Consider the following 469,856-nt stretch of genomic DNA (forward strand, 5'->3'; position numbering starts at 1 on the left):
TTGAGTTTTTAAAGCATTACGTTACTCAGTTAACTATTGCATTTTCATTTACTAATTTAAGATTTCAAAAGCGATTTGAATACCCTTGCTCCATCGAAAATAAACAATTAGAAAAAAAATCATTCGAATCGTAGTTTAGAAACTAAAATTTATCTATACTTTTTGGAATTTTTTAAAATATCAGATTAGGATAATTATGTTAGAAATTCTGAGTTCGACGAACCCAAAAATTATTACCATGTAAGAGAATAGGTTTTTAATCTTTTTTGTGGAAAACGCTCAGTAACTACTGTACGAGTACATATACATTTATGTATAATAATAAAACAAAAAATAGTGTCTCATAGTGTTGTGTTCCTGCCGGTGAGTAAGGCTGCCAGAGCTCAACGAGGGTGTGGGGTGCTGACGACGGGAGGACTTACGGAACTAATTTGTTCCGTCTATTGTCCTTTGAGTCGTCGGCAACCCAAACCCTCCTTTGAACTTGTACACTCCTTTTTGCTGTGCACACGCAGCAAAGGGGAGTGTACAAGTTTCTAATGGGGCGGCAACGCGCATGCGACACTATTTGAGTTGCAGGCGTCCATAGGTTACGGTGACCGCTTTCCATTAGGAAAATTAAAATGAACCTTAAATGAAGTCAAAAGTTGCTAATTAATCACTGCCAATTAACTGTAACGAAGCTTATTAAACAGCAAACGTTATCCTTTTTTGTTACTACTACACCACATATCACACCTCCTTAATCAGAAACAGCAGGAAGTTACATCTCAATGCGCACACGCCTCAATTAATGTTCAGTTTCCAAAGCTCGGGCGCCGGCGCCGGCGTCGGCGGCGTCAGTCTCGATCTGCGAATGTCGCGACGCGCATGCTTGTAGTGATGTGAGTGCAGTGTGTGGTGTATCTGTGATATTGCATTAGGATTTACAATATGAAGTGTGTTTTGTGAGTATTTTTTTAATTATAATTTTTAATAAAGCTATTAATATTTTGTTGTGTATTTATAACTCAATGCAAATTCTCAAAAAATAATGTTTAAGGATACATGTGGAACTAAATTAATAGTGTAATAATGGAAAAAATGGATCAGTTACAATTAACCCCAGTCGGAATTTGCCCCGCTGTACCTTATATGACTTTTCTTTTGTAATTAATTGGTTCATAAAACAAGACATTGTTAACCACTGTAGGTAAACATTAAAAATTATTTGATAATTAATATCTAAAGTTCCAAACACGGCGATTTTTTTTGTTGATTCAAACGGTCACCTTGTAATATTAATAGTTATTTGTTATACAAGGGGGCAAAGTTGTATTTTAACGCCGAGTGTGGAATTGAAAAAACGAGCAAGTTTTCTAGTTTTAGATTCTATAGTTGAACCACGAGCGAAGCGAGTGGTTCGAGAATAGAATCCTGAACTTGCGAGTTTTTTAACACACGAGAAGTAAAATACATTTGCACCCGAGTGTAACACAAAACTTTTCCCCTCACTATAGCGAGGAAACTACAACGCAAAAAATGAGTTTATCACTGCTTCCAGTAGTTCCACAGGTGGTAAATCATCTTTATTACTAGATTCATCTACTTTTATCAATTTTAAAGCAGTTAATTTGACTTTATTCAAGGTCAAATTACTTTACCCACTAGTGGATAAAATGCGTTTTTACCCGCTGGTATTAAAGGACAAAACATATGTTTCCGAGCTAGTGAGGGGAAAAATATAATAACGATTACACTTTAGTAGTGATGACATTTTACTTATAGGTATCGAAAATTGTTAAATAAATCAATACATCATTATAATCACGCCTGTATCCCATAAAGAGGTACGCAGAGCACATGAATACTAAGTTTCAGTGCCACTCTTGGCAAAAAGGGGTTGAAATAAATCAATAAATCTTTTTATTATTTAAATTACAATCATGCTATATAATAATATTACTTTTAAAATATACCGGTTTCATTCGATTAATTAGTAAATATGAACTGTCTCAAATAAAATAAAAAGTAAGTCGTAATATAACACCAATCATCATAAAAGCATAACAATAAAAACGTGTTCCCCAGACGCAGAAAAACCGCAAAAAATAAAAGAAATTCTGCGATAAGATGTAAAAAATATTTGCATACAAAAATGTATTTGCATACATTTTTTTAAATTCAAACAAGGCTTAACCGCCCTAAATACAATCCAGGAATAAAGGAATATATTTGTAGATATTTGTAACAGACAAAAGGACCTATTTATTTTGGTTCTCATGATGTGCGGAATCCGAAAATATGCTGAAACCTGCAATAACTGTCACTGTCAATAACGGAAGGTAAAGCCGTTGCATTACACTAAATTTTATGAAGCTACGTGACAAGACGCAATATAAAGGTTTGAATACTCACAGTTGTAAAGTTTAAGAAAAAATAAACAATAAAAAAAGATGTGCATGAAAAAATCATATAAGTAAGTTTGGATAGTTTTTTGGAATTAATGTGAATTTTGCATTTGTCTTACATACCGAAATGAACATCCACTATTTTTAACTTATTTCAAAGAAATCGGGTAATAAATATGGTTTCCAGGGGCGAAATTCATCAAGCATAATTATTTTATTATATTTTAAAAAATTTTTTTTTTTTGTTAGCTGAATTTCATTTATTAAAGTACTAAATCTTGAGTTATGCGCAGAGTTTCGTGTTACTTAACTGCTAAGCCAATGAAATGGCTTGTTTACATGCTAGAGTTCGGACTTATCTATTTAATTTAAGTATAATTAGTTTTACAGTATTTATTTTACACATTTACCTACATTTTTTACAAAATATATTCATACTTATTCGAAGATAAGAGGTATTTTTTTACATCGTGTATCGTTAATAGATGTAGGATTGGTTAGGTATTTATCTTGTATATGTTTCGGAAGACTGTTTAATATTATGCGAGTAACGCTTGGTCTCTAAGATATTATTTAAAATAGGCACTTACTTGATATGTTATATTCTTATTTCAAATATTTCTAACGTAACTATATTTATTTAAATATTATATTAATAAAGTCCAAATCTTCCAAATTCAACTTCTATCGTATCAACTAAATTCTCTGAAAATATCGCCGTATCATTATAATACTTACTATGTTCCTACTATATCTTTAGCGCGACAATATCTGTAGGTGTATTATTATTTAACAGTATCATAATTCGTCTACGTTCTACGTCTATGTTCCTGGAAAACATCACAGCTACACGTGATGTTCCTTCTAGGAGTATTTTCGTTGAGCGTAATAAATGATACTCGATTTCTTGGCAACATATGAATGTTATAATTGAATATTGTAGAAAAACTGTACAAATACTTAGTCTTCTTTATCGTACGGTGAAACAATTTGAATCCTAGGTCACTCTAGAAATCTGTCTTATTGACACCGTGCATTATTTGTCATGGAAGTCACTTTGAAGTTTACTTGAAAATCTTTTACAGTGACCTATTTTGAAATTGGTTGACTATACAAAGTATAAAATTAGATCCGTCATATGTTGAGGCATTCGCAAGTATTTCACTTTTTTTATATTAAATAAGAGTGGCATAATACACTCATAATACTTGTTTAATATTAAATAGTTTCAATGTATATTAAATAGTTGTTGTGTTTGATTAATGATTATCCTTGTACATTTTTGACGATGCTTAAATTCTAATTTTGTGAAACTTGGACCATACTCATTTAATCAATGCCGCGTTGTGAAAGTATAAATCATAAAACTATTATAATTATTAATTAGTAACTAATAATCACGCAAATTGTCAGTCTTGAACCACATTCACAACACATGAATCTGAAGATGAACTTTGGTCTGTCAGATCGGTTTGTAACGTTATACATACATACATACATACAATCACGCCTGTATCCCATAAAGGGGTAGGCAGAACACATGAAACTACTAAAGCTTCAGTGCCACTCTTGGCAAATAAGGGGTTGAAAGAAAACGAAACTGTAATGTTATGTAGTACCTAATTAATACCTATAGGAACCTGTTATCAAATGGTTTTAGGCGTGAATAGTAAAACATTTAGACAGCAAAACCGGATGTTAACTATAACGCAGGTTTGCAAAATAACTTTCAATAGTCAAATATTTACTACTACTGCAACATGCCCTAAATAACTAACTTGACAAGATAAACGATCAACTTGACTCAAAAACACGCCCATACCCAAATAATGCCAAGAATGCAGTTCGCCAACCTCCCGGTCCTTATGTCCCGCGCTTTTATTAAGGTGCCTTTTAAGGAATATTTTAAATTTTCAATTTTGGGAAGCTGTACATTCGATGCTGTGAACCGATAAAGTTATGTAATACGTGACTACCTTGTTTGTTCCTATATTGCATGTAAACTTGCCTTCCGTTTAACTAGAAGAATGAATAAAACTATTTCGACGCCACTCGTGTTTCTTTTCCATTAAATGGAAGCTGTGTTAACCAGCACTTGAAAGCTTTTTATTAATATACTTTTAAGTTTTTATGCATAATTGATTTTAATGCTCTGTGGGGTGTAACCATTTTTTCAGCAGTTCTCAAAAAGTTTGTACAAAAAATAAAGAAAAAAATTAAATTTGTTTCTTTTTTATTCCTTTTTTGTTACCAACATTTTTTTGATGAATTGAGAGTTTTATATCTTATGAAAGTCGATTTATGATACTAAATATTTGTAACAAAATAGGATCAATTAAAATTTGCTGACGTGGCTATGCACAAACTTTTTGAGAACTGCTGTTTTAGAAAAACATCTTATGGTGTAGGTTAGGTATTCACATATCTCTCTCGCACATGTTTAAAGGAGCATCATTTAAATAAGCAAACAAAAAAAATTGTAAAGACAGCTATCACTATAATTATTTATTTTTATTGCATAAAATTTGAATGTCCTTATACGATATAAACACAAAATGACGTCAGGACTGTGAAATTTACCATATCTTATTATAATTAGTAGCTCATAAATGTTCCATTCGATTAACCAAAACATACAGCGTATAGTTAACAGATTGTCTAATTGACTAGTTTTTTTTTATGAACAGTGGATTTTATGTATTTTTATACTTACCTTACATTAATATTTTATACCATCGTGATATAATACAAAGCTTTTCAGTCGAGTACCATGTTTAGGCCACGAAGCTTGCTGAGTGTGAAACGTGTTTCAGATGCAAAAAAAATTGCCAGGTATCGCAAGTTAGTAAAGAACTTGTATGAAGTTCTATTTTTGAAATTATTACAGTTAACTAAAAGTGAACTGTAATGAAATATTATAGTTGACTAAGTGTCAAAAACTATCTAACACTGAAAAGTCAGCACTTATAGTTTAGTCTGTGGTGTCCTAATTGACAGATTAAAGTCGACGAGTAGAAAAAATATATTTAATGTTTGGCATATATAATGGAGTAGGGTCCGAAGCGTCCTTACGACATGTCGTAAACTATTGAAGTCAAATTGTCTTGATTTTCTTTGGACGTTGTCTAATAATAAAATTGTAATTTAAAATGTCACGAAATATGGAATATTTCGAATTCATTTAAAATTTTAAATTATGAAATAAAACTATGGAAACGGATTAAATCGCTTATAATGAATTTACGATTCATCCCGACGTTTCGAACACTTTACTTTTATTATACGCGATTTAATCCGTTTCCATAGTTTTATTTCATGAGTAACTATCGCGGTAACCGGAGACAATTTTAAATTAATTGAAAATTAGAACAGCTACTAGAGCATATGAAAATACCTACTTAAGTTTCAGTTCTACTCTTGGGCAATAAAACGTTGAAAGAAAACGACATTCTGACATAACGGCTGTTAATAAAAATATATATTTTTGTTGGTAAATGAAACCACTGTTTTTATTAGCTACGTCTGTCACAGATAGTGTGAGTCATCAGTAAATATAAACAATACAATAAATCGATGAATCTGAACCCGTTTGATAACACATTATCGTAGCGGTCTCAACCGGCAACAATATATAGGAATATATATATATATATATATATATATATATATATGTCACTGAAACTAGCCGTTAAATTGAGAAATGCTAACGATTGACAATAATCAGTGGTTTATAATATAACGTCTTTGACTAAATCCCTGCGTTTATATGACGCTACGTTTTATGACGCTTTGTCAAATATAGCGTCATAAAACGTATCTTAAACCACATTTTGGTCATTCTCCGACATATATATATACCTACCTACTTTATTTAAGGCCATCGTGGATGTTGTTTTGGTAGTGATATAAAATTTTTGACACCGTTTACCACTCCCAATGGTTTTTGTTGTAGTAAGTCACATCTCGGACACTGGCGATCAAATATAAATATGAAAGAGGCGCGTTCCTAGCACACATTCTAAGCTCGTGTAGGTTAACGCGTACGATGCTTTTATGAGTGAGATATGACAGGCCGACTGTTCGCGTTTTTGACAGGCGGTAACTGTGAAGTAACCAAGAGGGGGTGGGCGGCGCTTTTAGCGGGGAGAGGGAGTGGCCATACTGTACGATATTTTATTATACTGTGAGTAAGTTGTACATATTCGTTTTTTTTTTTTCAATTTCGTTGCATTATCCTACCTTACTTTTATGTTTAACTAGCTTTTGCCCGTTTGTTCGCTCGCGTTAGAAAGAGACAAAAAATAGCCTATGCCACTCTCCATCCCTTCAACTATCTCCACTTAAAAAATCACGACAATTCGTCGCTCCGTTTTACCTTGAAGGACGGACAAACAAACAGACACACACACTTTCCCATTTATTATATTAGTATGGATGTAATTCTGTTATTTGTAAATCTGTTATCTTTGTGGTGCAATTAAGAATATTTACTTACTTACTTAGGTACTTACTCATCCTAGTAAATTCATGATTCTATAATATTAGGTAAAATTACATCACCATAGGAATTTATGTAACGATCAAATTTGTGTTAGGAGTAGCTTTTTATTTCTTTAAGTGATCAATAATAAAGTATATATACAAATAAACTCAATATTTTATACGGCCCCGACTATTAACTATTTAATATTATCTTTTTTTTATTTATTTAACAAGTACATTATATTATTCACATTTATGTTTCTCGCCAAACTGTCTTGCAGTTTGTTGGCGAGATAGCGCTCATTTTTAACATTTACATATTATAGGTACTTACATATTTGTTAGGCACTAATAAACTTAAAACTATTTACATGCAGTGCGCAAGCTTATGTTATCATTATTACATGCTAATGCTTCCTGGACTACTCAATTACACTTATACTGTGTAAGAATGTCCTATGATATGTATTTATTATTTATTTATTTATTTATTTATTTATTTATACTTTAGGTAGGTAGATAAATATCTTAGGGCAATTTCTCCAAAAGCGTTTTTTTTAACTTTTTCTTTAATTCTGCTATCTACTAGAGTGTTGCTTAACTTATTGGAAAGGTTAAAGGGTAAGTTGATAATTATTGAAAAGACAATTTTATGATACATCATAACAATCATAAAATACTAATTACTATGTCATAAATTTTTAATTAATTTTATAACTGTCATATAAAGAATGAATTAAAATTAGCCCGATTCAGTAGCAAAAACTTGACAGTTTTTCGATCTGAATTCATTTGATAGGACCTTGAAATTCGCCTTTGCTTATGGGTAGATCTGATGTGAAATTAAATGTTCGTAAAATAAATAAATACAATTATTAGGGTATATAAAACTCAGACAGATATAGCCCCAAATTAAGCAATGGGTTATTAAACATGTAAAATCGGGTAACTCACCTAAAATTGTCGAAGGTCGCTCGACATGTTTCGCTCCGTAACGAGGAAACTTGTCACGGAGCGAAACATGTCGAGCGACCTTCGATATGTTTCGCTCCGTGACAAGTTTCCTCGTGATTTTACGTGAGTTACCCGATTTTACATGTTTAATATGTCAGTGTCTCACGGTAGTTTTATTAAGCAATGGGTATTGATAATATACCTGCGCATCATATTTGTATCAAAATCAGTTCAAAGCCTTATTTACTTATTTTATTTTTGTCTTTGCTACTAAGTTATGAGCAATCAAGAGCTTTCACTTATTTTTGCAGCATTATGCCGTCAAAGAGTGACATAAAATTACAGGTACGATGTACGTGCCGGGTTGTATGTAAAAGAACAACACAACGTTTGTATAATCTCCTATTTTAATTCGGGATGATACTTTTTAGAACTTAATACCAGAACAAACCAAAAAAAAATTACCTTGGACATAATGTTAGCATGTCATTTTATTTATAATCACGTTTTGAGGATTACGGATACGAGAGACCGTGACGCATTAATTAACACAAAATTAGTATACAACGTGTTTTTTTTTGTTTTCCGTTAAATTCGACACGTCGTTGGGTTCGTTATCAAGAAACACTCTGTATATCACTTTTAGTTAAATTCGTAAAAAAATAATTCATCGTTTTCATACAAAATAAATGAATTAATTAGTGTGAGAGACCCTTAAGAATAATATTCAAGTTAATGTCAAGTGATTGACGGCACATGTCAAAACAAATAAACATTGGGAAGTGGTAAAGGCTGTCACACACGTGTTCAGTAATTATTTTATTTTTTTAATAACTCGATAACCGCAAGATTTAAGACGCTAGTTTCTTAGAGAAATTAATTGTATTTCATCTAAAGAAACTATTACCCTTAAAGTTAACGGAATTCAATAAAAACACGGTGTATATTATGTTTATGAATAAATCTACCGGGATGGCCTGTAACTATCGCAACTCGATACTATAGGTATTTGCTATATCTACCACAACATAACGTTTCCTATAGATTCATGACCTAGGAGTCATAGTTTGCTTATCTGCCACTTGTATTTTGTAGCTAATTGTATAAACAAAATTGGTTAATTACAAATATTTATTATATATAACGTCGGCTATAAACAAAAACATGGCACTGATGTGACATTGACATATTCATTGACGTCTGCGTACTTATATGTCTCAGTCCATACACACAATACATATATATCTCATTCGTACTAGACGGACGCAGCAGATAATGCCTTCAGGATATTCATTCAGATATTATATAGGTATGTACACTCAGTTCAACCTTACTTGTCCAATCATGTAAACAAACACTGCTGGAAAACATTATCTCACTTTTCTCTGGAATTGCATATTAACCATCACTAAAAATGTTATTATACACTTAAATAAACTCACAAAGTATTGAAGTCAATCGAAAAACCACTGAAAAATATAATTTCTAAAACGATTTTCATCAATAGTTGTAATTACGAACGGATGACATCAAAAACTCCTGACATTACGAAGTCTAAATTGTCTATGAGTCGTAATGTTGGGATGACAACTTATCGTTAGGAACGATCGATATTAATCATCGATCATATTTGACATTTCGTTTGTTTACATGATAGGACAAGTAAAGATGAACCGACTGTATGTGTTCAATCAAAAGATTCCATTTTTTATTTATAACACATACATACAGTAATTTATATCTAAATGAAAATTGTGCATATAAGTACTCGTAAATCTACGCATGCACCTAAACTAATACATTGAAGTTAGTTTAGAAAGATCACCTTATTGACAAGTTAAATTGCCATACCCATCTTGGGTCCATGAGGTAGGTACTGACTATTTCGCATGTAAAAAACATATTGTAATTACCATGGTGCAATAAAGAAAGAATAAAGAATAAAGAATAAAGTATCATTTTATTTGAAAGGCACGGATAAAATAAAGAAATGATGTATATTTAGGTACAGTAGCGGAAAATAATCTATCATACTGGTAATGGTTATATATCGAGAACAATAAGTCGAAAATTCTTAAAATTAGATTTTTATATCAAGTAAACAACTATTGCATCATCATTACAAATATGTATCCATACTAATATTATAAATGGGAAAGTATGTGTGTCTGTTTGTTTCTCCGTATTTTACGGCAAAACGGAGCAACAAATTGACGTGATTTTTTAAGTGGATATTGTTGAAGGGATGGAGAGTGACATAGGCTACTTTTTGTCTCTTTCTAACGCAAGCGGAGCCGGACTACAAAATAGGGAATACAAAATCTTAGTAGGTAGGGGAAATAGGTTGTTCTGATAGGCTGTAATTAATAATTATTTTAATCATCAGTTAGTTACAAAAATAGATCATAGAAAGTGAAAAAAAAAATGTTTATGCTAAATCCATGCCAAAATAAACATAACTCTAGATCTAATAAAACTTATGTAAACAAACCAACGAACGCATAAAACTAGTAGGTATTTATAAATTTAGATTTCTCCTAAGCCACTGAGATTTAAATGAAAATATTTACTCGTTAATAACTGTACCATTTGAAATAATACGACTAAAATAAATTATTAATAAGTCAATATCTACTGAAAAATAAACAAAAATTATTTTCTATCAAAGCGAAGTTATTTGCATCTCATACTTTTAAACCGGCTTTGGTGTAAGCAATATAGCATTTAAGCCCTCAGTAATTATAGTTAAATTAATATTGTGGTTCTAGCATGATCATTCGGAACTTCGTTTGACGTGCAGATTTCGTCAGTTTCGATGTCCACGGTGAGATTTCATCGTCGTGCTTGACATGCGGTTATGATTGACTTAAGCTAAGCTGGTTGGAGTAATTCAGTCGTTAATTAATGTAGTAGATAATATTCTGTCGATTATATTAAGCACCTGAACCTAGATTTGAGGAATATACATATATACATACTAATATTATAAATGGGAAAGTGTGTGTCCGTTTGTTTGTCCGTCTTTCACGGCAAAACGGAGCGACGAGTTGACGTAATTTTTTAAGTGGAGATAGTTGAAGGGATGGAGTGTGACATAGGCTATTTTTGTCTCTTTCTAACCTCCCACTTCCCTAAAATCGGGGGTGGAAGTTTGTACGGAGCATTCCGCAATTTTCGAATTTAACGCGAGCGAAGCCGCGGGCACAAGCTAGTATGTATATGTAGGCACCTACATAGTGATAGTAGTCACATTTTGGCAGTAGTTAGCTCTACGAATTCATATTCTTGTAAGATTTAACTAACTAATATGGCTCTGTGATCCAAAGAGGATCTTGGCCTCCAACACGAGAGCACGCCACTTATCCCGATCCTGCGCAGCTTCCTGCCAATTATCGGCTTGTAGCTGACACAGATCCGCCATCACGCTGTCTCCTCAGCAGTATCTGGGCCTACCCGCCGGGCGGCCACCAGTACACTGAGAGAAATTTGCATTGTAAATTTAACAAGTTCGAATTGTTGCGGTTTATCCGTTTGAATCAGCCAAACGTATGTTTAAAACAATATGTGTCAGGTTGTTTTTATAAAATCGACTTGTTGATTCAAATATATTGCCGATTCAAATGACAAGTAGCTTGTTGTTTGAACCAAAGAGCACGTAGGCGCTATTTTAACCAAAAAACTTGTTGAACATGAAATCTGGTTGTATTTTCTCTCAGTGGTGGCCGAACCATCGAAGTCTGTGGGATTTGGTTACGCCGATGATGTTCGCTTGTAAGATTTAAATACAAGTAATGAAACTATTGAGTATAAGTAGGTAACTTTTGAAAAATTTTATAAAAACGCGCTTTATAAAATGTTATAAAAACGCGCTACGCTAAAGGACTCGGTACCAAAAATCCAGACTGTGTGGTTATGTTAAACCTTAGACAAACTTATTAGACATAAAAAAATACTAATTCAAAGATATTGTTTACCCGTGTGGTTAAGAATTGGGCTTAAGAATTTCGCCACCCCCTTTCTTCCCGTGGGTGTCGTAGAAGTCGACTGTGGGATATGGGTTAAATTGTGGCGTAGGCGAGAGGCTGGCAACCTGTCACTGCAATGTCACAATTTGGATTTCTTTCAACCCCTTTTTGCCAAGAGTGGCACTGAAACTTATAGTAGTTCGTGTATTTTGCTTACCCCTTTATGGGATACAGGCGTGATTATAGGTTTGTATGTATGTTTAAACAAACCAAGTAAAAATTGTAGGGAATGTTTACCAACTCATCAGTATTTTCTTAAAGGAGAAATGTAATTTTACAACTGGTCCAGCCTCCCAAACTTTCTCTACCTGAAAACTGACTGAGCAAATCGAAGGTCTTACAATTTAATTTAGCTGCCTGACATATTTGAATAGCTGAGAAAAGTAAATTTAGGGTTACTCTCACTAGAAGGGTTCGGATTCGAGCCGGTATATAGTGGCACTTCACTTTTTTATGATCGCTGCCAACGTTTCAGGGTGCGTACTGCATAGCCGAATGGCACAAACGCTCACGAAACGAAACGATAACTATCTATATCTATTTCTATCGATCTTGCGTATTGGCGGGACAGAGCCAGACTATTTTTCGTAGGGTTTCGTTTTCGTTTCGCGTCATAGAAATGCCACGGGGCCTGAATTAATAACAATCGTTGACGCTACCTGACGATCGAGTCCTGCAGTCTAGCTCTGTCGCTCCACTATATCATATAATACGATCGTACTCTTTATTATACTGTGACTATATTGAAGAGAGATAAGGGTGAGCTATCTTGCTGAAGCATAAGCGATTGTCACGTTGACTGTGTACCAGCAGCGGCTGGTCCATATAAGCTGATTCCCACCGACTTGCCTAAAATTAATTACTAGTAAAGTTCCTAATGTTACACTGAGAGAAAATACAACCAGTTTTCATGTTCGTTCAACAAGTTTTTTGTTAAAATAGCGCCTACGTGCTCTTTGGTTCAAACAACAAGCTACTTGTCATTTGAATCGGCAATATATTTGAATCAACAAGTCGATTTTATAAAAACAACCTGACACATATCGTTTTAAACATACGTTTGGCTGATTCAAACGGACCGCAACAAGTCGAACTTGTTAAATTCACAATGCAAATTTCTCTCAGTGTAAGGTAGGTTTCTTTGTGCTCATTGTTGTCTAGCAGAAATTTTCACCAGCCGATACTACTAGGTACCATAATCCGAGAGAGAAGTGATCCTTTGTGTGAAGGACAAAATGAGTCTTCGTTTGACACTGACCCGAACCATTATAACTATTGTCATCCATTAACATACATTCCTTAGTTTTACAAAAATACATCTACTCCCAACCACGAACGTTTCTCAATAAGACTGTTACAACATCACTTGAAATACGAGTGACTGTGGATAGTTGGGGGGCGTGTGTGATTTTCCGATCGACTTCTCTGCACAAACACTCACTAGAGATGAGTTATTTTTGTTTGTATAACTTATAAGGAGGTAAATAAAATCGTTAACTATTGGCACGTTGAAACAGAAACTAGTTTCGGAATAAAATTTATGTTTATTGTTAAGTCGATATCTTTGCATACAATATCGATTATGCAAAATATGTACAGTCAACCAATTTTAATCCTAGGCCACTGTTAACCTTTTCACAGTCAACTTCAAAGTCATTTCTATGGAAAATAAAACACGATGTTAATAAGACAGAGCACTAAATTGGCCTAAGATTCATATCCGAAGAACATAGGTTTGTACATAAAAGCAAAAAAGAGTCAAAACCTGAACATCAGGTTATCATGCATAAAAGAGTTGGACCACGGCTAGGCTTTGCACTTTGCAGTAACAGTAGGTAGTAAGCCAAAGTTCATTGACCTCCCAACATCTCTTCTAATCTTATCAGTCATCACCTCCTTGCGTTATCCCAGCATTTGCCACGGCTCATGGGAGCCTGGGGTCCGCTTTGACAACTAATCCCAAGATTTGGCGCAGGCACTAGTTTTTACGGAAGCGACTGCCATCTGACCTTCCAACCCGAAGGGTAAACTAGATCTTATTGGAATTAGTCCGGTTTCCTCACGATGTTTTCCTTTACCGAAAAGCGACTGGCCAATATCAAATGACATTTCGCACATAAATTCCGAAAAACTCATTGGTGCGAGCCGGGGTTCGAACCAGCGACCTCCGGAACGAAAGTCGTTGTACTTACCGCTAGGCTGTCAGCGCTTCTAATCTTATCAGTATGAAAACAAAATATCTAAGAAACATTTAGAATGCATCAATCATTAAGCAAACAGCATCGAACAGTGAAATAGTCAATTTAGTACCTAGCTAGTTCAGAACATACCTATACGTCACGAGTTGACAACCAAATCCAACCCGGATATAAATTGTGTCGCCCTTTCCAACTGTATCAGATTAATCCAACCAAAAGATTTATCTCCAACCAAAAATCCGTAGGTATATTTGCTAAGTTCATTCACAGGCTAGTCTATCAATCTTGTGCCGGGTTTTGGACTAACATTTCTGTCAACAACCCGACCGAGTTTCCACCTCATAGCTACAGGTTTAAAGATCAGTTTTGATGTTGCTTGTTTACACCGAAGCCAGAGTGTTGCTAATGTTGACACCCGCACTTTGGATATTTCCCGACGACGTTGACATTTGCTAACCAGTTGACCTAGTATACATGTTTGACTATTAAGAGGCTACAGGAGCGAAAATGCTAAAATGGAAAGGAACCCCCCTTTCAGTTTGGGAATTTTAGTTAAATATACTAGTGTTTATTAACTATATTTATCGAGAAAAAATGGTCCATTCAGAACAACAGTTAAAAGATATTGCGAAAAAATCTTTCAAATCGAGGTTCCGCTCTCGACTGTTTCCTTCTTCAAAACTTAACCAATCGGAACAAAATTTTAGAATCTTAATAAGAATGAAATAATCTGTGTCGGACCGTTTAGTTTTTTTGGCTAATTGTTACCAATCTTGAGTATCACATCTTTTTTACGCCATAATGAAAAAGGCCGTTTTTGGAAATTTTTTATTGGCTCTAGCGTCTTTATAAATGAAAATATCAAAAAAATCAAAACAGTCCGACACAGATAAAAAAAATAATAATCAGTGTTTAGAAACTCATTGCTCTATCTTCAAAAACCAGGAGGAAATAGTCGAGAGCGTTTGTATGGAGAATTGATCCCTCCTGTATCGTCTTAAAACAGGAATAAGGTAAAAATGGCGCTAATCGATACATTTATATTTTACACACGTGCATGCAATAAGGATAACACAGCATTACTAACTAGCATCATAATTACACAGTTCAGAATATTACGATGTATGGAATGGGAAAACGCAGTTACTGTCGCTTACAAAAGTCACTCCTTAGATTGCTTAATCATACCGAGGATTTAAACACTACGCAATGGAATCCAGCCACACCTGTATACGTAGGTAATGAATTAATGATATTTTTCAAATAGATACTTTCTGAAACATCTTTTTCTTTTTGTATAGTTAAAAAACTTTAGTCTACGCACTAAAAGCTGTTTTTATATGGGAGACATTTTCCTGTTAATAAGTCAAATACACACACAAGGTAACATACCTCAGAACCATCTCATTCATGTAAAAAAATCACCAGATCGTGTGGGGCCGGGAACAGTCTTCACCTACTATGATTTTTTTTTGATGTTTTCTAATATAATCAGATCAAATCCTGAGTATTTCTTTCCTAGTTTTTTAGACGCCACTATAAAAGATACTCCAAAAGGAGACTACGATGCCATATGTGGTATTAATTTAGCTCCATCGACAACAAAGTCCTTTTAATAGGTAAAATCGCATTATACTAGTTATCACCATAATAAAACTATGCAACCTAATGAATACAATGAATGAATATAGAAAGATGTTACTGCATTATTCACTGATGTCACTGACGGTTTAATCATTATTGTGACTCAGTTCGTTTAATGCAGTGACCGCGATTTACGCGAATATATCGCTGTGCTGCAAGGTCTCAGGGAACATTCAGAAACGAAAGTTTAATACCAAATCAAATTTTTGGTGCATTCGTATACACAAAGAGTTATGATTGTACATTTAAGGGGCCGGCCAATTTTTGGTCGGTCTGCCAGATGCTCACAGCCGAAGGAATAAGTACACAGCTTTAACTACTGAAAAAACAGTAGATTCCTTAAATAAATCTATAGTTTTTGTCTCTTTACATATATATCTCCAATATTATCGATTATTTTAATGAAGTAAGTATAACACGTTTTATTAGTAATATTTCAGTTGAAAAAGCGAACTAAACCCTATATGACATAACCTAATTTATCCTTCAAATTGGTTCCTGGAAAGTATCAGAATCATGTTTTGAGGAAGTATAGATGGGGACCAAAACTCATAAGTATATTCTGAGAAACTTATTGGTATGGAAGATCTGAAGCTAAACCTTTTGATTGTTACATGGAATAGTTGAATCCTATTAACCCCCTTATTCATAAACGTACACTAAAGGAAAGGGACAAACGAACTTTATCGGCTTGATAACTTTAGAGTACGTTTATGAATAAGGGGGTAAATATATAATATATTGGCAAGGTAGGGCACAACGAATGATATTCCGCTTTGTGTGGTAGGGCACAGCACAGCGGATATCATCTCGCTCGAATCTAGAGCACAGCCCAACTGGGGAAGTATCTCCGCCTTACAGAAGACCGCAGCCAAATAGCACTAGACCATAGTGTTGTGTTCCTGCCGGTAAGTAAGGCTGCCAGAGCTCAACAAGGGTGCGGTGTGCTGGCGACGTAAGGACCTACGGAACTAATTTGTTCCGTCTTTAACACAGCAAAGGGGAATGTACAAGTTTCTAATGGGTTGGCAACGCGCATGTGACACTCCTTGAGTTGCAGGAGTCCATAGGTTACGGCAACAGCCATCAGGCGGATCGTATACTGGTTTGCCACCGATGTAGTATAAAAAAAATAAGTATTATAGATGAACTGGGATTCCTTTAATTTTCAATGTTACAATGACAATCTTTTTCTATAATTATCTGTCTCCCTCAAAATAATATAGGAGAATAAAGCCGCTAAGCATGTTGAAACGTTGCCAAGTACCAAGTAGCATTGGGGACATCCATCAAAAGGATCAAGTCAGCTTTGTCACGCCACCATTGGTCACTTGGCCAGGAGAATTGTGACAGTTGTAACTGCTGTTTATGCTATGTATTAATGCATTTAGACGATAAAATATGTATTCTATGCCATTGTCACTAAATATTATATATACAAATTACACTAAGGTACAGCGGGGCAAATCTCGACTGGGGGCAATTGTAACTAATTTTTTTTTTTTTTCATTTTACACATGATGTTGAGTTCTATGTGTATCCACTGAACACGCCTACCATACGAGTACATAATCAGTGGACACTCTATTTAATAATGCAAACGTTGTAAAACATGGAAAAAATGGACCAGTTACTTCTGCCCACCAGTCGAGATTTGCCCCGCTGTACCTTACTCTTCAGTGTAAGTAGTGATGTGCAAGATGCGGGAACTTTCCAAAAAAAACTTAAATTTCTTGAAAAATTCACGAAACTTTCACGAAAAATAAAGGGAATTTAAATTTATGAAATGGAAAGACAAGTTTCCATCCATACAATTGCCCATACAAAGTATAGAAAGTTTACGAAGTTTTCCTATGTGTAAATTTCAGAATTTCGGAAAGTTTCTGTCGGCACATCAGAAAGTTTAAGGGTTAATGTAGCATTATTACTTATATAATTATTTTGACTTCTCATTATATTATGTTATTAGACTTCTAGATTTGACACGACACGACGCCAGTTTTTTCTTTTACTTCCGCTTAACATGAATAATGTAAATGGTTATATAATAATAAATAATCGTTTTATTAATGTAATCTCCTTTTAACTTCTGATTAGCAGAAACGTCTGCAATCGATGCCGTTAGGCTTAGAATAAATTTAAAAGTGGAAAATGTCTGCCTTGGGTGAGACTTGAACATCGGCATCGATTGCAGACGTTTCTGCTAATCAGAAGTTAAAATTTAGCATGGTTAGCGCATCGTAACTGGTGAATTTCCAATATGACTTGGAACTCCGGTTGCTGTTTAAGAAGTTTAACACTCTTACGGTAGATGTCGCTACGGGTCCCATTGACCTTAGTAGTGGAAAATTTCGCTGGCTTGGTTGAAGTCTTGGTGGCTCAGTTGGCAGAGCGCTGGAGTATCTATCCAGAGGCCGTTAGTTCAAGTCTCACCCAAAGGCAGACATTTTCCACTTTTAAATTAATCTCCTTTTAATAAGTGGTGCACAATAAAGTATATATTTGAAGTTTATTTATCTTTTCTCTCAGATTAGGCTATTTTATAATATGATTATAAAAGTAAAATACAAAACCACATACAAAACAATACAAAATATATAAACACATTATAAAAAACCTAACCTAGGGTGCCGCCAGCAGCGGGGCAGGGCCCAAGCTGCCGGTGGTTAGGGCCGCAGAGAGAGGAACCGTCGGACTATACGCGCCGTGTCCAAGATCACCGCCTTCTGCATCTGGCCCTTGATCCAGCCACCTAGCGAGGGTCTCTTAAGATGTTGGTCGAGACTCTTCGCTATAAGACCGTTCGCTGAAACGACTATCGGAACAATGATCGTTGAATCAACATCCCACATGGCGGTTATCTCGTGAGCCAAGTCTAGGTAAAGTATATATTATTATTTGTATGTCTTTCCCATCACGGAACAATGGTATTCCGGACCTTTGGGAGGCGTGCGCGGGGCCGAAGCCAACACGTAGAGGCCCTTTCGACACTTTAATGAAATGTAAGGGGTACACCGAGCGGATGTTGCCCTTGCCCGTATCATGGGACACACGCAAAGGCAACACCCGCCAGGGTGTAAGGACTATTTGAGAGTTAATGGAATCTAAAATGAACTGGGTGGCTAGCCGAATGGCACAATCGCTCACGAAACGCTCACGAAACGAAGCGCTAGTAGATATCTATCTCTATCGCGCTTGCGTATTGGCGCGACAGAGCCAACGGCGTATCGCTTTCGTTTGGCGTCGGAGAAATGCCATTCGGCTACGGGGCCTGGTCTATTTTGATGAAAGTGATGGACTAAATACTGGGCTATGGATAAAAAACCGGACGCCTGCCTAATAAAACGGTATCCAATTTTATTTCCGGCAGATGGTGACTCGTCCCCACAAGATGGGCCCCCACAAAAAGCGACATCCAAGATGGCTCAAGGACAACACCAGTGTGAGAACTCAAGGGTGTCGAGAGGTGTACACCGCTTTCTGCCCAGTGACTGTTAAGCCACTGTACCAACTCGCGTCTTATGCAAATTTTCACTTCCACCCCTGGGGCATGAAGCCCTAACGACTCCACTCTGGACGGCCAGCCAAGGCAAGCCAGAGGTAGAGAGTACTGTCCCACCCACCCGCCTTACGGGTAACAGAACTCCCCAGGAGCACTCGGGTACGTGGGGTCGCTGTTCCCCAACAGCTCGCCACAAGCTGCCCTGCGTTGACTGATTGCACTGGTAAAACCAATGGACGATGGGGTCGTCACATCCCTACGCCTAATATTATTATTATTATCTGTATGTCTTACCATATCTCGGGACCATGGGGTCCCGGACTTTTGGGAGGCATGTGTGGGGCCGAAGCCAACAGCACAGAGGCCCTTTTAGACACTTTAATCTAAAGGCAAGGGATACACGTGGCGGATACCATCCCCGAGCGCACAATATGATACATCCGGAGATGGTCCCCGCCAGGTGTAAAGACTATTTCAGTGCAGCACTATTATTATTATTATTTATATGTCTTACCATATCTCGGGACCATGGGGTCCCGGACTTTTGGGAGGCATGTGTGGGGCCGATTATTATTTATTAAATACTCTATAGGTAATACGATATAATCAGTTTCCATGGTATTATTTCTTGACTGTGACTTATTTAAAATTAGCAAATAATCTTTTTTTCAATCTAATAAGCTTAAAAAACTTTAATCAACTGTCTATAAAAGCCGCTAATACGGTACCAAGTAAAAAAAGATCTGACACAGGTACGCAACCTGAACAAAGAAGGGAAATTATATGCTAATTCGATCATCAAGTCCTGCGTTAAAGAGGCCACCCAAAGTGGCACTCTGTTTTACCCTTTCTGTTCTACAATACGTGACCTACTCATCGTTTTTTGCATATTTTAATATTTAAAATTTAAACGTATGTCATGAAATAATAAGGATTCGTTTAAATTTAACCTATCCTCGTTCATTTCACAAGACCTGAGATGATCATAATAATTACACTTATATTTCTATGTAACTGCTACGATAGCTCTTTGAATAGAAAGGAATTAAAATATCACACTTGACTATAATAGTATTTTATACAATCGTGATAATTATAATATAAAGCTTTTCAGTCGAGTACCATGTGTACGGTACGAGAGTGAAAAGCTTAATTATATCACTATTGTATACAATACTTTTTCTACGAGTCATCATCTTCATAATCAATGGACGGAAATATCATCATTCATGCAAGTTAAAATTAATGTTAATAGAGTCGTTCACCGTTGTATCAACATCGAATTACCTAGCAATTAATTGTTTGTAATAACCGTCTCCTCTGATTAGATAGAAAGAAATTAAAATGTCACACTTGACTATAAATACCTATTTATGATAAAGACAATAAAATGTCAGATACGATCTTTCAAAAGTGTTTCCTATTTATAGGGTGACCATGACTTTTCCAAAAAATGGAGACTTTATTTTTGACAGTAAAAAATAAATTAACGTCAATTAACATCAAAAACAATAGACCGAAACTGTTGATTGTAACTATTGACTGAATGCAACACACTTGAATCCGTCCTTTGTATGTACACTTTTACAATAAAGAACATCAACGCCGTACACATAATATAATTATTATTCGCAAAATATAAAATAGGTCAAGTTTACGTCGCTGAAAACTCAATGAGAACAACAGGATATATGTGTCAAGTTTAACAAACCATGACAGCAAATGACACGATCTTGACCGATATTCGATCGCAGCAATTTTTCAGTCCCTGACAAAGCTTTTGATCATGACATAATATAAATTTTTCTTTAGAAAACTTGATATTTTGCCAGCGGTTCACTTTTGCACAATTGGCGGCGTAAACACTGTACACAGTAATTTATTTAAGTCAAATTTGACGCCAGCAGTTGGGTTTCTCCCGGTTCCAATTCCAATGTTATTTCTAAATATGTGTAATTGATGATAATTGGTTTTAGTTTTGGCACATGTCCAACTCTTCGACCGATTTATTGTTCTTCTATTTATTAACACTCGGATTTCATAGCGCTATTTATGTTCTGCATGAACTTATATTCTATTTAATATTGTCTTCGGTTACCGCGATAGTTACTCATAAAATAAAACTTTGGAAACGGATTATATCGCGTATAATGAATTTACAATTCATCCCGACGTTTGAACACTTTAAAGCATTCGTGGTCAACGGGTGACTGAGGAAAAATTACAATGTGCAAAAGCTACCCACATACAAGAAATATTAATGAACCATGAATAATATAGATTTCAAAGGCTGGTTCACACACTTTTAATAAAGCTAGTCATAAAATATTCATTGTTTTTAAATTATATTTATTAATTTCAGTTTACAGGTTATTGAAAGAAATAAAACTTATTCGAGACATAACTTCCTAATTAAATATTTTATTATAGAAATAGTTTTATAAAATAATATTATTTAGAAGTAAATAATTATTCGGTGTAAAAATAAGTAAGTCTATTCTACCTCTATGTTATAAAAAAGCATATTAGCGTTTATGTCTATTTTGTCTCTTTTACCTTAAACATCTTAACCGATAAATACATGAAACTTAGTAGAAATGGAGAAAGACAAAATACTCGTATCATTATTTCCGTCTTTCTATTATTCGTCTTCATCATCATCATTCCTCGCAGACGACGTCAGACACAAGCTAGTAATTTATAATGAGCACCGCGTAAAATGTTCTTACTGTACAAGTTTAATGAAATTTCACTGTGTAGGGCAGTCACAAATTGAAATTTAGGAAACAAAATGTGTTTAAACTTGGCCGTGATCCAACCACCAACCGTCATTTAACCCAGGTACATGACCAAGAAGAATAAGAATAAGAATAAGAAGAATAAGAATATTTTTATTTGCTTTAAACATTACCATAATTATATAACATGCATGCATTATTACATAGGTGTTAGAAAAACAAAAAACGGTAGGTTTCCATGTTTAACCAATTGCTGGTATGCAAATATACACATAAACTTAAAGCTATAATTAAAAGTAAACTATGTACAGTGTCAGTAAATTACAGGTAATTGACTATTATTATTTATAATTAAGTGACTTCTTACACATATTTCAAGTCAAGGTATTCGTTTATGCTATAAAAATTTTTACTGTTAAGCCATTGATGCAATTTTACTTTAAACATTTGAATATTCATATTTTTCATGTCAGCAGGTAATTTATTGTAAATGTCTATGGTCATAATCAAGCAGCTTTTTTTATGCTTTGCCAGTCTTGGATGTGCATCCGGTAGCAATCTATCTGGGTTTCGGCAAGCGCGTTCATGTCTGTCACAGGCTTTCTTAAACATAGACTTATGTTTGTGAACAAACATACACACCTCATAAATATATAAACAGGGAAGAGGTAATAAGCCCAGCTTTTTAAATAGAGGTTCGCAAGTTTCATCCGACCGCATTCCGTGCATAGCTCGAATGCACTTTTTTTGTGCAATAAATGCTCTATTTCGGTCAGTACTATTACCCCATATTATTAAACCGTAGCGTAGTACTGATTCCACATACGCATGATAGCAGGAAATGGCAGTTTTTATATCAGTGACTTTACGGAGTTCTTTCAGAGCATATATACATATTTATTAATCCGCTTTGTGACATTATCTAATTGTGGTTTCCAGTCAAGATTCTCATCCATCAGTATACCCAGGAATTTGGTTTGCGTGACTCGTTGTATACTTGGGATATTCAGATTAATGTTCAAATTAGGGTTTACTGATTTATTAAATTGGATATATTTGGATTTATCTAGGTTGATTATTAAATTATTAGCATGGAGCCAGTTTTGTACTGTAAATCGTATTATTTATAACTTGCTCATGATCTGTAACAGTATAAATGTTCCTATTAGATGATATAGTGATTGAAATGTCGTCGGCGAACAATATACATCTTTGGTTGGTTATATCAGTAATGTCATTGATGTAGAGTAAAAACAAAATGGGGCCTAGAACGCTGCCCTGTGGAACTCCAAATTTATTGTGCCTGAATCTAGATGAAAAGCTAGTCATTTCGTTATTGTCATTTATTTTACTAATTTTAACGCATTGTTGTCTGTTTTCTAAGTATGATGAGATCCACTGTAGAGCAGGCCCCGGATTCCGAGTGTCTCTATTTTCGATAGTAACAAGTCGTGGGAAACAAAATCGAAGGCTTTAGACATATCGAAAAACAATCCCGTAGTCAAGTAGTTACTGCTAAGACTTGGCAGAATTTCTTTTAGCAACGAAAATATGGCTAGAGAGGTCGACTTATTTTTTTGAAAGCCGAATTGCTCTTTTTTAATGATACTGTATTTTTCACAGAAATCAATTAATCTCTTATACATACATTTTTCGAAGATCTTAGAGAGGATGGGTATTAGTGTTATCGGGCGGTAATTATTCATGTCATGTTTGTCCTCTTTTTTAAATAAAGGCTTTACCACAGATATTTTAAGATTTTCCGGGAAAGTTCCACAAGAAAAAGAAAGATTTACTAGGTGTGTTATAATGGATACGGTTTCGTTTAAGCAATTTTTTATTACGTTTGTATTGATTCCATCGTAACCTTCCGATTTTGTGTTGTTCAATGATAAGACTTCATTTTTGACTTCATTAACCGACATTGGCAATAAGAAAATAGAGTTTGAAATAGAGTTCATTTTGTTCGTTTTTATGTTGGATTGGGAATTTGGTAATCTGTGTATAGAGTCTACATAATGGTCGTTGAAGGCAGTGGCGATATCTACTGGATCGGTTATGACCTTGTTTTTATGTATTATAGATTCTAATGGTTCTGGTGGTTTTGTGCTAGATATTTGATTTTTTATTACCGACCACGATGCTCTACATTTATTGGAGCTTTTATTTATAAAATTAATATTTGCAATTTTCTTAGATTTGGTTATACAACGTTTTAATAACTTAGAGTACTTATTAACCCTTTCCGACCGGTTTGATATAATCCTGCAAATTATTTAAAAAAAATCTTGACAGAAAGTAAATTGTATTTTCGGGCTCAAACCTATACCGATCGAATCTGCAGACACTAGCCACACGTAATAATTGTAAATACCTTAGGTTGGCCGGGTCAGTCGGTCGCAGGACATGTTTGAAGATGGCGCGGTATTTTGATGAGAGTAGTGACCCACGTAAGTTCATAATTTCGTATATTTTTGGTGACAAACCTTTTATTTAATGCATGATTTTTACTGTTAAAGAGCTAGTGGTTTTATTAATTATGAATTAAGACTAAAATTAAGTGATTTCGTGTTATTAATAAGATCGTAAAAAAGAAGTGCACGAATTTGTAGGTTCGGTCGTAGCCCGTAATCCGTTTGCCATAAATATCTGCACGTTTATGTGCATTCGGCCTTTGGGCGTAAAATGAATTTCGAACAAATAATCAATTATTTTCGCGGTTTATTACAAATTTCGGTTTGTAATTCAATATTTATATTCTATAGGGCGTCCATTAAGTGATGAACAAATCCTTGAAATTTTGTGCAATGGTGAAATATCAGATACTAAGGAATTTGACGAGGGCCTTGAAGAATCAACTTATTACCTTTTTGAATGGCGTGACAACGAAAGTTTGGAGGTTGACCAGCTGTTTTTTGAACCTTCGTCTTCAAATACTTTAACTGATTTAAAAATACACGATCCGTCAATTGTTTCTGAGACGCAATGATAATGATTTAGCTTTGGTGAATGCATGGAGGGCATACGTACAAAATTGTTTGCGACGCCATGGGCTTCCCTAGACGCAAAGTACTTAAATATACTAGATTTCCGCTTGGAAATCTTTGCAATGCTCATTAAAGCACCAAGAAAACGGCATAGTGAATAGAGAAGCATGTTCGAATGACGTTTCACATGGTAAAACACCTGTGAGGCCCAGAGTGTCAGAGCTCGCCAGCCCTTTGCATCTATCATATTTGATAGTTATTAATCATTTTCCTAAATTTGACGATATGAAATCCCCCAAAACCTGCATTCCCCATTCGAATCCTGATCCAGTCGAACTAATACACGTTGCATCAACGTTGCAACAACGTGTACCTTTGCATTACACGCAAAAATAAATGTTTGAAAGATTTACATACGAAGTAAGTGATAGTTGGAATGAGATTTTTTTCGTCAATTGTTTTTTTATAGTTTTTTAAACGTTGTATTATGTAAAAACGAATAATAGATGATTATAAAAAAAGTTTTATTATGTAAAATAAGATATTTAGTCATTTTTTTACGTGTCCTTCCGAATTTGCACTTTTGTGCATTTACATATAGGTCCTGAACGTCACTTTCCTGCATGCGATTTTTTTATTGATTAAAGGCAATACAATTTTTTATATTATTTTTTACGAGTATTTGACGACCATTGAAAACTGTTCACATGCATTTTTTATGAGATTTTAGAAAATAATTTTCTCGGTCGTAAAGGGGTATACAAAGTCCTATCATTTTCGTTTTTGTCTTTATAATACTTAAATCTGATCTGGCGTTTAATTTTACAACTAACCTTTAGTTATCCACTTTTGTGTGTTGTTGTTGGTATTGTTTACCTTCACACGTATATGAGGGAAGCAAAGTTTATAAAAAAGGCAATATAATTCATGAAAATTATTAAATGCTTTGTTAAGATCTGTCTCGTCGTAGATATCCGACCAAGAAAGACTTTGTAAGCAATTTCTGAATTTATTTAGATTATCCGTGCTGTAGTCTCTCTTATAGGTAAAATAGTTAATAGGCTTAGAGGCTGTCGTACTATTCGGAAAACTTAGTAATTGTGCCGTGTCATGGTCTGAGAGATGAAGTGGCAACACGGTTGCTTTAGCGTTAGGTATATTACTAAGTAAGTGGTCGATGCAAGATGACTTTCGAGTTGGTACCTTAATATGTATCTTTAAATTATAATTATTGGAGAGATCTTCCAGTTCAGTTACTATAGAGTTTTTATTCAGAGTGTTAATATTAAAGTCACCAGCTATTACTATCCGTACTTTTGAGTTATATCTTCGCTCTAATTCGTAAAGTAGCAGATCTAATTTATTTAAAAAAACTCTAGGGTTAGACGAAGGAGTTCTATAAATACAGATAATCACAAGCTTGTGAATAGGTAATTGCCGCAGACTTCAAATATTTTTTCTGTGGCTAATTCTTTAATGAATGAAAGCTCCTTGCACGTTTGATCTTTTTTAGCTAAGATGCATGATCCACCTCTATTTTTCTCCCTACTGAAGCCCGCCACAAAGTTGTAATCATAGAGTTGAACATAGTTTTCGCATCCTGCTCTCAAAAAGGTCTCCGTTAGACAAAGGATACTCGGGACAAAATTATTATCTTTCAATTCTTGTAGCGTTAGTTCTAAAACATCCTGCTTGGCCAAAACGCTAGCTATATTCTGATGTAGAATAGAAAAACTGCCATTTTCTGGAGGTTTATTCACGAAAAAACGCTTTCTTTTTTACTACTGGGAAATAATAGCCTATCGTCCCTTTCTTTGGCTTATTTATTTCCGTATAACTTTGAACGGTAAACGTCTCTACATTTTCAAAAATTGCATTCTTAATGTTTGCCCGTGAGAAATAATAAGGGATAGTACCTTTTTTTTGGATGTTTGGCTTTTGTGCAGATATGATGTGACCATTTTCTTTACTCTTCATCAATTTCTTTATTTCATTTACATTTAAATATTTGTTATTATAGTCAAGACAGTCTATGTTATAGTTTATTATTCTACACAAATTAAGAGATTTCTTGCGAGAACAATCGATGAAATGTGAATTTTTAAATTCATTACATAATTCGTTAATTACACAATTTAGCTTATTAGTATTTACATATTGTGTATTATTTTGGACACTTAATATCAGCACCGGAATATTAGTAATTTTCTTAAGTATCGACCGCATCTGTGATAGTGTGTAATGGACATTAAGATCGTTTTCGCCAAGGCATATGACCATTTTATCATTAGGATTAAGTACTGTAGTTAGGCAGTTCTTCGCTATTTCTGCGCTCAAACAATACGGTTTTGTGATGGCCGTAACGTGATACTTGACATAATTATTTGACTCCCGTGAGCGGGTCAGGGCTGAAGCCAGACCCACACATTGCTGGGTACCGTATATTACTATGTTAGGACCAGAGCTATGTTGTTCACACTTTATTGATGATCCAAATATTGATTCACCGCTTGCCGGAGCTGCATTTTTCTTCAGCGGCGACAGAGTAGATGGTGACATCGTCCCTGTATTTGTTGTTTGAAATTTATTGGTTAGTCTCTCCAGTTGATTTGCAAACCCTGAAATTTCTTTATCGACATTTTTAATGAGTTTTTCCAATTCTACAATTTTTATTTGCATGTTAATCAAGTTCATATTAACATTTTTAGTATTTAGTAGAGCGCCTGGTGAAGATCTGGCTGGCGTCGCTGGTGGCGTAGGTCGTAAGGAATGCCGATGCTTCTTTCTCGCGCTTCCACTGTTTTTTGATTCGAATGAGGGAACGAAACACAATGACTGAAGTACCTCTGTCTCCATAACTAACTTGCTGTATTTTTTTTGCAGCTCCATATTTTCAATTATTTTATTTTCCAGCTCGTTTTGCGTACTAGCTAATGTCAGCTCCAGTTCCGTTATTTTGTCATGCAGTTCGTTTACTGGTAGGTGTATATTGGACCCTCGGAGCGAGCCGTCCATGCTTTTTGATAATATTCTACTGGTATTCGATAATGAATCAGACGAGTTTCTTTCAGTTAGAATACTCTCGTCGGAGTCTAAATTCTGAGAATTGGAGGATACGCTATGTAGCGACGCGTCTAATTCGTTGCTGTCGTTTATTCCGTCTGAACTATGTTCTAGCTGCGATGGTGATGCAGTGGGGCTGTGTTTACCTTCGATATCAAGGGACGGATTTTGGTCTAACGGTAGTCGGATAGGTGAAGTCAGTGGCGTAGACAACGATGCCTCAGGTTTGGTGTCTTTTAGAGGTTGTATTGAGTCTTCAAACGATGTGCCGCTTGTTGAAATTGGCAGTGGCGACGATGTGATTTCACATGGGGTATTTGTCTTAGATATTCCTCTGTTGGTTTTTCTAAGTGTGATGTTTGACCGGGCGCCTCGCCCCTTTTCGTTTTTTTTTGCTAAACAATTTTTGCAAGAGGCAAGAGGGTTACGCGACAATTTATTGTGTTTATTTTACTATAACTATAACATTTTATTACGTCATTCGTTTTTAATGTTGCCAGTTGGTAAAAGTGGGTTTTATAAACGTCAAAATCAAAATCTTGATGAGATGTATTTTAGGAAAGATTTTGAAATATTTTCGATTAAATTTTATTTATGTCTAAATTATTATTGTTATAACTCTCAAATATTTGAGGTAAATCTGATATTCCTGTAAATATTGAAATTCGGTGACGTATACCTATGATTCACATGGCGTAAATAAAAATAAATGCTAAAAAGTAACACATAGCAAGATACTTTGGCTAATGTTTGGTCAAATTCACAGAACTTAATTTTAAATATGTCTCAGGCTCTTGATTGTTCATAATTTTTGTGTTGTTGCAATTGAATATCACGTAACGAGGCATTTTTCATGTTTTGGTTGACTTCAACTTACAAAAATTGACGCCCGAAAGCTGCAAGCTGCGAGTAAAGACGGACAACTCAGTGGATTTCACTGAGTTCATTTGACACGCTAAGTAGATACGTTTGCTTGATCTATGGTATATATGACATTTGTGGTCAAATTACATAATTAAATATTATGTAATTATTTGAGTCACCTTACGTTACCTTATAACCAACATTACATATTTTTTCTTGCTCGCCATGTAGGTAAGCGCTATTCGAACTGAGTATTTTGTTAGATACATCTTATTGTGTTATATTAAAAAATGCTTTTCATCAAAACAATCATAAGAACAACATTTTTCGTCATTTAAATATTTAAGTATAGTTACTTTCGAAATAACTTCCCTAACTTCCTTAACTTTCATTCCGAAGGTCGCGGGTTCGAACCCCGGCTCGCACCAATGAGTTTTTCGGAATTTAAGTGCGACATGTCATTTGATATCTGCCAGTCGCTTTTCGGTGAAGGAAAACATCGTAAGGAAACCGGACTAATTCCAATAAGGTCTAGTTTACCCTTCGGGTTGAAAGGTCAGATGGTAGTCGCTTTCGTAAAAACTAGTGCCTACGCCAAATCTTGGAATTAGTTGTCAATGCGGACCTCAGGCTCCCATGAGCCGTGGCAAATGCCGGGATAACGCAAGGAAGATGATGACTTTCGAAATAACGTCTTTATCAAGGTGGCTTAAAGTCATCATTTATTTTAACGCATGTCACTATAAATTAATGCATTAAATAAAACGACTTCTCAATAAAGTGATGTGCTATGTTGTTTTATGAGTACTTACGATTTATTCTCATGTTTATCCATTCTGTTCCCTTGCAAGTTGCATCAGGTTACAGAGACGATCGCCAAGATCTGAACGTAAATATATTTTTATGTAAATGCTTGGAAATCGGGGGTTTTGAAAAATGCACAACTGCACATAATGCGATTAAATATGAACACTTGTTTTGAATAAACTATAAATAACATATATTTTGACTACTACTACACTATGATTAGTCGTCTTCTGACAAAATTGAATCTCATTCACTGATGACCATTTCCTGGCCACTGCAGTAAAATCTAATGACTATACAACTCTGAAACTAGAGTTCCTAGTGAAAAAACACATTCAAAAACATAATGATTAATTTTTGAATGAATTTGTTGAGATAAGCTGTGTTTTCAAAACGTCTCCCGTATTTTTTATTCTGTAAGGCCTACCAGAACATTAACGTTAAGTCAAAAACATTTTTGAATTACATTGACATGAGAGGTACTGTACTCGTATTGTTGAGTCGTAGATACCAGAACCATGCGCGGATCCAGGGGGGGTCATGGGGGTCATGACCCCCCCTGGAGCCTAAGTGGCCATACAAATAGACCACGTGACCCCTCTGGGGCCCCGGGCCTTTACCACGTGACCCCCCCCCCCCTGGGCACGAAACTGGATCCGCGCTTGACCAGAACTCAGTGTTTAAAAAGTACTACTTCAAATCTTACAGCAATCTAATCTTAACTACTCTACATTTCCTGTTACTTGTATATCTCTCATGCATCTCAAATTATGCTGAATCACAATAACTAGTGTACAAAAGACAAATGGTGCTGACGAGTACAAAGCAAAGTTTAATTTAATTAAACACAAGTGACACATGAAGGTTTTCAAAATGCATAGTCATAAAATCTTGAGTAAAATCGTGATGCAAACAACCTTGCTTCAGATGCGTTCTGGTAGGTAATAAACGAGTTTGTAACTAGTAAACGAATTAAAGAAACTTTATTTTATAGCATCTATAAAAGCTGGCATTCATGCCGTTTGTGTCTATTAGTCAATATTTATAAGTACTTGTCTACATACATTGTATTTTTCGCTCCTTTGCATTACAAGGAAGCACTGGGCACGCGTTGGGCAGACAGAATAACGTCTGTGGCAAAGACCACATGGCAGCCCAGCATGCACCGGGCCCAGGATCGAGTGGCGTGGAGACAACTGGTGAAGAGTGTCCACATTCATCACGTCCCGCAGCCATGAGGATACGACAAAGAAGAAGAGATTGTATTATTACACATTCGGATATTTATCTTATTATCCAATATGGAATATTTCAAGTTCGGAATACATAGTTCAAAACGGGATGGGATTTGTCACACTTGTTACCTAACTTTGAATTTCAAATGTGTTGATTGTACCTAAGTCAACGGAAAATTTACACGAAAGGTCAATTTTGGCAAGTTGAAATAAGCAACCGGCCATCCCATAGGTAATTAATGTAATTATTTATTAACCCCAGGGTGTTATAAGTTTGACGTGTCTGTCTGTTCTGTTTGTATGTCTGTCTGTATATGGCATCGTAGCTTTCGAATGGATGAATTTTAGATTTCGTTTTTTTTTTGTATGAAAGCTGAATTAGTCGGGAGTGTTCTTAGCTATGTTTGATGAAAATCGGTCCACCGTGTCGGGATTTTTTTCAACATTAAAATTTAAAAAAACGATATTTTCAAATAGGTACGTAAAGAATACTACCGACCGGTTCCATAATTCCAAGTACTGTTTGCGAATCGTCGTTACCCCAGTTCCTTTGCATCTGGTCTCTTATTTAGAATAAAGATTTTACTATCTGGAATCTAAATACAAGAGCTATAAATTACCCTTTCCATTTGCTATTTGTTGGTTCTGGATTTATACAAAATAAAGCAGTACACAAACACGGGTTTCACAAAAACAGTTAAATAGAATTTTATTTTGTGGTATTGCTTTATTTATTACATAAACACCCAATGCATAAAATATACAATTGATATCTTATATATTGTATTACAAATTAAAGTTGAGAGATAGTAGTGACTTTAGAAAAATTGAAATAAGAGAGAGGAAAATATTAAAGAAGAGAATGTATGAAAAAAAGTGGAAGAATCCTTTGGAAGAAGAAGATCTAGGCGAACTATTCTCGACCAAATTGGGAACATAAATGCTATTAGGCCAGGCCCCGTAGCCGAATGGCATTTCTACGACGCGAAACGAAAACGAAACACCGCGAAAGGTAGTCTGGCTCTGTCACGCCGATACGCAAGAGCGATAGAGATACTACTACGAGCGTTTCGTTTCGTTAGCGTTTGTGCCATTCGGCTACGCACCCGGATCAGAAGGTATCCCAAATCGACGAATATGTATGAAAAACGTTATGAAAGTGAGTGAAGCGAAAGGGATTCGTCATCGTCAGGTAGCAAATCGACGGTGAAGTACCATGAACTCCCAACTACTTAGGTTTCCGTACTTAGGAGTTCATGGCACTTCGCTATCGAAATGTTAATCCGTGATCTCTGCCTTCTTCTTTGAGAAACAGGCGTGAATTATGTATGTATGTAGTAAAGTAAATGAATTAAACTGCAATGGCACCAGAGATTTTTTCAATAGCCAATTCAACAACAACAGGCCCCGTAGCCGAATGGCATTTCCAGTGATTTTTTCAATAGCCAAAAAATCACCAACAACCCTGAACCGGAAACGCACATTAAAATTGCAAATCATTTAAAAATACGCAACTAACAGCAACTAAATCCCGCCATTTAAATTTACCTGGAACATTCACTCGTCAAACTCTATACGAATATGTAATTTAATTTACATGAAAGCAATTTCGTGTTCAGCAAAACATCAACACGAGAATACTCATTTGCATCTCGCACTAACATTCCTGGGTACCTAGCCAGTGTCACAATCGCTTACGTTTCGTAATCGTATTGTAGCTAGCTCTCCCTACTCTTCTGTAGTGGCGTGACAAAGCCAGAATGCGTTTCGATCACCGCGTAGCGTCAACGATTGTCAAAGGCTAGGCCGCCTGGTCCTGTTTTGTTATTATCTTACCTGGTACTAAAAGTTAGTGTGGATTATGCGAGTTTGATGTTCTTTTGAACCAAACTTAAACTTTACTGTTTAATGTTTTTGTTTGTCCTAGTGATACAATCACTGTTATTGGTATTTATAAGTAATCGCTAGGTACTACATTTTTAGGGTTCCGTAGTCAACTAGGAACCCTTATAGTTTCGCCATGTCTGTCTGTCTGTCCGTCCGTCCGTCCGTCCGTCCGCGGATAATCTCAGTGACCGTTAGCACTAGAAAGCTGAAATTTGGTACCAATATGTGTGTATCAATCACGCCGACAAAGTGGTAAAATAAAAAGTGGAAAGAAAAGCTTTGTTAGTCATGTATGGTGTGGACTGATTTTTTTTTTCATTCCAATCCCAACGTGTGATATATTGTTGGATAGGTATTTAAAAATGAATACGGGTTTACTATATTCGTTTTTTAACCGTCGCCTCATATCTCTCAAGAAGGACGGTTATCAAGTCGTCTGTATGTTTTTTTTTTAATGTTTGTTCCTCGATATCTCCGTCGTTACTGGACCGATTTTGAAAAAAATTTTGTTGATTGAATGTATATGCATACAGATTGGTCCCATTTTTCTCAGAACCCAGTTCTGATGATGGGATCCTGGAGAAATCGAGGGATCTCCTCGAATCTGAAAGGCATACATATGGTGATTTTTGTGTTTTTAAAGGAACAGCATGCATTTAGGTATACGGAACAGTGACATTTGGTGCAGTGGAACTGCTGATGATGGCCAGAACGTAACTCTTCAAATCTGAACGGCACGCTTATAGTGACTTTGGTATTTTTATAAGAACAGCATGCACTTTCGTCCAGAACAGTGACATTTGGTGCAGTGGAACTGCTGATGATGGCCAGAACCAAACTCCTCAAATCTGAACGGCACGCTTATAGTGACTTTGCCATTTTTATAAGAACAGCATGCGCTTACATCTAGAACAGTGACATTTGGTACAGTGGAACTGCTGATGATGGTCAGAACCGAACTCCTCAAATCTGAACGACACGCTTATAGAGACTTTGGTATTTTTATAAGAACAGCATGCTCTTACGTCCAGAACAGTGACATTTGGTGCAGTGGAACTGCTGATGATAGTCAGAACCGAACTCCTCAATTCTGAACGGCACACTCATAGTGACTTTGGTATTTTTGTAAGAAAAGCATGCATTTAAGTTCAGAACAGTGACATTTATTTAGTTATGTTTGTTAAGCATATTGAGTTTTCAAGTCAAAGTTTGTCAAGCTTCGATTTCTTTTCTTATAATATAATCGGATTCATGAGGAATTGAGGAAACTCCTCAAATCTTAACGTTATAAGTATATTCATTTGTGTTGCCATCTAATAATTAAAGCATTAAAAGCAGTAAACTGTTTTAAAAAATACTTACACATTTCTACATAATCCAACATTCTCAAGTAACTTTCACCAGAAAGGCGACGGATTTTTTTTCTTAAAAATTATTGATAATATTAATATTTTCGGAAATAATCGCTGCTAAAGGAAAAAAAAGTGCGTCCCCCCCCCCTCTAACTTTTGAACCATAAGTTTAAAAAATATGAAAAATATCACAAAAGTAGAACTTTATAAAGACTTTCTAGGAAAATTGATAGGTTCAATAGTTTTTGAGAAAAATACGGAAAGCTACGGAACCCTACACTGAGCGTGGCCCGACGCGCTCTTGGCCGGTTTTTTTGAATGATAAACAACGAATTTACACTATCAAGTGTCGGCAGGGGTTGGACACTCTTCCGATCGGGCGATTCTACTTGCTCTCGGCTAGTAGGTAGGGTTGACCAATTATTAGGGTTGATACCACTTGACGTCCCTTTGCGTGAGAGAAGTTAGAATAGAACAGATGTCAGATTTGGCGCTGACGCCACTGACGTCAGATTTAGTCGCATTTATATTTAAAAAATTATTGTTATCGTTCCGTTCCTTTAATTAATAAAATTCAATGTTTTCAATATGTACAATTGTATGTTTTATTATTAAGGGCTGGTTTTTCAATCACCAGATAAATAATATCTGTCAGATAAATGTTAACTGTCATTGTCATTTATACGTGTGATGAAAGGGATAGTGATAACTTTATCTGGTAGATAATATATTTATCTGGCGATTGAAAAACTGGCCCTTAGTCTCCTATTAATTATTTAGAATTGCATTATTTTCCCTTTTAACGTTTTGTTATATTTTCTTTGTACTGTGTGTACTTTCCGTTCCGTTTCACTCGATATGGCCCTGACGGAAGATCAGCGTTGGCCCTCCCAGGCTAACGCCATGCTGAGTCTGGACCTTTTCGTGGCAAATATGTATGTACCTACCTACTTTTTGTGTTAATTTGTAAATAATTTTCTGTTGTTTTTTTTTATAAAACATTGTATGCAAGTTTGGCCTTGTAGGTCTTCATATTTGGCCCGGCATACGATCATACTGAATGGGTATTTGTAGTCATTTCGCTATCATAGATTTTGAATTATGAATTTTGTCTTACGAGTACTTTTACGACAACCATTATAAACTAAGATACTAATTTGATATCTAGCTAAATCGAGCGGAAAGCAAGAATCTGTTAGTCATATTACATTTTATACACTTATGTCGGAAATTTCAGCCTTCATGCTTAGATCCTTAGGTTTATTTAACAAAAGTATGATCAGATGTGATAAGAGCTATTGTAAGTTTCATGCTGGTTTGTGATAAGACGGTTATTGAAGATGGCGACTAATCCGGTATTCGTAACACGTAGTAATTGAAGGGAGAGTTATAGGGATTGCAAACCGGATTATCAATTCAGCCGGATCCGGATTTTTTTATACGGTTATCATACAAATAAATGATATATTAGGTACTTTACTTTATTTTCTCGATATTTATACGAAAATAATATTTTTTTACAGTAAATTTTTAATAAAAACAAAATTTGAATGAAAATCGTTCGTTATATTATATTTTATCACAAATACAAAATATCTTAAAAGTTTTGTACTTTAGGATATTTTATATTTGATTTTTCATCACTTATTAAAAGTGTTGATCAGTTCGACTCGTACAGTCAACCACCCTAGGCCACTGTAGAACTATGTCATAGTGACGTTATAAATCAGGTTGTAAGAAATCTTACTGCTTGTCATTTTGACATGGTTGTAGAGTGTCTTAGGATTCCAAATTAGTTGACTGTACGTTCCATTCATCGCCTTTACCTTATCTAAAACGCATATTGTGTTATGTTTAGAGCCTCTAAGGGTTTTATATGAAATGACGGGTTTTATATGATATTTATAGAAAATGACGAAAATGACAATCAGTGTTTGGTCAAATTAGCAGCGCCCTTAAACGGTTACTCAATAGAACCATAGATCGTATCGTCTCGGGAAACTTGTTTTTTAAACGTCAAAAACTCACACTAGAGGCTTAGATTTTATTTATCTGTGTGCGTACTTGCGTAGCCGAATTCACACACGCTCACGAAACGCTCACTATAATATCTATTTCGTAGCTATCTATCTCTATCGCTCTTGTGTATAGTTATAGCGCCAGCAACAGAGCCAGACTACATTTCTGCGGCGTTTCGGTGGAGTTTCTCATCGCAGAAATGACATCCGGTAACGGGGTCTGAATCTGTTAAATTTAACCGGATCCGGTAGCTCCTAAAAAGTGCCGGATCTGGATCACCGGGCAGCCGGACCGGATTGCAGTCCCTAGAGAGTTAGTAATTAGGGAACGCACTGATTTTCACTTCTGTCTCTATTCATATGCAAATTAAGATGTGGGATGTTATTGTATAGGACTGAGGGTAACTAGATATTTAAATTTGTGATTCTCCGAATGAGCAACGAAGGGTTATGAATTAACAATTGGGATTAACAAATATTTAGCGCTTGGTACTATAAATGTTTTCAGTCATGGAGGTACTAATGGAATTTTAGAGTACCTATTTTATCATTTATCGAAATTATTATAGAATGTATGATATCATACGTTAAATTCTAAAATATTATATTGCACTCTTCTGTATCATAAGATTTTTATAAGTTTAAGTATAATGAGCCCCTTAACACAGGTGTGTCGTACTTAAAAAGCGGTATCAACACTTAAAATTGTATAAGTTATTGCTAATAAAGTGAATAAACTATTTTTAAAATGTTTCTTGAACAATAAAAAAACCCATATCAAAACATACAAAGACACGTCATGTTAAAATTTCGATCTGTGATCGAAATATATACTTATTATATGTGAGAAATGTATACATAATTATTTTTAAAATCGGGACTTAATCGCGTATAAAAATGTATACGTTACGTAATAAACCTACCCCATATATTATACTATAAGCTTTTAAGCGGATTACTATAAAAACGAAAAGAAGAGGAAAATGTTTTTTTGATAATAAATAAATCGTATTTTCTTCAAATATTTGTTAGAAGAAAAACAACATCCAAGACCACACCAATTTAAAAGTAAATACAGCTTTTTGAAGACATTTTTTTTTTCTATTACCTACTTTGAGAGCTAGCAGCTTGTTTTTAATGAATCTGAAGATATTTTTTATTTCGGATATTATTATGTGATATACTACTTAGGTATAATACTGTCATTATGATATGTCTGTTTCAAGTTAATAAAATTATCTTTGGAAAACTGAAGTTATCCTAGCTAGAACTTCGCTGATGTTTGCATTGCATTTGATTCAGAATCATCATCATCATCATCGGCCTCAAAGTCTATAACAGACCATAGAAGCAGTGTCAAGAGGGGCGACATCGTTTTTCATGACTTACATAGCCACTACGGGAGCTCAAACGACCACAACTCGGGCGGTGTGTGTGATGACGAACACTTCGCGCTGAACTGACTTGTTCCGTCTATTGTCCTTTGAGTGTCGCAAACCAAGACCCTCGTGGATTTTGCGTCCGTCGAATACCAGTTTTCGCCATTTGTCCTGTCCTCAGCAAAAGGGAGTTTTTCTAATGGTGGACCGGGATGCCAAATGCGCATATGTGACACTGTTTGAGTTGCAGGCGTCCATTTATTTCGTAACATTGGCCGACCAACGTTCCTTTTGGCATCAGCTATGGCACCAAGCATGACACGCCGTGGCAAACGAGCAGGTTGTATTCGATGCAGAATAGTTTTATAGCAATAAAACATATAGTTCTAAACGCAATTAATGCTAAAATATACACAGTATAATCAATGCGGTTGCTATTGCCTCCAAGTAGCTAAAATATTCGCAGAATTGATATCACGACGTGTAACTCAAAAGGACATTATCACAGGACGTCTAGTCGAACGCGATAATTACTCGCGATAAGCGCGTCGTTATACTAATGTCCTGTGGGGTACCCACACGGGTTGAATAACTGGGGATAATCTCTTCTACTTCAGAGCGTGTATGCGCCAAGCGGCCTCATCTATCTAATGTACAGATGTAAGTTTGATCCTTTGTGTTTTGACGACCGGTCTGGCTCAGTCGGTAGTGACCCGACCCTGCCTGCTAAGCTGCGGTCCTGGGTTCGAATCCCGGTAAGGGCATTTATTTGTGTGATGAGCACAGATATTTTTTCCTGAGTCATGGGTGTTTTCTATGTATATATGTATGTATTTATCTATTTAAGTATGTATATCGTCGCTTAGCACCCATAGTACAAGCTTTGCTTAGTTTGGGGCTAAGTTGATCTGTGTAAGGTGTCCCCAATATTTATTTTTTATTATTTTTATTTATTACTTAAATACAAGTATGTTCATATAAAACCTGTTTTTGCAACGCCTTTGCTTTAACTCATTTTGAAGATATTGAAAATTAAAGATTTATTTATGTTTGTAATGTTTGTATTTAAACTTCATTGCACAGTGAAAATATACAGTCAAATGCTACATGGCATTTTCTACCAGTCGATTAAAAAACCAAACAGAGAAGAACATGAGATTAAAATTTTGAAAAACTTCCGACAGCGACATAGTAGACCGATTTTCATGAAACATGGCTAAAAACACTCCCGACTAACTCAGCTTTCGGACAAAAAAAAACTAAATCTAAATCGGTTCATCCGTTTGGGAGCTACGATGCCACAGACAGACACACACACAGACAGACAGACAAACAGACAAACAGACACGTCAAACTTATAAGACCCCGTCGTTTTTGCGTCGGGGGTTAAAAACACAATACATTTTTTTCGACACTATGATCCATACTAATATTATTACAAATGGGAAAGTATGTGTGTCTGTTTGTTTGTCCGTCTTTCACAGCAAAACGGAGCGTCGAATTGACTTAATTTTTTAAGTGGAGATATTGAAGAGATGCAGAGTGACATAGGCTACTTTTTGTCTCTTTCTAACGCGAGCGAAGCCGCGGGCAAAAGCTAGTATAAAATAAATGGACTAGTATTCTCGTGACTCAGTTTTCTGTATACTTAAATTAAGTTCTAGCTTTTTTAAATACTAACCGTAATGAAAACACGTCTATAGCTATCTATGTTCAAAATACTACGTTCAACTACATCTATGAAAATGTATTTCGATTTTACTCATTTGTCCCCAAGCTTGGCACAGAATATGGTGTCAATACCAATGACAGCCCTATTCAAGCAAAACGCTACGAATCGTATCTCAACTCGCACAGCGCTCAACATTCTATACGACGCTCAGGAGCGCAAAGACGCAACTTACCACACTGCTTATATCATAGATTATAGAAACCTCTAGATGACGGGTATGTGAAGACATCATGGCACCACTTTCCACGACTTTAAGACAATATACAACATAGCCAGTTACTTATCAAACATTCATCATCATAATCATAATCTTAAGAGTTAATCTCTTGTCGGTGGAGTATTTTCCAATTTTTTTCTATCCTGTGCCAGCTCTTTGACTCTTTGATACGACACGGCATTCATATGATTTTCATAAAGTTAGAGAGATATAGCGGTACCACAGGTACTGATTGAATGGATTAAGAGCCCAGAGCTACCAGACCTTCCTCGTTTTCTCAAAGATGAAACTTTGGGGTGATGTAGAGTTCGTATCGACATTTAATGTCTGCATATTACCTAGTTCGGCCCGTCGGCCATTTTTTTGCTATAAGGTTTTCGTAGCTGATTTCAGTATTATGGTATGCTATTACGAACGCTGATATGGCCTATTGAGTCGCAGCGTCCCTTTCCTACTTTTTTATGTGCAACAATTGTTCTTGTAGGTGTAGACCTACATGAACACTCTTATGAATCATAACTTACCATACCGTGCTTCCCTTTCGGGACAAAATAAGGTTATTTTATTCTAGCTTAATGCCGTCTATAATTTTCCCATGTCTATGGCTAATATACCCGATTTCCTTCACTCACTATTTGAGTTAATAACGACTTTATGTCACCGCCGTTATGTTTACATTTGCATGTAGTTGCAGTCAAAGCTGTTCTGTAAACAACTGGGAGTGCAGACTTGCTTAATGTTGCGTTAAACAGATTAGTACGTTTGATTTAAGTTTCGTTGACGAGAATGGAAATTGTGTGTGGCTTTGTGGGGCGGGGTGTATAAATCGAGTCGACTTTAGTGTGAAAATGATTTGAGGCTTTGACTAGGAATCTTTACACGTTTAAGATAACGCAACTAGAACAAATAGAATTATTGTAACAAAAAATACAGACATTATTTAATTCAAACTTATTTAGGTAATTAATCACATATGAAGTTACATATAAAGTAAATCCACAGCGCAGGCTTCGTATTTTGTAACTGACATTTTGACTTGTTTTTTTTTTTAAATAGTCACAGTACTGTGCATAAATTCAATCCGTCCTTTGCCACTGGTGATGTCGATCATTTTTTTTTCTTTAATATGCGATATCCTATTTAGATTTTTACGTTTAAGATAATTTAATACCAAATTGTTTTTTTTTTTATTTTTCCCGTGAGGTCACGGGTTACAAATTTCACCACTTCTTTTCCTTATGTGGGTGTAGTAGAAATCGACTCCAGGTTAGTTATCGGTGTTACCATAATTTCGTTTTCTTTGAACCCACGAGTGGCACAGAAATTTGAGCAGTTTGGGAATTCAGACATGTTCATAATAAATAGCCTTCACTTAACTGAATACTGAATTCAGTCTATCCATACAAATATTATAAATGGGAAAGTGTGTCTGTTTGTTTGTCTGTCTTTCACGGCAAAACGAAGCGACGAATTAACGTGATTTTTTAGGTGGTTGAAGGGATGGAGAGTGACATAGGCTACTTTTGGTCTCTTTCTAACGCGAGCGAAGCCGCAGGCAAAAGCTAGTATGTTATACGTCCCCACTGCTGAACACAAGCCTACTCTCAGGCGTGAGAGCTAGGTCTCGGGCTGTAATTCCCACGCTAGCCCTTCGCAGATGTTTGCAGGTTTCCTCACGGTGTTTTTCCTTCACCGAAAATGTCAAATTACATTTAGTACAAAAGTTCCGAAAAAGTCATTTGTACAAGCCAGGATTTGAACCCGCAACCTCCAGATTGAAAGTCCATCCACATCCCCTCGGCCACCACCACTCATCACTTAAAAATACTTAAAACGGGAACAACCCCGAATAAACATCCTTTACGGAACACGAGATTAAAGTACGAGCCCTATTTTCAGCCGAATGTCTTTTTGAAAATCCGGACCCATTTTGACAAGGGTACGGCACGTGAATAGACAACCTTTATCTGTAACGAGCATCATGTCATGTCTGGTGTTTACATTATCTTATCTTATACTTTTAAACGAGCAATTCTTGTATATTTATTTATTTACACTGACGATCTCGGAAACCGCTCTAACGATTTCGCAGAAATTTGTTATGTGGGGGTTTTTAGGGGTGAAAAATCGGTCTAACTTATCCTTAGGTCCCGGAAAACGCGAATTTTCGAGTTTTCCTGCGTTTTTCTTCGCGCGCCATCTCGTGTGCAGTAGTTGTACTGTTAAGACAGAATTCTTTCGGTCGATGTAAGTACTATTTATTGCAAACACTAGATGGCGACACAGATCTAGGCTAAAACGAATAGAAAAATACACTATTTGAGTTTTTGTGGCGAAATGCGCGCCATCTCGTGTGGAGTAGTTGTGTTGTTAAGGCTGAGAATTCTTTCGCTCGATGTAGGTACTATTCATATTTGAACTAGATGGCGACACATGTCAAGGATACGAAACAGAACCGAGCGAAGCTCGGTTGCCCAGATATTATTAGGATATAAAGGGGCCCATATACGAGCGAATATATTTAATAGATACATAAACTCGTGCTGTTTTTCCGGAAGGGGTAAGCAAAGCACACGAAGCTGCTCAAGTTTCAGTGCTCAACGAAGGGGTTGAAAGAAAGCAAAAAAAAACTTAATAATATTCAGTGTTAAATATTTGTTAAGCTTCTAACGTATTACAATTTTACAAAAATACTTAAATTCGCACTAGGTCTCACGCATAAGAACGCAAGTTTTGCTAGACTGTCAGAGGGCTCATACTAGATACGTAAACCTATGTGATTGTGGATGGTATAATAGTATATATAGGTAATGATGATATATAAGTAAGTACCTAATAGACAGTTATAATATTGTTTTAATGCTGAATTCATTGATGTTCCTCACACAGTAAACAGAAAATTTACATAATGGCATGCAGTTATGCAGCAATTTCCAGTATCTCCACCCGGGCCTATTAATTTAATGAAATAGTCATTTAATTATTTAAATTACCAAAATTATGTTTAAATACACATTAGATCACGATACGAAAGTAATTGATTGAGCATTGGCCATAACTCGGACCATTTTTGATGCTAATTCTTTATCATGAATTTATAATGCATTAGAAGTGACGGAAAAAATGATTTTAAACTACTTCTTATAAGGTATCGTTGCTAAATACAAGATTAAATACTCTTGTTTTGTTCATTTTTTATATCTCACCGTTTCTATACAAGTTAGTATACCTATTATAGTATAGTCTAGTACTCTGCAGTCTGCACAAATTTCCAGTGTTCCTGATACTAAATATACATAGAAGTTTTGTTGCACTTGCTTCAATGAAATTTTCTTCTTTCATTGCCATGCCCGTCGGCACGTCGGCGACCACTTTTGCCATTTCTCTCCTGTTCTTTGCCAATCTTGCCAGTATGGCTGCGTTACTTTCATAATATATATTCAGTAAAATATTACCCTGTAAAAGTAATAGTAACATAAGTTTTATTAGCAACCCATATAAATTAGTATTCTGTATGTATTCAAGTCTCATTAATTTCTAGTAGGTATTATCACACCTCCCCAAAAGCAAAAGATAAATGGGGCGGAATGGAGGCTACTAAAAATAGGCCGAGAGGTCTGACTTTAGGCCAATTCAAACATACACTGAGGTCTCTCTGAATGACATTTAGGGCCAGTTGCATCAACCACATTTCACAGACATAAGTATCATCGTCACGCAGCGGACGTCTATGGAACTTCTCATACCCTCAGTCGTGCGACTACATCACATCTAGTAGAGGTATACAGTTACAGGGCGCACAAGCGAAATGCCCGTTATTTAAATGATATCCTTTTGTAGGTAACAATTTTCTCTTATGATTAAATCATAAGTTTTCATTAAATTTCATTAAATTTTAATGTTGTAGTATAAATTGATTGATTTGGTTTATTTAACCCCCGACGCAAAACTGTCAGGGTATTATAAGTTTGACGTGTGTCTGTCTCTCTGTCTGTGTGTGGATGTCGTAGCTTTGGAACGTATGAACCGATTTATATTTCTTTTTTTTTTTATCTAAAAGCTGAATTAGTCGGAAGTGTTCTTAGCCATCCTAGTCCACTATGTGGGGTTTTTTCAACATTTTTAAATTTGTATCATGGTTATTTGATGGTTTACAATTAATATTTTTCTCGCGTTGGTGACGATTTTTTTTTTCACTTGAATAGATGTCATAGTTTTATGAGTGTAAGTTCGAATTGACTGAATCACCGGTGGAGCCGTCACACGGCATTTGAACTTCGTAGAGCAAATCAGACTGATTACAATATCCATATTGATTTCATTGGTAATTTCAGACTTCTAAATATAACGCCAGACGACATTATAGATTTCTTCCGTAGGTCAAACCTGGGTCAATTGCGAAAATTAAGAAATAAAAATTACCTAATTGTAGGCGTATTTATTAGACCAAAAACTAATCACTTTCAATCGTAGTTGGTGAAATTTTTCAATGACAAACAATTTGAATATTCATCTCATTTTTTACTTTCTGAACAAAACTGATTACACGTCGTAGGATAATATAGAAATAGTTATTTTAATCCTTTTTATTTACGTTTGACATTCCTCTATCATTTAAATTATTTATTTACTTCTTATGCCATAGTACTTCATGGTTCTATGTGTGTTTTCATGCACCTAAACTCTTGTGTGACGACCTATTATAGTTTAAATAACGATTTAGATATTTACTACTCTAATTATGATAAGTAATTTAACTTTCATTGATAAAGATTACTAATTATAATATTATGTATATCCTGGTATCTTTTTCTAGGTTTATCTCATATTATTATGTTTGTCTAATTTGTTCTTAAAACTGTTGATGTTGGGTGCTGAGACTACTTCCTCTGGTAGCTTGTTCCAAGGTGTGACTACTCTGTTAGCAAAGAAGTGTCTATGTGGGTTGTTGTTTGACATGCAGAGTTTCTGTAGTTTTAAGTGGTGCCCTCTCAGTCGGGTATTGGTGTCTCTTTTGAGTACAGATTTGAAGTCTTCGAGGTCATAGTGTCCATTCAGGATTTTATACACTTCAATAAGATCACCTCTATCTCTTCTTTCCTTGAGTGTAGTCAACTTCAGTGCTTCCAGTCTACTTTCGTATGGTAGTCTCTTGATCTGCCTTGGTATTTTAGTGAAGCTACGCTGCACCTTTTCCAGTAGGTCAATATCTTTCACAAAGTAAGGGTTCCAAATTTGAAAGGCATATTCCAGTAACATATGTTTTGTAGATCTTGAGCATCATGTCAGGTGTAAGAATCCCAAACGCTTTTCTGATGCGGAAAAGTTGCGGAAACTTTCCAAAAAAATCTTAAATTTCTTGATAAATTCACGAAACTTTCAGGAAAAATAAAGGGAATTTAAATTTATGAAATGGAAAGTTTCCATCCATACAATTGTCCATACGAAGTATGGAAAGTTTCCGAAGTTTTCCTATGTGAAAATTTCAGAATTTTGGAAACTTTCCGTCGGCACATCAGTAATTTAGCCACATCTCTAGAAATATCAAGAGTTGCAAACAGTTGAATTTAGTGCTAATATCATCCGATGTCGCGCACACATAATATATAAATAGTGTCACCCACACGAAACTCGAACGTTATGATTAAAAGCTCTCGAGGAGGTGAACTATTCATATAATTTTGGGTAATTAGTCGTCTCATTGCGGACATTAAATTAGAAGTGTAATAAATTCTGGTGTTTCCTGTATTATGTTTACTTTCCTCGAAATGTGTATAATTAATATGAAGAAAAAAACAGGTCATACAAAAATTGGTATTTTCAGTCCATTCAAAAAGTTATCAGATCATAAAGCTCGGCGTTTAAGTTTACACTCCCAAATTCTATAAGCCACCTTAGTCAAAATACTTGCTTGCACAGGTTTGGGCTTTGGCAGTTAAATTATTACAATAACTATTTTGGAACGAAATTCTTTTCTCAGTAAGCACGCACATAATGACGTCAGAAGCTTCTACTAAATTCATTTATTTTGATCGGATGTTGATTTTCTTCAAAATTAATAGCCAAGAAAATATTATTGTCTTAACGATTTATAACTCCATTTGACCCTTGAAAGTTATATAAATCGATTATCCTTGTATTGTATGCTAATTCTTTATCATGAATTTATAATGCATTAGAAGTGACGGAAAAAATGATTTTAAACTACTTCTTATAAGGTATCGTTGCTAAATACAAGATTAAATACTCTTGTTTTGTTCATTTTTTATATCTCACCGTTTCTATACAAGTTAGTATACCTATTATAGTATAGTCTAGTACTCTGCAGTCTGCACAAATTTCCAGTGTTCCTGATACTAAATATACATAGAAGTTTTGTTGCACTTGCTTCAATGAAATTTTCTTCTTTCATTGCCATGCCCGTCGGCACGTCGGCGACCACTTTTGCCATTTCTCTCCTGTTCTTTGCCAATCTTGCCAGTATGGCTGCGTTACTTTCATAATATATATTCAGTAAAATATTACCCTGTAAAAGTAATAGTAACATAAGTTTTATTAGCAACCCATATAAATTAGTATTCTGTATGTATTCAAGTCTCATTAATTTCTAGTAGGTATTATCACACCTCCCCAAAAGCAAAAGATAAATGGGGCGGAATGGAGGCTACTAAAAATAGGCCGAGAGGTCTGACTTTAGGCTAACTCAAATATACACTGAGGTCTCTCTGAATGACATTTAGGGCCAGTTGCATCAACCACATTTCACAGACATATCATCGTCACGCAGCGGACGTCTATGGAACTTCTCATACCCTCAGTCGTGCGACTACATCACATCTAGTAGAGGTATACAGTTACAGGGCGCACAAGCGAAATGCCCGTTATTTAAATGATATCCTTTTGTAGGTAACAATTTTCTCTTATGATTAAATCATAAGTTTTCATTAAATTTCATTAAATTTTAATGTTGTAGTATAAATTGATTGATTTGGTTTATTTAACCCCCGACGCAAAACTGTCAGGGTATTATAAGTTTGACGTGTGTCTGTCTCTCTGTCTGTGTGTGGATGTCGTAGCTTTGGAACGTATGAACCGATTTATATTTCTTTTTTTTTTTTATATCTAAAAGCTGAATTAGTCGGAAGTGTTCTTAGCCATCCTAGTCCACTATGTGGGGTTTTTTCAACATTTTTAAATTTGTATCATGGTTATTTGATGGTTTACAATTAATATTTTTCTCGCGTTGGTGACGATTTTTTTTTTCACTTGAATAGATGTCATAGTTTTATGAGTGTAAGTTCGAATTGACTGAATCACCGGTGGAGCCGTCACACGGCATTTGAACTTCGTAGAGCAAATCAGACTGATTACAATATCCATATTGATTTCATTGGTAATTTCAGACTTCTAAATATAACGCCAGACGACATTATAGATTTCTTCCGTAGGTCAAACCCTGGGTCAATTGCGAAAATTAAGAAATAAAAATTACCTAATTGTAGGCGTATTTATTAGACCAAAAACTAATCACTTTCAATCGTAGTTGGTGAAATTTTTCAATGACAAACAATTTGAATATTCATCTCATTTTTTACTTTCTGAACAAAACTGATTACACGTCGTAGGATAATATAGAAATAGTTATTTTAATCCTTTTTATTTACGTTTGACATTCCCTCTATCATTTAAATTATTTATTTACTTCTTATGCCATAGTACTTCATGGTTCTATGTGTGTTTTCATGCACCTAAACTCTTGTGTGACGACCTATTATAGTTTAAATAACGATTTAGATATTTACTACTCTAATTATGATAAGTAATTTAACTTTCATTGATAAAGATTACTAATTATAATATTATGTATATCCTGGTATCTTTTTCTAGGTTTATCTCATATTATTATGTTTGTCTAATTTGTTCTTAAAACTGTTGATGTTGGGTGCTGAGACTACTTCCTCTGGTAGCTTGTTCCAAGGTGTGACTACTCTGTTAGCAAAGAAGTGTCTATGTGGGTTGTTGTTTGACATGCAGAGTTTCTGTAGTTTTAAGTGGTGCCCTCTCAGTCGGGTATTGGTGTCTCTTTTGAGTACAGATTTGAAGTCTTCGAGGTCATAGTGTCCATTCAGGATTTTATACACTTCAATAAGATCACCTCTATCTCTTCTTTCCTTGAGTGTAGTCAACTTCAGTGCTTCCAGTCTACTTTCGTATGGTAGTCTCTTGATCTGCCTTGGTATTTTAGTGAAGCTACGCTGCACCTTTTCCAGTAGGTCAATATCTTTCACAAAGTAAGGGTTCCAAATTTGAAAGGCATATTCCAGTAACATATGTTTTGTAGATCTTGAGCATCATGTCAGGTGTAAGAATCCCAAACGCTTTTCTGATGCGGAAAAGTTGCGGAAACTTTCCAAAAAAATCTTAAATTTCTTGATAAATTCACGAAACTTTCAGGAAAAATAAAGGGAATTTAAATTTATGAAATGGAAAGTTTCCATCCATACAATTGTCCATACGAAGTATGGAAAGTTTCTGAAGTTTTCCTATGTGAAAATTTCAGAATTTTGGAAACTTTCCGTCGGCACATCAGTAATTTAGCCACATCTCTAGAAATATCAAGAGTTGCAAACAGTTGAATTTAGTGCTAATATCATCCGATGTCGCGCACATAATATATAAATAGTGTCACCCACTCGAAACTCGAACGTTATTATTAAAAGCTCTCGTCCTCGAACCTCCTGGTGAACTATTCATAAAATTTTGGGTAATTAGTCGTCTAATTGCGGACATTAAATTATAAGTGTAATAAATTCTGGTGTTTCGAGTATTATGTTTACTTTCCTCGAAATGTGTATAATTAATATGAAGAAAAAAACAGGTCATACAAAAATTGGTATTTTCAGTCCATTCAAAAAGTTATCAGATCATATCATAGATCATAGTTAAAGCTCGGCGTTTAAGTTTACACACCCAAATTCTATAAGCCACCTTAGTCAAAATACTTGCTAACACCGGTTTGGGCTTTGGCAGTTAAATTATTACAATAACTATTTTGGAACGAAATTCTTTTCTCAGTAAGCACGCACATAATGACGTCAGAAGCTTCTACTAAATTCATTTATTTTGATCGGATGTTGATTTTCTTCAAAATTAATAGCCAAGAAAATATTATTGTCTTAACGATTTATAACTCCATTTGACCCTTGAAAGTTATTGTCTATTAATGTAATCGATTTGGTGATCCTATTTGTATTAATTGTAATCGTTGTAACTAACCTAACCACAAAATTAAAATTTTGATAAGACCCCCGACCGCGACATAGTAGACCGATTTTCATGAAACATGGCTAAGAACACTCCCGACTTACTCAGCTTTCAGACAAAAAAACTAAATACAAATCGGTTCATCCGTTCGGGAGCTACGATGCCACAGACAGACACACACACAGACAGACAGACAAACAGACAGACAGACAGACAGACACACACACAGACAGAAACGTCAAACTTATAACACCCCGTCGTTTTTGCGGTGGGGGTTTAAAAATCATCTAAAGAGCGAGTTCCGACCTAAAATAGATCGAAGTATTATAGTAAATGTTGTTGCGACCGGCTCAAAGCTCCCTAAGTGGTTTGCTTTGATAATAATAAATCAATAACGCAACTGGTATTTAAAATAGTCTATTATTGGTCCTTCGTCAAGATTTAAGAGTAATTGCAGCGTTATTTTATGAAACGAAATGAAATATTTATTTTCCCAGTAGGCATATCACAATGCGCATATGAACGTCAAATAAAGCTACGCCGGCTCTAACCCTACGCCTCAGCCTCTAGAAGATTTCAGTCCCCCCTGAGTTGGAGGGGGGTATCCACTATGGGACCGGCAAGAAACTCGGCGGGCCACTTCTTTTCAAAACATTACATCTTATAATTAACATGCATTAAAAAAAAAACAAGATACAATTTAAAAAGCAAAGGTATTCATCAAAAAAAAATAGGTACCTACTCTCTGGAAATTTAATGATATTTTATCAACCTTTGTGTTTATTAGGTGTTATGTTTCTTAATTAATGTTATCGAGAGTGATTTAGATTGACACGAGGCCAAACACACATTAATCATTATAATAATATTGCTTCTTATATAACGGATTTCCCCGGCTCACTTAGCTAACATTGTATATTTAGATGTATACATATAGAAATAAAAAAAGAATAATAAATTCTTATAAAGCAGCTTAAGTATCAAATCAAATATGACATAGGTTTAGTAAATATCGAAACATAAAAGCAATGTCATCAATTCATGAAACAATCGCTGACTATGCCATAATATTATATTATTTACTACATAGTTCGACATTGTTTAGTTTGACCAGTGATTGCTCGAAAAGTAAATATAAAATAAATTTCTCCAGATTTACACCATTTTGTCATTAGCCGAATGTCATTTCTGCGACGCGAGACGAAATCGAAACGCCGCGAAAGGTAGTCTGGCTCTGTCACGCCAATTACGCAAGAGCGATAGAGATAGATATCAACGAGCATTTCCTTTCGTGAGCGTTTGTGCCATTCGGCTACTTACCCTGGCTTCTATCAAACGCGGTTGACCCACACATAACAATATAATACTTAACTATTAAAAACAATTCAAAGAACTAGATAATAAACTTTACTCAATATCACTTAATCAACTAGTTTGTAGAGTAGTACCAATAAATGTCTTTTCGAAATGAGGTCATCAAGGTCTGTTTGTAATAGTGCTAGTAATTTATAATTCATTACATTTTATAGTAACAACAAACTAGTATTACTGATTTGCTTCAAAATTATGTTATTATTACTTATTTGTCATTAATTATCTTCGTTGATACATTAATCACATATTTATATTTTCCTTAGCGCTTTGAACACCTTATTTATTCAGTAACTACTGCTATATTCTCGCTCGATAATTATAATCTGCAGCTATAAAGGATAATCCGTATGACAGCTTATTTTTGTAGGAAATCCCATCGATTTCAAATATTTTAGGACTTTTTGGTATTGTAACACATTTCAGTTATAACAATCTATTTCATCCATTACTTCAATAAATGAAATTAATCAGTTAGGACACCGTCATTCAGATCATCAGACCCCGCGTCACGTATAATCATTAAAATGCTTTGTTATACACCCTGTTTTTATTGAATTCCGTTAACTTTAAGGGAAGGTTCTTTAGATCAAATACAATTAATTTGTCTAAGAAACTAGCGTCTCAACTCTTACGGTTATAGAGTTATTAAAAAAAGAAAGTTAATTACTGAACACGTGTGTTATTTGTTTTGAAATGTGCCGTCAATCACTTGACACTAACTTGAATGTTATTCTTGAGGGTCTCTCACACTAATAAATTCATTTATTATGTATGAAAATGATGAAAAAATTTTTTTTGCGAATTTAACTAAAAGTGATATACAGGGTGGTTCCTGATAATGAACCCTACGTGTCGAATTTAACGGAAAAAAAAACACGGTGTATTTGGATTTATTGACATAAAGTAAAAATACATTTCGTTCATTCATTAAAGTAAGTACCTAAAAGGAGTCGTATATGTATATTGATAAAAGGTTACGCATAACTTAGCAGGTTGAACTGGTCACGTTTACCGCGTACGCGTTTTCTGATCAATTTTGTATGCATAATTTGTATGGAATCATGTTTGAAGAATAAATACTACCAGATTTAGAATTATTCCTTGGTAATCTTTTTAAATAAATGGACAACGAAATTCTGTCTTATTCTTAATCGATAGTCATCAAATAGATATTATGAATTTATGATTTACGGAGCTCTTGTAATCGATATGGGCGATAGTATCTAACGTAGTAAATTGATTCGATTAGTCATAGCACACCTTCTTTTTTAAAATACGTGATATTTCTAATGACATTCACTTTGATCATCGTGCTGAGTGGGACGTTTTGGTAACATACATACATATACGTATAAAATAATTTTAAATAAATTAATCACAGTGAAGAATACAATTACGGCTTCAACAGGAAAATAACATACCTATCTAACAATAGTTTTAAGTTTTAAGCAAACGCGGATCGGACCGCGCGATCTCGCCAACTATTACATAAACCCCAGAGGTTTACAATAGTGGCACTTTTGTAAACGTAATTTAAGAAAAAACTTACAGTAAATAAATAAAAAAAAATGGAACTTACGAAAATCAAATGTTACTTTTGCGCAATGTACACCCAGTCTGGCAAAAAAGTGGCAGCATTGTAGTGTCGTCCCTTTTATATCTTTAATTTTGTGTAAGAATACGGTATATCACAATCATGCGCGGATCCCAGGGGGGGGTCATGGGGGTCCCCCCCCTGGAGCCTTTATATACAAATAGACCACGTGACCCCCCCCTAAGCCTTTATCACGTGACCCCCCCCTGGGCACGAAGCTGGATCCGCGCTTGATCACAATGATGTTGCCACTTTTTAACCCCCGACGCAAAAACGACGGGGTGTTATAAGTTTGACGTATTTGTCTGTCTGTTTGTCTGTCTGTCTGCCTGTGTGTGTGTCTGTCTGTGTATCGTAGCTCCCGAACGGATGAACCAATTTAGGTTTACTTTTTTTTGTTTGAAAGCTGAGTTAGTCGAGAGTGTTCTTAGCCATGTTATATGAAAATCGGTTTACTATGTCGCGGTCAAGGGTTTTTTCAAAATTTTAATTTTGTAGTTAGTTTGTTTTAAATACTTGATATTTTTAATGAAATTAACATAAGTGAGTGGAACGTTTTGGTAACAAATGTATATTTGTGCATATACGTAATTAATAGAACTTACGAAAATCAATAGTTACTTTTGCGCAATGTGCACACAGTCTGGCAAAAAAGGGTAGAAATTAAAAAGTTTAGTCCCTTTCAAATCAATATGTGTGAGAAATCGGACGCCACTCTTTTTCGCCACTTTTTTTTAACCCCCGACGCAAAAACGACGGGACGTTTTTTGACTGTCTGTCTGTTTGTTTGTTTGTCTGTCTGTCTGTGTGAGTGTCTGTCTGTGGCATCGTAGCTCCCGAACGGATGAACCGATTTGGATTTAGTTTTTTTTTGTCTGAAAGCTGAGTTAGTCGGGAGTGTTCTTAGCCATGATTCATGAAAATCGGTATAGGTACTATGTCGCGGTCGGGGGTTTTTTCAAAATTTTAATTTTGTTGTTTAGTGTATTTTACATAGCTGTATGTGGCATCAACATTACACACATAACATAGGAAGTTAGTGCGTCAACCAAGTTGTCAACTATTTTCAACATAACGTAATCACATTCGTGTCGTGACGCTTCTGTATCGAAATCGAAAGTAAGTTGTAGCTTGTAGCAAGCTGTCAATTTTAGCATTTAAATGCTAAACAGTCACATAATCGTAAGGTCGGGTAGGTCAAATATGGTCACACGCTGTTTAATGCCTACAAAGAAGCTGTTTTATTATGTTTATGCAACAAACTACTTAGCTTGCTTTTTGAGGATTTGTGGTTGTTATTATGTACAGTCAACCAATTAGAACACTGGGCCAGTGAAGAACTATGTCACAGTGAAGTTATTAAATCAGATTGTAATAAAGTTGTGGAGTGGCCTGGGGTTCCAGTTGGTTGACTGTACATATCATCAATGTGTTGCTCATATTACAGTAAGTATTCATTGTAAATTAAATAGCTACCTACCTACCTACTGATTTATAAAAGTGAGCCATTTTTTTATTTATAGTTTGAAGCTTAACTATAATTATCAATAAAGTCACGCACCTTGTATACATATATAGGTATAATATTATAAATAGGTATATTTAATAAGGTAAAACATCATACAGAAAGTAAAGAAACCTGACAATTTATACATGAAGATTTCATGTCAATATTTCCCAAAAAGAATTTAAACACCACTATAATGCCAGTGCATGTGTAATGTCAGTGCATTATATTACCTAAGAACAGGCTAAAGATCTTACGAAATTGATTTAGGTACAATACCGCAATCATGTAAATATGTTTTCCCCTCACTAGCTCGGAAACACGTGTTTTGTCCTTCAATACCAGCGGGTAAAAACGCATTTTATCCACTAGTGGATAAAGTAATTTGACCTTGAATATAGCCAAATTTTCTGCTTTAAAATTGATAAAAGTGGGTTAATCTAGTGATGAAGATGTTTTACCACCTGTGGAACTACTGGAAGCAGTGATAAACGCATTTTTTGCGTTGTAGTTTCCTCGCTATAGTGAGGGGAAAAGTTTTGTGTTACACTCGGGTGCAAATGTATTTTACTTCTCGTGTGTTAAAAAACTCGCAAGTTCAGGATTCTATTCTCGAACCACTCGCTTCGCTCGTGGTTCAACTATAGAATCCTTTCACTTGCTCGTTTTTCAATTCCACACTCGGCGTTAAAATACAACTTTGCCCCCTTGTATAACAAATAACTATTATCCGGCTTTAGCGATCATAATCAGTCATTTGCGTACAGCCTTACATACATACAATAGTTACATTACATGCCTACATTCACCACAAACACCATCTTAACCTTACTAAGCATGTCTATATCTCAAAATATTTTTCTCAAACATGGTATGAAATATTGATGTTATGTGCCTTATAATTGGCAGCGAAGTATGACGTTGCAGGTGCGGCTAGGACGATTGATAGATAATGGAATTTCATACAAACCTTGCAGGCCAAGACGTTGCCGGCTAAAGTCTTCTTTTTCTTCTTTTTTAATTTCCAAACACAGATAATTGTGACATAACATCCAGGTATTTAGCCAATTAAAAAAAAACTATAAGGGGCTTTATAGACGTGCCGACTGCAACTGGTACGGGCCCTAGACAATATTTGATTTTGGGTGCGTTTTCATACAAAAAAATTTTTTTTCGTTTTTTTGAATTTTTTTTTAACTTTTTGTTTTTATATTATAAGCGTATACGGGGTACCAAAGGGGAACGAAAATTCGATTATTTTTGCGCTACGACGCACCGTTTAGGAGATACAGCCATCCAAAGTTACTATTTTCAGTAGACTTTATTTATTTCATACCATGTTTGAGAAAAGCACTATACATACATCCTCGGTGGGGAAATGGGGTTGCCGACCGAAGACATATCCGACGGCCGAGCCGTCTATAGTCTTCGAGGCAACCCCTTTGTCCCGGCCTCTGTAGTAATGTACTATTACAAACCCATTCATTTTTGTAAGTCTTACCCCCTTACTAACCCCGATGCATATGTATTCGTCTAGTCAGACCATTTTTCGAGGTTCTCCTGTTTGTACAAAAATAAAGTCTTAGTTCAAAAATCATTAATGTTTAATGCTAATACTAATCTAGTTTATTTTTTTATGGCAGTATTGTACAATAACTAAATATAAATACAAGAAATATCATTGATACTGAAAGGATTCTAAAATGACGATTTTTATTTTATCCTTTATGGATGGGTATTATAATATTTATAATACATGACAGATGTAAGGGGGCCCAAAGGAAGTAACTAAGTTCTACTAATAAACTAAGAACTAAAAACCTATGCATGCAGAACTGCTATAGGAGAGGAGAACATGAATATTTGAATAAGACGAAATTTTTTTTTAAAGTTTTTCCTTTCACAATAAATGTCACGTGCAGTTTTATTTTACAATCAAAATAAACTATATTATAGTACTTTTACAATTCTCACTCCAGGGTCGTGATATACCTACATGTGTAAAAGTTATTAGAATAAACAAAATATTTAATAAACATAATCTCGTAGCCAGGATTATTCACCAGCAACTTGCTCTTCAATACGGCCTTGTGGACCGCGAAGTACCGTACTACAAGTACTTGCCTGCGCCAGTTCTTGAAAATGGTCGTGCCACGCTCTATTGGGATCGATTACTGACAGGACTATTGTAGCCAATAAGCCTGACATTGTGATAATAGATCGACCGTAACGCCGGGCCGTGCTCGTTGACATCACCATCCCCCATGATGAGAATCTCGTGAAAGCCGAGAAGGACAAGTCCAGTAAGTACCTAGACTTGGCTCACGAGATAACCGCCATGTGGGATGTTGATTCAACGATCATTGTTCCGATAGTCGTTTCAGCGAACGGTCTCATAGCGAAGAGTCTCGACCAACATCTTAAGAGACTCTCGCTAGGTGGCTGGATCAAGGGCCAGATGCAGAAGGCGGTGATCTTGGACACGGCGCGGATAGTCCGACGGTTCCTCTCTCTGCAGCCCTAACCACCGGCAGCTTGGGCCCTGCCCCGCTGCTGGCGGCACCCTAGGTTAGGTTTTTTATAATGTGTTTATATGTTTTTTTATATTGTTTTGTATGTGTTTTTGTATTTTACTTTTATATTCATATTATAAAAAGCTTAACCTAAGAAGCAAAATAAATAAAGGAAATATTTCTGTATTATTAGACGAACTCCACTGCATAGGAGCTAGTATTCATAAACGTACTCTAAAGCGCTTATCAAGCCGATACAGTTCGTTTGTCCCTTTCCGACGTATTGGTGTGATAGAAAGATACAAACAAACACTATCGGTTTGATAACTTTAGTGAACATTTATATAAATAAGGGGGTTAGTCAATAGATATTTTACAAGCAAAATATGTCATTGCATTTTGAGGTTCAGAAGCACCGGAACTTTAAAATAACTTTATTTCCTTTTAATGAAAACGCGATGAACGCTTTTAGGTCAAGAACAGGCATTGTTTGTGAATTTTGTAATTTTACTTCAATATTGTAATCATTGACCATTTCGAACCCGAACCCATTTCGAAGTTTTTCGGAACTTATGTGCGAAATGTCATTTGATATTTGCCAGTCGCTTTTCGGTGAAGGAAAACATCGTGAGGAAACCGGACTAATTCCAATAAGGTCTAGTTACCCTTCGGATTGGAAGGTCAGATGGCAGTCGCTTTCGTAAAACCAGTGCCTATGCCAAATCTTGAGATTAGTTGTCAAAGCGGACCCCAGGCTCCCATGAGCCGTGGCAAATGCCGGGGTGACATAAGGAGGATGATGATGATGATTGTAATCATTGACCAGATACAGATCGGTCTCAATGCATCATGTAGATGTGTGTACTGTGTAGTCTTATATACTACAAAGAAGGTTTATAAATAAATAAAATAAATATTATAAGGACGTTCTTACACAGATTGACCGAGTCCCAAGGTAAGCTCAAGAAGGCTTGTGTTGTGGGTACTCAGACAACGATATATATAATATACAAATACTTATATACATAGAAAACATCCATGACTCAGGAACAAATATCTGTGCTCATCACACAAATAAATGCCCTTACCGGGATTCGAACCCGGGACCGCGGCTTAGCAGGCAGGGTCACTACACGCTAGGCCAGACCGGTCGTTAATAATACCTAATACCTATTAGAAAAAATGCAGCTTCCAATTCAGTTCAGCTGTTCAGTTACAAACCCGATTTAATTAGGCATTATATAACTTTAAACAAACGGTGAAAATATTCCCTCGAAAAAACTTTCTGACATTGACTGCGTGAAAAAGTTAGCGATTCGATTGCCAAAAGTTGAAATCCGGTCGTACGTTTTATTCGGTATATTCGGAATTTGAAACTAAACCGAACGTAAATTGGATTAGTTACTTGTATTTCTGTCTATTTTGCTCAATAGAAGATGCCTGTTCACTACTTATTATTATGATTGTTTTATAATAAGGAGAACAAATTCCAGAAATTACAAAATGTCAGTCAAAAATGTGTCTTTAGACTAATCTACAAATGAAGAGGATGGCATGAATAATTAGTTTACCTAAAAAGACTTTGATGAGTTTTATAATTGATGAGGTAAACCTTGCTGCCAAAAATTACCGTGCCATAAAGGAACACGTGTGGTATGTTGTGTATTCTACTCGTCCATTTATACCCCTGGTTTTTGTACTTGTTCGCAGGTATCATCCTAAATCTCGCCTTATGCTTAAAGTCAAAGATCAAATGTTTCTTATACTGGTTTTGAGATATTTTGAGAAAGAGAGAGGAACAACCCAGTTCTCCGAAACAGCAACTATTCTAGGTCGAATAAAACTGACCTAGTTACGAATGATCTGAGTGTTTACCACGAGTTTGATGTTTTAGAATACGTTCCTCGATCGAGTTATTGTATGGAGAAACTGTGAACAGCGCCCCGAAACGGTTTTCTGTCTTTTTGGTCTCGAGCGGACGGTCACGATGAGGCGCCACGTCGATAGTAAAGGCAGACACAGATTCGCACGATATCCCGCCATCGGTTACTTTCTAGAAACCCAACTATAGTCTAATACTGCAACTATGGTTTACAAGTTCAAAAATAATTTAAGTGTCATTGGTCCTTTTGGTTTAGTCAGAGTATTTTCATGCATTTATATAAGAAATCAGCCTCAAGCGGCGTTCTCATTAGTGTTCTGAACAGTTCTTCGTGCACCGATAAAGGTACCTATGGAAGTCAAGTGTTTACATCTGCGCACGAACGAGCGAATGCTCGCTCAGAACCGTTCAGAACACTAAGTGAAAATGCAGCTTTAGAACTACAAAAAAAATACGTAAAAGGCACACCTGAACGACATACTTAATAATCGTATTTACAATAAAATTAATTTTGGACCTTAGTTAGTAGTTTTATGAATCCATAAATTTTATACATTTTCCGTGACGTCGTTCCGTGACTATCGAGTAACATAGTAACTTCAAATTTCATAGTAGAGGCTCTGGCAGCATCCGCCATTTGGAAAACGTAAAAATCATTGTTACAGCGGTTCCGTTTTGGTAAGTTTTCAAATGGGTGAGAGGGATAATTGGCCGTGTTCGTTTGTTTGGCATCTATTGAGTTGTGTGTGTAGTCATGTGGATGATTTGTGTAATAAGTCTTCAGATACTTAATACAACGTTGTTTGTTTACTTTGTTGGTTCTAGGAATTGGATGTTATCCAAAAACTGAGAGGGAAATGTCGCTTGTCTGTCATATAATGTAGATTTTTGTACATATTGTGCTATTGTTGGCCGTGTTCGTTTGTTTGGCATCTATTGAGTTGAGTGTGTAGTCATGTGGATGATTCGTGTGATAAGTCTTCATATACTTAATAAAATGTTGTGTGTTTACTACGTTGGTTTTAATAATTGGATGTTATCCAACAACTGAGAGGGAAATGTCACTTGTCTTGTCATATAATTATTTCAAGTTTTTTCAAGTTTTCTCTCTCATTTACTCAAAGATTAACTGGAAGAGATGCCTCAAAGGGATAAGTTCGCCTTTGTACTTCACATCTCAATGTACTTATGCTTTTTTTTTTTAAATGTGTTTTTGTACAATAAAGAGTTACTACTACTACTACTAATTATAATACAACTTTTTGTAACGTATTTAATAATTTGATTATACTTATATTTACTAGTGGGTCATTTGTTTTCATAAATTAAAATTAAATTAGTTATTATACATTATAGTTACTACTAATAATACAAAAAGTTTAAATTTTGCCTACAAACTGCATATTAATTCAACCAATAAGGGCTAACGATGATCTGACAACCAGTTTCAATAGTATAACTAACACCCCCTTCGCGCAAATACATCAGTAACCAGTCACAGTCTATGTCCTGTATATGAAATGAAGCGTTAGGCCATTTGGTGCTTAGGGCTTTCTGAAGTTTGTCTTAGACGTCTTAGTATTAAATAAATCGCTACACGACATAAGCGCCAACCGCCATAAGCTAGTTTTTATAAAGAATGACGCAAAGTTACAGCCTTTTTGCTTAAAATCGTTAATATTCCAAAACGATCATTAAACACACGCCAATCAGTTTTAAACGCAGCTATTAAGCGCAAAATAAATGCGCGTGGTGAAATTAATCTACATAACCAATCGCTTCTTAGGCGGCTGCTTGTAAAATTTAAAAGGAGTGCATTATGTGCCATTAAAGTGTCGCACGACACTTGTTCGGAGGGCTTGCGATAATGATCGCTATCTGACGACGTGAAACGTGTTTTTGCCGGCCTGCCGTGCATTTTACGCGGAGACATAAACGGGTAGATTATCTACATCATGTATTTTGCTTATGCTTAGCCAAGATACTAATCGTTCGTGCTCTTGAATGACAATCTGTAAGTCCGACAGTCAGCCTGATTATTAATAAAAAGATTGATAATATATTAATGACTGGATAAATTTAATATTAGGTAGCTAAAAAGAAAAAAAAAAAAATTTTAGAAACACAAGGGTGACTGTTTCTGAACGAGCACTTTTTAAAGATCCATGATCACTAATGTTGATTTTTATCTAAAATATACATATACTATGAACACAGAGACATATGTAAACGAATTAAGCTAGTCTACCTCCTTAAGATAGATGAAAAAAAATTGTATGTCCTGGCCCCTTAGCCAAATGGCATTTCTGCGATGCGATACGGCACCGAAACGCCGCAGAAATATAGTCTGGCTCTGTCGCGCCAATACGTAAGAGAGATAGTGATAGATAGCTACGAAAGCAGGAAATCATTGATCCACATAGTAGGTATATAAATAACACATACATAAATACATACAATCACGCCTGTGTCCCATGAAGGGGTAGGCAGAGCACATGAAACTACTCAAGTTTCAGTGCCACTCTTGGCAAATAAGGGGTTGACAGAAAACGAAACTGTGACATTGCAGTGACAGGTTGCCAGCCTCTCGCCTACGCCACAATTTAACCCATATCCCACAGTCGCCTTCTACGACACCCACGGGAAGAAAGGGGGTGGTGAAATTAAATTATATAAATAAATAAAATAATAATAATGCAATCACTGTACCTTCTGATACATAATAATTAATAACGATATAATTTTGTAAATATTTATTAATATGTACCTTTTCTAAGATGTTGATATGTAAAATTGTTTTTACCAATAAAAATTCTGATTCTGATTCTGATTCTGAAAGAAATATTAGAGTGAGCGTTTCTTGAGCGTTTGTGCATTCGGTTACGCACACTGTACTCAAAAACTTTATTATTTCCTTTGACTGTGTCTAAATTAATTAAAGTTCTCTGTATAATCACTTACCTATGAACCCTCAAGGTATTCTCTTACAGCATAAACAACCAGCAACCTCTCCAGTGAATAATAACTTCATAAAACAACGCATCCGCTTTATAGAAATCTCAATGCACTTTTAAAATATAAAGGATATCGGAAAAACATTATTCTTGGATGAAAGGAGATATGAGCGAAGGAACATGGACTATTCAATAATCGATATTGATTTGCTTCGTTTGCCACGAGCATTGGCAGATGATAGTTTTATGCGTTTTCTTCCAGATGCCTGGAGTTTTAACAGAATTAATGTCACGTTTATAAAATTTACCCAATAAGGGCCGGTTGCATCAAACCCGGACCCGTTTGCCCAGTTTGTGTTTGACCAGTTTGCCCGTGTGGTGACGGGTTAAAAATTTCACCACCCCCTTTCTTCCCCTGGGTGTCGTAGAAGGCGAGAGTGGGATATGAGTTAAATAGGCTACTGGCCTCCTTGTCAAATCAGCTTCTTTTTAAAAACTGTTAAAACGAGTCGTTCAAATACGACTTGCTAATATGGAATTTATATGAAATCGAATTGAGTGACGTCACGGTCAACTCAGTTGATTTATATATGTATTTCTACCTGACTTATTAAATAGAAATTGGATTTAAAAATAACTTCTGTCTATGTTTTTCTTATAGTTATCGGATGCTTTATTTCGTGCATGGTACAAAACATTTTATTTTAACTAAAGTCATGTTCCCTATTGTGGCGTAGGCGAAAGGCTGGCAACCTGTCACTTCAATGTCACAGTTTCGTTTTCTTTTAACCCCTTATTTGCCAAGAGTGGCACTGAAACTTGAGTTGTTTCATGTGCTCTGCCTACCCCTTCATGGGATACAGGCGTGATTGTATGTAAGTATGTATGTATGCATCAAACCGTCTGTCACCGTTAAAGCGTTCGTTAAATTTGATTGTATGGGAAATTCCATAGATGTCTGCTGCGTGACGATGATGTGTCTGTCAAATGTGGTTGATGCAACTGGCCCTTAGTTTAAGCAATTTAGTGTACACTCATATTAGGCGTGCAGCAAGGCGGGGCGTGCATGCATGTAAACAATTGAAGCTGATACAAGTGTCCTCAATCGACGCTGCGTAGGGTGGATGTAGATACGCTTGCCCGCTCTGTTGCACGTTACACGGTGCGAGAATTCGTATGCGAGTTTTTTTTTTTTACATTGCGGGTTTTGATTGGTTTATTGAATTGTATGCAGCTTCAACAGTCCCGTGCCCGTGTGGTGACGGGTTAAGAATTTGACCACCCCCTTTCTTCCCGTGGGTGTCGTAGAAGGCGACTGTGGGATATGGGTTAAATTGTGGCGTAGGCGAGAGGCTGGCAACCTGTCACTGCAATGTCACAATTTCGTTTTCTGTCAACCCCTTATTTGCCAAGAGTGGCACTGAAACTTGAGTAGTTTCATGTGCTCTGCCTACCCCTTCATGGGATACAGGCGTGATTGTATGTATGTTGTATGTATGTATGTTCAACAGTCCGCAATGTAACTAAAATCGCATGCGCACGATTGTCTAAAATGAGTATTACCTATTGTAGGGTAGGCGACCAGGAGGTAAGACAAACGCCAATGTCAACGTGTATATTTATTAAAGATAGGTACTTAGGTATAGGTACATTGCATACATAGCAGGTCATTCAAACTGGTAGGTACTTCCTAGCTACGGAAAACCTTATAGCGGCGGGCAAGGTTGAGCTCATCCACTATAGGTGCAAAGAGCCAAGGGACAGTCTGTGAACCTATCGCCAAGGCACTAGCTACGACCTAGGGTGGATCGGGAGAAGACTGCAGGTGGGCTATCGAACTCCCGAGCCAACGAGACTCGCCAAAGGACAGTCGGAGAACCTATCGCTATGGCAGTCGCTAGCTAACTCATTTGATGCGGCGCGGACGCGGCCTTTTATTTGATTCGTTCGGCTCGCGCAGATCTTCGGGCGCGCTCGGCGGCTCGTTGCTGTGACGCGCTCAAGGTCGCGCGCGGTTATAATTTGTCTTGTTACATTCTCCCCCTCTGGTGCTCGATGACGTCCCGTGAGAGTACCAGGATCCATAGTGTTACATTCTCTCCCTCTGGTGCTCGATGACGTCCCGTGAGTATACCAGGATATTAGGATCTGTGTCACGATGTCTGAGATCTTCACCAATTTCGTCGATATGAGAGGGTGTTCATCAACCCTCCCCCTGGAGTGAAGGTGGTTCAGTAGTACATTGAGAACAACTGCAATGTCACTGTGAAATCCTTTGCTGACGTCTTCACAGTATTTTGTTACTACCCTCTTTGTAGTTGATACGTCGTTTGCCTCCTTATTTATTTCGCGTAGTCCCATTTTATGTGTAGAGTACTTTAGAAAAATAATGTAGGGTAGATGCAACTTCTTCTTAACAAGAGTGGGTAGTTGACAAAATTGAGCTTGTCAACTCATGATGTAGAAAACCAAGGGACAGTCTCTGAACCTGTCGCCAAGGGACCTAACGAGCCTGGGAGAAGACTGCATGTAGGCTATCGAACTCCCAGCCCAATGTGACTCGCCAAAGGACAGTCTGTGAACCTATCGCTAAGGCGGCCGCTCGCTAACTCATTTGATGCAGTTCGTCTTCTTCCTCTGTCGCAGAAGCGACGGGGCGGCCTTCTCTGGTGCACTAGGCACCACTGAGGCGGTGGCTGGCGCGGTCCCATTGCCATGGGCCGGGCGTTAACAGTCTATTTGAGGACTGATTGGTGGCCGTGTTTTCTTTCTCCTCCTTCGACTGGGGGCGCCCTTACGGGCGCGGTGGTGCAGGGTGGGGTGGAGCGGGGCCGGCTCCGTTTGTAGGCTCGTCTGGGAGCTCGAAGAGCTTCATGGTTTCCCGGGGCAGGGCTCGCCCTCGGGACTCGGGCGGTCTCGGGATGTGTGGCGCTATCCCCCGGAGGTGCGGGTAGCTGAAGTTATCCGCGCGGTCGAACATGACCCGCGCGCATTTCCCGATGAACTGCTCCAGGGTGCGCCACTTGAGGCCTCGGTGTATGGCGTCGTTGCGGACGTAGCGAGGGGCCGCCACTATCGTCCGCAGGGCTTGATTTTCTTGGGAGATGATGGCCTTCTTGTTTGTTTTCGATGCGAGTCCGTACCAGGCCGGCGCGGCGTAGGAGAGCTTGGACCTTACATATGTTTTGTAAAGCCCTAGCTTGGTTCTACGCCGTAGCCCGCTCGCCAGCACTGGACGGAGGGCGGTGCGGGCGTGTTTCGCCTTGGCCACCATCTCCTTGGAGTGGGCGTGCATCCGTAGGCGGCAGTCGATGTTCACGCCCAGGTATTTTGCCGCTCTGGTCCAGGTGAGGGGCGTGCCGTGTAGCGACGGCGGCGGGGGCAGGTTCTGGAGGGCGCCGATCATCATAGCCTGTGTCTTCTGGACGTTCACGGACAGGCGCCACCGCGTGAACCATGCCGGGAGCTCGTTCAGCTGCCGCTGCATCAGTGTGACAGCTTGGTGCGGCCTGATTGAAGATGTGAAGAAGGCCGCATCGTCCGCGAACAGTCCCAGCAAGGTGTTTCCAACGGTGGGGATATCGTCCGTGAACCGCGCGTAGAGGGCTGGCGACAGGCAACTTCCCTGGGGGACTCCTGCCAGGATGGGGCGCTCCGTGGACAAGGTGCCCTCCACGAGCACCCTGAATCGTCGGTCGCTCAGGAACGACGCCACCACTCGTACGATGCGTCGGGGCGCCGTCGAGGTGGACATCTTGTAGAGCAGGCCCTCGTGCCATACTCGGTCGAAGGCCTTCTCGATGTCCAGCATGACGGCGACGGTGTGCTCCTTCATGTTGTGCCTGGCTGCGATGTGGTGGAGCACACGGGTGAGTTGTAGCGTCGTCGAGTGGTGGGGCCGGAATCCAAATTGTTCCGGGCGGGGCTCTATGTGTGGCAGGAGGCGGGCGAGTAGCAACCTCTCGAATAGCTTTGAGAGGTTGCTGAGAAGCGTGATTGGCCGGTAGTTACCGGCCCGCAGTCTGTCCTTCCCCGGCTTGGGCAGGACGATGACACGCCCCACTTTCCAGGCACTGGGAAAGTGCCCGGAGCGAAGCACGCCGTTGAATAGCCGCGCCAGTGCGGCGATCGCGTTCAACGGCAAGTGCTTCAGCGCCAGGTTGGGGATGTCATCTGGTCCGGGGGCCTTCCTCGGGTTCGCTCGCTTGATCTCCCGCCACACTTGAGATGGCGAGAAATAGATGGGGTCTTCGGTCGGGGCGATTGGGGCTTCGAAGTAGGTCGCCAGGTGGCGCTCGACTGTCGCCGTGTGCTCCGGATCGGCGTCGGGGTTCGGCCGGAATTGCGCCTCCAGGCTGTGCGCGAACAGTTCGGCCCTCTCCTGTGCTGGGTAGACGAGCTTGTTGTTGCTGTCTAGGAGAGGGCGCGTTGGTTCCGCCACGGAGCCCAGCGACTTGCATAGCCGGTGTATGGATGGCATCTCCTCGTCTATGGCAGCAATGTGGGCGTCCCAGGCGTCGCTCCTGTGCTTGTTTAGCTTCTGCGTGAGCTCACTAGAGAGCTTGTTGAGCTCGGTCTTCAGTGCCGGGACGCGTAGTTGCTGCCATTGACGGCGCAGCCATCGCTTCTTGTTGATCAGGTCCCGTATGTGTTGTGGCAGGTCATCGTTGCGGGCTGGCTGGCTCGTTTGTGTCGGCTTCTTTGCCGCGGTCAGGGCCTGGGTTATGGCCGCGGAGATGGCGCTGGTTGCTTCCTCCACTTCTGCAGCGGTGGAGATGGGGCCGGTCCTAGGGCGGGCCTCGAGCTCGTTGGTGAAGCGGTCCCAGTTGTAGTGCTGCACCGGTCTTCTTGGCAGGGTGGTTGTTGCGCGGCCCTCTATTGTGGCCAGGATTGGCCTGTGGTCCGACTCCATGTCGAGCAGGACCTCGTGGCGGATGGCGGTGCTTAGCCCCGAGTGAATAGAGAAGTCTATTACATCGGGGGCGCCGCCATTCCGCGGGTGGTTCGTCGGCTCGTAGGGCCCCGACATCTCTATGTCGAGGGCGAGTGCTGCGTCGTAGATGGCGCGGCCTGTTCGGTCGTCCCTTGTTGCGTTCCAGGCGGAGTGTTTGGCGTTGTAGTCGCCTGCCATGAAGATCGGGGATGGGGCCCCGCCGAAGATCCCTCTGATGTCCGCTTTGATGGTGTCCGCAGGCCAGCTTTTTGGGGGTCGATAAGCTATTAACACGCGGAGCTCGTGCGTGTTAAGCTTGATATCGACCCCCATGATGTCCATGGTTGTGAGGCTCTTGAAGGGGACGTGGGAGTGGACTAGCGATCGCTTGATCATGACCGCCAGTCCGCGGTAGGGCAGTCCGTCGTCCCTCGTCTGGTCCTCTCTGTATGTCTGGTATCCCGCTGCTGAGAGTCGCTGCGAACCCGCCAGGTGGGTTTCGCATACGAGCAGGATGTCGACGTCGTAGTCCTTGAGCAGGGTGCGGAGCCTCGATTGCTTCCCCTTGAGGGTCGAGGCGTTCCAGTAGATCACCTTTAGAGCAAGGCCGGCGATGTGTGGCCAAGTGGTGTCTGGGTGGAGGCGGGCTTGCTGCCGCGGCGTCAGCGCTCCTTGTGCGCTGTTGTCAGTGCGCTGGCCAGTGCGCTACTGATCGTTGCGCCGATGTCCTTCTTAAGGGCTGCGATTTCTCGGGTGAGGTCGGCGCTAGTGACGAAGGCGGCGGTGGTGGGGGGCGTCTGTTGCGGTTGCCGGCGCCGTTGTTTGCCGGGGCCATGAGGGAGCCCTCGGCCGACTCTTGCACGGTGTTGACCTCGACTGAGGCCCGGGTGATCGGGCCGTGTTTGTTGTTGCCTCTGGAGAAGGCCGTGGTGCCGGCCTTTGAGTTCCGCAGCTCCCGCAGGTAGACCGGGCACTGGCGGAAGTTTGCTGGGTGGGCGCCTGTGCAGAGGCCGCAGGTGGCGTCCTCGTCCTTAGGGCGCTTGCATTGGGCTGAGGGGTGGTTTTCCCCGCAGCTGACGCACATGTAGGGCCGGCGGCATCCGTGGGAGGAGTGGCGGAACCCTTGGCAGCGATGGCACTGCGCGGGCCCCTTCCTCCCTCTCCAGAGCTCGATCTTGGCTGAATCCACGTCCATGAACCGGTCTAGTTGTAGGATGGTCTTGTTGTGTGTCCTGTCTCCCTCTAGCAGGACGAAGAAGAGGCTGGCGGCCCTGTAGTTGCCGGACGAAATCTGCTTCACGTGCACAGCATTGAAGCCCGCTTTGTGGCAGGCTTCGCTGATGTGCTCGAGGCTGGTCGTCGGGGGGAGGCCTCTGATGGCGACCTTGAAGGCCGTGTCCTTCGCTGAGTCCGGTTCGTAGCAGTGATGTAGGATCTCGGGGTGCTTGGTTTCCAGTTTTATGAGGAACTTGTCGAGTTTCCGGAATTCTTCCTCGTCCTTGGGGAAGAACTTGAGCCCTTTTCCGTGGGTGACGTTCTTGATGTCGACTTTGAGGTGCCTTGTAATGGTGGCCTTGTGGTGTTCCCAGTTGGGAAAGGGGTCCACCACAATGGCCGGGTAGCTGTCGTTTTTGTTGCGGTTGGTGGCTGGCGTGGTTGTTTGGCGGCTAGCGGCGGGCGCCTGCCTAGGGGGCGAGGCGGCCACTGTCGCGTATCTTGTCTGGGTCGGCGGCGTGGCTTGGAGCTGGGGCCGTTTCGGCGCCGGAGGGGATGAAGAGGGCGGGTCCGGGCTCTGGGGAGAGTCCGTGTTGTGCGTCTCCATTTTCTCCGGCGATGGGGACCTAGGTGAGTCCCTTGCTTCTGTGTCCTCGCGTGGCCTTTTCAGGCGCGGTTGGGGAGGTGAGTTGGTCGTGAGTACGGCGTAGATGGCGTCCTCCATGGGCTTGAGCGCGCTGCGGGGTAATCTCCCAGCTGCGACCTTGTTGAGTCTGGCCATTAGATTGGCCCATTGCGCAGCGTTGATGTGGAACAGCGGTGACGGCCCGTCCTTGCTTGTTGACTGCGGCTCGCCGAATGACAGCAGGCGGCGACGGGTCGGCTGTTGCGACTGCGGGGAGGGGGCTGCCGGGGTGGGGGCGGCTTTGTGGCGCCTCGGGGTGTGAGGGGCTGGGGCTCCGGGCTGGGCCTCCGGGATGGGGGCTTCGCTGGCGGGGCCGTCTAGGGCCGCGGCGGGCTTGGGGTCCAGGTTTGGGCCAAGTGTGGCGGCTTCTTCATGGTCGACCACGGGTGTGGGATTACCTATTTAATTAATTTTATTTTGTTTCAGATTGATAAGTGCTTGTTCTCTACTAACTGTCACGGCTTCTATAACATGTAAGTTGCACTCTCTATCCTTTTTGAATTTTTAATAGAATTAAATTCTTTAAATATAATGCCAATATTACAAGACGAAAATGAGGATTACATGCTAACACTCTAAGAACAAATTAAATTACTTTCATAGAAAATATTTTAACTTGTTATTTTAAGTAGTAACACTACTATTATGTTCTAAACATGAAATAAATGTCATATACAAAGAAAAAGGGACCAAAGCCTCCAGTGCTCCGAGCTGGAATCGAACCAGCGTACTCCGCTTACCGGGTGAATGCCAGAACCACTCGGCTATCGGTCCACGAAAGCAAGGGTCGAAATTTCTAAGTACTAGTAAGTAAATTTCTAAGTAGTAGTAAGTAGTAGGTCGAACCATACTGTTCTACCTCAGGGATGGCCAGAGGGCGCCACGAGCCTTCGGAAATGTCATATACTTAGAAATTTCGACCCTTGCTTTCGTGGACCGATAGCCGAGTGGTTCTGGCATTCGCCCGGTAAGCGGAGTACGCTGGTTCGATTCCAGCTCGGAGCGCTGGAGGCTTTGGTCACTTTTTCTTTGTATATGACATTTATTTAATGTTGAGGACTACATGTGTATGGAGAAGCAGTTGTCTTCTAAAGGATAAGAGGATAGTTCCTCTTAGCCGCTGTACACATGGGGCAACTGTTGGGCTAACCCTTGGAGCAGCTCCGTGGCCAAGATAAGAGTCGCTGTTTACACATTGGTGAACCAATCACTTGGCATTGGCCCTTCATAAAAGATGGACGTAGAATGGAAAAGGCTAGGTAATTCTAAGTCATTCACGTTGTCAGCAAAATTGAATTAATAAATAATAACCTCGTGATAAAATTATTTATCTGAAATATTAACAAGTTTGTGAATATTTTGATAAGCAAATTTATCTTTTTTAGGCAATACATTAAACATTTGCAAGTGTATTGTATTTCCTAAAATCAACACCATTATTGGCATAAATAAACTTATTATTTTCGTAAATCTTTCACTGCTGTCCTCTCTGACGGCTGACGACAAACTGAATGAGGCGCTAACGTGTGAACGCAGTTGGCCATTGGCGCCAAGATCCTTTGATGTATAGACAAAAAACCGACACCAGTCGGTTGGCCGGCCAGCGCTGGCGACAACTGCCAACGTACGGCCAAGTAGCCCTCTACACGCTTGGCCAAGGGGTTGGTCGAAGGGTTGGTCCAACCGTTGGCCCCATATGTACAGCGGCCTGTAGAACGCATCATGCGTTTAATAAAGTGTGTCCTTTCACAGGCACTAGCATTCTGTAATTCAGCTCAGTTCAGTGGTCGTGATGTCGTTATCACACCTCATTACAGTAAAAATCACACATACCTATCACCCTGAAAGACTAGGTACACTGAAGAGGTTGTCAATAAGTAAACAGCATTTCTTTTTGCTTAATTTGCAATAAAAATGTACCGTGACCGTTGCCATTAGGAGGCGATCAGATAAGACTGAAACAGCTGCTACTAATAAGGGCGCGTCTTGGTGCTTCGTTCAAATTACACAACCTATTTGTAAGTAAAAGTGAGTCTTTCACATTAGTAGCTAATGTCCCTGCAAAACTGTTTGCACTAGGTACATGAACTACTATTTCAATACAAGTGCGGAAAGGTGAAAACTCGAATGAGTGGCGATAAATTAAAACACGATCGAAGGGTGTGTTTAAAAATAGACAATGGTTAATATAACACTTAAATTTCGTATTTATAACAGAGCCAAAATACATTTTTTTGAATTTTGTATGGAACATTTATATGAACTGATATCGGTTAGTTTTGTGTTGTTTATATCTCCGGTGACACTTTACTGGGACGTCAGTCTTCCGCGACCACGGCCAGTGCAACCTGGCCGAAACGTTGGAAAAAAAGGTACAATAGTGATAATTAATCGCGTTACACCTATGTGTGACTTTAAATATGTGTAAATAATAGAAAGTGCAATTCACATTACCGTGCAAATTATTGTACATTTTAATAACAAGACAGTACTGTACGAACCAAAACACGCGCCTTTGAGAACGAACCGATCTTTACACTGTCGATGATTGCAACGGACTGAAAATATTATCACTCACCGAAACAAATAAGTATTACTAATTCAAGTCAACCATTTAAAGGAAGCATCAAAGTCGAAAGGGCCTATTAAAACTCAGGAATTCGTTTTCCTCCACTTTGACAAATAGGTATAGATAAGCATTTCGTGTTAATGGAGATGTTTATGCACTCCAGATATCTGTGATGTTTTCACTCGTGAAACTTATACGTGAGCTCGTTGGCTACTTATCTGTTCAGGTCCGAATCGTGATAAATAAATCAGCGGAGGAGGAAGAAAGACGGTGAATTTTCACGTGCCTATGTAGATATAGACGGAGTTGTTCAAACTACGCTAGTTTGTTCAATTTAAATAAAATTAATTGCTTTTAGTCGAAAATAAAGAAAAAAAACCTTATTAAATACGAGTATGCTGTGTTAAATCCAAGATGGATCCAAAAGTTGGAGACCAAAGAAATATGGAAGAAGTAGCAGTAATTAGGTCAATAAAAGAGAGATTTTTAGGGTTAAGTACTAAATATTTCGACGACCGGTCTGGCGCAGTCGGTAGTGACCCTGCCTGCTGCGCCGCGGTCCTGGGTTCGTGTCCCGAACCGGGTATTTATTTGTCTGATGAGCACAGATATTTGTTGCTGAGTCATGGATGTTTTCTATGTACATAAGTATTTATATATTATATATATACCTCTAATTATCGTTGTCTGTGTACCTGCAACACAAGCCTTCCCGAGCTTACCGTGGGCCTCAGTCAATCGGTGTAAGAATGTCCTATAATATAAAAAAAAAATAGGTACCTACATAAGGAAACATTATAGTGCAACTCTGTCCGTCTGCCTGTCTGTTTTCATTAAACAAATATTGTTTTTTTTTTCAGATGATGAATACAACGTGTTGCAGCAAACAATATTTGCGAGTTATCCAAAGAGCGATGATCCAGGAGACCTCACTAAACCGCCCTACAAAATAGATGAACCAGTCTCAGTGGACATTTCAAAGCTTTCCCTAGCTAATAAAACACTATCTTACCCATTGATGCTACACGCAGTATTCAAGCTAGATAAATACAGAACTACGAATTTTTTCTCTATAACGGATAAAACTGGATATATCAAAAAGTTAATGTTGACTCTAAAGGCGAATCCTGGATACTTGAATGAGTTCATATTGAAAAGTGACAGTTTCTCGACGAGCGTTAGTTTTAGAGAAAAATTGAATTTAATACACAAGTGGACAAATGTTTCATTCTACATACAACATGACAAAGTCTCCTTTTGGCTAGATTGTGAAAGGAGAGAGCCAGATTTCGAAGAAAGTGATTCTGTGTTTCGTGACATTGATTTGAATGGCGATTATCAAGTACACTTGAGTGACGCGGTTCATCCTTTTCACGTAAGTTTTTATTTTAGTAAATAAATAAACTCTGTCAAACAAGTCTGTCAGTAAATAAGAACAAAGAAAACTATAGGTATCCTTTTCTCTAGCACCCTAAAGAAAAGGATGCATATAATTTTCTTTGTTCTTATTTACTGACAGACTTGTTTGACAGAGTATAGCTTAAAGTATACACACCATTAGCAAGGATGATTTATATAGGACTTACAATCTTCATACTAAGAATCCCACCTCATTTTTTTTAGCGCCACCTATTAAATACTATCATAACCACACTAATGACGCAAAAATTTTTTTTAAATGTGTATTGACGTGATGTCATATATTAAAATAAAGAAGCATGTCATTTGTTCTTATAAAAAATAAAAACATGCAAAAATATTTGGGTAAAATATGATTTTGGCCACTTCCAAACAGCACCATCTAGTTTTACATCTAAAATACCCATACATTTCAGAGCTTTTTTGTATGGGCTTTGTCTGTCCCAGTATTATATAGTCCTTGCCATTAGCATAATTCATTTTCAATTAAACATTAAGCAATGATAGAATTAGAAACAAAATAGCAAACTGATCAGAGTTCATACAAGACTCTTCCCACTATTTGACGACCGGTCTGGCGCAGTCGGTAGTGACCTTGCCTGCTACGCCGCGGTCCCGGGTTCGAATCCCGGTAAGGGCATTTATTAGTGTGATGAGCACAGATATTTGTTCCTGAGTCATGGATGTTTTCTATGTACATAAGTATTTATATATTATATATATCGTTGTCTGAGTACCCACAACACAAGCCTTCTTGAGCTTACCGTGGGCCTCAGTAATTCTGTGTAAGAATGTCCTATAATATTTTTATTATTTATTTAATATATATTTCTTAATTTATTAGGCTCCTTATTGAATACTTAGATTTTTGTTACGCAATCTTGAATTTAACTTTCTCGAGAGTAGTTTTAATTCCAACTTAAGTTGTCTTCCGTCCCTATTTCACCATAGGACCACCAGACAATTGGCAATGCGGCATCGCTTCACGGTTAGTATTCCGAAAATACGCACTAAGCGTTTCGCTTCATCATTTCTTTTGCGAACCGCCAACGAGTGGAATGCCCTGCCTGTGTCTGTGACTCTGTGTTTCCACATAAGTACAATAAATAAATAAATATTGGGGACACCTCATCACATCACTGCATCATCACTTATCATCAGGTGTGATAGTGCTCAAACATCTACTTAATCAAACTAAAAAAAATTACTAAAACGAAACTAGACTCAACTCAACACGCCGAGCCTAGTTGAAGCAATTTTCTAAACAGCTTAAAACCTTACACAACAACTTAAAGCTAGGTATTTGCAGCTCACCTAACAAGTCCTAGCGAAACTAGAAACCTACGTATGAAGCCTACTTAGCCCCTTCTTACTTGTTCAAAGGCTATAATGAAACCAGTTGATGAAAGTGAGTTATTAAATCGACACGCCGGAAAGTATAGGTACACAAAGACATATGTAACTCCGTATAGACAGCTAAAGTCTAAGAAAAAAACGTACCTCAAAACCACACAGAAAAGGTACGGTGACCTAGATGGCGATACAACTTTGGGGGACGCTCGGCTAGATGGCGCTAATATTAATATTTGACATTTCAACACATATCAAGCTAAGAATATGGACCAAATTGTCAAAACTGAGGTTCAAAAGTTTTAAACCTGTGTCGAGAGTCTAGGCACTGTGATTACACATTTTACTTTGACAGTAACTCTCTATAATACACTGTCAAAGTAAAATGTGTAATCGCAGTGCATAGACTGCCATCTCTACCAAATCATCATAAGTACCAAAGAGGATCAACTCTCTATAATACTCGATCCTCTTTGGTACTTATAAGAGCTTTGCGGTTACTATGTGTTTTAATACTACTCGATTGCGGAAACATAGAAAATGATATTTATGGTATGGGTAAAGTGAAAAGCACCACAAAATTATTGTTACATACTATTAGAACCAAAATTGGATAATTTTCCTTGACAATTACGCTACAGGCACTTGTGACGGCTTTTAGATTACCATGACTTGCATACGTTAGGTACTCAATATCGGAGATTGCACTTTTCTCTTCACTGTTCGGTCTTTATAATGATTTCATCCTATCCTATCGTATGGAAAATGAAAACGATTCCCCCAAACAATAATTACGTACTACAGCCAAAAATTACATAAAAAGAAATGAAAATGAAAATGAAATATTTATTTTTCAAGTAGAATAAATTTGTTGTAAAATTGTTTCATAAATTTTACATGATGTTTTACACTATCGAGTTACGTTACTATAACGTCGAAACTAGTGGTAAGTTCTTTTAGACTAGTGTTTCTTTTACGCGAAGGTTCGTGTAGGCGTTAGTCGTAAGTAGCTTATTCGTACTATCGGGCTTTTAAGTTTAATCCTATTATCAGTTCTAGAACTAGAAGTTCTGTACCTTTGACTAAACTAGTAATATAAATGTTAAAGTTATTCCTGTGTCTGATACCACTTTGCACTGTAATAACTGAATCTAGTCATCTACTTAAATCTAAATGCATAGCTACATAATATTGCGGTAAAAATATTATAAAAAGCGCTTTCAAAAGTTAGTAAAAGTAAAATCTTAAATGTTGAATATGAAACATTTAAGGTACAGCGGGACAAATCTCAAGTGGGGAGCAAATGTAACTGGTCCATTTTTTCAATGTTTTACAATGTTTGCATTATTAAATAGAGTGTCCACCGGTTATATTACTTATGGTTGGTGTGTTCTGTGGATACATGTAGAACTCAACATCATAGTGTAAGAATGGAAAGAATGGATTAGTTACAATTGCCTCCCAGTCGAGGTTTGGCCCGCTGTACCTTATACAATAATAATTTATGCCTGATCAATTCTGTTTATGTGAAAAAAGTGGTGGCATATAGCGTTCGTAAGTGGCTAAAGTCGCCGTCAATGGAACTTCCAAACAATGTAAACAAACGGCATCACATGGTTTTGTCAATGTTTCTCCTTCCTGTTGGACTTCCGGTTGGGACGCCATCATAGCGGTTTCGTGTCGTGAATAATTTATTTTTCTTTTACTCATTAATGTTGTTTAAAGTGTAATATTGATAGCGTATTATGCAGTAAACTAATGTTGTGAGAAGCTGATGAAGAATTGTTCTCGAAACGTTTAGCCTCTTTTTTGTCGTAAACGCGCGTCCACAAAATCGGATCGTGCTAAGTCAAACAATTCGCTCCGGCTCATATCACCTTGACACTGGCGAAATAGTCCCAATGGACTGAAGCCATTGAACTAACTGACTTTAAAACTTGCTAATAAGGAACATATTCTTCAGAGTTGGTAAGTTACGTTAGGGTGCGCGCCCACGGACGACAAAGTTGCTCGGCGACTTACGTATTTGTATAAAAAGTTGCGTCGCTTCGTGAGCGCACTTTCATACTAGCCCATGGTCGCGACAAAAAAGTCGCTTCGAAAAGTCGTCCGTTGGCGCACCCTCTTAGCGATCCATCACCATTTCCGTTAAACGCACGACGAACAGTCTCTTAAGCAAAATTTAATCAAAGCAAACTGTCAGAGCGTACGCCTTACAGTGACGCCCTGAAATATGCCGCAAATTCGACCGAAACTGTTGCAAATATTCTCGCAAGTAAACTGTAGCGAAATTAGCTGTCACTAAACAGCTTTCTAAATTAGTAGGCGACTCACACACGTCAGGGATTTTGTTGAACATGAGTAAATTAAATTATACGGCACGAGCGAGCTCGTATTAATTTTCTAAAGCAAGTTCGTTAATTCAGTGCGCGATGCCGCGCTCCGCGCGATTTCCGGGCAGCTTTTGTGATGGTGTGAGTCATAGTTCTTTGTTACAATCAAGTACTGGTCCGTGCCAATTTGCCAAATTCAATTGTCATCAGTAATTGTGGCAGATGGAATGTGTTGTCTAAAGATTCGCCGTGCATTTTTGCAGCTCATGGTACTTAAATACATACATTTGCCAATTGAGACAACTTTTGGAAGTTAAACTTTCGATATTTAAACCATTGGCTATCGTACATTTAATAATAAGGGTCTGCAGGTTTAAATTAATGCATATTTATTTAATTTATTTTTTGGTCATACTGAGTAGGATTTCATACTTACAATACGATATATCTAGGTTATTGCTTTACTAAAATTATTTAAAATATTCGCATTACTTACCTACATGTACCTTAATATCAAAGAGGATCGGGTATTATAGGGGTAGAGAGTTACTATCGAAGTAAAATGTGTAATTACATACATAGACTGCCATCTCTTGACAAAGGCTTAAAACTTTTGAACCTCAGTTTTGACAACTTGGCCCATATTCTTAGCTCGATATGTTAAAATGTCAAATATTAATATTAGCGCCATCTAGCTGAGCGTACCCCAAAGGTGTAATGCCATCTAGGCCACCGTACCTTTTTAACCCCCGACGCAAAAACGACGGGGTGTTATAAGTTTGACGTGTTTGTCTGTCTGTTTGTCTGTCTGTCTGTCTGTGTGTGTGTCTGTTTGTGGCATCGTAGCCCCCGAACGGATGAACCGATTTAGATTTAGGTTTTTTTGTCTGAAAGCTGAGTTAGTCGGGAGTGTTCTTAGCCATGTCGAGGTCGGGTTTAAAAAAAAAAAATTGTGGTTAGGTTATTCTGTATGGTACTGAGGTCCTCTTCTTTTCTTAGACTTTGGTTATATTATAACAAACTATAATTATGATCCAAAATCCCCTTGGATAAACTCAATTTGAAGAAAGTATTAAAACTCACCGCAGCAACTATCAAAAGCTAGACTAAAATGATGTGTCAATAAATAGTTTGGCAAGTTAATTTATCTAATAAATAGTATAAATACAAGTGAGAAAGACGTTTTCCAGATGTTGCAAGAAATGTAACCATTGCGGCATTTGACAAAAATGCAGAGTCGGTCTAGTCAGGACATCCGATATAAAAACGTTTATTACTAATTTGGTCGTTCAATTCTTGGCTTAACATAGGTATAGGTACATACAGTCACGCCTGTATCCCATAAAGGTGTAGGCAGAGCACATGAAACCACTCAAGTTTCAGTGCCACTCTTGTTAAATAAGGTGTTGAAAGAAAACGAAACTGTCACATTGCAGTGAAAGGTTGCCGGCCTCTTGCCTACGCCACAATTTAACCCACATGTAAGGTGGGCACCTATTATCAAATTTAATATCCATCAGTTAACGTCAACTGCATTAAAATTACCATATTGAACAACATCCCCTGTGCGGTGAAGGGTTAAGAATTTCACCACTAACTTTCCTCCCGTGGATATCGTAGAAGTTGACTGTGGGAAGCCCATGCTTTATAATGTGGACGATGGGCTAGCACCCTGTCACTGTAATGTCACCATCTCAAGATATTTTTCTGGTACGAACGTCAAGTTGTTAGTTCTTGACAAAATAAAAATATCGACAATCCTGTTACGGATTATTTATCCTGTGTAGTTATGGGCTATTTAGTCTTACATAAGGTTAATTACCCCTAATAATAATCTCTAAAATCTTGAATAATCATATATGTAGGTAATATGGTTCGTTTTATTATTCTTATCCAATTATTTTCAAATATGTGACATTTGTATAAAACTAATGTCAATAAAACTAAACAAATTCAAGCCAATCCCCTAAACAGGGTAGGAAGCATTTGAAACTACTCACATTCCGTGAGTCAATGACATATTATTATAATGTAAGTTATCGATGAACTAAATATCGGAAGGAGAATCACTAGTGTCACTTCGTTCGAACCAGAAAAATATCTAGATATAAATATCACATAGTTGTTTTTCAACCCCTTAATTGCGAAGTGGCATTGAATCTGAGCAGTCTCGTTTGGTCTGTTTTCCCCTTGTGGTAATACAGCTTTGAGTTATACACCCTTATTCATAATAAACGTTCACTAAAGTTATCAAGCTGATAAAGTTCGTTTGTCCCTTTCTATCACACCAAGACGTCGGAAAGGGACAAAGGAACTTTATCGGCTTGATAACTTTAGTGAACAATTATGAATAAGGGGGTTAGTACGATATATAACAAGATTCAAAATATCCTATTAAGAGTTGTAAAATCATTCTCTCCATAGTACACCTAATAATATGTGACCCAGCCGAACGTTTCAGAGCAAACGTACCTAAGTTTAAGCCTATTTAAATGTCGACTTGGCAGCTGTGGGGGAAGGAAGTACTTTGTTCGTGAACATTTAAAATTTCTGCACATTTTTAGATGGAAGCTTACGTGTGCCACTAAAAGGGGCAAACTACGAAAATGTGTACCTATTTTTAAAATATGAAGTAAACTTAAATTTTGTTGCTATTAGAACTGGAGTGAAATAAGTATTTTAACTGAATTTAAATATGGCATCAGTAGGTATTTGTGCTTTCAGTTAAAAATACTGCCTTTACAATGACTGGATGTTTTATGACTATACAAACCTTTGGATTATGTAATGACAAATTACAATAATGTATTTTATGCATACAACATTGAATATTATACTCTTCTTAGGCAAATATAGTTAGAATCTTCAGTAGCCAGCTATTGTGACATATCATTAAACCATTTCAAATATTACATCCTCAAGTATTCTTAGTCAAATAAAAAAAATCAACAAAAGATCTCACTACCATAATCACATCCACATCAGAAGATCTTATTCATACTGACAGCTAGAGTGAGTTATTACCTAATTGGGTAAGGCTCTTAGCCTGAGCAGGGTCTTAGTAAGACTTGTCGATTCTAATCTGACGCCTATTTCACCCAAAAACGAATTCTTCTTTGTTTGCGTCGAATGTGTTGAATTAAACTAATACCATTTTATTAACGGTAGTTGGTAAAAATGTAATTAGATAACTTTTACTAATATGTACTTACCCCCTTATTCATAAACGTTCACTAAAGTTATCAAGCCGATAAAGTTCGTTTGTCCCTTTCCGACGTATTGGTGTGATGGAAAGGGACAAACGAACTTTATCGGCTTGATAACTTTAGTGAGCGTTTATGAATAAGCGGGTTAGAATTGAAATTAAAATACCATCCATACAAAATCATACATACAATTAATACCACGGCTACAAAACTAAATCATAGAAGGAAAAAGTGTATCTACTTCGCGTGCAAAAGTTAAATAGCGAGTTGTTCGCCGCGAAAACCGCTGCCCGCGACATACAGTGAAAAATACAAAATGGGTCGGTATTCGATAATTAACTGTTCAAACACCACCAATAAAAGCAAGGGTGTTAAACAAAGTGTTTCCTATCATCGGTAAGTACCATTTGTCCTAAAATATTTTTTATTAAATAAAAAAACACGATTTTCCTATTTTTATCATCAAAACATTAGCTGACGTACGGCCGTCAAACTTGTTTTCCATTGCGGCTTTAATTTGACGAGTCCGACTTGGCGTGCGTTTAAAACAAGCGATATAAAAATAGGCTATTCAAACTGTCGAGACAAAGTGAAGGTAGATTTGTTATTTTGTCCGTCGAACTCACGTCGAACTTAAGAATAGTGGTGCACCACGGAACTATATCGTCATGTATGCTGTGATTTCCTTATTCGATTTAAATCGATTTTGCGAAGCAGTGGAAATTATAATTATGTTTTTATATTGTTATGAAACTATACATATAAAGTACCAGTGAAAAGTAAATTTAACTTTAAAATAGGTTACAGTTACGGTATTAACGTTGAATTTGTGGTCGGCAGAAAAACAAATACAAACATAATACGCTCTATATTTATTATGAATAAAAATTATTTATATATTACTAAAAGTTGTAACAAATAACATGAGGACAATGCTGTGAGTACATGGTCGATTTTCTTAAAAATATTACGAAATATTAACTAGTATTAATACCTACTAGTGAATTGTTTGTCATCACACGAATACAGGTATATACTTACTTCATTTCACAACGAAGATGAACATCCGATATTTTTAACTTCGGCGGGCATCCCGCACGCAACCTCCACAATCGATCGAATGGGTTACGCGGCGACAACGTTCCCATCACTAAAGTACACTCGTGACGTCATAGGCTCGACACAAAACGTTACACGCTCGGTTTCGCTGTTAATCGCCGAGCATTTTCCTTCTATCTTGATTTAGTTCTGTGGGCAAGCCTATCTCACGGGCGAGATGCCGCGCTTTTCACGCCTGGGCTTGTAACCAAAAATACATTCGTTGACGCTCCGTAGCCTACCTATCGCAGTTACCTCTCTATTTTGCTTTTCAACAATGTGCGTCAGGGCCAGTCGCGCATCATTCGCCACGTACCACGTAGCGTCAACCATTGTATTTCTTGGCTACAGTATAGTATAAAACCAGTAATAATCTTCTAACAAATTTTACACCGCGCGGTTTGTCCTTGAGAAGCGCTCGCACGCAGCGAGGTGCAGAGAGTACACGCGGAACCGGATGATGCCGGTCGCGAGAGAACCAAATACCGATTGCGTCGCCCCGCTCCCGGAGAGTAACTACTGTAAATATTGTAAGCGGGTTACTCACGTGTTTAGTCGATATAGCGTTCGACATGTGTACTCTTGAGAAAAATATCCTCGAAAATGGATCGAAACATGTCGAACGCTATATCGACTTAACACGTTAGTAACCCGGTTAATTTTTTTTTTAATATGTTTGAGTGTCACGGGAGTTTTATAGTTAAAACTACTGAGTCGTCCTTATACTGTGACTTCAGGCTGTTGGTTGAATTCAATTTAATTTCTAACGCTAATGTTGCCAAAACTCGGTTAAATCAGCCGTTATGACTTCATTAAACTAACGCTACTGTACGCTCCCCTGCTCAGATACACATGTTGCTAAGTTATTGTTTTCAGTGTTCAGTAAAATTGTTAACAGTTTAGAACGCCACATTTGCTTACTACGATGTAGATTCGTTGAAAATGTGTGGTAGACTAATTGATGGCAGACCGAGGTATACCTAAGAGTTTTGAACGATTCACGGTTATTTTCATTAAACTTACAATCTGGGCAACTGAGCTTCGCTCGGTTCTGTTTCGTATCCTTGACATGTGTCGCCATCTAGTTCAAAAATTAATAGTACCTACATCGAGCGAAAGAATTCTCAGCCTTAACAACACAACTACTGCACACGAGATGGCGCGCATTTCGCCACAAAAACTCAAATAGTGTATTTTCTATTCGTTTTAGCCTTGACCTGTGTCGCCATCTAGTGTTTGCAATAAATAGTACTTACATCGACCGAAAGAATTCTGTCTTAACAGTACAACTACTGCACACGAGATGGCGCGCGAAGAAAAACGCATGAAAACTCGAAAATTCGCGTTTTCCGGGATCTAAGGCTACGCCAGATCGATTTTTCACCCCCGAAAACCCCCACATAACAAATTTCAGCGAAATCGTTAGAACGGTTTCCGAGATCGTCGGTATAAATAAATAAATAAATAAATAAATATACAAGAATTGCTCGTTTAAAAGTATAAGATTGATCGGGATATAGACCGTGATTACTTTCTTGATTCATGTAACTGCGTCGAAATATCGGGAGCTTTAGTACCTACTTTTGGAATAATGACACGTATCTTATTTATTTGAACTTTTTTGCACAAAAGGCGAACTTAATGCCATGAGGCATTCTCTACCAGTCAACCTTTGGGCAAATCAGAGAAAATTGTATCTTCTGTATAGCATACAGAAGTATAAGCAAGGTGGTAACTACATGAGTTTTCTTACCGAAACGCGAGTTGTTTCGTACTCGATATCTAGTTTCGAATAGCAGAATTATATTTTGACCAGCAGCGGGACAAGTTGGGCCCTTACACATAGCACACATACATAAACGTATTCCCATACGTGGTAGGCAAAGCAACTGCTCAAGTTTCAGTGCCACTCTTGACAATTTAAGAGGTCAAAAACAATTTTAATAATATAAAACCTCATATTATTTAAAAATAAAACATAAGGTAAACAGCTTCGATCTACAGGCCGTCTGAGAACAGTCCCCCGTCGCATGGCACTTTCAAGAAAGAACCCTCGAGTCATCGGCCCTACTTACTATGAGCACTTACCTGCCGATCTGAGAAATGAGCCATGTGACGAAGCATTTAAGCGCAAATTGAGAAACCTTTTGTTAGATAACCCCATGTACTCTGTAAATGAGTACATGGATTTGAATTTTTAATGACCGATGATATAATTATACCTATATTTCTCTGTTATATAATATTTTCTTACTTCGTGATAATTTCATGATATTGTAACTTAATTTATTAATTTTATTTAGCTTGGCATGTGTATTTTCTTTCTTTGTAAATGACGATCCTCATTTGGGAGACACAATTATTTTTATTTGGAATTTATTATGTAATTTTTGACGATCATGATGAGAAGATAAACATAATTTTGACATGTAGCAAATTTATAGTGTAATTTTTATCATGAAATAAAGAAATCTAATCTAATCTTATCTAATCTAAGTTACGAAGTTTACAGTCACATTTATGATGTAAAAAAATATTTTATATTCACTCTAAGACCAAATTAAATTATTTCATAGGAAATATTTTAATTTGTGTTTTTTAGTAGGCACACTACTATTATTTAACTATAAACTGAAATAAATGTCATATACAAAGAAAAAATGACCAAGGCCTCCAAGTGTCCGATGCTGGATCTGGATGTTATTTCAGTTTATTTTATACTAGCTTTTACCCGCGGCTTCGCCCGCGTAATAAAAGTATTCATTAAGATTTCCATTTGGATCCTTAGGTCTCTCTGTAGGTATATTTATCTGAGATTATTTCGATTGCACATAATACTTTTGCTTGCAATGATTGTAGAAATATTACACATCGACCACAGCGTAGGTAATTCTATATACGCTGGGGAAACCTTTATAAACATCCCACATAGCCCGTATTTCGACACTATAATCGGTGGGTAAAAAGTACTTTTTCTATTATCCCTTAAAATTTTTTACATTTTGCTTATACTTATCGCAAACGTAATCTTCAAGCAAGCAAACAACGATCGTCTTAGAGCACATTGATTGTAAGAGACCGCCGACCGATTATCCGTATCCCTCTAACGATACCCATATTATCCGTATCCGTATTCGTATCGCTATCGCTATCGCTATCGCTATCGCTATCGCTATCCCTATCCCTATCCCTATCCCTATCCCTATCCCTATCCCTATCCCTATCCCTATCCCTATCCTATCTATCCCTATCCCTATCCCTATCCCTATCCCTATCCCTATCCCTATCCCTATCCCTATCCCTATCCCTATCCCTATCCCTATCCCTATCCCTATCCCTATCCCTATCCCAATCCCTATCCCTATCCCTATCCGTTATCAAGATGTTCAATGATTTCTTATCAAGTGCTAAAATATAAAGTTTCATGGTTTTATCTTTTAAAATTAAGAAATCCCATACAAACTTTCAACCTCTTTTTCAACCCCTTCATCCCTTTTTTTCGAAATAAAAAGTAGCCTATGTTCTGTCTCAGGGTCTAAAGATTATCTGTTCCAAATTTCATCAAAATCGGTTGCGTGGTTTAAGCGGGAAAGCGTAACAGACAGACAGACAGAGTTACTTTCGCATTTATAATATTAGTATGGATTGCTTATTTGTCTTATGACATAGAATTCGCTATTTATGGCACATAGTTGTTTTGTGTTACATGATTTTCACATACGTAAATAACACAGCTTAGTTGTTATTAAACCTACATAGTAAATTGAAATTCATTTTAGTCTTTGACAACTCTACAACATTAAAGCGGCTATATTAAAAACTTGTCTAAAACGACAAACTTTCAAAGGTATGTTATTAACTATGTTCTGAAGTTTAAACTTGAATTAATGCAGGTATTTAAATTCTAGTTTCGCATAATATGTATATTATGAAGTACTTAGGTATGTTATTTATTATATACTCGCTTTTACCCGTAACTTACACATAGCGCCTGATGAAAAAATAACAGCGATAATTCAAATTGAAAATTACACTATAAATTTGCTACATGTCAAAATTATGTTTATCTTCTCATCATGATCGTCAAAAATTACATAATAAATTCCAAATAAAAATAATTGTGTCTCCCAAATGAGGATCGTCATTTACAAAGAAAGAAAATACACATGCCAAGCTAAATAAAATTAATAAATTAAGTTACAATATCATGAAATTATCACGAAGTAAGAAAATATTATATAACAGAGAAATATAGGTATAATTATATCATCGGTCATTAAAAATTCAAATCCATGTACTCATTTACAGAGTACATGGGGTTATCTAACAAAAGGTTTCTCAATTTGCGCTTAAATGCTTCGTCACATGGCTCATTTCTCAGATCGGCAGGTAAGTGCTCATAGTAAGTAGGGCCGATGACTCGAGGGTTCTTTCTTGAAAGTGCCATGCGACGGGGGACTGTTCTCAGACGGCCTGTAGATCGAAGCTGTTTACCTTATGTTTTATTTTTAAATAATATGAGGTTTTATATTATTAAAATTGTTTTTGACCTCTTAAATTGTCAAGAGTGGCACTGAAACTTGAGCAGTTGCTTTGCCTACCACGTATGGGAATACGTTTATGTATGTGTGCTATGTGTAAGGGCCCAACTTGTCCCGCTGCTGGTCAAAATATAATTCCGCTATTCGAAACTAGATATCGAGTACGAAACAACTCGCGTTTCGGTAAGAAAACTCATGTAGTTACCACCTTGCTTATACTTCTGTATGCTATACAGAAGATACAATTTTCTCTGATTTGCCCAAAGGTTGACTGGTAGAGAATGCCTCATGGCATTAAGTTCGCCTTTTGTGCAAAAAAGTTCAAATAAATAAGATACGTGTCATTATTCCAAAAGTAGGTACTAAAGCTCCCGATATTTCGACGCAGTTACATGAATCAAGAAAGTAATCACGGTCTATATCCCGATCAATCTTATACTTTTAAACGAGCAATTCTTGTATATTTATTTATTTATTTATTTATTTATACCGACGATCTCGGAAACCGTTCTAACGATTTCGCTGAAATTTGTTATGTGGGGGTTTTCGGGGGTGAAAAATCGATCTGGCGTAGCCTTAGATCCCGGAAAACGCGAATTTTCGAGTTTTCATGCGTTTTTCTTCGCGCGCCATCTCGTGTGCCAGAACGTGACGGAAACTTCATCCACGTAGACACACGTAGATAAGTGATAAAATTGCAAGTATCGTAGAGACCTGCAATAGAGAGCAGCAATGATTCTAATGAGGAGGCACACTGACAATTTATCCCGCCAGGCGGCGCCTGTGCATGTGTCTAGGCATGTCACTATCGTTCATATGTGAGAGAGAGAGAGAAAAAACATATCATCTTCTCGCTCTCACGTATGAAATTCATTATCTGAACAATGGACTAATAGGATGGCGCCATCTGTCATAACCTTTGAGTGTCCTCCTCCTCGCCTCCTCATTGTTTGACGTATGTTAGAAAAGTAACGAATTTTGCACAAAACCTTAAAAAAATCAGAAGTCGTCATATAAGTTGATAATTATATAAAATATTAAATCAATAAATTAATATTAAATAGGTATCCATATCCATACTAATATTATAAATGGGATAGTGTATGTGTGTGTGTGTGTGTGTTTGGGTAAAACGGAGTGACGAATTGACGTGATTTTTTAAGTGGAGATAGTTGAAGGGATGGAGTGTGACATAGGCTATTCTTGTCTCTTTCTAACGCAAGCGAAGCCGCGGGCAAAAGCTAGTATGCATATAAAATTATAATAACTTCCGAATGCGTGTCATAGACTGCGTGAGCAGTGCTGTCGTGCCCTTGCACGTTGGTTTTGCGCTACACGCACTGACGAACATTTAATTTGGTGTCTAGTTAAATTTCGTAACCCTCGCGATGAAAGTAATTTGACAAATTAACATAAATAATGACATATTCGGCGTTAACTTAAATAACTGCATGAAAAGTTATTTATATTTGATCTTTTTGCTTAAATCAGTAATATTTACGAGTCCGAGCTTTGTTCGGAAAACATATTCAAATACTTACTCGTAGCCAGTTCGATTATTTGCCCGAAAAAACCCCCAAGCTAATTTCATCTTTTCTTTCTTTCTTTCATCGAAATAATTACTTACAGTTATTTTGGAATCATTTCAGCCATTTCAAAATGTACCTACGCTTCGACATTTTATAAAATTTGTTACACGTGATAAATAAAAAGGAAATTCTGTATAATTAAATGTGAGACTTATATTTTTGACAACACAATTTTAGTGAGTGAAACCTCTCATGACAACGCGTGGTTTGGTGCGCCTGACGCGGGCCGATAAACACGTCATTCTAGGTTAGCGCCTACATTCCGATTGAATGTGCGAGCTTTTCAGTAACGAATGATCCAGTAAAAGGATTCGCCACTAGTCAAATAGGAGGCGTTATGTCGGATGTCAATCGTTAGATCGTAATTGTTTTTACTCATACTTAATACAAAGTACATATAATTATTCGACGCCAGTCAAGTCAAACCAATATTAACTTTAACAGGCAGGATAAGTAATTCCTCCGCTTTACCTAACGGGAAGGTAGAAATTGCTTTTTGAGAGTAAATCCGCCTTTTGTATAAGAAGTTTTTTTCCCTTTTTGTACAATAAACACCAAATAAATAATAATAAGGTTCGTTAAGGTTGTTCAAAGTCTGGAAGAACAAACTGCCTAAACTAGGAGCCCCGCAAAGCGGAGCCTCGTGATTTCGGTAAACGGGAAAATTAGGGTTAGAAATGTCGATTTTTTTAGGCACCAAATAATATTTTCAATGTATTAGCACAATTATCTAAGTGTCTAAGTGAATAAGTGGTGTAACAAATTCAGTACAGTAACATCTCGGACACTGGCGATCAAATATACTAATATTATAAATGAAAGAGTCTGTTTGTTTGTCACCTTCCTACACGACGAATTGACTGATTTTTAGCTCGTTGTGGAGGTGAACTACTTTTGCTCTTTCTAACACGTACCATGCTCAACGCATGGTCAACGCTTCAATTCTGCACTAAGCACACTGAATAATTATACAAATAAAATCGCCCATTTTAAATCTACCTTCGCAACATCAAAGGTTATTTTCAAATAAGTTTTATAATTTACAGCGAACGGTTAGATATTTCGTGTCTGTATAAAGCCAGCTTCAATTTAATGGAGAACTCCACTCAAAGAAAATCCAATTTTCCCTCCTCTGCGATCCGTTTCTTATTTGTGGCTTTGTGCTTTCAATAGGACATTGTTACACACACAATCTGGGCCTTTTACGATTCACTGGATTTGTGCATTGGCAATATTATAACTCAATACCGGTTATTTGCAAGTTATGAAATTATGTTATAATTATTATACTAGCTTTTGCCCGCGGCTTCACTCACGTTAAATTTAAAGTTTGCGTAAATGCTCCATACAGACTTCCACCTCCCCATTTTAGGGAAGTGGGGGTTAGAAAGAGACAAAACGTAGCCTATGTCACTTTACATCCCCTCAACTATTTCCACTTAAAAAATCACGTCATTTCGTCGCTCCATTTTGCCGTGAAAGTTGGACAAACAAACAGACACACACTTTCCTATTTAAATTAGTATGGATTTACAAAAGTTTTGGCGACTAGGCAGTTTAATAACTGGTGACCCTATATCTAAGTATGAAGTCGATAATGTCCCGGGTTCAAATTCTGGTAATTATTTATTTCTGTGATAGGTATTATGTTGGTGTAAATAATTGTAATTATTAATAAAAATATTACTTTTTAACAATAAATAATATGCAGTCAGTCACATTGCAAACATAACATTGTTGTGCTCACATGCTGTCACATTTGGAAGATTTGTGTAAAATCTGCCCAATAATAATTATTAATAACTATTTAAAAAGCACAATTATTATTCTGACTTAGGTGCACCAACAAATAATAAATTTTAAATTACCTCTAATTAAATAATTTTGAGAAAATCGATTTTATAACATGACTTCATCGAATCCTTAATATTTTTTTGTTGACATTTGGTTTTAATTCCTTGTGTCTTTAATATTGTTTATGATTATTTTTTATTTAGTTTGTTAGTTATGATAGTATAGTCGTTACAATAGATATGATTATTGTATTTTTTTCTTTATTGTGGGTATTATTTTTTTTTGTTTTGACATGTGTTGTTTTGACATTAAAGATTTTTGATTTGAATTGAATTTAATTTTATATTGCAATAAAAGTCGATTTTACGAAACCGGTTTGATAGCAAAGTTACAAGCAATCGAAAGTAAACTTTCACTTGTTATTCAAATAACATTTTAGGTCATAAATCTAAGCATGTAGTGACAAAATGAGATCACGTCTAAAATAGGCACACTCGCTCAGAATTTAAATGATATTTTTATAATGATGCCTTAAATTTGAATACAATTCTGTTTCATCCATTATTCTGCCATTTTTGTTTTATAAATTTTGTACAAATATTACCCGTTTAGCGTGTTCAAAAGAAATACCAAAATCGTTATGATATACTTTTTGCAACCGTGGAAAGAAGTAACGGGAGAGGAAAACCGAGAAATATGTATATATAATGTGATGTGTGTGTGTATGTGTGAGAGACATGAGATGGAACGAAAGCAAGTTAATGATGAGATGACGGATAATAGAGATAATTATGTATGGAATAGGAAGACATACTGCTCCGACCTTGACTAGGATAAGGGCAAGAGAATAGTGACAATTTTTGAAACTGTATAATGAAAATAGTTACAACAAAAATATCATTGAATTAAGATAGTTACGTGACCAACAATACTAAAAATTCAATTTCAATGAGCCTATTGTGTCAGCTGTTGCGAGATAAACATTGCCATCGACATTTCTTCAGATAGGCCATCTCTTTTAAATACTGGACCTTAAAAACGAGAAAACCATTATGACATGACTTCTAAAGGAGCTAAATTAAATTATCCTGCTACGACCACGGCAGAACTTACCTGCACTGAACTAGAAAGAAAGAAAGCACAAAAACCAAACGGACTTTGCTAAAATCCCACTCACATCCCTCGCAGTCCCAAACCTCTCCGTTTGAACTCTTACGTTAATCTTATGAAGTATTCAAGAAACAAAAGACAGGCGTAAAATATTTTGAATTACAATTTTTCCGTTAATATGCATGTTTAGAAAACTAAATTCATCATTCATTTGCTTCCTCTAGCGCCAACCCATTTATTTATGGTCGGTGTAGTATTTTATTTTCCTCACCTCTGTCATTTTTCGTCATTCGTGTCAGAATACTATTTCTCAGACGGGTTTATTTTTTCGTCACTCTCATTCTACTAACAGATTTATTAAGCGCACATGTATAAATCATTATGTACCTACACATCAGGATTTACTCTCATCTTACATAGCATATCAATCAATTAAGATCTGACACTTCAATCATATTTAGTTCTGTAAATAATGATGAACTGGCGCTGTAAACCGCTGTGTGTTATAGTTATAAGCCAGTTTTGACCCCAGCATAACTCTAAATTTCGTTAATATTTATACTTGCCTACATACATGCTTATACTCACACCTGTATGGGAATACAGGGGTAGAATTCAGTCCATACGGGGTAGAATTCAGTCCACTATTAGCAATTTAGGGGATGATTGAACCAATTCCACAGTCGACCTCTTCGACCCACGAGAAGAAAGGAGCTTTGAAATACTCAACCCGACACCACATGGACGTCATTTTTATATTTCCCCGATAAATAAGACTACTGAGTTCACGACCTAAACAGGCTTGGCCAGTTCGCTTGCTCCCTAATCTTGCACCGCACTCAACAGTTTGTAGTCTAGAGCTACGTGCGCATTGTTCGGACAGGTACTGCCCAAGTTTTTCTGTCCCATGTACGTGAGTGCGGGTTAACTTCCCACTACAATTTGTTAAGACAAACTTAGACCCTGGATACCTAGCCAACCACACAAATGACGACGTGGCGATGAAAGCGCAGTCTGGCTCTGTCGCACGGATTACGTCACTACACAAGAACGATAGAGAGAGCCTAGCTACGATTTACGAAGCGTAAGCGATTGTAGCTGGCTAGATGTTCTGCCCTGGTGTTAAGTATGCAACAAGCACCGTACAAGTTTCCGGAGTTTAGTGGTGACGGCGTAGATTTGTGGGAATGTGCGAAGCGTTTGATACGGGCAGATCTTGCTAATTAGGCAGAAAGTGGATACCTTGGTGTATTCCTAAGATGGTTCGTCGTTATTTTTGTTTTTTAACCCCCGACGTAAATACTAGGGGTATTATAATTAAGTTTGACGTGTCTGTCTATCCTCCTGGGTCCTGGTGACTTAAGATTCTAAATTCAAAAGCACAAAAATTTGCCAGGATCCAGGAGGCTATGGCATCGTAGCTCCCAAACGGATGAACCTATTTAGTTTCTTTTTTATTAAAGTCGGGAGTGTTCTTGGAGGTTTAGCCACATTTGATGGAAATCGGTCCACTATTTTTTTTTTTTTTTTTTTATATTGGGGACACCTTACACAGATCAACTTAGCCCCAAACTAAGCAAAGCTTGTACTATGGGTGCTAGGCGACGATATACATACTTAAATAGATAAATACATACTTATATACATAGAAAACATCCATGACTCAGGAGCAAATATCTGTGCTCATCACACAAATAAATGCCCTTACCGGGATTCGAACCCAGGACCGCGGCTTAGCAGGCAGGGTCACTACCGACTGAGCCAGACCGGTCGTCACTATGTCTGCCTACCTGCAAAATGGTACATCGTTACTTTTATTTTTTATTTCTTCATTCAGTTTTGTTCATGGTACTAATGAACATATCCAAAAATTATCTAGTACAAAGCTAAGGTCAATAAAAACAACTGCAAACTGGTTATAAAATATTAAAACATAAGTTCTGTAAACTAAAAAAGGTAGAGTTAAATCAACACTTCTTTGTAGAAATATCTCATCAGTTTCTTTGTATTTATGTCACATAATAAGTAAAGATAAATAATTGAAGCTTACAGTAATAGGGCAATTATAAGATCCGGGGATAATCGTAGTGGGCGGTAATCGTTTATGTAATTAAAGGGCGTTGGGCCGAGCGATCCAGCTATTGCGAGATGAAATGGATTTAAGACGGAAGGGGACTCCCCGAAACTGGTGTTTCGTAGAAAAAAGTCCCTATTTTCGTCCGTGATTGTTGAAATTATTGAAAATAATAATATTAGTAGTAGTAATACACTTTATTGTACAAAAATAAAAACACATATAACAGGAAAATAATAAAAATAAGACACACATCATTTGTACAAAGGCAAACTTATCCCACAAAGGGATTTCTTACAGTTAATAATTTTACACATTTGATGAACATTTTTTATGTCAAACCTTCTTTTTTGAATTTCTACAAAACGGATTAACTTTTTTCATTATTTCTTTTTGTATATAGTAGGTATAAGTGTTTACTTATTTTAGACATTATTTGTGTGTTTGTACAGCGACTGGTTTTTTTTTAATTCGATAAAAGCCTTTTTGCATAGTATTAAGCTTCAAAAATGGTAGATATTACTAGTCAAGAAAGCGGTAAAACATGCTTTATACGGTGTTCTAATCTAGGATTTTCTCTTAAACTAGGCTATAACGCCGTATATAATCACATACTATCTTATTGTTTAGCAACAATGCCCATCTAGCACTCGAGATTCTAAGTTAAAGGCAGTATCGTAGTTATTCGGCCTTTTTAATTAGTATCCTAGTGAGTTTTCCAGATTTTCGACTGTACTGCTAGTCTAAAAGAACGCATACTATCAAAAAAATCGTATATACGGCTTTATAGATTAGTATATTTGGAAGAAATTGGAACAAAATGCAAATACGTCGTTTAAAAACGTATGTATTAAAGAAACAAGAAAACGCCATTCTGTCCCTATTTACTTAAAAAAAAAAAACTTGATCTATCGATTCTTTTTGGATAGTGATAAATATAATATAATAAACTTTTACAGTACACAATAATACCTGCTCTTTTAAATTAGTCAGTAAGTAGTCAATTATTAGTATCTATTCGTCATTTTTCCTCAAAGCCTAGATGATAAGAGTGCCGTCTGTATACTAAACATACGTGTACTAATTCGGAGTTTTGTGGAAACTTTCTTACGTTGCTAATGGAAACAAGTTAGTAAGTAATGATAAAATAGGTCAATTTGTTATTTTGCTTTGAAAAAAAGGTCAATTTTTATATCATATGTCATATGTCAATCTATCGCGTCACTTCTGAGAATTGGAGGCAAAATAAATTATAATTATGTAATTTTAATGCCAAGATGAGAGGTAGAACAACAACGGGTTTTAATTGTGACCAATCTATCTGCAAAGGATTTGGATGACTATGAAATTGGCCGCACAAGATGTGAGTTAGAAAGCAGTTTACACTACCTACTACCAAATGGTTTCGCATGAATTATACATACAGTTTAGAAGAATTTCATGGTCGCTCCAAAAACCTGGCTCTTTTCTATAAAAAAATTTAGAGAAAAAGATAATATAATTGTTATGTGACGAACAGTTTGCAAACAAAAAACAATTTTACCAATTTCTATTACAGATTGTGCGAATATGTAGCAATAGTTCAGTAAGCTAAAGAGCGTCATTCACTGCGGCTGGTTATATACATGAAACAAACACATCCAAAACGCATCCAAACTCAGGAATCTTCCGTCAAAACTCGAGCTCGGAAGTTAAACGACCAAGAGGTACCTCAACCTCTGATAGGGTTCAAATACCTACGATAAAATGATTTTTTGCGAAAAATTTGGGCAAAAAGTGGTTTGGCAAGCAATTTGTCCATTCGTTTTTTGTTAAAGGAAACTTACATTCCTAGATTTACAAGAAGGAATGCCTTCATAAGCAGGTTCTGCTTAAGTATATGAAAGTACAGGGATCAAATATTCTTCTGGTCCGATTAAGCTGCTTTTCACTACGCTCGCCAAGTACCGGTCTGGTATCAAGAGAATGATGTCGAGTTTGTTGCGAAAACATTAAATCCGTCGAACTACCCTGAAATGAATTAAGCTAAGAAACAGATAACATCGAGCAATTCAGAAATGACTGGATTAGTAGCCATAAAAATCTTCAACAATGTTACAATACAAAAATTGCGATCCAAAAGTTTATAGAGAGTATCAAAATCAAAGTCAATCAAAATAATTAGTTATAAATTGAATTCGACTACAACAAAATAGTCATTTAATGGATTTTCTGGAAACAGTGGCAGATGACCCCGTAAGTTTATTATATAGGCCTAACTTTCACACGAACATGCCTATGCTTTTTGATACTGGTTATCAAAAATATGGTTATTTTCATATTCAATTTCCTATTATATTCATATTAATATTCCATGTTTGTAAAATAAAACATAGTTAAAAATGTAGACTACTACTGCCAATACTTCTCCTTCTTATTCCTCATACCCTTATCTCATTTTATGTGGGGTAGGTAGAACAGGTCTTCCTCTTTCATTCTCCTCTTTCGTCATCTCAACACTCATATCTTTCTCTCTAATATCCTATTTAACATAATCCATTCATCGTTGTTTGGATTTACCCCTCCCTCTCTATATCAACATTCATCTCTAACGTTCTCATTCTAAAATTGCAAATTATTTACTTGTTTTACTGTAAATTAAACCAAAAAGGATAACGTTAAATACTTAAACCGTGGAATATTAATATACCTCATATAGTGTTTGCTGCAAAAAAAAAACTATATACGAACAACTTTCCCACCGCAAACTACGCTAAAAAGACGTATTTGCTTTCGAGCAATAATATCTGAAAATCGAGTTAAATGTTTGTATCTCGAATAAAAATGACAATAGAAATGATGTAGGAAATGTAAACAATAGTTTTTATTGTTAAAACGTATCAAAAATGCAATAATTCAGTATTTTTCCTAACTTCGTTTGGTTTCGATCAATATTTCGCGCGAAAAAAGCCAGCTGCGCTCTCGTACTGTCAGCCACAAGCTGCGCCGGAGCTCGCAGCTCGTCACTGATGGCTTTTCCATAGCATAAAGTATCTTTCGGCTGGCGGGTGGATTGACAAAGGTTGGAGCATATACTGTTTTATAGGCTAGTTTGCAGCACTTTCACTCATTTTAAAAGTTTTTTTACGTTTAATATGACACCCATACAAAATAAGAAGAACGTATAACACTTATTAGTTTTTATAGACTAATATTGTGTTGTAAAACAATCGAGCGATACTAGGCTTAAATGACGTATTGGACATTTTTTACAGAAAAAATGTATATACGCTTTTTTAGACTAGTATCAGTTTAAAAAATGATCAAAATCTTACGCTAAAACTACGTATAACGTCTTGTTACCTTTATTTTGTCTATTATCTATATATTCCAGATTTTTATTATTGTTTTAATTAGGAGGGAACTGATTTCATACAAATGTTTAAGTGCTTTAAACTCTCATAATTATTCCTCAAAAAAAGAAAAATCAGGGACATAGCTTCAAACCATGACCAACATGCTATCTTGCCCAGCGCATTTAAAAAAAACGTCGCTATACTCGCAATCTTTTTTCCCCGCTTGATATAAAGAAACGAAACCATCGATACGAGAAGAAGGGGCAAAACTATGATGGAAATTCTTCAAATTGTGTAAAATTATTTTACCTACATAATGTAACTATCTAAGGAGGAAAATTAGGACTACCTCTGTATGGAGAATCAATGGTCCCCTATCCTCTTAAGGTCGTTTGTTGCTTGTAATTGCACTTTGAAGGAATATATACAAAACAGTTAACGTAATCTGAGTTTTCTTCGTAGGTAGGGCCAATCAAATAATTGAAATTACTTCACGATCACGAATTTTTTTTTATACCACGTCGGTTTTATGCATAGATAAAGTAGTTTCGTATGGATGCCACTTCAGAGGTGCTACATGCGCGTTGCCCACCCTAACAATCCGGAACTTACTTTATGCATAGTTTCTTGTTACGAGTTTATTTAGATTGATAGGTAGATAACTTAAAGTAAACAATTTAATATAATTATGCACAACTTAAAACTACACAAATTAATATATATTTACAAATAAAAAATGCTCCCCAGATCATCCTCGGAGGTGATGGTGCCCAGTAGGCTGGCAGCGTTGCCTTTTTGAATGGCCAAACTTATTCGCTGGCCAAAGTAGCTGCAAGCCCTCTAGATTATTTCACACAAACTTCACATATTACGATAGACAGATAGAATATTCTTTATTGGCACACCTCAGCAAAAGATACAGAAAAAAGATACAGTGGAGACAAAACAAATGATTGTGAATGATTATTGATTTCAGCTACTTAATAAAAATAAGAATGTTTTCATTTCTTTATAAAGTCACTTTTGTGTGAAAGACTAGTCTGTTTAATTACGTCTTTAACCAGATTTAACTATTTGTATCTTGTATCAATTGAATCAAAATTCCTGTAATTATATCATACTGCTTATAAAATTAACAGCACCAGTTAAGATTACGGAAAGATCTTCCTATGCAGTTAATACGAATACTTAAGTTTCGATAAAATTAACACAGGTTGGCAAATAGACAAAATAGTGGAATCTCACAGCACTAACTCAGCGTGAAATACGAGGGACGTGCCAGATTATGATAAGACTCCAACCCACTAAATCATTGGATTTTCCGGTCCGCAGCCGACGCAAATTTAAGGAGGATCCCTTGGAGTCATGGCTTACGGCTGTTTACATAGATGTTGAAACAATGCATGCCACATGTCATGTCAACGAGTATTAGAATAGGCTACTAGACTCATATCGAAATTGGCACAATAAATTATTGTTTTAAGTAAGTAAGTAAGTAAGTAAACACTTTATTGTACAGGAAAATAATACAGCACATAATATTTAAAACACAGTAATAAATTCATTTATTTATTATTTATTTGGAATACAATGTCAATATTTAAAATAAAAAGTTTCAGTACAAAGGCGAACTTATCCTTTTTGTTTTCTATAGAATTTGACTTAAGAAACCAATGTTTATAAGTTTGGTGTATTAAAAGTGAATGATGACTACGTTTTTTTTTTTGGACACCGAAAACGCTGTCGGCGATATAGTGACGTCATAGGACTCATAGGATTCCAACCTAACTCTATGTGGAATCATAAATGACATTAGTGCTTTACAGTCATGTAGCCTATAATATATGACTGTTTTGACGTTTTCCCTAGTATTTCGAACAGAAAATCTGTAAAAAATTATCTAAGAATTGAATGATCAAGGGATTGTCCAAAAGAATATAATGAGTCGGCGGCTACTGAGTTTACTCTCTCAAATAATCTCTTAGTATTGCAATACAATACAATGAAATACAATATACTGCGAAAATTCTGTTGGTGACTTCCTCGTAGGCCACGTCTTTGCCTAGGCTAGTCTGTGCCCGCGAGTAAGACCATTAAAATGTATAAAAAGAAAAGACTAATAAAAAGTGCGTTTGTAATTTGTCAAAATTAAGTATAGGATCATGAAGGGGATCATTTCAAGTCACTGCTCTGAAATATTATAATTGAGCTGTAGGTACTTGTTACATATATAAGTACGTATTTAAATTACAGTAAATATAATATCACGTTAATTAAACCATTAATTAGACTTGATGTTGTAGATACATAGAGTTCACGTAAACATTAGTCTTTGGAGACATTTTAATGCCTAATGAAACTTAATATGTATCGTTCATAATATTAAATTATTCTCATAAGATAAATACCTTCTCCTTATTAGATCTGATTAAGATATTCTAAAATTAATAATAGGTATTATGTATACTAGCCATACATTTAATTATAAAATGTACTACATAAATTTGCACTACATGGAACATTATCAACCTAAGTTAAACTTTAATGAGACATATTTACCAATATATTGAAAAACGGATATATCTATGTTTAGGACACTTTTTGTTTCCTCCTAGTCGCGATTCTACACAGCTGAAGTTTATCACATGCGATATTGAAATGTATGGAAATAATCTAATAAAACATTAGATTATTAACATTAACATTATTCTCTTTATTCATTTCAATTCTTAGGCTAGGCTTTTCTTATAATAAATGATTATAAAAGTAAAATACAAAACCACATACAAAACAATACAAAATATATAAACACATTATAAAAAACCTAACCTAGGGTGCCGCCAGCGGGCAGGGCCCAAGCTGCCGGTGGTTAGGGCTGCAGAGAGAGGAACCGTCGGACTATCCGCGCCTACATTAACATTATTATTATTATTAACATTAGATTTAATTAGTGAATAATAGATTGGTGTTTTAATTGTGTAATGTGTTATTTAATATCTAGGTTAAGTTAGGTATAGTTTACAACTAGGGAACAAATCAAATTATTTTGATGAATATTTTTACTTGAAAAAGAGAACAAATCAAAAAATATTCAACAAAATAATTTGATTTGTTCCCTAGTTATATAGCACCATCTCTCTTGCTATATCGTAATCCTGCAAAGGATTCATATAGGAGGTGCAAGCACTAATTGTTCGCCCTTAGAGTTGGTCAAAAGGCGCCTAGCTTTATCAGAGACAAAGAGGATCGAGTATTATAGAGAGTTACTGTCAAAGTAAAATTTGTAATCACAGTGCAATCACAGTGCAAAGGCCCATATTCTAAGCTTGATATGTTTTAAAATGTTAAATATTAATATTAGCGCCATCTAGGCTTAAAACTTTTTTTCTTAGAACCTCAATTCGTTTTGACAATTTTTCGCCTTACGCCAACTGTGCGATATTCTCTGCAAGCGACCTTTACGATCGGGTTCCCCGTGAGGTTTTGTTTTAAAATGTTATGTAAGCTAATCCGTAATATTTCGATCCGCTGCTGGAACTATCTCGGTGTGGCTGTGGGTTTGCAGGCTACCGTGCTTACCTTTTTGCTGTACGACATCGGTACTCGAGGTACGTTTTGGAAAATGTTGGCTTGAAGATCTTTATCTTTACTGTGACTTCGGCGGTCTATGACGGAGTTATATACCTGGGTTCCCTCATTCAGGGAGATGGCGAGATCGACAGAGCAGTTCAACATTAATGCAGGATGGATGAAATGGCGACAGGTTACAGACAACCTGTGATCCCCGAATTCTCAGGCTGAAGGGGAAAATTTATAAATCAGTTATCCGACCTGTCGTCCTGTACCTGGGCCACCAAGACGAATGATGAGAGAAGACTGCATGTGAATGAAATGAGAATGTTGCGATGGATGTGTGGTGTGACAAGACTGGATAGGATTCGGTGAAATATAAGTGAAAGTAGCGCCAGTGACAGAGAAATTGAGAGGAAGTAGATTAGCATGGTATGGGCTGTAATGCGGAGGGATGAAAGCAATGTTATAAAACGAGTGGTAAATATGAAAGTGGATGGATACAATGGTAGTGGAAGGCATGGATGGAATGTGTGAACAACGATATGAGAGTGAAAGGTATTAGTATGGAAATGACGGCTGATAGAGAGAAATGGAGGAAGATGATCTGCTGCGCCGACCCCAAATAATGGGAAAAGGGCAAGGGAATGATGATGACGGAGTTATATATGTCTTTGATCAGAGATAACATACACTAGAGAAATTTCGTCGGATACCACGGCGGGCGTGTGGTCTAATGGTAAAGTTCCACACAACTGAACTTTACCACATTTTAGTGGTAACCATAAGAATGGTACAAACTGGCGATGTGTAAATTTATTATCATGCGGTGCCTCCATAACTACTAATAAGGAGAATAATAGTGTTCCGAGAGAGAGTGCACATATGTAAACCCAATCATTTCCAAAATAAAGTGGACATTTGCATACAAAATTGTAGGGAAAAGTTGTAAAAACCATGAAACCTATTCAACGCATATATGAAAAGGAATTTGAGGCCTTGAAAGACGAAGCCACCATCAGCGAATATAGGACCACACCGCACTGAACATCAACATCACCACCACGCCCACGCTAGCCCAAGCTGCCGGTCGCATTCACTGCGGCCCCGAAACCCGGCCCCGCTCAAACGGTATCACCGTGGCTAGGGGTCGCGGTAGAGCTAGCAATCACCAGATCGCCCAGTCGTCCCCAAAAAGACAACGGCAGACCGCCCCACGAGGATGGTGTGCGCCCCGACACAGCCCCCACAGCGCCCAGCGCCGAAGGGGCCACTCACACCCCAACACGGGTGTCGAACGAAGACTCATCACCGCGAATCTAGGAAGATTCCTGGAAACAAAAATGTAAAAGACGCACTGTATAAGCGACGATATAAGGCGTTGATGGTCGAAAAAAGTAGTTTTGCAAATATCGATGACATCGAGTTACCTCCAATTCTTTCAGAGGGTTTTCTTATAAGCGACAAATACAATATTTATATATTTGCTACACCTCTAGCTCGAGAAACCGTCCAAAAGACTACAACGTTTTTGGGCGATAGGACCTTCAAGGTCACACCTGTGCCGTTTTTTCAATTATATAAGGTGGATGCGGATTTACAAAGATATGCAGAGGAGGGTACTAGAATTGTACCAGTAGTGTATACTACCTAAGAAGGACCAAAATACGTACGAACTGTTATTTTCAACAATCACGGAGAAACTGTCATTAAATATCGTACAATTGTACGATTTCTCAATAATCCTATTAACGAAATAAAATAGGATCCTTGCGGAAATAGGGTTCTGGCGGGTGTTTCAATTCAATAAGCTTGAATCTGAACTGTGCCGAAACGCCGAACAAAATCGACGATCTCCTTTCAGAATAAAATAAAATGCAATATTTTTTAGAAACCTCACCACAATGAAAGGAAAAATACAAAAAGAAATTTCCTCGCTGGTATTCGAATCCACCAGTCCCAGGATCATTCCATGAGAGTTCTCTTCTCCTTAATGGACCCTAAAGAAAGACCTGCAAATGCTTAAAAATTTGAATTTCTTGGATTAAGATTGAGTTACGTACTTACCATAATGAGGTCTGAGCTTTATGAGTTTTCTTTCAGAAGACGGCATTGGCGCGACCCTAGTTAATTCGATAAATAACACCCAAAAAGGCCTTAATTTTTCGCCTGACGAAATTATCGTTAAGTACAGAACTAATCTTGTTACGCGAGACAATCATGCGTTAAGATGATTTATCTTCGAAAATTACTGATTCACTTCTTATTTTATCTTGCGTTATCCCGGTATTAGCCTGGGGTTTGCTTTGGAAACTAACCCCAGAATTTGGTATAGACACTTCTTTGCCGACTACCCAGAGGGTTTAATGTCCTGAGTCCGATATCCTCACGATGTCTTTCACCGAAACTGGGAACCATTATGACTATATAATTTCCAAAAAACTCACGACCTCTCGGATTGAAAGTCGCACGATCTTAGGCATCAATAGTCTACCAACGCTTCTCGAAAAAATATTGATAGTATTAGATTTACATTACAGAACAGTCATACATTTTACAGTTGTATGTAAATGTAAAATTTTCAATCCTCTTTTTGTAAAAAAAAGTTGATTAGCACTGCGAAGGTTAGGTAAGATTAAATTGTAATAATTTCACCTCTGTGAGGCATAAAGTTGAAGCAATAAAAAAGCTAAAACATGTTAAGCCCCATTGAGTTTTCAAATTAGATTCTTCTTAATAGAATCCAGCATTATCCATGGCATAATTTACGAAGACATTTAAATTGGAAAGGTAACGACTAAGTGGTTACTTTATGTGTCTGTCTCATTAAAGGTCACCTCTTTTTCACATTGAGGCAGTTAAGGCACTAGTTCCACGGAAGGCGACAAGCTATAAATTATTTTGTAGCTGGCAGTGGTGTAGGCGATGGGTTAGCAACCTGTCACTCTGATATCACACATTCATTTTATTCTATCCCCTTTTTTACTGAAAGTGACGATAAAACTTGAGCAAATTCATATCCTGTCTACTTTCTTTGGAAATATAGGTATCAGTTCAAGCCAATTAATTATATAAAAGAACATAATAATACATTACAATAACAAAACATTACAAAAAAATACTTAACTAAACTTAATCCAACACACTGACTTACATTTAGATACATCAGTTTAAGTATTCATTTTTGTACTTCTAGCTCAGCAGGAAAAATCGTCATCATCAAATTCTCTAGCCCTTATCCCTTATCAGAAGCAAAATGCGTGTCGGTGAGATATCCTTTGAAAGTATATTGATTTTAAAATTACTGATAAAAATCACTAGCTGATGGCCCATTGTCAACGACACTCTTTACTCGCATTCGGTATTTCATTACATAATTTCAATAATCTTATACGTTGAGAGATCAACTAGTGTTGCCTGTAACCGCCAGTCGCATTCGGACAGTCACTATATGGCCAGAACTACACAATTTTATTACTGCTCGTCAACTCGTTTCTATTTCTAACCGCCTCTCGGTTGTCACCGGCGGTGGGACAAGTGCGTTGGTTTTAGGTTTAATACGATGCTACATTATAAATTAGGGGTTTGTGCGTTATGAAAACAACACGTACTTATAACTGTTTATGTAATTTGAATTTGTAGAATGTTCTTAATAATTATTTGGTAAGGGTTGTCGTCTATTATAATAACCTTGAGATTTAGGTCAGACACGATAAAATAAAAAATAAATTGATTAAAGAAAATTAGTGAAATTGATTTGAGTAAATTGATTATTGAGTAATTTTGTAATTTTAAATCGTGTTCATGAGTTAAGTGTTAATTTAAAAAAATCAAAATGTGTAAAAACGATTTCGTCCGGGATTTCAGAGGGGTTCCTGAAATCTCAACTCGGAGGTGAAATGAAAATGATACTTAAGCAGAGGAAGGTGAAAATTATTCAAAGATTAATCAGTTCCTACAAGGAAAAACGCCGTGAGTGGGCGTTTACTTATTGCCCGAATGAGCAATGTAAATCTTTGCCACTCTCAAATTTGAGCGAAGCCAATCAATTGGGTATGACAATAAAAAAAAAAACATTTTTTTCCTCTTTATAAACGTATATTTTATAATAATATAGGCCGTCATCGCTACTTAGTAACTATATAAAAAAGTACTATACTACTAAAAAAAACTACCGGTAACCACTCGGTAAAAAAAAATAGTATAATACTGAAGACTTGAATATAGTAATTATAGTGAGGTAAAACATTGAATAATCAAAAATTGTAACTGTTTTTTAGGCCGTTCACTGCAAAATTAATATAGCTGAACATAATCCATGATATTATAATTTAAACCTATTTTACAAAATATTAAATATCACACATCTTGTATCACACAGCTGCAGTGATTTTTCTTGTAGCGCTAAGTTCCTGATATTGTGCGTTCAACCATTATCAGATTTTTGACGTCCTACAAAGTAGGTATGTTGTATCTTTTCTATAGCGATTTCAACTAAACTTTCTGTCATAAACAACGCTGTGGCCTTGGTATTCAAGCGTCAGAGAAGGTGATGTATCTTCAAAATATATGACTGTACTTTTTGTAAAAGTTTACAACTTCACGCGTGTGATTTATAGCGGGAAGGCTCACTTACAAAGTAGCTGTTGTATAAATTCCGGTTGTACCTGGCGTTTAATAATTTCCGGAGCTATTTGTGCATTGTTACGGAAAAAACTACATTAGGTTTATGGATCTGGCAAAATACCTAAAAAGTTTTAATAAATTCATGAGAGCCTGGACAAAAAACCTTTTTTTTTTTAGAAAAATGTTTATATCTTTTTTGTTTTTTGCTAGGCGTATATAGAAAAATATGCGCTCTAGAAGTTAGATAATAAAATGCTTAGCTTAGTTTACAATTGAGAAACTTGAAAAATGTATCAAAACGTAGTTAATATGGCATAGAATAGCCACATTAGTGTTACAGTGTATATTTATCTAAATATTTAGCAGAGACAAAGAACAAGACTATTTTATACCCAGTTTTGCAATAAAGAAACAACATTTGCTTAAAAACTATCTAATATTTTGGAAAGTTTTTATTTTAGTACTCGCCGCTCGGCTGTCTCAATAAGTTACGCATTCAGTATTTAATTCTAGTAGGGAAACGCTTTCGTAGTTTAAGTAAAACACTAATTGTAATCACGTAAACTTTAATCAGCAACTGTGAATAGTAGACTATATTAATACGACAGTAATTTTAAGTCTAAAGTAGAAAGAAGTTTTAAGAACCACTAAGAGTTAAGTACTTATTTATAAACGCAAGTTAGGACGCGTATACAAACTGTAGTCAAGACTAGTTACCTACTATGTGGATTCATATTTTTGATAATTTTAAAACAGAAGATTGTTATTTAGTCTTAAACCAGTTAAATAAGAATAATCTTAATTATGAGTTCAATCCTAGAAATATTATAGTCAATGCTTTAAGTACCTGGGTACATAGCCAAGTCACCAAACGCTAACGCTCATTCGTTAGCGAAACGCACCTGTTATTGTCGCACTAAATGTTAGTATAGTCTACTGTTAAAGTTTACTGCCGGCGTAGCTGAATGGCAATCGTCGACGACAGACGCCGACAAAAATGCAGTCTGGTGCAATACGCAAGAGCGATAAAGATATATAGCTACGAAATAGATATTATCGTGAGCGTTTGTGCATTTGGGTACGTACCCTGATTACCATAATGTTTTTTTTAATTACCTACATCTCGCCGCAGTATAATAATACTACGAAAGCGTTTCCCTGCTAGAATTAAAGACTGAATGCGTAACCTACTGACTATTCAGACAGCGGCGAATACTAAAAAAATAACTTTGAATTTGTTGCCGAAGTATTAGATAGTTTTTAAGCAAATATTGTTTCTTTATTACAAAACTGGATATAAAATATTAGTCTTGTTCTTTTTTGTTGCTAAGATAGCTTAGATAAATAATATACTGCATTACACTGATGTAGAGCTATTCTATGCCATATTAAGTACGTTTTGATACATTTTTCCAGTTTTTAATTGTAAACTTAGAACAACATTTGTACCATTTCGGTTACAATTACGCCCCGACTTTGTATAAAAATCATCTAAGACCGTCATTTACGACCCTATCAAATCATGGGTGTAAAGGACGTTATAACATTTTGACGTGTCCTTTACAACCATCTATCTTCTAAATCGTTTAGTTTATCACTACGGTTGCTACACTAGGTTAAAGATACTCGTAATCTGCATATTTTTCTTATACTCGTCACAAATATAGGTCAAAAAAATAAAAAAGTGGGTTTATCTTTCTCTTGGAAACCTGCATTACATGTCCTTTACGACAATTGAACCCAAAGATATCGATTACTAACTCATTTTCGCCAAAATGTCCTTTACGCCAATTGAACCCAGAGGTATCGATATTTATTCCGCAAGTGATCGCACTGTAGCGATGAGTCCACAGAGTCAGTTTGTTATATAACTTATTTATAAATAAAAAGTCATTTGACTTTTGAAATCGTCTTTAGACGTCTAGTTAAACTCCATTAGACGAGAGGCAAAACGTACGAAATGCCAGAAATTAAAATACAATTTTTCTTATTCCTCACCTAATTCACCAATAATCATTACTTTTGGGATGAGAAAAGACAACTTAGAATCTAAATTAGTGGAGAAAGCTCGCAGACTATTAGTTTGAAATTACTTAACTGATTTCCATAAAACCTATTTACTTCCATCCTAAATAAACCAAAGCTTTTAGGCACACAAATTCATGCAAATTTGTTTATCCTTTTAGAAACTAAAAGGCCTTGTGTATGTTACATAGAAAGCGTAGATAAAATTTGTACGTGGGTGTTTAAATATACGGCGAGACTGTCCTTGCCATATGATCTGTTAGACCAGTCATACTCTTAACAACATGCCTCTATAACAAGAAATTTGAGTATTTATAAACATCGGAAAAATATAAAAAAGGTTTTGACACGTATGTACCTACTTCAATACAACAAGAAATTGTAGTAAGTAATTTATATATCCCTTTTTTTAGCCGTTACCAACGATTTAATACGGGACTGACAAAGCCCATACAAAAAAGCGTACCTCTGAAATGTATGGGCCTTTTAGGCTTAAAACTAGATAGCGCTGTTTCGCAGCCTGGAAGTGGCCAAAATCATATGTTCCCCAAATAGTTTTGCCTGTTTTTTTTTTTGAAGAAAAAATGACATATTTCTTTATTTTAATATCATGAAATCACGTCAACACATTTTGAAAAAAAAAACAATCGTAAGCATCATCATCATCAAATGTAGTTATGATAGTATTTAATGTGTCGCTTAAATTTTTATTTTTATTTTAAATTAAATAAAAATCCATACTAATGTTATAAATGGGAAAGTGTGTGTGTCTGTTTGTTTATCCGTCCTTCACGGCAAAACGGAGCGACGAATTTATGTCATTTTTTAAGTAGAGATAGTTGAAGGGTTGGAGAGTGACATAGGCTACTTTTTGTCTCTTTCTAACGCGAGCGAAGCCGCGAGCAAAAGCTAGTTCTATATAAATCATCCTTGGCCGTTACCGAATGACATTCATTTCTGAAGCGTTTCTCCTCCTTATGATACTGACTGTACATGTGACTGTTAGTTCAACTGTTGTTCAGCTGGGTTAGGCAATATCCGGCATGTGAAAGCTTCACAGCTGCATCTAGTCTGTAGACTTTATGACTAGAAACTGTGAACTGTACGTAGGCAGAAACCTAGCAAGAGAAAAATGAAGAATTCATCTCTAGAGATGGATTCGTAATTTTTTCTTAACCTCTTTCTGTTATAATTCCATACACGCACGAACCTACATACGGATTTACAGCTCAATTTACATGCAATTATCTACGCAAAAAGAAAATAGTATCCAGGAATCAATTTAATAAAAAGAAAGCCGTTTTATTATTTCATGGCACGTATATTGGTAATAATTTTTTACTTGCTGTAGGTTAGTTTTAGTTATTATCTTAGTGTTTAATGTACATACTAACTAACATAGCTTTTAATTTTACTTTTGTACTAACATCTTATGGATCAATGATGGATCTGAAATAAATGAATTTTATTTATTTATTATTATTGGAATCAATTCAGTGATATCATTCAATCACCCATGTACGTAAAATTCACAAAGTAATTATATATACAATATGACCGCGGTATGATAAAACAGAAAAATATTACTTAACTGTGTTCATAAATAATCTGACGTAAATAACATACAAAGTAACATAAACACACAAACTATTTAATCAAAAAACATAACTTTTATTTAAAACAGATATTTAAACAACAAAGCTATAAAAAAGGCTCCTGTGACATTTTTAGCTGAAAAATGGTATTAAATTTAATAATAAATAATATTATTCATATCGTTACATCTCACGTACCGTATGTTTTTTCGTTTGAAATACACACCAGATTTCACAAACGCCAGCGTGTCGATCGCAAGCGAATCTTTCAGAGTCAGTTTCATTAAAATTCCAGGCCGTCTCCGTCACAAAAGAACTGACTCCCGTCATATTTTTAATCTTCTAGCTGAACAATGAGGATAGCTTCAGCGAACAGAGAAAACGCTTTTACAGATAACATCTACAAAGTCGACATGACTGACCACAGACTAGATTTTTCGTCTTTAAAATCACGCTTAAAACTTTCAGATAGTAAAACATTTTCTTCAGATTTTAATAACGAAGTTGCCTAGTGTTTCAGATACGTACACACATTAACTTATGTCGGCATTAAGCTGCGGATTACTCTTCTATATTGCTCAGAGAAAATATTTAATATTTATGAAATTTGGCTTTTATTTGCGTACCTAATATTAAGAAGGCGACAAATGTTGATACATACTAACTATTTCGTCATCCATCTTTAATGCTCAATAGTTTGTATTATTTGTCAACATAATTGTATCTATAGAACGCCGCCATATGACGGTTCTCAAACAACTGCTCATAAATAGTTTGTTTTGCCAGGTAGTGTTTTCGTATGTTATCCAATTTGTGATGAAAACTAAAAACTTAAAATTAGGTTTATTGAATGCCGGTTCACTCGGAACGCGCCATGATGAGTTTTTAGTAGCCCTTAATCGATATCCTGTGGACATTTTAGCTATAAACGAGACATGGCTACGTACTGGTGAGGAGCTGCGCGCCCCGGCTCCGCCCGGGTTTCGGCTGCGTCACACGCCGCGCCCGGCCGGCCAGCGCTCACGCGGCGGGGGTGTCGGATTTTATATAGGCGAACATTTAAGGCCGCGACTACTTAGGACGCCGACGGCGGCGGGTGTGGAACAAATGTGGCTTGGTTTATCTCTCAATGGTAGTAAGATAGCTATAGGGACCGCTTACCGGCCCCCTTGGCAAAATGTTGATATTTTTCTTGACACATTATCTGAGGCAATATGTTCACTATCGACATATGACCATGTAGTTTTACTGGGGGATTTCAACATAAATATACCTTACTTGCTCAGGATCCCAATGTAATTAAGTTATCAGATTTTTTACGCACACAACAACTATTACAATTTGTTAATGAACCTACTCACTTTACTGATCACTCAGAAACTTTGATAGATTTAATATGTTCAAATACAAAAATAGGATGTGTAGCGGTGTACTACATTCCCGATCTCAGTCACCATGCGTTCATAACATGTCAGCTTAACATTAAGAAAAATAAGCCAGTCCCGCGGTGGTCAGTGTACAGACCGCTTAAGGATATTGATTTAGACAGGTTTAATGCTGACCTTGAAGCTATAAACTGGGATCGCTTGGTGTGTGATAACGTTAATGATACTCTCTTCCATTTCAATGATTCCATTTTACAGCTTTTTGACCTTCACGCGCCTTTTAAAAGAATTTTAATAAAAAAACAGCATCATCCCTGGATCACTGATACAGTTAGAGAAATGATGCGGCTGCGTGATGTGGCGCACGCTAGATTTCGCCGAACTGGCCTTGAATCACATAAGCAATATTATAAGGATTTAAAAAACATTGTTAACACAGCTCTTTTTACTGAAAAGTCAGCCTTTTTTCAAACATACATAACGAATAATCAAACAAACCCCAAAAGTCTGTGGCAAAACATAAAAAATAACATCGCCGATTTTAAAAAACGTAATGATGTTTTTTTTACCGCCTAACTTTAACGACCCGAATCAGATTAACTCTCACTTTCTTAATTTACCCTCAAGAAAAGGTGTCACCATAGCCAGTTTAATGTATTTTGAACTACACAGATTTGGTTCTGCGAATTTCACGTTGAAACCAGTAGATGAGGGCACTGTGCTGAGAATAATTAAGTCGTTTTCAAGCAACGCCGTTGGTACTGACAACATCACGTTGGACATGGTTGAACTCACGTTGCCTAAGACTTTACAAATCATTACAAATATCATCAACCAATCCATCAGCACCGGTGTTTTTCCGGATGACTGGAAATCGGCTATAGTTCGGCCTATACCCAAGACAACTGAACCTACTGACTTAAAGGACCTCAGGCCTATTAGCATCCTTTGTTTTATGTCGAAAATCCTGGAGAAAGTAGTATGTCGGCAATTAACGGATTTTGTAGAAACGAATAATATTTTGCCAAGTAAACAATCTGGGTTTCGGAAAGCACGCAGCACAGCCACAGCACTCCTTGACGTAATCGATGACATACTAACAGGACAAGACAAAGGTGAGGCATCTATCTTAGTGCTCCTTGATTTTTCACGTGCCTTCGATACTATAAATATACCGCTACTGTTGTCTAAGCTTACTTATTATGGTTTCGACGGCAGAACCATAAAATGGTTCGATAGCTATCTCTCTGGGCGTTCTCAAAAAGTTGGATTGCGTAATCGCTCTGGACTAACGGATTACTCTTTAAACTCATCTGTAAATTGTGGAGTCCCGCAGGGTTCAATTCTGGGTCCGGTTCTGTTTATCCTGTACGCGGCAGACATTACGAGCTGCATAAAGAACTGTCACTATCACATGTATGCAGATGATGTACAAATTTACAAAACGTTCCATCCCCGGGAGACCAAGACTGCCTTGGAGCTGTTGAATCAGGATCTCGATCGTATTGATCTTTGGTCAGGGCAGTGTGATTTAGTTCTTAACCCCAACAAGACCAAGTTTCTGGTGCTTGGCACTAAAGGCCAAGTAGACAAAGTCACCAGTTTTGACCTTAACGTAATGCTCGGAGGAAGTCGCCTCGAACGTGTCACCCAGGCACGAAACCTTGGACTACTCTTAGACGAACGTTTACGCTTTGAACAACATGTACTCGATGTAACTAAGAACTGCTTTTATCGACTGAGAGTATTATACCAGGTTCGTCAATACCTCAGTGTCGACCTTCGAATAAAATTATGCGACACCTTAATACTATCCAAACTTAACTATGTCGATACTGTGATTAACGGTTGCTTGCTCGCTCGTTCGAGGGCGCTCCTTCAACGCATCCAGAATGCTTGCGCCCGCTTTTGTTTTCCCATCCCTCCACGTACTCATGTTACTCCTTATATTAATAGTGGCAAGATGCTAAAGATGGATTCACGTCGGTCTTTACACTTCGCGTCCTTACTTTTTGGGATAATAAATACCAAGCAACCTCATTACCTGTTTGAAAAGTTATCGTTTTCCTCCCGCCCGACGAGAGAAGCGATTCGACTCCTCTGTTCAAGACACGGCAGCTCCGCAGCATTTCGTGGCAGTTTTCGCTACTCTGCCACGAAGTGCTGGAACAACATACCCCCTCCCATACGCAACTGCAAAACATTATTTTCCTTCAAACTTAAATTCAAGCAATACCTTTTTAGCTTGCAACTGCCGTGTTCTTCGAGTTCCGTACATCACATTTAGGTAATTTAATGCAAGTAGCCATTAGCCGTAACACTGTGCGTACCTACCTAATACATACTTAAATGACTTTCTCTATGTCAGAACGGCGTTACAACGATAACTATGAGTATGAGTGTTTAGTTGTTTAAAATCTGATGACTATTTAATTTTATAAACTACTTAAACGTAATATTTATATATTTTACTTTATTATATATTTAATACATTCACAGACCTGTTTATATATTATTTAAATAATTGCTATCCACTTCCTTATTTTAATCAAATCACTTTTTTTTTTTGTTCCTTATATTGACACTGCCTTTAGTTTTCTGAGCTATCTTCTTACTTCCTGGGCTTCACGGAAGACCAGCGCTGTAGCATTATATGCTGGAGCATATGCTGAGTGGAGTCCTTTTGTGGCCTCTATCTGCAGCATCAGCACCTTTTGTTGTATTTAATAATAAGCAATATAGTTTTAAGTATTTAGTTCCTAAGATCTCTTTTTTTTCTTTATTTTTTAATGTATGTGATGCTGTATGATGGTTTCTGCAATAAACGTTTTTCTATTCTATTCTATTCTATTCTTAACTCAAATTAGATAATGTCTCCTTTGAACATTATGAGTATATATATGCACGAGGGAGCCATTTGATTTATAAATCGGAAAAAATATCATAGCTGTATGTTACAGTTAAAGTATGTTACATTAAAAAAAAAACTTTATAAAAAGAACGTAGTACCTACCATAATTTTAAGATAAGTAACATTTTTGCGACAGGTACACAATTTTCGCACTTGACTGTTGTACATACATTAATAACCAATGTAATCATTGACCTTTAAACCTGAATCTTCCATTCTATAAATTATTTCTTTAAAATTACTTCACTCATTTGTTTCATCTTAATATTAGAGTTTCAGCAAGTTGCCCTGTTTATAAGCATTTATAAAATAACATTAAGACATTTTTTTACAAGTTATATCGCAAATCTTATATAAAATCATAATGGTTTTCAGAAAATTGAATTCTATGCCTGAGGGTTGATTTAGCTTAAAATTGCGTAAAATTGTTTTGATTTCTTAGTATCTAAAATATTATCTAATTTACAAAATGACAACTTCTAGGAATATTTTTCAATACACTTAAAATTTTACAATGTGCTCTACATCTGATAATTGAAATGAATTTTACTTCTTACAGGGTGAATTTCAAGATATCAAAATATTCGTCGGCGCTGAAGAGAGTATTATTGATAATATATGTAAAACTGTGAGTATCCATTATTGCATATCTTTAATATTAACGTTAACGATTACCGGCGAGATAATAATTATTTCTGCTAAATGATTATTTTGAGTTCGACTACAGACTACAGTAAATGAGAACATTTTTTTTGTTCGATTGATTCTGGTGTTCTCATATATAAAAAAATAACAAGAGAACCTAATTAATTTCTATATGAGATGAATTTTATTACACTACCGTAAGACTTATTTTATATTACATGGGAATTTTTGTGATACGGCTAATTTGGAATAATGAATCATTAAAAATCATAATTTTTACACCGATATTATTTGTACTCTATATTTTGGTTATACATGTCGTTTGATAAAGTAATTTTTCAACTTTGATGGTTTTCAGGATTTTAGGCTACCCGGCAGTGTATGTATTGTTTACAACCTTTACGCATATTACAGCTTCGTGTCTTCTCTTAACTGACGCAGTGGAAAATGTAAATAATGTGACCTTCCTGAGTAAAAAGTGCCATGTTGTCTCTTACAAACTATAAGGATGAAATTTGCTCTTACTTTTATAAATGAATAACCTGTTTAACAATGTGGTACCTTTTACTTGAGAACGGCACATAATGATATTAATCGACTTCGGCACAAATATACGTTTACGCACAAGAATAACAAATAATACAAATCTATTAATTATCAATTGTTTCTTATTTTTTTAATAAAAATAAACAAAAAAAATAAAAAATGTGTTTTTTATAATAAGAAAACAATTGGTACGATTGGTAGCTTTAAGCGCATATTTCACAGCATGACAGCTACCTATATTTTAATATTATTATCAGTTCGCACACCTAATAAAATTATCAAAATAAATGCGTAATTTACCTACAGTTATCATGCACCTCTTATAAATCCGCGTAGAATATACGTGCATTGAAAAATCGCCATTCACTGACGAATTAGCATCAAAGTGAAATGAATGCATGATAAAATTACACTATGAATCATATGAGTCATTGCTAAAATTATGTTTATCTTCCCATCATGATAGTCAAAAATGACAGAATAAGTAAATTCTAAATAGTAAAACTAATTGTATCTCCCAATGAGAATCGCAATATACAAATAAAGAATGTCAATGAAAATAAAATTAATAAATTAAATTATATGAAGTAATTCAAGTTAAATATAATAAAAATATAGAAATAATCAAATGAAACACAGAATTTTACAAAACAATAAGACAAGCTTTTAAAATAAAATCAACAAATACAAATAACAATTATCTTTTATTATTTTTGTGCGTAATCGACATGGTTTTCGAGAAGGGTTGGAAAGTGTTTAACTCTTCAATGTTTCTTTTGTAGGCTGGTAAACCGGCTGGGGACTTTGGTGTAAGTGTTAGTTTTATTTTCATAACAATGTAATCAGAACAATATCTATAAATTATTTTTAAAAAAACTTTAAATCTGCTGTGAAAAAAAAACGGCCCTGTCCATGAACGCGTGTAACTTTAGATCTGTTACATGTGGAAAAGTAAGACCATTGAAAATAATTATTGAATATCATATTTTAAGTAATTTTATTTCAACACATTATTCGCGAATAAGTAATGAAATTCTAAGTAACAATCGATAAAACATTCTCAGATCATCAGATCAAAAGTAATTATTAAAAATATAATTAATATATTATCTTCTACATTGTTCTTATAGCAGAAAAAATTCAAATTATACGATTATATTCTTTTAATTCGTATGGCCCGCTATAATATCCTTTGATTAATCTCTATAAATATATAGTAAATGTCTTATAAAATATCTTATAAAATACTTATTAGTTTTGATTACATTGTTTGTACAAAGTCAATTAATTACCTAATACTTCTTTTATTTGTTTTACAACTTTAGTAGGGACTAATAAATTACAACATAAAATTCAGAATTGAAAAACCAACAAATTTATCAAAACTTAATTAATTTTTCTATTTTAATTAATAAAACATTAACACGCATAATCTTTTAGGGGCCAATAGCAGCAAGTCTTACCGCTGAAAGGCCCGTAAGTGGAAATTTTCTTTTTTTCTAATTGGCTTTTGTTTCAATTGGCTGTATAATAATCTGCTTGATGTGACCGTCTATCCTATCTAACATTAGTCTGACCATTGGCAATCAGCGAGTATCTACGGAGAGCTCTGTGTGAGGCATATGAGTTAGTGTTAGAAAAAAAAAACGTACACACGATCCGTTTCGGACAAAGTAGCTCAAGATATACCAATAGTTATATATTATGTAAGTGTCAAAAGTGACGGTAACTTTTTAAAAAACGTCATTATTGATAAGAACATGTATCTGATACATATCATATTTAAATTCAAATAATTTCATCAAAGTTTGTAAGTTCATGTTCTCTTGTACAAGAAAATAAATAGGCGGAGGTAGCTCGCTAGTTGCTTGCCAATTGGTCAGACAACGACCTTTTTCTGATGACTGATATTTTATGCTTTAAATGCTTTAAAATGAGGCAAAATGTATTTACACAATGCCAAACCAGAATTTGACACCCTTTTTACAAATTATAACTTAAATGTTTTCATTACTTTGGTTCTTACAAAATCAGGTAAAACATAATGAAAAGTGTCAAACACTGGTTCATTTAAATGAACGTACTTCCGTGGTGTTTCTAACCGAAACTTTGTTTTATAGTTTACGGAGAGAGGTGACGGAATCGGTGGAGATGTAAGTATTGAAATAGGAACCAACATTTGTAGGAAGTCAATACTTTGAATTTATATTGGGCTGTTACAATTTATAACGTTGTTTTAGGGTTGGGACCACATCTAGCGTCTCGCGAGCGTCGCGTCGGGCCAACTGTATGGAAAAAGACGTCGCGTCGACGCGACGTCGACGCGGCGTCAGGCTTTGCCCATACAGTTGGCCCGACGCGACACTCGCGAGACGCTAGATGTGGGGGGGACCCTTAGCCTCAAGGTTTCTGAAAATCTCTATTTAAATTTGAAAAAGTTTACAAATTCTAATTATTTTACTAATGTCGAAAAATCCTAATACGAAACGTTTACTTTATAAAAACAGAATAACTAATTTATTTTTTCCATTTACAAGGATGAAGATTTCGAAGGCGAATTTGTACCGGGATCATCGGGAGAAGTTGGTGTAAGTAATTTTTATACAAACAAAAAATCCTTGAAATATTCAATACCTAGATAGTTCTTATATTTATATCAGCAATGTAGATACCACTGCAATAGGCACATTATAATTTGTTATTCTCTTTGTGTTGTATTTTGGTTGTCTAATGTGTCTATGGACGGCGGTAGTTTCTGGCCATTAAAGCTACCTACTCGTATCCATCCGCTCGAAAAGCTCATTTAAAAAAAAAATTTTTTTGGCAGAAATGTGAATGTTCTGAGTCGACCATATCAAGCTTGCTTGCGTCCATGCCTGAGATGAGAGGACCGCCAGGAAGTCCCGGGCCACAGGGTGACCAAGGCGAAACTGGATTAGCTGGCCCGAGGGTAAGCCAGTTTTGATAAAGTCTGAATGCAATCAAATTTATTATAATTAACGAAACACAATAAGGAGTAAATCTTGGTATAAGTATAATAGCCTAATAAGTATATAAGCCTGTGAAAATAAAACAGGTGGTTAATTAGACAACTGTCAAAAAGGTCTTGAAATAAGATTCTGCACAAAAAATGCTCGAACGCATAATATGAAAAAACAATTCTTAAATATATATTTTGTAGGGTGCACCAGGTGAACCTGGACCGAGAGGGCACACGGGACACGAAGGACCAAAAGGAGAAGACGGCAGTCCAGGAAGGCAAGGATCTCCAGGGCACGATGGTGAACCAGGCAGGAGGGGAGAACCGGGGCCAGTCGGACCACCAGGGCCGCAGGGACCCCCTGGAGAATGTACTGTGGTGAAGGTGATACATTGTGTGATTTAATCGTTTGTTAACGGGCGGGGCAGCCGCTGCTGCTGAAGCGCATATATTTGTCTGTCGCAAATATATTTGCAGTCGAAACTCTAGGACCGTGGTGCCCAAGCGCTCACAAATTAATAAGGAAACTATCAAAAACAAAATTTGTGATGTCACCGGGACCGTAGGGCCGGCTCGTTTCTCTCCCAACGAACTGGCATTGCGATCCAAAGGGGGAACGCAGCTAGCCTTATGGGAACCTTACCGGCGAGTTCAGGCCTCGGTGACCTTGCCTAGTTAATAGGTACTTTAAAATTATTATGCACATACATGTTTTGCTCTTAGAAAAAACTGAATGTAAAAACAATAAATTGACAGGGAACAGAAGAGAAAAAAGAAGTAGCCGTACCAGGTGAAAGAGGACCACCTGGACCAATTGGTCCCCCTGGTCCTAGAGGACCGGAAGGGGAAAGGGGTGTCAAAGGAGAAACTGGAACCAAAGGAGACAAAGGTGATGAGGTAACATCAGGACATATTTGTTATATTTGGTAATGATGTGATTGACTTTAAACACTTTTTGGCCATAGTTGCAAAACTGTGTGACCGTTTGGAACATAAGGTTCTACCACTCTTAACCAAATCAGTTATGGGATATTGTCAGAAGCGGGTGACTCTTTATCCTTAAGTATTTGTTAGTAAATTTATGTGTAGCCTGAAGGTAGCGTAATGCATCTACACAAATTACTTGTTCTAGTCAGTTAGTGCTTAGTGCTCTTAATTAAATGAAAGTGGTAAGAGAGAGGACGGGACGGGAATCAAAGAAAAGAGATATTTATCACTTGTCTACGAGGGTAGTAAGTAGTCTCATGATATGTAAGCTTTAGTTCTGATATTTTTATTTCTCGTATAGGGAACAAAAGGTGAAAGGGGAGAACGCGGTGAAGACGGAAGAGACGGGGTTCCAGGCGCACCTGGAAGCGACGGACTGCCCGGTCATAAAGGACAAAAAGGTTACCAACTTTTGTTAAATTAATAGAACAATATCAAACAGTACCTGGGCCATTTTTTTTCAAGTTGTCCACCCCACTTTTTTTGTAACATGGGTATTTTCGATCCTGATAGGAGAACAAATATGTCCCAAAATGTCCATACATTTTTCAAACCTTCCATTCCGTTATGGGGTTGCAGGCAGGGTGCGTGACGTAGGTCAGCCACAAAATGCAAACATCCACTTTCTCCAATAAATATTATAATGTCTATAAATATGTTTACAACACAGAAGGAATGTCCAAAGTTCAGAAGATAGAAACACAGAAGGTAACAGTACGGAAGAAATAGAAAATACAGTTTAAACAAAGGCAAAGCGATAGCGATCGTAATGCGTCTAGCGGTCATAAGCGACATGCGTTTCGCGTCAGTATCGTGCATCGACTGAGGTGGGGCGCGGCGCTTGCCGGCCGGTACTGGACGCATCGAAACCGGGCCCCGCGAACAAAGAACTGCTATCGCGGTGCGCGTTTGCATAGCACACAACGACCTGTTGGTACGGCAAATTATTGACGGACGATACATAAACTTAACATGTATATTATAAATATGTAAATGTAATATAATATTGTGTTTGTTTGTTTAGTGATGTAAGTCAATGTATATATGTGTATAAAATGTATATAAATAAATATGTGTATATATTAATGATTTTATTTTATTATAAGTGTAAATATATTATTAATGTAAGTTTAGGTGTAAGTGGGAAGGTAGCCCACATCACTCCCCCCAGAGACCTGGTTAAGGGCGATAATAATCTGGGAAACGTACTTGCCTCCCCGAACGTGTAGTTCTAGGTGCAGTAGGTATGCTAGGCCCAGGGTCAGGATGCTGCCTCTCGCGCGGTACATTTCGAGGTGCGACAGGTGTAATCGGTGGTTCCGGCTGTGTCAAGTCCTCGGCCAGGTAATGTGCAGGTTTTAACCGGTCAATGGTCACAGTAACTGGTTTGCCCTTAATGAGGAGTTTAAAAACTTTGTCACTTCTCTCCAGAACTTTGTGTGGACCTGAGTATACAGGTGTCAGAGGAGCGCGTGCTGCATCTTCACGAAGGAAGACGTAATCAGCTGTCGCTAACTCTTTGAACACAAAGATTCTGTCTTTGCTATGGCGAGAAGCTGGCGTAGGCTTTAACTTCGAGGCGAATGATCGTAGTCGCGCGGTAAATTCGGTTATATCCGTGGAACCAGGCAAGCTAGGATCAAAAAATTCGCCTGGAAGTCGCAGTGGCTCGCCATATAGCAGCTCGGCTGAGGACGCTTGTAAGTCCTCTTTAAAGGCACTGCGTATGCCAAGTAGCACTTGTGGCAATATCTCGGACCAGTTGGCATCAGCGTGGCATGTAATGGCGGCCTTGAGATGCCTGTGGAAGCGTTCCACGATCCCATTACATGCTGGATGGTACGCTGTGGTGCGCCTATGCTGGAATCCAATGGCCTTGGATAGATATTGAAACAGTGCGGACTCGAATTGTCGACCACGATCTGTGACAATATCTACGGGACAGCCAAACCTGGATATCCAGCCAGTCAACAAAGCCTTAGCCACCGTCTCTGCCGTAATATCCGCTATTGGTACGACTTCTGGCCATCGCGTAAAGCGATCTATAGCCGTCAAGCAATAGCGGAAGCCTTGAGAAACGGGGAGAGGACCGATTAGGTCAATGTGTACCTGTTGAAAGCGAGCCCGAGGTAATTCAAATGTGCCCAGGGGTGCAGACACATGACGGCTCACCTTCGACCGTTGACATGGCACGCAAGCTCGTGCCCAGTCTCTGCAGTCCTTCCTCACGCTGGGCCATACAAATCGCTGTGCTACCAGTTTGGCGCTTGGGTTGGGTCCAGGGTGACTTAAGGAGTGGAGACTCTCAAAAACGGCTTTTCGATGCTGCTTGGTAACGAACGGTCGGGGAGTCGGCGTACTGACGTCACAGTACAAAGGCTCTGGACTACCCGGAAATGGCATCCTTACCAAGCGCAGGGAGGACGAGGTCAAGTACTCGGCGAGCTCTGGATCGGACACTTGAGCTCTAGCCAGATCGGCCAGATCGAAAGATATCGCCAGTTCCTCGATCCGAGATAAGGTGTCAGCCACAACATTATCTTTGCCGGATATATGCCTTATATCGGTCGTGAACTGGGATATATAATCTAGGTGCCTAAACTGCCTAGGCGAACAGTTATGCTTCCTCTCGTGGAAAGCAAAACTGATCGGCTTATGAAGTATAGATCGTGAAGTGCCTCGCCTCTAGCATGTGTCGAAAGTATTTGATACCTTCGTAGATCGCGAGCAGTTCACGATCATACGGTGAGTATTTGGTCTGGGACGGACTGAGCTTCCGGGAAAAGAAAGCTAACGGCTGCCATACCTGGTCCTGCAGCTGCTGCTGCAGTACTGCACCCAGTGCTACGTCTGATGCGTCTGTAACCAACGCCAGCTTAGCCCGACAATCGGGATGAGCAAGTAACGCTGCGTTGGATAGGCTTTCCTTGGTCTCGTTGAAAGCCTTCAGAGCATCGCCGGTCAGGTTGATGGGTTTGGAACCTTTGACTGCTCCACCCAGGAGAGCGTTGAGAGGTGCTTGGATTTGGGCGGCATGCGGCAGGAATCGCCTGTAAAAATTGGCCATACCCAAAAATTTCCTCAGCTGCTTGACGTCCTTGGGTGGTGGAAAGTCACGTATGGCTTGGACTTTGGTGTCTAAGGGTTTGGTGCCGCTCTCCGAAATCAGGTAACCTAAAAAAGTTACCTGGGGAGCCCCAAAGACGCACTTAGACACGTTGATCACCATGCCGTAGTCCCGGAGTCTGGTAAAAACTTCACGCAGGTGCTGTTTGTGCTGCTCTTCGTCCCTAGAAAAAACTAGAAAGTCGTCCAGGTAGCAGTAGACGAAGTCCAGCCCGCGTGTCAGCTCGTCCACAAACCTTTGAAAGGTCTGACCTGCATTCCGGAGTCCAAAGGTCATAAATGGAAATTCGAACATACCGAAGGGCGTCGTGATGGCCGTCTTCGGTATGTCCTCCGGACATACAGGTATCTGGTTGTAAGCTTTTACTAAATCAATCGTACTAAAGACCTTACAACCAGATATGCTGTGTGTAAAATCATGCAAATGCCTGATTGGGTACTTGTCGGGGATCGTCCGAGCGTTGAGCTGACGGTAATCACCACAGGGGCGCCACCCATTATCTTTTTTAGGCGCCAGATGCAGTGGTGAAGACCAAGGGCTCTCCGATGGTCGTGCTGTGCCGCTAGCCAACATACCTTCAAACTCCTGTCTCGCCAACTTCAGCTTGTCAGGGGCAAGACGTCTCGGAGCGCAGGATACTGGGGGACCTGGAGTGGTGCGAATGTGGTGTTGTGTGTTGTGAGGTATAGTGCGTTGAATACCAGCAGGTCGTGTGATTTCAGGATATTCCTGTGATAAAATTTGATGGTAGCAAGAATCGCTGCCGTTCATGACCTTGACGGAAAATATGTCAGCACTATTAGTAGCTACAATAGCATTGGAAAATAAGCTAGTAGTGTTATCTATAATACGACCTAGCCTTTTACCACCACAATCTACAATAATACTATAGTGCGCTAAAAAGTCTGCACCTATAATCGGTTTTGTAACCGTAGCTACCACAAAACGCCATGGAAAGTCGCGCCGGAGTCCGAGGTCCAGGTTGAGATGCGCGTAACCGAAGGTTTCGATCGGCGTCCCATTGGCTGCGGAGAGGTTGTACCCCGTCGGCGCTCGACGCTCGCGTAGTAACGACTTGGGGAAGACGCAGAGGTCGCTACCGGTGTCGACCAAGAACTGCAGCTTCGACCTTCTGTCGGTGACAAACAGGCGACGCGAAGTGACAGGGCGGTCAGGAGTCGCCATTACCGACTGCCCGTGGCATTTCCCGACTTGTTGTAGTCGCAGGGTTGCAAGCACTTGCTAGCGTTCTCCCCATGTCTGGAATGGTACTGTAAGAGAGTCGGCCTATCAGTGGAGAGCATCCAAACATTTAAACAACGCTTTGAATCAATATTTTTTTATATTTTAGGAGCTAAGTACAACCGTTCACTCTCAATCGCTGCTTCTATATGAATGCCCCATTGAAGTGTCTGTTTTCCTTGACGTTCTTATACTGTTCCAATTTTAAATCAGGGACTGCCAGTCAGCGACCATGACTGCTGTAAAAGGTTTCATTCTGAATGCGAAACCTCTTACATATCCCTCCCCCTTATGTTAGAAGCAGCCATTGTTCACAATACTACACCCTATCCTATCCTATTCTACCCTAACTACCGGTTGGCCCTACCTAAGCCAGGCCCCCCTACACACAAAAAAAAAAAAAAAAATCTCCTAACACCCAATAGTGACAGCCTCATTCAAGGTAGCCAACATCTAACGCTCTTTGCGTGGTTGCCTAGTCCACGGTTGAGACCGCCATAATTTGGATAGTTGGACTATAGCCAAGGTCCTCGCAAATTAGTCAGATATGGACTATGGTTAGGAAAACCAATGGCAAAAACCTAACCCCTGCCCATCGACTAAACCCTTTTATTTTGAACTTTCTGACAGCTAATTGTCTGTGGCCATGACTAGATGACATTGACATGACAGCTGTTAGCAAATTCACCTAACTTCAAGTAAAAAAACAAGGCAAAACGTTTATTTCACATGAAAAAACATAATAAATTTTGAAGATGCCGATTCTTGTTGGCGGTGGCGTTGAAGTGGGGGCTTCTCATGGCCGCCAATCTTCCCGCCGCGCCGGTTGCGAAGTGAAGCGGAGCCCGAACGGCTCATGAAGATTGCTACAGCTGTAGTGTGCTGCACGTTGGTGATGACGACGAAGTGGGGGTTGCATATGACCGCCAGCCATCCCGCCACACCGTGAGCAGCTGGATCATCTGGTCATCTAGTCGGCCTTGTCTTGATACATGTAAAAGAAATGTGTATGAACGTTGTTCTTTGTAGTCAGGAAATTATAAGGGTGTTGTGACATTACTCTATAACTTTAAACGATTGTATCTATTTATTAAATATTTACAGTTTGGGGTGTGTTTTATTCCACAGTTTACATATTTTCATATAACTTAACCTTATTGGTAGCTATAGGAAAACATTATGGAATAAATAAGCCGATCAAATAGTTTTTATTCTAATATAAACATTGCATAAATAATATGTATAGTATTCTACATGTTATATATTGCGCCAAAATAATTAGTTCTATGTGGTTATTTACAAATAATTATCCCTTTTAACATTAGGGATAGGCCAATGACATTTTCTGTCACAAGTCGTTTTTCCTTTGAAATAATGTACATTTTAGTTCACAAATCACAATTATTCCGTAAGTTCTACAATATAATGTATAATTAAAAGATTGAAACTAAATTTACATTGCTTATCTAATGTAACCTACATATTTAGGAAGATTTACTGCATATGTGTATGATTAAGTATATAGGTATGATGGAGCTGATGTTCACGCAATTTGCGTCGACGCCCATGGTCACCGAAGAGGAGTCGTAGAGTTTCTTGAACAACACAATCTTGATCGCCCGTTGCTCTGTTGAATGTCTCGCATTCCATTTTTACGTCAATTCTGCACAGCTATATTTTAACTACGGAATGGGTGATAATGAATATTAGATAATAAGAAATATATCACCCGGAATAGCTCTTCGTATCGGCGACGATGGTCACTTTGTTTTCCTTCTTCTTAAAGCGCGTTTGGCTTATCGCTTGGCATGCGCTTCCTCGCGCTGTGAGGTCGGGGTTCGTTGTCTGAAAACTCTGAAACCGAAACTAGGGGAAACTTTCAGACGTTAGTACCCCGCACCTCCACCATGTAAGAGAGTCGGCCTATCAGTGGAGAGCATCCAAACATTTAAACAACGCTTTGAATCAATATTTTTTTATATTTTAGGAGCTAAGTACAACCGTTCACTCTCAATCGCTGCTTCTATATGAATGCCCCATTGAAGTGTCTGTTTTCCTTGACGTTCTTATACTGTTCCAATTTTAAATCAGGGACTGCCAGTCAGCGACCATGACTGCTGTAAAAGGTTTCATTCTGAATGCGAAACCTCTTACAGTACCAGCAGACGGGAAATTTACTGTAGCTGGACTGGGATCTGGTGCTGGAACGGCTCTGCCTCCTGGAGCGGCTACGATCCCTTGGGCGGGATCTTCCCCCACCACGGTCCATCTTCAAGTCGCGAACCTCTCTCCTGAGTGCAGCTATCTCTCTCGCCAAGGCGTCATTACTGGAGCCTGGTTGCTCGGAGCTGGCGGAAGCGACGTGCGATGAACAAGCGCAGCGTGGGCCGATATCGTAGACTCTGTCAGCAAGGTCAGCGATAATGTCCATAGAAGCATCTGGGTGACCTGCGAGGACAGTTTGCACAGTCACAGGTAATCTGTTGGTCCACATCAAGCGTAAAACGTCGTCCGATATACGATTCGCTGCCAAGGCCTGCAGGTGACGCAGAAACTGCGAAGGCTTACGCTCACCCAGCTCTTCATGGTGCAGAAGTTGCTGGATTTGTTTCTCGGTCGTGTTGCTCAGCCTACTGATGAGTTCACTTTTCAGCTTTTTGTACCTATCAGTTGCCGGTGGGTTGGTGATAACATCCCTGACCTCCTTCGCATATTGCCGATCTAACTGACTGACGATATAATTGTACTTGGTCAGATCCGTGTTGATGCCGGCCACGTTAAACGAACTCTCAACCTGTGAGAACCAAATCTCCGGGTCCTCTGGCCAAAAAGGTGGGAGTCGCATTCCGACCTTACAAACATCGGATGAGTCCGTCGTCGATGTTGTGGAACCGAGCGGAGCAGTAGTGACGGATGGTGCAGTGGAAACAGGCACTCCAACCGGTACTTCTGTGACGGGCGGCATAACGGTACTTTTGTTATCTATTTTTCTGGACACTTCTACGTACGGTTTTCTGGTAAATATCCTTCGGTCCTGTGTTCTTCAGGGGTCACCAGTATGGGGTTGCAGGCAGGGTGCGTGACGTAGGTCAGCCACAAAATGCAAACATCCACTTTCTCCAATAAATATTATAATGTCTATAAATATGTTTACAACACAGAAGGAATGTCCAAAGTTCAGAAGATAGAAACACAGAAGGTAACAGTACGGAAGAAATAGAAAATACAGTTTAAACAAAGGCAAAGCGATAGCGATCGTAATGCGTCTAGCGGTCATAAGCGACATGCGTTTCGCGTCAGTATCGTGCATCGACTGAGGTGGGGCGCGGCGCTTGCCGGCCGGTACTGGACGCATCGAAACCGGGCCCCGCGAACAAAGAACTGCTATCGCGGTGCGCGTTTGCATAGCACACAACGACCTGTTGGTACGGCAAATTATTGACGGACGATACATAAACTTAACATGTATATTATAAATATGTAAATGTAATATAATATTGTGTTTGTTTGTTTAGTGATGTAAGTCAATGTATATATGTGTATAAAATGTATATAAATAAATATGTGTATATATTAATGATTTTATTTTATTATAAGTGTAAATATATTATTAATGTAAGTTTAGGTGTAAGTGGGAAGGTAGCCCACACCGTTACCGCCATACAAAATGTATGAAAAAATGGTAACGGAAAAAACCTTGGGACACTGTTTTTCTCCTATCAGGATTGAAATAGCTCGCGATTCTGAGTGGAAAACACATAAAAATTTTCAAATCCAAAAAAAAAGTGGGGTGGACAACTTTGAAAAAAATGGCCCACAGGAAACTTCTCACAAAAAAGCTCTACAGCGTAGGTACACAAATCAAATTAGTTTTGCCTTTTTAATTTTTTTTAGCTATCTGTCATCATTATTATTAGGTCTATTGCATATGTATTTACTGCAACATTTCTGAGAGTTTTGTTTAACGACTGCATTATTTAATAAGACAATTATTTAGCGTCACAATCGTCCATATTTTTGACATGCAAAATTAAGTCCGCATTGGGCTAGTTTCATAGTGTATTGGAACCAGAATTTTCAGGAGCCACCTGTATATTTTAGACAACCATTATTTTGAGAATATTTGATCCCAAGAAAATAACGGAAGCGGTTCTTTTTTTCGTTTATTCCAAATAATGAATAGGTACCTAAATAACATTATGCTTTACTTATTTCAGGCGATACTGGCCTCATCGGCCCGCCCGGCCTGGCGGGCATGCCAGCTAAATTAACATCATTGTTATCAGAAGAAATGGATCCTAAAGAGAGTAAGTGTTTATTAGTTACATTATCAATCATATCATTCATATAAAAATCTCAATTTAATCTCAACGGATATTATTTTTCAAGCACAGAAATACAATAATATTGAAGTGACTTGGTAGAGGGAGAAGATGACAGAGACTGAAATTGTTTTATGTGACTCTCAGTCTCAGGGTCAGAAGAAGTTTTTATTATTTGTCCTTATCACGATTTCACCTATGTTTTTATTCCCTACCAAAATTTTGTTTGGAACTTGATGGGCAACAAATGAATACCTATATTTTGTTATGTGAAGAACCTCAAAATGTGTTTTAAATGTCATCGACTCATCGTATTGCACGTTAATTCTACCTATATATTAATTACTAAGTACATTTATGTGATCACGTCATTTATGTTAAATTTTCTCCCAATGTTAAAAAAAGTAATAGCATTACTTTAAATATAACAAAGCTCCACAGACTTTCTTTCATGAAGTTACAAATAACTAAACATTTGTTTCTCTCTATCAATCAAACCAGATCACGTACAAGTAATAACGTTAGCCGATTGATTTCCTTTCATTTTTCTTTTATTTGCCCTCAAAGATTCCATCCCTCTGACCTGTCGAATTGGCATTACTTAATGAACGAACGTCCAAACCTCTGATGTAGCTGCATCCTTTACAGATCGTGTAGGGTTAGAAAGAGGCAGATTGAATATTGATCCCTCGAAGCGATGTGGAAATAAGTAGTTGTATAATTTTTCGGTTGGAAGCAACTGAACGAGGCCTTATTTTATCTTAAAATCATTATTTACTTTCATCCTTTCTGTTGTTTGCTGCATGTGTTTCGGCATTATTTTGTTTTATTTAGGTTTTAGTTTAGGACACTTTATTTATATCTACTATATTCATATTTTCAGAGGCTGAAATCGCTGATTTATTAAGAGGACCAAAGGGGGAGAAAGGGGATTATGGTGCCAAGGTGATTTATTTTGCTTTAAAAAATATAAATTCATACATACAATGACGCTTGTATCCCATAAAGGGGTAGACAGAGTACATGAAACTACTCAAGTTTCAGTGCCACTCTTTGAATTAAGGGGTTGAATGAAAACGAAATTGTGACATTGCAGTGACAGGTTGCCAGCCTCTCACCTACGCCACAATTTAACTCAAATCCCACAGTCGACTTTTACGACACCCACAAAAAATATACTCCATATTTAAACGTTTTTTTTTTGTATTTCAGGGTGACAGAGGAGACGACGGGATAAATGGCCTACCGGGAAACGACGGTAAAGATGGGCGAGATGGAGCACCGGGAGAACAAGGGCCGCTTGGACCAAAAGGGGATCTTGGACCACCTGGATCAAGAGGACATAAAGGGGAACGTGGGGAACCTGGTCCTCCTGGAAATGCTCCTGCTGCTGCTATTACAATAACAAAGGTATTTTTATTTTGGGATATATAATACAAGTCGTAAACAAGAGCACTGCATATTATTAAATTAAAACGGGACTTAATCGCGTAAAACTTACGTTTGTATTTAACCCGACGTTTCGGACATGACACTATGTCCGTGGTCACGGGTAGACTGGCTGGGAGTTGTATCAACATCTTCTAGCTGTACGAGTTTTTCGAACTACCCGCACTTGATTGTCATTAGTCACTTTTACGTTAGGGTTGCCACTTTGCCTACATACAGCACTCACGACATCCGATGGTATGAGACCGAAAGTTTTCTCACGTTTGCACTTGCTAATCAATGTGTTAAGTCCCGTTTTAATTTAATAATATGAGTGAAGATCGTGTTAGTTTAAATCAAGAGCACTGCGTTTTAACACAAGGACCTAACACTGTTCATATTTCGTTTTACTGTGTAAATTTCGGAATAAAAATATGTAAGTATTAGGTGATCGCTTACCATCAGGCCACCTGTCTGCTCGTTTGCCTCCTATCCCATAAAAAAAAAGTATTATGTAAATATTTGATATTTTTATTCGAAGGGTGAGAAAGGATCGCATGGCCATCCCGGAAAGGTGGGCCCAAAAGGAGACCCTGGACCTAAAGGCGAACAAGGTACGCCAGGGCAAAATGGAACTAAAGGAGACAAGGGAAACACTGGACCTCCGGGCCCAATGGTAAGTATCATCTTTGCTTTAATTGTATGTATATTAAATATAATAATGCATGAAGGCATAACCATGTTCTGAAAAATTTCTTTAAAATATCTTTCAAGGCACATGAAGGTTGAACAGTTGAACACGCCACCAAGAGGCACATTATTTTCTTGATTTGTTGTCATGTTGCTGTAATCAAATGCTAGAGTGATTAAAAAATCTCCCTAGACTGGATATGCACCACAAACACAAATTATTTTACTATCTTTACTAAAGTTTTCTTTTTTATTTGCCTCTTCATTAATTAAACGCCTAAAGCATTCGTTTTAATTTTATCACAAATATTATAACATGTCTCATACTACAGATTAAGAAAAGATTCATAATTTATCGAATCTTGGAACGGTTTTAGTTAGTATTTATTTAAATACTTCTGAAATGTGAATAAAACAAGATGAGATAATACCAACATTAGCTCTAATATTTACGAATTATGAATATATACCTCCGTGCATTAATTTGATATCCAATTAAAACATTTTGCCCACATTCTCAATGTTGTATTTTTTTCATGAATTAAGTAGTATTGCATAATGGTTTTTATTGATGTAGTTTATACTTGATTTACTGACTTTCTTTTAGGGACACAAAGGCGTTGAGGGTATAAAAGGGTCGTCGGGAGAAAAAGGAGAGAAAGGGGAAAGAGCACAGCCCATTGACTTGGCATTGGTAAGATTACCTATCGTTTCATTTTATTGTGTGCTAGATTAAAGTTAAATTGTTTATGAACTTAATAGGGATGACGACGACTAGATAAAAAAATGACATTCTGTTTAGTCCGTCAGATCTGCAAAAATACTGAACACATATTTTTCGCTTTTTCTAATTAATGAAAAAATACAAAGATATAGAGCATCAAAGTTCCGGAGTGGGGGCTTGTGACGTCACTTCTAAGTAAAAAATGTACCTAGGCGGGACGTAACGCGATAGTTCAACGCACTGTACCGTCGTCATTTTTCGTTTACGAGAAAAAAGAAAAAAATACGTGTCTAAAATTCTTTGATAATCTAACTGATGGACTAATTAGTTTTATTAGTCGTCTCGCCTATTATATGACGATTATGACGTACCTTACCTTAACTATAATACTACTATACTAGCGAGTACAGAAAAAAAACCTAAGTCACCTCATAACACTATTAAAGAGAGATACCTCTCCCAAAATGTCCGTTCCACTACTTCACATTTTAGTAAGAAGATATTGGTCACTTGTACATAATTATGTGTGAGACGTAGTGGCATCTACATTTTTGAGATTTTTTTATCAACATAATTTATCTGCTAGTGATTCTGAGCTCAACGAACCCAAATATAGTTATTAATGTTAGGGTCTGTGAGAATCAGGTATTCTGTCTTTAATATACTGGGTAGGCAGTGTAATAATTAGCAAAAAAAATTAACTGTAGGCTACTTATACTGACCAACATTCGTTCAGCGACTTTTAAAAATAACTTGTATTTTGATTTTTATCACCCTTGAAAGTTTTTCCTAAGAGGTAATGTATTGTAATGTAGCGTGACAGACAACGTCAATGACAACAATAATGACTTACATTGGAGCTAATATTTATTATGTATGGATAATTAAAAAAATAAAGGCTTCATAATTCTTAAAAGTCGCTGAACAAATTTTGGTCAGTTTAATGAGTATAGCCTACAGTTTATTTTTTTGCTTTTGTTACAGGCCCCACCCTTTAGAAGAAAACCCACTTATCCGCTACTTCTTCTATTAAAATACTAATGAACCAGTTTTCCCAGTTGAAAGGTGAAAAAGGTGAACGAGGTGCTATTGGGACCATAGGACCAATTGGCCCACCTGGGCCACCAGGTTCAACTTCCAATCACTCGGCTGTACCTGGACCTGTCGGACCTTCTGGGCCGCCTGGGCCTTCTGGACCTGTTGGACCTTCCGGACTTTCCGGACCTCCTGGACCTCCCGGTCCTCCTGGTTCTCCCGGTGTACCTGGATTACCAGGGTCTCCTGGGCTGACTATCACTGGACCATTAGGTGGACCAACGGACGCGATAAACTCTATTTATTATGACAGTGAGTTAGATCCATTACTGTTAAATAACTGAAAATCAGAATATGTTTATATTCTCAAGATTCTTAGTACACCGATCTAAAACTTTACTCGTGTACTCAGTGCATCTATAAATTGTTTTTATCACTTTTGCTTACACATTACAAGTTTAATGTAAGGAATGACGACTTCAGTTCTCGAAGTTATTTATTGTATAAAAAAATACGTACGTCGAAAATACACAAAAAAACCGGCCAAGAGCGTTTCGGGCCACGCTCAGTGTAGGGTTCCGTAGTTTTCCGTATTTTTCTCAAAAACTACTGAACCTATCAAGTTCAAAACAATTTTTCTAGAAAGTCTTTATAAAGTTCTACTTTTGTGATTTTTTTCATATTTTTTAAACATATGGTTCAAAAGTTAGAGGGGGGATGGGACGCATTTTTTTTTCCTTTAGGAGCGATTATTTCCGAAAATATTAATATTATAAAAAAACGATCTTAGTAAATCCTTATTCATTTTTAAATACCTATCCAACAATATATGACATGTTGGGGTTGGAATGAAAAAAATTTCAGCCCCCACTTTACATGTAGGGAGGGGTACCCTAATAAAACATTTTTTTCCATTTTTTATTTTTGCACTTTGTTGGCGTGATTGATGTACATATTGGTACCAAATTTCAGCTTTCTAGTGCTAACGGTTATTGAGATTATCCGCGGACGGCCGGACGGACGGACGGACGGACAGACAGACATGGCGAAACTATAGGGGTTCCTAGTTGACTACGGAACCCTAAAAAACTACTAACTGAACGATATAAACTAAACACACATTATTCAAACACAATTTTAGTAATTTTATTATTCAAGCCTGTTCTTAATGGCAGTACCTATTTTAAATTTTCAGTTGGAGAAGATGATTTCTACACAGCCTCGACAGTTGTCTACAAAAGCCGGACAGCATTAATAAAAGTAAGTCTGCGTAATTGTCAAACTATTGAATAGTCCTAAGGGATTCAATATTAGTTATTTGTTTTACTTGGGGGCAAAGTTGTTGTTAACCGCACGTGCCAATATTGATACCCGAGCAAGCGAAAGATTCCAATATTGAACCGCGAGCGTAGCGAGTGGTTCAAAAAGTGCATTCTTGAGCGTTGCGAGGGTTTCAAGGCACGAAGGTTAAACAAACTTTGCCTCCAAATGAAACACAACATTTTTCACCACATCAACACGAACAAAATACTGACTATAAAACATGAATCTAAATCAAATCCCATCAATTTATCCAATATTTAGAGGTATGATACAAAATCATCAAATATAGGAAAATTCTACCAGTCAGCTTAAGACATCAAGTTAAAATTAGTATGAAATTACTTTGCACTCTTGTGGATAAAATGCAATTTTGCTATCTGTTTTCGAATAACAAAGTAAGCCTTTAACAGTTGGTGTAGTGAAAAATACTTTTTTTAATATCAACATTAATTTATTCGTGAATTCGAGATGTTTGATCTTATCTTAGGAAAACGATGTATTTTCTACACAGAAATGGTCAGTTTCGAATTACGTCAAATTTGAGATAATGCACTATGGATTGGATACGGTATACGGTACACGGTAGTGTCAAAAATTAGGTTTTTGTTTCAAGAAAAGTCACTTTTGACAAAGCGGTATCATATTATGGCAAATAAATATTATAAAAACAATATTCGGATATGGCGAAATAAGTCAATAAAATTTTACTCACAATATTTATGTCGTTTTTTTACCAAAAATTTGTAGATTGCGTCAGTGTCTGTAAAATATATTTATTATTATGTTCCATACTTACTAGTTTAAATTATTTTTTAAAGATCAAATAAGCACAAAAAGATTACTAAGAGTGTTAAGACGTATTTTTTTCTTACAGAGAACAGAAAACACGCCACTGGGAACGTTGGCCTTTATCTTACAAGAGGAAATTCTTCTTTTACGCGTCCAAAATGGGTGGCAATATGTCCGGGTATATATCATTTCCTTAATAAGAATGAATCTTTTGTTAATTCAATGTTTGTTGCGTTATGATTGTCAGAATTCCTAATGAGCGCTTGAGGCACTTTGTTAACATTTTTTTTGTAGAAGCAATGTTAAACGAATACGATGAGCAGAATAAAATGTTAACAATTTTCTTTGTAGTTACTTATATTATAGCGGTTTAACACGTTCACTGCGAAACAGGTCATTCTGACCCTGTTCTGGACTTCCCCCTGGTGCGGCGACAGAAATGCGTAACTTTACCCTAGTGCGAAGTCCATAACGTTGTGATATTTTATTATTTTTATATAGTCAAGTATACGTTTATATTTGTAATTTTACACTCTATTTGACAGCATATAAATTAACTAGCTTTTACCCGCGGCTTCGCCCGCGTAATAAAAGTATTCATTAAGATTTTCATTTGGATCCGTAGGGACCGTAGGTTTCTCTGTAGGTATATTTATCTGCGATTATTTCGATTGCACATAATACTTTTGCTTGCAATGATTGTAGAAATATTACACATCGACCACAGTGTAGGTAATTCTATATACGCTGGGGAAACCTTTATAAACATCCCACATAGCCCGTATTTAGACACTATGATCGGTGGGTAAAAAGTACTTTTTTCTATTATCCCTTACAATTTTTTACATTTTGCTTATACTTATCGCAAACGTAATCTTCAAGCAAGCAAACAACGATCGTCTTAGAGCACATTGATTGTAAGAGACCGCCGACCGATTATCCGTATCCCTCCATATTATCCGTATCCGTATCGCTATCGCTATCGCTATCGCTATCGCTATCGCTATCGCTATCGCTATCGCTATCGCTAACGCTATCGCTATCGCTATCGCTATCGCTATCGCTATCCCTATTGCTATCCCTATCGCTATCCCTATCGCTATCCCTATCGCTATCCCTATCGCTATCCCTATCCCTTATCAAGATGTTTAATGATATAACACTTTAAGTTCTCGCGCTTTGTACACATATTTAAAGTCACATACAGGTCGAACGCGATTAATTAACATTATTTTTACCTTTTTTCCCAACGTTTCGGCCAGGTTGCACTGGCCGTGGTCGCGGAAGACTGACGTCCCAGCAAAATGTCACCGGAGATGTAAACAACACAAAACTACCCGATATTAATTTATATAAATGTTCGGGGTAGACAAATAAATATAATCTACCCGCTTTTAGTTAATGTTTATTTCCCACCATGTTTATTTTAAAGGTAAAAATAATGTTAATTAATCGCGTTCGACCTGTATGTGACTTTAAATATATGTTTAATGATTTCTTATCAAGTGCTAAAATATAAAGTTTCATGGTTTTATCATTTAAAATTAAGAAATGCCATACAAACTTTCAACCCCTTCATCCCTTTCTTTCGAAATAAAAAGTAGCCTATGTTCTGTCTGAGGGTCTAAAGATTGTCTGTTCCAAATTTCATCAAAATCGGTTGCGTGGTTTAAGCGGGAAAGCGTAACAGACAGACAGACAGACAGACAGACAGACAGACAGACAGAGTTACTTTCGCATTTATAATATTATAGTATAAGTATATAGTATATAGTATATAGTATAAGTATATAGTATAAGTATATAGTATGGATATGGATAAACAGGTCACGTATGTCCTGTTCGCACCAGACTTAAACTTTTGTTATTCAGTGCGGAACAGGGCCTATATGACCTGTTACGCACGACCTTGTATAGCACTGGAGCAAAGTGCAAAATGCATTAGTGTTGTTACCATATTTTCAACCACACGTTATTTTTTGGTGAAAAAATGTGTTTCGATTGTTTTAAATGAAATTCGTTAAACACAATATAACGCTTTTATACGCAAAACGCTTACAATTTTGCTAAACATTATTAAACGTAAAAATATATTGTAAAAAGTTTAATTTGCTTGCTGCACAATATTTACTAAAAATTCTAAAAATCTTTTTTTTATTAATATTAAGTGCAAAGTTCAAAGTTTTTGTTGTATATAAAAATCAAGTTACATGAAAGGTAAAGAAAGTAAGAATTAGATCGATATATTAGTTCGTTAATTTTCCTCGTCACTACTAAATCATCTACATTTTTACCTGTGCCGGTTCTGGCTGTGCGGTAAAAGTCAATTTTGACCTGTTAATTAATTCGTCTCTAAAATCTAAACTAACAGTCATCAACTTTGGCGAAGACAGTATAGTGTAGATTAGTTATTAGACTAAACATTGTTTCAATAAAATTTAATAAATGTGTATCTGGTAAAGCTATTTTAGGTATATTATGAAACCCTTCTTACAGGCTGTGATTGACTTGTACCGCACATAGAGAAAGTTCAATACAGGACTCTCATGGGTTGTAACGCACTGAGAGCGAGTTCACAAAATGCGGCTCCGCAGTGAACGTGTTAAACACATTATAATATTATTATATAGTTACTGTATTGTACGCGTATATATAGAGATATGGGGATTGGTTTTTTTATGAATCTTGTTTTTATATTTTGGATAAAATATTCGCCTAGGTATATTTAGAAATTTGGGAATCTTATATACATTATTCCCTTGGATATTTCAAGCTTTCCCCACTCATTGATTGGGTGGAAAATTCTTTCTGGCAGCAGCCTTTCTTAGCAACATGGAGCAACTTGCCCTTTACCGATGGACTACATTTAATTTATAAATTTTCCAGATGGGTTCCTTATGGAACGTGGAGTCTTCATCAACGACCACCCGACCGCCGTGGCAGGACCCTGCACCAGTAACCACCCGGTCTCCAAGAGCAAACAACGTTATCGCGAGTACCGACAGACCCAAGCCGAAACCAAGACCTCCCAGGCGGTTGAGGACAAATTATGTTAGTATGATGGTTACACTGGATATGATAGCAAAATACATAGTAGATTTATTAAACATAACAAAACAAAGTAAGGAAAGAAATATCTCTGAGATAATAATATTTCAAGATGTTTATAAGGTCAATAATCTCAATACGTCTGTCTAGCTTTCACGATTGGAATGTTGAAAGATCATTGTTTATAAACAGCATACACCTTACCTACATTGACGACCGGGCTGGCTCAGTCGGTAGTAACCCTGCCTGCTAAGCCGCGGCCCTGGGTTCGAATCCCGGTAAGAGCATTTACATGTGTGGTGAGCACAGATATTTGTTCCTGAGTCATGGATGTTTTCTGTGTATATGAGTATGTATTTATCAATTTAAGTATGTGTATCGTCGCTTAGCACCCATAGTACAAGCTTTGCTTAGTTTGGGGCTAAGTTGATCTGTGTAAGGTGTCCCCAATATTTATTTATTTTATTTATTTTGTCCAAAAACGAAGCCAAAAAGCAGCAACTTTGTTAAATGACTTTATGTTATCTCTTATCTTTATCATGAAACTTTACTTAGTACTAATTACAAACTTATCTTATTTCAGATTCGTCTAATAGCGCTAAACAGCCCATACACGGGCAGAATGTTAAGTGAGACGAACTCAAGTTTTAGTTTCTATGCAATAGCAAATGACTGCAGACGGCAGGCTTTAAGACACAATATTAGCGGTCACTTTGAGCCTCTACTCGATTTTAGGTACGTTTAAACAGAACTTAATAAAATATGTAACGTGCATATAAATAAAAAATATATATTTTTATCTTGCAATGTTTGTATAGTAAATCATAGCATACATTTACTTTCAGGGATGGTGGCTTAGAAAATCTTGTAGATAAGAAATACCATGAACTACCGGTAGGGAACTTGTTTGGGGACATGCTTTTCGACAAGTGGAAAAACGTGTTCGATGACCGGGGTCACATTCCGCCGACTGCAAACATCTTCGGGTTCAATGGGAAGAGTATATTTATTGACAGAAATTGGTAAGTGCTCGAATATTAAACTCTAAAATACAAATTAATAAATTAATATAATATTTTATATATGGACATATTTTCCCGATATCTTTAAAGTGTCTAAATCTAGAAGAGAATAAGTGTTTGGTATTGGTATAGTATTAATAAAAAAATGTGTATGAATAAAAACACCATAAAAATAACGAAACACCCTCTCAATGTCACATTTTAGACGCCATTTGGAAAATGGCGCCCAACGTGGGCCCTAATCTATATCTTCATAAATCCAAGTAACAGGTATTTTTGGCCGTACAAAGTAATTGTTAGGTATTTAGGGGGTAAAAATATTTTTTTTTTAGTTTTTAACCTCGTGGGTTCATTGTTTTTTTTTTACATAACGCTTCAACAGTTTATATGATAATAAAAAGTCTTATAAATAAAAAAATCTAGTGGAAGAACACAATCATCGTATTTTTTATAATATTATATTTGTCTTTTAGGCCTGATCATAAACTATGGCATGGATCTAACACACTTGGAGTGGAGCAGAAGGCGAACTGCCAAGACTGGATGAGTGAGAGCCCCAAACATTTTGGGACTGCGTCAACGCTTGCCAAAAACAGGCTGCTGGAGAGAGAATTGTAAGTTCAATAACATTTTTTTTATGTGTCGATTGGTGGTTATTTTTGAAGAGTATTAATCTCTTACTCTTATTAAAACTAAAGTTAGTGGTTTCATCACGATACATTTTTAGTTAAATTTTTTCGAGGTTTCTCGATAGATAATTGTCATTTTAGCTATCTTCTTCTTAGTCTTACAGTTATATTAACCTCTATGGGACTGTTACCTTTATCTTAAAATTAATGGTAAAACAAAGTAGCAAGACAAAAATAAGCAATTAGTATTTATTAGTAATGTAGATTTAATTGAATGTTATAATTATTTCAGGTATCCGTGCAGCAGCAAATTTATCGTATTGTGTGTAGAAGTAACACCTAATTTGCCCAGAAGACAAAGGCATACATCGTGAAGTTTTAACCTTTCATTTAATTTAATAACAATATAATAAATCTCGTAACGAAACTTGATCATTATTCATGAAATAAAACTATGGAAACGGATTATATCGCGTATAATGAATTTACAAGTCATCCCGACGTTTCGAATACTTTACAGCGTTCGTGGGCAACGCTGGTGGTGGTTTTATTTCATGACTAGCTTTTACCCGCGGCTTCGCCCGCGTAATAAAAGTATTCATTATGATTTTCATTTGGATCCTTAGGTTTCTCTGTAGGTATATTTATCTGCGATTATTTCGATTGCACATAATGCTTTTGCTTGCAATGATTGTATAAATATTACACATCGACCACAGCGTAGGTAATTCTATATACGCTGGGGAAACCTTTATAAACATCCCACATAGCCCGTATTTCGACACTATGATCGGTGGGTAAAAAGTACTTTTTTCTATTATCCCTTAAAATTTTTTACATTTTGCTTATACTTATCGCAAACGTAATCTTCAAGCAAGCAAACAACGATCGTCTTAGAGCACATTGATTGTAAGAGACCGCCGACCGATTATCCGTATCCCTCTAACGATACCCATATTATCCGTATCCGTATCCGTATCCGTATCGTTTTTTTTTTATTATCGCTATCGCTATCGCTATCGCTATCGTTATCGCTATCGCTATCGCTATCGCTATCCCTATCCCTTATCAAGATGTTCAATGATTTCTTATCAAGTGCTAAAATATAAAGTTTCATGGTTTTATCTTTTAAAATTAAGAAATCCCATACAAACTTTCAACCTCTTTTTCAACCCCTTCATCCCTTTTTTTCGAAATAAAAAGTAGCCTATGTTCTGTCTCAGGGTCTAAAGATTGTCTGTTCCAAATTTCATCAAAATCGGTTGCGTGGTTTAAGCGGGAAAGCGTAACAGACAGACAGACAGACAGACAGACAGAGTTACTTTCGCATTTATAATATTAGTATTAGTATGGAGTATGGAAGTATGGATTTGATCATGATTATTAATATTTATATTTACATTTTATTTTGTTACAGAGCAAGAAGACGAAGAAGATTAACGTGACTATTTTAATATAAGTGCTTTGTCAAATTTGTATGACTTTGTTATTTAAACCAGATGTGGTTAATTTTATTACTGAATCGAATTAAGCATAAAAATCAAATGAAAATTTGATTTGTAATTTCTTGTATGTATAGTGCGTGGGCTCCCAAAAAGGCCTTCGGGTCGTCAGTGTCCATTTTACCAGAAAACCGAAGGCTTTCAATATCACGGGCTGTAATACCAGGCAATGTTCCTTGTTCAACTTATGCCTAAAATAAACTGTGAGTGTGTGAGTATTCTAAGATTTATATAAAATCATGTATATATAAGTAGTTTTCAAGTTTGACCAGTGATTACTCAGAGATTACATCTGAACGTCTGCCAAGTTACACCAGTTTGACAGGACTGGCTTCCCTCGAAGTTCAAACTTGGCCTTATGTGTTAATATTTAGGGTAAATATTGTAGACACAAAAGGCTAGTGTGTTGTACAAAGTACTTAGTATTTCTTTTTCTATAATTAGTTAATATTAAGAATGATCATTGATAGTCGTTTTTTTATTAGTTTAGTTAATTTTATATGCAGTAAACTTTGATTTTACTACTTAATTTACTGTATCCAGTAGATAAATACATTCAGCATCAAAAGTAGCAAATTTAACGAGATACCAAAAGTATCGGCCATCCTGAATAACCAATTTTTGTAAGTATAAATTATTCTGTTCAATTCGCGGTCAAAAATGCTAAAATATAATTATTATTTTCTGTATAGACAAAGATCCCTTTTTATTCAGCGGTTATAGAATGGTACCCTGTTGGTCGTCACCAAATGCAGTTTTTAGCAGTAACGAGAAAAATATACCAAACAGGGTAGGCGCCAACACGCAGCCCTGCCGAACACCTCGACGCATAAAGAACGAGTCAGATACGGTACCATCGAACACCACTGCACCTTGCATACCTTCATGAAACGACTTCACAAGACTCAGAAGTTTTGGTGGGCACCCAATGTGTTCTAATACGGAGTAAAGCCCTTCCCTGCTGACGGTATCGAAGGCCTTATTCAAGTCAACGAACGCAACAACAAGGGGTGTTTTCTGCTCTCTACACTTCTCTTGAATTTGCCGAAGTGTAAAGATCATATCTGTTGTGGAACGCTGGGCACGGAACCCACACTGGTCTCGGGTCGACAGTGACTAACAATCTCTCACCGGATGCAGAAATCGATGTTCGGATTGGTAAAGCCGCGACGATGTTTGGGAAGCCGAGTGCAAGAGTATGGCAAAATAAACACCTTACTAGGAAAACCAAGATGGTTGTTTATCAGACGTGCATCCTGAGCATACTCTTGTACGGGGCTGAGACCTGGACATCGTATTCCAAGCACGAACGTCGTCTTAACGCTTTCCACATGCGCTGCATCCGGAACATTTTGGGCATACACTGGAAGGACAGAGTAACGAACGAGAGGGTGCTTGAGATTGCTCAGCTGCCCAGCCTCTTTGCGATGCTAAAGCAGAGACGCTTACGCTGGCTGGGGCATGTGCATCGCATGCAACCCTCTCGTTTGCCGCGGCGTGTCTTGCTTGGTGCCATAGCTGATGCCAAGAGAAGCGTCGGCCGGCCAATGCTACGACATAAAGATTGCGCCAAGCGAGACATGCACGCCTTCAACATCCCGGTCTACAAATGGGAAGAGCTTGCCGAAGATAGAGACAGGTGGCGCAAATTGGTGTTTGATGGATGTACAAACCACGACAATGCTTGGTTTGCGTCACTCGCAAGTAAGCGAGCCAAGCGTTATCAGCGCGATACCTCTTCGCCACGGGCACACTACACCTGCCAGAGTTGTGGTCGTGTTTGCCGCTCCCGTATTGGCTTACACAGCCACGAAAAACGTTGTTGCCCTACCTGACACTGCTTGAATAGTCTGTTAGAGACTTGAAGGCCGATGATGATGATAGAATGGTAGCTACTTCTGAAGCATTATTTGATCCGCTACATTTGATGCTGACTGTACCATATTTCAATGAGTTGCTGCTTGCTCCAACGAATCTACGCTCCGCTCCGCTTGCTACGTTGGGGTTTTGCACAATTACAATGATTGTTTCGAGATTTCCCAGACTTTACATTAGCGAAAATTTCTTTCGTTAAGTATAAGATGAAAACCAATTTGATTTTTTTACGATATGGTAATATTATAGTGTCTCATATCCGTAGGTTATATTTATTTCTATATTAACAATTGTCTAACAAAAGATTACTGAAGACATAATTATTTTAAAATACCACCGAAATAAAAAAGATCACGATGTCGGTAGTACATAAACATTTTCTAAACTAGACTTTTGGTCTCTTTTTTCTACTATAATAGAAACTAAAAATACTCGTAGTAATGTTAGGTTACCAATTTTATTTTTAACGAAATATTTGATAAATTCTATGAAATAATATTTCTAAATGTTTTATTTATTTATTAGTTATACCGATTTACTTAACTTTTGTAAATATACATTTGTACCTACTAACTAGTTACTTTTTATTATTATTTTGTCTATATTTCGTTTGACGTTTTAAGTTATATATCTTCCTACATTATCAGTTAGCTGCCGATTTAGATAGTTTAATTTACAAATAAATCACGTTATTTCGGTAGACATTTTAATTGTAGAATTATATTGTGCCATACAAAATGAAAATATAGCTTTACTAAAATCTTAAGAACAAAAAAATTAAAATTAAATTGAAATAAACAGTTCATGTATTTCAGTTGTTTTTTAAATCCCTCTTTTCTGATCTAGTAAATATTTTTATGTAAAGAGTAGATATAGATACCCTGGAATTATGGCAAGTTTTTTAAAACATCAAATATATTTTTTTTATTTGTTCACACGATTTTACTGTTTCAATATTTTTAATTTCAAATTTTCGCATTTTCAAGAAAATATATGACGAAAATGGAAATAAGTCACATACCTACCTACGTACCTTCAAATTACTTTAATTTGTGCCAGGCTTTTGACCGCTCATAACCTCTCCCACCCTCCCTATTTTATTAGACTTATACTGACCGGGATGTAGACCGTGATTACCTTTTTGATTTTTGTCGAGCTCCCGATATTTCGACGCTGTTGCATGCATCATGATCACAGAAAACTATCCCGGTCAATATAAGTCTAATGAAAATAACAGTGAATCATTAAAAACTGAATTTTAGTCTGCAACCTTTTTAATAAACCTAAAATTTTACACCTACGCCGCCAGGCCTTCCTTTCCATTGCGTCACAGTGGTATATTAAATTTCCCCGCAGAACAAGACCGACGTCCGCTTTGTGACTCGGACGCCGCAAAAAGCGTTTTTTTCTGATTGCATGATGACAATGGAAAGTTTAACTTTATGGAGCCGTGTACAAAGAGTGGGCGTCAAAGATATGTATTCACTCTAAAATGAACCTTGTTACTTTATGATTCAAATATTGAAAATGATGTTTCTTCCTTTTTAATACTCATAATATATAGAGTCAATGCATTCGAGTTAGGTTTAATTATGTAGTTAGAGTAAGAAAAACAGCTTATCCCAAGCGTAGAGTTTAGGACTTAGCCAGGATGAAATGAATATTGAATATTATTGAATATTTTAAATTCTTAATCGCATAAGTGCGCTTATATCTATTAAATTAAATTACCAATTAAGAACCTAGATATCAATTTTTGCCGCACACAAGTTTTTGCCGAATCTCACAAAATCAATATCAGTATTAAATGCAGCGAGGAAATACCACCAGCATATTAAATGACCATAAGGACCCATTTTGAATTTACAGTAAATTTTCTCATCTAAAGAAATTCCGTTCATAACAGATGATTATTAAGAATATTTCCTTCTCTTCCCTATATTTGCGAATAAGGCCACCCATCCAAAGCTGCATATCTCGACACTTGCACTGGCGTTAATAAGTAGATTTGTACCCAAATTCAGCGAGTCATTCATTAAGATCTCGTCTAAGGAACACTTTCAGAGCGCTGGTGCATGTCCTAGTTATCGCGGTTGCCCTGCGAGCTGCGATTGCTCATAGTGTATGTGCTGCGGAAAAATACCTGTTACCGGCTGAAATACTCGTAAAGTATGTGAGTATTTATTTGCGATAATGTAACGTTCCAGTCACAGAAAATTCACGAAGATAGTTAACAGTATATTTTTAACAGTCTTGCGAGTATTATCTTCAACTTTTACATAATTAACTGAAAATGAATTCATCAATGTACTGATAAGAATACACTTTTTGCGGTTAGTACTTACAGAGTAAGTACCTAAGTAAAGTTCTTGTGCGTAAGATCAATCTTAAGCTTTTCTCTGAAAATTTCATATTTTTGTGTATGAGCTAAAATTATGCGTCCATAATGTCCATATGGTAATTATGGTACTAACAATTCTAAAATTGCAATTTTATATGAAAAACAAAATAACGATGGGCCTAATTAAAAAAATGTAGCAACCAGTACTTTATGACTAGAAAGTAACAAAGAAGCTTCAATAATCAAGTTTTACCTTGTGAGCCTTTCCTGTTTAGGAGATTTCCATGAAATAGTCTACCGTTGTCCCGTACAAACGCGAATTTTCTGTAAATTGGCATTTAGCTAAGAGGATTTTAGCTGTGCAATGCAGAGTTATGTACAGAATAGTGATCGTCTTCTTGAAACACAGGAAAAAATAAATTTCAACATACGAAATATAATGTTTGTGTTGTACGGGACAGCCCAGCCCAGCCCATGGAATGCTCCTTTAAGGAAATATTAAAAATACATGTTCTAATACAATACTAGGTATTGAAAGTCGAGACTAGCTCTCAGCTCAAGCAACTACGGCCAAGTCTTGGCCTTTATGCTGCTCGTTGAAAGTCATTGCGACCTCTTATTGCAAATGAGCCTCACTAGTTTAAATGCTAGAAATTTGGATTGAATAATGAATTTATAATGAAAGCTCCGATAAAAGTTTATAAAAATGTTACGCTTTATGTCTATCAGAATATTAAAGAAGTACCTATATAGGTAACAAACCACAATTTAAGGCAGGTACCTAAGGTACCTTGAGGTGGTCGGCGCTTACATCGCGTGAAACTACATTAGAATTTACGAGGCATTTTTTATAAAATCATAAGAGCCGACCGCTCTAAGATACCTATTTCCTTTATTTTTTTTTTTTTTTATTTGGATCTTCAACAATAAGTACACAGTTTCTTAGCGTTCTAACATTCACAGGAAAAAAAGGTATGCGTCTTATCAATTATAGAAGACCACAGCATGCGTTAAAGTATGGAAAAATAATACAGGTTAAACTTATTCTACACATAGTTTGCTTAATGTTATAGTTATAACTACTTACACTTAAAAATATTTTTTTTTATACATGGAAAAGAAGTTGTGTCGAGATCGATCTCGTTTTGGTGCTGTTTGTAAATATCATACATATATACGTGTTAGAGGACAGTGCCGCTTGAGATTCGTACGACTTTTAGGCAAAGAAAATAATTTAATGTTGCATGTTCTTGGAATTTTAGAGGGAATAAAAAAAATTACTTTTTGCAATAAATCTGGACAATTTAACCTACCCGTGATAATTTTTTTTAGAAAAATAATATCAAACATATTCCTTCTATCATGCAATGAACCTATCTTGAAATATTTTAAACGTGTGTGATATGATCTAAGTTTTTTAAAATTATATGTGCTAAATGCTAGATGGGAAAGGAATTTCTTTTGGATCCTCTCTATCCTGTTGATATGGAATTTATAACAAGGTGACCAGACGACACTGCAGTATTCTAAGTTGCTTCTTACCAAAGCATTAAACATAGTTATTTTTGTGGCCGGTTTTTTAAAGTTCTTACACTCTCTAATAACAAAGCCTAGTAATTTAGAAGCTCTTAGGATTATTTTATCAACATGATCAGTAAACTTGAGTTTGCGGTCAAAATTGACTCCAAGATCTCTAATGTTCATTACTTCTTCTAGTAACTCTCCATTTAATGCGTACTTTGTGGGTATTATGTTAACATTTTTAGTAAATTTTATATGTTTACATTTTTGGATATTTAGAGACATCCTGTTAACTTTACACCAGTCGGATAATCTGTCGAGGTCACTTTGAAATGATTTAGAATCTGAATTTTTTTTAATTTGAGCTGCAGCTTTGAGGTCATCAGCGAAAAGATATATTTTAGAGTTTAGAAAACATTTCTGGCTGGCTGGTGGCCGCCCGGCGGGTCGACCCAGGTACCGCTGGGAGGACAGTGTGGTGGAGGATCTGCGTCGGCTTCAAGTCAGAGACTGGCAAGAGGCTGCGCAGGATCGGGACAGGTGGCGATCTCTCGTTTCGGAGGCCAAGATTCACTTTGGATCACTGAGCCACAATAGTTAGTTAGTTAGAAAACATTTATTTATACCTTTGTCACATACTTATTTGTATATTACTTACATCAAAGATTTATGTTTGCTAATAAGTACCTAATGACTATTGGTAATTTTAATCGTTATGGCGAATCTAGCATATTTCAAAATAGAAACTAATATACTACCGGTATACGAATAATTTTTTCTGTTTCATGCAAACACAATTCTTGCACTAGTCTCTTTGAGCAATCAATACTCTTCCGTGCATTGAAGTTTAATAGCGACATACTTGGAACACGGCGAGATTAAATAAAAAGTAGCTTTTCTAACTAGAAACTTAACTCCTTAAAAGACTGGGTAATAAAATCTGCATAAAAATCGAACACTACAGAGACTTCATATAAAAATGTTTTTCTAACTACAAAGTCGACTCCTTAAAAGACTGCAGTATAAAATCTACTGCATAAAAATCGGTTAGAGAAATTGAAAATTTAACAAAGATTTTGAATCCGGTAATCAATATCGGCAATACCTTCAGCGGAGCATTATCCTAGAACTTGGCGCTCCTCCAACTACTCTCCTGCACTTGGGTGCATTAATAGGAGCTAAGGTATTGCAATAACTTATATTGTATCCGTTTAATTTTGGCTTAATAAAGTGTGCGGACAATTTTATTGTTCTGATGTGCATGATGAAGCTTAGAATAAATTTAATAACCTAACTAAAAAAAAAAAAAAATCACGACATGGTGGACCGACTTCCATCAAAAATGGCTAAAAACACTCCCGACTAATTCAAACAAAAAATACTAAATCGGTTCATCCATTTGGGAGCTACGGTTGGCACCGCAGCTCCCAGATGGATGACCGAACAGACAGACAGACAGGCACATCAAACGTATACCACCCCGTCGTTTTTGCGTCGGGGGTTAAAAATAGATAAATTACTGTCTTGACTGAAGCTTGAACTGACGATCTCTGAGTATTCTATAGGTTCTACATTTTAATAATACTACGTCAGTGACAAACAAGCATACGGCCCGCCTGATGTAAAGCGGTCACCGTAACCTATGGACGCCTGCAACTCAAACAGTGTCACATGCGCGTTGCCACCCCATTAGAAACTTGTACATTCCCTTTTGCTGTGTTAAGTACACAGCAAAAAGGATGTACAAGCTCCAAGGAGGAGGATTCGGGTTGCCGACGCGCGACGACTCAAAGGACAATAGACGGAACAAGTTAGTTCCGTAAGTCCTCCCGTCACCAGCACACCGCACCCTCGTTAAGCCATGATTCTTAAAGAATAAGTGTATCACAATCGGACGGTATCAACCAATCTGTATATCAATAGTGATATTGGAAACAATTTTAACGTCTATTGGATAGCGTCACTTTCAGAGTATGTTGAAAATTGACTGATTTTCCGTAGATATAAATATATTATGATCGGCACGGTTCGCCATTGATAGCAAGGTAATTGTATTGAATATTTAATCTGTGTTGTTAAACTCAGCTAACGTGTTAGATATCTCATAAATTTGTTATGTCGAATTAATCCCCATTTTCGATGCCCAAGGTCAAAGGCTCTGTAAATTTTGAAGGGTAAACGTTCCAATAAATCGTTCGACCATTAACGCATCGGCTTAACTTCGGGCACCTTCGTTCAAGTTCGATGGCGCTGGCAAATGAGGCATTTCGGGTCTAGCCTCGAGTTTGATAGTTGCCATCAATCCTGCTTACCTAGAGGAGTTCACAGATGAGCAGTTCATAAGATGATGTCGGCCGGTAAGATAATCTTAAAAATGTCAGTGCGAAATAACTCCCACGATAGTTCGGCTAGAAACAACGATTACATATTCCTAGATTAAATTGATGCTGGGACAATCTACAAAAGCTGTTTTTCTCAAGGGCTGGTATTAGATTTCCGAGGGCTTTCGATAATTTTAGTCATCTTGTAAATCCGTGTCAGGTGTGGTATCTAATCCCGATATTATTTTTTTGTATGCGTATTGTGTAACCGCTAAAGATAGTAGCCCAATGGCTTGACTACACGGATGTAGAATGCTACATCGGATATCGGACCGGAAAGTGTGAAAAGGCTCTAATGCTAAATTGAAATATTAGCGAATTGCTTACTGATTCAAAAATATTCGGTCTATTTCCTATATGATACTAATCTGTCAGTAATAAAAGTGACGTTATTTAAGTAAATGCAACTTTTGACACTGACAAATCAAAATCATATAGGCAAGTCTAATAACTAAAATTCGAATCGACCATAGCTAAAGCTATGTACTAATCAGTGAAGTATTTGGGTACTTTACTTGAATGTTTAATTGAGCAATTGAGAAGTCTAGGCTTAGAAGTTTGAGCACGTACAGTCTAATGAGGCACTTTCATTCAATGACACGTTAATTCAAACTTATAGGTACATAGTTGGCAAATAAAAAAACAGCATATGTATAATTAAATTCGTACTTAAAACGATTAACAAAATAAGTAGGTAGCTTTAATGTAAAGGTCACATTCGTAAGTTTATACGCGTGGGTTTAGGTAAGTAAGTATATCAAAAAATGTAAAAAGAAATATTTTATAATTCACGCAAGAGATTTTTCATTTATAATATGACATAGTCCACAAGGTTTAACCCACAATATTTTCTATCCTAAGGTACAGTACTGGCGTTTAAGATGGCCCGATTTTAAACCACACAATATTACATACTTTTATGACTGTCAATGAGCTTTACTTATGTGTCATATCATACCATACACACGATCAAAAAAAGAAATGGGCCATCATAATCTTCGGTACCTTATATTTAAATAAATAAATAAATAAATAAATAAATATTATAGGACATTCTTACACAGATTGACTGAGGCCCACGGTAAGCTCAAGAAGGCTTGTGTTGTGGGTACTCAGACAACGATATATATAATATATAAATACTTATATACATAGAAAACATCCATGACTCAGGAACAAATATCTGTGTTCATCACACAAATAAATGCCCTTACCGGGATTCGAACCCGGGACCGCGGCTCAGCAGGCAGGGTCACTACCGACTGCGCCAGGCCGGTCGTCATATTTAAGTTAAACACATCGACCTTCACTCAATCCTAACCCTCACGCTTTATCACATAAGTCAACAAGAAATTTAAATCTAAACTTTTACCGACTTTTAATAATAAATAGTACAACATCGTATAAACTTTTCTCATTATAGATATCAAATTCGGTGGCAAATTTGCAATAGGAATGAATAAGCGGGGTTATGTTGAGGCCAAAAAGTTTTTTAATATAACGCCGTGCGATTTGAGTTTGAGCTAACCCGTGTGTTCAAAAATAAGCCAGCATTCGTGTTAGACTGTGAGTGTTGATATAGTCTTGGCTAAATTAAATCTAAACTGGGCTAAACTAAACGTGCAGTAAATCATTAAACATTTATCATTTAAATTACGAGACACACAACTCCTTTTGTTTAGCGGTTACGAAATTGTTGTTAGGTATTTCTATGTTGATTGTACTATAGTTAAAAATATGACATATTTATTAAACCTACTTATTTACGAAATCAAATGTAAATATCATATCGTGAATGGTGGCATGGACATTGTGAGCAGTATCTACTTCAAAATGTCTAAAGAAATATTATTTCAAAGCGAGCTGCTTTCTGAAATGGAAACATAACTCTTGCACCTTCATTTTTTTTGTACTTAAAAATTACTTCATTTAAAACAACGATATCAACAACATCTGCCTTTGTTCACAGTTACTGACGTCCCATTTTCTTAATATTTCATTATTCCTTGTTATTCCTGAAAAACGTGTCTCAATCGAACAAGAACTTATTAAATGTGACACAAAATTTAGGCCGCGAGAGCAATTTCATCCGACAACTGACAGGCCAATCCAATTATATGCAAAATTAAATCTTTATGGAGAACAATTTAAATTGCTTATTGCTAACAAAGTGGTGTATAATGCGCGTACAGTTCTCTTGAAATTTTCGAATAAAGTTGTTCATAAGTTGTGACGATGTACTAAAAGCGTTCAACCCTTGCACTGAAGTTTTATAAGTATGTAAGTACTTAATGGAATTATGTTTTTGTTTTAATAGAGGCGTTGTTCAAAGTTGTATTTAATTGAAATTCATTTAAAAAATTGTTATGTATTTGTCTAGCGGACACTTTCTTTGCGTTAGCTCGTTAAAAAACATATGACACTTTTTATCGTTTTCTGAAAAATTACAGTGGTTGCCGCCATAGTTAAACACTTAATCAGTTTGTTGATTACAGGAGCTGCTAACTTAAGTCTGCGCTCCATCAAAGCGTCGCAAAATATGGGTTTGTTATCCATACTAATATTATAAATGGGAAAGTGTGTGTGTCTGTTTGTTTGTCCGTGTTTCACGGCAAAACGGAGCGACGAATTGACGTGATTTTTTAAGTGACGATGGTTCAAGGGATGGAGGTGACATAGGCTACTTTTTGTCTCTTTCTAACGCGAGCGACGCCGCGGACTAGTAAACTAATAAAAATACTTGATTTGACTATTACACTCGTTCATTGCAGATGTGGCGATAACAGCTCAACGAAGCGGCATATAAAACGCGTAAAAAATGTAAGCGATGAGGTTGCAAGGTTAATTGTTGTCGAGTGGAGACGTAAGAGGAAACAGTAAAGAACTCCGCATGCGGCTTACGGAACCCGTTTGCTTGGGACCATTCGTCGTTGCACATCTCTGGTAGAAACATTAACATCGTACCACTTCCTCGCTATGTGTACACGGCTTAGCTACCTGACTCATCATTGATGGAAACTCACGCTTTGAACTACTGAACTTCCAATCAATAGCCGTCATTTACCACCTTATAAATATCTGTAGTCTGCGTGCATCCCATCTTGGGTCCGGATTGCAGCGGCCATACTATTCCGTGGCGGATATTAGAGCATCGCTCAGCGGTGTCATTGCAATCGCTAGCCGCGTGAAGCCTGTTGTCCACTTGAAGGTTCCCAGCATCAGCTGTTCAAGCTTACATGTATTCGTTGAGATTCTCAAGGTCATGTTACGCTGTTCGTCCAAGTCTTGGCTCGCGTAGTTAATGGAATGCAGAAGCAATGCTGTCGCGCGTCGCTTGATAAACGACCGGCACCGTTAGGACCCTCATCGATCCTCAGCTAAATCTTCACATGATAATGCTGCTGTACAATTCGAAAAATGACATGGAAAGACGTTTATAGGTAATCGGATCAATATTGGTGGAACGAATGATAGGGTTTTTTGTGTTTTATATGATCAGGTACTGGGATATCTGACAAAAGCCTAATAAGTCCTTTTTAAATTCACAGGTTAACTGGGTATAAAATTAAGAAGATGGATGGATTGGTAGGCTAAACAACAGGGTGTTTTTACCAGCAGATTGGGTTATCTCATCAATTCAACGTACAGTAGTTCCCCAATAACCTCGTGCCATAATTTCTTCCAACAGCGCCCTCTATATTTCAATATTGCATGTTACATCCCCGAACCTATCTCATTACCAAGCGACTGGAGCTTAGTTAAAACTATTGTTATCCAGTGAACGTCACTGGCGGGCGAGTTGCTAAGTTATGAGGTGTTGTAAGTTGCGTCAGTATTTGGCCAGACGCCAACGCTAAACGGAGGATAAGCTAAACGGTTTTTGTTGATAATTATCATGTGGATAACTTGTTGGCCTTAATTAAGGAAGCTAACGAACATTGTTGTAGTTTTAAGGCATACCTAATATTATAATAGAAGTTGATAAAATAGATGCCATAATCCCATTATGCTTCCCAAAGCATAATACCGACCAGTAGGGCAATCATGGTCGCGCGATAGATGATAAAACATCGGGCCGTCCCTATCGCACTTACAAATAGTGCCTAGTGACGGCCTGCTATTTTATCATTTATCGCGCGACCATAATTGCCTGCCTGGCCGCCTAGCCAAAATGACAATAGTTGATGCTAAATGCCGATCGAGCTATATGGAAGAGCGACAGAGATAGCTAGCTATGATAACGATATTACCGTAAGCGTTTGTGCATTTGGCTCATACCATGGTTATAGTTAAGTGGAATATAAAACGATAGGTATCTATCTAGACTAGACTCAAAGTTTTTAAAGGAATGAGATTCTTTTTTATCCAAATAATGGTTATTTTATTAAGTGTTTCCTATGTATTATGTGGCTTTCTAGAGATAAGGACCATTATATTTTGAAGTTACTTCTGTTCAAATATCTGATAAGACCTACTTGCATTTGAAGCATAAAGATTAAGGATTCTTTAGGCATGGAAAATTACACATAAATGTCTTTATCATATAATCATGTTAGTACTTAGTGATATTTGCGGAGATGTGACATCGAGCTGTCGCAATGGGAGACTTCAACACAAGATCGGCTGAAGTGGAGGCATACAGTGAGGGAAAAAGTGCTAGCCTTCGAAGATCAGAGGAGAGTGGATCTCGATGCGAAGCGCGACGAGTTAAAGGCCATAAATTATAATTTCGTTGGAGGGGTGCTGACCTGCTGTGAGTGTGGTCGCACATTTACGGCAAAAATAGGCAACGTCAGTCACTTGAGAGCACACGACCGTCGCTCTCACTAACCGATACAGATCCAGTACAGGATGGATGATGATCATATTGCTCTTTTACTCATACTCTTACAAAACTTGCGCAAAAAATATTTACCCCTGAAATTGCATCCGAATAATGTCTACAGATAAAAGAGCCGTGACACTTGAAAAATTGGTGGCAGTAGTCGGACAAATGAAGCACCGAGTAATTTATTATCTGCACCAACAGGCCCGCCTTCATTTCTTTGGTGGAGCAAAAATGACAGGAATTATGTCGGCGAGACAGTGTGGCTTCCGTCAAAACATTAATGGCCTCGCAAAACACTGGGCTGTGTAATGTCCTGTTGGGTCTTGTTTTTGGGTGCATTTGTTATGCTTGTTTTTAAAAACACACTTAATCCGTGAACGTAATGTAGCTCAAAGGTTAAGTACGTTTAATAAACATTTACATACATACAATCACACCTAGACCATAAAGGGGTAGGCAGAACACATGAAACAACTCAAGTTTCAGTACCACTCTTGGTAAATAAGGGGTTGAAAGAAAACGAAACTGTGACATTGCAGGACAGGTTGCCAGCATCTCGCCTGCGCCACCATTTTATTTAACCCTTATCCCACAGTCGACTTCTACGACACCCACGAAAAGAAAGAGGGTGGTGAAATCTTAACCCGTAACGACACGGGACAAAATAAACGACCGACGACCGGTCCGGCTCAGTCGGTAGTGACCCTGCCTGCTAAGCCGCGGTCCTGGGTTCGAATCCCGGTAAGAGCATTTATTTGTGTGATGTGCACAGATATTTGTTTCTGAGTCATGGATGTTTTCTATGTATATAAGTATGTATTAGAAGTAAGATAAAAGTCGTCACCTAGCAACGCACAAACACGTTTCGAAATATATTTCTCCTGATTTTATTACCTTATAATCGGCAAATCTTCACCAATTCTGTATACTAATCAATCTGCATCGAAGAATAAAATTTGCACATCGAAACCTCCGTGCAGGGACCGAAGCCCGAGCACCCAAGAAGACTTGTGAAAATAACTAGACTTCATTGACATATAAAAGATAAAAAGATAAAAGACATTTATTCATGACGCTCACAAACACGTACGTACATGTACACACAAGAATAGGACAAAAAACAGAGAACAGAACATTAAGTAAGTGCGCATCACGAAATGGACCCAACTCAGCATAATGCTAGCTGGAAGCCAGCGCTGGTCTTCCGTAGGGCCCATTCGGTGATGCCACGACAGATAACAAACACACAACAAAGAAAAAGAAAATGAAGAAAAGAGACAGAAAAAATAAAACTATTTACATAAAAAAAAAAAAAAAAAAAAAAAAAAAATATGGCTGTCAAGCAAGGAAATATTTACAAACAAACTGAAAAAAATTAACTAAGTATATTCATGTACGCCACCAGCAAATATTTTACTCAGTTCCGTGAAGTGATATTAGTCAAGTGCAAATAAAACACGCTTCTCTTCAGCCTACACCCGAGGCAGGCCCGGCAGGCCATGCTCCAAAGAAGCCCGCAGCAAACGAAAGTGTAAAGCTAACACTCGAGGCCCGGCAGGCCAGGCTCCAAGGAAGTAAACAAACGTGTAAAGGTACCATAATATCGCCAAAACCTTCCCGTGGTCAGAAGAGGAACGCCGTGTTAGCATACTTTTTATATTCCTAGCATATACACTAGTTATATATCTATGTAAGTTTTAGCATATACTTTTAAATTTATGTAAGTTTTAGTTTAGTTTTATATTAATATAATTGTATATTTGTTTTATATTTAAGTACGTATGTCTTCTTTAAGTCAACCAGCTGCTTCGACCAATTTCCAGTGCCACTTATGTAACAAAGTTTTTCTAAGCTCTCGCGGTCTCAATATCCACCTAACAAAAAAACATAGGAATTGCCTATCACAAATTGCAGCACCAAACTCAAGCTCAATTCCATCGCTCTGTAATGCCAACTCAACGCACCCAAGCCATCTATACCTCCACCTCAGCTACCTCAAAAATAACTTTCCAGTTATTAAAAGAATTCCTCGCGGTGCAAGGATATGCGTTGCCAATCGCCTGTCTCAGTTGATAGACCAATGTGTAACAGTAAATAACTTGGATACATGGAGCAATCTTCTTACTTTTGTTTACAACACGCTACATGTCACGTCTGAGGACAGACAGCTTTCGTTAACACAAAAAATTAAAAATAATTGTTTTAAGCCCCTGGAATTACCGCTAGAGACTACAGATAAATTAGGCCAAAAGCCCTCTGATTTTAACCTAGGAAAAACAGTAGAAAACAAGATTGCGGAAGGAGATTTGAAAGGCGCTGCTCGTATTTTATTTTCTAGTGACATATTATCGCCGGATACACCCGAGACTCTCGCAGCGTTGCGTTCTAAGCACCCCACTGCCCCCAGCGCTCCATTTTTCTTGGACCCACCAACTGCGATCGAAGAATGTCTTCAAGTCGAAGACAAGGACATAGTCGAGGCAATTTTTAGCTTCAAAACAGGCTCAGCAGCAGGTCTTGATGGGATCTCACCTCAACATCTTAAAGATCTCACAGCGCACTGTGTTGGTGATGCCGGCAGAAAACTCATAGGATCCTTAACTAGTATAATAAATCTTATGTTAAGTGGTCGTGTACATGCCGACATTGTGCCCATACTTTACGGAGCCAATCTAATTGCCTTAACTAAAAAAGACGGTGGCGTGAGGCCGATCGCAGTTGGTTCAACGATTAGGCGTCTCGCATCCAAAATTTCTGGTAGACACATAATTTCCAAATTGCAGCGCAGGTTTGAACCAGTCCAGTTAGGTTGTGGTACTAAAGGCGGATGCGAGGCCGCTGTCCACGCACTTCGTACTTTCCTCAAGAACAGCCAGTGCCAAGTTTTATTAAAAATTGATATCAAAAACGCTTTCAACTCTGTAAATAGAGAGACGCTGCTGACGGAAATCAGGAATAACATCCCAGAGCTTTATAATTACCTCCTTCATTGTTATGCTGATCCTTCCAAATTAATGTATCGTAGCCATGAAATTTCTTCAGAAGTTGGATGCCAGCAGGGAGATCCCTTAGGTCCGGCAATTTTTTGTTTAGCAATCAACCCCATTATTCAAAATTTATCCTCAGATTTCAACGTGTGGTATCTAGACGACGGGACTTTAGGAGGCAGCTTGGAATCAGTGCTTTCTGATCTCTCTCTTCTTAAGTCTAAATTTGAGTCCATAGGGTTAGAAATGAACAGTAATAAATGTGAATTATATATTCACGATCCATCTGTAATACACTCGGACGTAACTGCAAAATTCAATTCTATAACACCTAACATTGCCACTGTCACAAAAGATTCCCTTAGCCTCCTAGGCACTCCAATTTTTGAAAATTATTTTCCATCTTTCATCAATAAGACTGTATCAAAATTTCAAAATCACGCCGATCGCCTTCTAGAAATTAGCCCTCATTCAGCCTTAATTATTCTAAAATTCTGCCTTTTCATTCCAAAATTAGTATACGTGCTTCGTTGCTGCCCGCTTTGGAAACATCAAAATTTACTGCTACCTATAGATACCATGATCCGGACTAACCTAGAGCAGATTCTGAACCTAAAGCTTTCTGATCAATCATGGATACAAGCGTCTTTACCCGTACGGTACGGTGGACTGGGGTTGCGCAAAACCTGTAGTGTGTCACTGCCGGCATTTCTATCATCTGCCCACAGCTCTGCTGATCTCGTAGGAAAAATCTTAAGGGTTTTACCCATAAACTACGAGATCTCAGACTTGGGTGATGCTAGAAATGCCTGGCTATCAGCTTGCCCGGGCCACGACCTTCCACATAATCCCAAATCACAGAGGAGCTGGGATAATGTATTGTGTAAAACAATTTATACCTCCTGTTTAGATAACAGCGAAGGAGCTGAACGCGCTCGGTTGCTCGCAGCCGGCTGTAGGGAGGCCGGCCATTGGCTTAACGCATATCCTTCGCTAAATTCTGGTACACACCTCGATGGGAATACCCTCCGAGTGGCGGTCGGGCTGAGGGTTGGGGCTGTAATTTGTGCTTCCCACAAATGCCACTGCGGGAGCGAAGTGGACCAGCTGGGGCGCCACGGCCTTTCTTGCCAGCGAAGTGCGGGGCGTATGTCGCGTCACGCCGCGCTTAACGACATTATCCGACGGTCTCTTACCTCTGTAAACGTGCCCGCAATATTAGAGCCGACCGGTATAGCGCGGGATGATGGTAAGAGACCCGACGGAATGTCGCTGATACCGTGGAGGATGGGACGAGTGCTGGTGTGGGATGCAACCTGTGTGGACACACTGGCCCCGTCACATCTTCACGGTACCACAAAGAAAGCGGGCGCGGCTGCAGAGGCTGCAGAGACGAATAAAAGACGTAAATACGGAGGTCTCGACGCCAATTACAACTTTGTTGCTTTTGGCGTCGAGACCCTCGGTCCGTGGGGTCCGGGCGCCCAGATTTTATACAGGGACTTGGCGAAGCGGCTGACTAAGACTACGGGGGACAAAAGAGCTGGCAGCTTCCTCGCTCAACGTATAAGTATTGCGATTCAGCGAGGAAATGCTGCCAGCATCTTGGGCACTATGCCTCAGGGTCCCTCTTTAGACTTAGATTTTTAGTTTTATTATTATTATTTTTTATTGCCTAGTTTATAATATTTATTGTACCAAATTTTTATTTAAGTGTTATAAATAAATAAATTAAAAAATTATACGAAAAAAAAAAAAAAAAAGTATGTATTTATCTATTTAAGTATGTATATCGTCGCTTAGCACCCATAGTACAAGCTTTGCTTAGTGTGGGGCAAAGTTGATCTGTGTAAGGTGTCCCCAATATATTTATATTTATTTCTATATGACTAACTTATTGTGATACCTATTTTCCTTACATAAAAAAAAAACATTTCAACCAATAAAAATTACAAAATGCTATTTACATACAAGTCAAGTCTCATTCTGATTTTACTTGAACTCTGATAGCCCACTCTGTTAATCGGAGTTGCTCAGATGAAAATTGTCAGCGAAACATTTTTCCCGCATTGATGTATGTATGTATTTGATTCATACTTAACTGTAGAAACAAGAACGCGTTAAAATAACCTATGCATAGGTACAAAACTTCAATGGAATCCATATATTTAATTCATAAAATAAGTCATACATTTTGAACACTATATCGAAATCCAATATGCAAATACGCATCTGTATCACAAGGGGGAAATAAAAAGAAAGAAAGAACAAAAATATGATAATCAAATGTTCTCTAGTCGATGTTATATCAAATGCTTGGAAATCTTGCGGCGGTCGGCCGAAGAGAAATGTATTGGTTCTCTGTATTTGTTATTCATTGATTGTACTTTTTTATTAAAACAATTTCTTTGGGGCCGCTGTGCTGGAGTTTTATGTTTGATTGAAAGGAAAAATTTGCCTAAAATACTGATTTTGTTGCGATGGTAACGCAAAAATGTTGTGTAGGAAGTATAAGTTATATCTAATTTATTAGTTATTTTATGTCACTTAGGGCCAAGTGCACCAACGAAAATGGAAGTTAAACCCGATGGCTAACCCACCACTTTATATAGAATTTGACAGTTGACAGCCCACTAACCCTGAGTTAAGCGAGTGATGCAAGTGGCCCTAAAAGACATCTTCGTGCCCAATTAAGGGAAGTGAAATTTTAATAAAGAATAATTCAATTTTGATGACGTACACTAGAGACATGTTGAGTTTTGTATGAATATTTAGCGGTAGTTTGCCATGTAGGTATATTTTTGAGATGGGAGGCGAAGATCATCAAGTCCGCAATTTGCAAAGCACAGTTTCGCACAACAAATTATACTTAATGAGAAAAATGTACCTATTTACAATTATAGAAGTCGCATATCCCCGAGATGGTCAGGTTTGGTGTATTTTTTATACAATTTCAAGGTTGTTTGTCCGTTTACTTATGCTCTTCGCGATTTGCACGTTTGATGGTTAGCCAATTGACTCGGAGTAAACCTATACCGTATCAAACTGTATCGTTTAATTGGTTTAATCCTATTGGCTAACCCTGGAACGTGCAAGTAGCTTAATATTTTCGTCGTTCGTCTTTTTAATTAAAATATGTAGTCATTTTAAACTCAGCACAAAGTTTCGCTAAATTTAGACTTAACACACAAGAGAATCAGTCGACATTTATCAGAGTGGACAGATCGTTAAGCCGGACCGCGAATAAACGACGCTGGTAGTTAGAACTCACGGCGATTAAAATGCTGCATTGCTGCTTACTTTTTATGTCGGCATTAGAATAAAGAATGATATGGTTTACTATAATGTATGTCTGCTTTGTGAAACAAGTGTGGAACTTTCTGACGTCACATAACATCACGCCAATTGTAGTGTCCGTAAGAAGTTCTTGGGACAAGTAGGAACTTTCTGATGTCATCATTGTACCAACATGCCAGTGGTGGAACCAGCAGCAAGAAATTGTTATTGTTAAGAAATACTGGCATGGCATAGGAGAACTATGAAATGAAATGAAATGAAATGAAATATTTATTTTCCAAGTAGGCATATTACAATGCGCTAGTAACTAAACAGGTATACTAGACCTACTAATCTCAGGGCACTTAGTAACATAAAAAACTTTACCCTCCCAAGGAGTACTAACTTATATGGACAAAGAGTATGGAACAGCTACTTACCAAATATCCTGAATGGTTTTCCTAGCCATGTTATTGATCATATACAGGCTAAGCCACATAAGATTTTTTTTTTTTTTACTGTCGCGTGCTGATATGGCCTATCGCGTCAGTGCGTCCCTTTCGCACTTTTTGTAGGTGCGGAAAGGATTCACCGACGTGATAGGCTAATCACGCTAGTGTGCCAAGCCAAGCCCGCATTAATGCTTAAAAGTTTAAAATTTACCTATATTTCGTAATATTGTTTGATTTGTATTGGTATACAGCGTGTATATACGGGAGAGTATTTTAATAACGATTAGTATCGGACCTGAGGAGCCTAACTACATTGTTTTTTTTAAGATGAGATTTTGGAAACGGATTAAATCGCGTATAATGAATTTACAATTCAACCCGACGTTTCGAACACTTTACAGCTGAATGAATTGTAAATTGGGATGAATTGTAAATTCATTATACGCGATTTAATCCGTTTCCATAGTTTTATTTCATGAATAACTATCGCGGTAACGGAAGACAATATTAAAAAAAATACTCTTAATTAATAACACGTTTTAACAAAATGGCTATCCTATAAGATTCGTGTGATCAGATACTATAACTTGAATTATTCGCCCGTATGGAATCCACAGGCTGTATAAATAAAATTTAACTGTATAGCAAATTTTTGGCGGAATATGTTCGTGGTGTTCACAAACCATACTTTTTCGTTAGAAAAATTTAAATCTCAATGAATTTAAAATGAATACTCTCAGAGAAGCGTCATTTTACTCCCCACAGCGTCGTCGCTAATGAGACAGAAGGGTTGGTCCCTTGTAATTCCGCTCCTACTGTTAACACTATTGAACACGCAATTACGATCAGACCTCACCTTTGCTGGCCACGTTTGAGGATCAGGACCGTGGCCTTCAATTTGTTGAGCTTTCAAGTGAAAACTGTTCAAATTTCAAACTGATACGATATTGTTAAAATTTTTTTAATTTTCTTAAACCTGCTCACGGATGTTTTTGGGAGGGGAACAATACATTTTTCGAAAGACTTTGGGTCGTTTGGGACGGTGGGTTGGCGGCAACGCCCATGTGACACCCCTTGAGTTGCAGGCGTCCATTGGTTACGGTGATCGCTTTCCATCAGACGGACCGTATACCTGTTTGCCACCGACGTGGTATAAAAAAAATAATGGGACGGATCAACTAATTCTTCAAAATTCAAGAAGTGAGTTAAGTAGACGCTGGATGCCCCAAAAGCAAGCTTAACAATGCATCGACATTCCTTACGCATTCGTAGAGTGGGCCACTAAGTGCAGCCTTGACTTGGCTGGTCCATCGCATCCGAATGTATAGCTGGGTTCATATTTTATCCGTTACTAAGAAAGTGCTAAGCAATTGCCCAAAAATGATTTGCCCTATATTCTCTATTATTCCTCCACGTGTCGCCGGTTTCATCTCATTTATTAAGGCAGGTGAGGCTTACTTAAGTGGATATTGGACTAACTGGTTTTACAAGGTGGCTGGACGTTGATTGATGGCAGCACGTGTTGGCCGATGTGAACACTTTTTTGTTTATACTGGTATTTTTTTTTGGATATCGTCTAAATCAATACACAAATAACTCTGAAATAATAATATAATATGCTAAATTCGAAATACTGGTGTATAAGTTCTCTATATACGTTGTTGCATTCAGTAGAGGAGACCGGCGCTCGTTGACTATAGGGGTAGGTTGACTAACTATTAAAAAATTGAGCCAAAAATCGAAATTTGAGTCAGCCAGTGAGGTACGAAAGTCCGTCACCTCTCCCCGCTCAGTCACCAGTGAGCCTCTCGTACCTCATATCGTGTCACTGGTTGGCTCAAGTTTGATTTTTGGCTCATTTTTTAATTGTAAGTCAACTAGCCCCGATCTCCCCTATCCATGGATTAAAGATAAGTAAAATAAAGTCAGACCGGGCCAAATACTTAGGACAAACCTTAGAGTCCAGTCACCATGAATATGCAATAAGTATAGTCTTCTGACCATTCATCATAATCATCATTAGGGCTTGTACATCTGGCCCCGAAGCCGAAGGGCATTTCTACAACGCGAAACAAAAACGAAACGCCGCGAAAGATAGTCTGGCTCTGTCGCGCCAATACGCAAGAGCGATAGAGAAGGATATCTACGAACGTTTCATTACTAATTAATTTACAATAGTTCAACAAGAAAACAAAATTAATGTAGGTAATGAAGGGAAGGGAAGTACCTATAATGTCAGTGCCCTAGTTTTTTGAGGTACAATAATTATGTCATTTATTAGTTGATTTGATTATCACCCGACACTAAGATCAAAAACGAAACAAATACCACCATTAATATTAAAACCAGCTCGATTTATAAAGGCCACTAGAACACAGTATATTTTTTCAACAGCCCAAAATAACGAGTAAAAAATTATTTGGGCGCGTAATATATTCATAACGCATTTGCCTCATGACTACATAAATATTGTAATCCCCAATGGGTCATACACATTATGCGGCTGCAGGCGTGATCTGATATTTAGAATAGGTTTATTTCAGCATTTTGGGCAATGTTCGTGTATATAATTTAGCATAATAACGCCCTTTAATTTTTTTTGACTTAATTTAAGATAATCAATGTTTTATTACAATTTTAATTATCTGCCAACATAATATAATTCGTCTGATACAGGATAATTTTTATAATTAAGAAAATATAGATACTGGAGAACCCTAATGACAAATAAAACTAATAAAATCTCAGGTAACAAAATGTAATTGGTAACAGAAAGAAATTTTTGTACAAACTTTTCGAGAACTGCTGATCAATGTTTTATTACAATTTTAATTACTTATAGTCTGTTACTCCATATATTAGGTAAACGTTCGTTCGTATTTGTCATGCTAGTTCAGTCAATGTCAGTACATCTTGTACTGACACCACACCTCGGACACTGGCGATCAAATATATTGAAAGAGGCGCATTCCTAGCACACAGTCACAGCTCGTGTAGGTGAACGCGTACTATGCTTGTATGAGTGAAATACTTATGACAGGTCGACTGTTCGTGTTTTTGACAGGCGGTAACTGTGAGGTAGCCGAGAGGGGGTGGGCGGCACTTTCAGCGGGGAGCGAGAGTGGCCATACTGTACGATAGTACTCTTTATTATACTGTGCTGACACTGACTGAAATAGCATGACACGTTCGTAAGTTTCCGTAACAATACGAAGGCAAATCTTTTCGCACTACATCTGTACATACTTGTTAGTATAATTAGGAGTAGGATCCTCTTTCTAGACTGGGACGAAGCTTACTACGATTGTAAATTATGGAAAACACCAACAATGACAGTAAGCACTGACAAATAACGTAAACTGGCACGGTAAAGTAACTATCACATGGTTTAGAATACACAAAGTATCAATATGAAATTACTAGCTTTTGCCCGCGGCTTCACTCGCCTTAGAAAGAGACAAAAAGTAGCCTATGTCACTGTCCATCCCTTCAATTATCTCCACTTAAAAAATCACGTCAATTCGTCGCTCCGTTTTGCCGTGAAGGACGGACAAACAAACAAACAGCACACACTTTCGCATTTATAATATTAGTATGGATTCGAAAATCGATTATAACTTGGCCCCAAAGCACACAAAAGTTCAGGAAACACCAAAAGGTGAGCGTTCAATTTATCCATGTCAACTGACTCCCGGGAGGAAGACACCGTGAAATCCTTGCTCTCTTTTAATGTAAATATATTATATACATTTTTCACAATCAAAGTACAATTGTGTACAAAACACAAAAGGAATTTAAAGTCTCGTTATTTTTGTAGGTATAGCTTAGTTTTAAGCTTAAAATGAATGTGCCAAGTTTGTTCAGCTACTTCAATTTAAACAGAATGGTTTACTTTTTTACACTAGTTTGCAAAGTAGGTCATTATTTGTTATTTCGATACGTATAACTATTGTAAAACGTCGTTCAATATATGTGCGAAGAGGGAATTCGTAACTCGTGACAATTTTAATTTACCGCCACTAGTTTCCACACTTGTACCGTAATTTTCTATATTATTTTGAATCTAACCAGAAAGAATTCTCGATAAATTCGGGAGTCTGATAAAAAATACACAAGAAACACCCTATAACACACCTTTGTTTTTCCTCCACAATGAAAGTGTCCAAAAACTGTCTTAGCTAGTCTACTTTTTCGTTTTTCTTACACCCCAGCTTTACACAAAGCAATGCCAACTGAGATTCCTCTTATAAGTATAATGTCGCTTATGAGCTCACGTCACTCGACTTTCTAGACACACTAGACAGGCTGATTTTCTCTCGCACTTTAAACCCTAATATTTTATGTCATTTAAATGTAATTTTTAGAATCGCTGCATAGTACCGTGTTGGAATAAATGGAATAAAACATTTTTCAACGCATTTGCTTATTAAGAGTGATATTGCACGCATGCGTTAAAAGGAGTTATAAAATAAGCTTTTTCCCCAGGGAGTTAGGTATGAAATATCTATTACCATAATTAACATGTTTTTCTATTTACATATTTTTTTATTACGATACAATTGTGACATTGATATCAGATTATATCGCGTATATTGAATATAATCCGTTTCTCTAGTTTTATTTCATTTTGTGTATAATATGCTTTCTAGGTATGTATAATGGAACTAAGATCGGTTGTTTCTTTAATTTTAAGTAGTTTTTTATATTTCAAATGTGTTATTGTGGGTAAGAATATCGAAAATTTTGCTTTACTAAGCATGTTACTCTCGTTTGAAACATTTAACCTCCTCCCTTTGTTGCACAATGACTGTATACCTACCGACAATAATATTACCTGACAAGAAATGAATCACTTCTCGCACTAGTTTGTAAAAAAAGCACCATGGCTTTTGTAGGTCAACCAATAAAATCGGGGCAGATATATAATTTTGCGGCAATTATTGAGTAACATATTATTACAAGTGACTGCACTATAGTAACGACGAGTGCATCTTCCAACGAAGCAAAGCCTTGCAGATTAGAATGTGATATAATTACATTTCCGGCGCTCCTTCTATATTTTCAAACTGGCTCTCTCAAACGCTACTGCAGCGATGTACGGCGCTAAGTGAGCAAGCTGCGTATTATTGTAACTTACCGAGGAATAACGATTTACGCTCAACCATTATAACATTATAAGTTGTGATTCAAAAATGTATTGCGATGATGTAAAGGAGATTGCTCTGGGTAAAATAATCGACGAACATGTGAGAGGATCTTTTATAGGAGCTGCAATAGCTGAAAACACAAAAGAAAATCGACAAAGAAACATCTTTCGACAAGAGAACTATGTACCTACTTACCTAGTCAAAAAGATTCTGAACATTGGAAACTGATCCGAATAGCGAGGTAGTAACTACTTGGACTAAAATATGAAAGTACAACTACGCAACTTGGACTAAAATACTAAAGTACAACTACGCAGACAATCCAAAACAAGAGAGATAATGATAATTCATTCAATTTATGGGGAATAGGAGGAGGTATTGTAGGAGGTAGGTCATAGCGAATGATATTCCGATTTGTGTGGTAGGGCACAACACAGCGGATATCATCTCGCTTGAATCTAGGGCAGAGCCCAACTGGGGAAGTACTCCGCCTTACAGAAGAAGAAGCAGCCAAATAGCACTTCGAGGAACAAACGCTCACACAAATAATTGTATGGAAGAGTGATAGAAACAAAATGTGTAGAAGCTACAGCGATTGGGATTTTGACTAGACAGCAGATGAGCTAAGAAGGTTTTTTGCCATAGTAAAGGTCTAACGGAGATCACTCGTATATTGGTTTTTCTAAGCTGTACCCTGCGATGGTAACACAAAGTAGTTAATGAAGAAGGTGCAGTTACCGGCGCCAGCTAATTAATTACAGCACCCGGTGCCGCTGCGCGCTCATATCATGTCCTTTTCGCTACTACGCTACGTGATGTCCTTATTTTAGTTATATTTCTGCTTTAAATTTTTAGTTACAAAATTAATTTTACTTACAAGTTGACTGTTTCTTTAGATGATGGACTGAGCCCCGTCAAACCGAGACAAGTTATTTTGTACAAATTCCTAGTTTCTACGATGATGAGCCAAATATTTTTTTTATTCTTTGTGTTATACAATTTATTTATTATCGGAAATAAGCATTATACTCCAAGTATGTTATAATAAATGTTATTCGAAAAAATGATCATTATATTAAATAAGAATTATACAATTTGTTACTATATTATTTGTTGTTATATGATTCAATAATTATATCAAATGATTGTTATAACGACTAAAAATATATCAAAAAAAGCTATATATCGATCGATACGCACCCACTTCCAATCCCCTTTCAGGGAAGTAGAGGGTTAGAAATATACGAAAAGTAGCCTGTGCCACTCTCCTCCACGTCAATTCGTCGCTCCGTTTTGCCGCGAAAGACGGACAAACAAAGAGACCCACACACTTTCCCATATATAATATTAGTACGCATATTATAGTAACTATGTACTGTATCATTTATTAATTCTAAGAAATCAATTCGTTAGTGTTTGGCAGCGGATTTAACGCCTCCCTCTGAATCCCATACTGGCAATACAAGTCGTTTTCATTACAGCTCCTTGCTAGACTAGTGTAATTTTAAATACTAGCTAAGAGAAAAGCTAACATTCATGTGACTAATTAAGGAATGTAAAACTATTTTAAGCGTACAACTTCTAATTCCCTATGTCACATTGTTTTAAGATATAAATTTGAGCAAACTTATCTGGCACGTTAATTGAAAAAACGTCCTCTTATAATCCGTACAACTGCAATGCAGGGTCGGTGGCACAGGGAGGAATTGGGAGTAACGATAAAATAACGTATAAACACCGAAAAAATGTTATTGTTTTCGTGCAAAAAATGTTTTTTAATTAGTAAGTGTAAGAAGGTAGGTAAGTCACGTGTTTCGCCTCTCTGTGAGCCTCGGAAGATTTTGACGGTCCGAGATCCAGCAATTGACTCAGTTGTTATACGTAATCAATTCACTGATTAGGAAAGTACTCTTCTAGAATTTTATTATTACGGATTTCTACAAAGCTAATGCCCGATTCCATCAATATCTAGGCCATAGGACTAGGACATTAAACATACCTAATATCCCTTCATGTAGGTAATAGTTTTGTTATAAGAATTAATTGCAAACATGAACTGTGATAAGAAGCAGTAAAAAACGTAATAAGAAATGTTTTTTTTTAATAGGACTTAGTCCGAAGTAGATTAGGTAGAATTAGAAAGTCAACGTAGAGCAGGATCGCAGAAGGTACAACACTTCACAACGCTACAACAACAACAACAAGAACAACAACAAAACGCTTACACAACGAAACACAACGTGGTAAGTACAACGCTTTAGGTTTATCACGATACAATATCGACGTCAAACCTCGCAATAACCCCCCAACTGCAGTCAGCAGGATTTGTGAATAAGCCACCGCTCACCCAGTTCTGTTTGTTGCCAGATACTCAGCTAACCAGAGCCTTGCTGTTTATTAAAATAACAATTTGTTGGTTCCCTTACATTTTGCGGTAAACATTTGCCTGCAGCGTTTGGGAATCTGTGAACTGATTAAGCAATTCGATTGTATGATGTGAAATACGAATTGGGTCGATTCTTTGTATTCAATTGGTTAATGTGACGGAACTAGGTACAGTCAACCAATTGGAACCCTAGGCCACTGTAGAACGATGTCATAGTGATGTTATAAATCAGATTGTAAGAAATCTCTTACTGCTTGTCATTTTGACATGGTTGTAGCCTAGGGTTCCAATTGGTTGACTGTACTAGGTACTGCTCGCTTAGCCGATATGCCAATCGTTGACACTAAACGCCGCGCCAATTAAGAAAAGAAATAACTATATTATAAACGTTTATGCATTTGGCTATGTACTCTGACGTAGGTACCACCTACTGCTGAGTATTCGTAGGACTTTTTCACCAGATGCTAGTCAGGGTACGTCGCCGAATGGCACAAAGGCTCACGAAACGCTCACGAAACGAAACGCTCGTAGATATATATCTCTATCGCTCTTGCGTATTGGCGCGACAGAGCCAGACTACCTTTCGCGGCGTTTCGTTTTCGTTTTGCGTCGCAGAAATGCCATTCGGCTACGGCACCAGTTGACACAATAACTGTTATCAGTAAGCAATGTCTGTCAAAGAAATAGATCATTATTTATATGTAAATCGACATGTACATAACATTACAAATTTTCTCATTACAGAAATAAAACTTTGATAAGGTACAGCGGGGCAAATCTCGACTGGGGGCAATTGTAACTGATCCATTTTTCCATTATTACAATATGATGTTGATGTCTACATGTATCCACTGAATATGCCTACCATACAGGGTGTAAACCTAATACGGGCGAACCTCTTAACGGTGGTGAGTATAGGACATACAAAATGGAATTAGATAACTTTTACTTAAAATTGAAATATTTTTTTTATCCATACAAATTAATTCGGCCCGCAACGTAATGCAAACACACTCGCGTTTAACGCTCGTTGACAGTTGTCATTGATTGTCATCGCAACAACGTTTACAGTACATTGCTGCTGGGATTTTTTTCAAAAATTCATTAAGGGGTGAAAATTAAGAGTAACTCAAAAACACCTCTTAATTAATGATAACAATATTGAATTATATGCCTGGTTTCATTTATCGCCCTTATTAGGTTTACGCGCTGTATATAACCGGTGGACACTCTATTTAATAAAGCAAACATTGTAAAACATGGAAAAAATGGACCAGTTACATTTGCCCCCTAGTCGAGATTTGCCCCGCCGCTGTACCTTATATCGTATGTAATAGATACTCTAAGCGTTAATAAGTTATCAAAGAAAAGGATTGAGTCGACTTGTCCTAAATATTTCGCTGTTGCTATTACCAGGGGCGGCTCACTCCGCGATCCTATCGCCGCGCTACAAGTACATGCCGGCGGCCGCGAGTTCGCGGCCCATTCAGTGGCGACGACCTTCGCGCGGCTCAATAGAATTCAATGTCGTCTGCACGCGTGCGGTCCGTTTGTTAATGTAGGTAAGAATTTAGAATGGCGGCGTTTTGTGAACATCAAAGGAGTGAGCCTTCTGTACTTGTACTATTATATATTCTGTGCTATTACCGAAGTCTTTCGACCGAAGTTCATTTAATTAGAAGGTCTAAAATAAATCTTGTTACAGTTTTTTATACGAAAAATCTCAAAATTATTACAATCATCTTCAAATTTTACAGAATATATCCTGACTTAATATAAGCTGGTGAATTTGAAGTGATTGAAAAAGAAAATAATATGAAAGAATCCCTTTCGTCAAATTAATGAACCGTCTTCCAGCTCTCAAGCTTTTAGACTAAACCCTAGCTCCAGTTGGATTCTAGACAGGAGCCTTTTCCTCAGGATTTGCAAATCCAGACTTACCCTACTTTGTTCCTGCGCTTTCGTTGTTTTTTACTTATTGGAAATTAGTATAACTATACATTTATAAGTTAGAAACGTATATAATATTCGTTTATATCAAGGATGCTAGCGGCGTTTCCTCATTATATCGCAATGCTGATAGCTACTCGAAAAATCCGCCAGCTCTTCGGTAATCAGCATACGTCGTAATAGAGGGCGCAATAACAAATCAGATAAAGAGCACATAAAAACAGAATGTCTATTTTGTAGAAACGGACATATTATACCTACAGCTACAAAGAATCTCAGAAGCTCTGTACATATGGAAAGTTTCCGCTTGAAATGGTCTATAAAAATTGAAGGCATGTTTACAAAACAACATAAGTAATTTTTTTTGACGGAATTGAGTTATTGGTAACTTAGTGATCGTCTAAGAAGGAGCTACAAGTTGTCATCAATCACAACAACATGTCTACTTTATTAATAAATTGATCGAATGTCCTTTCTAATACGTGACATATACGTGACATATTGCAAAAATAGTGATACTAAGCAGTTTGCATTGCGATAAATGTTCCTCAAAATAAGTTTTGCGTCTGTTTTTGCTTATTTTTCATAGCCTTTCTTTACTGTCAAATCGTTTTTGTACCCGCGATAACGACGTATGGTAATCACAATCAGTTACATCAATCGTAATGCGAAGCAACTTCTACAACTTGTGCGCGCTGGGACCCCTTGGACTTGAACTTTCCAATAGTATATGTCGGTGTATGTACCTTATTTCAAAATACAATATATACTGGCCTTAGCGTCTATTTCAGACGATTCATGGTGCTACGTCCGAGAGACATCGCTTTTGATGACTAAAGAGACCGTGTGAGAGCGACATATTTTGCCACATACCTGACAAGAGAAGTTCACTGTAACACAACAAATACAATATAGAGATTTAGTAATGAGTACACTTGCGTAGGTAATATATAGTATGGTCGCAAGTTCGTCGATGAGACATAGTTTGCGGCACTTGGTGACAAAAGGGAAAGAAGACACCATAGCGAAACGTCGCAATTGGTTGCAAGCTTCCCTTGTCAGCAGTCTCTTCAGTCATCAAAAGCGCTGTCTCTCGAACATTGCACCATATACCATCTAAAATAGACGCTAAGGCCAGTATGTATCATTGTAAACTTGCGTAGGTAAATACTATAATAACCTGTAGGTATTTATACCACAATACCTAGTGATAAATAATCTACCTACGTTGACAGTCGTAGTGTCTTCAAACTAAGACCTAAAAACAGCTGTTAATCGTATTATGTTTCCACTTCGTGGGAAATATCAGCGAGGTAGACCTCGGGTTCGCAGATTTAAACTTTGCCGTCTGTTTTGCTGCACTGTGGGAAAGACATACGGGACAACATTTCTGAGAGCATTGACTTATAATCTTGAGATGACTGATCAAGGAAAATTAACAATAATAGCGTTTTCCCATTTTAGTGCCAGAGTTGCTTTCCATTCTTCACTTTTCCCAATCTTCACGGCGTCCAGCCAACACTTCTTAAGCTTTCATCACACACACACGCGTGTGTACGCTCACATTCTAAGTTTAGGGTCGTCAGAAGCCAAAATTTTTTTAATTTTGGTATCGCACGCAAAAATACATCAAGTTCCGCCAACGTCACGTCAGCCCTTTATTGCTCACTGCTGAACATATGCCTTTCACTACGACATTTGAATTTCGAACAACCGAGTCACTACGCGTCTGTTCAGACCAATCGTCACAATTTAACGTTGTATGACGCAAAATCAATCCGTGTGCATCTCAAACTTCATTGCAAATGACTAGAAGCAGTGGTATAGCTCGGGTAGACGGATTACCGTAACCATTAGACTAGTGATGAGATTATCCGAGTTGATGCCGCAAAAGTTAGCCTGCAGATACCGGCAACTAGTGATGTCTCGTTTCGGAAAAGTGGCCTGTTTTGAAAACATTGCCTACAGTATAATCTAAAATAGCAAAATAACCAACAGAGCGACATTTGGTCTATAGGTAGACTACCTATATCATGTGGGTAATGTTTTAGCACGCTACACGCTAACACGTTTACAAAGTTATAATATATACTCGTACATAGCTTGATACATTTATTGTAATACTTTCAATAAAAAAATAAACTGTCAACGCATGTTTCATGTTAATATAGCTAATTTCGAGGTAGATAGAAGTCAATATTTAGGGGTTTTCCGGTTATAAATGGGGTATTTTTGTAAGTAAGTTTTAGTTTGTTATTAAGTTTTATTTATAGGTTTAATTTTATTTATAGGTTTATTTTTAGTTTTCATGTTATTGTTTTAGTTCTTACTAGTTTATGATTTTGTGTTAAATAAATAAAGTACACAAATAAAAAAAAAATATTCAGTTACATCCCATTATATACACCTATACACGGCTTCTTAATAGACACTCATTGAAATGACGACAATCGTGTCATATACCTACGCTGTTCAGACCAGAACACAAGTTTTATGTAGGCGGATTAAAATGTATATTTTATTTTTGATATGAAATAAATGATGCAGTGAAAGTTAAAGTTGAGTTTTTTATGTGGAAGCTACAGAAATTTTGGTGACCAACATACGCCACAATGCCTACTATTCCTATGAATAAGTCCTATGACTTTACAGATTTTGGGGATAGTACGCGCAGCATTCTTTGATATGTTAATAATCGATGGCACACCACTACTAGCCACTGTAGCTTACTGTTTGTAACTGATCCAGCTGTAAACTCTTCAGTTACCAACCAAGACTGTACTTCGCTAAAGCTAGCTCATTTTCCCAAGATATATTTTAATATTTCTAACTTCAACGATTATTTCGAATACTGTGCTGTGTAATAAATACAAACAAACATAAATACCTATATTACCAAAGGGGCTAGGCAGAGCACATTAAACTTCTCACGGTTTAGAACCACTCTTTTAACTATTAAGGGATTAAAACAAAATATAACAGTGATTGCCATGGTTAGCGAATCGTCGACACAAACATTAAACCCGTTGGAGGAATGGGGGTGGTAATAGTACATTGTGCAACAAGGGGAGGAAGTTGAATATTACTAACGAGAGTAAGTTAAATCGCGACGGCTCGCCGGAGATGTATGTATGTCGTCGCTTAGCACCCATAGTACAAGCTTTGCTTAGTTAGGGGCTAAGTTGATCTGTGTAAGGTGTCCCCAATATTTTATATTTATTTATATACAAGAACATTGTTTTTCTTCTTTATTACTAATATAATATCTTAAAAAATTAAAGCAGTTTGCTTCTCAAGAATATCAAGCTTGAGTACCTGACGTTGCGGTAAATACCTCATTGAATATTTTTACTCTCTCTTAAAATGCCAACGTTGCTGTAGAACTAAAATGCCTTATTCTTACACGACTGGTAGGAATTAAGGACTTTTTGATTTAGCAGAACAGCATAAGCAATGGAGTGTATTTTAATAGCACAAGCTAAGGATAAACTCGTCGCCGTAGCATGAGTCACCTGCAAAGTTATCAATCTTACTTACTGAAATAAACTACTGAGAGACTATATTAAATTCAGTACTAACAGAGTGACTGACTAAGAGACAAAAGAAACAGCTTGAAGTTATTTTATAAAAACTCTTTAAATATTATGTGGCTGATTAGTGATTGGGCTTTAAGAAGTTTACCGTAAATACTAGGCACATAAACTAAAGTATTTTCCCAAACAAAAAGGGCATTATGTGGTGTAGGCGACGGAACGACCAACCTCTATGCTGCGGGCAGCCTGGCCAGTGAGGATGCCGCTGCCAGCGCGCGTCTTTTGTTTATGTACAGATTTTTTTTCAGCGTGGTACGAAATGTCAACAAGGCTGAAATGTATAGTAGGTGGTAGATAGTTTTGCAAATCATCATCATATTCTCTTTATTCATTTTAATTCTTAGGCTAGGTTTTTTTATAATATGATTATAAAAGTAAAATACAAAACCACATACAAAACAATACAAAATATATAAACACATTATAAAAAACCTAACCTAGGGTGCCGCCAGCAGCGGGGCAGGGCATAATTATTATGTGTAAAAATAGCCTTTTCTTTTGTACGATATATATCCATGTAAATGATTGTGTAATGTGCCTGTGTGTTGTAAGTTGTAAATATACTGTATATAGAACTTTCGTGTATAATTTTCATCAACCTCGGCCCGAACTGTTACATGTGGTATGTACAAAGTGTACGTTCATTATATATAAAAAAAAATGAATGTTATGTTACATTGTAACAAATTATCTGCGTAGTTAATTAGTACCTACATACATTTTATTTTAAAATATTGGTATATCGCTTATAAGTAGGTAGATACTTACCTACAAATAAATAAGTATTGCGACACTACTCAAACAACCTTTAAAAGTTAATTTTAAAGAGAATAAAGATTCTCAGAAAACGTTTTACGCCAGACGCTTTTAGCTACAAACTAGGATGCAAATGTAAAGGTGCAAAAATGAGCAAAAATTTAAAATTTAGTTAAATAGTTCCTCAAAGCGCGAATGCGGCTGCATTGAATTACTTATATGTACTACTTTTATTACAGTTTATTACACGTGCGTTAAACAATCTTATATCAAGGTACATAGAGTTAAATTTTCTGAATAATGTCGGATAGATATAACGTTTTGGAAGCAGGCACTCGGAATGAAGTCGATCTTTCAGGGCCGTCAAAAAAGTAAGTGCTAAATGAGTACTACATAGCTACCAAGTACCAAGGACAATGTTAGGACTTACTCCAGGGGGCCGATTTTTGAGTCTCAATGTCACTAAAATACCAGTTGAAAACGGTGAATTGCCTATCGGGGGTGCGCGGGGAGTGAGGGAAATCCAATTCGACGGGTACGTAAACTTGTATTCACGGAGTTTTTTACAATGACGACGAAGCTGACGCATTCCCCAACCAGTTAGAGCAGAGTGAGAACTGGAGCGGAAGAACGTTTGTCAGACGTTATTATCCTATAGTGCGTAGTTCCACGAGGGAAGCAGGGGACTATAGGTAAATAATTATTGTCCGTATCTAAGATTCGATACATATCAAGTTTCAACCGGCGAGCCTAACCAAATCGGGAAAAATCTTAACACCGCGATGTACGAATTCTATGGGATGCGGTCAGCGCCATCTAGCGGGTTTTTTGGTAACTAAACCGGTGTCTCCGCTCGGCGTCTTGGACGCTAGGTAGGTCTGCGTTCGCTGCATGCTTTGTTGGTGTTACAATTTTTATTTTATTTTCTTTTTCTGACAACTAACGCCACTCTTGCGGTCAGAAGATATTTTCGTTATTTCGGGATTGACCCCATAGTAAATGGTAAAAGATGCCCAGTAAGTATGACATGAACATTACTTAATGGGTTTCAGTAAATATTTTTCGCTAATTGTGTCGCTTAACTTCAAAACTGGGTAAATCCATTCTGCTCTAAAGATAATCACTTTCAGATCATATTATATCGTTTTATATATTCAACCTTAAAGCAGATTGGATTTACCCAGATTTGAAGTTAAGTGACACAATTTACATTATGCTCTCAACTACTGAACTTGATGAACTCGGTAAAAATATTTTATCTTTATTTTGTTACTCTAATATGAATATTTTTCATATTCAAAAACTATTTGCTCATCATTGTGAGTAGATAAACAAATTCCAAAATAGCAATTTACACTATATTATGTGAACACTATTATTAAGTGCTTATTCGCATACAAACTCAATTAATCCAACAGCCAGTAAAAAAGCCGACAAAAAGTAAAATTACGACGGAACCAAAATTAGGAACGAATAGACAGATGAGGGGCGAGTGAGTGATTAGGCCGGACAAATCGACAGCCCAGTTTCCACCCCTAACATCTCAATGACTTGCTACAATGTACTATAAGCTTTATATCCAAGACTACCAAGTTGCTTTTAGAAGAATGTTCTTGGATTAGATTATGGTGTTGTCAAAGTTAGTGATGCAAAATGGCCGGGCGATGATATGGGATAATTAGAGCCATCTATCGCGATGCTCTGGTAATTAAATAGCTCTTAGCGGCGATCGGTTTTTAGGACAAGGTCACTTTCTTAAAATCGAACTGGATAAGGACAAAGTATTCTTCGTTATCGATAGTACTAAGTAGATACTAAGAAAATGAAGAATGCATAGATCGGCGCGAGTTTATGTCACCACGAGATAGACTATAATACCCGTCTTCAGGCATGTTATTTATACAATCGGAAAAAGACATGATCTATGTCAGCAAGATACTGTCACGTCAATCATTTGCTGCAGAGTCTATAAAAAGATTTGCCGTCGTGCATAGTTTATTGTCGCTGTTTCACATTCACTATCCGAAATAGCAATTTTACTCACCTCCGAGTCATCCACATAATTTAGTAGTTGTATATTTATCTACCTTCCAAAACCGCCTCCAATCCTAGTAACAAAACCTTCAACAACTTCAGCAAATCGATAAATGCCTCAACTCAACTTTCGACCAAAAACAAACGAGCCAAATTTTGGAGTGACTTTAATAGGGATAAGAAACCGCAGCACCCGGCTTAATTCAGATTAACGAGATACCAAAGACAACATCTGGATTAGCATTGTATGGAAACGGGAATCCGACTGACAATAGATTTCAAATGTTATTCTAAACGCTTAAGCGATTTGACTATTAAATATTAATGTGACCTTGACATTTTGAAATTACTCACCAATAATCTAAACAGTAGAGATTTAACCATTTAAGCAGAATTAAATTACTACTACTTACTACTTACTTACTTACTTATTGTACTTATGGCACGGATCAAGCGAAGGATGAAGTGAACGTACACTCAGTTCAGCCTTACTTGTCCAATCATGTTAACAAACACTGCTGGAAAACATTATCTCAATTTTCTCTGGAATTACACATTAACCTTCACTTAAAATGTTATTATACACTTAAATAAACTCACAAGGTATTGAAATCAATCAAAAAAACACACAAAAAAACATTACACACTGTATTGAAATCAATCAAAAAATACACTGAATAATATCATTTCTAGAACGATTTTCACCAATAATTGTAATTACGAACGGATGACATAAAAAACTGCAAGTCAGTGTTAAATGTTTTAAGATCTGACATTACGAAGTCTAGCTTGTCTATGAGTCGCAATGTTGGGATGACAACTTATCGTTATGACCGATCGATATTAACGTTAGAGTTTGTATAGCTGGGAAAAAACGCGTTGATATTAACTACAATAATTTATCAGATTTTTAACCGACTTCTTTACGCAGAAGGAGGAGGTTCTGTATTCAGTTTCGTATTTATGTTTTATGTACTTATGTTCACCGATGACTCCGAGAGCCATGATCCGATTTTAATCATGTTTCTGAAGAAAGCGAAAGTGAGACAAGCCTTTTTCACAGAATTATTGAAAATGTGACGAAAAAGAACTAAATTTTGGTTTTAACATAGATATTAGCCGCCTTTACACAGACGCTCTATCGCGCGTGATTGCGCAATCGCGTATGAAAGAATGCGCGTGTAAAGACGACGGGAGGGGAAGGGAAAGAACGCGCGATTGCGTGCGCTGGAGCGGGCGCGCAATCGCGTGGTTGAGGTTGTCTTTACACGTACGTTCATTCGCGCGCGCAAGATGGCGGACATACGCTCGTGGACTAAATAATTAGTGGTTGAATTACTTGCTCTTTATAAATCGATACTATTAATAACAATACACAATAATAACCAGTATATCGCGCACGATTAGCCTTTACACGCACGCTGTTTTCGTTCTCAAAAACTTCGACGCGCAATCACGCGCGAAAGAACGTGAACCTTAAAAACCAACAACACGCAATCGTGCGCTATCCTGTACGCTCCGGGAACGCGCGATAGAGCGACTGTGTAAAGGCACACCTCGGACACTGGCGATCAAATATATGAAAGAGGCGCGTTCCTAGCACACAGTCTAAGCTCGTGTAGGTGAACGCGTACTATGCTTGTATGAGTGAAATATGACAGGTCGACTGTTCGCGTTTTTGATGCAGTAACTGTACGGTAATCGAGAGGGGGTGGGCGGCACTTTCAGTGGGGAGCGGGAGTGGCCATACTGTACGATAGTACTCTTTATTATACTGTGGTAAAGGCGGCTATTGTGTGACGTAAAATTGAAAACGCTCTGATGATATCAGCAGCGAAATTATCGTTAATACATCATTTTATCGACACTTCCAATCACTAGTAATTGTCTTTGACCATATTAAACAAGTACATAACTGCATAATGATAAAGATAATATGAAACTAGTGAACCATGGTCATCGTTTACATACTCGTACAATTTGGTAACGCGCTTCAGAACTTTCCATAATTTTTCTGTGACAGTAGTTTTTCTGGAAAACACTTCGGAGAGTTAATGGAAATATGACACATTTAAACATTGTTCCGAAGTGGCAGAGTTATAATTAATTAATTATATTCTACAATCTCCTCTTTCTCAGGAGGATGGATATCCTTTTGGTCAAGTGAGTCTTCGGAGATTTGTTTTATTAATATATTAGTAATTTATCACATCGATCTTCGTAGAATATACAATATGCAAGACAATTTACAAGTAAAATTATATTTAATATGAAACTATGATCATCAAGCTAAGGAAACAACACTCCCATTTAAATGATACTGGAGAAATGTCGGGAGGTGGTATCACACATTGAATTACATTAACAAAAGAAAGATGAATAGGAGCTAAACTTATACTTAAACTCAAAAATGAGAGGATTACAAAGCGACTTACCAATATTATTTATACTGGTTTTACACGTGAATTATTTATACTGGCATAAATTAAATAATAAGAAGATCATACCATCCCATACATTAGAATGCGACCGCCTAAGAACGCGCATACACTACACCACACATAGCGCCACAAAAAAAATGTCTTGTAGCTTTCGATTTTAATTGTAGATGGCGTTAAGTGTCACTTTTGACATAAATTTATGGCTCGAAAGTGACAATTAACGGCAATCTACAAATAACCGATGGCACCAAGGCATTTTTTTGTGGAGCCACCTATGTGTGGTGTAGTGTATGCGCGTTCTTGGGCGGTAGCATTTTAATGTATGGGATGGACCCATCTACTATATCCATTATCTTTGATACTGGTTACAAAGTCGCCGAACAATATTTTTTTGAGTCGTTTTATAATGAGAGCGTAACTTCATTGACATGGAATACAGAGCCCTGGATAATAATTTTCTCCCCCGTATCGTAATTAGTTTCTTTCCAGTTAACAAAATTGTCTATTTACTGAGCGACGACTTAAGCGGGTAATACATTAACCAATGTATAAGCAAAACAATATTTATAAGATTCTTTCCCAGCAAACTGATATTAAGTAAATTGACAATATCAAAGACATTGTTAGATTTCACAATCTAGAAAATTACGTTGCTAATCCGCGAACAGACACGGATTTGCAAAGTCTAGCATCTAGATTTTGATTATCATGGATTTCTGCACAGTAACACCTATTTAATTCCATCCACTGTCAGATTGATCTACCTATTCAATAAATTCTTAAAGGTAAGATAAGGTAAAAATGTGTTTATTGCACATAAACACAAAAACAATTGTTGAAGGATAAGTTTACATCCATTTGTGCATAGCCTAATTATTATTAACACAAGTTTCCATCAGGGGTCCCCTAGGCTAGGCCTGTACCGCGGGAGACCAGTATTGCATTTGTATGTCATGAAGGTTAGGAAAACAATATCATGAAAGTTAGAAAAACAATTCTTAATTCTTATTCTTAACAATTATTAATTCTTACTGGAGGCCTTGTCACTTTTTCTTTGTATATGACATTAATTTAATGTTTAATTCTTAATTTGTATATAAATAAAATAAAAAAATATAGTCATCCCTCAATACTGCGCAAACAAAACACAATCAAGCTCCTCTTTTATTAAGTGTAAACTTATTACTTTTCCCCTTCATGTTACCGTAGACAGCTCTAGTGTATAAAACGTCATATCGTCTTAAAAGGTTCTAATACTTTACCCTTATATTCCTTTGAGCAAATTTTTCGCTCTCAGCACCAAATGGTGTCCCTCAATAGTGAAGCCATATACTGGCTTATGTCTCATATGGAACGGAGCAAAATAAAACTGCACTGATTAAATTTTTAAATCTTCTGCTAGCTCAGAGGTTTACGGGAAATAGTGAGTTTATTTTCATAAAGTAACAGTCCTCATTTTAAAGTTACATAATAATTTAATTAGTGTGAGGAGTGAGGTGTGGGTTTGTGTGACAGTTGGTACTTGTACAATTTGATTCATATTGATAAAAATATTAAATTTAATACAAGAAAAGTGGCACAAAATAATGTCCACTATTTTTCCCGTAGGTGTCGTACCTAGAAGTTGACTGTTGGAATGGGTTAAATTGCGGTGTCGAAAATGGGCTGGCAATTTGTCACTGTAATATCACAAATTTCTTTTATATTTTAACCCCTTAATTGCTAAGAGTGGCGCTAAAAATTAAGCAATTTTATGTGTCCTTTTAGGAATACACGCCAGAGATTATATATGCATGTATGGTTACTTCCGAGCTCAGTGTATTTATCAAAATAGCTTTGACTAGTTTGAGAAAAATCTTTCTTGTGTGACAAATTTTCGAACTATCCGAAGCACAAGGAAAACCATATAGATTAAAGCCTCGGAGGAAATATAGACTGGAGTAGCCTTTCAGTTACTTACCCCTCTGCCAAAAAACTTGAACAAATGTTCATAAAGTCACGTAAATACAATTTCACAATCGATTCATGCTCATTCACAGAATCGCCACGACACATATCACTGGTAATTAAAAATGCCCGCTTGTGCTGTGAACACTTGTAATAAGCGCTCAAATACCTCAAGTTTGCAAAAAGATGGCATAATATTCCATTTGTAAGTAATTTTAATATTGTTATATTACTGTTTTTATTATCTAAATGATAATATTTTTGTCATACGTCATCGAATATCGATTTATGTGATCGAATGCAATCGATTTGAAATTTGTTGGTGGGTAGAAATTACGTCACGAACACTCCCCACGAGACTTCGATTTTTTGCTGTTTAAGAAGTTACCTAATGTGGTTTACAATAGGGTCGATATTTATAATATATCAATTTATTCATAAAAAGACGCACTCCCCACGAGACTTCATTTATATATTTTGTAAGAATTAACCTAATTTCAATTAGAATAGAGCATATATTATAATAATATTGACAAGGATAATAAAATTGAAAATTAGAAAAATCATTTGACCGAGACTTCGTCGTAGAGATGTGGGCATGGTCGATGAAATACCAACTATCGATAAAAAAGTATGATTTGCAAACCTTGATCACACAATTCATTTGAAATATATTTGCAATTTTCCGAAAGATAATGATTTGAGTTTTATTACATGTACTTAATAAACTTTACACTTTGAACCAGTATTGAAAACAGTTAATGAAGACTAAACCATTTCTAGTTTATTTATTTAACCAAGTTTGTCTATAGTGATTTAGTACCACCAACCGCAGTAAACGTTGTTGATTAGTTAGTCTGGAAAAATAAATTAATGTTTTGTCAAAATGTCAAATATTTCTTTACCTACTAATCCTATTATCCATCGCTAGTCCACCCGCGTGATACCTACTACCCAAGATTGTCATTAGTGAATCTTAATATGATTATAATAGTGCCAAACATTAAACAGATCTAGAAAAAACAACGACATCATTAAAATTATAATTTGCTTCATTAATTATTATCGACTTCAGTTATCGATGCCTGCCTCATCCCTATAGTTTGAGACACACACGTGCGCATTTAGTGTCCGTACACACTGTGTTTCTACGAAGTATTTCCATGTGTGATATGTCTGTGTGCATCATAATGAGCATGTGTTATTTTTTTATCATAATGTGCGTGTGTATTGACAATAATATTTTTTGCATTTGTGAGTACTCCTTTACATGTGTTATTTCCTCACCTCCCGCGAATCTTGGCAGAATTATTTGTACGTAGACGCAACATGAAGGCTACTCCAGTCTATATTTCCTCCGAGATTAAAGCTTATCAGTTCTCTATCTCATCTTGAGCCGCAGTTATCCGGGTTCAATTTTCTACGGCAAATATGGCTTCTATCGCATGAGGCGTTGAGTTTGATCAATTTGATATTGGATACAGTTCCTTGATAACAAACTTAGTGTTACATCTCGTATCTGTGAGAAGTTTCAAGGTATTAAAACGATACAAACTATATAAGTTAAGGTACAGCGGGTAGCGGTGTTAAATTAAAACTCGACTGGGGGCAAATGTAACTGGTCCATTTTTTCCATGTTTTACAATTTTATTTTATTTATTGTTCAGAACACATACAGTCATATAGGTATCAAATACATAGATAGCAAACATGTATAAGGGATAAAATACCTGAGGTTCATAAATGTTTTAAAAAGTAGGGTATACATCAAAAACATGCAAATGCGTCTTTGCGAGGAGAAAACAAAAGATAAATTCGTCGGCCGTCCGCCGTCGCGCGACTGCGGACGCGGGTCTAGACAATGGATATACACGTAACCGTGCAAACTATCGGTCGTCGGTCGTGGACGTGGCCTTGAGCGCACGGAAATCTGGCTCGCTGGATGCTTTGGTCAGCCTAAGCCACGTCCCGAACACCGTGCACACTGATCGGTCGCGGTCGCGCGACCGCGGACGTCCGCGTAGTATGTTCCTAGCTTTACGGCGGACGGTGTGTGTTAACCAACTTCCATGCTGCATTTTCGCTAGGCCGATATAGCGCCAAAAATAATCACTAGGTAGGTCCCCGAATAACCATAATATATACATATAGCCTTATCATCAATCCCATACCGTTGACAAAGAAACTATTAACATTGCCTAATGGAATTCTTCAGCTATTAGTGTACTAACATTCAAACAGATTACCGAAGGCTCACACAAGGCATTAATTAAACGAATCCTCCTTAGGGTAGTCATTAACCCGCGCCATTTGTTTCTACCGCTTACTGTTCGCAAATTATTCACTGCCCGTTTGTTCGTGGCCGCATCAACGTGTAGTTTAGTAAAATAGTAAGAAACCAAAAAAGCTAACTATTTTTTAACCGACTTCAACCTCCTCCTTTTTTTGAAGTCGGTTAAAAATCAACAAATAAATAAACTTTTTAACAAAAAAGAAAACCCCCTTCAAAAATAAGCGCGTTACAAAACACTGAGAAACTAAAAAGCAAAAAATAATAAACCTTTGAATTCAGATTTCTTATCGGATTGCAATAATCTAAACATCCATATTATAAATAAATCAATTATATTTGGAGTCGGGGCCAGCCTGCTTATGGTCGGGTGGGGCAAACAGGAAATAGCAAGGCGACGAACAGGTCTGGTACCGACTACAAAAATAATTGATTTGTTTATAATTTGGATGTTTAGATTATTGCAATCCGATAAGATATCTGAATTCAAAGGTTTATTATTTTTTGCTTTTTAGTTTCTCAGTGTTTTATAACGCGCTTATTTTTGAAGGCGGTTTTCTTTTTTGTTAATTAAAAAGTTTTTGCAACGAAATGTATTAAACATGTTTGCATATTTCCCGGAATAGGTACCACTAACTCTATTTAATTGCTAAACTTCGTCGGCCAAACCTGTCACATTTTGGTGTTTAGAAAAGGTAATAGTTGTATTCTAAGTTTTAAATTCAAATATTTGTTAGTATTTTCTTTTTAAAAGTATTATTTGTGAATAACTGTATCATTTATGCGTGACGACCGGTCTAGCGCAGTCGGTAGTGACCCTGCCTGCTGCGCCGCGGTCCCGGGTTCGAATCCCGGTAAGGGCATTTATTTGTGTCATGAGCACAGATATTTTGTTCCTGAGTCATGGATGTTTTCTATGTATATAAGTATTTATATATTATATATATCGTTGTCTGGGTACCCACAACACAAGCCTTCTTGAGCTTACCGTGGGCCTCAGTCGATCATCTGTGTAAGAATGTCCTATAATAATATTTATTTAATATTTATGTTTTTGTATATGTACGAGTAGATGTAATTAAGTATTAAAAATACTAATAAGTAGTATTTTAAAGCTGAGATGTCAATTTTTGGACTTGAATTGTGAACTTGTTATATAATAAAATAAAATTCGAATCATAAACTCCACGTACTTGCAAGTTAGCAAATCATTAAAACAGTCAGCCATATTGCTCATGTCACATAAATTCGTATTCTGTCGTCCTTCAATAAATCGCCGAATCTGAATAAAAATATCAACCGTAAAATTGGGACAAATAAAAAATTATCAATCTGTACATCAGTCGGCCATATTTTATCATAGACTCGAGATACATTTTTAAATGCCTCGTCGAATGACCACAGACAATTATGCAGATTGAACAATGCGTGTCAGTGTCAGTCTGTCATAAAGTTGTATATCAAATTATCGAGAGAGCAGTTGTGTATATTAGCTTGAGTGAATTATATACTTATAATAAATTATGTATATAACACGATATCCCTAGCCCTGAAAACTATTTCACTTTTAATGTATTTATCATGGTATTTTAATGTATTTTTATTGGTCCAGAACTCCAGACACAAAAACCGCTTATTCCTTTATTATCTCAGAAGACTTGGTGATATATTTAATATTTATTTACCTATTTTCAAGTAAGGTCCCAGAAATTTCATATCACCAGTTTTAAAACCTGATTTCGCTGGTTGGCCACCTACTAAGAATGGGAGAGGATCGGGCTGCTAAGAGGGCGTATCTGTGAAGACCAACTGGTGGCCGCCCGGCGGGTCAGCCCAGATACCGCTGGGAAGACAGTATGATGGTGGATTTGTGTCAGCTACAAGCCGATGATTGGCAGGAAGCTGCGCAAGATAGGGATAGGTGGCGTGCTCTCGTTTTGGAGGCTAAGATTCTCTTTGGATCGCAGAGCCATATTAGTTAATTTTAAAACCAACCTACCTACTACCTACTATGGTCTCGCTTTCCGTTATAGGCACTGGATAAGAAAAAAATGTGTACATCTACTCCTACGCCCAAAGGATGATTGCAAAATTATAACTAATATTTAATCTCGATCTAAAAATTGTATGTAAGTAATGAAAATGAAAGCTCATCTGAGATTAATAATGAATTGTTGTTTTTTAACAGCAGTCTACTGGACTATCTACAAAAATAAGCGTTTCTTAAAAAAGCCCAAAATAACGAGCAGATCGTAAATAAAATCAAGGCTCGAGACTTTGTACTTACAATATTCATGAAGCTCAGCGTAAACAAATCCAGTAGTAAACGAAACGCAAAGGCTTACAAGAATAATTTAATTTCGCCCAAAACATTGAATTACAGATTGAATTAATCACTTTGATCGTAAGCAACCGGGTTTACGAAATCATGAATTTTTAATACTGAATGTATTTTTAATTAAATACAGGAGGTTTTGGCTGAAAGTTTCATAAAAGCGCGATGAAAAATGAATTAACGAAGTGCTTTTAGCCGACCTTGGGTGCCGAATATTTTTGATGTAATTATTAAATATGCAAAGCAATACTGTTTGAGAGATGAACGTTTTTAAAGGTTTAATTAGGCAAATTATTCATTTTAATATAATAAATGGTCAAGCCTCTTGTCGAATGGTTTTATTTTTTTTATGAATACCTATTATTATTCAAAAAGTTGTGATTATGCAAAGGAATTTATTACTCTGTACATTGCTTGTGAAATTTTGACAAGTTCATTGACTTTCCTTCAGAAAATCTCCTGTAATTCTACTCACATCTAAATTTCAAGCCAAACTAAACTATACATAGGCAAACTTCTCTCATCTCATTTCTGAATAACTTTAACAATATAATTTAATTTAATCTGCATTAAGCTGTAGGTATTTGTCATTTAAGTTTATTCTAAATAAATTTTCACTCGCTTGTGAACAGAGGTAGAACTTTATTTAAAAAGCTTTAAGCAACCCTTTACTTAAACATTTCTCCGAAAGTCATATCATTCATTAATTACCCGCAAAATTCCAGACCCTACCTATTCAAAATATATGAGTATTCTTTCAACCAAATAGCATTTTGAATTACTGTAATGGAACCCCTTAGAGATGTTTAACAGACCGCGTCCCAAACTGAGGTCGTTTAGAGATAATTTATATCCATAAGAGCATTTTAATCCACGTTTAAATTTATTTAAATGGGATATTGGATATTAAAATTCGTTTTAAACTGGTTCGAAAATTACTTTAGCAACATATATGTACATATTATATTATTTATTCGTAAGGCCACGCTATACGAGTGCCCATGTACGAAAGGTACCCATGTACGAAAGGTGCCCATGTACGAAAGGTGCCCATGTACGAAAGGTGCCCATTCATTGGTGTCAAAATCAAAGGGATTGACGCCAAGTGTTCTTAAGTCGTGTCGTGGCTTGCATTAGTAGAAAACGTGAGCTACCTTAAATAAACTTACGCCTGTATTCCCAAAAGAGGTAGGTAAAGCACATGAAACTGCTCAAGTTTCAGTGTTTTGTAAAGGAGTTGACCGAAGACGAAATTGTGATATTCCAGTGACATGTTAGCCCTTCGCCTACACCACAATTGAACTCATATACCATAGTCGATTTCTACCATATCCGTGAAAGGAAAGGATGTTTCTTATCTCGTTTCTTAACCCCTCCCTCACCAGAAAAGTGGTGTATATGAGATGTCTAAACCAAATTAAATTGCAAACGGGAGTTCATCGCGTATTATTATGTTTTTAACACTGACCTCCGACGTTTCAAAGACGGCATTGTCCCCGTGGTCTCGGAGCAGACGTACGTCAGAGGTCAGTGTTAAAAACATAATAATACGCGATTAAGTCCCGTTTGCAATTTTAAATATGTGTAAAAATCGTGTAAGTTTAAATAAGTGTAATCCAAATAAATTTATATAGGTACTTGTAGTTATTTAGTAAAGTTTTGTCTCATTGAGAGCATACATCCACCCTTCGGGGACGTAAAATTATTTTTACGACGGGCATCCCTCTTCATTGCGCCGGTAAAAGGTCACAGAGCTTGTTGTAATTTGAATTTTATGGGGCCGTAAAATGAACTATCGCTCAATGGGGTCCTCAAAATCTTGGCAATGGCTTTAAATGCGAAAACAACGATATATTTCCGATCACAATTTATTTGGGGTCGGTTGTTATGTGACACGTACGTAGGTACGACCTGGGTACGTAGCCGAATGGCACAAGCGCTTACGAAACGAAACGCTTGTAGATATCTATCTCTATCGCTCTTGCATATTGGCGAGACAGAGCCAGACTACCTTTCGCGGCGTTTCGTTTTCGTTTCGTGTCGCAGAAATGCCATTCGGCTGCGGCTCCTGTGCCGCTTTTGTTTCTCCGGCGTTTATAAGCACTGTGATTCAGCTCAGTCACATGGAACATGATTTTTTTGGTAAATATTCGCAATTTTAAAAATATTATTGTTGGACCTTTAAGCTCATTCAACACATTTTCAGGTAAAATGTTGCTATGACGCAATCATAAGGCTCGTACTTTCTAAAAGTTGTCAGATTTCATGTAGAAGCTTATAACTCTATAAGCACTGACTTAACAAACTTTACACCGTAGTCAAAATGTTGATCGTTTTATATCTACTACAAGACGCATTATAGAGTAAGAACTTGGAGCCGCCAAACCTTCCTAATTTTCTCAAGGATTAAACATAGCTAATTAAATGTAGTAATGTACTTCTGAAGTATGTATAACTTTTAATGTTTGCACTTTGCATTCTGCTTGTTCGGCCCGATTGACATTTTTCCGCTACAAGTTAAAAAACCCCTGTTTTTCTTTATATTTTTTTATATATAGCGTTATGTTAAACTAAAACCCTAGACACGATACTGGAGACGGATGCTCAGGATCCCATGGACTGCTTTTAGAACTAACGAGTCAATACTGCGAGAACTGAATATCACCAAGCGGCTCTCAACTATTTGTCAGGAGAGAATACTCAGGTTCTTCGGGCATATCATGCGTTCTAAACAGCACACTCTCGATAGGAACATTATGCTCGGCTAAGTCGAAGGCCGACGCTCCAGGGGTGGAATACCGCTAAGGTGGGCTGAGACCGTGAAGAAAGCTTGTGGTTCCATGCAGATGGTAGTCCATATGGCCCTAGACCGCGTCAAGTGGAGAGAAATCACTGTTGGTCACGATCCTCAGCCATGAGAAGAGAGAGATGTTAAACTAGAGGGAATAACTTTACTATGCTTACCAGTGAGTGCTGCGTAGTCGCTCTTCGGCAAAAACATCTGCAGCAGTAATCAGTTGTCTCCTTCTTCCACTTGATTCACTTTTATTAAATAACACCAACATTTTGTACGCACTCATATAATATTTTAAGTGACACTGAAGTTCTTGTTTACATTTTTGACATTTGTGGACAATGAGGAGGCACACTAACATTTTATCCCGCTAGGCGGCGCCTGTGCAAGTACCTAGGTATGTCACTGTCATTCATATGTGTGAGAGAGAAAAAACATAGGTATCATCTTCTTGCTCTCACGTATGAAATTATTTATCTGTGCAATGGACTAATAGGGTGGCGCCATCTGTCATAACCTTTGAGTATGCCTCCTCATTTGTCTGACAGGTCAGTAGCCACGCTAGGTACTAACAATGACATAAGGGTCTCCTCAAACATATCGTCACTACTTTGAAAAAAACTTATATCTTCTTCTGTTAATGAAATGAAAATTGTAGTAAGTATGTATAAAATGCATATAGACTTACTGCGTTTTAATTTTGAGGAGCAGTGTGAGATACGAGATTTTTTCAAAGTAGTGACGATATATCGACTTTGAATCGGCCTTTGCCGACCAAAAATCGCTCGTTAGCATGAGAGCAATTCCCGAATAATTTGTACATTTGGATCACGTCTCCGATTTTGATAAAAATTGGTAGGCTGATAGTCCATGATGCTGAGCAAGATCCACTAGGTTTCCCAAAATGTCCTAGGTTGTTTGTATGAAACCTTCCTTTTTTGTTACCAGATTTCTATACATTTTCGGTAGCAAAAAAGGAAAGTTTCATACAAACAACCTAGGACATTTTGGGAAACCTAGTGGATCTTGCTCAGCATCATGGACTCTATCAGCCTACAAATTTTTATCAAAATCGGAGACGTGATCCAAATGTACAAACTATTCGGGAATTGCTGAAGAACATATGCGTACGGATGCATTCAACGACGACGACGCGTAAGCATTTTCTTGCTAACGAGCGATTTTGGTCGGCTCAAGTCGATTCTGCGTCGATAACTTTAGGGAAACCCTAAGAAAGGTTTAATGAGTACTAAACAGCGTGGTTGAGGTAACTGGTGACCGAAGAGCTGGCGACTTCCTCGCACAACGTATCAGCATTGCGATACAGCGAGGAAACGTCGCCAATATCCTTGATACAAAGCCGCAAGGGCCTATTTTAGACATTAGCTAGTTTTTAAGTTTAGTCTTAGTTTCTTATATAATTACGTAAATATGTTCATTAAAGACTAAAACTGTGAACAGCGTGCTGCTTATAAAAATCATAGCTTCACAAACTGTTGAGCCTACAACGGATCCTGAACTAAGTTCCAGCTGGCATGGATTGTTTCGCTTGAGAACTAAGATTTAGTTCAGACAGTATAAGCAAGTTTGCAACAAGAACGCGGTGGTTAGCCGTGCTAAGTTAGTCTGACAGATTATGCCTTAACGACAGCGCAGACGGGCGGATCCGGTTTGACTTGCTGTTTCGTAGAACCTTTACAAAATGATGGGCAAATGTCTTCAAAGAAAAGGGGATAGCTGCTTTTCTGTACTCTTTTTCCTCTTTGGATCTTAATATTACGTACATCGACGTAAGTTACCTGTAAGTAGTAGTAGTCCTCCTTGCGTTATCCCGGCATTTTGCCACGGCTCATGGGAGCCTGGGTTTCGCTTTGACAATTAATCCCAAAGATTTGGCGTAGGCACTAGTTTTTACGAAGCGACTGCCATCTGACCTTCCAACCCGAAGGGTAAAACAGACCTTATTGGAATTAGTCCGGGTTCCTCACGATGTTCTCCTTCACCGAAAAGCGACTGGCAAATATCAAATGACATTTCGCACATAAATTCTGAAAAACTCATTGGTGCGACCCGAGGATCGAACCCGCGACCTCCGGAACGAAAGTTACCTGTATATTATGTTATTTCGTTTGATTTTTGGAGTGCAGACTATTTTCATACAAAGTTTTGAATGCATTTAAATTTTAAGTGCTTAAAAATTCGAAAAATAATCGTACTGTGGTCGATATACATATTTATAAGTACTTATGTGAATATATTTTCATTTATGTTATCTAATATCCAAGGAGTTTAGTAGGAGGGTTTGGTTGGATTTGTATGAATAGGCGGTTTCACGCGACCTCTTTCGTTATAATGTTATTTCGTTATAATTGGCTATCGTTTTATTTGCCAGGAACCAGCACGGGAAGCATGGTCGCGCGATAGTCGATAAAATATCAGGCCGTCCCTATCGCACTTACAAATAGTGCGAAAGGGACGGCCTGCTATTTTATCGTCTATCGCGCGACCATGCTTCCCGTGCAGGAATTTCAAAGATCTAGTTTTTAAATAGTCTTGACAACTGGATGCCGAAACGTGTCGAAAGAAAGCGAACCATATTTTGACGTGTTTCCTCTCTGTCGCACCTTTCAATTTGCAATGAAGTGGGGCAGGAAGGTAACAAATTGAACGACGAGGGTAATTGAATTGATGTCGTGTAGCTTCTCAGACATTGCAAGCAAAGTCTGGCAACGTCGCGCCACCTTTTAGGCCTGGGTTGTTCTGACCCGTCGCCGGCGATCCAGTTAGACGTTGTCCACGGCGGCGTCTGTATGCTATGTTTGAAAGTGTGTCGTAACATGCTCGTCAAAACCCTGTGCTCCGCTTTCGTAACGACTTGCGAAAGCGTAAGTACACAGTCAAAGGATTCGCCAAAAACCCAACAGTCAAGTGGAGGACTCCAATCGAGCAACGAGCGGCTCGTTGCTCGCTGGTTTCTCCGTAACACGACGTACTGACTGCGCGAATGTTTGCTATGTAACATGTTACATTACAACTGTTGTAGCTATAAGTATGCATATGTACTCATAGGTTAAGTACCGTTGGCTGCGTCCAACGGCGGTCCGTTAGTCGAATACAGGACTTCTTTGAGCGAGCACGTTTGTTTATCTTTCTGCTTCCTAACCTCCAAACTAACACTGGCGACGACGGGTCGCACACCGCGTGTGCACAAATATGGCTAAAGTTACCATCGGAACACTCACAACATACAATCATGAGGTTCAGGAATGGTCGACCTACAAAGATCGACTCGAGCAGTGGTTTTTAGCAAATAGTTTGGACGACACGGAAGATAAATCAAAAGTTAAGCGTCGCGCGGTTTTATTAAGTAGTTTATGCGAAAACACTTATAAGTTGGTGCGTGATTTAGCCCTTCCTAGTGATGTGACGACTTTAAACTACGATGCCGTTGTTAAACTCCTGGACGATCATCTCGAAACTGTGAAATGCGGGTTTGCGGAGAGGTTCAAATTTCATTCCGCGGCTCAACAGGCGAACGAGAGTTTACCGGAGTGGGCGGCGCGAGTTCGCCGGCTCGCTGCTCATTGTGGATTTTCGACTTCAGTGTTAAACGAGACCCTTCGTGATCGGTTTGTCCTTGGCATGCAGCCAGGGCCAGAAAGGGATAAGCTTTTCACCAAACCGTTGGCAGACCTCACGCTGAATAAAGCGTTGGAGCTGGCAGAAGCTATACGGTGTGCTCGGCAGGGTTCATCCCAGGCAGTAGCGTGCGCAGGGATGAATACAACTACACAGGAGCAGGCCGTACTTAAGATAGCGGCCACGTCATCAGCGCGCGCGCCGGGACCAGCTCAGCGCGATAACGTATGCCCAGCGTGCGGGTACAAAGGTCACAGCTCGGAGACTTGCAAGTTTACGAAGTACAGGTGCAAAACGTGTGGTCAACGAGGACATTTGCGTAGGATGTGTCAAAAAAATAGTGCAAAACTCAACTTTATCGAGTGTTGCCCAGAGGAGGAAGAGGTAGGCGATGACGGTAAGCGAACCTTGCATAATATTAGATCCGTTAAAGGTGAACCTATGTATGAGACAGTACTTGTGAATGGAGTCAATATACGATTTGAAATGGATACAGGGGCTGCAGTTACAGTTATGTCAGAATACACATATAATAAACACTTCAGTGAGCCGATAAAACAAGCTGTCTCTAACTTAACCACCTATAATGAGGATCCTATCGACACTATAGGTATGGTGTCCTTGCCCTTTACTTATAGGAATATTACAGCTAACATAATGGTACATATTGTCAGTGGCCGTCGCGTTCCCCTTTTAGGCCGTGATTTTTTTTCGCGATTTAAGCTCCAAATATCGACCGTAAACTCACACAGCTCTTCTAGCACAGATACAGTATTAAATGAGTTAGCCAGTAAATATCCTAGCCTATTTTCTGAGGAATTAGGGTGCTGCAAAGGCGTAACCGTCACTCTTAACTTAAAACCAAACTCGAGACCAATTTTTTATAAGGCCCGAACGATACCTTTTGCCCTCCGCGAGATGGTAGAAAGTGAAATAGACCGGTTAGTAAGCCTTGGAATTCTAGTACCTGTAAGTTACTCCGAATACGCAAGTCCCATAGTACCCGTGCTAAAAAAAGACGGCAAAATCAGAATTTGTGCAGATTATTCGGTTTCACTCAATAAACAATTAGAAGTTGAGAAGTATCCCCTCCCTCGAATTGAGGAATTATTTGCGAAACTACACGGTGGCCAGCAGTTCTCAAAACTGGATTTATCCCGTGCGTATAATCAGTTAGTACTTAGCGAGGAGTCTCAGATGTTAACATGCATAAACACTCATAAAGGTTTATATAAGTACACTCGCTTGGTTTTTGGTTTGGCTAGTTCAGCGGCCATTTTTCAACGTACAATTGAAAGCCTCCTGTCTGGCATTCCAGGGGTCCTTCTATTCCAGGATGACATTTTAGTCACTGGAGAGAACCGTGACCAACACTTGCATAGGCTGCAAGAAGTATGCACACGTTTGCAGGATGCAGGCCTAGTGCTACAGAGTAATAAATGTTCTCTGTTCCAAAACTCCGTTACGTATTTAGGATTTATTATCGATCGTAACGGGCTTCATAAATCACCTGATAAAATAAAATCTATATTAGATGCGAAAACCCCTTCTAACGTAACAGAGTTAAAGTCCTTTCTCGGACTAGTGAATTATTACAGGTCATTTGTAAAAAATGCCGCATCCATCTTGCAACCTTTGCACTCTTTGTTGCAAAAAAATACCCCGTGGTCATGGGAGGCCAAACACGAACTGGCCGTAACCAATATAAAAAATATATTAGCATCTGACGAAGTTTTAGCACATTTCAACCCAGATGCAGATTTGTTTTTAACTGTCGACGCGTCACCAACTGGCTTAGCAGCAATTTTGTCCCAAAAAGAAAAAGGTTGCCCTGAAAGACCCATTTCCTATGCGTCGCGTTCGCTCACTTCAGCCGAAAAATCATACAGCCAAATACAAAAAGAAGCGACTTCCATTATCTATGGCGTTCGAAAGTACCATCAGTACTTGTACGGCCGATCTACTCCTTTCATATTGAGGACTGATCATAAGCCCCTCCTATCAATTTTCAACCCAAACAAAGGCATACCGGAAGTCACAGCTAATAGGTTGCAACGCTACGCTATATTTCTAGCCTCATATAACTTTAAGATAGAATACGTAAGCAGTGCACACAATACAGCTGATTTTTTGAGTCGCGCCTCGACTTGCGCCACGGATACTCACTCATTCTAACCACGACGATGATTTCTTAGATAAAGCAACTTATATTAATTTTGTCTATGACGGCGTCCGTTTTCTGAGCCTAGAGGACATAAAATGTTATACTAAATCTGACCCGTTATTATCAGATGTCGTACATAACGTGTTAAATGGTTGGCCGCATAAAAACAACGATAAGCGCTTGACACCATATTACAGTTGCAGACACGAACTATCATTAGAAAACTCGTGCTTAGTACGTGGTCATAAGGTTGTAATTCCAACAAACTGTCGTAAACAAATAATTTCAGAATTGCATAAGGGTCATTTAGGTAGCACTAAGATGAAGTTGGAAGCGCGTAACCGGTTTTGGTGGCCCGGCATGTCAGCTGATATCGAATGTTTTGTTGCTAGTTGCAGCGTTTGCGCCGGGCTGAGGCCCTCCCTCCCCGCGCACCGCTCGCCTGCTGGGAGTATCCTCCTCAGCCTTGGTACCGTGTGCATGTTGACATGTTAGGTCCTATAAATAACAAACTTTACCTAGTAATTGTCGATGCCTACTCCAAATGGGTAGAATGTTACGACATATCTTCAGGATCGAGTACTCAAGTCGTGATTGAAAAGTTGTGTGACGTTATGTCGAGGTTTGGTTTAATTCACACAATATGTTCTGATAACGCAAGTTCTTTTGTTTCCACTCAATTTAAAGAGTTTTGCAAATTAAATGGCATAACCCATGTAACATCACCGGCATATAATCCTATAAGCAATGGGCAAGCAGAGTCATATATAAAGATTACCAAAAGTGCCATTAAGGGCATTATAATATCCGGTTACAATAAAAAAGACTTACCCTGTAAATTAAATGAATTTCTGTTCAATTATAGAAACTCCATTCACAGTACAACAGGAAAATCACCTGCCGAAATCTTATTCGGTACGAAACTACGTAGCAGATTAGATTTACTAATACCTACTAAACCGCCCCCTCTTAACGCAACACTCGACGAAGTTGTAAAACAAAAACAGTGCTCACAGGCTATTAGTTATGGTGGTAATCGTGTGACGGAGTTCTTAAATAGAGATATAGTTTTAGTTAAGATATATAAAGCCCACAAATCGAGCTGGGTGAAAGGTACCATTGTAAAAAGACTCGGTGCTACAGTATACCTAGTGAGTTTGCTTGGTTGCAACACTGTGCTAAAAAAACACACAAATCAACTTTTAAAGTACAAAGGGGAGAACGTTGAGAGTTGGCACGAAAGAGAGAGTAGTAGTACTGGTCAAACTTCATCGAGTGAGATGGGTATGCCGCCCATCGTCTTGTCGCCCACGACTTCGGGTCTCATCGGTCAGCAGTCTGATTCGAACTCGACGTTGAATGCGCCGAGATCACCTGACAACTGGGCCGGCTGCGAAGTGGATTCGACTCTGCCCACCACCAGTGCCGAGGGCCAAGCCACCCCTCCAGGTCCTTTGCCCGCCCTGGACGCCGAGACACCGACACCGCCGCCGCTCCAGGTCGGCGCGGCCCCGCTGCCCCGCCGCCGCCGCCGCCGGCACAGAACGCCGCGGCATCGGCACGGACTACGGCGACTCGCACTGACCAACCAACTCACGAACCATCTAAACGACCCCGAAACGTCGTTAATTATAAGAAATATTTTTAGACTAAGGGTGGAGGGATGTTGTAGCTATAAGTATGCATATGTACTCATAGGTTAAGTACCGTTGGCTGCGTCCAACGGCGGTCCGTTAGTCGAATACAGGACTTCTTTGAGCGAGCACGTTTGTTTATCTTTCTGCTTCCTAACCTCCAAACTAACAACAACATTACTTGTAACGTTGGTTAGTACCCGCACCCGCCTTTAGGCCTAGTTGGTTCTGACCCGTCTACGGCGACGTTCCAGCTGGACGCCACAGAATTATAGTTAAACCAGAATGAGTAGTTAGGTCAAAAAGTGTGTCCACATGAGAGGGCATTGTTTGGGCTGGTGTCCCTCTCGCACTTACTGACAATGTCAACATTATTCAGTGACGTCATCACTAATCATAAATTGGGGTTACCAATCAATTTTCAAAGTTACTACCAAATCTACTAATACCCAATTGAAGATATTTTATAATTATACAAATCTTTGATTTATTGGCATCAAAATAATTACATTATAATTATTTGCCAATTCTTTAAAATATATCAAAACCCTAGTTTGAATTTTAATTTGATGAAAACACTAAAATAATATAAGAAGTTATAAAGTCAGGTAATATACAGATAAAAATACTACTACTATGGTAACCTCATTAACACTGGCCACACGTGCGAGAGGGACACCAGCCCAAACAATGCCCTCTCATGTGGACCGTTTTCGCTAGTCTGATACGATCACCTTTCTGTCTCAGTGAGAAGGTTCAATTTAGTATGGCAAAAAATGTGATTGCGCTGTCCCCTGTAAAGGTCTTTGCTGTATGCTATGTTTTAAAATGTTCGGGATTGGTCGTTCGCGTCACACGCGGCGAGCAAGACGTCCATCCGCCGTATCATGTTGCCAATTTTATCACTTATCCACGTGGATAAAGCATCCGTCACGCTTTAGGAAGTATGTCAGTGTGAGAGTGACAGATGTCTTATCCACGTGGATAAGTGATAAAATTGGCAGCATGATACGCAGGCTGATCCGTCACGCTTTGGCAAGTATGTCAGTGTGAGAGTGACAGATGTCTTATCCACGTGGATAAGTGATAAAATTGGCAGCATGATACGCAGGCTGCCGGCGTATTATGATTCCAATTTTATCACTTATCAACGTGGATAAAGCATCCGTCATGCTTTGGCAAGTATGTCAGTGTGAGAGTGACAGTCATCTTATCCACGTGGACAAGTGATAAAATTGGAAGCATGATACGCCGGCTGGACGCGGCCCGCGACGGGTCAGAACGATCAAGGCCTAAAACAACGTCACTGGAAACGTGTCATGTGACATTTGTCCCTGTCCTTGGCTCTTCATTATTATTGTCCCGCTCTTGAAACGCTATTTCAACCAATATTTCAAAGTTGTTGAATATTTAAATTTACACGAAAGACTGAATTAATTTACATTGAAGTGTTATCTTAAAGTCTTTAACTTGGTAGAGTTGTTCGAGTATGCTCTGATTTAAGTGCCTCGTTTGGTACCTCACTTTAAGATTTTGTTTTGTTCCCGAATAAATTTTAATATTTCCAATATCGAAGTTTACTTGAGGGGAAGCTGGCGGTACAGGAATAGGAAACTTAATTATTGAACTCAATAATAAGAATTTTATCGACAAAGATTTCATTACGACAAAGAAAAATACGTTCCGGGAAAAAAACCCCGTGGTAATTATATTAACTTTGGGTGTTTTTGTAGGTGCTGCCGCCCTAGCCAGGGTGACGATAGAAGAGATCCCTGTTGGGATTATTTCGATTTCATGTTTCTTAATATTTTATTTCGGTTGTACTTATCTAACGTTGTTTTTTTATATTTAATGTTGTTTTGTTGTTGTTATTTTTCTGAATTATCCAGACAGTGTTTTCAAGACAGTAACTTTTCAAGCTAAACTGTTTATGAATAAGTACAATATCTGTTTACATAAAATATAAATCTATGTAATATCTGTTACATAAAATAAAAATCCTGAACAGTTACTGTTTCAAAATTATACCTATAATGGTTAGCCGAAAATACAGTTTGTAATCATATTTAAAATTGCAAACGGGACTTAATCGCGTATTTACTATGTTTTAAACACTAACCTCCGACGTTTCAAGGACGGCATTGTCCCCGTGGTCTCGGAGCAGACTGGCTGAAATTGACATCAGCATCTTCTAGCTGTACGAGGTTTTCGAACTACCCGCACTTGGTCTGACTACCCACTTGAACAGTTTGTGCACTAGGGATGTCACCTTGTCGACACACAACACTCACGATGGTTGTCTATTGTTTGCCCGACAGTCATTTAACATAATATTCATTTTCCCGAATCTAACTTGCCTGAATTTCATTTGCCCGAATGATTTGTTTACCATAAAAATCATATGACATACTCATTGTTTATCCGAATATTACCTTCCATAATCATACAATGCCATACTATTTGTTAGCCACTTTATTAAGTGCAATAATATGGTTTCATAGAATATTCAAACGCCATAAGCAATTATTGCCATATTAATTGTTGCCCATATTATTACCTAACCTAACCTACTTTCTGATAGCAGTTTCATTTTCCAGGGGTCACAGTTCTAACCTAACCTAACCTAATTTTCCAGCAGTTTCATTCTCCAGGGGGTCACAGTTCTAACCTAACCTAACCTACTTTCTGATAGCAGTTTCATTTTCCAGGGGGTCGCAGTTCTAACCTAACCTAACCTACTTTCTGATAGCAGTTTCATTCTCTAGTCCTTCTAGTACCTATTATAGTAGTTTTCATATTATAGTTCATATTATAGTAGGTGCCAAAGCAGAAGAAACAAATATCGTAAATACGCAAAAATAGTAAATACGCGATTAAGTCCCGTTTGCAATTTTAAATATGTGTAAAAATCGTGAAAGTTTGAATCAGTTTGTAATCATATTATCAAATATAGGGATCCGCAAAAGAATCGCTTAGTGTCTCTATAGCTCTTAAGTTCGTTTAGTTCGCTACGGACCGTTTACGATTAGCATCTTGTCTACGCAGCCGGATACTTAATAACTTAGATCAAAGGAAAAGGAAAATGTAGGTACTTCTTGGAACTCAACGTGGTAAGGTGTGTCTCTGTTGTTTTAGTTAAATGTTGCACATACGTACGTACAGGCATGTACCTACTCGTAAAATTGCTATATGATTGAAAATCTTGAAATTTTATGGAACTTTACAGCATTACCATCGGTGTGTAATGTTTTGAGCAGCAACCAAACGCCACTCACGATAATATCTGTTTCGTAGCTATCTATCTCTATCGCTCTAGCGTATTGGCGCGACAGAGCCAGACTGCATTTCTTTCGGCGTCTGGCGTCGACGATTGCCATTCGGCTAGTTTGGCGGGAGTTAGAAACCAGGTAGGTAAGCATGGTCGCACGCTATCGCACTTACAAATAGTGCGATAGGGATGGCCTGATGTTTTATGATTTTTCAGTATAGATGGTCGTTTTTTTACGCACTAGTTCGAGAAGTGGTTCATTATATGCCAGGTCGAAACTTCGGAGGCTCATCTGTACTGAAAAACATCGTATGATACACGTGCAAAAAGGAAATTCGTAACTCGTGTCGATTTAATTTATCGCCACTCGTTTCGAACTTCCTTTTTTACGCACTTGTATCGTAATGTACTATAGTATACTTAGACTATACTTGCCTGCCTGCTCTTGGTGCCTCACACGTTAACGCATAGGTACGTAACTCTATTTATCTTTCAATCAGCTTTCAATTGTTTAAAGTTCCGATGAATACGATGTTTACAGATTCAAGTGCGTCCTCTCCATCCTTCATAGCCACTGTAACTGTAAATCTATAAAAAGCTATACATGACATACGGGTCAAAGCTTGCTTTAATTTTGACAATATTCTTATTTTATTTTATTCATTTGAACTACTGATGTGCCGACGGAAACTTTCCAAAATTCTGAAATTTTCACATAGGAAAACTTCGGAAACTTTCCATACTTTGTATGGACAATTGTATGGATGGAAACTTTCCATTTCATAAATTTAAATTCCCTTTATTTTTCGTGAAAGTTTCGTGAATTTTTCAAGAAATTTAAGATTTTTTTGGATTTCCGCAACTTGCACATCATTAATTTGAACACTTCTACATATTATCTAACGTAATGATTCATAAAAGATGAACATGGTTTTCCTTTCGTCAATCTTAAAGGTTAAAGATCGGAGATTCAAAAAGAACCCGTTAGCTGATCAAACATTGGGCTCCACAAAGAAACTCATTATTATAATTAACAAAAACTCAAGCGGAACCACAGCTGACGAAGAATTACTAAACTCAGTTTAAAATGCAATGAGCCTATTTGAATTTTGACCCAATTCAACCACTTTCTGGCTTTTGGATGTTTGTAACATCGTCTAATTTAAAATTTCCAAGTTTGGAGTTAATTAACTAAACTCAATTAGAAATGGAACTAGTCTCATTCCCTTGGGTTCGTCAGCGGCTTAATTTTGCCTTTCTTGGAGACAGTTAATTCAGAAAACATGCTGTCTTTAAGGTTAATAGCAAGTTGGACCTCTAAATTCTCCAGAAGCCTGTGAAAAAACCCAATACATGCATGTTACTTCGTTAGAACGTCAAAAAATTTTGCCAGTACAGTGGCATCATTGAGCCCTGATGAGTGCAATAAGGGCCTATTTATACGGTACGAGAACTCGCATATCGCATGCGAGTTGTATTACTATGCGGTATTTGATGGCTGAGTAAAATTGTATGTGACCATAATAGCCCGCAATGCACAGATGTCATATAAATCATAGATCAAGCAAACGTATCTACTTAGCGTGTCAAATGAACAATGTAACTAAAATCACATGCAATTTCACGCGCCGTCTAAATCAGGCTCAATGCTAGCCAGACGCGCGATGTCTACTCATCAACATTGTAGCGTTTCACCAAGGCGCATCAAACTCATTTCAGTCCAAAAAACCCATAGAAATAATTGTCTAAAAAACAATAATATATATAAGTTTCATTCTAATTTCATTTCATTCTGCACAGAATATATAATAAATAATAAATAAATAAATAAATAAATATTATAGGACATTCTTACACAGATTGACTGAGGCCCACGGTAAGCTCAAGAAGGCTTGTGTTGTGGGTACTCAGATTGACTGAGGCCCACGGTAAGCTCAAAAAGGCTTGTGTTGTGGGTATTCAGACAACGATATATATAATATATAAATACATATATACTTAGAAAACATCCATGACTCAGGAACAAATATCTGTGCTCATCACACAAATAAATGCCCTTACCGGGATTCGAACCCGGAACCGCGGCGTAGCAGGCAGGGTCACTACCGACTGCGCCAGACCGGTCGTCAATAATAGTACAAGTACAGAGGGTCCACTGCTTTGATGTTCACGAAATGCCGCCTTTTTAAATACCTACAAAATTCTAACAAAGAAACGAGCTGCACGTGCGCAGCGTCGGACGATAGGGTTGCCTATGGATTAAAACGAATTAATACTCAGACAAAATTTTATACTATATATTTAAGTCTTGAGCACTTTCCAGGTATATATACAGTATTTAACTATTTATATATTTTTGTTTAAGCCCTAACATCACGACCCTTATTGAACTTTTCCGTGGGCCTTAATCAATAGTAGATCTGTGTAAGATTGTCCTATTTTATTCATGATGTCTATTCCACTAAGCATTATTAGCCATTCCACACGCGGACATCGCATATTAACCTTAAAAAACTCGCGAAGTAACAATAGAAAGTGCGAATGTGCATTCCGTGAGAACGCGCGCCACCCCTGATTAGGCCGCGAACTCGCGGCCACCAGCATGTACTTGTAGCGCGGCGATAGAATCGCGGAGTGAGCCGGCCCTGGTTTCTGCCACTCATAACATAACCAGTTCCATCAAAGAATATAGAATTTATGAAAACGAATATTCTTTGCATGTCGCTCTCACACAATATAACAATACATTCATGTTCCCGCCTACCCGAATATTAATACAAAATACGTTATTGATTTGGCACTTTATTAGACTACGAAAGTTAATAAGACGAACGATTGCGTAACGACGTCGCTGCGATCCTGCGGCTTTTATATCATACGATACGACGTTACGGCCCCGCCACGACATTGGTCTAAGCGCGACATTTAGTAGATTCTGGGCCTGAAGCCAATATATAATATAATCCGTCGCGTATCGTAGTTATCTCTTTCTATCGTTATTCTGTATTGATGCAATCTGTGTTAGCTTTTGTGCGCAATTAAATATAACTATAATTTAATATTATATAATGTAATGTGTTGTAAATTGTTAATTGTGAATTTTATTTAATGTAATACGATATGGATTTTAATTGTCCGAAATAAATGAATTTTATTTTATTTTTTATTTTTTTTTATTTTGGCTGCATATTAATATATCATGAGGTGAGCAAGGATAAAAACTTGATGATACTCGTACAAAGCTGGAGTAAATAATATCCGTTTTTCATAGCTTCATAGCATTATTGTATCGTTACATTATTTTACTAACCAATATGTTTACAACTTATATCAAAGATACACACGTAGATGGTAAGTATCCATAGGTACCGTATAATTGTAAAAATAATTATTGATGAAGAGACTTAAAGTGGTTAAATACAATATTCCAGGAACGGTAGCTAAATGTCATACGCCAATCTAGGGTAAACTCGCCTCATTCAGTGACATACCTAATTCGCTGAAACAACCAAAAATCGTCTTTCGGAATAGTGCTTCAAAGCTTGTATCACCGAATTAGGCGTGTCACCGAATGAGGCGAGTTTACTCTATATGTAGATCGTTTTGCCATTGCGCCGAATCGTTTTTGATGGTATTTTAAAACTAACAACTAACAACCTAATATCTATTTTATATTAATTTGACAACCATGAACAATAAATAATATTTGACTTCTTAAATAAGTAGAGGTCGGACAGTTAGGTGTCATTTGTATGACGTTTTCGGAATAATGAATCTTAATATTATGTTGTTAGAATAACGCCCAGTTGTCCGATCTCTGTAAAAAAGTAAAGTAGGGACCAAGAAAAGTGGCGCCATCTCGTGTTGACCCAGTATCTTTTTTGTCACTGAGCCAATGGAGCAAGCAATTCTTTACCATATTTTGTCGTGACATGTAAAGCGGCGCCGGCGCCATGTGCCCAAGGATGTTATATTTCTTTATTTGCCCCTGTCATGGAGGGATGTGGAGGAAATGAGGCTGCAGGCTGAATTACATTTTTGCTCGCAACCTCTTCGTGATTATAATTGTTTTCTTTTGTGTACCGGGGTCTTTTTGAAAATTTAAATGATACTTGTACTCGGTTCGGTATCTTAAAGTGTTTTGTAAAGCATTGTTGGTAGTTACGTAGGTAATATTATGTATTTCTCGGTATTGTTGCTAACAAATGTCCACAGCACTAGCGACATCTGGCCTTCGAAGGTATGCAATATTATAGTATACTATGCATCTTAGAGATCTTAAAATAATGATGCCTCTTTCTGCTCCACTTGGCGGGGGCACTGCCGTTCCCCCAGATAAAATATGAAAACACATTATATTTTTCATCATTTATTTTTATATTTGCACTACTAACTTAAAATAACAAAAATACAATATATTCCAAAGGCGATATGTCCATTTCTAAATATAATAAATGATACTGAAAAATATTGAAAACTTAATTTTAACACATACAATAAATATATACCATTTTATAAACTTTATCTTAAATTAAATAGGTACCTATGTATTACACACGTTTCTTAAGACTAGTTAAGTAGTTATTATGTAATTTTATTCAAAGTTTTAGGAATAATTAATGTAAGAAGCCACAGATACAAGCATTATTCAACTTACTTTTTGATTACAGAAAAGGAATATCACAGCTATTAAGTTTATTATTTACAATAAAAATTACTCGTTCTCAATTAATGTAATATTTTAGATTAATTTCAATCAAAGTTAGCCTGAAATGTTATGAAACAACCCGAAAGTTAGTTTTTATACAATTATAACTACTTTTTAAATATAGGGTACATGGCTTCAACATCTATATTTTGGTGTAAAGCTAACATTAAAACTATTGGCAAATGATATTAGCATTATTTACAAATAACAATAATTATTTTGTCAACTAAATAATACATAAATAATTATGGAATAGTATAGGAATGTGTAAACTAACCTCTCTAATCGGTACAAAATCAATGTTCCCTAAATAATTAAACAAAAGCAACCATAAAATGCAATTTTTCGAATGGCAAAAAACCGATGAAATATGTATAACTTTAGAAGTAAATTTAAAATTGTATTAGACATAACCACTTACTGATTATAGCTTTCCAATAGAAAAGGGTCCTTATGCTGCAACTACAATAAACACGAATTCTTATATATTAACATTCTAAATTTCCCGTATTTTTTAGGTACACATTTTTTAAGTCACTATTGGGTCAAACGCGATAAAATATCATGATTTTATTATCTTCCGTGACCATATAGCCAATGCAACTTGACCGAAACGTCAAAAAAAGTAAAATAATGATATCTGATCGCGTTCGGTCACAGGTCGAACACGGGTGAATTTACCAGAAAGACGAATTAATGTTGAAATTTCAGATGAAAAGGTCCTTATTGCTCTTGAAGCATAAAGGCCCTTCTATAATGAAAACCACATTTTATCTCACACAAAAAATACCGTAGCATCCACGCATTAAAATGCAACGTAAATGCAAAACTATTGATGAATTTTTGAACAAGAACTATTGCGAAAAGAATTTCAATTAAAGGAAAAATTTCAATTACAGCGGAAAATGGATTCTACCTCGATGTTTAATACACTTTTTTATTTAAAATACTACGAATATTTTTTTAAACTTTGTTTTCTTTTCAAAACGAAAAAGAGATCTTACTTGTTGCTATGTGTCGCACTCAACTGCACGTTTTTTTTGTGAGGAGAGTAGGAGACCTAAGGTTTTTTTTAAGGTAACAAATCCCCATAGATTTGAAGGTATTTCTTTTTTACTGTTTTTTAACCCTTAAGTTTATTTTCTAGTAAGTATCGGAATTATTATGATGTTGGCCATCACGTTGCATAGTGACACTAGCGACATCTATATTTAAGTTGGAAATATTTTTGTTTAAAAATGTGTTTTTTTTTTGCCCATAAGTATTTCAAGTAAAGATATGTATTAGTTTCTAGTAAGCATCGGGTTGATTATGATGGCTAGCGTAACAGCACGTTTTTTTGGGAAACATACGGCGAAACATTTTTTAAGATTAGAAGTGTATCTGAAAGTGCTATTTGATGTTTTTTTTGTTATGTCTTAAGGTTAGTTTCTAGTAAGTATGAGATTGATCATTAATGCGAGCGCATTGCGTAGTGACACTAGCGACATCTGTATTTAAGAGGTAAGTATGCGACCTCTAAACTACAGATGTCGCTAGTATCACTACGCATACTACTGCGACATCTGTAGTTTAGAGGTGTAACAATTTTTGTTTATGTAGTAAAGCTTAGTTTCTAGTAAGCATCGGGTTGATCATGATATTGGCGAGAGCGTTGCGGCGCTTGCGCCACGCGCCTGCGCCCTGCGCGTGATACTGCAGCTGCCGGTACCAGGTGCGCGTGCGAGAGCTCTCTTCTGCCTGTAAATTAAAAAAATGAGGGTAAGTAAAAATGCATATCACGAGATTTTTAGAGCACGAAAATTGGTTAAACCAAAAATAGATATATTATTGGATATTATAACTCGGTATAGACGGATAAAATCTAAGAAAAAACGTACCTCAGTACCATACAGAAAAAGGTACGGTAGTCTAGATGGCATTACACTTTTTGGGTACGCTCAGCTAGAAGGCGCTAATATTAATATTTGACATTTTAACACATATCAAGCTAAGAATATGGGCCAAATTGTCAAAACTGAGGTTCAAATGTTTTAAGCCTGTGTCAAGAGATGGCAGTCTATGCACTGTGATTACACATGTTACTTCGACAGTAAATCTTTATAATACTCGATCCTCTTTGATATCACGAAATTTTTAGAGCACGAAAATTGGTTACACTGATCAAACTTGAAACCCTTTATAAAATCGAATGGTAGATAATGTTTTTTGGCATTGACAGCTTTTTGAACTATAAAGACTAAATTTGTAAGTAATAAAATTAATAATTTTGCTTATTGTTTTTATTTTATATCCAACCGGCTGCGCCATTTTTAAAGACGACATATTTAAAGACCCTAGTTCTATTTATTAATGTGACATTGCATTTTTTTTTCTCTTTTTGACTCTATGTATCGGTATATCTTACTTGGCTTATATTCTCTAATTTAATCTTTTGCTGCACCTCAAGGGGTTTCATGTGCTGTACTGTATATTATGTATAGACTGTATAGTATGTGAATGCTAATAAAGAAATGAAATGAAATTAAATGAAATGTTTAGTACATTAACTTGTTAAGACACAGAGTCAGAGCACGGTTTTAACACTGAATTCATTCTTTAGTTAACAGCATTTTACTGCAATTATATCACAGTGTTCATATTATGGATTTCTAGGTTAGAACAGCACGGGAAGCATGGTCGCGCGATAGACGATAAAATAGCAGGCCGTCCCTATCGCACTATATGTAAGTGCGATAGGGATGGCCTGATATTTTGTCGTCTATCGCGCGACCATGCTTCCCGTGCAGGAAAAAACAAATTATAGTGATTCAGGAAATAATTAGATATTTGTGATTTTCCTTACACACTTTGCTTTACTATCTAATAATTCATTATATGTCTATGTAAATAACACCATCAAAATATAATAACGTACAGTATGGCCACTCCCGCTCCCCGCTGAAAGTGCCGCCCACCCCCTCTCGGTTACCTCACAGTTACCGCCTGTCAAAAACGCGAACAGTCGACCTGTCATATTTCACTCATACAAGCATGGTACGCGTTTACTTACACGAGCTTAGACTGCGTGCTGGGAACGCGCCTCTTTCACACATTTGATTGCCAGTGTCCGTGGTGTGCTATAAGGGAGACTTGAATGGTGCATAAACCTTAATTAAATAAAACTCACCTTGAAAATATATGAATCCTTAGTAGTTATCTCGTGAACTTCGAAGAAATGTTCAGGCTCATGATCCGCAGCCACCACACACCTATCCAAGAACAGCGGTTCTCTCTGCAGCGTGTATCTTCCTGCCTTTTCTCTCACTAGGAGGAGAGCAGCCTCTCTCACTCCACTCCGTGCGAAGAGGGCATCGCCTTCTCTTTCTCTCGCTTCGCGATCTCTCGCTTCTCTGGTTTCGCGGATCTCGTTCGTTTTGTGCGTTATCGTTGGCTGAAATAGAATATAGGGGTCTAAGTGTGAAATTCAAAATTTCGGGTCACAACGGAAATGGATTATTGTCATTTTAACACTAATGAAATAATAGGTCAACAATAACATGCCGTCTCACAAAGTAGAAGAGTCAAATCGATAAGATAACGCAACGACACTACAATATTCGCACTAGTCATTACAGAAGCGTAGAATAGAATTTATTTCATTAGTTTATTTAAAAATAAAATAACATAAATAAATAGTTCTATTTTAGGCAACACGGTTGTACACCCATATCAATTAAATATGAAGTACAGACATTGTAGAAAAGTAAAAGGGAAGATGCGCCTATTAGATTTTTTTATTCAATGAATTGTGACTTCACTATCTTGCAGTTGAAGCAATAAGTCTATCACTTTCCTCTCAATATCTTAATCAACACAGGCAAAACATTAAACATATCCATACTTAATATTATAAATGGGAAAGTGTGTGTGTCTGTTTGTTTGTCCGTCTTTAAAACGGAGCGACGAATTGACATTATGTTTTAAGTGGAGATAGTTGAAGGGATAGAGAGTGACATAGGCTACTTTTGATCTCTTTCAAACCCCCCATTTCCCTAAAATGGGGGGAGGGGTGAAAGTTTGTATGGAGCATTCCGCAATTTTCAAATTTAACGCGAGCGAAGCTGCGGGCAAAAACTAGTCACACTATAAAAATATAACAGAAAAAATAAATCACCTTTCCGTTAGTTACCAAAAGGGCGTTGATGGGCGTCAGCTTGATTGTGCGTCCTTTCCGCCAGTTGTTGTCATTCGGCTGGGTGAACAGCAACTTCCCTTCCATTGCGAACCTTCAAACATACAAAACAAGGATTATAATCAAGTAAAGGAAGCAGTAAAAGAAAAAAATTGTTTTAATCATAGGCCAACAGAATTAGATGACGGCTTAATAGAATTAGGACGGTGGTATTATTGGTAATGTTTTCATTGTCGGTGAGTACTTGCTTCCATCTAGGCTGACAATTCGGTATTATTTTAGCGGAGTTGTTTCAACGTTAACCTTTTCGCTGCCATTAACTTGATATAAATCAAGAGGCGATTTGAGACTTTGCGCGAGGATTGGCGCTGCGCTGATTGTCAAAAATACAGGTTACCTTATAGCATGCAAACATGATGCAAACGGTAATAATACGGTTGTTGGAACTGTGTGATGTGACTGTATAAAATTTTACATAATATGCTTCGTATTGAATATGAGTGCAATTTTTGAAATGGCGTTGGTGACACTGATCTTTATCGCTGGAGAGCTCCAGAAATACAAGTAATTATACGTGTAAAAAGGAAATAACGTTTGAAGCAGTAATTCGGGACAATTCCGATGCCTAAAAATATATCGCACATAAAATTGTCGTTAAGTGAAGAGAGAATGGCCTAACTATATCGATTGAGGCGAATCTTAGACTAGTATGCTTTTGTTACTGCAAGGAAATGTTGTAAGGAAGATCTTCGAATTGGCCGTTTCTTAAAATTTTCGGTTGGGCATATAGATAGATAGATAAATAGATAGAATACTCTTTATTGGCACACCTCAGCAAAAGATACAGTGGAGACAAAACAAATGATTATAAATATAGGCAGACAACAGGCGGTCTTATAATGAAAAAGCCAAACCCATTTTTATCATATATTACGAAGTAATCAATTTTATAGTAGCGATTGGTGTAACGACCGTATTGTGACAAAATAGATTGATTACTATAGTTATTGATCAGCACCATACAAGTACTTGGCCAAAGCTTTTACCTATAAGGCACATGTAGAGAGCGGATTTCAGGCAGCGATTTAAATATTAATATGGATATGGCTAGTGCAATTTTTAAATACATGTCATGTGATTTATAAATACATGTCATGTATGTTATTGTCACATGGCAGCAAAAAGGTAGTCACTTTTGGAGAAATCAAAGCCAAAATGTTTTCAGTGTTTAATTCGTATAGGTTTAGTTTTGCTTGGGAGACTGATCGGAGGCAACTGTTTTGTTTAAAAAGTTATTGCACATAAAACCGTCTGCGAAAAGACATGAAACAATGTTATACTTCGGTGTTTTGCTTTAGTCTTTACATGCAAACTGGTACCTTTACAAACTTTTTGTATACTACTGGCGTTAAATATAAGTAATAGGGTAATTACACCAACAAATGAACTTTTAAGGTAATTTTAGAATTCTTTTCATGTAAGTCCATAAGAAAAACCATTCCAATTTTTTTTTTTTGTTTTCGTAATATTTAAACTTATTTCATTTAAACTTTCACGATTTTTGTACACACATACTTTAAATAGGAACGAAACTTAGTTTGTTCCAATACCACGGGCCGTCAACATGCCGTCAACAATGCCGTCTTTGAAACATTGGAGATTAGTTTAAAAAACATAGACGCGATTAATCCATTACAATCATCATCATGCCACTTCTTTCTGGCGTAACTATTGTCGACTTAAAGTCACATGTTACCAAAACTTAAATATTAATGTTTCTTCAGGCCCCGTAGCCGAATGGCATTTCTCCGACGCCAAACGAAAACGAAACGCCGCGAAAGGTTATCTGGCTCTGTCGCGCCAATACGCAAGAGCGATAGAGATAGATATCTACTAGCGTTTCGTTTCGTGAGCGTTTCTTGAGCGTTTCGGCCATTCGGCTACGCACCCTGAATTCACAATTTTGTCGATTTACGAGAATGCCGCATTTCGCTCAGTCACTAGCACTGTTCATTCACTGGTACACTTCCCCCGCCAGCTTATCACATATTCAGTCGAATTTAACACATTGCAATTAACAGAATACAATAACCCTTTGTGAATACAATTCAGGCACAATACAATTACTTCGGAATGAAAGGAAATTACGTAGACAAGTTCCATTAAACGAAACTTCATTAAATTCGTGCATGGCGGGTCCTGGAGCGAAGCGCATATTGCAACCGACATAATAATTACCTACCTTGCCGTTCTGTCTCCTCTACTCAGTATTCGTATTATGAAAACAATTTTAGACGCTACGCTCTGCAAATAGACGGCTTTGAGGTTATGCGAAAAGTAATAGTTATTTGTTATACAAGGGGGCAAAGTTGTATTTTAACGCCGAGTGTGGAATTGAAAAACGAGCAAGTGAAAGGATTCTATAGTTGAACCACGAGCGAAGCGAGTGGTTCGAGAATAGAATCCTGAACTTGGGAGTTTTTTAACACACGAGAAGTAAAATACATTTGCACCCGAGTGTAACACAAAAATTTTCCCCTCACTATAGCGAGGAAACTACAACGCAAAAAATGCGTTTATCACTGCTGTCAGTAGTTCCACAGGTGGTAAATCATCTTTATTACTAGATTCACCTACTTTTATCAATTTTAAAGCAGTTAATTTGACTTTATTCAACGTCAAACATAATTGCGTATAACTCTTACAATAAAGAATGATCACATCAAAAATGTGGCTTTGCTTTTTTTAACAATTCATACCTATATGGTTGATGATAAATTATAGTTACCTATGGGCCTACACTGTAGTAATTGGTCGCTTCAAATTTAGGCAAGAAAATATCACGGCAATAGAAGTCCTTTATTGATAAGATGATAAGTTGAGAGCGGATTTCAGGTAGCGATTTAAATATTAATATGGATATGACTCGCATAATTTATTATTTTTTCTACACACAAAAAAAATGTATCGGAACATAAAAGTAAAACCCTTTTTGGATGCTTTTGTGAATATCGGGCAAAAATTGTGATGACCATAAATAAAAAAATGTTTATGTAAGTTGCGCATTGCACAGTAAACCTTCTATTACGACTCAAAGAATAGAAAAATGAAAATAATACGCTTCCTCTAAACAAACTCCTTTATTTTGAATAAAATACTTTTCTTTAAAAGTAGTTTGTTGCAAAAATAACATTAATTTAATTTAATTATTCAGCGAAGTTTGCGGAGTTCGATGTAATAATAATAGATTTTAAGACCTAATTATAAACCAAATGACATGTATTTAAAAATTGCACTAGCCATATCCATATTAATATTTAAATCGCTGCCTGAAATCCGCTCTCTACATGTGCCTTATAGGTAAAAGCTTTGGCCAAGTACTTGTATGGTGCTGATCAATAACTATAGTAATCAATATATTTTGTCACAATACGGTCGTTACACCAATCGCTACTATAAAATTGATTACTTCGTAATATATGATAAAAATGGGTTTGGCTTTTTTCATTATAAGACCGCCTGTTGTCTGCCTCTATTTATAATAATTTGTTTTGTCTCCACTGTATCTTTTGCTGAGGTGTGCCAATAAAGAGTATTCTATCTATCTATCTATCTATATGCCCAACCGAAAATTTCAAGAAACGGCCAATTCGAAGATCTTCCTTACAACATTTCCTTGCAGTAACAAAAGCATACTAGTCTAAGATTCGCCTCAATCGATACAGTTAGGCCATTCTCTCTTCACTTAACGACAATTTTATGTGCGATATATTTTTAAGCATCGGAATTGTCCCGAATTACTGCTTCAAACGTTATTTCCTTTTTACACGTATAATTACTTGTATTTCTGGAGCTCTCCAGCAATAAAGAGCCCTCGGGAATAGCACTTGCCTCTGTTACTGCCACTAAAGCGACGACTATCAGCTTTACGATGCAAGCAACAAGATATGGCGGAAGATACATTTTTACTAAAATGTAAAATTTCCTATTAGAAATGAAAATTAATGCAACATACAAGCTGCATATAGAGTTTAAAAGAGCAACAAGAATTTGCTTCCCAAAAATGATTGCACAGCAACGAGTAATTCAGCTACCGCGCTTCATAACTTTCAATTACATACAGACTTTATACTTCTAACCGATTAAATGGAATTTGTTTTAATATTTCAATAAGTTAATAGATTTGAAGGAAGCATAATAGATTTAACTACACAAATTTAAATAGAAATAAAACATTATCGCATTCTAAATAAAGAACATCAGCGACACCATTAAAAATCACGACCCATAAAACAGAGAGGGGTTAAAAACTCTGCACCCGCATGACATTTATCACTTAACCCGTAGATAAACCTGCGGGCCGCAATGTTCCAGTAATGGGGTCATTTGTCCCATCCGCCAATAGCACGAGAATGTGCAAGGACTACAATTTGCCGAAATTATCGCGAATGGCCCGAAGGACAATGTTTATTTTTTAATTAAATCGGGATTAGATTGAAGACTTTAATCTCGGCCGGATAATAGTTTTTGTCCCTTCTGTTTGGTTTTACAAATTGGAAATCTTTTGTTTTGACATTTTCTCGGTCCGCTTCTAACAAGATTAAATTGTGTTTTGTATCTGGCACCGATAGGATTTTAGGCATTTAAAAAGCCTTTTATTTGCTTTTATAATACTTACCTACAACTCGAATATTTATAACAATATCATTTCAAGGTTAAAGGGATATCGACATGTTCTAGTTGGAGCATGATTCATGAAACTAATAATAACAAAAACAATTTACATAACTTTCATAACATCGGCACTCCCACCCGAACCAATGAAAAGTAATTAACAATGGATACCAGTTTAAATTTGGAGTTTATTGCGCGATAATACTGTAAATAATTTAAAGAGTTTTCAAATTTCCCTTACGGTTTTTATGTGTGGTTGGCAAACAGATATTTCTGCTGTAAGGCATCAACAAAGCCTTGAATTTTATTTGTTTCGAAACCAATTTTTAATTTTACTGGGCACCTACAGTTACTCTCTCTCAAAAGTTTAGATAAGCAGAAAACGTACCTTGCATCATCGTGATTCCAATCAAGGACGTCAACGGCCATCTTTCTCAGTCTGATATCAGCGACATGGAGATCGTGAGCAGTTCTTCTAGCCGCAGCAAGTCTCCTCCACAGTGGGACGTCTCTTGCTGCAGCAGCTGCTGCTGCCGCTGCTGCGTTCATCTCTTCCAGTCTGGATTCGACACAACGCTGAGCGCTGCGCACGTCATCTCTTTCAGCGGCGCACGCTGCCGTTGAACGATGAAGCCGAGATAACAGGAGCGGATATTTTGTTACACGTTGGACAGGCACCTGAAAAATTAGAAGAGAACTAGAATCAATTTAAGATGATAACAATAGAAAGGACAAACGATAAATAATTAGTTAAATGTGTAAAACATAAACAACATCTTAAAAAGAATCATCAAAGATAAAAAAAAGGCAAGGAACCAAATTGAGACGGTAATTTCTTTTGGAATAAAGAGAAAAGATTTGGAAAGAGTTGTCCAAATATGATAATGAAATAATAAACTCAATACTTACCATTAAGAAGGAGTTCAAGTTCATCCTCCTTAAAACAGTGTTTTCCATTTGAGAGACTCGCAAAAATATCCGAAGCAGCTCCTTGTCTTTCTCAAGGCCCGCTAATAGAAGTGCAGCGCCCGCTTGTTTGACACAGTATGACTGGAATGCCGTCAGCATGCCAGAACACTCTAGAAGTATCTTCCCCACGTTCACTGTTAATAAGTCCTGAAACAGAAGAAGCAATTTGTTACATTTCATTGATGGCGAGATACACTGCTATAAATAATAATGAAACGATTTAACTCTTGAAATGAAAACTAATATACCAATCATTTGTAGTATATCTCTCTGGTCATTAAACTCACGTATAAACCATTTTACATTCATTTTAAATTTAAAATAATGTTAACAAAGTAATAAACTCAAAAAGCCCGAGTTTTTAAATAACGTACCTCATCTCCTTGTTCAACCGCAATTTCCAGAGCATCTCTTAACTTTTCAGACAACACTTGATTATTTTCAATGAGTTCTTCAACATTAAGGAAAATTGCACTTAATTGTTCTTGATTAAGTAAGCCCGCGACTAACATAGGTTTGTAAAATTCCTCAAGGATAATTTGCAAATCTCGCCCATACTTTTCCTCGGTCTCAACAATTTCTGTTATGATTTCTTTTCTCTCTGCTCGCTTCTTCGCACATTTTCGGCACACTAATGGAGCATACAATGAGCCTGTAAAAATAAAAACAATTGTACCTATTCCTTAATCGGATTGTCATATACATTCACATTTATTATAAGAACATGAAGCTAATTCAGTTAGTATTGGTATAATATTGTTTTGAAGATCAGAGCCATACAAACCTTGTTCTGTGACTTGAGTCTCGACTGTAGTATCACAATCTTCACAGAGGTGTATTGGGGTATCTTTATCCGTCAGTGTATTGCAAGGTGATATTTTTCCCTGCAGCCGACTTCTAGATGACTTACTTGTTTCTGAACCAACACCAGAATCGTTCCTTTCAATTTCTGCGGATGTTTTCTTACAAACAAGGGTCTTTTCTATACTATCATGATTAATAATTAACGAATTGTCTTCACTTGAATCGGAGGCGTTAGATAGCTGGCTTGTATTACTGCTTAGATGAGCATTTATTTCTGAATTTATTAATTTATCTTTGGATTGATTCAATGAATCGTTTTCAGTACCAAAACTAGTAATATATGTATCTTCGTCATCAATACCTCTTTCTTTAGCATCTACCAAATAGGATAAAATATCATATTTTGATGCTCCTTCAAAAATCGACCGCGAACCATTTCGTTTTTCCTCGTCTAATATTGATAATGATGTTGGAGGAGGATTAACTGGTAATGGAGGTGGCATATCACCAATTTCTTCATAAATGGGATCACTGTTAAGGCGGATTGATTCATAGTGATGATCATCATCAGTGTTGCTTGCTATCTCAATATCGCATAGCGCAGCATCCACTAACATTTGATAAAACTTAGATCTTGTTGAAGTCGTGTCATCTTCAGTAGAAAGTTCGCTCGCGGACGCGTTATAACAGTCTGACATAGGTTCAAGGTCTGAAAATACTCCCATAGCACCGCTTTCATACTCCATACTTTCATAGGGAGCAGAGCAGCCGTTGTCGTCGTTTTCTAGACAAGCTGACGGGTCGGCTGCTTTCTTGTCCGACTCGTCATCTCTGGCGCTATTTTGTTCGTTCACATTATTATTTACTTTTGTCTCTTCCCTTTTATTAATTTCTTCTTTAAGATTCTTTAAAGAGCTTTCAATCAATTTTCCGATTGTGATTTCTTGTGTTTCCGTACCATCCTGGTTTTTAGTTTCTTGAAGTTTTATAAGCGAATTCTCTATTAATTTTTTAACTAGTCCTGAGTCGAGACCTTCTGCTAAATGGCCAAAGAAGGGGTCGTCAAAGAGTTTGCTAACAACGTTTCCATTTTGTGACTGTTTTTCTCTCTCGGAGATTGGTCAAAAGATTCCTCACTGTTATCCAAGGGATTATTACTCTTTCCACAAACGTGCGGAACAAGGTTTAGTTTAACAGCTTGTACAGGATCATTCAGAATTGTGGACATATCGGGTGTACTAATGTCATTAATTGAATTAGATGTGTTATTAGAATTCATTGATTGGTTGTCATTATAATACTCTTCGTACGTATTTGATTCTTCTTTCTTTTCTCTGCGGTTAGATAAAGACGTTCCTATGTAGATCTGACTCTTAGATTTCTTTACTGCTTTTTGAGGTGTTCCAACGCTAATAGTAACTGTTGTTCCAGTCTGATAAGTATCACACGTGTTTCCTGAATCATCATTGACCACGACTGAAGATAAATAAATAGGCGTGTCACTGCTGACATTCATTGTAGAATAGCATTCATTGCCACTGATCTGAATAGATGTTTTTCTAGGTTCATTTTCTGTTATTTCAGTTGAAGCATTAGGTTCTTCGCCCTCATCTGAATCAAATTGTTTTACTCTTAAAACAGTTCTTTGCTCATTATCATTAGCGTCCGACCATTCATCACTTGTGGAACTTGTAGAATTATTCCTCACGAATCTCGTTTTTACGTAATTATTTTTCTTTAACTTGCGGTCCTTTACTTTAAGCCGAGGAGGCGGCTCAGGTGATTCTGATATACCTCGTCGCAAATTGTTCAAGATCTTTTGTGTAATATCACTATTATCACTTATATTTCCTGATTCATCATCATTTTGCAGTGAATTCTTTTCAACCGCTTGTGACTCAGTAATTTGCGACGATTCATGTCGAAATGCATTTTCTTTATTTTGTTCGAATTCATTGAGAGATCCTAAAAAGACCTGACTTGTATGTCCATGTTTAGGTTTGGGACGCAACGCCATTGTATCCAAAAATTTAGGAGGTGCAACGGACATAATCGACGTTAATCTTTCTGATTCCGAGCGACGCAAAACAGGTATTTTTGGTACGTTGTTATCTGCAAAAATAATAAAATAGGTACAGTTAGGTCAATACAATTAATACAGCCAATCGATGTGACATGTAGGTACATTTTTGATAATTTCATCATCTTTATCCTTATACACGTTAAACTTTCGTGAGACATATTCAAATAATTAATGAATCTACGGTTGTACTCCGTCACGGAGTTTAGCCGTCGCGTAAACTCCTATATGCCTGAAGAGGGGCCTCCGAATTGGCCCGAAGCATGTCGCAGCAATAGCGATATAATAACGTGAGTACAACCGTAGATTCATTAATTATCTTTATCCTTCATAAAAAAAAACCAATAAAGTTAAATTATAAAATACTAGATCATTTTATGTAACTCTTGACATTCAATATTCTTGAAAATGCATTTACAAATGTAATATTTCATTCATCATTGGCCGCTTCAAGTCTAAAGATATGGGACTATGGTTTTTTACCTCAATAAAATATACATACCTGCTACATTTTCATCAGTTGATTTCCTTGCAGTATCTGAGAAAATATTAGTTTCTACGGGGCTGGTACCTTCCGTAATAACTCCAAAGTTATTGTTTACTTGTACATCTTCATACAGGCTTGGGTCGTTTCCTGTACTCTGTGTGATTAATTTTGCCAATTCAAGGTCAACCTCTGTCAAACTATGGCTGACAATATCACCTTCTGCTACGATATCGTCTTCCATATCTGCTGGTATATCACCGGGTATTCCTCTTACCGTGTTTTCTTGAAGATTGAATTCTGCTGTGTAAATTACTTTTGTTTCTTCGTTTTCTACTAAAAATTGAACACGCTTTCGCTGTAATATATTCTGTGTTGTAGTTAAACCTTTTTCTTTTGGCTTAGGAAGGTAGAACTGTGAAGCATTGTTTCGTTTCTTTTCGGACGATTCATCCGATGTTTCCAATTTTGGATTCACCATATATAAGTCATAATTTCTTGGCTTCTTAAGAATAGATTTTATGTTTTCAGAGTTATTTGATTTATATTTTTGATTTCGTGAATTATCTGTGGGTGCTTTTCTATTATAGTTACGTTCTGGTAGACGTTGGTTGTCACTTTCACTATCATCGTCTGTTCTTGCATTCCGGACTCTTCTTGGTGGTCGTTTTGGAGAAACACTTTTCTGTTTTGTGCGATTTGCGGGAGATAAGTTAATAGTCTTTTTATTCGTGGGTTTATTTACAGGCAACGATTTGTAACTTTCAGTTTTAATATTTGGTAATAAGGAAGATATCCCCTGCGTTTTCATTTCAAAATTTTTGAGATCACAGTTTAAGGAGTCGTAAGAAGTTGTATCTTGTATAGCATAAGTCTTGGATTCATCTGATATACGAATGCGTTGGCCACCGATAGCTTTAACATTAGTATCCGACTTGGACTTACTCAGTGGCCTAGAGTTACCTACTTTAAGTGGATCTTGAAACATATCTGCATAATCATCATCAAATTCTATTTCGACTAATGATTTTGAATGACCACTTGACTTCACCAGATCGTACGGGTTGATGTCACATGATAAAATAGATTTCTTAGAGTCGTTAACGTTCGCATTGTTATCCTCGTCCACCCAAACATCATTGACTCTACTAACAGATTTACTTCTAATTTTACGTTGCGATTCTGGACTCGGCTTCCTATTTTTTCCTCTACATGGGCTGATGCTTTTTGCCCGTGAACGAGTCGTTGAGAACTGACTTCCTATACGAGCTTCATGAGGAGGTGCTAATCGACTTCGTCTCATTAAGTCATAAGGATCATTATCTCCATTTGATTTAAGTATAGAAGGTCTCGCCTTAGACCCTTGAACTCTGACCGTCCCAGCTCTAAGTAAGCCAGCATCTCTATTCACTTGGTGTCCTCTGACTGTGCCTCCCACTAACATCCGCGGGCTTTCGGCTATAGTTAAAGGTAAACGAGATCCCTTGCATTTCTTACATATACTGACTTTGGTAGAGCTGGTTTTTTTTGTACCATTAAGGTACTCAGGGCAGGAACATAGTATTACAGCGTAGTTGTGAGGTGTTGGTTTTTGAGGAGTACTTATTAGAACAGGGCCAGGTACTTCCGGATACGCTGAGAACACGCTGGGTCTCATCGGTGGGGTTTGGGTCCTCACGGACCCATACAACCATGTTTCAGCGTACTTCATGGACTTGGACAAAGCCGACCCGCTGGGGCCGCTGATGGTTCCGTACATATATGGGCTTTCCGGTGATTTTTCTGATGATTTTACACTCCCTGAAGTATTCAGTTTCAATTTTGATGACCATTTCTTCGTCTTCGTGGTCTCCGGTGTATCATATATCTGAAAAAGATGAAATACTTCATTAAATGCTGTTTTAGTAAATTACTTGAGTGAACTCGAAACTAATAACGCAGAGCTTATCAAATTCTTAACTTAAATTGTCCTTATTACTTGGAGTACAGCAGTCTAGACAGGTAGGTAAAGTAATCTGATTCTTTCTTTTTCAATTTTTCCAATTAATAGTCTCTTGGCTACAAAAAAATTATACACACAGCAAACATTTGACTAACAAAAAATACTCTCTGGATTCTTTATTACGTTAGATACTTTGGTAACACTCTAGAATCTATACTATAAATTATATTATTTAATATTGTAAATGGGAAAGTGTGTGTTTCTGTTTGTTTGTCCGTCTTTCATGGCAAAACGGAGCGTCGAATTGACGTGATTTTTTAGGTGGAGATAGTTGAAGGAATGGAAAGTGACATAGGATACTTTTTGTCTCTTTCTAGCGCTAGCGAAGCCACGGGCAAAAGTTAGTATATTACACATGACAGATAACAGTAATTTATCTGTCTCAATTAAAATACTAACATGTATAAAGTCGGGAAACTACAAGACAAGTATCTTATGTTTATAGGCGTTGTGAAGGTTTAGTTATATTTAGGACAACTGGGTGTTTATTGTCAAAGCTCTTAGATCTTCGTATATCTACAGCAGGATTAACCTGGTTGAAATCTTGTACACGTGTTTCTGATCCTATTATATAAATGTGTACCAGTTGTTTAGGCAAATTCAAATAAAAGGTTTTTATATTTTTTAAATTTTACAAGAGTGGCACTGAAACTTAAGTAGTTTTATGTGCTCTGCCTACCCCTTCATGGGATACAGGCGTGATTGTATATATGTATGTTAAATTTTAATCTCTAAGTACTAGGGTATACTAGTACTGGGGTTATTATCTTTTAGTTACTAGGGTAACACTCTTAAGGCCACTTGCACCAACGAAAAAGGGGTTAACCCGAGGGTTAACCCACCATTTTATATGGAATTTGACAGATGACAGCCCACTAACCCTGAGTTACGTGTTTGGTGCAAGTGGGTCTTATTAGGGAATACAAGTTGCAGGTGTTTGCAACGAAGGCTGCTTACCATTAGGCAAGCCGTATGTTTGTTTGTCACCGACGTAACTCAAGAAAGGTTTAAATCCATACTAATATTATAAATGGGAAAGTAACTGTGTACCTATTTGTTTGTTTGTCCGTCTTTCAGGGCAAAACGTAGCGACGAATTGACGTGATTTTTCAGGTGGAGATAGTTGAAGCGATGGAGTGACATACTTAGGCTACTTTTTGTCTCTTTCTAACCCCACATTTCCCTAAAATGGGAGGAGGAAGTTTGCATGGAGCATTCCACAATTTCCAATTTAACGCGAGCGAAGCTGCGGGTACAAGCTAGTTCTCTAATAATGGTAAAACAAAACAGGTTACAGTAACGTCGAACAAAATGTACTCCAACGGTCCAAATAAACTTTTACTCCATATTCCTGATCTGTAAACCAGAAGCAGTGAATGTCATGTGTCGTGTATCAGGTACATGGATAGTTTGTCTCTAATTCGGTCCGGTACGGGCGGCCGGGATCCTTTGTCCGGGTTCCTACCGGACGACAATACGTACGGCGGTTTGATTACACGCTTTTGAATCCGTCGGCCGCTCAATCGAAAGATCGGATTGGCTGGCTGTAGACAATGTATTTTTTCCATTGAAATATTGCTGCTGGCAGTCGTAACAGCCGAAACAGCAAATTACATGTCGGATGTTCCCGAATCCATTGTAGAATTTTAGCCTTCAGGTACAAAATCCGCCTAGTGAAATTTTACCCGTGAAACCGAAAACATAGATTCTCGTACATCGTTTTAACGGCTTTATTATTGGAATTTTGGCCTCCAGGTACAAAATATACCTAGTGAAGTTTTATGCGTTTAACCTGAATCAACATACTATTATAACGGCTTTAAACAAAACAATCAACAACATTATGGGATACAGGCGTGATTGAATGTAATGTATGGATGTCAAAGGCCCATGATGATGATGATGATGTATATATATGCATAATCAACAATATTGGTCGTAACTTGAATTTTGCTACCGGCAAAACATGTGTACGTATACAAAACCGAGCGCAATTCATAACGTCATATTCAGATTACACTAGACAATTGATAGAGAACGGTAAGCGGAAACCTATGCACGACCCACAGAACACCTCAACTACTAGACGGAGCATTCAATTTAACTCAACAGTCACTGTGACATATGATTTCCCGTAGTATTTTTTTACTATGGGAACGCAATCGCTTGATCCAGTAATGTACTTATGTCAATGTTCACAACCATGGTCGCTTATTGATCGTAACGCCAGGCCGTCCTTTTCGCACTATTTGTAAGTGTGATAGAGACCCACCTACATATAGAGATATACCTACTTGGGGTGGGTTTTGAAGATTTAAAAAAAGTTACTCGATTGCGAAAATGTCTCGGAAAATGTGTATATTTTTATTTAGCTAAATAAGTAACAGTTTGGGGACGCTGTTCACTACATACAACCAACATACAATAAATTATCGAGTAACGTTTTCTAAATCAAAAACCCATGGACCCGAGAGTCCGGTCATAACGTTAGGTCTTAATAGAAACGTTCAAGGTATTATGGTTTTCAATTTACCTGAACAATAGGTTAGGGGGATAACCTGCTCTGAATACGACGTCGTGCCGTGACGTAAGGTGACATGTGGGCTCAGATTAATTTCGTATCTGATTGGATCCGGATTGGTAAGTAATTATATAAGGTCCTAATTTATTAGATGCAGATATTTTTACAGCTGATAGTACTCAGTTTCTGGAGTATATTAAACCGTGAAACATTATAGCTTTTACGATGTTTTTTTGGAGAAAACGGAAAAACAAATTTGCTACGTAAAAACATCCTGTTTATGTGATTATTAAATGAAAACTCATTGAACAGATTCTAGTACCTCTTTTACGTACCAAAAACTGTAACTGGCCACTTCAATGACATGTGCAGTTTTCCCGCCGAACCTTTACGACATTTACAACAAACAATTTTTTACATGACAGACAATGTTATTGTGACATGTGATAATGCACATGATGATTTTTTTAGACGAAATTATAATTAATTTTTTTGTTAGGAAAATGAAATCAAAAAAGTTACATGAAAAGATTTCTTAATTTATATTTAAAGTTAATTATTTTAATGTAAAGTATCATGTGTTAAAATATCTGCAACTAATAAATTAGGACCTTATATATTATGAGGTAAATTTCAACGGCAGATGTTCGGTTTATCGACAGACATTTACATAGAAGAAATAAATTAAGATAAAACAGTTTTTTTTAATTATTATTGTTATTATATCAAAGGGCCCTGTATGGTGACTGGTTAAGAATTTCATCACCCCTTTTCTTCCCGTGGGTGTACAGAAGTCAACTGTGGGATATGGGTTAAATTGTGGCGTAGGCGACAGGCTGGCAACCTGTCACTGTAACACAACTTGGATTTCTTTCAACCCCTTTTTGCCAAGAGTGGCACTGAAACTTAGTATTCATGTGCTCTGCCTATTATGGGATACAGGCGTGATTATATGTATGTATATCAAAGGAAAACAATTGAAAAATATACGTTGCCAGCGGGACTAAAATCCGCATCAACCGCAGACGGGGCGGCCACTCTTAACCAATTGAGCTGTGGAAGACGCGCCGGACTTACGCAAATCATTCCATTTCTTTCGTTATATATACACACCTTTGGGGTGGCGTATAGCGTAAACCACACTTTTAAAGGAAATAAAATTGTGATATTGCAGTGACAGTTTCCTAGACCATAGCCAACACCGCAATTTAATCCATATCCCACAGCCTACATCTACTGCACCGGAGCTAAGGTGGTGGTGAAACTGTTCCCGTACCCGTTCGTTACCACATCATCATCATTGGCCTTAACGTCTATTGCAGACGATTTATGGTGTAATATTCGAGGAACACCTTTCTGATGACATATTAGACCGATGCGAGACCAACATAGTCTACCGGAGGACTGTCAAGAGAAGTTTGCGGAAATCGGCTCTGAAACACCTACAGGGTAAATAATAAAAAAACTTTAAGTATTACCGCTTCAAATAAACAGTAAGTCTAAAAAATGTGCCATAGTCATAAAAGCTAAGCATTTTCAATTATTTTGAACAAACTTTTCAACAAAATCCGTAGAGCAGCTGCGCAAGGGGAACGGGTTTCAATGTACCACTTACCACTAATCTTATTGCGTGGTAACACAAAAACTCTTTAAATGCAGTGCATTTAATTTTGCTTTGAATGGTGAACGAAATCGTGCCAGCCTGGCGCAAGAATCAGAAGCGCCTAAAATGTAGCTTTATTGTGTAGCGTCTAGTGCTCTAGTAAAAGATTTCCTTAAGTTGGTGCTAAGTCTATTTGGGTAGGATTGTCTCCAAATTATTTATTAAAGCGTTTATTGTACCTAATTTTAATTTTATGGAACTATTAAAGGTAATTTTCAATAAATATTAGGTATTTTGATTTTCGCATTTGTTGATGAGCGAGAACATAATGAAGTGGTATTTTTATTTCAACTGTCCATTTGTCCTTTTTATTTTTATATTCGACTGCTAAAATATGTTACTAAATTTCGTTTTTCTTTACATTGGTGCTTAAAATGTTTTTTTTTGAGCTACTTTAATTTAATTTAAAAATGTTTAGTTTTTATTATGGTCTGAGCTGAAAAACAGCGCTGCAGTGTAACAACTCATGTTCTGTCGACACTGTTCAGCATCAATCTGACGCTCAAATCATTTGTCACTACAAATGTTTAGATATTAAGTTACAGTAGGTAGTCTAAGATTTAGATTTGGTGTTATGTTCATAGGTTAAGTAACTTGTTTATTGTTTTCTTTGTATTAACTCGGTGTTGTGGCAGTAAATGTATGTTTTTTCTTTCTTTCTTATTAGAGAAACCCCAAAAAATGTTTCCTTGTTATTTGTTATGGATTTTTAATAATTGCATTTGCATTAATTATTACATTTCTATGAAAATATTAATTTAAAGTTTAACTCAAAATTACAGTGAGTTATTTAGGACCTTCATCCATTTCTTCATCACTTTCTTCTCATCTATTATCATCTTCATTATTTCTCCTCTTACACTCTAACATTAACTGTCATAAACAAGTAGTAACCACAGATCGAAAAGCTCTCTAAAATTATTGCAGCAACATTTTAGCGCCACAATTTTGATATAAAGCGTAAGCCTGCGCTTGGGCAACCGATAGTCACGAGCGAGAACGAACGTTTGTGAGGAAACTATACGTTTAATTACGCCGCAGCTCCATTGATAACGCGTTCACGGTTTGATTCACTATAACAGATCACTACTATGATAGTGAAAATGTTTTTACGTTGGCCGGTTTAACATTTTTTTACTCGTACCTCACAGTACCAGATAATAATATACGTATAACCTTTGTGCTTTTTTGTATGAGCATGTACAGAGTAAGTAAAGCAGGTTTTATTGTAGATTATAAATATATCACTATTTCTATTTGTGGCATACGGAGAAGTGTGTATGTTTTTAACATCTAATCTGTTCAAACAATGATCAGTTTTTATGAAGAATTCATAGATTTGCTCTAAAGGTAGGTAGGCACTTTATGAACCCTCGAAATCACTGAGTAAATAGGACAGACACATTTATCCCCATACGGCAAGCTTACCCTTGCCACACCTCGGACACTGGCGATAAAACATGAAAGAGGCGCGTTCCTAGCACACAGTCTAAGCTCGTGTAGGTGAAAGCGTACCATGCTTGTATGAGTGACATATGACAGGTCGACTGTTCGCGTTTTTGACAGGGGGTAACTGTGAGGTAACCGAGAGGGGGTGGGCGGCACTTTCAGCGGGGAGCGGGAGTGGCCATACTGTACGATAGTACTCTTTATTATACTGTGCCCTTGCTTAGCATTGACCTTAACGAAATTAGAGACACAGCAAACCTGCAAAGAACTACAAGCTGTAAAGGCTACATCGCTTTTAAGTGAAATTACCACATAATGTGGCCAATATCAAATACCATGACAAAACCAATACCCGAGTAATGTTTAACGCATCATTTTTCTACTGCAACCACATCATTAAAATACTACCTACTTGACACAGTTATTGACAAAAATATCTCGGTCTCGTTATTCCAGCGGTTTGTAATTCAACCCGCAGATCGAGTGTCGAGCACCATCCGATACGACCTCCGATGCTTGAGGGACTTTGTGGGACCGTGTTGAGTTACAGTGGACTGATTTCAACGAGGACGTGGAATTTGTATGGTTTAATTGTCGTTGGTGTTTATAAAATAAATATCTGGGCAACCGAGCTTCGCTCGGTTCTGTTTCGTATCCTTGACATGTGTCGCCATCTAGTTCAAAAATGAATAGTACCTACATCGAGCGAAAGAATTCTCAGCCTTAACACCACTACTCCACACGAGATGCGCGTGGTTTCGCCACAAAAACTCAAATAGTGTATTTTTCTATTCGTTTTAGCCTTGACGTGTCGCCATCTAGTGTTTGCAATAAATAGTACTTACATCGACCGAAAGAATTCTGTCTTAACAGTACAACTACTGCACACAGATGGCGCGCGAAAAAAACGCATGAAAACTCGAAATTCGCGTTTTCCGGGACCTAAGGATAAGTTAGACCGATTTTATTACTAAAAACCCCTAACAAATTTCTCAAATCGTTAGAGCGGTTTTTGAGATCGTCAGTGTAAATAAATATATATATAAATAAAAAATAAATAAATAAATAAATATACAAAATTGCTCGTTTAAAAGTATAAGATAAATAAAACAGTGATAACCTTTACTCTATGTGTGAGTTTGAACAATTTCAAAATAACATTTATAGCACAACTCAGTCGTTCGAAATTTATGAAAACATTCAAAATATCTTGATTTTAACAACAAAGCGCCCACGTACCTAATACCATTTACAATAATTTTATGAAATAAGTTAAGCATTTTTTGTTGAAAACATAGTGATTTGATAATTTACGAGTTGCATAGTAAATCAGCCTTGTCAGCATTTGTAGTGTGTTTTAATGTTATTTTATTTTATTTCTAAAGTGTATTTTTAATGACGTCCACGTGAAAAGAGTTCCTTTGGTACAGGCATAGTTAGTTGTTTTCTGTAAGTTACAAAATTTAAATCAATTAATGCGAATAGACTGAATTTTCTTGACTTTACGTAATTTAATATTTAAAGGTTAACCAACGTTACCGATAAATTGTATTAAGAATATCGTTTTCCAAGTTTCATTAAAATCAGTGCCGTATTAAATATTAGATCATGTGCCTAGCAATATATTTAGCCCCGTTAACGAGGTAACATGTTACTTCAGCACACGACGTTAATTTAATTACCAAATAAACATATAGCTTTTAATAAGCATAAATTAGTTTTCCGAAGCCATTTTGCTCATACGCTAAAATTACGGAACGTTAATTCGACGCAAAATTTAGCGACTCCAAAAGCTTAATTTAAATCAGACACTAAAGGGAATCGAGATTTGCAATTAGCTAAATAAGAGAATTCACTGTTTGAAAACTAAATTAAGCAATTTCGTGCATGGCTAGATTGTTTGGGAAGTTGTAACAGTGTGGGCCAGGAGGTTAGGTGTAATGTTCAGTTCAGTGATGTGATCTCCAAAGTAGGGTTCGGTAGTAGAGTACGCCGCTGGGAAAAGATAGGCTGGATTGTAATCATTTTATTGATAGTTAAACGTAAAAATCTTTATCTGTTTATGGGTTTACTTAATTAGGATAGATATATCTTAACGTGCTTACGTAAACAATGCTGTCCTCAAATTCCTGTAAATCCTCTCTAATAAGCACTTGCAAAATGCTGCGAAAATACAAGAAGAAAATCTTTATATAATCAGCCAGACCCCTAAATACATTATGTATCAATATTTTTTTAACCATTACCTACTTTATATTATTTATGTGATGAAATCTTAAATTATCGCAGTAGCTAAAAGTAACTGAAAAAATACCGTCCATATGAGTAACTGCCACTTTATTCAAAAAGTTTTAATAACTACTAAACCACATACTCCTGTGAGACGTCGTTTTAAAATATTAAAACACATGAGATAAGTCTCGAATAACCCCGTGGGCATGACGCACACAGCTTATTACAGCGAGTTTTTTACTCACTACCTATATTCTACTTTAATAAGTAGGTACGGTCAACTATCCTAGAACCGTGTCTTATTGACACTGTGTTTTATTTGCCATGGAAGTGACACAGACGTTTACTGTGAAAAGGTTCTACAGTGACCAAATATTCAAATTGGTTGACTGATAGTGAAACCTAATGACTAGTAAATATCATTCCTTTACATTTCTGAATTATCCAAAACACGGACTTTATATTATATCCCAGAGAAAAATCTACTGAAAAAATAATTGGGAGGATCGCGCTCTACCTATAGATTCAAATTTTGCAAAAAATAGATATCAGGGATGTTTAACTCAACCTCGTATAAGAAAAGACAACTTATGATTCGACCTCAGATTAACCTGCATATTAAAGCGACTATAATACGAGTGGTAAGGCTGAACATGAACTTAAATAAATATTAAATACTATAGGACATTCTTAATCAGATTTACTGAGATTTGAGACCCAGGGTAAGCTCAAGCAGGCTTGTGACATGGGTACTCAGACAATGTACAATATAGAATATACAAATAAGTGAAAACATACATGACAATGTCCGTGTTCATCACACAAATTAATGCCCTTATCGAACCAAGGAACGTACATAAGGGCATTCATTTGTGTTCATGTATGTTTTCTGACTGCTGGCAGGGTCACTACGCGCAGGCCAGACCGGTCGCAACATTGTCTGTAATAGTACATTACTACAGAGGCCGGGACAAAGGTATGTATAGTGCTTTTCTCAAACATGGTATGAAATAAATAAAGTCTACTGAAAATAGTAACTTTGGATGGCTGTATCTCCTAAACGGTGCGTCGTAGCGCAAAAATAATCAAATTTTCGTTCCCCTTTGATGCCCCGTATACGCTTATAAAAAAACAAAAAGTTAAAAAAAAATTAAAAAAAAAACGAAAAAATTTTTTTTTGTATGAAAACGCACCCAAAATCAAATATTGTCTAGGGCCCGTACCAGTTGCAGTCGGCACGTCTATAAAGCCCCTTATAGTTTTTTTTTAATTGGCTAAATACCTGGATGTTATGTCACAATTATCTGTGTTTGGAAATTAAAAAAGAAGACTTTGCCGGCCTTGGCCTGCAAGGTTTGTATGAAATTCCATTATCTATCAATCGTCCTAGCCGCACCTGCAACGTCATACTTCGCTGCCAATTATAAGGCACATAACATCAATATTTCATACCATGTTTGAGAAAAATACATTCTCCCATTGAAATAATTGTCACATTCAACATAAAAACTGTTCCCGCTGTAAATTATAGTTGTGCCTGTCCTCAATATAACAAGCGTCGGAAAACTTCCCTATTCATCGAGTGGAGGAAATGTATCGGTATTTTTCTTCGGAAACTCTGTGGATAGTTAGTAAGCAACTTGCTCAAAAGGTTATACGATACTTACTGCGAAAGGTTGTTATGCGAGGGATAAGTGGCCTAGTTGGTATAATACGTAGATTGATGATCACGTAATCTTGTAACAAGTTATTTAGTTTTGTCGTCATTTGTTTTTAGAAGAAGTACCTACATTATTACCAATCGAAACTAGATGAAGAAATGTAATAATACAAGTAATATTTTTCTGTAGTCCACCAGAATTTAATATTATTACTGCACTGTGCAATAAAAATATTTACAAAAACTGCGATAGAGCCGAAAGAGTAGAGTGTGACTAACAGTATTTTAACCGACATTTAAAATTTATGAAACAGATTTTTTAAGATCTTGTATTTTATTTTTATTAAATTAATATTGCCATTAAGCCAGAGTTCCATGTTTTATGATTTAAACTGCAATTGTGGCTATTATAATAGGCTAGTTTCCTACTAGTCAAATCAGCTTCTTTTTAAGAACTTTCAAAACGATTTGCTAATATGAAATCGTGAGGAGTGACGTCACGGTCAACTCATATAATTTATATCTTTCTTTTGACTTATTTAATACAAATTATGTTCAAAAATAACTACTGTCCTTATTTTTCTTCTAATTATTTGGTGCTTTATTTCGTGAACTTCATAAAATATTTTATTTTAAATATATTAGGAAACTAGCCTATTGTAATGTTATCATTTAACGTGACGTGATATATGTATGTCTTCGATTTTATGATAACAATGAAATCATACTCGTATTTTATTTAGCGTAATCATTATTCTCTCACTGCGAAACAACATTAAATTCCTTCACGTTCAAAAGCAAACTTCAAGTGACCTTTAAAACAGTTCTGATATTAGATACGACACGATAATATGTATAAAATATATACATATATATATACACACAAAACACCTGAAACCCTTCTAACTAACGTGCACAAGTATGTCACCACAACAATGACGCCTTTCTACATAAATTGAACAAAGCATCTACCCGTTCCCACTTTCCCGCACCTTACGGTAACCCACACCGCAATATGTAAAACCAGAAGGTGGTAAAACCTATATCTTGCAAGGATTTATGACATATGGGAGCCACTGGAAACTGAAAGCATTTCATATCGAGTTCGCGCCTCCGACATATTTTTTACGCTTCCATGTTTTCATCGGTGTGTGTCACAGCTTTGATTTTTTTACAATTATCGGGAGTGCTTTGGCACAGATTCTGATTGATGAAAAAGTCAATAAAATTTAGGCGAGCTAACAGTAACTCTTTCTCGAATCGTTTTGTTTTTTTTTGCGAAATGACACTGCACGTGTATATTTGTTTGAAATTTGATGTATTACAGGAAATCCACTTTAAAGCTACAGTTTCTAATAACAGAGAAATTTTAACTAACGTTATGATATCCTTAACACATTTCAGGATTTGTAAAACAAAAATGCCAGTAACGATTAATAAAAATGTGAATGGAACTATAAAATGAACCAACTTCTTGCAGGTATACAAAGTAACAATAAGAGCTTTATAAATAAGTTTTTAATCAAACAATTGTTTTGAAATAAAAAAATTAAAACAATATCTTCAGTGCCTAGGCACCAATTATCAAACAAAGAAATAGTAAATACAATGAAAAGGAAAATGTAAATAACTATAACTGTCTACAGAAATAATCATATGTAAAAATATAATGTAAAAAACGTAAAGAAAGGCGTCAAACAACAGAGGAGATATCCTTGACCATTTTTGGTCACTCTCTCCAGTAAGACAGAGTCGCAAATAGGAAAGGGTGATAAATACAAGACGGTAACCAACATCATATAAGTATTGTAGTACAATGGCACTATAAGAAGAAGCATCAGTTTTTGAATTTGTTATGTACGAGTATATATCTATACTTTGTATTTTGACAAACTTGTCAAGAGATGAGACTCTCCTGTCACATTTATTGACAATGACTTAAGAATGCAAGCATCTACTAGTACTTGTACCACACCTCGGACAGACACATTCTAAGCTCGTGTAGGTGAACGTTGTTCCATGCTTGTATGAGTGAGATATGACAGGTCGACTGTTCGCGTTTTTGACAGGCGGTAAATGTGAGGTAACCGAGAGGGGGTGGGCGGCACTTTCAGCGGGGTGCGGGAGTGGCCATACTGTATTCTTTATTATACTGTGCTTGTACCTTAACACATAATACCACAGATAAAGGCAGGTGACATGAGCAGCGTAGCGCGATTCGGTGCCGCCGCATTGAATCGGTGAGGCCGCGCCACTCGAGATTAGCGAGCGAAATATTTTAATGGAACCCGCAAATCAACCGCGCCATATCGCGAGTGCACTCAATGTTCCCCGAAATGAATTCCCCCAGGCGCTGGTTTGTGGTGTTTCGCGATTTTACTTACGTAGTTGACAGGTATCTAGAACGTTCGGCAATGTGAATATAACTGGGATTTGATTCTCTGTTCAATTTTCAGATTAGTACCAAGTTGATGTGTAATAAATACAATATACTCTTACATTAGTTATAGAACCTGGAGAAACAAACTAGCCACGTAGTCAGCGGCATAGTTTGTCGTTATCCCGGCATTTGGAACCTGGGGCCCGCTTTGACAACTAATCCCAACATTTGACGTAGGCACTAGTTTTACGAAATTGACTGCCATCTGACCTTCCAACTAGGCTTTATAGGAATTAGTCCGGTTTCCTCACGATGTTTTCCTTCGCCGAAAAGTGACTGGTAAATATCAAATGACATTTCGCACATAAGTTCGGTAAAACTCATTGGTAGGGAAATACGAGCCGGGGTTCGAACCTGCGACCTGCGCATCGAAAGTCGCACAACCTTACCTCTAGGCCACCAGCGCTTCCACACCAAAATTTCAGTCACTAAATGTCAATTTGATTTCACCAAAATACTATCTTTGATCTTCGGGTACCTAATACTGCAAAAATCCTGAAAGTAAGCCTATATGCAGTTGCCTGTGACCTGATGGCACTCTTCGAATGCTATTTTTGTTCGTACAGACTCAGAATTTCGTCGAGCCATACATCCGCTTTTACCGTATGCACGCCAACCGTACCACCATACATAGTGAGATAGACTACACATACTATCAAAAATTTACTTCAGGTGTAGTCACAAAGTCAGGAATGAAACTTGGGATATTTGGAGCATGTTTTTTTTGTGTTACTTGGTGTATCTTTGCATATTGATAACCTACCGTATATTGCTGAATTTTCTACTAATGAATCTGCAAAATTGTCTGTATCTAATGACTTTAACAGAATGAAATAGGAAGCGGTTCGAGTGCGCATCGGAAACGTTCAATTAGAAAATTCTTACTTTCCGCCGAACTGCACGAAATCTGTTATTGTTATCTCCGTGCAAGCTTCCAAAAAGTAGAATAAATCGAGTTTCGGTCTCAAAAGGCCAGTTCAGATTTATCTCCCAATATTCCGGCGTACCTAATTGTTTTTGGTCCATGCTCGCTCTGTATTTGCGTTCGTTTATTTCATACTTCCGTTTGAACTGTAAAACTTTGGTTGACTGGCCGGAACGCTGATATTTTTCGTACCATTCCGCCGGTGGTTTTGTCTAACAAAAAGTGGGCACTCGCATGATGAAATCGCGGTTTCAGGGTTCGCACTTTAGGCTAGGCAAAATACAATAAAACTGTGGGGTATTGTTACGCTTATCTTAAATTATATTTCAATTCTTTTTAGCTTTTATCTTTAGTTATATATAGCTTAACGCCTATATTAATTGTAGGTACATAGTGCCACACACTTAAGTAATATCAGACATATCTAACTCCGTACAGACAGATAAAAACGTACTCAAAACCATAGAGAAAAAGGTACGGTGGCCTAGATGGCGTTACACCTTTGGGGGACGCTCGGATAGATGGCGCTAATATTAATTTATGACATTTTAACACATATCAAGCTATGAGTATGAGCCAAATTATCAAGAAAGAAAGTTTTAAGCCTGTGTCGAGAGATGGAGGTCTATGCACTGTGATTACACATTTTTCTTTGACAGTAACTCTCTATAAAACTCGATCCTCTTTGGTAATATGTAGAGTCAAAGTTAAGTGAAAAGGGGCGATTTTGACCGCCCCTCCGACGCAAATGCTTACACAAATATAAATATGTCGGCTTAAAAAGGTGACTTATCTAGTTATCATGCCTTCATGTTTTAAATGTAGGTTATTTCTTTTCGAAAATTATGATCAAAACGTATTTATTTCACATGAGCATATGACAATAATGAGCCATAGAACGGCATTAAATAATGTTAATGACAGACATTTCAATTATTGAATGAAAAAGTACCAACTGTACATAAATGTGTGCATTTTCTGATTATCTTCACATTCACACAACATATTTGCCACAATAGAGAATACATGATCTGCACTCAATATAATTTTCAATGCTAAGAGAAAATTAAGTTTCATGACTGAAATACAGAAGTTCTATATTTACCTAAAATGTAGCTACAAAAAAGAGAATACAGACTATACGAGTAAAAACCCCAGTGCCAAAATCACTACGAACATAGTCTTGTGTATAATGGAACCCTCTCACCACATCGAGTTGTCTCGCAAACCGGGGCTTTTTGCCACGTGCCGCGAATTCTAGTGATAAATGTTTTAGTGCACTCCGATAATATTCCTCTGGCGACGAAAGCGTTTTGTTGGGCCCCAATTTCGAAAACACTGTATTTTAACGTGATAAACTGCCTAACTTTTTTATAGAAATACTGACTCGAAAAGGTGAATTTTGCATAAAAATAATAGCGTGTATTTTGAAATAATTTACGTTGTATTTCATCATGTGGGTTGTATTCAAGTTAAATATACAGATAAGTATTTAAATTCGTCAAAGGTTTTATTCGGTATGTTGATTTACACTTCAGTGCACCAGGCTTTTGCAGACATTATGTAAATAGATAATTATAGGTATGAATACCAGTTTAAAAGAACTGCAATGACGAATAAAAAAAGTTTCTTATACACGGTGCAGATATAGTTCGAAAAGGTTTGCCTTCGTGTTGTTACGAAAACGTACGAACGCGTCATGCTATTTCAGTCAGTCTCAGTACAAGATGTACCGAGATTGACTGAACTAGCATGGAAAATACGAACATTTCCGGAAAAATACGAAGGAAACCCTTTTCACACTGAATCTGTAAGTATATTACAGCGGTGTCAATCAGACAAGGTTTTAGAATGACATAGAATTTAAATTGGTTGACTGATTGGTGAAACCAACTTAGTGATTCTATCTATCATATTAAAATTATTACTGCTTATATTCTTATCACAATTTATTGACAATAGCCAAAATCTCACGTATGAATATCTACTAGTAAACCAGCTTATCAGGTTGGGGAAAACATCACAATTTCTAGGCACGTAGATACGGAATTCCATTTCAGCCGCTCATTTGCGGAGCTTATTGTTATATCCGTTATAGGGCACTTTTGTCTTTATTATTATTATCGTACGAACATGGAGTTTACGCATTGTTAGTATTATGCCTAAACTTCTAATAAGATAAGATAAGATAAAATATCGTTTATTCAAGTAGGATTTTACAACCTCTTTCGAATCGTCAAAATTACATTAAAATAAATTAAAAAATAAATAACAAATTTACAGAAACAAATGATTCTCTCATTTTCTAGTCTCCTGTAATACAGATATGTCTTAGGCCTCGAACTGTTTTGGTATTTCTTTAGCGATTATTGTCGGCAGAAGTTCAACCTACTACGCAACATACTTAAGAGTTAAGATACAAGTTTCCTGGATATATTAATTGCTTTTGAACTAAACAACCTTCCCTTAAAATAAATGGAAATCAATAAAAACAGGGTATTGCAGCTTTATCATTAACTTATAAGTAGTGATCGCAATAAAAGACTTTAGTGGAAAAACTATAAAAAGAGCATTTTTAACCGCTTTGATTTTAAAAAATTGATCAACAAAACTTCTACAATAACGAGTCGTTTTCGCAAAATCACATTCTTCGTACCTAAATCAATTTATTTTACACAGGAAAATAAATATAAAAACAATCCGTAAAGGACCGAATTTGTCAAGCGGCTACTCAAGCAATACTTCAGACGCATCAAGTAAAGGTATCAGTGTGCCTAGCCGATTGCACAAACGCTCACGAAACGCTCACGCTCTTTCGTAGCTATCTATCTCTAACGCTCTTGTGTATTGGCGCGACAGAGCAGACTACGTTTCTGCGGCATTTCGCATCGCAGAAATGCCATTCGGCTAGGGGCCCAGTGCGGTTGAAGGGTCTTGTAGACATTCAAGACTGGTGAGGGGCTGAAATTTTGTCTCAACTATAAGAAGGTACGGCATTCCAAGTACAGTAACAGTGTGATGTTGATATAGGTAAGTACTCTTTAGAAGAAGGTTGTTAATGATTACAGGACGGTGTCCAGCTGCCGTAGCCGAAGCAAAGAGGATCGAGCATTATAGAGAGTTACTGTTAAAGTAAAATGTGTAATCGCAGTGCATAGCTTTTATAGGGAGTTGATTAACCATTGCGATGAACAAAAGTGGTACTGTGTAGATGTAGATAAGTTAGGAATCACATCAGATACCTACACTTTTTTTAGTGATGCACATTTATGTAGAAGATGGTTGGATCATTTTGTACTATCGCAATCTGCGATGCAATCCGTTTGCAATGTTTACGTAGATAATAATTGTGTTACGTGGTCGGACCATTTCCCTATATTTTTGGAATGTAATCTTAACGTTATAGTTCCTAAAACAACTAAACAGATTCACGTGGATAAAAATATAATATGGGGGGACCGAACGGCGGAGCAAGTTATTGTCTATCGTTATGAATGTCATCAAAGGCTGCGTTTAATTAACTTTCCAACTGAATTAGAGTGCTGTGCCGATAGGTATTGTCAGGAACAGGGACATAAAAAAGTATTGGACCAGTTATATGAGGATATCGTAAATGCTCTTAAGACTGCGGCAACTGTAGGTCGAGGAGACAGGAAGCCGAGGACTAAGAAACGAATTGTAGGTTGGAACAAACATGTTAGTGCCGCTCACCGGGTGACTAGACAAAGGTTTCATGATTGGATAGTGGCTGGGAAACCTGACAGTGGTACTCTTTTTGATGAGATGCATGAGAGTCGCAAGGTCTTTAAATCGCGATTAAAATGGTGCCAAAATCATGAAGACCAAATAAAGATGGACATTATTACTTCTCATCACTCAAAAAAGGATTTCCGCTCCTTCTGGAGAGCCACTAACAAATTGAAGCCTTTGGGTGGCCACCCGGCTAGCGTTGGAGGAGTTAATGATCCTAAAAGTATTGCCAACCTTTTTAAGGACCATTTTGTGATAAAGTCGCCACTAGGCCCAGCAAAGTTGGAGGGGCCCGATGGAGAGACCGGGATTGAGAGTGTTGGTCCTAGCCTTACTGCCAAGGACATTGCTAAAATTATAAAATCAATGTCTGGAGGTAAATCCCCAGGACACGATGGTCTATCCATTGAGCACCTTCAGCATGCTGGTCCTCACATATCGAGATTGTTGGCAATGTTTTATACTTTATGTATCAGGCATTCGTACCTGCCAGATAACCTAATGCGGACGATCGTTGTGCCCATTGTGAAAAATAAGACCGGAGATCTGGCAGATATGAATAACTACAGACCCATCTCATTGGCAACAGTCCTGGCAAAGGTATTTGATAGTGTGCTTAATTCACAGCTAAGTAGCCATGTTAAACTCCATGATAACCAACTAGGTTTTCGACCACAGTTATCTACAGAGTCTGCAATTCTGTGCCTTAAGCACACTGTCAAGTACTATGTAAAATGTAAAACCCCGGTGGTAGCCTGTTTCCTTGATCTGTCTAAAGCATTTGACCTGGTTTCCTATGACCTGTTGTGGAAGAAGCTGGAGAATACTAGTTTACCGCAGGAAACCATTCAAATGTTTAAATATTGGTATGGAAACCAGGTCAACAGCGTAAGATGGGCAAATGCGCTGTCTGATGAGTACAGGTTGGAGTGCGGAGTGAGACAGGGAGGATTGACCTCACCTACGCTATTTAACCTGTATATCAACGAATTAATCGAGGCGCTCAGTAGAACTCATGTTGGCTGTCATGTGGATGGAGTTTGTCTCAATAACCTGAGTTATGCAGACGATATGGTGCTGCTGAGCGCGTCGGTATGTGGGCTGCGCAAGCTGTTAAATATCTGCGAAACGTATGTAACAAATCACGGCCTTAAATATAATGTTGCCAAAAGCCAGTTCATGGTGTTTGAGTGCGGTAGCAAGAAGACAGTGGATGTTCCTACCATCTGCCTCAATGGTACCCCTATAGAGAGAGTGGACCATTTTAAGTACTTAGGCCATGTGATTGCATCCAACCTCAAAGACGACATGGACATGGAGCGAGAACGAAGGGCCCTGTCTGTCCGGGCGAATATGATCGCCCGCAGATTTGCTAGGTGCTCTAAAGAGGTGAGGGTCACATTGTTTAGAGCGTTTTGCACTTCCCTATACCTGCAATTTGTGGGCGTCGTATACGCAACGGGCATACAGGGCTCTTAAGGTCCAGTACAATAATGCGTTTCGGGTGTTGATGGGGCTGCCTCGTTTCTGTAGCGCATCGGGGATGTTCGCAGCGGCGCGCGTAGACTGTTTCTATACAACCATGCGTGCGCGTGCAGCATCCCTGCGCAGGGTACGCGTCAGCCCCAACAGCATCCTACAAATGATAGCGGGCAGGGTTGACTGTCCCTATTTAGCGCACTGCGAGGGATTGCATTCCCCAATGAGTGTTGTGTTGTTTTAAATTTAATATTGTATGCACTAACCCCTTAGTTTGTAAGTCCTACTAATAACATATGTGTCCATGGTTGCACGAAATAAAAATATTCATTCATTCATTCATTCATAGACTGCCATCTCTTGACACAGACTTGAAACTTTTGATACTTAGTTTTGACAATTTGGCCCATATTCTTAGCTTGGTATGTGTTAAAATGTCAAATATTAATATTAGCGCCATCTAGCCGAGCGTCCCCCAAAGGTGTAACGCCATCTAGGCCACCGTACCTTTTTCTGTATGCTCCTGAGGTACGTTTTTTTTTCTTAGACTTTATCTGTCTATACGGTTTGTTCTTTGAAATTATGTTAGGTTTTTTGTCAACAAAACTTTGGAATTTTTTGAAATATTTAGTCTTCCTAAGCTATCTTTCGCACTGATTTAGAGAGCCTTAAATTAAAATTAAGTTTTGATGCTATCAGTATATTATTTTGGAATATTCATAGCAGAATGTGAAGTCAGGCTGAGCACATTTATTTGCATTTTCGGGCTCAGTCCTATAGCATTTTTTCTTAGTATGACCTGAATATTTACTCTGTATTGCAAGTAACTAAGTAAAACTCGTTAATTCAAATACGCCTATCAATATTCTCTAAAAAAAAAACAAAGCCATAGGCCATTTGGCTGATAGGGTGTAAATTAAATTATGTTCAGTATGAAATTAATCGTAAGCAAATATTGTTCTACTAGTTCCAAAACAAAAGCCACGTCCCCCGGGCGACCCTTGTCACGAGCGACAATTTATGGAATGACAGCAATACTACACAACTTTAGTATTAACGAACGTTGATAAAATGTAATGAAAGGGTAAAAAGAACCTTTCCGCCCTGAGGCTTTATGAGTTACGTTTATGACGGCCAACCGCTCTGGCCCCTTCGGCCGTTTTCGAAACCGTAGGTTCGAAACCAGTAGAGAAAACGGAATTATTTTTCTTTTTTGGAAACCTGGTTTCGAATCAAGAATAATAATTCTGTTTTCTCTACTGGTTTCCAATACAGAATGTACATTGTACAGTCTTCTTTTGAAACCAACGAAGTAAGATAAACATGGAAGCCGCTTTTAAGAACATTACCATTCAAATTCTTGGCACCGTTTAGCACACATACACAATAAAATTACGCCTACATTTACACAAGACAATACGTTTACAGGCCCTGTAATCAAAACTGGTAAACAAAACAATAGTCATCTCTTTTTTACTAATGCACACAGATAAGTGTAGCTGAAATGCATATAATGTCACTAACTACCAATCAGCGATTTTATTCGGCTAAAAACCTTCTTGCTGTACGTACTGGCAGCTAAGAATTCGCGGTTCATATTTGACTAAAATTTGACACGAAAAGGGATGGGTCATACATTAAAGAACCAAGCAGAAATAATTTAAATTTTATGCATATTAAAAAATAACTACGTGATTAATTTGTTGTTATGAAGTAACAACCTACATATGAAAATAATAATTATGTCGTACACGTATTCCGCTATAATAAGTATTTTTATGGCTAGATAAATTCAATTTATATCTGTGGTCCGGTGTCAGTACGGCGTATTTATGATCTTGGAACCACTTTTCGGCTGTCATTTTGTTTGAAAGTAGTGTTCTATGTTATTATCTTTCGGTGGCGACATCTAAGTAATTACATATTAAAGGGCCGGATTTTCAGTCGCCAGATAAATATATCTACCTGATAAAGTTATCACTATCCTTTTCATCACACGTATAAAGAACAGTGACAGCTGACATTTATCTGACAGATATTATTTATCTGGCGATTGAAAAACCAGCCCTGAAAAGGTAAAATTTATAAAATGAAAGCCTACGTTTAACACCTGTTAACAATAGATGGCGGCTGACAACAACCTTAACGTGACTATACATTGATATACAGATATAAATTGAATTTATCTAGCCATAAAAATACTTATTATAGCGGAATACGTGTACGACATAATTATTATTTTCATATGTAGGTTGTTACTTCATAACAACAAATTAATCACGTAGTTATTTTTTAATATGCATAAAATTAAAATTATTTCTGCTTGGTTCTTTAATGTATGACATAATCCCATCCCTTTTCGTGTCAAATTTTAGTCAAATATGAACCGCGAATTCTTAGCTGCCAGTACGTACAGCAAGAAGGTTTTTAGCCGAATAAAATCGCTGATTGGTAGTTAGTGACATTATATGCATTTAAGCTACACTTATCTGTGTGCATTAGTAAAAAAGAGATAACTATTGTTTTGTTTACCAGTTTTGATTACAGGGCCTGTAAACGTATTGTCTTGTGTAAATGTAGGCGTAATTTTATTGTGTATGTGTGCTAAACGGTGCCAAGAATTTGAATGGTAATGTTCTTAAAAGCGGCTTCCATGTTTATCTTACTTCGTTGGTTTCAAAAGAAGACTGTACATTCTGTATTGGAAACCAGTAGAGGAAACAGAATTATTATTCTTGATTCGAAACCAGGTTTCCAAAAAAGAAAAATAATTCCGTTTTCTCTACTGGTTTCGAACCTACGGTTTCGAAAACGGCCGAAGGGGCTCTGGCGTAGGAGGCAGTGACTCTGCCTGCTATGCCGATGGTCGTGGATTCGAATCACGGTAAGAGCATTCATTTGTGCAAGGATAATTTTATATAGGATTTAGAATCTCTATACTAAGAATCGTACCTCATTTTTTTAGCGCCACTTATTAAATACTATCATAACTACAATTTTATTTTTGCAAAATGTGTATTTATGTGATTTCATCATAATAAAGATTATAAAGGAGCATGTCATTTGTTCTTATGGAAAATAAAAACACGCAAAAATATTTTAGGAAAATATGATTTTGGCCACTTCCATGCTGCGAAACAGCGCCATCTAGTTTTAAGCCTAAAAGGCCCGTACATTTCAGGGATACACTTTTTGTATGGGCTTAGTCAGTCCCAGTATTATATCGTTCTTGATTTGTGTGATGAACACAATTATTTGTTCCAGGCGTGGTTGTTTTATATACATGTACCTATTCGTACATTATGTATAGGTAACGTTGTTTGACTTGCCACAAAGCAAGCCTTCTTGAGCTTACAATATAACAGATTTTTAAATAAATCTGTGACGACATTTTCTACCTTTTCTAGCATACAGTAATATACATAACAATCTAGTAGGCCTTTACATGTTTCACCATCATAAGTGATTAAAGTGATTCAAGCCCCGTAGACTATCACAAGCCATGACTGCAACTTCGCGTGGATATCACTTTAAGGAGTAACCAGTAACAATAAAACCGCAAAGCTATTCAATATTTACTGAACATAAAATTTTCACCTCAACTAAATAAGCATGACCTTGCGATCACTAGGAATTGTTCCTAGTAGTAGTCCGCTTTTACACTGGTTGGTTTTAAAGATAGACGTTTCCAGCGCGCACGCGATAGGAATAAGTTAAGTTAATGCCGTGTAGCGGAAAGTTAGTGTAGGCTTTATGTCCATGGGGTAATAGTAATAGCCGGGGAAATTGTCTATGAGTGGAAAAACTAACACCATTAGAATTGGAAAGGAAAACAGTTTAGTTTGTCAGTGGTCAACTAATTTAAGTGGAGAAGTTGTTTTATTACTTGGACTTTTTGTCAGGAAGTTATTGGGTTGTATTGCGGTCAGGTGAATTATTAATGCCTATGAAATTGTTTGTCTGTCATAAAGGCATGAAAACGACACGTTTTGGGTGAAAAGAGCCAGTAATTAATAATTATGTCTTTTAAGAAACTTTAAATCACCATACTTTCCCACATATATTATATTAAAAGCTCACACATGTTAGATGTTGTATTTAGTTAAAGTTTGATTACTAAAGAAAAAAAAGGTGATTTAACGTATAATAGTACCTCAATGCCACGGCTAGTTACAAATAAATCTCAACAGATGTCGCTAACTAATGTCCAATCTTAAAACCTTCTAAACATCTAAGTGAAGAAAATTCCCATTTTATTTTGAATCCCCTGTGATTGTCTATTACAATAATGGTTCATTATGTTAAGTTTGGTTTCTATTTTATTTTATTATATGTGTCTCATTTGTTCTCTAATGTTTTTTTTTAATTTTTATTATTTATTAATTTATTGTGTTTTATTGTGTAATTCAGTGTAGCTATAGTATAAGCTGTAAATAGTTATAGTTTTCGTTCCTTACATGTGTTTATTTCATGCTGCGCATACATGTTTTGGGTGGCATTCTAACTTAAAACCTATGTGTATACTATTTTATATCATGTTGTAAATGTCAGCTGTTTTGTGTGCCTAATAAATAAAATAAAAATAAAAAAAAAAAATAAAAAGTCCTTGTTTGTCTTTTGTTCCTCCATTTATTTTCTTCGTTCACAGCGAAATTCAAATACCGAAGCCACTACCATGAGTTTTAAACTTAAAATACCCGACAGTGAGCGTAAAGAGGGTGATAGACGTACGAGGAGGTACGCGTGCTTAACGATTTCAAACCTGTTGGATCGTCAACTATGCGTGGCGGTTTTAAAGTACGCGTACTTACGGTGACACACAATCGAAAAGGTCGAGCCATATGTACGCGTATACTTGCTCGTATGAACTATCGGCTATAAAAACAAACAAAAGGTTGACGCTCCCATGAGGGCGGCTCACTCCGCGATTCTATCGCCGCGCTACAAGTACATGCTGGCGGACGCGAGTTCGCGGCCTAATCAGGGGTGGCGCGCGTTCTCACGGAACGCACGTTTGCACTTTCAATTGTTACATTACGTAGCGAGTTTTTTTCAAGGTTCGTATTATGCGATGTCCACGTGTGGAATGGCTAATAATGCTTAGTTAAATAGACATCGTAAATAAAATAGGACAATCTTACACTGATCTAATTGATAAAGTTAAGTCCCAAAGTTCAATAAGGCTTGTGATGCAGAAGGCTTACACAAAAATATATAAATACTGTATATTTACCTAGAAAGTACCTACCCAAGCCTTGGATATTATAGTATAACATTTTATCTGAGAATTAATTCGTTTTAATCCATAGGCAACCCTATCATTCGACGCTGCGCACGTGCGGCTCGTTTCTTTGTTAGAATTTTGTAGGCATTTAAAAAGGCGGCATTTCGTGAAAATCAAAGCAGTGGGCCTTCTGTACTTGTACTATTATATATTCTGTGCTCCCATGTAAATAAAAGAGAGAGCGAGCGATTTGCAGCTCATAGCTCGGCTACGAACTATAACTCGCGCGCTATCGTCGTCTCTTTTATTTACACGGGAGTGACTATCTTTTGTTCGTTTTTATAGCCGATAGCTCATAGCTTACTCGCTCTTGGTGGGACCAGTGCCTATTATTAATTATTATTAATAGCCTACATGGTGTCCCACTGCTGGGCAAAGGCCTCCCCCATGGATCTCCATCCGTCACGGTCTTGAGCAATCTCCGGCCAGTCGCTAAGATATGCGTCCAGGTCATCCCGCCATCTCCGCCTAGGTCTGCCAGATCCTCGCCCGTCTTGCGGCACCCAGACCGTGGCAATTTTTGCCCACCTCTGTGGGTGCATGCGACAGACATGGCCGGCCCAATCCCATTTCAGCTTGGCAGTCTTAACTCCAACATCAGTAATGCCTGTTTTGGAGCGCAGAGTTACGGATTCTGTCAATCCGTTTTACTCCTAGCCATAGATTTAGAATTATTAAACTAGATTGTTTAGTTAGGTCAAAAAGTGTGTCCACATGAGAGGTAATTGTTTGGGCTGGTGTCCCTCTCGCACTTGCTGACAATGTCAACATTATTCAGTGACGTCATCACTGTCATAAATTGGGGATACCAGTCAATTTTCAAAGTTACTACTAAATCTACTAACACCCAATTGAAAGTATTTTTTAATTATACAAATCTTTGATTTACTGGCATCAAAATAATTACATTATAATTATTTTCAAATTTTTTGAAATATATCGAAACCCGAGTTTGAATATAACATTAAAATAAAATAAGAAGTTATAAAGTTAGGTAATATACAGATAAAAATACTACTAATAAAAAAAAAAGGGTAGGCAAAGTGTAAACACGTATTTAAATTTTACTGGCGAATTTTATTTTATTTAAATTAATTTACAACAGTTTAACAATACAAAGAGCTTCAAATGTGTTAATACTTCACCTCAGTGCCACCCACAGCTGTTTTCTCAACATTATTTCTACAAATAAGGACTAAACTGCACAACACTTTCACAACACATACTGCCATGGATCTCCTGTCCCAGCTCCAAAAGGAAGTGAACGGTATGAAAGATCTTTTCAACACTCGTATGGACAGTTTTGAGAACTCAATCTCTACAGAGGCTGTGGCACCACCAGCAGTCCAAGACGACTTCAATAGCTTCAAGGATCTCGTAAAAAAGATGCTTTCAGGCCTGCAGACTCAGTTGGACATAGTCTTTAAGGCATTGGAGGATTTGGAAACTCGGTCGCGGGCTGGAATATTGCTGCTGCATGGAGTCCCGGAGGCTGAGGGTGAAATTGTCCCATCTACGGTACAGGACATTTGTCAAAACAGGCTGCAGCTAAGTGACTTCTCTGCTAACTGCTTCATCTCTTGTCACCGACTTGGTAAGAACAAAGTGGCCTCCAAGCCCAGGGCGGTACTTATAAAATTCTCCTGCCCTAAAACGAGGGACGCTGTATGGGCTGCCAAGAAGCATCTTAAAGGTTCCGGTTACACTTTATCAGAGTTCCTAACCAACACTCGGCATGCCGTATTCCTTGAAGCCCGGCGCATCTACGGAGTCAAAGGTAGCTGGACTAGCGATGGCCGGGTTGTTGTCATATGTCCAGATGGCTCGCGACACAAAATTACAACTCTGATGGAGCTCCGTGCACTACCGGTGCCATCGAACGCCCTCGGAGCCGCCCCAGTGACGTCCACTAATAGAGATGAGCAGCTCAGCGGTGTACCCGTGCTGCCTAACGCTGCCAGGAGTACTGCCACCTCGGCGGAGCGCAGGGTCCTTCCAAATCGAGGCTCGCGAAAGTGAAGTCTCGATGTCAGTCGCAACCGACGGCATAGTGTCATTTATTCAACTGTATATGGGTGTTTAACTGCAATGATCTCTTAACTAATATATTTAATTCTTCTGTGTGAGCACTTCTCCCTAATATGTACTCTCAAGGTCAGCCATTCGAAGTTCCGGATATCACGTCACATTTACTTTAACTCTGTACGGCAATTATGTAGGTTAAATGATATTCAATTCTCGAGTAATCTTGTCTGCAGGGTGTTTGTAAGTTTAACCCTTAATTTGGCAAAGTCCGGTGGGACGGACAGGTGATAAAAAAAAATATTTCGCTTTTTAGGTAGAATTTTATTTAATTTACCATATGGAAAGAGACTCTTTTATGATACATGCTTTGTATAAAAATACTATTTGACCACTGTCAACACTCGTTTGACAGTTACTCGTCAAGATGGCACCGCATCAGAAGTCAACTGTTTTTAGCAAAATATTTATGCGTTTTTCTTTTGGTTTTTGTAAGAACAGGGTATTTCTGTTGTATAAATAATAAAATATATTACATAATAGTTGCAAGTGGTTATGTTTTCAATTTATTTCTCAATTTCTAATACTCATAATCATCATCTAAACAAGTTGTCCGCCGCACCGGACAGTGCCAAATATATACTAAATACGATTTGTCCGCCGTGGCGGACTATGCCAATGTTGCGGTGACACGTGTTGTAACAAATTATTATATTTTTTTGTTTATTATTTTGATTTTCTTGTTTTGGTGGCCTGCTTTTATGTTTAGATTTTTTATTTAATCCATCAGCGTGTAGTGCTGGACCAAGCAGTTAAAATTTTAGCACTTTTAGGTATACGTAGTGCGCGGATATTGTGAATGTTACATGTCGCGCGAGGGGCAATAAACATTAAAGAAAACCGGGTAGATCAAAATTTATAATTTCTTTGTCTGCTCCGAACATTGATATAATTAATTTCGGGTAGTTTTGTGTTGTTTACATCTTCGACGACATTTTGCTGGGACATCACTGTCACATCAGTCTGTCGTGATCACGGCCTGTGCAACCTGGCCAAAAAGTCGGAAAAAAGTTAAAATAATGATATTTGACTATAAATATGTGTCAGTTTGATTTTCATACAAAATTATTATATTAGTTAATTTTTAAAATAAATATATGTTAAGAAATACTTGTTTATTTTAAATGACCGTATGTTTGGCAGTGTCCGCCTCAGCGGACATATTAATTTATCCCAATCTTTGGCAGAGTCCGCTGTGGCGGACATATTTTTTTTCCAAAACTAATAAATCTAGATTTTTTTAAATATTTTTCGGACGCTTTAAAAACACCTGTTATTCAATATATTAAGTAAAATCGGAAAATTTATGTCACCAGAGTCTCTGCCAAATTAAGGGTTAAGTTGTCACTGTCACCGCCGTCACTGTCAAAATGGTTTGACAATTGCGTTCCGTTTCTCCCCTAGTGTATTTGGTGAAGTGTATAATTTCTCGACTTTTTTCCATCCAATTATTTTAATAAGTAGTTCTTAATTACTGGCCTATTGTTTAAATGCTTTAAGTAATATCCAAATGAATACGATGTACTTTTCTTATGCTTTAATTGACTGTTCAGCTGCTGGCGAGCATTTGAGGTGAATTTACGGAATATAGCTTTAATTTTTTCGTCTTAATTTCTTTTTAGATACGTTTTTCTGCTTGCAAGTGTACATTTTTAGTTTTAGGAATATAATAATAATAATTATTTATATATATAGTTATTTATTTTGTTTTACTTACCGCAGATGTCTGATATTTTGAATACAAGTCTTGATAGCGAGTTTTTTTCACTGTCTTCGTCCAGCACTTACGATTCTTTTAGCGACGCTCCCGATATTCCAGATTTGAATGAGCGGTTACATGACACTTTCGATAACGCGGGGAAGAGTTTCAATATTGTTCACATCAATGCACAAAGTATACCTGCACACTTTCCTGATTTATTAGCCACTTTTGACGTTAAAAACATACACGCAATCCTCATCTCGGAATCGTGGCTTAAGCCCTCTTTGCCGTCAACACTATACCCGCTAGCTGGCTACCGTCTACTCCGAAATGACCGAATCGGCACTAGAGATGGTAATGGCGGCAGCATGGTTCGCGGTGGCGGTGTTGCCATATATATTAAAAGCGATATAGCTTGTCAAGTAGTTTCTCAATCTCCCGCAGTCTACTCAAACGCTCCGGAATATCTTTTCCTGGAAGTCATCTTACATCACAGCAAAGTTCTTCTAGGAGTATTTTACAGCCCCTCTTCTATGGTTAATTATTTCGATGCACTTGAGAATGCTCTAGTGGATTTATCGCCTAACTTTGATCATCGTATTATTATGGGGGATTTCAATACGTGTCTCATAAAAAACGATCACCGGTCTCGCAAGCTTAACTCACTGGCATCCTCCCTAAATTTTGAAATCTTACCCCTCGGCCCCACTCACTTTCCACATAATGGTCCTCCCTCCCAACTTGATTTAATTCTTACTTCTTCCGCCGAAATAGTGGCACGGCATGGACAATTTAACGCACCAGCCTTCTCTAATCACGACCTTATTTTCGCTTCTTTCAAAATTCGTCCCCCCAAAAAGCGTCATAAAATAGTGCTGCGCCGAAACCTTCTAGACGTTGACATACAGGCTCTCCAAGATGACCTGCGCATGGCTGATTGGTCAGCCTTACAGTTGGCTGATGATATTGACGTAAAACTGGGGACTATCAACGACGTATTGCTCGCGATCTTTGATAAGTACGCTCCTCTAAAGCCTACTCGAGTCAAGCACTACCCCGCGCCATGGCTTACAGATGAGATTAAGGCCCTCATGGCGAAGCGGAATCGTGCTCGCGTCAGACTCCGAAATGATCCTTCGTGTGCTAATCAGAGTGCTTACATGACCTTACGCAACCGTTGTAATAAGGCATGTAGAGATGCAAGACGTCGGTATATACACCAGGCAATTGATGACTGTCCCCCACAAAGCTGTGGAAATTTCTCAAATCTCTTGGGGTGGGCAAAACTCAGCAAGATCCGGTGAGTGGCCTTGACTTAGATGCCATTAATCGACATTTCAGTTCTTCTCCGGTCGAACTTGACTCTTCAGTTAAGCAACGAACTCTCTCCTTCTAGCCAGTGTTCCTCGACCCGATTCGTCTCTGTTTCAGTTCCGCCCTATTGAACCACAGGAGGTTCTTGCTATTCTGCGAACCATCAAAACTAAAGCCGTCGGAGAAGATGGGTTCAGTCTGGCCATGATCATGTTAGTGGCGGATATTATCGCACCTGTCCTGGCCGAGATCATCAATTTCTCTTTTGCTTCTGGCTCCTTTCCCTCATCTTGGAAACTTGCTAACGTGATCCCGCTACCAAAGGTCTCTAGTCCGACTTCTTTCTCCCAGTACCGCCCAATCTCTATTCTCCCAATTCTCTCTAAAGTAATTGAACACTATGCCAACAGACTTCTCTCTTCGTTTCTTAACAGACATAATCTCTTTAATCCCTTTCAATCTGGCTTCCGCCCAGGGCATAGTACTGTTTCGGCATTAGTTAAGGTTACTGACGACTTCCGCCTCAACATAGAAAACAAAGAGGTTACAGCTCTGGTTCTCCTAGATTTCAGCAGTGCCTTTAACTCCGTGGATTTTGATATTCTTCTGGCTATTCTTCGTAATTATAACCTATCTCCTTTAACTCTTTCTTGGTTTCGTGACTATCTACTTGGAAGACGCCAACGGGTCATGGTCGATGACACAGTCTCCTCCTGGTGCGATCTGTCAGCGGGGGTGCCGCAGGGCGCTGTGCTATCTCCTTTACTTTTTTCGTTGTTTATCGATGGGATCACGAAGTCTCTTGCTTCGTCTTATCATCTCTATGCAGATGACCTGCAAATCTACTAGCGGCAAGCATAGACAATTTAGATTTTTTAATAAGCCGAATCAACCGGGATCTCGACTCTATTTGTTCTTGGGCAGCTTCTTTTGGCCTTATGGTTAATGCGAAGAAGTCGCAAGCGATTTTGATTGGGAGTCCTCATTTCATCTCCAAGTTGTCTGAAGTGACAATGCCTGAAATTTTCTTCGATGGAACACTCATTCCTTTCTCTTCTACCGTCAGGAACTTAGGCATTGTCATTGATCAGACTCTCTCGTGGGCACCCCATGTGACTGAAATTAGCAGGCGACTCTTTGCCTCTCCTCACTCGCTTCGACGTCTCCAAAGCTTCCTTCCGTTCCGTACAAAGGTTGTCCTTGCGCAGTCGCTTTTGATTCCACTTCTGGATTATGCGGATATCGCATTTTTGGACCTTACCGAGGAGCTACTTGACAAGCTCGAACGTTTGCAAAATGTGTGCATCAGATACATTTTTAATTTAAGAAAATTTGACCACATCTCTCATTTCCGCTCCCAGCTGGAGTGGCTGCCCATCCGTCGCCGTAGAGACATGCACGTGGTTTCTCTCCTGTATAATGTTTTATTTTCTCCTACTTCCCCTCCCTATCTTTCAGAACGATTTAAATACTTGGCTGACGGTAGCGGGCACCGGCTCCGTTCCAGTGTGAATCTCACTTTGAGTATCCCGCCCCACCAACATAGGTCCTATAATAAATCGTTTACAATCTACGCAGTTAAATTGTGGAACTCCTTGCCTTTATCTCTTCGACAGTGTCAGTCGGTCGCGTCGCTGAAGGCTAATCTAAAAAAGCTTTGGCTCTCTGATGAAGACTAAGGTATTGGATGTATGCGGTTTTGTAGTTGTAGCTTTTATTATGTAAATATATATTTAATTTATATATTATATATTTATGTCATTTGCTATTTGTATAGTTGTATATTATGTATTTATTCGTATATATTGCATGTTAGTGTAAGTTATAATTTATTATTACCTAGAATCCGTTTCCTGCGCCGTTTGTACTGTATGCCTACCATCTCCAATTCTCCCTCAATTGCTCAAAGGTTAACTGGAAGAGATCCCTTAAAGGGATAAGTTCGCCTTTGTACTTATAATAAGCTCTTTTTCCTGTGTGTTGTATTATTTTCTGGTACAATAAAGTGTTTTACTACTACTACTACTAATATGGGAACCTCATTAACACTGGCAACACGTGCGAGAGGGACACCAGCCCAAACAATGCCCTCTCATGTGGACCGTTTTCGCTAGTCTGATACGATCGACTTTCTGTTTCAGTAATAAGGTTTAATTTCGTATGGCAAAAAATCTGATTGAGCTGTCCCCTGTAAAGGTCTTTGCTCCTAGCATACTGCGCTCCATGGCTCTTTGACCAGTGCCTAACCCACTTAAATGTCACGGAAAATATGTAATTTTTAGTTCAAGCAAAGACATATATAACTCCGTATAGACAGATAAAGTCTAAGAAAAAAACGTACCTCAGTACCATACAGAAAAAGGTACGGTGGCCTAGATGGCATTACACCTTTGGGGGACGCTCGCCTAGATGGCGCTAATATTAATTTTGACATTTTAACACATATCAAGCTAAGAATGTGGGCCAAATTGTCAAAATTAAGACTGAAACTTTGAAACCTCATCAAAGTTTTAAACTTGTGACGAGAGATGGCAGTCTATGGACTGTGATTACATATTTTTACTTTGACAGTAACTCTCTATAATACTTGATCCTCTTTGGTTCTAGTAAGTAACCGATTAGCGCTGTTCATTTTATCCATACACTGAATTTCACATTCGCTTCGTTTACGCTATCGGATAACAATATTCTAAAATTTTAAAAACTGATGGTAAAGGCTCTAGTTTTAGTTTAAAAGCAAGATAACGCTAACAAGGGGAAGTTACAAGTGGAATAGTTGGTGTAGGTTCTCGTGTATTCTGATAATATTAGGTTGGTGGAACTACCTCCAGTCGCACGAAACTTTTACTTGTTGACAATTAGCTACATACAAAATATAAGGCATAGTAAAAAGTTAGGGATTATAACCAATAAAAATATTATTTGAATTGGGTTTTCTTGAATAGTGTTTACATTACATAGCACATGGAATTTCTCAAGTTTTAGTGCCTCTACAATCACGCCTGGCAAATGGATTTCTCAAGTTTTAGGCCTCTCTTGTTGAATGAAAACGAAATTGAGACATTGCAGTGACAGGTTGCTCTCGCCTACGCCATAATTTAACCCATGTCCCACAGTCGACTTTTACAACACCCACTGGAAGAACTGTATTAACTTTTTAATAAAACTAGTTTCATTTCATATCCAGTAATAGTATCTAATCATACGAAACGTATAGGATAATCATTTTGTTAAAAAGTGTTATTAATTAAGAGTATTTTTGTATATACACCAATGTACGCCGTCCAACTTAATTTAACATGACATAAGTTGTGCGTCATGTCGTAATGACGTTTAATTAGATACGCTAATTGATATGGACATAATACATTGCGTGCTGAATTATTATGTATGAAAAAAAATCTCATCAATTAAAAAAACATGTAGTTAGGCTCCTTAGGTTCGACACTAATCGTTATTAAGACATTCGCCCGTATGGAATACACTCGCTGTATAAGAGCAGAAGACTACGGCGTAACGCCGTGGCTTGCGTGGGCGACGGTCGCGCGATGGTCGCGCGACGGCGATGCGACGCATACGAAATCAAACCTTATCGATATGGAAGTATGAGACGTGACGGCGTAAGCTTAAAATCTGTATGAATGTAAGTAGCTTACATTCCCCCTTGGATTGGACCTCGGCGTGTAAGGAAATCCCGCGGCTCGTTGTCAGGCGCTGTTAAAATTTTATGGAACTCCACTTTACGTCGCCGAATAAAATCGGTCATGGGGTTCTAGCGACGTGCAAAATCGGTCTATTTTTATGCCTTCGAGAACCGTAACTTTTGAGTGGATTTTTTATTTGACGCGACACTTTTCACAACTGTATTCGAATTTCGTATGACAATTTTATGCCGGCAACAAAATTCGAGACCTTATCACCATGCGTAACGAATTTAACAGACTTACCCCCTTATTCATAAACGTACACTAAAGTTATCAGGCCGATAAAGTTCGTTTGTCCCTTTCTATCACACCAATACGTCGGAAAGGGACAAATTAACTTTACTTATCGGCTTGATAACTACGTTTATGAATAAGGGGGTAAGTATTCTACAAGACCCATGGGATCCACGCTCATTGACAACTAATCCCAAGATTTGGCGTAGGCACTAGTTTTACAAAAGCGACTGCCATCTGACCTTCCAACCCGAAGGGTAACTAGGCCTTATTGGGATTAGTCCGGTTTCCTCACGATGTTTCCCTTCACCGGAAAGCGACTGGTAAAATATCAAATGACATTTCGCGTCAAGTCCCGAAAAACTAATTGGTACGAGCCGGGGATCGAACCCGCGACCTCCGGATTGAAAGTCGCACGCTCTTACCGCTAGGTCAACAGCGCTTTTTTTTTATTCTACAAGACCCATTGAGGGTTAATAGGGGGCGTTAAAAAGGACATGTCGGGTTAAAGAGGCTGTTAAAGTCAATACTTTTATTTATTGAGGCGGCGACTGTAAATGGGCTCGAGAAAACTTCGTAAAACCTTTTTTTTTTATTACTAGGTCAGGCAATTAGGTTAACTGTCGGGAGTAACAATACTTGTCAAGTTTAATGAAATTTTAATGAACGTAAAGTTATACTTCTACGGTAAAAACTAAGCCAGTACAAAAACTTTTGTTGTATTGAACGTCAATGTCTGGTACAAATTGTGGTGTAAAATTAATCATAAACGTAATTTTTGTGAACAGTATTTTAGCTTAAAACTTACCAATATATAAACTGTACATTGCTGGATGTGTTTCATTTATTTACGTACCTGTAACAAAATTAAAACTATTAGTAAGAGTTGAAAATTCTTAGTAATTATCTATTAACAGTGAGTTTATCCTATTGCCCTTCGCTTGTCTATTTGTACTAAGATTATCATTACCATGTGTTGACATACCTAATGATTACTGAATAATTAAAATAATTATTATGATAACAAGGTGACTATCGCAATGACAGTATCTTTACTGCTTAATATTAACTACTTATACATTATCGGGACGTTGGGTAGTTAACACCATAATATAATAAAACATGGATTTCTTAATAAATTTATTACTTAAATGTGAAACAAAATTAAATAAATTACTTACAGATCAATTCGATCGTGTATTGACATCAAACCTATTGTATTGGCATGATATTTGAATTGAACCATATCATTTTTGTTATTTATTAAATCATTCAATAACACATTAAAACAATAAAAAAACACTTATACTAAAACCTTATAAAATATGAATACTAATGCTAAATACTTATATTTATTATATTATTATATGTATAACCGACATTTAGATGTCATTGGCGAAAAGAAAAAAAAAATACATTTTTCAAGAACAAATTGAATTTTCCAACAGTAAAGCTATTCTGGAATAGGTTCTAAGGTTAAAATCAATAGAAAATTATACAATCGGTACCTAAAATAACATTGTTGACTTCCGACCTAGTTTTCAGTCTGTTCTAACGTTTCCAACTTAAATACCTAGGAGAAACCTCAACTGGAAGTGTTTGAACTAGTTGTCAGTATCAACAGTTTGCTTTAGTTGTTAATATTGAACGTTTTGAAACTGAAATAGAACAGAAAAAATGGAAAATTAGAAGAAAACTAGTAAGTCGGTATTACTAAAAACACCAAAATATTGGAAATATTATACAATAAGACATATGCAAAAAAAAAACTGGTTGTTATTTTTCAATGCAACACACACTTTCTTCCTACGAAGTACATATATAATAGCTGTAAGAGACGTCACAAAATTACAAAATAGAAAAAAATGTCGTGAATTGTTGTGTTGGTGATGAATTGGGCGACTTACCCTAAAACATAGGCTATTTTTTCTACTTTTTTTAAGCCGGCTAAGCCAAAATGGCAATCGTTTACGCTAGAGGCCGATAGAAACAGTTTGACTCTGTCGCGCCAATACGATAGAGCGATAGAAATAGATACGATAACGATATTGTCGTAAGCGTTTGCGCATGTGGCTATTATACGACATTTGTGCCTCTAAACCATTCTGTTTTTTTTTTTACATCCTGTATTAAAAATTATAAGCACAACTGCGCAAAGATTCTAGGAAACAATAAAAATATGAATTAGATGACATTATGTATGTAAAGCCTGTTTCCATATATGTACTTTATATGTAAATTATGCATATTATCGTATAAATATGGTACTTATCATAATTAGGAGATGCTACCGGTATTGTTTGCTGTAATTATCTTAGGCACTTCGTATCTTAACAATGTTAGAAACGCAAGAGTTTTGCAGTATATAACGGGTATAATATATGTAGATAATATATTATAATCCCGAGTTTTTTTTAATGATAAAGGCAGCAAACGAGCGGACGAATAATACAAGACAGTTTATCTGATTCTTAAAACTATCGCTCCGAATTTAAACGTTATATACAAGTGCATTTTTAATTCAATATTCTTAATATTTTAATAGCCAGGGAGAAAATGAGAAATTAGTTTGTATGCACATTTTGTTTTCCCTTTTTTAACTAGTCACAAATAATCAACGGAAAATAACTGCAATAAATAACACCTATATGAAAGAATAACTCAACAAAGCCTTTATAGTGCCCAAGGCTGGCATCGAACCAGCTGATATTCCAATCGCGAGAGATGCCTGAAAACCGCTCAACCACACGGGTCACAGCGCTACGAGTCAGTTCTTTTCCCTTCATGTACGGAATTGCTTAAAGAAAGGCTTGCCCTCTGGCCACACCTATACATTTGAAAATAAATAAATGAAAGAAATATTATAGATAAAAATATTATAGGACATTCTTACACAGATTGACTGAGTCCCACGGCAAGCTCAAGAAGGCTTGTGTTGCAGGTACTTAGACAATTATATATTATCATATAATATATATATACAAAGAAAATACCCATGACCAGGGCCCGTAACTTTCATGCCGATGACATAAATTTGACATCACGCTGCATATAGGATGATTCAAGAGTTTTATTTAATAATTAATCATTATTCATCAATCATTTTAATCATGACTTCAATAGTAATCTATTCATACGTAAATAATTAATACCTACTTGATACGTGAATAGTAAATTAAATTATTTGTTTATTTTTATACATACCTTTTATTAAATAGTTTTGTTAACATATTTCAATAAATTATAAAAACAAAATAAAATTGTTTCCTTTTCGTTTCACGTATCAAGTAGGTATTAATTATTTCACGTATGAGTAGCTCACTTTTGAAGTCATTTGTATATGATTAAATTGATTGATGAATAATGATTAATTATTACAATAAAATTATTTGAATCATCCTATATGCAGCGTGACGTCAAATTGATGTCATCGGCATGAAAGTTACGGGCCCTGCCCATGACGCAGGAACAAATATCTGTGCTCATCACACAAATAAATGCCCTTACCGGAATCCAAACCCGGGACCGCGGCGTAGCAGGCAGGGTCACTACGGTCAATATTCTAACCAGTGCTTTTTTTTTTAAATCATTGCACTGTAACGATCGAACAGTTCACGTGTAATGTTAGTTATGACACCTGTTGCTCAAAGGTCAAGTTCGGTCAGGGGGTGCAAGGGGTGCGCTGACTTATGCCCATTATACCCACAAGGCTATCTGATATACAATTAATAGGTTTGGCCCTAAATGGTAGATCATTAAATATGTATTAGGGAGTATCTACAATAATTTAGGTTACATTGAAATGTAAGTACCCATACTGTTATTTATCGTACAGTTAAGGAACAAATCAAGTTAATGTTTATTCGATATTTAGTCACACTACCTATAAATCAACGGGACTGGGCTGGAGTATCGACCAGGGGCCTATTGCATAACAATTTACAACTCATATTACAAGCGGTAGTCCCCCTCCAATTCATTTTATAAGAAAGAGAGTTCCACTTGTAATACAAGTTGTAAATTGTTATGCAATAGGCCCCAGGAAGCCGTGAGTCCCAACGCAGAAATTTACCACTTTTTTTTATTCTAAGCCACGAAGTAGGTATGCTCTTACGGTAGATGTCGCTACAGGTCCCTTTGACAAATATGATAGAAAATTTCGCAAACTTGGCGGAAGTTTTGGAGTACCCACCCAGAGGCCGTGAGTTCCTTTCTCATTCAAGGTACTAATTTTCCACTACCTACAGTTTATATAAATTCATTCGAAAAAGAAACGTAACTTTTCGAACGAAATTAAGACGAACTTCTCTTTACTTTCAATTTGTAATATCAATTAAGTACCTACCATGGATAAACAGCTGATTCCATAAGTCTTTATTACCAGTGCAGAAGCATTAGAAATCTATTTTTTGCGTCAGTAACAAGAGGCTGGGCTCTTCCGTTACTAAAACGGACATATTGCTTTTTATCCACACCAGTTTCTAATCAACGGAGTCAGTGACTTTTCATTGAGGTCTTACTAATCTGAAAGCACATTATGTTAAAAGGTGACTGAACGGATATCTCTCCATATAAATCTTATCGGTTTTTATACCTTACTGCGTATATTTAATAGTAACTTCTATCACAATCATTATCAAAACCTACAAATATATTTCTTAAAACTAATTAATTGAATATGGGAAATATTACTTCCTTGAGTGGTACATAAAATCAAATTTAGATGTCGCTAGGGTCCCTTAGATCCGTCAAATATTCGCTGTCTATGAATGAGGTATCTGCAGACGTTAGTGCTTATACTGCTTATTAGAATTTACTATGTTCCGGAATTAATTAAAGGGATAGGGTCATAGGTTATTATCATAATATATTACTACGAGTCTACAACTGTCATATTTATATCACAACTTGTCTTAAAACAATGTGAAATTGTGACAGCATCCGACATGCATTTTACAATCGCAGAAACTAATAACATATAATATTAATCCAACGTTGCCATGACAGATGACATTCCGATCCGCCCAATCAAAGATCGTATGTTTGACCTAATTAAATGTCCATTGCAGAGAGATGTTTCTCAGAAATGTTAGTGTTCTCATCTTCAGATAAAACTTAATTATATAACGAAGCTGTCGGGATTCTCAGAAATATTCAAACATTTAGTGAGAGCTTTGGCCGCTCCGATATGTCTGATAGCGACTGTCCACTTATACAGTCCCTTTACCGATACTATTGAGGAAACCAGCACTACCATATTAATCGTTTACATCCTAGTCTTAGTGTAATCTCGATTGCACTAAGTTAAATCCTGGCAAAATTATATTTGTCTCCGAGATAGTGTCACATGCAGCTTACCTTACATAATATATATTATGGATACAACATGCGTGCAAATAAAATGTCAATCTCGGTACTATGAACTACTGGGTACGTACTTAAAAAAACTGCTAGAAATACTACCGAAAACTTAGGAGAGATCTGTAGCATATGGCGTTACAGATATTGGCGACCGATTGTAATATTCAGCCAATTAGAAATCCCAGGCATATCGTAAAACGTCAAGACTTAAGGAGCCTATGAGCCAGGATTCTACGATCATCATCTAGTTGGTAAATTATATGCCACCGGCTAAACTTGATACCTATGGAACTCGAAAAAGAAATAGACGTATTATGTTATCTCAGTGTAGGGATAGAGCCGACGCCCTTCACAAACCGCTAGACTTTTTACAAGCAGCCTTCCAGCTTACATTCCAGTTTTGGATAAACAGTAGCACGATTCAGAACAACTATTTATTATAGTTTTAAAATTGGTTTTGATACAAACACACGGATGATGGGTCTTGGGAGTCCTCAACTGTAGGTGCGTGTTTTTTAATCGACTTCCTGCCTCCCACAACTAAACTGTGGAATGATTTGTCGCCTGCGGTATTTCCGGACCGATGCGACCTTGAAGTCCTCAAGGAAAGAGCTTTTTTCCATCTTAAAGGCCAGACGATTGTCCATGGTCAACGATATTCGATAGCTACTCGGTAATTCATCTGCATATTCAGAAAAAAACGCCCTAACGATAATCTTTGTAATTGTCACTTCAATGCATATTCACGGTCGCATCAAAACCAATTATGACTAAAAACAAAATATTTAATGTGAATTGGTCTCCTAAGGTACGATAAGTGCTCCAGTTACTTTCCCATATACAGCATCAGATATGTAGCCAGTGAGAGTGGGCTTTCTATGGCCAATAGTTTACTATGCCATATAGCAAGGGCCCGTCGGACTGGTTTAATTGTTATAAAGGCAAATATAGTTACAAGGTTGTTGACACCTGGGGAAAGCGCGTGACAACTTCTGACGTAATGTGGAAAATCTGCATCGTCCACTTTAACACATATTATAAGGCTTAAGTTTGTAGTACGGTTCGTAAACTAAGATGTAATGTTTTGAAAAATGTGTCCCACAAAGTTTTTACCTATCTTAAATTAGGATGTCCTAATCTAAAAGAATTTGAATATTTTCGGGAAGAGGTGGGGGAATAGAGGTGGTATACACGTACGTCGTACAGTTAAGCCCGCTCCAGAGTATGAGCGGATTCAATACGCAGAAAGTTCCACACTCGCGTTCGCCGTGATTCGCGCTAGGGCTTGCAATATCGGACGGTTTTCAATTCCGGAACTGGTTCTCGAGATTGTACTTCAATTCCGGAATTCCGGAACTAGTTCCGGAATTGAAAAAAAATTTTTGGTTTGGTTTTCTGGTGGATTTTTGATGAAATAATACAATTTTAAACTGAAATTTGTTATAAATCGACGTTTAAGACAACAACTCCGTACCTGAAAGGCATATAACACTGAAATTTTGATTTCAGTAATTTTACAGGAAAGCCCATGTTGCGTCAAAATCGGTCTTGCAAGGTATTTCGAACTACAGTTAACGATACAAACGAGGTTTTAGTGCCAGTTTTCTGATAGTGATCAACGTTAAAGTTATTTTTTTATCCATTGAGAATCGAAATAATATAAAAGTAATAATTTACAAGAATTTAATAACGTCTTGTTCGCATAACTGTAATAAAAGAAATATTGAATTACCTTTATCAGACTCGAGTAGGGACAAAAGATATCCAAGCTAGTCCAAAAAGACAGATTTTATGATTTATTCCTAGGTACCTGATTGCAATAAAGAATGATATGATATGATATGATAACCTACACCTACATGTACCTACACCTTAATTTTTTGTAAAAAAATAAATCATTCTTTTATATACATCATTTTCCATACATTTGCTTCTCAAATCTTTTGATTTTGTGGTAAGTGGTAAGGTAATAGACTTAGATAGAGTTTAGTAAAATATGCACACGTCTTTGTGAAAAGTGTATAAAGTAACTACGACGTTATGCTTGTGAATGAATGTAATACCAAATACTACGATTTGCTTCTGAACTTAAGACTTTATGCCTAAAATATTCAGTGCTATGAGAAAAGAAGTAAATTTTTGAGTTTATGCCGCTTTAAGACCGATTAATTTAGATTATTACTTGATTGAGCAAAAATAACGCAAATAAAATAATAATATTAATAATGTACCTAATATTATTTATTTATGTCTAATTGTCCTTCAGTATTCGAGCATAACACTCAACTCCCGCCTAGTAATTTTAAATTATCACAAAACAAAACTTTCTACAACAAATATTTACTTTAAAATGATTATATATTTCACTTATTAGCTAAAACAATTGAGAGCAAAACCAGAAAGTGACAATAATAATATAAGCGATAATATAAAAAAAAATATAAAAAAAAAAAGTAATAGCAATGATATATAATAGCAATATTAGTGATAATATTAGCGGGTTAAAACTACACTATCTCGCTCTAACTAGCCCTAGATGCAACCCTTTGGTCATAAAATAGGCACTACCTGAATCCGAGGAGTGTCTAACTTAATGAATTTACATATCTTTTATAGACGCGGTGGTATTTTTGTAAAATAAACAGGCTGATATTACACGTTTTCGTCCAAAAATATATCTTTTTTCAATTCCGGAATTTTCGAGATTATGTGTTTCAATTCCGGAACTGTAATATCGGAAAAATTGTCCGAAATTCCGGAATTTCGAGATTCCGGAATTCCGGAATGCAAGCCCTAATTCGCGCGCATAGTCTGGTGGAGCGGGCTTTAGCATCTACGATAGCGGTAAATATACCAAAACACTTATTTATTGTTATGACTAACTTATATCCGCGGCTTCGCTCGCGTTAAATTCGGAGATTGTACAAACTTCAAACCCCCATTTTAGGGAAGTGAGGGGTTAGAAAGAGGCAAAAGCAAAAAGTAGCCCATGTCACATTCCATCTCTTCGACTATCTCCACTTAAAATAAAAAAATCACGTCAGTTCGTCGCTCCATTTTGCCGTGAAAGACGGACAAACAAACAGACACACACACTTTCCCATTTAGAATATTAAGTATGGATAACAAACATTTTTTATGTTATATTTGGCGTTTTTGCTGTCATAATAACATTCATTGCTGACAGTCCTTAAAAAAACACTGTTTTTATCTTTTAAAGTGTTTAGTTACCACTTTTTCACAATAATTTTAACTAGAAAAGAAACCGCAATCAGAATGTATCATAAACAAAATAAAAACATTAAAATTAAAAAGGTTTTAAGTTTAACCCTTTTTGAATCTCGGTGTAGACGCAAGCACGTCTATTTTACTGAAAAGACTTTCTGCAATTATTTCATTTCATTTCACTTCATCAGGCTGTGGACTTTTCCAAATGTATGTACATCCTACCTCAAATACCAAGGTATCTAACATCGAATACCTACTCCTTTAGTGGAATAATTATAGTAAAAGTCCACGTTTTACAAATAGATCCCATGCACTATTTGTTTTTTCTTCCACCCTCATAAAAACCCCACTTGGTGCAAACTTCTCATTGTATTTAAGAACACGGTACACGTTCGCATCTCACCGATAAGCCACGGATTTATTTTTAATTAGTAGTTTGAGATAGCGCGGACAATGTAGCTAGGGTTGAAACTTGGAACTTCGTCTTGTGAGGCAAAACCTTACTTAGCCAAAACAAAGACATACCTACATGCGCAGAGTAAAATGCTATGAAATCGCTTGTGATAATTATAACTTCCTAAAAAAAACATTAACATCTGTTATTAAGAAAGCACATAGGTATACAGGTTCGCTAAGTTGGAAAAAACCTATATAACAATGAAATCTGACAGCTGTTAAGAACATGATTATTACCTATTTGATATGCCTATTTTGGAGACACATAAACTGAAATTAATGTGATATACAAATAAAAAATGACCAAGGCCTCCAAGTGTTCAAAGCTGGATGGCCGGTGGTATTTTTTTTCTTTGTACCTATATGACATTTATATCAATTTATAGTTAAGGGGCTGACAACACCCAATTGGGTAAAATTGATGTTACTTGCGCAGTTTTTTAAGACAAACTATTAGTCTTAGTAAGGCAAGTAAATTATATGTTATTATTCATTATATTTCAAAGAACATAGCCGTACTCGATACACGATTTAATGAAATCGGCTCGATAGAAAAAAATTGCAAATATTGGTTTCGAGTTCGTCATTAAACGGTTGTGTGTCGTTCAATTATTCACTTAGTTGTCTTTAGTTAATATTATAATAACACATATATACATATCTAAAACACTAACGAAACATTTTGCACAAATAATGCATCTATCTATTTTATCTTAATATTTTTCCGCACTTTTCGTACCTATCCGCCCTCTTTTAGTGACATCGCGCTCTCACTTACTCCCATACGATTAGACAGTGTACGCTAGCGTCAAGGCCATTGGGTGCTGTCAGCGTCTTAAGTTATGTACTAAAAAAAATACATAATAGTTTCTATGAAAATCCTGTTAAAGGCGCATATTTGTTTGTTTTGGGTTTAAAAAAATCATCTATTTACATAATTTGTGGCTTATCGGCCTTATTAAATTCATTAGTAAGTTACCTTAGGTACAAAAGAAAAGCTGAAAACCCTATTTTTACCCGTCTCTTCTCCTAAGTGTACGTGATACAAATAATAAAAACCCATTGCAGCCACAGGGTTGAAGATATCCTTAACGAGTTAATTACTACACAGAAATTAGCCAGGCGCGTGTGTGTATACTATTTTACTGTTCGACAGATAAGAGAAACGGTAACTTCGTTTAGCGCAGCGGCCTGAAATTTGAAACTTTGCGGCCGAAGAACAGAAAACATATTTTGACGATGAAGATAACCGGGACTAGTCTTATTATCCGAATATTACGATATCGAAATGGTATAATTTCATTATCATTCGCGCGTGCTTGTCACTCGTACTTATTTGTACAAGTAAGTGACAAGCAAGAGCGAAAGATAAACGAATCTCATAATTTTGATATCGGCAAAAATAATGAATATTATATTTATAAGTACAAAGATTATAATTGTCCACGTAAAATTTGAAGTCAGCCACAGTTAATTTTACTGCCACCTCTTGACACAGAATTAAAACTTTTACGCGCTCGGTTTTGACACATATATATGTCTTAAATTAAAATTGTTAAATATAATCAATCAGTGTCGCCTTTTACACGAGTATCAACCGAAGGTGTGGCGCCATCTATAACTACTCAGTTTCTTCTGGCAACTCTAGTTACCAGCGATCACCTTTATTTTACTTGATAATAGAGTCCATTGATGGATGGAGAGGGAGCAACAACGATGGATGGATTGTGTGAAAAAGGATATGAGCAGGGGGCCGATTTTTGAGTCTCACTGTCACTAAAATACCGGTTGAAAACGGTGAATTGCCTATTATTTTCAGTGAAAATTTTCTGAATTCGAACGCCGTGAGACTCAAAAATCAGCCCCCAGGGCCCGTAACTTTCATGCCGATGATATCAATTTGACGTCACGCTACATATAGGATGATTCAAATAGTTCTATTGTAATAATTAATCATTGTTCATTACTCGATTACAAATGACTTCAAAAGTAAATAGGACATAATTTATTGAAATATGGTAACAAAACTATTTAATAAAATGTATGTATAAAAAACAAACAAATAATTTAATTTACTTTTCAAGCCATCAATTATTTCACATATGAATAGATTAGTTTGCTAAGTCATGATTAAAATGATTTATGAATAATGATTAATTATTAAAAAACGGTTAGGCCAAGTGATAATAGAACAAACGTTGTTAGGAATGTAGAGGGACACCTGTTGAGACGACGAAAGATAGAGGAAAATGGAAGAGGAAGACGTGTTGTGCCGACCCCACATAACGTGAGATAAGGGTAGGAGGAAGAAGAATAGAGTCCATTGAAAAGGGTAGGTGCATTAATTTTTTTATATATTTGCGAGGTACAAAATACAAATACAAGTAAGTTCCACTTGACTTCCTTGATGTAGGTACCTACTCAATTTACATCTTGAAATCCTTGTACATCTTGTAAAATTCCAATAAGAGAGTTAAGCTTTTACATATAAATCGCTACACTTAGAAAAACTCATTAAGTATAGCCATTGTAGGTATTTATACATATAAATGAAGCAATAACATTTTCTTTCTGCATAATACATGCAAGTGAACGCGAATCGTGGAATAATGTATATAGATTATTTGTACTAGTTCATGTGACCTTAACGATTAAGATTAAATAAGCTTTTCGAATCAGAACAGATCTTACTTCCAATGTCGCTTAGGCCTTTATAAGTTTCAATTAGTACAAATGTAGAACAGAAGGACGTATGCGACAAATGCCGTTGGTAGGTATGGAAAGTTGAAGTGTAGGTGACCTAGGCAATCAAGGTCTGTAGGGGCGATGCGAAATTGGATCGTGACTAATGAATTGTAGTAAAATATTGACGTTGATACAATTAAGATTTAATCAGTATACCATCGGATTAAATACCTTAGATATTAATTATACATGTATTAGATAATTAATATATCTGAAATTGCCGCCACCAATAAAGTCTATCGACTCGATATAAGAGTTCGGATTTAAAGTTAAGTAATTAAATAATTTAAATGTTAATCGCATAGAGGAATAACATCAGATGTCAAGTATATTAGATCACCAAGGCTTCCCCTCCCTAAAGGTGCAGTTACACGGGCAACAAAATTTCCAGCAATTCACATACCATTGCCGCGTTTGTTCCATAGTTGGTGCGTATTGAACAAACGCGCCTATGGTATACGAATTGTTGACAATTGTGTTGCCCGTGTAACAGCGTCGTTAGGGGAATCCACTCTCAAATCTCTCAATCAATTCTCCGGAAAACGAACTACATACTATCCGGCTTTGAATTAATTTTAGTGCTGCATATATTTTTTCACGTCTTTGCCTAAAACCTCAGTGCTTTTCGTTTTTGCTAAGTTAATTATCAGTTCAAAGCATTATTTAATGTTGTACAAGTAACATTTAACAGTAGCATACAAAACTAGTTTGCGAGAGTAAGAAGCAACTAAGGCGAAGATAGTGCACCTAACTTAAACAAAACTACGTCACTTGAAACACATAAGTGTCTGACTTAATTACAGTAAGATAAGTTGGCAATGAATTTGCCAGCCTCACCGGTGCAATAGTTATTTTCACCACACCAACTGGTAAAGACTCACTTTGCTATTTGAAAACAGATAGCAAAATTGCATTTTATCTACAAGAGTGCAAAGTTATTTCATACAAATTTTAACTTGATGTCTAAAGCTAGCTGGTAGAATTTATCTACAAAATGATTTTAAATCATAAATATTGAATAAATTGATGGATTTGATCTTGTATAGTTCGTATGTGTCGCTTAACTTCAAAACTGGGTAAATCCATTCTGCTATACGGTTGATTATCTTTCAGGTCATATTATATTTTTTATATATTCAACCTTAAAGCAGAATGGATTTCCGTAGGTTTGAAGTTAAGCGACACATATTGGTGTGGTAAAAAATTGTGTGTTTCACTCGGTGGCAAAGTTTGTTTAACCTTCGTGCTTCGTGCCTCACATCACTTGTTGTTGTTTAGCCGCAAGTACACAATTTGGTATGACCAGATCGAAAAGCAAACTGCCCTCTCTGTATCAATTTATTCTGTGTTGGCCCGTAGGCCAAAGTTCGAGGTAAGTGGAACCTCTTTGCTGATTAAATTTCGCACCAGCAGCCAGCCTTATTGGTTAGTCTCGGTTAGTTATGAACCTTAGCTAATCTATTAAAAGTTTAAACTTTACGATATTCAGCCGTAATGCAGTACGGTGGCTAGTTAGAAGAAACTTTGTAGATCGGATTTAAGTAAGTGACAATGACATCTGACCCAGTTTTAACTGTATTATACATAATTTTTTTAGCCTATTGTAGTGTCCCACTGCTGAGCAAAGGCCTCCCCTCGCTTCTTCCACTCAACCCTGTCACTTGCGTAATCCTGCCAGCGTGGATAGAATGCGTCCAAGTCATCCCGCTATCTCTTCTTCGGTCTGCCTGAACCCCGGCCTACACCCTCTACGGTGTTCCGTGGGTCCCACTCGGTAACCATTTTAGCCCACCGTTCAGGGTGCATGCGGCAGACATGTCCAGCCCAGTTCCACTTAAGCGAAGCGGTCTTGACACCTATACATCTGCAACTCGAGTTCTGGAGCGCAGTTCCGTGTTTAGGTCTAAATACGATATGTAGCTTTTCCTTATACTTCATGACTTGTAAAGCTCCGAGTTCTGATAAGCAATAAACGTCAAAAGTGACGTTTCTGTTTGAAGAAATGTTACGAACTGGCATTGACAGCTTTGGTATCATATCGCAGTGATAAATATATAGATAAATATGATACCATAGCTGTCAGTGTCACCCGTGTACCTTACCGATGATACCTTAGAAATAATAAAGCATACCTTAGAAGCATGGTCTTAGTCAAAGATATGAAAGATATGAGAAAGAGAGGTGTTGTGCTTATGTCGTACATTAAAGTGATAATCTGTTAGGCATGTTTAGACGAAAGAGATTTTACTTCATATATATTTAGTGAAATGTATCACTACACGTTTCATAAGATTTTCTACAATGTCCATTTTATCCTTCAAAGATCGTCAATAAGACGATCGTTCATAAAATTGACCTTATCGTCATGTCAAGTTTCAAATATTTTAGCCCCAGGTTCAATAAATACCAACTTCCCACACTGACTCAACGTTATGTATGGCGGCGCTGACAGTTTAGAGTCTGCTTTATAAATATGGAGTGGCTCGCTCAATTTATAGGACCTTTTGACATGACAATGTCATTAGCTGTTATAGAGCATACTTGGTTTACATCAAAACAGCGATATAAGAGTGAAACATGCCGATAAAAAATGCAAGTTAATTAAACTTAGCGAATGCTTAAATAGTTAAGTATTATACGTGTAAACCTAAAATCTTATGTTCATGTCAATAAAACATTTTATTTAATTAAACTTAGTACTTAATTAGCATTTAAATGTCACACTTTCTGTCCAATATATTGCTAAGATTCGAGGGGAAAACAACAATATTCAATATTCATTGTACATTAAATTCATGTTGTCCAGAACAGATGTCAGTAGAATAATATGATTCATGTCCTACATCCCAGTAGAGTAACAGGATGGAAACAAGGACATAGGATACAGGAGGCTTACACAATTCGTGACGGTAAGTAAAATTTTTACCCATGACGGCACGGAGAAGGTATATGCGTTTAGGAAGAAAGGTTGTGTGTTTGTTTTGTAGCAAAATTGAGAATTGATTTCTTAAGACGGTACAGGTCAATTTTCCATACAAACGCTCTCGACTATTTCCTTCCTGGATTTTAAAGATCGAGCAATGATTTTTTCAACACAGATTATTATTATTTTTATCTGCTATTTATATTTTAAAAGACGCTAGAGCCAATCAAAAATTTCTAAAAACCGGCTTTTTCAATATGGCTCAAAAAAGGTGTGATTACTCAAGATAGGTAACAATTAGTGTAAAAATGTATAAGGTTCGACATAGATTATTTCATTGTTGTTCAGATTCTCAAATTTTGTTCCGATTGAATAAGTTTTGAAGGAGGAAACAGTCGAGAGCGGAACCTCGATTTTAAAGATTTTTTCGCAATATCTTTCAACTGAGTAATTTCTTAGTGGACATTTTTTTGATAAATCTAGTTAATAACACTGGTATATTTAACTGAAATTCCCAAATTGAAAGGGGAACTCTTTTCCATTTTAGCATTTTCGCTCCCGTAGCGTCTTAAAAAACCACTCGTAAATTCTATCCCAATAATAACGTCTATTAGTGTCTATGCAGTTTTTCATTACAGCTATTAAGTAAGTACGAGATGAAAGATAAGGAAAATATAGTGCACGTATATTTTTTCATTTATCCTGTATTACACAACGCAAAGTTTTATGATACAGAATGACGAAGAGACAGTCATGTTATCTAGAAGTCCCTGACACAAACATTTGCATTCATAAATGTGCATAAAACCGCGATGTTTCTGCATTGAAGGAAAATTATTTTATAACTGTGTCTGCACTGCGCTTTTAAATTTAAATTCTGAATATAACATTGTAACAAGACAAGAATATTTTATTTATGTTTTTGTTTGAATGCGGTAAATTAAATACTACTGAGCATAACAAAGAATAGTAGACGAAGTCGACTCCAAGGTACACTTATAAAAATACCGTTATGATATTTTTGTTTTTCATATTAGATCCGCTTTAATATGCTCTAAGAAAATATAAAATAATTTTCGTAAAAAAAAATTGTGTTCTTCTAAGTAGACACACTACTATTTATTTATCCTTGCCTACTGGCAATCAAGGGAGCTGGTCTGGTTGGAGACCTCTGACATGCTGGATAGCTCTGACAATGTTTAGTTCTTCGATATAATTCAAAATTACAAAGCTATATTACAAGTTCTAAGTTTATCGTTATGAAACTAATAGCATTTACAAGCGCGTTAACAATTAAAAATAAAATAGTTTTATAGTATTCATCAAATTTAACTGCGCGTATAATCTTGAAATAATTAAGCATGAAATTAAGGGTTGTTAATATTTTAAATCTAACAAGCGTTGATGATTTTATAAGCTCGTAAATAGACGCTGCACGATCTGCGAATGCCTAATGCCCGCATGATTCAATACGTAGTCAAATCATGAAAAATAGTGCCTTAGAATCGAATTAATCACATTCCACATTGAATATCATCAATTTTATACACCATTATTTATTGTGACTCCGTGTGGTGACGGGTTAAGAATTTCACCACCCCCTTTCTTCCCGTGGGTGTCGTAGAAGTCGACTGTGGGATATGGATTAAACTTTGGCGTAGGCGAGAGGCTGGCAACCTGTCACTGCATGTCACAATTTGGATTTCTTTCAACCCCTTTTTGCCAAGAGTGGCACTGAAACTTAATAGTTCATGTGCTCTGCCTACCCCTTTATGAGATACAGACACATTTGCGTTCTATAGTACTTATATAAGATGTTAATTTATTGTTAATAAGGCTCTATGAGTTGTCACCAACCACTAATTCTAGTTCTAGGGTCTCAACCGCTTTTCTCTGATTGTTACTTTTTGGAAGAAGTGGTAGGTTTCGGAGTAGGTATATGTGTCCTTAGCAAACACATTATATAACTCCATCTAGACAGATAAAGTTTAAGAAAAAAACATACCTCAGTACCATACCGAAAAAGGTACGGTGGCCTAGATGGCGTTTCACCTTTGGGGGACGCTCAGCTAGATGGCGCTAATATTAATATTTGACATTTTAACATATATCAAGCTAAAAATATGGGCCAAATTGTCAAAACTGAGGTTCAAAAGTTTTAAGCCTCACGTGTCAAGAGATGGCAGTCTATGCACTGTGATTACACATTTTACTTCGACAGTAACTCTCTATAATACTCGATCCACTTTGGTCCTTAGTAACCCAAATAACATCAAAATGCCAACGAATTAAACGTCACTTCATACTCAGAATTAGGTATCAGCCTACGAATAATTCGATATTTGTCACCAAAAAGGTAAAAAGGGGCGATACGATCTCATTATACCCTCAAAACAAATGCCGATCATAACCCTCGGGCAAGGATTATTTAAAAGGCTATAATTTGGCGATAATTACGTTCCCGTATCTACGTGACCGTACGTTTGTGGCACGTTGTCCCTTTAGCCTGCGTACGTGGATTGAATAAAAGGTTGAAGGAATAAAGGCATCCGTTTGGATGAGTGGCCATATTGGTGTTAACGTTTTTTGTGTTGAAGGTTTGGACGATATTATGTTTGTGCCAACTGGATAAGTAATTGTAAAAAATCATTGAGATTAAACTCATTTTGGGCATGCTCTATGCCCATTATGATAGGATAGCATGTTTAAACTTGTTAAAAACAATATTACTGCATATGTACTCTGGTTGTAACCATTATTTTTTTTAAATGATAGTAATACGAAGAATATATGTTTATTTTTAATGTTTGCATACCTCGTCTTTTGCACCTTCGTCACGTGAGACTTAACTCCACATTAGTTAGTTACTATAAGATCCAACAGATTTTACGTACCTGTAACAAATAAAACAAACATTATTATAGATAAGGTGAAGGACTTATAAGTAGATCATGATTTTATAATGTACGCTTGAGAGAAAATCGAATCTAGAAGTAGAATAAACTTCACCTGAAAAAATATTAATGAATATTTTTTTTTTCTTCATCTTAACTCTTACGGTTATCGAGTTATTGAAAAAATAAAAATAATTACTGAACACGTGTGTGCCAATGTTATTTGTTTTGACATGTGCCGTCAATCACTTGACACTAACTTGAATATTATTCTTAAAGGTTTCTCACACTAATTAATTCATTTATTATGTATGAAAACGATGAAATTATTTTTTTGCGAATTTAACTAAAAGTGTTATACAGGGTGGTTCCTGATAACGAATCTAATGACATGTCGAATTTAACGGAAAGCAAAAAAAAACACGGTGTATATCGCCTGACTAGTGCATAACAATGCAGACATTTTTGACTTTAGGATTACTTACAGAAATTTAACCTTCTGATTCAGATCAGAAGGTTAAATTAATCATATCCCATCCATAGTAGGACTGATCCTACTATTGTTATAGTAGGATCAGTCCTACTATAACAATAGATCACATAAAAAATAGTACATTGTGCAACAAGGGGAGGAAGTTGAATATTACTAACGAGAGTAAGTTAAATCGCGACGGCTTGCCGGAGCGATTTAAAGACTCGAGTTAGTAATATTCATACTCCCCGAGTTACACACAATGTTTTTCATCACACTCGCAATGTAAAAAATATGTAAATAGATGTAAAAAAAGTTAAGTACGGAAGAAATCATTATTCCCTTGGGAGAACGATTTTTCTATAACTCACGCACCGCCTGCGTGCAATAGCGCATTTAAAGTGCGGGTGTGATGAAAACGTATTTTTTTAAATCTCTACGTTATATAACTGTTGCGAATACTGATTTAATGTAACTTATTTACTTATCTCATAAGAATAACATTATTTTAGCGTTATCTGATTGATATAAGAGACAAATCCAAATGGCACGCTCTAGATTATCTGATATTTATATATCCTATGCCATTTATAATCTACTAGCTTTAGCCCGCGGCTTCGCTCGCATTAAATTCGAAAATTGCGGAATGCTCCATACAAATTTGCACCCCACAAGGGAAGTGGGGAGTTAGAAAGAGAAAAAAGTAGCCTATGTCACTCTCCATCCCTTCAACTATCTCCACTTAAAAAATCACGTCAATTCGTCGCTCCGTTTTGCCGTGAAAGACGGACAAACAAACAGACACACACACTTTCCCATTTATAACATTAGTATGGATTTATTATATCCTAAGCCATTTAAAATCTTGCATCAATCTAGCCTAAGCGAAATCGATTGACACCGTATTGTATCAGGCTAGATTAACCAATGGAGAGTGAAACCGATTTGAAAGTGAACCGGTCATCAACCCCGGCTTAACAATAGGAAATGTTAGCTTTATTTATACGTATAGAAATAAAATTATAGCAGTTAGCCAAATGTAATGTGAATGTGCGTTTAGTTAAAGCTTTGATAAAAAGATGAGGGTGACTAAATCAAGCCCAATAATATACCAAACTCAATTAATAAATTATTGTGAATAAAAATCATATTATATCTTAATAAATCGACTTTTGAGTCTTACGACCATACCTAAATTTAATTAAATACTCATAAATGTGATCAGCTGTCCACGACAGGTTTTTATTCTCTGTTACGAATTATTATAGTATGATTGTATGTTACGTAAAATCTTCTTTAAAACTTACTTTATAATGAGTATTATAAAACAAAATCAATGACTGACGACGAATGACTAAAGGCGACTTTTAATTTAACGTATATATTATGTACTAAATCCCGCAAGTCTATACCAAAAGTCTCCAACGGTAGCTGTACTGTACCATTTGAAATGTTTATATAGGAATCATAAAACCGGCAAAATTTCTGTGTCCCACTTTAGTCTAGAGGTATGGATATGTCGCAGTAAGATAGATAAAACCGTTATATAGTTATAACCCTAGGAATATAATTATGCGTCGTAACATAGTTAAACGAAAGCGATTAATTGCTATCTTACTAGTAATATAACTATAATACGTTACTAGTTTAGTCATATAGTTATACGACTGGATTCAGTCTAGTGAAATGATTGTAGGTAGGAGTGCGACGGTGCGGCAGAGGTATAGTTATAACCCTAGGGATATAATTATATGCCGTAACATAGCTAAACAAAAGCGATTCATAACCATCTTACTAGAAATATAATTATAATACGGTAGGTACTAGTTTAGTTATATAATTATATCACTGGATTAAACTTAATCGAGGGATATAATTATAATACGTCTCTAAGTGGGACTGGAACCGGAAGTCCCGGTTCTTTATAGTTCTATACCAAAAAAAATCAAAAGGAACCCTTATGTCGCGACTCTGTCCATCCGTCTGTGTGTTTAGAGAGAATAAGCACATTGAATTGGAAATAATTAACAAATTCTTGCCCTAAACAATTCTTCACTGTGGTTTGTTTGTTTAACGCATATAATTATATACCTAGGGTTATAACTATACCTCCGCCGCACCGCCACACTCCTGTCTACAATCATTTCACTAAACTGAATCCAGTCATATAATTATTTGACTAAACTAGTAACGTATTATAGTTATATTCCTAGTAAGATAGCAATAAATTACTTTCGTTTAACTATGTTACGACATATACATAATTATATCCCTTACCTAGGGTTATAACTATATAACGGCTTTATCTATCTTACTGCGACAGATACATTATTCCAATGCCAGAAGGAAATAAATAACTTGATTTACTTAGCTTCGTTCCTATATTTTATTTATTACATATACGATCTTGAAAAAGAAGAAAATTTACATGGTTTAAATCGATGGGTTATTGCAAAACGATTTAGAAAAAACCCACTTGGCATATTGAACTAAAACCAATATTTTATATCAAAAAAGAAGAATTATCTTTAACAGGAAAATTCTAACTTATTTAAAACAAAAGCTTCTTCATCTCATAAAAAAATAAAGAAGGTAACAAAATTTCACCCAACACTAAGGTCAATACTGTTTTTAATGTGGCATACAGGGTTGGCGTTTTATCTCCTTGTCTAAGGTAGGTTTATATCTACATTTGCATCTTGCTACTCACATTACGAGTAAGTAGTATTATCTTCTAATAAATACATCATTGTTTTGCGACTTCTCCGTATGTCACACTTACCCACTTCTTATTTCCTTAGCTTGATTAGAAACATAATTGTACCAATCGCTAATTATGTTGGCTCCGCAATAGTGATACAGGATACCTAGCCAACGTCTCAATCGCTTACGCTTCGCTAGCTCTCCCTTTCGCTCTTCTGTGGAGATGCGACAGAGTCAGACTGCGTTTGATCGTCAAGTAGCAGCAACGATTGGCTTTTCATCTAGGCCGGCAGGTATCTCAAGCGTTTTAGCGCAAGGAGCCACATTTTATTGCCACTATAAATTTTACTGGTGCCATAGTACCGAGATTGCGCCCTTGTATTTTTGCGCTTCATACTCGCTTGTCTTATTGTTGTTTATGTTTTGACTTTTGTTTCAACAGATTCCGTAGATTACTTTCGGAATCTTTGATGCGATTTTGTTATTTACACGTTTTTTATTCGGATTTTGTGATGTAGGTAGCGTACCCATTCTGATTTTTATGGCATTTTGGTTGCGATAAAAAAGTTACTATACAGTCATCTGTAAGAATACGATAAATACTCTTCGAAGGCCGCAATAATATGTGACATACTCATATTGTGACACTCTACAAATGTCAAATATTTTTGCGGCTTTGTGTAACATAGTGATAGGAGGTGAATAAGGTCGTGGTTGTACGAAGGTAAGTAATAATTATGAAAATAAATAATTGCCATTTAAGTACATAGAGACGAGGACAAAAAGACCTGTATAATTTTGGACTACGCCCAAAATATAGTCATAGACAAGGCACATAAAGCATTATGTGGTAGTGCCCAGACAGAGAAGGCGGGATGACAAATATCTTTATCACTAAGTAATGGTCAGGGAAAGACAAGCCTCAATATGTAACTGGTTGGAAAAAGCACAACAACACGATCATCATAATAAGAGCGGTTTCACACTACATCCGATCCGAACCCGTGAAAGTAAGAACATAGCCGTAGACTATTTGTATGGTACTTTACGCACTACACATCCATGAAAATAAGATGACGGATCTTATTTATTTATTTAGTTGGCTCGCAGGGCGGACGACGTTCGGAAAACTGCGGGGCACTTCTGGATGAGATTAGCCCAAGACCTGGATAAGTGGCGTACACGAAGGGAGGCCTATGCTCAGCAGTGGGCGATTAATGGCTGAAATGATGATGATTTTACAGGCGGATGGCAACCTCACTGCAATGTCACAGTTTCGTTTTCTGTCAACCCTTTATTTGCCAAGAGTGGCACTGAAACTTGAGTAGTTTCATGTGCTCTGCCTACCCCTTCATGGGACAGGCGTGATTGTATGTATGTATGTATGTATGTATGATGATGATTTACACGGATTCGGATCAAACGTAGTGTGAATCCGCTCTAAAAGTGAAATACCTTTGCCCAGCAGTGAGACAAAAAACTTTTAAATACCAGAACAGTCAAGCACCACTGTCGCACAAATCTCCAATACCTACACTATACTTGAGGTTAAAGAATTTCCCTTGCTTACATTCATCTACATTAAATTACCTTAATGAATCAGTACCCTGGTTTTAATCTTAATTGTACGTATTTAAGTAGATCTGGCTTGTTTATTCGAACGAGACCTTCAAGCGTCTCGGCATAATTGGCACTTAATATATTATGTTTAAGTAATTATTGTAAACACCTCAAGTATTCAAGCACTTGTATACCGGGTGCATAGGTATTCATAACCACTCAATTCAGACTTCTGAGATTATTATACCTTTAAAACAGTAAACTTTTCAGTTTTCTTAAAGTTTTTTAAATAATATAAGTATTAATACGGGAGATGATACCCATTCAATTTAGATAATTCAGCTCCTGCGCAGAGGCAATAATGATACTCAAACTCAAACAATATTGCAATTATTGTACCTATATTTCTATTATGTAAAGCTATATGAAAACTAATTAGGATTACACGGAAGATATTTTCTGCATTATGCCTCCTTTGTTATATTTAATGATGTTTTGGTTTCTCATACGGTTAATTATCCAAGACAAAGATTTTATTGTCTTAAGGAAAGTAGTAATCGTATTTTGTTCAGTAATTTATCCTTTTACGACGTTAATTTGCTAATTGGATGCAGAAGAAGACGGGTGTTGCACAGTACTTATTCTGAGGAGTGTGTACTATATTTTCCGGAAATCGTTATTTCCAGATCGCAATTTTCACCATTTAAATTTTTCACAAACGCGTCTATTCTTGGTGAAATATGCTAACAGAATAACCTAACCACAAAATTAAAATTTTGAAAAAAACCCCGACTGCGACATAGTAGACCGATATTCATGAAACATGGCTAAGAACACTCCCGACTAACTCAGCTTTCAAACAAAAAAAACTAAATCGAAATCGGTTCATCCGTTCGGGAACTACGATGCCACAGACAGACACACACACAGACAGACAGACAGTCAAACAGACAGACAAACAGACAGACAAACAGACAGACACACACACAGACACACACGTCAAACTTATAACACCCCGTCGTTTTTGCGTCGGGGGTGAAAAATATATTGGTGAATATAAAGAGTGGGAAAATATGCGAATGGTTAAATATGCTCTCAAGAAAAGAGCCGTGTGTGAAAAAATAAAATGGTGAAAATTGCGAAAAATAAAAATTGTGACCGATTGTTTCGATAACGATTTTCGGAAAATGTAGTACACTCATTCGGAACAGCCAAAAGTTATGAACTAGAATGTTTATACCAAAGAGTTCTTTATTATTTCGGGTACGTAAGTAGGTACTTAGCCTAAAGAGAAGCTAACTAGTAGGTAGGTAAATTAGAAAAACCGGCCAAGAGCGTGTCGGGCCACGCTCAGTGTAGGGTTCCGTAGTTTTCCGTATTTTTCTCAAAAACTACTGAACCTATCAAGTTCAAAATAATTTTCTTAGAAAGTCTTTATAAAGTTCTACTTTTGTGATTTTTTTCATATTTTTTAACCATATGGTTCAAAAGTTAGAGGGGGGGAGGACGCATTTTTTTCCTTTATAAGCTATTATTTCCGAAAATATCAATATTATCAAAACGATCATTTTTCATTTTTAAATACCTATCCAACAATATATCACACGTTGGGGTTGGAATAAAAAAAAATATCAGCCTCCACTTTACATGTAGGGGGGGGTACCCTAATAAAACATTTTTTTCCATTTTTAATTTTTGCACTTTGTCGGCGTGATTGATATACATATTGGTACCAAATTTCAACTTTATAGTGCTAACGGTTACTGAGATTATCCGCGGACGGACGGACGGACGGACGGACGGACAGGACAGACAGACATGGCGAAACTATAAGGGTTCTTAGTTGACTACGGAACCCTAAAAACGAGTGGTTGTCAGAAAAATAAATGGAAAACGATGCCTTAGTTAATATCATAGTCAGTGGATGAACCAGGTTTCTATCCTAACTATTATTTTAATAATGACTACCATGAAGAATGTGCAGTATACAATCAGTGTTGACATAATCGGGATTCCTGATGACAGAGGTCATGTCTATAATAATTCTTAAGAAAACGTAATTAAAAAGTCTAATTATTAAGAATAAAGTAACTTAACGCCTAAAGTGCCTAATTGGAGTCAAACCAGTGATTTTATTGAATGATTTATTAGCTACTATTCGCAAGTAATTAATTTTATAATAAATTAAAGAACCCGTCAGTAATGATTGATGGCTCCGGCATTGACGGTGTATTGATGTGGAATTAGGTAAACTTACTTGTTGATGGAATTTCTATAAGACGGCAGTGACCTTTGGGTTTAAGGCTGTTAATACCATATTGAATGGAAAGTTAGTATTTTTTTTTGCCGCTGCAACAGGATTTTAAATAACCTAACCATAAAATTTAAATTTTGAAAAAACACCCGACATAGTGGACCGATTTTTATGAGACATGGCTATGAACACTCCCGACTAATTCAGCTTTCAAACAAAAAAAAGTTAATCTAAATCTGTTTATCCGTTCGGGAGCTATGATGCAACAGAGACACACACACGCACGCATGCATTTAGGTTACAATGTGTGTGGATGAGCGCCCTGTCGATGGAAAAGTGGACGTTGGCATCATGTAAAACAGTTTCTCAGAACACAACCCATATAGTACAGGCGATAGAACACACATAAGGAGGCGAAGTCTCTCCTTTGGGTTCAATACCGCCTGTGAGTTTGGGATCGTCGACAATTCGCACAGCGCGTCTCTGGACCGTTGGTGGCGATCTTAAAATTTAAGACATAAATCGATGAAATCGTTTCGAAACCAATTCCTTCTATTTTAGGGTGAATTTCTCAGCGTGATTTTTTGTGGCGGAGCTGAAATTCATTGTGTGGGCTAATTGTTTCCGGGTTTTTATTTTTTTTATGAAAACCAATCCTAAAATACTACCTTCGGCAACATTGCAAATCGTTACAAGTGTTATGTATATTTATTTAAAAATAATTTTCCATCGAAATTCTAATTTTGGTGTAGCGTCCAGAGCCTGTTTTTAGCGGATTATTGCTATGGTAAATCCAGTAAATCCGCAGCTATAAAGAAAACTTGCCATAACTTCATTCTTTATTACATTAAGTATATTTTAAGATGACATAAGTCAATATTATTATACAATTTGACACTTATAACTGAGCACCAAAAGTTGTCCGGGGGAAAGAACCAATTTTGGTGGTAAGTATTGAAATCATTTTTATGGTTAAACGAGACGCAGCAAGACGAACAAACGTGTTGTAACATGACCATTCAGGTTCGTTCCTGCATTTAGACATGACACAAGTGTCATACCTTGCTGGATTGGTCCGCCCCACACAAAAATATCAAATTTTGGTGGGTCGTAATACTTTTTCCACCAAAATTGCATAAATTTTGGTGGTGAACAAATTGAGGGCAGTAACGTTTTTGTTTCTATTTGAAAAGTATTTATTACATGTTAAAAGTTTATTATTTCAAGTAGAAAATAATAGAAAAATGAATAAAAGGCTTTATTTTTGATTTTATTTTTTATTTTTGTGGGTAGACCAATTTTGGTGGCGACCATGTCATTGAAATCGTAATTTCTGTAAAACTACTTATTATAATGAAAGGTCATTGATACATAACATTGGTAATAATTAGTTATGTAACATCAGTACATAATTTCAACAATAATTACAAAACTAAAAAAATCCACCAAAATTAGGCAAATTTCGAGTATGTTGAAATTCACCCTTTAAAGATCAATGATAAATGTTCCCGATTTAACGCAACCTCCGTTTCACCGGTACATTTCTCAAATAAAACAAACAACAATGTTACCATTACCTGGGAAGTCTATTTGTAAGCCGGGATAGGAAGCAAGTTTTACGCTGCAAGTCAATACGGCGCCACGAGGGACGCAGTCATAGCCAGTCATAACCTCCTACCACGGGTTTTACAAGTTTTGTATTACGTTACTCGACAGCGCATTAGGTATGTCACGGAAAATTTAGGTATTTTTTGGTCCTCGTAAGTAAGTATGTGCTCTTGTGAATGTCATTTTCCGAGACGTTTAAGTAATACCTACACTGAGAGAAATTTGCATTGTGAATTTAACAAGTTCGACTTGTTGCGGTTTATCCGTTTGAATCAGCCAAACGTATGTTTAAAACAATATGTGTCAGGTTGTTTTTTATAAAATCGACTTGTTGATTCAAATATATTGCCGATTCAAATGACAAGTAGCTTGTTGTTTGAACCAAAGAGCACGTAGGCGCTATTTTAACCAAAAAACTTGTTAAACGAACATGAAAACTGGTTGTATTTTCTCTCAGTGTAGTAGGAACGTTATAGAGTAACAGACATACCAACATTGTAACACTAAGTTCTCGCGCTTTGAACACATATAAAAAAAGGTAAAATTAAATTTGGAAAAAAGGTAAAATAATGTTAATTACGTACCCCCCCGTACACACTTGGAGGCGGAGCGTTGAGAACGAGCTGAGGGAATATGGACTGAGCTGGAACGAGGCCAAGGCGGTGGCTCAAGATAGAAAGGCGTGAAAGGATCTTGTGGAGGCCCTATGCACCTATGGGGTGCCTTAGGACATACAACAACAACAACAATGTTAATCACGTGACGTGTGTGTGACTTTAAATATGTATACCAAAAAAACCGGCCAAGAGCGTGTCGGGCCACGCTCAGTGTAGGGTTCCGTAGTTTTTCGTATTTTTTTCAGAAACTACTGCAACTATCAAGTTCAAAATAATTTTCCTAGAAAGTCTTTATAAAGTTCTACTTTTGTGATTTTTTTCATATTTTTTAAACATATGGTTCAAAAGTTAGAGGGGGGGGACGCACTTTTTTTTCCTTTAGGAGTGATTATTTCCGAAAATATTAATATTATCAAAAAACGATCTTAGTAAACCCTTATTCATTTTTAAATACCTATCGAACAATATATCACACGTTGGGGTTGGAATGAAAAAAAATATCAGCCCCCACTTTACATGTAGGGGGGGTACCCTAATAAAACATTTCTTTCCACTTTTTATATTTGCACTTTGTTGGCGTGATTGATATACATATTGGTACCAAATTTCAGCTTTGTAGTGCTTACGGTTACTGAGATTATCCGCGGACGGACGGACGGACAGACAGACATGGCGAAACTATAAGGGTTCCTAGTTGACTACGGAATCCTAAAAAGGAGTAGGCAACTAACTGCTCTTGTTTTAGTGTTACGTCACACAAAGTAGTTAAAGGGTTGAAATAAAATGAAATTATGATATTATTGCATTGACAGGTCGCTATCCCATCACCCACGTCACAATTTAACCCACAACCATAAGTCAACTTCTACGACATTACCCACGGGAGAAAATGACGTGGTGAAATTCTCAAAGCGTCACCACACTGTTAACGAATCGGTTACCTACGAGTGTTACGAGTAAGTAACGTTCGTCTGGGTGGCCGAGAGGACACAGGCATCTGCCGTGATTGCAGAATATTATGTCGCTAGATCGCTTCCAGTCTTAGGCACTAGAGGCCTTAGTCACAGTTTCTTTCATGATGTGTAATTTATTTCTGTTTTATTTTTTTAAGTAACGTATTCGAAAACGTCTAAACCTCATAGTAGAGGCCAGTTCTTTGTATTTTACGGACGGTACCTGCCGGCCCCAGGGAATAACGTAAAGTAGTTCTGACTTCTGAATAGAAAGTGAAATTAACGATTGAATCCTATAGGAATCTTGAAGTCGCTGTACACTTTAGTCGGAACTTTCCGCAGCTTTAATGCGCAATGAATAGGTATCGAGATACCTAAAGTTCAGTGGATACCTTTGTATCCAGATAAAAATAAGGTTCGGAAAAGTCACTAGAAATTTTGACGATCGGGAACTTCCTTAATGTTAATATTCAAAGCAGCATCACAATCTCAAAGAGACAGAGACCCGTCAATTCATTTCTGTGCCATTTTTAGGGTTCCGTAGTCAACTAGGAACCCTTATAGTTTCGCCATGTCTGTCTGTCCGTCCGTCCGTCCGTCCGTCCGTCCGTCCGTCCGTCCGTCCGTCCGTCCGTCCGTCCGTCCGCGGATAATCTCAGTAACCGTAAGCACTAAAAAGCTAAAATTTGGTACCAATATGTATATCAATCACGCCAACAAAGTGCAAAAATAAAAAATGGAAAAAAAAATTTTATTAGGGTACCCCCCCTACATGTAAAGTGGGGGCTGATATTTTTTTTCATTCCAACCCCAACGTGTGATATATCGTTGGATAGGTATTTAAAAATTAATAAGGGTTTACTAAGATCGTTTTTTGATAATATTAATATTTTTGGAAATAATCACTCCTAAAGGAAAAAAAAGTGCGTCCCCCCCCTCTAACTTTTGAACCATATGTTTAAAAAATATGAAAAAAATCACACAAGTAGAACTTTATAAAGACTTTCTAGGAAAATTGTTTTGAACTTGATAGGTTCAGTAGTTTTTGAGAAAAATACGAAAAACTACGGAACCCTACACTGAGCGTGGCCCGACACGCTCTTGGCCGGTTTTTTTTAATTATTATGATTTTTGGCGTGTATTATTTTTATAGTATTTGTTTTTTTTAAGCTCATATAACTCGGTAACCTTTAAATATAGATCGAACAGGCATCTTCTGGGCGAGCTCTCCATCGTAGGCCAAGTGTTTGCCTTTGGCTAGTCTGTGGCCCATTTCGAATTAAAAAAAATTGTATTCTTTCTTCAGTAGGTACCTCTTTAATGTAAGAGTTTATCGTATACTATGAAGTGCCTCTTCTATTTTTACGTCTCAGCAAATCCCTTTTCACCTGCTAAATTTAATTCTTCCGCATTTTTATGTCCTGAAAGTAAGTGGTATTTAATAGTAAATAATTAAGACAACTCACAATAAATTACACCAAAACATATCTACTTCGTTTATCACACCTAAAATAAATAAATTATTATAACGACTCTTTCGAACAGAATATGCTAAGCAGCGGACCAGTCACGCAACTCTGACTTGGCAGTTTCGTATCATTAGGATTAATATGAAATTGCAATCGGAAAAACACGCCAGCTAATGAAGGGTTACTTTTGATGAATGTCCAAATACTGCAGCAGTACGGTTGATGATGTGAACAATTTATTAATATTTTCCCTTCACCAGCTCAGAAACACGTGTTATGTCCTTTAATATCAGCGAGTAAAAACGCATTTTATCCACTAGTGGGTAAAGTAATTTGATCTTGAATAAAGTCAAATTAACTGCTTTAAAATTGATAAAAGTAGGTGAATCTAGTAATAAAGATGATTTACCACCTGTGGAACTACTGGAAGCAGTGATAAACCCAATTTTTGCGTTGTAGTTTCCTCGCTATAGTGAGGGGAAAAGTTTTGTGTTGCACTCGGGTGCAAATGTATTTTACTTCTCGTGTGTTAAAAAACTCGCAAGTTCAGGATTCTATTCTCGAACATTCACTTCCTCGTTTTTCAATTCCACACTCGGCGTTAAAATACAACTTTGCCCCCTTGTATAACAAATAACTATTTCCGTGTTGTGACGTGTTAGGAATTTTGCCACCCCTGCCATGGGTGTCGTAAGATGTCGACTGTGGGATGTGGCTTTAATAAAATTGCGGGTTGACGAGCAATGGGCTCGTAATCTGTCACTGCAGTATGATTTTATTTTCGTTCAACGCCTTAATCGCTAAGTTAATACTAAAAGTTATGTGCTCGCTTTTCGGGAACACGAGCGTGAGTGACTGAGTGTAATATGCACGCATGTATTGTCCTTTACTTAGATAATCTAAGCATAAATTCATGATAACGAAAATTTTAACACAAAAAATAGGTATTTGTATAAGTACATGCCCCATAAAATTTTACAATTATTACAAAGTAAATGGTTACAATGTATTTTAGATAAATAAAATTAATCCAGGCCCAAAAATACCCCCCTAAATAGACCACTAAAAGGTTTTAAAGAAAGCACTAAATCTTAGTAGTAATGGGTGCCTAAACGAGATACAATGATACTGACGTACTCCAATCGCTCGCCAAGTGCGGACAATTCAAAAGCTTGAGCTTTCCAGTTTAACAGGGTACGTAGCCAAATGCACAAACGCTAACGATAATACCTGTTTCCTAGCTATCTATCTCTATCGCTCTTTCGTATTAGCGCGACAGAGCCAGACTGCATTTCTGTCGACGTCTGGCATCGACCATTGCCATTCGGCTACGCCGGCAGGTCTCTCCGATAGCTTTCCTTAATTTTAGCAAAAAAATATTTGCCACTCTGACTTGAGATCCGAATGCAAACAAAAAAAACTACCAATATTCTACCTTACATCATATAAGTTTAAACAAAACCGATTGATTTCTTCATAACTTCGTACATATTCACAATGGTAATAATGTCATAAGAGTAGAGGATTTTTTATGGAATTTGACGACCGGTCTGGCGCAGTCGGTAGTGGCCCTGCCTGCTGCGCCGCGGTCCCGGGTTCGAATCCCGGTAAGGGCATTTATTTGTGTGATGAGCACAGATATTTGTTCCTGAGTCATGGATAATTTCTATGTATATAAGTATGTCCTGTATGTGTGTAATGTCCTATATTTATTTATTTATTTATATATATTATATATATCGTTGTCTGAGTACCCACAACACAAGCCTTCTTGAGCTTACCGTGGGGCCCAGTCAATCTGTGTAAGAATGTCCTATAATTTTTATTTATTATTATTATTTATTTATTAATTATAACTGTAACAGAGAACACAGTGACATAGAAATCCCATGACTTAACCTTTATAGCATCTATAGTCTATGATAACTCGCGCTCTGCAAGCAAATCTAACAGTTACACAGCCTGGAAGGCTCACGTTGCGTAATGGGAGCGGCGAACGTGTTAAGTGCTTCGTTTCCCCAATAGGTATTTAGATACTCGCACTAGATAGCTTGACTCATGGTTATGGTTATGTGGTGGTTTGGATGAAGCCAGCTTTATGGTAAATCTCTAGTGTCTCTAGACACAAGTTCGATGTTCGGTTCTAAAATGAAAGCTTGTGTGAAGCATCAAAAATAAATAAAAATATTAGTTATAGTACGAAATATTAGTAGGTTTAAGTAGTGACACCAGCAAAAAGACAACAATTATGTGTAGGGTGACTATAATACTAACTGGCGACTGAAGTCATATTGCTGTCTCTTTCATGATAATAGACCCAGTGAGAAAGATATACTATAACATCAGTCGCCACTTGGTATTGCACAAGTACATAATATATAGTGTTATTTTAGCTGCAGGGTGGCTTTTTTAATAAGCTGTGTGCGTAGCAGAATGCAGCCAAACGCTCACGATAATATCTCTTTCGTGGATATCTTTATCGCTCTTGCGTATTGGCGCGACAGAGCCAGCGACCTTTCTGCGGCGTTTCGGTGGCGTTTTGCATCGCTGAAATGCCATTTGGCTACGGGGCCTGAAATAGTTTAGATACGAGTATGTCAGGATTTCGTTTTTGTTTCGATCGAAGCGTTGTTGCAGAAGGGCATAGACCCTAGGTCAAAGTCTGAAATAGGTAAGCAGTTACGAGTAACCCTAAAATGAGATTAATCCCGCAGTTTTTATTATAGTGCTTAATCGTGTTACCAATTTGTTACATGATTAAGTACTTAGTTACATAAAGTTTTATCAATGTCGATGTGTCGAATTTTCCAGTAGAGTTTCTAATTCATGGAAAATTTGAAACAACGCTTTCAGCCACAACTTTACACAACACAAGTTATAATTAAATTTATGTGGACATATATATATTTCCACGTGTGGTGAGGGCTTAAGAATTTCACCGCCCTTTTTCTTCCTGTGGGTGTCGTAGAAGTCGACTGTGGGGTATGGATATATTGTGGCGAGGTGAGTGAACTTGTCACTGTAATGTCACAATTTCGTTTTCTTTCAACCTCTTAATTGCCAGGAGTGGCACTGAAACTTGAGTAGTTTCATGTGCTCTTCATGTACAAAGGGGAAGGCCCTTTATGGGAAACAGGTGTGATTGTATGTATGTATTATATATATATTGTAAAATGAGCCTAAGTAAGCACTTTTAGATTTTTTTTTTAATATTCATATTGTACTATTTACGATAATGATGGGAAACATGTTACTTTCTAGCGGAAACATAACGGCGTTAACCACTTAGATGCGAGGTCGAATGAGTTATCACCTATACTGCTATCATTATTATTATGTAAGGCGGCCGCATACTCCATGTTTCACGTTTTTGCGTGTGGAGAATGTTGCTGTACGTACTGGGTACGTAGCCAAATGTACAAACGCTCACGATAATATATAGATATCGCAGCCAGCTATCTTTATCGCTCTTTCGTATTCGCGCGACAGAGCCAGACTGCGTTTCGATTGGCGTCTAGCATCAACGATTGTCATTCGGCTTGTGTCATTATGTTTTTTTTAATAATAAATCAAATAATCGATGGAATCAGGCGTTACTTTGCGGAAATCCATGTTAATCGTAAACTAGACATTTCCTTTGCTAATCCGCGAATAGATAACGTGCAAGTCAATCAGTGCTAACCTGTTATAATTACTTGCGTATTTTTTACATGCAATTAATTTTCCCACCCACCCACCGCAAAAATAAAAATAAATACGCAAATAAATATATATATTTATTTTTGGTGGTGGGTTGTTATATTTATTTGCGTATTTATTTTTATTTTTGCGGTGGGTGGGTGGGAAAATTAATTGCATGTAAAAAATACGCAAGTAATTATAACAGGTTAGCACTGATTGACTTGCACGTTATCTATTCGCGGATTAGCAAAGGAAAGGTCTAGTTTACGATTAATAAATCAAGTAATGATTGAGAGTTGACCATCGCACTTTTTTTTATATGACCTAAAGGCACATCTTTACAGTTTATAGTTAAGTACTTAAATCATTTTCAATTAAGTGAGAGATAGCAAACTTTTATGTTTGACACGTTTTATTATGACAAAAAAAGTATGAGTACAGTTAATGAATTGAAATCTAAGTAGGTATCAAATAGATAAAAATTGACAAAATTGACAATCATAATATATATGTGGTTCTAGCGACTTCACTTCCATATTGATTCACTGTGACGAAGTACGGGATAGCATATTTTAATCAAGTTATGCCGTTGTAAACTAGTAACTTTGATTTGATCATACGTATGTATGAGCTTTGTCTCCAATCAAACAAAACTATTTGTGTAGAAACAACTAGCACGAGACACAAATCAGATTATACTCGAAATAGATGAAAGATAATACCAAGTATGCATCTGATTCTGATCATAAATCTATAAACGTTTCAATATTATGACATAACACAAAGTAAACGCTGATAAGAATTAAGATAAAAGACTTATTTATAACAATGCCAATGAAACTATAATAATCATTATAACACTTACATAAAAATACCATTTATCCAAAAATCTGAACTAATCTCTCCCATCGCGTTTAAGCTCAATTAACAAATGACAGTCGTTTTACAATGGCGTCGATATTTTAAAATTGGAAAGCTACCGGTGGGCGTTCGGTACCCACTCCGGCGCACCTGTTGCCTTTCTCGCTTACGCAACTGTTAACGCTTGTTTATTATTGATTTATTAAATAATAGTAAATTGTTTATTTTATGGCACTCCTTGAGATGGCAAAAAAAGAATAAGGTGTGGTATTCTTTAGTCATATCATATTATAGCTTGCATGGCCACTTCATGGACACACTATAACTACTTGACCAGTATAACCAAGCTATAACAGCGAGATTTAAAAAGATGATTGAAAATATGTTCAAGTTTTCGATTCCTTTTTAACCGACTGCATATTATTGACAATTTGCGCAGATTTAATTACTGTTTGTCGAGTTTTATTAGAAAACAAAAAAGTGTCGTTTTTCAAACGGACATCGAAGTTAAAACCTAAATGGTAATATCACTTCGAATAACCACAAAATTAAAATTTTGAAAAAAACCCGACCGCGACATAGTAGACCGATTTTCATGAAACATGGCTAAGAACACTTCTGACTAACTCAGCTTTCCGATAAAAAAAAACTAAATCTAAATCGGTTCATCCGTTCGGGAGCTACGATGCCACAGACAGACACACAGACAAACAGACAGACAGACACGTCAAACTTATAACACCCCGTCGTTTTTTACGTAGGGGGTTAAAAACTGAGGACTGCCTATTTTACAAGAGTACCAAGAGTATCATAAAAACATTTCATAAACTACAGACAGCTTCTTCCTCAACAAAATTAAAATTTTGAAAAACCCCCGACCGCGACCTAGTGGACCGATTTTCATGAAACATGGCTAAGAACACTTCCGACTAACACAGCTTTCAAATAAAAAAAACCGGCCAAGAGCGTGTCGGGCCACGCTCAGTGTAGGGTTCCGTAGTTTTCCGTATTTTTCTCAAAAACTACTGAACCTATTAAGTTCAAACCAATTTTCCTAGGAAGTCTTTATAAAGTTCTACTTTTGTGATTTTTTTCATATTTTTTAACCATATGGTTCAAAAGTTAGAGGGGGGGGGACGCACTTTTTTTTCCTTTAGGAGCGATTATTTCCGAAAATATTAATATTATCAAAAAACGATCTGAGTAAACCCTTATTCATTTTTAAATACCTATCCAACAATATATCACATGTTGGGGTTGGAATGAAAAAAAATATCAGCCCCCACTTTACATGTAGGGAGGGTACCCTAATAAAACATTTTTTTCCATTTTTTATTTTTGCACTTTGTTGGCGTGATTGATATACATATTGGTACCAAATTTCAGCTTTCTAGTGCTAACGGTTACTGAGATTATCCGCGGACGGACGGACGGACGGACGGACGGACAGACAGACATGGCGAAACTATAAGGGTTCCTAGTTGACTACGGAACCCTAAAAACTAAATCGAAATCGGTTCATCCGTTCGGGAGCTACGATGCCACAGACAGACACACACACAGACAAACAGACAGACAGACAGACAGACAGACAGACAGACAGACAGACAGACAGACAGACAGACAGACAGACACGTCAAACTTATAACACCCCGTCGTTTTTGCGTCGGGGGTTAAAAAGGGATAGAAGCTCATACCTCGACTTAAGAAAAGTATACTATTTTAGAACTGTAGCAAATAGTAATTCTATGAAGTTTACCTACTTGTCCAGGAAACAGGTATTTATTATTATGTATATTATATACATGTTCTGAACCCTGAAGGCATGTTCAAGCATTATATTACGTCCGATATATTATTATATAGCAACAGTTTGCTAAACACGTCCGTTCGACATTCCTGAATGAAAGTGAACATGCTTGCATTATGCAAGTATGCAGAATTTGCGTCACCGAGGCTATGTATAATATTACTATGGATAAATAATTTTTACATAAAAATACATATACATAAATACATGCCTGTGTTTCCGAAAGAGAACATGAAACTGCTCAAGTTTCAGTGCCACTCGTAATAATTAAGGCTTTTTAGGGTTCCGTAGTCAACTAGGAACCCTTATAGTTTCGCAATGTCTGTCTGTCCGTCTGTCCGTCTGTCCGTCCGTCCGTCCGTCCGTCCGTCCGTCCGTCCGTCCGTCCGTCCGTCCGTCCGTCCGTCCGTCCGTCCGTCCGTCCGTCCGCGGATAATCTCAGTAACCGTTAGCACTAGAAAGCTGAAATTTGGTACCAATATGTATATCAATCACGCCAACAAAGTGCAAAAATAAAAAATGGAAAAAAATGTTTTATTAGGGTACCCCCCTACATGTAAAGTGGGGGCAGATATTTTTTTTCATTCCAACCCCAACGTGTGATATATTGTTGGATAGGTATTTATAAATGAATAAGGGCTTACTAAAATCATTTTTTGATATTATTAATATTTTCGGAAATAATCGCTCCTAAAGGAAAAAAAAGTGTGCCCCCCCCCCTCTAACTTTTGAACCATATGTTCAAAAAATATGAAAAAAATCAGAAAAGTAGAACTTTATAAGGACTTTCTAGGAAAATTGTTTTGAACTTGATAGGTTCAATAGTTTTTGAGAAAAATACGGAAAACTACGTAACCCTACACTGAGCGTGGCCCGACACGCTCTTGGCCGGTTTTTTTTTATTATAAATGGGCTTACTCTTGGCCACAGACTAGCCAAAGGCAAAGACGTGGCCTACGATGGAGTGAGCTCGCCCAGAAGATGCCTGCTCAGTGCTCACCCTTGATTAAAAGGTTGCCGGTTGTAATAAAACGAACTCCTGATATTGCAGTGACAGATTGCTAACCCATGCCACAATTTAACCATAAAATTATTCGCTGATTGCTAATAATGTATACCTAGTATAGTTTTTTAGCTTTAAGTGATAATTGTATACCCGAATTGGGTCACCGGTTGAACAATAAAGATCTATCTATCTATCTATCTATCTATTCGTTCTTATTAAATTTTAAATACTATTAAGTCTGTCTAAACATAATTCTATAGTATGCGCTGTATGCGTGATACCGTATTGCTATTCCGACCCCAAATAAGGGCAACATTCAACAATCCCAGGCCCCGTAGCCGAATGGCATTTCTCCGACGCCAAACGAAAGCGATACGCCGCTGGCTCTGTCGCGCCAATACGCAAGCGCGATAGAGATAGATATCTACTAGCGCTTCGTTTCGTGAGCGTTTCGTGAGCGATTGTGCCATTCGGCTAGCCACCCAGGCATGTAACTAAAACTGCTACAAAACTAGAACTACAAAAATCGGAAAGTAAGGACGAGACTGATTCAATTCAGTTCAATAAATCGTTGGAGGGTTAACTGTAGATTCTTGACAAAGAACGAAGTTGAAGCTCATTTGTTCACGAGGCTAGAAACAGAGTAGAATTTTCTACTATACCCACAGTAGTTTACCTTAAAAAAGTGCTTTCTGAGAACGAGGAAATGAGTGCCGAATCTCTAATCACTGGTTTCAAAGGACAGCTTCGTCTGATATTCGAACATCGAAAATGAATTGCTAAACTTTCATAGGTAAATTACGGTCCTCTCCTAATACTGTGTTCGAAAAGGTATTTTATTTCATTTCATATTTTTGATCTTCTGGAACTTAAAGTGGAGAAAGAGCGAAATATAAGGTGAAGTAAGTACCCTTTCAAGGTCATAAAATATAATTATAAATCAAGTCTATTAAGTTTTGTATGCGCTTCCCACCACTCTAATGAAGCAGATATATCGTTCACGAGTTCACATTCAAATAAAGATTCCATTGCGAAGCATACTTTCAGATTATTGTTTGAGTGTAAAATGGGCCATTTTTTTCAAAGTTGTCCACCCCACTTTTTTTGTAACATGGGTATTGTTTACGCGATTAATACTCAGAATCGCGAGGTCTTTCGATCCTGATAGGAGAAAAAAAATGTCCCAAGATTTCCATACATTTTTTCGAACCATCCATTCCGTTACCGCTATATAAAATGTATGAAAAAATGGTAACGGAATGGGCAAAACCCTTGGGACACTTTTTTTCTCCTATTAGAATTGAAATAGCTCGCGATTCTGAGTGGAAACCACCTAAAAGCTATTCAAATGTTAACGCGGGTTAGAAGTCATTACCCCTGATAGCTAGCAATTCTTTTTTTTTTCATACACTCAAAGAAATAGGTACGGGCTGAAAAACAGCGCTGTGCAGTCACTAGACTCGCGGCACAAGCTGAGTCTCGAGCCTATTGTCGCACCTAGTATTTAACTATTGGTAGTTACTTAGTTATTTTAGTCCTCAAAGTTGTGATCATAGCTAATATAGAACAAGACATGATTGTACTGTATCATAGCGTAGCTTACTCTTAGTTGCATGATAGAAATAAATACTTAAGTAATTGTACCTTAAAATTATTTGCGACAATAAATGACTTTTTTTTTTTTTATAAAAATTTCCAAATCCAAAAAAAAGTGGGGTGGACAGCTTTGGAAAAAATGGCCCAAATATTACATGATTATACAAATGTATATTCATTTATTCACATGAACAATAAATAATTTACAAATAACGATAATTGTGCCTTTATTGCAAACAAAAACAATGAAATGTTTCATTTTCTTTTAATCATTTAATTCCTCAATTATGTCTGCTTTGTCTGCTTTCTCTAGTCCAGTTCATTATTGTTTTACAATTTCTACCGCATTTAGTTTTCTCTAACGGTTTTCGTATTGGAGGCAATCAACCAACTATTTTACTGGTAAGTTTTCTGTGATGTGACCCGAAGTTTAAGTTTGTTGATATTGAGTTTGGGGTTTGGCCCTTTTTGGGAATTTGACCGTCCATTAACCGTGTTTGCTGTATCTCTACCTCGTCTATCTGTATAGTCACCTGCAGTAATTTAGAGGGGTGAATATACATATAAGAATGTTTGTATTTATGAGCAACTTTTACTCGGAAACCTCGAAATAGCAGAAAAATATACTGGAAAAGGTCGGACGTCGAATTTTTATAAAAATAAAACATTAATAAAGTAATAAGATCTTATCCATCACCGCATCACACTGGCTTTATGTCTTACTCTTTTCGCGTGCATGTAGCGCGCCTTTGGAACGGCCTTCCACTACATATTAAAAATGCCCCAAATAAGTTCGCTTTTAAGAAATCTGTACGTTCTTTCTTTGCTGGTAGAATGAAGGATTCCTAGTTGTTTTTATATATATGTATGTATGTATGTATTTTTGGAAATATATATTTAGGTTTATGTATATTTATTATGTAACTTCTTATGTAGGTAACTATGTAAAGTTTTAGTAATATCACCGCCCACAATATCTCTGTTTTGCCTAAAGGTTGACTGGTAGAGAATGCTGTCTGGCATTAAGTCCGCCTTTTGTACTATAACTTTTTTCTTTCTTTGTGTACTATAAAGATTAAATAAATAAGTTTCTGAGTATGATTTATACAGTCATGATGTCATGGTGTCACTAAATAACATCTAGATGATATTACTCTTTCCTAGCTGTTACATAACGCAGGATCCGCTTTGTTCATCCATTTATAAAAATCCACCACCCAATCCATCCACCATATTATAAAAATCTTCACGAAGGAATTTTATAGGATTGTATTTCAAAGTAGTCTAGAAATTCAGGTAAAAACCCTGATCCTGTAAACTGTAAATTCTTATTAACCCCCGACGGAAAAACGACGGGGTGTTATAAGTTTGACGTGTCTGTCTGTTTGTGTGTGTCTGTCTGTCTGTCTGTCTGTCTATTTGTCTGTCTGTCTGTGGCATCGTAGCTCCCGCACGGATGAACCGATTTCGATTTAGTTTTTTTGTTTGAAAGCTGAGTTAGTCGGGAGTGTTCTTAGCCATTTTTTATGAAAATCGGATTTTAAAAATTTTAATTTTGTGGTTAGGTTATTTTTATTTTATAAATAAATTAAAGCTACAACCAATATTATCAGAATCCACTCTTCTTAGTAGGTAAACATATTTGTGTAGAAAATCATTAATCATTATTAAAATTATATATCAATATGATTTCTATTGATCTTTCGTCAACAATTTCACCACTTAAAAGGTTAGTTAGTGAACGTTGGCAATATTTTTACAAGATATGAATCATTGAAACCGATCACAACAACATCCATCAAACAAGGAATGCTAATACTTAACCTCCTTCAATTCAATAAACTCAATCGTTGCATTCAAATCAAAAACTGCAAACGATCTCTAGCTTTACCAATGTATAGATATCCTTACTGCTTTGGCTTAAGGTTTTATAAAGCTGGCCTCGCAATCAATAGACCACATCCATATTTATCGAATCGTGATGGCTTGATTAGAGATTTGGAGCACAATGCAGCATTGCGTAAGAGACGAAAGTAAGGCCGCTGTGGGTCCGGATGGGACAAGGACGTCCCTTTCTGACGACGGTTTATTCGTATATTGTATGTATAAAGGTTATGGACTATGGAATTTTAATTTATGTATTAGTACTGGCTAGTTATGCTTTACCTATGACTTCACCTTCAGGTGTGACCTTGAGGTTCAATAGCCGATCACTAAAATTATTTAAAAAAAATACCTGAGGTTTAGCAAAATAATTCTAATTCAAAGATATGTTTAAGTTTACGAACAGGAGAAGGTGCGTCGAGTCACCTGTTGACTATAAAAGCTGTAAAGGGTTCAAAACATCGATATGTACCTATTGTAATATTATATGTTATATAATTTGTTTTCATAGTTGTATCTGATGAGAGTCATGAGTATACCTAGATATTTTTCTGGCACGAACGAAGTGACTCTAGTCTTCCTTCCGATATTTAGTTCATCGATAACTTACATTACAATATACACGGTGTTTCCGGTATCACTCAAAACCTCAGACACCCCAACTGATTTTTATTTTTTTAAACTCATCTAGAGTATTCATCTTTTAATCTGATCGTTACTTTTTTTTTTATTGAATTTTTAATTTTCTGTACAGCTCTACTTGACTTTTAGCTCTACACTCAATAAAGTAATTGCTAACTACCATCATAAACCATAACACTATTTATTTGTGTACGTTACTGCAACGACATAAGGTTTACCAATAGACAGCTAAGATGTCACTGTAAAACACTTTAAAGCTTTGTCACAGTAAACTTCAATTTGGACAGGTAATCGCAGTAAGCAAATAAACTCAATATTCAAAATGACAAGGTTGTAATTAGGTACGAGTTCAATTTGTTATGACTTATGATAAACATTAAGATTAAACTGACAAACAACGTCAAACTAGTAGCGGAAAAAATCGTCCAAGTAACCAGCCAGTATTAATACCCCTAAATACTGAAAAAAGGTAAACAACCTCTTAGCAATGCGATATACACAATGTTGTATTACGAGTACAATAGAATGGGCACGTAAAAAATAATTAATAATACTAATTTAAATAAAAATATTACCCCCATCAAGATATAGCTCAATCGATTCTACTCTCGATTCTGAACAAACTGTTTTCAGGTTTTTAGTGTTAAGTGAAACACGGTGTATATTAAATAAAAATATAAATATTATAGGGCATTCTTACACAGATTGAATGAGGCCCACAGTAAGCTCAAGAAGGCTTGTGTTGTGGGTACCCAGACAACGATATATATAATATATAAATACTTATGTACATAGAAAACATCCATGACTCAGGAACAAATATCTGTGCTCATCTCACAAATAAATGCCCTTAATAAAAAATATGTCATTAATTATTGCCGTGGTACTGAATCTTGAGTAGTTTCATGTGCTCTGCCTACCCCGTTTAGCGAATATAGGCTTGAATTTATGAATTACTAATGTCACATGTAATACTACTAATGTCACATGTTTGAAAATAAATGGACAATAATAATAAAACGAACCATATTTTAGTAGTTTAGTTAGTTCGGAATGAGTACATACGGGGGAGCTTTAAAGTCGCACCAATCACCGAAAAACTCACCGAAAACCGTCTTAGGTGGTACGGCCACGTGAGCAGACGTAGTGATGATCATGTCGTCAAGGTCGCTTTAAAAATTACGGAACTGAAGAGAGGCCCTGGCCGCCTCCCGGCGACCTGGTGGTCAACCGTAGAAAAAGACCTCAAACGATCACAGATGTCAAAAGAGACAACCCAAAATAGGGCGCAGGAGAGTGAGGAGGCCCAACCCCAAATAAAGGGAACAGGGAAAGAAGAAGAAGAAGAAGATATTTTAATAGTTTACATGATTTCTTACATGATTATTCAAAATTTTAGAGATTATTATTAGGGGTATAAAGGCTATTTATCGATAAAAATATTGTCGATGTTTTTATTTTGTCAAGCACTAATTATTATTATTATATAATAGTATATTATATAACGGTAACGTTATGAAGGCTATAAAAGTTGAGTACCGCGGTTAGGCCACGAAGGCTTGCCGAGTGGCCTAAGTAAGGTACGAGACTTTTATAGCCTTCATAATGTTACGATTGTATACTATACTTTTTCTACGACAGCCACATACATACCTATTCGAGAATAATAAAATGGGTTAGTTACTTACTTCATGTAATGAATGGGAATATTTGTGTGCATCGTCGTAGCATTGAGTATTCTGTCCACAATGTTGATGGCGAGAACTTGTTGCACAATTCTTCAAAATATGCCAACAACGCCGTTTTAGAGAAAGTTGAAACATTTTTTTGCAATTTCCATGTCAAAACAATCATAACATATTTGGTACGCTTAATCTGACTTTTCATGTAACAAATTGTCAGTCACTTTGAGCGCCCATAGCCTTGATTTCTTCGGAAGTGAATTTTTCACCAGAATCATTCATAATTACTTATGTTTTTGCACAATAACGTCGAATTAAAACAAACTACACACCACCGAAATAGTTCAAATAGTTTCGTGATAAGTTTACAAATGTCAAACATACCATAGACAAGAGAAATAGAAAATAAGCCGGTTTTCAATTACGAAAAATGTGGTTGCGTTCAAGAATATTTAAATGTCGAATGTAAAATTATTGGATAAACTTATGATTTTTACCTTTGTTTTGCAATATCTAATATGTAAAACGCATTTAAGTTTATTTTTTCATCTTGATTTAAATTATGAACCTAAATATTATATTATTTATTAAAAGTTACTTATTACTGTAAATGAAAACATACCTGATAAATGGAAGTTGTGCTTTTAAAAAAAAATTAACAGAACTCCTATATTCATATGATTACTGCTAGCAGTAATCCTATGAACCTATAGACAAATAGACTTTCTCATCGTTACTCAAATGAACTTAATTTGGATACCGCTGACAATAATCTAATTGACAGATTTAAGTGCTGGAGTAGAAAAATTTATTTCAAATAACATAGATTCATATAAATGGTTAGTAACATAACATAACATAATACAACAAATTGTCTTATTATCTACATAGATTCTTATATCTACGGTTATAACTAAGTTAGGTTTCACTGCCATATTATTATACTAACAACTTGACGTTCGTGCCACAAAAATATCTACATAGGTATAGTCATGTCATGAGTAACTATCGCGCTAACCGAAAACAACATTATTTACCAAGTGAAATTCAATGTATACCTAAGATTTAACTGCGATGATTTAGATATTTATATGATACATGCTTACATCAAAACTTTAATGGATTCGGAAAAGTGAAATCTAAATCTCTGACAGTTGCTTCTTATAAACAGCTGTAGGTAAACAGCGGTTTTTGTGCAAGTAAGAAACCGCTAAGAAAGTCCTATAAACTAAATCAACTGGTTCATAAATTACCTAACAGGCCTCTCTCCATGCCTAGTAACATATTTCTCTCAAAACTGGGTTAGTACAGATATTTTAATCGATCGTAATGTATCCACCACTTATCTATTAAGATCAAGTCCCTTAAAAGATTCTCTCTAATCCAGTAGGTACTTAGCACGTGAAAGCGTTACTAAGAATGTAATTACACCCCCGTCACATTATATCGTAAGAAAATTTTCACTTTTCTTCTGTTTTAACTCAGACTTTCTTAATACGAAAAAGTACTAAGATCTTCACACGGTATTACGCTATTCATCTTACTTTTAGTGCATCTTTCGATCTAAACTGGTAATTATGTGTCATGGGCTCATGAGTCTCATGATTCATGATTGCCGTTTCTTTTTGCGAAACATGTTGTCACTTTTCTTATCTGGAGATGATATATTTGTCTCTGTTACCTTTGTGCCATTAATTTTCGTCAGTGCTTTTCTATTTAGAGTATGTTGGATAAACCACTTGTTGGATATTTTTCCGGACTAGTAACCTATACGGAACCTTCATTTATGACGCAGTATATTTCTAGAAAGCTATTAATAGAAAATTACAATTTCTTTTGACGCATATTACATTCTTAAAAAACAATGTAAAATTGATATTGTTTACAGCTAATAAAAATCGTACCTATGTTTTCAAGTCAATATTTCATTAACAAACGAACACTCAAACGTAGGGCACAGTATAATAAAGAGTACTATCGTACAGTATGGCCACTCCCGCTCCCCGCTGAAAGTGCCGCCCACCCCCTCTCGGTTACCTCACAGTTACCGCCTGTCAAAAACACGAACAGTCGATCTATCATATTTCACTTATACAAGCATAGGTACGCGTACGCGTTCACCTACAAGAGCTAAGACTGTGTGCTGGGAATGCGCCTCTTTCAATATATTTGATCGCCAGTGTCCGAGGTGTGCGTAGGGTAAGCCAGTCTGGACAAGTGGACGTTTGTACTAAGCGACTCGTTTCTTATTAAGTTCCCGAATATAGGTACTACACTCTAATACATTGTACTTACGAGTAATTACTCCTACTGCATACTCAGACTCACGTGGTCGCAAAAGGGTAAAATATGCAAACGAAACACGTTCGCAACAGTATGTCATGAGCCTAATTGCGACCCTTCCTTCCGGTGCAAGGACCGGTTACGTATTGGCAAGCTGCTTGAAGGAGTGGCCCTGGTTTCCACAAATACACGTAATCAAGAGAGGGCAGCACTGTCCATCACCAGTCGTGCACCGAAGAAAATGAATGAGACAAGTGGCGCTGCGCTGATTTTCACACATACATCTAATCTTATGAAACGTCAAATATTGATGCTAGCGGCAGCCGTTGGAACTAATTTGACTCCATATTTAAAATGAAAAACAGTTAGAGTGAGGAACGAATCATCACTATTCGGACACCTAGCGAAATGGCAAGATGCATGAAGGAGTGGCGCTGACTGTCACAAAAACATGTAATATCAAATAATAAATCCTTGTGGGTCAAATAAAGCATTAATCATGAACCTATCTGTTGTGGAAAATAAGTATTCTTCGTCAACATAACGTTTTTTAGCCTACTACCATAGACTGCTTTCCTGCCCTTGAAAGGTCACAAAGGTCACGAAAATAAATTTATTGCTCTAATGTAGATACTTGCTTATTATACCTACAAATATTACGAGATGGTATAATTACTAGGTGAACCATGTTTCTTTCTTTTTACAAGGACACGGTCTTGTATTCGTAAAGTTGATGTAGAGAGTAAATAGAATGTGAACCATTTCAATCCAGGTATTACATTATACGTAGGTATAACGATGAATATCTATCTAATAATACTTGGTGATTATAATAACTGTAAATGTATGTATGCAGCATAGGTATGTCTATAAGCCGATGATCACTACAATTTATATATACCTACTTAATATATAAGTCATTGTTTGTTTTGTTGTTGTCTATTTATTATGTATTAATTACTGACTATGTTATTTAAATAAATTAATTTATTTTTATTCAATCATGATCATGTAATAAATATATGTCGGATCGTGGGCGTATCATACCAGAACCGTTGTCAGGACCTCAGGACCTTCCGTAGTTGTTTATAAGAGCTTTCAATGAAATACCATGTCCATATCACAGAATTTACTGCACAAAACCGATTACACATCAAATCACATCATAGAATACATTCCGCCTGTTATTTCGAGCAAACCGCCATGAATCTTCAACAACGCCAGCACTCATCAACCATTTCCCCTGCAGAACGATTAGCAGCCTCCAATCATCTGTTCATCATCTGTCTTTTCGATTCTGTTCTTTTAGACTGTAGCGTCCTCTCTGACGTTTTGGCAGAACTCAGTCGAATACCAGCCAGGTTGTACAAAGTTGTAAAACCCTTGTTTGCTCTATTTGTCAAATACAGCGTCATAAAACGTATCTTAAACCACATTTTGGTCATTCTCCGACATAAATATATATTTTATTACATGACCATGACCAATTCTACCTGTAAAACTATTCACGAACTGTACCTACTAGAAATAGCACACGCATTGTACTCTCGCACAGCGTGTCAATGTCAGTAACAATGCGTTTGCTGGCGGGATGAAATATCTCGACGCCTGGAATCGACAGGTAGGATGTATCTATTATTAGCAGATTATACGGTATTGTATTAAGACTATTGCGGTGCCGTTCTAGAGCGTTCTCCATATAATTTGGGAAATATTCTCATACTAATTAAGCGTAACATGAGACTAGCCGTCGCTGTCGTATGTTGCTATCTCATTTAAAAACCTTTCATGACAAAAACACTATTTTGACATGAGCATAAAATAAATGAGCAAATTTCTCGTACAAATAGATCTATTTGCTCCACTTATTAAAAAAAATAGAAACAAAAACAACTTAGTACCGAGTAAATAAATGATCATGCCAAGTTTAACGTAATTTCGTAATTTTTATTTTATTTTAAATTAGAGTGCAGCTTACTTTGTATGAGAAGGTTTCTACGCGACGGGTTCGTTTGACTCTGAATCGACTGAATCTCCGAGCATAATATGTATCTATGTATATAAGTACGTATTTATCTATTTAAGTATGTATATCGTCGCTTTTACAAGCTTTGCTTAATTTGTGTAAGGTGTCCCCCAATATTTATATTATATTATATTATAATATAATGTATATGAATCACCGTTTTCTAATGCAATATATCATACTTATCACTGTGTGAAGACGACGTTTACACTGCCTCTCAGGAGAGCACGGCCACAATGCAATTTCAATTTACCTACAATATTGGATCCGTTCAAGACACTTGACCTAAAACCATAATATTGTCACAGGAACAATATACGGTAGATCTTGTCACGAGTACATAATAACAGGCATACTGGTTTACTGTGCTAGTCGAGAGCAAGTCATGTACTCGTTATTACTTTGTGTATGTAGGACTGTAGGCACACCTCGGACACTGGCGATCAAATATATTGAAAGAGGCGCATTCCTAGCACACAGCCTTAGCTCGTGTAGGTGAACGCGTACTATGCTTGTATGAGTGAAATATGACAAGTCGACTGTTCGTGTTTTTGACAGGCGGTAACTGTGAGGTAACCGAGTGGGGGTGGGCGGCACTTTCAGCGGGGAGCGGGAGTGGCCATAGTACTCTTTATTATACTGTGCTGTAGATATATAACTGATAAGCCATTTCAATTTGCTATATTTCAAATATATGGTGCATCAAACACAATGCAAATTTTTGACATCGTGCTTACATTTTTCTAATTGTCTGCCTCATTATATTAGCAAAAAGATTAGCCTAACTACTAACGATTTATTGTAACTAATAGTATTAAAACAAACGCAGGATTGAACATATATATCCAGTGGTTTGATACATGAATAACGTCGCTGCGCGTGCAAAATTCGCTATGTGATTTTTAACGATTTTTGGTTTTTAATGCCATTTTAAACCTTATTTCTAAATATATACGCTCCAAAAACAGCGTCGAGCTCATTTCAGTATTACAGGTTTTATCAAAAGTAGGTATGTGACGCCCATATATTTTTTAATATTTGTTAAAAATAAATCATTTCAATTTGATTTTTAATATTAACTGTCAGAAATTTATTAGTGTTTAGTATACTGACAAATTTCGTGTAGGGTTCAGTGCGTGTAAACGTATATTACAAAATATCGAAATAAGATAAAGTTATGCCAAGTAACTCATAAAAATAGCAAGTGATTTAACATTGCCTTGAAGTGGTAAGACATCGTTTTGTATGAAATTTTGTGTGATAAGATCTATCTATCCTTTCTGGAAACATTTTAAAATAAATTAATGAAAATGAAATGTTTAATAAATGAAAAAAAGCTGACTTGAGAAATCACATAAAGTTTTGAATGACAAAGATTTTTTATCTTTTTCAGATCAAAAGGGAAAATAGAACCCTTATACAATTATGTACTTTCTTGTCAATCTCTTTATCTATTTGTCAATATTCTTTATTTCGGAAAAACCTTATACTCAAGGAACGGTACAGGTTCCTTGAAGCTATAAAAAAACCTCATTTCTAAGTAAATACAACATAGGTTAATTGAGTTGAAACAAATCTACACTCTCAAGGAAGTCAAAATTAATAGTGTACCTACTTCCGGTTGACCTAAACTATGAAATTTGGAAAATAAATCGTATTACACCATACATCACTACATGATTATTGATATAGTTGTGAGAAAAAAAAATTGTAAAATATACACGTAACCTTCGGTGTTCGAGCCAGACTAGCATTATCCGGTTTTTTCAAGTTAAACATGCATAATGAAAACTTATTCAATACATAAATGTTTACCACATTGAGCAACTTTGTAACCGAAATAACCTCCATTCATAAAAATTAATGGAATAAATATATTATTATAGTTGTAATATATTGATAGTAATATATTAATTTAATCGAGTTTTTTATTATGGTATTGTGTATAAAGCTTATAGTATTAAATCCTGGTTTTTCTAAAATAATTAATTCGAAAATGAATTGATAAATTACAAATAAACAACAATGTCTTTAGGCATTAAGTCCGCCATTTGTACTTTATTTGTTATATTGTGCAATAAAGTTTAAATAAATAAATAAATATATTTAATTCAAATCATATGATTAAATAACCATGTGACGACAAAGTGCACAAATTGTTTTTTGGTTCTTAAGAATAAAATCTAGTTAAGTGATTGTAAGACACATACCGGTTATTTACGACTCAAATTATAATCGCTATGTAACATATTTATGAAAAAATATTTTTTTAACATTATAATAACTGAAATATAATTTCAAGTTATATCTTAATGTATGCAAAAGTGAAAATACTTATGCCATAAAAATATTGATTTATTTATGTTCAATAATTGCCGAAATAAACAGTTTTTTGTGTCTCCTGTAAAGTAGGTTAAAAACACATTAGCGAAATTTGCACGCGCAGCGACGATAATCATTCGTTTATTGACAAAATTATTCCTTTTTTAATAAATGTAAGTCCATACCTAGATTACCTGGTACTGTGTTATAATAAAATGTATAGGCACAAATACAGTATATTACTTATATTGCTATCGCCAGGTAGGTACCTAAAATCTTAATAAAACCGAATCTGACATGTTTGCCTAGCGTAAATATGTTTGCCGAACTTGATTTATTGAATAATTTGCTCAAGCGATATTTACTTACAGGTTTATTGAGCATAACGTAAATATCGGACACTTATCTAGAAATTGTCAGGCGTAGGGCTTACATGGGCATATTAAATTAGCTGTATTATACTATTATCGGACAAAATTGTACCCAATTTTCATTTCAAAATTGATTCTCAAAGCAATATTCGCTTATATTCGATTCACAAAAGCGAACCGGCAATTTCAGTAACTATTTACTCATACTGAGCACTCATAGGTATGGAACATACCTGTATTATGAACCGTTGAAAAGTGAGATAGGTACCTATAGTAGAATGCCTATTCTTACTAATAGGTACCTAACTACCTATCTTGTTTTCACCAGACACGTTTTAACTTGGAAAATCGTATTTTTAGTCTCATTAACAAACATTTCGCGATCAAAGGCCTGAAAATATCCAATTCAGAGAACAACCTTACTTAGCTAAAATAAACGAAATACAAAATACCACTCAACCCTATCCTTTTGCTTACGCAACCCGGAGTCAGGAGATTTCAAAAACAATAAAGCGAAACTAAAACCTTTAGTAGAAACGGGACTGTCCCACCCAGTGTGGTTGGTCACAGTACCCCGTAACTCCCACAGGGAAAATTAAGTGGCCCCGAAATTGCTATTCATGTATTCCACGGCTCATGTAGCGCGTGAAAATATAAAAGGATGTGTTTCGCCTTTTTATCTCGAGGATGTTCCAATTTTTCGTGAACTCATGGTTACCCTAATTTAGAGTGCATATAAGTTTTTATACAATCAATGTCTTCTGATTTTTAATTGATATTAAATCTGTCGACTACGAATTATATGTATGAATTAACATCAGAAGACACAGATGTACGGGTAAAATTGTTAATTTAAAACAAAATAACGTATTCTAAGTGTCGAGTTTTGAATAAGATTTGAGTTCCATTGTTTCAAGAACATGAAAAGGAACACATTCCACGTGTTTCATTTGTTCCCGTTTTCAGCTCACACTTAGACAACACACTGTATAGATCGTGTTATTCACGATGACGTTTGTCTTATTCAAATTGTTATGTCATCAAAGGTTCGATTTGAGAAATTCGCGCGTCATCACCGTAACTAATAAGATCAAAACCTAACACAGACATCCCTAATTTTCTGGGTTGGAAGATCAGAAGCTAGCCGTATATGTAACAAAATAATAGCTTGGCCCAACTCTCGTTAAGTTTCTAAACTTAAGCAAGTCCAATTGACGACAAAACGATAAAATCATAATGTTCCGTTACTGAACTAAAAAAAAAGTATTTACAATAGCGCCATCTATGAACTCCGCGCCGAACCACTTACCCTTTGAGCGTAGCAGGGGTCCAGTGGCCCCGGCCGGAACATCGCCGGCGCTGCTGCCATCTGCCGGCTACCTCAGCTTTCCCTTCCACCGAGACATTGCTCTGCAACAAAATAAGAAAGGGTTAAGAGAGGTCACTAGGAGGTTATCATTTTGACGAGTCTGCGGAATGTCGAACAATGTATTGGTTCCCATGTGTAAGTCGACTCTTTCGGTTCCACACAGACAGCATGTTCAGTGTAACACAACTAGCAATATTTTAAAACGTTATTTATAGTATTGTTAGTGACTAGTTAAAAATTAATGCCTCTATCGTACTTGGAGATGCATGATAAATACTTATGACAATGGATCAAAAAAATATAATCGCTTAAAGGAGAATATTATCAGAGATAACCGTTTACCAAAATATTTAATTACTTTTTTACCTTTAATATTTCGGAACAATTGAGATTAAACACAATTGCAATAATTTGCAATGGTCCCCCGTGTGGTGAAGGGTTAAGAATTCACCACCCCCTTTCTTCCCGTGGGTGTCGTAGTAGTCGACTGTGGGATATGGGTTAAATTGTGACGTAGGCAAGAGGCTGGCAACCTGTCACTGCAATATCATAGTTTTTGAATTTCTTTCAACCTCCTTTTGCCAAGAGTGGCACTGAAACGAGTAGTTCATGTGCTCTGCCTAACCCTTTATGGGATACAGGCGTAATTTAATTTCTGATCCCTAAACTATCTAAAAGTAATTTCTTCGTGCGTCAAAATCTAGCCTGGTAATATCTTAGAACCAGGATAGAAAAATTACTACTACTAGATCTAAACTTTTCCAGATTGCCCACACTCGTAATAACCTGCATATTTCTCTTCACTATGTTCATAAACGAGAACAAACGAGTCATAAAGGAAGCACCGCATTTCCTTATTAACAGTTTCCAGTTTTGTTCCCGCATAAATCAAACGGATCCCACATTACACGGTATTAAATATAGATGCGGACAAATTGTCAAAATTATGTATCCACTAGTTTAAAAGCATGAGGAATATAGTCGCGTATATACATATTTTGGCACATTGTCCGTGCCTATATTTTTTAATACTTTGGCCGTACTATGCTACCTTACCTCTTAAATCTCTTTCATATGTCATTGAAATGTCACCTTTATTTTGGTCGTTGTAAAGTTCATCTACCAAGAGTTTATTAGGCGAGATACGAGTTTGATTCTCAGTAAAACACCGTTATGGTCAAGCGTTTTAGTTTATTAGTTTCGGATATTAGTGTATTATATACGACACTATAAATATGGTGATTCGGAGGAAAGTGACATTTGAATTAATTAATAACTGGAAAACCATAGTCCAGTTAAAGTTATTCAAACGTTATAGCGCTTTAAAAATGTATCATTAAATGAGACAAATACTTAGGCATATTATCTACTAAGTACTAACTTAATTTAATTTAGGTAAGGTCAGGTGGGGTAAGGGGGACTATGGGGGAAGGGAAACACTGATCGGTAACTCTGAATTCATAGACTGTAGCTGGGTCATTTGGTGGTCGGTAAGGTACTACCTAGGATTTAGTTCCGAAACAAAAACAAAAATAGCGCTAGCTCTAAGGAGTGTGCGTCCTTGACAAAAACAAAAAATCAGTTGTCGTGCTACAAGACCACGAGTTGGACGAGTATTATTTGTGTAGTGATTTGGGTAGCAAAAAGTCATGTCCGAAGACTTTTGATATCTGTAAATATTCCTTTATATGTTTAATGTTCATGTCTGGTATTTGAATTTGAGAAAACTATGCTGTAAATATGAAAATTCAACGTGATTCATAACACAACCTACAAATGACATACCGGGGTAACGGGAACTACCATAGCCGGGGTAAGTGGAACATATGTTTCCTTTTCCCGATTTCAGGGGTCATGAACATTTTCAGAGACACATATTCTATAAGTACAGAAATTTTGTATTGATCCAAGCTTCAGTATTTTAAATACGAATAATTACTAATAATTAATAGTCGTTTTTTAATTTGCAATACTGAAATTTGAATTTTCGAAAAAAACTTGTAAAAAAATCTTTAAAAACAATTATAATTTTAAGTTAACCACCCCTGTCTCAAGCCCATATGTTCCCCTTACCCCGAATTTCAATTTATGTAAATATTTTCTATTTTAAACTATATATCAAAAAACCAAAGTCTCCATTTGATTGGTGATGTTTTTTTTAATTTACATTGCCGGTATAATCCACACAAGCAGCAATACTTTAAGATTTTAGCGAAGTGTTTCCCTTACCCCAAAACTCGGGAAAGGGAAACGGCAGGACCAGCCTAAACATTTTATAAATTTCCAGCTACATGCAATAAAGCTAGTTTAAAAATTAATTTCGCCCTAGAAAGCAGACTTAAAGAAGCATACTTTGTGTCGGTCAAGATGAATATACGACATTAAATAAAGTGATTAGAGCTCGATGTAAAATATAAAAAATGAAGTATGTTTCCCTTACCCCACCTGACCTTAAGGTGAATGCTAGTAATTCCGAAAATTAAAAAAATGGAAATTTTCCCAAAATGTTTATGTTCTGAATTCGCCAACATTCCAAAGGTAGTCGAAATATACCGTAATACACTCAAAACCAGGACAGACCCTATTAAAGAAGTAAACAGTAACTTATTACTCTAATTACCAATCCTTAAATTGACAGCTGTCGAAGCGTGATTCAATAAGCCTTTTCAATTCACCGACGATACTACTGTTATTAAAATATGTAAATAGCTTCCTTCCTTAGCAATTAAAGTGTACAATCCTGCCTCGCTGAATCACGGCACACAACTACTATACTCTCAAAGAACATAAGCCATATAGGAAATAAGTAGACATACGTCTCTCTAAACTAGTGCGGTACTATCAACCAACCAAATTAAAAAAGGACGTAAATGCTTTAGGCTTGTACTGTCTTTGGGTCTTTTTAATCAAAGGTGGGTTATTACTGCGCCGTGCGCAGACGCCGATGCACTCTGGGTCATTGACCCCGGGTTCCCACAAGCTAGGGTCTGATCTTATTGTGTGGCTTCCGGTGGCTAGGTAAGATACAAAAACAGGTGGAAAGGTTAGTATGGGGAGGTGACTTTACGTGGAAAAATCCGCCAAAAGTAAACGACTTCAAATTTTAAAAGGTAATAATTTCTGTGATGAGTTACCTACATATTTAGTAACATTATTACGTAGTTATGGATTTACCTAGTATTTTTTTATAAATTATGATTTATCTATAAATCCAAATCCAATCATTTATTCGTGATAAACAACATACAACACATATAAAACAATACAAGCACATTCAAAAGTTAAAAGAAAAAATAATAATTACAAAACAAAGAAAAAAAAAGTCACGTATCATTGTATCTTTCTTTCGTAAATCACGTATCATTGTATCTTTCTTATTTACTAGGTTATAACAGAATCTCCGGCCTGCCACAGGTATATTGTATACCTACCAGGAGATCCATATCAATGTAAATTGACCTATGTTTTAAATGAAACATTAAATTTTTCATTTTCATTTCATTCACCAGACTCCACTTGCCCAAATCGGATGGTAGACTACTTAAATACATGAACCTTTATTGTATATTCTCATATCTTAAAACGAGAAATTCTTATATGTTTATTTGGGGGCACCTTACACAGATCAACTTAGCCCCAAACTAAGCAAAGTACTATGGGTGCTAAGGGACGATATACATACTTAAATAGATAAATACATACTTATATACATAGAAAACATCCATGACTGAGGAACAAATATTTGTGCTCATCACACAAATAAATGCCCTTACCGGGATTCGAACCTGGGACCGTGGCTCAGCAGGCAGGGTCACTACCGACTGAGCCAGACCGGTCGTCAATAGTCGTAGGTCGGCCAGTGTTTTTATTTATATATCCGGCGATTTCGGAAACTGCTCTAAGGATTTCGCTAAAATATGTTTCGTGTGGATTTTCTGGGGTGAAAATTCGATCTAGCTCAGTTTTAGGTCCTGGAAAACGCGAATTTTTCGAGTTTTCGAACTCCGAGCGAAGCTCGGTCACCCAGGTACTTTTATTAAGGTACGAGTAACATGTGTCTTTAGGCAATCAAAATTACATAAAAATATATCTACCTATCATAAGTATATTCTAACTAAGCCTTTGGCAGATTAAGCCTACTACTGTGTAGATAAGTATATTATGACAGTAGTGTAATATGGTCCGTACTGGCACAGCTCGGGGTATGTACAAACACACCTTACAAGCACAGTGTTCTGGCACACCTCGATTAAGGTTGAGTTTCGCGTTCGATTCGACCTCTTATCATTAAGGTTGAGTTTGGCGCATTGTTGGCACAAGTTCAAGGCGTGGGTTTAAGATTCATCTGATTGTAATTTGCAAATGGTATTAACCTAGTCATTAAGGTTGAGTTTGGCGCATTGTTTAACAAATGTACCTATCTTTTTCAAGGCATAGGCGCGCAATGTTTCATCGGAATGGAAAAATTAGTTATTTGCATAAATTAAAAAAAAAATATCTATAATTTACAATCCTTTGTGGTAAATCCAGCGATCGATTTGATTTATTTCACCAAATTAAGGCTAGCAACCGAGTCAATGTTTCATCGGAATGGAAAAAAAAGTAATTTGCATAAAATAGAGCCTCAGTGGTAATTTGCAATTCCAGCCATCGGACAATGATTTATTTCCCTTAATCATATTGTTGACGCTTCCTAGTATGAACTTATTCCAAGATCATAATCGTATTTGCATGTTACATTGTAGTATATGACTAACCTTTACCTATTTATTGGCATGGATTTTTAATGTTAATTGCTGACATTTATTAACATGCTACATTGTAGCGTGTGACTAATTACAACCTTTGTGTCTTGGCGCGGATTGTTAATGTTAGTAATCAGCGACATTTTCTTTGCAAATATTTTTGGTTTTGGCTTTGAAATGAGATCAAACAGTTGCAACATAATAACATGTGCCAATTTTCATAATATAAAAGCTAGAGCACTAGGGTGTTCATTATGTATTCAATCGCGTCGGTTCGAATAGAAACGAGCATGTTCATCTCGAATTTGCTACCGCTTTCGGTTTTCCTACTTATCGAGTCGTCGATAACTAGTGAGAAAAAGAATTTCACCTTAACCCCCATGGTGCGCGACATTTATTTCCCGCCGTGTACATCTGCGAACGAGTGGTATATTACCAAAGCGCGAGTGATGGATAAAACTGGGGACGTAATGAGGGGTGATTGGTTCATCAAACTCCTGACTGCGTCCAAAGGATCGATGGAGCCAACCACTTCAGTATGGGTAAAGCAGACTGAAGTTACACGAGTTCCGATATGCACCGAAGACGCCGATGTCAATGTGGTTCGGGTGGAAATTTCTCGTGAGAATGCCACAGTTCGCAACCGTAGAGAAGTGACTGTAAAACAGACCTGGTCGAAGGACACCTACGCCCAAGTGGTGCGAGACGACGTTGGGGTTGAGTTCTCAATAAGGGTGGATAAAAAACCTATAGTCGATACCGAAAAAGTGGAAAACGTGCGGAAACCATTATTAGTTTCTAGAATAAAGCCTCGTAATGATACGGGTGATGATGATGATGCTGTGGATAAAACGACTTCACCTCGCGATTGTTCCGTGTATAAAACTAGCCTGGATGAATTGATAAGTTGGGCTACGATTGAGTTGGAAAACTTAAAACAGGGTAAATTTACAATGTGTGAGAATAAGAATCCCGCATCAATCGTTAGTTATCCATAATTAGAGACCTAGAAGTCCACCATTATCGAGTTTACATTGTAGCTTAGATTATTACATTAGCATACTAGTCGGATTGTTTACATATGTACCTATCGAGCGTTGGGTGTATTTAAGGAGCTCTCAGTGCTAAAGAGCGACATATACTCGACTACCTTCCTCGCTGTGATAGTGCTATGCATAAGAAAATAAAAATGGCTCTACGTCCGGACACACCACGACCGCACTCTACTCCAGAGGGATCTCCAGCTCCGTCAAGATCATCACCGCAGAGTCCTAAAGCGTGTCACAACCACCACTGTGCTGTTAAAGGCTGCGACCATGGGAAGGAGTCTATCTTGAGGTCGATTATTCAATCGACACCGCTGCCACCACCTCCACCGCCGTCACCAGCGTCAACGCCATCATCATCCAAACCAAAGCAAGTATTAACACCGGTGGATTATTGGGCTTCGCGGGGAGTGTCTTGCTCCACTTCGCATTATGTGACCATGGAGGATTTCAACATATCGAATTCAACATATAATTCACAAAAACCTATACCATCTGGGTCAATTTTCAAATTAACAGACAAAAAACAATTTGAAAACAAATTGATAGCATTAATACATTCACCCACTTCAGTCTGCAAGGCCTTCGAAGGGGGTGTGGAACGTGAATATGGCGACGATGACGATGATGATGATGATGACGGAAGTGAGGATATTGAGCGAAAATTAAGTGCGTCTTTGCTAATGCGTAAACCTAGAAATGGGCCCCTCTACGCGCTCTTATTAAACACGAACGAGTCGGATACGAGTTTGCGTAAACATATACGAAAGCTATTAAAAAGAATTATGAGGAAGTAGATAAAAAAGCCTATTATCTTCGCCCCAGGGAGATCTTTATCTCAGAGTGTGCATTTGTGTGCGTGCGAGCGCGTGTGTGTAGTTTATTTCGAACGCCCGAATCAGTATATATAAGCGCGAGTCTGTTTCGATACAATCACAGATCTATCTAAGCGATACGCACAGTTGCGCGCTGACCTGTTGCTGTTTCGAAATTTATAAAAAGTGAGTTTTTACTATCTTAAAACTGCGAAAATGTCGTCGTCATCATCATCATCATCACCATCAAAGACCAACAACACCACAGCCGCCAACCTGGAGGCCATCAACGCAGTCGGTGCCAACCTCATCGAGTGGGTCCCACTCAGGGACCTACCCAGGCAGAAGAAACTTTTGATAACGGGCTGTAAACGCTTCCAGTCCAAATTTGACAAGTCGAACGGGCAGGTCGTGCTTATGATCGAGGATTATGGGAACGTGTCACTGCCAGGGCGCTTCTCTATGCTCAGTGATGATCACTTGGCCACCCTAAACGGTGGTGAAAAACATCTTATTGTACTGGGGGAGGTGGGGAAAACGTTCGAGTTGGCGTTCGAATAGAGCTCACCACCCTCTCCCGAACTATCAGTGCGTGTTGTGTGCGTGTGCGTGTGCGTGTTTTGAACAAAAAGGTGTTATTAATTAAGTGCTATAGATTTACACAAAATTATTGTTGCAGAACTATCATGTCGTCGTCGTGTACATCATCATCATCATCATCATCTCGAGAGAGATTAGATAAGATAAAGGGCATAACGATTCAAGAATTAGAACGATTCTCACTTTTATCGTTATGGCGATGTGAAATCGCCATTTATTGTCTAATGATAAAGTGACGCTCATTCTACGAGCGTTACACTTTAAGTTTCAAGATGAAAAATATTATGCCCTCCACGAAATGTGGAGGGCTCTATCAGATCATATAGAATGTACTACCGGAGATATAAACGTCAACTACAATCAGTTCATTAAATTAATAAAAACTTTTCCCTCTGATGTGTTCGAAGTAAGGGGGCCCTATACGACACAGGGGGCGAATACACTATGCCAATGTGTTATGCTCGCAGTAGGTGATCATATGATTATGTAATTTGTAGTATAGTATGTAATTATGATTATGCAAATGCGAATATGTACCTATGTCTATATTTTTTTTTGTTAGTAATATCTTTTATTTAATTTTATTAAACGTGTGTGTGTCTGTATAAATGCTGTTTGTTTTTCTTTTTACCTGAAAAGGAAGGGTTTCAATGAAAGGTTTTATTTTTTATTTTACAACATTTTATTAATTTCAATTTACAACATTATTCTTATCAATCCAAGATGTTTCGTTTAAACCCAACCATTTCACACAAACTTTATTGCCCTTGCGCTTCAATACCTTTTCAACTAGGTAAATGTTAGGATATTTAACTTTTTGCAGTTCTTGTTCGTAGAAACAGCCAGAGATGGGTTCTTTTTTTGCATCTTGCAATAAATAAGTTGTGGGTTCAGTAGTTTTCACTTTAACAATCTGAAATATTTCGGCAGTCCAATTAGCTGTATAACCCTTGGCGAAGGTTGACTTGTACTTGCTTATCCTCACATAATCACCCACTTTATATTTAGCAGACGGTTTAATTTTAATATGATTATAAACCGTGCGAAGTAGTTCTTTAGAGTTCCTTTTGTTTACATTCGCCGGCGACATGCCAATGGTGGAGTGAATCTTTTTATTGTACCGCTCTGCGAGATCCTCTATAAGTCTTGTCCAATTATATGATCCATTAAAGCTGAACGACTGCCACATCCAATGTTTTATTGTTTTTATTACACGCTCGGCGATTGAAGCTTTCATGACGGTGTAAGTGGAGTAGTGATTTATGTTGTTTTTAGTCATGAGATTGTGAAAATCAGTATTATAGAATTCCTTGCCAGAGTCTGATTGTAGATTCTTAGGATGTCTTTTACCGCTCAGAATTCGCTTCATGGCATTTGAAACATCGCTTTTATTTTTAGACTTTAGCGGTTGTAGCCATAAATACTTTGAGAATGTGTCTATACACACCAATATGTATTTATATCCACCGTTATCTCTCGAGTATTTTTGCAAATCGATAAGATCGATCTGCCAAGTATCATCCAACCCTCTCTGTATGAAACGCCTTCGTGCGAAATTTTTCTAGCGTTTTTATGTATTTCCTTGACGACATCGGCTTTACTCATATTTACAATATGCGCGCTTTTTTACTTGAACTAGAATCAACTGCGCTAATGTAGTCCTCGTCCAAGATGTAATCCACCTCACTAGCTGCTGCTTCAATCGAGGGTTGTAGTGGCGCAGGCGGTGTTGGAAGAGATGTCGGTTTGTTACTGTTTTCAATCTCCACTGGTATAGGTATCTCAACGTGGTAGTATCCCTCGTCCTCCTCCCCCTTGCTACCAATGGGTGGTGGTGGTGGTGCCGATGGTGAGATAATGTTTTCTATCTCCACAAATTCACCTGGTATTGGTAATGTATCGTTGTTGTAGTGTTCCGTTTCCCGTGGCCTTTTTTTAGTTTTACCAAATGCTGCTGCTGCTGTCTCGTAACCAATGGGTGGTAGAGATGGTTTAGATGGTTTAGATGGTTTAGGTACTCTGCTGCCAGTAGCGGGGGTGATTGTGGAAACCGCTGTATGAGCTGTTATGGGTCTGGTAGTAGTAGTAGTAGTAGTAGTAGTTGCACCGTCAGTGGTCACAGCGTGTGGAGTATATTGACCTGGAGGTTTTATTCCCAGCGATTCTTCGATTGCTATAACTCTAGGTATTAATAGATTGGTGAATTTATGATTATTTGTAATTACTATATTTATTTTATTCACCTCCCGCTGCAATTGAAATAAAGTAGTAGCGTCTTCCAAATCTTTGCCAGGCGATAGGTTGATGAGTCTTTTCTCACCGCAATCGATGCTGTCACCACTTCTACTACTACTACCCAATACGTTTTCAGAGATTGAAAACGATTCGTGACCACCTTTTTGCAAGTACTGACCGAACTTGTTGATTGGCATGATGAAAATGAGAAAATTACACCGAGTGTTCTGGTTTTATTTACTTTATAATGATCCCAGCTTCCATAAGCTCCTCCCGAATAGCGTTTATTTCGTTAGTATGATTTGTATTACCGGCACTCTGTGATGCGATAAGTAAACGCAGGCGATCTACAAGCTCATTGGGATCGTTCCAGTAAACGATGTCAGTGTCAGAATAGTACTGTTTCGTTTCGAGGGGTCTAATTAAGGCTTTTGACGCTTTGAGACGTCCGCCCACTTTAGCCAATCTATTCTGTTTCATGACAAAAGGTTTGATATACCTATTATATTTGTCACTCCTGTCACCCTGTATTTGCTCCGATGCTAAGAAGCCTCGCCGATGCGCGTGCGTCATATCCACAATCTGAGCATAGTGAGTGGTGTCATTGGCAGTGATCAGTTTATGATCCATTGTTTTTTTAAATAACAATTCCCTTAAACCAGGTGTGAGAGAATAAGATACTCCTTGAACGGTGAAAGATTTATCATCATGGGACAGAGTTATGGGGCTGTTCCCGATAAATAACTGTCCAGATTTGGTGTAGGCGCCGAATGGTATCTTGACCCCGGCAGCGACCTTTTTAATCAGTGGCGATTGCGATTTCCGTTTCGTTTTCGGGGTTTCATACATTGGTGGGTCATCAACACTGCTTTCATATCCGACTTCATCATCATCATCATCAGACTGCTCATCCTCCCGATCCATCATCACCTCTTTATTGGGGGTGGTGTTAGGGGGAACGCTGCTCAAATTATCCTCTTCATCGTCGTCCTTTTCAAACAGCTGTTCTATTTTTTTTCGAATATTCTTTCTCTGCTTCTCCTTTACCACCGTGGACAATGTTGATTTTTCCCGCTTAATAGGCAGTGGTTGTGGTGGTGTGTTGGTATCAGGGTTGTCAACGCTGCTGCTCTTCTTCTTGACATTTCTCGTCTCTGATATTAAAACATTGAGAGGCTTTGTAATGGGTTGAAATGTTTCTTCGAGTGAAGTGGACAGCTGAGCTTGGTTCGATTGAAGCAATTTCAATTTTTTCTTGACAGAATCTACAGATTTTAATAATTTTCTTTTTAATTGTTTGTCTCCAAATGGACGATCTGCACCCTCAGACGACATATTTGAAAATGAATTAAAAACAATAATACGACTAACATATATATACACATCACAAATTCACTTATACTATTATAGCATAATCGAAACATTTGCGATATCGACCCTTGTCCGTTTCTTTCTCCTTATCAATAGTTAGAAATGAATGCTTTTCACTCCAACATGTTTCACAAACTTTTTTGAATTGTTCCCACGACATGTCTGTGTTGACATGGTCATTGTAGGCATGACGTAAATTTAGGTCGTCCTGCTTAAACAGTAATATTAAATTGGCATTATCCCTCACCAACTGTTTAGGTATCTTGCTGTAAGTTTGGCAGAGATAAAAGCAGTCCAACTGTCTGTGACGCCCCATGGCGAAGTATTGACGGATCGTGTCCTGGTCCTGTAAGGCGACATCATCGAATATGACCACACTATTTTCACTAGCCTCATTTGGAGGTATGACATCACTCTTATCGTCAAACGTATAAAACGATAAATCATCCACCTTACTGAGTATTTCATTTAGGAAAACATATTTTGGTTGTGCGAGTGATTTGGAATACAGATACACATTGAGAAACTTTAAACCATCCGGTTCTAGCAATAGTGTGAGTAAAACGTTTGTTTTACCACATCCCGACGGTCCGCTTATGAGACAGCGAATGCTATTAGGCAACAAAGCACCATGCTTACTCTTCTGTTTCGACTGCATACCGCTCACGTTGTGGAAATCCCATGAGCGTATTTTAAGAGACGTGTTTTGTTTTCTAAGTTTCATTCTGTTCTGATCTACGTTGAGGTTCAGACGTTTGTTTTATACCTATTTTTTAATCAATCAATTTCTACACACAGCAACAGCATGAATCCATTGTCAATGATGGAAGGAGATGAACTCTGCGAGAATATCACATTGGAGGATTTAAAGCATATGAATAAAAGAATTCTTTTAAAATTTCTCAAGTATAAAATTCGTTACTGGGAAAAGATACTACCTAAACATTTGAGAGATGATCCCGATGTACAACAATATTTTTATTGTAAAGAACATGTGAAAAACTGGGAGCGAGACTCAGCGCTTGATTTGCCAGGATTCATACGCATGCATTGTCCAGAGTGTACTACTACTACTACTACTAGCACCAATTCAGAATACATTGATCCTTCTAAAATTAAAAAAATAAATAAAAGCAACCGAAAGGTAACATTCTGCACATCTGCGGAGGAGAAGGAGGAGGAGGAGGAGGAGGAGCATGGTATGAAGAAACCACATGGGAGTGTTTTTAAAGGTGGTCATGCGTTGGACGAGGGCGATGAAGAGGTATCATCGTCGGCGTCAGAGACGACAACGACGACGACGACGACGACGATGGAAGGGGAGGAGGAGGAGGACGATGAAAACGATGACGTGTGCGATTGTCCTTACAATTGCTGGATGGGTAGTTTCCGCTGCCATGTGGATAAACATTAAAGTTCCTTCGTAAAGAGAAGAAGAAGAATATATATAGGTACTTAAGTAGACGCAACACCCTCGCAGAGTCAGTATGCCGAGAAAAGTCAAGAAAGTAAGCGGTCGTGGATTGCTAAACAACTTAATAAATAAACTACCATTTGAACTTCACCTCCCAGGCTACAATTACTGCGGGCCTGGTACTAAATTAGACAAGCGATTAGCTCGCGGCGATAAAGGCGTCAACGGACTGGACGAAGCTTGTAAACAGCACGACATCGCATACAGACAAAACCGCTCCTTAGAAGAACGTCATAAGGCCGACTTGATTTTAGCAGACGCTGCTGCGAGACGCGTGCGTGAAACGCAAAATTTCCCAGAGCGTTTGGCCGCATTTGGTGTTAATAAAATCATGAATTACAAGGTGAAGCGCGGTATGGGTGTACTACCCCTTTCGAGGGTTATCAAAAACAGTCGCGATGTTGTGAAAAAACGAATAAAGGGAGGAGGAGGAGGAGGTGGTGGGAGGAAGCAGCAGCAGCGACGCACCGCCACCACACCGCCTTCTTCCAAGACTCTGCTCAACGCAGCAGTGCAAGCCGCGAGAAAGTATGTCAAGGGTAAAACAATTAAAACACCTCGTGTGATCCCCATACCTAAAAGAGGGGGATTTCTACCGCTGATACCTTTGTTGGGGGCTTTGGCGGCGACTGGCACACTAGCAGGGGGTGTGACGACGGCAGCGAAAAATATTTACGAAATGGTGAAGAGGAATCAAAGCGCCACTGTTGGAAAAGGTCTATATTTGAGACCGTACAGAACCGGCATGGGACTCTATATGACACCTTATCAAAAAAAAAAAACTAAATTTACCAAAGCGCCCTCTGACGGATATTGACATAATGAAGTGTGTGAAAAAAATGAAAATACCCCATTTTAGAGGTATCTTCATGAGAGACACCTTACCAATGACTACTGGGCCACGAATCAATGAAACAGGCGTTTTAAATTTGGACACCGACGAAGGCACTCACTGGACTGCGTACGTGAAGAAGGGCAACGAATGCGTCTACTTTGACAGTTATGGTGATTTGAGACCTCCAATAGAGTTTGTGCGATACATGAACAGCAGCGGTGGCGGCGGCAACCGTTACAGCCCCGTTTACGACCCCGTTAACGGCCCCGTTAACGGTCCCGTTTACGGCCCCCGTTCACGTTCACGGCCACCGTTAACGGCAGCCGTTGACGTTGACGTTGCTGCCGGTGGTGGTGGTGGTGTCGTCAGTGAGTTGGCACGCAACGCTTTTTTAGTAGCAACAGCAGCAGCAGCACCTCAACAGAAGCCTCCAGTTCATATTTTGTATAATTATACACGCTTTCAAAGGTCCAACGCGCAAAACTGTGGACATTTGTGTTTGAATTTTTTAATCGATACTGCTAAATTAATGTACCATTAAATGATTAATTATGATGAAGTATGTGTTTGTTATTTTTGTAAGTTTACCATCCATCTCTCTCTCTCTCTCTCTACCACTGCTATAAATACCTCATTTCTACATGTCTCACAATCATATAGGTTTTAACTGTGGACGGTGCAATGTCATCATCATCATCATCCGCTTCATCGCAGTTCTCTTCGTTCACAATCAGTTTGGACGGTCACAAGTCAGAGTTGTACGCGGATTATTTACCAGCGCTAGAGCTCGACAAGGACGCGTCGTACGAGTGTGCTTTAATCTATTTTAAAACTTTCAACTCTATACCTAACGTGGACAAGAGCAATAATCTATTTCACTACGGCACAAAGACGATCGCCGTAAAAGAGGGCGCTTACGAGCTGACCGATATTATTAAGTTTTTAAAGAGGAAAATTTTAAAAAACTGCCCCCTAGACCCCGATTGCATTGTGGACATTGAAGCAAACACCAACACGTCCAAGGTTAGCATTACAACACCGACCAATGTTGGGGTGGATTTCACAAAACCGAATAGCATCGCACCACTTTTCGGCTTCTCCAAGCGAATACTCAAATCGGGATCTACGTACGAGTCCGATCGCCCTATAGAGATTCTCATCACTAATTCTATAAGAATAGAGTGCAACATTGTCGAAGGATCATTCACCAACAATAAGCCGTCGCATGTGCTTCACGAATTCTCCCCAAACGTTCCGCCCGGCTTTCAGATTATCGAGTGCCCCACCAATATTATCTACCTACCGCTGAAGCGCTCATTGAGCAACATACAGAGAATCGAAGTGCGCATAGTGAACGAACGCGGCAATTTGGTAAATTTTGCCGGTGAAAACATTTCACTCAGACTTCACATTAGAAAAGTCTAGCAGCAGCAGCAGCTGCAGTAGGCGGCTAACACATATATCTGTGGAAAAATAAAATATGATTGTCTATAAAAGCTTTGGTGTAGGTTTTAATGATATTAGTAGGGTTCAAGTTCCCAACGAGGTAACATTACTACCACCGTCGCTGCCACCTCAACCCACATCAACACTACTACCTCCGTCACCACCACCACCACCACCACAGCCGACTTCTTTTTCCCAAAGGAACGGGAATATAATAAAATTGACTAAATCTAACGCTCAATTTTTACAACAATTGGGCTATAAAATATGTCCGAAGCGAGTGCAATGTTAAACATTGGCGAGAGGGTCATTGTGGATGACACTATTGAATCTATAGAGGTTCATCCATACCTCCCGTACAATAATTCGTTCGAAACCAATGACGAGGTGAGAATTGCCATCAATAGACAGGATATTATTGTATACCCACATGAAAGCTACTTGCTGATTGAGGGCAAATTCGAAAAAGACATGCAAATCATCAACAATGCAATGGCGTTTTTATTTCAAGATGTGCGTTACGAGTTGAACGGTGTGGAAATTGATAGAACTAAAAACTGCGGTATCACTACTACAATGAAGGGTCTAGTTTCGTACGGGACAGACATGGAACATTCTTTGGAAAGCTCTTCTTGGAACATTGGCAAGCATAAAGTGATTGTGGATAAAAAGAACGACTTCAGCTACACCGTACCCCTGTCTCACCTATTGGGATTTGCTGAGGATTATAAAAAGGTTATTGTCAACGCTAAGCACGAATTGATATTGAACAGGGCAAGCACCAATGAACACTGCGCAACTGTAGCGGCGGACTCTACACCGATTGACGTCACGATTACGCGCATAGTTTGGCGTATGCCGGTTGTGAAGGTATCGGATAGAGAGAAATTGCGCTTAATGCAATATGTTGAAAACGACATACCCATACCCATAGCTTTTCGCACCTGGGAACTGTATGAGTACCCCTCACTACCCGCCGGCGTCGATGAACATGTGTGGTCGATTAAGACGAGCACCATGCTAGAGAAGCCGCGCTATGTCATTATAGGCTTGCAGCAAGAACGTAAGACCGACAAAAAGAAGGCATCGTGTAAATTCGACCATGTCAATCTGCAAAATTGTAGTGTATATCTAAACTCGCAATGCTATCCGTATGACTCATTCAACACAGACTTTTCCAAGGATTTTATGGCTCTGCAATACAATGCGTATGCTAATTTCCAACGCTCGTATTATGGAAAACCAGTACCTACGCCATTGATGAGTATAAATGATTACAAGGTTCATGGAGCTCTCGTTGTCATAGATACGTCACGACAGCCTGACACCTTCAACTCTGGCATTGTGGACATACGTGTGGTAATGAAATTTACAAAAGATACCCCCACCAACGTGGCAGCCTACTGTCTCATCCTCCACGACTCCATGTTTGAGTATAGCCCTCTCACTGGAAAAGTGAGAAAGAACAATTAAACAGTCAGTCAGTCAGTTTCCTGGTGGATTTTGACAAGAACACTCGTCGTCGTCGTCGTCTCAGTTTGAGAAACCATAAAAATGGATTATCAGCATCACTATCACTATTATTATCCTTCATACGTGAGCTCCATTGTTGCAAACAGCTGTCAATTGGCCAAGAGTGTGTATAACATTCATCGGATTGGAGGAGGAGGAGGAGGAGGAGGCGGCGTGAGTGAACACCAATACCTGCAGCAGCAGCATTCGCCTACACCACCGCAACCACTCTCAACAAGACCATTCTCTAATGTGTGCGTATATCTTAAACTGGAGCTTTTTGGAACACAGGTCGAATTTAAACCGTTTGTCACATTCGATGACCGGGTGACAATAAGTGAAAACGAATGGTTTGACTTCATTGCTGACATGAATAAAATTGAAGCGATAAGAAACTTTCTCATAAACCCTTCCACTTCAACCGCTGAATATATACGCTCCACCAATAAGTGTTTACACGCTGTTGATACGTCATCCTTCACCTCCTCTACCACCACCACCGAAGCAACAGCCGAAACCGAGACAACCGCCGATGCCGCCGCCGCCGCCGCCCCCTCACCGGGGCCTCAATTGATACTACACGATTATGAACAACATACACTGTTGATTGGACGCGCCGACTGGTGGAATATTGAAAAAATTATAGCATGTGTGACTGCGCAAATCAGACAATTGAACAAGAGCAAAACCATATACGAGAATCGTTTTAATTTTTTCAAGAGGCATTTGAAAATGAAAAAACCAGATACTGTGACGCAAGCCTTTCTTTTCATGGACACTCTGTGCGATCCTAACTCTGTGGTGGATTGTGAACTCAAGTGCCTCGCTGCTGATATTCTATTTAATGCGTCATTGTTTTTTTAAATTATACCTATCTCACAATAAAACTCTTGAACTGTATATTTTTTTCTTTTATTGTAATTTCCCACAACCCACACAGTTACTAGCATTAGCATTTAAATTAGTTTTAAAATCAAACCACTTTATTTTATAGGCTCGATCGTACATGAGATAACAATTTAATTATCCTCGGTTTGTATCCGGATTTCACCACTCCTATTTTTTAAAATATGTAATTATGAGTAATAAAACACGTTCTACAAACCGCTTTGTTATTATACACGCCCAAAACGCGAATTTCATTTTGCAAAAAATAACCACGATCGATACAGAAATTTGCATAAAATAGAGATAATTTTCTCCCCACTCCCCACCACCGCCGCTGCTGGTAAAACATAGTTCGTAGAACAATGTCGAGATGAATAAAAGGTATACTCTGTCGCAATCGTAGTTCAGTTTACTAGAAAGTCTGTGCTTGTATAGACATCATCATCATCATCATCATCATCATCGGCAACATGCATCACTGCCAGTATTGCAATGAAGATGTTCCTGTGGGTCAGCTTATGCAACATACTGACTTTCCCCGTCATCGGCTGCTGTCAGAACGAGATCCATCTGAAGGTGCTGTATATGTGGTTCAATCTGCGTTCAAGTGTCGAATCATAACATATCGATTTGAAGCAATTAAAGAAAACTCGCTCGACCCCGAGGGCTTTATCGGGTCAACCAGAGACGTTGTGAAGAAACTATTAGAATACGAAATCTCTACATGTAACCAAATCAAGGTTCACGTTGAGGTAATGGGGGACTACATGAAATGTCTCGTTAGCGAGAAAGGCGATGAGATAATACGCGACACGAAATCCTTCACCATGAAAACTACAACATTGGACTGCGCGATGGACTTCGAAGCCTTTTTTCACACGGTGCTCACAACCATTACGGCTAAGATGGAAGAATTTCAGGAACGAGACAGTGGGTGGGCCTTGGAGAAAATTAAGTATTTGGACTTAAACATCAACCACTATTCCCCACTGCGAAGTGCGAAACATATAAGTCTACCCGACTGGGTTACCGTCAAAAAGGCTTGTGTCAATGTACAAAATAATGACGACTCGTGCTTTATGTGGGCGGTACTTGCAGCGTTATATCCCCAGGATAAGAATGCTTTTCGCGTTTCGAAATATTTGAAATACAAGGATTGTTTAGATTGGACAGGGGTCACATTCCCCACTCAATTAAAGGACATTAAAACTTTTGAAAATAATAATAACATTCGAATCAACGTATACGGGCTGGACAAAGAGGATAAGCAGCACCTAATTGTCCCCTTACGCATATCACGCAAGGAAAAGAATGCTTCCACCAGGCAAGTCCATTTACTTTTTCATGAAAATCTTAAAACCTGCCACTTTTCAACCATAAACAGTATGTCGCGACTGCTAAATATGTGTTCGAAAACGGGTGGGAAAACGTCGAAAATGTTTTATTGCGATGGTTGTCTGCAAAAGTTTCGCTCCGAAGAAAAATTAAATCTACACGAAAAAATGGGGTGTGGAGAAAAATTGCCAATACTACCTGACGAAAACAATAAGATAATCGAGTTTGACGAATACCATCGCAAGTACAAGGTGCCTTTTGTAATTTATGCAGATTTTGAGTCGATCCTTTCACCAGTATCCAGGAAACAGAATGAGTCTAAAAATACATTCAATGTCGCGCGACACATACCGTGCAGTTTTGCATTGTACATCCATTGCGACTATGACGAAAGTTTGTGTAAATTTGTCTCATATAGAGGGGAAGATTGTGTAGAAGTGTTTGCGGAAACACTCTATAAAAACGCCGCCATCATATATAACATTCTCACAGCTCCCCCAATTAGTATGGACTTGAACACTATGTGCGAACGAGACAAAAATTCCACCGAGTGTCACATTTGTGAAAAGCCTTTGGACATTGACAGCAGCGTCGTCATTGATCACTGCCACCTAACAGGCCGAATACGTGGAAAAGCGCACAATAAGTGTAATCTCAAATATGTGATACCCAAATTTCTACCAGTAATTTTTCACAACCTGAGCGGGTATGACAGTCACTTGTTTATCACCGAGCTGGCCAAAGAAGATGGTGAAATTGGTTGCATACCCCACACAAAGGAGAAGTACATATCCTTTTATAAAAAGATTAGAAAAAAATTCCAATTGCGCTTCATAGATTCTTACAAATTTCTGGGTAGCAGCCTAGATAAACTTGTGAAAAATCTAACTCGAGAACAGTTCAAAATTCTACCCAAACACCTCCCAACGTATACGCAGGATATTGATGCGGACACCGCTTTCGACTTGTTGTCCCGTAAAGGAGTGTTCCCATATGAATATCTAGACAGCTGGGCAAAGTTGGATGAAGAAACCTTGCCGACAAGGAAGGAATTCTACAGCAAACTGACTGATTCTCATATCGAAAAGGTAGATTACCATCACGCACTCAATGTTTGGGAGAAGTTTAAAATAAAAACCTTGGGAGAGTACAGTGACTTATATCTGAAAACGGACGTGCTCCTGTTGGCTGAGGTGTTTGAAAATTTTCGACTGGTGTGTCTCGAAGCCTACAAACTGGACCCCTGCCACTTTTACACAGCCCCCGGTCTCTCGTGGAGCGCCATGCTACGCTACACGGGTATTAAACTAGAACTCATGACGGATTATGAAATGATCCAATTCATAAAGGCCGGCATTAGGGGCGGCGTCAGTCAGGTGTCGAAGCGTCATTCTTTAGCCAATAATAAATACATGAAGAAATATGATTCTAAGAAGGAGGATAAATTTATTACATATTTAGACGTTAACAATCTATATGGTTGGGCGATGACTCAATACCTACCAATTAGTAATTTCAAGTGGTTATCTGAAGACAAAATTGAAGCATTTGACGTGGGCATGATCCAACCCGACTCGCTCGTGGGCTACATATTGGAGGTGGATTTATCATACCCCAAGGAGCTTCACGACTCACATCACGACTATCCTTTTTGCGCTGAAACCAAATGCCCTCCTGGATCCGAGACGAGAAAACTACTCTTAACCCTGGATGATAAGGTCAATTATGTAATTCATGGACTTAATTTAAAACAGGCGATATCGAAAGGACTTGTTTTAAAAAAAATTCATAGGATACTTTCCTTTCGTCAGGAGCAATGGCTAAAACCATACGTTGAACTAAACTCTAAAAAAAGAGCACAAGCGACTAGCACATTCGAAAAGGATTTGTACAAGCTGTTTGTAAACAGCATTTTTGGAAAGAGTATCGAAAACATCGAAAAGAGATTAAATGTTAAATTCTGCAAGACTTGGAAAGATGTTGAATCTTTTAGTAAACCACATTTTGGGTTGGAGAGATACATAGCAAAACCTCATTTCCACAGCTGTACAATTTTTACTGATGATTTGGTCGCAGTACAGTTGAACAGCTCTAAAATTAAATATAATAAACCAACTTATGCTGGCTTTGCAATATTAGAACTATCAAAAACTCTAATGTACGAGTTTCACTACGACTATATGATGCAAAAATACGACAGTGACAAGTGTAAATTATTATATACAGACACTGATTCTTTCATCTACGAAATTGACACTAATGATTTTTATGAAGACATTCAACCCGATGTAAGCACGAGATTCGACACCTCCGATCTTGCAGATAATAATATTTATAATCTACCTAGAGTAAATAAAAAAGTGGTGGGAGTAATGAAAGACGAAGTAAAGGGGAGAATCATAACGGAGTTCGTAGGACTTAGATCGAAAATGTATGCGTACTCATTAGAGTCGTATAGCGATGATGATGATGATAATGATGATGATGATGATGATGATGATGACGAAGTGCCTGCGAAGAAAAAAAGATGAAGTGCAGTGTGTGAAGAAGAGCAAAGGTGTGACCGCTGCAGTGGTCGCAAGGATACATTTTTCCGAGTACAGAAACTGTTTAAATTTAGACAGCGAACTGTACGACGAAATGTATAACATCGTGAGCTCACGCCACAAACTTTTCACCAGGGTAGTTAAGAAAAAAACGCTTAGCGGCTTAGACAACAAGCGATACATCACACCGGATCATGTCGAGACCCTACCCTGGGGACACTTTAGTATAAACAATAGCAATGCGTAATGTATTTTTTAAGAAATAAAATACAATTTAAGCATATACACAATTTTATTTCATTTCCATTCCTCCCCACTCACATAAACAAAAACATAATTATATATTCACGTCGTTCTCAAGAGAAAGGTACCACATTGACGTCACATTGACGCTCTAAGAGGTATTTCGTATAGAGATACTAACAAATTTCATCCTTATAGTAACCATCAATGTAGTACCTTGCTCTTGGAAACGAGTAAAAAAATTCAAATCAACCATATGGTAACATAATTAAAATATACGACATAAATCATCACTCAATTGCTATGATTTATGCAAATTACAATCAGATGAATCTTAAACTTATGACATTTAAACTAGGGCGTGGTATGGTAAGACCTCTCAACCCACGCGAAGAAACTAAACCAAGAAAGGTTAGAACTGTGTTTGGATAGCTTTGTTTACTGCAAAACACAGTCAAGCTAAAGCTAAAGTAATAGGTATAATGTCTTGGGTTTTATTTAAACTAAAACTATAACTGTTCAAGATATTGTTATGTACTGGACGGAAAAACCTGGGTTTCGGTTGCTCATTCCTTCATTCTTTATGTTACCTATAAGTAAGAAGTGTTACCTGTAAGTATAAGTTATTCGTAAAAAAATCCTTCCTTCAAGTTATTCGTGAACAGAAGCACAGATTAATAATAAGTTGCTGACGTAAGTGTGTGTTAAACAGAATACTTCTTCTTCATAAAATGTCTTTTAAACTATTTCAGCAATATGCATATTTTCTACACTTAGGCACATAAGGCTATAAAGGTGTGTAGCATATTTTGTTAAGTACTTCATCTGAGTCGGTATTTAATATTTGGACAGAACCATGTACAATAAACGAACTGATTAACAGAAAATGGCTCTGTCAGCTGTCATTCTATAGTTCCGCTTATCCATTCATACTTTAACGAACTAGGAGCACGACTTTCAAAAGCCAGTACATAAATACCTTGTATACTAGCGTATCTGTGTCATAGTATTCAATAAACACTAAACATTTATGTTATCTTCTTATAATACGTACCTAACTAAATCTCCCGCTGCACTTGTGTGCTTATTAGCATATAAAGATCGTTGAGAGGCAATTTCTCTTTACGATAGAGTTAATTCCGATCCGATCCCAGATATATCCCTGATATTCAGTAAATAAAAAAATAAATAATACTCGAACACGTAGGTCCTTCGTTCGACCGTGTTCCAGTAGATATCACTTTCAATCTTAACTCATTGTCAATAAATGTGATAAAAGGGTGTCATCTATTGGATTTTAACGTGTCGATCACTGGTACTGTTACCTTAATAGGGATTGCGAAACTTGTTTAAAACAGCGGGTATTTGCAGTATTGTCTTGAGAAAAATGGCAGTGTTGTACCTGTCTAGTTTTTACCACTTTTACTAGATCCTTACAATCACTATCTAAATTCCGATCTCGTTCCTTCTTCGATCATTAGTGTGTACTATGGTCATTGGTGTGTATAAGGGTGTTCTTGACTTAATTTTACGATTTGCTTTACGCCTTTTTTATAAGGCAAGGTTTCCATTAGTTTCGTTTTGATCGGCTCTATCATATGAGAGACCAGGATATTTAGTACAAATGTGATTTCTTAACTTTATATACTTAGACTACTAACTGGCAAAAATTATTATAAATTTATGAATGGTTCAAAGAGCAATAACCCTAAGAAGATTCCCTACAAGTAAACGGACTTCCACTTGCTATTAAAACTACTAAGAGTACTATAATAAATCAATAAATCAATATAAATCAATATTATAGGACATTCTTACACAGATTGACTGAGTCCCACGGTAAGCTCAAGAAGGCTTGTGTTGTGGGTACTCAGACAACGATATACATAATATACAAATACTTATAAAAATATAAAACATCCATGACTCAGGAACAAATATCTGTGCTCATCACACAAATAAATGCCCTTACCGGGATTCGAACCCGGGACCGCGGCGTAGCAGGCAGGGTCACTACGCGCTAAGCCAGACCGGTCGGCAAACTATAAAACTTAGCAACTATCTATGATGACTGTGATGGCTACATTATATTTCCATAATTATTGCTAATAATTTCTAACCAGGAAAACTTTTGCACGGGTTGTAAATGTAACTTAGATAGGTAAAAGGCACACCTAAACATATTTTAGTACACATTATATAACTATTAGGCCCACTTGCACCAATCACTTAACTCAGGGTTAGTGAGCTGTCATCTGTCAAATTCCATAAAAAATGGTGGTTAACCCTCCATTTTCGTTGGTGCAAGTGGCCCTTATAAAACTAAAAAGTAATTCGAGGAGAATTCGTTGCGCATCTGTGGTGGCTACATTGACGTAGCGCTCTCGCTTCGCTCGCAGCTCTCCAAATGTAATAGCGTCCTTAAACGGATAGAAATTAAAAAATAACACCATTCACGTCTTCACATAAACACTACAAAAGCTGCTTCTTTCATAATAACACATTATTATAATAATGTTACCTTCCGTAAGGTCAGTCCGCATTATGAGGAAACTGCGAGGTAAGCATTTAATTGGTATAAAAACATAATTACTTAGTACCTGGCAGGTGCAAGGCTCTCTAGTTTAACTCAGAGTTACTGAACTAGAAACTGACCGCCATGGTTCATTTGTTTTCTTGAGAACTAGACATTTAAAAACCTTCAGTGCCCTTCGCCTTTAATGCAGAGACTACTCACGACAATTCTAATGGCGTCAACGATTGCACGCTGAGCTATAGGGTCAGAAGTCAGCACTTTTCAACGAGGGGTACGAATGCCCAGATTCATTTCTGGTTTTTTCTAAATGCATTCGAGTAAAAAGCATGTAAAGATATTAAGTTACGAAGACGTCAGCAGAAAGTAACGCTTTGACACCGCTAAATCAGCTGTGGTACAACATAGGCTCTGTTTTTTAAGAGTACCAATTTTTTTGCGATGTGGCTAGTTCTGAACTACCAATACATAAATACAAGCCAATAAATAAAATAATAAATAAATAAATATTATTGGACTTTAACACACACACAGATTTACTAAGTCCCACGGTCCAATAAATCAGTTACTTTGACATATATTGTATCTAATCGAATTTAACATCAGGCAGGCTAGTATGATCGCGCCATAAATGATAAAACATCTGGCCGTCCCTATCGCACTTACAAATAGTGCGATAGGGACGGCCAGATTTTTTATCATTTATCGCGCGACCATACTTGTCTGCCTGATCTCAGTAAGTATTCAAGTGAAATTAATGAAGAAATTATTCTGTCCATAAGGTTAATAGTCTAGCTGAACTGTTAAATTTAGCATAAAATTGCATAGACAAAGTGTGTAATTTCACACGATAGGAAATATGCCTAATGACCAATAAAATTATAGGTTAAGTAAATGCATACACAATAGACTAAAGTTAATGCACGAACACACTGTCATGGATAAATTTATTATCATGAGTCATAGTAAACACTATCGATTTATCCAAAACGGTTTAACTGACCTACCTCTATATCACAATTTTTTTCCAAAGATTTAATTCACTGGGCCCGTAAAATATACCTAAATATACATATTACTTAGGCACCTAAAATGGAAATAAAAAGGACCGATCAAACTTTGCATAGTGACTTTTGAGGTCATAATGAAGAAGTTTTACTATGGGACCACAATACTGAAATCGCGAAAAAAATTTGGCTGTTTCATAAATTTCGACTGTCATGATGACGCACTTTTCTATGGAACAGCCAATTTCAGCATTGGTCTTATAATAAAAGTTGTTTATTATGAGCAAAAACTAAGTTAATGACCAATCGGGCAAAACATGGGGTCACGGTAGATGGGCAGGATATACAGTATGTTGATGAGTACATTTACTTGGGCCAGATAGCTTCCTTCGAAAACAGGCAAATCATAGAAGTCAATAGACGTATTGATAACGCCTGGAAGAGCTTCTGGTCCATGAAGGCGCTAATGAAGGATAACCTTCCTCTGTGTCTCAAGCGCAAACTCATCGACATGTGTATCCTGCCTATCCTAACCTATGGCGCTCAAACGTGGTCACTAACAGAAGCTCTAAAGTCCAAACTCAAGGTTTGCCAGCGAGCGATGGAGCGCAGTATACTGGGTGTTCGCAGAACTGATCGAATCAGAAACACGGAACTGCGCTCCAGAACTCGAGTTGCAGATGTAGGTGTCAAGACCGCTACGCTTAAGTGGAACTGGGCTGGACATGTCTGCCGCATGCACCCTGAACGGTGGGCCAAAATGGTTACCGAGTGGGACCCACGGAACACCGTGGAGGGTGCAGGCCGGGTTCAGGCAGACCGAAAAAGAGATGGCGGGACGACTTGAACGCATTTTATCCAAGCTGGCAAAATTACGCACATGACAGGGTTGAGTGGAAGAAGCGAGGGGAGGCCTTTGCCCAGCAGTGGGACACTACAGTAGGCTAATAAAAAAAATAAAAAATTATGATGATACCTCAAAAGTCACAATGCAAAGTTAGAACGGTCCTTTTTATTTAACCCTGTATATTGTATATTTTAAGGCTGCTTTCAAGAAAAACGTCAAAATAATGTAAAATTGATAGTTTTAGTCGGTGAAATACTACACTTTCCATTATCTAACAGATATATGTAATTCAAGTTTCAATTAGAGAATCTTATTATGTTGATTATAAGACTGGATTTTTGAAAACTGACTCACTAAATTAATTATGAATTTTTATCTGATGCACGTTTAGGAAAACCCGCGTATACCGCTGAATTAGTCGATCTTTTTTGTAAAATTTGGATAATTTTGAATACTGAAAAACAAGTCTTCACCATCACAATTATTACCACTTCTTAACATTTTCTCATATTTTGTTAGACCAAGTAGAAAAAGTCCTATTATATGTTATATACTTGTAAACTACTCAAAGAGCCCTTTAATTTGATATGACACACGGTATGATTAAGCGCTCGGTTGCGATTTCACTATTTTTCACATGAAAGCCCTCTTAACATTGCAATTCCTGCAAGGTATAGTCAGCCAAAAAAGTGGCTTACCAGTGGTTTTACAATAGAGTCGAAAAGTGGTAAATCACTTTCTTGGCTGACTGTACATGTGACCCACTTCTCGGTTTCCGGCGAAGCTGTAGCATACTTACGTAATATTGAAACTGGATGAGAATATGATATGGAGCCGGTCTAATAACGTAGACTGGAGGTGGTCATGGGTCATCAATTTGTGAAAAAAATATAAAGACTATTGGGATTCTTAGACTTCTCGATAAGTATCAGTAGACTGTTTAAAGAAAATCACAGGAAACTTAGAAATATTAGCTAGGTTGATGTCCTCAGCTAAGCTCTTTTATTATCTTTTTTACTACTTTTTTATATTTTCGTATGGTGTGGTCGGGTCGCTAACTATGTACAGTGTACCTATATATAGCAAGCAAGTAACATTTATTACTTATAAAAACTTTATTGTAAAATGAAGTTATTATTTCAAAGAGAGTAATAACTTGCACCAGTAAAGGCACGAAACGCGTAGGTTACGGCAATAAATGCATTTTGCCCACACGGTCACTTCGCATTCGCACCAAGTCGGGCGAAATGACCCACCCGCAATTTTATGGCCACAGTAAATAAGATAAGTATATGATAAAACATCTCAGGGAGGGAAGTATTGCTTATTGAATACTTTTTAGCTTCAGTTAAAACATAATCTACATACATCTAAAAGCAGCAATTTGCAAAGGACTGAATAGTAAATACATGGTTTCTTAGTCAGTCACTTCTGGCTGACATAAGCTCAGAGGCGAGGAACAGATGGATCGACCTTAGTCTTCAAGAGAATGTCATAATGTCACGATCCTCAGCATTGAGGGAGCGACTGAAGAAGATGAAGCTCAGAATTAGGATGAAATAATATAGTATATGACGTTAAAATAGTCAGACATGGTCTCATCATAAGTAGCTGAATCTTTTATCGTTTCTATTATACTAATACGGCGGAGTGTTTTTGTATTCCGTTCCTCTCTGTCGGTCGTCATCTTGACGATCACATAGTTTCTCGATATCTCCTCTCACACAATCACACTTTTTTTTTGTTTTCCTTTCATACATAAATCCAAATTCATTTCTAATTCTATATTTTGCTCCACACAACTATTATTGGCCGCATCTCAGCTTTTCAGTCTAATTGTCAGTAAATGAACTTTTGTTTAGGTATTTTTTTTTATTAGCCTCTTTTAGTGTCCCACTGCTGGGCAAAGGCCTCCCCTCGTTTTTTCGACTCGAACCTGTTGTCAGCTTTTTCCCACCATTTTGGGTAGAATGCGTCCAGGTCGTCCCGCCATCTCCTTTTTGATCTGCCCATGCAAACCCCGGCCTGCATCGGCTATGGTATTCCGCGGGTCCCAGTCTGTCACCATTTTGTCCCACCTTTCCGGGCATAATAATAAAAAACCCAATATATTTCAAGACGTCAGATCCTTTAAGTATTACGCCATAGCTCGACACACCAGGGACATAATTTGTTACACGTAATGGAGGACGATTTATGCATTTCGTTATGCAACCCCGGTTATGCACCGCAAGTTATGCATTCGGTGAATTAAGGTGTCATTTTTCATCTTAATTGGGCGATTATTGCTTGGGTTAATATGGATAAATGGTTCGGAAACTAACCAAGTTAATTAGTTAAAAATTGAGATCAAAAATATTCACAATTTATACTGGGAAGTAAAAAGGACCGTCCAAACTTTGCACAGTGACATAATGAACAACCTTTATTATGGGACCAATGAAATATCTAAAAAAAATTGGCCATTCCATAGACATGAGCTGCGTCATGACAGTCGAAATGTATGGAACAGCCAATTTTTTTTTTGCGATTTCAGCATTGATCCCGTAATAAAAGTTGTTCATTATGACCCCAAAAGTCACTATGCAAAGTTTGAACGGTCCTTTTTATTTCACTGTGTATTACAGTGGCGAGCTTTGGGCGATGGGTGAGTCACCCTGATAGATCATATCGAAAAAGATTTAACCTAATTGTATGCAACACTTCGACCAACGAGTCGTGACATTATTGTCAAGTGAAAATAGGGCATTAGTCATAGGTATGTACGTATTACTTATGTATCTGGATGAACCAAATGTTGGTTGTTGTAATCATCGCACAAGCATTGACTTCTTACTAAATATGTTTGCTAGGTATTAATACTCCTGTCTGTCTTCTTAATCGGGATACATACAACCAGGAACTACTCTGGTGAGATGGCTCAAATTTATTCCTAAAAGTAGCTGTATTCTTCTTCACGCGTTTGTGTGTACCCTTAACACGCCAGTCAGTCAATAGCAGCGGATGAAACAACACACCAAAACTATTTGACATCCTATAACTTTTTCATCTAAATATAAATAAATCTGCACAGGTCACGGTCAGAAGTATCATAGCCGAGGCACAAATGTCTTGATAAGCGGTTACAGAATTCCTTACCTTCTGAAGCTTTGTTTGATATGACCATACATCGGGGTTTTGGGAGCGGGAATGAATTCGTGTATTTGTAACTCTGTTTATAGTCATTTGAATTACTGAAATAAATAAATAAATAAATATTATAGGACATTCTTACACAGATTGACTGAGGCCCACGGTAAGCTCAAGAAGGCTTGTGTTGTGGGTACTCAGACAACGATATATATAATATATAAATACTTATATACGTAGAAAACATCCATGACTCAGGAACAAATATCTGTGCTCATCACACAAATAAATGCCCTTACCGGGATATATATTTAACTGTGTAACTGGCTCCAAATGTACCTAGAAATGTTAAAGTAATGTTTATCTTTTATCGTTTTATTCGTTTTATGACTGTACTTCCCAAATCAACTGCATACAATATATGTATACCGTTACCGTAATGTACCTTCACATGCATATACACAATATACATACATGATGCAATGAAACCTCGTACACCTGACTAATTTATTATACATATTAAACAAGCATGACAATACTTCGAGCATTCAGATCTCGGCCAAGTGGGCGCGCCCACTTGAAATACTATTCTTTTTTTTTATTTCCCTTCGGGGTGTACTAGAGGAGGGGAAGAAAACTGCTCAGAGTAGTAACATACAAAATTTATTTAACTCTGCACCAAATGGGCTTGCTTATTGACAACTACTTATGGCTTAGGGCCTTTTAGCTTATAACTTATCTAATTACGGGAACACAAGGTGATATTTGGTCGATTGCGCTATAGTACGGAGATGTTACAGAACTACTAGGCCGGAGAAGAGAGCGGCAACAACGTTATAAGGCTTAGCTGGTTTGAAGCGGCGAGGCGATGGTCTTCCCTCTCAGCTGGCCGGAGCTTCCAGTCACTCCGCACCTGCCAGTCGGAACCACGAGGAGCCGCGGCGCTGGGTCTGGCCCTCCAACGGCCACGCCTCTACCAAACACCTCCTGAAATATTCCGGACACGGAATTAATTCTAGCCGAACTTCATCAGAGTTCCTGGTTCGCCCTGCGCGGAGCAAGCACGGCGCACTTCAATAAGTACGATCTCCGATACTTGATTTTTCCTCTAAGGTTACCAGGGCGTATCAGTTCAACGTTACGAGAGAGGAACGTGGCACCGCATGGCGCGCCATGCGCCGAAGTTCACGACTATGACAATTATAACAGCGAATGCTTACCTGTCGGAGGAAAATTGTCCTGCGGGGGTTTACGGTGAGCAAATGTCAACTCCAAGGGGACAGAGACGCGCCCGGCGCCCGCGGAAGCCGGTTAGTCACGGCCCGCTTTTCTGCCGAACAAGGGCAGCTGGAAGAAACAATTCACGTTAAAGATCGATGACACCGATTCGCATTTCGCGATTTTCCTTTACTAACAGCCGTAAGCAAACTTACCAAGGGAATAAAATCGTCCAAAACACTCAAAGGCGGCCTGTCGGCCTATTCTTGGGAGAAAATCTGTCTTCAAAATGGCGTTGGTCCATCTTTTTTCTCGCTTCCTCTTCGGTGTTGCCAGGGTCCCAATCCGGGTACTTCCTCGGAACACTCGACGTCGTTTCGTGTTACGGGAATTAATTTAAAGCGCAATGAAATTCGCTGGACAAGCGGAAAATAATATTTATTAGAATAGAGGGAATGTTCAGAGACAACAATCCCTCGTTTGACAAGGAACATAATATTTATTTTAATATCACACGGTCCCCGTCTCGACATAAGTCGAGAAATGTGGACAGAAGGTGCTGGCAACACGACGGGAATAGCTGTCAGTTCAGTGATTCATTGACATTTGACAAGTGTATTTTCCTACCAACAAATAGCTGTGTTTTCCATTACACACTGGAGAAATGCATAAAGACACAAACAATCACTGCATACCTATTTATATCTGCTTAAAAAATACACATACAACATACCATATAATACAATCACACTTGTATCCCATAAAGGGGCAGGCAGAGCACATGGAACCACTCAAGATTTAGTGCCACTCTTGGCAAATAAGAGGATGAAAGAAAATGAAATTGTGTTGTGACATTACAGTGACAGGTGCAAGGTCCAGCCTCTCGCCTACGCCACAATTTAACCCATTTCCACAGAATACATATTAGTGCCATTTCCCTCAGTCGACTTCTACGACACCCACGAGAAGAAAGGGGTGGTGACATTTTTAAGCCGTCAGCACCCGGAAGATAAACGTGCTTATAAATTATAAGTAACATATTGCATTGTTAAATTATGATCCGACTTGGAAAACATAAGGCGGATTTGTCTCGGAATTAATTGGATGACATAAAATACTTTAATACTCTGTACTTTCTCTGTAAGCCATTTAGAATCTTAAGGAACACTGAAGCAATCTAAGAAGGAAATATATATTAGTAGGTATATAATAATTGTTGTAATCTGTAATTCCTTACTATGAATAAATGTAGCATTTTCTGATTTGCCACCGTTTCTCTAAAAGTAAGTAGGTAAGTTACTATAAATAAGGTAGGCAAATGATAGAGAGATTAGTTGAAACATACGATTAAACCAATTGGGTAAAAGGCACTGCTTATTTATAGAGATCCTTAGCTCATTCAATTAGAGGACATTTTTTTAGCTTATCAAAAAAAAATACGATGACCTTAGTAAATGAAAACATCTCTAAACCTATAATAAACTTGTTAACTATCTTTACAACTTCAGTAGTCACACAGAACGCTGACAGGACATTATAATCACAGGTCAACCGCCTCAGCACATACTTAACTAATTACGTACTATTAATAATGCCGTCGTGTCCTTATACAGAGCTTGGATATGGTCGCATAATGCACGGCCAAGACAGGTAGGCTCGGTGGCTATTAATCCGTTACCAATACACGCCCCTTGACCATGAAGAGTAAACGAGTGGCAATGCCGTTGGCTAATATTAAGAAAATATTATAGTAGGTTTCTTTTAACACAATTATTATTGACATTCAGGTAATAGATATGTCGACAAAGGTTGCATTCTAACATAAGCGAAAATCGCTCTAGTAATTTTTAAACGAAGTGATACATGAATGCAGTAGGTCGCTCTTCTTGGAATATCGTCTGCGTACAAAGTATTATAATGTTAAGGTCACGATAAAAGTATCTGACTAAAGGTATAAAACAAAGGAAAGAAAGAAGAAACAAGTAGCAGCCGCAAATTTTCCAAATTCAAACAGACTAAGAACCTCAGAAGATAACATATGTCCTAACTTTCTATTTTCAGAAGAATATCCCTTTGAACACAAGTAAATGACAAAACGATACTCATTACACACCATCAATATTCCACCGCTAACCAGGCCAACCTATAGGGAGACCATAGACCACGTAGACAATTTTCACTAAAAACTGCATTGACAGTCACCGCGCATGCGACTTTCTACCGGAGAAACGAACACATGTTAATGCTGCCTTTGACGTGTTGACGCGTACGCCTATTAGGCAATACTCACTTGCTTCGTTGTATCAGACAAGTTACTCGCAAATTATTGATGAGACAGTAACTCGCCACGGCGAAGATCGCACGTCTTTTTCTAATGAGGAGGTGCACATTCAAAGGTTGTGACAAATGGCGCCACCTTATTAGTCCATTGCACAGATAATAGTACATTGTGCAACAAGGGGAGGAAGTTGAATATTACTAACGAGAGTAAGTTAAATCGCGACGGCTTGTCGGAGCGATTTAAAGACTCGATTTAGTAATATTCATACTCCCCGAGTTACACACAATGTTTTTCATCACACTCGCAATGTAACAAATATGTAAATAGATGTAAAAAAGTTAAGTACGGTACAAGAAATTTCATTATTCCCTTGGGAGAACGATTTTTCTATAACTCACGCTCCGCCTGCGTGCAATAGCACATTTAAAGTGCGGGTGTGATGAAAAGAATTTCATACATGAAAGCGAGAAGATGATATGTTTTTTCTCTCTCACACATATGAATGACAGTTGAATTCCTAACCACGTGCACAGGCGCCGTCTGGCGGGATAAAATGTCTGTGTGCCTCCTCATTGATGAATGACATAAGGACGGATAGGGTTAGTTTATGTTGCGGCGAGATAATCTTGTGCCAATAATGTGCTAGCACTGCTGATCTAACATACTAACCATTTCTTCTTATACCACGTCGGCGACAAGCAGATAATACGGTCCGCCTGATGGAAATTTTACCGCTGACAAATATTTACATCCCATGGCTAAATCATGTGCGGTTTGCTCGCACATGTTCAATTGTTCATGCATGTATTTGCGTGGGCGAAACGCATGATAACTTGATAAAAATATTCAAATATTATTCTGATGACAGTGTACTTTTGAGATAAGATTAACTTGGTTAGATGACAGAAAGGCCACGGTTACCTACACAGATTTACACCTTAGAGTTCAATACACTGCATTTGAAATTACCTATATACAATAGAAAAAACTTTATTCAGAATGCTATGCATAAATCAAAAATACCATCGAAAAAACTTCTAAATAAAAGCAATTTAGGTTTATATTCAATAAATTAGCATTCCATTGTTTGATGCCGACAATAAATAAGCAGTGAAATTTTACAATCATTGTGTATTTCGTTTTTATTTCGATAAAGGTTGATTTTCTTCAAGTTACTAGATAACTTACGCGAGTTTTACTAATCTGTTTTTCAACATCAGAAACTTCGATTTTTCCTAATTTGCATACTTATTTCTTAGTAATTTGCATAGTTCTTAGGCCTTGTTTGTGTCCCACCAACGCTCTTATTTATCTTGCAAGCATACTCGATCGATCCAAACGTAGCCATCAGCTCTTCCGAGTAAGGAGCGATAAGTACGCTCATTGGCCCATTTTCTTCACGCTGCAAAAACGAAGAGACGACAGTGACCGTAAAACTTCACATACGCTACATATACAAAATACACTCAAGTAGAAATATGTACACTGACATAGTGCCAAAGATATGTATACACGACTTTATTACTTATACTTTAAGGTTGAGGATACATGATTTGAGCACTGTGTCCGCATATTTATTTAACACTTTGACTGTAACATCGAGAATGTAATGGAACTGACCATTCGTAGTTCTTATATCAACGATGTAAGGTTCAGACATGGTGAATTATTTCAGTAGAGTTTTGCTCAGTACATGCACAGCTGGTGCATATGCGATGGAGAAGTAAACGGCACGGGGAAATCAGAATTTTCTTCAGTTTACTCGGTCACAACTTTTTAGATAGGTATTTGTATTACTTATATTACTTATTTATTTTCTTTTAATGCATCCTTTCTATATTGACCCTGGTATCGTAATTCTATTGTTTTTTTTTTAATAAATAGGTAATAGTTATTTATTCATTTGTCTTATTTAACCGGACATGAATACAATTTTATGGTGGTTTTTATGTACAGTGAGCTCCAAAATTATATAGAGAAATTATGAATGAATTGTATGCCAGGGGGTCTACTTTTCTCTGCAGCTGACTGTCCTGATATCCTATTTATTTACCTACCATATTTTTTATTTCTAACACGTTATCAAAGAGTCACATCGAATTATCTCACGTTCGTATCTGAAGCCATCACACGTTGTCACGTATTTATAATATACGTTTTACTTATTACTATGGAATGAGACATATTTGACCGTAACATTGCGTACTTTTACGCTCATGTAACTCGAAAAGTCTCACGCCGCGCGCCGTTGGAAGATCAACCATTTTCATTTTTCCAACGAAACATTGAAAAAGAAACTTTATTTCAGATTTGCCGTCAATTTTGAAACGTGTTTACAAAATGATGTATTACGTAACTGAACGTGTGTACTCCGTATCACAATTACGATGGCAACAGCGATATAAATGCGTTAATCGAAAATCAATTTCGGTTCAATTCCGGAAGGCGACGGACGCCGATGACGATAATAGCTTATGAATGAGTGGAAGGCAATTGCATTGTGATTAACTACAGGTATGACGTTACGTGCAAGCTTAAGGTGTTTTTTAGAGTTCCGTGAGTGTTAATAAGAACCTATTTTAATCCTACACTTTCACGCCTATCTTTCTAGAAAGTGTTGATATGGAGCTCTAAACTTTTGAACAGCTATAGATAGGTATCTCGGATTTTTAACAAGATTCTCTTGTCTACAGGACCAACAAATAAATTGTTACTTGTAACGGCATTTTATACCATAAATGCGTATTCACTATTTAGAGAAAAGTTCTTTCGTGGGAAAAAGTTAGCGACGCGCGGTCAACAGGACGTAAGTAAGCAGTAAAATATGGGACGATAAACAATTTACTTTTGTAAATTACTGATATTGGACCCTTTTATAGATACATGCTCACGCTTTACTGATTTCTCAATTTTCTCATAGTCAGTAGTACCTACATAGTACATTCTTATAAGTATGTTTTATTTCTCTATCATGGCTAAAGTCTTACGCAAACTTTAAAAGTACAGTCTTATAACTCTTATAACGATTATAGTAATAATAAAGGTACACCGATTATGTATTTTACCAAATATAGTTTAAGATAAGGTTAGAGCAATTATCTGACTTTATGAGTCTTATAAATGTAGCTCAGTCCGAAAACAGATGTTTGAAATTATTTTTGAGTTCATATTTTTGATGTACCAAGCCGCGGGCAGTCTTGTCTCAAATATGGTGAATGAATATTTCGCATAACACCGTTTCATATCTGTTTTAAATACAGTAAAACGAATCATAACGCGAGAAGGCGCCAGAGAAATTGATTCAATCCAAAAGCTTACCGAGCTCTAAGTAGTCCAACGATCAGAAAACCAGTATTCTAGACTTCTTAATTGCTAATTCTCATTTTGGACATAGAGGTCTCGATACACTGGATATTATGAGTGATACAACCTAACCAGTGCTCGCTCAACCAATAAGAAAATACGCATAGCACTGCGTTGGCGCTCCCGTGATGCATCATCGAGCAAGCAGCAAAAACTTACTTATCATTTCACCTCCTTATATCTGTCCATTACAGTCCACAATAATATAAACGCGAATCTTCAGATCTGTGACAGTAGTGATCGATTACTGATTCGCACAGAAGTTATAAGACTGTAAATAAACGCAAAATTGAAAAACGTGTACAGTTTTCTAATAGATATTTTATTATGTCACAGTTATTTGTTTTATTTTATGTAACAGTATGTAATGACAAATTGAATAACGTGCGATTCGGACGTGACTTGTTGACGGTTTACTGTTTTGAAAAGTTATCGGTACTAAAATAGTCATTGCATAGTGCAATGACAGTGACTTTGCTGATAGGTAAAAATATAATCAGATTGTTAGGCAACGTAATAATTCAAAGGCAAATATATAAGTTTGTATAGATTATAGTTTGCCGAAAAAGCCTTTAGGTGCGTGGGGAAAAGGGAGGTACCCAATAAGATGAAAACATTGAAACTTTTTTATGAAAATATCAATTCTACGCAAACGAAGGCATTGTTTAAAAAGAAAAATAAAAACAATCAAGTTCTGATATTCTAGTGGTAGTAGACCAGCTATTGTTCCACATAGAAAAAATTATAAACCAAATGAAATCACTTTCGCTTTCAATCTGCGGCCAGATTCCCAAATTACGGCAAAGGTCACCTAACCAGCACAAACAATGCCCCACTTTACTCCAAATATTCCAAGACAATTTCACGGCAATACGCCAACCGACTTGCGAAAGTTGTCAATTTCATTTGAATACATACAAAATACATTACAACAAGCTCATTAGATTCGAGGCCAGCGTAAAAATACTTACCTATACAAACTTAACAACTGTATCTGTTTAAGCTTTTAAAGTTGCACAAAAAGGTCTAGTATAGTGTGGCCAGATAGTTTGGTTCGTGGTGCGTTCGGCCGCGACCCGAAATGTCTGTATTGTGTTTTATTGTTTGCAGAATTCGTGTGTGATTCGTGACCAGGGGTAAATTAAACTAATCAGGGGCAATTCAAGTTGTGATGGCGGTCCTTGGTGAACTAACTTTGATTTGGGCATTCATCACTTAATTAGTCTTGAACTCCACATTGATTAGTCGTGCAGTCCACATGGCTTATGACCGCGTTCAATGGAGACACGCTACTTGTGGTCGCGATCCTCAGCATTGAGGGAACGAGGAAGAAGAGAAGTCTTGAACTTAAATGACATGCCCTTAGAAATAATCTTGAGCATGCTTCTTTCTAAGCAGTGGAGGATGAAAACTATGCATATGTAGTTCAATGAAGTTTAGTAAATAAAAAAGTAGGTAGGTTGGTAAATCATACGATTAGACAGTAAAGAGTTAGGGTGTGATTTTAACAGAGATGTGCTAAGTGGGGATGTGTTTGATTTCCATTGATCAGCTTAGTTTGACCTGGCAGGCAAACGCGGTGACGTGATTATAGAATCGCTGCGTCCTTTTGGCACTTTCTGTGTCTGTAAATTTCCCAAATGTCCTTTACAAATTTTGTAAACATGTTACAAGAAAAAAACTGTTGAATCTTGTCTCCATATCGACTATTGCGCTACAGTCATTTGTTTCAGCGCTGGCGCAAGCCGACAGCCGGCGACACAGTGTCGCCGTCCGCCTTAACTTGATTACTATGTACTCGCAATTAACCTGTCAATTCATTGGCTGGCTAATGATCGCCAAGTAATAATATTGAGGCAAAGGAATGCCAGTACTATAAGTTATGTCTGAGAGTTAGAAGAAACAAAAAACTGTCTTCATAGTCGTAATGAGTTTCCCGAGGTTGAAGTAGAAGAGTCAACACAAGCCTTCTTGAGCTTACCGTGGGCCTCAGTCAATCTGTGTAAGAATGTCCTATAACATTTATTTATCTATTTATTTATTTTATTTAAGATATGCATGAAAACATAATGTAAAGTTTACGAAACAAAGTCTTGTTAAATCTTCTTTTGAAAATAAGATGAGATATTTCACCCTCTTACATACATACCTCTATATTTGACTTAAAATACCCTCAGAACCTCATGACTTTTCAGCAGTTGATGATTTCAGGTTGTTCATTCCAAGAAGCTGCAAGTAGACACTTAGTCTTGTACCCACCCGTTGCATATTATCAGCTATAAAAGTAAACTACTGAAAGCTTGCACAATATAAGCCTGCAATGATATGATGGGCTAGAGTCCTTTCTTAAGTAAAACCCGTTGGAAGCTTTTTCAATGCCCGTAGCCTATTCCATCTACCGCCCCCAAAGCGGACCCCAAGCCCCCATGAGCCGTGGCAAATGCCGGGATAACGCAAGGAGGATGATGACCCTATTCCATCTACACCTACAGCTCAAATATTAAGACAGTGTGGGCAGGGCAGTGGGACTCCACCAATGAGTACAGGATTGTCCCCTGTCCATTTTCAAATCACCTTTTAAGTTTAGTCGACCTCAACCAATCATGACAATCTTATTTGGTAGTCAACTGTCAAACAAGATGTTCAACATCTGTTTGGTAACTAACAAGCCAATTCAAACGTATGCCGACATCAGAACGATATCCCAAAGATGCCATTCAATCATCGTGCGTCTCGCCCGTGCAAATACAGATACCGACAAACACGAGCGAAATGCACGATATTCAAATTATTTATCCTTCAGATGGTGAATTATCAGTGTAAGTTAGAATGGTCTGTGACTTGACGGTTTAACTAGATAAGGCATTCATTATCCTAGATGAGTGGTTTAACTAATATCATCGCGTATTTTGTACGACTGTCTATGGATTAGCGTAAATGATGCTGTGACGCAAGTTTCGTGGGGACGAAAATGTATTAAGGTCAGAGGTAAGAGGGACTGTGGACGTTTACCTTGAGCATTGAAAGTACCTATTACAGGTTGTTCGGCAATTAAAAAACAATAGTTAGTCTTCCTGCTTCCTAAAGTATAGATATTGTTCGTATATCTCTTTAACATTGTTTGAGGTCGCTTCTAGTTTTCTTAAATTATCTAGATAGGATCGAGCACAGGGTCCAAAAAATTCCTAATCTTAATTCCATTTATGTCAATAGAATTATTACCGAAAGACAAATGTAAAGATACAGCTGATATAGCCCGAAGATTCTACGTTTATCGTTATCATGAACGTTTTAATCGAACGAAAATAAATAGCCTGAGGCTCTAGCGAAAAAGGGTACAAGGGAGCGCAGATGAAAAAAAGTGTATTTTCCATATACTGACTTATGACGTTTTTCACCTGCGCTCCGCGAGACTTGTACCCTTTTACACGAGAGCCACAGTATATTTTTAATTGCTGAATTCTACAGTGTTTCTTCCCCTTTATATAAATCCATATGTGGGTACCCTACACACATATACACTTATTTGAGCCTACACCATCCAGTCATTCATTTCCGTGGCTTCAGATTTTTATCAATCAAAAACCGCAACTCGGCTGACCGCGTTCCTAATTTCGAAAATGTTCACTTTTCTGACCAGTTACATAATCCCATACATCACTTTTGAGGAAACTCCTGACCCCAGTTACGTCTTGATTCATACATCGCGTGATTGTAATGAGGAAGCTAATGAGACGGAAATTGTAGATGGGACATTTGAAACTAGAAAGTTGTCATAAACGTGGATACTGAGCAATGATGGTAATGGCATAGTAAACTGTGTCTCTGGTGCGATCATATAGTGATCAAAGGGAGCTTCGAGGAATAGGTAAAGGTCAAGCATTTTCACTTTACCTGAATGATACACAACACTAACACACCTTTATGTCTAATTTTGGTTTTGTTATAATTCTTCGCTTTTGTGTACAGCGATTTTTTTTATGGGATAGAAGGCAAACGAGCAGACAGGTCGCCTGATGGTAAGCAATCACTGCCGCCCATAGACACCCAAAACACCAGAGGTGTTGGAGGTGCGTTGCAGGCCTTTAAGAAGGATGTACGCTTTTTTCTTGAAGATTTGAAGGTCGTATCGGTCCGGAAACATCGCAGGCGATAATTCATTCCACAGTTTATTGGCTTCTCGGTGTATTGGCTTGTCTGTAATGCCGTGTAAATATATTGTTGTAAATAAATGATCAGTCACCATAGCTCGCAATGTTAAATTGATAGTCGATTCAAGGTCTAGGTTATTCTTCAAATATGTGCCTGAGTCAAAACTCCTCCGTCATACTTAGCTTATGGCAGCCGGAGTTGAGTTTGACCGCAGTCACATAATTTGAGGGAAACCCAGGTTATGCCGTATACCAGTTTGCCACCGACGTGCTATAAAAAAATGCCTCTAACTTTGTGATTTGCACATCGATAAACTGTTATTCTATTTTTTTATGCATTAACTCATTTACCATTGTTGCTAATGTTTGATACTAAAGTTCAAAAATAGTCAATACTTCCATAAAAGTCTCTACGCTTTCTTGCTTTTGTTTTAAGTCCGCCGTCTTCTACTTTGTTCTTTATCCTTGCATCTTAGATTATGTTTTTCATACGATGAGTATTAAAGTATATTTATTACAACAATAAATTCAGTTTATGAAATAAAGCACGTATTTGGGACTTATCGCTTTTATTACACAACACAACCATAATATAATCAAACCTCTTTGTAATGTCCGAACTATATTTGGTCAAATACCCTGACCCTTGCCTTGCATAACGCATTTCACATGCTTTAACGGAACTTTTATGTTTCATGTTATAATTTCATCATGCCCAAATCGCACTATCAGGATATTAAGAAATATCTCACGTAGCCAGGTGTCGTCAACTTAGTTGACATGAAATTCGTTTAGAATGTGCTATGAGAATGACCTTCCCATAGTTTTTCCCACGTCTATAGGTATTTCATTGAGATGTATGCGAACAATAAAATCCTTATTTCGGATAAGTCGTGTATTATCAATGGTAGAATTATCTCAAATCACAATTTGTTTTAAAGTAAGTACTCAAAAACAAGAATAAAATTAAAATCCAATAAAATATACATAACATTTTAGTGTGGGAAAAGCGGTCAATAAAACGAAAAATTTACGATGCTTTCACCTCGTTTTCCGGTCAAATAATTGTTTTTTTTATATTAGAAAGCACTTTAAAAGGTAAACAAGAAAAATATTTACGTTCAATAGCTTGTACGTATTTTTCTTGCCAACATATATGTACCTAGTTATGATGTGGAATAATATGTAATTAATGGAGTACCTACTTTATATCTTTTCGTTTTTATGTGTCCTATATACATATAGCTTTAAGCTTTTGTTTTATCATGTCATGAAAATCTCTCAAAAATAAACTTAGTTATACTGATAATTTCACTGAGTTACTAGATTGATAGTTATCATAACCCACGAAGGAATTTAAATATTAATTAATTCATAAACTATCGTAATATTCCAGTTTTCATTACTTAACCATAATAAGTGGAGAAACATAGTTCACTAGCCCTAGATAGGCTGTCAAACATGCTGTCAATTTACTTCAGAAAGTAGTTTTATCATAGACATCTTGATATCAATTATGTCAAATGAAATCTGTTTTATTAGTCACATTACATGACACTAAAATTATATTAGTTTTTCAATAGTTATCTGAACGTGTATAAAAACAATTTTGATTTCTTCAGCGTAATCTGCATCAAAATCTGAACAGTGCCAAAATATTATGGTCATGTTTATTTGTTTCTCCGCTATGGCGTTATGTTTTGGGGTAATTCATGACATGGTAAACTAAGTCCTAGTGCATTTATATTGTTCATATTTTCTGGCTTAATATCATTATAAGATTAAATATGCCAAAAGAACAAAAGCAGGATCTACACAACAGAGTATCATCTCCAGGACAATACATCATTACATTAAACCGAACTAATTAATGGAGACAAGTGGATCTCGGACCGTTTCGTAAATGCTCATCTCTCAACAAAGGCACAGGAATTACGCAAGTGATTTATCGTCTTTTGTTCAAAACGAGGGCACACGGAGGCATGTGTAGAGTTAGGGCTGGTACACACTGTACTTGTACACCTGCTAATAATAAATAGGTTACCTTTAAATCTTGCAAAGACTTACTTACTTCAGCAGTGCTTCCAGTTATCCATAAATAAAGTACTCCTATAAAGACTGGTTAAAAGTGAAGAGCATAGACAAACTAATTCGCATGACTGAAAATAGAGAGACATATGGACATTATGGTCGCCGACCTCCTGGACGGAGATGGTACATGAAGAAGAAGAAGATAAATATATAGATATATAGAATCCCCTCTATTTGTACACCCAAAGCTAGCTGGAAGAGATCCCTTATAGGGATAAGCTCGCCTTTGTAACTCTATTCCTACAAATTGTATATAAACCGTTGTACACAATGAAGTGATTACTGCTACTACTACTACACCACAGTCAAAAATACAAGTATCAGAATTAAAAAAAAATATATTAATGGAGGCAGACAACAGACTGCAACTGGCTGACACATAAATTAAGACATCAAAAGTCTTCCAAAAGGACCAGTAAACTAAATAAATGCAATTATCGTTCATTGATGATTATGCGCTTTATTTCATATTTAGAAACAAAAACAGTACGAATACGAATACTTTCTACAGCGCACGTAGTTGGCCACACAGTAATTATAAATAGCGCCAAAAATTATTAGATTAATCGTTGTTAGACCAAGACTTTGTACACACGACCGTTATCATCCACTTCCCGCCAAACCTGCACGTGTGAACCGCCTTTACACATTTGCATGTAACGGTCACATCGAACGATTACGCCGTATATGTATCGTAATCCGAAGGTTGACGATCTCTGATAACGTTCATTGATGGCCTACAATAGTCAACGTTTTTTATGAGAGCAACAAAAACGGTTTATCGGTTACTCGTACCTACTTTTTAGCCTCAGGCGGCAAGATGACTTTGTTTAAAAGGTAATCGTAATAGATGTACAATATACTTTGATAAACAGGCGAGCTACCTAAAAATGCGCGGGGATCGAGCCAGTAAGGAAGACGTGCCGTTTGATTTTTAGATTTGTTTCGGTATAATTTAGTATATTATACTTAACATTCTTAAAATAGCTTGAAACAGCGGCTTCGTTCACGTCGATTTTAGCAGCAGATTTGTTAATAATTTGAACACTTTATTAATAACATAATAACCCAGTCAACGGTAATAATTACAATCTTAGCCCTTCCAGTCTAGACATCTCAAGCCAAATCGTATAACCTTTAAGATTTAGCCTCACAAAGTCGCGACTGGATTACGCAACTAATTACCAGCTCAAGTAGACTAAAACGTTCACACACTGAGCTATTATATCGCAGACTACCTGGCTTAGACACCGTACATCATACTTTTATGAAGACCTGCTCATAACATAACTGGTCCAACTGGCCTTATACGCGAAACAAAATTACACATTAGAATAACCTAACCACAAAATTAAAATTTTGAAAAAACCCCCGACCGCGACATAGTGGACCGATTTTCATGAAACATGGCTAAGAACACTCCCGACTAACTCAGCTTTCAAACAAAAAAAACTAAATCGAAATCGGTTCACCCATTCGGGAGCTACGGTGCCACAGACAGACACACACACAGACAAACAGACAGACAGACAGACAGATAGACAGACAGACAGATACGTCAAACTTATAACACCCCGTCGTTTTTGCGTCGGGGGTTAAAAATATAAGTGCCACGAAATGGTTTCATCACAGAAAGTTATTATAAGATCGACTTGACCAAAAAATTATGGTATTTTTGAATGGTTTAAAACTTTAAAATATAGAAAATTAGTGCCGCTAAAATATTAGGTCTACTTAGCATGTCATATCTACCAGACTTGTCTCAAAACTGTACTCACTACTTTAATTTTTTGGAACAACGTATTATTTACTGAATTTAAGATATTTAAACGTAATGGAAATACACATGAACTTGCTATCGTACAGAATATTTGTGAGAGCGGCAATCGTGGTGACCTCCCGTCACCTCTTATGCTCAGTCTATTTAGTATGTTATCTGTGTTCTAATATTAAAATAAACATTATGCCTTATTACGATTTTTTACGTGTCCATAATTAGGCTTTACGACAATTTTATCTCGTTTGTATGGGAAGGCTTCTGTTTTAATAGCTATTTAAGTTTTGAGGTTAGTCGAGGTCGGATGGCCTTTTAAATCCAGTGGAAGATGGTTTCAATAGCTTACACTTGTTTACTGAGTTTAGAAGGTCAGTATAATTTAAACATTTTTAATTATTTTTTGTTTACATTACTTCCTTAATGCCAACATCATATTCTAAATTAGCAGTTAAAATAAGGTCAAATGGGACAAATATTCTATATAATACAACGACTTTCGCTTTTTAGGGTTCCGTAGTCAACTAAGGAACCCTTATAGTTTCGCCATGTCTGTCTGTCCGTCCGTCCGTCCGTCCGTCCGTCCGTCCGTCCGTCCGTCCGTCCGTCCGCGGATAATCTCAGTAACCGTAAGCACTATAAAGCTGAAATTTGGTACCAATATGTATATCAATCACGCCAACAAAGTGCAAAAATAAAAAGTGGAAAAAAATGTTTTATTAGGGTACCCCCCTTACATGTAAAGTGGGGGCTGATATTTTTTTCATTCCAACCCCAACGTGTGATATATTGTTGGATAGGTATTTAAAAATGAATAAGGGTTTACTAAGATCGTTTTTTGATAATATTAATATTTTCGGAAATAATCACTCCTAAAGGAAAAAAAAGTGCGTCCCCCCCCCTCTAACTTTTGAACCATATGTTTAAAAAATGTGAAAAAAATCACAAAAGTAGAACTTTATAAAGACTTTCTAGGAAAATTATTTTGAACTTGATAGGTTCAGTACTTTTTGAGAAAAATACGAAAAACTACGGAACCCTACACTGAGCGTGGCCCGACACGCTCTTGGCCGGTTTTTTTTTATTGTATCTACTATTCGATCTTGTATATCTTGTAACTCTGATAACCCCCTAAGTATTAATGAATATAAATGAAATTATTGTTGTATTTTATATCCTGTACTGGAAACTTGTATTGTATGACATTGGAACGATTATGTTCAAAGTACTTGAATTTGTATCATAAAAAAACTATACATTCTTATGTACATGTATTCCTACGTTCGTATAAGAACTCTTTATTCGTGATTTCATATTACAAAGATCGTAATTTTGATTTGTTCTATAAAAGTAGCTCCGCCTCTGAAATAACGTACGGTCACGTACGGTTCCGAAATTTACTGGCTCGGAGAGAAATCATCGATATACGAACGGAACATATCGGAGAGATCTGGATTATTGCAATGCGGTTTATTGACCTGGTTGGGTCCAACGGTTGCTTTTCGGACAAATTATCAGCTGTTTAAAGATTATAAACTAAGAGATATTTGTCAGGTAATCTTACGCAAAAAGCGTAAGGTACAGCGAGGCAATTTCGACTGGGGGACAAATGCAACTGATCCATTTTTTCCATGTTTTACAATGTTTGTTTTATTAATTAGAGTATCCACTGGTTGTAAATACCAGACGTGTTCTGTGGATACATGTAAAACTCGACTTAATAGTGTAATAACGGAAAAAATGGATCAGTTACAATTGCCCCCAGTCGGGATTTAGCCCGCTGTACCTTATTAAATAAATGATAGAAAACCTAGCCTTTTCCTCATTTTGAAACGCTCCATGCGATGGCTAAATGCCTTGGTTTTTTTTTTCATCTTTTGATATCGTTTCAGCACAGGGTTGACAGGTAGCATGTGAAGTAGCAAGGGGAATAGGGAGAGATGCAGTGTTGCCACGTAACTCGTCATCAGCCGCCATACTATGTACCCATTTGTCGAATTCAAAAATTGCGGAGTGCTCCATAAAAACTTCCACCTTCCATTTTAGGGAAGTGGGGGGTTAGATAAAGACAAAGTAGCCTATGTCACTCTCCATCCCTTCAACTAAATCCAGTTAAAAAATAACGTCAATTCGTATTTCCGTTTTGCCGTGAAAGTCGGACAAACAGACACACACACTTTCCCATTTATAATATTAGTATGGATTATGGAGTGAGATGCATGTTTATTTAAAAAAACACAAATACCGACTCAAATATGTAGGTTACTGATTTAAAGTTAACTAGGGTAGAATTTAATTTGTTTGAGTGAAAATTAATTTTCTTGTAAAAATCAATGATTCTCCAATTTTAATTCATAATTCATTTATTGCATTTGTAATCATGTGTTACACAAGGTCTTACAATAGGCTATTTACAGCAAAAGATCACATGAACCATGTTAGGGTATACAGCAACATACTTAACTAAGACTAAAACTATAATTATTTACATAATATGGATTTTTAAATAACATGCATTTTAAGCAACATTACATTACACGGACATGTAGTGGCAAAAATTATTTTGAAATTGATAAAATTTATTGGTATAAATTTTAATTTAATTTAATTTATAAACATTTTCATTTTTAGGTTTTATTTAATTAATACTAATAAATAATACTTCATTAATGGAATTAAATGTCAACAATAAAAATAACTAAATTGAAATGCAATAATAAAAAACCTAATTAATAATAAATTAGAAATCAATTGGATTATTAAAATTATAAATTTACTGATATATTATTTAATTCTTTCTATTATATATTATTTTACATGTCTAAGATATCTCTATCTATCTAGTCTAAGATATTTATCCCTTTTGATTAAGGTAAAAGTTTACAAAATGCACTTTATGCATTTTACGACTCCTCTTAATATCAATACATTAAGGTTTAAAACTAAACCACCAACTTTCTCGATCCACTTCCGTTTTATCTATTGCCCTTACCGGAACCAGTCTTAATAAGCCGCTGCCATTGAACAAAAGACAATCAGTCATCGATATTTAATGCCGTGCCGTTTAAACCCACGCTTATTCACGGTTTAGCCCGACGAATGAAGTCTATTTTTAACGGACTTCAAAAAAAGGAGGAGGTTCTCAATTCGACTGAATGTTTTTTTATTTTTTTTTGTATGTATGTTACTCGATATCTCCGAGAATCATGGACCGATTTTGTTAGTAGTTTCTCAAAGTAATTATTCAGGACAATAATATGGCACATTTGTGATGATACTAGGGAACAAATCAAATTATTTTATTGATAGATGGCAGCCATCTCTCTCGCTATATCGTAATCCTGCAAAAGGATTCATATAGGTGCAAGCACTAATTGCTCGCCCTTAGAGTTGGTCAAAAAGGCGCCTAGCCTTATCAGAGATAACATACACTAGAGAAATTTCGTCGGGTACCACGGTGGGCGGGTGGTCTAGTGGTAAAGACGTTAGCCGCGGCTCGGCCACCAGTGGGCCTTGTCATTTTTTCTTTCGTGTATGATATCTATTTCAATTTATAATTTGTGATGATATTGGAAAACAAAAGAACTAATACCTGTATAGGAAAATTTCTTTAAACCTTTAAAAGAATCGCGTTGTCATAAAATGTAGGTAAGATGGCTGGTATTGGGTACCCATACGATGCAGCCGAGCGCCCGTTGAAGTCTTTGGAGATCAAAAACAGAAATGAGACCCATTTTTTAACGAATATTTAATTATGTTTTCGTTGTAAATAATTCATAATTATGTACAAAAATGTTCATCATCAGTTTCTATCATTACTACAATGTATGTAATAAATAACTGCATCAATATGTTCAAATATTTCACCACATATGTATATTTTTTATCATCGCCAGGTAGGTATTGCAGAAACTCCGTTATTGATTAGATTACGCTTAAGTCTAAGCATCAGCCATCATTGTTCCGCGAACTAATTATGGGTCAGTGTTTTAAGCCGACGACGGTAACGGTCGCAGAGACCGGTAGACGTGCATAAAATCGCTATTGGTGTCCAGTTCATAAGATGTAGCGGTAATCATTGACATTTAGGAATCTACAGATTCTATAGGAACCAAATTAAACTGTGGCGTAGGCGAGAGGCTGGCCACCTGTCACTGCAATGTCATAGTTTCGTTTTCTTTCAACCCCTTATTTGCCAAGAGTGGCACTGAAGCTTTAGTAGTTTCATGTGTTCTGCCTACCCCTTTATGGGATACAGGCGTGATTGTATGTATGTATGTATGTATGTATGTATAGGAACCAAAAACTTGGACATTTGACAAAAAACAGGCTGACCGCGAAGCATGTGATTCATGCATTTTTAAATATTTGAACGCCTACTATTTGTAACAAACGTAATGTGATTAAAGTGTCCTGAGCCTGATCCAATTTGTAACGGTTTTGTTTTTATTTTGATCGAACTTTGAGGATCACTTACAAAATAAATAGTAGGTATTCATTTAGCGCGATAGTTACCTACTCGTGAAATAAAACTATGGAAACGTTCGGATGTATTATTATTTATGAATTCATTATGTTACGCGAGATCCGCGAATCCGATTTCATAGTTTTATTTTATGATCGCTTACAAATTAAAATCGTGCGTGAAAACCACGCCAATTACCAAGATGACTCAAGCTCCTTGACCGTTCAAAACTCACAAAAGATAATTTTATTATGAACTTTGTAAGCACATAAACCTCAAAATAACGATGCGTACCGTGTTTATACCCAGTCCCCCAACTCTGTACTATTTCGTCTTTTGTGTGTTTTTTTTAAACAAATTGCACAACAACCGCTTACAACTTGGACCACACTAACATAACTTAAGCCATGTCCTTAATTAATGTGACTGACTGGTAGGGCATCGACGTATCGATCCCCTCGCATTATCAATAAAAATCTTCTGAACCTTAACTCATTGCATTAATGGCTTTATTCGACTGACCAGTATTTTTAGAATATGACAATAAGAATGTGATACTTAAATCCCGTATCAATTAATAATAGCCATGTGGACTTAAAGATAATGGCGTTAAGAGGTAAAATTGTATGGCGGATAGTTTTAGAGTGTACAGTAAGAACTGCAATCGTAACTGTTTTGTTTTTGTCGCAGGTTTTGTCGGAGTACGTGTTCGAGTGCCTTTACTTGGTGACTGGAGTGAGTACAATCGGATCTACGTCTTCTGAGAGTATTTATGGGCGTTTTCCAAATTAAACCCCGAATATCGAATTTCACCAGATCTGGACGTGTTTGGGCTAATTCTTCTCAGAATCACGAGAAGAATTAGCCATACAAAATTCGAGTTTCCAATACGTCACCCTCGTAGTAAGTTCATACTAAAATCGTGACGTAAAAGGAAAAATAAATTAGGACACATTTTTTATCGTCGGGATCGAATCTCTATCTAGTTTTAAGAAAACTCGATTGTAGAAAACTGCATTATTCCTTCACTCACTTCACACTTCGGAAGAGTGATTAATTGATTATAGGTAAATATGAGAAATAACTATGCCTATTATGCTATGCAGGTAGGTATAGATGAAAGATCTATCTTTAAGATGTCCCACAGATAGCCTTTTGCCAAGAGTCAACAATGAACGCCCTCTTGGCTATTTTCCTTGTGCTGCCATTTTCAGGTGGCTCTAATCGGAGCATGATTTTCGTTACCATCAAGTAAAAGCTCATTTAGACAGCATGCGATTTTGGTTATTGGCGAATGGACTATTGATGTTGCATCCTACCAACATCCAATCAATCGTAATGAAATTCGCATGCGAGATCTCGTACATGCCGTCCAGCATGACACTTTAAACATGCACCAAGTTCCGGCATAATCAATCCTTTCCCAACCCCATATGCATATGTCTGCAAACGTTTTTTATATGTTAACAATACATAAGTTATGCAGCGTGTGTGGGACGTAATTAGCTATTGTTTCTCTCAGCAGTGGCACAGATGAGAAACAGAGCATGGCGTCCGTACGAGCCGCCGCCGTCTGGTTTGTACCAGGGACGAGTCTACCGTACAAACTGCTTATCAACCTTTGCTGTTTTCACCTGCGCTCCGCGAGACTTGTACCCTACCCTTTTATACTAGAGCCTCAGAATTGTAGAATTTGTCACAAATGCCAGAATTTCTGCGTTGGTTCACGTCGCGGCGTATTCTACGTACGGTCAAGGAAACTGATTTTTTAACAGTTAAGACGATACAGGAGGGGTCAATTCTCCATACAAACGCTCTCGACTATTTCCTACCTGGTTTCTGAAGATAGGCCAATGATTTTTTCAACACAGAATTTTATTATTTTTATCTGTGTTGGACCGTTTTGATTTTTTTGATATTCTTATTTATAAAGACGCTAAAGCCCATCAAAATATTTCCAAAAACGTCCTTATTGATAATGGCGCAAAAAAAAGGTGTGGTATTCAAAATTGTAACAATTACCTTATAAAACTAAACGGTCCGACACAGATTATATATTTCATTTTTATTTCTCAAATGTCGTTACGATTGATTAAGTTTTGAAGGAGGAAACAGTCGAGAGCGGAACCTCGATTTTAAAGATTTTTTCGCAATATCTTTTAACTGAGTTGTTCTGAATGGACATTTTTTTTTTTTCGATAAATCTAGTTAATAAAATCTAAATAAACAGCTCCGGACTGTTTTAGAACAGCGTAAAAGAGGAACTGGGAAATGCACCGTTGAAGTATATATATATAGTCCTCCACTGTAGTGAGGTCACAGTCATAGCAGCGTCATACACTCACTCATCTTAAACAGATAACCTTTAGAGAACATTAGATTAACAATAAGATAATAAAGTATCAAGTATCAAGTACCCATTAACCTTTGAAATATGAGAACATAGTATCATGGAATAGATACCATGATAACTCCCACATAAATAGATAATTAGATAATATCCTACTATATAAACACGATGTATCTTCAGTCAAATATACATTCACCACAGTCTTGTCTTGTAATTTACCTCCGGTACCTCATACATTAAATGGCGATCCTGCCAGTCGGGCTGCACCAGGCAGCCCCAGCTTAGACTCCACCAACGCTCCATCATCACGGGCCCCGTCGCAGCAACATGGCTCCGCACCACAACATCAAGGCCCGCATCGAACCAGCACCACGCCGCCAAGTCACACCAGCCACGCTAAGCGTCGCCGCCCCAGCAGCACTAACATTCAATTGGACAGAACAATGCGAAGACGCGTTCAAAAACTTAAAAATAACCATCACAACCACTACCACCACAAAGATGGACAACAAGAAGATCGAGCGGCAATATATAGAAGTGGCCATGCGTAAGCCGAGCGCCGTCGGACCCAGCCCAGCGCAACATCGTCCACCAGCTACTCCGCACCGCAGCGCCACGGCCCCTTCGCAGCACCGCGGTCCCTCCGTAAGGCCACAGGTTCGCACCGCAGCACCACGACGCACTTGGCGGCACCGCGTGCCACACCCGCCCCAGCCCAGCACACAAACAGCGGATCAGGGTAAAATATAATCCATTACATATTCACACTGATCGTTATTATGTTTCCATAATATATTTTAATTTTTTCTTATATATATATATGTCGCAGTAAGATAGATAAAGCCGTTATATAGTTATAACCCTAGGAATATAATTATACGTCGTAACATAGTTAAACGAAAGCGATTAATTGCTATCTTACTAGGAATATAACTATAATACTAAACTAGTTTAGTCATATAGTCATATGACTGGATTCAGTTTAGTGAAATGATTGTAGGCAGGAGTGCGGCGGTGCGGCGGAGGTATAGTTATAACCCTAGGGATATAATTATATGCCGTAACATAGCTAAACGAAATCGATTCCTTACCATCTTACTAGGAATATAATTATAATACGTTACTAAACTAGTTATATAATTATATCACTGGATTAAACTTAGTCTAGGGATATAATTATAATACGTCTCTAGTTAAGTAATATAGTTATATAACTGGATTAAGTTCAGTAGTATAATTGTAGCAGTGTAGTGCGGGGGTGCAGTGGAGACGGGGGCGGGGGCTTATCCGCTACCACAAGGCAGTCGTTCGGCATCAACTGTTGTCGTTCATGTCACGGTTGCGTTTACGTGCTATTTTCGAACTATTTTTAGGGTTCCGTAGTCAACTAGGAACCCTTATAGTTTCGCCATGTCTGTCTGTCCGTCCGTCCGTCCGTCCGTCCGTCCGTCCGTCCGTCCGTCCGTCCGTCCGTCCGTCCGTCCGCGGATAATCTCAGTAACCGTTGGCACTAGAAAGCTGAAATTTGGTACCGATATGTATATCAATCACGCCAACAAAGTGCAAAAATAAAAAATGGAAAAAAATGTTTTATTAGGGTACCCCCCCTACATGTAAAGTGGGGGCTGATATTTTTTTTCATTCAAACCCCAACGTGTGATATATTGTTGGATAGGTATTTAAAAATGAATAAGGGTTTACTAAAATCGTTTTTTGATAGTATTGATAGTTTTGAAAATAATCGCTCCTAAAGGAAAAAAAAGTGCGTCCCCCCCCCCTCTAACTTTTGAACCATATATTTAAAAATTATGAAAAAAATCACAAAAGTAGAACTTTATAAAGACTTTCTAGGAAAATTGTTTTGAACTTGATAGGTTCAGTAATTTTTGAGAAAAGTAAGGAAAACTACGGAACCCTACACTGAGCGTGGCCCGACACGCTCTTGGCCGGTTTTTATAGTTCTAAGTATACCAAAAAAATTCAAAAACACCGTTATGTCGCGACTCTGTCAGTCCGTCTGTGTGTTTTGAGAGAATATGCACATTGAATTGAAAATAATTAACAAATTCTTGCCCTAAACAATTCTTCACTGTGGTTTGTTTACGTTATATAAGGAAATACAATAGTACCATGGTTTCAAGCAATGTTGCAAATTACACTATTTGCGATAAATATCATGTTTCTCTTGTCAGATTAAATTAAAACTGCCATCGCACAAATCCAAATGCAGATACAATTCAAAAAATGAATAAATCGGATATTTTGAAAAGAACCGGGAGCACCGGTTCCTAAATTTTTGTCCCGGTTTTTTCGCCACCATAAAATTACCGGGATTTCCCGGGAAATCAAGAACCGGGAAATACCGGGAGCATGCCCTAACTGTTACGTTTTAACTAATATAGCTTGGATTCGTTTGTTTAGTAACCAAACCTTGTGTACTATGTTCGATACAAAATAAACTTTGTTCTAACGTCAGTGACGGTGTTGTTATTCCAAATCGTCCCGCTATACGTATTATAAAACACTGATTTAAACTTTCACGATTTTTACACATATATAAAATTGCAAACGGGACTTAATACATAGTAATACGCGATTCCCGTTTGCAATTTTAAATACCGTATTATAATTATATTCCTAGTAAGATGGTTCTGAATCGCTCCCTTATATCCCTAGGGTTATAACTATACCTCCGCCGCACCGCTGCACTCCTGTCTACAATCATTTCACTAAACTGAATCCAGTCATATAACTATATGACTAAACTAGTTTAGTATTATAGTTATATTCCTAGTAAGATAGCAATTAATCGCTTTCGTTTAACTATGTTACGACGTATAATTATATTCCTAGGGTTATAACTATATAACGGCTTTATCTATCTTACTGCGACATATATAAAAATAAGTATATTAAGTTCTTGTAGGTATTAAAAAAAAAAACAATGTTTATAGAGAGTTATAAAAAATACCAGATTTTTTTTTAAGACTATTTGAGTCTATCAGACTTCAGAAATCGATTAGTTCATAAATGACTATACTTCACGTCGATTTCAATGACGGCGACCTCAGCAGTCAGGCCAAACTTGCTCTTAAAAATTGGATTACATTCACGGCAGTACAGTTGACCAGCCGTGTTGTATGTATACACGTAGGAGGGCTTAGGTCTTTCCTACGTAATTGGCGTTTTGTGTCTAATGTGGTGAGGCAATTTTCCTCAACCGTTGAAATACAAGACCAAGAAATTTACTAGTTCTAAATCATCCAAGTTAACCTCATTTTTACCTCTAGTTCTGCGTTTTTTTACCCGTCACTCTATGTGTGTGATAATTACCTGCAAACAAAAATAAAACAAATTAGTTAACACATCACATCATAATCTATTAGATAAGAACACATAAGCGCAATATTTCTCAAAGTAAAAGGTCATATAAAGCTAGGTGCGGTAATGTCTCTGAGATTTTTTTATTTTAGTAAGTCAGCGAAAGTCAGCTCTTTTAGCAAGTTGCGTTTATTTCGTTCACCACTGGCGGCTAAACCAGATAAAATTGTATCTTAAAAACTATGTATGTATATTAGTGGTCCAAATTGCGCAACTTGGCCTAATGAAATTACTGAGCACAGAGAATAAAGCTCAGCTTTGCCATCTAGTAATGCGTCCGTAGAAAATTACACGTCATCAATTACTTCAAATACTACTTCCGCTTCTCATAACTTACAGATAACTATCTTCGGATAGTTAATACTTTGGCTTAACCTATTACAGTTATTTGTAATTTTAACCAGTGATGCGTAACTAGTAGCCAGCAGGGCTAGCACATGATTGATCGGCGCAAGAGTAGGTACATCGCAGACATAGGTCACACGTATTTTTTCTAACAGTATCAATTACATGGTCATTAATGAAATGAGTTGTCATTAATGCAAAAAACTTAATCTTTGATGTTGATTGTTTCCAAAATTCGTTGGCTAAATATTCTAAAAAATATTGTTAAACGTAAGTTGCTTTAAAAACATAATTACGTTAGGTTATGTTATGTTGTATGCAGTTTAATTTTCTTGTATTACGTTACGTTATGTTGTTTTCTTATATTCATTAAGTAAACATTATTTAGTATACAATTATGAACCTCAGGTCTTTTGTTACTGTTTTCTTTTTTTTGCAGTACATTTTTGTATTGCCAATATATAATGTGTTTATGTGACTGTTTGGTTTCTGAATAAACTAAAAAAAAAAGATTAGTTATCTACCTGTTCATAAACAGGGTAGGCAAAGCACATAGTACAAGTTTCAGTGCCTCTTGGCAGTTAAGGGTTTGAAAGAAAACTAAATTGGATGCAAAAATGTTAAAGAAATCCTTTTTAAGTATTTTTTGTTTTAACTATCAGCACATTGGAATGTTTAACGCAGGTGATGATTTTTGGTCTTACGAGGCTATGGTAAGGTGTATTCTTGATAATCAATTTTTAAAAAATGTTTTACCTATAGTAAAAGGTAAACCACTGCTTTATATTAATTGACAAAGCGGTCAATGCAAATTAGTAACTTTTTAGCTTATCAAACACATTGCGTACGCCTCTTTTACAATCAACATTACGTCAGTTAATGCTTGATTCATGCATCCATCATTTCTGTTGGATAGCTGCCATCGAATATATCGGAACGGACAAAGTGTTCACAAATATCGGAACACTTTAGAGCCCATTTAGACGGTACGAGAACTCACATACGAGTTTTTTTACATTGCGGTATTTGATGGCTGTGCATAATTGTATTGTAACCTCAACAGCACGCAATGTAACTAAAACCGCATTCGAGTTCGCACGCCATCTAAGTCAGGCCTAACAGAGGCGTGTTCCGATATTTTTGAAAGCCTTGCCAGATCTGGTGCCATAGCCGAATGGCATTTCTGCGACGCGAAACGAAAACGAAACGCCGCGAAAGGTTGTCTGGTTTTGTCGCGCCAATACAAGAGCGATAGAGATATCTACGAGCGTTTCGTTTCCTGAGCGTTTCGTGAGCGTTTGTGCCATTCGGCTACGTACCCTGATGTATGTATATAACGCAGCTGGACCTCTTGGTAAGCAAAAAGTTGCGTAACAATAATGATGGGTATCATTCAGCAATGTCAGTAGAGACTGATGTAAAACGTCTTCAAACTGTACATTAGCGAAGTGAAAACGGGACGACACGGTTTAATAACAAATAATGACAGTCGTTGGGTTGATAACTGATAGTTAGCAAATCATTAGTTGACCATGATTTTTTGTAAGACATACTTCACTACAGTGTAAACTTTTAATAAGGTACAGAGGGATAAATCTCTACTGGGGGGCAAATATAACTGGTCCACTTTTTCCCTGTTTTACAATATTTGTATTTTTAATTAGAGTGTCCACTGGTTATATATTATGGTAGGCGTGTTCAGTGGATACATGTAGAACTCAATATCACAGTGTATTTATGGAAAAAATGGATTAGTTACAATTGTCCCCCAGGGCGAGTTTTGCCCCGCTGTACCTTATTTATCTTAAAATAAAGTATGTACATATTACACTTCACGTAATAAGTCTTTTCCGAGACTTTAGCCCCGAATTCATGTAATCATTAGTTTAGTCAATGTTAGTGAGAGGAAGTCACTATATTATCTAATAAGAAGATTACCTAAATATTTGAAGTTAAGTAATTTTTTTCCTACATATCTTAAGGTAACATACGGGACGCCCATACGTTATGATACGCTGATTCATAATTGGTAATGTCGTATACCAAGTTAAATTCGTCAGGTCTTGGAAATTAAAATTACCAATATAAATCATTCTTAAGATAAATTTATGCATAATTTTAACCCAGATGTCCAAAGTTTGCAATTTAGGTCGAGTATACAAAAAACGATATCCCAAAAAGCAATTTATCAAACAAGGCCACAAAGAAAAACAAAACACGCGACAAACTTGCAACTCGTTTCTTAAATATTCCATTCCCAAAATAACCTATTCTTATTCAAAAAACAGAAACCCATAAAAAAAGCAATAACTCGCAAGACATCGAAAGCATTATTTCAAAGTAACTGTGACAATCCACGCAAAAAAGATTCAATAACATCGTGTATAAGAAAAACAATGGTTTACATTGATTTTATTTGAATATTATACTTAACGGAACATTGAATGTTATTTGGTCTATTTTTGAGCTTGTTTTATATATTTACGGGCACGCGAAACTTTTACAGGGCTTGATTTAGAGCTATTCTTATCTTTGCCAAGTTCAAGGTCAGGATATTGCTTGAAGACTGCAAAAGACCTAGGTCCTCAAGGAATTTGATACTTTAGGTACTTACTTATCTTTTAAAATGTACCCATGTCAAATATTTATTACCTTTTCGGTGAAGCAGAATATCATAAGGAAACCGGACTTATCCTGATATATAAGGCCTAATTTACCCTCTGACTTGGAAGGTCAGATGACAGTCGCTTTCGTAAAAACTAGTATCTACGCCAAATCCAGGGATAAATTGCCGTTACCTTAATGTGCTACGAGAATCCATACTAATATTATAAATGGGAAAGTGTGTGTGTCTGTTTGTTTGTCCGTCTTTCACGGCAAAACGGAACGACGCATTGACGTGATTTTTTAAGTGGAGATAGTTGAAGGGATGGAGAGTACTGTCTACTGTACTGAGTACTGGCTACTTTTTGTCTCTTTCTAACGCAAGCGAAGCCGCGGGCAAAAGCTAGTAATCTATATAAAAAAGAAAATTTTATAAAATCACCCAGAATTTTACATAAAGGCAATTAAGTCTGTACTGGCCCTTACTGTCATGAACGTTTTAAATCAAAATTGAACAGTTGAACACGCAATAACGGAACGCTGCAATCGAGACGGTTTACGATTTATCTCTGCAGGGATCGTTCCAAATTCAAAAATGATAATTGGGCTAGGGGCGTGCAACTTTATTTACAAATAAGTTTATTGACCACAAGATTTTGCCAATGTAACTTGGTCTACGCAAAGCATTAAGACATACCCAATATCCGGTCATGTATAAACTGGGCAACTTAAGATGCGTCGGAAAAGCGTTGTAAATTGCAACCCAACGGCCAAGACCGTTGTGCAAACTGGATGTGGGTCGAACTCTGCGCAAGCGTTCAAGCAATCCGATCTTGATTAAATCATATAAGTAAGCGATAAGTAAAACTGGACCGTGTTCTATCACTTCAAGGGTCGATTTTGTTTAAACTGACTCGATAAAATATTGGGCATAGCTGCCTACGTTTTTCCTGCAATAATTTTTATCAAAAAAGAAAATTGAAGGCGGTCTAATCGACAGCCACACATTTTAACCCTTAAATTTTCGTATGCCGGAACGTGGAACCGCATACGAGGTGTAGTGTAAGTATTATGCCTTATTACATGTATACTCTCTATGTATCATTAGTCTATGATATTAGTATATAAGAGCTGCCACCCATATATAGCATTGTAATAAACGTCGTAAAGGTAACGCCGTTTCAATTACTTCCCACATCGCATGGCGACCTTAATGTTGGTTGAAGGCCGCGAGATTTTAATTAAGTTTTAATGGACCTTAACCGTGAATAAATTTTGAAGGACAGTGGTCACAAAACTAACAATTGGCGATGAAACTTAGTGATTTATTTGGTGCGCGTTTTTAAAATTTTATATCACGCGACTATGGGCTCCAGTACATCCAAGGACGAGGTGGTGATTGCTCAAACAGCCGCGGGCGGTGGCAGCAACTCTGCTGGTGTAGAGCAACTCAAGGTACACCTGTCTACGACCAACATTTTGCTGGGAGTAATAAATCCTCGGTTTATGCTTCGGGGCAATGCGTTTGTACAAGGCCATGCACAAAACTTGGATTCGGCGGGAGCTTTCCTCGTCACAACTACGTCGCTCCTGGAGGCGAGCTCCGGTCACAGGCGGTGAACAAAGTGTAAACCGCATAAAAAAAAATATTCGCGGCATACGAGAGGTTAAACGGACAACATTCCAAAAAATTGTGAATTCAAAACTCATAGCTATCCTGTTGTCCTAAAAATTCTGAATAAAAAGATAATCTTACGAAGTCTCTAGACAATTAATGAGACAAGAGTAAGTACCTACGACAAAAGTCAAAACTTACAAATAATAATACTTTTCTGAATCGGAAGATGGATTCGAAAAGACCTTAAGAGATTCAAATTTTATTCCACCGCTCTGAGATTCTGTTACAAGCAGACTGTTCACGAGAGATCGAGCATTTCCGCATGGTTTAAATCTCATCGAAACCTAGGTCGTTCTTCCATAGTAAAAAGGTTGACAATTGAAGTACATCGCTATAAAATTGTTACCTGAATCGATATGTCAAGGCGAACACCGAAACCTTATCTATTCCGGTTGAGGTGGTGGCGCTAGTCTCAGGGTTCTCTTTCCACAGCACAAACAATAGAAAAACTGATGTAGAAAGGTCGTAAAAGACAAGATTTTTTGTTTGATCAACGTCAAAGAATTATATGTTAATTTTTTATCTTATTACATAAAGATAAGGTGCACGAGAGTGTTTTTTGTGGATATTGCCGTAAGTACTTGTTGTTGGTTTATGTACACGAGTTTCCTTGATACGGCAATAACACATACTGCTTTAAGAGTTATCCATGCTGAGGGTTGTCAACATTTTCAGGTTAATGTAAGTCGAATCTGCGACATGATTTTCAGGTCAGGTTACACGTAATTTCAAACGCAGGTTTGCCATGCTGCAATTGCATTTTCTTATTATATAAATTGCAACAGTCGACAATAATTTATTGTCTCTACTTATTTAATAAGCACAAACTTACCAACTTTACAAGCAAAGAAAAATGTATTGGGATGACAGAAGCTACGGAAAGTTACGTGACTGATCCATAATTATATTGTAGACATTAAAGTTTTTCCGATTGGCCTGTCAACGTTTATAATGTTTCCTAGGCCCCGGTTCACATGGTTATATGTATTGCTGCCTTATCACAGGCGAGCGCGCACCTCAGCGAGTTATCTACAAGTGCGCGACAGCGCAACGATTTCCCTCCACGAGTCGCCTAAAATAAATAAATATTGGGGACACCTTACGCATCAACTAAGCCCCAAAATAAGCAAAGCTTGTACTATGAGTGCTAAGCGACGATATACATACTTAAATAGATAAATACATACTTAATAAAAAAACATCCATGACTCAGGAACAAAAATCTGTGCTCATCACACAAATAAATGCCCTTTCCGGGATTCGAACCCAGGCCTGCGGCTCATCATGCAGGGTCACTGCCGACTGAGCCAGACCGGTCATCTAATCTATTACTATTTTGATAAACAAGTGACAAGTCATCACTGACAACCCTGCCCGCATAGTGTGTGACCTTAACCCACCGCAGGCTATAAAACCCCAGTGATAAGGATCATGTGTAGAATTAGAATAACAAAACGCTTTTATTTCACTGTGAGTAGGTACAACATACTATTGAAACGTGTACAACGCACTCGATACGCTTATATTGTTCATTTTAATAGTTTATTTTATAGACATAAATAATATGAGTTATATGAATTATTCACTTGGAAAGGACATAATAACTGTCCTTCACGATTTCGAGAAGTATAGTTGAGCAAGAAACGTAATTTCAGAAAAATCTAGATCTCCTTTCTACAGAAAACTGCATTTTAATGCTCACATGCGTTTGTGTCTAAGTTCTCTAGTTATTTCTCAATTTATTCTAAATATGTAGTGTAACCGTCGTGAAATATGGACGTACCCTTTTGGTTCGGTATCAAAAATTACGAATAGCTCCTTACCTTTATGGCGCAACTCTATTGTTTTTATTATTGCACAGATGAAACGTCAGAAACATTCTTCTTCACTTTCATATAGGTTTGTATTTGATACGCAGTCATCAATTTAATATACTGCGTTACGAATATGTTTTAATTTTTTTATTCTTCTTCACTTTCATATGGGTTTGAATTTGATACACATTCGCAGTGAGTGCACTGCGCAATTGACCATATACTACTTTTATCAGATATTACTTACGTAACTATGAATATGTTTTAGTTGTAATCTTTTTTTATGATCAAGATCATACATGTGCATGGAGGCGGCGAATAGCCGATTGTGAAAATAAGTCAGTGTTATTTATATTACAAACAGCTACAATTATCTTCGCACTCAATAAAATCTATACGGTCGTTAAAACGATATCATAAATTATGTAATTATTATTTATGGTTCTGTTATAGGATGTGTAGATATTACGTTACATTATCAATTAGTTAAGTCATATCACCTACGCGACGTGTCTTCCTACACGTATAAAATAGGCCTTAAGGTATGTGTTAAGAGTTACGAAAAATCAATGGTTGGACATTGTTAGTACCTATTAAAATTGAATGTCCTACATACCTATTAAAAAAGACTACGTGTGTAACTGGGCCATTTTTTTCAAAGTTGTCCACCCCACTTTTTTGTAACATGGGTATTTTTTACGCGATTCATCAATCGCGAGCTCTTTCGATCCTGATAGGAGACAAAAAATGTCCCAAGATTTCCATACATTTTCAAACCTTCCATTCCGTTACCGCCATACAAAATGTATGAAAAAATGGTAACGGAATGGGAAAAAAACCTTGGGACACTTTTTTTCTCCTAGGATTGAAAGAGCTCGCGATTTTGATTGGAAACCACATAAAAATTTCCAAATCCAAAAAAAAGTGGGGTGGACACTTTGGAACTTTGAAAAAAATGGCCCAACTATGCAACTTCAGGTCTAGTCCATTCTCCCATACCCTAAACACGGGTTTATAGTTAGGTACAGTCAGCCAAAAAAGTGGTTTACTACTTTTCGACCTTGTGTTTCAAATAGAGGCGAAAAGTGGTAAACCACTTTCTTGGCTGACTGTATCTATCATCAATAAATAATTAATTCTATAAGTAGGTGCCGCGTTGCCCGCGTTAGGGCCATTTGGACCAACGAAAATTGAGGTTTAACCCGAGGGTTATCCACCATTTTGTATGGAATTTGACAGATGACAACCCACTAACCATGAGTTAAGTAATTGGTGCAAGTGGGCCTTACAGGTTTAACACAAGATAAGAGTAGTACCTAGTAGTAATAAACCTCAGGTTATTGCTGACAGCATATATGTAGATTTTCTCCTCGCAATATTTCAATAAGGCAATAGAAATAAATTGTACAAATACATACATACATACATACATACATACATACAATCACGCCTGTATCCCATAAAGGGGTAGGCAGAGCACATGAAACTACTCAAGTTTCAGTGCCACTCTTGGCAAATAAGGGGTTGAAAGAAAACGAAACTGTGACATTGCATTGTTGCATTGCGTGTGGTGACGGGTTAAGAATTTCACCACCCCCTTTCTTCCCGTGGGTGTCGTAGAAAGCGACTGTGGGATATGGGTTAAATTGTGGCGTAGGCGAGAGGCTGGCAACCTGTCATTGCAATGTCACAGTTGTACAAATATATTTTATATTTCGAGGCAATCTTGCACAGATAAAACGTTTTCCTTTCTACGCCTGACTCGTAAATATTTACAATAAATAAAGACTCCCGATTGTATACATAGTTCTGTTGTACATAAATTAAATATTTGTGATTGCCATGCCTAAAGAATCCATACACTTCACCTGGATTTTAAGACGATACGATACAGGTCAATTCTCCATTCAAACGCTCTCGACTATTTCCTCCCTGGTTTTTGAAGATAGAGCACTGATTTTTTCAACACAGATTATTATTATTTTTATCTGTGTCGGACCGTTTTGATTTTTTTGCTATTTTTATTTTAAAAGACGCTAGAGCCAATCAAAAATTTCTAAAAACGACTTTTTCAATATGGCTCAAAAAAAGGTGTGATACTCAATATCGGTAACAATTAGCCAAAAAATCTAAGCGGTCAGACACAGATTATTTCATTGTTATTCAGATTCTCAAATTTCGTTCCGTTTATATAAGTTTTGAAGGAGGAAACAGTCGAGAGCTGAACCTCGATTTTAAAGATTTTTTCGCAATATCTTTTAACTGAGTTTTTCTTAATAGACATATTGTTTTCGATAAATCTAGTTAATAAAACTAGTATATTTAACTGAAATTCCCAAATTGAAAGGGGGCTCCTTTCCATTTTAGCATTTTCGCTCCCGTAGCGTCTTAATTTTAAGAGTAATTTCAAATGAAAACATCATTAAAAGCACAAGGACTCTTTAAATTAGGCAGGCATTGCCACATTTATTTCTAGGACACTCAACTATATTTTTGTATCATCACTGGAATTCATTCCTACATTAGGAAAGCACTTATGCAGCTGTGTGTACTCACTCTAATCAACCAAAATCAACGAACTCGCAACCTAGTTCCAACACCGTTGTTTAAAAAACCACTCAAACCACAAAATGGTTCCAAATTTCACGGCCCACTTACTCCCGATTCCGACCATTTCGATTTTTGCCGAAGACGAAGTGCTCTAAAACAATCGGAGCGATTTCTAAGTTCCCATAACTTTCTCCTTAAAACACGGCCGCTTCTGTACAAGCAATTTGCACCTACAACCATTGTTAATGATTTCTCAGTAGTGCTCTAGAGTAAGACTAAACAACGTGTTTAGCTCAAATTACACTTTGAAATGAAGAGCTTAGAGGTGATGAGAGTTCTGCCTGGTGGCCTGGGGTAAAGTAACTATGATCATGCAATTCTTACTTTCCCAAACCTACAATAATAATTTAGAGATTTATACATAGGTATATTTGATACGTTAAGGAATATATATTTTTCATTGTATATCTGTATCCGTACCTACTGTACATACTAATAATATTTTTAGGGTTCAGGCCCAAAAAAAGTAAATCTAAATCTTATTCGAAAAAAAAACTGCAACGCAAAAAACACTAATAGGCATATTTTTTTATTCAAGTATTTAACACATTCATTGCCGACGTTCGCATCCTTATTACAATTAACATAATTATATCGCGACGCGAATTCGGCAAAGAATGGGTTAAGATCATGAATGAAATAATAATTGAACATGGAACAGTGTTGTGACCACTGGTGACCGCATCATGACCAATCAGCGATCATCAGTCTGCTTTCTTCAACAATGACCTCACAACATAATGACAACACGCACTTCCTTCCGCACATCGCCGCATTATATCACTCGCATTGCAAGTTATTACAATACATGTATTAGTCATTAGAGTAGGGTTACCAGACGAGGAATTTTAACCGTTTTTCAGGAAATTGTTAACCTACCGCTGGTGACCCCATTCCAATCAGCAATGTCCGAAATAGTAGATAGTTATGTTGTGTCACGAGGGAGAGGGACCAAAATGGCATATTTACAGTGCAGAGATTTTATTTAACCCTGATTGAAGTTAAGAATTCTTAAATAGAATCTTGAGCGTAGTGAGGGACTCACATCTTAACTTCATGTGACACCATAGGCACACCTCGGACACTGGCGATCAAATACATGAAAGAGGCGCATTCCTAGCTCACAATTTAAGCTCCTGTAGGTGAACGCGTACCATGCTTGTATGAATATATGACAGGTCGGCTGTTTTTGACAGGCGGTAACCGAGAGGGGGTGGGCGGCACTTTCAGCGGGGAGCGGGAGTGGCAATAATGTACGTGCCATAGGTAATGTTGTTTAAATCACCTAACAGAAAAAAATCTTCAAAAACATTATTTAAACCTAAAAAAAACATACATACAATCATACATACAATCACGCCTGTATCCCATAAAGGGGTAGGCAGAGCACATGAAACTACTAAAGCTTCAGGGCCACTCTTGGCAAATAAGGGGTTAAAAGAAAACGAAACTGTGGCATTGCAGTGACAGGTTGCCAGCCTCTCGCCTACACCACAATTTAACCCAAAACCTAACCTAAAAAAATTATGCTAAAAAGTAAAAAATAAAACCTCTTAGAACAGAAAACACTTTTCCTTCCTCGGCTTTCCACAGGGATGAAAACTGCCACTGTGGTCACTCCTATCAGGGAAGGAAAAGCCCCTTTCAAAAATGGTGACGCATAATATTTGCAAATCAGGAACTTTGTTTCTGTTAACCCTACATCGGAGTTGAAAGCGCCGGCGCAGCCAGCGAACCATCAAACGGCCCATTCACTAATGACAGGTTACAAATAGACGAAAGCAGCCTCCCATTGTTTGGCCATCCGCAGTGCCATATCGTTTTGGTGAACTGGTTTCTTTATTTTTGGGGTTCCGCGGCGTGGCATTGATTTTCACGGTTGAAATGGAATTGTTATGTGAAATCGAACTGAAGCAGTTGGTAAAATAAGAATAACCTAACCACAAAATTAACATTTTGAACAAAACCCTCGACCGCGACATAGTAGACCGATTTTCATAAACATGGCTAAGAATACTCCCGACCTCACCTTTCAGACAAAAAAAAACTAAATCTAAATCGGTTCATCCGTTCGGGAGCTACGATGCCACAGACAGACAGACAGACAGACAGACACGTCAAACTTATAACACCCCGTCGTTTTTGCGTCGGGGGTTAAAAATGAACAGGATCAACAAACGAATATGCCTTACAGAAATTACTTGCAGAAGGAACAACAAAGTTAAAAAAAAACACATATACTTAATACCAGATTCAGAAGCTTACAAAAACACACACAACACAATACAAATTTTACAGTGCATTTCCCAGTAAATTGATAATTTATGGTCAATTTATATCGCGTACACTTTAACGCGTTCCAGTAGATAAAGAAGGTGGCCAACAATAGTATACAAATTTATGTTCATGACAAACTTAGAACTTCAATACAAAATGACACAGCTTATTTCCTGAAAAACAAGCTTTCACCATCCTCCTTGCGTTATCCCGGCATTTTGCCACGGCTCATGGGAGCCTGGGGTCCGCTTTGACAACTAATTCCAAGATTTTGGCGTAGGCACTAGTTTTTACGACAGCGACTGCCATCTGACCTTCCAACCCGAAGGGTAAACTAGACCTCATTGGAATTAGTCCGGTTTCCTCACGACGTTTTCCTTCACCGAAAAGCGACTGGCAAATATCAAATGACATTTCGCACATAAATTCCGAAAAACATTGGTGCGAGCCGGGGTTCGAACCCGCAACCTCCGGAACGAAAGTCGCACGTACTTACTGCTAGGTTACCAGCGCTTTTCCTTACTTTTTTCACTGACTGATAACATATAGAGGTAGGTATATTCTTCTAATGATTAAGAATCGAATCTGCACACGTAGCCGAATGGCACAATCGCTCACGAAACGCTCACGAAACGAAACTCTCGTAGATATCTATCTCTATCGCTCTTACGTATTGGTGCGACAGAGCCAGACTACCTTTCGCGGCGTTTCGTTTTCGTTTCGCGTCGGAGAAATGCCATTCGGCTACGGCACCTGTTCTACGACACAAATAATTTCGTCTAAGCTCTAACTTTATTATGGCTACTGAAACTTCCGTTTAAAAGATAACTTTAAACCGTTAAACCAGGTTCTGCCTTAACCGTTTTCCCTCTCATTGTTCATCGACCCGCTGAGGCATTGCAACATGTAATTTGGTGTTTGTGAATGAACGTTTTTATGCTACACTGAATTAAATTATGAACAAATTGAATGAGTTCTTTTGTTTAGACAGGTTGTGGGTAGGAAATTTCATCGTAACGAAATGGAAAGGAGAGTTGTTATGCAGTTTTATAGGCATGTTTGTTGCAATTGATGTGTCAGTCAAGTGAGTTATTATGCTAAGAGATAATAATACTATAGGGTTCAATCACAGATGTCATATATACCATAGATCAAGCAAACGTATCTACTTAGCGTGTCAAATGAACTCTGTGAAATCCACTGAGTTGTCCGTCTTTAATCGCAGCTTGCAGCTTTCGGGCGTCAATTTTTGTAAGTTGAAGTCAATCAAAACATAAAAAATGCCTCGTTACGTGATATTCAATTGCAACAACACAAAAATTATGAACAATCAAGAGCCTGAGACATATTTAAAATTACAGGCAAGAAACAACTTCAGTACAAAATTTGACACGCTCGGCCCCTATACAAATAGATGAACTTGTTTCTTCTATCTAAATATAGTTCTGTGGGTTCAATGTATTAGATTACCTTTCAATATCAAATGTGCAATGACGATCAAATGATGTCAACATGTAATGTCTCAATGCTACCAAGTATGTAATAAGGAGGCACACTGACATTTATTTTATCCCGCCTGTGCAAGTGTCACTGTCATTCATATGTGAGAGAGAGAAAAAAATATCTTCTCGCTCTCACGTATGAAATTCTTTATCTGTGCAATGGACTAATAAGGTGGCGCCAGCTAATCTTTGAGTGTGCCTCCTCATTGAGAAAGGATATTTTGTAATTGTTTAATTTAAGCTTTTTTTAACGGCATATTCCCAGATCCTAATCAAGGCGTGCGGTAACGCACTTCCAATCCCTCCGGTACCTATTGCAGGTGTCCAAGTCAGTGGTAACTGCTTACCATTAGGCGACCCTTCTACACATGCCAAATTTTGAAATTACTTACTTAATTGAAACTGTTACACGTCGACCACAAACGATGTAATGAGTTCGAAACGTCGGAAAATTTTTGATAAAATCCGTTTCCATAATTGTAGTTCATGGGTAAATATCGCGGTAAACGAACACAATATACAAAATTTCACATTCTTTCTCTAGAGAAACACACATCAAAAAGAAAACAGAGGATTGCGCAATCGACCGCATGATTACAAAAATGATTACAAATATGATTACAGTTACAAGTTAGTTTGATTAAGTGAAGGGCCGGGATAACGAAATTAATTAAAATTTAAAACGTGTCAGATGCGCTGCGAGGAATGACATTATACGTTTCGTAATGATCAATATTTAATGAAATGGTGTTTGTTCATTTGCTTCGTGAGTGTTGTGAAATAGGATCTGTTTTTTCAATAAGTACTGTATAATCATCAGGCAGGCAAGCATGGTCGCGTGATAAACGATTTAACGTTAGTCCGTCCTTTTCGCACTATTAGTAAGTGCAATAGGGACGCACCGATGCGATAAAGTTTATCGAACTAGTGTGCCTCACTGTTCTAGTAAGAGTCGATAATAGAATCGACAAATAATTTTAATATTTCAGGCTTTATCAGTATTTTTAAATTATGTTCTATTCTACTGTATAGAGGTAGGTACGTACCTACCTCTATACAGTAGAATAGTGAGTTAAGGGTTTTCTTGGTTATTTTAAGTAATTAAAACTAAAATTTCGATTTGTAACATAAAAATTATAAAAAAATATAACTTTCATAATATAAAATTTCTATGACACAATGACATTAAGGCTTATTTACCTTTTCTTTTAGTATGCAACTAATAATAACAATATGAAAAACACCTTATCACCTTTATAACTGACACATCCCCCTATTCTGGCCTCTATTAGTGATACCCTCAGTAAGTGAGACAAACATTGTATTATACCTATCTAACTGAGACCCTGAATAAGTGGAATACCTCTTTAAGTGAGATAAATTTTGTCGTCCCTTGAAGTCTCACTTATCCAGGTTTCACTGTATATCAATTTGTCTGGCTCCAATCTCCAATAGGTCTGGCAATTTGGCTGGCTGTTCCTTACACGTACGTACGTGTAAGGAATACGCATGGTTTATTTGAAATTTTAATGAATATAATAAGTAGATTAGGTATACATTATTTAATCGTGTATAGGAATACTTCAGTTCTTCAATAATCCACAATATTGTTTTAAGTTATAGTAAACAACTGTAACGAGACTTTATATTAGCTTGACTAATTATAATGTAATACCTTATTCTATTAGCAAAATGCATAAATAATTGACACAGTATGTTGCACCGCAAATATAATAGTCAAAACAAATCAATCAATCATGCGTGTCAAATTAATTAAACAACTGTGTCTAATGTATTTGATTTAGATTAATTTCCATTAATTACAATGTGGTTTGAATAAATTAGGCACGTTTCTATTTAATTGCAATTGAAACACTTAAACCATGGTCCAGTTTTAAATAACTTGAAAATACTCTTCTAAGGTACCTATATTTCACTAGCAGTACTTTTAAAGTCATTTCCCTCCATGCAAACGTACAATTTCATACCATTCCATTATAGATAAAAATACCGCCAACCATAAATTACAGTGTGAAAATTGTCTCAAAACATTGCTGTCGGAACTAAAGTAGTTCAATTTATTGAACCGAGACTTTTCAAAGTGGTTCATGAAAAGTCGTATTTTGTGTTAAACGTTTATAATGTTACTCCCTTTTAGAACAGTAACGGTGCATCGGCACTTCCCTGCTTTCTATTGTGAAATATTGCTCTAGGAGATAGGTCTTGCATTGTGGTGCAGAGATGGCCGGAGTCGCCAAGATTGCAATAATTGGTACATTGTTGGCCTCTTGCCGATGCCGCGCATTGTCAGGTTATGAGAAGGTTCCGCGACGGAAAACGTTTCCGCAGGAATTGTCATTGTATGTTCAACTACTTTGAAAAGACGATAAAGGTAAAATATTTATATTTGGTCAGTTTATAGTTATTTAAAAATTAAAATTCATACAAATATGATGTTTTAAGTAACCCACGCAATGAATGCATCTGATTATTTAAAGCAATGACTACTGCGATGAGGCATCATATTTCAATAAGCGTATTTATAACTTTTACCCGCGGCTTCGCTCGCGTTAAATTCGATAATTGTGGAATCACCCCCGATTTCAGGGAAATGGGGGGTTAGAAAGAGACAAAAAGTAGCCTATGTCAGTTTCCATCCCTTCAACTATCTCCACTTAAATAATAATGTCAATGCGTCGCTCCGTTTTGCCGTGAAAGACGGACAAAGAAACAGACACACGCACTTTCCTATTTATAATACCAGTATTGATTTTATTACTTAATATTATAAATTTATAACCTAGCCAATACCCATTATCTTTAATAATAAACCGGCATAACGTTGCCGTTACTTCAGTATCTATTACTTGATTTATATTTTATAGTATTTACCGATAAAAGGAGAAATGCTGTAAATAACAACTGGTTGTTTTCATTGAATAATATTCTCTTGAGAAATACACGTGGCATAATAAGTAAAAAGGGAAACGACTTATAACGGTTTTTCTTATCGTATTTCATTCAAATTTAGAATATTAAATCTCGGTATTTTATGTTGCTCCTATAACAAAAATTCTTTTGAGTTCATCTATAAATGGTTCCATTATGTTTAAAACGTCTACAATATTGTTAAAAATAAAAGCTAACGTAATAATTAATTTCCAATCACAAACGAAGGAAGGTTTCTCATGTTTAAAAACGGAGTTATACTTGTAGTTTTAAGAGTATATTGAACTGCATTTCGGCTATTCCAGATAATCATCGCGAGCATTTTAGACATCAATTCTCTCACATAAGTAATAACTTTGAAAATAAACAAAATTGGACTTTACTTCTGTATAACTCACATAAAACATGTGTATAGGTAATTAATTTACAACCCGTTGACCACGAATGCTGTAAAGTGTTCGAAACGTCGGGATGAATTGTAAATTCATTATACGCGATATAATCCGTTTCCACGGTTTTATTTCATCAGTAACTATCGCGGTAACCGAAGACAATATTATGTGTACGTGTATTCAGTCCCATGCTAAGTTTATCAAGTGTCACACTTTTTCAATCGAGATGGACTTAGCAAATTGAAATTGCGTCTGTAAAGTATGCAAACCTGGGCCATATTGCAAAATGATCGTAAAAGCAGTTAATACCGTTATTGGACAATCGGGAATCTCACTATTAGCTCCGAGCGTTTAGAAACCCAGTCAAGATTGAATTCCAGTTTAATTCCCCAACCTCTTATCTAACTAGACGATCCTATTTAACTAGATACTTCAATGCTCGCTTATTAGGTTGCTTTTTCATTGTAGATGGTAAATGAGATATTAGGTGTAGGCGTTTAGGGGAATATACAGCTGTACTGAATACACAGACTACATAGACTCCGCATTATGAAGCGTTTTCAGAGAGCGCGTGGTTACCAAAGACACATATTTATGTAGGTATGTACAATTTTACTGGTAAATTATCACGATTCGAGCAACACAATTAAGTAGCATATAGTATATCACTCCAGGTTTAACCTTAAGTGCGTTTTCACATTATCCGATCCGATATCGGATGTCGGAAGGATTTTAATAGAAAAAATCCAAAATGGCGCTTGTAATATATGGGATATCGGTACGACATTCGATATCGGATCGGATAATGTGAAAATGCACTAAAACTCATGTTTTTTGTAAATATTCCAAAATTACACGAGTGCTGTTTATAAACGTTGAAACAACCTAAAAATTGTATTCTTATAATAGTTATAATAATATGTATGTCAATGAGGACAGTTACATTTTTAGGGTTCCGTAGTCACCTAGGAACCCTTATAGTTTCGCCATGTCTGTCTGTCTGTCCGTCCGTCCGTCCGTCCGCGGATAATCTCAGTAACCGTTAGCACTAGAAAGCTGAAATTTGGTACCAATATGTATATCAATCACGCCAACAAAGTGCAAAAATAAAAAATGGAAAAAAATGTTTTGTTAGGGTACCCCCCCCCTACATGTAAAGTGGGGGCTGATATTTTTTTTCATTCCAACCCCAACGTGTGATATATTGTTGGATATAGGTATTTAAAAATGAATAAGGGTTTACTAAGATCGTTTTTTGATAATATTAATATTTTCGGAAATAATCGCTTCTAAAGGAAAAAAAAAGTGCGTCCCCCCCCCTCTAACTTTTGAACCATATGTTTAAAAAATATGAAAAAAATCACAAAAGTAGAACTTTATAAGGACTTTCTAGGAAAATTATTTTGAACTTGATAGGTTCAGTAGTTTTTGAGAAAAATACGGAAAACTACGGAACCCTACACTGAGCGTGGCCCGACACGCTCTTGGCCGGTTTTTTTAATACAAAATAAATCCACAGTGCAGACTTCGTCGTCTATTGCACACACAGCTAGATCAAGCGGTTGCAATGGTTGCATTCTCATACTTAACAACTACGGGACAACATAATTATGTATGTGTGTGGTGACTTGTGACTTTGAGTTGGCTTGAATGCCCCGTCTAGTAGTTGAGGTCTACGACTGTATAATAGCTAAGAGCTATGGGTAAGATGGTGGATAGCGGTGCAATTGATATTAATAACACGGTATACGGTTGTTTGTTTTAGTTATAGCTTACCATTTCTAGTTTAGATAGTTGTCGTGTTATGTTATTGGGCCGTTTATTATATTGGCAAACGTTATATTATGATTATATGTTATTATCGTCACAACTATAGTTTTTTCGATGACGCGTGTTGAAATATACAACACTATTTCAACTGTCACTTTTATCAGGATATAATAATTATTAGGTACGCTAGCGTATAAAAGTTGGTAAATGTAAAATGTATGTAAATTTTTCTTATATTTTATTTTACATATCCCATATAATAGTCCCATAAATCAAAAAGAAACCTCATTAGACAATTTTTAGTGAGAGAAAATAATAGTGAAAACAAGTTAAATTATGCACCATCCATTAACATTTGTTTTTTTTTTGCACAAATGTATGAAAAAAATCTCTGAAACGCACATAATTAGTTTAATCAACCTTATCGATTATGTTGCTATAACTCAAAATAATAAAACCCTTGAACCTTAACGCACACAATGAGAGTGATAGAATAGAAGATCCTGACCTGATTAAATAGTTATGCATAAGAATAGACTTTGTAAGTGCTGCATAGTTATGATTATTGCGTCCTTAATCAATTTAATCATACACAAAATCCGCGTAGTCTATTTATTAAATTTGTTACAGTCTCCGATTGCTCGCAAAGTCTATCAGGGCCTTTTCAAACCGTTTAGAATAACTTATACACAAATTACAAGAGTTAAGCGAAAAGAAATCACTGATTGTACCAAGAACCTAGACAACCGTTACGCGCCCCACATACATGGTCGCATCAAAGACATGTTTGTTCCTAACACAAAGCAATAACGTTCAAAATGTGTTTTATGTCGATACTACTCGTAGTCTGCCTAGCCAAAGTGACAATTTTTGACGCTATGTCGTGATACTCGCGATTGAAACGCAAAAATCTGTGGCGCCACTACAGAAGACATTAAAGACAGCTGACAAAAAAGTAGAAATTAAAAATTAGCAACATCGTAGTGTCCCCGCTTACTCACTCATTGACTTGAAAGGGCAAAAATAAAAATAATAAATGGGCTTACTCTTGGCCACAGACTAGCCAAAGGCAAAGACGTGGCCTACGATGGAGTGAGCTCGCCAAGAAGATGCCTGATCACCCTAGATTTGCAGGTTGTCGGGTTATATGAGCTCGGAAATATAGGTTTCTAATGGGTCGGCGACGCGCATGTGACACCCCTTGAGTTGCAGGCGTCCATAGGTTACGGTGGCCACTTTCTATCAGGCGGACCGTATACCTGTTTGCCACCGGCGTGGTATTAAAAATATATATATAGCCGCCGGCAAGGAATTCCACTCCTCTCATAAGAAAAGAAGTCCATAAGAACTCTCACTCCATAATAAAAGAAGAACCAAAGCGCTTCGTGCGAATTCGCGGAATCTACCAAGTATAGGGTTGCAAAAAAACGGTTTTTTTTTCTGGCTTGAAAAAAAACATGAAAAAAAACCGTGAAAAAAAAAACAGTTTTTTTTCTGGAGTATGTTTTTTAATCTAAAGTACGAAATCTCAAAACTTGCAAAGCAGTTAATACTTTTCTACGGTATTTTAGACTTAATGTTAACTATTAAACGAATTTAATCAAATAACTTTAATTTCTGGTCTTATAAAAGTAACATTTACGAAATCTGTAGTTGATAGTTATCACTATTTATTGTTGGTAACACCACTGCCTCTCTACGCTGCACGCAGCATCGGGGATTCCCCAATAAACGTTTGTATACTGAATGTTAATCAAATTAAAATGTACGTTATTGTTATTGAAACACGTTACAAGTCACGAAAAACCGTTATTGTCGAATTATTTGTTCATCTGAAAAAAAAACATATTTAGAAAAAAAACCATGGTGCTCGGTTTTTTTTTATGTTTTTTTTCATAATTCTGAAAAAAAACATTTGGTTTTTTTTCTATTTGCAACCCTAACCAAGTAAGAATGGAAACCGGCCGTGCGTCTAAGTATCCGATGGTAGAATGGGGACGGTGGAATAAGCTCGTGTAGCCCTTGAGCACATTCACATTCCCCGAAGTGCAAACTGTAAAACACCGACAGATTAGGGCATTTTTTAATTTCTACTCTTTTTTCAGACTGTAACTACGAAGCGTAAGCGTTGTGACGTTGGCTAGGTACCCAGTACAGCCCAGTTCAGCCATTTTACCATATCAATGGGGCTAACAATGAGATGCATGCTTTCTGAGAGAATGCACATGGCACACATTTTAGAGAAAATGATTTATGAGACTAAGTCCCAAAATTATAGCGGGATATGTCACTTTGATAATCGGTAACGGGATGATTCTGATTGATGGTGATATAAATAACTTGATATACATATTTGAATAGATACGTATCGTACCTATATTTCATTTGTTTAAATAAAATTATGACGAATCTAAAACTGAAATACGGATGGCGACACTGCAGTGTTATGCTATGCATTTCCACCAAGAATAAAAATAACTATGAGGAAATGATACAGAAAATCGTCAATTTCCTTAATAACCGACTGTCACTATGAAAAGGGCATATCCTCTCTTTTTTTATTTCCATAACGTAACAAACTATACCTACACTAAAATCTTACAAATAAAATTATTTTCATATATTAAAATAAAAAATTTTGCACTAAATGTTCTTAAAATTTTCGGCATACGGAATTTTATTGGAAAAGTTGGTCCAAGTAACGTGACATTGACTTATAAATTTTGTCAACAACGTCAACTAGTTTAAATTAATAAAAATACATAAATTCAAACTTCCAGGTATAAAACTGCAAACGCATGAGGTACAAGGTTAACTACTTATGCCAAGTTGTGAATATAGCAGTTTTTATTACCTACGATCCAATTAAATAGTTACTCAGTTTGACGTGGCTGTTAACTACTGGTTAACATAATTATATGACTAATGATTTACTTTTTATTTAGTCTATTAGCAGTTAGAAGCTATTTGCTGTAGAGTAAATAATTTGAGTACATTTTTTAACTGGTGCAATTGAAATTATAATGTGATACAATAGAAAAAAAAACATTATCCGGTACAATATGTAAATATTCTTAAATACCTAATACTCATAACCAAACTTAAGACTTAGTAATGATGTTTATGATGACCATACTCACTTTTACAAACAGTTTTTATAATGTTTCTCCGTTTAGCCTAAGGTTAGCTGGTAGAGGAGGCCTTCTGGAATTAAATTCGACATTTGCAGGTCCAATTTTTACAGTGCAATATATAAAGTTAAAAAAAACTGCCTATTACTGCTGGGCAGGCCACGGGCCTGCTCTCAATGCACAATCCACAATATACTGTAGGATATTAACTCCGTATTAAATAAAATATTTCATATTGTATTATGATGATGCCATTTATAATAATGCCCATTGTTTATAAACATTCCGAGGAAACCTGTACCAGTTATCCTAGTAATCTTATCTATGAATCCTAAGCAAAGGTATTGTATTTAAAACGGGTACTTTTTTACCTCGGTGAGAGGCTGCCAGCCTTGGTGCTGATATTTAGCACACTTCCTACTCTGCATCTAACAACACTATTATAATGCTGTCGGTGATATGCAGTCTATTACCACAATTATGTATGTATGCATTTATTTATGTTTATATGTGTGTGTATTCTCTGACAAATATGACCTCGGTTTCTTCAGAACAAGAGTAAGCTATAACTGAACTGACGTGATGAGCTATGTAATTTGTACAACTTAGTCTTTGTCTACAATTTCCATCAGGGTATATAACCAAACGCACAAACGCTTCGTATCTATAGGTATCTCTATCGCTCTTTCGTATTGGCACGACAGAGCCAGACTGCGTTTCTTCGACAACGATTGTCATTTCGGATACGCCGGCGATGTGATAGAGTAAATTGTTAAATTGAAATACTTATGTTTACTGATTAAGTTTAAAAAGGTGTTAAACCACTAGTCTGCGTACCTATTGCATGCGCCAATTTCTTCGGTTACCGCGTTAGTTATTCGTTACAAAACACATTCTAACGTTTAGAACACTTTACCTCCGTTTCCATAATTATAATAAACTAGCTTATGCCCGCGGCTTCGCACGCGTTAGAAAGAGACAAAAAGTAGCCTATGTCACTCTCCATCCCTTCAAATATCTCCACTTACAAAAATTACGTCAATTCGTCGCTCCGTTTGGCCGTGAAAGACGGACAAACAAACAGACATACACACTTTCCCATTTATAATATTAGTATGGATAAATAAATAAATATTGGGGACATCTTACACAGATCAAAAATGTAAAATGTACGTAAATGTTGTACTTATGAGAAATAAATATTGCTAATGAACAGCAAATATTATAATCTGCACGATGTTTTCAGTTATTAAAATACTTAAAGGTCTAAGGCACAATACTCAATACAAGTCCTATTGGAAATAAGTACTGTGACATTTTTATCGATTACTATTATTCAATAAATACTGCATTGCACTACTGATCAACAATCCATTTACTGCACATAATCATATACAAGGACAACACATTCCATTCTCGTGCAGATCTTCACATGTCTTGTATGCATAACATAATTGGAAAGAAATGCTGGCAGCCTAGCTGAAGTGACAATCGTTGACGCTACGTGGCGATGGAAACGCAGTCTGGCTCTGTCACACACACCACTACAGAAGAGATAAGGAGAGATAGCTACGAAGCGTAAGCAAATGTGACGTTGGCTAGGTATGGTATGCGTTAATGACCGCTGGATGTGTACTATTACACCGTTTACGCTGTGTGAACATTGTTGGATGCGTTTTCTTAATAGCTTCATTTTCGAGGAAATTATTTATGGTAGCGTAGATAATTCTTATTAATTTGTAGATGCATATCAGTCGAGATAGAAGTGCCAGACCGGTGGACATAGTTATCCCGCAATTCATAAGCATTTCGGTAATTCGAGGTAGTTTGAAACGGCACGACGTCACGATTTCATTTTCTACCTCTTACAACGAAAGGTACCCTACTGTCCCCTTCCGATTTGATTGATTTTTATTATAAATGTTATAGAGTAGTCAAAAATAACAGACACGTATTTTTTTATAGCGGCCCAAACTCATTCTATTATCAATAATCATCGACGGCTGATTATTAGATCCGGCACCGGCAGATCGCACGCGTGAATTTTAATTTAACTTAAAAAAAAAATATTACGGTCTGCCGGATCGTACTACCAACCACCAGCATAATATGACCATACAGCATAGACAAAAAATCTGAGATTAGAAGTTAGAAAAAATAGCGTCTGATCGTTTTTCATTTGTCATCTCAAATCATTTTAAATGCGTACATTCTATGTATTGAAATGTACATAGGCACTAAGTATGATCGTGCGAAGGTGTCCTTAGTTTTTCTTTGTCACTTTCCAGTTTTATCTGAATACAATCATACCCGGCAATACAAGACAAGCATGAAACTAGTAGATCCAGCATAACCACTTGTCATAGAAGGCTATATGTAACTATGCGAGTATTTTCATTATAAAACCAGCCTGGATTGACATGCAATGCCATTTGTTTATACAATTATGTCCTTATTTGTGTTTTCTCTTGAAAAGTTAATGTTTGTATAATGAGATTTTTTTTACTTTGGTACAACCTAACGCGCATTATTTTGTGTGTCAAAAATTGCCCTTAGTGGGTCAGAAGTAATTCACGTGCCAAATCATGATCACGTAATTATTTAATATAAATATTCTTTAACATTTTTTGATATGCAACATGCTTACGTACAGTAAACCAATTGGAAGGAACCCTAGGCCACTCTACAGTCATGAATGTGATAATTACAAGCAGTAAGAGATTTCGTACAATCTGATTTATAACGTCACTATGACATAGTTCTACAGTGGCCTAGGGTTCCAATTGGTTAACTATACTTACCTTAACTAGGTATTTATACTATTTACTTACCCAGCAGTCACTATGCTACTAGCAATGTGGTAGTTGTAGTAGAGTAAAAGTCACCAATTACCTGAAAATACATAAACATACTTATAATTAAAATCTCTAGAGCTATTAAATAAAAATATAAAATTTTCAACATAGATAATCTCCAATAAGTTATTTAATTTTAGTAACTAACACAAAAATAAATATTTTATAAATGATATTTAAACTTCAATAAACAATAACCCTAAAACCCTGTTTCCCGTATCCTCTGCCGCGTTTGAAAACAACATACTCAGAAAGTTTTTCACAACCAAAATGACATACACGCCTTTCCATGTCCCGTGTTTCCTAGTAGTAAGGTCCACAATTTTATGAGATTTCCTTGGCGTCGGCAAAATTGTTGTAAACTTTCCCGGCACAGTGGCCAGGTTCCAGCGCAATTAGTAGCCATTATAGAATATTATAGAATTTTATGGGATAAGTCACCGTGCCGCGGCAACCTTCATTATAGCCATGATGGACTTCGCGGTACACTAACTGGGAATGGAAACGGGTCAATTTGTGGAAGGCTTGGCATAAATTATGGTAGTACGATAAAAGGTAAGTACCACGCTCTTATTTACTTTACTTTGTAAGGCTGACACTAGGCTCGCCGAGTAGAATCTCATCTATTCGCCTTCTGCATTTACTATGAAACTTCATTGGCAACGCGTCGAATTGAATTCACCGTTCATAGTAAATGTATGGAAGACTCGATTCGACGTGGCTCGATTTCGCGTAAGTGGACGCCAACCTGTATAGTCTGCCCGCTTCTCTAAGATCAGTAAGATGACACGTCTTCTTCTAACTGTATTAATGACATAAGGATGGGTAGTCTATCTCGCGGCGACATTCGCGGCAATCATGTGCTAACCTTGCAAGTAAGGTTTACTGAATGTATAGCGAACGCGATATTACAAAACGGGCAGGCTATAAAAAAACTGAGCAACTAAGCATTGACCTTGCAACTTAATGTGAAATATGGAATTCAAATATCAAGCAAACGTTTCTACTTAGCGTGTCAAATGAACTCAGTGAAATCCACTGAGTTGTCCGTCTTTACTCGCAGCTTGCAGCTTTCGGGCGTCAATTTTTGTAAGTTGAAGTCAACCAAAACATAAAAAATGCCTCGTTACGTGATATTCAATTGCAACAACACAAAAATTATAAACAATCAAGAGCCTGAGACATATTTAAAATTACAGGCAAGAATCAACTTCAGTACAAAATTTGACACGCTCGGCCCCTATACAAATATAGGAATTTGTGTCTTCTATCTAAATTAAGTTCTGTGAATTCAAAGGTAATATGTATTTCTATAAGGATAGTAGTAGAAGTAGCGTGCAAGATAATGTGTATTATAAATTGTCATCAATCAAGAAAAATGTAAATTATTGCGTAGTCTTAGTTATTAAGTAAAACTGCTAAAGCATTAGTAGGTAAGTACCTTCCCACTCAATAAAATCGCATCCGCTTAAGTGCGTCGGAATCATCTGCCAACTTCATTTGTCTCACGAGAATCAAAGGAAAGCGAAAGCGTTTTTGCTCAACTTTTAATTGAGCTTGTCACCTTAAATTATTATTTAAGCGCCGACGTAAGACTTTCTTCAAGCTTACGATTGTTACACGCATTACGACAGGTTATAATCTCATTTATTTACCACGAACCATTGTGAAGGTCTGGGAACAAGACAGCGCTCGCAAAAACCGATCCCGCTTTCATCTCGCTTTTGCGTTTCGTTTGTTTTTCACACAAAGCCTTTGTGACGACGGTTTTTACGTTTCGTGACTGTTGTTTCCGTGACTCGAACGGTTTGACGTAAGCATTAGGCGCAAAAGTGTTGCCTGATAATGAGCGCCATTCATTGGCGCGAAGTGCACTCAATTTGGTACAATTTCTTTAAAAATAACGAAGAAAGCGGCCTTTCCATTTTTGTTCATTGCCAGATTCGTAAAACATGAAAGAATTGAAAGAGAAATAATAGTTATTTGTTATACAAGGGGGCAAAGTTGTATTTTAACGCCGAGTGTGGAATTGAAAAACGAGCAAGTGAAAGGATTCTATAGTTGAACCACGAGCGAAGCGAGTGGTTCGAGAATAGAATCCTGAACTTGCGAGTTTTTTTAACACACGAGAAGTAAAATACATTTGCACCCGAGTGTAACACAAAACTTTTCCTCTCACTATAGCGAGGAAACTACAACGCAAAAAATGCATTTATCACTGCTTCCAGTAGTTCCACAGGTGGTAAATCATCTTTATTACTAGATTCACCTACTTTTATCAATTTTAAAGCAGTTAATTTGACTTTATTCAAGGTCAAATTACTTTACCCACTAGTGGATAAAATGCGTTTTTACCCGCTGGTATTAAAGGACAAAACACGTGTTTCCGAGCTAGTGAGGGGAAAAAGATATTTGATACCGGATTTACAACTAAAGCTAACTAACATGAATAAGTACTATCAGCTGCAAAAGTGCATGGCGAATTTATCAGTGAATTCATTCATAATTTCTCCATGGACTTTTGCAGCATTTAGTGAATATTTTTAATATGTATTTCCTTATTATTTATAATTAATTTGAGTTGAGTATATATAAAAAAATATGTAATACATAGATAAAAGTTATCACTCATTGGTGGTTGCTAATTGCTAAAAAACTAATACATAACATAACTTTTTTCTGATATTTGTAACATACCTAATTAAAGTATTATTCTCTCGCAAAAACATTAGGATTTTCTTCACTCTCTCGTTACATTTCGTTTCACTGCGGATCTATCGGATAATCACTTTCCACTTAAGTGGTCATTAATCGTGGCTATTAAATAAAGTCATGCGCGAATAACGGGAATGTCGTTTGCGTGAAGACAAATCTGTCCATATGTTAATATTTTTTTCCTTTTCCTAGAATGGCAAAAAGTTACTTTGGTTATCGCGGAAGATGCATCGAGTCGTTGACAAATTTTAGATTGGTATCAAATAAGCAATTTCAGTATCAAAACCAGTACCTAAGCACCATTATCACCTGATCGCCGAAAATAAATATGCATATATTATTAGGTAAAAGGATTATGTTTAAAGATTCTTTTCATCCGAAAATTAAATATATTTCGAGGGTGGATTACTTGGGGGAACCGTTTCATACGCACTATTGATGTTGACTGTTCTACGTCTAAGTACTGACAGCACGTATTGAAAAAATCAGAAGAAAACTTTCCACGACAGCGAGAATCTAATACATAAAGTTAAGTACATAACTAAACCTTCTCACCCAAACAAATAGATAAATTCCGCTTTTTCAAGACTTATAGTTTTATAGTTTTAGGATTTTATAGTTTTTATGTACCTACCTACTACCTATAATATACCTTATACGGCAGGTCTCCATCCTTACTTGGTGGATATTCCACGAATCCGCACGAAGCGCTTTGCTTCTTCTTTTCTTATGCGCACTGCCAAGGAGTGGAATTCCTTGCCGGCGGCTATATTTCCGAGCTCATATAACCCGGCAACCTTCAAATCAAGAGTGAACAGGCATCTTCTGGCCATCGTAGGCCACGTCTTTGCCTTTGGCTAGTCTGTGGTCAAGAGTAAGCCCATTTATAATAAAAAAAAAAAAAAAAAAACCTAGTTAGTAGTAGTAGTATACATATAACCTAAACCCACAGCTAACGTATTGCATTTCAAATGTCAATAGTGCCCGATAATTTCACAACACGTTCTCTTTAACATTTAGCATTCGATAGGACACAACTTAATGTCCGTGAAAGTACTGGAACTAAACGATAAATGGTGACTAATAGGCCATTTTAAACTAGGCTAAGTAGCAATACTGGTATTTAATATATTTATCATGGCTCGGTGATAAATCTGTAGTCAAATATTTTGTCACGAGATTATAAAGGTCATGATTACAACGCCACGCACAATTCAAGATTTCTATCATTGTTGGTTCTGAAATCTCATTTCATCATAGATTATCTTTGAAGGGAGATGAAAATCTCCGCAAATACGACAACGACGTAGATTTTAAGATCTCCAGTATGACACATTTTTATTAAAAAATAAATGGAATAAAATTATTATTTATAAATATATATTATTTTGACGACCGGTCTGGCCTAGCGTGTAGCCCTGCCTGCTAAGCCGTCGGTCCCGGGTTCGAATCCCGGTTAGGGCATTTATTTGTGTGATGAGCACAGATATTTGTTCCTGAGTCATGGATGTTTTCTATGTTCTGTGTAAGAACGTCCTATAATATTTATTTATTTTATTTATTTACATATAATTAATACAGTTTTCGACGGTCTTACCTATTATAAAAATCTAAACGAACGGAAACATACAATGTTCAATATCTGCTCTTAAAACTCTGAAATATTGGTTACAAAAATAATGCCAACATATCTTGTTTGTCTCATTATTCGCCTATTCCCATATAGCTCTAAGGTCGTATGACTCGTATTTATTTCTATATTTACCAAAAACAACATTAACGATCCATAAATAACGATTTCATTACAATAGAGCAGTTAAATGTTTAATAACAGACTCGGTTTCGAAACGCGACCTTTAGTTATTGCTTTGTTCACATTAGATTAATTGATAATTGCACTGAATGCAAATTATAATAGACACAGACTACACAGACTCCGCATTATAAGGCATTTACAAAAAGCGCATGCTCACCACCTCACCAAACATACATAATATGTGTAACAAAAATGGTGGTGATCCGTTTAGTATTCAGTATCGTATTCATCAGGAAAAAGTTTCGCGCGGCCCGGCTCATACAAAAGTGAAATTTTTTTTAGCGAAAAAGAAATTTTCTTCTACTTTTTCCTGATAAGAATACGATACTGAGTACGCCCTTAAACGGATCACCACCATTTTTGTTACACTCTGTATGTATATAGTACATTTTTACTGCTAAAATACCACCAGCAATTACTACGGGAGATTTTATGTACGGTGATTTTGAGTTAGCTTGAATGCACCGTCTACCTAATAGTTGAGGTGGTCTGTGAAGTACTTAAACTTCGTACGCCCGTGGCAATTAAAAAATAAATGATTTGTGCATTGTTGGCAAACGAAGATTGAAATGTGCGCGCTAAATAGACATAAAGATTTATGCATAGATACCAATCAAGGTATCGCGTTAACTAATACTATACTGGCACTGCAAAGCAAGTTAGTAATTAGGGCCTAAGGCTGCAGTTTTTTTTATGGGCGCTAATAGGAATAATTGCGGTTAACACAAGGCCTAAAAGGAAGACCAAAGAAAATCGCGGGTTTTTACAAGCGCAAAACTAGTGCCCACGATCAATCTTAGAATTAGTTGCCAATGTAGACCCTAACACAGTATCCTAGGCTCTGATGAGCAGTGGGTTGCCAAGGTACCCTTTAGAGGTACATAAGTAATATAAGTAATATGTATCTAGAGCGAAAAAATAGTTCATCAATACTATTCTTGCAGTCCTAAGTCCTGACTCAATAGTTTTAGTTTTTTTTTTAATATCAATTATTATATTTTTTTTCCAAAATCTAACATAACTCGCATGAAAATCACCCTTATCAAGAAAATAATTATATTTAAGTAAGGGGGCCAGTTACTGGCAAATTACCCCCAAGTCATGTCTTACTAGCGAACCTATAATTAATAAGCTGCGATTTTTAAGTGATATCCAAATGGGCCTTTAGGTCTTATGTCGAAACCTGATTCGTGTTTCAGCTTAACAATAATTTCTGGGCAATGCGTGCAGCGCTTACAAAACACCATCTTGATATGCATTTACGACGTTAGTTTCAACACTTGGCTTAACTCCATATAAATTCTTAGGCATTTGCCACTTTGCGATGCATTTTAAATTAATTAATCTTTAAATAACAATAAAACCATTTCAAGACCTACGCATAACCCAAGGACAACGGTGAAGGGCCCATCTTTAGCAGATCTAAATCCGTTCAATAATGTAAGTTAATCTTAAAACAGTGGCAACTAAGCTCAGAATACAACGTTTTCAAATGAAATAATAGCAACAATAACATTGCTAAATCTCCATCTAAATAGTTTACCATTGTATTCAATAGACTATAAGATAAAGTTCAAGTTACAATAAAGGAACTTTATACATGCATCCTCAGCCAAGACTTGGCATGCGGTGGTACAAATGCCATGCTCTACTCCACCCGTAACGATATTTGAAATGTCAAAATCGTGATTTTTGTCGAGAAATGTTTCGCAAACCATGTGCAATGTATGAAGCCTACCTTACATTCCTGGTAGTCAATAAAATGTGGTTTACCAATACAGAAGGGTTCTCATGCCTCAAGTGCTATAAGAAGGTTTTCTCTCAAATTCTCACTGAAATTCGTTCTTAAAGAAGAAGCTTAAGGTCCTCTTAGACATGGAACGTCACAAACGATAATGAATCACATAATGTCAGAGGAATGACACTTAGGTACCAAGTTCTATCGAGACATGATTTTATGGTGTAAATTGCATAGATAGACTTCACTAAATGCATACATCGTGCCATAATTCGAATTACTTTCAACCCCTTCATTGTTTAGAGTGGCACTCGAATTTGTGGCACTTTCATATGCCTATCTCCTTTTGGAAATACCTATACGAGTGAGTTAATGTAGGTAATGTACATACTCTGCACCAGTTCACGTACATCGTGATCTAAAAATATTTTCGCTTACATCAATATAATACTTAATGGTAATTTCAAAACGGCGGTAAAAATTGAATTCCTCAGAGACACTGTAATCTCCAATTTAATGGCATTGAAGCAGTTTCATGGTCCAGAAAGCGCACCAATTTATGATGAGCCACTTCAGAAATCACTGCCATCACAAATGGAAGGCCTTTTACATGTTTAATCCATCCATTTTAAGAAGTTCCATGGTTTCATGTCTCTCGGTTGGTATAAAGGGTTTTTTAAAACTGGTTGGGTTAATAGAAATATTTGGATCGAGAATTTCGATCGGTCACGGTTGACCTCGAATCGCGGAAGAAAGGTAACAATGACAAGGTCCAATTACTTCTTTTGTTTCTTTACCTCTCATAGCCTTTTAATGTTTTGTTTCAACGGTTTTATTTCTTAAGTTCGCTATTGAATTGTAAGGACTTGAAGCTTTACGAGTGTACAAAATAACAAAATATGGGTGTAATACCTACAGTATATACCTAACCAATATCTGTTTTGTTGCACAAGGTCCACTTAATTAGATACTTAAAATAAGTGCCACCAAGTGTGAGTGCCACCAAAACGTTAATTATATACTGATTCTGATTTTCCAAACCAGTTTTCACAAACATGGCAAAGGTAAAATATCGCTTTTAAAGAACTGCAAAAAGTTACTTACAAGAGGATATTTTAAAAAAGCAATAAATATAGCAGATATTTGATTATATTTCATGCATATTGAAATGATTTACAAACAAAATACCTTAAAGACTAAGAATGCATTTGTATCTCCAAATCCAAAATGAGCTCAAAGTCGACAAAATGGACAGACGCGAGACGTGAGATACCCAAACTTTTCCGCTAAAATATGAAATCCTTATTAAGGAGACGTACTTCAATTCAGAACTTATGTTTTATGCACATTCCTACATTCAGCAAGCGGCAGAACAGTGTCATGAGTCAAGGTAAATTCCAGACCGATGTCACTTCAAATGTAAGCCCTCCGCCGTTCACCAGTAAACCGTACAGTCAGCAAAATATATTTATACATCGCCTTATAGCAATAGAAAAAGATGCAAAAGCATGAACCTGTCTGTACAAGTGTACAAGGCTCGCAAAAACAGAATGATTAGCGATCTCGTCTAAATGAGTCAGTCACGACGCGAGTACAAAGGATATCGAAACTATGCGAGTGGAAGGATCTAAGTTCTAGAAAGTATAGAGGTAGCTATTTCTTGGGCAAGAAATATATCTGGAGCCAGTTGTTTATTTTTCTTGTTTTCTTATAATACAAGATATTCTATAAAAAAAGGAGTATATAGAGTTCAAAAAAAAAAATGTGTGTCTATATCTTTTGGCTATATCTCAGTTTAGAATTTGAAATGCAACATTTAGTAAGTCAATTTCGTATGACAATCTACGAGTTTTACATCTAGTTATGATAGGTAATTAAACACTTTAATAGCAGTTTCCATAAAAATGCGTAAGTTTATTAAATATAAAACCGTTTTAATAATTACCTCCTTGACAAAGTGAATGTGATCTGAGGCTTACATAAACTAGTTTTGTCCTTAAATATACCTGTAGGCCTAGCACATGATGGCCGCGGGAGTATGTCGCCGCGAGATAGATGCCACGTCTTCTTCTAACTGTATTAATGACATAAGGACGGGTAGTATATCTCGCGGCGACATACTCCCGCGGCCATCATGTGCTAGGCCTACTGCAAGATCGTATTGACCAACATGATGTATAAAATTTCAGGTTTTTTAGTTTGTTTAACGGTAAACAATGAAGGTAAATCTGTGTTTGTGTGCCTCTTTGTTGAGCCAAATTTTCGGTAACGGTCCACCCCAAAGTTGTATATAAAACAAATTAGCACTATACGCAAAACACAACCACCTCAACTACTAGAAGGGATGGAGAGTGACATTATGACATAGGCTACTTTTTGCCTCTTTCTAACGCGAGGGAAGCCGCGGGCAAAAGCTAGTTTTGGAATATTTATAAAAAAATAGTTATACTTATAGTGGTTAAAACTAGGCTGTAGTCGTATATGATGCTACCCAAATACGCTACTGAAATGGAGGTATTTTACCAGATTGTAAGTATGTCTAGTGACCAAGCGCTCTTTGTAAACGCTTTATAATGTCTGTGTAATCTGTGTACGCAAACCAGACTAAATGATATTTGTGACCAAATTGCCGTGATGTCACGAAATAAAAAGACTGAATTATAATGTCACATGTAACCTTGATTCTTTATTTTTAGCAATTGAATGTGGACATTAAACTTTCCAAACGATACGATTAAGAATTATGGCTCTTTGGATATTGGATATAGAACATGGCCAATTACGACAATCGTTGTACTTAAATTTAAAACTCTGACTACTGTGAGCTTTACTTGATCAGATCTTTAAATAGATACAATGCACAGAACTTAATTTAGATAGAAGAAACAAATTCATATATTTGTATAGGGGCCGAGCGTGTCAAATTTTATACTGAAGTTGATTCTTGCCTGTAATTTTAAATATGTCTCAGGCTCTTGATTGTTCATAATTTTTGTGTTGTTGCAATTGAATATCACGTAACGAGGCATTTTTTATGTTTTGGTTGACTTCAACTTACAAAAATTGACGCCCGAAAGCTGCAAGCTGCGAGTAAAGACGGACAACTCAGTGGATTTCACTGAGTTCATTTGACACGCTAAGTAGATACGTTTGCTTGATCTATGGTATATATGACATCTGTGATACAATGTGTTATTTCGAGGTGATCTGTGAAAAACTTTGCGTTGATTGCTACATTTAGGCAGCTTCATTAGCACACTCTTCCATCGACTGTCTGCTAATATTTGAGTTTATTGTTAGAAAACATCAATTTACCGATATCATGTCATACTTGCTTGATTTATGTTATGTAGTTATTCTCTAGGTAAATGTTACTCGTTAACATTTTAACCTGTAGAAATTCGCCTGATATTACTTTAAGTATTTTTTACTCTGTAGTTATAAATAGATTAAATATCAACCTATTTTTTTCGTCATCTGTCTCAGCCTATTCCAATTTAGGTAAACATAGATTCAAACTTCGAAGATTGATTGCCGTTCTATTATTAAAGTTGACATGACTAGTGTCTAAATCTAGTCCGTTCTCAATCTTTCCAGTACATATATCACTGCCAAAACTAGCTTACCTACTTATTGCTTCCAGTATTGAAACAAATGGTTGCTACAAAACGCGTGGCACGCGAGCTGCTTGCCTTAACCTTGGCTCTTTTTCTTCTTTTTGATCATTTTATTTTTCTATAATGGTACACTTAACTCAATAACCGATATTATCGGCAAATTGCTAATGCGTGTTGTCGAATTTTATCGACTACTTTTTACGATTTCTTTGACTTAATTTACTTCGAGAAATCGCTTGAACCTATAAATCATTCGTTTTTTACTTACGATCGTTGTAAATCACTTCTCTTGGTTTTAGTTTATTACAAGACGACATTAATATAATTACAAATGTAGGTCGTAAGTGTCCCACTAAAATATATTAGCATAATTAAGTAGGTAATGAGATGTACAACTTGTAGTTATTTATGTGGGTACAAATTTTATGTCATAACCATCAACATAAATAGATACACTTACTTTAGGGTACATGTTTTGCGTCACCGTGGGGTACTTCTACGCATTAAAGGAATTATTTTATTATTGGCTCTTTAAAATAAAAATAAATCATTATTTTATGTGTCTGTTGTCTTAGATACAGTTCGTAAACGTCTTTTTATTGATATTTAGCGTAAAGATTTCGTTGTACACTGAATCATAATTATTCAAACAAGCATAATATGCGAGTACGCACATGATTCTGCGATGCTCGGCTAGAAACAACATTTGCATTAGTTCGCCACGCATAATATCAACAACCGCTCGAAAACTCGAGCAAATATTGAGAAAGATTTAACCATTGAATTTAAAAGTCGTAAGCGTTCAAGCGGGGTGAAACGCTTTCTATGTACCCATTCGGTACCCATTGACGCGATAAAAGTACTGGACCTTTTGTGATCTCCATAGCGCACTGTGGCAGAAAATTATAATAACCATATAATTTTAACTAATGATCTTGAATCAAAATTAGAATTTGAAATCGAAAGTCGTCTAGATTTTATTCATTTCATTTATTACCCACCTCATGGAGCTGAAACGATGTGATGACTTAAGGTGTATGAACTTAGAAAAAGTAAGAAAACGAATTCATAAACACATGAGATAAGGATATTATGTAAAATCTGAAACTCTAGACCAATAAATTACAGAAATCAGTAAAAAAAATATTTTTTTCTTTTGTATAGGTAATCCATTAATAATAGAACTAATCGAACATTTTTCTGCTCATGGAACAAAATTATTGCTCTCTCAGTCAACACTTAATAGTAAGAACCAGATGAATAGCCCTGGAAGTAGATTCCTTCGTATAATTTCCCACTTTCTACACCGTAATTCAATATAGCGACTCCATTCATGTGTGGTACAGAATGCCGCAGAGCTAGAGAAGCGACAAAACGAGAAACTAGTTGTATCTTTATCTGGGATAAATATAGAAAGAAAATCCACTTACTGACTGATTTATATTGACCGGGATATAGACGAGATTTTGTTGTTATCAGTGCTGACCATGATGCATGTAACTGTGGCGAAACATCAAGCTCGACAAAAATCAAAAAAGTAAACACGGTCTATATCCCGGTCAATATAAGTTTAACGAAACAAACATGTAGATCTCCCAAAACTTTTATACTAACTGATTTTCTGCGTTTTGTGTCTTGGTTCAAGAAAACAAAGATAGAAAACAAAAAAAAAACAGAACATGATAGCAATTACGCAACTATGGGAACAAATCAAATTATTTTAACAAATATTTTGATTTGTGTTTTTATGTAGTCACACTACGTATAAATTAAAAATCGAAATAAGATGTCATATATTAAAGAAAAAATGACGAGCACCACCAGTGGCGAAGGCCGGATTCGAACCGGCGTCTTTTAGCAATCCGGGCCAAACGCCATGAACCCCTAGGCCTACTCGCCACAGCAGAAGCCGTCGAAATTTCTCTTCTATATTATGTCATCTTTGTAAGACTAGGCGTCTTTTGACCAACTCTAAGTGCTGCTCACTGGTGGTGCTCGTCAGTTTTTTTTTTTTTCTTTAATATATGACATCTTATTTCGATGATAGCAATTGCTTTTTATTTTATTTTTTTGTATTTTTTTTTGTACGAATGTATAATAATATAACATGCTACTGATTTCAAAATGTAAAAATGACATGTACTCGTAATATTGTAAATATTGTGAATAAGTAATATGAATATGATATATCCTTCAAAAGACAACACACCTGACAAACCCAAACCTACATCCCAAGAGGTGGTGAAGAAGTTGCACGGCGATGGAAGACATATATGGCCCATTTTTTTCAAAGTTGTCCACCCCACTTTTTTTTTAGATTTGGAATTTTTTATGCATGTGTTTTCCACTCAGAATTGCGAGCTCTTTCAATTTTAATAGAAGAAAAAAAGTGTCCCAAGGTTCTTTTCCCATTCCGTTACCACTTTTTCATACATTTTGTATGGCGGTAACGGAATGGAAGGTTCGAAAAAATGTATGGAAATCTTGGGATATTTTTTTTCTCCTATCAGGATCGAAAGAGCTCTCGATTCTGAGTATGAATCGCGTAAAAAATACCCATGTTACAAAAAAAGTGGGGTGGACAACTTTGAAAAAAATGGCCCATATATTCGCCTACTACTATGTTACACGTGCATGGCACATATTGGCTCATGATTTAGCTTCTAGCGTAGCTGGACGGTAACTATGAATATTTTCCAGAACATACTACAATAATATCATCAATGGTATGATTAGATAAACGAAGTTGATGTACAACAACATAGTACAACAACGGGGACAATGGCACGGAACCACGGTCCGGTGCCCTCATCAGTACAACAAAATTCTGTTTTGTACACGGATAATAAGACTCAATATAGTGTGGATGTATTCACAAGGTCCAATGCAGATACCAGAGGATGTCCGTTCTTCGCCGATCATATTTATGGGAACTCTTGATACGAGCTGTACGAACTTCCGATTTTTTTTAACAAGGACTTTTCCTTGGATGGTTATTATAACTATTATAAGGTTACTTTATTTTTTGATCAATATGTAATATCCTTTTTAACTGCTCCATTGTTTTTTGATGGAGATAATCTTAAATAATGACGGAAATGTATACCTAAATAAATTAATTTATGTAGGTATTACATAAGATGTCAAGAATAGACTTGTAGGCAAGTTCAATAAAAACATCATTTTTTTCACTCAATTGTTATACCACTTGTAACCTATCATCATCATCATCATCATCATCATCATCATCATCATCATCGTCGTCGTTCACACCGTATCCGGCTATGGCGACTCCTTAATAGTCCATGTGGTCTGAGTTTTGGTTTTGGTGGGCTCTTAAATAACTCGCAAAACCGAACTGCGAGCCGATTTTTGAATCTCACGCGTTCGAATTCAGAGAATTGTCACTGAAAATAATAAGCAAGTCACCATTTTCAACCGGTATTTTAGTGACAAAATCCCGTATGCGAGATTCAAAAATCGCCCTCCTGGTTTAAAACGTGCGATTACACGGATCACAATATAGCTAGCCAGCTGTGTTAAATGATGATAATGTTTTCTTATTAAAAAAATGAAATCAGGTAGAAATAAAAAGCTCACATAAATATATTCCTAATTTACCTATGGTGTCTTTACATCTATGTGAGGTAGCATGTATTTATAAATAGGTACTTAAGCAACAGATCGGTACTTATAAGTAAATACAAACTATTTTTGTGTAAATTAAAGGATATCCGACATACGGTCGGGCACGGAAAACATTAAAAAATGCAAAGATAATTTAACTATATGGCTTTACCTGTTGATAAATGCAGATAAAGCCTACCAAACGTGGAAGTTCATTTTATACACCATCATTATCTGATGATCTTGAAATGTAGACATTATCAAGAGTTGATGTAAATGAGGTATCTTCTAAAAAATATTATCTTAAAGCGCATTAACCTCATCGTTGATTACTAGGCCATCTTAACCCACCGTTTGATTAAAGACCATTGATACCGCTATCCTTGTAAAAGCTAGGTCATCATAGTCATTATAAACTAAAGACCATCGACCATCATCACTGATTTTTACCGTAAAGCTCCCGTTATCAACATTTGAATTGCGCTCAACCGAGAATGATTTAAAACTCAAATGATTGCTTTGTAAATCTCAAACGTCTAAATCCGTATTGTACAATCATTTAATAATGCAAGATAGAGTTGAAGAAATACCCTCCAATTACTCGGGGCGCGAATTTCGAGCCAATTTCGAGATCCACCATTAACTCAGTAATGAGAAAATTATTCAAACCTTACGGCCCACGTCTCGCGTTTTCATCATCGATGGTAAAGGCCCCATCCAAATTACTAGTATACACGTGCATCACCAATATAACTTTGCACTTCCGAGACAAAATTATAGCACTTAAAGTTATTGGCTTAAGGATCACGATCAGGTTTAGCAACGGTACACATTTTTGGGATTTACTATGTAAGGCAGGAATTACGCTCAGAGGGCTTGTCTCGATTCTAAAAGAGCCGATTATGATGATCGATTGCATTTGATTCCGAAATATCTTTTGTTAGCAGTTCTGTAAATTGTTTTTAATGGTTCATGTTTTACATAATGATAATGACGCATCGTTAAGAGGTCCAAACTTCTTTGCCGATCTTTAATTGACCACCTACTGGGTTGCGGTATTGGTGATTAAAAATTTTAATTTATACCATTCACGTACAAAATAAGGGCTGAATTTAAGTGCAGGGGCAATCTGGTACTTCTCTGATGTTTATATTCATTCTAAATATATTTCTATTATATTTACAGGTTGTGCCTTAGGGCACTGGTCCCACCGCGAGCTAGTAAGCTATGGCATCTTTTTCAATTCAATTCAATTCAAAATATCTTTATTCATGTAGGCCTAGTTACAAGCTCTTATGAATAGTTCATTACATATATATTATGATCTTAATCTAACCTAATTATCAGAGCAATTTATTGTTGTAAATTATTGTTCATAATAATATTGAGTCTATAACATACAATTTCATATAAAAATAATCGTTAAACAAAAAATATATAATTAGGTATATGTATATATAAAAATACATGTCTAGAATATTTCTAGGAAAAATCCAATGTCCAAAAAAAATACAATATTAATTTCATCAACAATAATAATAATAATAAACGTAAAAATAAGAAACCATTTCGAATAACAATTAATCCCACGTTGTTTTATCATTCATGTAGTCTTGTGTTGTATAATAAGCTTTGGAAATGAGTACACGCTTTACATGATTCTTAAATTTATTAATTGACAAGTCAGTAATATGATTCGGAAGTTTATTATAGAATCGAACACAATTACCCATGAATGATTTTTTAATTTTACAGAGCCGTGTGAAGGGCACCGCGAGTTTATGTTTATTTCTAGTATTTATATTATGTACATCACAGTTTTTCTTAAAATTACAAATGTTTTTATGTACATACATAATATTCTCATAAATATATTGACAATGCACTGTCATTATATTAATGTCCTTAAATTTATCTCTAAGTGAGTCTCTATGGTTCATTTTATATATTGCTCGAATAGCCCTCTTCTGCAGAATAAATATGGTATTTATCTCTGAAGCACTGCCCCAAAGTAAAATACCATATGACATAATGCTGTGAAAGTAACTAAAATAAACTAATCGAGCTGTTTTCACGTCTGTTAACTGACGGATCTTGCTCACTGCAAAAGCTGCAGAACTAAGTCTATTCGAGAGGTTAACAATATGGAGACCCCACTGAAGTTTAGAATCTAAAGTTATACCAAGAAAAACTGTACTATCTACCAGTTCTAATTCCTCATCCTTCACAACGACACTTGTTTGCTCATTCCTTACGTTACTATTAGTGACAAACTTAATACATTTAGTCTTTTTTTCATTTAATAATAAATTATTAGCATTGAACCAGTTCACTACTTTAGAGATAGCATTGTTTACATCACTGTGAGCTTGTTGCTGTCGTTTGAGTTTGAAAATAAGTGAGGTGTCGTCTGCAAACAATACTATATCATGGTGGGTCTTTACAAGGAATGGCAAGTCATTTATGTAGATAAGGAACAGAAAAGGCCCCAATATTGATCCCTGTGGTACACCCATAGAGACCAATGACCCAGTTGATCTCTGTCCATTGACATCTACCCTTTGTATTCTACCATTTAAGTAGGACTTGAGTAAATCTAGTGCTGATCCTCTGACTCCATAATAATGTAGTTTCCTGATCAATGTTTCATGACAAACACAGTCGAAGGCCTTAGATAAATCACAAAAGATACCTAAAGCATCTTGTGACTCCTCCCAGGCATCGAAAATATGCTTAATTAGCTCAACACCAGCATCGGTTGTCGAGCGACCCCGTGTGAAGCCAAATTGCTTATTATGCATTAAATTATTAACGTTAAAATGTCGTACTAATTGAGAAAGAACTAATTTTTCAAATATTTTACTGAAAGTTGGCAGCACAGATATTGGTCTAAAGTTAGTGGGGTCAGAGTGGCTGCCGGATTTAAATAAAGGAGTTATTTTGCTATGTTTCATTAGATCAGGAAACTCGCCGCAGTCAACACTGTTGTTGAATATAACTGCTAAGTCAGGCGCTACAATCTCAACTAAGGATTTTACGGCATGGACGGAGACCCCCAGAGGTCACTAGTTTTTTTGACATTAATTGATTTAAATGCCTTTACTATATCTGAGGTACAAACATGTTCAAAATAAAGGACTCTACAACACTCAGGAACGTTTTCCTCTAATAATGTGACGGCAGATAAGGGTGATGAATTTAAATCCTTAGTTGTGAATGCTGGTATCTCGGTGAAAAATTTTTCGAACTCTGTTGCTACTTCAAAATTGGAATCTATAATTTTGTTATCAATATTCAGTTTAATATCTTTTACTGCGTGTTTCGAGCGACCAGTTTCCACATTAATTACTTTCCACGTTGCTTTAATAATGTCAGAGCTATTTTTTATTTTATTACTAAGATAATTTGCTTAGCGATATGACAATCTATCTTGAACTTCTTCGAATATTGCTTAACATGTTCTTTAAATTCATCACTCGTATTAAACCGCCGTTCTTCATACAAGGCATACAATGCACGTCTTCGTTGATGTAACTCTGCAGTAGCCCACTCACTAAAAACTGATGCACCACTAACTACGACCGATTTTGAAGTAAATATTGCATTATAATGTTGCAGAAAAGTGTGAAAGAATGAATTATACATACTATTAGGACTCATATCGGAAGACAGGGAGGGTAGCGCCTGAACTAAACTTTGCTTCATTCGTTCCACGCGGTCGGAGGTTACTGGTACAAAAGTTATTTGTTTTCTCAAAGTATTTTTCCTTAATGTCTCAAATACTATCAATTGGCCTAAATGGCTAAAGAGACACAGCGATATTGATAGCTCACCGCTGGGCTAGTAACTATAAACATCGCTGTGTCTCTTTTATTTACGCGGGAGTGATTATCTTTTGTGTGCTCATAGTTTGCTAGCTCGCGGTGGGACCAGTGCCCTAATGAGGATAACGGTGTTTCGTCTCTTGCATATCTTTGACAACCTGCAACTCCTGAGATGGCGTATATGTACATCTGTGACCCTTCTCTTTCTGCAGACTCTCATGGCAAATTACTGTGAAATATACAGTTTGTGGTCCAATCCATAAACGGGGCGAACTTGTAAAATATTTTTCAAAGATATTACATGTACTTCTTAATGGTCAGGTGAAATTGAAAAACCAAGTGAACCAGAGGCTACAAATTGACGTGCTGCAGTTTCTTTTTTCGAAAAAAAAAAAAAGAATATTCTCGTTCGCTAATTCTCTGCCTTTGAATGAAAAGGAAATTACCGTTTATTTTGGTATTCAGAAGCTACCAGTCTTGTATCGAACCCGGTTTAAAACTGCAGGTATAATTTGAAAGGCTTCAAAAGGATTGACAGTAAAATTGCGGAATGAGGCCGACACGCGATGGAGGCTGTATTATGGTCTACATGCAAATGTTGGATAACAGCGTTTTGATATTCTTGCCAAATACGTACACGTAATTATTTTACGCTCTTGGCCCCATGATAGGTTCGCGAGGTAATTTAAAATGGGAACAGAGATCGACGTTGTAATAAGCATAGCTTCTTAATAAGTTTTAGATTACCTTATATTACATTTGCTTTTACTTTACCATCAACCGGGGTGGCTTTAGAAAAATTTCGGGTTACTTTGATGGTATTTGAACGGCTCTAAAATTGACATTATTGATTATTTACTAAAACTGTTCATTTAACGAGTTAGATCAATAAATATTCTTGTCAATCTACAATAGAAAATCGCGAATTTACTTACAGTAGTCATACTGTAAGTTTAAAACCAAATTTTCATAGTCGCCCCTGCGTTTTAAAGCCACCCCGGTTAACCGTTTAAACTATAGGTAATCTTTTTTTTGTATCGTTTCCTGTATGACCAGGTTCATAGTTATTCCTACGTTTAGTAAATGATAAGCTACTGTTTCATACTATTAACGTTTAAATGTTGAAAACAATAAAAAAAGACAAAAATTATCTTGAGTGTAAACGGATTTGCAAGAGCTAATTGAAATCACAAACAGACGTAACCAACTACATAATGACTAGCTTTATAAATCAATAGCAAAACCTAACCTGTTATTTATAGATAGATAGCTATTCAATTTGCAACAAAAACAAAGAATGCAGAAAGTCACATCTCCGAGAGAAATCTTATCGATTACATTATAGAAACGAATAATCGATTACGCCGCCTATCGATTATCTAAGGCTATAATTTGACAGCTGTCAAAACGTATAATCTTCTAAACGCTGACGTCTGAAATGCCGGCTTGATCAGGATTGACTTGTATGTGTGACCAGTCTGGTTTAGCCCGGGGTTGCACTGAGCCCTATAGGTATGTGATGTCGATATAAATTGGTGATAATATTTAATGCTTGTAAATCCCAAGGTACACGATGCGTGAAGTTATAATGACAAGTTGACAAAGGTTTATCAGATGGTAGGGCTTTTATATCGCTGATAGAAAAGTGTACCATAAGATCTAGTTGATAAAATTTAAATTGCACTTTATGAATTCCGACCCGCATTCTGGTCATTCGCCTTACTGGTCCAATGACAATTCAATAAACTTGACAATGGTCATGGTCAACCATAGTACATATTTATATCCTTTCTATAAGAGAAGAGCATATATTCAATACATTTATTATTCAACAGCAGAATCTAGTAAATAAGTAACTTCATAATCTTCAGATCACTTTTACGGACAAAAGAGTGGCAGAAGTAGACCCCTATTTGAACCTAATATATATTATATACATACATATATATATATATTAATATATATATATTATAATATATACTAACATGTATTATATTATACACATTGCCCGTGTGGTGACGGGTTAAGAACTTCACCACCCCCTTTCTTCCCGTGGGTGTCGTAGAAGGCGACTGTGGGATATGGGTTAAATTGTGGCGTAGGCGACAGGCTGGCAACCTGTCACTGCAATGTCACAGTTTCGTTTTCTTTCAACCCCTTATTTGCCAAGAGTGGCACTGAAACCTGAGTAGTTTGATGTGCTCTGCCTACCCCTTCATGGGACACAGGCGTGATTGTATGTATTGTATGTATGTATGTATGTATACATACATATTTTTACATATTTAGTTCACTGTAACTCACTATTGCAATGTATTCTTAAAACGTACATAAATAATTATGATATAACAGCTTTCCTACCGAATTTTCCACTAACCAAACGTGTTCTACTCAAAAGAAAGTGCCGCTCAAACCAGTGTTATGTCAATTTCCTTTACGCTTCGATAGCTAATTTTGAAAGTCTTTCTCGTAATAGTGATGACTATAATAAAAGAACAAAAAGGATGTTGATGTCAATTTATGTAACTATCATAATATTCATAATATCCATTAAGACAGATAAGCATAAACGATCAGCGAACAAGATTTACATGTGATTTAATGATGATTTGGTTGTTATATTTGAAAAATGATATCTTGTAGATATAGATAGATACAGATGATAATTATAATTTATGTTGCAACAGGATTATAAATACATACAACTTGATTCACTTCAGTACTTATTATCTACGGCAAACCTAGGGAACGCTTGTAGCATCGCCTAGTGACAAACGAAAAGTCTGATTGGTATGAAAGATGCTACAAAAAGTTAAAAAAAACTAGCAAGACGTGCACATTCTTTTTCTTTACAATTTTCAACTGGGTTCCCTGATATGCAAGTCAGTATTTACTACGTGCAATACTGTTTTTCAATAGATACGTATTATAAAGACTAATAAATCTAACACATTGTCTAACTCTACAATCTCAAAGTCATCTACAAATACAAGGCGTAACCTCCAATAAGAAACCTGTCACAAGGGTCACACGGTGACCGAGACCCCTGAGTTATAAGGTCTTATATAAGACCATAGAGTAGACATTAGAGCGCTTTGGATTGGCGAAAGCGCCAGGTGCATTCGAAATTCGATTTTCTCCGTGATATACTGGTACCGGTTTTAGTTGTGGTATTGATAATTTTGCGATTGTGTTTTTTTTAATTATTTATTTTATTTTAATTCTGTCATAACAGTAATGCTAAACTCAATGGGGGTTTAATATTTCAGAAGTTACTTAGATCTTTCCGATTAATGACTAACTTTATTTGCGACTATTACTTATAGAATTGATTTTTATTATGAAGAATTTTACTCTAATCCTAATCAAATTATAATAACAAAGTTTTGCACTCAGTTTTGCAGATGTAGTTAAAAACGTTTTATTACACAGCTTATTACGATTGTTATAATCTAACATTATTTCATTTGATGCAATCTAAATGAAACTTAATTACTTGATTATCACACAATAAAACTATATCTTTATCTATGACAAAACAATCATTCAGCCGCAGGGAACCTCGTTACAATGTTGTCGAAACAGATGAAGATCTTCATTTCTTTCTGTGGTTCGTTGAACTTTAACCACACTATCGAAGCCTTTTATGACCAGTATTTTGTGAACTCTGGAGAGGTACTATCAGTACCTGTAGATGGCTCTAGTTATTGTACTGTGACCAATGACCACCTCCCGGGCCTGTAATTATAGACTATTTCACAGTTTTACGCGTACCCAGCACCTGTTAGGTTCGTTGATCTGAAGGGCAAGAAAGAATTCTTTGGATTTTATTTTGTGACTGGGTTTTTATTTTGGAATTGTTTTATTAGAAACTTTCACTTCTTACTAGGTCTTTATAGTTTATATCAGCGCAAGCAGTTTAAGTAAAATATTTATACCTTGCGAGCTTAGCTTAGCGGCACTCAGTACCTATGAATAAGTCAATAGCAGCTTAATGATCTGACATAGAAAGAAAATTTTACTTGTCATGACCCCCCCTCTCCCTCTCTCCACCCCGGAGCCTAGGTTGGCTATACAAATTGACCACGTGACCCCCTGGGCTGGGCACACATTGACCAAGTGACCCCCTGGGTACGAAGCTGGATCCGCCCTTGTCCACGTGCTAAATACTAACATACCTACTGGCTAGAGTTGTGCCGTTCCCCGAGAACATTCTCCCGCTTGTATGGGAAATGTTCTCTTAGGAGAATATTCTCCATAGTCAAATGAGAACGTTCTCGAGAACGGCACAACTCTACTACTGGCATTCATAACACAGTAATAGAAGCCACCGTCATTTCCGACGGAACCCGGTAGTACCAAGGCCGCCACTTCCACAGGATTTTTTTAAAGATATGACTTCCTCAACTTAACGCGCATTGTTTACGTAATTACATTAGACTCGGTGATATCTGTTTATTTATTTTATTTTAAAAATGCTCATCAAGTACATATTCTTTTAAAATTAATTATATTTTTGTTGTGTTTTTTATTTACGTGTTACAGGCAAACAAAAGCTTGGAAAAATTTTGAGTTTATTTATTTGAAAAATCTTATTAACTGTTTCAATTTGTAAATTAAAAAACGACCAATCTTATTATAAATGTGAGTATATCATAAATAAAATTAAAAAAAATCTATTGAAAAGCTTACCTTGAACTAGAGAAGAACGCCACAAAACCGCTCACAATCTGTAATTAAGAAAATAACGTGATTAGAAAATGCAAAAAGAAAAACGTTAAGGCAAGATGCTGCATCAATGATAAATGTGATTAAATGTAAACAGTAACGCCCCCTACGGAAGTTACGACGGCGACGAACAAATGTAACGTATACAATATATTACTGGGATCGAAAGTGAAAATAACGAAAGTAAGAGGTGATCCAACGAGTCGATAGCCGGCCATTTTGACAAAATAAATGATGCGTCTGTGTGCGTAGAACCTGTTCCTAGTGTAGGTGTGGTCAAGATTTGTATGGATGAAGTTTTTTATTATAAAATTTATATTAAATCATACTTCAGATTTTGCAACAGACGTAACTAATATAATACGAAACCTGTAGAACGAGCAACTCGGACAAGGAGAAACTGAACTCAATGATATCGAGGGAAATGATGGAGATAAATCTTCCCTAGTTTATGAAGACACGCTCAACTAGTTGAAATTTATTATCGCGAGTTAACTTTACGCATAGAATTACCGTGATTTCTAACATGCATTCATTATTATTGACGTGCATGACATCTCCATCATTATCTCTAATTGGTTTAATCAACTTAAGGCTCTCATAATTAAAACAATTATAAGAGATATTCACCTGGAATGAAGTAACTTCACCGTTAAGGCTCCAAACTCTAACATTGTAAAACGGAAAGAAATAAACTAATTGTTACGCAAGACAAGTCATTTTTACGAGTTCGTGGGACAATGACTCCAAACTCGAGGCAGAAGCAGCAAAAAGCTCTTATAAGTATTTTCTAAAATTGAGAAACATTGTGGAGTAGGTATTGTTGTCTCAGATGTGATGAAGCAAGATATAATCGAAAAATTTTCCATGTTTTGTGTGACAATGCCGCTTATTTAGACTTAAGACATGGAGAATTAAAATATACTCAGCTGTCAAAACAATAGCTAATCAACAATGGCCTTACAGAAGGTGTCGACCACCCTGTTTGCGTGCAGCCTTGTGTTATCGCACCACATTTGTCGACAGGCAGCCGCGGGCGTGACGAGGCATCTGGCTTTGAACCCGACGTCACCTTTATTGAATTTTAATAAGGCAGTATGTTAGCTTTTGTGACGTCAGGCAGTACAAGAAAGCACCAACAACTGATTATGGATGCAAGTGAAGCTTTGTTTGTCGAATAAGGAAATTTCTGAACATGTTTTACCTCTTTTGTCTTGTGTTTTTGGAGGTCTAATGGACTGCATTCTTATGACGGAAATTTTAATAGACTATTCGTGACTAGTTAGCATTGACAGCTTACGCAAGCGGATCAGGATATAACTATAGAGCTTTAGATCTGTATAATCGATGTTAAATCCTAATTCTTTAGATTTGAGCTATCAATAACTAAAGATTAACTGTAAACTGTATCTTTTATAGTTATCGTTAACACTTACGTAAACGTTTGAGTGATGAACGCTGCACGTGATGGATGTATTTGAAAATAAAAGAGCGTGTTATGTCGACGGTACAAATGAAAGAATAACGACGTGTTACGAAAGGCTGTAAAAGCTATTTTTGGAACTGTCAAATCTGCTCTAGTTTGGGTTGTAAACATCTTTGGTTACCTGTTACCGCATACAGATTACAGAAAGAAGCGTCACAAATAGAAGTTACGCAGTGAAAACTTAAGAGGATACGATACCGAAGCCCGAATTCAAATTTGAGATTTTTAGGTCTTTATTGCCGTCGCGCTGACGGGGGTGGAACCCACAGAGGGGCCCTGTGTGCGTGCGCGTCGCTCACGCACACAACCGCGTCCTCCGCCGCGCCGGCGCAAGTACCTCGAGCTCTCTCTATATTTCTCTAGTTTCGGACTTCTAATGCGTAATGTTTTGGACTCCGTGAAGTCTAAGTGAACTGATTTGACTAAAATGCAAATTTGTAATGTTTTAAGTATTGTAAAAACAGTTCCTTATCTTATACATAATGTGATTATATTAAAAGAAATCATGTTAGCGAAATAAAGTTAGCGAAATAAAGTTATTCGGTATGTAAAAAGCTAAAACCTTTTCGATGTCAAAGAGAAGCCATATTATAGGAGTAGGCACGTACAGTCAACCAATCTGAATCCTAGGTCATAGGCCACTGTAGACCTCTTTCACAGTAAAAGTAAAACTGACTTCTACCTATAGCAAATAAAGCACGGTGTCAATACGACAGGGTTCTAGCTAATTGGTTGACAGTATCTACCAAAAGTTTATGTAAATCTTATTCATTATTTTTTGCACATGTTTGACAGAAATGAAAGCGTAGGAAAATTTAACTAGGGCAATTTGGTACCTATTATACTTACCAGACACCAGATTATGTTCCAAGAGTGTAGGTAATTAGAACTTTTTAGCAGAATTCTAACAAAAAATCTGCCAAACAAAATCTTATTGCATATGAAGCATAAGGACCTTTTTCAGATGGAAAGCTACATATGCATCTTATATTTCTAATTTTGTAGGGTTGTAGGTATAATACATATTACCTATCTAGCATTAGAAATACAAGGCTTAGCACAGAACAAGACCAACCATAAAAATGCTTAACTAATTTGCCAGCTAAATTTAAACCTAGGTATCGGAACTTAAACGTATAGATTTGATATTTTTATTATTTAGAACTTATTGATACTTGGATACCTATCAGCATTTCTGTTACCATAGAATTAAAACGTAGATCTACGTTTTAATTTTACAATCGATCTACGTGTTATCTATAACACTCATTTCATCTACCAAGTAAGGGCATCTGTAATCTACATACAAATAAGGCCCGGTTAAAAGTCTCGAAATGTTATGTACATTTTATAATTATATAAGTGTAAATAGGTCAAAAATTTGGGTCCATGTGCAATTGTGCATTAAGTAGGTGCACATGAACCCAAATTGCTGCATGTATGAAATAAGGCCCATCAGTAAGTTAACAAAAATTAAGGTATTTCTTACATACCGAATTAAGCGTAATTGTGTCGCTTAACTTCAAACCTGGGTAAATCCATTCTGCTATAAGGTTAATATATATAGTCTTGAGTAAATTGTCTTAAAACCCAGGTCATGGCTTTCGCGGTGCGAGGCAGGTCTCTAGGATATATGCCGCCCATCAAACTGTACGATAAGGAGCTGGAGAGGGTTGACAAGTTCAAGTATCTAGGTCACATTATCAGGAGTGATTTAAAGGACGATAGTGATATTGAGAGGGAACATAGGGCTTTGGCTGTTCGGGGGAATATGCTGGCTCGCAGGTTCGCTCATTGTTCGGGAGAAGTAAAGCGAACCTTGTTCAAATCCTTCTGTCAATCGTTTTACACCAGTGGCCTGTGGTTTAGTTATACCCAGAGAGCACTCAACGCCTTACGTGTTCTCTATAATAACATGTTTAGGGTTCTGATGGGACTCCCTAGATTCTGCAGCGCATCTGGAATGTTCGCAGACGCTCACGTAGACGACTTCCATGCCGTAATGCGTAAAAAAGCCTTGTCCATCAGGAGCAGAATACAGGGTAGTCCCAACAGCATTCTAAGCATGCTTGCGGACAGGCCAGATAGTCTTTTGCAAAGAAATTGGATGTCGGCACTAATAAACCCCCATAGTGGGGATATTTATTACTTAAATTAATTAGGTAAGAATTATTAATTGTAATTAGTTAAAATAACATAGTTTTTAAGAACTTAACTAACAATAATCATGGACTTGTGTCTGAATAAAGAAATTATATTATTATTATTATTATAAATGTGTTTTAGATGATAGACCTTAGTTTAAATACTTAATATCTGGGCGACCGAGCTTCGGTCGGTTCTGTTTCGTATCCTTGACATGTGTCGCCATCTAGTTCAAAAATAAATAGTACCTACATCGAGCGAAAGAATTCTCAGCCTTAACGACACAACTACTCCACACGAGATGGCGTGCGTTTCGCCACAAAAGCTCAAATAGTGTATTTTTCTATTCGTGTTAGCCTTGACCTGTGTCGCCATCTAGTCTTTGCAATAAATAGTACTTACATCGACCGAAAGAATTCTGTCTTAACAGTACAACTACTGCACACGAGATGGCGCGCGAAGAAAAACGCATAAAACTCGAAAATTCGCGTTTTCCGGGACCTAATGATAAGTTAGATCGATTTTTCACCCCGTAAAACCCCCAAATAACAAATTTCAGCGAAGTCGTTAGAGCGGTTTCCGAGATCGTCGGTATATATATAAATAAATAAATAAATATACAAGAATTGCTCGTTTAAAAGTATAAGATTACAAAAAATAGATAGTATTCATGAACACAATGTTTACACCAAGTTATAAAACTTGTTATGCCAATGTTGTCCGCATTGACCTTAACGCACCACTTGCTAGGACTCGGACCCTCTAATTTTAGAGCACCATAACATAAATGCATAGTCTTGAGTAAATGTGTTTTAGACGATAGACCTTAGTTTAAATACTTATTACAAAAAATAGATAATATTTATAAACACAATGTTTACACCAAGTTACAAAACTTAACAAGCGAGCGATGGGCCTTACTAGTGCAGTACTTTATCCTCTATAGCGGCCCACAAAAAAAATCCTAAACAAATTTAAATCAATGATACTAGAAAACAGGGCTGAATTTCTTTTGTGTGAAAATCGAACGATTCAAAACAAAAGCAACTCAATTCCATTTAACGTAGATTCAAATTTCATCACAGGTATTTTATCCTAGTATTAGGACATTGAATCCCTGGAGCCTGGAGGTTAACTTATTTCGGGCACTTTTTAATTTTATGTCCGTATGTCCGCAAAGACAATGTACAAAACGGCATGATTGATAAAACTTAAGGAGAAATATAATTATGGGCCTTATTTAGTGCAGGTACCAAACCAACTATACTAAATAAGGCCCATCGTTCTTTAAAATATTTTAAAACACCAATTACATCATTAATATTTTGGTTTTGTTGTATGTTACATATAATATAACTACCTAATTGGTATTCGGCAAAATAGTAAGCAAGAAAGCCCGCAGAAAGCCACTTTATTTGTGCGCGTGCGCATGCACACAGACGCCTTCGCCATACACTGTCCCTGAACCCTGCGGCACCGCAATGTCTCCCAACTTGAGAAGGTCGGACTTCGCACCGCGTACCGATGTCAGCTGTTTACGCCCCCTTAAGAAGGAGGCAACAACATTTAGGTAGCCGTCTGTGACACCATAGTGTTCTAGTTAGGTTAATATGAGAGGATGACTGACCAGATCTAAGGCGCGCGACCAAATTGATATCTTGACTACATTGACCTTGACGCACTGCTTGTTAAGACTTGAACCCCTCTAATTTAGAGTACCATAACCTAAATGCATAGTCTTGAATAAATGTGTTTTAGACGAAAGACCGTAGTATAAATACTTATTACAGTTATAAAACTTAAGAAGTGAGCCTTATTTAAAGTAGTAACTATTTAGGGCATTTTTTGATTCTATGTCTGCGAAGAAAATGTACAAAACGGCATGACTGATAAAACTTAGAAGAAATATAAGGACTGGGCCTTATTAAGAGCAGGTACCTACATGTACCAACCTGAACAAACTGTGTATTACTAAATAAGGCCCATCGTTTTTTGATATATTTTAAAACATGAATTATATCATTAATATTATGTTTTCTTTTATTGTATGTAAATAAGTACATATAATATAACTACTTACCTAATTGGTGTTTGGCAGAATAGTAATAAATAAGCAATAATGACCGAATACCAAATTTTCTGCAAAGTGACTGAAAAGATCGAATACCAAATGGTTGCCTAATATTCGTGGAATCTATCGTAAAATACAGCATAACTTTATAATTAATACTAGTAAACCAATGACGAGAAAAGTTATGCATGTAAAAAATAAACCTATACCTGTATGCAATTGTTACGTACCTATACTTATAAAAATATGGACTTAGTATTTCCACAAAGTATATAATAGTACGTATTTATAACTAAAAAGTTCGTCAAACACGGTAGGTATGTCGATATTTCGACGTAGTATATCGATAACTTTTCACATCACTAGATTATCGACATTAGATGTCAAGTATTACCCATCACTTTATTTCAGTGTACGTATTTAAAAACTTAGCCCCGCCCCTAAATTTGGTGCGATAGGGACAACTGCAGGTCAGGCGCGAAATCCCGCGTAAAAACTGCAAAAATCGAGGTTCCGCTCTCGACTGTTTCCTCCTCCAAAACTTAACCAATCGTTACGAAATTTGGAAATCAGAATGACAAGGAAATTATCTGTGTCGGACCGTTTCGTTTTTTTGGATAATTGATCTCAGTTTTGAATACCACGCCTTTCTTTCTGGCAAATTCAATTAAGCCGTTTTGGCCAACTTTGAGAGGCTCTAATTCCTTTTAAAACAAAAATATCAAAAAAAGCAAAACGGTCCGACACAGATATTGATAATAAAAACCTGTGTTGAAAAAACCATTGATCTAACTTCAAAAACCAGAGAGGAAACAGGCGAGAGCGTTTGTATGGAGAAATGAGGGGTATCGTAGCGTCTTAAGACACCATTGTCCGTCTAGTAATCAGTGGTAGGCAAACGTTTTTCATTGACGATCAACATTTTTTTTAATTGAGGAGGGCCAGATTTACACCAAAAATTCGTTTTATTCCGTATTTTACCCACCACTGGTTGGCCTATTGTTATTGCCCTAAACATTCGCCCACTTTAGACACTAGTCACATAGTTTTATTTTGTTTGTCGTTCGCGATAATTACCTAAAAGAAAAACGTGGACACCATTTGTTGTTTAGTAAATAATGCGAACGGTGGACAAGATGAAACTATGCTACAAAGGCCAAAAGTAGAGAAAACTTCAAGACATACAGTAATATAGTGATTTATATAAAATTAATTAATAAATAATACTTAATTAAAATTGGTTTATTAGAAAACACAATCCGTAAATGTCGGCGCCATAGGACGCCCCAACTGCGCGATCTCTGTAGCAAGTCGTAAAAAAATGAGAACAAGTAACATTTGAGATCTAAAATAATAGGATCAATGTTATTGCCAAAGGTTAAACAAGCAAGAGTTACCAAATATTATTGTGTTCGCAAATTACTAGGTCAAGAAGGCGGTCAACCTTGAGTCATCGGTCAGATTGTAGCGATTTTAATATTGATGTTCGTTGCAATTCCAATACTACGTAGGTCAGTTGACCTTAGAGAAAAACGTTCTATATTCATAACAACTGGGTCACGTCTTATATTAGCATCGGACTAATTAACTAGTTTAATCCGTTTCCATAGTTTTATTTCATGAGTAACTGTCGCGGTCACCGAAGACAATATTAATTTAAATACTGCATGCTAAAGGTTCTTTTATTTCATGAGTAACTGTCGCGGTCACCGAAGACAATATTAGTTTAAATACTGCATGCTAAAGGTTCTTATCAAGAAACTGAATCAAGAAGAAATCAAAATTGGGAATAAGTTATTCTTGTAAAAATAATAAAAACTTAAGTAGGTACATATTTTTACTTTAACACCCTCCTACAAAATGGTACATTACGATACAAGTGTGAAAAAGAGGAAGTTCGAAATGAGTGGCGATAAACTAAAACATAATCGAAGGGAGTGTTTTAAATCGACACGAGTTACGAATTACCTTTTCGCACGTGTATCGTACGACGTTTTCAGTGCAGAGGGCCCTCCGAAATTTCGACCTGACAAGAAATTAACCACTTCTCGCACTAGTGCGTAAAAAGCACCATCTGTACTGAAAATAATACTATGTATTGCTTGAGAGGCAGATTACAATTCAAGGAAGGATAAATAAGGATTAGAATAAAGCCCAAACAGAACAGCGCACTGTATAACGTGTACACAATCTGTGTCTGCCTCATTATGCCACAGTTGTCTGTCCTAACCTCTGCCACTTGTAGCACATTACTTGCATTGTCTGGTAACGAAGCCGAGACAGGCCTTGTTAGAGTTGTTAGCACGGGATTCAAACGTGCACTCTGTTTTCGAACGAGCTCTTAGAAGCAAACGTCGGCGGGTAAAATTATTGCTTTTGTATCGAGGAAAACAGACGGTTAACGGTGGAGGAAGTTTTGATTTCGGTGCGTTGTCACGATATTTCTAAATATGGGTCGCGACAAAAGTAGACACTATTATGCAATCTTACACAGGCGAATTTTAATACTTCCTGAAATGTTAGAGGTATAAATGTTTGTAAAGTGTAACATCAACATCAGATTATAGACTACCACAACTCAAGACTTAGGTAATTCAGTCCTTTACAGACGTCTTTGTCAAAGGGATATAGGAGATCAAGACTGATAAAGAAAAATAACAAGGGCGTCTAAGACAAGAAGCACTATCTTTAGTAACAAGGAACCGACAAAAAAGAGTTTGTCAAACCTGCTGATCATATATTTATCATCCTCCTTGCGTTATCCCGGCATTTGCCACGGCTCATGGGAGCCTGGGGTCCGCTTTGACAACTAATCCCAAGATTTGTCGTAGGCACTAGTTTTACGAAAGCGACTGCCACCTTATTGGAATTAGTCCGGTTTCCTCACGACGTTTTCCTTCACCGCGATAGTGATAGCATAGCGACTGGCAAATATCAAATGACATTTCGCACATAAGTTCCGAGAAACTCATTGGTGCGAGCCGGGGTTCGAACCCGCGACCTCCGGAACGAAAGTCGCACGCACTTACCACTAGGCTACCAGCGCTTCCTGCTGATCATATATTAGACCTAATAATAAGCAACTTACTCACCTACTGTTTGTAAGATTGCAATATGTATAATGCATAACATATACCTTTAAAGCCAAAAACAATATTTTTTACATTCAAATTATCTAAATAACATAATTCTTAACGAAAGCTCCACCATTATTCCATTTCCATCAAAGGTCATTACTCAGCCGCAAAGCAATTTGAACTAAGCCACTTTCTTCCAAATTTGAAGTTAGCTAATCAAAAACTCCATATCCATCGGTTGCTCTTCTTTGCATCGTGTTTGGGGTTACGTAAGCTTGTGAACAAGCTCTCGCCTCCATTGTGACATGGGAACACTGGCTTTCTACCTTGTAATAATGTATAATATCTGCAAAAACATAATTATCATTTTAATAGTGTCGAGTCGAGTTGGAAATATTTCGCTTACCTTCGATGGTTACTTTTTACCTAATGTTTATTAAGGTTTCATTACATATTCTTCAATTCTTGAAATTACAAAATTATACTTTAGGACCTGGCTATTTCTAGATTATGATTTTTGAAATATATGCTTTTGGCTACATAGTACATCAACAAACCTATTTAGAATTTTTATCCAGTTACCAAGGCTCAAAAACAAAAGAAATGCAGCAATGCTTCTGAGTCTTAAAAGTGATTTAATTTTCATTATTTCCAAATCGAACTATTCATTATTTTATTTATATTACTTAGTAAGTAAATAATATCCAATCCGACGCAACGCAACCTTACGCACCTCTATTTTCAGTTGCAAATAAAGAGAGAACATAGGTTCACACACTTGTCTATCTTATTTATTCTCTCAGATTCCATGCCCTCTGATATCTATCATGTAAATTTCTCTTCACCTCCATCATAGTTTTTATCAGCAAATATCATCAGAACACGTAATCGATTGTACTGAGCTACCTGTGATAGATGGACAAAAACCGTTTAATCATTGTTTACAACGTGCTGTCACTTTCTCGCACGTCATCTCGCATATATGTTTGAAAGCGCAAACATGTGATATATGAGTATGATTAACAATGGTACTTGTAAATATCTTGGGATCTATTGTTGATTTTAGTACCTGAATAATGAGAGTAAGTTTTTAATAGTGACTAAAAGAAGCTTATTAATACATGTTTAAGACATATGTGATTTCTAATCGTACTTATAAATTACCAAACAGCATTGCAACAACAACAGTTCATGAAGCATACGTAGTTTTGTGAATTTAAGCTTTGAGGCGTAAACTACAAAACTCGAGTCGCGACTTCTGAGTCTTAAAGCCTAGAACCTTAAAGCCTCGACCATATAAGCCTCAACCTTATAAGTTTGTGTTACTGCTTACGAGCACACAATCCTCGAGTCTTTAGTCCTCAAGCTTTAAAGACTCCTAAGCTTTGAAGGTTTAAGTCTATTAGGTTTGTAGCATTTAAGTCTTAAATGAGCTTTTAATAAACTAGATCCTAAGGTCAACAGAAGTAAAAAAACAGGCCAAGTGCGAGTCGGACTCGCCCACTGAGAGCTCCGTACTTTTTAGTATCCTGAGATACATGAGATTCAGCGTGGTGACGTGACCGGGCGGACGGATATCTGAGTCTTAGTAATAGACTTACGTTTTTACCCATTGTGTACGGAACCCTAAAATCTACCAAACCGACACGTCAAATTAAGGGTTAAAAATAAATACTATCTGCCTATAAAGCTCGTTGTTTGAGCTCTTAAAGCTTGACACAGACCTTCGAGGTTTAGGGGGCTTGAGCTCTCTATGAAGCCCGAGTCTTAAAGACTCACTCTTAAAAGCTCATAAAAAGCTTGAGTCGTTAAGGTTCTGAACCGTTTCTGAGCTAAAACCTTTAACGCTTGAGTCTTTAAAGCGTGAACCTTTAGGGTTTGCAAGTCTTTAAGGTTTAAAAGTCTTCAAGACTAGTCTTATAACAACACTAAGCATACGACGACGATGGTAAGTAGGTAGTAAGGTGTAAGGTATTGCAACTTACAATTCATGTAGTCTCACTCAACATTGCGTTATCCCGGCATTTGCCACGGCTCATGGGAGCCTGGGGTCAACTTTGACAACTAATCCCAAGATTTGGTATAGACTAGTTTTAATGAAAGAGACTGCTATCTGACCTTCCAACTCGAAGGGGTAACTAGGCCTTATTGGGATTAGTCCGGTTTCCTCATGATGTATTTCTTCACCAAAAAGCGACTGACAAATATCAAATTACATTTCGCACATAAGTTCCGAAAAACTCATTGGTACTGGGTTCGAACCCGCGACCTCTGGATTGAAAGTCGCACGCTCTCACCGCTAAGCCACCAGCGCTTTTCATGACGTCGTCTCAAATATGTTATTTTAATGGCATACGACTCATACGAGTAACGGAGGTATCTCAAACTAATAACATAAATAATCTTATGTTTTCCATCTTATGCAACGGAACCCTTAGAACAGATTGATTGGCACCTTGCGCATACGACGCTAAAGTAGTCAATTATATCATGGTGGGAAGCGCCGTGTGAAAATCTCGAGAAAGGGATTTTGTTAAACTTAATGACAGGTTACGAGGTAAACATTAAACAATCAAGCAACAGTAAACTGAGGTAACGGTTATCAAAGTGCTGTAACGCAACGCAACGTTTATGTGAGTATAATCTTCCATTTCGGCATTTACCTTGACTACTCAAAAATGCAATTTTAACAATCGAGGGCTAACAATTAGATTAGATTAGATTTAAACTTTAAATTTGCTACATGTCAAAATCATGTTTATCTTATCATCGTGATCGTCAAAAATTACATAATAAATTCTAAATAAAAATAATCGTGTCTCCCAATAAGGATCGTGTTTTAGTGACATTTAAAATCCGATGGTTCAAAGGTCCATACAGATAAGAAAGCGACTACTATTTGACTTATGTACGTACCCACAGTTGGATAGTTAATAAGTAATAACGTATAGTTCGCGCCAGGCCCGGATTTAGGGGGGAGAGAGCCGGGCCCCTTGCCTCCCCTCAGGAAGAGCCCTCCGTGGGCCTCGCCTCGAAAAAGTCTATTAGATCCGGTACTCGTTCGCGCATGAACGCCAATTCTGATCCAAATACAACTAGATTAATATAAAATTTGTAATTAAAACTATTTTATACTGGATGTAACGAGCGAAGCGAGTTTTTCCTGAGTTTTACAGTTATTTAAGTTTTTAATAGTAGAAAAATTTAATTTCATTTTGGTATTTTGTAATTTCACCTAATAATAAAATGCGTTTTTACCCGCTAATTTGTACCCATTTTATAATTTAAATTGAATAAATATTGACCAATAAATAAATAATTAAAACTATAGAATAACTTTACTGGCAGGTATGTATTTCTTTTCAAATATTACCTAGTAATACCTACATTGCCACATACTACTCATATCAAAATATGTATTGTGTTTTGAAATATTTGAGAAATCTGTTTGAACAACTGATCTAACGGATGCAGTTGTGTCAACTTTATTTCCTAACTCTCGCTTGTAAGTTTTTTAATTCAATGACGATAAGAATTATTACATTATGAAAATAAGAATATTAATAATGCATCGCAGAAGAGGTTATTAGGAACAAAATTATACCCATCAGTTAATTTACTTAACAATCTTAACAAGAGTGTCGGATTTGACCAGTAGGCCTAGCACATGATGGCCGCGGGAGTATGTCGCCGCGAGATAGATGCCACGTCTTCTTCTAACTGTATTAATGACATAAGGACGGGTAGTCTATCTCGCGGCGACATACTCCCGCGGCCATCATGTGCTAGGCCTACTGAGAAGATAAATTCGGCCTTAAATATGTTAAATAATAATGAATGTATTAAACTGTAGGTCAAAGAACCCCGCACGGAATGTTCGGAAAAATCCGTTCGGTCGATTTTGCTGAAATTTTGTGAAAAGATAGCCTCTAATACTCTAATTAACTGTGCGAAGATGCAAACTTAATTAATGACTAGTTTTCAAAATATAACGATTTTAGGTTTAACGAAAAATGAAGTAAGTATATATGACGCTAATGTGCACTTACTACCTTTTTCCCGAAGTCAATTTTATTACGTTATTAAAATGTTCTTGATATATGTATATAAATCGTTTCACAAGGCTTTTAAAATATTGTTGATAAAGTTACTTAATTTTTTAATTACTCGTGACATTCAGATACTGAATGATGATCCCCAACACCTGCGTTTAAATACTTTAAATATTTTACGTCAAACGACTTCGCATACTTGTCTTGTTGTATATGCAATCATATATTGTCACTGGAATGTCGGGTTTATATATTTACGAAAAAAAAACATCTATGTACCGTATAAGTACTTATGTTGCAGAGCACACTTAGATGAAAGAGGGATTTTGGCACAGGGTATTTTAGAGAATCTGAGATATGTCAACAGGCCATTTTCATTAAACGGAAATGAGTTACAAATGTTTGTTCTTATTACGGAAAACGACTACGCATACTAAGTAAGCAATATTCATCGTAGTCTTGTAGTGTAAGTAACTTTGTCCACAATATTTTAAAAGCCTTGTGAAACGATTTATATATATCAAGAACATTTTAATATCGTAATAAAATTGACTTCGGGAAAAAGGTAGTAAGTGCATATTAGCGTCATATATACTTACTTCATTTTTCGTTAAACCTAAAATCGTTATATTTTGAAAACTAGTCATAAATTAAGGTTGCATCTTCGCACAGTTAATTAGAGTATTAGAGGCTATCTTTTCACAAAATTTCAGCAAAATCGACCGAACGGATTTTTCCGAACATTCCGTGCGGGGTTCTTTTAACCATCGAACCATCAATGAAAAGTTGAAAACCACAAATCTTCATTTAGGTCTTAAGTACTTACGAGCAGTTCCCGAATACTTTGTACATAGCCACGTCAGCAAATTTTAATTGATCCTATTTTGTTACCAACATTTAGTAATATAAGTCGACTTTCGTAAGATATATACAGCATAATTGTTATAATTAAAAAAATATAGATACTAGAGAACCTTAATGACGATATAAAACTTACTGAAATCTCAATTCATCAAAAAAATCTTGGTAACAAAATAGGAATAATAAAAACAAATTTAACTTTTTCCTTAATTTTTGTACAAACTTTTCGAGAACTGCTGTTACCTACTTTAAATGATTGGCAAGACGTATTCCACAACAGCATAACATTACTCAGCAATATTATAAGACAATAGTATTATTTCACTGATTTACATTTCCTGTCTACTTAATAACAACAGAAGCTGTTTCTCGAATAGGCACTTCAAGTCAGAATTTACGCATTATAAATTAAACCTACAACAGCCTTTCTAAAGGAAGTCCATTTCTCAATCCATAAAGTACCTAGGCTAGGGATTGCAATCCGGTCCGGCGGATCCGGTAATCCGGCCGGATCCGGTGCATTTTTCATGCCACCGGATCCGGTGAAATTCGCCGGATCCGGTAATGTAACTAGATATGTTAAAATAGTGCAAAAAAAATAATTTTACGGGAACATTTGAACGTCGCTCAACAGGTTATTGCAATCCGGTCTGATTTCCAATCAAAAAATATTTTAGTACGTAGTTCTTTGCATTAGAAGGCCGTTTGGAAGTCAAATAATGTGCTCAAGCAACGCGTTACACTTTACGTTTTGGAATCCGTAGTTAAATCTGTGGGATTATTTGTTGGGATGCATAATGTGGAGTGGTGGAGAGTGACAAATAACCATGGCCTGAGGTCGATCCTTCGCGTTTTCTAACCAGACACTATCCGAAATCGAGACCTATGGAGTATATAGCAGCTAACCGCGACACAAAAAGGAACATGGATGGCACACTATTCAAAGAGGGGAATGAAATAACGCAACCATTCTTTCGGCTGAAAACCGCAAAATGCAAGACGTGGCTCCGAGCGCCCTGGAAACTCATGGAAACGGTCCGTTGAGGATGGACTACGAGCGACCGGGTCGAGCTGGAGCCAGACCACGAGGGTAGCTGAAGCCTATCTTCAAAGCGTGGCGCGAGCTCGTGAAGGCCCTTTGCACCTCTGTGGTGATGTAGGACTTCAAGATCAACAACATGTTTTCAGCATAATATGAGAAGTATGAGAGCATATACGAGAATAATAAAATTCAAAGCTTAAAAATGAACATTTTTAAAAGGTAACCAGTAAGATTGTTGATTCAGCAATAGCAAATAATACTTACTAAGGTCAATTACTCTCGCTGGCTTTAATTTAGTTACTGTAGTTTTTCTTAACCGATATTGGATATTTTTATACAGACTGAGAAGGTTAACTCTGAGCTGACTTTTAATAGTTATGCTTACTTAATATGATTGTGATACTTTTTTTTGTTCTTCTTTTCATGTGAGTAAACTTAACTGTAAAATAACACAACACAGGTTTTTTAAAAATACTGATCTCATAACGCATGCATGTTTGTAGGTATGTTATAATGTCCGCTCTTTATCGTATCTTAAAAGCTCTATAGGTATTACTGTAAAACGTTACACTAATAATAATTTTGTTATCCTATCAAGGTTTCAAAAGAACGAAATAATTTGATTTTAGACTGATTATTATAGTAAAATTTACTTGTTAACTGGTAAACAAGTTGATTTCTAAGCCTTAAACTGTTGGTTTATTAATCGTGATGCAAAATACCATCATACTTGTCATATTATGGTGAAAACATGCAAAAAAGGCACTATTTGGGTACTTTTAGTCCTCAAGGCCAATCCGGCCGGATCCGGCCGGATCCGCCGGATTGGGACCTAAATCCGGCCGGATCCGGCCGGATTGGGAATCAGACCGGATTGCAATCCCTAAACTAGGCATTCTCACACAAGTTTAAATACTCGAAACGGAAACAGAACACAAACAATCCATTTATTACTCGTACTTTTGACCGCTGAACATTAAACATCTAATCTTAAGCTTAAGCTGAGTAGCCTAGCAACTGTCAATCGTTAACGATCGAAACGTAGTCTGGCTCTGTTTCGCCATACCAGAGAGAGATAGGAAGAGCTGGCTACATACGAAGCGCACCTGTTGTAACGTTGGCTGGGTACCATTTACTTGTGCATAACTTGACTTGAAACTGTACAACATTGCATGACATTGACTAACCAGGATTAGAATAGATAGACTGCACTCTCGGATATTTTCACTTGTTTTGAGACCATACTGGTATTCTTCAGATGCTGTCACGTTAATATAGATCGTGTCATCCACGAAGACGCGTGCCTTAGCTCATATTCTCATGGCATCAAATGTTAGATTTGTCAAATTCACGCGCCACCATGAATGACACGATAACATGGCTCGTACGTTTCTCTATTGACGGAAACGATTTCTGCGTGCCAGCACGTAAGTGCATGATTGGGCCGTTTCGTTAGATACGATATGCGATTTATTCGATTTAACATGTATCTATACGTGCTTTTTCGATGGCTGTAATCGATTCTTTTTCGTTCAGAAGTCAGTGATTCATTTTGTAAATTTTATTGTTATCAAGAGCGGGAGATTAAATTGACATGACAAAGCACTTAAAATTTTAACATACATACGTGAATGTACTTTTATAATTATTTATACTTACAGTACAAATAATATTTATTGACGAAGACCTTTCAATTATTTTTGGATAACGAGATACTTCGCCAGTCCTTTTATAATTACAGGTATGATTATATTTATTATTTTAAGTCAATAAACGGTTGGTCCTCTTATTAGTCCACGAGAGCATTAAAAATAACTCTCTGAACACAAGTATAAATAAAATATTAACCCAATAACCGCGACGAGGTGGACATTCCTGCCTTTCATATCGACATATATGGAGCGATTGCGTTTCGCGTCGCAAACAGGAAATATCAGATTATCATTACATATCCACGGGTGTCGGTTTTCTTTTGTTGATATTTAAGAACTCACAGTAGGCAATAACATATTTAAATTTAAACTCAGGCTACGCAATTAAACATGTAACTTCAGGGTAAAACAGGCCTTTGACGCATTGTTCTAAGGATTCTGGAAGCGTTTCCTCCCTGTATTGCATAGCAACGAAGGAAGTCGCCAGCTTTTCGGTCACCACACAACTTTACGCCGTAAAGTACATGTATCTCTATTTAAGTATCGTTTTTCCATATTCAGAGCTAGTGCAAGATTTACCTTGTTTAGGCGCTTGGTGCTGTTCAAAATCCTATAACATAATAGGCTACTTGGCTCCTGGTCAAATCAGCTTCTTTTTAAGAACTGTCAAAACGAATTTTAACGACTTGCTAATATGGAATTAATATGATATCGAATTGAGTGACGTCACGGTCAATTCAGTTATTGTATATATTTTTACCTCACTTATTAAATAGAAATTGGATTTAAAAATAACTTCTATCCATGTTTTTCTTATAATTATCTGAAGCTTTATTTCGTGCATGGCATAAAATATTTTATTTTAAGAACAGTCAAGTTCCCTATAATAAGGATTACCGAAACCGTTACGTCACAATTTCGAATTAAATTGACACTAAAGGTATCGATAGAGCACCGATGGGAGTGGGGGGGGGGACTTTCGTCTGCGATTTAACCAAATTTAATCGGAACGTAGTGTCGTTTTCACGTGCTTTCTAATCGGGCATGCGTTGCGCGTGCGCGGCGGTTTAAATACAGAATGGTGTATACGATACCATGGAACACGTACCTACATTGGAGTCATCTAAAAAACTTTTTTTTATTCTAGAAGTAAATCGGATAAATTCGGCTGTTTCTTAGAAATACCATAATATCAATAAAACATACAATAGTGACCAATCCGTAGATATATTACGTGTCTTTTAAACGTCTAAAAATATCATAGCACCGAACCCCAAGGAAATTAACCCGTCATCAGAATTTAACGCTTCGATGACGGTAATGCGTCGAAATTGCCGCGGGAAAATAACTTAAATTCGTCTCGTTGCACCGTAACCACCGTCCACACTCAAGAGACGCATGTCGGCCGACGCGGAACGGACGTCAGCGCCACGCCGCCTGAATGTAATTTAAAAAACGTCTCCTCAGTACATTTTGTATAGCGAGCGACGCGTCGCCTGGGGCGCGCCAAGCGACGTCCCTTGCGCGTCCTTCCTATACAAAATGTACTGAGGAGACGTTTTTAGGGTTCCGTAGTCAACTAGGAACCCTTATAGTTTCGCCATGTCTGTCTGTCCGTCCGTCCGTCCGCGGATAATCTCAGTAACCGTTAGCACTAGAAAGCTGAAATTTGGTACCAATATGTATATCAATCACGCCAACAAAGTGCAAAAATAAAAAATGGAAAAAAAAATGTTTTATTAGGGTACCCCCCCCCCCTACATGTAAAGTGGGGGCTGATATTTTTTTTTCATTCCAACCCCAACGTGTGATATATTGTTGGATAGGTATTTAAAAATGAATAAGGGTTTACTAAGATCATTTTTTGATAATATTAATATTGTCGGTAATAATCGCTCCTAAAGGAAAAAAAGTGCGTCCCCCCCCCCCCTCTAACTTTTGAACCATATGTCTAAAAAATATGAAAAAAATCACAAAAGTAGAACTTTATAAACACTTTATAGGAAAATTGTTTTGAACTTGATAGGTTCAGAAGTTTTTGAGAAAAATATGGAAAACTACGGAACCCTACACTGAGCGTGGCCCGACACGCTCTTGGCCGGTTTTTTAAATTACATTCAGGCGGCGTGGCGCTGACGTCCATTCCGCGTCGGCGGACATGCGTCTCTTGAGTGTGGACGGTCCCTAACATGAAAAGACTTAATAAATACCAAAAAAGTTTGGGATAACTGGAGGTCTTGCCAAGCGTACCTTCATTAACGTATTGTGTTCTCTTCTGTATTGATGCGACCGAGACATTTGCGTATTTTTCGCTATGAAGCTTCATTAGCGTCAACGATTGTATGCTTCGATAGAGGCCCTAGTAATCTTAATTTCAAAATACTTGTCGGGAAGTTGCAGAAGAAAAAACTTTACTTTCATTGGGAAGAGAGGTATATCGTTACGTCGTTACGTACAAATTTTTTTGCGGAAAGTTAAAGAATAACCACATGTGTGGTGTCACTGGCACATCTCGGACACTGGCGATCAAATATATGAAAGAGGCGCGTTCCTAGCACACATTCTAAGCCCGTGTAGGTGAACGTGTACCATGCTTGTATGAGTGAGATATGACAGGTCGACTGTTCGCGTTTTTGACAGGCGGTAACTGTCAGGTAACTGAGAGGGGGTGGGAGGCACTTTCAGCGGGGAGCAGGAGTGGCCATACTGTACGATAGTACTCTTTGTTATACTGTGTCACTGGTTAGGCTAGTTTCCTACTAGTCAAATCAGCTTCTTTATAAGAATTGTCAAAACGATTTGCTAATATAGAATTACTATGAAATACTGAGGAGTGACAACACGGTCAATTCATTTCTCTTTGACTTATTAAATAGAAATTATGTTTGATTGAACATAACTACTATCCATATTTTTCTTCTAATTATGTGGTGCTTTATTTCGTGCACTGCATGGTAATCTTTAGCTATCTAACTATCTAACAGGCTCGGAAAACACTCAACAAAAATGTAAAATTTAGACAAATGAGTGATTTTATACAATCAAACGCAGCGGGAATGCAATTTAAATGTATTTTGTCACCAAAAAATGTCATTTATTTGAAAAAAATTGTTTTATATTTGCATATTTTTGCGAGTTAATGTCCCAGACATAATCATTTCATAATACTGTTTCAAAAAACATACCTACGAACTTGAACTAATGACCTACCGACGCCTATAAAGCTCAGACTTACGTCTTAGATGTAGTCCATATTCATCTTAATGGCCTTACAACATCGTTTGACATTTAAAAAACATATTAGCCACATAATTATACCGGAAAAGTATAATTTGTTTTATTCCTGTTTACAAAATTTTATTTGACATTAAAGTATTGCATGCTAAGTCTCATTTAGGTGTTAAGTGAAAATAATACGAGTCCATTCAAATGAATGTGAAAAGAACGATCTAATGTCAAATAAATAGGCTTAGTGTCAGGAGTTCAAGTGAGAAAATGTTTAGTCATTAGCGTTGCGTAAACACGCATAAGTAATAGGAATCTTGCAGAATTTCTCGCATAATTGTTACAAATGTGCAAAGATTATTTAAATTTATTGCTTACACTAAGATTATAGTTTGCAAACACTTTAGCTGAAAGTAGAATGCGTAAAAGTAAAACATTTGAAACGATAATAATTACTAAGTATATTTAGTTACGTAATCGCTTATTTAACGGAATGATTAAAATGGCGTGAAAACTGTTTATCATTTATCCCATGGATAGACTCTGTCATCATTCGCTGGTCTTTATCACAGTCACTTGGGGTCGGCGCAGAATTACTTCCCCTCCCATATATCGTCACTACTTTAAAATAATCTCGTATTTCATACTGCTCCTCAAAGTTAAAACGCAGTAAGTATATATGCATTCCATACATACTTACTACATTTTTCTTTTCATTGACAGAAGAAGATACAAGTTTCTTTCAAAGTAGTGACGATATCTCTATCGCCCGTCGTCTCATTATTAACTTACTTTCGTTTCATAATTATCTCTCACACATGAAATAAAACTATGGAAACGGATTATATCATGAATAACTATCGCGGTAACCGAAGACAATATTATCTCTCACACAGTCAATCCGCTCTATACAGTATCATAGTACAATTCTAAGAACCTGCTAAGAGGTAGCTAATAGTAAATCCTTAAAGCGTAAGTATAAGTATTAGTACACCATTACATATAGGTAATAACATTCAAAACCTAGTCTACTAACATGTACCACCACAGATGTCTTATATGTATACCATAGATCAAGCAAACGTACCTACTTAGCGTGTCAAATGAACTCAGTAAAATCCACTGAGTTGTCCGTCTTTTATCGAAGCTTGCTGTTTTCGGGCGTGAATTTTTGTAAGTTGAAGTTACATAATAAAAACATAAAAAACCGGCCAAGTGCGAGTCGGGCTCGCGCACAAAGGGTTCCGTAGCAGCAAATATAATAAACCAATAACTTAACCAAAATTACAGTTAAATCAACCTATCTCAAAAACTATAAGAGATACTTTGATCAAACCAAAAATCGTTGAAAGAGTTAATTAGCATGCATCACCTCTATTTTTTTTAGAATTTTATACCCCGTAGTTATAAAAATAGAGGGGGGGGGGACATACTTTTTACGACTTTGAGAGCTGATATCTCAAAAACCGTTCACTTTAAGAAAAATGTTTTTTAGAAAACTTTATATCATTTTAAAAGACCTTTCCATTGATACCCCACACGGGTATGTACATCGAAAAAAAAAATTTTCATCCCTCAGTTACATGTATGGGGGCCCCACCCCCAATTCTTTTTTACTATTTAGTGTCATAATTTTGTAGCGGTTCATACAACACATATTCCCATCAAATTTCATCACTGTAGTACTTATAGTTTCCGAGTAAATCGGCTGTGACAGACGGACAGACGGACAGACGGACAGACGGACAGACGGACATGACGAAACTATAAGGGTTCCGTTTTTGCCATTTTGGCTACGGAACCCTAAAAATGCCTCGTTACGTGATATTTAATTTCAATAACACAAAAATTACGGACACAACAGGACCTGAAACATATTTAAAATCACAGGCAAGTAACAACTTCAGTACAAAATCTGACACGCTCGGCCCCTATACGAATAGATGAACTTGTTTCTTCTATCCAAATCTAGTTCTGTGTGTACCACCATTTGAACGCAAGCAAAGAATTTTTAAAACCCAGTTCATTACAAAAGTAGGCTACAGCGCAGACATAAATTCGGCCTTTCATTACGAGGAGCACCTGCCCAAACACAGGCATTCCTGCTTCGCTATTTCCTCACTTTGTATGCATACAAAATGGCCCCAAATATGTTTTAATACTACTTTAGGTAATTATGATTGTATTACGCTGTTAGGGGAAATATTTTAAGGAATAAGCGGAAATGTTTTAAATGTTTGTTTAACCTACAACAGTTATTATCGTAGATAAAAATAAACTCAACGTAGATAAAATGCCTTTAAAGACGGCTGCTCTATTATATCGAATGTAGGCAAAAAAAACCGGCCAAGAGCGTGTCGGGCCACGCTCAGTGTAGGGTTCCGTAGTTTTCCGTATTTTTCTCAAAAACTACTGAACTTATCAAGTTCAAAACAATTTTCCTAGAAAGTTTTTATAAAGTTCTACTTTTGTGATTTTTTTCATATTTTTTAAACATATGGTTCAAAAGTTAGAGGGGGAGGGACGCACTTTTTTTTCCTTTAGGAGCGATTATTTCCGAAAATATTAGTATTATCAAAAAACAATCTTAGTAAACCCTTATTCATTTTTAAATACCTATCTAACAATATATCACACGTTAGGGTTGGAATGAAAAAAAAAATCAGCCCCCACTTTACATGTAGGGGGGATACCCTAATAAAACATTTTTTTCCATTTTTTATTTTTGCACTTTGTTGGCGTGATTGATATACATATTGTTACCAAATTTCAGCTTTCTAGTGCTTACAGTTACTGAGATTATCCGCGGACGGACGGACGGACGGACGGACGGACGGACGGACGGACGGACGGACGGACGGACAGACAGACATGGCGAAACTATAAGGGTTCCTAGTTGACTACGGAACCCTAAAAATAACAAGAGCAGAAACGAAAACACTTAACAATGACTATCAAAGAAGCGTATCAGAATGGTGACAGATGTGAGTTATAAAGATGTTCAACCATTATAAAATAATATTTTACCTAATACCATCTTACCTACATAATATTCAAAGTTTTTAATGATTTACGGTTAGTTTCACGTTACTAGACTTATTTGATTGTGATATAGACCGTGATTACCTTTTTGTTTTTTGTCAAGCTCCTGATATTTTGACACAGTTACACGCATTATTATGTCATGGTTTATACTAAGATCAACATAAATACCTAAGGTGTTTTTGGCCGTAGTAGGTACCGTTATATTTTTATGTTGAATATATTTCTCAGTTGCTTTTAACTTTGAAAGAAGACATAGATCACCGACTACCACATAAAGCGACACCACAAAACCTAACACATGTTCCATCCCAGGAATTTCTATAGTGGCTTCGTACGACCCAAATTTCCTTACTTCAATGACAAAAGGCAAACAAGCGCGACAAAAAGCGTAGAGAAAGTTCTTCCTATTCTCACGGCGATGATTGAAGGCACGGAAACAGTTAAGATAACTCCGAGCATGCTTTGCTAATTTTGTATATATATCTTTAAGAAATCTAGCAATTATATAGTGATGTTTTTGTTATGAAAATGCGCCACGAGATGCGTTTAGGGGCTTATCGCGATTCAACAATGTTCCAGGTAGAATCACGCAAGCTGGAGCGAAAGAAGCGAGTGCTTAATGAAAGTAAGTCCTACACGACTTTGTAAAGTGTATGTACCTACTTGACGATTGCGTCATGATTATCATGAGCATTCGCGAAATGATATTCGGTCTACTCCATTACGTAGCCTAGATATTCGAACGTCGTAAGTAGGTATATCAACCCTTCTAACGTCACAATCGCATAACCACACTACGCTTCGCAAGCGAATCGTAGCTACTAGCTAGCTCTCGTCCCTACCACTCTTCTGTAGTGCCGCGACAGATCCATAGCCAGGCTGAGTTTTGATGGCCACGCGCTAACAATTGTCACTTGGGCTAAGTCGGCAATGCCGATCTGCAAAAAAATCTGCACCTAATTTATTTCCGAAGATCGTTCTTTCTTTTTAATACCACGTCGGTGGCAAACAGGTATACGGTCCGCCTGATGGAAAGCGGTCACCGTAACCTATGGATGCCTGCAACTCAAGAGGTGTCACATGCGCGTTGCCGACCCATTAGAAACTTGCACTAACTAACTAACTATTTTGGCTCAGTGATCCAAAGTGAATCTTGGCCTCCGAAACGAGAGATCGCCACCTGTCCCGATCCTGCGCAGCCTCTTGCCAGTCACTGACTTGAAGCCGACGCAGATCCGCCACCACACTGTCCTCCCAGCGGTACCTGGGTCGACCCGCCGGGCTTGCACTTAGAAACTTGCACACTCCGATCAAATCAAATTTTAATCAAACAAGTCTAAAAACTAAATGATATTAACATCTAATATACTTAACACTAACCACAAACACAAACAAATGCAGTCGTCCTAATAGACCTGTGAAATGTTTAGTGTCGTACTGTCATTTATGCCACGTCCGTGCTAAGTTTACCTTGATTCAACCCGGGTTTTATGGTATATCGTGATAAAACAATATCTAATACAAACGGCCTCGGTATCGTTTTTCTTTTATGCATGTTTATGTCGCAATAATGCAGTTTTGAATTCATGTTCACCATTGACGCTCGCTGCTAGCTATGTTATATACCTCTTTGACGATTTTATTAGCCTATCTACTAACCTGACTGAGTACTAGGTAAGTAATCTTGACGTGTCTTTTTAATTTTATACAAAAATACTTTTGAAAAATAAGTCACTGTCACAAGTAACTATTTTCATGAAGGGATGAGAAACATTTAGAGATTAAACGAACTTACCTGTAAGTGAAGTTCTATCCTAATTATGCGAAGGTTTCGTCCGAAGATATTAGCATAATAGACACATGTAGTATCGCGTAGCGCATGCCATTTCACACTTTTTTGAGAATTTTATTTGATTTTTTTTTTTTTTGAAGGTAGGTTACTTACCCGCTCCCAACTATCTACTCGTACTTCATTTCTTTGAGAGTAGCTACCAGCAGGTTCTTCATATTTTTACGATCAATGGGGTGTAATGCTATTTACACGATGCGGAGGGAGGGTTGCTAATATCTTCGGACGAAACCTTCGCATAATTAGGATAGAACTTCACTTACAGGTAAGTTCGTTTAATCTCTAATTATACTCGGTTTCGTCCTCTATATTAGCATAATAGACACATGTAGACTTTTAGAGACAATGATCGTAAAAGTATGAGTATAATGAAATGAGATACCTTAAGGTACTTTAAATCATCTTTTATTGATTTACTTTATATGTACGTTTTACACATTGATAGGTAGGTACATATAAATATGTAAATTTTTTACTCAACATGTATTCTAATTATTGATTAAACATGTTAATAGTTATACTTAGGTGAATACTTAACTTCTCATGATTGTTAAGCCAAAGCAATCATCATGATTCGGATCAATAACAGGGCGATTATAAAATCTAGCAAATGTTTCTGAGGTAGAACTCCAGCCCGCAGTTTTGCGTATTAAGTCTAAACTGACCCCGGACCTGTGCGCAGCAGAAGAGGCAGCATGCCGAGTGCTATGCGCAGTGAACGATGACGTATCAATTCCGCTTAAGGTTAAAACATTTTTAATCCATCTACTTAATGTTTGCGTGCCGACTTGCTTATGAGGTTTTTAAAACTGATAAAAAGACATTCCGCCTTATTTCTAATATTTTTAGTCTTTTGTAAATAAGAGTTGATTGTTCTTGCCGGGCAAATCTCTGGTTTCTCATTAAAAAAGGGCAAGATCAGTACTGGTTGTGTAGAACCAATTCGCGACGTCTTAATGAGGTCTGGGATTTTAATTTTAATTTTATCGGAGCAATTTTCGATGTTACATATTTTAATATTAGCTAGTGTTTGTGCTCTATGTGATGTTACGAGAGCCAAAAGTGTTATTAATTTTTTAGATATCTGTTCGAGAGATAAATCTTCATTGGGATACCATTTTCCCAAATAATCTAAAACGACTGACGGATCCCAGGTTTCGGTGTATTTAGGAAGTGGAGGTCTAGAACGAAACACTCCTTTAAAAAATCTTTTCAAGTCATCATTATCGGAAAGTTTTTCATTAGCAATCAACGAAAGCGCGGATCTACAAGAATTCAATGTTCCGTATTGGGCACCTTTATTAAACATTATTGTTAAAAATCTTATGATTTCTGGAATTGATACATCATAAATGTTCAATTTATTTTCTATACAATAAATGAACCACTTTTTATAACACCCTTCATACTGTTTGTATGAGTTATTAGATAATGAATCCAACAGTATGTGTGTGGAAGATGGTGGGACACCTCTTCTTATCATCGCTTCGCGGATAATATTCCGGCCACCAGGGTAGTCTGTGAGCGCACCTGCCGTCGGCTGGAAGTGGCAGATAAAATTAGATTATTATTTGCTTCTAGTACCAAAAGTTTTGAAACCAGTAAACTTTTGAAAAGAGGGTACCACGGTTGCGTGGGCCATTGTGGTACCACCATTATGCCTCTGGCTTTATCATTAATAATCTTTCTTAACGATTTTAATATCATACTAAAAGGAGGAAAGGCATAGAAGTAATATTTGGACCAGGAGACTGTAAATGCATTTATTGCATACGCGTCGGGGTCTCTGTGCCATGATACATAAATCGAACATTTATTATTTATTCTACTAGCAAATAAATCAATATTAGGGCATCCAAATTCATTAACAATTCTTTGGAATGCGTAGTCAGCAAGTTCCCACTCGATATCCGGATGAGTGCGTCGCGACTCCTGATCCGCTATACAATTATCCGCAGAGCGAATGTATGAAGCATATACAAATAGTTCTCTCGTTTCGCAATATTGCCAAAGTTGCCTTGTGATTTCTGTCAAATGGGGGAACTGAATACCTCCCATTCTATTAATGTAGGAGATAGCGGTGGTATTATCGATGCGAAGAAGGATTTGTTTATTGTACAAGTTTCTTGTAAATATTTTGAGGCCGATAAATGCAGCCATAATTTCTAGTTGGTTTATATGGCTTTTGCGTTCCTCTGCATTCCAAGGACCACTGGCCTTCTGGTCTCCACACGCTACTCCCCACCCAGTAGTTGAGGCGTCAGAGAAAATTTCTAATGCGTAATAATCTGCTTTGATTTTACAGTTACAATTTTCTATTATATTTTTCCACCATTCAAAGTCTTTTTGCAAGTTGTTTGGGATAGTCTTATCTATCGTAATTTTCTTCATCTTTTAAATTTAGAAATTTGCATCTTTCGAAAAGTTTCGTGTAAAGCCAGCCGTATTCGACGGCTGGACATGCAGATGTAAGGAGACCTACGAAACTTGCGAAATCTCTTATCTTGCATCGTTTAATTGAAGAGAATTTTTTAATTTCATTTTTTATTTTTAATGTTTTTTCTTTTGGTAGGGTAACTTCCAATTTATTTGAATTTATTACATATCCCAAAAACTTGCATGACTTGGAAGGGTTGAGATTACTCTTTTCTTTATTTATAATAAAGCCTAACGAGGTAAGTAGCTTTTTGGTATTTTCTATATTTTGAACACATTCATTATAATTTTTTCCGATAAGTAATAAATCATCGAGATATATGGTGGATATATAACCACATGACCTTAGCAACTTCACTACTGGTTTCATAACTTTTGTAAATACAAAAGGGGCGGTATTTAATCCGAACGGAAGGACATTAAATTCAAAAATATTATTTTCGAACTGAAATCTGAGGTATTTCCTGTCGGTTTCATGTATCTTAATCAGGAAATAAGCGTCCTTTAAATCTAATGTACTGAGATAACAGTCTTTGGAGATTAACTTTAAGGCAGTGCGCAAGTCCTCTAATTTGAAATGAGATGTATCTATGAATTGGTTTAATGATTTAAGATTTAAAATAAATCTCATTTTTCCATTCGGCTTGGGTATTAGAAAAATAGGCGACAAAAATTGATCGTCTCGCGCCTCACATTGTGAAATAGCTCCAATGGACAGTAAATCTAAAATAGATTCACGTATGTGTATTTTTTCTTGACTGGAGTAGTTTCTTGTACTTGGTGGTACTAATTGAGAAACTGGTTTGGAAAATGGAATTTTATAACCCTCGATATATGATAATACCAGAGGATCATTTGTAAGCATTTGCCATTGAGTATAAAATTTAGCTAGTCTACCTCCTGGTATTACCGTGACTAACGATGTCTGTAGCTCGTCCTGTAGTGCTGCTGATGCTGCGATGGCCTCGAGGTGTGCCTGGGCCGATGACTCGTCGAGGTCGCAGGCTCCTTCGCTCGTGACGGTCCTGGCTGCCTGCGCGCTGGACCCGGCTTCCAGTTTAAATTTTTATTTGTACTGGGATTAGGCTTTTTAGCCTGAGGTTTAGGTGCCGGAATTTTTAGGTCTGCTCCAGATTTGGTAATGGCTTTAGCCGATTTTAAAGTGTCTGCCAAGTTTTCACTAAATAAAAACTTGTCGATTTTTGTATTTTGAAGCTGATCCTTCATTTCTTTCTTCATGGCATTTAATAAGAAATTTCGCCTTGTAATAGTGTCAGCATGTTGACAATCGCATAAGATTCTAGTTGAATCAATGAGAAGTTTCAACAAAGGTGTATTTTTCTCTTTGTTTTGCATAAGGATCGTTATAGCCTCGCTAAGGCAACTAATAGCAGAGGTAAGTTGCTTTTGTTTATTCTCAATAGCTTTGTCGCGTTTAATTACAACATCCGATACCGCGGCCTTGACTTCAGCGTTCATTTCAGGAGGATCTATTAATTTGCAGTTATCAGGTGTCAAATATCTCTCCTTGAATTCTTTGCGCAACTCTTTCGTCAATCCGTTTGTTGCGCAATGTTCTAATCTAATTGACAAGTCCTTTTGTATATCTTTTCCGTATTGCTTAACCGAATTGGGATCAGTACCCAGTATTTCCATCAAATCAGCATCTAATGTTTCTTCTGGTTCAGGTATCTGTTGTTCAGTATTCTCGATGGCGGGGGAGGCTTGAGACTCCAAAGGTGGGCTGGCAGGAGCAGCCGGAGCAGCAGGATTAGCTGTCGCGCCAGGAGCCGGCTGTGGCTGTGCTGTAGGCACGGTGACGGCAGGCTTCGATGTGATGAGCACAGGCTGAGAAACTTCATCGGATAACGAACCATCTGTTTGGTTCGGTTCCGGTAACGCACCATTGGCATCATCCTCAGGAATCGCCCATGCGTCTAAAAGGTCCGTGTCTGAAAAGGAGACACAGCCTTATGACCGCCTTGTAGTATACAATAACTGTGTAAGTGGCAGTCGCAAGTTTATTTAACAAGAACTGCCCCCAAACTGTTATTCCACACTTTTTAGTGTACTACGGTCACTATACGTCATACGTAACAAACACGTATTCTAAAAAATGCAATGCATTTTTATTTACACTTTACGTAAATAAATAGTCGGCAGAACAGTCCCAATGCATAGCAAGTACTGCCCGGTGCCGAGAACTGTATTGTTTACAATTACGTATTACATTCCTACACTATAGGTACCTACGTATAGTTTTAATTACGGTATTATATTCATTAACTATAAATAAAGTAATATAACCTACTTTGTTCAAGAAGAAACAGTCCCACCGTACTGTCCGCAGCTCAAACATAAGTAGTTAGGTACCATGTACGAAAACAGGATAAGTAAGTAGCAGAATTACCTATAGTGACTACTAAACGTTGGTATTAAGTTATTTTTATTTTGCAATTAGTCCGTTGCAAAATACAATTTGCTATTTAAAAGCAAATAAATTTACCAAACGATGTTTACATAGAACTTGTTACAATTAAACAAGGTTGTATATGGCATACCTGATTCATCCTGTGAGATCGATGAGTCACGATGTTTGTCCCGATCAGGTGCTCGTAATTTCTTCTCGAGTCGTTTTATCTTCTTTAAAAGATAGTCGTAACTATCCCTATCCTTTTCACGTTTCCGTTTAGGCATTGTAACAACTTTAATCACTGATTTATCACTTTAACACGGGAGCGCGATGTGAAACGGCGGGGCACTAAAAAGCGAATGGAGTACGAGTAGATAGTTGGGAGCGGGTAAGTAACCTACCTTCAAAAAAAAAAAAAAAATCAAATAAAATTCTCAAAAAAGTGTGAAATGGCATGCGCTACGCGATACTACATGTGTCTATTATGCTAATATAGAGGACGAAACCGAGTATAATAGGGTGATATGTATATTATCCGATGAACTTTACACTCGAACAAGAAATCAATTATTATTGAACATAAAAAATCATGCTTTCAAAGTACGATGTTCCTTACTTATAAAATAAAAACATCATAAAAGAACAAAGAAGCCTTTGTAAGCACCATTAAGTAATTAAATAATAAATAAGACGGCAAATATTGTCCTAACGGACTGTCACTTGGGTTAAAATAAGACAAACATCTCAAAGGACTTGCAGTAAATGCATTCCCTCACACATGTTTGTTAATATCATTGGAAATGAAATGCTATATAATATGTTTGTTACATAAAGCATTATGAATTGTCGGCAGACGACCAAGAATGCTACTTAATCTGTTTACGTATGGAAATTTATGAAAAACACTTAGGTGTGCGCTGACATAAGCTAGAAAGCTTACTATATGATAAATGTTGTAATACCTATTGACAATATGAAAGTCAAAGAACCTCAGCCACTTGGCAAGCATATAATAATTAGACACCATTTTTAACTTCATTATAGCTATAAAAGTGATCAAGGCCTCCAAGTGTCCCGAGCTGGAATCGAACCAACGGCCTCTGTTTACCAGGCTGAAGCCTAAACCACACTTTTTTCATATCTACTTATTCCTCTGTTCCTAATGAACGATGTATCCTTTCTGGCTAGAGGTCTTATTTTTCTTAGGTAAGTATATCAAAATCGATAACGATAACCATAATGCGATCCAAAACCTCTAGAAACTCAGGTCAAAAGGAATAAACAATTCGGACAGCCCCTAACATACTCTGAAGAGAATTTCAAGATCTAGAATAGGTACATAAATCTATGTCTCGTAAGTGTTAGAAAGACTTGCAAAGCCGAATGTATCGAGAACTCGTTACAGAAGGCATTGAGCCGTGACGAGGAGAGAAACATGACTTGGAACGTCGTTCACAACTCCTACTGAGAGTATAGGCTCTAGAAACTAGTGAAAGATTGATCTTCGATCACTCAAAAATGTTAAGGATCTTGACAGTAAATTATACTGGCCACTAGCCTCACACTCGAAGTAAGTATTGTATGTTAAAAGTTGTTAGTGGAGTGGAGACATCGTTAAATAAAATATGTTAGAATTGAAAATGATACTCAGACTCAAAATTAAAATATATACTCCTTGGTTACTAAATATTCCTTTATTTATTTTTCTTCATAGGCTATTTTATATGTAATATGATTATAAAAGTAAAATACAAAACCACTTACAACACAATACAAAATACTTATAGACAATTAGACACATTATAGAAAAACCTAACCTAGGGTGCCGCCAGCAGCGGGGCAGGGCCCAAGCTGCCGGCGATGGTTAGGGCTGCATTACAATTATTTAAAGATTATGCAGTTGAACTCTTGAAATATTTGTTTGTTTAATAAATTTTCACTGACAATAAGTAAACTGATTTATAAGTTATGCCTGCCTTGTATGTAGTACGTACAAATGCAACTTTTTAGTTACCATGGCCTAAGATAGAATAGGATAATTTTGTTGCATATCAACATAACACAAACAAGTTAATAATGTTGGTACATAAAGTGGTTAGTATACGTGATGCCCTGTAAGGAAACAACATCATAAATACCACATAAACTTATCTACGACTGTCTCCCGTAAAACCAATAAAACTATGGAACGTAGATTCAAATCAAATCCATAAAAAAGTTACTACTTTAGAATAGACCAAGCATTTGGTTCAACGAATTATTAGCCCCGCTTGCGCAAGGGTAAAGTAAAATTCATTATCTCATAGAAGTACGTTTAGAGTAACATAATTTGCACCGCTGGGGCTGTCAAAATAATATCTTAATATTAGTACCTAAATAGCTACTAGCAGGGATTATTTATACAGGATTTACATACTACATACCAAGAATCGTACCTCGATGTTTTAGCGCCACCTATTAAATACTATCATAACTACACCGATGATGCCTACATTTTTTTTTTTTTCAAAATATGTATTGACGTGATTTTAATCATGATTTTAAAATAAAGAAATATGTAATTTATTCTTAAAAAAGCGCCATCTAGTTTTAAGCCTAAAAGGCCCAAAAACACGCAAAAATATTAGGGGAAAATATGATTTTGGCCACTTTCAGGCTGCGAAACAGCGCCATCTGGTTTTAAACCTAAAAGGCCCATATATTTCTTTGTCAGTCCAGTATTAAATCGTTATTGTTACTAGTATAAATAACAGGTGTAAATCAGGCCAAAACAACCGAGCAGCCGGGGTCGAAACCGCGACATTGACACCTACCGCAGCCGGATCTGCGAACTGGTCTCCTGATATCAAAACCAACATCTCATTGTCAGGCCGAGGTCTTTAGAAAGCCTTATGATTTGTGTTATCAAAATTATTTAGAAGTTTAGAACGGCAACGCCTCGCCTGAATGCATAGAAATTCGATCTTGGGTTGTTTTATCCTTGGTACAGTGCCTTAAGGGCCTATTTTAGATATTAACTAGCTTTTAAGTTTCGTCTTAGTTTTTTATTATTTTAGATCCATTTCAAATCTTTTTCGGTACAGTATCCGTAGGAATAATATTCCTATATTCGTGATAAAAAAAAGTTTATATGTATATGTGAAAAATACTCGTGATAATATGGTTTTAAGTCAATTAAACGAAGTTCGTACGTATGTATACTATATCCTAACTGAACTACTTTAATTACATATTATACTTATACACAATTTTTTTTAAGTAACCCGTGGATATTGGATAGGTAACGCTGTAACCGATGATATTGTGTAGTTGTTTGTTATTCCTAAAATAAATAAAATAAAATTATGCGTTATTTTGATAATATAGATTAACGTAAACAGAGCCTACGAGTCACAGGCCTCGGTTTCCAGCGAAAAGGAAACGTGTACGGAATTGCTCTCTTCCTAATGATGCTATCTCTGTTCCTACAGATAACTCGGTTTCGTGTGGTCACGTCACGACCCGCAGCTTATGAGTTCGTGTTGTAAGAGGATCAAGGGCTTCATAGACAACAAAGGTTGTGAAAATTGGTCTCAAATATAAAAGAAAACCAAATGGGCATATCATAACCGTAGATATGAAAGCGACATTCTGAATAAACTCAATGAAGCTCGTGTTTATGTTATTCCACCTGTGCCGGGTCCATGTGACATAATCATCACAGGCCTTTGCGTCTATTGCAGACGGTTTACACATTGCTGCTTCGACAACGGGTTTGGTGACTGTGGAGGCCGATTCGCGATCGGCACGACCTGCCACATTTTTTGGCAAAGAATACTGCGACATAATATGCGCACAATATTTGGTGCAAAAGCTCTTGTTAAAAGATGTTTATAGTAAGCAATTTCGTATGAAATTTATATGCAAGGTATTTTCACTTCTATGTGACAGTCACAATCAATATTATTTATTTGTGACAAGGTACAAAATTGCCCATCGAAACAAAATTCCTTGACCATACGTATACAAATGCTAGGAGATGTTCAACGTTAGAGTTTGTCAATCTTCATCAAGTAGGTACTTGCTGGTCATAACAAGATACTAAACAACTATTGTTTCTAGGAAACGCACGTTTCTCGCGTGCCGTTTAACAGTGCGTTGAAACTCAAAGATTTCCTAAGAAACTAAGATCAATCCTCGGACAATGACCCATACAGTCGCGTTTATTTACATCTATCTATACACTTACGGGGTAATAAATATCTTAAAGATGAAGTTGACATTAACCTTTATTTTAATGCATTGAAGATGAATCATGATTTTACTGTAAAAACCATTAAAAAAAATGTAAATGCTTGAATCCGCAAATTCAGTAAGTTTTTTGTATGTGTGTGGATTGAGTGAGCACCTTCCGAAAATAAAAAAAAATATGCTGATCATTTAGTAAAAGTTCTAAAACAATTGTAAAACGAATCTCTGAATTTGTAAAAAGATAAATCAAAAGATACAGCCATTAACATGTGCTCACTCAGTTCTCACAAACTACCAACGAAAACAGTGAATATATTCATTTAACATATAATATTTGTATACTAACATTTAGTAAAAAATAGGCCAACCTACCTCTATAAATATTAGATCACCTAGTGACGTATTAAATTTTTTACAAATAGTTTCTTATGCTCACTCAATCCACACACTTTTGAAAAGCCGAATTTTGATGAAAAACATAAGATTTAGACCGCTATTATATGTGTATAGTTTAGTAAAAGTGAAATGGGAATTTGTAAAATACAAAACGAACCACTAACGTGTCAGGTTTTTTTATAACAAATTTTTGTAAGTGCTCACTCAGTCCACACGTTTTGAGAAAGTTAAAAATGTAAATATCTTACGATTTGTAGCACCTAAGACACTCGAAAGTACTTCAACATTTAGTAAAAATTTTTACTAAATATCCACCATCTAATATTTTATATTCGTTGCCTGGTTTTAAAGATATTCAGACATAACTTTTCTCATACAAATATATCAAGTAGGGTGACCACACTATGTCGGCTCCTGATTTTCCCCACCTTCCCATTGTCATATTGAGATTGGGGAGTTTCGTTCGTTCAATTTTGATAATATTAAACTAATACCATATTAATTCTCCATCTGCAAACTGTTTTTAGGTTATGTTCTTGGCCTAGTGATGATGTGTATTGTGTAATTTTTATCGACGTCAGGATAATAACCATATCGACATGCATGCATTAAAAAGGACATGAATGATAATTGGTAAGAAACAAAGAATATAATACTTCACTAGTAAGAAACCAGAACCTGGTAATCTAATCGCGCTAACAGATGAGCGTACCGGATTTGTAAGTGGGACCGAGAAATAGTTATTCTTTTCTCGCTCCCACTTACAAATCCGGTAAACTATTATCAAAATTGAACGAAACTCCCCAATCTCAATATGACAATGGGAAGGTGGGGAAAATCAGGAGCCGACATAGTGTGGTCACCCTACTTGATACATTTGTATGAGAAATGTTATGTCTGAATATCTTTAAAACCAGACAACGAATATAAAATAATGTTGAAGTACTTTCGAGTGTCTTAATACTAAATGTTGAAGTACTTTCGAGTGTCTTAGGTGCTACAAATCGTAAGATATTTACATTTTTAACTTTCTCAAAACGTGTGGACTGAGTGAGCACTTACAAAAATTTATTATAAAAAAACCTGACACGTTATTGGTTCGTTTTGTATTTTACAAATTCCCATTTCACTTTTACTAAACTATACACATATAATAGCGGTTTAAATCTTATGTTTTTCATCAAAATTCGGCTTTTCAAAAGTGTGTGGATTGAGTGAGCATAAGAAACTATTTGTAAAAAATTTAATACGTCACTAGGTGATCTAATATTTATAGAGGTAGGTTGGCCTATTTTTTACTAAATGTTAGTATATAAATATTATATGTTAAATGAATATATTCACTGTTTTCGTTGGTAGTTTGTGAGAACTGAGTGAGCACATGTTAATGGCTGTATCTTTTGATTTATCTTTTTACAAATTCAGAGATTCGTTTTACAATTGTTTTAGAACTTTTACTAAATGATCAGCATATTTTTTTATATTTTCGGAAGGTGCTCACTCAATCCACACACACACAGTTTTTTAGTTGTTTGGTTTACAGTTAGTTTGTCCAGGACGCTCTTAGTTACTGAAATAAAAATACGGTGTAACGAAGGTATGCATTTCAACTAGGTACATATATTGAATTTTCAAACTAAAGGAATTCCATGGACAATAGCATTTTTCAAGATTTTATAAGATTTTCGTACCAAGCAAAAAACCTTAGAACATTCGCAAAGGTATCTCTATGTATAAAGCAGATCATAAATATCCGACATTTTTGCAGCTAACCGTCGATCCAGACCGCAATCCAACCACGACGAAGGTATAAATCAAACTAAACCGACTTTCAAGCCTAATTTTTTGCAAGTAAATTTATAACTGTACAAATAGGGAATATTACCGCACCTCATACATAAACACTCAATCGACTCTAAATTAATTAAGCATCGAGTGAAATCTACTATAATCCATAAAACGCTGATAAATTCTCGAGTGACATATCAATGTAACGGCTGTATTATTCTGTACGCCTGTATTAGTCTATGTTATTGACAGGTCAATAACATAGACTGTGAATTTCAATACACTATTCTGATGGCGTGATTATGTTCAGTTCAGTTCAGTTTTTTATTTGCCAATGTAGACACGGAAGCCATGCAAATACAATTATACATTATAAATAGTTAACAATAAAAAGGTAAGTAACAAAACAATAACAACAAACAACGAGATAATGAAATAATAAGTGAATTAATAAATAAATTAAATTTAGTCAATGTTATTATTGTTGTTGTTGTTATTTTTATTTTTCTCATTTTTAATATGAAATTGCAGATTTGTTTATGGTACCTAGTACCTACTAAGTAATTTCAATCACACTTACAAAAACATGACATTTTGAAAGTTTTAGAATCGGGGCATTACCTTACTTTTTGGGGTTTTTTACAAAGAAAGACAACGCAAAGACATGGCCTACGATGGAGTGAGCTCACCCAAAAAATGCCTGTACACTCTTGATGTTGGTATACGCAGCGTTGTATGGGCAAACAGTCTATTCATTATTTAGTCTCCTAGCCAAGCACTAGAAAAACGCTACCAGTTTTTGTATTAGTTTAGCAACGACAGCGATTTCACAACGACCTTTGAAACGTTTTGCACAATTTGCGGTATCTTGAGAAATAATACGGTATAGAAATTTATGTCATTTGCGTTTACATAAATAATTGCACGTTCCTTGAAGACTTAAAAAGGCATAATCGGGAATATATAGTGCCTCTTAGTTAGCGTTCTCATCTTAGGGCCCATACAGACGAACTGTTTTTACATCTGTATTTGCTCTTAGGATTTCTCAATTGAATATTAATTTTTAAGAAGGGTTTTTTGCCTGAAAATCCTGATTGTATATTAATACTAATTAAGTCCACCATTTGTTCTTATTTTTTATGTGCAATAAAGTATAAATAAAATAAAATAAAAAATAATTATAAAACCTTAATGTGGAGTACATTGACAGATAAATATATATTAATGTTTTCGTTTATGAAGAGAGGATTTTAAGTATTAAGAATTGCCTGATTGAATTATACAGTGTGGAAAGATAAACCCTGGAGGGAGAGATAGGCCCTGGAGGGAAACTACCTTAAATTTTTAAGCTGGCTCATTTGACTTAAAAACTACATTCCTTTATTTCTAAAAAAGAAACAAAACTGCATTCAAAGATTTTCATAACAACTTCAGTTGTCGTCTGTACCACTGAATTGTTTGGTTATTAAAAGAGTCCTAAACTCATCTGCGGCTCAACAATTTATCGTGCTATCCCTTCACTTTTTATTTCTTATCTCTTTCGATCGCGACAACTCAAACTACGCAATAATGAGAAGATAATAACTTAATAATGTTTATACCTACTTACGCCCTTAATTCATTATTAATAACACGTCATTTAGATCGCATTTAAGGAAATCGAGCAAACCCTATTATTAGTAAATTGACTGACTGATCTGCAAAACTAAAACATGTTAATAATGACATTAAGATTTGAGAGTCTCTTGCTGGGTGGTTGGATCAAGGGTCAGATGCAGAAGGCGGTGATCTTGGACACAGCTCGGATAGTCCGTCGGTTCCTCTCTCTGCAGCCCTGTTAACCACCGGCAGCTTGAGTCTTGCCACGCTGCTGGCGGCACTCTAGGTTAGGTCTTTTATAATGTACTATTGTATTGTTTTGGAAGTATATTTGTATTTTACTTTTATCGGCATATTGAACAAAAGGAATGAAAATAAATAAAGAAAAACATTAAATAATAAATTAGACCAGATAATATGAACTCTGTGACTGAATCCGTTTTCCCTTTCTGCAGCAAATAAGTAGTCCATCTTACGCTGGTACATGAGGATAAAGCTAGAATGGTGTCATGGTCGATTATCGCTTGCGCAACATAACAACAGCTAGTAGTAAAGCCTGTGTCTTTCCCATAGGCGGCACACGCCATTATAAGCTAATTGGGCGTCGACGTTCATGTAGAATGCGTTGTGGAGAAGGCATTTGAACTTAAGACATTAAATACAAACCATTACCGCCATTTTGGTGTGTACATTTAATCAGTCAACAAAATGTATGTAGATATTATAGATATCAGTCTAGTTTACAACAACAGAATTAGAATAAAACTAAAAAACTCGACTTTGAAAGCATGCGTGTTCGCGCATTTAATGCTTCTTAATTGGATATCAGAATTTATTTACCTTTAACACGTACGTTTAGTGAATGAATTGTGGTATCGGTTTCTTTTATTTACATTTACTTAAAATTAGAAGTAAAAAGTTTCGGTATAATGTTAGCATGAATAGGCGAGACGACTAAAAAAACTAATTAGTCCGTCAGTTAGATTATCAAATAATTTTAGACACGTATTTTTTCTTTTTTCTCGTAAACTAAAAATGACGACGGTACAGTGCGATTTTTACTTAATAGAAGTGACGTCACAAGCCCCCACTCCGAAACTTTAGTGCTCTATATCTTTGTATTTTTTCAATAATTAGGAAAGCGAAAAATATGTGTTCAGTATTTTTGGACGATCTAACTGACGGACGAAACAGAATGCCATTTTTTTTGTAGTCGTCATCCCTATTCTAAAGTACGTCAATAGTTTTTGTTTTGGTTGCTATCTAGAATTATTTTTCATTACAAGGAATTTATCCCCACGCTAAGAATTTTCCAACTATAAATTGTATACAAAGTTGGATCCCCGCGGCTCAAACCAGGGATCCGGCAGACTACATCGGCGATGGTGGGATAACCTGGACTCATCTTTGATTGGTTGGCCAGAAGTGGCCCTAACAAAGAAAAGAAAAGAAAAAGAGGGGGAGGCCTTTTTGCCCATGAGTGGGACACAGTAGGTGTTAGGCTCTGAATAAAAATAATATATTACTAAATTGTACCTATATCTTCCTCACAAGAGTAGGTACCTTAGCATGAAAAACGACAATATCATCCCATGGGATTTGTCGATTCATTGCAATGAATGGATGAATTGTAAATTCATTATACGCGATTTAATCCGTTTCCATAGTTTTATTTCATGAGTAACTATCGCGGTAACCGAACACAATATTATGACAATATCATCAGTTTTACCTACGATTAAAATGCCTCATCCGCGCGTCACCGGCGCGCGAGCGCTCTCCTTGACTTGAAGAAATCTCGCCGACACGCGACGTTTTCACATACGCGGCTAGGTTTTTACCCGAGTACGTACGAGTATTTCTAGTTTGCTCTGCCAGGAGGATATCATTGATGAGATGCGAGTCGAGTGCTTAGGCTAACTAAACTGAATTTAAAAAAAAATAGATACAACGAACGAATGATGTCACTTTTGATTCCTGGCAGGGCAGGCCTGAAACGCCGCAGAAATGCAGTCTATCTCTGTCGCGCCAATACGCAACAGCGATAGAGACAGATTGCATTTCTGCGGCTACGGGGCCAGGTATCCAATTTTGGTATACTTACCCGAATGATATATTGGGTCGCGTTACAATGTCAGATTATCAGCCAAGTGAAAAATTATATTTTCTCATCAAGAAAATTATATCTCGAATATACTGTATTAGGCTGAGATATCCCAATATTATAAATATAAGTAAGTAAGTAAGTAATTTATTTGCATAAAATAGTGTACAGTAAGATGGTCAAAAGGTACTAAAGTGCAAAAGGTATTTCGTTGAACTATTTTATACATACTGATATTATAAATGGGAAAGTGTGTGTGTCTGTTTGTTTGTCCGTCCTTCACGGCAAAACGGAACGACGAGATAGTTGAAGGGATGGAGAGTGACATAGGCTACTTTTTGTCTCTTTCTCTTTCTAACGGTAGCGAAACCGCTGGCAAAAGCCAGTTATTTTATATTTTAAAAACATTTTGGTAACATTTGTTCAAATTTCCTGGCAATCACCAAATTAATTTTTCTCAGTAATTTCTAAGGAAAATTGCTTAGCACTAAGTTTTATGGACCTAGAATTTATTGTTGGCTGGCAGTATTCGACTCACCTAAAGCAACCGACTAAAGCAATGAGAACACCGGGCATACTCTGCCTTTTATAACGCGTAATCGCAATTATGTGATGGGAAAGTTAGACTAAGATGGATTAGAGGGCGTATCCGGATACCTAGGACCTATATTACGAGTAGGTTCTTTAAAGAGTACAAGATCTTTTAAACTAATATTATGCAATTTATCGAAGAAAATAACGTTATCACATAGGTATCATACCTCGGTTATTGTGTGTCAGCACGAATCGCGATTTTTGCGCCTTTTTTAGAGCCGTTAGTCCGTTTTCACATTATCCGATCCGATATCCGATGTCGGAAAGATTTCAATGAAAAAAAACCAAGATGGCGCCTGTAATGTATGGATTATCGGTCCTACATCCGATGTCGGATCGGATAATTTGAAAACGCACTTAATTGTGCATGTTCAGTATTAACACTGTCGAATGATTTATTTAGAACCCGAATTGGTCAAATAACAGGCTGGCGTTTTTACTACTGTCAGAGCTGTCAAACTCTCATAAATATCGAAACAGACATTCTAGCGTCTTGACAATATAGGGATGTTCCAATATTTGTGAAGGTTTTCGCAGCTCCGATGTATTTTATGGGGACTATACAATTATACATAGGTAAATAAGAATCTAAAATCCTAGAAGTCAATAAACACAGTAATTTCTTCATCTATAATTTACAAATTACAAAATTAGTCGGTAAATCTCATGTTTAAATAATAAAAACAAACTCGTCACGCCGGTCTCGCCAGTCACGCTTCATTCCCATGGCCTATTCAATTATTGACAATTATGCATCAAAAATAATAATTACCAACATAAAACTCACGCCATAGAAAGCCTTTCGTATGTACACACTTTCAAATTTCACTATTACGTGCTAACCAGTTGTTATTAAATGAAAAACGTGTCTTACCAGCAACTAACCTTTAAGGTTTTTGAGTGAGATCCTTCACACTTAAGTACTTTAAGTAGTTACGGTGAAACGTATATGTTATGGACCAAGTGATTAATAAGGGCATTATGTATAATGCCCGGACATTATGAATAATGCCTAGCTGTATTGGGCAAAGTGATTAATCATTGTGTAGACGCCATTTTTTATTACATTGCCCGGTCATTATGATACTGCTACGTGATCGTTGGGCAATTTGATAATAAGTTTAACAGGTTTGTTTAAACGTCATTTTTTATCATATTGCCCGGTCATTATGATAATGCTACGTGATCGCTGGGCACTTTGATAATAAGTTTTAACAAGTTTGTCTAAACGCCATTTTTTATCACATTGCCCGGTCATTATGATACTGCTACGTGATCCTTGGGCAATTTGATAATAAGTTTAACAACTTTGTCTAAACGTCATTGTTTATCACATTGCCCGGTCATTATGATAATGCTACGTGATTAACGTGATCGTTGGGCAATTTGATGGTAAGTTTAACAAGTTTGTCTAAACGCCATTTTTTATCACATTGCCCGGTCATTATTATTATTATTCTCAGTATTTATTTTCAATCAGGTTTGTCCGCTATCTTGTGTGAGAGGTATATAGTGACCGACCGCGCATAGCTGTTCTTTTAACATATGTATTATGTACTTAAATACTTTTAAAATTTTAAATTACACGAGTACCAGAAAAAGCAGGACATGTTTTATTTGCACAAAACAGCAAATTAATAATTGTCCATAGTAAATTATTTTTCCTTTATTTATTTACTTTTTTCCTTTTTTTACTTCAGAAAATTTACATTGTAGGTACCTAATCCATGCTATCCGTAATATTAATATATTCGATGCAGAAGGAATGGTGAGTGGCTATTTTTTGTATCTTTCTAACCCCCACTTCTGGGGATGGGATGTGGAAGTTTGTATGGAGCATAGCATACCGCAATTTTCGAACTTAACACGAGCGAAGCCGTGGACAAAAGCTAGGATATGAATAATCGAAGCGCGTTCTTAGTAGTTTAATATTTAAAGATGTAAGTAACCTAAAATACAACCGACTGAAAGTAGTTTTTTTTATCCAAACATCTGTTTAAAAACGAAAAGTAACCTCGTTTTCCGACCACTTATTCTGATGATTGTTCTAAAACTACTGTTGTTGAATAATGTGAATTAAATATAAAACGTAACGTGACATCGCGGTTTGCGTGTGTCTTGACGAGTAAACACGAAAATTGCTACCGTTCAGTACTAAATTTACGTTTCCATACATACGTTATGAAAACAGCATTATTTCTTTGCTATTTGTAAACTGTCAGGCTTATCGGTTTTATGTCACAATTAATTTCTAAACAATTTCGAACCTATAATGATTATTTATATCTTAGATTATGATATTACGAACAAATTGATACTTCAAACTTTACAGAGATGTCAAGGTTCTACATTGGTATTGGAAAGGTGTAGAGGTAATCTTATCGGATCTCAAACATTAAAGCTAGCGGCAGTCGTTGGAATTCATACGCTATTACCTATAGGGGTTCAGTTTAACAAAGAGGACAGCAGCAGCACCAGTCGTGCCCCTGGCGAGTAGAGAGATGTCTATAAGCGGCCTAGACAAAGTGTAAATCTTTAACGACGCCGTCGGGTTCTGTCGCGCGTCTAACAGAGGAGAGATAGGGAGAGATTGGAGAGCTGGCTACAATACACTTACAATACAATACAAATACTCTTTATTGCACACCTCAATACACGAAACAACATAGCAAGTATAAACAACAACTTAAGAGGTAAAACAAGAGGCGGTCTTATCGCTAAAGAGCGATCTCTTCCAGACAACCTAGGTAGTGGAGAATAATAAATTTAACCTTGTAAGTAGGTGTACTAAATGTACACTTATGAAGAGCTAAGCGATTGTCGGACAAACATTGTTTCCAATTGAATGAAAAAGTTTACACGTGTATACACGTTATACAAATACTACGTAATTTTATTGCTCTTGAGCTAACCATTTGAGTAACCAAAACGCGGAATTATCGCATATTACATTATGCACACCTCACTGGCTAATTTCACGGCCATTGCAGGCGTAATAAAAACTACGCAGTCGAAATGCGCGTTCCTTTAGTGCAAACTACTTGAAATAATTGGGAGGTAATTGGGGGGTATTAATTAACTTGTATAGGTAAATAATAACCCCCTTATTTATAAACGTTCACTAAAGTTATCAAGCCGATAAAGTTCGTTTGTCCCTTTCCGACGTATTAGTGTGATAGAAAGGGACAAACAAACTTTATCGGCTGGATAACTTTAGTGAACGTTTATGATAATTTTTTAACAAATTTTAATGAGACTAATAAAAAGATTCAAACGTTTTACAGTCACCCCAAACTACATAAATTGACAACGATTTTGACACCACAGACTGTGTTAAGAATATTTTAATCAAACTTATATCAAAATTGTTGTATTAACTAATTTAGTTTAATCTTTCTTTAACTAATTTTCACAAAGGAAAATGTGTATGAAAGAAGGAATGGCTTTGTCTTACATATTTATATTTTAAAAACATACTTTAACGCTAAAATAGGTAGGAGACCTTAACTAAATCATCTTAAATATAAAGTAATTCTTTAAGTAACATGTTACTTAAAAAGCTTACAATCAAGTAACATTTCTAATTGATTAGTTTTCATTACACAAAACGGAACTCATTACGTATTCAAACGTAGGTTTAAACATGTTTATATTTGAAGGCGTTAAGTTAAATAATGGCCATACATAGAACAACTTGTCTTCTACTAAGCTACAGCTTCATGTAGACAACTTTCATTTGATTACTATTTAATTTTATGAGTGATAAAATTGTAACTGGTAATAATCTTACCATTCAATTCAATAAAAATGAGTGTTAACGTTGTTCGATGCAGTGTAATAAGCTTTTACGAACTTTTACTTTTCTCATAAATTCATACTGAATATAAATAGATAGGTAAATAAATAAGCTAACATTGCAAGCCATTTCTATGCTGCTGTTGAGTAGACATTTTGTATAATTCTATCAGTTTGATGACAAAAATCACCATAAAATACAGCGAGTCAATAACGACGGGGCAAAATTTCAACTATTTCTTTTTTTTGATGTTTTAATTTTTTTTTGTATGAAATTTCATTTAATATGAAGTTGTGCACTGATCATTTATGGCACGCGTTTTCAGTGGATAAATATGAAGCACAAGTTAGTAGTAAACATGGAAAAAAATCAATCCGTTATAATTTGTCCAATCGTAATTGTCCCACTGTACCTTACATATTTTATGATTAATCTTAATGACTATTGTTTTTTTTTTTCTTTTTGTCTATAATAATAGACGATATCATAGATAAATATAATTGTTGAACAATAATTATTATAGAATTATCGTAAGATTACAAAACTGTCAAGCACTTACGTAATTCGTAATCAATCGATTGCAACTTACACAAAGTTACGAAAAGCGTAAAACAATGTGAGTACAAATGTTAGCGCACAGGTCTAACTCACGTAAGATTCGACAATTACCATACAAACGGACGGACACTTTCTAAACATGAGATTTCACACTATTGTCTCGGCGCTAAACTTAGGTGATAGGCCATAAATGATCCGATGCAACGTGTATTCGAAGACTTTTCAACGTAACTGATGAAATAATGTTGTAATTAAAAAAAGAAAGAAAGAAAAAGGTGTAAGTTACGTATGAGTCCATTCAGAATTATCGGAGTTCGTTTTGACACTGTCAAGGAAAGTATGAAGACATTTCGTTTTTATATTTCAGTATCGGTACATGAAGGAAAAAGGCTGAATCCCAATGTCAAATACTTTTATAACAACGTTTTTGTTGAAATAAAAAATAAGACTATTTTTTTTTAAATCCGGTTTTGACGTGAGCTTGAAAATGCTCACGCGTGGGAAAAGCGAAATGACGTGGAAATCGTACGTGAGATGCGCGTCATATCAAAACCTTTACAAAACCATAACTAGTTTGTAAATCTGAATAGGCCACCTATTTATTGAATTGAATTGAATTGAACCATTTATTTCAGGTATTGTACCCATATTTGTATTAGTAACATTTGTTTTGTTAATATAATGCCAACTATAGAAAATCATCAGTTAATTTCTGTAGCACTCTTTAAAATTTGTAGACTAATCATCTTACATTGCACACTATCGTTTGGTGGCTATGGGTACGAATAAAATTATTAAACCATAAAAAGTTACTCACTCTTAAATTAAATGTTTGTGGCCTTAACCCAATTGTGGCATAGTTAACACTAATAGTAAAACTAAAAAATAAACAGATTGAGTTCACGGGAACCTACGCAACGAGCCCACAGCGAAAAGTTGAAAATATGCAAGTTGCATCACCGACTTAGTCACGATCTTATCTGGTTTGCCATTTACTTGCATTAATATGGAATTATGGCAGAGAATAAATTGACCGCAAGTGCCTTCTGACATTTTGTGTTTTACTTAGTTGCCAAAGTGATTTTGACTGCAGTTATGAGAATACTAATTACTTCTGGCGCGCTGCAGTGATTTGTTCGAGTGTTCTTGTTTTAAAATCACAGCTTATTAATGTTTATTTGTCACGATATTTACCTAATATTAGTGCCTGCTGAAACGGCATTTCGGCACCAGGAGCTATAATGAACTTATTTTAAGAAATTTTTTTAAAGATACTTATAGGATGCAAGGCATTTTCTTTATAATGTGTGTCTATATTTGTGTATTGTAATTGTCACGTGATTTTTCTATCAAATCGATACAGTTTTACTTCAGTTTTTACCGATAGCGATTGTCAATTTTACCAAGACCCCGTCAAATATCTTATTTGGTTACATAAAGGTACCAGTATGTCACAGTTTTACCTGTCTCTCATAAGTTCCTATCTTTACACTGAGAGAAATTTGCATTGTGAATTTAACAAGTTCGACTTGTTGCGGTTTATCCGTTTGAATTAGCCAAACGTATGTTTAAAACAATATGTGTCAGGTTGTTTTTATAAAATCGACTTGTTGATTCAAATATATTGCCGATTCAAATGACAAGTAGCTTGTTGTTTGAACCAAAGAGCACGTAGGCGCTATTTTAACCAAAAAACTTGTTGAACGAACATGAAAACTGGTTGTATTTTCTCTCAGTGTACTTCTGCACTGTATCTACTCATCGCCCTAGGAAACTAGGCAATAGATAAACAGCCAAAGTCTTTGAATACTAATGTTTAAAACTATTTCCACGGCAGACTTCGGAATAACATACCAAGTAGTAAGTCTTACTTTTGCCGAGAGAGTTGAAGAAAGTTTCACGAGGTAGGTACATCACGCGTTTTATGGACACTTCTATGTTGCAATAAGGGTACACAACGTTACTGCTGTGCGTTTTAGATAACCATATATGAAGGTTTAATAACTATACCTAGAGCCATGTATTATACTTACATATTATCAAAGAGGATCGAGTATTATAGAGAGTCACTGTCGAAGTAAAATGTGTGATCACAGTGCATAGACTGCCATCTCGTGACACAGGCTTAAAACTTTTGAAACTTAGTTTATTTTACATCACTTACTGGTTAAGTTTTATTTGGTCATCAACATATTTACATAATTTTAAAATAATATTTTAGGTAATTAAACTAAACAAATCTAAAATTATTCTAAAATTAAACTTAAAATAAAAATTAAACTAAATAAATCTAAAATTAAACTATAATAAATCTAAAAACGGCCCCTGTGGCATAGTACCGAAAACGCTGGCAGCATTTCCTCGCTGGATTGTCAAGCTAATACGCTGAGCGAGGAAGCTGCTACCTTAGTTTTGACAATTTGGTCCATATTCTTAGCTTGATATGTTTTAAAATGTCAAATATTAATAAGCATTGTTCTAATGAGAAGTGAATACTAGGTTAAAAGGCTATTTACCCCTTTTAGTGTCACTTTCTAAACAGTCACCGGCAAAATCAATTAAGCTAAGCAATAGCCAATAACAATGGGCCGCTCCGTAAGTTCCGACAACTTACAGAACGACTTATTTGGAACAGACACGGCTTACCATACGTTTAAGAAGACAAGAATTTTAGAACGAGCTTCGTTAACCTGATAAGGTAGCTTAGAATGTACTAAGATTCTAACAATCTTGAAGTATATGGAGAAACCTGGAATTTTATCGGCTTTTTCTGTTGCTGCGTAGTTAGATTTCGGTACCGAAATTTCATTTATATGGATTTCCTTGAAGCTGCTATATAACAACGAATTTCGCTACATTGAAACCAGTTGTTTTTATAAACTCAGTTACAGCAGAATGTTGTCTGATGCATGAATGTCATTCATTTACATAATTATAAAATGTACCTAAATGTATTATTATTAAAATGCTTATTTATATCGCTACCGTGATGGACGACGCAAGCGCGAAATAAATATTTTGTATTAAAATTTTCCTTATTATAAGATTTCCATGAGAAAGAGACTAAGAATTTTCATAATGAATCATATTATAAATGGTTATAACATGTTTTTACTGGGCTTCATTTCCATCTGACATCCGGTCATACCGTTACCGAAGGACAGGTTGCGACTTGTGGCATATCATCGAATCATTACTACTTCCGAAAACGTATAAAACTCCGTTATGTGACACAAGATAGTGGAAAAGATAAAAATCAGATGATTTTAACATAAATATACTTAACGTTGCGTGCATGTACTTACCTACTTATTTCATTGTACTAGTTCAGTTCATTAACAAAAACAATATTGTACAATTACGAATAATAAAGATAAAAATAAAACTATAAATTATAATATTAAACTAAACATTAAATTACTTGCAATGCAACTCGCGAGATGTTTGCAAAAAGCTGTAAAACATCTCAAAAAAATGCTTACATACCTAAAGAAATATATCTTGAATCTCTTGTAAAAATTCCATGTATTTGATTTCGCAACTCTGTAAATTTTCCGACCTCCCAATATTTATTACCCTTCCAGTAAAGACATAAATATCCCAAACCTATATCTTGTGAGTTAATTAGCTATGTCTACACCAAGTAACAACTGCATTGCAATTTATTTTCTTAGCAATACCTACTTAAATATTAAAAATATTTCAAGGCTGTTCTCATATTTGATATGGAGCCACCAATTGTTAAAAACAATAGTTGTATTAGCAACCTATTTCTCAACACAGGTATTGTTTTCAAATTCACCTGTTAACTAGTATTTTAAAAGATAATTACAACTGAAAGCGAATTTTATTAAAATGGAAAACACTTACTAGCTTAATATCTCTCGAACCAATTATTAAACGAAAACGATAGTTACTTACCTTAGTAGAAGGAGGTTAAATATGCCTTAATACGTAGTTGAGAGTATCGAGATCAAAATGGGCTGTACTTACCGACTAGTCTAAGTTATCTTTTTTTTTTTTTAATTGAGTACTTAGATTATAAGATAGTGAATTCATGAAATTACTAAATTATCTCAGTATTGTTGCTTGTTGCGGAATAATCAAAATATATTTCAGAAAAATATAATGAAACTGGTGGACCGAATACATAGTGCGTATCTCTCTGTTGTTTAGCGGTTATTTTGTAAACAGTTCAACGATAACAAAGGTGTCAAACACCAAAACTCGATTAAAAAAGTCAGTCACGCATAACCAGTGTCGAAACCGTATTAAAAAGAAATATCTGTACTTGTCGTGACACGGTTAGTGAAAAAATCTATATTTGGAGGCGATTGCAGTATTTAGCCAATGGCGGCGGTGAATGCGGCGCGGCGAGGCTGCGCAGGCGCCGAGGCCGAGGTCCGGGGGTATGCGAGCACGCAAGTGTGATCGAGACCCTATATGTTACATTTTTGAGTTGGTTCGCGGACAATGCTAACTTGACATGACATTTGCAATGACAAAGAATAGGTATGTCATTGTTAATGTCAAATTTCTTGGAAAATATTTATTTTTTATATAATTCGATGCAAAATTACATAATTATTGAAATTTAAAAGAGTACGAATCCTCCTGTCTACAAATATCTTTTCCCCTCACTAGCTCGTAAACACGTGTTTTGTCCTTTAATACCAGCGGGTAAAAACGCATTTTATCCACTAGTGGGTAAAGTAATTTGACCTTGAATAAAGTCAAATTAACTGCTTTAAAATTGATAAAAGTAGATGAATCTAGTAATAAAGATGATTTACCGCCTGTGGAACTACTGGAAGCAATGATAAACGCATTTTTTGCGTTGTAGTTTCCTCGCTATAGTGAGGGGAAAAGTTTTGTGTTACACTCGGGTGCAAATGTATTTTACTTCTCGTGTGTTAAAAAACTCGCAAGTTCAGGATTCTATTCTCGAACCACTCGCTTCGCTCGTGGTTCAACTATAGAATCCTTTCACTTGCTCGTTTTTCAATTCCACACTCGGCGTTAAAATACAACTTTGCCCCCTTGTATAACAAATAACTATTAATTTGTTTTTTATCATGCAGAAACGTCTGCGAGCGATATTACATATTTTTAAATTAAAGTTGAAAAATGGAAAAGTTCACACCTCAGCAGCGCGCAGTTGCAAGCGCGATGGCCCCGGCAAGGCCAAAGGTCGTCGAGTCTTGCCGGAGGTGTGAATTTTTCCATTTTTCCTTTAATTTAAAAATATCTTTAATTTGAACTACGATAACAATCCTATACATAACGATGTCGACATGTACCTGTGGATTAGCCCACTTTGAATAGGGCCAATTGAGAACAAGAAGAAGCTGAAGAGCGTACCCACTAGTAAATTAGTTAAATTACCAATTATAGTTATGGTCGATGCACCATCCAATTTGGACGTTGGATCTAAAATTTGCCGTCTAAGTATCGATATTAGGTAGAGTAGGTATTGAAAAGACTTCACTGTCCATAAAAGTTACCATCCAACTTGTGTGCCCGACAGTACTCCACTAAACGGATTTTCTCAGTTCACGACTTCTCAGGTCCGTCTTGTCTCGACCGAAACCTTGAGACTAACCCAGCTTATATTGATTTATATAAACCACTTCTATGTTATTATAACGTTGAAACCGTGACTTCCTCCGATTACTTAATTTAAATGTAACGTGAGAATTATTAATAAGTATGTAACTGCATTTTTTAGATAGTGGAATTGTATTGAAATAAAAAAAAAACGTGTGATTAAGCTATTGCAAGACTTTCGGCGAAATTTTTTTAAATGAAAAGTTGTTTAAGAATTTAGTCCTTCTTTGGGTTTTTAGTCTAAATATGTACTATATTTAAACCCTTATCGTTTCGATATGTGCGTTCGTTTAAATCAGTGGTGGGCAAGCAGCAAGTACGACCCACCGTGGATGCTCCAGATATACGAATATTATATCTCGACCCATATTTGTCTGCAGTTTTGTTCTGTGAAAGAAAGTTTGCCTACCACTGGTCTAGAGGCTTACTCAGATATTTTTAGATAACATTAAATGAAAATATTTTACACCTTTCCAAGGTTCAGATATTTCCTCATAAAGCTTAGTACATAAAAATGAACAGTTGCAAGTACACAAGGTAAGAGCAACGTCTTTGTTCGGAGTGCCCTTACGGTGGGAGGGAGTGGGCCTCCTTGGATCGCGATCAATATCTTATTCCGAAACGTTGCTATAAAACACCAATAAAACCTTAAGGTTTTATACGATTTAAAAATACTTCAAATATTAGTTCAAGTCAAGATACGACATGGGTACAGACGAAATGCGAAAAGCTGTTCCTTCGTATTCTACAATACGTCTGTCTGTCAGATATGTCAGTCAATGAAGAAAAAACTTAACATCCCACACTGACATACCATGCGGAGGGATGAAAGTCATGTGACGAGAAAGATATTACGAACGAATGTGGAAGGTGGTGGAAGTAACGGGAGAGGAAAACCGACGAAGAGGTGGATGGACTGTGTGAGACATGATATGGAACTAAAACAAGTTAATGATGTGATGACGAGTGATAGAGATGTATGGAAGAGGAAGACATGCTACGCCGACCCCAAGTGACTGGGATAAGGGCAAGATAATGATAACTGACTACCTATCCGATTCCATGTCAAATCTACACTGAGAGAAATTTGCATTGTGAATTTAACAAGTTCGACTTGTTGCGGTTTATCCGTTTGAATCAACCAAACGTATGTTTAAAATCATGTGTCAGGTTGTTTTTATAAAATCGACTTGTTGATTCAAATATATTGCCGATTCAAATGACAAGTAGCTTGTTGTTTGAACCAAAGAGTACGTAGGCGCTATTTTAACCAAAAAATTTGTTGAACGAACATGAAAACTGGTTGTATTTTCTCTCAGTGTATAGTTAACATTTGCGTGATAAATGGTGAAATACTGCCTATTTCATTTATTTCTCAGGTATCTCAACTTAAAGCTATCTAGTTTACAAAATAGGTTAAGGATTGAATGGATCAAATAATATACTGAAATCTTATTCAATAAACATTACACAAATGCACCTTTTCATTCAAATATCAAGTGTCAAATCGGATCTGGATGACGATAAAACGTAATTGCTTTTATTTAATTAAACATTTCAACGGCCAATAAGAATAAATTTAATGTCTTTAAGAGGCTTCGTGAAATCCATGCAGAAGTACTATAAAAGGACTTGTTTTATTTTAATTAGGGAAATAAATAAGGTAAATCTCCGAACGGTCTACGTAATTAAAAAAGCTATTTTGCACACCTTAATTGGTTTTTATCTAGGAAAAAATATACTCATAGGTACTACTCGTAAGTACTATAAAAATATTTAAATGGGAAAGTGAGTGTGTATGTTTGTTTGTCCATTTTGCAAGGCAAACGGGGCAACGAATTAGCGTGATTTTTAAGTAGAGTTAGTTGAAGGGATGGAGAGTGACATAGGCTACCTTTTGTCTCTTTCCAACCCCCCACTTGGGGGGGGGGGAGTTTGTATGGAGCATTCCGCTATTTTCGAATTTAATGCGAGGAAGCTGCGGGCCAAAGCTAGTATCTATATACACATACCTACTAAAAACTGACCATTAAAATTTCCGAAGGATAATATACTTCTTAATTTGATTTACGTCGTGCCATTTATCACAAAACTGCGACATGTCATTTATTACATAGATAGCCATTAAGTTGCTATCGAAAATACACGTCATACGAGTGAGTGGAAGGACCTTCGACCAAAGTCAACGAAAAAAAACATCGCAAACATATATCGTTAAAAATCTAGACACTATCTCGTACGAGTTTTAATAATAATTATGACGCGAGATAATTATTTAAATGAAGACTGCCAATCCCATACATAATTATTTTTCTTGTTAAATTTATACTACCTCCATTTTAACTTCAGGTAAGTAACTTTTCTAGGGAGTCTGTACCTAATAAAAAGATTACAGACAGGTCGCTCATTGGCAAATCTGTTTGGTTTTTATATTATTATTTGGGTGGTTAACCGACAAAATATTCTAACTACCCGAAAATTTACAAATTCTTTGTACCTAAACGCTCTTTATACCTAAAAGTACAGAGTATAAATATAGTATTACTAGATGCTTAATGTGATTTACTCACAAAATAAATTTTTAACAAGCCGAAAATTTGCGAATTTTTTTGACTTTTGAATTAATTTTATAAAAGTCATACTACCTACCTATTAACAGTGATAAGAACGCACCTATAAATGTAATAATAATTCTCCATTACGTACCTACAGGTCGCAAAAAAAGGTAAATAAAGTAAGATCCGGTAGAAACTCAACACTACACGTTGGAATCGAATTTCTTGTATCACTCGGCATAACATCGTGGAACAATGGCAGAAGGCGGAAACAGAAAACTGTTCCTAGGAAATGTGTGGGACACACTGCTGAGAAGGGCGTCTAGCCTTTCCTTTGTAACGGGTAGCATAGAAATAGAATAAATGGCTACCTTAACCCTTAAATGCATAGTGATGTATATATGCATCATGCATATTTTATTTGACTCTATTGACAGCATGTCAAAATTCAAATTAAATAATAAATAAATATTATAGGACATTCTTACACAGATTGACTGAGGCCCACGGTAAACTCAAGAAGGCTTGTGTTGTGGGTACCCAGGAACAAATATCTGTGCTCATCACACAAATAAATGCCCTTACCGGGATTCGCACCGGGGACCGCGGCGTAGCAGGCAGGGTCACTACCGACTGCGCCAGACCGGTCGTCAAATTTCGTCGTCGTCGTCGTTTTAAATGAATCTTTGTCAAGCATGACGCATTTAAGGGTTAAGCTTACTACCGACGTTAGGAAATTTCAAGCATGTTTCTCTATGAGTAAAGAATACCGTGCTTTTCAATATTTGTACATTCGTCATTCACAAAGTCGTGCGTAGAAATGTAAAACCCAAAATATTTAAGTATGTCAAGAAAAGTATATAGTCTATTCAACAAAAACGCATTTATAGGCTTTGCAACAGTATGTTTTGGGACTTTTAATAATAATAAGCTGTTTGAGAGCGTTATTGCAAGACATAATAACAATCATTGGACATAAATTAATCGATCGTCAAACGATATCTTCCCATTACGTTGTAGGTATTACAATTTTAATCATGTAGATTAAATTTAAAAATATAGAAAGGTATTACAGAAATAAAAAAGATAATGAATTATTCATCAAAGCATTAAACTGGCATTCATATGAGAATATTCTATGGAAACTTATGATTTAAATTTGTTTAAATGTCTGTAAAAATACTGATTACTTACCACAAGACTTTTTTTTTAACTTGTACTGAAAATGAAAATGAAATGAAAATGAAATATTTATTTTTCAAGTAGGCATATTACAATGCGCATATGAACGTCAAATAAAGCTACGCCGGCTCTAACCCTACGCCTCAGCCTCGAGAAGATTTCAGTCCCCCCTCAGTTGGGAGGGGGGTATCCACTATGGGACCGGCAAGAAACTCGGCGGGCAACTTCTTTTCAAAACTTTACATCTTATAATTAACATGCATTAAATAACAACATACAATTTAACATGCAAAAGTATTCATCAAAGAATATGAACAGACTAGGTACTCTATGGAAATCAATTTCAATAAATTATATTATTGCTTAATAATACGTCGTTCTTCTTCAGAGAAAACATATCAAATTGTCATAGAAGAAAAAGATAATATGAATCTCAATATCATTAAATATGTAATTTACCTACACAACATAAAATATAAAATATTTGATGTGCTTTCTTATCTGAACTGTGTCCTCTATACATAATACAATTATTTTAATTACTATTCGTTTTTTGTAGTTTCTGGTTCGGGCCATGCATGTTTGTCTGTCAAATAGTCCTCGACTCTGTAATAAGCCTTTAACATCAATGATTTTTTTAAGTAGTTCTTAAGAGCTGGGAGGGGTAATCTCAAAGCAGTGTCAGGTAACTTATTATAAAAATGAATGCATTGCCCAACAAATGACTTCTGTACTTTACGGACACGAAACTTCTTTATGGCAAGCTTATTTTTGTTTCTAGTGTTATAATTATGGATATCAGAATTCTTAGTGAAACAGTCTAAATTCTTAACAACATAAATTACACTATCATAAATGTATTGGGAAGTTACAGTTAAGATATTAATTTCTTTGAAGAGTTCTCTTACTGATTCACGTGTTCCTAAGTTGTAAATAGAACGAATGGCTCTCTTTTGTAATACAAAGATAGTCTGTATGTCAGCTGCTTTGCCCCAAACCAGAATACCGTATGACATTAACACTAAGCGCTAGACAACATAATTTGTATGTATACCTACAATGCCGTTTATGAAAAACTGGTCAGAATCTAGATAATATAAATACCGTAACCTGCTGACATTTGCATCTAAAGAACACTAGAGTGACTCATCTTCAAGACAAAATCATAAAAAGCTTGACTATGTTGTTTCTTTATATTATTAAACATGACCTAAAATGCCATAATAAAATTGTATTTACGAATTCTTATTTATTATTATTATTTTTAATTGTAAATTCATTGATTTTCGAATTGTGTTGTAATTATTGTATTGATATCACTTTTCTGATCATTACTATTATTATTTATTTTTTAATGTACAAAATGGCATCAAGTTCCTTAGATCAAATTAGACATCATTTTATTGGAATTTTATTTGAAAGATTGTATTTTTTTATTTATTTTTTACATAATTGTAACAGTGTTTGACGGTGTATGATTAGTACCAATAAATGTATCTATCTATCTATATATCTATGTTGATCTAACTTTATTGAGTCAGGAGGTCAGGAACGAGTAGCGTTTCAACTAAATACCTTCATAATATTGTCTTCGGTTACCGCGATAGTTACTCATGAAATAAAACTAGTTGACCACGAACGCTGTAAAGAGTTCGAAACGTCGGGATGAATTTTAAATTCATTATACGCGATTTAATCCGTTTCCGTAGTTTTATTTCATAAATACCTTCATATTAATGTTTCCATGAAACATATCCCTGGTACATTATATTACATGTTACTTGATTAAAACAGTGTTAGCGGTAAGTGCGTGCGACTTTCGTTCCGGAGGTCGCGGGTTCGAACCCCGGCTCGCACCAATGAGTTTTTCGGAACTTATGTGAGATATGTCATTTGATATTTGCCAGTCGCTTTTTGGTGAAGGAAAACATACATACATACATACAATCACGCCTGTATCCCATAAAGGGGTAGGCAGAGCACATGAACTACTCAAGTTTCAGTGCCACTCTTGGCAAAAGGGGTTGAAAGAAAACGAAAATTGTGACTTTGCAGTGACAGGTTGCCAGCCTCTCGCCTACGCCACAATTTAACCCGTATCCCACAGTCGACTTCTACGATACCCACGGGAAGAAAGGGGGTGGTGAAATTTTTAACCCGTCACCACACGGGCAAACGGGGGGGGGGGGGGGGGAGAATTCCAATAAGGTCTAGTTTACCCTTCGGGTTGGAAGGTCAGAAATGGCAGTCGCTTTTGTAAAACTAGTGCCTACGCCAAATCGAGATTAGTTGTCAAAGCGGACCCCAGGCTCCCATGAGCTGTGGCAAATGCCGGGATAACGCAAGGAGAATGATTACTTGATTAAAACAGAGTGCAAGCAATATAACCTATCCAACCGATGACGAAACTAGTTGCATGTTATACCAAAAGCCTTGCAACTAAATAGCACTAAACAAATAAAATGTCACGTCCAAATACGTTCATTAGTCTGTCAATTTATTTGCGAACATGTCGCAAGCTTGGCAGTCTCCTCTCGTTTGTGTCAGTGCCATTGACTTATATATTACTTCGTAAAGACGGGGCATACCATCACCAAAAATGCAATAATGCGACCCGAATGTGCACCAATCGCGTGCTTGATGATAACTAATCAGCCAACCGCGTTGTAGCGTCAGAGCATTTTCACATTATCCGATCGAATGTAGGAAGGATGTCAAAGGCAAAAATCAATGATGGCGCCTTTAGTATATAGGATATTGGTCCTAAATCCGATATCGGATTGGATAAAGTGAAAACTTACCTACTTACTACCAAGATGCGCCAAACGAGAATGTTCAGACGAAATGTTTAAATTGCCTTATCCATAATTTTGAAATCTTTAGTCAGTGCATTGTTTCTACGCGAAACCTTACCTTGGCTCACGTGCAAGAAACAGTTCATACTCTGACATTTCCAATAATTTAGAAGAGTCACAAAGAATGTTCTTGAACTTTTAAAGAACCATAAAGGTCACTGATAAATTTATCTGTACTTTAAATCCGCTAGGTGCTTTTACGAACGTGGTTATCCTTTATTTTATGTGCGAATAAATTGGAATAGTAAATTACGATACAAGTGCGTAAAAAGGAAGTTCGAAACGAGTAACGATAAATTAAAACACGACCGAAGGGAGTGTTTTAAATCGACACGAGTTACGAATTTCCTTTTCGCACGTGTATCGTACGACGTTTTTCAGTACAGATGAGCCTCCGAAGTTTCGACCTGGCATATAATGAACCACTTCTCGCACTAGTGCGTAAAAAAAACACCATCTGTACTGAAAAAAAAGTATTATTTGTCCTTAATTTGAATTAGTACATTTCGTTATAAGTGCGAGAAGTATGTCATTACTTCACGAGTCCCGAGACATTTTGCCACGAGCGGCACGCTCGTGGCAAATCTCGGGACGAGTGAAGAATGACATTCTCGCACGTGTGACGAACGACGTTTTTTAATACAGTTGCGAAAAAACACTACTACTTACAACGAAATAAAACAATCCGAACTATCAATTTTCCCATGGACATTGACGGATTATTTGACAATTCAAAGGCGTATTTTTGAAGCTTTTAAACTTGCGTGCATATTTTCGAGTTTGCTATTCATCTAACAATTTATTTCATTGGGTGCCATAAAAACATAAACATTTACGATTTGGGACGATTGTTTAATGTACAACTACATTTTAATTTAATCGATCCATTTATGCCCCGACGTATTGCAAATAACGTAAAATAATTATGACAAATCGCGTAACATATTGAGGTTTTTTGAACGTGCATTAAGTTAAAACATGGTAGACGCCTCTACTTTGACAGTAGAAGACGCGTTTCGTTCCAATCATGTTCTGTTTACACGACTCATTATGACCGATTTTTCAAAGTATAAACCATTTTATAAATTATGTTTAGTATGACTAAAAGTAAACAATTACATATGAAATATTAACGTTTTAAATATTAATCACTTAATAGTATGTTTATAGTTTTATTCTGTCTTAGTAAACTAGACTAATATGAAAACAGCTCGGTAAGTAGTCGTAAAATGGAACGTATATACTTTTTACGCACTAGTTCGTAAAATACAACTTCTCGCACGCTAAACAGCCAAAAAACGGGCACTTTTTGAGCAACTGTATTAAAAAAATTTTTACGTTCGTATTTGTCATGCATGACACGTTCGTACGGTTCCGTAATAATACGAAGGCAAATCTTTTCGCACTACATCTGTATTAGACTGGTTTATTGGACATGGGCTGTCAGATTTGAGATGTTATAGGTAAGTAGTTCATAAACATAAAATTTTATTTTCAATAGAACAACCAGAAATTTTAATAATAATACATAGCAACGGCATAGGCGATATGAAAAAGGTTAAAGTTATGTTTTTTATCAAGTAAGGGGAACTTTTACAACCGATTGTTTGCATTTTCATAACTCTCAAAGCTCTCCTAGCGATAAGGTACTATGTATTCTCATTCTCACTGATAGTGGGAGCGTGGGCGAGTCGAGTTCTTATACATCCAGTCTAAAAAAGAGCTTGACGTTTGTACTTTTTGAGCGTCTTCAGAGACCACGTATCTTCGACTAAACGACATTGAAAAGTGATTGTAAAGACAACCGTGATAACGCTGATGTAAACATTCCAGTGAAGTTTTTTAGAGTAAACCGATGAACTAGTTTTCTTATCTAGGACGGGAAATTTCTGGGACGTTTTTTGTTTGGAAGTGCCTGTCCTATGTAAAGCCTGACAAGATTTTATTTGACCCTGAAGAAGTGTCGCTACAAAACGTTTTCATATGGCAATAAAGTGCGGACGTCATATATAATGGGGACAGTGTGTACTGGTCTCGCGTTAATATTTGTAGAAAACTAAAACATGGTTTTAGAGAACAAAAATGTAATAAGCAAGGTTTGAATACGCGCTACTTGTATCCGCACAGCCTAAAATACACATGAATCTTGTGCCTGCATCGAAGTCGTCAATGTTTATTTTCTTTTTGCGTGAGACCTTGTTTTGTACTGGTAGCAATGATGGAACAGCCTCCTTATTTCTATAAATATTTTTCACGGCAGAGCTACAGACACCTTAAATAAGAACAAAAAATATATTAAGCTTAATCGAAACCAACTAATCAATACAGGAGAACCGCACTATAAACCGTCAGTACCGCGCGGACATGTCAACAACCGATTTCGGAACATTATCATCGAAATGCTGTGAAATCCTTCATCCTTTTTTGTTGTAATTCATTTTTCACATTAAGTATAATTATTTTCACTTTTTCAATATTATTTTGGGCATATTTGCGATGAAACCGTTAGGAAATTTAAAATCTTTTCTTCTTGTTTATATCACTGACATTCGATGGCTTTCGATGACGGGTGTCAAATAGTAATCCTTGCCAGTAAAAGAAATTAGTTCTGCTGAAAATCCGCAACGTGGCGAGGGTCAAATAAAAACTTGTCAGGCTATAATTTTACATCCAAGTGAAAATACTTTATATACTGCTTCGGCTTCGGATTTCAATATAAACAACACGAAATATTTTTCAGATAATTTGATATGCATCCAACATTTAGATTAGAAGTATAAGTAGGTATATCTATTTAGGTAGATGTTACCTAAATAAATATAGACTTTCAATCTTCACTTTTAGGGACTTTATTAGTAATTATCAATTTTTGTTTAAACTGTTGGATTTTGTTTTACCTTATCAAACTAAAACATTCATATTTTTACAGTATTAAGACAACGAAATAAGTGAAACAGCCAATGAGAAATTGCTATTACATGATGTCGCCACAGAGTTGCGCAGTTTTGCACAACGCGGTCCGCCAAAATATACGTAATTTAGTCTCGATTTCTTTTAGGCGATTTATAAAGTGTCTTGTAATGATAATTTATTGAAGTCTGAAAGTATGTCAGCTATTGCTTGTTGAAATATAAATTTTATATCTAGCCACAGAATATATAATAGTACAAGTACAGAAGGCTCACTCTTTTGATGTTCACAAAACGCCGCCATTCTAAATTCTTACCTACATTAACAAACGGACCGCACGCGTGCAGACGACATTGAATTCTATTGCGCCGCGCGAATTCGCCACTGAATGGGCCGCGAACTCGCGGCCGCCGGCATGTACTTGTAGCGCGGCGAAAGAATCGCGGAGTGAGCCGCCCCTGATCTAGCTTGATGAACTACAGCATTTCACCTGAATTTAACTAAATACTAACCCCCTTATTCATAAACGTTTACTAAAGTTATCAAGCTGATAAAGTTCGTTTGTCCCTTTCTATCACACTAATACGTCGGAAAGGGACAAACTATTTAACTTTATCGGCTTGATAACTTTAATGCACATTTATGAATAAGGGGGTAAGCCAGTTATTATAATTGAGGTAGGTACTTACCGCTTATTGTATTTGAAATATGGTCTATAAAACTGAATTTGAAACTTTAATGGACAAAACTTGAATGATCTATTTTTCAAAACATTATTCCGAATAATATTGCAATAAGGTTAGTACAAAAGAGACACACAAGATGTCTCATTAGGTAGGTACTTTTCCGTTCCCGTCAATTAGACTATTTAGGAAAAACTTGAAAAAATAAGCCGCTTTCTCGTTACAGACCAAACTAAGAAACATGTCGTTAAGAAACTAATTTTCTATTCCTCTAACTATGCGTCGTCATGGTCACCCACGTACATTTCTCGTCAATCAGGCAACTAGGTAAGAGTGCTACTTTTTGGATTACTAGACAACTTGCGTCTCGCGTTTGTAGGTTATGTTTTTATTTAAGCTTCGCGTGTCTTAGTTTAAACATAACATAAACTTGTAAAACATTCAAGTGTTATTTATTTACGGCGCTAGTTCACACATCTATATCTGTCGTGTCCCTTCAACTCAGTTTCTCTTTACTCAAGCTTTTGGATAACTTATCTAAAACAAATATGTATACTTGTAACCATAATGTGACAAGAAACATTGAATGTTTGACAAAAGACTAAACCAAAAATAGTTTGAGGTGGTTCGCTTTCCATGCGAAATGAAAACGAGAAGGTATATAAACATTCGATGAAATGAATATATGCTATTAAATTAACAGGCAAAAAATCGAGAAATAGAATAATGATAACATTAAGGATAAATGGATGAATCTACAAACATTTGCATAGTAAATATGCGATGTTTATAAGCATAAAAAACATTCACGGTTGGATTCCCATAATCGCTATAGTCTCACAGGAATCCACCTGCTTAGCCTGATGGCTAAAACTAACGAGTTTATATCGAGTAAATTTGTCTAATGCGTCTTTAAGTTAAAATTTATTGAAGGACCGTGGAAAATCACGATTTTCGCGCAAAAAGATACGTGCATTAGGTGGTTAAGTCATCGCGATGATGGTCATTAAAGTAACAAAAAACAAATAAAAAGATTCAATTTGCACATCAGAGATGGCTGCGAAATGACGTATTTATTTACATGCAATCTCGTGTAATATAGTATAGTATTGTACATTAGTGCAATACAATACACGCCACACCACACCTACCAAGTTTTACAGACAAAAGACTGTTTGAAAGATGAGGTATTTTAGAAATTAAATGTCCATAGAAACATCCTGCTTGAAATGACTTTTTTCATCCAAAATAAGGAAAAAATGGACACACTAGAGAAACAGGAAAAACTTCATTGTCAAAAAGTTATCCGTGCTTAATCCGTATTTTTTGTAATAAAATCCTTTTTATGACAAAAAATTACCAGAGGACATATTCATACTTATGTACCTAAAAGGTTTATAAGTATAACAACTAACCTAAATCCTATACGAAAAAGGAAAAACCCGGCCAAGCGCGAGTCGAACTCGATTTATCACGATATATTTGGCAGAAATTGTTTTTTTTTATTTATTTTACTTTCTTCGTTGGATTTCTACAGTTCTGCGATGGAAACCAACAGATTATGTATTGCATTTATTTGAGTGCAATAAAAATGTTTTTGTTTGCATTTTCTATAATAATAATTACGTCAGTTTGTTTTTTTATATTCCAACTGAAATTCATCCTTATATACAGATGGGAACATAAGGACCTTTTAGGCGTTGAACGCTATATTGTATGTGCACCAAATTCAACTTTGAGGCAAATAGGCTATGAAATGACGACCGTACAGACAGACACACTAGTGACGACAAATATGTTTGTTTTTTTTATACCACGTCGGCGGCAAACAGGTATGCGGCCCGCCTGATGGAAAGCGATCACCGTAACTTATGGACGCCTGCAACTCAAGGGGTGTCACATGCGCGTTGCCGACCCATTAGAAACTTTTACACTCCTTTTTTGAAGAACCCCATACTGTAGTTCATCGGGAATACCTCGACAGGATTAATGTTTTTTCTTTTGGGAAAAATAAACTACCTACTTATGAAATCACTTTTGACTTGCTAAACAACGCACTTGCATTACAACTTTTTATAATCGACAGAAACCGTCCGAAAGGTCAGCTCCGTTATCATTGAAGTCATCGATATTTTAATGTACCTGTTGATTTCATGCAAACGAATGCGTTTATTATACTCTGTACTTTTAGGTATGAAAAAAAAACATAAAACAAATAAAGTGTATATTTTAGGATAAGGGTAGTTATAATATTTGTTGGTTAACCAACCAAAATCAAAACCAACCGGATCTATCACTCAGCGACCTGTTTTTAACCTCCTCATTTGGTCGTGTTATCTTTTCATTTATACCTTAAACTATTTTAAGGAGCCTTTTGAGTGCTGTTTTTGTTTACATTTTTTAACAAATAAATAAAGATACTACCTATAGCACACCTCGGACACTGGCGATCAAATTTATGAAAGATGCGCGTTCCTAGCACACAGTGTAAGCTCGTGTGCGAACGCGTACTATACTTGTATGAATGAGATATGACAGGTCGACTGTTCGCGTTTTTGACAGGCGGTAACTGTGAGGTAACCGAGAGGGGGTGGGTGGCACTTTCAGCGGGGAGAGGAGTGGCCATACTGTACGATAGTACTCTTTATTATACTGTGCCTATAGGGTCTCACTGCCCAACTGTTATTAAGCAGAACATGCACCATAACGAAATCCCGAGTTTTTCATAGCTATCTAGATATGAAAGATCCCGGGAGTTTCCGGATCCGGAAGTACAAAATCAGGAGCGAGCATTATTTTTCAGCTCCTTTCATGATGATGACGTGACTTAATGAGCATGAAACATAAATTCGCAACCACGTATGTTTTGTTGTAAATATGTATAAACCTTTTAGGATTAACGCAGGATTATCATAATTAAAGGAGAATAATCGTCCAAGCTTTGAACCATTTTCCATAAATCTGTTTACAGTACATAATTATGCTGATATTTTACCGCTCTAGTGTGAGAAAAAGCACTTTTTCTTCGTATATCGAAAGTTCAAAGAAGAAATCCCACTGTAAAACGTTGTAAGATAGACATAAGGTTTTCCTCGAATTTCCTCTTTTCCGCATGTGTATCTTTAATAACTATACTAACCAAGGTAATAATAGTGCCTTTTCCACGTGCTGCCTTAGAACTCTCGCTTCAACTCGGCGCCTGTTATACTCAAGCTACTTAATTCCAAGCACACTCCACAACACCACTTCCATAAGGACGTAACATCATAGTGCATACAAATGGTCGTACGGTCGAGTTCACAAACCAACATTCCAAATATATGTATACACGACCTTTAAGACTGTCTTACAGATGTGTATACATATTTTTGGTATGTTAGTTTGCAAAGATATTTGTGAACTCCACAGTATATGTTGTCAATTGTTTCCGTAAACCCAGATGACTCAGAGACCTTTTCACCCGGCATTGTTCGGAAACCTGTTCTAAAGCTGTTTTCTTGGATTTTCGTTTAAAGTTTTAAAACCCTTGTAAATATTCATTAGCTAGACATTAACGTTGGTGTCTTAGTTGTGTATAATTTAAAAAAAAAACTAGTTTCGATTGGTTAGAGACTAGTTGGAAAGATAAGTTTTATAATTTTGTAGATTTGAAAAAAGATTAGCGATTTTCCGGCAGTCCGTGTGGTGGCATTTCTTCCCGCTTTTCCAGTTTGTAATTAGGACACAAGGCTTCAAAGGTTCTTATAATGGCAATAAATCAAACATATATGTAATAAATATATCCTGTAAGTTTTTAACAAGTAGGTATGTTGCCTATTCTGTCTTGCAACCAAATTTCAAAATGATCCATCGGACGCTTTTCCGTTGCATTTGACAGTCTTAAATACATGTCAAATTGAAACCTGAATAATTTTTTCAATGCTTTGGAAAATGGCAAGTAAAACTAAATTAGCAGCTAAAATACTTTATCAGAAAACATGTTTGTTAGTCTTACTAGTAAGCGTTCGAACTAGTTAAAGTGCATAAGTATTAAGTATGCAGAAACACTGATAGCATACCGGGTTACAAGGCCCGATAACGCGGCATTAAGGCTTTCTCCCGCCGAGTTATACAATAAGCATAACTGTAAACATCCGCTCTTACCTTTACTTAAGCAAGTCCGTTAAAAATTCCGACACTGCTGTAGGAAACACTAACACTTCGATTTTAGCGAGTCGATCAAGTCTGATCGCACCGTTATTCACGTCATATGTGTGTCAAATAACGAGAAAAATTCTCACAATCTCCATTTAGAGCATCACTCACTGTAGGTAACGTCTAGGGGATAAACACTGGGAGTACCCGAACACAAGTTTTCCGGTCACTGTCACTTAGTCCTTTACAATTTGAATGTTTGAAAATGGAACGGTTGGCGCACGCGCGCTTGTGCGTCCGACTCAGGCGCACAGAGAACCGCACGCCTCTCTCTCAAGCCAGCGACTGGCGCTCACCGCCGCACGGCCTGTTTCGCAATCGCAACCACGGTTTTCTTGCAATATCTTGTTGCATGGCAACTGTTGAAAATGCTACGTTTTAAACCTGTATGGTGTTGACAAAAACAGTAATTTTGCTATCGATTGTGGTTAATAGCGCGGCGACGCCTAGCGCAGCGATGCACCACATGTAGCCTTGTGTTACCAGTTTTGATGGCAATGAAAGTTTAAAATTACTTCAGAAACAATGTAAACTTGGCAAGTTAAAAGTTTTATTTATTGCTGTCGCGATTTTAAAATAGCATTACTTATTTGCTTTTGAAAATCCAACCTAGTAAATAGACAAACTTTAAGGCTTTATTTTATTAACATTTAACTCAAGTACCTACCTACATATATATTTATCAAACTCAAGTTCTTACCATACTATATGTTTATTTATTTATGCACATGAACATTTGAAAAAAGAGAGGTTAATGCTTTTAGGTATTCTTTATCAGTCAACCATAGGGAAAAACAGGAATGCGTCAAATGTGTCAGGTTCAGTAGACTAAAGCACTTCTTTACTGACCCCATATACTAAATGGTTGATCATATTTTTAAAATATCTTGCTAACCTTACATTAACTTTGAGACATGTAACATACAACCCAATAACTACTAACCACTCGATTATTTCGAAATCAACAATCTCTTAAACAAATGACCAACGCACTCATTTCACCAGACAATCAAACAATGCTGAACTATGCGGAAGCCAAAACACACATCGTCAAATATTTCGACTTCGAACTCATGTCACTCCAAACGCACCAGCATATGAGGCACAAATATAGATAGAACTCAGTTCTTATACAGCTGTAAAGAATGTCTTGGTCAAGTTATACTGGAGAAAACCATGTGAGAGCATGAGAGTGGATTAGAAGAACTAAAACCACGATGTTACAAAGATAAATAACATTAACGTCACGCGATGCCTCGGGCATAAAAATGGATTCGGTTTCATTGTAGGCCTAATAATGCGACTTAAATGGTTTACCGTCCCGTTCAATAAAGTAGTAAGTGGACATGGACTAGGTACAAAGTTACCGTTTTTACTTTGTCAACAAAGTCACTGTCTGGCTTTTGTCTCAGATTAGATTTTCTTTTCGAGGTTAGGGTTATAGGAAATGTGGCTATTTTGAACATCGACTTTCGTCAGTAAGACTATGTTTACTTGATCATGATCGATTTAGTAGTATGTGTATGATTTACAGTTGCACATTGTCAAATTCCAATCAGCTCAACTTTAGCACACCGAATAACCTTAGCGATACCGCCATCAACATTAGATTTCAACGACTTCCTCCGCTGAGATTGACTGACGCCTATTTATGTAGGGAACAAATCAAATTATTTTATTAAATATTTTTTGATTTGTTTTTTGTGGTGAAAAATTTTGTGTTTCACTCGGTGGCAAAGTTTGTTTAACCTTCGTGCCTTGAGTAACACTACTTCTTTCTTCTTTGTTCTTTGTATCTGTTTGTGCTTTCTTTATTATATTAATTATAGTTAGTAATAATATGACATTTAGAGACTTTATACATTTCTAACTCTATTATCAGTGTATACTTTCAACTTTGCTTGTAATTAATATTTTTAATTGTTAATATTTCTATTAATTTAATTTGTTTAACTTTAATGAATACTCTGTAATGTTGACATGTAAAAGGCCTATTTGCTGAATAAATGCTTTTTGTATTTTTTTTTGGTAATTACAAACAAAAATTTCTAATTAATTTAATTACACAGTATCGTTAAACCAATAAGGTTTGTATCGATATCTATTCCATTCCACGGTTGATGTTATACAATACAATAATCATATAATTATATAGGTATTCTATTAATTATACATATTATAACCAAAACAAAAATCGCCAACATTGCACTGAGCGCAAATAGCAGCATTTAAGTTAGATTAGACGATACGTATACAGTTTTACACCTATAGCAGTGTGGCTTTTTTCAGCATGCGTTATTACTGCTTCTTAAACATTTAAAACTAACCTTAACCTCAAGAGTGCATTATAGCTGTTCCTGTCTAGTTAAGGCTCTTTAGAAACAGTTCCATGCATTACGCAACCATGGCTGAGACCGGTTGGCGGTTTCACGATGGCCACAAATAGGATCTTTGTCTAGCGTCGTCATCAAGAATAGGTGCGCCTGTTGTCTAGGAAGAAACTATTATTTTTACTACTCAGTATATAATAACCTAACCACAAAATTAAAATTTTGAAAAAACCCCGACCGCGATATAGTGGACCGATTTTCATGAAACATGGCTAAGAACACTCCTACTTACTAGGTTTTCAAACAAAAAAAGAACTAAATCTAAATCGGTACATCCGTTCGGGAGCTACGATGCCACAGACAGACACACACACAGAGAGACAGAACAGACCCCGTCGTTTTTGCGTCGGGGGTTAAAAAGGACCAGAATGAAAAGAGGACGGAAAGTAGCAAGAAAATTATCTAACAAGTAATAAATAATATTTTTATTTAACTTTATTGCAAATATACACAAAAATGTACAAATGGCGGACTTAATATCAAAAGGCATTTGTACTTTATACTTTTCGTCTCTTTCTAACCCCCCCCCCCCCCCCCCCATTTCCTAAAATACGGGGTGGAAGTTTGTATGAAGCATTCCGCAATTTTCGAATTTAACGCTCTCGCTTTTCGGTGAAGGAAAACATCGTGACGAAACCGGACTAATTCCAATAAGAATAAGAATAAGAAAACATTTATTGACACACAAATAAAAATTGAAACATTTACACAAAAATATTAAAAAATAAAATAGACAACTAGCATGCATGTCAAAAGGAACGGGCTCAGCATGTTATGCTGCGCAGCCATTTTGTTACAAATTGACGACGCAACGCTGATTTTCAGTCCATCCCCTTTTCTGAACCTCATTAACAACTATGCGGTGTAGGTATGTATTTAACACGAACAGTATTGATGCTGAAATTCGTACTTTTACATAATTAATAGGCAATTTTCGCCTAAGGCCTAGTTACCCGTCGGGTTGGAAGGTCAGATGGCAGTCGCTTTCGTAAAAACTAGCGCCTACGCCAAATCTTGGGATTAGTTGTCAAAGCGGACCCCAGGCTCCCATGAGCCGTGGCAAATGCCGGGATATCGCAAGGAGGATGATGAAGCCGCGGGCGGAAGCTAATTTATAATAAATTTTACATATAATACATACCTACTTACAATGAAATAAATATAATAAGTGATCGTGTGATCCTGTAGGTATCCCTCATTTAAGGGTCATAGGGCTCTTAGAAGAATCAACCACTTTTCACGCGAGTGTGTTCGGGTAAGATGTAACTGGGCCATTATTTTCAAAATTCCCCCCCCCCTCCATTTTTTTGGAAAATTTTATGTGTTTTCCACTCAGAATCATGAGCTCTTTCAATTCTAATAGGAGAAAAAAAGTGTCCCATGGTTTTTTTCCCATTCCGTTACCGTTCATACATTTTGCATGGCGGTAACGGGATGGAAGGTTTGAAATCTTGGGACATTTTTTTCTCCTATCAGGATCGACCAGGCCTCGCGATTCTGAGTATGAATCGCGTAAAAAATACCCGTTACAAAAAAAGTGGACAACTTTGAAACAAATGGCCCAACTACTTAGACGCGACTATACAGAGTGTAACAAAAATGGTGGTGATCCGTTTAAGGGCGTACTCATTATCGTATTCTTATCAGGAAAAAGTAGTAGAAAAAATTTTTTTTTCGCTAAAAAAATTTTCACTTTTGTATGAGCCGGACCGCGCGAATCGGTCGAATCTCCATACAAAGATAAAAAAAAATTTTTGCGAAAAAAAAATTTTATCCTACTTTTTCCTGATGAGAATACGATACTGAATACGCCCTTAAACGGATCACCACCATTTTTGTTACACCCTGTAAAGTTACAATATCATTTAAGCGAATCTATACTTACTGTAGTAAATATTCTACATAGGTACTAAATAAACAGTTATATTCGAAAACACGTGTGATGAGACACGTATTTTCGAATACTTAAGCGAAGTGGTTTTCTCTACAAGTATGTTTTTAAGTTTATTACTTGCAAGACCTTTACCCTCACACGAGGTAATTTTACTAATCGTCATGTTGTGTTGAAACCTGTTTTGCTATTACATTCTATAATATGTCACTAGGTTCAAGAGAAGACTTGAAACCTATGGGAAATATCGTAAAATTTCCAAGTTGTAAAATTTCAGCAACACGTTTTCGGAATTTCAAAGAAGTTTTTCATTACTTAGTAAACTTTTCAATTTGATATTCTATGAGTTATGACTCATTTACTCGTAAGTACTATGTACCTACGTTATTTTATTTCATTATATAATTTTATTTATTTATTTAAACTTTATTGCACAGTAAAAAAAATGTACAAAAGGCGAACTTAATACCAAAAGGCATTCTCTACCAGCTAACCTTTGGGCCAAACAGAAATTTTCTGGTAATCTAGTTCGTAATAAGCATTTTATACAGGTAGGCATAATGTTAGTTCTGTTTATTGCCAACAAGACCGACAACGACGATTCCTCCCAAAAGCTACAATGTTCTCTGTGCTCTGAACCCAAGTACTTCAAAAACCAACATGGGTTTAGAGTACACTTGGGTAAAAAACACAAAACGGACATCTCACACAATATAAATACTGACCATCCAGTTTCAATAGGTACATTAGGTCACCCAGTTACATACGACATTTCTGAAACTCTTAGCCGTCTAAAACATAGTGTCCGTGTCATTAAAAGAATCCCGAGAGGTGCGAGAGTATTGGTAGCACAAAGACTTACCTCTTTGCTACAAAATGCCGTGTCGGAAAACTCTTATCAGGCCTGGGAACAACTGCTCACCTTTCCCTACCGAAGCCTACATGTAACCGACCAGAACAAAACTACATCTCTCACTGCTAAAATTAAACATAATGTTCAACACCCACATTGTCTCGAAGATCTTCACAGGGTAGCTCTAAAGCACAACACATCTATATATAGAAACATTGAAAACAAAGTAGGAGAAGGCGACATCAGGGGAGCTGCTCGTCTTCTTTTTCAACAGACTGTATTGCTTCTGACACCCAGGAAACTGTATCAGAATTAAAATCCAAGCACCCATTGCCCTTGACAAACCAAAACCTTCCCGATCCACCAGATTCATCAACACCTCCTCTCACTGCCTCTACAGATGAAGTTCTTAATGCAATAATGTCCTTCCAGAGCGGCTCAGCTGGCGGCCTGGATGGGTTGTCCCCACAGCACCTTAAGGACCTCCTCGCGCATAGCTCAGGCAACGACGGCGAGCAGCTCCTAAAGTCATTGACAGATCTGAGTAACCTTATGCTATCCGGGAATGTACACACTGAAGTTACGGGCACACTGTATGGTGCAAACCTGTGTGCGCTTCTGAAAAAGGACGGTGGCATCAGGCCGATTGCTGTGGGGACAACCTATCGCCGACTCGTTGCCAAAATCGGATGCGCGGCTGTTTCAACCCCCCTTAGCCAATACTTCCAACCTACCCAATTAGGTTTTGGTTCGAAGGGGGTTGTGAAGCTGCAGTCCATGCACTCAGAACGTATATCACTCAAACATCCGGTAAGGTCGTTTTGAAAGTGGACGTCCGAAATGCCTTTAATAGCGTCGACAGAGCCAGCATACTAGAACAAACACGTGTAAAAGTACCACACATTTACAATTTTGTTTGGCAATGTTACAACAACGCTTCCAAATTACTTTTCAGAGAAAACCATATTTCGTCAGCCGTTGGTTGTCAACAGGGCGACCCGCTCGGCCCCGCACTTTTTAGCCTAGCAATTCACCCGATTATTCTAAAATTAAATTCAAATTTCAATGTGTGGTACTTAGACGATGGCACCCTAGGAGGTGATGTGAGCGAAGTTCTTGAGGATCTTCGCGTTCTCATTGAGGAATTCCGCGGTATTGGACTAGAACTGAACTTTTCCAAATGTGAACTTTTCTTTTCCGATACATGCCCAGACAAAGATCTCGTAACGACTAAATTCCGTTGTCTTGCCCCTAATATTAAAGTTACAGAGAAAAGCTCACTTCACCTCTTAGGCGCACCTGTATTAGACGACTCATATTCAAATTTTTTAGAGACCAAAATTGAAAACCTAAACGAAGTTTCGGATCGTCTGACTAAAATTAATGCTCATGTAGCATATACTGTTATTCGTTACTGCCTTTTTGTCCCAAAATTTACTTACGTTCTAAGGTGCAGCCACTTTTGGAAATTTCCCACCCTTTTAGAAAATATTGACAAAATTATTCAAAATCTCCTAATTACAGTTATCAATATAAAATTGGACGACCGCTCATGGACTCAGGCTTCCCTGCCAATAAGGCATGGCGGTCTGGGTATAAGAAAAGTGTCCAGCGTTTCGCTACCTGCATATCTGTCCTCTATCCATAGCTCACAAGAATTGGTCGCTAAAATTTTAAAGTCCCCAACAGACCAATTAAACTTGCCGGTAAAATCAGAGGCCAGATATGCATGGAGCAACGCCTGCCCAAACGGAGACCTGCCCGAATATCCCAATTCACAGCGACATTGGGACGAGCCGCTTTGTAGGCTGGTACGGAATAACCTGTATCAAACGGCAACCAGCCTTCAAGAGCGTGCTCGTCTCCTTGCCGCTTTCGAGTGGGAGTCTGGGCAGTGGCTTCAGGCTCTGCCGTCCGTGGCAATTGGTACCTTTTTGGACGACTCCACTTTCCGCATCTCGGTCGCTCTCCGCCTGGGAGTGAATTGTGTTACCCCGCATCGCTGTCGCTGTGGTGACCCAGTTGATCAGCTGGGCCACCATGGCTTATCCTGCGGCAGAAGCGCAGGACGCGCTTCCCGCCATGCGAGCCTCAACGACGTCATCCGTCGGGCCTTAGCCAGTGCGGGAGTACCGGCCGTATTAGAACCGACCGGTCTCACTCGCGATGACGGAAAGAGGCCCGACGGCATGACGCTCGTGCCATGGAAGATGGGACAGCCCTTAGTTTGGGATGGATTTTAGTTTTAGTTTGTAGTTTTATTTAAGGACCTATTTTATTTTTTTATTATTATGTTAAATTTTATATTATGTAATAATAAATTAGCCAACATTTTTAAGGGGGCATTGTCAAAACTTGGGACCCCAACTTAGTGAAAGTTGTAACATAAATTAACTTAAGTTTAGTGACGATAATTAAGCATGAAATTTCTATAAAAATATTGCTTTTATGTTAATTATATAAACTATAAGCAATAATCTACATGTGGTACATGAAAAATGTTGGTTTTTAGACAAATTTTATCACAAAACTGACATCGAGTTAAATACGTTGTTAACGGCTGTCACTAAATTTGGGTAACAATTTCTGAAAATGCCCATTTATACCAGTCCTTACTATAAAGCATTAAAAGTATGTAATAGGAATTTGAGAACAATAACCTTCTCAAATCCTTTACAAACCTGGAAAAATCAGTTACCAACAGAAAATAACAAGCGCCTGTAATTTAGCTATGGGCAATTACTCCATGTGTTAAAGCATAGGTAATCGGCCTCGTGCCTAGACAATCAAAATTTATTAGGTAGATTGGTAGACCACAACAGTTATGCCGAGAAAACAGTGAAATCGTGACGAAATCCATAAATCGGTGTCAAAACGTCAAACGTCACGAGCGTGTCATTATCACATGACAAATCTTTACTCAACACGTCCTTTACTTGAACCGTGTTAACGCTCCGTTATTTTAGGGTTAAAATACTTTACTTAAAAATAAATGTCGGTCTGTTTGAAGACCGTTATCACGCAAATTATTCGCGCGTCGAAAGGGCGCGAATATTTGCTTAACTACATCTTGTGAGTAAAAGTAGAACAAGATCTTTAAATTTTGTAGGATGACTGGAATTAATTGCAAGATGTTACAGATATACGTATACTAATATGACAAGTTGGAAAGAAACTTCCGCTTGTAACTTTTTTTAGTTTTGAGAAATGGGCCCCTGGGCATTAGACATTGACAACCGCTTGTAAATGGCTCTTTATTAGATATTACAACATTATAAATAAAAACAATAGTTAAGAGGATACGGTAGCGAAAATGATAAAATGAAAAGGAGCCCCCCTTTCAACTTGGGAATTTTAGTTAAATATACAAGTGTTATTAACTAGATTTATCGAAAAAAAATTGTCCATTAAGAACAACTCAGTCAAAAGATATTTCAAAAAAGTCTTTAAAATCGAGGTTCCGCTCTCGACTCTTTCCTCCTTCAAAACGTAATCAATCGGAACGAAATTTGAGAATCTGAATAACAATGA

The 469,856-nt window shown here is 36.9% G+C and overlaps 4 protein-coding genes across 13 annotated transcripts; 3 read left to right on the forward strand and 1 right to left on the reverse strand.

Annotated features, from left to right (window-relative positions):
- The first annotated feature begins 815 nt into the window (after window positions 1-815).
- Window positions 816-136,690, forward strand: LOC125231648 (collagen alpha-1(I) chain-like). Of its 10 annotated transcripts, none has more exons than XM_048137135.1 (27): window positions 816-947; window positions 67,822-67,868; window positions 70,825-71,339; window positions 110,485-110,553; window positions 110,929-110,949; window positions 111,899-111,931; window positions 112,557-112,592; window positions 113,237-113,269; window positions 113,654-113,704; window positions 113,944-114,066; window positions 114,298-114,480; window positions 114,853-114,993; window positions 115,385-115,484; window positions 123,670-123,759; window positions 124,658-124,719; window positions 124,987-125,184; window positions 125,744-125,878; window positions 126,500-126,586; window positions 127,675-127,963; window positions 128,847-128,911; window positions 129,849-129,941; window positions 132,650-132,814; window positions 133,395-133,546; window positions 133,657-133,833; window positions 134,307-134,447; window positions 134,755-134,832; window positions 135,880-136,690. In XM_048137135.1, exons 1-27 carry the CDS (start codon window positions 934-936, stop codon window positions 135,905-135,907), a joined length of 3,126 nt encoding a protein of 1,041 aa, XP_047993092.1. In that variant the 5' UTR covers window positions 816-933; the 3' UTR covers window positions 135,908-136,690. The 10 variants fall into 10 exon arrangements, 9 of the variants coding, with proteins under 9 accessions (XP_047993092.1, XP_047993093.1, XP_047993096.1 ...); XM_048137136.1 differs by having other exon boundaries at window positions 111,899-111,925; XM_048137139.1 differs by lacking the exon at window positions 112,557-112,592 and having other exon boundaries at window positions 111,899-111,925.
- Window positions 136,691-186,909: 50,219 nt separating this feature from the next.
- LOC125232195 lies at window positions 186,910-190,864 on the forward strand. Its single transcript, XM_048137830.1, has 2 exons — window positions 186,910-187,334; window positions 190,109-190,864. The coding sequence occupies exons 1-2, from the start codon at window positions 187,329-187,331 to the stop codon at window positions 190,802-190,804; spliced, it is 702 nt and encodes a 233-aa protein (XP_047993787.1). The 5' UTR covers window positions 186,910-187,328; the 3' UTR covers window positions 190,805-190,864.
- Window positions 190,865-199,227: 8,363 nt separating this feature from the next.
- On the reverse strand, window positions 199,228-461,461 carry LOC125232181. Its single transcript, XM_048137811.1, is given in 12 exon segments — window positions 199,228-200,451; window positions 201,881-202,144; window positions 202,868-202,979; window positions 207,948-208,237; window positions 208,469-208,675; window positions 208,903-209,180; window positions 209,313-210,416; window positions 210,419-211,444; window positions 211,915-213,763; window positions 297,054-297,154; window positions 396,751-396,788; window positions 461,141-461,461. Coding segments are annotated over 10 exon segments (5,322 nt in total). The 5' UTR covers window positions 297,114-297,154; window positions 396,751-396,788; window positions 461,141-461,461; the 3' UTR covers window positions 199,228-200,319.
- LOC125232024 lies at window positions 311,948-313,153 on the forward strand. The gene has a single exon (XM_048137635.1). It carries the CDS (start codon window positions 311,948-311,950, stop codon window positions 313,151-313,153), a length of 1,206 nt encoding a protein of 401 aa, XP_047993592.1.
- Window positions 461,462-469,856: the final 8,395 nt, after the last annotated feature.

This window comes from Leguminivora glycinivorella, chromosome 12 (assembly GCF_023078275.1).
Source record: "Leguminivora glycinivorella isolate SPB_JAAS2020 chromosome 12, LegGlyc_1.1, whole genome shotgun sequence".
NCBI lineage: Eukaryota > Metazoa > Arthropoda > Insecta > Lepidoptera > Tortricidae > Leguminivora > Leguminivora glycinivorella.

What these genes read in the sequence shown, in the direction of transcription:
- LOC125231648 (XM_048137135.1), top strand. An exon ending in AAACTCTATTTATTATGACA is followed by an intron (nt 127,964 to 128,846) that starts GTGAGTTAGATC and finishes TTAAATTTTCAG; the next exon opens with TTGGAGAAGATGATTTCTAC. An exon ending in GCCGGACAGCATTAATAAAA is followed by an intron (nt 128,912 to 129,848) that starts GTAAGTCTGCGT and finishes TTTTTCTTACAG; the next exon opens with AGAACAGAAAACACGCCACT.
- LOC125232024 (XM_048137635.1), top strand. Translation starts at nt 311,948, where the DNA reads ATGTCCGAAGCGAGTGCAATGTTAAACATTGGCGAGAGGGTCATTGTG.